The sequence below is a fragment of the Macaca nemestrina genome, chromosome 9 (genome assembly GCF_043159975.1).
Source record: "Macaca nemestrina isolate mMacNem1 chromosome 9, mMacNem.hap1, whole genome shotgun sequence".
NCBI lineage: Eukaryota > Metazoa > Chordata > Mammalia > Primates > Cercopithecidae > Macaca > Macaca nemestrina.
The window spans coordinates 108395106-108884580 of NC_092133.1; the positions used below are offsets into that span (position 1 = coordinate 108395106).

The following is a 489475-nucleotide window of genomic DNA, read 5'->3' on the forward strand; positions in this document are numbered from 1 at the left end:
GCCCGGGATGGAACCCAGGGGTTATGAGGAGGCCAAGTCCAGAGCGATGAGTGTGCATGAGGGTGGAGAGAACCTAAGGAGAGGAAGCCTCCTGGCCCAGGCACCCAGGCAGATGGGGTCCCTCATTAAGAAGCGACAGGTGTGGGACACAGGGCTGGGGAGAGGGAGGAAGGTGGCCTCCGTCAAGTAGAGGTGTCTGTGACAGCAGGATGTGAGGACAGCCTGAGCTGCTGACAAAGCCCTGGAAATACTCAAGTAGATGAACGGCTGTTTAATGACCTGCCCATTGGAGGCATTTCGTGGTTCTTCAACAGTAAGCTTCCGTCTTTATCACTTGTATCACAGGCTCTCACCAAACGCAACTCCTCTTCTTGCAGATGCAGTGGGACCTTGATTTCGGCATGAGGCATCAGCTTTTTTGTGGAAGGTCTTGTTGAAGTGGAGATGTCCACTAACCTGACCCACCATAACATATCTTTTCCACACCTTTGATTTTCGCCTCCCACCTTCTCCCCTCATTCCTCTTTCATCCTTTTCTCTCCAAATGCAGCTGCCCTGTTTGCACCCTCAGCTACCAGTTCAAGTCTTTCCAAACAAGCATGAGGTTATGCTCCTCAGGCAGCAAGACGGTTGCTGCATCAGCTATTTTTCTAACCCTCTTTCTGCCATAGGAAGCTGGAGCAATCCAGTCTTCGGGCCTGGGCCCTCCTAGGGTTTGGTGAAGAGCCAAGCTCTGTGGGTGGCAATTGGTTTGCCTGGATTGGCTTCCTCCAAGAAAAGACAGAGGGCTGGAATCATTCAGACCTCCTGAATCCACAGTGAGTTGACTCTCACAAATGAGTGAGCTCTTGTAAAGCACCCTCATCTGTGATGTTCTACTATCTCCCCCAGTCGCCAAGGACCGCGGGTCCTGAGCACCCTGCCTGGGGCTTGGGCTCTAAAACAATAAACTGCAATGCTGGAAAGTCGTGCGCTGTGCCCAGTTGGCTCCGGTTATTTCAGGACATTTTCCTGCTCACAGGTCTGATTGCCAGAACGTTACCATAGGGGCACCCGGTTGTCCGTCAACTCGTTTACTTTGACGAGTTTCATGTGCAGGCAGAATGTGGTTGGGAAAGACAAAATGTCATTGAATACCGAAACTCTTCTTATTTTTGTAACAGATTACACAGAGAACAAGATGCATAAGTATATGAAAATATTATTCACAAAATCAAAGATATTTCAACAGCTAGAGGCATTCAGATTTCCCCAGGATTTGGTTCAAAGAGATTGATCATTGACACTCAGGGGAAGCTGTATAAAGGCCATCCCTGTTAGGGGAAAGTAGCAGAATGAGGTTGATGTTGCACTGAGTTAGGCTGATTGGATACTATGGATGTATTTTTCCCATAGGTCAAATCTGTATTCTCGGTAAAGTAAAAAGAACAGTCCTGGGGAAATGAAAATAGCGTGGGGAGGATTTAGAGCCTGTCTTACCTCGTTCACATTAAATGTTTTTATTGTAGCAGAGTCCTTGGAGCTTATATTTGTGACACAATTACAGCATTACAAAAGTTTCAGGGAGGAATACGTCAAGCAGTTTGCAAAAGGAAAGGTCCTGCAGTGGAGATAATAAAATACAGGACTTCAGTATACTTTCTTGTGAGCAATCTCTGCTGCTGACTAGTGAGTGAAAAGACAAAATGTTGTAATTGGACCTGAAAACCTCAAGCACCGGCTAGGCACGGTGGCTCATGTCTGTGGGAGGCCAAGATGGGAGGATCGCTTAAGCTCAGGAATTGGAGACCAGCGACCAACATAGCAAGATCCTGTCTCTACTAACATTCAAACAAATTAACCAGGCGTGGTGGTACATGCCCATAGTCCCAGCTACTTGCAGGGCTGAGAAGGGCGGATCGCTCAAATCTGGGAAGTCGAGGCTGCAGTGAGCCCTGCACTCCAGCCTGGGTGACAGAGAGAGCCCCTGTCTCAAAAAACAAAGATGACAAAAAAAAAAAAACCTCGAGCACCCATGAATGTACAATTTCATGTGCAAAATGCCTTGTCCAGTACCAGCTGGTGGGCCTTTCAAAGTCCCCATTTATTGGAGCATGAAGTTAAGAATGAAGAAGGCACTGTGGATGAACAAACCGGACACCTAATGGGGCAATGGATGGGAAAATATTTTAATGGGTGTTTAGTACTAGGTTCTCTAATAAATAGTCCAGTGGCTAGTGAGAAAATCCTTTTATATGTCCTCAATTCCTTTCAAGCAATGAATTTGCACTCACAAGATTTTTTTGAAGCAGTATTTTCCTTTTTCTTTTTTTTTTTTTCAGACAGAGTCTCACTCTGTCACCCAGGCTAGAGTGCAGTGGCGTGATCTCAGCTCACTGCAACCTCCGCCTCCCAGGTTCAAGTCATTCTCCTGCCTCAGCCTAGCTGGTAGCTGGGCTTACTGGTGACCACCACCGCCCCCCACTAATTTTTGTGTTTTTAGTAGAGACGGGGTTTCACCATGTTGGCCAGGCTGGTCTCGAACTCCTGACTTCAGGTGATCCACCTGCCTGTAAAGCAATATTTTCTTGATTCATCTCTGTCATCAATAAATAAGTCATTAAAATTTCTAGGGAAGCAAAATTAACAGATAGAATCTGAAAAACTAAGAAATCACATGGAGTTTGTTCTTTCTCCCATATACTTTTTTTTTTTTTTTTTTTTTTTTTTTAGACAGAGTCTTGCTCTGTCGCCCAGGCTGGAGTGCAGTGGCATGATCTCGGCTCACTGCAAGCTCCACTTCCTGGGTTCACACCATTCTCCTGCCTCAGCCTCCCGAGTAGCTGGGACTACAGGCGCCCGCCATCAAGCCCGACTAATTTTTTGTATTTTTAGTAGAGACAGGGTTTCACCGTGTTAGCCAGGATGGTCTCGATCTCCTAACCTCGTGATCCGCCTGCCTTGGCCTCCCAAAGTGCTGGGACTACAAGCATGAACCACCACGCCCTGCCCCCCAGACTTCTTTTTAGCAATGGACGATCTTGTTTCACTTCAATGGGAGGTGATAGGGTAGCGTGATTGTGAGCGTGACTTCAGAATCAGACCAGCATGGGTTCTAATCCTGGCTCTGCCACCCTCAAGTTACCTTCTCTTCCCCTAAGTCCTTTCAGCTGAAAAGTGGTAAATGCAGACGCCCACTGCACAGAATAACGGGAGGAATTTTTAAATAATGTAATGAGTGGTTCTTGCACTTGCTTCTTAGAAACGTAAAGTCTGGTCAGGGTGTGTCAGGGGTTGCCATGTGGCTGGAACTGGCTCTCCACAGTTTCTTCCACTGACACAGATCTGCGTGCCTCTGACCTGTATATACTGGGGTTCCACAGAGGAGCTCATTGTATGACAGGCTTGTGCTAAAGCAAGCGGACAACAATAACCGCTGGTTAACCTATGAGAAGGTGGCCCCTGGCTGTTTCTAACTCTGCACGACTATAACTCTTAAAGGGTCTTCCTTATACCGAGCGGAAATCCATGTCTCAGAAACTTTTGCTGATTCCTGGCTCCAGTTCTGCCCTCTGCAATAACAGAGTAACATCCATCTTTCACCTTTGCTCAGTCCTTCTTTCCAAGTTAAGGTCTCACAGCTCCATCCACCACAGGAGAAGCTGGGGCCAGTCCTTCATTAGTTTTTTGTTTGTTTGTTTGTTTTGAGAAGGAGTCTCGCTCTGTCTCCCAGGCTGGGGTACAATGGCTCAATCTCGGCTCACTGCAACCTCTGCCTCCCTGGTTCAAGCCATTCTCCTGCCTCAGCCTCCCAACTAGTTGGGACTACAGGTACACCCAGCTAATTTTTGTATTTTTAGGAAAGACAGGGTTTCACCATGTTGGCCAGGCTGGCCTCAAACTCCTGACCTCAAGTGATCCACCCACCTTGGCCTCCCAAAGTGTTGGGATTACAGGCATGAGCCACCGTGCCCAGCCCATTGGGTTGTTTTATTCACTCACCCAGTGTGGGCATTTTTCTACGCTCTGGTATGCAGAGATGAGCAAGACAGAAGATCCTTGATTTCACAGAGCGTATGAGCTCTTACTGAGCTCCGGGGATATGAAGTTTCTATCCTCCTAGGGAGGGCTAGTTGTTATTTGGCCATAGAAACAAGTGACCATCAGAACCAATTTAAAACCCATTCTCCTTGATCAACAAGGATTTCACATCAGTAGCCAAGGCCAGGCAATCCACAAGTCTTGCTCAAGTAACCATGCTGACATAGGCAAATGCCCACCAATCCCTAAATGCTCCGGGCACTGATATCCCTGAACTTCATGCTTTCCAAGGCCCTGTGTGAGATCAGCTCTTCCCTTTGCTCAGAGACTGTCCCCTGCTTAGCAAGCAAGGAAGTCAGCGTTCTGTTCCAGATGGGGAAGGGTAGGCTCTGCCTTTGATGAGAGGCACACAACTTAGATTGTAAGGAATAAGCAGGGTACCACCAGATAAATGACATGCTGCCAAAGAAATCGAATCAGGAGGGCTGACAGTGAGCAATGGGGTGAGACAGAGGGACTGGTGCTACTTTAGATGAGCTGCACAGAAAAGGCCAGTGAAGACACAACTTTTGAGATAAGACATGAACAATAAGGAAATTCCTACTGAGGCATTCAATGAAAGTCATGGGCTGGGCGGGTTTTGAGATGGAAAAACACCTCAAACCTCAAAATGAGAAACTGCAAGCTCAGAAAAATAAAACTCCAGTCCAGCAGAACCATACCTGCTAAAGTAGGGGCCACAGCCTCAGAGAGGGGACAGGTGGTGACTACGCATGAAATCCCTGAGTTTCCAGATTCTCTGAAGCTCTTAAACTGAGACCTGGTGGGGAGGGGATGTCACTTGGGGGCCAGGCAGCAATTCTGAAATAGTAACTCGTAGATTTCTGCAAAATGCCATTAATAAGCCAGACTTACCATCTGTGTGGGCTCTATATCCAGCAACAATAAAAATAACAGGATCCCCAGACACCATTCTTGCTTGTAGGTGCATTATTTGCTAAGTACTTTTTAAAGCTAAAATGTTGCAGCTGTCTTTTCTCCAAAGACAACGTGCATGGAGATTCATGTGACAGGTGTGGCCTGCCACGCTCTGTGGTTTAGGGGCAGCTGTAGATTAACTGCAAGTCATGTTTGGTTGCTGATGACGTGACCTTTGCCACGTCACTTAGCCTTTCTGCACTTCAGCGCTATCTGAAAAGCGATGGGGATAGAACATCTGTTCTACCTACATCAGGGAGTCGCAGAGGAGATGAAGAAGAAAGCTTTGAAAATTGGAAGTACTTCAAAATATGAGATCAATACTGCGTTTCTGGAAAAAATGTTATGTTTAAGGCACATATTTGTAGACTGAATGACACTGTTCACACTTCCTCAGTTGACGGCCAGAGTCCCCTGTATTTGTGACACGCTTCTCTTCTGAGACTGCTCTTTCCCTAACACTGTCCTCAGCAATGCTGAGCGGGTGGGCTCCGGACTCTTGGTTTATGCGCTTCCTGCTGGAATTCCTTTCCTTTCTACATATCCAGATTCTACAACACACCCGCTTCAAGCTCTGCCTCTTTCCTGAAGCTGCCTCATAGCTCTACTTTTTATTTTTAATTGACACACAATTGTATATATTTATGGGGTACAATATGTTCTGATACATGTTTTACATTGTGGAATGATTAAATCAAACTATTGAACAAGTCCATCACTTCACGTAGTTATTTGTGTGTGTGGTGAAAACAACTGAAATCTACAACTTTGGAATACACGATGCATTTATTATGGTAGCTGTTTGCGCAATAGATCACTAGAGCTTACTCCTGCTGACTGAAATTTTGTACCCATTGGTGAAGCTCTCCCCTTTGTTCATCCTCCTCCTTTCCCATCCTCTGGTAATCATCACTCTACTTTTCTACTTCTGAGTGCAGCTTTTTTTAGATTCTACATGTAAGTGAAATGATTCGATATTTGTTTCTGTGCCTGGCTTATTTCACATAGTGATGGACACCTGCGTTGCCTCCCTGTCTGGGCTATTGTGAACAGTGCTTTAATGGGAGTGCAGCTGTCTCTCCAGCACACTGATTTCGATTCTTCTGGATATACAGCCAGAAGTGGGACTGCTGGATCACATGGCAGTTCTCTTTTAGGTCTTTTTAGGAGCCTCCATGTTGTCTTCTAGAATGGCTGTAATAATTTGCCTTCGCAACAGCAGTGCAAAGGGACGTCCTTTTCTCCATACCATTCTCACAGGTGTGATGAATTCTGGTAGTTTTCCAGTTGTTTCTCCTAGGTTTTCTTGGCAGCAATCACGTGAGCTTCAAGGTACTAAAAAAATACTGAACACGAGATAAATGACTGTGGAACCCATGAGTGCCTACAGGAAGAAATGATGTTCAAGAACCACTTTATCTCCATTTCTATACCTCCAGCTTTGCTCCTTTTGCTCAAGATTTGACTATGCCTTGACTCCTGTCCTGATCTTCTGGACCTGTGCCTCACCCCATCCACTCACTCACTGGACAGGGCCTGGCATGTATCGGGTCCTGGGGTTCAGTGGGGAATGGGTCAGCATTCTAGGTGCAGGAGGGCTTGCCACGCTCTGTGGTTCTAGGGGCAGCTGTAGATTAACTGCAAGATATTTGCTTGCGGATGACGCGACCTTGACAAGTCACCTAGCCTATCTGCTCTTCAGCTCTACTGAAAAGTGATGGGGATGGAACAGCCGTTCTACCTACATCAGGGAGTTGCAGAAGAAAGCTTTGACAATTGGAAGTACCTCCAAATATGAGATCAGTGCTTTGTTTCTGGGAAATGCCACACGAGACAATAATCAAGTGAACAAGAAAAACAGCAGATAGTGGGGAGAGCTGGGCAAGGCTTATGGTTGGGCAACACAAGAGCAACAAGGAGGTCCCCTTCCCCAGGCGGAGGGCGGTGGTCAGAGGAGGACTGTGAGGACATGGCATTGAAGCAGACGTCTGTTCTACCTACATCAGGGAGCTGCAGAGGAGATGAGGAAGAAAGCTTTGAAAACTGGAAGTACCTCAAAATATGAGATCAGTACTGTGTTTCCGGAAAAATGTTACGTTTAAGGCATATATTTGTAGACTGACACTGTTCACACTTCCTCAGTTGACGGCCAGAGTCCCCCGTATTTGTGATACGCTTCCCTACTGAGACTGCTCTTTCCCTAACACTGCCCTCGGCTTGACTGAAAAGCGATAGGGACGGAACAGCTGTTCTACCTACATCAGGGAGTTGCAGAAGAAAGCTTTGACAATTGGAAGTACCTCCAAATATGAGATCAGTGCTTTGTTTCTGGAAAAATGCCACACCAGACAATAATCAAGTGAACAAGAAAAACAGCAGATAGTGAGAAGAGTGAGCAATGCAGGTATCGGGGGGAAGCATGCCAGACAGAAACAACAACGCAGAAAAAGTTCCTGAATCGGAACAGAACTTGGTATACTTAGAGAACACACTGGACAAAAGGGGGAGTGGGAACAAGAGATGTGACATTTGTCGGGTCCTATGACTTCCCACTCAGGAACATGGCACGTCTCTTTCATTCAGGTTTTTCGTGATGACTGCCAGCAAAGTTTGGCATTTTCTTTTTTTTTTTTTTTGAGCTGGAGTCTCGCTTGGTGGCCAGGCTGGAATACAGTGGTGTGATCTTGGCTCACTGCAACCACTGCCTTCCGGGTCCCAGTGATTCTCCTCCCTCAGCCTCCCGAGGGATTACAAGCGCGCACCACCATGCCCAGCTAACTTTTTGTATTTGTAGTAGAGACGGGGTTTCACCATGTTGGCCAGGCTGGCCTCGAACTCCTGACCTCAAGTAATCTGCCCGCCTCAGCCTCCCAAAGTGCTGGGATTACAGGCATGAGCCACTGCGCCCGGCCGGCATTTTCTCGATTTAGGAATTGCACCTGTGTCGGTTTCCTAGGGCTGCCATAACAAATATCTACACACTGGATGGCTCACAAAAACAGAAATTTAATTTGTCACTAGGGGGCTGGAAGTCTGAAATCAAGGTGCCAGCAGGGCCATATGCTCTGGAAACTCCAGGGGAGGATTCTTCCTTGTCTCTTCCAGCTTTTGCTGGCTCTGGCCAACCTTGGCATTCCTTGGCTTATGGCTGCATCATTCCAACCTCTGCCTTCACCTCCACAGTGTGCTGGCCCTGTGTCTGCCGACCCCCCTCTCCTTACAGGGATTTAGGCCACCCTAGTCCAATATGACCTCATCTTAACTAATTACATCTGCAAAGACCTTATTTCCAAAAAAGGTCACATCTGTACATTTCAGGTTGGCATGAATTTTTAGAGGGCACTACTCAATCCAGCATAGCATGTTTCTAGATGGGTTTCTCCCTAATCGGTGGCAGTGAAAGACCACGTAGCAGAGTGATGAGAAAAAAGCTCTGGATTGGGCCAAGTGCAGTGGCTCATGCCTGTAATCCCAGCCTTCTGGGAGGCCAAGGCAGGAGGATCACTTGAGTCCAGTTCAAGGCCAGCCTGGGCAACACAGTGAGATCCTGCCTCTAAAAAAAGCCTCTGGAATCAGGTTTTCTGGCTCTACCACTTACTGACCAGGGTTTTCACCTCTCCAAGCCTAATAAGCACCTTCATCTGGGAATAACAGCAGCTACCTCATGAAATTGTTATGGGGATTAAATGAATTAACAAATGCTAAGTGCTTAAACTGTGCAGGGCACACTATAAGCATTTAATAAATGTTTTTGTTCTTCGATATAATTTGTTGCCATTTTGTTGTCTGGGTTTTTTCCTTACGAGACAAGGTCTTGCTCTGTCACCCAGGCTGGAGTGCAGTGACGCCATCACAGCTCTTTGCAGTCTCGAACTCCTGGGCTCAAGTGATCCTCCTGCCTCAGCCTCCTGAGTAGCTGAGACTATAGGCATGTGCAGCAAAATAGCAACAATTTGTTGCTGTTTTGAATGCCATCTCCATTATATTCTCTAATTGGTTACTGCTGGTAAATTGGATAACTCAATTTTTGTGTATTAATCTTGTAACTATAATCTTACTGAATTCTTATAATTTTCCAATTGTTTCTCCTAGATTTTCTTGGTAGAAATCACATTAGCTTCAAGGTACTAAAAAAAAAAAAATACTGAACACAAGATAAATGACTATACAACCCATGAGTGTCTGCAGGAAGAAATCATGTTCAAGAACCGCTTTGTCTATATTTTTATTAGGAAAGACAGGTTCAGAGATTCCACCTCATGTCCATGCTAGGATGAAGATGTGTTTATGATGAAAACGTGTCTGTTTTCATTGATCCAGCCCAAACACAGCTTTTGAGAGCAGGGGCCCGGGTTTTTCATCTTGACACAGTCCCATCATGTATGTTGCATGGTAGATTATGGGTACTCAGGATTTGGACTAACCTCAGGAACACATTATCCGTTACAACTTACCGATGGTTCATCCCAGAAGTGTGACAAGAACTGGTCTTTCTTTTCCTGTGTGTAACCTCTGAAGTGCATGTGGCCCTTCTCTCCAGCTTGTGGCCGTCCAGGTGGGAACCGTGCTGCCTGTCACACCCACTCCTTGAGCACCAGAACTGTACCTGGCATGGTGCAGTCTAACTAAATTCTACCGTAGTTTCCCATCGGTCTTCAAATCTGTGTTCCTCAGCAATGCCTGTGAGGCCTGGGCTGATCAGCTCTTCTCCAACCACATCCCCATCTCCAATCATCTTTCCTTCTCCCCATCTCTTCCACGGAGATGTCCACTCAAAAGATCATGTTCACCAAGCTGCCACCTCCTAGTTACTATCATAACCACTCAATTTCCCTCCTGACACTTACCACAATCCTTTTTACACACTAACTTGTTTGACCAGCTGCTCCACTAGAACATCCCCAAAGAAAGTCAAGACCTCGTCTATTTCTGCCACATCCATCCCCAACATGAATTAGACAGTGTCCAGCTCAATATTTGTTGAAGGAATTACATCAGTATAAAACCAGTACACGTTTTCTAGATAATATTCTAGAACAGGAATTTTGTTTTGAGTTTTGCTTACACATAAGGGGCCGCAGCTCAACACAAGATGCTGCATAAACTAGGGAAGGAGCTACCCAGCATTCGGGGGTCTGGGTGCCTCACTCTCGGTTTTTCCACATCCTGTATTTGTTGTTTTTCAAAGATTGCAGGGGTGACTAAACCTCTCATTAGTCTCGAGGTTGCTCCTGCAAAACCCAGCATAACCATAATGGGATATTAGGGGAAAGGCTCTGGAAGTCACACATTTCTTTGCTTTAAAGATGAAGTGACTCAGGATGGATCACAGCCATGAGACCCGCCAGACCACATACCCACTACATTGCACCAGGGCCTGGTCCTGGGGGATCCTGCCCCTGCAGAGTCATCATTACCACGCACTGCCCCCACCCAATGCTGGTGTCTGTATGGGAGGAGGTGCAAAATCCTTACCTTCCGAGACTGGCTTCCTGAGCTCACAGAAATGACACAGCATCCTCTTCAGGACAGAGGCACTTGGCAGTGGATTCACACACCCACCTCCATTGTTTCGAGATTTCCAGGATCCACCAATGTGAACAAGAACTCACAAAACAGGTCCAGGAACGGCCAACTAGAGGCCACGCTGGGCATTCATTCAGCTGTACTGGGGAGAGCTGGGGAAGGAGGGACAGCAGCGGAAAACTGGGTACCCAGGTCCTGTAAGACCTGCTGCTTCTACCCATGGCCACCCTTCTTTAGGAGAGGGCCTGCAGAACACAACCGACTTCCCCTCGTCCTGGGTTTTCTGTCACCGGTAGGCTTGCACTTGGCTTTTACTATGTCCAGTCTTGCTACATTTAGAGGAGCGTCCAACAATTGTGACTGAATGGCTGAGAAGAGCATGTTCAGAAACAGACTAAGACAGGTGATGAAAACAAGAGTCTCCCTCACAGCCAAGGTCATTGAGAGGTCCAGAGAGGTCAAGTAATTTGTCCAAGGTCACAGAGCAAGTTAATCTTTTGGACTGAGACTAAAACCCAAGGTTCCATGACAATACAAATCCATGCCAATGTTAACATCTTAGGCATAAATTCTCACTACATTTAATACTTCTATCCCAAACTACATTTTGTAATGCCATTCTTTTATCCCTTATTTGAAATAACTTATTTATATAAACAAAAATTCTTAAAAGGAACGCCCCTCAGTGAAACGAAGTCCCTTAAAGGACACGGGGAAGTTTATTGAGACCTGTAGAATCTGAACATCATTAAGTCAGGCATCACGTTTGAGTTCACTTCTCACTGTAACAGGTTCTGCAGAACTCTTTTCACAAAAACCTACGAAGGACAGATATAGCTGCCAGGACAAGTCCTCACCCGGGTGCTGTGCCCAGCTCAGACCTGCCGCAGTGCACACAGACAGCAGCTGCCAGATTAAGAAGCTCATTTTGAGGTTGATCACTGATGAGAAGAGCGACAGACAGGACCTTTAGCCCCTTCACATATGCAAACTTAGTAAGAAAATCTAACAGGAAAACAGGCAGGGAGCCCGCCGACTTGGAGGTATAAACCCCAGCCCCACCACTGTGACTGTAAGTACTCCTGGGCATCTCCCTAGCCCTGTTTGGGTGCAACAGCTCTAACAGGGCGCTGCATTCAATAACAGCAAGTCAGCACCTTAACCAAGCTGTTTGCAGGCCTTGCCTTGAAATCCATGCAGCTTAAGACATAACACCCTGGGAGGGTGAGGCAGGAAGAGCGCTTGAAGCCAGGAATTTAAGACCGGCATGGGCAACAAAGCAAGACTCCCTTTGTATAGAAAATTTAAAAATAAATTAGCCTGGCTAGGTGTGGTGGCTCACACCTGTAATCGCAGCACTTTGGGAGGCAGAAGTGGCAGGATCACTTGTGGTCAGGAGTTCGAGGCCAGTCTGGCAAACACGGTGAAAAATACAAAAATTTATCTCTACGAAAAATACAAAAATTAGCTGAGTTTGGTGGTGTTTGCCTGCAGTCCCAGATACTTGGGAGGCTGAGAGAGGGACGATCAGTTGAACCTGGGAGGCGGAGGTTGCAGTGAGCTGAGATCGTGCCACTGCACTCCAGCCTGGGTGACAGTGCGAGACTCCATTTCAAAAAATAAAAAATAAGAAGTAAATTAGGTGGGCATGGTGGCACACACCCTTCATCCCAGGGAGGCTGAGACTAGGGAGGCCGAGGCAGGAGGATTACTTGAGCCTAGGAGTTTCAGGCTACAGTGAGCTATGATTGTGCCACTGCACACCAGGCAGGGTGACAAAGTAAGACTCTGTTTCAAAAAAAAAAAAGATATATAAACTGAAGTATCCTTTTCCTGTATCAGTGCGAGAGCATGTTTCTTGTTTCCTTCTCTTTTTCAACAAGGGTAGGACCTCATTATGGCTGACTTTTCAGAAGATAATGTCTTTAAGACCCACCCAAGACACTGACTCCAATGACATCAAGGGAGATAAAGTGATTTCAGACAAAATGGGGTATCAATATGAAGGCGACATGTTCTATTAGGTCTCTATTGTGCCACTTTTCTCAATTGCTGGAGCAGCTCTCATACCTGCATGAGTCGCTCAAGAACACAGGGCCAATACCACTTTCTACCACTGCTCTTGCAAAGAACTGGTTCACTGAGCATCCATAAAACCTACTGAATTTTATCTCAACATACCAACAAAAAACACAGCAGGAAGGCAGGCACTACTTTGTTCTATGTATGTATTTATTTAACATTTATTAGATACCTACAATAACCAGGAATCGTGTTTTATTTTTTAAAAATTTCAAATCTCGGCCAGGCGCGGTAGCTCACGCCTGTAATCCCAGCACTTTGGGAGGCTGAGGCGGATGGATCTCTTGAGGTCAGGAGTTCGAGATCAGCCTGGCCAACATGGTGAAACCCTGTCTCTACTAAAACTACAAAAATCATCTGGGCATGGTGTGCTCGCCTGTAATCCCAGCTACTCGGAAGGCTGAGGCAGGAGAAATGTTTGAACCCGGGAGGTGGGGGTTGCAGTGAGCCCAGATCATGCCACTGCACACCATCCTGGGTGACAAGAGCGAGGCTCCATCTCAAAAACAAACAAACAAACAAAAAAAACAATCAAATCTGTAAGATACGGCCCCAGGTGAGAAGTTACCAAAAGCAGCAGGAAAAGTTTAAATCATTCACTCCCCAAATTCTGCTTTGCAGCTTGGCTTAAAGGAAACCCCAGAATGGAGATGGCTCTGCCCAAGCCCGAGAGAAGGCAGGCAGGAGAGCCAGACCAGAAGAGGAGGCAGGTATGGGTGCCCCCACCTCTGGGCTCACCTCGTGCATGAGGGCACATCCCGGTTTTGGCAGGATTTCTCATCTGCCCTCCCATTTGGTTTTAAACTCCTGACTTCTTCTTTCCCTTTTTCTAGTTAAAAAAAAAAAAAAAAAAAAAAAAAGAATGAAAATGTAAAACAAATAATAAAAAAGATTCATCGGGATATATATTTATTGTCCCAATGACTTTATTTGTTTAAATCAAATCTAATATTAAAGTAACAAATTGTGTCATTTCCTTCATCCTTCATTAATGATAAAAACTTTCCATTCAAAAACTACACTAAGACAATGTGTTCCTCAACAGTAATCCAGCTTTAATTGTAGAGCATTAATTCGCCTTACAAACAAATTACAGTCAACTACGATTTATCAATAAGTACTGTACTGGTTGTGTGTTTTCTTTTGGCAAACTTTGAACAAATCAGAGAAGAAAACATAACTATTCATCATCATGTAGAAAAAGAAAAGAAAATGAACCTCAAGTATCTACTATGTGTCAAGTGATTCATCCTGCCAGTAAAACTAAAATCTACACTTACAGCAGTTTTAAACATCCTTAGTGCAAGAAACATAACCAATTAATACAGATCAATACTAATTAATGAATATGGAAAATTTTCCTATACAGAGGTAGAGTCGAGGGCACAGGCTAAAACAGTATTCAGTAGTCTAAACAAGACTGAGTCCGGTTTTATGGAATCCACTTTAAATTTTAGGTATCAGACTGTATGTACATATATACAATAAATAGACTATACAATTTTTTAAAGTAGTTTAATAAACTCCACAAAATAATAGCAGATGCATAGAAATATTTACATAATTCAATTTTCAAATCTCTCATTCAAATAAAAGGGATAAAAATAAAATTCTGCTATTAAGGCAGCAGAACCTCTTTCCTGAAATGGATTGGTAAAATAAGATACTTTACTGGAGAGGAACTAATTTATGTTTAAGAGGTATTCATATTCAGCTAAGAAAATACATCCCTTTTTCAGCTATATAGATTAGGGAATATAAAATGCTATTTTCTACATTTTTAGACCTGCATTTAAAGTTCTAAATTCAGCTCTGACTTGAAGAGAGAAGCTGATTTTGGTACCCACACAGAGTAGATCATCACAATTACAATGGAAAGATAATTAATGTTTTATATTCTGTTTATTTGCTTTTGAAAGTTTGGGCCAGAAAGGCTGTGATAATAATTCTGGCCCAAACAGGTATGCTTATACTTGACACAAATTTCACTAAAACCTAACACTTTTGGCTTGGAGTTCTTGGGATTCTGACTTTCTGAGTCCCTTCCATTTCCAGAGCATGTTTCATTGAGAGCAGGCAATGTTTGGGGATCAGGTACATGATTCAATACTAATTAAAATGCCAAAGTTTTCCAAGCTCACATGGGAAGAAGGTGAAACACAGACCTGCTGCTGCCACTGGCCTCCCAGAGACTTGAAAAAGGAAACAACTCAGAAACCTGTCACTGTGACCTAAGAAAATATGCAAAAACCCAAAGTATTACATATGCAAGTGACTCACATTCTTAGATTTCATATCAAATTCACTATTTGATATTCTATCATTAACTCTTTTATTTTACTTGGTATAAAAGATTCTTATTGAGCCCATAAGGAAATCAGGGATCGTCAGAAAATGAAAAAGTATGGTCATAATTAATGAAGCATAAACCTTCACAGTTTGAATTTTGTAGAACTTCTCTAAGCACCCACAATGAAATTGCAAGTTGAGTTTTTTTAAATTCAGTCATTCTGTGAAAAATACCTCAGTAAATAGTAACATTTTTCCCTTCAATGATCTTCCCACTGGAATACCCAACCCACCCTTGTTTTTTTTTCTTTTTATTTTAGATTTTTAAAAAATTTTATACAAATAGACTAACTTTGATTTAAAGTGAACATATAAAAATTGAGAAGAATATTGCTTGCAACAATGGACTTGGAAGGAGAGGAATGGATTAGGCAGGGGTACAAAGAAATGGCTCCTACTCGGTAGCTTCGGGTGCACGCCCAGCACTCTGCAGAACTCTCACGGGGACACCCTCTGCTGCACAGTGTCCTTCAGCCCACGAAGTCTGACTGATTTTGTAACAACAACTTCAGGTCAGGAAAAAAACAAATGCAAGAAAATCGGAAGGCACAAGCACCCATGTGATCTAGAATGCTCTTGGGGTGAGGAATAAGGAGGGAAAGGGATACTTTTGGTTCAGCACTACAGTCAATTTCACCATTGTTGAAGAAAAACGGTATAAAATGAGGGTGTACAGAAATGGAACGAGCACAGCCCACTGGTGAGGAAGAAAGCTCAGAAGACAGCGCGCAGAAATAGTGCGGAGAGAAATGACCAGTACTATTTATTTGGAAGTCTGCGCCATGGTGGGTACAAACTACATCCCCTGCTCTGTGGGACCAAAATCAAAACAGGGCAAAAACAAACGAACAAAAATCCCCCCCATCCCAAAAAAGCAGCAGAAGGAATGCAAGAAGTCTTACAGGACACACCGGTCCAGCCCTGGGTGCAGCCAGCTCTGCATCCACCGCTGCGCTCACCAACTTCAGCTACCGCCCCCACGGGGACTCCAGAGGGCCGGGCCGCTTAATCATTTTCCCTGCCTCTCCACGACTTCCCTTTCCCTTTATTTCCTCCTGCAGGATTGGAGTCTGCTTCCTCCACAAAGGAAGTGCTGTTGCTGACAGTGGTGAGAGCCAGCTGGGACCTCCAGGGTACTGACGCTTCCTCCAAGCCTTGCTGCGTGGGCGCTCATCCAGGCAGCCTGACGGAACTATGCGTTAAAAAAGAAAAGGAAAGAAAAAACAAAAACAAACCCACCCCAAGTCTGTCTTTTCTCAAACTGAAGGAGAAACTAAGGGATGGTGTGGCCTCCGGCGGGCCTCCGCAGTTAGGAAATGATGGCCGGGGACCACCGGGGCAGAGTCAGGTTGTCTGCACTGGCTGAGCGCTTCCTCGCAGATCTTCTCAGGTCCTTGTACTTGTCCTCGCAGAGGCGAGAGATGGCCTGAGGGGCAAGAGAGACAGTGTGGGTCAGGGCGGGCCATATCTGCGCCCATTGCTCACTCGTCCTGGGCGCCGAGGGTGCTGCATCATGGACAGGCAGAGCCCCTGCCCCTCTGGAGCTCCAGCCCACAGCCCAGCTCTCTGCTGGCCGCAGGGAGATATGAAGGGAGTGTAGACTCAGCTCTTGTTTCCCAAGAGCTCACGGTCTAAGAAAAGACTCTCAGGATGTGAAATAACAGGACAGTGTCACCTTGCAATTGGCCCAACCAGGGTCAATGCTGGCTCCCCACCCTAGGGGTGTGGGACGGCCCTGCCCCCACGGGTGCTGTTTCGAATCCTTAGCATCCTCATCTGCAAGCGGGGCAAGAACAGCACCATCCTGGCAGGGCTGGCGTCAAGCACAGGCTTGCAGCTGAGCCTCACAAGGAGGAGAGCTCGGCCACCGTCGGCAAGGAGAGCTGCAGCCAGACCACCAGCTAGGGACTCCGCAGAAAAGGATGGAGGACTTAAGTCACCTCTAGAGGGTTGCTGAAAGAGGGACCTAGGAGGATCACAAAAACATTAAGATGTGCAGATAATTAACACTTTGGTGATGAGGACAGGGGCCGTGCTACCCTGGGAACAACTCTCCCAGGGCTGCCACTGGGTGTGGCTAGAACCAGCTGATGACAAAAGCTGAGCCCGCTGTCCCAGGAGGGGATGGTCTGAGTCGTGGGAAGGCTTTGATTATTTGGAGAAGAGAAAGAGCAGCCTTGTCAGGACAGACTGGCCTTCTCTTCTGGCCCGGTGAAACCCTAGGGCCCGTGGCACAGCAGCCCCGGAAGCAGGTGAGCTCTCCCTTCTCCGCACTGGCAGAAACTTAACAGAGGGAACGGCAGGTACCAACTCCACCAACCTGGGCCTGTGCTCTCAGGGTGGCTGACCCAGAGCCCCATATATTCTTCAGCAGAGAACACAGACTCGCTTCCCTGCAGAGCTGTGTAGCTGCCAGGAGCTCCGGCTTGTCTCATCAGCACTGAAGTAGCCACTGGAGTCATGGCTGGTGATAAGGGGGACCAGGGACCGCAGCACAGGCTGAGAGGGGGCTCACGCTCTCAGGGAAAGCCAGATTCTACCTCACATCTGTGCTTGCGAAGGCTTCACAACATCTGCCTTGCAGGAAATCCTGCAGAGGGAGGGTTTTCCATTTTTTCCTCGAATAGATGATAACTGGGAGACTGGGTGGGCTTTCCATTCCAAAGGCCGGCACACAATCACAGGGGCATGGTTGAGTTCTGAAACGCTCACTGGATTTTTATTTCTAACCAGTGCTATGCATCCAGTCTTTTCTATGGTTTACTTCTTGGAATTAACATATTACTTTTTAAATTTTTATTTAACATTTTCCTTTCTTAAGCATGTAATCCGTAACAGCTTTCTTCTCCCAGCTCTAGACCACCGTGTGGCCAGGCCATCACAATGCCACACCAACTTGCACTGAGTGACAACATCCCACCTGGGATGGGCAGTGGCATGGGCAGCACGAAGACCTCTGGGTCTCACAAGCTGGGAACACGACTGTGCCATCCACTACTTGGAAAGGCTCTGTGGGATGAGACCAAGGCAGGACTGGGGACAAAGGTGCAGAGGGGAAAAGCTGGGGCACACCCTCTCTGGAGGAGGGGTCTCTCCCCAGGGATCCTGCTTCATTACCACCCCATCCCTTTTCCTCCTGCCAAAAGGTCAAGTGGGAAGAGCCTGGTGAGCATATGAGGTAGAGGCACATACAAATATGCTGTGATGAGACCCAAAGTTACACAGCTTAACGATGGCCCAAAACCCAGACCAAGACTGGTGGTGCTGCCCTCAGCTCTAACTGGGCTATGGAAAAAATATTTTGGAAAAAAAAATCAAAAGCAGAATCAAACCTTTTTGGATTCCCAATTGTTAATATCATCTGGCAGCTTTTCCCTATAAAAGTGCATGTTGAGAAATACCTTTTTGAGGGGCTTATCTGGTGGGAAATGCTTTTTGGGGGGACTTATAATTTTTTTAAACCTATCTGCAAAGATAAGGGTTTTAAAAAATATTTTATTTCAAAATAGAATTGCGGTGGCTCATGTCTGTAATACCAGCACTTTGGGAGGTCAAGGTGGGTAGATCACAAGGTCAGGAGTTCTAGACCAGCCTGGCCAACATAATGAAATCCTGGATGTCTCTACTAAAAATACAAAAAAAATTAGCCGGGCACAGTGGCGCACATCTGTAGTCCCAGCTACTAGGGAGGCTGAGGCAGGAGAATCACTTGAACCCAGGAGGTGGAGGTTGTGATGAGCTGAGATTGCGCCACTGCACTCCAGCCTGGGCAACACAGCAAGACTCCATCTCAAAAAAAAAAAAACTATGTTTATTAAGTGATATTAAACTGGTTATTAAAAATATGAAGCGGTTGGCCAGGTGCAGTGGCTCACATCTGTAATCCCAGCACTTGGGGAGGCCAAGGCGGGTGGATCACCTGAGGTCGGGAGTTTGAGACCAGCCTGGCCAACATCGTGAAACCCCGTCTCTACTAAAAATAAAAAAAAATCAGCTGGGTGTGGTGGTAGGTACCTGTAATCCCAGCTACTTGGGAGGCTGAAGCAGGAAAACTGCTTGAACCCGGGAGGCAGAGACTGCAGTGGGCCAAGATCGCGCCACTGTACTCCAGCCTGGGTGACAGAGTGAGACTCTGTCTCAAAGAAAAAAGAAGGACAAATTATAATGAACTGCCCAGCTATATATCCTAGTAGCTCATCTTTATTTTACATCATGTAGTGGGGAAAATGATCAGTGTGACCACATACATCCCTGGTCCTCAGATGATGCCTCAGCAACACTGCACCACAAAATGCTGTTTTAAAGCATCTTACCTCAAGCTTGTGAGCCCTCTCCCTGCTCAGGGGCTCCAAGGGAAAGCTCAGGTTGTTCGCTTCTGCCAGGGAACGAAGATCAAAATAATACTTGGCATAGACACTGGAAGGAACATTGATGTTGAACTGCAGCAATTCAAGAAACTGTCGCTCTAGCTCGTTCCTGCAAAGCAAAGACAAAAATAGCCTGTGCTTAGCCACCACACCAGGCCGCATGGCCTGCCAAGGCAAGTTGCTGGAGACCTGAGTCCAGAAAACTGCATCCACCAGGGAGACCAGTGATCTAATTAAATGTCTGTCTGGACACCAGAGTTGCAGTCTCACCACCATATTGGGATTAAAAGCCAAATCCACTTGATCTGGTGCCCAGGATGAGGACTGATTAATTGGGATCATCACCAGGAAGGGTTTCAGGGTGAATCACTTCACTGAGATCTAACACACACATAGCAGGCTCTGGCTGCAGGTCTCCGTGAGGACAGGCTGCTAACACAGGGTGGATGGAGCAGCCAAGAGCTGCCATGTAGAGTCCAGTGAGGGTCCTTCGGCAGGGCCCCAGAGGAAAACACTCGGCCTCTGCAGACCTAGAGGACCTTGGTTTCCTTGGTGGCCCCTCCCTGCCTCCAGGGAGAAAAGAGGGGAGGAACTGTGTATACGCTTTCTTAGGCAAAAGGCAGGGATTATGGGGGGGGAGTGTCCAGTCTCTGCCTCAGTCTCTTAGAAAGAGAACTCACAAGCTGGGAAGAATGGAAGCAGTAGTTCCCACACTTGAGCATGCACTCCATCGCCTGGTGAGCTTGTTAGAACAGACATGGGGCTTCACTCTCACACTGTGGGGATCAGTAGGTCTGGGGTGGGGCCTGGGAATGTGCATTTCTAAGGAGTTCCCTGGTGATGGTGAGGCTGAGGCTCTTGCCTCGGGGCCACACTCTGAGAACCACTCAACTAAAAAGGTAAGTCAGGAGAGGAGGTGCTGAGACCCACCCCGCCAGCCCATCTACATGCTGATGGGTTGCTGGGAGAAATTTAAAAACTTCTACTTTGAGAACTTCTTGTGTCAGCTATCTTTCAAATTAGGTTGATTTCTGGATAGTTCCTCTGGGTGGGGAACCTTCTCAGTGAGGGAACTATCTGTGGAGCACCGGTCCTGGGTCAGGCACCCAGATTCAGCACGTTCTCCCCAGGAAGCCCCCAGGGGTGCCCACCCACCGCGCATCCTCCAGGCACTTCCTGTCCTTGCCCATACTATGCAGCATGTGGCTGCTGAACTCAGCCTCTTGAACTGGTCTCCTCATAGCCACAAACTGCAACATCTGCTTTTGCATGCCTGGCCCCCAGCACGTGACCTCTCAGACGGCTTCCCACAGCAGTGAGAGCTGAACTGAGGTGACAGAAGCAAGGAGCTCTGGCAGAGAGGAACCAGGGCTGAGGAGGGGTATTTCAGGTAGAGTGGGTCCCCTTCAACCTGCTGCAGGTAGCCAGAATGCACAGTCACCATTTCCTGTGAGTGAAGCCAGGGCCCTAGTGCAGGGCCTCCACCCTCCTGACCCCGATCCCAGCCTCAGCATTCTGAGTCACGTCCCGCCAACTCTGCTGAATGCTGCCGGTTCGGGTCTGAGCCCCACACACAGGCACCATCCTGTCCTGAGTGATGTCCCGAGACCCCTATGGCTGTTGCCGATGAGTCATGGCACTCAGCTATAAAGCACTGAGGAGGGCTCCACACCAGCTCAAGTTGCTGTGACAAAGGACAGGAGCGGTAAGGAGGCAGGCAGGGAGGCTGGGGCTGAGCAAGGCCAGTGGCTCTGGGGAGACAGAAGCTGCTGGGCAAAGGAGCACTGGGAACCATGGGCAGGCAGCAAGGAAGGAGGCCTGAAGAGGGCCTGTTCCAGTCTCTTCATCAGATGAAGAGCGTCACTGCTTGTTTCCGCATAGCCTTGTGAAAAGACTTATAACAAGCTCCAAATGTATTTACTGTAGTAAGTTTTATAGTTTTTAAGAATTTAGGCTGGGCGTGGTCGCTCACGCCTGTAATCCCAGCACTTTGGGAGGCTGAGGTGGGCAGATCACCTGAGTTTAGGAGTTTGAGACCAGCCTGGCCAACAGGGTGAAACCTCAACTCTACTAAAAATACAATGAAAATTAGCCGGGCATGGTGGCACATGCCTATAATCCAAGCTACGCAGGAGGCTGAGGCAGGAGAATCCATTGAACCCGGGAGGTGGAGGTTGAAGTGAGCCAAGATTGCACCATTGCATTCTAGCCTGGACGACAAGAGTGAAACTCTGTCTCAAAAGAAACAAAAAACAAAAAACAAAAAACAAAAAACAAAACAAAACAAATTAGCCAGGCATGGTGGTGGGCACCTCTAATTTCCCAGCTACTCGGGAAGGTGAGGCAGGAGAACTGCTTGAACCCAGGAGGCGGAGGTTGCAGTGAGCCGAGATTGCCCCACTGCATTCCAGCCTGGGCAACAGAGCAAAACTCCATCTCAAAAATAAATAAATAAATAAATAATAATTTACTTTGATTTGGGATAATTTTTACTTAAAACAACTTTTATTTAAGTGATCATCCTGCGAAATACTGGAATCCAGGTAAGATTTCAATAAAACAAAGGTGTCAGAGGTACTGCTAAGGCCAGAAGTGTCAAAATAAACGTCCAAGGAGCAAATCCCAGGTGAACCTGGGAGCTGCCATGGACACACCGCCGTCTGGTGGCCAACAGGCATCACTGCAGAGCGTATTCTCCCAATGCTAAGAAGTCCTAGTATTCTAAGAGAACAGCCTGATAATCCTGCCCAAAATGATATACAGACACCATGCTTCTAGATGGAGGCAGACACTATGAGCAAAGTCAAGAGAAAGCTGCTTTTGAACAAGGCAGCATTTTCCCAGGGCTCCCTGGAAAACAGAACAACCTTTCTCCAAGCTTGAGTTTCTGGTTAAGCTTTGGGGAAACAGATTTTAGAGCTGTTGTATCGAACAATGAATTTTTTTCTAAAGATTTTGAAAATAATTTTTTCTAAAGATTTCTAAAATAGAAATAATTTCCAAAACTTGAATTTCCAAACTACAGCAGCACATCTTTTACAGGGACACTGGCAGCTTGCTATGTGATAAATTATCAGAAAACTAATGTGATGCCAAGAATGGGCCTGATGGATTTACTATCCACATTTAGATAACTATGAAGAAACAGTTTTGGTGTAAAACATTGTAAGAAATACATTCAAGTTGATCAACAAAAAGCACATTTCAGAATATTCAAAATAGATCAACACTGTATAAAAACCCAATTTGGTGCAATTCAGCAACTTGAAAACAGAACTCTAAAATGATGTAAAAAGCATCTAATATGCTGCCTATTTTTCTAGAAACTAGGGTCACTTCCCAGAAGAACAAGAAGCAGAGTCTTGAGGAGGTATCTGCACAGCCACACTTACAGCCTCCATTCCTACTAGCCCAATGTGGAAGCAACCCAAGTGTACATGGGACAAACAAAACGGGACACACACCCTCAGGGCAATACTACACAGCGCTGAAAAGAAAGGAAATTCAGACACACGCTACAACATGGAGGAACCTTGAGGACATTACGGCCAGTGAAATATGCCGGACACAGAAGGACACAGACTGTATGATCCCACTTATGTGAGGTCCCGAAAGTAGTCAAGTTCATAGAGACAAAAAGTAGGACAGTGATTACCAGGAGCTGGAGGAAGGAGGAAAGGCAAGTTAGTGTTTAACGGGGGAGAGTTTCACTTTGCGAAAATTAAGGGTTTTAGAGATGGATGGTGGTTAATGGTTGCACAACAATGTGAATGTACTTAACGCTACAAAAATGTACACTTAAAAATGGCTACAATCGTAAATTTTGTGCTACATACATTTTACCACAATTTAAAAACAAAACCCCAGACACCAGGAATCTACAGAGGAACTGAAGTTCTTTCTCTGTGGCCTCCTGTGCCATGCAATGCTTGGACAAGTCACTTGATTTCTCCTTATTTGGATTTGTCTACACATGAAAATGACACTTACAGGAACACTGCAAAACAAAAACAAGAAACAGACAAACCCTGAGGTGTAATTTTTTTTTCTTTTCTTTTTTTTTTTTTTTTTTACAGGCTTTTTGCCTACAGAACTCTGCACGGTGAAATTTCATCATCCCTTCCCCATCCACAGCGGTTGCCACTTCTTGCTCTAAGCTGGCCTGTGATGTTGTGACCACTGATTATTGGTGAGAGTGGGAGAAACGCGGGCCCTTGGCCCCATCTTCCCACATGAGGTCTGCCTAGAGATAACATCTGACTGGTGCTGGTGACTATCCACATGGCCTAGTGCCCTGACTGTTCTGCCTGCAAATCTCAGTGACACTCATCGTACAGTGTTCTTCAGCCTGCGCCCACAGACACACAGCTACACAGTCAGCTGCCTTCCAAGCCAGAACCCCTCTGTCCAAAGGTACATGGGGGGACTCCAAGTCAAGTTCTCACTGTTGGATAATTCTTGAGCAGGAGATTAGCCTATGGTCAAAAATACCAGGAAAGTCACTTTAGGAAGCTGGGACACAGGAGGCCACGAAGAGGGGTACCAAAGGGTACCTAGAAGAACAAGCACTAACAAAAACCCCATTTGAAAAGCTTTCCGTCTGAAACCTGTGAGCCCTCTCCCTGCTCAGGAGCTCCAAGGGAAAGCTCGGGTTGTTTGCCTCCGCCAGGAAACTGAGACAGATTAACACACTGCTAAATGGCAAAAAGTTTAAAACAGCACGTACAATATGAGCCCAGTTTTGTAAAAATAAAATCTATGTAAACACTGGGAAGTTCTATATAATAAAAATGTTAGCAATATTCTGAGTGATGGGATTACAGAGAAGTATGGCAGGGCAGCCCTTGCTAGGACGGAGCCAACCCCAGGAGATCTGAGACTTCTCCTGCCCAAACGCCTCCCACCCTGCCTCAGGCCCAAGCCACTGACTCTTTTCCCACTTGGGAGGTAGAACAAGAGGATTCTAGCATCCTGGGGACTTCCATAGCGTGCCAAGAATGACAAGCTTCTGGCACGCACCTCCCCCATTCTGGGACACCCAAATGGGATTTGCGGAAGGAACCCATTGCTCATCCAAGGCGTTGCAGGTAGGGAGTGCAGCTCGGATGGCTGTCCAGGCCCCTGTTCTACAGGCTGTGTCATCTCAGCTCTATTCCTGAAGCTATGCTGGGAAAACTGACCGGCAGTGCCTCTGCTCATCTTTATCTTGGTGCAGGGCCCCCAGCTTCCAGTGAGCCTCGTGCTGCCTCCTCTTCCCATAAAGGGCTACCGAGGAGTCATAATCTTCCCTCAGCCATTCAGCCAAGTGATGCCCAATTCCACCAATTCCTGGGAGCTCATATGGTTTGACTGGGAAAGATTGAATGAAGCATTCATTTCTAAAAATTCTCATAGTGAATCTATTTACTGTGTGGGTGCCACAAAATAACTTGGAGCCTCTAGCTCCACCAGCATCTATGTCCACAGATATCCCCAGCAGCTCCTAGAATACGGATTTAATTCCTTCTTTTAATAAAGTTTACAGGGTGTATTAGTTTGCAAGAGCTGCTGTAACGAAAATGCTAGGAGGCTTAAACAACAGGAATTTTTTTCCCACAGTTTGTGGCTGTAAGTCCAAGCTGTTGGCAGACTGGTATCTCCTGAGGCCACTCTCCATAGCTTGCTGGTGGCCATCTGAGTCTCACACGCTCATCCCTCTGTCTGTTGCCTGTGTCCTGATCTCTTCTTCTTATAGGACACCTGTCATATTAAGTTAGGACCCACCCAAATGAACCAATGTTAATTTAATTAGGTTTTTAAAGACCTTATCTCCAGACATGGTTACATCTTAAACTAGGGGTTGGGAGGGCTTTGCATGTGAATTTGAGGGGGCCAAAGTTCAGCCCCGCAACACTGCCGTCATGCCCTTCAGAATTCATGTCCACCTTATGTGCAGAACACACTCACCTCATCCTAACGGCCCCAAAGTCCTAATCATTCCCGCTCCATCTCTAAATCCCAAATCCTATCCAAATATCATTTGAATCAGGTATGGGTGAAGCTTGAGGTATGATTCATCCTAAGGCAAAATTCCTCTCCAGCTGTGACCCAGTGACCTGCTTCCAAAATACAATGGCGGCACAGGCACACAACAGACATAGGACAGGCATCCCCTTTACTTCCAAAAGAAAGAAAAAAACTCAGAAAGCAAGCAGTCACGGTGTCCAGCAAGCCTGAAATCTAGCAGGGCAAGCTCCAGGGATCAAAGACTTGAGAGCAGTTCTCTCTGCTGATGCGCCATCACCGTCCCCCAGGAAGCCAGCCCTGCCTTGGCCTAACCCCCTGGAGCCAAGGAGGAAACAGCCTCACTCCAGGCTGTGCCTGCTGGGCCCACAGTGGCAGTGGTACCATCTCAGGATCATTCATCCCTTTCCCTGGAGGATATCACACGTCATGCCAGACAGTTCTGCTGGCCTGTGGAATGCCAGAGTACGACAGCCTTGCTTCACCTGTCCTGTCTCTGGGCCCTTGGGTGCAAGCCGGCAGCGCTTCTGCTGAGATGGTCGACTGGATTCATGCTTCACATCTGTAATCTCTTCAGCAAATGCTGTCCCACCACACCTTGTGTTGCCTCCAGAGCACACTTTCCCATTTTTTTGGCCATATGGATAAACTGAGATTAGAAGATTTGAGATTTCTAAATCTTCGGCTAGAAGATTTGGTTCCTTGTTACTGAATAATCCCTCCTTCTGTTTATCTCTCTCCTCTCACACTACACTACAAGCAGCAAGAGGAACCAGGCTGTGCCTTCCACACTGTGCATGGAAATCTCCTTGGCTAAAACATCCACATTCATTTCTTAAACATTCTACTTTCCACAAAACACTAGAACACTATTTGGTCAGGTCTTTGCCACTTTCTAACAAGGATCACCTTTCCTCCAGCTCCCAGGAACACGCTCCTCACTTCTTTCTGAGACCTCACCATAAGCACCCTGGACATTCATATTGCCAACAACATTCTATTCATGATGACATGTGAATGCATCCAAAATGGTACAGGCATTCTTTATAGCTGTCCTGTTTTCTGAGTCCTCACCAGAAGCACTTTTATTTCCCACATTTCTACCAACAATCCCTTCAAGGCAGTCTTTGGTTTTTCTAATATGCACCTCAAAACTCCTCCTGCCTCTATTCCTTACCGACTTTCAAAGCCACTTCCACATTTTTAGGTATTTTCTACAGCAGCACCTCACTTCCCAGTACCATAATCTGTATTAGTCAGCTAGGGCGGCAGACTAACACAGGTAACAAAGTCTTACAGACTGGGTGGCTTCAACAACACAAATTTATTTTCTCACAATTCTATAGGCTACTAGTCCAAGATCAAGGTGTCAGTGGGGTTGGTTTCTTCCAAGACCTCTCTCCTTGGCTTGCAGATGCTACCCTCTCTGTGTCCTCACATGGCCGTCCCTCTGTGTTGTCTGTGTCCTAATCTCTTCTTATGAGGACATCAGACATACTGGATTAGGGCCCACCCTAACAACCCCATTTTAATTTAATTTCCTCTTTAAAAAATGTATCTCCAAATACGGTCACATTCTGAGGGTCTGGGGGTTAGGACTTCACACATCTATTTTAGAGGAGACAATTCAGCCCATATCATGAATAACATCTGTTACAGGACTCAGTGGGACTCTGGACTTCAAGCTGGGATATGCATTCAATTTACGGTACAGAAAGTGTCTCTAAGCGTGCTTGAGAACACAGCATTAGGAAAGAGATTTCTAGATCTGTAACTTTCATTTCACTCTCCTAAAACTGAGTTGCTGGAGAACAAATCTGTGTGCGCAGGTTCTCCTTCTGGCTTCTTCTTTCCCAGTCGCTCTTCTCCTGCCCTGGGAGGGAAAGGCAGGCTGCTCACCCGCCCTTACTAAGGTTCACTGTCTCAGGGGGAAAATCGTCTGAGGAGCCCAGGAAAAAGACTATATCCCAACATGTGGTACTGGGAAAGTGAATGACTCTAATGACAGGCTACTTGGATGGTTTCCAATTTTTGCTTTCAACAAACTGAAGTGGGGGTTGGTAGGCTCATTTAAATAGCCTTTACTAATACTTCAGCATAAAATTCAAGAAGTGTTTTAAGACTTGAGTGACACTGCTATAATAAAACTCCTCAAAATTTCACCTACTCATCTGAACATGTGCTCTGAACTCACACCAAAGAGGCAAAAGAAGGGAAAGGGGAATAAAACTGATACTCAGCCTGGTTTCAATAATCATCATACACAAAAATACAAACTAATGAAAGAAAAAACTACTGATCTCATTAAGAGATCTATTTCCCATAAGGTTTTACTTTTTATATTTAAGAATTTATATTGACTTTTAAAAAAAATATAAAACAGAATCTTGCTCTGTCGCTAAGGCTGGAGTGCAGTGGCACGATCTCAGCTCACTGCAACCTCCACTTCCTGGGCTCAAGCGATTCTCATGCCTCAGCCTCCTGAGTAGCTGGGACTACAGGTGAGCGTTACCAGTACCAGCTAATTTTTTGTATTTTTAGTAGAGACGACATTTCACTATGTTGGCCAGGCTGGCTTGCACTCCTAACCCCAAGTGATCCACCCACCTCGGTCTCCCAAAGTGTTGGGATTACAGGTGTGAGCCACCACGCCCAGCCTTAGTATGTCTATATTTTGATCAACTGTGTACTAATGACAACTCGGACCTGAAAGTGTTTTTAATAAATTAGAACATTATCATCCAGAAAACACTACTGCAATTTTGACTTAAATGTATATTTTTGACATGGAGAATTTTGAGGAAGAGGCTAATGTGTGAGGAAACTAGAAAGAATGAGTTCAAGGAGAAAAAGGAACAATGTAAAATTTTCACCTCTAAGAAAATGGGTAATTGTGAGTTTCATATTACTCTGGTATATTCAGTCTCCAATGTATACTTTTAACTTTAAAATCCTACGATATAAAATATATTGCAAATAACATCCTTTACAACGACTAAAACTTGGGATAAACATTTTCAAATATCAACTACAAAGGCCGACGCGGGCAGATCACCTGAAGTCAGGAGTTTGAGACCAGCCTGGCCAACATGGTGAAACCCGTCTGTACTAAAAATACCAAAAATTACTCAGGACTAATGGCAGGTGCCTGTAATCCCAGCTACACAGGAGGCTGAGGAGAATCACTTGACCCGGGAAGCAGAGGTTGCAGTGAGCCGAGATCACTCCATCGGACTCTGACCTGGGCAACAAGAGCGAAAGTCTGTCTTTAAGAAAAAAAAAATGTAGTGGGTATACAAAATTTTTCAAACTTCTTCTAGGGATAAACAGGCCAAAATGTATAAAGACCTCCGCTATTGTGGTCACTGGCTGGCACCTCCAGAAAGAAATGGAGACACAACTGCACCAAGTACCTCTGCATAATCAGGAACTGCAAATGTGTGGTTCAGAGGATCCTTTCGGCTATCACCCCTATCAGAAGAAAGCTCCATGCTCCCTCCAATCTTCTGGCAGGGGGAAAACGTGTCTATCCCTCCCCAAATATCCATATATGTGATTGTTTGATCAGCTTTTCTACGGAGAACATATAGAGTCTTACAGTGTGTTAATCATATAACCAAAGAGTAAACAATATATTGTAGATGGACCACAGTGGCTCTCAAAACAAACAGTAGAATAAAATATGCAAGAATCTGAACACGCAAGGACTCAGTCTGGCTGGGTTACAACTTTGCCTACTCTGGGCCTTCAGTCTTCAGAGCTCTGCAAGGAAAACAGAGGAGCACAGGGTGCCTGAGCTGCATCTCCCCATGATCTGTTCTCCAGCCTGGCAGAGGGCATTGGAAAAAGGTGGCACTCCAGAGTTTCTTCAGGAGAACTATTTATGGTCAGACCTTTTAGAAACATCAGGTCTTCCTGAATGCCTCCTTCCTCTGCCCAGCTACAGGCATGCGGGGCACTGATCAAATGCTGCATGAGTCACTAAGGTTCAGCCAGTGGCTCAGATGGTGATGGGGTAGCCTGGGCACCAATAGCTTTCAAAAAAGACAAAAAGCAGGCTAAAAAATGATCAATTTTCTTTGGACAAAATACGGAACAGAATTTTAACATCAATCCTACTATTCTACTAACCACAGTGCTGATTCTTTCAAAATCTTAATGAGTAAAGCAGCAGTTTCATTCAGTAAACTATTACTATTTTGCAATTGAAAAAAACATCCAACCTTATTATAATGTGTAATTGTTTAAGCTATTGACTGCCTATCAAAAGAACAGATATTAAGGCTATCATTATCAAAACAATTCTTGATATTAATTTCAGCTGAATGAACACTGGCCAACTGTTTTAACTTCTCTGTGTAGAAAAAGAGTTGACTTACAAAAAATAGTTTTTTTTTTTAAATTAAGTATTAGATAAATGAAACAACTGTAGCTCCAATTGCTTAGAAGAGAAGAAACATAAATTTTGACTGACTTACTAGTCAAGTGACCTGGGCATCTTACTTAATTCTCAGTGCCATGTTTTCATCTGTAAAATGGAAACAATAGTACCACCTCATGTATAAATGTGAGATGTGAATTAACACAGAAAAGTCATTTCTTTTGAGCGAGGAAGTGCTCAATATAGGATAGCTGCTGCTGCTCTTGTTACTGTGATTATAAATTCCTGGTAATTGGTTTTTACTGACTTGAATTTAAACCTTCAATGAATACAACCTAAGTACCTAGAATTCCAAATTACCTGTTACTTTACCCTCCTATCTTTTTATTTAAGGAGAGTAGGAAAAAGTAAAAATGAATGTTTCATGCCCTTAATTAAAACATCTTCGTAACTGGGGACCAGTACACATCATTTTCATTTGGCCACTGTATAATGGTCACTGGGATTGAGAAAGGTGAGCCTTTGCTCATCAGCTGGGGGTAAACCTCCCCACTTGGTTCTTTTGTTGGGGCATTACTGACTCTCTCTAGGCCTCAGTATCCAGATCTGTGACATGGACATCAGTACACATGTCACAGGGGTGCCGAGAGGATTCAACTGACATGTGCATGAACTGAGTAATGTGTACCTCCTGACAAACAGTTTATAAACTTCCTCAAAATTTTAAATCAACTAAGGGGATTTTCTATTGATCCTAAGTTTCCACGAAAATTCAGTTTGCTGGCATTTTAGTGAATTAAACCTGGTGGGTTAAGGATAAGAGTACAAAAAGCATCTCCTCCACACCTCTAATGTTCTTCACTGACCATTTTTCTCTGTTCTCTTTTGTTTTCATGCTTCTGTGGCATCTATAATTTGTGTTTGTCTCTCACTTCCTTTTACAAATACAGCTAGGATACAAATCATAATATTTAAGACCGAGTCTAATTTCATCAGGTATTCTGGCTTTAAGTGGACACACCTAGTCATGGGGGGGGGGGGGGGCTCTGTGCTCTCACAGAACCTGGGCACCACCTAAACCAAGTCACTGGTCATGTACCATCTAACAGGAGGGGACAGCCAGGAAGTCATCACGTGACGTGCTGGTCAGTGTCAAATGATACCAAGGAGCTGAGGAAAGATAATCCCTAATAAAGAAAACAGGCCAGAATTTCTTATACCTTGCACCCAAACGTCCACCTCCTTTATGATATGAATGACAACTGTTTTAGTAGCTGCTTTCACCATGAAATATAGTCAAGAATTTTATTTTTCTTACTATATAGTTCTGATTTTAAAAAAAACTTCTTTATGTGTTTCTTACTTTATGTAATAGAGAACTGCAGACACAGGATGAAATTTTATAGGTCTGCAGCAGGAATAGGCTCTGCAACAAATGCCCTAAGAACATAAACAAGCATACTTCAAAGGCCACCACAACAATGGGTGCCCAGGGAGTTGGTAACCGGAGGCAAGGAGGGCCCTAGGCTACTGCGGAATCCAGAACCGCATGCCCACAAGTCTGCAGCCCAGGGATGCCCCTGCAGTGGTAGCTGTCACAGGCACTGGGAAGGTCCTGCATCTGAGGATTACTGGGGGCAGGGATGTGGGTGTAGACTGGGACAGAGCTGGTAACCTCCTCCAGCTTAAAGACGTCTTGAGGAGGTTTGCCAAACAAAATGTATGAGAAAAGTTTTAGCAACAATAATGTCAGAAGTGACTATAAATCATAAGGAACTGTAAGTCAAGTAGTGCTAGCTGATTGTTTTCTACAATTCCTTCTTCCCCAAGGGCTCTGAACTCAGTTCCTGGATTCCTAGTCCATAGAGACCCCACTCCCCAAACAATAGTCTGCAGGTGTCTTACTAATAATCCTCACCTAAATTGAAGACTGGCCCATCTGAGAAACCCTGACACTGCCCAAAGAGTAAGGGGAGTGGACAGCTCTCAGGCCCCACGCCCCCCAAGGCCGATGCCCCTCCATGAGCTGTGTTCATGCTGCAAGTGGGAGCCCCAGGACACAAGGCTGACCTGAGGCAACTGAGCCTGCAAAACATGACAAAGAAGTGGATGTTTTCTCTGTGAAACTAAACAAACATATAAAATATTTTAGCTTTTGTGCTTTTTGGATTGGCTTATTGCCTACAAAGGACTGTATGGGGGCATTACCTCCCTGTGATCAGTCTGCAGTGAGATACGAAGCCCAAATATAAACCATCACAGGCTGCTATCAGTGCTGGACCACACCTTTCTAATTAAAGGAGTGTTTGCCTACAATATAGTTTCCGTAAACCAGTTTCACAAAACCAGGAGGTGTCACCAGTACCTGTTCATGATCCACATAATGAGAAACGCAGGTTTTCATATGTAATATTCCATAGCCATGCCCCCGTGGTACCAGCTCACAATAGACATTCAGTCAAATGCATTCATTCTGCACTATACAGACCATTAAAAAAGGAGGCAGCTTTCTTTCCAAATGGTCTGGCCAAGACTCTGATGGCCACCTGCCCCCGTTCCCCTACTCACATGTCCTCCACCGTGATGTCTTTCAGGATTTGGCAGTAATCCACATTCCATACAGCCTGGTCATCCCACACCTTGGAGGCCAGCAGGATCGCCCCTAAAACAATCCGCTTCCAGTTGGCCGGACAGATATCTATCTCTGCATATGTTAAAAGTCTTTCAAGGTACACCTGGGAAGACAAGACAATGCCAGAGCTAAGTGATTTGTTTTCTCCTAAACACCAGCACACCTCAAGAAATGCTAAAATATTATGTATCATATCCACCTTTAAATGGGAATTTATTACCCAATCATATTTATTCTGAAAAGGCCAAAGGGCTCAATGAGTCTGATGAAACATGGGCTAAAAGTCCCACTCCGTCAGTGGACAGTGTGGGTGCAGCTGGATCTTAAACAGACTCTGTGGAGGAACCAATTCCAGGAAGCACAGGCTAATTTCTCACTCTATCAACTGTGATATCCATACATGTTAATGAATGTTCCAACAGAAAGGATAGACAATACACTGATTTTTTTTTGTTTGTAGGTTTTTAAAAATTAAGCTTTTTGTTTTGAGGTAACTATAGATACACATGCAGTTGTTAAGCCTATCTTTTAATTATTGTGGTAAAATATACACAACATATAATTTACCATTTAACCATTTTCAGTTCAGCGGCATTAGGTACATTCACACCGTTGTGTTGTTTCTGCAGTGTGGTGGTTACCACATTCACCTGACACACTGCTGTGCAACCATCACCACCATCCATCTCCAGAACTTTATAATCTTCCCAAACTGAAACTCTACACCCGTTAAATAATAACTCCCCACTTCCTCCCTCTCTGCAGCTACTGGCAACCACCATTCTCTGTGAATCTGTCTCTATGAATCTGACTATTTTTGGCATTTGATATCGGTAGAATCATAAAATATTTGTCCTTTTCTGTCTGGCTTATTACCACTTCGTGTAATGTCCTCAAGGCTCACCCATGTTGTGGCATGGGTCAGAACTTCCTTCCTTTTTAAGACTGAATAATATTCAACTGTATGCTCATACCCCATCGTGTTTATCCATTCATCTGTCAATGAACATTTGAGCTGTTTCCTCCGTTTGGCTATTGTGAACAATGCAGCTATGAACCCTGGTGTACAAACATCTGTCTGAATCCGTGCTTTTAATTCCTTTGGGTACATACCCAGAGGTGGAATTGCTCGATCATAGGGTAATCCTATGTTCAATTTTTGAGGAGCTGACATATCATTTTCCACAGTATGCACCATTTCACATTTTGGCAATGCACAAGGATTCCAATTTCTCCACATCCTCCCTAACACTGCTTATTTTTCTGTTTTGTTTTGGTAACAGTCGTCCTGATGGGTGTGAAGTCGTGTATCATTGTGATTATGATTTTATATACCTATTTTTAAATCATTAAAATGATTGGAAAATAAAACCAAGTAATATAGGATTTCTAAACTGACAGAATTTAGGTTGAAGACAAACATCAGACATATCTACAAAGTCCAGTAAGTTGGGCCACGAGGTAAGAATGTCTTTTTTAGTTTCCCATAGTAAAACTGTTTATTATTGATAGTATGTCTTAACACTTCTCTGAACTATGAAATTACTACTACAGTTTTTATCAAATGCATTTGCAAAGTGAAAATGTATCAGAAAAAAACAAACAGACATCATCTATGCTTTAAGAACTTGCAGATAAAACCCATTAATGTTATAATTATTCATAGTATATAATGTCCATAAAGTCTTTTTTTTTTTTTTTTTTTTTTTTGAGACGGAGTCTCGCGCTGTCACCCAGGCTGGAGTGCAGTGGCCGGATCTCAGCTCACTGCAAGCTCCGCCTCCCGGGTTCACGCCATTCTCCTGCCTCCGCCTCCCGAGTAGCTGGGACTACAGGCGTCCGCCACCTCGGCCGGCTAGTTTTTTGTATTTTTTAGTAGAGACGGGGTTTCACCGTGTTAACCAGGATGGTCTCGATCTCCTGACCTCGTGATCCGCCCGTCTCGGCCTCCCAAAGTGCTGGGATTACAGGCTTGAGCCACCGCGCCCGGCCATAAAGTCTTAAATATTGCAAAACGCAAAAAGGCACAGGTGGAAAGGAAATGTTTATACATAAATAAAATACAGATTATTTTCAGTTAAATGATACCAACATTCCCAAATGGAATGGGAACGGTTTGTTGTTGTTTAGTTTTAAAAAGGAAGAATTCACACCTGTTACTTCTTTAGGATATTCTTGAGACATCTTAATGAAGTTTAGGAAGTTCTTGAGAAAACGGGTAATTAACACTGACTGGGAGAGGCCTCTTACGGGAGGCGAATGCACAAGGCCTGTGAGGGGACCCAACAACCACAGAAGGTGGACTGCTATGGAAGAACCCCAGCTCCCAGCTTGCACAGCTAGGTAGGTGCTGCTCTCTGGGACAGGGCGCACTGGGGAGGAAGAGGTTGGTAAAAGATGGCAGGCCTAACTCTGGATGATTTCTGTCTTGAAATGTCCTAGAGGATGCCACATAAGTAGTGAACACACAGGTCTGGAGCTCCAAGAAGACAGCACTGGGGTGCCAGTCTGAAAGTCTGTGACAGGCAGAAAGAGCAAAGCCAGGGGCAAGGGACCTGGGGGAGGCTTAAGAACTAAGAAAAGGAGGGGCTGGGCCTGGAACTGGAGGGTCCCTCCCATTTTAAGGGCTGGAGACAGGATGAAGGGGCAGCAAAGGAGAGGGAGGAGTAAAACCTGGTATGTGGTGTTCTTGTTGAGTCTTGTAATAGTTTGGAAAAGAACTTCTAAGGCAAAGCTGTGTTTGCAAGTGCCTAAACTAGGCTTACAACATTATATGGGGCATATGAGAAGGAAACTGAAGGGGTCTCTTGCACAATAAAACATTAAATTGGAAGATCAAGGATTCTAGAGGCAGTGACTGTGCAAGTGGCGGGGCAGGAGAAGCAGCAGGTGGGTTCAGGAGGGAGGAGGCCAGGGAGAGAAGGGCAAGTGAGTAAGGGTAGAGGGACAAAAGCAGTGGCGGGGAAGACAGGGTGGAAGAAGGGGATGGAGGAACAATCCTTAATGGAAGCAAAACTCTGGGCAGATTAAGGATAAAAAGACCATCAGTGAGCAGCACAGGGTCACCAGCACTGTAGGGTCATGGGCCATGAGCAGCGCAGGGTCACAAGCAGCGTAGGGTCACATGGCTTGACCAGCTCCTCTGCAGAGCCCCCCACCCCTCATCCCTAAACCACAGACAGAGTGAGAGGGTCTAATGCTCCCCAAAGCAACCAGAAGCTTCCTTGTGGCTTATTTTGCCAGGTGCAGTTGTGAAGCCCCTGAGAAACTGGTGGGTTAGGGAGGGGGAGGTCAGACTCTTCTCGGTCTCTTCCAGAGCAACGGGGATTTTGGCATGGTGAGGGGTGGGGGGTTTGGCACCCAAATGTTTGCTGAATGAAAACATCCATGACTAATGGTTCTCTTGCTTAAAAAGATTACTGTTCTGTGTTCAGTGCTTTAATAATGAAATAGCAATTTTTTAAGTTTTAAAAACTTGGATTTTTATAGCTTATCAGATGTTCCTTAGAATAGATCAGGGCACCGTACTGAAGACAAAGTAAAAATCCTAAAAAGAAAGTACGGTTGACCCTTGAACAACACAGGTTCAAGCTGTGTGGATCCACTAATATGCAGATATTTTCGTTAACAGCTACACCGAATGCACCTGACTCTCCTGCCTCCCTTCCACCTTCTCCACCTCTTTTGCCTCCACAGCCCCAGAGGCAGCAAGACCAATCCCTCCTCCCCTCCTCAGCCTACTCAACGTGAAAACGACCAGGATGACGACCTTTATGATGATCCACTTCCACTTAATGAATGGGAAATATATTTTCCTGGCTGGGCGCGGTGGCTCACACCTGTAATCCCAGCACGTCAGGAGGCCAAGGTGGGCAGATCACGAGGTCAGGAGATCAAGACCATCCTGGCCAACATGGTGAAACCCCATCTCTACTAAAAATACAAAAATAAGCTGGGCATGGTACACATGCCTGTGGTCCCAGCTACTTGGGAGGCTGAGGCAGGAGAACTGCTTGAACCCAGGAGGCGAAGGCTGTAGTGAGCCAAGATTGTGAAACTGCACTCCAGCCTGGGTGACAGAGCAAGACTCCATCTCAAAAAAAAAAAAAAAAAAAAAAAAAATACACACACACACACACACACACACACACACACACACACATACACACACATATATTTGTCCTTATTTTCTTAACCTTTTCTTTTCTCTGGCTTACTTCATTGTAAGAATACAGTACAGCATACATATAACATGCAAAATAATCAAATATTTATGTTATAGGTAAGGCTTTCAGTCAACAGTAGGCTATTAAGTTTTGGGGGGGTCAAAAGTTCTATGTGGATTTTCAACTGTGCAGGGTTCCATGCCTCGAACCCTGGAGTTGTTCATGGGTCAAGTGGAGTAACACGTTTGAAATCCCAAAGGCAAATAGCCAATAAGCTGTAGTAAGAGGTTCTAAGTATACTAATAATAAAATGGAAAACCATTATAGGGCAAGTCCACCTTGACCTTCCCAAATTAGTTGGGTGACCCTCCCCTTGCTCCGAGTGCTGCCTTTATCTCAGGGTAGGGTAAGGGCCTCTTCCCTGGATAGGAAGCCTGGATAAGCCCTCATCTCATCCCCAGTACGCGCGGCATCTAGCACAGGGGCCGGCAGTGCGTGCTCCCTGAATGCTTCATGGACACATGGTCCCCTGCAGGGATGACGAGGGGCCTGCATCCACAGGGCTCCAGCAGGCTACTGAAAGAGCTTTGAAAGGACAGATTTCCAGCCCAAGGGAAGTCGGCAGGACTACATACGAGAGTGATTTGCTAGTAAAACGACCACAAATAATGGCATTCAGGAAAGAGAACTGCATTGACAAAGGTGTAGTGAATTAAGGGAAACTGAGTCCTTGGCTTGTGAGACAGGTGCAGTGGTGAGCAACAAAGTTCAGAGGCGGCAGCTATGGGCACACAGGAAGCCAGAGAGACTTTCAAATAAGGTCCAGGAAGTCATAAAGCATGGCATTGTAACTGCACTGGAAAGGCCTTTGTGGGAGTTTCCAAGTGTCCTTCACTCATCAATAATAGCATTTGAGTGTGATAACTATTGGTGGAAAAAAGTAAGTCACTCAAGAAAGCTCAATAACCTTATCAATTTTGGGGGATTTTCATTTATTATATTAAGTTTAAACAGAAAGAATAAGCTAATGTTTTAGATCATAATTTTCCTCTGTGTGAACATAACTCTTCAGGTAAAGATCTAGGTGAGGCTCAGTGGAATTCCAGCTGGCACTGACCTCAGGGTCCCAGGGTGTGTATTTTACAAAGGCTGATGACAAACTCCTCTCACTCTCCAACAAAGAGACAACCAGAAAATGTGCAATACCACTGTGCTGACAGCAGAAAATGGGGGCTGGACCTAAGTAAACCTCCAGATCGTTAGAGCAGCAGAAAAAGAAGACTGTGATGCAATCTTCACCCAGATACCAGAGACATCACTTCCTTACAGACGTGAGGCGCTCAAACCTCCCAAGCTCTCCACAGAGGTCGGTGCTCACTGGCTCAGTACAAAAAGCTGACTACATTTTCTTCTGACTTTGTAACTTACCTTAGTAGATGAATATTAATAACTGTATTAGGTAATATTTAAGAGAATACTTAATGTTTGGGAAAAAACCAGTCATGAACCAGGTGTGATATTCCATTACGGCTAACTGAAGGAATCAGACAACATGATACATCCTGTAACAGAGGGAAAGCAGTTGCCATATTGGGAGATAAGGCATTCATGGTAAGCTTAACTTAAAAATACTTAATTTAGCAAAACTTGCCAATAAAACTATAGTCAAGAGTCAGCTGCAACTTCTTTAGTAAACTCCCACTTGGATATTTTAACTCTCTGCCAAGTAAAATAATGCACAGTTTATTTTCCTAAACAATATCCCACGACCATTGCTAAGAGGTCACTCTTACTCAAATAAGTTTTCAGATTTAATTCATGAGAATGACTATTCTGAGAAGTCCCTCTCGAAACTATAGGTTAATGAGCAACTACGGAGCTATAAAGAGGCATCAGCTGACTGCACATCACAAAGCCATTCAGAGGCATTTGGAGGGGATCAAACAAAACTCACGGAATCAAGGATATATGCAAATGAGATCCCAATGATGCTGAAATTATTCCAATCCGATTTTAAAGAATAATACTAGGCCAGTTAATTTTCTGAATCTGTACCAGATATAATTTCCTTCTGGAAATTTCAGCTGTTTGGTTTGGATGATTAGAGCATGTTACGATACAGCTGAGGTCGAAATCATACGGGTCAAGACTCTGTGAAGTGAACTGGTAGCTTCATTCCATTCTCAATTATACCCTAATTCCAGAGTGCTGTCTCATAAACATACTATTTGGGGGGAATGGGGGTAGCTTCCTAAACTCCCTGTATTCAGCAATGCTCCATAAATTACCACTTTTGTGGCCAAAAAAATTATTTTAAAGGAGTAATTATTATTTTCTGTTTATAAAATTTCTGCCAGTTTCACATTTGGATTCTTTTTGTACCTGATGCTGGAAGATTTTCCAATAGCCTGGAATATACATTTATATTATGAATATAGGTTAATAAATTAACATAAAGTATAATCTTTACCCTAACCTACAGCAATAACCTCCTTGCTGGTATTCCTGGAGAGATCTTAATAAAAATCTCGCATGATTCTGTTGGTATCCTGTGGATATGGGTTACACTGTGTCCTCTCTTCCAATATGTTGAAGTCCTAACCCCCAGTGGCTCAGAATAGGGCCTTATTTGGAGACAAGGCCTTTACAGAGGTAGTAGAGTTAAAACGAGCTCGTTAGGGCAGGACTTAATACAATATGATTGGGGCCCTTACATAAAGGGGAAACTTGGAGACGACATACACACAGGAGAACGCAGCGTGAGCATGAGGCTGGGCACTCACACACCACAGAGAGACGCCTGGAGCAGAACCTTCCCTCACAGCCCTCGGAACTAACCTGGCCAGTGCCTTGATTTTGGACTTCCGGCCTCCAGGACTGGGAGACAATGAAGTTCTGGGGCTGAAGCCACCCAGTGTGCAGCACATTGTTCTGGCAACCCCAGGGAATTAACAGAATATCTGTCTAAAGATCTTGATGGCTCCCTGCCACCTGAAGTGAAGCTGGCGATCCACAGTCCGGGAGTAGCTCACAGACAGGTTTCGTTTGGCTTCGAGATTCTTTTTAAAATCTCAGCTAACAACAGGGAATGTTCAAAAATAAGTTCAGTTTTCTAGCTTCTCTTTGAACACTGGAAGGCCCCAGCCCCTCATTTCTACATGGCAAGGATTAGCCATACTGTGATTTTCAAATGTTACTGAGTGTACATGCATGCACACACATGAACACATGCTTACTTAGCATTTGCCATCAGTAACAACCCTCTCTTTCCTCTAAAAGGAGGCATTTGCAGCTCAGGAAATGATCCTGATCATCTACCTAAAATGTATAAACAGAAGAGAAAGAACAAAACAGTACGGAGTGCAGCAAACAGTGAACATAGCAAGCCTGAGACTGCTATGGGGCTGCTTCTGGAGCTGACCTCAGCTGGCATTTGAGAGCGTCCATTTCAGGAGGGCTCCCAGCAATCCCAGGACAGGTAAGAGCAGCTTGCTATGCACACAGGTGTACAAACAAGGTGGTTTATGCTGAGCCTGCTTTCCCTCTGGGACTCTGGAATTTTGGTATGTGCTTAACAGAGGATGTCTGCGTGATCAACACACACAAACCTCAGGCGTTGAGTCTCTAATGGGCTTTGCTGGTGGACAACATCTTTGAAGTATAGTCATACGTCATTTAACAATGGGTACATTCTGAAAAATGCTTCATTAGGCAATTCAATCCTTGTAGGAATACCATAGACTGCACTTACACAAAAGCAGGCGCTACGGCCTACTACAAACCAAGGCTGTGTGGTATGACCTATTGCTCCAAGGCTGCAAACCTGTACTGCATGTGACTATACTGAATACTGTAGGTAACTGGAACACAAGGGTGAGTATTTGTGTATCTAAATATATCTAAACAAAGAAAAAGCACTGTAAAAATATGGTATTGAAGATAAAAATGGTCCACCTGTACAGGGCACTTACGGTAAATGGGGCTTGCAGGACTGGAAGTTGCTCTGGATGAGTGAGCGAATGGTGAGTAAATGTGAATCCTAGGGCATTACTGTACACTACTGTGGATCTGATAAATGCTGTACATTTAGGCACTATTAAATTTATGAAAAAGATTTTCTGTAATAATAAATTAACCCTAGCTTACTGTAACTTTATCAACTTTAAAAAAATTTTAAACTTTGGACTCTTTTGTAATAATGCTTAGCTGAAAACACACACTATACAGTTGTACAAAAATATTTTCTCTCTTTATATCCTTATTCTACAAGCTATTTTATATTTAAGGTTTTTTTTCTTCACTTTCTAAACTTTTTTGTTAAAAACTAAGACATCAACACACATCTGCCTAGACCTACACAGAGTGAGGATTATCAATATTGCTGTTTTCTGCCTCCACATCTTGCCCCACTGCCAGGTCTTCAGAGGCAGTAATACAAAGCAGTGTCTCTTGCCTGCTTCCAGAACACCTCCTGAAGGACCTGCCTGAGGCTGTTTCACTGTTAACTTCTTTGTTTTAAAATAAGTAGAAGGGGTACACTCTAAAGTAACAATAAATAGTAAACACATAAAACAGTAACAGAGTCGTTTATTATCAAGTATTATATGTACTGTGCACATGCTAGACTTTTACATGTCTGACAGCACAGGTTTGCTTACATCAGCATCACCACAAACACCTGAAGCCTAGGATGCACTAGGATGTTATGATGTCACTAGGCGATAGGAATTTCTGAGCTCCACTATCATCTTCTGGACAAATGTCATATATGTGGTCCACCGTTGACTGAAACACCATTATGTGGCACATGACCATATTGTTACAACTCACTGCTGGGGGATCAAGTGTGCCCTGTATCACTCCACTGGGAGAGGACTATTTTTCCTCCACACTTTGCCCCACAGGCCCTCCCCTTTTTGCTGATTTTGCATTATACCCGGACATTGTAATAAGTCATAGCTGCAGAACTATATGCTGGGTCCTGTGAGTCCTGCCAGTAAATGATCAAACCTGGGGTGGTCTTAGGGACTCCCAACACACACAGTATTTTACAAATGCCAGGCTGTACCCGATTAGTGGGTTTTTAAACAAATATACCAGATTATGAACAGCATTCTTTACTGAAATTTTTAAAAAATGAAACAGATGGAAAAGAGTAGATCTAGCAAGTTGAGGTATCTGTTTATGAAATCTTGGGCAGTAGTGTGCACTAAGATGAACATAATTTGTATTGCACTTGCCTTTAACTTTACTGAATTTGCATAAGCATGGCAACTCTTAGACTCCCTGTCACTAAGTTTAGATAACTAGTGACTTGACCACCACTTATTATTTGCTAGCAATCGGAGGAACAACTGAATAAGATGTCTGGACTCATCACTGAATAGATGCCACCTGAATAACAGCTTTTGAATTCCTCAGAATCTATTAAAAGCGACCCATAAAGGAAGTCTTTCAGGGTCAGACTCAACTGATTCCACAGTCACTTCACCATCAGAGCACCAGATTCTGAGAAGGGATTTAGAGGCTGCAGTTCAGGGGTTGAATGGCAGGCATCGGACAGCCGTGCAGCAATGGCTGGGCCCTGCCAAGAACTCCTCAGGCTGAGACCCAACCCCACTTGGCATCATCAGTCATCCTGACAGGCTGATATAACAAGCACTCTTCTTAGAATGCATCACCTAGGGAGGTGGAGCACAACCGCCTGCTTAAGTGTGGGTTGTACAGAGTGACCTCATTACAAGGATACACAGTACAGAAAGTGGAGAAAAAGAGTGACTACAAAGCACAGAAACCTGACGAACACAACCTCAGCCAGGGATCAAGGTTATCATCAATAGTCATAAGTCATGTTGACCTTATGTACCTTTGATGTGATGTGATAAAAATGATGCTTTACCTTTGTTATCTTCCTCCAAAAAAACATATAATCCCAGTCTAATCATGAGAAAAACATCACACAAATCCCAAGTTAGGAACATTCTACAAAAAAAACTAGCTAGCACTCCTCAAAACTGTCAAGATCATCAAAAACAAGGAAAGCCTGAGAAACTGTCACAGCCAAGAGGAGACTAGGGAGACACGACAACTAGATACAGTATGGTGTCCTGGATGGGATCCTAAAGAAGAAAAGGGATGCTGGGTAAAAACTAAGTAAACTGGAGTAAAAATGAACTTCAGTTAATAATAATAATATATGGGCAGGTATGGTGGCTCACACCTGTAATCCTAGCACTCAGGGAGGCCGAAGAGGAAGAGTCACTTGAAGACAGGAGTTCAAAGCCGGCCTGGGCAACGCAGCAAGGCCCAATCTCTACAAAATATTTTTAAAAGTTACGCGAGTATGAAGGTGCACGGCTGTAGTTCCAGATACTCAGGAGGCTGCAGGGACAGGATCACTTAAGCACAGGAGTTTGAGGCTACAGAGAGCCATGAATGGTGCCAATGCACTCTAGACAGGGCAACAGAATGAGATCCATCTCAAAAATAATAGAATAATACTATATCAGTATCAGTTCATTAAGTGTAACAAATAGATCACACTAAGATACTAAATTGTGTACATTATATCATACAATTTTATAATATAGATGTTAAAAACAAACTGGATGTGAGGTTTACAGGAACTCTGTTTTCTTCACAATTTTTATGTAAATCTAAAACTAATCTAAAACAAAAGTTTATTTAAAAAAATATATCTATGGAAATGAAAGTATAACCCAGCAAAACTTTTGCAATGCAACTAAAGCTTAGAAATTCATAACTGTAGATGCCTGTATTAAAAAAAAAAAACTCAAATCAATAACCTAACTTTCCATATTAAGCAACTAGAAGAAGAGCAAACTGAAACTAAAGTAGAAGGAAGTAATCGAGATTGAAGTGGAAAGAAATGAAATAGAAATATTAAAACAAGAGAGAAAATCAATAAAACTGAAAGTTGATTCCTTGGAAAAAACAACAAAATTGAAAAACCTGAAGGCAGACCAACCAAGAAAAAGAAAGATGGCTCAAATGAGTAAAATCAGAAGCAAAACAGAGGACATTATAGACTTTACAGAAATAAAAAGAATTACAAAAGAATACTGTGGAACAACTGCATGACAACAAATTGGGTAATGCTGATGAAATGGACAAATTCCTAGAAAAACAAACTACTGCAATTGACTCAAGAAGAGATAACCTGAATAGACCTATAAGAAATAAGCAAGGAGACTGATTAGTAATGTAGAAATTTCCAAAAGAGAAAAACCCTGACCAACATGGCTTCAGTGGTAAATTCTACCAAACATTCAAATAAGAATACCAACCCTTGACAAACTCTTCAAAAAAAAAAAAGAAGGAATATTTCTCAATTTGTTCTATGAGGCTAGTATTACCCTGATACCAAAACCAAAGCTATCACAAGAAAACCATAGACCAAATTCCTTACAAATATGGATGTAATTATCAACAAAAGACTAGCAAACTGAGTTCAGCAACATATAAAAAGAATTATATACTGTGACTAACTGGGAATTATCCCAGGAATGCAGGGTTAACATATTAATAGAACAAAAGATGAAAACTACACAATCAATCACGATAGATGCAGAAAAAGCATTTAACAGAATCTAATACCCTTTCAAAATAAAAACACTACACAAATTAGGAATATAAGAAAACTTCCTCAATCTGATAAAGGACATCTACAAAAAACTCACAGCACACAGCACATTTAATGGAGAAGAATGGAAAGCTTCATACCTAATATCAATGACAAGACAAGGATGTGCACTCATGATACTTCTATTCAACACTGTACTAGAGGTACTAACTGTGGCAACTAGGCAAGAAAACGAAATAAAAGGCATTCCATAATGAAAAGGAAGAAGTAAAACGATCTCTATTTGCAGGTAATCTTCCCATGTAACATTCTAAAGAATCTACTAAAAAAATTATTAGAATAAATGAATTCAGCAACGTGGCAGCGTACAAGATCAATCTACAAGAATAAATTGTATTTCTATAGTCTAGCAATAAACCACCAAAAATGAAATTAAGAAAACAATTCAGTTTATAACAGCATGAAAAAGAGTTAAATACCTATGAATTTTTTTTTTTTTTTTTTTTTTTTTTTTTGAGACGGAGTCTCACTCTGTCACCAGGCTGGAGTGCAGTGGCACAATCTCAGCTCACTGAAATCTCTGCCACTGCAACTTCCGCCTCCTGGGTTCAAGTGATTCTCCTGCCTCAGCCTCCTGAGTAGCCGGGACTACAGGTGCGTGTCACCACACCCAGCTAATTTTTGTGTTTTTAGTAGAGATGGGGTTTCACCATGTTGGCCAGGATGGTCTCGATCTCTTGACCTCGTGACCCGCCCTCCTTGGCCTCCCAAACTGCTGGAATTACAGGTGTGAGCCACCGCGCCCAGCCCCAGGAATAAATTTAACAAAAGAAATATAAGATTTGTATACTGAAAACTATAGAAAAATGTTGACAAAATGAAAGAAAATCTAAATAAATAGAAAGATATTCCATGTTAGAAGATATTTGAATGCTTAATACTGCTAAGACCACAATACTTCCCAAACTGATCTACAATGTATCAATGCAATTCCTACTAAAATCCCAAAATTTTGGGGTGGTGGGTGCTGACAGAAATCGACAAGCTAATTCTAATGTTCATTGGGAAATGCAAGGATCACGGATGGCATGGCCAAAACAACATTGAGAGAGAAAAACAAAGCTGGAAACTCATACTTTCTGATTTCAACTTCAAATCTATGGTAATCAAGACAATGTAGTACTGATATAAGGATATACATAAAGATCAATGGAACAAAACTGAAAACCCAGAAATAAACTTTCATGTTTATGGTCAAGTGATTTGTGACAAGGGTGACAAGACAGTTCAGTGGGGAAAGGATAAAGGCACTGGGACAACTGGATGTCCAAATGCACAAGAATGAATGTGGACCCCAACTCACAAAAATTAGCTCAAAATGAATGATGGACCTAAATATAAGAGCTAAATTTATAAAACTCCTAAAGGAAGATATAGGGGTAAATCATCATGATCATGGGTTATGCAATGATTCTTAAGATAAGCACAAGTGACAAAAGAAATACATTGGGCTTCATGAAAATAAAAACCTAAGTTCCAAAATATACCATCACAAAAAAGAAATGACAAAACAGATGAGAAAATGTGTGTGAATCATATACCTGACAAAGGACTTGTATCCAGAACATATAAAGAACTCCTGCAACTCAACAACCAAAAGACAAACCCATTTTTAAATGGGCAAAGAATGTAAACAGATACTTCTCCAAAGAAAACATACAAGTGGTCAATAAACACATGCAAAGATGCTCAACCGTCATTAATCCTCAGGGAAATGCAAATAAAAACAATGAGCTAACCCTTCAAACCCACTAGAATGGCTAACATGAAAAAGACAGACACTAACAAGCATTGACAAGGATGTGATGTGGAGAAACTGAAAATCTCATTATGTTGCCAAAGGAAATCTGAAACTGTGCATTCACTTTGAAAAACAGTCAATCTGCTGTTCCTCAAACCAGAGTTACCATATGACCCAGCAATTCTACTTCTAGATATATACCAGGAGAAATGAAGACATATGCCCACATATAAACTATATCAGTTCATTTTCATGCTGCTGATAAAGACATACCTGAGACTGGGCAATCTACAAAAGAAAGAAGGTTTAATTGAACTTATGGTTCCACATGGCCGGGGAAGCCTCACAATCATGGCGGAAGGCAAGGAGGAGCAAGTCACGTCTTACACGGATGGCAGCAGGCAAAGAAAGAATGACAGCCAAGCGAAAGGGGCTTCCCCTTATCAAACCATCAGATCTCATAAGGCTTATTCACCACCACGAGAACAGTATGGGGGAAACTGGTGCCATGATTCAATTATCTCCCACCAGGTCTCTCCCACAACAACGGGAATTATGGGAGACACAATTCAAGACGAGATCTTGGTGGGGACACAGCCAAACTATATCATTCCACCCCTTGCCCCTCCCAAATCTCACGTCCTCACATTTCAAAACCAATCATGCCTTCCTAACAGTCCCTCATTTCAGCATCAACCCAAAAATCCACAGTCCGAAGTCTCATCTGAGACAAGGCGAGTCCCTCCCACCTATGAGCCTGAAAAATCAAAAGCAAGCTAGTTACTTCCTAGATACAATGGGGGTACAGGTAATGGGTAAATACAGCCATTCCAAAGGGGAGAAATTGGCCAAAACAAAGAAGTTACAGGGCCCAAGCAAGCCCGAAATCCAGCAGGGCAGTCAAATTTTAAAGCTCTAAAATGATCTCCTTTGACTCCAGGTCACGCTGATCCAAAAGGTGGGTTCCCATGGTCTTGGGCAGCTCCACCCCTGTGGTTTTGCAAGGAATAGCTCCCGTCCTGGCTGCTTTCACAAGCTGGTGTTGAGTGTCTGCAACTTTTCCAGATTCACGGTACAAGCTGCTGGTGGATCTACCATTCTGGGGTAGCTCTTCTCATAGCTCCACTAGGTAGTGCCCCAGCAGGGACTCTGTGTGAGGGCTCTGACCCGATATTTCCCTTCCACATAGTCCTAGCAGAGGTTCTCCACGAAGGCCCTGCCCCTGAAGCAAACTTTTGCCTGGGCATCCAGGCATTTCCATACATCTGAAATCTAGGCAAACCTCAATTCTTGACTTCTGGACACTCACAGGCTCAATGCCACACAGAAGCTGCCAAGGCTTGGGCTTCCACCCTCTGAAGCAACAGCCTGAGCTGTGCCTTGGCCCCTTTTAGTTATGACTGGAGTGGCTGGGACACAGGGCAGCAAGTGCCTAGACTACACACAGCACAGGAACCCTGGGCCTAGTCTACGAAAACATTTTCTCCAAGACCTCCAGGCCTGTGATGGAAGGGGTTGCCCTAAAGACCTCTAACATGCCCTGGAGACATTTTCCCCATTGTCTTGGGGATTACATTCTCTCCAGCAAATTTCTGCAGTCCGCACGAATTTCTCCTCAGATAATGGGTGTTTCTTCTCTATCAGACTGTCAGGCTGCAAATTTTGTGAACTTTTATGCTCTGCTTCCCTTATAAAACTGCATGCCTTTAACAGCACCCAAGTCACCTCTTGAATGCTTTGCTGCTTAGAAATTTCTTCCACCAGATACCCTAAATAATCTCTCTCAAGTTCAAAGTTCCACAAATCTCTATTGCAGGGGCAAAATGCCACCAGTTTCTTTGATAAAACATAACAAGAGTCACCTTTGCTCCAGTTCCCCAGTTCCTCATCTCCATCTGAGGCCACCTTAGCCTGAACCTTATTTTCCATATCGCTATCACTACTTTGGGCAAAGCCATTCAACAAGTCTCTAGGAAGTTCCAAATTTTCCCACATTTTCCTGTGTTCTTCTGAGCCTTTCAAACTGTTCCAATCTCTGCCTGTTACCCAGTTCTAAAGTCACGTACATATTTTTGGGTATCTTCAGCAGCGCCCCACTCTACTGGTACCAATTTACTGTATCAGTCCGTTTTCACACTGATGATAAAGACATACCCGAGACTGGAAAAAAAAGAGGTTTAATTGGACTTAATTCCACACAGCTGGGGAGGCCTCAGAATCATGGCGGAGGGTGAAAGGCACTTCTCACATAGTGCCAGCAAGAGAAAATAAGAAGGCGGCAAAAACAGAAACCCCTGATAAACCCATCAGATCTCGAAGACTTATTCATTACCACGAGAACATTATGGGGGAAACTGCTGCCATGTTTCAGTTATCTCCCACCAGGTCCCTCCCACAATAATGGGAGTTATGGGACATACAATTCAAGATGAGATTTGGGTGGCAACACAGCCAAACTACATCACAAACTTATACAAATCTTACCACAAACTAAGGTTCACAGCAGCAGTATTCATAATAGCCAGAAAGTAGAAACAAATTAAATGTCTACCAACTGATTAATGACTAAACAAAATGAAGTACAGCCACCCTCAGCATCTGTGGAAGGTTGGTTCCAGGGCCCCCTGCGGATATTAAAATCTGAGGATGCTCAAGTCCCTGAAATAAAATGGCATAGTCATTTTCGTATAACCTGTGCATATCATCTCATATATCTCTACATGACTTATAATACCTAATAAAATGTAAATGCTAGGTAAATCGTTGTTATACTGTTTTGTTTAGGGAATAATGACAAGAAGAAAAAGTCTGTACATGTTCAGCACAGATACAACCATCACAGGCCTAACCACATTTTCAATTTGCAGTTGGTTGAACCTTTAGGTGCAACACCCTTATACAAGGAGGGCCAACACTCACTCTCTCATATACATATACATATACATATACATATAGGGAGAGTGCCGAAAGCCTGTGCGTTGTGACCAACTCAGCATTCCACTGGAGGCTATATGATCAAATAGCAAACTGTTCACCATGAATGCAGGATGTGGGCAAACTCAGAACTGTGCCTGCCACCAGAAGGTTTGCTGAAGGCAGTAACTCCCTGGCGCCATGCTCCCTGAGGTAATCTACTGGAACGTCTGGAGACTACTGTTCAGAGAATGCAGCTGTGCAGGCCTACACTAAGTCAAGCAGCTGACTGACAAACACCCCCTTCTCCCTATCTCCTTTACTCAATAAATACTATAAATATTGTACTACAAATACTATACTCAATAAAGGGCTATAGAAACTCAGGGTCCTTGTTCACTAAAAGCAAGGAGGCCCCTGACCCCCTTCTTCCAAATACATTCTTTTGTCTTTGTCTTATTCTTGCGTTCGTCCTCCTTTGTTCACTCCAACAGGGATTGGGGGTGTGGTATATATATGTCTCATATATAGTCATATATATGTCTCATATAGTCATATATGTCATATATATGTCTCATATATATATATATCTCTCTCCATTCAATGGAATATTATTTGCAATAAAAAAGGACATACTATACATGCTACAATGTGGATGAATCCCGAAAACATATGCTAAGTAAAAGAAGCCAGTCATGAACTATCATATGAGATACTATTTATATGAAATGTTCAGAATAGGCAAATGAGACAGAAATTTGATTAGTGGTTTCCTGGGCCTGGGTGGAGGCTAAGAATGCGAAGTGAATGCCAAAGGGTAAGGGGTTTCTCTATGGGGTGAAGGGAATATTCTGAAATTATGTTGGAGTGATGGTTGTACAATGTATTAAAACCCACTGAAATGCTCACTTTAAATGGCTGAATTGTAATGGTATATAAAATATGTCTCAATAAAGCTATTAAAAAATAGGGAATAAAGAAAAGGACTGCATCCCCTCTTGTCTGGTCAGCTGTCACTTTGCCACCTCCGTCTCTTCTTGGTCCCCCTTCCCTTATGCCTGAATCCCCCCATCAATCACCAACTTCCTCTTTCTCCCTCTCCCACTGCTGTGGTTCTGCAGACAGAACTAACCTCACATGGAATGCTCAATCAAGGTTCAGCTGAGTGATGTGCCTGAAACTGAGGAGTTTGCCTCTGTCCCTTCAGAAAGCTTAAGCAGGGCGGGGTGTGGTGGCACATGCCTGTAATCCCAAAATTTTGGGAGGCTGAGATGGGCAGATCACTTGAGGTCAGGAGTGACCAGTCTGGCCAACATGGTGAAACCCCCATCTCTACTAAAAATCCAAAAAACTTAGCAGGGCATGGTGGCGCAAGCCTGCAATCCCAGCTCCTCAGAAGGCTGAGGCAGGAGAATCATTTGAACCCAGGAGGTGGAGGGTGCAGTGAGCTGAGATTGTGCTACTGTACTCCAGAGCCTGACCAACAAAGTGAGACTCCATCTCAAAAAAAAAAAAAAAAAAGCTTAAGCAATGAAATGACAGAATATGTGTCAAATGTTCTAAAGCTACTGGGGCACGGGAAGATAATGAATAGGTATTAAATGCTCCTTATGTTTCAGGCACATCATTACCATGTACTTCAGCCAGTAGGCAGTTATTACTGTGCTCACTACATGTTCAACAGATACTTACTGAGCATTTATTATAAGCTGGGCTGCGTTCCAGATGTTGGTCATATTGTAGTGAACCAAATGGACAAAAAGACAAAACATTTCTTACTCATGGGGCTTACTGACAAAACAATAAAATTAATGACTTCAACCTAAAGCATGCTGACAGGTGATAAGCACGTGGAGAAAAAGCAGGAAGTGACAAGCAGCGAGTGCGGTGCAGGAGGGAGGCTGCAACTTCAGATATGGTAGCCAGGCAACAGCTTCCTGATGTGCCCTTTGGCAAAGATGAGGAGGAGGAGGGCAAGATGCATCTCAAGCATGCCTGGGTCAGAGGGGGCTGGGTGCCAAGGGGGCTGGGTGCAGAAGTCCCGAGGCAGGTGTGTGTCTGGTACTTTCAGGGAACAAAGTGGCTGCAGCATGACACTGAGGAGAGTGGAGGCAGCTGGACAGAGATGAAAGGGAGGCTTAATCTTGCTGAGCCCCGTCAGTCACGTAAGGGCTTTGTGTTTTCCTCTGAGGAAGATGGGAACCACTATAGGTTCTGAACAGAGTAGAGGGCAAAGTGAGAAAAAAGAACAGGACCAAGCTCCTTCAGCTCTGGGTCATGACTGATTTTTCTACAGATGAACATCTGACCCCAAAGGAACTGGGGCCTCCAAAATTGAAAGAGGAGACTGATTTAGAGGGTGTGTGGCCTTAAACGGAGAGGTGATGAAGCTAGGGTGGGAAAAGCTATTCATACTGTCCTGTCACATCGGAAGCAAGAAAGCCGACCTGCACATTAAGACCCCAGAGTCACAGCAGCGCGCAAAGGTGAGAGAAGCAGCCAGAAGGAAGAGAAACCTGCAGTGGGCCTCATTCTACAGACTGATGTCCTTCCAGACCTACAGGACAAGGGATATGTGGGACCTGCCTGGACCTTCCAATATGTCCTTCTGCCTTGGCCTCTGGCTTTCTCATCCTTCCAACAGAAGATCCCAGTTCAGACAGGCGGTGAGCTTTTCATGTTGTCAAGGTACCACCTGGGACTAAAGTGGGTGCTATGCATGGTTCTCAGGATCAGCCAGCTTGGGTGACTCCTAAGGGAAGGGCAGGGCCTCGTGGAGGGGCAGCTGGATGCCAAGGCCTTTCTGCCCACCTCACCACAGCTCTGGCTTCCCCCAGCTGCTGCAGGAACACCACAAAGGCCTCTACATAACTCAGCAAGGTGCAAATCAATTACCTCACTCCCTTTCAAATTTCCTCATGTGGCAGTATCCATAGGAGAGCTTTCAGCATATTCTACAAGGCTAAAAAATACACTTAGTGATCCTAAGTTATTGTTGTGAAATATTTGCTTTGGGTGAAGTAGGTCTGGGTGTCTGAAGGGCCTGCAGGCTCTCTGTCCACAGCAGGCTGCAGTCCTACTCCGTGTGGGAAGCAGGGCCAGGACTAACTGCTCTTCCTCCCCCATCGCCTCCTGAGCAGCATGCCAAGATGCCAAACACATGCCCAGTGAAAATAAGGGGTTAACGAATGCACCTCTGTCAACTCTAGGCCAGACTTGTCCTGAAAGACTATTTCTAACTCTAGGGAACACGAGGAGGGAAGAACAATTCTACAAGAGTCTTGCTCAAGGCACACATCTCTATGCCCTCTGCCCATAAGCATGCAGCTGGGCTGAGCCTCGGCAGACAGCAGTGACCAGGGGATAGGCTGCAGGGCTGCACCCACCATGAAGGCCTCCAAGGCTGCTCCTCTCCAGCTGCAACCAACAAGACCCCCATGCACACTGGCATCCTGGCCAACACCAGTCTATTTCATAGGACAAATGAAGATTTCAATAGTTGTAATTATTCACAAGAAAAGTGCCAGTCCTACACTATTCCAAAGAAATGAACTCATCAGCCGCGTCATCTTTGGTGAGTGATGCAGAGGGCAGCGAGGGATGCCTGTTAGATATTCTCTCAAGGCAGACACTGGGTGAGCTGCGGGGTTTAAATGCTGGCCCTGTCCTCCACAGGACATGAACATCCTTCAAGCTAAACAATAACTCCGACCAGGAGGGCACTATCATTCACAGCCAGGCCATATTTTTCTCAGGAATTAAAGGTAGAAAAAATCCCCACCCCGTTCCATCTACAGCAACTTCAAAATAAATCCTTCCTCATGGCATGTAGTCCAGTACTAATTTCATCTATGGTTTCATCTGAGCTTTTCTTACTCTTCTTTTCCCTTCACTCAATTTCCCTACATAAAAATCTCAACCCTGTTGCCCTGTTGTGTGTTTTGGTTAGAACTTGAAATCCCTTTGAGGAACAAAGCTGGGCAATACGTACATTTCTCAATTATGACATAGGAACCTGCAATCATTCCTAATCATCTAATGATTATTTGATTTTTCTATTATCCTTCAGGCTGCGAGTTCAATGAGAAGGAATGAACAAATGGATGAACAGATGAATGAATGAGCAAACAAGCCAACAGGGTTTCTGTTCAGTTAGCCTCAGAGCACACAGTTCTTCATGTGGTGGAGACACAAAGAGTCCTTCGGTCGCCTGTAAAGCTTCTATGAGACAATTGTCTCTTCTCAGAAACTACAGGAAATGGTATTCTGATCTCCAGGATAGCTCATGCACAGGTAAAGCTAATTTCTCATCTAAGTTACACACAATGTAAAAGGTCAGTGACAAAAAGGGTTCCATTGTTAAATCTATTTCCCAAGTGAGATTTGACCTAAATAGTGCATAACATTTTAAGAATCCAAGAATACTTTTTCTTTTGAGACAGGGTCTCACTCTGCCCCTCAGGCTGGAGTGCAGTGGCATGATCACGGCTCACTGCAGCCTGACCTCCTGGGCTTAAGTGATCCTTTCACCTCAGCCTCCCAAGTAGCTGGGAACACAGGCACGTGCCACCATGCCCAGCTGACTTTTAAATTTTGTAGAGTCGGGGTTTCACTATGTTGTCCAGACTCATCTCAAACTCCTGGGCTCAAGTGATCCTCCCGCCCTGGCCTCCCAAAGTGCTGAAATTACTGATGTGAGCCATGGAGCCCAGCCATAAAAATAAATTTTTATTTTTTCTTGAGTCTTAAAATACACATTACCTCCATACTGTCTCTGAATATCCTGCAGATATATTTACTCAAAAGTCACAGAACAGAAGCTAAGAATATACACACCCCTTCCTAGACAAGTGTTCATGTAAAATGAATGTATATCTTACTAATATTATTACAATTTTTGTAGGGAATCAACACCAGGAAACCTAGATGTTTATAGGGAGTACCTTGGCCATTTGATCACTCCCTTAGTCCTACTGTTTTACTTACCTGCATTTTTAATTTCAGCATTTATTGGATTTGAACGTGATTTCACAAAAGACTTTAGGTGGGTGCTACGGAACAATCTTCACACCCTCTTCTGGGATATCTATCCTCTATTCTCCCAGGAGAATGACAACACTGAAGCTTATGCCACAGTGTCCACAGGGTAACCTGGTGAGGATTCCCCGCTCAAACCCCACTCCTCTGAGTGACAGGAATGGGCCCTGAACCACTCCGGCTGGGGATGGGTGTGGTCATCCTGAGGGCACTCACCAGGGTGACGATGGCACATTCAGCCGTCAGCTGAGCAGCACTGAACAGTGTCCGAACGAACCGGTAAATCTGCTTCTGCTCTGGGTTGTGTTTGTCATAATCTGGTGGCACTTCGGATTTCTGGGGGAGAAAATATTTTCAGATGACTGCTCTCCTGATCAGAGCAAAAAAGAATTAAATCATCTCATGAAACACAAGGAGGAGGAGATTACCGAAAGAGGGTGAAGGTTTTCATCAAAAATATCTAAGAGCATCCTTCCATCTGGGTCCCTGGTAGGGAAAATAATAGAAAATGAAACTTACTTTCTGCAAGAATGTCATTCAAATAAAACAAAAATACATTTTAATTCAACGATTTTTCTTTTTTTTTTTGGATATGGAGTCTCACTCTGTGGTCCAGGCTGGAGTGCAGCAGTGCCACCTCAGCTCACTGCAACCTCCACCTCCTGGGTTCAAGCGATTCTCCTGCCTCAGCTTTCCAAGTAGCTAGGATTACAGGTGCCTGCCACCATGCCCGGCTAATTTTTTTTTTTGTATTTTTAGTAGAGACAAGGTTTCACCATGTTGGCCAGGCTGGTCTCAAACTCCTGACCTCAAGAGACCTACCTGCTTTGGCCTCCCAAAGTTCTGGGATTACTGGTGTGAGCCACTGTACCCAGTCAATTCGACTATTTCAGGAAACACAAGTGAGTGCTAAATGGTTATTCATGAATAATGATTTTTCTTGGGTGCAATACTTAATCACTTTTGATTAAAATAGCCCAAAGAAATAAACGTTATAAACCACACTTAGCTAAATTAAGTAAAAATTTAATTTTAATGCTCTGAGTTTTCAAATGAACCAAATCTAGGCAAATGACTTAAATTTGACATCTTATTTCCAAGCAAAGGTTGATGGATCTGCTTAAGCCATTACCATATTGTGGGTGATAGGAAAGAAGTGCCAGGGTAAGAATGAATACTCAATGTATCCTAGAGATCAGTCTTATTATTCACAACATGCAACATCATTACTTCCATTAAGTTTCACAATTTTACACTGAAAAACAAGAGGTGACAGATAAAAAGTCTTTAGTCAACAACCTGCAAGTGAATAGTTGGCTATTAACAGGCTGGTACATGCACAGAACCACTTAAAGAGGTAGCTTTCACTGTGAACACAGTGCCATGGGCCGCTGGGCTTTGTGGGGACCCTCTGTACCGCACCAGTGACAGCTCTGCTTTCATCTGTTATATGAAATTTAAGTTTTGCCTAAAAAATTTTCTGTAAACAACAAACTTGGAAATGACAACTTTTGGCTAACTGCATGTAATTTCCATAGTCTGTGCTTCAGTGTCAGGCTTCAGAACTTCAGAAGGCTACAGACCTGTCCCTAACATACACTCATCATTGCAAACATTACAATATCTGCTTTAGAAATTTAACATCTGTGTAAAAATAAAAGAGAAAGAGCTTAACAAAACAGCTCAATTTTCATTCCTACATTTGCACAACAGCAATTATTATTACTATTTTTTGAGACAGAGTCTCGCTCTGTCACCAGGCTGGAGTGCAGTGGCGCAATCTCAGCTCACTGCAATCTCCACCTCCCAGGTTCAAGCGATTCTCCTACCTCAGCCTCCTTGTAGAGGCTGCCTCAATATCCCCTGTAGCTGGGATTATGAGTGCATGCCACCACGCCCAGCCGAATTTTTGTACTTTTAGTAGAGACGGAGTTTCACCATGTTGGCCAGGATGGTCTCGATCTCCAGACCTTGTGATCCGCCTGCCTCGGCCTCCCAAAGTGCTGGCATTACAGCCACAAGCCACCGCGCTCGGTCACAGCAATTATTTTTAAAGCTCTGGGCATTCACACCTGTGCTCATTTACATTTGCCTGTATGAACACAGGCAGCAGAGACACAGATCAATCCAAATGAAAGAAAGGTTCAACCCAGCAGGGAGTCTGTGAGCAAAAAGCAGCTTCTGGGTGCATGTGGCTACACTCTGACACCAACCCTGGCTACAAAGAATCAGTGGATTCCCTCATCTTATTTACTGAGTTTTCAAATAAACCAAATCTTGAATCTCTATGAGGCATTCAAGATGCTACACAAGAGACAGAGCCTGGCCCAGGACCCCATTCCTCAGCAGTTGAGACCCATTCAATTTTGCTGAAGAACAAGGGCCCCTGAAAGCATCCAGTACTCTAGAGAAACATTCGCCTGAAGTAATTTTTAAAATGAGAACAGAGTCTAAAAATATAAATGAGAATTAAGAGCTCAAGGTAAGAAGACTCAGGAAAGGGAATTCTGGAGAATCCTCTGAGAAGCAGACTGTTTCCTTATTTGCACTAAAAGCTGTGTGTCCCAGCTGAACAGCACCACACCACCTTTATCAAGCTAACAGGTCTATCACCAGCACCAAAGGCCAGCCTAGCATGACAGCGAGGAGCAGGCGTGCACACAGGCATGCCTCCTCATATCTAGAGACGTGCAGGTGGCAATCTGTACATTAATCATGCTTGTTTACAATGCTCAATTTTTCAGTTAGACTTTCTCTACTTCCACTCACTCACTTTTGGTGCAGTTTATCACCATTAATCTAGGAGAGCAATATGATTAGTGGTCTGAGTGCTAGATTGCATTCATTTCCCAGTTCCCCAATTTACTAGTTGTATCATCTTAGTCAAATTAATCTCTCCGTGCCTCTAATTTCTTTATCTGTAAAATGAAGATACCAGCATCACCTTAAGGAGTTGTTATTAAAGCATGTAAAGAACTGACCAGAGGAGTCAGAGTAGGTGCTTCACAAAGCCAACTCTTACTATTATCAGCTCTGGCTACATTCACTTCAGGATCCATCATAGTCTAAGTACTAAGAAATAGAGATTCTAATGCAAAATTGTCTTGAAAGTACAACTGAGCTTCATCAATGGAATTCCACTGTTTCTTAAACTTTACAGATTTAAAAAGTTTGAACTAGTATAGAAATAGGCAACAAAATCTACACTTTCATTGATAACATTACTCTAATTCAAGATTTAGGGTTCTGAAGTTGTACTGTTCTGTAAGTTCTTAAATCCAAAATTCTCAAGCACCATAAAGAACCATGAATCACAATTACAGTATGGAAACAGATGATCACAGAGAATTCCTTTCTAGGTGTCTCCTTCTGGATATTCGTGTTTTCTCCAATACTGTTCATTAGAAGCTGTCATCCAACCTCCCTTGCACTGACTAACCACACTTTGTAAACAGATACAAGGTGTGGGGCTCCCACCGGCTGAGCTCTGCACTTAGCATGTGGTGGCTCTGCTTGTTCCCAAACTAGTTCACACCAGCTGCACCCCGCAGACTCATGTAACATACATGATTGTCACATTATGCATGAAATATGACTACCATGAGAGTGGCTATGTCCTCATGAAAACTAAGGAGGATGCTTTGGAAACATCCGATAAAAGGAAATTGCTAAAAATAAATTTGCTGTAGATTAGGTGTGGTCAAAACTGGAAAGATTTTATACTCATCTGTTATGCAAATGTCCTCAAGCTTTCTCACTACTGACAAAAAAAAAAAAAAAAAAAAAAAAAAACTTGGAAAGGATGAATTAATTATAGCTGTGGCTTATGAAAGAAATAAATTTTGGTTCTCCAATCAATGTCCTGTGCTTGAAGCAAATGTTTTGAAGCTGCATTTTTTAAAAATTGGCAAATAAATGTATTCTTACATGTTTTATACTGAAATAAAATGTATAAGGTAGATTTTTTTTTTCACTCCCTGTTTTAACTGACTTTTAAAATTAACCAACTATTGCCAGATACACTTATATCAGAGAGGGCTTCTACATTAGTTTATGCCTGCTAAATTTACACCAAAATTGCCTCTAGTGAATTCAAACTATAAATTAAACATTTTTTCATGTTCAAGTTGCACCCAGTGAACTTTTAAAACGACATTTTACAAAAGACAGAATGTTTAAATAAATTTTACAGAAAATAAAGAAGAAAAAGGAAGCCAAACATCGTTGAGAAGCTTTGTCTGTTTTGCTGGTTTCAACCACACTCATTTGGTTTCCTCTGATTCGAAAGCAGTTCAGCACTTACCTGGGAAGTTTTAGTAAATTATACTACCTTTAGAAATTCTATGAAAATATGAGTTAAGAATGTATAATTCAAAGGTTTAAGCAACTAAAATATGAAAAAAATAGGAATAACGTAACAGAAGATAATGTATGATGTTTTTAGCACACGACCATCCACATACCTGTTTTTGATGTGATAATATATTGCAAGAGCGACACTGTGAAAATAAAATGCAGAGGTTCAGTGTCCATGAGCATATTCAAGACCTTACACATTACCTGGCCAGTCTGAACATAAATATTTAAACAGAAGTCAAAGCCTAACAATCTTTCTGAACAGTCTCATTTTATTCACAATACTGATCAGGAAAATGTCCTCTTCTGAGTAAATCAATCTGGCACTCATTCCCAGGAATAATATTACATCTCTTCTAGAAACAAAAGAACTTCAAGTGATAGTTAGAAGCAAACTGCTCTTTCTATTCAGAAATTTTCAGCTTTCCTCACTTGTATTTAAAAAAAAAAAAAAAAAAAAGCACTATGTAAAACATTGGTGGTATAAAGAAAACAGCTTTAGAAATCTCCAACTCATAACCTACTAGTTTAGAAAATTCGTGGTTTCTTTATAACTACCAGAAAAATGTGAATGTCACCCAAGAAGTTTGCTATTTTTCCCTTAATAACCTCTGGGCAATCTGCTCAAGTTATTCATTCACTTGCTAAAATGTACTGTAACTTTTATTTGTAGCACTACTTAAAATTTTATTTTACATTTTAAAAGGTCTGAATTTAATGAACAACTACATTCCCTTTCTCTGAACTTCTTTTCTAATATAATTTTTTTTCTGACTAGAAAATATATTCATTGTAGAAATTTTGGAGAACATATTTAGAAAATACAACTATTAGCTCAAGATATATAGCTTTCTATAAATTATGTGTGTAAGGAGACAGGTTTGCATCCTACTTTTAACTTTTTTCATGTTAACATTTTTTTATCATTAAAAACATGATTTTAAATGGCTGATTATATTCCTTCATATGGTTGTCGAAAACTTAACTATTCCCCACTACTGAACATTTAGGTTGTTTCTAATACTTTGCAATTATAATTAACACCATAATGAACATCCCAATATTTGTGCAATATACAACTATATTATTTCCATAAGGATACATCCTATAATTGGAATCACTTGACCTCAAGTCATTAACAATGGTAAGGCTCTCAACACATATTGCCAAACATCTTTGCAGAAAGTCTACACCAGTGGACTCCCCAGCAGCGTCTGTTTCGACTCGCACTCACTGACACTGACCTGAATCTTTTGACCAAGTGGTCTCCCAACCGGACAGGTGAAAAAAAAAAAGTTTTCCTTTTTCTACCTGGGTTTCTTTAAACTCCTATCAAGTTGGCAGGGTTATTCATGTTCTGGACAATTTTTAAAAATTTCCTCTTTCAAAAACTGTCTAGATACTTCCACTATTTTTGTTTTACATTAAAATTTATCGAGGAGGCCAAAAGTTATTTTTAAGTTTCTAAGAACATACGTAACTGTTTGCAGCAGACAGTGTTCTGATCCTCTCAGGGTACCGACTTGGCCCGAACATTTCCGCTTACTCAGCCACACTGGCTTAGAGACATGAGCATGCACCTTGGATTCCAAAGCACCCAGATGTTCCCTGTGACTTAACATGACAGTAGCTAATCTCACTCTCTTATATTCTTCTAAACCTCTCTCTTTCCAGAGCTCTTCATTTAAATGACTTCGGCCTAGTGTTGAAAGTATTCATGAGCAAATAAGTGCTAATATATCCTTTTTCTTCTAACATCTTGAAAAGCATTGAAGCTGACGAAGAAACTGTAACTGGGGTAAAAGGGCTTCAGAATTTATAAAAAGTAATAAGGTTTTCAAAGTGTTTTCACATACGTTAATAGTCCTGTAAGAAAAAAATAGATGTTACTGATTCTATTTTATAAATGGGAAAAACTCAGGTTCAGACGGTAGCTGCCAGGATTTCTGGCTTGTATAAGGCTGTGTGCCCTTCCGTTTTGACCATGTAGCCTCTGGGAAAGGGAGGAATTAGTTTTATTCATTTACTAGTCATGCTGTGATGACTGTTCTTCTAATCTAATGTTACATTTCAATGAAATGTTTCACATGATTAATGTCTTTGAGAAAGAAGATGTTCCTGCTTCCCCTGTGAGGGAGCACACAGCAGTAGAAATATCACTAGACTGAAGTCACATCAACCTGGGTTCTGAACCTGGCTCCTTCCTCTTTATTAGTGCTAATTCACCTCTCAGAGCTTTCATTTCCTCATTTATAAAATTAGAACAATACAACCCACATCGTGGAGTTGTAATTATGATCAAATAAAAAAAAGTATATAAAAGCATGATCTTACATTAACTTTTAAAAGAAAAGTTACTATTATTGTTATTCCCCTAGTGTCTGGCTTCTGCCGAACGGGTGAGAACCTTCAGGGCCCCAAGATTACTATCTCCCAAGCTAAAGTCAAGATTGGATATTATCATGGCCTAAGACCTCCAGGAAAAGTAGAGCCACTCTGTAGGCCAATTTCCATTCAAGGTGATATCCCAGGAAGTGAGACCACCAGGCTGAGGGTTCAGGTACAGTACAGCTCCATGGACTAGTTTAGCAGTCACCTGGAAGGAAGTGACTGCCCAAAGAGGCTGTCAGCTGACAACTGAATCAGGCCCAGGCTTGCAGCTTCACCCTACACACAGTCTCTCTTGTCAAACCTAAGGCTGGAATCACCCCAAAAACGGATCTCTGCGCCACTGTGCCCCCTTTTAATTAGGCAGTACGATGGCCTGAGATAGTGGGCCAAGTGGAAATGAAGGTCCTTTCATATCTTAGTGGCTCTAGAACGGTCTGCAATATTTCAACTGTTTGCAGCTGTGTCTTTTGTCAAATATGGCTATTGGAAAAACCAGCCTCACCCAACTAGACCATGTCCAGGACTTTATGGGGTCCCCTGGTTCCTGGACTTCCTGTTCATTGACAACCTATCCTCTGGGAATTGCAGGTGTTTAAGAACCTTTTAGGTAGCCTTTTTTAAAAGACTCAAACCTATGTAAGTCAGTGACATATTATCTATACAATGTTTTAGGCAATATGCAAGGCATTCACCCAAACAGCCAGGTCTCTGGTCATCAAGCCAAGGCAGTAGTGGGGCTCTGTGAGCACCCCTGGAGGAAAGCCTGAAGGGTTCACTTGGGGCCTCTCTGGTGAAAGCAAACATGTCCTAGGACTCTGGATCTAAGGGTATGTTCAAGAAAGATTTGTTGTAGGACAGTCTTTCATATTCCTAAACAGTTAGTCTTTTGGGGCTAACATTTGGGACCACAGCATGTGTGGCCAGAGTTACCTTAGTTTTTGGTAATCAACCATCATCCTTCAGATGCTGTTACATTTTTGCATCAGCCACACACAGCTGTTATATGGGTTCTGTGTAGGATGCACAATCCTCACTCTCTTTCGTTTTTGAGTAGCTGCTATTATCTTTCTGAGTCTTCCTGAGAGATGTGTATCTGTAGAATCTATCTTGGGTGGGGTCATATACTGGCTGTCATCTGGCCTCCCCGTGGAGTGTGGCTCTTATCACCCTTGCCCAGAGATGGAATTTGTCTGCGTTCCTCTAAAGGCAGCTCCCAGGAGACTGTCTCTCCCTAAAATGTGTTTTGGGACTGAGATGCAGACCCTCAGTGGGTAAGTGGAGCAGGTCTAATTTGTAACAGGAGGCGTGCTCATCTCACAAAGGCAGGTGGATAGATCTCTGGATCCATATCTATGAGTCAGGGGCCCAGAAACTGTGAGGATCAGCAGGCATGGAGTACGCTCAGCCCTGGAGCCACCAGAGTCAAAACTATGTTTCGAGGGAACCAATTAATGGCACCACACTGAGGAGAACTTTGCTTTCTTGTCAGTGTAGAGGCTGCAGTGCTCACCACCTTCTATCCTTAGGATTTTTTCTAGAGGCAGTGTCCAGGGTTTAGGATTAACCCTAGTGGTGAACTGGTACTCTGGCTTTGGGGTTTTTAAAAGTCTAAGGAGAATTGTACTGGGTTGTCTATTTTGTTTCTGGACCTGTCTTTAGAAGGTCTTGTCAAATTTGGCTCCTCGACACCCGTTTTGTTGGATCTCCCTTTTTTTCTGGTCTCTTTTCAGGTTCCCCTGTTTTTGCAGCACTCCTCACCTTAGCTGTGCCAATCATTGTTTCTACTTCCCCTCTTTCAGCCACGAAGCCCCATCCAAGGGACATACGGTGGGAAACAGTGTCCTTCCATCCAGGTGGAGCAGTCTTGAGGGGTTTACCGTGCATGCTGGCAGTGAATGGGGTGCCATCCGGCCCCTGGAAAGCAGGGGCATAGACCGCCACCCTCAGTGTCAATCTGTGCAACAAAGCCTGTACCTTGTTTATAGGGTTCTATGGTGAAGGACCCCCAGGCATATCTCCTTCGCAGGGCCAGAATGATCCTGTCTCTCAGGGAACAGCCCAGGAGCCAAGTAGGTGCTGTCTGACGGAGGAGGGCTGTGACATTGCTAATCTTTTCTGCCTCACCTCCAGACAGAACCACCCATTGGTGTCTACCCTACCAGACAAGTGCCTAAGGCCTCCTTTAGTTTCTGCCCAGAGTGGCTAACCAGATCAATTAACCCTGGTGAGCCACAGAGTTAACCGGCTCTTACCACCCTTATCAAATCCAAGTTAACCAGGCCAGAGAGTGGTCAAGGCACTCTGATTTTCAGTTAGGACACAGAAAGAACTCAGGGGACCTGGGGGACCCTGAGTGCCCAGCTTCAGAGGCTTGGTCAGCTCTGCCAAGTCCTCAGAAAATGGTGCAGTTTCACCAAGGAAGGGCCGGAGCCCTAACAGAGAACAGAACATTTGGACTATAGGGTTTGCTCAGCAGCTTTTCCTACTTAGCTGGGGAGGAAGTAAATGCTATTTTCTTGCACAAGAAAACAAAATGGATTTGTGACTTCTGGCACTGCATTTGTCTTACTTCTTACCCAGAGCTAAATTAGCAATGTACATGGCAATCCTAAAACCTCTGAAGGGCAAGAAGGGGTGGGTTCTAGCAGCACAGAGGGGCTGAGCCATAGACAGGGCTGTGATGGGCATTAGCTCTTCCCTGGCCCTGGAGGCCAAGAACCCTGATGGTGTGGCCAAGTGCACAAAGGGGCTCCCCAGCACCCTCCACTCTTTTCTTTGATCATCATCTTATGCTTGTCAGAGGATTTGGTGGAGAGGGTTTGGCTGCAGAGGCACAAAGTGTGGCTGACAAACTCTAAATCCATACCACAGCTGTTGGCATTTAGGGGAAAAACAGGAAAATCAAGTTCTCAAAATAAAAAATTATGTCTACAGAAAGAGTGAGCACTGAAAGAATACCTAACCTTTTTATAGCTTTTCTTTCACTGTTAGATTAGCACTCAACCCTCCACCCAATCCCCAACTAGAATCTGCAAATATGTTTATTTCTGGCAATCCCCACTTTACAGGTGGATTATCTTCCAAAAATCAGCTTATAAATCACTATTTACAACCTAGGGCATTCTTCTCACAGTTATAACCTTGTAACTGGATTTCAGGAAGCAACTCTGGCCCACAAATGCTCACTTATGCCCACAATGAAGTTGAACTACAATATTAATGATTGTGTTATCAGTTTTAATGTCTGGAGTAGGATGCAAGAGGACCTGGGGTTAACAGGAGGCAGAGAAAGCAAAAAAGAAAATAGGAGTTTTCTTTGGACAGGAGTAGGGCAAGATTTAGGCAAAATTTTAGAATGGGATGGCATGTGGATTTCACAACTTCCTATCTTTTTCACTCTTCTTCCTTCTGAGTATCCCTTTCCTCTCACATTGTCAACACCCCTAGCTAAAGAACTCAACTGGACCTGCTAACGTCTCTATGTTTTTGCCTCTTTACCTACAGGAAGTGTGAGATGCTGGTATTTCCAGGGAAGGATTCTGATGGCACTACTTCAGTTGGGTCCCACCCTGCCCAGCTCCCAGTGTGCATTTTAAAAAGAGGATACTTTCGGCTGGGCACCGTGGCTCATGCCTATAATCCCAGCACTTTGGGAGGCCAAGGTGGGTGGATTGCTTGAGCCCAGGAATTCAAGACCAGCCGAGGCAACACGGTGAAACAAATGTCTCTACAAAAAATACAAAAATTAGCTGGGTGTGGTAGTGTGTGATTGTAATCCCAGCTACTTGGGAGGCTAAGGCGGGAGGATCTCTTGAGCCTGGGAGGCGGAGTTACAGTGAGCTGAGATCATGCCACGGCACTCCAGCCTGGGGATAGAGATCCTGTCTCAGAAAAAAGAAAAAGGGAGAGGGAGAGGGAGAAAAGAAAGGGAGGAAAGGGAGGAAAGGGAGGAAAGGGAGGAAAGGGAGGGAGGGAGGGAGGGAGGGAGGGAGGGAGGGAGGGAGGGAGGGAGGGAGGAAGGAAGGAAGGAAGGAAGGAAGGAAGGAAGGAAAGAGAAGATACTTTTTAAAGCAACTGAATTACAGACTGAAGGAGTTTCAAATGTGTGCAGTGCAGAGACCATGTCTTCGGGTCAGGGAAGCCCAGTATCTACACTGAAATCTCATAGCTAGCTAGCTTGTTCCTGCTCTTCAGCTTCTCTGTTCTCTACATTCTAACCCACAGTTCATTTAGAAGTGGCAGGGGGACATTGTTGGGGGAGGGGAGGGCAGCTATCCACTTCCATCCAGGGTCCTCAACCTTGGCTGCCTGTGAGACTCTCCTGGGGAGGTTTAAAAATCCAGATACCCACAGTATACCTCAGCCAGATTCAATCAAGATCTGTTAAAAAATCCAGATACTCACAGTATGCCTCAGCCAGATTCAATCGAGATCTGTAAGGAGACCTCAATCGTCAATCGTCAGTGTGGTTTTAAGCTCCCAGGTGACTCCTAGGTGCAGCCAGGGCAGGAACCAGTGATTTACACAGACAACACATTTCTAACTTAGGTGCTTGTGCCTCCTAGACTTGACCAACGAACTATCAAATTGTCACACAGTTCTCTCACCAGGCTAATAAGTGTCTGTATCACAGCCAGTGGCAATTTTAAGTGGTCCAAGGATGAAAGTGTTGAGCAACTAAGACAGAGCCACTTGTGAACCCCAAGAGCCCCCACTTCCCCAGGATAGGAAACTGTGTTACTCTGCCCTGGCTTCCAACGAGAGGAGTCCAGGATTAAAGGGAAGTTAGCAGCTTCTGTTCTGGGCTCCTCAGAGATTGAGCAGAAGCCAACAGTCATGTGGCACACAGATCTTCAGGGCTTTCCACTTCTCTCCGCAAGTCCTAATAACTTAATATGGAAAACACTTCCAAAGGTACTGCACATCCCATTTCCCCTCAGTAAACCACAGCCCAAGGGTAAACGTGGCTCAGGCAAGGGCACACATGGTGGAGCTAAGATAGAGCTCTGTGAGCACTGCCGGTGTGAGTTTATGCCCACCAGTCACTTCCCGTGCACTCTGGTGCTGAGGACATAAGGGAAGAGGCTGCATAGCCATTTAGATCCTGGAAGCACGGAACCTGAGAGGTGAGAAGAACCTTCTCCTCCACCTTTTGCCTGGAGCAGACACTGACCACAGATGGTTATAGTCCTCACTGCCTAACTGATCATCACCTGCGGTCATACTCAGAACAGGGCTTCTAAGCCTGAAAACCTGGCCCACTGAAATGGATGAATACTCCTTATTTAAAATTTAAACACTTATTTCATATGCTGACATGTATTGTGAAATGTGTGCTTTCTTCAACAAGTATAGAGACAAAATTCAGATTTTTTAGAACAGAGCTGCTGACCACAGGCCCAAGCACATCAAGTTCTCTATAGTCCCTGCCAAGGGTCGTTATTACCATAATGCTAGTTGTACAATAAAGGAAAATCCAGTGTTCCCTCCCTCTTTGAAGTATTGAAACTGAAGCCCCATAAGGGAAAAAAGTTTATCCCAAGACTCCCTTTTTCTCCCTCCCTTGTGAACTCCATTTAAAAATATGGAACTAAAGGCCCCCAGAAAGGGTCCCACCCATGTCTTCCCTGTTGGTGAGAACCGTCATCAGAACTCAGATCTCCAGACCCCAGGCAAGTGCACCTTCACCAGGCCAGGCAGGCTTTCTACTGGAGCCCTGGGTCTTCAACTGGGAACACAGGAGTCTTGTTTTATTTAGAAGGTAAAAAGTTAGTGGAGTTATGCCAGGATGGCTTCAATAAAAAGTGCAAGGGTAGAAAGCATGAACAAAAATCAAAAATACATTTTAAGTAATCAACATTTAAAATACTTTAAAATTCTGGTCTTTTAATGTAAATATGTAAAAATATTTCGAATACCCCACATTTAACTACCAAAATCATTTTTAAAAAAGATTTCCTGAATTATCAGTGCTACCCCCACTCCCACCCATCCAATCTTATTGCTCCCAGACCCCACAACCAACCAGCTTAGCTGTCACGTTAAGGAACAGAAAAAGCATTCAGTTAAGTTTAAAAAAAGAAAGAAAGAAAAAACCATCCATATACCCACCATTTAATTGTATACTTGAGGTTTGGTTGACTGACTGTGCTATCATCTAGGAAAATGGTGGAGCAGGAACTGTATTTCCTTGCTATTTGTCCTGGAGGATGCTAGAAAACAACAGCAACAAGATTAACATCACCCCCTTAACTTGAGATAAGACCACAGAGGAAAAATGTCTTAGCAAGAAAATGTCAACATTACCACCAAGAACAGTACAAAAACACTTTATTCATAAAATGAACTTCCTTGCTCTTCCATATATAAAAGTCACCAGGACCATGCCTAGTCCCTAACTTCCTGCATCAGGAGAACAGTAAACTCTTGCAATCAAGCATCAAAAAGTATGTTTCAGAGTCCACAAAAATCACCTGCCCCATGGCTTGTATGAAACATGGGATCTACTACACTAACAAAAGCCTGCAATTTAGATGGTGGCCTGGTTTTATGCATAAGATCAAGACAAGTGTCCACTGTACCCACTTCCCTTACTCTTGAAATACAGTTGATTTAGGGGCCATGGAAAATGCAACCAATGTTAATTTAGAATCTCCTGATTAATCTGCTTGAATTTCAGCAGGTAAAGTTATAATGAAAAAATACTGCTTTGTTAAGGACAAAATAAGTTTTGAAGGGGAAGATTATCTGATACTTTTGAAAATACAACCAATGAATGACTTTTAGGTAGTTCTTTGTGTGGTCTTATGACAGGTTCTTTCATAATTGTATAAGTGCTGGGCTCTTTGGGGAACTTTAGAACAGAATTTCTTCTAGAAGGTACCAGTGAAGTAAATAGAATTTATAGCACACACTGATGACAGCTAGCTGAACACTAAATAGATTTCTGGCAACAATCGGGCAATATGATAAGTACACATCAATCTGGATAGCTCCTGATCAAAAGCAAACTAGAAAAAAAATTAAACTATGCAAACAAGTTTCCACGTGCCTGATGCTATGTTGAATGTCTGAGTGTCATTTTCAGCAACAAAAACCCAACAATTCCTTGGGGATCCCAATATCATATGCCTGACCTGGCTGCCTGCAACATACCCTGGGTATACACAGTTCACGAATTTAGTAAACGAAGCCTCAATGTTAGAGACCAAATGCCCTGTTCAGTATCTTAAAGTTTATTTCCCATTTAATAAGATTTCCTCAGTAATAAAGTAAGGAAAATGTGAGGCAGCCTGAGAAATATATAAACAACGTTATAAACAGAATCTCTTCTCAAAACTAGATAACAAATGATACTAGTTACTTCTTTGGGGTTCCAATTTCTTAAATCACAGTTAGACAGCACTGCACTGCTGAAGCATCCTGACCCTCGGAGCCCTAGTCTCACATCAACAGCACACGGGTCAGAAGGAAAGAACCACAACCAGGAAATTCAGAAGCTAAGGCCTCTCCCCAGGGTTCTTTCCTTAGGCTTACACTCTCAAGTGCCTGTGTGGAGACAGGGCATAGAGAACGCTTGTGAAATTCAAGTCTCAAGTCAAATGTCAGTTTTCACATGGCATTTAAAATCTATTAAATGAATCACATTTCATTAAGACAATCCAGACATTAAAAACAATTCTCTTCCTCTTTTTAAACTCTTGTAGCAATCACATGTAAGTCATAAAAGACATACTAAAGCCTCAGACTCTAATAACAGCTATTACTATAGGTAATAAACTAAAAATGCTTAGGGAATTTTTCCTACAGATGTAAAATCTACTACAAACAAAAATCTGTCTTTAACACAGACACTATATTTAACATTAAAAGCCAGTAATTAAATTTTTTCTGGTGTTAATAAATTTTTAGAGATATGGGATAACTTTAGAAATCCCAACAACGAAGGAAAAGGACAATAATATTTCATTTGTGTTTCTTGTGGGGTTTCAATTGTTTCCTCTGATGCAAACTCCTTCCCGATTAAAATGTAACAGGGCTCGCAAAGAATAAATGGTTTCCCTAAGAAAATATAAGCCATGAAGTCAGGGAAAGAAGAGTGACACACGGGGTCATGGGATCCCTCAGGATACAGAGAATATCCCATCATAATCTAGGAAGTAACCTTTGTGAGTTAATGGGCAGGACACCCCTCTGTGTGCACCGTCCCTAAGGTTCAGAGAGTTAACTCAAAGCCAGCCACACAAAGGGACCCTGCCCTGGACTGAGGACTGTCCCAGGTGCGGGTCTGAGCATCCCAGAACTAAGGGCTGATCTGCCAAAGCCCTCGATCCCAGGGGGATGCCAAGCCAGCTTTTAAACTATTTAATAACTTTGAAACTGAATAAAAGTCCCAAATATTGAGTTATAAAGATTTTAGTTTCAGAGTATCTCAACACTCTAAAGACCATTTAGGCACTAAGTCATTTGTTGACTGTCAGGACTACAAAACTCACAGAACGTGAACTTCGCTTAATCTGAACCCCACATCACTAAAAAGCTGAAATAGCTGTAATCCTTCCACCAGAAATGCTCTTGACCCCAGGGTTGTCTCTGGTTTTTGTTGTTGTTGTTGTTGAACTGGTTCTCTCAGGGTGTGGCGGAGGAAAGTACAACACCTCCTGCTGTGTGGTACTATCCAACAACTGACTGATGCTTGGCCTCTGGACGCGGCAGAGGCACATCACTCACAGAACAGGGCACTCTAATTTGATAGTTCTCATAAGTACACGTGTGTCAGGTAGTTCTCAATGTTACTCAAAATGCTTTTGTTAATGTATTGCTCCATGATTCTGAAAACACTGGTATGTTTGTACATGTGTGTGCACGCGCACACACAGACCCTGCCACTTAGGTTCCCATCTTTGCTAGTAAATGACACGGCAAAGTGATGCGCTGGACAAACAGCAGGGCATGACTCTTAGTAGTCAATCTGACTTGGACATAACTAGCTGTGTGACCTGGGCAAGTTACCTGGCCTCCCTCTCTGTCCCTCAGTTTTCTTAGCTGTAAAACAGAGATGAAAATGACAGACCCTACCTCATGGGTCTATCAGAAGGAGTGCATGAGTTAGTATTTGTAAAGCACCTTGAGCACGGCGAGCATGTGGAAAGCATCTGTCAGTAATCGTTAAGTAGAAACTGCGTTAAACAGGTCAACAAAGCGACACGGATGTTCTTTATGCCTAACGCTTACAACATTTTGGAAAAACATAAAAGGAAAAGCCTAAGGCAATGTTTTACTTGCAAAGGAGTGGCATCACCCTATAGAAAACTTAGAAAGATTGTCCCAAAAACAGCAAGTGTCTTAGCGAGAGCACAGATACTACAGAGTCAACCACGAACTGCTTAGAAGAGGAGCCTGATGAGTGAGAAGCCCAATTGTGAATTATTCTAAAGAAATAAAATTTATATCTTTGAAATAATGTGAACCTTACAGATTAAGTTATGAATATGCAGAATAATCAAATTTTAGAGCTAGACTGAAGCAAGTTCATTTAGTCCACGTATTCACACAATGTCTACAGCACAAAATGTGATTTACATCAAGGTCCACTAATATATGAAAACTGCTGAATGACATATTTAAGATTTTATTGAAGAGTTATCACGTGTCCCAAATAATGAGATTATCCCCTTAGATAATCCCAATACTGATGTACGTCAGATACAAAGATACATGGATATGCACATGTACATGCACACACAAACATACAATCAAAGTGCAGGATGAAGAGAAGGAGGAAGCAGAGATAAGACTTCCACTGGACCTTACACAATGACCCCAATCTTTCTCCCAACTATTTCAACTGCTCCCAACCGCAACACCTCCTCAAACCCTCCACCCATCTCCATGCTGAGCTCCCCACAGGGAGTTCGAGTCACAGAACCCAGAGGCCACCAGACAGCGTCCCCTCACTTTCTTGCCTCTTCTTCCTTGGCAAATCGGTCACACCTCCCTCTACCTGGAGTAGAAGCTCTAACTCTCTTCAGGCCAGAACTAATTAGTCCCTTGGCTTCTTCAAAATGTCTTTCTGAACTGGCTCAACCTCCACACTTCCTCCCCATTCACAAAAAACTCTAAGTCTGCTATGCAGATGGGTCCTCTGCAGTCCTCCTACCAATTTGATATTTGAACTGAAGTTTTTTTCTTTCTGGGGTTTCCTCCTTGCTTTCTCCCATCTTTCTGGCCACTCAGTCTCAGTCCCTTTGTGGACTCTGCTTCTCTGAATTTCCTTAGATGTGATGGTCTTTTCTTCTTCCTCTAAACACTTTCCCAGAGGACTCTCACCCACTCTCATTAATTCAACTTCCTTCTGCCCTTTGTTGAGTCCCAAATCTCTCCTCTCCGGCCCCAACTTCTGTTCTGAGCTCACTACTGCCTGGCTGACCCCTCCATCTCAATGTTCCTCATGGGCACCTCAAATGCCAAACTAATTTGTTCCTCTAATCAAGTATAATGGCTTAAAACCAGAAATCCTCATTTTCCTTTCTGTTGGTTTCCTTGTATCAAGTACTATCAATTCTACTCCAAGTACACTTTCACATCATCCTTTCCCCTGCACCCCTCTAGCCACTATCGGGTATATGAAAGCCACATCGTCTCTCACCTATATCACTGCAGTAACCACCTTGCCTCCAGGCTCACTCCTCTCCAAACCATTCTTCTTCAAGTGCTACTGTCACCTTAATACAAAGCAAATCAGATGGTGTTGCCTCCCTGCCTAGATGGTTCTGAGGTTCTCCACTGGGGAGAGGCACACGAGTCAACTCTCCATCTCTCCAGGTTCACTGTTTACTTCCTCTTTCCCTGCACACCACACTTGGACATAATTCAAAGATGAAAGGAACAATGGCCAGTTTTATTTAATGGCCATCAAGGATGAGCCCACAGTGTTCTGGGTTACTTTATGTGTATTCATTTAGAGCTCACAAACATTTAGAGCCCTGCAATGCAGGTACAATTGCCATTTAACAGATAAGGAGATCAGAGAAATGAAGTAGCATTTCCAACATCAAATCTAAGACACCAGAGCATAAAGCCATGTTTGTCTGACTCCCAAGCCCGTGCCTCCCTCCCTGAGATTCTGCAGCCCTTCCCTTGAGCTGTTCTCTCCTAAACCTTCTCGTATAATACCCTGAAGACCTTTTCCCCTCCCTGACTCCACTCATCCTTCAGCACTCTGCTGACAGTGCTTCCTCTAGATGCCTTCCCACCACCACCAGACCACCTGGGCTGGGCACCCCTCTGTGTGTTCTATGCCCATGTTCACCCTCCACATTACCAGTCACTCTCCATTGTCGTTTCTGGCTCAGTTTTCTATGTGTGTCTAGGGTCTAGACTGCAGGTATCTTGGAGGTACAGACTGGATAATTTTCTTGAATCAGCAAATGAAGAACAGCTCCATCTCGGGACTAGAGTACTTACTTCCCCTAACAGTGGGAAGTCATCTACCTCCATGACGGCACAGGATCCTCTGTGAGGGAGACCACAGTGTGGCCACAGCAGCTGTGTTACGGCAGAAAGGGGCATGCTGTGTGGCAATGAGCTGGCCACAGGGGCCTGCACCATTGGGCAGTGAAATGCTGACACAGGCAGAACACACGAAGTGGGGCATGGCAGGCAGATCAAGGAGCCAAGTTCACGTGGACGAGGCACTCCAGACAGGCAGCACGGGAGCACAGTGGAGTCAGAAAGCTCAGTGCTTGGCTGCAGCTCTGCCACTGACGAGTTGTGTAAACGTGGCCAAGTTACTTACAGAGGACAATCACACATACTGGCTTGATCGGGACAGCCGTAGTTTATCCCTGTTGTCCTAGAATAACCAGTAATAGTATCCCCTTTCATAATCAATTAAAATGTATAAGCCTATCACCTTAAGCTTAGCCTCCCTACGCTTCAATGTCTTCATCTATAAAATTCAGATACAGAACCTGCCCTTCATTGTGGTGCTATGAGGAATAACACCTGTAAAGTGCTTAGTACGTACATGAACTCAATAAATATTAAGTCACTTTACACTTAAGAGTCTCTAGGCTTTAACTTCCCATTTTCAATGACAGTCTTACTTCCTAGAAAGGTTTGTTAGGATTAAAAAAAAAAAAAAAAAAAGCATTAAATAATGTAAGGGCCAGGCATGGTAGCTCATGCCTATAATCCCAGCACTTTGCGAAGCCCAAGTGGGAGAATCAATCGAGCCCAGGAGTTTGAGACCAACCTGAGCCATACAGCAAGACCTCATCTCTACAAAAAATAGAAATAAATTAGCCATGTGTGGTGATGCATGCCTGTGGTGCCAGCTACTCAGGAGGCTGAGGTGGGAAGACGGGTTGGGCCCAGGATGTCAAGACTGCAGTGAGCCATGATTGTGCCACTACACTCTACCCTGAGTGACAGAGTGAAACCCTGTCTCACAAATAAATAAATAAATAAAATGAAGTAATATTACTAGAGGAAAATAAGCAGTAAAAGTTTGTGAAAGGAAGTAATATAAGTGAAATCTCTAAATACGAAAGCTCCACAATTTTTTTTAATCTTAAGGAGGGCAAACTATGACCTTGATAAAGGAGGCAGGTTTCGGTCTGCAGCCTCCTTGGGCCACAGAGAAAGGACATTTGCACTGGCATTCCTTGACTAGGAATGAACGAAAGGCCTGCTGGAGCGCAGAAATGGAGGGGACGCTGGGTTGCGGGATCACACCTGCCACCTGCTGAACTCCCAGCTCACAGACAGTCTCCATGAAACCATAAAGGCCACTCATTTTGCAGAAGTGTCTTTGCCTTATTCACACAGCTAATACAGGGTGGAGTGGAATTCAAGAACTTTGTGTGGAATTCTGAAGCCTGTGAAACCCAGAGCACTGATCAGCAAGAGCAGGTGTGCTCACAGGGGGATGCCCATACGTGGAAGGCACCAGGCTGGGAGAGAGGAAAGCACCATCATCACTTTTCCAAGACCACCAGGGGTCACAGAGACACAGACAAAAAGCAAAACTATGAAAAAATCTTCCTCTCTGACCTCAAAGTGTTCACAAACTTATGTTCCATAGAAAGAAAAAGAAGGTGCAGGTTAGGCACAGTGGCTCATGGCTGTAATCCCAGCACTTTGGGAGGCCAAGGCAGCTGGATCACTTGAGGTCAGGAGTTTGAGATCAGCCTGGCCAACATGGTGAAACTCTGTCTCTATTAAAAATACAAAAATTAGCTGGGCATGGTGGTGAGTGCCTGTAATCCCAGCTACTCAGGAGGCTGAGGCAGCAGAATCGCTTGAATCCAGAAGGCAGAGGTTGCAGTGAGCCAAGATCACATCACTGTACTCCAGCGGGGGTAACAGAGTAAGACTGTCCCCGTGCCCCCATCCCACAAAAAAGGGTACAGCTTTTAGTAGGATCGATTTTTTACAGCAAGACTAAAGTAGAAGGCAAAATGCCCATGGAGTTAAGAACACAGGTGAACCAAATCATTCTCTATGAAAGCGAGAAAATAAACCAACTTTGGATCTCAGAACAAAAACTGGAAAATGCCGACTTTATGGTAGAATTCTGCTCTGTAGACATGTACTTGGCCATAAAAAGGAATGAAGTTCTGAGATACATGGATGAACCTTGAAAACATTATGCTAAGTGAAAGAAGCCACTCAAAAAAGGCCATATATATATAATATGATTACATTTATATAAAATATCCAAAATAAACAAATCTATGGAGACAAACAGTAGACTAGTCGGGGAGGGGAAGGAGTAGGAATGACTGCTAATGGGTACAGGGTTTCTTTTGGGGGTGATGAATATGTTCTAAAATTGACTGTGATGACAGTTGCACACATCTGTGGTTATACTAAAAACCACTGAACTGTACATTTTTAAAAGGTGAATTTTACATGTTAATTGCATATCAATAAAACTTATTTTAAAAAATAAGTTTTCCATTAGAAATTAAAAAGTCAAAGGCCAAGGTCAAGAAAAAACCTATGGGATAGACTGGAATTGGAAATTTAAAGTAACAGTATGAATTCATGATTTCTGAAATGTCTGTTTCCTAGCTACACCTGCTAAATGGGCCTAGAAGCAATAACACCCCAGCAGCAATGAGCACACATGGTGTCCAGACCTTGGTTCTAGTACCGTTTGCCACTAAAAGGAATCAGGACTCCCTGGAGAAATGGCTATCCAGGGTTGAGGCAAAGGTACAAGATGAGCCTGGAATATCTTATTGTGCCAAAGAGCAAAGGAGTTCTCAAAACAAAATGAATGGATGGAGCATGTCACAAGAACACAAAACCAGTGTCAAAAGACTGCCACTACCCAAATCTAGGACAGTTTGAGCATCAAAATATTTAAGCAGAGGCATGAACTAGGTATCACTGGAAAAGCAGAAATCCAGGAATCTGTACTGAAAATGGCTGGATGGACAGACAGATGGACAGATGGGAAGAGAAAGCTCTCCCTTGAAGCAGAACACCTACTGACAAAGGGAGAGGAAGTATGGCAGGGTTGGAAAACCACCATTCTGTAACCAAAAATAATAAAGATTGGTTCAGGTAAGCCTCATCAACAGATGCTAAATCTGGGGGTGGGGATAAAGCACAGGATATCTACATGATTTTAAAGTACCTGCCCAGAGACTGCTTGTTAGTTGCCAAGGAAAAATGAGTAAACAGACAGTGGAGAATCCAGGCAGCACCTTGTCCAGTAATTAAAATCAACACCAGCAACAAGAGTCAGATGATACTGCCTGCCTCTTGATTTGATGCCTTGAAAAAGGCAAGGGAACACTCCATGTAGTACTCTGGCTGTAAATGTTTAACTGAATCCTTCAGGCAAATCCAAAATGAGAAACATTATGTTATTATTTTAAAAAAACAAAAACAAAACAATAAAAAAAAACCTGACCCTGTATTCTTCCAACAGTGTCAATGTCCTGAAAGACTGAGAAACGCTGAGGATCTGCTCCAGATTAAAGGACATCGAGGGTACATGCCAACTAAATGCCATGTGTCAGCCTGGAGTGAAACCCATACCACAGACAAACACGCTGTAGTGGACATTACGGAGCCACGTAACACCGCTGGAATATGGTCAGTTAATTAGAAGAAACACATCAATGTTAAATTCTTTATTTTGACAATATTGTGGTTACACAGAGAACAGCCTTGATCTTAGGAAACACACAGTGGAGTATTAGGGAGAAAAGGCAGAATGCAGACAACCTACTTCCAAACAATTCAAAAAAATAATAAAGGACAATGACCAAGGATGTGCAGAATGTGAGAGAATACTGGTTTAAAACTGATGAATCTGGCTAAAGGGTAGATGAGAGTTTTCTGTATTATTATTATTCTTATTATTACAATTATTCTGTAAGTTTGAAATAAAACATATATATGTATACACACACACATATATATACACACGCATATATATATACACACACATATATATGTATCTATAAAGTCAAAGAACAGATTATAACACAAGGCTAAGGGTAACAGAGTCCGCTTCTTAAAGGGCTTTTCTGACAAAGTTCCTGCTTCAAATACAATGCTCCTTCAAGGCTTCACTTGATTCCTTTCTTCTCTCTACTCCAGAAGTCCCTGAGCAAGGTGATGAAGTTGAAAACTGAGGAGGTTAGGAGAGCAATGAAGTGACAAGTAGAATGCACAGCAAAGACGCGCTCAGTGCCTGCCCAGCTAGCAGGAGTGGTTGTGCTTCCCCTGACCCCAGGAATGGCAGCAATGGAACCAAGAGTCAGTGACTGACTAAAATGAGAACAGCTCCTTCCCCACACGTAGCAGTGTCTGAGCAATGTGAAAAACAGGCAGCTGTGGTCAAGAATTTGTGCTGGCTAATTAAGGGATGAGATCCTAACACTATATACAAAAGATCAGGGCTTCCAACATAGAAACTTCCACGGAGAACACACCATAAGTTACCAGGATAAATCGTAACATCAGCTCAGTGGCCCCTTCACTTGGGTGTCTTAACAAGGACAACGTAGCTTTCAAAATGACCTTCCACAAAGGCACTAGGGAAGCAATTCCACCTGTCAGCTGCCCTGTATTTGAATGGGCCATTAAACTTTACAAGTGCCACTTCCTTTGTGCCTTGTAACAAGAGTGACAGCATGAAGGAAGGGAAGAAGAAACAGAAAGAGGTAAGAAAAGAGACAGTCCTCCACAGACATAACCAATACACTCAAGGAATTGATGTCCTACACAAGCTTCTCAACGTACCAGTATTTCCACGTGTAACATTATCATTTCTAAACATTCCGCAAAAAGAAGAAGAAAAAACAAAAAGAAGAGAGAAAATAACAAAATATCTACCCCATTTCAACATCCCTGGGTGAAGCAGAACAGGAGGTCTGAGAACCAGGGCATCTAAGGTTCCTTTAGTGACATGAAAATCCTGTACTCTCAATTATTGCTGCTACTTTTCTATAAATTTGAAATTATTTCAAAGTAAAAGCTGGATTTCTTTAATCTTACTGGATTTTTTAAATTTTTACTGATATTTTAAAACTGAGTCTTCTTTCACATCCTCCAAGCATATGGCACTGATGCTAACACAGCAGCTGCTCAATAAACTCTCATTCTATTAAGAGCAAATCTTCCAGAGGCAAAAGCAAGATTAAAATGTTTTAAATTTCAGTTCCTAGATGTAGCTCACTGTATTACTTGACTTTTATGACTTACAGATGAAGCTTATAACCAGAATAGACACCATTTTACAAGGAATCCTATTTCTACCTCACTCAAAACTAAAAGGCAGAAACTGATTTGGAACGGAACTACATTAAGAGCAGCAAACTATTCAAGTCAGTATTCCCCAAAGGGAGCTGAACAGAATATACTCCTCCCAGAAAATCTTGGTCTTAATGATTATGAAAAAACTATATCCATACTCAAAATACCAGCAAGACTTTCATCAGTTTTGATATTGAACTTTGAAAATTAAATCAAATTTACCTAAACTCCAATGGGCAATAATAATACAACATACGTATATGGTGTTATAATTAGGCTGCAAATCATTACCTTCCTTGAGTCAAGTAGGTCTGAAATTATGACCCATCCTAGGAGATAAGAGAACTGACATTTCAAGATGTTTCCAAGACTGCCCAATGAGGGCTTGAACAAAGTTCTTTTGGCTCCAAGTCCTGCTAATAATGTGACTCTTGCTTAGCTGATAAGTAACACTCCCTAGTTGCTTTACTTACTCACAAAGTTTCCTGAACTATCACCAGACTCAGTGTTGAGACAAATGCTTTGTTTTTTTTTTGAGGATGACACTACACACAATCCCCAGTCTGGTTTTCTCGTTTCAAAGTGCACCTACGGCAAACAAGACAAAGGAAGCTGGCTATTCAACTCCTGATTCGTTCTGTTTTCATATCTTTTTTTTTTTAACTTCTTAGAATAATCCATTCATTTTTGGTATGCTATCACCAGGTAGCAGGAAGATAATCATAGAAAAGTTAGGCTAAGGTAAAAAGCATGCATTCTCTCTGAGTTTCAGGAGTGATTTTTTTTTTTTTTCAGGAGTGATTATTAACTCCAACCACCTACAATGTCACCCACAATCTATAATCAAATATTTTTACACTTTAATTAAAAGATTCATAAAAACAGCTAACCTTTAAAAAAAAAAAAAAGCAAAGTCAAAACGACAGCAAATTTTAAACAAAGTATACACTTTAAATAAAGCCCTTTACACAGCCTTTTAAAAATACGTGTATCTTTCATATGCATTAAATTTTCCTAGCTGGGCGCAGTGGCTCATGCTTGTAATCCCAGAACTTTGGGAAGCTAATAAGGTGGGTGGAACACCTGAGGTCAGGAGTTTGAGACCAGCCTGGCCAACATGGCGAAATCCTGTCTCTACTAAAAATACAAAAATTAGCCGGGTATGGTGGTGCATGCTTGTAATCCCAACTACTTGGGAGGCTGAAGCAGGTGAATAGTTTGAACCCAGAAGGGGGAGGCTGTAGTGAGCCAAGTTTGTGCCAATGCACTCCAGCCTGGGGGACAGAGCGAGACTCCGTCTCAAAACAAACAAACAAACAAACACAAAAACTTCCTATAACTGTTCACTTTAATTACATCTAAAACATACGTGTGGATTAGAATATTAACCTTTATAATTCACCCTGGTTGAACTTGCTGCCAAACATCCAAAGTGGTTCGTTTTCAGGTTTCAAGCTTTAAAACCTGTAATAATTCCTTGAGAAGTGGTCTCCTTTCACTTAATCCTCTGAGTCTCTCTTGGCTGTTTTGAGTCACTTAAAGGCCCTTCTCATTTTCTAGCCTGGGGTTCCATTCTCTACTGCCCCATTACCCGGAGAATGTCCTGGGTCAAAGCCCACTCTTTTCACTTGCTCATGTGTGTTGTTTGTAGAAACCAGAAAAGCCCTACTTTTCTCCACCTGGAGGAGGTTATTTCCCCTGCAGTTATCACGGTCCTGGGAGTAGAGGTGAACACCCACCTTGTCTTAAATGGCTTACCTACACAACTGTATTCATTTCTCTTAAATAGTAACCTCTTTGTAGGTTATTTTAGCAACATGCACTAAGTGGGTTCTTCAAAACTTGAAAGAGAAATTAAAGAAACAACCTCCCTCACAATACGGCAAATAAAAAATGAAATGGTATAATAAGGGTGAAAAATAACTGTCACTCCAGAGTTCAGTAACAGACTAAATGATAAATTTTAGTTGAGATCCATATTCAGAAATGAACCCTAGAGACTGTGCCACACAAATTTAATTATAAATGTCATCTCTAACTTCAGATAAGCAAGCTAAACAACCTCTGTCACATGGGAACCAGTGTCATTATCTGAGGAACACAGAGGGTGCGAGCCAAATGGGGTGCTGAAGCAGACCACCTGGAACTCAACCCAGGCTCCACTGTATACTTGGCTAACTTCTTTGTGCCTCAGTCTCCTCATCTGTAAAAGAGTAATACTGAATTGTACCTACCTAGCACGGCCATTGTGCTAACTAAATGAGTCCATTAAACCAATTACAGCAGAGCCTGGCACACACGCTTTAAAGCACTCAGCAGATGGTACTGATTATTATTATTGCTCGTCTTTTCTCCACCGTTCTAACTTACTATTCCCAAGTTTCAAAACCTGCAAAGTACAGCTGCTTTATTAGCCTAATTGAATCTGCAGGTAATTTCACTCAAATGATATTTCAGCTGGTTGGACTGGTACACTCCCACGGCTTTTCTCAGTGTGGCAGGACTGATGGCGCTCATTTGCAGTGAGGTCTGTTCACAGTTTGGAGGGTCGTGCTCCTTGTTACAGGGTCAACTGTTATATAAGAAACTTAGCACCCAGATTTCTTTTCTATAGGAATAGGTGCATTTGCATAGATCTCAACAACTGTGCAATTTCACTCTGTGTCAGCAGATGTGATTTTACAGAGGTTTGAATGCTGGGCTGGGTTTTAGAAGCTATCGTGCATGAGAATGCATGACCTCCCATTCTAATCCACGTGCTGGGTGCAGAAGGTGTGTACTCAAGTGTGTGGCAGATGCTAGGACTGTAAAGGACACAAAATGGCAACGTTAGGTATGTGCCTGGGTGGAAGGCAGGGGTGTTAAAAGAGGTATGCAGGTTAGAACTGTGGGAGCACATCTCTGTATCATCAGCCGCAATGAGAACAGAGTGGCACAAACTCCTATCCTCTTTCTTCAATGCACCTTCCATGGAGCTGCAGTGAACAGGCAAGATGGCCTGGATGCAGTTCCAGCTCTTCCCTTTCCCTTGCAAGCTCCTTGGCAGGCGTGCTAATGAGTGTAATGAGTAGGAAAGCATTCAAGTGCACCCAGCAGGCAAACAAATGGAAGCAAGGATTTAGAGAATTTGTTCCAATCACTTGAATTTTTATATCCAGGTATATACTGCTTTAAAAAAAAAAAAAAAAGCACAGCAATTTTCATATTTTCCTCATGACACAAATTGCAATTTCAAAGGTGCTTTACACGGATGTTTTGAAATTTAAGGGGCTGAGGGAAAAAGTCACAGATTGCTTTAAGAATCTGCTAAAAATTATAAGCACTCTGACCCCTAGAAACTGTATATGTGCATATATATTAATACTGACTACAAAGAAGTCATCAATCTCCTATGGGCATAGCATCATGTCCCTGAAGTGTAACAGCCCAGCTTATGAATTTCTTCCCAACTGCATTTTGTCCATATTTTCAAAGGGCAGAGAATACAATATTATGGCTTTAGTCTCTTTAATACACAGCATTAGGACTAAGTATTCCAAGATCTGCAAACACATAGATGCAGACAGTCTAAAAATCCTGAGAAAGACCCTTGCATGGTTCTGTTTTTAGAATGAGGACTTAGAGCATACTTATTTTGATAATTTACACCTGTTTTATCATTCCATACCTCTCGGAGAGTTTTCTTTCCTAAAGGGGCATATTTCTAAGAAGAAGGGGTGGCTAGGACTTGCCTGGTACATAAGGTGTGGAGGAGGCGCTGGAGCCAGCCAGCTATACCTCTGCTCAAGGAAGGAAGAGGGATAAAGTATCTCAACGGGGCACCTGCACCTGGCCACCAGGGGAGGGAGACATGGCTAAGAATGGCCAAAAGACTACAGCCAAATGTTTGAACATCTTTTTTTAATTTAGTGTTATCAAGTTTATCCTCTTTCTTTGAGCATCAGAAGAACATGCAGACTCTACTGGACCCACAAATAACAAATGGGAAGGGTCAAGTGTGGAGACAGAGAGCCTCATGGAAAACAATTATGTGTTTATTCAAATGAAACTGAGCTACAAGAGAGAAAGAGTAATTTGGGGGTGAGGGTAGAGAAAGGAAATGATTCAAAATTAAAAAGAAGTGCCTTTCACTTGGACTTGCTGGGTGATGTTTGATATGTTATTGTTCACACACATCATCTCATGAACAATAGTGGTCTAGGGCTTCTGGAAAAATATTTGGGACAGTGGACAGATACCGAGTAATGCTTGTCAAATTACAAACCAAACTAAGCATAAGTACACTGCAACATTCTTCCAAGTATCTACAAAGCACATGAGCCATTTTCATCCATCACAGACACAGTTATTTCAGCTCTTTATACTGTACAGTCATTATGAAAAACACAGGGAGACAGCTTCACTTACATGGTTAATGAAGAGACTCTTGCGTTTTTCTCTCACTGTGAAAACAAAAGATGCAACAGAAATGTTACATGCCTGCATGCCAACCCCTGGCAGGTGGCTGAGGACTGGGCCCCTGTGTCGTGGTCCCATCCTTCCACCAACCAACATACCCACTTGCTCATTTATCAAACATAAGAATATGGGACCTGCACAAATGCAGATCTGAATGAACTTGGCTCACAAAGGGAAATATACATCCATTTAAACAACGGCACCATAACAATATAACTGCAGCTAAAATCAATTAAGGGGTAACAGATTTCCATTAACTGAATAAAAAAGTAATTAGTAACCGTCATGAAACTCATATGCATCTATTAGTTTAACGTAATTAACAAATAATAGGACTATTTATTCTCAACCCTACCAGACCCATAAAGCTCCACAGCATATAAGGGAAATATAAATAACAACAATATCTAGAAAGCATTGAGATCCAGGAAGACGACGTACATCAGTGGCGTTACTTATCATGGAAACCCATTATTCTCCATGCTGGGTGCTGGTGAATACAGCTGAGCTTCTGTCTGGGAGGCCCCTGGAGCTCCTTGTGGCACCCACCCCCAACCCCACAAGGCTGACAGAGGTCACCATAATTGATCCTGCTCTAACAAGGTGGCTTCTCACACTGCTGTCTGTACACATGGCCTGTGTTGAGCAGCTCAGCCTCCACTGTCCCCAGACACCAGTGTTTCTCAGAATGGGAGCCTGCAGCCCCAGAGAGGTAGAAGGGTCAGTCACAGGGAACACGAAGAGCTTGTAATAACCTAGTATCACTGAACTTTGCATTTTCTTTTCTGAAGGCTCATTTTGTGGGAACAGATTAATCCATCAACACATTTATTCGTTACTGTAAAAGATATGAAAAATAGGTTTCCTTCAAGGAGATAACATCCTAGGTCCCCAAGAATCAACAATGTTATCTTGGGGTACCCTAAAACAACAGTGTACAAAAGATAGAGGAAGGTTTTCTCCTTACAGTCCATGCCCCCACAAAGCAGATTCACTACTGTTTTCGAAAGCCTTCCTGCTGATCTGTTGGAGGGATGATGGAACTGTTTTTCTAACACTCATACGCTGTTCTTAGGCTCACAAAAAAACACTTCTCTTTTCCATAGAAGTCTTGTCCTCTCTGGAATGAATGCTGCCTTCCACCCTTGATATCTCAAAGATAACAAAAGCAAAAATGCAAAAGCAAAAATCTGTCTGAGGATACTGTTGGGCACTTTAAAAAGAGACTGACACATAGAAGGTAGCTCGATGGACCCATGTGCAGAAGATCAGCCCCCTGCTGTCACAGGACAGGGCACCCTGGCCATGCCTGAGGCCAGACTACCACACAAAGAACATGAGTGCACAGACAGCGGCGACAAACTGGTCTGCTACGCACAGCATGGAGGCAGAGGGATTACATTTTACCTGACTCCAAGGAAGCAACCACATGTAAACCATAGCAAAACAAACAGGATGGTCTGGCTGGAAGCTCTGGGTTTTAACTTCCTGGCATACATACATACATACATACATACATACATACATACAGTGTGTGCATGCACATGTGTGTGTTTTCTTTAAATCAATTTATACTAAACTAGTATGCATGCAGCCAAGGATGGAGATATGATGATAATTCTATGGTGATTTCCCACTGACCGAAGGGATCTGGAAACCCTTTCTACGTGGGCCACAGAACTCACAGGGTACCCACAATACTCTGACATGACAGTCCTTCTCAGAGCATCCCAGTGATAGGTTTGTGCAAAAGAGACTTGTGTCTCCCAATTGTGGGGACCACTGCATATACTAAGGTCACCTCAACACCCTACATCAGCCCCTGCCTTCAGCAAATGAAAGATATCCATGCCTCAAAAAATACCAGCGCTTCCTATATGTGTACTATTGAGATTAGGAAATATTCACACATAGAAGTAATGGCTGAGATGCATAACCTTCAATAAGTCTGACCAAGAAAGCTGACATGGTTTGGCTGTGTCCCCACCCAAATCTCATCTTGAATTCCCATATGTTGTGGGAGGGACCCAATGGAAGGTAACTGAATCATAGGGGCAGGTCTTTCCCATGCTTTCTCATGCTTTTCCCATGCTTTTCTCATGATAGTGAATAAGTCTCATCAGATCTGATGATTGTAAAAAGGCGAGTTTCTCGGCACAAGCCCTCTTGGCCTTGTCTGCTGCGATGTGAGACGTGCCTGAGATACCTTCCACCATGACTGTGAGGCCTCCCCAGCTACATGGAACCGTAAGTCCATTAAACCTCTTTCTTTTGTAAACTGCCCAGTCTGGGGGTATGTCTTTATCAGCAGTGTGAAAACAGACTAATACAAAAGCTTTCAAACAAACAAATAAACAAAAAAAAAACTACACCAGACACAGAAGACTATTATAAACACATATGCCATTCTTGTCTGCCACCTACAAGGATCAATCTCAGGGAGGAATCAGGTCATTTTCATGAACTCCAGCTGGCTGCAATGAGAATAGTGAAGAAAAACGAAAGTTCATGAAGACTATTACAAAACACCTGAGGATAAGCTATCTGCATCTATTATAGAATCTCTCAGGCATTCACTGCTTCTATGCAAATGAACACCTACACACTACCCTATTTCCTCAGAGCAACCTGGGGCTCCTGGGGCCTGAGTCAGGTGCCACTTTCCTGTATGGTTTTGTAATGCCCCTGCTAAGAGGGCCTTCGGCAGATGAAGTCTGCACAGTTTCTGAGAAGATTTTCCATACATGAATCCCTATGGCCGACTGGCTTTTGGAGTGTCTTCTGCGCCACCAAACCAACAACCTATCCCTACATAAATGGGGAGAATTCCTGATATCCATGTTGGACCAAGTGGCCCATTACTTTGACCATCCTGCCTGGACTGGGGGGACACTCTACCCTCTCTGGGCTAACTCCTTCTCCTGGGAATCTGGAGTTGGGACATACTCGAAGGGCTCTGCTCAACCTTAACTGAGGGTATGATGTGTAAACTTCAGACTGGGGTGGGGCTCATCTCCTGCTGTGCAGGAAAGAGTGAAGCAGCAGATCTGACTGCCATCCCTAAAGCACCTGTTGCGAGGCTGGCCCTTGGCTGGTATCTGGGAACTTGGATTTAGAAGGGTTCCCTTCCATTATTCCCTAACTGGTAAAAGTGGCTCATTGTGCCTAAGCTGTCTGCACAAACAATATGCTCTATGCCGCATACAGTATGGTTTATTTCCTTCTGGGAGTCTGGAACTTTGGTACTTAACAGGCAGAGCCTTCTTACATAAGCGGTCCTCCATAAAAATCCTGGGTGCTGGGTTTCTACCCAGGAGTTTCCCTGGCTGACAACATTCCACAGTTGTTTTCACAGCTCATTTGTGAATGGGGGGATGAAGTGCAACCTGTGCAGCTCCATGGGCGAGGACTTGCCCCATGCACCTCTTCCCTGTACTGAGTTTCCCTCATGCGCTTGCATTGTAGTAAGTTACAGTCATGAGTGTGACTGTATTTTATGTCTTATGATTCCTGGACCCCCCACACAGCTGCCATGCAGAGAAGCATGGCAGAGGGAGATGGGCACCTTAGTCCTAATGGCTTTTAGTACCCAGTTCCACCAATTTGTGAGCTGTCTGAGATACCCTCAGTGCCCTTAAAATTAATTACTCCTTTTCCCCTAAGCTAGCTGGAGCACAACCAAGACATTACTATGGGGGAATAAGATAAGTAGAATCTTTTTTTTTTTGAGACGGAGTCTCGCTCTGCTGTCCAGGCTGGAGGGAAGTAAGCTGACTCACTCCGCCTCCCAGGTTCAAGCGATTCTCCTGCCTCAGCCTCCTAAGTAGCTGGGAGTATAGGGGTGCACCACCACACCCAGCTAATTTTTTGTATTTTTTAGTAGAGACAGGGTTTTGCCATGTCAGCCAGGCTGGTCTCGAACTCCTCACCTCAAGTGATCTGCCTGCCTCGGCCTCCCAAAGCGCTGGGATTACAGGCATGAACCACCACACCCAGTGATAAGCAGAATATTTTACAGTGGCATAACACCTGAAACGACTGACAGAATTGCCCAAATCTAAATCTGGCTTTAAAATAAATTTGAAACCACTGAGGCTGATGTGGGTACAGCTCTGAAATTAAAAATGCTTTAGCTATTTTATGTAATGGTATAAGCAATATGCCAACTCATTCCTAATAGCTGGTTTCAGTCATCTTTAAAACTTCACTATTTTTGGTCACTATAATATATCAATCAAAATCTCCGGAGTTTTCTGAGTTAATGTCTAACTGAATTAACTAATAATCATGTTTTGCTTCTTTAGGGAAAACAGGCAATAAATTGATACGGATCATAAATTTTTTCTTTCCTGGGAGAGGAATAATAGCAATCTCCTTTGGCACAATCTATGATAGTTAAGAGGATTTTTAATTGGCTACAGTGACAGTCCATAACGACGTAAACAGAAAATGTACCAGTGGCTTTAAAAATAAGCCATCTAAAATCAGCAAAAACAATACAGTTGGCATTAAAAGTCTTCTCCTGATAAAATGGGGAGTTAAGAGAGTCAAAGGCAGTGCTTGCAATCTGAGGGACAAACAAAATTACACTTGTTGCTATGGGATACTCTCTTGCCACAATGTCACACAAGTGACTCTTTAAAATACAACTTTCAACCTAGTGCCTGATTATTAATGAGGATTTATTAACAATCTAAACACAATTTCAGGTGATTCCTGTCATAGGTCAGCATTTAAAAGACTACCTTGGTTTCTCCTCTTCCATTTCCAATTTTTTTTTTTTTTTTTTTTAGAGATGAGATCTCACTATGTTGCCCAGGCTGGTATTGAACTACTGGGCTCAAGCAATCCTCCTGTCTCGTCACCCCTCAAAGTTTTGGGATTACAGGTACGAGCCACCGCACCTGACTCTCCTCTTCCATTTCTAAAATAGACCGACCTTCCAATGGCAAGTGTTAGCCACCACCAAGCCACAGGATGCTGGTGCTAAAAAGGTCCTAAGATACCTAAGATATCCTTTCTTTGGCAAATAAGGGAAGAGCCCAAGCAGGCCAAGAAAGGGAGGGCCCAGAAGAAGAGAGGAGATCGCGTGCAGGACCCCTTCCTCTATACACCCGCCCTCCAACAGGAGCATCACTGGTGTGAACAGGCACCTCTGGCATCTGCATAAAACGAGTCCCATTTAAAAACAGAATGACAATTAGAACCAGGTATGAACAGAGCTGTGCTATTCTACAAAGAAAATCTACTTAACTGATTACTCTGGATGTGAAGGACTGGCAGGCCACACAAGAGGCAGGATTCAACTAAAGAATGATAGAATTTTGTTTGGATATACGAAGCTAATTGCTGAGGTAGCTCCAATGCAGATCACGAAGATCTGGTTGAAAAGAAAATGTTTCATTTCTCTTTCCTTTTTCCTGTGGGTAGCAAAGATCAGGCCTTGAAGAATAAAATTAAAAGTTCACTATTAACTTTTCTTATAGTAAATTTGAGATTACCACACAGTTCCTACAGTTTTCAATAATTCAGTGAATTCACACTCAATTCAAAACAACTGTTGAGCACCTGTTCAGAGTGCACATGGAGGCTCCTGCCCTGCTGAGCTCCTGTCCTGACAGGGAGGTCATCATGAACACAAACGGCCAGGACACAAAGTGCACTGTAGCAGGAACATCACCCACACTTTGGAGCTCAGAACAAAGCATCCTGGTGTGGCCATTTCCCCCGGAGGCACACCTCCTGTGCTGCAGGAAAGAAGCTTCCAATTAGACCTCTGGCCTGCTCTGAACTGTCCCGGACCTGCACTTATTTCTAAATCTGGGCACAGAGGAACATGACATTCTGTGCATTCCAAGTGAAATCTAAATAAGCAAAGCCAATGAACAAAAATGAAAAGACACAGAAACACTTCTAAGATGTTGAGGGCACAGCCAGTCATGGAGAGGAGAAAATTCCAGGGAAGAGAATAGGAAGCAGACAAAGGAAGAACATAACAAGAAAACCATTCAAAGAACAAATATCCATCTAAGCTGCCAACTCACTCGAGAGGTTTTCTGTTTCCCATAGAGAATATCTAAGGCCAAAGGATTTCTTCAGAAGCATGGAAACTTCAACTAAGTGGCATCCATTTAAAACTTTCTGCTAATTTGAAAAGAAATGCATGCTTATTGCAGAAAATTTGGAAACTACAGAGCTGTATAAACAAGAAAATGTGACTGCAAATAAAAATTAAAAGCTTGCTTGGAAAACATAGAGATACATAAAACATACACACACACAGACTGAGTATTCTTACCACCCCTTATCTGAAATGCGTGGGTTTAGAACTTTTTTTATCAGATTTTGAAATTTTGCATTATTTGAGCATCCCAAATCCAAAAATCTGAAATCCAAAATGCTCCAATTAATACTTCCTTTGAACATCAGGTTGGTGCTCAGTAAGTTACAGATCCACCTTGGAGCATTTCAGATTTCAAATTTTCAAATTTGAGAGGCCCAACCTGTTTAATCCAATAATCCAGAGACAATCACTATTAATATTTTGAGCCTCTTTTGTGTGCATGCACACAAAGCAAGCATGATGGATACTTTTGCATATGAATGTATTTGTATATAAATACGTGCAAGTATACATGTGCTCATATATGAACATGCCAACAGAAATATGCCGATTTTTCTATTGGTGTGTTAGCATTTTCACTGATTGTATAATAATTCTTTAATACATAAAGGCATTAATCCTTTTTCCTATATATTGTGATATTTCCATCACTGATGATTTCATTGTTAGGATGCATTTTGACATGAGTTTTCATTTTTAGGCAATTTCCTCCATTGCTTCTACAAACTTACATGCCCCTTCCCCATTCTGACACTAAATATTCATGTATACTATTTCTAGATGATTATGATTGTATTTGTTACATTTACTCTACCACTAGTCAATCCATCAGAAATCTATCCTGACACAGGGTGGAGGTGAGGTTATCATTTTATTTTTAAAGTGAGACTTAAAGAGCTGTGTATTCTATTATAATGAGCTGCTATCAAATGCTGGCTGACATAATTTCAGACCTGGCCTCTTTCTGGTTTGCTTCCAAGGTGTGTTGAAGCAACTTTTTTTTTTTTTTTTAATCTTTATTTTTTTTTGTAGAAATCATGGCGGGGGCGGGGGGGGTGGTCTCACTATGCTGTCCAGGCTGGTCTTGAACTCCTGGGCTCAAGCAATCCTCCCCACTCAGCCTCCCAAAGTGCTGGGATTACAGGAGTGAGCCATTGTGCCTAGCTTGGAAGCAACTCTAAGATGCAGGGGTCCATGATCTATCTTTATCAAAGAAACACAGAAAAAGATGGGACTGGGCACAGCAGTGCACAGAAGCCACCCTCTACTCTTGTCCTGGCATCCATCCCTTCTCCTCCTGGTCAGGCCCAGTGTTCTGGTGCAAGGTGTCACAGTCAGCACAGAGGAGCTGTCAGCACAGACAAGCTAGAAGATGGCACAGACACAAGTCAGGGTAGAAACTCAACCCAACTGAGCAAATGAGAACCTACACTCCAGAGTAAGGATTATATTTACTGAGAACTTATGCTGTCTTACGTACAGGACTCGGTGCTTTGATGGATTATGCATTTAGTCCTCCTGACAATCTCACAAAGAGGTACTAACTCCATTTTACAGTGATAAAATTGAGGTTCAGGGAAATCATGTGGACGGATCATATGCACCAAGATTATGTGGAGAGTGTTGGATCTAAGCCTCCAGTTCAGGCAGTCTGATTCCAGAGGATCGCTATCTTCAGGCAATCATTCCAAGGCATTAACTATTCTTATATGGTGACCGCATCAGATTATCCTGAAATTCAGCTGCCTCCCTCGATGTCATAGGGCAGCCAGCTGAAAACATCAGCCACGTAAGGTAAGCTATAAACATGGTAAGCTATGAAAAGTATTTACAAGGTTGTCAGTCTGTGCCAACTGAAGGGGAAATGCAGGTGCTCAGAGTTTTTAAAAAGAGAACTGAAAAGTAAGAGTTTATGGCTACCAGCAGGCCACAAGCGCTGTTTAACAGTAAGACAAGGCTATGGTAGACAGGGCATCAAACTCCCCCAGCCTGGGGGAATTATCCCTGCTAACCTCTATTCTGGATCTGTGCTCACTGAGCAATGTTCTGACTGGGAACAGGGCAGGTCAGGAGAGAGGATATGATAAAAGGCATACTGAGAAAACTGACATTCTGGGTCTAAATGATTCATCTGAGTTTGTACTATGTCGGCAGCTTTCTCCACACTGGAAAGCCCAAGAGACGAAATACTGGAGTTGGATGATGCTCCCAAGAAAAGTGAGCCACGGCACCCAAACAGCGCCTCTCCCGTGCATCTGACTTACAGGGTAAGACCTGGCCAAGAGATCTGACACCTGCCCTCCCCTCCCCCATGCACCTCAAGAGAAGACTGCAGAGGGGAGAGGGGAGGGCTGGCCTGAGGGTGGCACGGTATGATGAGTTCTGACCCAGAATAGGAAAGCCCAAACACACCACCTAAGCCTAAAAAAAATCTATATCCTCCTGTCCCTAAATAATGGATGTGTTGTTTTCTAACAAAGCTAGGGAAGGTAGGAGAAGGTAAAGCTGCAACACAAAACAGAAAGCCACTACTCAGGAAGACTGCCACTGTGCCACGGCAGGTCTGCTCAGGGTGGGTCATGATGCCCTGCCTTCATTCTTTCATTCCCCTGTCCCTGAAAGTTTCTTCTATGTGCTAGCCACTGCAGAGACTGTGGAATGTGAAAGGCACAGTTTCTACCCATGAGCAAGATGCAATCCAGCAGATAAACAGGCTATTTATTTCTATACCATAAAAATAATCACCACCACACAGAGGAATATGCAAACTGCATTGAACGTAATGCCACTGATTTTCTGGTAAACCATTACTCTATGTGTCACTACGAAAGAAAAAAAAAAAAACGCCAATTAAATTTTGGCAAGTAACTGACTGTGCTGATTTCAGAGGTGTTCCAGCCAAGTAAAAGGTGTCTATCAGAATCAATGGAATGAAGGGAAACAGGGGAGCATCACCTATGAGGCAGCCATTGGGTCAGCAGGGACAGAGGGCAGGTGTTGTGGGCAGAGCATCCCACAGGTGATGGTCTTGCAGGCCTGCAGGGGAGGGGACCCACAAGAAGGTGAAAAGGGCTGTGTGTGTGTGTGCTGGCGTCTCACTGTTCCAGTGGTGAGGAAACAGACGGTCAGGCAGGGAGGAGCCTAAGAGAAGCTCCACTTGCAGGCACGTGGAAGAAAGGTGAGACAGGACATGATGGAGGCAGGAGGCTGGGAAAAGGCCTTGCCACAGACCAGGTGAGGAAGGAGGAGAGGAGTTCAGGAGATTGAGACCATCCTGACTAACACGGTGAAACCCTATCTCTACTAAAAATACAAAAAAAAAGTCAGGAGTGGTGGCAGGCGCCTGTAGTCCGAGCTACTCGGGAGGCTGAGGCAGGAGAATGGTGTGAACCCAGCAGGAGGAGCTTGCAGTGAGCCAGGATCATGCCACTGCACTCCAGCCTGGGTGACAGAGCGTCTCAAAAAAAAAAAAAAATGAGATGATGAGGGAGAGAAAGCTGGCAGGAGAGGAAAGATGCTGACTTCTAATGTGGACATGCCAACCCCAAGGAGCAAGTATGATTTCCAGACTGGCTGCCTACCAGGCGGTAGGAAACACCTCTGGAACGCATGCTTACAGTGCCAGGACGGGGTAGCTCCTCCTTGCCAGGGGTCCTGGGAGAGGCTGGCTCAAGGGATCCCCAGTGAGGATCCAAAAGTACCTGTTACATCACAGGTAATGAGCAGACATTGCTGAGGGCTCGTTGCGTGCCTGGGACTCACCCTACTGCTTCAGGAGAGCAATCGTCTGAGGAGACAGGTGTGCCCACTGTCAATTTATAGAAAGTTATGACCCAAGAGATTATGTGACTGTAAATGCAACTAATGGCAGGCAAGGGCCTAAGACAGAGCTGGGTCCTAGAGCCTTGCCTAACTGGAAGCCAGAGGCTAGTTCCCTGCCGCCGGGGTGGCCACAGGCTGGCGAGGGCATGGGCAGCCCAGCACGCACAAATGAACCTGTCTGCACACTCAATTACTCATGGCTTTTGAGTACCCACCCTCCTCCACACACTCCAAACTAGAGGGAAAGACAGATGAGGTAGTAGTTTTTGCAATTCATTTATTGAAATGGTCTGTCACAAGTAACTTAGGGCTAGACTAGAGCAAAGGTCCCCAAACCAAGTATTCAAAGAGACCTTTAAAAGGGCTGAGGTGTGATGCAGGAACCACATTCCTCCCTCACAGCTTCACAAAGAAAAGCAGGCACACCTGAGCTGGGACCTGCACTGACCTGGTGTGAAAACCTCCAGGGGCGCCAGACGAAAACAGTCACTGGGATTGTGGTAACCACCTTCAAACCAGGTTCATGTGTCTTTCCTCTCCTGCCAGCCTCCCGTGGCACAACCTGGAGGCTTCTTTGTCCTATGGATTTTCCCTGGAGGGGTGCTGGAAAGACATCTGGCTCTGAGTTTACAGATATCATAGTGAGGACGGTTTCCAACAGGACCTGCCTCTTGAGGCGTTAGACTCCCAAGCAAAGCTCGGGAAGCAGCGAGGGCAGCAGAGCAGGAGGGCACAGGGCAGGGTGGGAAGGTGCAGCAGACCACAGACTGCTGGCCAGGCATGCACTCCCCTGCACCTGTCTGGCCATTTATGATCAGAAGCACAAAGGCAGCCACGGGCATGCACATTAACATGTTATGTGAATTGGAAAAATAAAATCAGACTTTTTCTGACAGAAGGTAAGACTGATTATAAGAAACAGGTGTGACAGGCAAAAATAAAAATAAATATCTAATTAAAAAGAAAGTAAGACTGATTTGACTGACTGGATTGACTATGATGCCTGGCTTTGCCAACAAAGTCATATGAAGAACCTGTAGCATTCTGAGGAAAATATATTTAAAACAAAAGAGAAGCTGAAAACATTAGTTCAGAGGAAAAGAGCAGGTGGGGGTTGCTCCATTCAACATATATTTGAGTTCTTTCTATGGGTCTGGCACTGTGAATGGCAGAGATATGTAAACGTGAAGACTTGGAATAAATCATGATACAGTGAAGATCTCTGCAGCGACAGAGGGGCATGCAGACTGCAGTGGGGCAGCAGTCAGGGAAGGTGTTCTAAGATGAAGCCTAGATTTATTCTCCCAAAGCTCCCAAGGGTATCAGGTTAAGCTAGGTGCCACCAAATATAAAGAGTAGTAGATATAATTACAAGTCATGTGTTACAGTTGGTAAACCTTTTTCGATGTACTTCCCAGAAACTGTAAAAATGAGGGACTCCTCTAACTGAGTAACTCTTTTGCAAATCAAATAGATTCCAGTTCTCTACTGTCAATAAAACTGAAGGGGAACAAAACTGAACGGTAGCTGATTATTAGGAATTATTTTGGTTGATAAATCCCTTGGAGATTTTTCGACATATAAACTAGACGAAGTAGAAAGAATTCAATGATATGACTATAATAAAACTCTTTCTATTTCCATCTATTTATATAGATGAACAAAGTTCCTCAGCACTTACATCTATAAAAACAAAGGCTTGGCCGGGTGCGGTGGCTCTCATCTGTAATCCCAGCACTTTGGGAGGCCAAGGTGGGAGGATCACGAGGTCAGGAGTTCAAGACCATCCTGGCTAACACGGTGAAACCCTGTCTCTACTAAAAATACAAAAAATTAGCTGGGAGTGGTGGCGGGCGCCTGTAGTCCCAGCTACTCGGGAGACTGAGGCAGGAGAATGGTGTGAACCCGGAAGGTGGAGCTTGCAGTGAGCCAAGATCGTGCCACTGCACTCCAGCCTGGGCGACAGAGCGAGACTCCATCTCAAAAACAAAACAAAACAAACAAATAAAAAAACAAAGGCTTTGATGATGAATACTGCCTCATTTCAGTAATAAGTAATATCCAACCACAGAAGCATCTCACCAAGAAATGTTTTTCCAAAAAATATTTCACTTTTCTGTTTAATAATTATCCATTAAAACGTACAGGCGCCCGCCACTACGCCCGGCTAATTTTTTGTATTTTTAGTAGAGACAGGGTTTCACTCTTAGCCAGGATGGTCTTGATCTCCTGATCTCGTGATCCGCTTGCCTCGGTCTCCCACAGTGCTGGGATTACAGGCATGAGCCACTGCGCCCAGCTTAGGTCATATTTTTATAGAAAAGAATATGATAGTGTGATAAATGACTTTCCAAAATCAAAATATATTATACTACTATAAAATTTTATGGAGAAAATAGAATGGAAATACAAATTCAAGATGATAAAGGAGTGATACGAAATTTCCAACTGTTAGAGAGGAGCATGTTCATACATTTTTAAAGGACTGATGGGTATCAAATCACTATGGTATTAAATTTCATCTGAAACATTTGTTAAAGAAAGTTTATTTTAAAATATCAACGTTTATAATACATCAGAAATTATGTGCTTTGATAAGGTAAAAAAATTTTAAGGTCAACATAAAAATGCTTGAGGGAGTTCAGTTTTTCAAAATTGTTTTCCATGGTATGTAAGCAAAGGAACAAAGCATGAAAATCACTGGTGTATGCTTAGGTCTTCCCCATGGCACTTGACATGCCCTGAAGGAGACACACCGAGCAACTAAGGGCAGCTAGAGAAAGGGGCATCTCAGCATCTGCACACACAAAGGAGCTAAAGACAGCTGGGAATGCAAGTGAGGTGGGGAAAGCAAGGTCATCACAGCGCTCAGAGGCAAGTGATTCCGACAGGGCAGCGGAAAGTTGCTCCCAAATGCTAGATAAAAGGAGAACAAAAAGGGCGGTTGTTTCACCATGCAAAAAAGTTCAACACTGCCCAGGAACCAAAACACCACCCCAATGAGGACAGCCACAGAATATTTTTTCAATTTCTGTATTTCTAAAAGGTTGTGCAACAAAAACTATGACATATTTTTATTTCTGAATTTTAATGTTTCTACTTTGGCTTCAAGTCACTCAAGGGACAGACAGTTTTTATTCCTTTAATTATTTCAAGGGACTCCTGAGAAACATAGATTTCGCACACTTAGGGTTTTTTCCTCCAAATTCTTTGTTAAGACAATAAATCTCTAAAAATCATACTAATTAAAAGGAAAAAGATGTGGCTTGGCTGCTTTCTCATATTATTTAAGAATATTAAGCTCTCACATCTTTGAAAATGATTAACTAAAATAAGTACAGAAAAGGAAAGGACACGAGGAACTACAATTCTTCCCCACAAGTAATGAGAGTAGCATGAAAAACCGTGGCAGGCCTCAAACTTCTCTCTGGCCTGGCAAACTTCTCTACCCCCAGGAGGAACTCTTGGTCCCTTCTTTGCTGAACGGCTCCTGTACAAAGTCTGCAATGCCATCCTCTTTGTGTGAAGAAAGAAAGCAGTCACTCTGGTTTTGAATAAAATACCCTTACCTTCAGCCTCTGGAGGGGTCTGATGAGCAGGCTACTTACTCAATTTGTTGGAGTTTCTATTCTCCTGCTTGGAACAAGAAAAAGGTTCCATGTCCAGCCTAAATCTCTTGGATATCCAGAAGGAAAAGGAATTCAGCAATCACGAAAACTCTGACGACATCATGCAGGTGCCATCTAAATCAGTCTAGTGAACAGCTGGGAGGTGGGATGCATGGCCGACAACTTGTTTGTCAGATCATAAAGTGCTGAGGGGAAAGAGAATGTGGGGTCTGCAGAAACACAGAGCTGTCAAGACCCAGGAGCTGCATGTCTGTGGTCCAAGCAACAGCTGCCCTAACATGACTGTCCTCATCCCAACCATGGCTTCCTATCCACAAATCGAATCTAAACTACTGTCGAAGTACATCAACCTGAATGAAGGAAAGAGATCACCAGATTCAAAAGAAAGGACTCTACCAGAAGTATGCATTATTGTCTCAGACTACATTTCTTCCAATTAGAAAAAAAAATACAGTAGAAGATCCACAGCTGTGGTCCTGTAATGGAAATATAAGTTTACCCAAGTGACGAATTATCACAATCAAATCAAGAATGTTTCCGGGTTTTGTCATCTTCCTTCTTTCAATCAGTCAGGTTGGCACAAGGAATACTGACATCCAGTATCACATGCCTTTTCCTCTAGGGGCTAGTGGGTGGCAAAGACAAAAAGGTCGTTTTAAATTCCACAGTACGGTTCTGACGATGAAGAAAGATCCACAGGCTACTCCTATGGGAGCTCACCAAGGGTCCACTCAACCCAGCCTGATGGGTCAAAGAGACCCTCAAGGAGGAAGTAACAGCAGGAGGAGCCTGGAGGACAGAAGAAATCAGCTGTGTGAAAAAGGGGAGGAGAAATCCATGTGTAAGGCAAGTGGCAGACTTGAGGAAGCAAGTGATTTCAGTATGGCGGAAGCTCAGAAGTACACAAAGAGAGGAAGTTGCTGGGAAGGAAGGCAGAGGCTGGATCACAATGGGCCTCATATTCCATGCTAAGATGTTTGAAATTTAACTCTAAAGCAACTGGGGAGCCCTTAAGAAAGGTTAAGGAAGCCAGTGGCACAATCATATCTGACTCATGGGAAGTCCTGTTAGCTAGCGGCAGCATAGACCCGGGACTAGAGAGGGATGAGGTCAAGGGCAGGGAGCCCAGTCTAGAGACTGCTGCAGTAACACAGGTGGGGAATTGAGTCTGAACTAAGGCGGCAGCAACTGCAATAGGAAATAGTGGTCAGGTTCAAGGCTGGGTAAGAGATGAAACTGAGTACACCTTGGAATGCCTGGATGCAATGGTGTGCTAGTAAATGTTTAACAGTCATGTGTTTTAAAAACGCTCTGATTTGTAGCATTCGCCAATTTCCATGGTGTAAATACTCTGACTATGGCTATTTCATGCCACCAATACGATGTCACTGAACCTGGAGCTGGGAAGAAATGTATCTCCAGCACCGCCGCCCACCTCTGAGAAGAGGAAAGTCTAGGAAAATCCAAAGCCCTCCTTGGCTTAGGGACCTGGGCAGGGTAGACAATGCAGAAAGTCAACTGGAATTCTTAAGTTCTGTCTGGGACATACTGAGTCAGGGGAACCTACAGCCTTCACTGGAAAGATGTCCAGCAGGCAGTTGAATACATGCATTTTAACAGTACAGAGAAAAATATGGTTAGACATGACAGTTAACACAAATGCCATGAGGAACTGTGTGCAAATCAAAAAGGTAAGAGGGTAAAGGAGAGACCCTGGGAAATACTACATTAGAGGGACAAACAGAAGTTTATGAAGATGTCTCAGAAGGAGCTTTCAGAAGGGCAGGATTTCTCAGGACCAATTTGCCAAAAGCCAATTCACCAAGTAGCCAATTCTCTGATTATCATGTCACCAAATAATTAATTCATTAAAGTTACCAAACCTATTTTTAAAATTGATTTTTTTCTAATTATTTATAAAGCAATTGTTCATTAGAGGCACTTAATTTCAGCAACTTGCCCATTTGAAAACAGAAGGCCAAAAAGTTTTTTAAAAGCACGGAATTCTTGGCGACAGCAAGTGCTACATATGTGGGCAATAGCCCAAGAAGAGAAAATGTCCTTAGGTCACTCTACCGCAATGCTCCACAGAATGGCAGGGGTAGGAGGAAGTTCCCAATGGGAGAGTGGACAGGGAGAGAGGTAGAAATGGCGTAGAAGCTTTCACCTGAAGAGAGATATTGGTTATTTTCCCTTTTTCTGTGAGACTCGTGTATGTTTACATGTTGAGTAGAAAGATCCAGCATTTAAAAAGAAACTGAAGCAATAAACAGAGAGGTCAGAGTAATTGATGCCCTGATGTTCCAGAAGAGGAAAGGGAAAGATATCTAGTGCAAAGGTGACGAGGGAAGACAGAGTTCCCTAAGCTAAGTATGGAACAACCCTGACTTAGGTCAAGTTTCCTTCTACCAGGACAACCAAGATTTGGGAAATCCACTTAGAAGCTCTAATGCAATTTCATGGGAATCTTGTTAGCACATCTTCTGAATGAAGTTGGTCTGCACCCTGAGTTCACAAGAAGCAAGAATGAAACCTGAAAGTAAGCCAACTTTGTTTCTTGTTTTTATAGTACTATCAGTAAGTGTCTGCAAAACTTGGTTTTGACCCTCATTTTTCATGGTTCTAAACACCCATCTTCACTGCCACTCTCCTTCCTTTGTATTATCCCACCCCTCCCAATGGCTTCCTGCTTCACCAGAGGAAAAAAAATGTTTCTTTTGTATCCAGCACACTGAAAACTTACTTCAGTTTTGCCATTACTTTTAACGGCAAAAACTGAAATTACTTTTGGACCAACCTAAATACTTGATGCCTATACTAATTTATTCTTGGAAATGTTTACTTTTCATAAACACATAAAACTCTTTCAAATCAAGTCAGTGTCTTGCTTAACCAAAGATTCCCAATAATATTAAATCAGCACTATACCTTGCCAAAACTGTTATCTAACTGTTACTGAAGTGTTATCAATTCTCATATATGAACTTACTATCTTAAACATGTTTGGTTATTTTCTGGTCCATTTAGGATCTTCTCTGAATTAAAGCTTAGCAATTGCCCAAAAAGTTAGGGATAGAATCATGCAGGACTCCAGCATCCTAAAGTAATATCCTGGTCACGATGTCATCATTTAACAAGTTTCTCCTGCCACCTTTTTCTATAGGAATCCAATGAAGATGTGTGTTTGCCACATTGTGTAAGTTTTATCTTTTCTCTCTTTTGCAGCCAAGGCCCAGGGAAGGGGCTGAAAAGAGAGAAAATCCCTAGGAGAAATTCCACACACACTTGGGATGAACCACAAAGATTGTACGATCTATAAGAATAAACTTAGATATGGTTGTTATTATTATAGAGGTGGCAAAAAAAAAAAAAAAAAAAGAGAAAAAAACATCTGCACCTAGTGTACGGGTTCAATTCAGCTCTCAACTGACACAACAGAGCTAGTTAGTGGTACTTTTATTTAAGGATTATATTTTGCTTTCTTTTACACACTGTCTAAATTAACAAATACTTCTGATCTTGTGAGAAATTATGCAAATATCAATTCTAAAAGGAAAATTTCTGACTCTTAGGGTAGAAACTCTCATGACACAATGTATGTAGAAATAATACAGCTGATTAACAAAATGAGGATAGATGCTTCAAATAGGAAATTCTAAAAACACTGCAAAAGAAAAAGATCCCCAAAGAACTACCATTAAACAGTATATGTGTGGGTCACTAAAGCGACTCTATTTCATATTGAAAATTAAATCTAGTGAGAAATCAAAACTAGGCGAAGTACCAACATAAGCCTTTTTTAAAAAAAGAAGCATAAATTAAGGACCTACCGTCTGTCTGAGATTTACTGAGGAATATTGTGCTGGCCCGAGGATGATCTGAAGGATTGAATTCCATGTTCAAATCTTTAAAGAAAGGAAAAGAAATTATATGAATAAACCATCTGATAACTAAGAGGAACCAAGATTGACTCAATTCTTTTCCAACTTTAAATTGCTAATACATTCAAGGATTCTGGAAACCTATAGCTATTATGTTAATAGATTCTTTTGGTTCAATTCAGAATACTGCTATTTAGAAATCTGAAAGTCATACATAAAAGTAGAGAGTTGGCTAGACACCTATTAGCCTAAGAAAAACTCCACTTTCTTCTGAAAAAATTCTGCTCTGCACCCTATATTATAAAATAGCAGGACAGAGTTATAGCATGTGATTAAAGAGAGTTATGTGCTACAACAGATTCATCTAAACATTACAGTCAAGTATGTTGTAGTTCCTTATTCAAGGTGATTAAAATAGGAATATCTCAACTCGTTAGGGCGAGTCAGCATCCACATACCCTGCTTAATTATTTTCTGAAAAAGCAAAACTTATTCCTTAGAGCAAAAGCTATAAATCGGCCATTTGTGGACCTAATCTGGGCCCCAGACATGTTTTGTTCGATTCCTACTTTTTAAGAAACATTTAAGACAACATATAAAAGAGATTTCAAACACATCACACATCTCTCTCACACACACACACACACACACCCCTAATTCCAGCTTCCCTTGAGAAATCAGATCGTTTGGCAACACCCTGCCTCCACCCCAATGGTCACGATCAGCTAAAGCCAAGCAGCTGTGACCCCTTCACAGTGGCTATGTCCCTTATGGGACACAAGACTCCAGCTCCCCAGTGACCACCCCTCTCTGCTTTACTGGCAGGTTTTCACAAGCATTTGATTTTGCAATCTTAGAACTCTTAGAACAATCTCCAAGGTCTACAACTTGTCAGGATGGTACAAACAACTTAGAATGCCATCACAGAAGAGTTTTTCCATTTTTTTTTTTTTAAAACTGATCCCATAGAAAATAAGCAAAACAGAAGAATTAAGTTAGGGGAGGAAACAGAGATCAAAATTACTGGAAAGCCAGAATGATCTTCAAATCAACTTAGAGTCAGAAGAAAACTTTTTGGGTTCAATTACTTCCATAAATTTGCAGAGAAACCTAATCAACACTAACAAAAACAGATGGTGCTATCCTTAGCCTTAATAGCTAATCAATCAAAGATAAAGTGAAAGAAAGACAGGGATGGTCAAATAAATACACACTGGAGGTAACACCTAATCACTTATCCACAAGGAGATTTATTCTCAGCAAACTTCTGAAGCGTGGTGACTTTTTCCTACATCAGCCAATGGCTACTGGGCCAGTTCCTAACTTCTCTCTGAGTACCTGATTAAAGAAACATCTGAATCTTAAACAGATGCTACTTCAATTATCTGGTCCTTCTTGTATTATATAACTTCTATTAACATTACACAATAATTTCAGAGTTAAAAGGTATTAAGGAGTTTTGATGGAAGGAGAAAGATGGGTGGAAGAGACACTGAATTTTTCGAATTTGCTTCAATTTGAACTACAGTTAGTCAAGAAATTTCATGGTGAAAATGACTCTGCAAGGAGGTTTCCTGCTCAACTAGGATATAAAAGGGGTTAAATAACAAATGTGCTACTAAATGTTTTGAGGCTTCTGCATATCAAAATGAGGGCAAATATAAAATCCTAACCATGATGGATGCTTTTAATGTCCCAGAATCTTAACACATAGTCCCCTAGAAAAGCATCACTGGGAACACAACACGTATGCAGTTCCCACATGCCAGCAAGGTGACACCAGAATATCGATCCTTGGCCTCAGACAGCATCTGGACTAGCGACTACTACCTTATTCCCTTAATGCCCAACTGAGACTCATCTACCAGACCAGTTTTCTTTAAGACCCACTTTTATTATTAAAATATATCAGTAGGGGTTTATGGAACACCACAATCAAAAAACGTAAAGCTTTCCTGTTTGGAACCAAAATAACACGAGACTGTCATTTCTTGGAGAATTGAGATCCTGCTCCTAAGTCCAAGAATGTCCTGGAGGACAATCCCCTGACTGCCTGGAGACTGGGGTTCTATGCTGTTACGTTTACAAGCCCTCGAAGTTGTTAATAGGGATGTCACAGATTCTAAGGGACAGCTTCCAATAATGGGGCATGTTTACTAGTAAATAACAGTACTATCATTTGGATGGTGAAATGCTATCATACCATCTAAAAATCTCACATGAAGAATATTTTATTGACATGGAAACTTATGTAGGTCATTAGGTGACGAAAGCAGTATGATACCCTTTTGGGGGAAAGTATGTGTAGGCATAGAAAATACATTAAGAGAATATATACCAACATTTGGTTACCTTTGAATAATGTGATTGTTTTCTGAGTTTTATGCACTGTAAACACTTTTGTTGGTTTTTTGGTTTTTGTTTTTGAGATGGAGTCTTGCTCTGTCACCCAGGCTGGAGTGCAGTAGTGCAATCATGGCTCACCGCAGCCTCAATTTCTGGGATTTAAGCGATCCTTCTGCTTCAGCCTCCTGAGGAGCTGAGACTACAGGCATGCACCACAAGCCTGGCTAATTTTTTTATTTTTTGTAGCTACAGAGTCTTACTATGTTGCCCAGGCTGGTCTCCAGCGATCTTCCTGCTTCAGCCTCCCAAAGTGCTGGGGGATTACAGGTGTGAGCCACTGTGCCCAGCCTATTGGTTTGCTTTTTTAAACTTTTGTTTAAAAACTACTTGTGAAAACTGATGTGACCCTCTGAGTGGCTGGACTGCCTCTCCAACACACAGTGGTGTTCCCAGGAGATGCCCTGAAGCTTGAATTCAGAGGAGATTCACACAGAGTCACCAAGATGAGACTCCCCTCGGCAGTGTCCACTGTCATAGAAACTCAGGGTGAAAACTGACCGGCTCAGAGGCACTCCTGAGCAAAGGCACCCTTGCCCTCCACCAGCAGCCCCTGTGCCTCTCCACTCCTCCTCAAGAGGGCTGCAGCGAGGAAAGGCAGAAGGACCCACTTGTTCTTCTGTGGGGGAAGCCAAGCAGCAGAATTATGTCTCTCACTCTCCCTATGAAAGGTGAGCACCAAGTGGGAGGCGAAGAAAAGCCTGTCACGTTTCCTTCACAGCCAACTTATAACTCTAAGTCTGACAAGAATGCTCCCTGGGCCACAAGTGGTCCCTAATGGCGACAAGCCAGGTGTCATCGCTCCCCAGTGCGGTGACACACATGAAGTGACTTGCAGAGTTCAGAGACTTTAAGACCAGTGTCTGATGTGAAATTCACAGATGAGGCAAGTACAGGCCAGATCTTGAAGAAAACTATGATAATTACAATATGTGTTCCGTCACGGCAACTCCACCTCTCTGGGGAACCAAAAAAAAAAAAAGGGAAAAGCCATCATTCTCATGAGCCAAGCAAAATGAACCTGCTTTATCATCCCAACTTCACACTGAAGCCAAGCACGACAAAAAGTGCAATTTTAGCCATAAAGGAAAAAAATCTCATTGCAGAGTCAGGAAAAATGATATCCCCAATGTTTACCACGAGGTAGAACACACTTGGAAGAGCGTAGTGGTTTCAGTTCACCTCTATGATGTTTTTCAATGACAAAAATTAAAAGGAATAAATTCATGGAATACTGAGCTTAAAATTAGAGATTACAGACGAAATACACTTCACTGCTAAAGTACGCTGACCACTTCACTGAAGTCAGCTCTAACAGTTTATCACTCATTTTTAAATAATCTAAACACTGTTCACATGATCCTCCCTTAATCCACCCCAAAATCACATATCCCTCACCCCTCACGAAGCCCCTCTTGGAACCTCACACAGCTGGGCCTCCCTTAGACCTGCCTTTGCAGCATGCAGAGAGCTCTGACTCTTTCTACCTACTCCCATCAAGCTCTTGAAGTACCTCATGTGCTAACTCACCCAGAAGAAGAACTTACAAATTTAAATAGTTACTCTACTGGGTGTCATTGTAACAGAAACCACTGCCTTACTGAAAGAGTGAAGCCCTACCAGAGCATTTCCATCCCTGAGAAAAGACTACACTACACAGAAGCCGAGAGCTCTGCCACGAGGCAGGCGGGCATGTGGTCGGCCTCCAGGAGGGGCAGAGACATGTATGGCCTGGTTTATCCTACCCAAACTTACAATTGATTCAGGGAGTCAAGATGAAGTACATGACACATCAGAGTGCAGAACCAGCTAGGGAACAATGAAGAATAAAATATGTGACCAAATCCTAGGAGACCACAGAATAGCATGCTTACAAGAAAATAGCTTAAACAAAACACTGGACTCATAATTTTACGAGTCAAAAATAAATATTTTTTTTTCCTAGCAAGGCTATTCAGTTGAATTCAGTTAAATGGACCAACATGCATTGAGTCTCCACTCTATGCTAGGTATTATGTTCAATCCTGTTCATATCGAAATATTACTTTGAGGTAGTAACTACTTGTGTCATTAACTTTCCTATTCTACATGACCTATTTCATGGTCATAAGAAAGCATTCTTGGTTTTTAAAGGGCTACAGTCAATTAATGGTGAGACAAAACATGTATTTAGCTGACTTCAAAATGCATCCTATGACATTTCTATCATTTACCTTCATGATTATACTGCGATAGGATAAATTAGCATTTCATTAGACGTCACGAGGATATACTGAGAGGTTGTCAGAGCCGGTCCATTCTGCCACGGTTTTCATTCATTCATTCATTCATTCAACAAATAATCACTGAGCATCTACTAGGTACTAAGTACTGCTGAGTTACAGGTACTGAGGATACAGAAGTAACGAAAGAGATCAAATTTCAGCCCTACCCTTCTAGGTTGAAGGTATAAAGTATTTCAGGAGAAAACAAAAAGAATGAAAAACCCATAAAGACTGACTCTATAACCCACATTCAAAAAGCTGAATTTAGACTCTCCAGGAGTTCTCAGAATCATTCATTCCCCAAAGAGATGCTCAAACAGTAGAAAAAGAATTACACATTTTATAATATAAAAGATCCAGATTTGAATTCGTTTTTGCTAGCTCTATGGCCTTAGACAAATGGTGATACTATTCTGATCTCATTTTCCTTATCTATAAAGTGGGCTAATAACACCTAGCTTCGAGGACTGCTGTGAAGATTAGGAGTTATGTACTAGTGCAATGGGCAGGATGCCCGCCACACAATAGGGGCCCCAGAAATAATGGGTATTAAAAACATTAAGCCACAGCACTTAGATCAGGGCTAAAGAAATAAAACTCTCAATACATAAATGTTAGGCTTAGAGACATTAAAGACTGTTAAATTTCATTACACAATTTCTGTTCTCTAAAGAATGCTGGCTTGAAATTGATGTTTAAAACTTTTGGTGTTGTATACCCCTGACTTAGAGTCTCTTATCTCCTAAAAGAATGGCAAGATCATCCATAAATTAACCTCTGAGGAAGTAATGCTTTAGAGGAAAAGGCAGTTTTAAGGAATGTCATGGAATCCTGAGTTGACTTCAATCTAATATTTAGGAAGCAGAGTTTTAGCCTATTTTTTGTTTATGATGTTGATACCTATTAAGATACATAGCTGAATTAAAATATTCAAAGAACAGTTTTCTAAGGGCCTCCTGCCAGACTCTGAGGTGGCAACTGAATGTTCGGTCACACTGCTTTCAGTCCATGTGTCAGCTGAGCACAAGGTAAAATACAATGCCTTTATTCAAAAGTAAAAAATTGAACAGCATGTGGCACAGTTTAATTCGGCAGTATTCTCTTATATCGGGCAACCTCATTTTCTTCAATCTTTTCCACAGATGTCACAATAACAGTGATCCACAATTGCTCATCTCAGCTTTTAAACCAGCACCAAGTTTACCTTCCAGTATTATAAAGGATCCAGGTAATAAGATAGTGGCTAAGAAAAGCAGCCGTCATTAGCTATCATTAATGGTCTGAAAAACTAGTAAAAAGCAAAGCAGAAAAGCACAGCAAGACCTAAACAGCACTGGATGTAGAGGAGGCGCCAAAGCAAGCCTGCAAAGTCAAACCATCCCCTTCCCCTCACATCCCCCTTTCTCTGCACTGCCACACCCCAAACTGATAATCACTCCCATAAATCATCTCCACAAGATGAGCTGTCCACTCAGGTCTAGACAGTGTCAGTGAGCAGAGCCCAAAGGAATCGAGGGTCCTGTGATTCCTTGATAGGTTCTGGAATTTCAAGATATATAGAAAGTGAGCTCCAACTGGGAGGCCAACTGTGATACAGCCCCACCGTTACCCTCCGAAGACATCACTAGTTCTATTTCCTGTCTTTTGAGCAATATTTGATATGGTTAAAATCTCAAACCCCTAATTTCAATTTTAGGTAGTCACATTTCCAAATCTGGCTATGATGTGGGAGGCAATTATGAAATCAACAAAGCCTGTTAATTTTAAATCAGATTGTTTCTTTTGTTGTTACTATTGTCCGTCACTGCCTCAAAATCAGTGATTATTTCCACTTGTTAGTGTCAACAGGATGAAATCAGGAGCTGACCTGGCTGGTTTGCTCCAGGAGGCTGTCACCAGGCAAGCCTGAGACCAGGAGCCCGCATCAGCATTCCCATGAGAGCAACGGCTGCTGCAGCCAAGTGCTGCTATGCAATTCTGGTTAATTCCACCTAAAACCATCTTTTCTACTCCCACTGACTTCAAGTTTATTTTCTGGACTATTATAACACACTTATATTTAGTTGTTTCCTATTTTCACTCTCTTTCAGCCGCTGGTGCCCCTGCAGGTGCTCTCCGTATATGTCTTCGCAAGGGTGTGTCCCTGTGTCCACACGTCTACGTGTGTGGGCCTCCAGGGCAGTCTCTCCGGGAGTGGGCTGCTGTCTGAATGGATGTGTATCTGTGTGCAGCTCTCTGTGCAAACATACCCAGCCCTCACTCATCTGCTCTGTTTGTCTGTCTGTCCCTCCATCTCTCTGTCCATCTCTGCATCTCCCTGTTTGCCTCTCCTTCCCTCTGTTGGTTTATCCACCTGCCTGTCCATCTCTCCATCTCCCTGTCTCTCCATCTCCCTGTCTCTCCATTGCCCTATCTCTCCATCTCCCTGTCTGTCTCTCCATTGCCCTATCTCCCTGTCTGTCTCTCCATCTCCCTGTCTCTCCAGTGCCCTATCTATCTCCCTGTCTTCTCCCTGTCTCTCCTTCTCCCTGTCGGCCTTTCATCGCCCTATGTGTCTCTCCATCACCCTGTCTGACTCTCCATCACCCTGTCTGACTCTCCATCTCCTTGTCTGACTCTCCATCTCCTTGTCTGACTCTCCATCTCCCCCTGTCTATCTGTCTCTCCACTGCCCCGTCTGTCCGTCTCTCCATCTCCCTGTCTGTCCATCTCTCCATCTCCCGGTCTGCCTCTCCATCTTCCTCTTTCCAACCCATCTCTCAGCCTTTCTTCTACTCCTTCTCTTTTCCTCGCTATAACTATCTGTTTCCTTTTTCCCTTCCTCCCTCCCCAGTTCCTCTCTGCTGCCCTATTTCTAATTTTCTATCTTAATGTATCTAATATTATATCTGAAGATTAATCAAGGAGATAAGATAATGTTAAGACTAAAGACAGACTATTCTGCTACTACACAGACCAGATAACCTAAAAGCTCTCATGCTACAGGTACTTCGAAATGTGAGTTAAAATATAATACAGCCTTTTAAATGCCAGTGTGGCAAGAAAGCAAGGTAAACGGTCTAAGGCCCGAATCAAAGAGACAACTGAAGTCTGTGGCAGGCCAGGGGATACCCAGCTGTGTGAGCTGGTCTTGGGTTTTGACAAGGTGACACACATGCGGGTTCACACCAGTGATGTGGCATAATTAAGAATCCTAACTCCCTTTACTCTCAGAAGTGTCTTGGTTTGAAGACACTATTATTTTAACGCTCCTGCAGGACAGGATATAACACAGGAGTTGGAATTGACACTTTTACATATAGCTAGAACTCTCAGAGGGCTATGATGTTAGCAAAAACCTGAATTAAGAAAAAGTATCTATGAACCCAAATGAAAAGGAAGCTGGGCCTGGCAGAGGGAGCAATTGCCCAATCACCCAACAACTGGTAACTATCAGTCTGTCTGTATCTCTAATGTGGTTTTTGACATTCTACTTTACACATGTAGCCCAGAAAACTCCTGGAAAAGAAATTCACACCAAATTCGCCAAATTATAAACCACTCTAAAGCAGGCTGTCTCCCAGAATTCCACCAGATTATGTCCTCTGATGACAGGCTCGCCATCTAAAATGGCAAGACACAGGAGGAAAAACAGTCTTGTGACTCTCGAGCAAAAGTAAAGAAACTCAAAAACATCAAGATCAGACCCTCAAAAACTTGAGATAACAAAACTAAATAAAGACCACAGAATAAATTTGTGCACAGTGGGGAAAATCAAAATAAATATTAAAATAAGAGGGAACAGATACTCTGAAAAAATAAAAGGGAGTTTTAGAAGACTCCCTTTTTGTCTGTTTAAAAAAGAACCATGTTTGTAGGATTCATATAGAGACATACACATATACACACAAGTGTCTATACATGCATGCAAACACAATCACTACAGACTGAATATTTGTGTCCCCCCAAAATTCATACACTAAATCCTAGTTCCCAGTGTGACAGTATTTGGAAGTAGGACCTCTGGGAGGTGACTGGGTCACGAGGGCAGAGCCCTCATGAATACAATTAGCGCTCTTATGAAAGAGGCCCCAGAGAGTGTCCTTGCCCCTTTTGCCATGTGAGGTTACGCTAAAAAGAAGATGGTCATCTATGAATCAGGAAGCAGACCTTCCCCAGACACCAAATCTGCCAGCACCTTGGTCTTGAACCTACCAGCTTCCTGAACTGTAAGGAATACATTTCTATGGCTTATAAGCTACTCAGTCTATAATATTTTGCTATAGCAGCCCAAATGACTAAGATGGTCAATGAAATCTAAAATTCAATAGATGAGTTAAACTGCAGGTTAGACATTCCTGAATACAGAACTGGTGACCTGAAAAACAGATCTGAGGAAATCACTTAGAATGGAGCACACAGAACAGAGTTATATTGTATAGAATGAACTAAGTTCAACTAACAGGGGCTCTACATTCCATAACCACCTAGGATAAAAACTCTCAGCAAACCTCCTTAATCTGATAAAGGCTATCTGCCAAAAACTTAACAGCAATCTGTATACTTAATGGTGAAACATCAGACACATTCTCAAGTCAGGAATGAAACTGGGATCCACCTACCATCAACATTGTACTGGGGGCCCTAGTCAATGCAAAATGACAAAAAAATATAACATACAAGGGATTTATTGAAATGGAAAGAAACAAAATTATTGTTATTTGCATATAATCCTCTACATAGAAAATATAAGAGTTTAAAAACCTATTAGTGCTAGACACAAACCAACATATAGAAACCAATTTCACTCCTTCATCCCAGCAATAGTGCTCAACTTAAGGCACAATGTCATCCTCTTCACTCTAGGGGTGTTCAGCAATGTGTGGAGTTGTCACATGTCAAGTGGCTGCTACTTGTCCACACCAGTGTCTCACACAATGAGAAACTGTACCTCCCAAGGCCAACAGGGTATTCACTGAGAAACACTATGGCCCAGAGCAATAAACGATTAGCATACTAATAATGACAATAAAAAAATAACCCATTTACTAAGCAATACAAACAAAACATCATTAAACAAAAGATGTGTAAAGACCTTATATAGAAAATTATAAATAGCCAAAATATGTCTATAATGTATAGAAATATATTCTACTCACATACATACACATCTGTACATACAATTATTCACACCTACACATACCCTGCCCTGTGTCAAGTCATGGGCTGCATGCTGAGCTGGGCACACAAGCAGTGAACACAAAAGGTATGGTCCCTGCTCACAGAATTATCAATCCTTTTGGGAAGTTTAAAGATTATCACTCTTGTCTGGTCACAGTTCATTTTACAACCTATTTTCATTTTAAGATTTAAAATTCAATTAGCTAGGCATGCCGGTGCAGGAATCTAGTCTCAACTACTAGGGAGGCTGGGGCAGGAGGATCGCTTGAGCATATGAGTTCAAGGCTGCAGTGGGCTATGACTGTGCCACTGCATTCCAGCCTGGGTGACAGAGCAAGACCCTGTCTCTATTTTAAAAACACAACAAAACTAAACCTTAAAATTTAGGTGCGGCTTTGCCAGGAACCTTGCTTCACCCTAACACTGCTCCCTTTTGAGCACTCTCCTGCTTACTGCCACATTCACCAGAGGCCAGATAAGGAAAACCATAAAGAGGGTTATGGAAAGTCCAGGTGAGGGTGAAGGACAGCAGGAGCAACAGGATGAATGCTAGTGCCTATTCCCTTCTGTGTGAGGTTTGACAGAAGCATGGGCACAGGCGGACACACCTGAGAACTCTCTCCGATTCACAACACTGGGACTGGCAAGCTCTTGCTGGCTGCCATACCTGATCATCACCCCTACGGAGCTGGCCTGCTCCTCCAGTCTGGCCTTGTTTCCCATATCTCTTCGCCACACACTTTCTGCTCTGGCAACTTTGCCACTACATCATCTTCTTTCAGTTTTTCCCAGGCTTGACCAGGCCATCCCCTCTGTCCTGAATATCCTCTCTAGGGGAAGCCATCTTTACTCCTGCTCCCACCTCAAGTGTCAGGCAAACTCCTAAGCCCTGGAAGCCTTCCTGACCCTCCTAGGCTCACTTCTGTGCCTCTCTCCCACTCCCACCAAACCTAGTACACGCCTGTGTACTTCTTACGTCCCTATAAACACTGGTTTGAATGTGTGTCCCCCACACCCCCAAAATGTATACTGACTACAGAAAAGAGCCAGTAGATTAGTTCAAATGTCTTCTATATGCCACCAAGGAGTGGAACTGAATGGATTGCAGAGAGATATTTCAGATCCAGTCCTCGCTCTCAAGGAGCTTCTTTCCATAGCCAACACAGACACACACACTCTCTCTCTCTTCTCCCTACCCCGCTGATAATCCTGAAGCAAGACAGAATGCAGTAAGGATCACACATACAGCAATGATGGGCAGTGCTCCAAGTCTGACTGGTGGAGGAGAGATGACTGCACAGAGCAGGCGAGATTTCGGCAGGCCTCACAGAGAGCTGGATTTTTATTTGGAGGACTGCTCAGAGGAGGTGCATCTCACCCAGAAGGAAGAGGACAGGCCAAGGCACATAACGGACAGAGAAAAGTTTATTAGGGAACTGCCAGTAGACATGCGAGGCAAGACAGCTAAGGAAGAAAAGCTGTGGATAAGGAGAGCAGGCAAGGTGGATTCAGGCCAGACTACGGAAAGCCCTGGGTGCCAGAACAAGAAGTTGTACTTTACCTGAGGACAGAGGAACAAACCACTGATGACATCTCAACAGTTCCAATTTGACTGCTGGTGTTTATGTTTAGAAGTACATTCATTAAAAGAAAATGTGAAGGTGAAGTGACAAGTTTAAATTCAGAGAAAGGAGAAAACAAAAATCACGCATCAGAGAAATATACATGACGACCTCACTGGGTTCTAGGACGATCAGAGTGACAATACCAGTTAAAGCCAGGGGTGCTCAGACCCCAGCACAAAGGTGGGGGCGGGGCAAGCATTGGTCAGTGGAATCAGTACCACATTAGAACACGAACAGTACTCACATAAAGTACAAGTGTTCAACAGTCATTAACAAATAAGCTGAATAACGAAAGGAACATAAAAGAATGATCAAATGAAATACCTCTTCTCAACAACTTAAGGAAAGAAAAGGAAAAACTGGCAAGGACCAAGCATTAACTCAAATGCAGATGAACTCAAAGAAAGAATCTCCTAGCAACCAGCCTCTCCTGAGAGGCATGAATTAGCACTATCATTAGAACAGGAAAAATACCACTTGGATTGCTGATATTTTAATACCCGGCAAATAACTAGGTCTTTTAACTAGGGGGCAATATTGATGAAATCTGCTGTTGCAGACAGCTGAAAAGCACATGAAATGACAACACCCTGAAAGCTAGAAAAAAGGCATTTGAGTCCACTATCATTACTCCATTAAACACTCAACAAATACTTAAGGAGAATCAACTCGGTGTAGGTGTTCCTTAAGAGAAATACAACGGTGAGGCCCTGTGGCCCCCAGGGTTAAAGGCTGGGGGTGGGGCCTGAGGCAGACAAGTCAGAGGCTTTTGCTCCAGGTAAGTGCCTTCAGGAAGAATGGGTTAGTTACCCAAGCTAACAAGGGAGCAGGGGAAGGGTATAAGAAGCAAAGTAGATCAAAGACACAAGAGTTAATTAAAAAAAAAGAGAGACAGAGAGAGCATACTGGGCATTTCAGACACACCATAAGAAGTGGGAAACAGTGAGAAAAAATTGGTGATGTCTGGATTTTTATCCCCAGGGAACCAGGGAGTTACTGAAGAAGTGGAGTGACCATACCAAATACACACTTTAAAAACACCATTATGACCACACACTGCTGAAAAAATGAGCCCAAGGAAGAAAAGTTGTCAGTTGGGAGCTGTGGTCATCATCCACGTGGGAAAAGGGTTGGGAAAAAAAGATGGATTTGAAGATCTAGAGGAGACGGGATGCGCCTGGTAAGTAATGAAAGCTGGATCATGAGGACAAGGAGGCAGATGAGGGTGACAAGCAGTGGTTGACAATGGGGCCATACACTGGGCTAAGGCACAGAGGAGGGAGCTGGAAGACCCAGTTCGGGGGTGGATACGCTGCTGAATTTAACCTATCTGTGGGAAAACCACGGCCTGTCAATCCAATTAAGCCCCATCTGCTGACAGCTGTGCCAAATGCCTGACACTGCTCCTCTTTCCCATTTCCTAGAACCTTTTCCTCCAGACTCAGTAAAAGATAGCCTGTTACCATCTCCAGCTCTAGAGGCAGCAGCTTCCTGCACCTTCTCTGCCCACTGTTTACTCTGAAGCTTTAATGCTGGCCAGGCAGGACCTTCCATAATGCAGCTTCTCTGCTGATGATCAGGGAATAGGTAAATGTCATAAACTTACTTCCCAAATCAAGTTAACGAGTGGTTACTTTCGAGAAAATGATGGCATAAATTTCAAGCGCTGGAAGTATTTATCATTTGCCTACATCCATAAATTACTGTCAGAGCCTCTGATTTCTTTGCCTCCTCCTTTCTCTCCAAGTTGAGGATGTGCTGCCAAATTTAATAATGAGTTTTAAAACAATTTCCATAAATCTTTTTTTAAAGTTCTGCCTGACAGTTGTTTCCTGAGATGTTGGTATATGATGTCATTTGTTATCAAATTGTAATTTCTTAGCTTCATTGACTCTTTTTCCTTTTAAACTTGGGGCTTCCAGGGTTTCACTATTTATTACCTTCTACGATCTTATGCTGCTTTAGAGTTCAGTCACCAAAACATTCTTGACTCTTCCTTCTGTCAGATTCAGTAACTTATATACATATATGCATATACTCTGGATCACTTGAGTTAGCATATTCTATGTCCATTGTTACTGAGGTAACAGATACTTTCTGAACATTAACTCTATGGGTAATCAAGAGCATAAGGAAAAAACTAATGTTTAGTAAGCATCCACCATGTTCCAGACATGTTTATTTAATCCTCACAGACACTCTCTGAAATAGACATTACTAATCCTATTTTTTAGATGAATAAAGAGAACCAGATAAGGTAAATCATACAAAGTCAGACCCCTAGCACATAGCACAACTATGGTTCCACATCTAGCACATCTGAATGCAGAACCCTAGCTTGAATCCCTCTAGTGAAAGTCACTTAGAAGCCATGAAGATTAGGAACCTCCATCTGCCAAAAGGCAGTGTCAAGGAGACACACCTTCACTTTCAGTGTACAGAACCCACATTTACCAGCAGGTTATACATTCCAAAAGTGCCGCTACAACCATTTCCCCAAATATCTCTAACTAAGGCCTAACATAGCTGATACACAATACAATGCTGGGAATGCCAAGATCCCATTGTCCTCTGCTCTGCCTTCCTCACAGCACAGCAGTGCACCCTGCAGAGGCACTCAATGGAAGGAGCCCTCCTGACAGGGGCACCACCCGCACCAAGATCTGGGACATAACTTGCGCAGGCTGTGGGTAGAGGGATGGCTGGTGTTTCTGACCTTGGGTGGTAGGCAGCTTTCCAATCCAGCACCAGCCCCTCTTCTCCAGAATGACCCCTCCACCCGCATACTCTGAGAAGCTGTCACAGAGAGCAGCTGCAGCGGCAGTGAGTGCAAATAAGCAAATAAGACAGGTCCTGGCAGAGAGGACCTTGCCCTCTGTGTTTCTGAAAGTTCATCTGCTCCCTGTTAGGTTCAAAGTAAGGCTCTTGGTTCCAGCCTCAGCATGGTCTCACTGTCTAGCTAGTTCACCATGGTTTCCTGATTTTCAGAAGAGGATCTTCTCAGAACATAATGGCAAAGCAATAGCAGAAGGTAAGATGAGGGTGGAGATGCAAAGTGCAGGAAATCTCAGGAGCAAAATACAGGAGAAAGGGAGCGGATATACTATCCAATCGCGAGACCAGGGTCCTTCTGCCACTGGTGAGCCAGCACCACTACTGCCATTCCTAAAGAGGCATCAAAACGAGCTCCACCTAACATGGCTGCTTTGAAGAAACACTTTCTGTGGATGTAAAGGTGTCACAATGTTACTTTAGTGAAAAACATCAATTTTATTACATTGTGGTAATATTCACATTTAATCATCAAAATTCCTATTTAATCCACTTCCAGAGGTTTATGGCTGAGATGTAAAGACTTGATTTTCCAGAGTTAGGATCAAACTCCAGTACTAAACTGAGTGCCTTAGAGTGTGGTCACCACTGAAGCAAATGCCTGGAGATTAGAGGAGCCTGGGATATAACTATACTGAGTGTAAGAAGAGGGGCAAAGAGTGGGATGTGCTGGGGAAGAAAACAGAAAATCCAGTCCACAGAAAATCTACAGAGAGATTTATTTATGCATTTACGTATGCAGGCTGGATTGAATAACATCAGGTACAAACGAAGATGCTAACGTTGGGATACCTCAGCAACAAGTCAGAGATTTCCCCTTTCAAACACAAAACCATTCAGTAGACCAAGGGCCCATACTTTGCCATGAATAATACACATGGAAGGCATGAACGCTGGAAAAAGGGCAGCAAAAGAGACCCTGGGTTCAAATTTTCATCAAGTGGTCCCAAGTATTCTGAAAAAGATCCCCAAGATGCTAGGGGATGACTCTAAAGAGTCTTTGCTTGGCCAAGCTTTGGTCAGGCGTCTGAATCTTCTTCCGAGCCCATCTGTGCACTTCCTTATAAACTCCACTTTTAGCAAAGCACCCTGCTAAGTCAGATTAGCAAAAACCCCTGACCGTTGATGTCTAATCAAGCTCCTTGTCCTTGACCACCCTCAGGTGATCCTCCCGGCCTGCCTTCAGCAAGAATCCTGTCGGGTTGATTTAGCCAGAATTCTCCTTACTCCTGATGCTTCCTCTTAGTAATTTTCCATTCACTAACCACATCCCTTGCTCCTGGGCTATAAATTCTCACTTGCCCATGCTATATTCAGACCTGAACCTAATCTCTTTCCCCCTTAACAAAACCCCACTGCCGTGGTCCCTCTGCCTATTAAGATGGTCCTTAGTCAAGTATGCCTTACTGTGCTTTAACAAGAGTCATGGAGTATTTTTTTCTTTAACACAACCAAACCTCAGGCACAGGATATATAAAGTGTCATCCTTCAGCTCCCCCACTTGCTTCTATAACCAGGAGACCTTCACCCAGCCCAGTGGTGGGCCTGGGAGCTGTCCATGCCATCGTCTCCTATTTCAGGCTGGCTCAGTGGATCATCAGCCCCTGCCACCCCTGCCCACTGCTCCCCACTCCTCACATCCCTCCCTCACTTTATAAGTGGATGTCCTAGCCCAACCTCCACATACAAGTTCCTTTGATTACAAATCCTGTATCCTGTTCATCTTAGACACAGTACAGCACTTGGCATGCAGCATCACTTATCATCCATGCTCTATAAATGATTGAGTAACAAATAAAACAAGAGAACCTGAGCTAGTGAAAGGAGGAAATAACTGAGTGAGGAGTACTATGATACTGTGCCATGCCATAGGTACTGTGCTGCCACATTCAGGACACTTTAGAAAACCTTATGTAACAGAATGGATAACACATTAAATATTTTCATAAACATTTCATGCTGATTATTTCCTCTGAGCTCCTGCTAAAGGTATTTTTGTTTTTCTCTTCCATTTGTTCAAATCATATTTATAATAACAGTAGCTTGATGCTTACCAAATGAATGTTATGTGCCAGGCACTGTATCCAGGCATTTCACCTAAATAAATTCCAATTTCTTACAAAACCTTGAAACTTCTAATTATTATCCTTGTGCTGTGTGTGTGTGTGTGTGTGTGTGTGTGTGTGTGTACACATACAATTCTTCTTCTTCCAATGTGGCCCAGGGAAGCCAAAAGATTGGACACCCCTGGTGTAGATGAATGAAGTGATGCTTCTTCCTAGGTATGATGACACTGTCTCAACAAAGTGGGACCCTGAGGGCCACAGGGCATCACCACTGTTTCTCTTATACAATGCCTACAGTGAGTTGATATATATATATATATATATCTCATATATATATATATATGAGAGAGAGAGAGAGAGAGATTGATTTTTTTAAAGAGGCTCAGAGATGTTAGAGAACATTCCTAAGTTCACACAGCTGCCACGTGGCAGAGAGACACTAGGTCAGGGATATCAGGGAGCTCTACCTGAAACAAAGGCCATTCTTTCCCATGACACCATGCTGCCTCACCAAGGAAGAGATGCTGTTAACATCCCCTGCTGTTCCACTAGCATGCAATGGAGGTCTTCACAGCTTTTGTATCCTTTTTCCAGGCTATCAGATGTTGTTTTAGGCTGCATTTATATCTACCTCAGCCAGTAATTCTTTTTTCCCCCCTCCTTTTAATTAGCTAGGGACTAGAAGATCAGTTAGCTATACTTGTTAGTCCTGGTATGAAGTACTCCCTCCAAGTACGTATTGCCTCCAAGTACCCAACACAACGAGAGCCCCAAGCAGGTGCTCATCCAGTACATATCCGATTCAATAACAGGTATGTTAATTATCTGCCCATTCCTCAACCTCCAGGCAAGTGATGATGGTGCAATGAGAGCATGCTCTATAGGGGGTCAGCTGGTGCAGGAGGTGGAACCCGCTACTAGCCTGGGAGGAGTTCTGAGAAAACTCTGCATCCTCTACCGTATTACTTCCTTTATTTGTACCCCTATAAGACAGGGTCCCACCTTGTCGAAACAAGGTGCAGCCCTGTCAAAACAGTGTCATCATGCCTGGGAAGAAGCATCACTTCATTCGTCTACACAAGGGATGTCCAATCTTTTGGTTTCCCTGGGTCACACTGGAAGAAAAAGAATTGTCTTGGGCCACACATACAATACAGTAACACTAACAATAGTTGATGAGCAAAAACCAAAAAACAAAATACAAAAAAAGGTCATAATGTTTCAAGAAAGTTTACAAATTTGTGTTGGGCTGCACTCCTGGGCCACATGCGGCCTGCAGGCTGCAGGTTGGACAAGCTTGGTCTACACCTTTGGAAGAGATTCTGTGGCCTCTCAGACAGCAGTGCTGGCCCGGGAGTCTCTTGACTCTCAGCTTTGCCTCTCACGGTGTATCTGCATCACTCCGGATTCAACTAAGAAATCCCATCTGAACAGATTTTCATCTATTTTTACCCTCTTCTGAACTAAAGCTTCATTTTAATCATCAGTTAAAATAAGCTTTTTTACAAAATATGACGGGCTTCCCTCCACGTGCTAAGCTGAATTTGTTCTCTTTTCTGTGGCTCAGCCTTGAGGTCTTCCGCTGATAGAAGTAGCTTCTGCTTCTCAGGTTTGGTCTTTCTGTCCCCTGCCTCCCTATCTGCCCCTCACTCTCCTTCCATTTTCTGCTCTGCATCAACTAAGGGCTGAGAAAAGACACTCTCTCATTCTTTAGAAGTGAATGCAAAGAGGAACCTGAAGAGCCTTGGTTCCCTGAAAGAGGAAAGACCTGTGAAAAAGACTCACGGGCAGGCCTGGGAGCAGTGGTTAAGAGTTTCAGTGCACACAATTCAGGACGGGCTTGGCTCACACCCTCATATGTCCCTGGCATTCCACAGAGCTGAGACTACAGACGCGGAAGGTAAGATTACGGTACTTATTTTGCTTGTCATCTGTCTCTTCCCTCCTCCCACACTGGAATGTAATTTCTGAGGAAAGGGACCGTCTCCTTTGTTCACTGCAGAATCTTCAGTGCCTAAGAGAAAACCCTGGTCAGAAGCTAACCCAGAATGGGAATACTAAGGTGCCACCCTAACCCCGCAACCAGATTCTCAATAAATATTTATTGAATGAGGAATTACTGAATAACATTTCTAATTAAAATGCCTCTTCTATAAACAATATCCTTATAAACGCTATATGGTCTGGAACAAGTAAACTGAAAAAAGAGAATTCCAACAAACTGTGGACGCAGGGAGAAAGCTGAGATTCTCTCCACCCTTGGAAGAGGGAAAGGACAGTGTCATCACACCAACACATTATAGCTATGCTGCCTTAGGGATCAGCAACTCTGAGGTGCAATGGGTGGGGTCTTTGGGACAGTGACATACCCGCAAAGCCCAATTCCTCCACAGTAGTCAAGCACAAGTATGAAGAAACAGCTTGTAGGAAAACACAAAACACCACTTTTTCCCCCTTTTAGGGAGGAAGGTACTACTTCCAATTTTCTTTTAAACAAAGAACACGTACATAACATGTCCTGCTCCACATCTTCCCCAACTCAAAAAACATGAGAAAAGAGAAACCAAAAAGAGGAATAGTTAAAACAACAGGAGAAAAAAGAGTCAGAAAGAATCCAACTCATATTTCTGCATTCATGATTTCCCCATAAGAGAATTTAAAAATACAAGCATGGGCTGGGCATGGTGGCTCACACCTATAATCCCAGCACTTTGGGAGGCCAAGGTGGGCGGATCACGAGATCAGGAGATCAAGACCATCCTGGCTAACACGGTGAAACCCCGTCTCTACTAAAAATACAAAAAAATTAGCTGGATTTGGTGGCGGGCACCTGTAGTCCCAGCTACTCGGGGAACTGAGGCAGGTGAATGGTGTGAACCTGGGAGGTGAAGCTTAGAGTGAGCCGAGATCGTGCCACTGCACTCCAGCCTGGGCAACAGAGCGAGACTCCATCTCAAAAAAAAGAAAAAGAAAAAGAAAAACAACTATGAATTTGGGTTACAGTAGAGTGTGCAGGATCCAACATGGAGATTAAACATATAGATCTGTTTTATGGTACCATTACAACTGATTTCAAGCAAGGTGCATCTTCTGTCTAGACACAGGAAACACAGAGGGGCAAGGCCTCCCTGGGCTGAGTTCTGCCCATCCAGCAAGAAAGAACAGGCAGGTGTACACATGAGAGAGACCTGTGGACAACATGACCACAAGTGAGAAAGGCAGCACCAGGCTGCGAAGGGACTGAAGCAAGGCAGTCATCTGTGGAGACTTTAATGAGGGTGCCATCCTCACTAAAGAGGGAGATTCAGATTGAAAAGAACCAACACTGAAAGCATGGCTACATAATCAGAAATTACCTCAAAGAGAATGAAAAGGAGAAAGCACATAAAGAAACTAATATTTTTAAAGGTTATACACCAAACATGAAAAATAACATGTAATTCAGGACAAATACAGTGGAGCCAATCTATAAGAAAACTTTGATTGGATGGCTAAACCAAACTGTGAATACTAAGGTAGTTTCCCCCTCCCTCCATTTTCATAGGAGAACAAAGAGCTGGTTCACTATGTGAATCACAAGGCATAATATTAACAGGTGACAGAGAAAGCACAACAATTCAACCTCTTTTTACAGACATGTATATCCCACAGACTCTAAGGGTTATTTTTTTGACCCATGAATGGTGTTCTAGGCCACGTCTATGATTCCTGATGGCCAAGCTCACAGGCATATCTGCAAGTGAAGTAATCACCTACAGTATTTTCCTCACTTTCAGACCTGATACATATTTTAAGGGAAAAAAAATCGAAAATTTATTTCCTACTTCATTCTATAACTTTAAACTTCCTTTCAAACATTCTACTTCTTGAGAAAGTAGAAAGGCAATACTGTAGCCTCTGAAGGTCACCTCAGACACAAGGAAATGTGATGCATAACTAATGATAAAATTTGAGATGCCACTATCAAGGCAGAAGAGTTCTGAATTTAATCAAGTCCGTCGAGCTTTGGAAGGATGGATAATAGGCAACCAGATGGACAAGATTTGCATTCAGAAAAGCTACCCTGGAAGATACAAATCAATGTGCCTCCGAATCCTGTGCAATCAATGATCTGCTGCCCAGCTTAATAAAACCTGAATTAAAACAATCACAAAACCAAAAATGTTTAAACAATTCATTTCACTTATACAGCTGAATCAATAATAAGGCAATTAGCCCAGCACAACAGAAGCTCCATTCTCTTTCTTTTTTGTTCCATGTGAGTGCTCAAGAAGCACATGGCTACCACATCCAGCTCTGGTCTCAGCTATACTGAGGGAGACAGAGACGGAGATGCAGTGGCAGCAAGAAGACAGGAAGTATCTCTCCATAAGCTGGTGAATGGTGAATGCAACTTTACAACCTTCAACACATGTGTGAGTGCAATTACATACATACCAGTACACACAACTGTCACTCTCCTGCAAAACCTGAGCCATTGAGACACGGGGAAAAACATGAGCAGAAAAATACTGGGCTGTGATACTGCAGCAAGGTACCTAAAGTTGACTATTTTAAGTCATCATGACTATAAAAGAAAAATAAAGCTGGGCACAGGAGCTCATGCCTGTAATCCCAACACTTTGGGAAGCTAAGGTGGGGGGATTGCTTGAGACCAGGATTTTGGAGCTGTAGTGAGCTATGATTGTGTCATTACCCTCCAGTGTGGGCAACACAGCAAGACCTTGTCCTTAAAAAAAAAAAAAGGAAGCATCCCTTGGAGCCATCAGAGGATCACTGAGATTTTTCTGGTCTGTTGACCATGTAAATAATGTTCAATAAAATATGCCAAGAGCCATGCGCGTGGCACTGCGGTCCTGGTTCATGTTCTCTCAAGACGCAGAGAGAAAAGACGAGAGAAAGGGAAGAGGAGACAGTGAGCACTGAGCCTTATGAATGCTCGGTCATGTCGAAGATCCTGAGGCTCTCAAGGCCCCACGGTGCACTTGAGGAAACTAAAACTCAGAGAGGGTCACTCGCCGCAGGTCCCAAGGCCATTACAAAAGAGCGGGAATTCAGAACCACCACTTCCCACCAAGCCAGCTCACTTGCTGAGCTTCTCTGTGCTGGCTTAGTTAACAGTGACCTCATGGACAGCATTTTCTTCCCTTGTTTGATGGAAGTGGAGGCAGGACCCTCTAGTAGATTCCCTGTGCTAGAGAACAGGAGTAGGAAAATCCACATATCCTGTTGTTTTCCTACTGTAATCTACCAAGTTTGGTAACATTTGATTTTAAAGGCAGTATTTTTTTCAGTATTCCAAGAAATCCAAGATCAATAATATACTCTTATTTTCTATTTTTAAGCTCCAGTCAATCAATGTGACTAGGCTGAAAATAAGAAATGCTACTTGTTGGCATGATACAGTGAACCTGCTCTTTGGGAAAAGAGTGTTCTCTGCTATTAGTTTGATTTCAGTGACGGTTTCACCTGGTGAGGGGAGGCGGCATTTTCTGTCCACGTGTGTTAATTAAGATGAAGCCCTTCAATGGTTATTGTATGGAATGGAAGGGTACACTGCATTCAGGGAAGGTTTTCAGGTTCATCAGGCCCTCCTGAAAACCCTCTGGTCAAAATCTCTTTCCATTTGGTATTTGCAGCTGGTCATATCACCCTTCTGAGAAGTTACAGTGGGGCAAGTTTTGTTGGAAGTTACTGTCAAGCTCCCTTCCCAAGCACTCACTGGCCTTCCTCTTACCCTGGCAGAAGCATCTTGGTAAGGAGGACAATTCCACAAGAAAGCCAGGAGGAAGGCTGCTGCCAGAGAGCACTCCAGGCTTACTAAGGATGCTATGCACACACCACCTCCCTGGGCACCTCATGCAGGGCCCCACTGGCTGGTTAAAGGCAAAGGGCAGGGGAAGCCACTGAGGTTCACAAAACCCAAAGGAAGCCATCGGACTGACACTTTTAACTGATCCTTCTAGCAGCTATGGAAGATGCTCCTCTGCTGATGGAAAACTTGCTTTCCATCCCTAACTCTACCAGGCTCCAGGTTTTTAAGGGGCAAATGTCAGAGTGCAAAGCCTCATTTCACCCTGGTTGACTTCTGCTTGTGCCACAGTTTCTGGGGCGGGGGCGTTCACAGTCCATCCCAGGTGAACAGCCTTTGGTAAACCTGCGCTGAACCACTTTGGCGGAGTCTTTCCTGCAGATCATGTGCCTCTCCTCCAGATGCCTTGGTGTCCTCCAGGACAAGGGAAACTGGAATAGCTTCTATGCTGCTGGACTGTGAGACCCTGGACCTGGGGGCCACCCAGAAGTGGCTGTGTCCGAGCTTGACCACTGGTAGTTGTGTGTCATTGGGTAGGGTACTTAGCTTCCTTATGTCTCACTCAGGTACTGCCAGGATGAATGAGTACAAGATTCCCACCCACACACAGGAAAAGTAAAGGCAGTCAGGGAAATAAGCCATGTGTTCCTCTGAATTCACTGCATGTCACAGTATAGTACAGTGTTTTTCAAACTATGAGTTGGAACCTCTAGGAGATTATGAAATCAATTTAGAGGATAATGGCTCATCTTTTTTAAAAAATGGAATGAAACAGAAAAGTTCAGAATATAACATTATGAAATGCATAAAGACAAATATTGTTTCATGTGTGTTTATCAATAAGAAACAAACTGGATTCAAATGTAAATTTTTTTACTATAGGTCTTAGTTTAAAAATTGGCAAATGTATATAGCAGTAAAACATCAGTATGGTTACCAGAAATATTGCCCAGCTATTTCAATATACAAAGAGCATTAAATACGCCACATTTTCTTTCACCTACTGATTAAGATTCTTTAAAGTTTCTAATCACTTGAAAGAAGTAATTTAAAAGAATAAAAAATAAGCCTACCAAATGCTGCCCAACTTAGACATCCAATAAGCAGCTTTTGCTAATTCAAATATTAGTATCATGTATTAATACCTTGTCATACAATAATTTTGTAGACTGCACCTGAAACTTTTGAGTCATCAGAATGCCTGCTAGGATTCTACCTTGCTGAGATGATATGACGTGCAGAGGAGGCATTAGGCACAAAGATGTTCATTACTATGTTGATTACAAAGGAAAAAGAAAACAACAACCTAAATGTCTAGTAATAAAAGACTGAATAAATGGCAAATTTCCTACATGCAAAATTACGTAGTGATCAAAAATAATAATCAATAGTTTTTATAAATAGTTTAATACATCTGTAATTGGAGAAACACTTCTGTTTATCATGCAAAGTGAAAAAAACATAAATTTTATATATAGGACTAGCCACAATGGCTCACACCTGTAATCCCAGCACTTTGGGAGACCAAGGTGGGAAGATTCCTTAAGCCCAGAAGTTTGAGATCAGCCTAGGCAACAAAGTAAGACCCTATCTCTATGAAAAAATTAGTTGGACGCTGTGGCTGAGGCAAGAGGAATGCTTGAGCCCAAGAGTTCCAAGTTACAGTGAACTATGATTGTGCCACTGCACTCCAGCCTGGGCAACAGAGCAAGATCCATCCCTAAAAATAAATAATATTTTTTAAAAAATGTTATAGACAATGTCACCACAACTATATGTCATACAAATTTGGAAGGTTTGGGTTTTATTGTTTTGGTGACAGTGGTTTTAGACAAACCCAGCTTCTAAAAAATAGAAGAAATGAGACATAAAACGTTCACAGTAGTTCTCTTTGTAGGAGACAAGCACAATAGCTTTTTTCTATTTTTCTTTACTTTTCTATAATTTCTAAGTTTTCTCTAACAGGTAAATTTTACATCCAAAACGAAGAGAATGATATAACAACCTTTCCTTTTAAGTACACTGACACATACAGTTTTTCAATTATCATTAAATTTCCAACCTCAAAGGACAAGAATTTTATTCTGAAATGGTGAGAACTTCAGCAGTCACTTAGAGGGAAAGGAAAAGGGGCTAGTATGAACACCATTAAATGGTAAAACAAACAATAAAAATTACATGAGTAAAAGTAAAATGTATTTACCTCAGAATAGGAACGCTGTTTCATTCTAAGATAAGCAGGATTATGATTGGTTTAAGAAAGACCAAACCCAGTATTATTACCATCTGACAGGAACTAAGAAGCTGTTTGGACATCTGAGTAAGAGTTAAAAAGTCTGTATTTCATTTCTCATTTCTGCAGCACTTAATGACCTAAAAGTATATGCAGACACCAACAAACAGTCTTAGTTATTGAACAAACTAGTAATTGCAGAAATCACTCCAATCACTCTGAGTCCCAAGTGTGGAATGCAGTACAAACTACTGTCTGAAGACGTCTTCAACATCACAGCCAACAACTGCAACTTCAATATGTAAAAATCATTATTTGCTGTATGTTCTCTGGTATTCAACAGCACAAAAGCCAGCACTTGCTCCCATATAAATTAATTCATGTAGGAACAAGAAGAAAATTATTAAGCTAGTAAACAAAATATTAGTCTGACCTTGGCATAAATTACTATTTGAACTATTAAAGAATAAAAAGGAAAGACAGTGTCATATTAAATACTTCACTATAACACAAAGTTGAAATGAAATTATGAGTGAAGGAGACTGACAGAGGACACTGCCAGGCCCAAAGTCACTGCCATTCAAGCCACTGTGGAATGTGCAGCTCATCTGGGTGACAGCAGCAGGACAGGCGTGCCCTGACCACTCTCCCCGCTCCTGCCATGCCTGGAGGTGAGGTGGTAATGACCTGCTGGGCTGCACTGTTGTAGACGGTAAAAGACATGAATCCCGCGCCTGCCCTGGTTAACAGGCCCAGCCCCATGTGGCCCAGGCACTATGGGGGACTGGCCTCAGGAGGCTCCTGGGCTTGTGGGTGTCCATTCTCAACCTGCCTAGTAACACTGTATTTCTCGAGCCTAACCAGCTCTGTCTAGTGCCATACAGAATTGGCCCTCACAAAAGCATCAACAAAAGAAGAACCAAACCAACCAAAACCTGCTCAGAAAAGTGCTCTGGGTTTCACTCACTCACCTTCAGGCCATACTCAGCTATCAAAATACACCTTCTGTTTATCACCAACTTTCCAGTCATTTTAAGACGACATGGAAAATGACCCACCCATTCTGGTCTGAGGCACTTGGTAACATTTACAACTGCCCAAGTACACATGAAGAAAGCTACAGACAATACAGCAAGTTCTGCTCACCAAGCAAAACAACTACACCCAGGCAGTATCAGTCCATGATGCTGCGAATCCCGTTTCTTCTTTCCTTCTCTGACTCCTAACTTGTTTTTGTAAAAAAGGGGGAAGAAGTGGGAAAAGATGATTTCCCAATTTATATAAACACACATGCTAATTCTGGGTCTTCTTGAAGTACTTATCAGTAGTTCCTTCTCTGATGGGAAATACACATTTATTCTGCCTAACACTCTTCGAAAAAATACTAATTTGCATGAGGTATAAAATGTATTTGTTTTAAAGGTACAATAAATAGATAAAGTTTTAAAAACAAAGAAATTTGAGATCGTGGGCACAAAAACATGCTTCATAAACCAATAAAGTAGAGTTTAATTCTAAAACCAAAGGACCTTAAAGATGAGCCCCCCACCCTTTCTTTTCAACAGTCCCAGAGGAAGTAGCTGCTCCAAAGTCACAGGTGCTGGTGACAGGAAGGCTCCCAGCCCACCGCTCCATCACTGTCATTCTCCAAAACAGAGGACAGAGAGAAAGTGAAAAAATTATGTCGAAAATATCTCCCACTGAATTTAAATAAGTAGGCATTTCTTATTAAGAAATACTGATACACAAAATGTAAAAGAGAAAGAAAAACAAAAAGAAAAATCTCCTTGTAATACTGGCCTCCCCAAGCGCCCCACGTCCAACATTCAGAAATAAAGATGCAGCTCCACAATGACAGGAACCCACAAGATGCCCTTCCCAAAGTGCCAGCAGCCTCAGGACCACAACCTTTCCATCAGAAGAAACCCTTTATCCCCACTTGGCTGTCAGCTCAAGAAGCCGACAACTCCCATGCTGTCCCTTAGCATTCAAGCTCTGAGCCCGGAAAACTCCAAATAGCGTCTAACGCCATCTCCCAACTTCCAAAACCAACCCAAGGAGCACATCCCCAGCACAATGTCCTACATCCTCCATACGCTGCTGAAACCCAGGATGCCACTCCCCTGCAAGGCCTGGTGTTTTGCTCTTAACCTCCGCCCTCCCCCTGTAAGTCACCAAAAGGACTTTCTGTTCTCAAAGTTGAGCAGCCCTTTTCTGACTCTAATCTCCTACCTTCCCAGCTCACTCCCTGACATCCCAACCCCATAAATTCTTCCACCTACCATGACCACAGACCCCGATTCCACCACCTCTCTGCCACCCCTCCACCTGCTACATCCTCGCTTCCTTCTCTACCCGACTCAGAGCCACAGCCTCATAGTCATATCGGCTACCTGGTGCTCTCACATGCCGCCACACTCCTCTGCCCTCCAAAGCACTTTCTGGCAAATCCCAAGCTGATTAAATCTAACTCCCCATCTCCTCTGCCCCAAGCAGCTGCACACAGCTGGAGGAGATGCAGAATCCTGCTGATCGGTCCCACTGTAAACTCTTGACACCCCACTGAGGTAAGCCCTGAGTGATGTGAGATAGCATCACTGGAAAGGCCCTTTTTGTCTCTCCCCCAACCTCCAACACTCCCTGGCACTCTCAACTTACTGTCCATCCAGCTGAGAAGACAGAGGCCAGGAGAAGCACTGCAGCCCTCTTGCCTCCATTCTGCTCACCCTGCCATCTCTGCCCCCTGCATCTCTCTGACCTGTGGTCCCGAAAAAGGCACCTCCCTGGGGCCGGCCCCGCTACTTGGCAATGGCTCCCTGCCCCTCCCATCCTCTCTCTCCTGCATCATGCATTTCCCATCAGCACAGGCACACGTAATAATTACTCTCATTCCAAACACCAAAACTACAGCTTTCAACCAGCCTCCCCTCTGCAGCCTTCCCTCTATTTCTCTGCTTCCTGTTCAGCCAGGCTCCTGCGTGCTCCAGTTTCTCCTCCCTGTTCTCTCTGCAACCCTGCTCAGCAGGGCCATTGCTCCCACCCCCAACTCTCCAGCCCTTACCAAGGCCACTGCTAATTCAATGGCCACATCTCAGTCCTTATCTTACTAGAGATGCCCACTTCATCCTCAAAATGTCTTCCTCGCTGACTGCCGGGACCATCTCTCTCTCTTCACCGCGGCTCCCTGCCCCTATCTCTGCCCCTCCCCAGCTCCTTCTCACACACACCTCTGCTGCTTCCTTGTCCCTTCCCTCCCTGCTGCTTGGTGACCTCAGTCACAAGATTGTAATGAATACCCTCAGTATGCCAATGGCTCCCATGCTATTATCTCCAGCGCTGACTCCACTGAACTCCCATACTGCCCGTTCAGCTCCCCTGTTGACTAATACATAAATCAAAACCAACAGGCTCAAGACCTGCTCCTTCTAGTCTACATCAGTCACTAAGGAGCAACTCTACCCTTCAAGGCCTGCACTCATCCTCCACCCTCGCTATTCCCACCCAATCCAGCCCACCAGCAAATCCCCTGACCTTGCCCCTTGACATGCCTCAGGGTCTAACCCCTCTTCAGCACCCACACTGCACCCCCTGGGAATACTCCATTGTCCATTCTCTCCAGAGCTGCCAGAGGAATCCTGCCAAAACTGCATTAGGAGCACGTCTGCTCAAACTCCCACAGTGGCCCCCATCCCAGAGTGTGAAGTACTCATAGTGGCTGCAGGACTGGCCATGCCCTGCCCCTGCTGCCTCTCTGACCTCTCCCCTCCATCCCCCACCCTCCCTCTGCCCCTCAAACCCACCAGGCATATGCCCACTCTGCTGGGAAGGCTCCTTCCCAAGGATTCACATGGTTCAGCCCTCACATCCTTCAGGTCTCTGAAGGATGTCACCTTACGTAAGAGTAACACCATAAGATCCCTTTATATAAGCACTGTCTTAATACCTAACACATAGCAGTTACATGGCAGACACCGTTCTAAGAATTTTACATATGCCAATTTATTTAGTACAACTCATGTAATAATATTACCCTCATGTTACCTACAAGGAAACAGGGAGAAGTTAAAGGGCTTGCCAAAGTCACACCGCTAGTAAGTAATGGGAATTCGCATTCCAACTCAGGCAGCATGGCTCCAGAATTTCTGCTACACCCGCCCTACCCATGTCCCCACCCTTAACTTCCTGTTTAGTTTTCTCTCTTGTCTGCTTTGTTCATGACTGCCCCAGGGCCCCAGATGGTGTCCAACAGAGAGCGGGTACTTGGCCATTACTTGTTGAATGAGTTAAAGAACGATTCAATCACACTGAGCCACCTGCAAAGCTGTCATCAATCTGTTGCTGTACAGGAGTCACCAGATCACAATTAAAATAAGAGCCACTGGTTCCCATAGTGAAGGTGGTTTCCTTCACTGGCTGGAGGATGGGACAGTGACCTGGTGCGAGCTGAGCCAAGGAGCACCAGAACAAGTGGCCTTTCTAACAGCTGAAAACGAATGAGCAGCTACACCATGAACGGCAAAGCACAGCCTCAAATACCTTCATCACGGGAAATGCCAGGGGCAGGCCTACATTTTTTGGTTAAAAGCGTATCTTTTGTTTTCCCGCCTGTTATGCCTTTATCAAACTATCTGTGGTTTACAGTCACATGTTCCAAATTCCAGACCAAGCACAAACATCCAACCTGTGCCAAACAGACTGAGCAAGCCAGAGAACAGAAATCACAGGAAGCCTAGAAACTCCCCAAGTGTCAGACGTGCCCATTATTTCTGGCATTTCATGGCAGAAATGCTACCCTTGGGTTATTACTTATAAATATTTCAAGCTACTGCAATGACACTGCTACTAAACAACACCTCAAACCTCTTGAAATCTTAGAAATTAAGATTGTATTTATATTATTTTAGGGTTTAGCAAGTTTTTCTTAAGACATGGAAACGTGCAGGTAAAATCGAGAAGTGTGAGAAATAACAGAGATGATGATGATGGTCATAATCATCCCACTGTCTCAAGACCACAGTAGTGTTTCCCCATCATCTGCCCCTAAATATAAATAAAAATTGCTATCTGGCTTACCACGTTATCACTAGTAAAGCCTCCTGTCTTTTTGAAACATGATAACTATCAGGCCTCTGAGCCCAAGTTAAGCCATCATACCCCAGTAACCTGCACACATACATCCAGATGGCCTGAAGCAACTGAAGATCCACAAAAGTGAAAATAGCTTAACTGATGACATTCCACCATTGTGGTTTGTTTCTACCCCACCCTAACTGATCAATGTTCTTTATAATCTCCCTCACCCTTAAGAAGTTTCTTTGTAATTCTCCCCACCCTTGAGAATGTACTTGGTGAGCTTCACCCCCTGCCCCCAAAACATTGCTCTTAACTTCACCACCTATCCCAAAACCTGTAAGAACCAATGATAATCCCACCACCCTTTGCTGACTCCTTTTTCGGACTCAGCCCTCCTACACCCAGGTGAAATAAACAGCCACGTGGCTCACACAAAGCCTGTTTGGTGATCTCTTCACATGGACACATGAAACAATAACATCTGAAAGTCTCGCTTACAAAGCCACATGTTAAACTATGGTTTTTCTAGAATTCAAACTAAACCACCTTTCTTAGACAGCGTCTCGCTCTGTCATCCAGGCTGGAGTGCAGTGGTGCGATCTCGGCTCACTGCAAGCTCCGCTTCCTGGGTTCACACCATTCTCCTGCCTCAGCCTCCTGAGTAGCTGGGATTACAGGTGCCCACCACCACACCCAGCTAATTTTTTGTGTTTTTAGTAGAGACGGGGTTTCACCATGTTAGCCAGGATGGTCTCGATCTCCTGACCTCATGATCCACCTGCCTTGGACTCCCAAAGTGCTGGGATTACAGACGCGAGCCACCGTGCCTGGCCCTAAACCACCTTTCTTCAACCTACATGGTAACTATATGTTTTCCAAAATCTGTATAATCAATTTATCTAAAAATTACATTAGAAATTAGGAGACACTAATTTTTAAATCTAGAACTTATCTCGACATGCAATTTTGAAACTGTCAGGAATGAAGAGACAAACTGCTTATTACACTTCTGCTGGAGAACAACGAACAGCTCTGGGGTGGTACCCAGAGGGCCATCAGCCCCACAGATCCCACGAGGGGCAAGAGGAATAACCCAGCACTGTCAGTCTCTGTTCCATCCAGGATCCAGTGAGCCAGTGACAAGGCGGGGTTGGCAACAAGAAGGCCACCACTAACCACAAAGACCCTGGCAAAAGGAAGCTGCTCATGAAACATAAACTGGATATGACTGCTTATTACAATTCCTGTCCATGAGTTCATGTCCAAATCTACATTATGCATGGCAAATCTATACTATCCATGGCAAATCTACACTACCACACTTTTACTAAAAGCAGGGAAAGGACAAAGGAACAACTGCTTGCACACAAATGTGTTCTGGAGGCCAGTTAATTTAGGACAATTAAGTACTATTTAAATGAAAGAAAATCGGTAGTTAGTGGGGGAAAAACTCCACATTTTCCACTGAGCATGTGTGTCCAGTATCTTCATCAAGGAGAATATTTTAGGTAACCGACATGTAAGTATTTTGAAGAGATTTTTGAATCTCACTGACCTGTTACCTGACTTCTCAGACGATAAAGTATTGTACCGTGGAATCGAACATTTAGTACTATTTTTAAAAAGCTGAAATAGCCATCATTTCCTTCCACCTTTTCTGTTGATCAGCAAACAATCAAAAGAGACCAAAATCTGAAAGAACAATTATATTTTAGAAGTTTCCAGTACAGTCCAAGTCCCAAATTTCCTGTGTTTAATCCTCCTGTGAGACAACGACAAATTGTTTAAGGAGGCAGGCAGAGTACTCCAGTTATTTTTAACAGATCTGCCCAATGACCTTTCTTATGAGAGTAAAGGGTGCTAAATGAAGCCTAAAAATCATGAAATATTTAGAAGTAAAAACACCTACTTACTGTCTGCAACTTATTCTCTAATGGTGCAGAAAACAAAGTAGTAAGAAAGAAAAAAAATGATAAAACAAATGTGGCACAGTGTTAACACTGGTGATTACAGGTCTACTTCAAGTTTGAAATTGTTTCAAAATAAAATGTTAAAGAACATGTATCAGCAGGATTATTACATAAAAGGATTATTTAAGATATGAACTATTTCCTACACCTACACACATGCTCCACCCCTCCCTCCCTCTGGTTTCCAAACAACCTCCATCCTTTCCTAGTCAAGATCCTAGGAAAAGTAGTCTCTCACCTCCTACTCCTGGCTCCAAATAGCCTCAAAACATGACTTCTGTCTCCCTCTCTCAATTAAAACTGTTCTCACCAGAGTCATCAATGACTTCCTACTTCCCAAATCCATCAGCACATTCCAGCTCTAACAGTCTTCCACCCTTCCTGGCAGAAATGCGGACTCCACTCCTGCTTCTCTGCTCAGTCTCTCCATGCAGTCTCTTCCTCTAACCCTTACATTTTGCCCCAACTCCTCTCAGCTCTCCAGTGCACTGCCTTGAGAAGATTCTGAGGATCCCACAGGCTCCATGGGAAACAGCAGTGATGGTTATTAACGTCTGCGTGGGTGGAGAGTGGGCGGCAGGAGAGCAGGGTGGCAGCACGGCTCTACCTGGAACTTGACTTCCTTCTCTAAAGGCTCTCCTTCATGGGTTAACTCATCTCCTCCTTTAATTCCAACTATTTCTAATACCCACCAAAATCTACTTTTTAAGGGACACTCCTCCACTGACTTCCAGACCTACAGAGCCAGCCACCCACAAGCAGTTCCATTTACTGTTCCACAGATGTGAACTCTTCTGCTACCAAAACATACTCTTCCTTCCATAATCCCAAACTGAGTTAATGGCACCACTGATCACCCTGAAGCCAAACCACAAATACTAAAAATGTCCCCGATTTCTACTGTTCCCTCATCCCTTACATCCAAATCTATTTGGAAGCTCCTCTCATTTCCATCACTGCTTCCACCACCTTGATTTAAGTCCTCATCATCTGTTGCCCGGACTATTCAATATCCTAACATCTCTACCTCTCGCCTCCTCCACCCCTACATCCATTCTCCACGTTGCTTTATTAGGATTATCTTTTCAAAATACAAATCTAATTTCATTTGTAAAAAATTTTAAAACAAAAATTCAGTCATGCACTGCATAACAACATTTTGGTCAACAACAGACTACCTCAATGACAGTAGTCCCTTAAGCTTATGATGGAGCTGAAAAATTCCTATCACCTAGTGACATCACAATGTAGTGCAACATATCACTCCTGTGTTTGTGATGATGCTGTTGTAAACAAACCTACTTTTATATTACTTTTATATGCCAGTCATATAAAAGTCTAGCACATAAAATTATGCATAGTATATAACACTTGATAATGACAATAAATGATTGTTTTGCTGGTTTATGTATACTTTTTATTGTTAGAGTATGCTACACTTCTACTTGTTAAAAAACAGCTATAGCCAGGCGCAGTGGCTCACAACTGTAATCCCAGAACTTTGGGAAGCCGAGGCAGGTGGATCACTTGAGGTCAGGAGTTCAACACCAGCCAGACCAACATTGTGAAACCCCATATCTACAAAAAATACAAAAATTAGCTTGGCTTGATGGCACACGCCCATAATCCCAGCTACTTGGGAGGCTGAGGCAGGAGAATAGCTTGAACCCGGGGGGTGGAAGTTGCAGTGAGCTGAGATCACACACTGTACTCCAGCCCAGATGGCAGAGCGAGACTCTGTCTCAAAAAAACAAAAACAAAAACAAAATACAGTTAACTGTGAAACTGCCCCAGGCAGGGCCTGCAAGAGGTACCAGAAGAAGGCCTTGCCATCATGGGAGGTGACAGCTCCACATGTGTTGTCGCCTCTAAAGCCCTTCGAGTGTGTCGGAAATGGGTATTCAGTGTTGCAGAAATCAACACTAAGACAAAGGATCTCTCAGCAAGGCTAAATTACTTTTCTGCAGAAAGGGTGCTGCTCACTAGCAGTCTTGCCACGAGAGCACACATAAACAAAGGAGACAGGGTCATTTATAAGCCTGATGCGTCCACCCTATGGCTGTGTCCAGTTTCCACTGGCTGGAACAGGACCTCACATTCTGTACTTGTCCTGACTGGCTGGCAACTTAGAACTTCCCAAAAGAGGCAAAGGTAGAGGAGAACAAAGGAAAGGACGAAGTAACTTGTGGAATGCTGAGAAAGTCAAAAACACCTCCAAATAAGAAAGAGGAACAGGCTATGACCTAATGCCTGCTTAGGCCTGTACAGGCATGCCAGGGCAAATACCTAGGCTAAAAGATGGGGGCTAAGAACACAAAATATATTGCTTTCTTTATTATGGCTAGCAGATAGTTAAGAATATTAGCACAGGTCTTTGAGTAAATTTTGCTTCTAAGAGAGGCTACTATTTATTCTCAATTAGACTGGGAGGAAAGTCCCTTTGAAGAGGAACATCTACTTCATTTTCTACAGAGTGGGACAGAGGTGCTGGTGGAAGACAGTGATACTGATGATCCTGACCCTGTGTAGGCCTGGCTAATGTGTGTGTTCGTGTCTTGTTTTTAACAAAAAAGTTTAAAAAGACAATAAAAATTTTAAAACAGAAAACAGCATACAGAATACGGATATAAAGAGAAAAAATATTTCTGTACAGCTATCCAATGTGTTTGTGTTATAACTGTTATTTCAAAAGTCAAAAAGTTTTAAAAATTTAAAGTTTATAAAGTAAAAAAGTTACAGTAAGCTAAGATTAATTTATTAGTGAAGAAAAATATTTTGTATCAGTTTAGTGTGGCCTAGATGTACAGTGTTTGCTAAGTCTCTAGTAGTATACAGAAATGTTCTAGGCCTTCAGAGTCACTCTCCACTCACTTGCTAACTCACCCAGAGCAATTGCCAGTCCTGTAAGTTCCATTCATGGAGACGGTAAACAGGTATACTATTTTTTATCTTCTATACTGTGTTTTTACTGTACCTTTTCCATGTTTAGGGATGTTTAGATATATAAGTACTTACCCACCGTGTTCAAATTACCTATTCAGTCCAGTCAGATGCTGTACAAGTCTGTAGCCTAGGAGCAACAGGCTATACTATTCAGTCTACATGTGTAGTGGCTAAACCATCTATATCTGTGGATAAGTACACTCTCTCATGTTCACACAATGATGAAATCACCTAATGAGACATTTCTCAGGAAGCACTTCCTTACAAGGTATCCCCTTCACTAAGTGACACATGACTGTATATGAAATAAAGGGGGAAAATAACACAAACCACATCAATAGCCCATCCCATAGCCATCCCCAATAGTTTCTTTATTCATACTCCCAAATTCATTACTCATACTCTCTATGTTCCTAACATGAAAATGTCTTCTAATCCTCAAATACATCATGCTGTTTCCTATCTCTGTATTTCAAATAGTTTTCCCTTGACTAAAACGTTCTTATCCTACAAGCAATCTCCTACTTGTTTCTAAAAACTATTTTCAAATATCAAGTCTTATAGGTAGACCACCCTAAACTCCCAACGAAGTACCTCCTATCCAGGTAATTTGTATGAGTCTCCGGGCTCACTATTTCACTACCTTTCAATTATAAAGCCATCTCTCCCGCCAGACTATGAGCCTGATGTGCAGCAGATGGCTAATAAACGGTGAGTTAATTTTATGTCCTTTTAATGACTCACATTGCTTCTGCTTCAAAGTTCTAAGCTTAGCACTCAAGGGTACCTAATTTTCCCTTATTTAGTTCTATTTCTCCAACCACCACCATAAGCCCTTGGAGGGCAACCAGCACTGCCTCAGAGATCTGCATCGCTCCAACACAAACATGGCCCTATACATCAGGAGTGATGGCAACACTCTGTGGGTCATGCAGGCTAAGTGACATTTCTAGCCAGCCCATGTGTTATACCCAAGTATACTTTCACTATTGCTTTACTAGGACTTTTAAACTATTATTCAAAATGCAACAATGAATCTAAGTTCTTTAAAATTATGTCATCGTTTTAAATAAAACCATAAATGGGAACTTTTCCTTTCAGACAGACTTTACAACAATGGGTGTTCTCTTAAGTATGATCAGTTTAAATCATACAGCCAAATTTGTTTTCCAGAGAAACACATTTTTATTTTACAACAGGTAATTAACTTCATTTAATGAAATGAACTTTATTAAAGACATCTACACCTTAAAATAAGATACACCAGCATGAACTCTTATCAAGTCTATGCTAATAACCTACTGCTTTATCTTTTTCTATTTTCATACAGGGCCTCACTCTGTTGTCCAGGTTGGAGTGCAGTGGCACAATCTCAGCTCATGCAACCTCCATCTCCTGGACTCAAGCAATCCTCCCACCTCAGATTCCCAAGTAGCTAGGACTATACTATAGGCACACACCGCCATGCCTGGTTATTTTCTTTTTTATCTTTAGTTGAGACGAGGTTTCGCCCGTGTTTCCCAGGCCAGTTTCAAACTCCTGAGCTCAAGTGATCCTCCTGCCTCGGCCTCCCAAAGCACTGGGATTACAGGTGAGAGCCACCGCGCCCAGCCTCCTACTGCTTTTTCCATTTAAAAGCCCAATTGCTAAGCCAAAGCATAGTAAGAATAAGGACCCCAAATTAAGAAAACAAGAAGCGTACACAATGCGGATACATAGGAAACTCTGTACCACTCTCTAAGGCCACAAACACTTAACATCAGGGAAAGCTCTTATTCATCTTGTCTCTGTTCCTTCCAAAGTGAAAGCCATTTCAAAGAAGACTGCTTCTGCTTCTTTGCTAACAATAGTTTAAAGGCCAACTTGTTCTTGGCTTACAATGGTTCCATTCTGCAACATGGTAAAACAAGGCAGTATTCAGAAGAAGCCAAAACACCTGTCAGTGCTACAGACTCTCCCCGAACCTCATACCACATGGGGCCCCATTCTAGCTCCTTATGGGACTCTTCCTTTCCGTTTCAGGCAAATAGGGTCTTATAAGCAGTGCTAACAATATAGAATGCCTTCTGAATTGGCAATTGCAATACTCTCTCATCTAGAGAAAAATCCAAAGCAATATGATAGAAATAAGAGCACCCATCCTTAACTTCACAGGTACACTTGTTAAAACAAAATGAGTATGAAAAGAGATGTCTTAAAATAGCAATAACACGTGAAAATCTAGACATATTTCAGCTTAGTTTATGAATTAAGACTACCTCTCTCACAGCATAATTAACAAATGTGTGTAATGCTTCTCAGAAGTAAAGATAAGCAGGGACTGGAGTCCCACGTGTGCAATTACACTTCATTCTACTTTGGAAACTGCTCTAGGCTCTGCCCTTTCTGATGCCCAGAATCTCTCTTTCTAGGAGCTGACTGTGAAGTTCTCCCCCACAGGTGATCACCACTACAAGACTGTGCCCCGGACAGTCAAGAAATGTACTGCACTCAAAAAAACTCCAGAGTTTATTCTGAAGACATCTAGGAAAGAGTCAGCTCTACGAGGGTTAGGAAGCAAGGGTCTAGAGCAGGGTAGGCAGATTCAGGTCAGGCTGTTTTCATAAGCAAAGCCGAAATGGAGCAGCCAGGCCTGTTCTCTTACATATCGTCTATGCTCACTTCTGAAGTTCAACAGCAGAGCTGAGCAGTTCAGAGACCATTTGGCCCTTTCCAGAGAACCTCTGCTAACCTCTGTTCCAGAGTGGCCAGGGACACAAGGACATGAGAAACAGCATAGGGGTGAGTTCCCTGAGTTTCCTTTTTGCTTCACGTATCTCAGATAAAAGCTGAAGGAGACAATCTGCAAACAAGAAGAGTGCAGACCAAAAGAACACCTGCTTTCTCTGTCCAAAGAACAGAAAGGAGCCTGTCTAGCAAGACAGAACATTTTTAGATAATAACCACTCTACTCCAGACAGGCATCAAAAACGACTGTGGCTCCAGTCCCACCCACACCAACAAAGGCTGAGTGTGAGGCCTAAACTTTTGCCATTGTGAAGTGGTAACGAGATGCCCCAACACCTCTAGGTCCAAGGGTAGGGTCCAAGAAGGCCAAGTAGGGGGCCAGGACTTTCATCCTCCACTGCCAGTAATAACCAGCCCCCTGCACTACTGCACTATCAATGAAAACAAATGGAGACGTGAGACTCCCACTAACTATAACAAAGAGCCCCAGCCACAGCCCCTCAGTGTCAACAGTGGCTAAGTAAAATCTGAACTTCTGTCTCCACCTGGCAGTAACAAGCGAGTGGCCCACCATCCTCTGCCAGAGCAATGCCATAAGTTAACTAAAACAGAAGGTTTAAATAATACCCAAAATGTCCAGGAGGTTTCAATTAAAAAAAAAAAAAAATCACTCACCCCACAAAGAAGCTAGATCTCAAGCTGTACGAAATGAAGAAAATACATGCCAGCACTGGGATGACAGAGATGTTCAAGTTACCTGACAGATTTTAAAGCAGCCATAATAACACTCTTCAATGAACAAGGACACACACACACTTTAAACAAAAAAAAAAAAGAGAGAGAGAGAAAGAGGCAGCAAAGAAAAAGAGGCTCAGCTCAGCAAAGAAATAAAAGCTATAAACAAGTACCAAATGGAAATTTTAGAACTGAAAAATATAACAACAGAAGTAAAAAAGCTCAGTAGATGTGCTCAACAGCAGAACAGAAGGAAAAATCAGTGAACTCAAAGATGGAACAAAAGAAATTACCCAAACTTAACGAGAGAGAAATCGAGAAATAGACCAGAATGAAAAAAACTAGTAATAGAGCCCAGTGACTTGTGGGACTGTGAAAAAAGAACTAACATTCTCATCATCAGAGCTCCAAGGGAGAAAAGACAGAGGGCAGGGCTTGGAAAGTATATGAAAAAATAACAGCTGAAAAGTTCCCAAATTTGGCAAGAAACAGAAACCCAAGACTCAAAAAGCTAGTTAAACCTTGAAAAACTAAAGACAGAAATATTCTTGAAAGCAGCCAAAGAAAGATGACACCTACTGATAAGGAAAAAACAATTTGAATGACAGCTGATTGTTCACCAGAAAACAGGAAAAGCCAGAAGAAAGTGGCACAATGCTTGCCAGGGATTGAAAGAAAAGAGGTGACAACCCAGAATCCTGTATCAGCAAAAATATCATTAAGGAATGACGAGGAAATCAAGATACTTTCATGAAACTAAGAGAAACTGTCACCAGCAGACCTACCCTGAAAGAATGGCTAAACAAAGTTCTCTAAATGAAAAGGAAATCAAATGACTCAACCTTGGAACATCAGGAAGAAAGAAAGAAGAGGGCGTGTAAAAACACAGGTAAAATGTAAAAGGCTTTCCCCTCCTTCTCTGGAATTTTCCAAATTACATTTGACAATTGAAGCGAACAGTGTAACAATGTCTACTGTGGTTCTAAATGTATATAGGAGAAATATTTAAGATGATTACATAGCTCCCACATGTACCAAATGACCTGTTATAAACAAAAATATTCACTGAATAACAGTGAAAGATTATAAATGTCCATTAATAGAGGGTTGGTTAAGTTAACAATGATACAGCCATAAGAGAGAATATTATACAACCATTAAAAAGACGGTTAGGCCAAGCATGATGGCTCACGACTGTAACCCAGGCACTTTGGAAGGCTGAGGCAGGAGGATCACTTGAGCCCAAGAGTTCAAGACTAGCCTGGGAAAATAGTGAGATCTCATCTCTAAAAAAAAAAAAAATGTTTTTTTAATTAGTCAGGCATGGTGGTATGCACCTATAATCCCAGCTACTTGGGAGGCTGAGGTGGTAGGACAGCTTTAGCCCAGGAGGCTGAGGCTGCAGTGAGCTGTGACTGCACCACTGCACTCTAGCCTGGGAAACAGAAAAGGCCTTGTCTTGGGAAAAAAAAAAAAACTCTGAAGATATGTTGTTATGGACAACAAGCAGGGCCATAGCAGTGTGTCCTGGATGCTATCATTTGTATGAAGATAAATATGCATTCAGAGACTCTCTGGAGAGAGACACAGAAGCTGGTAAGAGTATTTGCTGCCAAGCAGAGAACTGGCATCCAGAGATCACAGTAGGCTGTGGGGTGAAGGCGACAAGTTTCCCTGTATACCATTTTCATTCCTTTCCAGTTTATTATCTATTTACTATTATTAATTTTAAAAACTTTTTTTAAAAAGTGAAAAATTCCCAACCCAAAGGCAAGACTTGGAAGGATTCAGCTAAAGCTAAGGGGAAACAGTAAAACAGTGCTTCCATGATAGCTAGGTGTTTACATGTATTTAAACATGGCTACAGAGTTTATGAAATCCTGGGAAAAAACCTGTTCTCACTCTATTCATACTAGCTTCATCGAAAAGGTGGTGGTGGTTGTTTTTGTTTTTGTTTTTGTTTTTTGAGACAGACTCTGGCTCTGTCGCCCAAGCTGGAGTGCTAGAGTGTAGTGGTGTGATCTCAGCTCACTGCAACCTTTGCCTCCCCAGCTCAAGCAATCCTCCCAACTCACCCTCCCGAGTAACTGGGACTAAAGGCACGTGCCACCACGACTGATTAAATTTTTGTATTTTTTGTTGAGACAGGTTTTTGCCATGTTGCCCTGCTGATCTCGAACTCCTGGGCTTAAGGGAGCCTCCCCTCTCCACCTCCTAAAGTGCTAGGATTACAGGTGTGAGCCACTACACCCAGCCTGAAAATGATACTTTTAACAGTCAAATACTAATTTATTGAAAAGCGTTCTATGAATGTTGATCCTAAGGCCACAGCTAGGGAAAAATCTGATTTCAAATTATTAGGCCTTTGCCTGAAGACACAGCAAATGTGACATCAGACTCTCAAGGATCCTGGTATTGCAAACCCGGTTCCGTCAAGTGACGCTGATATGATTTGGCTCTGTGTCCCCACCCAAATTTCACCTTGAATTGTAATAATCCCCATGTGTCAATGGTGGGGCCGGGTGGATAACTGAATCATGGGGAGGTTTCCCCCATACTGTTCTCGTGATAGTGAGTTCTCACAAGATCTGACGGTTTTATAAGCATTTGGCATTTCCCCTGCTGTCATTTCTTCTCTTGCCTGCTGACACTTAAGATGTGTTTTCTGCCTTCCACCATGATTGTGAGGCCTCTCCAGCCATGTTGAACTGTGAGTCCATTAAACCTCTTTTTCTTTATAAATTACTCAGTCTCGGGTATATCTTTATTAGCAGCATGAGAACAGACTAATACAGATACCAAATATAAAACTTAAAACTGAATATTATAGATCACGAACCTGTAAACCAAATCACCGATAGAAAAGGAAAAAAAGAAACAGGAAAAAATTAACTCATTTTAAGATTTTTGAAGACTTCGTTTTCGTCCAATGTACAGAAATCAAAGCCAGCACCAGTTCTAAAAAGGTAACATATTTAAGGATCTCAAAGTCATGGAGGAAAAGAGCAACGTGTGAGTGAGAGCAAGCGCTGTGCCTCCAGCGTTGTTCCACAAAGCTCTGCCACGTCATAAGATCCACAACCCCAGAAACATCATGACCCCCACAACAGCTCTCTCCCTGGAGCAGGGCACCAAGCTCAGGTGAAACCAGGTCCTACACTATCACCCTCCAGAGACTAACTGGAAACCCTTCAACCAACTGCAGGGTAAAGCCAGCAGCAGCAGCAAACCTAACCCTGAGAGCCAGGAGCAAGAGCTTCTGACAAAGGGGAGGGCGGAGGTCACTTTATGCCCAAGATAATCTTTCCAGATACCTGCTGAGGGATGGGGGACCCATAAGAATCAGCTCACCCGGAAATTGTTACCATGTGAACACTGCATCCCACCACCGCACACACCTTTCTAAAGCCCTGCCTTTTCAAAAGACAACGTCCGAATCCCTGCTCGGCACTCAGGGTCCCACAAGTAACTGCCGGACTTCCCTCCTGGCCTTGCCCAGTCCCCATGTCACACTTCCCCATGGTCCGGCTGCTGCTCCTTGCCTCACCCCTGCCTGACTCTCCAGTTCCCGTGTCTGGGCTTCTCTCTCCACCTGAAACAGCCTCTTGTCCACTATCCAAACTTCATCCCTCTTTCATAACCGAACTTCCTTCCTTTCTGGAACTTCTGCTGACCACCTCCCACCCAGAATTAACTTCCCCCTTCTAAACTACAGGAGGGACTATCCATTGTCACTACTACCATCACAATTAGGAAGAGGAACTTAAACACCTTAGCCATTACCTGTGCCAGATGTTCTCCCATTTAATTCTCACCAAAACCTAGCATTTGGTTCCCACAGGAGAGAGGAGGAATCTGAGGCCCAGAGAGATTTAATGAGAGCCTCTGAGCACATGTCCACTGAGTCCTCAACACAAAAGCTTCTGACTGTACCAACAGCTCACAAGGTTTGTGATTGAAATGGTCTTAATAAACAAGAGTGTGTAAACAAGTAACCCAGAAAGAACAGAGAGACGTAATGGCAGCTTGACTGTGTCATGTTTTATCTTTAAAATAAAGTTTAAGCATTGTATTGTACAAGACAATGTGATTATTTTGGTATAGAAATCATCTTTCATATTACTTATCCTCAGTAGAACCAGTCCTCCACGCAGATGGGCCACATGGGCCTATGAGACAGCCCAGTATGACCCACTAGGCCACACTGCTCCCCAAGGGTATGAGGCAGGTTCATTCTACACATTGGGCTTAATCCCTTACAAGGTGCCTTTAGGTACATCCTATCTTATTTCACCTTCACAATGAGCCTGTCCAGGGGTAGAATGGATGGTTATTTCCATTATCTCACAGATGAGGAAACTGATTACCAGGTATGTATAAGTGCCTCACCTATAGCTACTGAAGGCCCTGGCAGAGATGGGGACTTGGAGCTTCTGACTCCTAGCCTTGTAATCCGTGTTTCCAACCATCCTCTTCTGTTTATCAGCCCTAGACAGACATTATCTCCAGCCATCTCTCAGACTCCACATGTTGATGTCTCAATTCACTGTCCCAATCCAGGTGCAGCCTCTGCAAGGCAGGGAGGATTTGGGTTTCCTCACTTGCCTCCTCACCCCTGCCTTCTTTACCAGTCCATCATCCCACAGCGTTCAGCACAGATCATTCTGTTCTCTGACATTCTCAAAGTAAAAAGGAGTCGAGAAGCAGGAGATAAATTAAGTAGAAAGAAAGTGTAAGAGGTACAAAGTGAGGAAAGGGGAGAAAAATAGAAGCAATAAATAACTGAGAGAGCAGAAAAGAGTCTTATCCAAGCAGCAGCCCCAGCTCAGAAGGGCAAATGTGCCTAGACATGGGTCAAAAAATACAATCATTCTCAGAACTGTGACACGAAGAAGGCAAACAGGAAAAGTCATTCTGAAAACACCTACTTACTGGTTTCATTCAAAGCATCCCTCTGAATAGAGAGTAATACTTCCTAAGTGGAAAGGAGAGTCTTGTTCTTAAATGTTTTGTGAAAAGTGTTTGACAAAGGATCACTTAAGGGCAAAGTATACACCAAGAAAAACAGAGTTCAAAATTAATCACTTCCCATTTGAAAACTTTTTTAATACCATTTGTCAAATAGTACAAGTCTCTAAAATCGTAAAATGAAATATGAGTAGTATTAGTACCAAAAGTAAGAGCAGGACAAAGCTCTCCCATCCATAGCCAGGCTCCACCCCTGAGGATGCGTAGCTCCACAGTATGCTCAGCTGGGCACTCCCTCAGGGTCATAACTCATTCATGAGGGTGGAGAGATTACACAGCCATCACTTTTCCCTGAACCCATCGCACCTAAATCCCCATTTCAGACAGAGGGAGACAACTTAATAACTCATGGCAATGGGCCAGTCTTTTCCAGACTTACAGCCTTTGTGGGTAAAAACCAAAGCCACAATGAGCATCCACATCAGCAGCACATTAGCAACGCAGGCCTCACCCACCTTCATGCTACGGGTCACTGTTTTTTAATACCCTAAAGAGAATAAACTAATAGAAGATTATTTTCCAGCAAAGACAATTCACAGGCAGGCTCTTGCTCCCCTTCCATCTCTGTCACTCACAAGTGTGTAAATATGACTGATGAGATTTACAGCACTTAAGTTCACATACAAGGAAATATTGCCAATACTAGTCAAATTCCTGTGACAACATGCATCACTTTCAGAAACAACTATTTCTTAGCCAGGTGCGGTGGCTCACGCCTGTACTCCTAACACTTTGGGGAGGTCAAGGCAGAAGGATCACCTGAGGTCAGGAGTTCGAGACCAGCCTGGCCAACATAGTGAAACCCCATCTCTACTAAAAATACAAAAAATTAGTCAGGCATGGTGGCACGTGCCTGTGGTCCCAGCTACTGGGGAGGCTGAGGCAGGAGAATCGCTTGAACCCAGGTGGCTCAGGTTGCAGTGAGCCGAGATCGCACCACTGCACTCCAGCCTGGGTGACAAGAGTGAAACTTCGGCCGGGCACGGTGGCTCACACCTGTAATCCCAGCACTTTGGGAGGCCGAGGCAGGCGGATTGCAAGGTCAGGAGATCGAGACCATCCTGGCTAACACGGTGAAACCCCATCTCTACTAAAAATACAAAAAATTAGCCGGGCGTGGTGGCAGGCGCCTGTAGTCCCAGCTACTCGGGAGGCTGAGGCAGGAGAATGGCGTGAACCCGGGAGGCGGAGCTTGCAGTGAGCCGAGATCGTGCCACTGCACTCCAACCTGGGCGACAAAGTGAGACTCCATCTCGAAAAAAAAAAAAAAGAGTGAAACTTCATCTCAGAAAACGACTATTTCTTAAGATGGTAGAATCAAGACTAATACATGTATCATATACTAGAAAGTTCATGTTTTTATCTTTTTATTCACAATAACTAACATATCTCTTTTTCTACTTTGGAGCACTGAACATCATTTTCCACACCTTTTCTTTGAGGACGGCTGTGTTATACTGCTTGACAAGAACTTGTCAAATAATTACCCTGAAATCTTCTTATGGTACTGAAGATATGAAAAGAAACCTCAAAATAGAGGTTTTATTAGACAAATAAAAATAAGGCTGAAAAATGTTCTACGAGTTGAGAAAAGTAAACTTAAAAGCTGAGAAGAGAGTACAAAGAAAAAGTGTATTTTATTTCATTCAAAAGGTTTTACAATAGGAGGAGGGAGATAATCAATGAAAAACCCCACCTTAGTTTACAGATAGTATCTTTTTTATTATTTTTTGTAGAGACAGGGGTCTCACTATGTTGCCCAGGCTGGTCTTTAACTCCTGGGTTCAAAGGATCTTCCCGCCTCAGCCTGCCAAAGTGCTGGGATTACAGGTATGAGCCACCGCACCCGGCCTACAGGTAGTATTTTAAAGAGATGTTAACCTCATATGCACATCAAGAATCTGAATACTCACTCAGCTGGTAAAACCAAGGTGGTAATGCTAATGGCACGTTAGTCCAGTTCAAAATATTTTTTAGTATCTTAACCACATTCTAGACACGTTAAGGATCAAATAAGATGCTGGCAAAAAAGACAGCAAAGGAACACACTGAGCCCTGGAGCACCTTTGCCCCCGGAACAGCACTCAAGCGAGACCCCAGAAGCATCTAGACTGGGCTCTGTCGCTGACCAGCTGCAACTCCTCTGAGCAGCAAACTCCTCAGTTGTGAAGCTAGAGGGTTAACTCGATGTTCCCTTAAGGCTACCTTCCTGCTTTAAAATTACACATGGTGAAGAAACTACTCATGAAGATGAAGGAGATAAAATTTATTGGGGTGTTTGCCCATTATTAGGCTGCATAATTAAAAGATTTGTTTTGTCTCTCACATTCTAATAATGGATTTTTCCTAGGGAGAACAGAAAAGTTATTCAAACATTTTAATTTCCAAACTTAACCATAATTAAATTTATGAAACCCAAAATATGAACTTGTTTTTGTTTTCATATTAAGGAAATTTCATCCTGTGATCCTAAGCTTTCAGTGGAAGGAATAGATTGCCTCTCTCAGTAAGATGGCTGGTGGATGGATATATATGCTCTACCAAACAGCTTATTAGGAAGAAGTACTTAAATATCACAAAATACACAAAAGTATCATACTCTTATGCCCAAAGCATAGTGTGTTCAGGAAAGTATGTTCAGTTATTAAGTGTCATGAAAATTATATGAAGGTCTCACTAAAGTTCAAAGTTTCAGTCAAAGGTAAGCAGTTTGACAGAAATATTGGTCATTTACTTACAAAATCTAGAGAATCCCCATTTATTAGGGCTTACTGTGTATCAGCACTCTTAGGTTCTTTGGTATAATCTCATTTAATCATCTATATTAAATGAGATATAATCTCATTTAAGTCCTCTTAACCACATTAAGAGGCAGCTATCATTATTCTCATTTTACAAATCAGGACACTGAAGTGGAGAAAATTAAAACACCTTCCCAAAGCAGAACAGCAAGTCACAGAGCCAAGATTCCAACACAGCACTTCCAACTCAAATCCAATGATCCTTCCCCTACACTTATACAATCTGGGTTAGCTTATACTAATAAAAATATGCCCCATGGCTCAACTATTTAAGTTATTGATATACCAAGATGATTCTCACACTGACATTCGCTCCATAATATGACCTCCCTATCTGTGCTGGTGCCACTCCTTGACAAGAGAAAATGAACCATAATTTTTCTCAGACATAGCACTGAATACCTTATAAACTTCCATACCAACAAATCCATCCTTTATTTTACAGATGTAAAAACAGAGAATCACAATAGGAGGCTAATCTCTGGTGGTTTAGAAGCTAGGAGAAAAAAAAAACAAAAAAAAACAAAAACAAAAAACTAGGAGGCTAAGTAACCAACTCAAGAAGGCCACATCCTGTAAGTGGTGGAACTGAGGTCTAACGTATCCTATGGGGCTCCAAGCCTGAGCCTGGGACCTGATGCTTAGGGTGTTTCTTTCTCCCCAACAAAACGAGCATGGCTTTACTGGATTCTGCAGGAAGAACACCTATCAAAACTCAAAAGAATGACAGTTCAGTCAATGAAAATGAAGTTAAAAATACAGCATTCATTTCCAAAGCATTTGCCAGATAGATCAGACAGAATTCAAAGGTCAGAGCAATGACAGACTGTGCTAAAACCTCAAGAAATGTTTCTCTCTCTCTCCCCCTCCACCACACACACAGACATACAGAGTGGTGTGAAGAGGGGATATGAGAGAGGGAGGGAGGGAGAGAGAGAGAGAGAGAGAGAGAGACAGAGAGAGAGAGAGAGACAGACAGAGAGAGAGGAGGGAGGGGAGGAAGGGAGGAAGGGATGAGGGGGAGGGGAGGAGGGGAGGAGGGGAAGAGGGGAAGAGAGGAAGAGGGAAGGAGGGAAGGAGGGAAGGAAGGAGTGAAGGATGCTTCCAAGTGTGAGTAGTTTCGCTTCCAAGATCAAGCATGGGTGGAAAACATTTAAAGAACAGTAACAGAGTAACTCAAATTATGCTTCTCTGCAATTAGCAGGCTTAGTTTATAAACATATTCACCAGAAAGGTTTATGACCAAAGAGTAATGTAAGTATTTATATTTATATTTTTATATATATATACACATATATATATATATATTTTTTTTTTTTTTTTTTTTTTTGAGATGGAGTCTCATTCTGTCGCCAGCCTGGAGTGCAGTGGTGCAATCTCAGCTCACTGCAACCTCTGTGTCTCGGGTTCAAGCGATTCTCCTGCCTCAGCCTCCTGAGTATCTGGGACCACAGCCGCGCATCACCAGGCCCAGCTAATTTTTGTATTTTTAGTAGATATGGGGTTTCACCATGTTGGCCAGGATGGTCTCAATCTCTTGACCTCGTGATCCGCTCGTGATACACATATGAGCAACGAAATCTTTTTCTTATTAAATTCTGTTAAATTTCAAATAACCATTATCCTCAATTCCAATGGACATTGAAATAACAGTTAAACTTCCACCCTCAATCCTCTATATGTGGTTAATCTATTTCTAAAGTAAAAAATGCCTGTGAAATTCAAATGGTTTCTCCTAATTTATCCATTTGATAACCTGATTTTCAGTCACAAGATGATCACATTCTCCCTCTTTCCTTTCCCACTCTTCCCTTCGCCTGTGTCTTTAAAAAAAAATACCATGAAATTCACTATGGATGAATGTGAAACTCTATAGCAGGATTTCAACATCTCATCACTTTTTTTTGTAATGATGAAACTGAGATAAGGAGAGACTTAGGAACAGAACAAATGGGACATGCAAAGTCTTCTATGTTCCAAAGCTGTTCTTTCATTTCATGCTAAATCTGCTACTAACAGAGCCAGTCACTATTGAACTGTAAGTCAAATATTCAAGGTTAGCTGCCGAATAATCAAGGACTATTTCAGATAATCATACTCTCTAGAAATTTTGCAATTCACTTGTTTAAAAGGCTTTTATTAAATAGCTGTTCTAGCAACAACAGAAATTTCTTTCATAATACATGGCAACATACCTAGAATAGTTTGCAATGTAGATGAAATGACCCAATAACAGCAACCACAAATGCACCTACCGATTTATCCATTACTACATACCAGCAACTGAACTAGGTACGTTACAGTACATCACCTGCATACTCCACACTCACAGCAACCCCATTTTCCCCGTTTTACAGATATGTAAACTGAGGCTAAGAGTTTAAATAATTTGCCTACTATCACAAACCCTAGGATGACCCACAGCAAATATTTTCAAACTCCTTTGTCTCAAGACTCTATTATAAATCAAAATTATTGAAGACCCCAAAAAGCTATGGTTTATATGGGTTCTATCTACCAAACAGCTTATTAGGAAATTAAAACTGAGAAATTTTAATAATATTTATGTATTCATTTTAAATAACAAAAGTTCATTTATGTTATAATAAAACCTATTTCTACAAAAATAACTTTCTCAAAACAAAAACTGATGAGATGATGCTATTTTACATTTTTGAAAATCTAATGTCTGGCTTAAAAGAAAACAACTAGGTTCCCTATCTGCTTCAGCATTCAATCTGTTTTAATACGTCGCTTTGATTGAAATACAAGAATACGAAGAAATCACAAAGTCAAAGAATACACTTCACTACCAAGCCTGGTTAGATTGCTAGAACCTGGTAAGATTCTGGTAGAAGGTGATTAGAAACACATTATTTTTGAGCAAAATGGATTTTTAAAATCCCCAACCAAAACAAATATAACAGGAAAAATTATTACAACTAAATATAATGTGCTTGTTCCTCAAATTGTTTAGGTTAAAAAAGAATACTTCTGCCTTGCTCTGAGTAAAGGGCCCAACGGCTTGCTGCCCTAGAGTGGGTTCAGGGTACTTTCCCAACTTGGTCTTCCTCCACTGTTCCCTGAAATGCATGCAACTATCATCCATCCCATTGCACAAACCAGAACACAGCACCCAACACATCTCTAAACCACGTCCTGTCAATGCCACCACCTAAATCTCTCTCAAACACATCACTTCTCTTCACCTCCACCATCTTCCACCTAGACCACAACTCCTCCCCACAGATCGAATCTCAGTCATTCTGATCCACTCTCTGGAGGAGCCTGCCAGCTCTGTCTACCCCATTCTCTCTCCTTCTCTCCCTCCACCCTTATCCCTTGCTTAAACCCTTTCAATGGCTTCTTACTGCTCTAAGTAAAAATACCAAAATTATTAATATAGCCTACACAGCCATGTTGAATCTGCTCCTGCCTGCCTCTCAGGGCTCACCCTCATCATGCACACACACATGCGTACACTCTCTCGTTCCAGTCAGACTGCCTTCCTGCAGTTCCTGGATGGCAACAACACACAGGCCTTCTTTCTACTCAAAACACCCTCTACCACCACTATACACCCAACCACCCTTCAGGTCTCAGCTCAACCACACCGTCTTCAGCAAAATCTTCCTGGAGCCCCAGTCGGGATCAGGTTCTCTCTGTTTTAGGCAATCAAGGAACGTGCCTGCCACTCATCGGAGTGGCTTGATCTGGGTTGTGAATGCCCATCTCTCCCACTAGACTGTAAAGAACACAAGAGCAGTGACAGCATCTGCTTTGTTCCACATTTTAACTCAATGCCTGCTATAGTAAATACATACTGAATATCCATTAAATGAATGAAAGGACAGCATAAATCTGACAATGTACATACGTATGTACAGGAAAGAATGAGTCAATCAAGACAGTCGGTCCAATTTACTTTCCTTCATCTTCACCACTAGGTAACAGCTGGTATTTAACAGAAGGAAGGGGAGGTACCCACCAAGAGCCACCACCAGGCCCAGGTGGGGCTGGATCTAGAACAGAACTTGAGGGGGTAGGATCCTCTCAACCGCTGGCAACTGTCAGCACTTGTTTTACTGCTCTTTCCTGCAGGGAAAGTTTAACTTCACTCTGCTTTACCAAGAACTCTGATAGGCTCCCGCTGACATTGTACTTTATGTTTTGGAAAATCTCTAAAGCTGGTTGCAACTTCCTTGTGATCTATGGTATTTATTTACATATACGACCCTGTGGGTCACAGCAAATTTGCCTTCTATATATGTAACATATATGTATGTGTGTATCGTAATAAATATTATCACACTGAAATACACACATATTCATTCATATTTATGGAGCACTTAGATGCCACATGCATTCTTTCAGTTAATTCTTACCACAAGGCTTTGACAAAACCAAGGGTTAGAGGGGATGTGTAACTTTAGTGCCCAAGGTGACAAGCCGGTAGGTGGCACAGCCACCACTCAACCTGGCTGCACATTAGACTCACCTAGGAAGTTTTAAAAAACCGTGACATCTGGGTGTTTCCACAGGAGTGGGATGGACTCAGGCAGGGCAGACTGTAAAGCTACTCGGGGGATGGATTCCATGGGCGCTATGCCCAGCCAGGTGGCATTATCTCTAACACCTGCCCAGTTCCTCATTCCAACATTCTCCTGCCTCAATCCACCCAGCCACCAACAATGCTCGACTGACAAAACTCACCCTGTCCAAGCATCCCGAGAGCAGCTGGTGCTGCAGCTGACATGGTAGATTTTTCAAAGATCTTTAACAAATTCATGACAGGGTCTGTGGCATTTAATTACTACTTTAAAGCCCCCAAATATTAAAAGTATTTCAGTTCTCCTCTGTATAAGACACAAATATACTTTTAAAAAGTGTACTAATGTGTCTTAGAAATTGTTTCTGGTATTGTGGTTCCAACCCTGTGGGCCAAGACAGGGAGCCCAGAGGCACAATAGCTTCTCATTATAATTCAATCTAATAACAATGAATGACCCACAAGGCCTATTGTGATATGCAGGCTGTGGAAATTTCACTCCTTCCTCAGAACAAAACCAAGAGGTCCTTTCTGTCAGTGTTTGCCTATGCAGATTTGCTAATTCAGAATACTGCACCAGTGGGGAAGGGTTTCTGAAAGACTTCTGGCCTCAAGTTAATGTTTTATGTTTTGGACAAAGGGTCTCAGGAATACAAATACCGGCTTTAAAGTCATCATTGATTCAGCATCAGAGAATTTCCAGATAACTGACACTTTAATGTGCCACACTGTCAAAGCAATTTTAATAACATTCTAAAAACGTATTACACACAATCCTGCCTTCCTAAACAAAGCATTTTAAGCAGTATTTTGCTTCTTCTTGATGGACACCCAAAGTCATTGTCCTAAACCCCAGGGACTGTATGTATGTGATGCAGTGGCTGCTGCCTGTAGTGAACTATATGAACCAACACTAAACGGAGTTTGAACTGTGGTGTTTTCTGGGGTCTCAGCTTATGTTTCTATAGTTTTTCTGTCTCCTTCTTCACTATCAGGCCTTCTTAATAACCTGTTGACAGCTGGAAAACTGGACAACACAGCATGTTTGCAGAGAAGGTTTGAGAGCAAGGACCTAAATGCTAGTGTGTGTGTGTGTGTGTGTATGTGTGTGTGTTGCGTGTGTGTGTGTGTGTGTGTGTGCTGGATCAGCACAGGGAGAAGAGATGCCGGGGTTCAATTTGAACAGGGGCCCAGATGGCAGAAGACTAAGTGGGCTCCTTGGTGCTTCTGGCTATGGCCAGGATTCAGAGTCTCCCCCAGGGTGAACAGGAAGCCGCAGTCCTCTCCTGAAGCCTCTCAGCAGCATAAAGATGGAGAAACTGCCCTCCTAGAAGAGAATTGGGGTCAGAGTTGGTCACTAAGGGCACTGGATGAGTCACTGACAAGGGTAAGTTTTTGTTGTTTAGTTTGTAGTTTTTCTGATTACAAAAGCAATACATCTAACTAAACATTTACACCAAACACAGATGTAAAAGTTAGAAAGTAGAAAGTCCTCCATAGCAAGTTTACATTCCCTCCACCAGGTATACTCCTGCTCCCAACTATTACAACACATTTTTCCAGATCAAATCATTCATTTCTCCCTCAGAGTTCCCACACTACACATGCTGTAAACAAACATTGGTTCATTCTTACCACACTGTTCTTTGTTATATATTTTTGGATACCTTTCCATATTCCCACTTACAAAATTCATTTTAAGCCATATATAACATCCCACTCTATGAATGTACCATAACTCAATCTTCTGTTATGGAGTTATAACAAACAATGCTATGATGAATCTCTACCTCATGTATGAGTATTCCTGGGATAAATTCTGTAAAGTGGAAATTCCTAGGTCAAAGCACATGAATAAATTTAAACAGCTGCTTTCCAGTCAGGAAGTACAGTTTACGAGACCCAATTTTTTAATCTAATACAATACCAATGCAATAATCCTTAAGCCTATGCAAGCCTCCTGATCAAAACAGGAGAAAACAACAAAGAGTAAGTCAAATGAACTGTTATCACAAAGTGCTATGGGAAATGGGAACTGCAAGCCTAAAGCCAGTCTTGTTTGGAGGGCAGCGGCTCCCACATCAGCCTGGCAGTTTCTGGGACAGAGGAACAGTGTGTGTCTCCCGTGCATGCAGGAGGTATGACTGTACATGCTCACAGCACAAGTGGAATCTTCATGGCCACTCCTGGGAACACAGCACACAGCAGCAGGACCTCTTTGGAACCAGCCATTGTACTGAGGAGGGAGCAGGTTCTCAGAGGCAGAAACCATGGTTCTGTTTTTGTTTTTAAAACCAGTGTCACCCCTTACATCTTCACTTAGACTCCCCAACCTGGTGTGGCTGTAGGACAGTGTGGATTAGGCATTTCCCTAACACAAACAGGTTCTTGGCAATGGCTTGAGGAACTTTCTAAAGAACATACTGCACACAAGTTTTAAAGCATCAATTTTGTACATTTATGTGCCTGGCCAGGTACACTTGGGAACACACCTTAGTTGTCAGCTAGACTTAGGAGTTGCAAGACTAGGCTCTCTGATCAGGCCACGTGAGAGCTGGGAGACCCTGGCAAGTACTTAATAATATCAGACACGCCTCCCTATGGTGATTCTGTGAGCATCAAATGAGATGTGTGAGAAAATACTCTGTAAGCCACAAGGCACTGCAGAAATGTAGGGGATTATTTACTACAATTATTAGAAAATAACGACTGGGCGCGGTGGCTCATGCCTGTAATCCCAGCACTTTGGGAGGCTGAGGTGGACGGATCACCTGAGGTTGGGAATTCAAAACCAGCCTGACCAACATGGAGAAACCCCGTTTCTACTAAAAATACAAAACTAGCCAGGTGTGGTGGTGCATGCCTATAATCCCAGCTACTCAGGAGACTGAGGCAGGAGAATTGCTTGAACCCTGCAGGCGGAGGTTACAGTGAGCTGAGATCATGCCATTGCACTCCAGCCTGGGCAACAAGAGTGAAACTTCGTCTCAAAAAAAAAATTTTTTTTTGAGAACTTATGCTGGGCTGGGTGCTGTCTGAATGCTCTAAGGTATATTGACTCATTCAATCCTCACAACTACTCTGCACGAGCTATGATTACTAACTTCTTCCTCTTGACAGATGACAAACGAGGCTCCGAGTCCACACAATTTAGTCAAGTCCCCAGAGCCCCAGGCAGCGTGGTCACAGAGCCAGGCTCTCACCCTCTCTGTTCTGCCACCTTGTTACTGGTATGGGAATTACCTCCCCTAACCCCAGTCTCAGTTTCCTCATTTCCATGTTGAGGTGATCATCTCAGTTACCATCTGAAAAACTCTTCTCTAACTCCAATCTTCTTATAATTTCTATTAGCTGAAGAGTAAGTGACTTTCGGATAATTGTAAGCTTACAGGAGTTCAGAATAAGCAAATTTGAGAATTTTCAAAGGATCATGTCTACAAAAGAGTTCTGCTATTTTTAATCACTTACCTAATCTGGTCATGGCCAGCAACTCAGGACTGAGGCAGGTCAAAGCTCTTCTTGGACAAAAAGTTTCTTTGCATGGGTCTCCAAAGGATTCAGTTATTGAAACCAAACTGAGACATCCGCCATCATTCAACAAACCCCAGAGGAAAAATCCCTTAATAAAATGTACAGTGTACCAAAATAACCTGCTGCTTACAACAAACACTCTCAATGCACATCTCCCCACCTCACCCCCCCCCCAAAAAAAAAGCCTCTTTCAGTAGATTTTTTTTTTTTTTTTTTTTTTTTTTTTTAGACAGGGTCTCCCTCTGTCACCCAGGCTGGAATGCACTGTAGCCTCAACCTCCCTGGGCTCAGGCAATCCTTGGACCTCAGCCTCCCAAGCAGCTGAGAATACAGGTATGCGTCACCATGTCTGGCTGATTTTTGTATGTTTCGTAGAGATGGGGTTTTGCCACGTTGCCCAGCCTGGTCTCGAACACCTAGGCTCAAGCAATCCAACTGCCTCGGACTCCTGAAGTGTTGACATTATGGGTGTGAGCTACCACACTTGGCTGAAAAATTTTACATAAATGAAAAAAGCTCTATAAAAAAGGAAATGAATTAAAGGCAAACATCACACAGACTAAACACCACCAAAGGACAACCAGTCGTTTTACTTTAGGAGACTGGGGAGGTGGAAAGTTCAGCATACAAAACACTCGAAATAGATTCACAAATCAAGTAATTTTTCAGTCCCATTAACTAAAGCAGTAACTCTGGTTGATTTAGTACCACCTAACAAAATGTAAAGTCAGTTACAAAGACTGCACTTAAATAAAAGCAAATACTATTTTATTGTGCTTTTAGAGAAAAATTTTATAAAGGCCTTTACTAGCTAAACAATTAAATGAGTCCGTGTTTTTTAGTGATAAAACAAAAAAACATGAAGGATAAACAGATATCTTAACGCGTAACTAATGTTAAAAAGATTTCATTTAAAAGGCAGAATTCTTTCTATTCCTTTAACTCTTAAATGACAAAAAATAAGCAAATATAAATAAATAAATCCCTAATGGAATGCTGATTAAGAGAACTCTCTTCTTGGCCTAATCAATTAGAAACCAGAATTAACTGACTAAATGTAAACATAAAAAAACGTATCTTGAAAGTTTATAACAGCTTTCAACTTTTTAAATTATTAGCATAATAACTGCCATTTTCTGATTGCCTTTATGCATCAAGTACCTTGTTACTTACTCACATTTAATCTTCTCAAATGCCCAAGAGTCAGCTCATACCACAAGACAGGGAAATGCAGGCCAGAGAGGTTACAGAGCTTAGACAAGGCCACACAATCACACAATCACAATGCACTGCAGCCAGAACCTCGGATCTAATGCTAACTCCAATGCTTTTTTCAAAACACAACTGCCTATATAGAATTGTAGCTGAATATCATATGAAAAAGCTAACTCATCCTGGGAGCAAGGAGGCCACACAGAAGATTCCAGAGAGCAGAGGTGCCACATGCCAGCAAGAATATAGAATAATGTTTTATTGATGACTATAGGTTTTAAACTTAAATTTTAAAAAAGTTTTAAAAGAATAGAAAGGTGTAAAATTGGATGTAAAAATGAATCAAAAATATTTATAGAATACAAAATAAGTCAAAAATGTTTTAAAAAGAATATAGAATAACATTTAAGAGCGCAGGCTCAGGAGCCAGGTTTTCTGAGTTCAACCCTGACTCCCCCACTTTGCACCCTGATGACTGTGGGGCACTGACTTTCTCTGTGCCTCAGTTTCCCCTCTGCAAAATGGAGATGAGTACCCACCTCATAGATTGTTACGGAGACTGAGTTAAAATTCACCCAACACTGAGAACCATATCTGGCCCATAGAAAATACTGTATTTATGTTTACTGTCAAGAGAAACCTGTGAAGAGAATGCAGAATGACTAGATTCAGATCTAACAGGCCTGGTTATAAGAGCAAGGGCAGAAAACAGGAAAGTAACTGAAAACAAGCAGGATGAGCTGTAGGGAACGGCATCCTGGAAGAAAACAATTGACTCAGCTCAAGAAAATGGGAGTTCATCACAGACTCCAGTCAGCAGGGTCAGCCAGAAGAGAACCAGGCAACGCGGACAAAAGCCAGAGGGGCATGAAACTATGACCCTGACAAAAGTCTCCAGATGCTTCTAAACACCAAGTGGAGGCAAAATAAAATTACTTGGTCTTAAATTGGAGGTGAGAAAATGAAGGCAGACCAGCAAGCTCTGCGTTCTCTGGGTCGGGGGTTCTAGAATAACACAGAAACAGAGCACCTGCCCAGGACTGGAAGGCAGTGATCCAGTGAACCTGTGTCAAGCTGATCATCAAGAGACTGGAGTTAGGATCCACATAGAGAGAGAGTGGTGCCAAGCACCCATGATAAACCGCGTCTCTGAACTTCCTGCAGCACAGAGATGGGAGCTTGTGGGGAAGAGAAGGTAACAAAAGGGCCCTGAAACCAGGAATGAATTTAACGAAGAAATTCCCTCTCCTTTTATACTTGGCCTAGAAAGGTGATCCAGGAAGAACACCTGAGTGGGCTTCCCCAGAAATGGCCTGTTCAACCTGTGTGGCCGTCCTCAGCCAGGTCCTTTGAACCTCATCCTATACCCAAAATCCTGCCCCAAAGCCGAGCCAGCACTGGCACAGGGGCACACAGCCTAACTTCAAACAGGCCTATCCACTGGGCTGGCTGTGTGACTAACGAATAAAAGTTAAGTATGCAAATTTACACTTGGCCATGACTCGCTCAAAATTGGCTTAAAACACTGCAGGGTATGATTCTGAATTACTAAACAATACATTTTTCACTTCAGACAGCCAAACACAGAGTTCAAATAAGATTTTGAAATTAGAATTCAGACTCATTGCCATCTAGGCTGTGAATTAACAGTTAAAAATTAGTCTCCGTTCACATTCAGCTTAGGTTTGATGAGCAAAACTACCAAAAGAAAGCATCTGTTTTTGCAGTTTAAAAACATATTTACTTTTTAAAAGTTTACTTCATATTCAGTTCCTTTTTTTTAGGTGAGAGTCTGATTTTGTTTTCCAGTGAGATTCTGGAATGAGACTGCAACTTCCTCATGAGATGGTCATTGGGAACTGGGTAAGGTGATCCTAGATCCCACACTGCACTCTCCAGAATCCCCATCAGGTGCTGAGTTGCAAAACAAACATGTTCATCTCAAACTGAAGATATGCAGAAAGAATAGTTGCAAAGTCACTGAAAAGCTACCTATGCCAAGTAAGAGACCCCAAAATATCACAGCAGCTTCACATTTTCATGAGAAACAAGAGGGCACGAGTGAGGGAGACCCAGGAAAACCCAGGTGGGCCTGGTTTCTACAGCTCGCTGTTTTTAGGGCCACTGGGGTCAGATCCCACTCCACCTCCACTGCTCACCAAAGCAAACAACAACTTTACCAAACATTCCTCTTGCCACAGAGCAATACGTGATTCATTCACCATCACTATATCCTCCTACAACAAACAAAGGGTACGCCATGATGCAGCTATCTTTAGGAAATTAGCAGCTTAACGAAAACTTCCTAAACTTATATACATGATGATTCTTCCACTATTTTATCTATAAAAGATAGTCACAGGAAAAATCAGGCAAGCACAGACATAGGACCTAAATTAAGAACAATAGAAAATTAAGAAGAGGAGTCAGCAAGGCTTTTCACATAGAGAAAAATAAAACTAGATAAGAAGGAAACCATTTGCAAGACCAAATGGCACCATTTATTTTGAACTGTGCTTTAAAAAAAAAAAAAAATCACAGCCATATCTATTTCTTCTTTTAATTATAAAGTTTGCCTAGAAATTAGTTATCTGTCAACCTATTTCCTAATTTCAGCAGTCACAATGCTGTATGAATGACCTAAAAGTATCAAAACCTGAAGTATTATATATACACACACATACACATACACAGACATACACGAACACATATATTTATGTAAATGTATATAAAGCAAGAGAGACATGAGATAAAGCAGTTAAAATCAATCTGTAGGACTAATTGAGTTGTATATCAAATGAGTTTTGAATTATCTCCAAATTATCTATCCAATAACTTCCTCGAACCTATAACTTAGCACCTTAATCCGCCAATTGCTTTTTAAAAAAAAAAAAGGAACAGTTTAATGCAACCCAGTCCTTCCCTCATAGTCCATGGCCACCACCCTAGCACACACTCTGGGTCACACCTGGATTACTTTTTCTCCCGTCAGCCTTCCTGCCACCTTTCTTTCTACCTTGGATCCAACCTGTGCCATTCTGCCAGGGTTGCAATACCTCTAAAACACTTCCTTCATAACATTTCCTTGCTTAAAATTTTTAATGCTCAACGGATAAGTCCAAATTCCTTCACACCATATCACATTAGAGATGCTTCACAATAAACTTCAGCCTACTTTTTAACTAACTGTTCTTCAAGAATTCCCAAATAATAGTAATACAATGGAACACTCACAGTATGTCAAAATGGTATCCTAACTACTTCACATGCATTAATTCACAAGGACATTAGGACATAAATACTATTATATCCCACCCGGGCGCGGTGGCTCACATCTGTAATCCCAGCACTTTGCGAGGCTGAGGCGGGTGGATCATGAGGTCAGGAACTCGAGACCAGCCTGGCCAACATGGTGAAATCTCATCTCTACTAAAAATACAAAAATTAGCTGGGTGTGGTGGCGTGTGCCTATAATCCCAGCTACTCGGGAGGCTGAGGCACAAGAATCGCTTGAACCCAGGAGGCGGAGGTTGCAGTGAGCAGAGAGCATCACTGCACTCCAGCCTGGTGACAGAGAGATCAAAAAAAAAAAAAAAAAAAAACACTATTATATCCCCATTCTACAGATGAAGAAACTGAGCACAGCAGAGTGAAAGAAACCGCCTACATCACATCTCACATGAGCAAGCAACAGGGCCAGGGTTCACACCAGGCATTCTGACTCCAGAGCCTCACTGGGAATTGCTAGGCTGTACTCGCTCTACCTCCACTGTCCCCACATACGACCCCCACATTTGAGCACCAGCGGCATATTCTCAGTTACTGCTTACCCCATCTGTCATCATTGTTATGGGTGACCACAACCACACCACCCGAATGCACAGGAGAGGGCCTGCGGACAAGAGGCCCCACATTTAATTGTGTCCATAGGACATGGCTCCCAATGCTTCACAGACAAAAACTGACTGCCCAATTTCTCTGTAGGATCAAGCAAGGGCATGTTTTTTTCTATCTTGTTCTCTCCATCTTCCCTCCTGGTAGAAAAGTTTTGCAGCACAGACACAGGTTTCCTTGAGAAAATGCGGTGATCAAGCTGGGGGTGGGGGTTTCCCAGCCTTTTCATTCCTCCAGCCCTGGCTACAGGCAGACACAGTTACATATTTGGTGAACAAGCTCATTAAACACTCCATCCAGGCCACTGAAGAAAATTTCCTACTTCCCTGCTCCCTGCTGTTGATATTCACAAGCCCTGATATAAAAGAGAGCATTTAAACAGTTCTGTTACATAAACTCTCAGCCCTTCACTAAAATCGAAGCTAAATGATTCAGTTTCTACTTTGCGGCATAAACCCCATTTTATACTCAACAGTCTTATCCTCAAGCTTTACTGATGATTTTTCCTAAAGGAGACATATTCCAAAAGGCCTGGGCTTAGAGCTTTTTTAGACTTACTGAAAATGGTACCAGCTGAATGTCACACAGCATCTTGATGAAGGCTTTTGGAAACAGCTGATGAAAAAAAGAGAACAGATTGCTGGAGAGGTGAACTATTCCTGGTAGCTTCCTCTTCACTCTCCCAATTCTGTCAACCCAGAGACAGGATTAGAGACCCCTAAAAATGTAGTGAAATCTCTTACAATTATCTGGAGCATAGCAGATTTGGCTCTGATAGATGGTTTGTTCATTATTATTAGAATGTAAGTTAAAAGAAATGAATGCCATTTGAAGATGCAGGTCTGATTCCATTTATGTAGCCAACAGATACATGAAAAAATGCTCATCATCAGTGGCCATCAGAGAAATGTAAATTAAAACCACAATGAGATACCATCTCACACCAGTTAGAATGGTGATCATTAAAAAGTCAGGAAACAACAGGTGCTGGAGAGGATGTGGAGAAACAGGAACACTTTTACACTGTTGGTGGGACTGTAAACTAGTTCAACCATTGTGGAAGATAGTGTGGCGATTTCTCAAGGATCTAGAACTAGAAATACCATTTGACTCAGCCATCCCATTACTGGGTATATATCCAAAGGATTATAAATCATGCTGCTATAAAGACACATGCACTTGTATGTTTATTGTGGCACCATTCACAATAGCAAAGACTTAGAACCAATCCAAATGTCCATCAACGATAGATTGGCTTAAGAAACTGCGGCACATATGCACCATGGAATACTACGCACCCATAAAAAAGGATGAGTTCATGTCCTTTGTAGGGACATGGATGAAGCTGGAAACCATTATTCTCAGCAAACTATCACAAGGAGAAAAAACCAAACACCACATGTTCTCACTCATAGGTGGGAACTGAACAATGAGAACACTTGGACACAGGAAGGGGAACATCACACACACACCCCGGGGCCTATTGTGGGGTGGGGGGAGGGGGGAGGGATAGCATTAGGAGATATACCTAATGTAGATGACGAGTTAATGAGCGCAACACACCAACATGGCACATGTATACCTATGTAACAAACCTGCACATTGTGCACATGTACCCTAGAACTTAAAGTATAATTTAAAAAAAAAAAAAAAAGATGCAGGTCTGATTCCTTAAAACACCTAAAAGAAACCACAAACGGCAAACACCCTAGAATTAAAACTACATGACCAAAAGCTCTACAAAGCATCTAGTGACTATAAGCACCTCTCAAGGAGTTTTGCTTTAACCTCCCCCTTTACTAAAACAAAGAAAAACATGCTCAAACATTTTAGCTAAAATTGACCACCATCAACTTCTCTTTCCCTCATAGATAAAACTATGAATGTAACAATCATTTCAGATTTTTAACAGTCCTACAAGTGACCCCATTTTACAGATGGTGACATAAAGGCAGAAAAGTTAAATGATTTGCTCAAAGTCACATGGTAAGTGGTGGATCAAGAGCTCAGACTCAGATGCCAGAGCCCCTGCTCTGGGCCGCTCTGCTCCACAGCTAATGGGATCAGCTTGTCCTCTTACTCCCTGAAAGGGACTGTGGAATGAAAACACCTCTTTGCAATCCACAAAGAGGACTGATTCTAAATACTTCCTTGACAGAAAAGCTGTCCTGAGAGTCAAAGCAAAGACTGGCATTCCATGTGCTTCCCGGCATTTCCTGGTCATCCTTGCAATCAGCTAGGGCCACAATGGAGATTAAGAAGTGACGTGTCTCACTTCCACAGAAAGGCAGTAAGTATGCCTCTCCCGACTCTCTGTTCCTGCTGAAGAAGGTGGCCACGGGATGGAGGAGGGTTAATCTGCATGGTTTTGTTTAAGCAAGAAATACACTTTCGTTGTTTGATGGGTTATGAAGGCTAGTATTAATGACCCTCGACTTCAGTTTCTTTCCTGCTATACTCAGGCTGGGCTTTCTCTTCCCTGGTTTCCTCTAGTCTAGAATTTAGTCCTGCTGCCACCTGTCTGAAGAGTTGATTTTGCTCCCACAGGCCAGCAACAGTCACAGCTGGAGTGATCTCCAGGGCAACAGGGCCACGAAAGCAGGTGGTCCGCAGCCCTCCTTCCAACTGGGCCCCATTCCAACTGTCTGTTAAAGGCTGCTCATGTTCAGAACCAGACAGCAACAACCAAATAAATCATGCCACATTGTTTCATATAATAAAAAAGCCCAGAAGGAAACAGGGAATCTTTTGTTCTGTGGTATCTTCACCACCATTTGCTCAATTAAGTCCAATTTTGAAATTTAAGAGATAACTAGGTAATTACATGTCATGGTGCTTCCCCAAACTCATGACTTATTTTATGACCCTTTCCAAAATTACATTCTAATTTTTCCCCAATCAAAAAGATTCCCCATCTTATTTTATTATTTTTAAAAGACAGCATCCCACTATGTTGCTCAGGCTGGTCTCAAACTCCTGGGCACAAAGAATCCTCCCATTTCAACCTCCCGAAGTGCTGGGATTACAGGCCTGAGCCACCATTAATGGTCCTCCATTTTAAATAAAGAGTGCTGCATACCTGGCTAAACCCCCCATCTGCAGAAATCCACCAATGTCAGCATCATCAAAGTAAATGGTAGATAGCCAAGGAGAGAAGTAACACCCTACAAGGCCACACACACACACACACACACACACACACGAGTGCCACAAGTTTCCAGGTCAGGTCACACGGTACTGAACAGCACCCCATGGGTACCAATGTCATAACCTGCCAAAAATGCCAGTTTTCTTCTTTGATCTTTCTTAAACATCAGCTGCCAAAAACATTGTATAAAGTTGCTCTTTCAGGAAGAATGGGGAAAAAAGAGCAACTATTTCTTCCTGACATCCAATATACCAATTCTACGTGAAAAAAGGATGCCTTTTAAAGAATCATTGGTTTTTATCTATGAAACTCTCTGTCTTGATCTGTGTAGTCAGAGCAGGCACTGCCACCTGCTTGGCCCACAGGATGGCTGAGCCCACATGTGAAAGGTACAGCAGGAGGGAGCTGGCCTACAGTGATCTGGAAGTAAGCAGCCCGATTCCTCAGTGGGGTCACACATTCCCAATCTCCCCCAGACCTCAGCCTGACCCAGGCTTCTCAGGATGTAACAGAAGCTGGGAAACACGTCAGCACCTCTGACTTCTCGGCTCACATCCTTTCTTGTCTCCTGCCAAGAGCAGAGGAGACAGATGTGAGCAACAAACACATTCCCAAGCAGTTTCCCCTGCAGCTGAGGAAAGGAGCCCAAAACTAATCCTATCATTACCCAGGCTAAAAGTCCTTCTGCCCTCAGGACCCAGCTCCATCTCCTCTGAGAGTCCACAAAGACCTATCTGCCTTCAGGAAAGGTTTCCATCTTCTCAAGGCCCAAAAAGGCTTTCTGCCCTGAGGATCGGGCTCCAGCTCCTCTGAGGGCCAGCAAAGCCCTTCTACCCTCAGAGGTAGCAAGCTACTCCAAATACTGGTAATTTGTCACACTGCATTTGTGATGTACCCTGCTTCCAACCAGACTGTTACCCTAAACCCTTTTTATGTGTGAAAATTCTGGAGCTACCACTTCAAAGACCAGTTCACATCTCACCTTCACTGTGAAAATCTCATCTGAATCACTCCCTTCCACCATGGCCCCCAACTTGCTGAAGTCATGCTGCAAAAGTCTCATGATTACAAGATGTACCACGGAGTCCTACTCTGCGGCAGGTAGGTCTAAGGTTCTCACCCACCCAGTGATTCCCGCCTCCTGGTATTCATGCTCTTATGTAATCCCCTTTCCTAGGTGTGAGTGGGGCCTGTGACTTGCTCATAATCAACAGAATAGGGCACAGGTGATGTCACCTCTGTGCTAAGGCAGCATGATACAATGACTTCCCTCTTGCGAGCTGTCTCTCTCTGGCTGGCTTCAATGAAGTAGTAGCTCTCATGGTGGAAAAACCCACAGGACATGGAACTTGGGGCAGCCTCTAGCCAGGAGCCAGCAAGGAACTGTGGCCCTCAGTCCCGTAACTTGAAAAAAATGGAATCCTTCCAACACCCAGGTTCTGCAAGGGAACTTGGAAGGGGATCTTCCCCAGGCAAGTGTTCAGATGAGACCCTAGCCATGGCAGTACCTTGACTGCAGCCTCGTCAGAGACTAGGAAGCACAGGACCCAGCCAAGCCATGTTCCGACTCATGCCCCACAGAAACTGTGACAGAGTCAATGTGAGTTGTCTTAAGCCGCTAAGCTTCTGGTAATTTGTTACACAGCAAGGAAACTAACACAGGAAAAAAATAGGCCTATTTTTTTAGCCTAGAAAACCTTGGGCAAAAAAACAGATCTTTATTTGCAAATCCACATTCTGACAGCAGCTCAACCGCAGAGGGGAACCAGTGAAGTCCAGGTCAGCCTCCATGGCTCTGCTTCTCCTCCCTTTGTGAAGTGGGGCGAAAGCTACGTGCCTGCTGCATGTCAGAACTCCTCTTTCTCTCCCTCACTTCTCAGTCAAGTTCTGAAAAGTCGAGTCTCCAAGTCTCTACCGCGTTTCCCGCTTGAGTGCCACTGGAGCCTTTTTCTTCAACTCCTGACATTCCCATAGCCATGGTGCTGGGTCCTGAGCTTGCCTGTCCTACAGTTAGTGACAGCCACTCTCTCCTGCTGAACGCTCTCCTCCACACAGGACATCACCTTCCCTGGTTGCCCTCTCGCTGTGAGAATATCCCCTCCAAATCTTCAAAAAGCTTCCTCCCCTGGCCATTCCTACACTGTGTGTCCCAGAGCTTCTGTCCCATGCACTTCCAAGTTTTATACAGTCTCACTGTGCAATTTCACCCATTCTAATGATAAAGCTCAAATATACATTTTTAGGTCAGAATCACATATATCCAATGACTCATTGCATATCTTCACCTCAGTGTCTCACAGTCACCTCAAACTCTAAACATGACAACAAAACACATCAGCTTCCCTTTTGCTACTTTTGCTCTCTGTCTACTGTATTCCTAGCAGTGGTGATTTCAGTCACCAATATCCACTGACTCACCACCCAAGTCACCCCACATTCCTTCCCCTTTAAACTCCCCATATCCAACCACCCCTTAAATATGTCTGGAATCTGTCCCACCTTTTCCTACCTTCCTTCAGACCTTCACCACTTCCCTCCTGCAACTCATCTCCCTGATTCTAGTCTTAGCTTCTTCTAATCTAGCTCCCAAGTGTCCCATGAAAATGTCATTAAAATTACCTCTTGGTGTCTTCCTTTTTGGTTCCTTCCTTCTTATCCCTCTAATACAATACCAAAAGACTAAACCCACCATTCATTCACCAGGCACTGTTCTGGACACTGGAGATACAGCAGCAAGCAAAACATGGCCCCCAGGAAGCAGCCCACTGTTTCCGGCCTCCAGTTGCAATTATGCCATCCCTGGCCCAGAGCCTGATCATCATCCTCTTGCCCACCGCAAAAATTCTTTGTTTTTTTTTTGTTTTTTTTTTTTTTTTTGAGACAGAGTCTCGCTCTGTCACCCAGGCTGGAGTGCAGTGGCGTGATCTCGGCTCACCGCAACCTCTGCCTCCTGGGTTCAACCAATTCTCCTGCCAGGGACTACAGGCCCACGCTGCCACACCCAGCTAATTTTTTGTTGTTGTTGTATTTTAGTAGAGACAGGGTTTCACCATGTTGCCTAGGCTGGTCTCGAACTTCTGAGCTCAGGCAATCCACCCGCCTTGGCCTCCCAAAGTGCTGGGATTATAGGCATGAGCCACAGCACCCAGCTGCAAATTCTTAATTAAATCCTCAACACCTAGGCTGGATGTCCCCCCTCCTCTGAGAACACTGACCTCATACTTTCCTGCCACCAGCTCTTCCCACCCTCTTCTCTGCAGCCTCTGTAGTTGGGAATGCTGTGATTCTTCTATCTGTCAAGTTGTATAGCAATTTATTTGATTATATCTCCCTCTGTCCTTCTATACTGAGTTCCTCCAGGGTTTCTATTGATCTCTGAATCCTACATGCCTTAGCACAATGCCTAATTTTTTGTAGGTAATCAATAAATGTTAAGGTAACTGAATCTTCCATCTGCTGTAGATTGGATTACTGTTTCCAACTGCCCACTCCCTCCCTGAAATGAAGTTACAACTTCCCCCTCTGCCCCACAGTCACAGGCTGACCTTGGCACCCTCAGCCAATTAGATGGACGCAAACATGGCATCTTCCCCACCTTGCACTCCAGCCCTTTCCCATGAGAACAGCATGTCTCAGACCCAGACAGGAGCTGCTCCTTTGGTCTGGGTCCTGAAGGAAGACACTTGGAACCAAGCACAGCCCTGCAGAGCCACAGTTCACCTGCAACCTTCCCATGATATGAGCAAGAAATTAAGGCTTGTTAGGGAAAACCAGTGAGACAGTGGTGGTGTTATCACAGCAAATCCATTCCGGATTTAAACACCTTGGTCTCTTCCTTCAAGATGCTATCAAATTTTGTCAAAATCTTCAAATGTGGTGCTAGAACTGCACTAAATACAATAGATATGGCCTGACCATGTAAGAAATCTCTCAATAGAACACAAAACTTGTCTTGGGTTTCCCAGGTAGGGGTGAGAAACAGGTTGTCAGATGGAAGAGATATAGTCCACCTTAAGGTTATCTCAAACAATACTGAGGTCAATCCAAATTCCTAGGCCTTTATCCCAGAAGGTATTGTAGAACCTCCTGTAACTAACTGTAGTCATTTTATATGTATCACTGCTAAATATTTTTTTTTTTTTTTTTTTTTTTGTGACAGTCTTGCTCTGTCGCCCAGGCTGGAGTGCAGTGGCTTGATTTTAGCTCACTGAAACCTCCGCCTCCTGGGTTCAAGCAATTCTCCTCCCTCAAGAGAATCTCCAAGTAGCTGGGATCACAGGCACACGCCACTATGCCTGGCTAATGTTTCTATTTTTAGTAGAGACGGGATTTCACCATGTTGGCCAGGCTCGTCTCGAACTCCTGACCTCAGGTTATCCTCCCTTGGCCTCCCAAAGTGCTGGGATTACATGTGTGAGCCACCGCACCTGGCCTATCACTGCTAAATCTAACATACCAAGATCATTTAAACCCTCAACCATTCAACATTATTAGCTAGAATCTTTTAGTGTTTCAGATTTGAGAAACACACCTTTTTGTCATCTGAGTCCCTGATGAAATTACTTAACAGATGAGGGTCAAGACCAGAGTATTCTGACAAAATACTAAAGACAACTGTCCAAGTTAAAATAATGACAACAAAGTTGCACACTGTTTAACCAGTCAAAAGCCCTCACCCTCCACACACCACCATTAATATTCCCAACCAATTTCTCAATATTCTCCAAAAGTTACAAGTCTTCCCCAAATCCAACAACACTAAGCATACTAGCAATAGTTCTCTAGACCAGCGACATCAGCGTCACCTGGAATTCTAGAAATGCAAATTCCCGCCCTACTCCAGACCTACTGTCTCAAAACCCAGCCCTCCAGTGACACGGATGCAGCTACGGTTTGATAAGCAGAGCTCTGGTGCACTTGCCTGTCCTTGGAACAACCCTCTCAAAACTGAAGGTGGTATGCTTCCACTGATTTCTTCTTCTTGAACTTAAGCTTGCTTTTAGCTAGCTCTTCTTTGTTTTCCAAATGTCCAAAACTATTTAATCAACCTTTCTATCACCTTTGCCTGGAAGCAAAGTTAAGCTCACCAATCCACAGTGCACACAAACTCTTTCCTCCCTTTTTGGAAAATTAGGACCCTATTTGCCTTACCTTGTGACATTTTTTTCCCAGTGTTAACAATTTCTTAACATTTATCTGCAGTGTTTCCGTGATCACATGCTCTCTTAGCGTCTGGCACATCATAATTTTTAAAAGAAAAAAATATCTTGGAAATTTCTCTCCTTATCTAGGTTTCATGCTGGCATGCCAACAGAGCAGGCGCTGGGAAGAAAGTTGGAGAAAACCAAATTGTTCAGTTGATATCCTCTTCCACTTATTGATCATTTCTCTTTCTTGGTCCTGTTTGAAATGTAAAACTCTTTTTCCTCTCTTTTGTTTTGTCTTCAGCATTTGTGTACAGCTCAGCTTATTCCAAGCTTTGACACTGTTCAAAGTCCGTACTTACCATGTGTCTGTCTCTGGTTCCCTCCTCCTAGGTGACAGGACAAGGTTGATATTTTTCCTTCCTTTGCTTTTCTGTACCATCTAAGTTGTATGGAACAATCACATGGCTGGTGCAGTGGCTCACGCTTATATTCCCAGCACTTTGGCAGGCTGAGGTGGGAGGATCACTGGAGCCCAGAAGTTCAAGATCAACCTGGGCAACACAGCAAGACCCTGTCTCTACAAAAAATAAATAAGCCAGACATAGTTTATAACACATGTCTGTGGTCCCAGCTACTCAAGCGGGGAGGATTGCTTGAGCCTAGGAGTTCATGGCTGCCATGAGCTGTGATCATGCTACTGCACTCCAGCCTGGGCAACAATGCAACACTCTGTCTCAACAAAACAAAACAATCACAGATTACTTTTTCACATACGGGCAGGAAATCTCTACATTTTTATTTATTTTTATTTTAATGCAAGCTCTTTGGAGTATTTCCTATACTGTCTTTCACACTTGGGAATTATCCGTAAATCATGGTTTAAATTAAGTTTTTTTTTTAATTTTAGAACTTCATTTTTCTTTTCCCTCTCTGTTCCTCAGCCTCTCATCACTATGGCCAGGCCTCCAGAGAGCAGGTCACCAGTCTTTTTTCTGTTCACAGCTGTTATTTCCCAGCTGCCTACAGTCACTTCACAATGACTCACACTTCTTGGAGTATTGGCCCTAACACAGATGCCCAGACAGCAGCTGCAGTGGCAGCATACCCTCACCACAGCCAGCACCCACGCCGAACTTAGTGTGGGAGACTCTCCCAGGAAGAGGATCTGAAAAAAGGCAGCGAAGGCTTTTAAGCTGTAACTGTTCTGACCTGGGCACACCCCAGCAAGCTCACTGGCATGCAACTTGATTCCAGTGGGATGACAGTCACAGATGCGAGACCTGCCTGGCAAGAGGCAGCTGGCAAGGCAGCTGGCCACACTGTACCAGAGTCCCCAGCTTGGATTAGGATCAGGAGCTTGACAACTCCTGGTTGCAATACACAGTCTAACAGTCATTGGAGGAAAAAAGGCCTCCTTAATGTACTTCATTTCTTTGCCCAGTAACAAGCTATTACATAGGATAAATCTGATTTCTGCTTTCATCTCTGCACTGGGTCAAGGCAAAATAACTTTTTTTCTTCATAACTAGAATTTAGAAAAAAAAAGAGTTGAGCAGGGTAATAGAAGGAAAGAACAAAGTGGAGGCATTTATGATGAAATAATACAGTTTGTCTACTTGAATCCATTTCTAGTTTAAACCTCTGCTTACCCCAGCATCAACATTCTCCAGTAAAGCTAGAAATTTTTTTGTTCATTTTCTCTTCTGATAAATTTCCCTCAACCCATCATATTACTATTGCTAACTTTGAGCAAAAAAAAAAAAAAAACTTTCAGAGGGAGAAAAGAAGATGCCTTTGCTTGTACCTCCTAAGAAGAAAAAAAGAAAAGAAAATTTCTTTGGGAAATTTAGAATTGATCTCTTTCCTGGCAAAACAAATTTTTGTTAGGGCTATTTAAGAAGGAAACTGGCAGATAATCAGAACGGGACTGCAAAGTGCTCTGTGATCCTCTTGCAGATTCCAGGGTTTCAGTATCACCTCCAGCCATGCTGATTTAACCAGAGAGACAGACAGCACTATCACAAAAGAGCACACCTGCAGCTTCCTTTCCCAGTAAGCAAATGGTCCTCTACACAGTCCTCTGCACTCATCTCTGCCCCTCAGCTCCCTATTCTATTCTTATTAAACCTGAGAAGGAACTATCACAAGGGCAGGTAGAGTCCAACAATTCTAAGCACACAGAGCTCAGTATAAAATTCTACAAAAAACAGGAACTGCTGATGCTCGACACAGCTGAAACTCAGCTGCCACCTGGTTCGGGGCTGGCCAGTTGCTGGGCCTCCACCCTAGGTGCTGCTGCACGCCCTTCGGAGCACAGTTACTTCAGTAAACTATTCCACAAAGTGTGCATTTGAGAAAGTCTCTTCTCTACTACCTTCTATTTCTCTCAAAAATAAAAAGTGTACATTAAGATAACAGTTCAATGCCACGGTGTGTTTACTACTAAAAAACACACAATAGTCTGGAAAGTCATGCTAGAGTTTCCACAGCAACTGCACCATGGCTCAACTTGTAACAGCAACCATTCCATTCCAAAATGCTTTAAGAGACTCTAGAAAAGAGAGAGAGAAGTCAAGTTACAATCCTGGGGGAGGAGAAAACACGCCCTTGTTTTCAGGTACTTGAATTCTCCCCATCAAAAATACTGTTCAAGTACATATTGCACCATTAATAAATATTCCTGCTCCTAATTATCTAACGAACAGTAGATAACTCTGGAAACAGCCACTGATAATTCTTTTAGTTGGGAGGTTGGAGAAGATGTTGGTCAGAAAAAACTATTAATATTTTAAAACAGAAATATGCTTTCTCAACAAAGCATATTCTTAACCAAGCATAAAAGGTTACTTCGGGTAATCCAATCAAGTCAGCAATTACAAGGCTCCATTCCCCGAAGTGAAGCATCTTTGAACTGGCTAATTCAAAGAGACCAACCTAAATGCCCCAGGCATTCATTCCCAAGGTGAGGGGAGGGAGAAGACAGGGAGGGATCTGTGCAACTTCCCCTCCAAGAAGGGAAACAACCCCACCCCACCAGCCCTGCCACCCCCTGCACTGTGCTAGGAAGATTCTAAACAGAATGCCTTTTCATCAAAGCACTAGAAAGCGTTTTTAGTATTTCAGAAAGTCCAAAAGAATTCCTCTATAAAACTGCCTACATCAACTAGATAGTGCTGGAAGAAAATCCAAATATAAAGAACAGCTATCCACAGGGCTAAAATCAGGCAGGGGAGATCTGGGGTGGGAAACGGACAGATGCATGTCCCTTCTCTGAGACTCCAGCTCCACATATTTTCTGAGTCCCCATGTAAACTGGAGAACACACTCAGCCTTCCATGTCAACAGAACTTTATCTCTACTAGCCATGTATCTTATTCTAAAAACAAAATCACCAGTTTGGAGGTTAATCCTGTGTTCAGCCAGAACATCTCCAATTTACAGGAAGAAGTCTTCTCAGGGTTCTCCATACAACAGTCAGAATTTTCTCCCCCACATGGCACTGAAGGGAGCATATTACTGGGATCTGCTAAGGGGGAGTCCAGTTATGTATTTCCCTATCAGTACTCAGCACAGAAAAATAAAAGATCCATTGCCGAAGAGAAATAATCCCTTTTCTTTTATGTTTATTTTTGTAGAGACAGAGTCTCGTTATGTTGCCTAGGCTGGTCTTGAACTCCTGGCATCAAGCAAACCTCCCACCTTGGCCTCCCAAGTGCTGGGATTAACAGCGTGAAACACCACACCCATCCTGCTCCTTTTCAATTGAGGAAAACAGAATAGCCTGTGCCTCCCTTCACACCTTGAATTCAACAGCGTGTGTCCTGTGTCGGCCACCTGGCAGGCAGGCTGGTCTGCAGGTCATGTCACCTCCTCACCACTTCACACACTAGTACCCAAATTCTGTGGTGGAGTAAAAAGACTTTCAGAAAAGTGGAGGAGACACCCAAGACACCAGTCCCTGAGAAGGAATCTCAAACATGGATAAGCATCCTGGCCATGCAGAAGGACCCCCTGGGCAGTTAGGCCAAGAGTTAGCAGCCAGACATGCAGTCCACAGCCTCCACGGCCCAGCAGGGAGCTATGACCTCACCATGCTCAAGAGGGACATCCAAAATGCCACCCTCACTTTCAAGCTGCCTTTAGTTGTCTTACTGCCAAGTGCACATGGTTAAAAAGCAGGAACTTTATAAAATGTGGAAAGAAACCATGTGAGAAACCCAGTCAGCTCACGCTTTCAATTCAGTTGGATTCTCAAAGTTCATTTGTACAACATTTGCTTGGAACTTAAAATGCATTTCTGCAGCGAGTTTGCTAGAAGCCTACGCTATGAGGGACTGACATACCAAGCTGAAAGGCCAGGAATGCAAGCACAGCATATGTCTGATTCTTCGCAGGGGCAGCTCTGTCAGGCAAGGCAGGTCTTATCCCTTCCCAGGCCCCACCAGGTCTCAGGTTAAATCCCCTCTCAGAATAGCTTGGGAATATCTTACCCTCACAAACGTGGTCTGGTTAAACTAAATAAAAATTGAGCATATTTTCAGTGATTTTAAAGGAAGAAACATATAAGGGTATTTTATCTGCAAATTTACTTGGTTACTTTCCGATTTTTTGCTTTGCTTTTAGACAAAAATTACTGTGCATTTTGTAAAACGCAAGGAAAGCACCACTTCAAGAGCAGTTAGCAAAACTTACAGCCTTAGGAGTTTGAATTACACAATGACATCTAGAGAACCATATAGAAAAAGATTTCAACCACCGGGAACTTAGCAATGCCCTAATCACACACAGCTGTTGGTCCCAGCAGTCAAAATACAGGAACTGGATCAGTCAGACACATAAATGACCCCAAGTAGTGACCAAATCATGGGGCTCCATGGCCACAACAAAAGGACCCAAGAGGATTAGCACAGGTTGCAGTTCCGAATCTCCGCCATGCAAAAGGACACACGCAGGTTACTTCCGAGGAACACAACCTGTATCTATATCATGTCCACCAAGGACCTTGCTGGCTTTTGAGCCACTTCTACGTCTCTAGCAAATGCATCAGTCCTCTGAGAGGATCACAATCACATCCATCCCTATACTCACTGCAGAGAACAGAGGGCCAGCTCTGCCCATAGCCGGGGCCCTAGGATCCAGGAGGTGGCTCTCATGCAGCAGAGGGGACCTCCACTGGCTTCCCAGTCATGCTCCTTGATCACGTGGCTTTGCTCTCAGCCTCCACAGGCCCCAGGAAGCCCAGCTACTATCCTCCCTGCTGCCTCTAACCATGCCCACTCCACATGGATGAGGGTGTTTCTCCTCCAGCAAAGCTCAGAGAACAGAGTCTCGTCTCACTGCACCTCTCCTTCCCTTGGCCCTGGAAGCAAGCACATCACTAGAAGAGGAAGTCCTGCCTATACTGCGCCATCACTCCTCTGGGAATCCTCACTCAAGGTTAGCAACTGGCAGTTTAAGGTCTTCTCTTTAATCCACCTAAGGATCAAAATGAAAAACTAGAAGGTTGGCAGAGGGAAAGGACACACATGCCTCCAGGCAGGAGGGATGCAACAGCCCACACACACCTGGGGCCATTTCTGATGGAGTTCCCTAATTCTGGAATCTCCTGGGATGGTTCAGACATAACTCAAGCACTGCCAGCACTGCCACTCCTGGCCCAAGTTCTCAGTCTTTGGTCCCAGGGACAGGGTTCATTTGGTGCCCTGCATACAAGGCTGACCTGACCCTAGAAGAAGTGTTACTCCCTCCCACCACCAATGTTGTGTCTCTCCCCTACCTCCTAGAACTCCTCCCCAATCCAGGGCCAAAGAGGGAAATGGTGCCCCCATCAGTGACTAATTCTGCCCTCCAAAGTATCTGAGTACCTCTAAGGTAGGGTCTGTGACAAGCTACCTCCCAGAGACAAGAGGGGAAAGAAGCAAGAGCTAGCTCCTTAGGATCCCAAAGGTACAATATTTGCTCCTGAATAATTATAAAGGTTAGGGAACTTAGTAGAAGGATTTCAGGCACTGTGCTAAAAATAATGACGTGGGGTAAGTAGGTTTGAAGGGAGGAACCACTAGAGACACCACTGCTGTCTGCACAGGGCCGCCTACTAGAACAACTTCCTGGACACTTGCATTTTATTTCCACATTTCCTCTGAATACAAAGGTTTCCTACTAGCTCCAAGTTTGTTTTATGTGTGTGTTCTGCACAAAAGTCCATGCAGCAGTGGCAGAGGGACCCCAGCCCTGGGAAGAAGACGGCTATGTGGTAAAGTGTAGGGTCCAAGGGGCACCTGGAGCTGCCAAGTGAGCAGTGCTAAGAATCTGCTCCCTCTGAGCCAGACCCCAGAATTGTAACAGACAGAAAAATTGATCTGACTCCAGTACTTTGAATTTTCCTTACCCAACTGGAGGTGAGATTATAACCGTTTGTAATTGGAATCCTAGAAACCCAGAGCTTAGAGGAATCCTGCAAGCCAGACAAGGCTGCCTGAACAGTCTGGGGCCTCCGGATCCTGCCTTGGGAACTTCACGGGGAGAGCAGGAAGAGGACTGCAGGGGCACTGGGACACAGCACCCAGCAACTCAAGCACCTCCAGCGACTGCTCCCACGCTGCAAGGTAGGAGTGCCCGGCCCAGCAGGAATCCTTTTTTCTCATGGGAAGTGTCCCTGAGGCCTAGGTGAAACTGTCTGGACCTCCTCACCAGCCCCTGGGGCATGGCTGGAGCGTTGTCTCCCCACCATGGCCCTGCCAGATGCAAGAACCCACAACAGAGAAATGGTTCATTTCAGAGTCCGTGAGAACACTGGGGCACCCTGGCCCATTAACGGTACCAGAAAGGTGGTATAACATTCAATTATGGAGGGCCAAGAAGGAGGGCTCATTCTGCAATTTGCAGATACTAAGGCTGGCTGCCCACCACTCCACCTTCTTGCGGCACCTGCCTCTTACAACTCAGCAATGGGGTGGGGAGCAGAGCAAATGGGGAGGTGAAACTCCAGTTGGCCTGTCTGGTGAATGCTTTGGGAAGGTGTGAGAATGAAATGACCCGTTGAGAGAAAGCTTTTAAAATAATTACAGCTTTCCATACTCCAGGCTCTCTCCACTAGTTTCTGAACTGTGATCCCCCGATCCTATCACCATGAGTATAAAGAACCGAGGCCAGTTTTCACAAACAACCTTCACTGCTTCACACACTACATATCAAGCACGTGCTATGTGCAAAACGCCATGCTGGAGATGAGAGGATGAAAGAGCCAGTCAGGATCCCAGCCCTCTGGAGCCCACCATTCACAGAGGCAAACAAAGGAAGCCACTATAGCACAACACAGTAACACGCACACTGAGACAGACCCAAAGTCTCTCTCGGGGGCCCTATGCACCCCACAACACCCACATACTGGGCCAGCTGGGGGTGCTGCAAAACCTCCGCAAAGGGTGAGTGCTGCCCCCATCCCCAGGAGCTAATGGAGAGGCCCAGCCCTAAACCCAGCCTCAGAGATGCACCCAGAACAGCTGAAGGTGAGGGTTTGTCCTTTCAACTGAAAAAAGACAGTGCACAGGACCTAAAAGTAACACACAACCAGGCGCTGACAGCGTCTCTCTCTGACCAACTTTAGTCGGACCGCTCTTAAGGCTCTTCCAAAATGGACCTCCACCTTTGGTCTTCCATATCCTTCTTTGCATCGCCTGACTTTGGCAAGAGCCCTGCTAAGTCAGTTTAGCTGAATTGCCCCCTCCTCAACATCTGATCACCTTTGATATGTGATGTGTCCCTCGTCCTCCACTGTCCCCCAAAACCCCCCAGGTGATGTCTGATTCTCCTGGCTTGCCCTCAGCAAGAATCCTCACTGGGTCAATGAAGCTAGAATCCCGCTGACCCCTGAGGTTTCCTCCAATAATTTCAATACAATGACCCTCGCACTGCTCCTTGGCTCGGAATTCCCAGTGGCCCATGCGGCACTTGGCACTGAGCCTGGTTTTATTCTGGGATCTCTCCTCCCCTATTGCAATAGTTTTCCTGAGTAAAATCCATTTTCACCACCTTAACTACTATCCAGCTCTGGTTTTTTCCTCTAATAATGCAACAACACATAGCTTTTCCTCAGGAAGCCAGTACTATTACCCATCACTTTCTGGTAAAAACTTTTTAACTGTTAGGAGCCCGGGTAGTGGGACCACAGGGAGAAGACTGAGAGAGTCAACTGTCTGAGTCACCTTTAAGGGAGCACACTACACAGCAAAGTGAAGAGGCTAAAATAGAACTATTACTTTATTAAAGCAAACAAGGCTGCTACATAATACTTCTAGTTTTCTTCTTCAACTCCCAATTTTTAATTCCTATTGGGGCTGGGAGGGAGGGAAGAACATGTGGAGAATGAATGTGAAGTTTCCAAAGAGAAGCCCTCAGTGAGTTTTACAATACTCGTATTTAATTTTCCAAGGCACAGACTCACAGTGTTCAGAAGGTGAGGGCCCGTGATGAAACATTTTCTCCTCTGCTTTCAGCCACTGGGGTTACCTAAACAGGAGAATATGGTGTGGTCACCAAGGCCCTTCAAAACAGAGGCTAAGTAAGGAATGAAAAACATGCCCTAAAAACAAAACAAACAAAAATCTTGAACTAAAAGGCACAAGAGGTCAGAGATACTTTAAATATTAACAAGTGTCTATGCGACAGCATACCAAAAGACCGGTCTGGCTGAAAACCAACTCAGTGTGAAAGCCATGAAGTGCCACCCTGCCCCCCTGACCGATCCAAACAATGCCCTGAAGCCGTGTGACCCACACACTTCAACTTCATATGGGATCTTAAGCAAATCAACCTAACCCCCCTTATCCCCATCATGAGTCTTTTAAACAAATGTGAGTTACTCAAGTCTGCAATCAAATGAACGCTTTTATTAAACAATTTAAATCACAATTACTAGGCTTTTCACAGTGTGAAATTCTTTTAAAGAAAAATGCACATGTAATTGAATCAAGGCAGTTTGGGCAGTTCTTGTATTTGAGCATTTTCACTATTAACCTATGCTTATAAGTTATCTCCACCAGGCTTCTCAAAGTGCAGGCAATTAACTAAAGCTTTAAATTAGGAGTAGAGAAATCAGAAAACAGCCAGATGGTCTCTATGAGGTAGACTTGGGGATTACCACAGCCATAAGGCCATTTCTAGCCACAGCTCCACACTTCTTGGAGAAGGCTGTTTCCCAGCAGGAAACAGGAGGGGAAACATGAGTTGCACAAAGCACTGGAGAGTGAACTGAACCAAACGCTGGCAAAGAAAGGCTCAACTCACTCCTGCTGTCCAGTCACATCCCTGTCTCTGGACAAACTGCATTCTTTTTTGCTGTTATTTCATTTTCTTTTTTCTTTTATACAGATTAAAAGCCTAGATTTGTAAACCTTTTTGTTTTTCTTAGACAGGGTCTCGCTATGTTGCCAGGCTGGTCTCAAACTCCTGGCTCCAAGCAATCCTCTGGAGTAGCTAGAACTACAGGTGCGTGCCACCGTGCCCACACACTGCTTTCTTTAACAGTCCACACACTGCCATCTGCCCTTTCCCTCCTGATGATACTCATCCAATGATGCCTTTGCCATGCACTAAAAGGCTGGAGAAAATGGCCTGGAAACCTACTGAATGCAAACAAGCTCTAAAGCCACAGCTCACCTAGTGAGCTGCCTCTTCACAGAGAATGGCTGGAAGCCAGGGAAGGGAAAAGATGTAAGAAAAACACAAGGGAGGCAAAACGAGCTGCACGAGGCCTTCAGGTCAACACCAGCCTTTACATAAAGTCTCCAGGAGCAACCTGTGAGTAAGGCAGGTGTCCCTACAACAGGGTGGGAGGGAAAGTGGAAGGTGAATTTAAAAAGGAAACGCAGGGGTACTAAACGCCAGCAATTTGCACTGGTTCACAAACATGCCTTCCCAAATAGTAACCAGGCCATGATTTCTGAGTCAATAAAAGACACAGGACACCACTCAGGACACCACTCAGGACAATGACAACAAAAAGTCCAGGGCAGCAAGGTTCGAGAAAACACTGCTATTTGATTGCCTCATCTTTCCTCCACAAGTCAATTCAATTCATCATATACTTATAGGAGCATCTCTTTACTAGATCTGTGTAAAAGAAAAAATTACTCTGGCGCTTATTAAAATGGTGAGGAAGACTTTCCCAGGACTACTGTGATAGATGCTAAGACTATCCTAATAGGAGAAGGAGACGGAGCTCAACTCAGAAAACACAAGGCAACTGGGGACTCAGCACCAATGCACAGAGTGAGCGGGGTCAGTGGATGGAAAATAACTCACAGGAGACAGCAAGGGGAGGGGGATTCTTGCTGAAGGCAGGCCAGGGGAGGAGAGCTTAAGAGTGGGAGGTTGTAGTTAAACTGACTTAGCAAAGCTATGCAGACTGAAGACAGGACCCAAGAAAAAGGCCTGGTCAAAAAGAGGACTCGAAGGAGCCTGAGTATCATCTGGTCAAGGAGATGGTCGTTGTCATCTAGGCTAGGCTCTGTAATGGCCACAACTAAAGTCCTCCTGGCTGCTCCTTCTCAAACCTTCCCACTGGTCCTGTCACCTGGTCATGTCACTTCTCCACTCCCAACTCTGCTGTGACAGAGTTGCCGTACAGCTCTGAGGGCTGGCCTGGCACTGGAGGCCCAGCTCCCCAGCCAACCCTCTCCTCTGCTTTCAGCCAGTGGGGTCACCTAACCACATCTCACACTTCACTTCCCCACCACTAGAATGTTCTCAGTGCCATCTGGCCATCTGTCAAAATCCTTACTCCCTTCAAGATCTGGTTCTAATTCCAATGCCTCCGAAGCTTTCTCAGATACCCCAGCAGGACTGGAACTCCTCATCCTCAATGAGTCCACGGGACATTCTCTCTGTACCAGTAACTAGATTATTTTTTTAATAGCATTTAGTCCTATTTGAACTATGAGCTCCTGAAGGACAGGAAACCTGGTCTGGGTCCCTCTACATCCTTCACAACACCCAGAACAGTGCCTTCCTCTGGTCTTTATGTTCTCAACTTCATGGAGGACATTCTTTCCTCCTCTGCCATAAAAATCAAAATCTCTTTCAAATGAGGTAATACAACACCACAGACTTAAAACTAATAGTTTTTAATCTATTAAGTATGAAATGGATGATTCCCACTATATTTACGCAGCAGGAAAAAAATATAAAAAGAGTTCCTATCTTGAAAGATCTTGTAGTTACATATCTTCTAAATTTTCTACAATAAACATATATTTCTTTTACAAACGTGTTCCTTTTATAATGACATAAAATGTCATTTTGAAAACATTTTAATGGAACAAATAATAAGTGTTATAGGAATTTAGAGAAGGCTGTGGTTCCTGTGACTAGGAACACGCAATGAGACAGTCATGGGAGAAGTGAGGCCAGCACTAGTCAGGCCATGAAGGCTGGCGGATAAAAACAGAAGGAAGAGGGAACAAGAGGAGGACTGGTAGCAGGGGTGGAAGTAGAAGGGGGACAACAGGAAGACGGAGGAGGGGGCAGAGAGAAGAATCACAAAGCAACAGTTATGGCTACCACTGACTGAGAACCTGCCTGATCCCAGGCTCCTCCCAAGCACGAGCTCATCTATCTTTGCCGCCATCCAGTAAGGCAAGTACTATCATTCCCATGTTAAAGATGAGAAAACTAAAAACTAGGGTAATGTTAAATATGGTGAACCCCAAGTTTCTCTTCAAAGAATCAGTATGTCAGTAGGTTCAGCTCTCTTATTCTTTGATTCTCCATTTTAAAGTTTAACTTCCTGGTTCTCATTGCCCACTTGCTTCTAGTTTCAGTAAACAACTTTCCCACCAGTCCTAATCAGTAGTTCACATCTGTTCCCCTGGTCATCTGCTCCGTCCTAATTCCGGTCATCCACTTTGACCTGAGTCACCCTTGGTCACCTGCTCTGACGTAAGTCACCTTTAGTTACCTGTTCCTAACTGTTCTTCCCAACAAACTACTCACCCTGCCACTCTGGCTCATACCCCTGATCTCTTTAAAATAGCCAATCAGAATTAGCTTAGACTGTGCGGTCCAACCCTAGCCAATAGGGTAACAACACAGTAGCAGGGGCTACCTGCAACAGGAATAAGAATCCCTGCCCCTCCCCTGTTCAGGTGTGCTCTCGCCATTGTTCCATCTGCAACGAGCACCCTTTCTGCAAAAAGTAAAAATTGCCTTGCTGAGAGAATTAAATTTATGTTCGAGTGCTATTTCTTTGTGGCACTGGGGAACAAGCATTTCTAACAGTAACTTGCTCAAAGTCACACACCTCATCCATCTAGTAAGTGATGGAATCTGTGCTCTTTCTACTTTAAGACTATTTCAACTGAATTCTGTGTTCCCAGAGGGATTCCTGTATACTTGGCCTCAGGCCCCAGCTCAGCAGGGCCCTGGGTTCCCACTCATCTTCAACCTCAGCAGTTCCACTTTAATTCATGTTATGCATCTTATTTACATGTCATTAAAAATAATAATAATAATAATAATAATACAGGAGTTCCATGACTCCCAAAACTAAACAACAGTTTGAAAACCACCACCCTATGTCATATTGCCAACTGCAAAGGCATCTTTGGCAGCGGGTGTGCCGAGCTGGGACTGAGGGAGGAAGAGGCCTGCCCTGCACATAGGCTGGGAAGCAGAGGGAAATGAGACTGCAACTCTAAGGCCCAGAAAGGTCCGAGACACTGAAGTAAGGGAGAGGTAAAGGAGCGCTTTTATCAGGTGACAACTGTCAGTCATTGGTTCACACCAAAACCAAATCTGTAAGCACATCCTCAAAGCAGCCAGTATTTAAATAAAAAGTTAAGAAAATCTGTTGTTTTTTTAGGGTTAGCTTTGATATACAAAATTTCAAATACCAAAATAAACACAACAGATAAACAGCTCTATTTTAAAACCACCTGAATGTGTGCCAATCTTGCAGAAGAACATGGGTTTCCTCAGTATCCTGATCCTGGGGGGGAAATACCGTCTGCTGGCACACCAGGCATCCTGGGCAACTATTTTGGGGTGTTTTGCCATCCTAGGTTTGCTTCCTACTAATTAATCATTGCAAGGCATTCGGACAAGGTCAAAATTAATTGACAAGAATTTATCTATACTCAGCCACAAGTGCATGGTTTTCAAATTATGCTACCGTGCTGATTTAATTTGTATGCTATATTTTGTACAAACATAATCTGATAGTTCTCACATTTTAAGAGTTTAATCCTTAAAATCAAGCCAATGAATGCTTGGTAGGAGATCTTCCTCATTTTCCATTAAGTAAACACTGAGCTGATTTATGACTAAGTGATACTCTGTTTAGCAGAGAGCAGTCTTCAGATACACAGGCAATAATTCACTTTATTCATTTTGTTCTATGCTCATGACCAGTATCAGACGATGCCTTTATGAGAGAAGGCAACAACAACACATTCTTACTGCATACCCAAGTTTTCTTCCAAGCATGAAGATTTGAGCTTGGCATTTCACAGTTTTATGGAAGTCAAGATAAAAGGGTTTTTGAGTTCTCACTACTTTAAGAGTCACAATTCTCAGCCAGGTATGGTGGCTCATGCTTGTAATCCCAGCACTTTGGGAGGCCAAGGTGGGCAGATCATGAGGTCAGGGTTCAAGACCAGCCTTGCCAACACAGTAAAACCCCGTCTCTACTAAAAATACAAAAATTAGCTGGGCATGGTAGCAGGTGCCTGTAATCCCAGCTACTTGGGAGGCTGAGGCAGAAGAATCACTTGAACCCAGAAGGCGGAGGTTGCAGCGAGCCGAGATCATGCCACTGCACTCCAGCCTGGCGACACAGCTAGACTCCATCTCAAAAAAAAAAAAAAAAAAGCACAGTTCTCTGTTTCTTAGTTTGTTCATATGTAAAATCAGGGAGTTGAAAGAGTTCCCTTTAGCTCAGCAAACACTTACTAAGCACCATTATATGTACACCAGGGGCTGTGGTAATGCCAGGATTCAAATACGAAACAAACAGTGCCTGACCTTGAGAAGTCTGTAAAATGTAGTAGCAGTAGTAGTAGCAGCAGCAGCAGTAGTAGTAGTAGCAGCAGCAGTAAAATATATATAAACAGACAACTTCTAATATAACCTGATACAGATGAGGGTTCTAAGGAAACACAGAAAAAGCCTATGGTAGGCAGAATAATGTCCCCAAAGATGTACACCTCCTAATCCCTGGAACCTGCAACCTTACATGGCAAAGGGGAATTAAGGCCGCAGATGGAATTAAAGTTGTTAATCCACTGACTTTAAAACGGATGTTCCTGGGATTATCTGGGTAAGCCTAAAGTAATCTCCCTAAAAGGGGAAGAAGAAGGCAGAAGATAAAGAGATGTGCTGACAGAAGTATACTCCAGACATGCGAGGCCACTGGCTTTGGAAACAGAGGGGGCCGTAAGTCAAGGAACATAGGCAACCTCTAGACACTGGAAAAGGCAAGGAAACAGATTTTCCCTGAGAGCCTCCAGAGGACCGCGGTGCTGCCAGCCCTTTGATTTTAGCCTAGTGATACCCAGGTCAGACTTCTAAACTAGAGAAGTGTAAGATAACACATTTGTATTGTTTTAAGCCAGAAAATGTATAGTAATTTGCTGTGGCAGCAACAGAAAATGAACACAGAGCCTTTCCATTGGAAAATGCAATTATTTATATGTCAAAAGAGAATACTCATTCCTACCAATGCTTCCATCAGCCACACCCAACAAGGAGAGGAAGCTCATTAAACCTAAAGCTTGGTGCAAAAATGCAAATGTCAAGTGGTATATATCCATCATGTGACACTAAGTTTCCAGTGCCTGCTCCCAGAACATCTTTCATAGACTCGCCAGTCAACTGAGCTGTGATGTGGGAGAAAAACTACTCGCCAATACAAGGCCATAACTATTCATACAGAAACTGCAGGGCCACCTAGCACTTCTGTGCCATATACATGAGTGTTCATCTGGGCCTTCTGAGATGTCTGCTCTCAATCTATTTTGCTTCAGCCTTTGTCAACTGAGACACTACAAATACAGCCTACCATGGAGCACAACATTTAAATGTGACACCAGGAAAAGCTACAGAAGACAGCCCACCCCCAGCCGGGGGCCAGAGCATCTCCTCCTCTAGAATTCTCTTTATGAGTCAAAAATAGCCCCACAGTTACCTGTCAGGCCACATTCTGAAATGCTAAAGGAACACAAAAACACACAAAGGGGCTGCTTCCTCCTGGCCACTGGCGCAGCATTTGTTCACTTACTTGAGATGACTCAGAGGAACACAGCCTCAGCAGGACTAAGGCCAGAGGGGAAGGGCCACACCTAATTTGGCTATTTTCAGGAAAGCTGTGCTTCAGTATGGAATCCTACAGCTGTGTTCAGAATCCACCAATGATCTGTGATTTTACATATTCCTACGTGGATCCTGGCAGTGAGCTCACTCAGGAAGAAAAAGCTTAATTCTACATGCTATACATTAACTACTAAATTTATTTATACAAAACCCAAACATTTAACTTGCCTTATAAAATACATTTAGAAAACTTCCCACAGTAAGTTTTTAAATAACAAGCAAACTGTATGCGTATGAGCACTTTTCAGAACACATGCACACCTGCACTCCCCTCCTCCCTTCTGTGGATTCCTTTCCTTTCTTTACCCACCTCTTCTTGGCATTATCCCCTGGCAACCTCCCTTGCATATCTGATCAATCAACAGTTTGGAAGCCATTCTTCCCACCATCCTTCTCCCACATCTGCCCCACATAGAACACGGAGCAGGCAGTCTCATGGTGGCCCAGAGCTCACTGCTGTCCAGCTGTGAAGCAGCCTCCTTTGCATTTCAATCCAGAAGGGGCAGAACCCTCAAGCCTCAGAACCACCATCATCACCAGACATTCTTAGGGGAGCTCCCGCAACCCCTCAGCAAGCTACAGAGGGGAAGGAACTCAGCATCCTGAGGAAGAAAAGGACTATCTCACTAGCAGTAACTTTTTTAAAGCAATCAATAATAAGTTTTGTTTTCCTTTGTTCATAAGTTAATCAAAGAGGAGTGGGAGATTTTTTCCTGTGTATTTTTTAAGTCAGTCTCATTTCTCTCCCATAAAAGTTCAGAATAGATTTACCTCTAGAATAAAAGGACAGTGGAATTCCTCTCAGTAGTGTAGTATATGTTGGCAGCTCAGGGGAGCATAAAATTTAGTACTAGCTATGTTTTGACCCAACAGCAGGAAATCACTGAAGGGCCCGCTGGTGTTCACTGAAGAATGTGAACGTGCACAAAGGCAGCACTGCAGTTTGGGCCACTGCCAGCTTTTCACTACCAACGCTTTCAGAGAATTGCCCCGCCCCCCATCCCTCCATAAAAACCAAACAACAAACAAAAAACAGGTTTTACTAAAGACCTTCATTATTAAAAATCAAAGAAGGAATCTTGACATATCTAAAGAATGCACTTTCCACACAGAATCAATCCTACAAAAGTAACAATATATTGTAAATGCCTCATTTGAAGATTAGTTCCCAGAAAACCTCCAGGTTTCCTTCAACTCTGTCAATATTGGAAGGCCGTACATTGCAAGATGCGCTCACACAAGTCAGCACCAGTGGACTCCAAGTCCATTTAAGTCATCAGTTTAGCGAAACCTGCATTCTCACATTGTAAAAGCCAATAAGTATCATATTTTTATGACGGAAACTGACATAATGGGATACTGCCTATATACAATAAACGTTAAAGCCCCAAACCATGAATACTACCTAGTATTCATTCTCCTAGACTCATTCACTACCAAAGAACAATCAAGTCTAACTTTGGATATCAGAGGCCCCTTCCTCACCTGTCATCTTCTAAGAACCAGGATGCATAGCTCTCTTAAGTGAGACCTGCAGGACGAGAAAAGCTGCCACGCTTTACCAGGAAATCCTTTCCACTCCAGACCTGCCTTTTCTCTAGCACCAAGGTTAATGGGAGCACCAAGGTTAAGTATATAAAAGGTTCCACAGACTCTGACATGAATACAAAGATTTAAAAAAGATAAATTCACAGAATGTAATGTACGACTTCTCAACCAGCCGGCCCCAAGTTAAGCATCCCCAGGTCACTAGCTCTCTTCTACAGGAACGTGACACAAATTTTTGGCTAAATCTAATGAAATTGCATATCCAGAGGTCCAAAAGCGCACCCATTTCCTATCCTTCTGTTTCCCATTTCAATTGGATTACTGGGGGGGTGGGGCGGGGGGGGAACAAAGACAAAGGAGCAAGACACTTAAAATATAAGAAACGCTAGGGCAGATATGTAGTGACATTCAGAGCTCACACATGCTTATGGTAAATTCTGTTTTCATGCTCAATGAAATCCACAAGATGATGCTGACCTTTTCTCTTTCAAGAGACTGAGCAAAAGGCCGGTATCACTCTCCACCAAAATAACTAAATATCTAATTCATGGAAGAGGAGATCACAAAGTTCTCATTTATGGAAGGCACCCCAAGACTGTATGGTTCTGATGACACACACTGCAAAGGGCAACTGGGTTTTAAAACTTTATTATCTAATACTAGGAAGATCGCAGTGAAACTCAATTTCACATGTTTTAAAGAAATACCAGGTATTGGTAACAATATGGGGCAACTGGAATATTCTCACCTTTGCTGCTGGGAGTATACACTGGCATAACCACTTTGGAAAACTGTGGACAAAGCATTCCACGTACTAACTAAACTTTGTAGGTACCAAATGATATTACACCTTAGGTTTAGTTTTTAATTTTAAACACAAATAAAAACTAAAGTGGTCACACAGAATGACAGGATCACAATCACTGAACTAACTTCATTTATCTGAGTCACCCATTTAGTACAGGAGTACCACAGGAGTTGGAAATACAAACAATGTACAAACAATCCAGTTGCTGGCAAAGGGGGAGGGAGGGAGATCACTCACATCTCCCTGCTCTGGGCTAATCACTTTTCACAAATTAGGGCTAAAAAGAATAAACAGTAAGAGTAAGATAATCTGAATTCACATATTGCTATATTTGAGATTTAACAGTATCAAATTACAATAATGAAAGACACAAGTAACCAGATTATGAGCCACTACCAATTCTCAATCTGTCAACAGCTGCCATGTATCTGGATCGCTGCTACTATCTTTCTGCCATAATCACTATAAAATACAGATAAACTCAATCCATATGGTGGGAACAAAGGCTGTGGATTTGACGTTGTGCATTAATCTGAGTTCCTAGAGATGACTGTCGTTAGCTGAAGTGGTGCCCAAAAGGAACTCATCAGTCACCTGAGCACTGGCAGGAACTTCCTGAGGCAAACGTGGGTGTGGCCTTCTGGCAGAAATTAGATAACCCCACCAAGGCATCACTTGAGGAGCCAATAGAATTCTCAGAGGGCAGGCCTGCTGCCTCAGAAGCCCACATAAGCACTTTTTGAGGAAAGCTCTTCCCACAAACCTAAACTGAAAGGGTCTCAGAGGCACCCTGTCCCTGGGGCAGGAGGACAGGCAAACTCTGTGCCCAGGACTGGCCTGGAGTCATCTGCACACATGAGTGTGCAGACCCAGATGGACTCACCCTATGTGAGTCATGATGTGTACTCACCCTGCTCCTCCACTGCAGGGCCACTCAAAAGCCAAGTAGCTGTGAAAGGAAAACAAAAACTTGGGACTCCAACTCACTATGTCAAAAGGAAAAATATTAAGCTGAAAGCTGCTTTTCCTTTTGTTCCTAAGTAGATAGCTACAGAATAAACGTTAAGTATCTCCACAGGTTGCTACTCTATTGTTCACCTTATCTAGGTAAAGTGTTGATTTACTGAGCTCCAGAGGAATACGTAACTGACTATTCCCCTACCTGCTCCTTTCCTCTTGCAACATGTGGATTCAGTAATACCCTACCCTCTTTCCCCTTCAGCCTGCTTTTCCCCTTTAAATACTGATGCCCTCAAAATCATCTTTGGAGAAAAGCATAGACTATAAACTGCTTGTGTGATGCCATGTTTCTTTAATCCCCGTCATTGTCCTTAATCTTGGCAAAATAAACTTCTAAACTGAATGCGATCTGTCTCAAATACTTTTGGGTTTACATAGCTATTCTGCTAAAATGTGAAAGGGAAGGAAACCCTCCTTTAATCAGAATTTATGGTGAGGGAGTTGTAATTGTTTCCCAGTGTGCTGTCTGTGAAACATCATCAGAAAATGTGTTTAACAGAACATTCCATAGTTAAGTTTAGGAAATATTACTTGATACATACATTTTTTTTTTTTACTCTCATTCCCCACAATGCATAATACAATTTACCGTTTACCATATAAAGTGCTTCAGGAAAGAAACCTGCTTTATTAGTTGATAAATCTTTTTTCTACCTAAAAGAACAGTCCCCAATCTAGCTTGATCTTAAAAATCATCTAGGACTATCATGTTAAAACAGGATTCCCCGATCCCTTTATCAAAAACTTTAAGGGAGGGGTCGGGTAGCTTAAGAGGCACATGAGGTGACACGATCAGAAGAGTTGAGAAAATACTGACAAGCTAACATTTGGCCAGAAATATTTTCTTCTTTTGAAAATGTTTCAGGCCAGGCACGAGGGCTCACACCTGTAATCCCAACACTTTGGGAGGCCGAGGCGGGCAGATCACCTGAGGTCAGAAGTTTGAGACCAGCCTGGCCAATTGGTGAAACTCTGTCTCTACTAAAAATACAAAAATTAGCTGAGCATGGTGGTGGGCACCTGTAATCCCAGCTACTTGGGAGGCCAAGGCAGGAGAATTGCTTGAACCTAGCAGGCGGAGGTTGCAGTGAGCCAAGACTGTGCCACTGCACTCCAGCCTAGGCAACAGCAAAACACCATCAAAAAAGAAAATGTTTCTAAATGTTTCTAGTTCAATTTCCCACTTTACTAAGTTTCATACACTGAATATTGATTCAAGGTCATTATTCTAAGCACTGTTATCCATTTACAGTTGCCCCTAGGTTATCTGCAGGCGACTGGTATTTGGACAAACACCAAAATCTGTGCATGCTCAAGTCTCACAGTTGGAGCTGTAGAACCCACAGATACAGAAAAAGGCAGTTCTTGGTCATGCAGGTTTTGCATCCTGCAAATACTGCGTTTTTGATCCATGTTCAATTGAAAACAATCCACATATAAGTGGACTAACGTGGCTTAGATCTAAGGTGTTCAGGGACAACTGTGTAGTACTAAGGATACAAAGAGTGTAGTATGTTGACTCTACAGATCTTAGGTATATCACAGCAGCAGTTTTTGTTTTTGTTTTTTCTACCTTTTGGATTTTATTTTCACTAAGTTAATCACAATAATAACAATTATAACTACTGAGCTCTTAAATATACTGTCTCCCATAGTTTTATTGTTTTGTTTTGCTTTGTTTTTTAAATTATACTTTAAGTTCTAGGGTACATGTGCACAACCTGCAGGTTTGTTACATATGTATACATGTGCCATGTTGGTGTGCTGCACCCATTAACTCATCATTTACATTAGGTATATCTCCTAATGCTATCCCTCCCCCCTCCCCCCTCCACCCTCCCCACAATAGGCCCCGGTGTGTGATGTTCCCCTTCCCGTGTCCAAGAGTTCTCATTGTTCAATTCCCACCTATAAGTGAGAACATGTGGTGTTCGGTTTTCTGTTCCTGCAATAGTTTGCTGAGAATGATGGTTTCCAGCTGCATCCATGTCCCTACAAAGGACACAAACTCATCCTTTTTTATGGCTGCATAGTATTCCATGGTATATATGTGCCACATTTTCTTAATCCAGTCTGTCACTGATGGACAGTTGGGTTGATTCCAAGTCTTTGCTATTGTGAATAGTGCTGCAATAAACATAAGTGTGCATGTGTCTTTATAGCAGCATGACTTATAATTCTTTGGGTATAAACCCAGTAATGGGATGGCTGGGTTAAATGGTATTTCTACTTCTAGATCCTTGAGGAATCGCCAAACAGTTTTCCACAATGGTTGAACTAGTTTACAGTCCCACCAACAGTGTAAAAGTGTTCCTATTTTTCCACATCCTCTCCAGCACCTGCTGTTTCCTGACTTTTTAATGATTGCCATTCTAACTGGTGTGAGATGGTATCTCATTGTGGTTTTGATTTGCATTTCTCTGATGGCGAGTAATGATGAGCATTTTTTCATGTGTCTGTCGGCTGTATGAATTTCTTCTTTTGAGAAGTGTCTGTTCATATCCTTTGCCCACTTTTTGATGGGGCTGTTTGGTTTTTTCTTGTAAATTTGTTTGAGTTCTTTGTAGGTTCTGGATATTAGCCCTTTGTCAGATGAGTAGATTGCAAAAATTTTCTCCCACTCTGTTGGATGACTGTTCACTCTGATGGTAGTTTCTTTTGCTGTGCAGAAGCTCTTTAGTTTAATTATATCCCATTTGTCAATTTTGGCTTTTGTTGCCATTGCTTTTGGTGTTTTAGACATGAAGTCCTTGCCCATGCCTATGTCCTGAATGGTATTACCTAGGTTTTCTTCTAGGGTTTCTATGGTTTTAGGTCTAACATTTAAGTCTCTAATCCATCTTGAATTAATTTTTGTATAAGGAATAAGGAAAGGATTCAGTTTCAGCTTTCTACATATGGCTAGCCAATTTTCCCAGCACCATTTATTAAATAGGGAATCCTTTCCCCATTTCTTGTTTCTGTCAGGTTTGTCAAAGATCAGATGGCTGTAGATGTGTGGTATTATTTCTGAGGGCTCTGTTCTGTTCCATTGGGCTATATCTCTGTTTTGGTAACAGTACCATGCTGTTTTGGTTACTGTAGCCTTGTAGTATAGTTTGAAGTCAGGTAGCGTCATGCCTCCAGCTTTGTTCTTTTGGCTTAGGATTGTCTTGGCACTGCGGGGTCTTTTTTGGTTCCATATGAACTTTAAAGCAGTTTTTTCCAATTCTGTGAAGAAAGTCATTGGTAGCTTCATGGGGATGGCGCTGAATCTATAAATTACCTTGGGCAGTATGGCCATTTTCACGACACTGATTCTTTCTAGCTATGAGCATGGTATGTTCTTCCATTTGTTTGTGTCCTCTTTTATTTCACTGAGCAGTGGTTTACATTTCTCCTTGAAGAGGTCTTTTACATCCCTTGTAAGTTGGATTCCTAGGTATTTTATTGTCTTTGAAGCTATTGTGAATCTGTCTCCCATAGTTTTCACAACAACCTTATGAGAAAAGTACTGCTGTTATTTTTCCCATTTTGAGGAAATAAGGAAGCAGGCCATACAAGTTTAAGTAACTTGCCCTAAGTCAGTGTCTCAAGCTCAGCACTACTGGATGACTGGGGCTGGTAATTCTTTACCAGAGGGGTACAGGGGCTGTCCTGTGTACCACAGGACACTTAGCAGGAGTCATGTCCTTACCCACAAGATGCTAATAGCAGCCCCCATCCAGTGGTGACAACTAAAATGTCTTCAGACTTTGCCAAACCTGCCCTGGGGGCAACAGCAATGGAGAAGCACTGTTCTACGTGATGCTAGAGATAACAGTAGAGAAGCTAGGGCTCTGGCTGAGGTCTTACCACTGCAAAGGCGCCATGGCCCCCTCCCAAGAGAAGGCATTAAGCCCCCTTTGCATGCTCCAAGCAAAGGAGCCGGCAGGAGCTCTTGCCACTGTCACACACACAGTCTGTCAGCACTGCAGACAGGACTGAGAAGCTTGACAAATATCAAAGTGAGATAAAGCTGTACCAAGCACCAGCAACTTCTGGCACAGAGTAATCCTTCAATACAAGTAATGCCCTGTGTAACTTTCTTCCTATCCTAATGGTTCCAGTTGCACGTATGAAAGATTCTCAATCTCTTCACTTAAAAACGAATCATAGAAAAAAGCCTTCTGCCTACAATGGCATATCTAACACATTATAGACACCTAGGAAGGATCATTTTTTAACACACCCTCCATGTATGAAAAAAAATTATTTTCAGTAATAGTTATGTAAAAATCATTAACTATTATTTTCTAGATTTGTTCTTTAGTTTTAATTCAACTGTCTTAAATGATAAGTGATAAATTTTAATTTTACAGATATTATTTTTGTACTTACCAAGCAAAAATATTACACCTCACGGTTTGCATTCTGTTTCACTGTTTTAATTTTTAAGGACTCTTGGACAAAAACTCCAAGTGATCACACAGAGTGACAATTATAGTCATCAGTAACACTATCATTTATTTCAAATCTACTGTTTAAAAGCAGATATATGTAATACTACAGGGTTAAATACACAAGACTGTCCTAAGCAAGCTTTCTGAACAATTCTAAAGTCTTAAGAAGTTACTCTGGAAATGAATGCAAGCAGCTGAGTCCCCATGTGTTCAGGGCTAACTATATAATCAGGAGTGTCAGATTTAACTTCCATGCTACATACAGTATCTTTTTTTTTTTTTGAGACAGAGTCTCACTCTGTCACCCAGGCTGGAGTGCAGTGGTACGATCTTGGCTCACCGCAACCTCCACCTCCCGGGTTCAAGCAATTCTCCTGTCTCAGCCCACCCCCTCCAGTAGCTGGGATTATAGGCACATGCCACCATGTCCAGCTAATTTTTTGTATTTTTAGTAGAGACGGGGTTTCACCATGTTGGCCAGGCTAGTCTCAAACTCTTGACCTCAGGTGATCCACCTGCCTCGGCCTCCCAAAGTGCTGGTGTTACAGGCATGAGCCATGGCGCTGGGCCTACAGTATCTATTAAAGGCTAAGTACTCCAGAAGTACTCATTTGAAGCTTATATATATATATAATTAAAATTCAATAAAGCAATTATTTAGAACACCAACAAAAGATTTTCAGGGAAAGAGTATCACTGACATTGTTTAGAACTGCAGGCAAAATTCTAGATATTTAGACTTTACAGGCATACTTCTGGATGCTTTTATTAGTGTTATTAAATCCTCCATAGACAATGCACACCTCATCACCGGCAGTGGAGCAGACCACTCCCACCACCCCAAACTTAGGATGCTGCTGTCTGCCTATCAGAGTTAAAATGGTACCGAGACTCTTTAAGCCCAGAAAGTCAGTTGCAAAAGAGTAACGGAAAGAGAAAAGTCACAGAAAATCACAATGAAAGAAACAGTGAAGGAGTGAGATCTCTTGGTTCCACTTCTAGCCGGACCTCAGCTGACCGTGTATGTCAGGCAAACTTTAAAACTTCTTCAGGCAGTGCGGCAGAGAGGGTGAAGTCATAGGCGGCTGGCTGCAGACTGGGAGACCCCAGGCAACGTTCTTCATCTCTCTGGGCCTGTCAGTTTTCTCATCTTCAAGAGAGGAAATATATTTGTATCTACCCACAAGAGGCTGTTGGGAGGTTATAAAAGTAAAGCATGTGAAGTGCTCTGTATGTGGATAGTTGTACCTAGGCAATATCTTAAAATTACTAAATCTGGGTGATATATACTCATCACACTATTCTCTTTAATTCTGTATAGTTTTGAAACATTTTGAAATAAATGTTTGAAGTTAGTTATTATCAAGTTCCTTAAATATAACACATAAGAGAAATAATCACCTCCAAGGCCTCTTTGGGCTCTAAAACTCTCTCATATATTCCAGACTGGAAGGAGAGGATTCCCAGGTGGAAATGAGGAGTGGGAGAGAAAGGGAAAGACATTAGAGAAATAAGCTGTGACCACCAGTCACCTCCTCAAGTGATCACTGCATAATCAATGTTTCACACATCAATGCTTCAATTATTGGACGCTGAGCTGACTCCAAGCATTCATTACAAAATACAAACCAAAATGGGACCAGCACTTCCAGATCCAAGCCCTCGGGGATCTAAGACTGGTGCCTGGCAGCCTCCTCAACCCAGTATCTGTTGGAGTTCAAGTCCTACTTGCTTCCAAAACATCTTCCAAGTATAACCTAAGCAATATCTGGGACAGTGTTCCAAGTACAAACATTCGAATCACAAAGTAGTCCTCCCATACAAACTATTGACTAGTCCGCATTTTTTTTACTGTGCTGTGTAGACTGCTTCATATGACAGCCTAGGACTGATGAGTACTAAAATTCCTGGAGAAGACGGCTATGCTTCTCCTTGGGTGGTAAAATGGGATTTCAAAGCCTCCAACAGATGGTTCCATCATCTGTTGGCCCAGCTAAGCTTCCTCCCAACAACTCTCAGGGTAAAAGGAAAGAAGGGGTGGGGGGCAGATAAAGGCAACGGTAAGCAAGAGAGAATTCTCGGTAAAAGAAAGCAACATCCCTGCATTCAGAGCCTTCCTACACCACATTATCTTCTTCTCCCACAAGCTTCGCTTTGTTCCCAACAGGCCAACATTCTAAATCAGCTGAAACACATCACTTCGTCACCAGGAGGAAATGTGGAGTTCCAGGATATGCAGAGCTGTGATCATGCAGACTTCAGCTAAGTCAACAAGTTCTGCCAGTAGCTCACTCAGTCACTCCCTTTGCTGGTTCTAAGTCCTGAACTTAGAATCAAATTGCTACTTGCTAGATTCCTTGAGAGAAGATGTCATTTCCTGTAATACAGAGTCTGGCTCCATTTCTGACATTTGACTGCTAACAGTTTTCAGGCCCTACCACTCCCCACCTTCCCCTTCTACCCCCATCTAGGCAAGCTGATAAGAAAGCCTGGGGCCCCCTCCTTTGGCACTGGCAGGAAGTTCAAACCATCCAGGTCCAGGGGGGCAAGGAAGGAAGCTCTCGACCAACCCCAACCCCTAATCATGCAAGAGCCAAGCCAGTCTCCTTTCCCTGCTCTCTCAAGACACTTTTGGACCCAAGAGTCTGCCTGCTCTCCCCCAAAAGCTTTACCATGTCAATACTTAACCTTTTCTTACTCTCTGGGTGAATCGTGAGGTCTCATCAGGCTGATATGTGAACCAAACGTTGTGTGGGTCCATCCCACCTCTGTACAGTGGCAATAGCATTTCCCAAAGTAAAAGATCCTGTATACTCCTTTCGACCTTCATCCAAAGATGCATGGTGCATCAACTCCACCAATGTCTCCCTTGACTCTGACCATGAGAAACCTCTGTCTGTTTCTCACCAATAAAGCAAGCCTAGTGCAGCTGCAAACAAACCAGCATGCATTAGGAAGCAGAGGCTGAGGACAGGTGCCCATTCCACTCCTAACTAACCAGACAATTCTAGACAATTCCACTGCCATTTCTGAGTCTCATTTCCCTTACCTATTAAAGAAGTGTAACAGAACACCCTCTGGGCCTAACTAGTAAGATCATGGTAAGGATCGAATGGGGCAGGATGTGGAACAGCACTCTGCAAGCCATCCTGACCCATGTGTTCTAACTCCCCCGGCACGTCCTGGGCTCCATCTCCCTCGTCCAACACTCAGCTCTGCTCTTCTACTGTCCTTCTAGCTCCCTGCTCAAATAGAAAAACCCTCCTAACTTTTCTCAACACACATACACCCCACCCTAGCCAAAGAAGCAACCATAGAGGGCTCCAGTAACCTCTTCTAGGAAGTCACCCAATATAGACAACTTAGCACCAGCACTCTATTCTCACAAATTCTCCCAAAAAATCGTTTCTTCTTTTATATTGTAAAACAGTCAAGATCATACCCACCAAAGCCAACCAAAAAGACACAGGCTCTCATCACACAGAAGTCAGAATTCTGGAAAACTCGTATCTACCACCATGAGCTTGAAAGCTTCCCAATAATGAAGACTTTTCTGAGGAGGTCAGGGATCACATTAGCAAATGTGATTTTAGACAGAATAATGAAATGAGTCAATATTTGGAAGATCTGCATAACTTAGTGAACCAATACTTTTCCAAATGACAAAGCATGATGACACAAAATCTTGCATGTGGTAAAAGGTCCATTTAAAGTATGACAGATCAATAAACTTTAATATAAATGATTTCAGATTCCACAGTGCAACTAGCCTTTAACAAACTACCATTTGTCACGTTTTGAGGTAGTGTCAAAGAATATCCATGTTATCTCAAAAGTGTGTAAAACAATACTCCTTTCTTTTCCAATCACATCTGTGTAAAGCTGAATTTTCTTCATATACTTTCACAAAGCAACACAGCACAAAAGACTGACACAGAAGCACATATGAGGTTCTTGCTGCCTCCTACTCACCAGATATTAAAGATATAAAAGAAATGTAAGGTAATGCTACTCTTCCCACTTAATTTTTTGTTTTGAGGATTTTTTTAAACAAAAATGTATGTTAACATATAATGGTTACATTATGTTATTTTAAAAATTAGTACGTTTTAATTACAAGTTTTAATTTCTAATATAACTCTCTACAGACATAAAAATTCTTCTCTACAATTTCTGTTATTGCGATGTAATTCACACACCATCAAATTCACCAATTAAATATGTACAATCATGCTTGCTTAATGACAGGGATATGCTCTGAGAAATGTATTGTTAGGTAATTTTGTTGCTGTGCAAACGTCATAGAGTGTACTTACGCAAACCTAGACAGTCATAGCCTACTTCACACTTGGTTATATGGGACAGCCTGTGGTTCATAGGCTACAAATCTGTACAACATGTTAATGCTATAGGCAATTGTAACACAATGCTAAGTACTTGTGTATCTAAACATAGAAAAGGTACAGTAAACATCTGGTATAAAAGATTAAAAATGGTACACCTACACAGGGTACCAATCATGCATGGAGCTTGCAGGACTGGAAGTTGCTCTAGGTCAGTCAGCGAGTGAGTGGTGAGTGAATGGGAAGGCCGAGGACGTTACCGTACACTACTGTCAACTGTATAAACACTGTACACTTAGGCTACACTAAATATATACATATTTTTTAAAAAGTAATTATACTACGATATTACGGCAACACTTGGTGATAGAAATTTCTCAGTTCCACTATAATCTTACGGGACCACCAATGCATAAGCAGTCAATCCTTGACCAAAACATCATGTGGTGCCTAACTGTACAATTCAGTGGTGTTTTAGTACATTCACAAAGTTGTACAATCATCACTGCTACGTAATTCCAAAACATTTTCATTACCCTAAAAAGAAACCCCAAACCCTTTAGCAGTCACTCCCATCCTCTTCTCCCCCCATCTCTGGCAACTACTAACCTACTTCCTGTCTCTATTAGATTTCCCTGTTCTGGACATTTCATATAAGTGAAATCGTAATATATGTGGCTTTTTATGACTGGCTTCTTTCACTTACTATAATGTTTTAAAGGTTCACCCATGTTGTACCAGGTTATCACTACTTCCCTCCTTTTAACGGCTAAATAATACAGGCTGAGCATCCCTCATCTGAAATGCTTAGGACCAGAAATGTTCCGGATTAAAGGTTTTTTCGTATTTGGGAACATGTGCATTATATGCTTATCAGCTGGCCATCCCTAATACGAAAATCCAAAATCTGAAATGCTTCAATGAGCGTCTCCTTTGAGCATCATGTTGGCACTCAAAGTTTTAGATTTTGGAGCATTTCTGATTTTGGATTTTCAGATTAGGGATGTTCAACCTGTATCCCATTGTATGTATATACCACATTTTGTTTATCCATTCATCCACTGATAGACATTTGAGTTGTCTTCACCTTTTGGCTATCACGAATAATGCTGTGTACATTTGTGTATACATTTTTGTATAAACATGTTTTCAGTTATCTTTGGCATACACCTAAGAGTGGCACTGCTGAGTCATATGGTAACTTCATGTTTAACTTTTTGACGAACTATCAAACTGTTTTCCTCAGTGGCTATACCATTTTATACCAGCAATGTATGAGAGTCTCAATACTTTTTAACACTATACATGGTGTCCTGTGACCAAAAAGTTTAATAACTGCTGTGCCAGGTTGTGGGCTGCTGAGATAAAAGTCCCCTTCCTTGTGAGGTCATCATGTGCTACAGAAGCTCAGGCTTAGAGACAGAGTATCTGAGCCACGACCCCTCAGAGTTTCCAAGGCACAGTACAGGGAATGGCTTTACTGCACCCAGCCCACCCCAGGTATGAGCAGTCCTCCTTTCGGTGTCTTCCACTGGTGCCTGGGGCTCTCAAGCCACAATGCCCACCACTCTGTTCTCACCCTCTTTTACTTTCCACCTCAGTGTGTCTTCTTTTCCTCTTGCTTCTGCTGAGCTCCTCACTGCACACCTGTCAGGTCATCACGCCTTCACCTCTTCTCCCTTCCTGATGATAAGAACCTGCTTCACCTATAGACACAATTTCTCTCTGTGCTGAGAGAAAGAATCCCAAGGTTAGACCCTCTGTGAGTGAGGTCTGCAATATTTATTACATCTGTGAAGCAGCAAAAACTAAGACTTCCCTATACTTAACAAGCCTCAGATGACTTCTGGAGAGAACAGTTTCCCTGAACTTCAGTACCCTAACAAAATTCAAACAAGATGACTCAATACTTAGAACATTTCCCCATAACCTGTGAATACATTACCTCATATAGCAAAAGGGAATTAAGGCTGCAGATGGAATTAAAGCTGCTATCTGTTGGTTTCAAGGTAGAGAGATGAGCCCAGATTTTCCAGGTGGACCCAACATAATCACAACGATCCTAAAAAGGGAGGCAGGAGAGCCAGAGACAGAAGATGTGAGAAGAACTCCATCTACCACTGCTGGCTTTAAAGATGGAGGAAGGGCCTGAAGCCAAGGAATGTGAGAAACTTCTAGAAGCAAGGAAAAGGCAAGAAAATAGATTCTCCCCAAGAGCCCACAACAGGAAACAGAGCCTACTGAAAGCCTGATTTCTGCCCACAGAGTCCTGTGTCAGACCTCCAACCTACAGCACTATACAATAGTAAATGTGTGTTGTTTACGCCACTAACTCTGTGGTAATTTGTTATGGCATCAGTAGAAAATTAACACAGTGTAAGTCCACCTTTAAAAAAAAATATGGCCAGGCGCAGTGGCTCACATCTGTAATCCTAGCACTTTGGGAGGCCAAGACGGGAGGATCACGAGGTCAGGAGATCGAGACCATCCTGGCTAACATGGTGAAACCCCGTCTCTACTAAAAACACACACACAAAAAAAACTAGCCGGGCGAGGTGGCAGGCGCCTGTAGTCCCAGCTACTCAGGAGGCTGAGGCAGGAGAATGGCATAAACCCGGGAGGCGGAGCTTGCAGTGAGCCGAGATCTGGCCACTGCACTCCAGCCTGGGCAACAGAGTGAAACTCCATCTCAAAAAAAAAAAAAAATATATATATATATATATATATATATATATGTGCGTATATGTGTGTGTGTGTGTGTGTTTAAATTCTTTAAAGAATCGCCCCCTTCCTAGTCTCATACCCCAACTAACTTCATAAGATAGAGGCCCTGACCTGGCCACACTCTTTCCCCTTGAGATTGTCAACTTTGTTTCTTACAGTCTGAGAACGCTTACTCTTAAATCCTTTTTTCCATCAAATGACAAGCATCCGAGAAGCTGCTTAGTATCACTTAGTGGCAAGTGTTGACAATTCACCTCTGCCTTCTCTGCATCCTCATTTTAACCATCCAAAATTTCTTCCATGGGCAATTACTTCATTTTCCACCCCCTTTTTTGCCACTATCTTTAACATATTTACCCTACTTTTCAGAGACACATATATTAGAACCTCTAGTATGCTATAAATATAAAATGATCCAGATTTATATTCATAAACATGGACACACCTGACAAACCAAGAAACAGTTCACAAAGACCACAGCTGCATGGCCATTCCATGAAATACTTTTAACTGGCTCAATGAGGAAACCATATCCCACCTGCAACTGCAAAACATCTCCATACAATATCTTGGTTGAAAGTGTCATTTGTCCCTAGTCTCTACAACAAATAAGACATATTTTACAGCACTGAAAATTAATATGTACTCATTTATCACAAAGATGGATGAGAGATAAAACCCCTGTGACTGGCCGTGGAGATCAACAGGGCACTCTGACAAAACATTTATATTGGTTTGTCAAGTTCTCCTAGAGCAAGCTTCTTTTCCTGTTTTCTATGAGGAAGCATCTGTGTTCCTACTGAGAAACTGAAAGGATCAGCTACCCAGAAACAATGTCAAATGCATTAAAAATTAATTTTAAAAAAATTAACCCCATGGTATCATTCCATCTCTGGCTTCATAAACTATATAATATGTACACTTCACACAACTGCTGCACTAAAACTTCTAGGCCTCACCATTTGTTCTACAAAGGAAAGGGTCAAAAAAATAAATCATTCAATATGTCCAGAGTTCTGTGGGCAAAAACAATGCAAAGGGGCTTTAATTGGGAAAACTAATGCTATAAGCTGCACCGCTTGCTATAAATGTTATGAACACATTATGTGTCATTTCCAACCAGTTCCCAGTCTTCAAAAAACTGTACAAAATGATACCTCCTTCTATGCAATTAACATGAAAAAAGTTATTTGTACGGGGCACTTTAGAAAACAAGTTAATATAGTTGACCTTTCAACAACTCAGGGGTTAGGAGAAACAATCCCTTCATGGAGTTGAAAATCTGTGTGTAACTTCTGACTCCCCAAAAACTTAACTAATAGCTGACTGTTGACTGCAACCCTTACCTATAACACAGTCGATTAATATGTTTTATATATGTATATACCATATTCATACAACAGAGTAAGCTACTGAAAAGAAACTGCTATTAAGAAAAATCATAAGGAAAACAGATTTACTATTCATTAAGTGGAAGTATATCGATTTACTATTCATTAAGTGGAAGTATATCATTATAAAGGTCTTCATCCTAGGCATCCTCAGGTTGAAGGCAGATGAGGAAGAAGAGGAGTTGGTTTTGCTGTCTCCAGGGGAGCAGAGGCGTAAGAAAATCCATGCATAAGTGGACCCAGTTACAAGAAGTATGCCGTTCCTCTTTACTATACATATATATAGACCCATGTTAGAAATACAAAGTAAAGTACACTATCCTTGCCCTCAACATAAATGGGGTGGGAGGTGAGCACACTCCACCACCACTCACCATCCATCCAGGTGCTCAACCCAACACTGCTGGGTGGCAAGGAATCCATTGCTCACAGCTGCAGCATGGTCTACTAAGCACCTACAATGGAGTCAGGCCTAGGTCAAATGCTTTACAGGCTTTGTCTCGTTTATTCTCCTAACAGCTCTAAGAAGTAGGTTTCATTATCCCCACTCTGTAAATCAATTAAGTGAATAAAGAGACAGGATGCAATCACCCAAAACCGCATCAGGAAGAAGCAGGGCCAGGATTCAAACTCAAGTCTTCCTGACTCAGGCTTGTCTTCTGATAACTTCATGTAAGTTTTCTTACATTTTATTACATTTAAAATTATCCCTGCATTTTAAAATCCTTTCAGTTTACAATTTAGCAAAGGAAATAAGAGCATGAATAAAAATAACCACAACTGGCCAGGTGTGGTGGCTCATGCCTACAATCCCAGCACTTTGGAAGGCTGAGGCAGGTGGATAACCTGAGGTCAGGAGTTTGAGACCAGCCTGGCCAACACGGTGAAACCCTGTCTCTACTAAAAATACAAAAATTAGCCAGGTGTGGTGGCAGGCACCTGTAATGCCAGCTACTCGGGAGGCTGAGGCAGGAGAATCACTTGAACCCGGGAGGCAGAGGTTACAGTGAGCTGAGATCGCGCCATTGCACTCCAGCCTGGGCAACAAGAGCGAAACTCTGTCTCAAAAATAAATAAATAAATGAAAATGACCACAACTGTAAGCAGTAGTTCTCTATGAAATGGGATACACAGTTAACTGACACAGAACAGACACAAAGAAGAAAAGTGGGGCAGGAAGGGCTGATGCCCAGCAAAAGCACAAGCCAGAGTGAGCAAAGGCACGTCATCGGGAAACAATGTAGGGAGTGCACAGAGAATGACAAGTGGAACAGAGAGTCTAAGAGGGCCAAGAGTGAGAGAAAGGCCAGAGCTGGCTGAGCCACACTTCATGCATGACCTCTGCATACCCTGGAAGGCCCGGGGCTGATCCCAGGGACTCAGAGTGAATCGTCTAAGGCTTGTGAACACAGGACTAAGACCACAGAACACTGACTTTTGGAAGAGTAATCTTTGCAGAAACAATTCAGGCTGGCCCATGCGCACTGCTAACACGTGAAACTCCTCTCCTAATCGGCAGAAAAAAATGAAGCCACTTGAATGCAGCCACTCCTCCTGCTGTCCCCTCCTCTCCTTCCTGTCAGGGTTAATGGGACCCCTGAAGTACCCCCATCCTTTCCCTCCTTCTCCATAGTGACTCCTTTCATTATTCTGAATCTCTCCTTCTAACCTGGCTTCATCCTCTGAGACTTCAAAGCACATATGCATCTGCCAGTTGGGGGAAAATGTAAATATAAAACACAGTACCTGACTTTTCACACCCCAGTCTCACAGGAGTGGTCTGCCCTTGTTGCTGCATCCTTTGTAATCTTGAATGTCAGCAATTCAGCTTCTGTTCCCATTGAAATCTTTCAGAAACACACCAGGCTGCCATCAATCACTCATCAAATGCAATGAAACTTGCTCAGTCTTCATGGACTTGCCTGAGAACTCAGAATTGCTGATCATCCTCCTCATCTTGAAGTTCTTTCCTCCTCTGACTTCTGTGGCTGCTGCTTCTGGTTCCTGCACTAGCTCTGACCACCCTTCTTGGTTTTCGCTTCTCCCCATGCCTCACAGACACAAGTGCTACATGGCCCAGGGCCTCCACCCTGTGCCCCAGCTTCCCATGCCATGGGAACAGTTACAGCATCTCTACTGTGTCCCAGTCCTCCTCCCAAGCTGAGGCCTCACGTTAAAACTGTAGGGAGGATGAAAGTACCTGTCACCAACAGCCAGACTTGGTTGGAAAGGTCAGTATGAGAAATTAGAAAGGCAGGTGGAGGTGAGATCATGGAGAACCTCACATACAAGGGAAAGTCAGTGAAGGTCACTGAGAAGGAAAGTGACTTGTTCAAAGGAGTGTGGATGGACGACTAGCCTGGAAGGATTGTGAAAGATGGACCTAAAAGCAAAGAGACTAAGGCAAGGAAGACAATTAATCCAGGCTCAGTAAATCAAGGCAGGAACTAGTGTGGCCACAATTGAAACAGAAAGGAAGGGGAGGTCTCTTGAGAGTCCAAGTTAAATAGCAAAGAAGCATCAGCTGATACAATGTCCAGGTCACCTCTCATCAGTCAGTCACTACACAGGTATCACATTGCTTCTGTATCCCAGCGCTGGGCTGGGCGGTGGTACTACCAACATGATCCATACAGTCCCTGCTTTGAAGGGACACACAGGCTACATGGAGAAGTCAAGAAAAGAAATCCAGCCCTCTTAAAACCATTTCGAAAAACAGCAAGTAAAATAACCCAACAGACAATCAATAATGAATAGGTTTTAAGAGTTTTATCCTGGCTGGGCACAGTGGCCCACACCTGCAATCCCAGCACTTTGGGAGGCCGAGGCGAGCTGATCACGGGGTCAGGAGATCAAGAACATCCTGGCTAACACGGTGAAACCCTGTCTCTACTAAAACTACAAAAAATTAGCCGGGTGTGGTGGCAGGCGCCTGTAGTCCCAGCTACTCGGGAGGCTGAGGCAGGAGAACGGTGTGAATCCAGGAGGTGGAGCTTGCAGCGAGCCAAGATCGCCCCACTGTACTCCAGCTTGGGCGAAAGTGCAAGACTCCATCTCAAAAAAAAAAAAAAAAAATTGTTTTATCCAAGATCAGATACTTAACCAAAGGAAGAAAAGTAGTAATTGGGAAAATATGAGGCACTTCACACTACCTGCCCAGTCTCTGGAATAACTGCACACAATAAAAACAGAGCCAGAGAAGATTCCTAGTCATTATCATCCAAGGTCTATAGTTAGCTAAATTTATAATGACAATGTTCAAATAGGCTTCATACTTAAGTCTGTTTCCAGGCACAGAGCAAGTATACATATAAACACCAAAAGAATATGGATGAGGAACGGCCAGGCACGGTGGCTCACGCCCGTAATCCCAGCACTTTGGGAGGCCGAGGCGGGCGGATCACAAGTTCAGGAGATCAAGACCATCCTGGCTAACAAGGTGAAACCCCGTCCCTACTAAAAATACAAAAAATTAGCCAGGCGTGGTGGCAGGTACCTGCAGTCCCAGCTACTTGGGAGGCTGAGGCAGGAGAATGGAATGAACCCAGGAGGCGGAGCTTGCAGTGAGCCGAGATCAAGCCACTGTACTCCCGCCTGGGCGACAGAGCGAGATCTTGTCTCAAAAAAAAAAAAAAAAAGAATATGGATGAGGGATCCATGGATACGTCTAACAAACAATTTACTGTATATATGTATATGCATATGCTTGACGGTACTCTAAAGCTCATACCCTCACCGTGAAACTCTGAAGTTACTATGAAGCCTACATGAACTAAAGCAGTCAGTGATTCTCAAACTTTAAGGCTTACTAAAAAATGCGTGTCCTCCCATCTGATCCCTGAAAATTTAAATAGTCATCCAGATAATTAATTCTAATGCAGAGAATAAACAGGTCATCTTTTTAAATGTTCTTAAAAGTAGTTTACAAAATTTGGAGTTACATGAGTCTGCACTCAAATACACTTTATTAAGATATTTGGTCACCTCTAATAAAAATATTGATAAGAAATTAAAATTTATGAAGTCCAATTTACAAAATACATACATTTAGATAATGTGCAGAATAAGAAACATTAAGCAGCATATTAATAGGCTTAATCTCAGAAACTTTTCCATTGCAAATTTGTATGTATCTTCAGCTCACTTAAGTGGTTGCCTCAGCACGCTAATAAAAATCCTATGATAATCTCAGGCAAGATAAATTTAAATAGGGAACAGCCTCAATGCAGTAGTTTTCTCAAAAAGGATATATTAAGCCAAGAATGTATTCTCTTAATTTATATGCTCATGACTCTTACCCATAAAAAGTTGACTGGAATTTCTTCTGTGTCTTCTGAAAGCAAGAATCCAAGTTCTCAGGGATTACAAAACAGCTGTTTAAGTCTTTCCTGAGACTACAACTTCCCTAAACTGTGTGGAGCTTTGCAAATGTGGTAACAAATCCATCACTGAAACCAAACAATGTTCATGCCCTTAACAGTTTAGCAGATTCCTCTGGCAGGAGGAAATACGGTCCAAGGTCACAGGTGGGACCTCAAGCCTCATCATCCTGCTCTGCTCCTGTCCCACTGATGCCCACACAGGAGTGGAAAACAGGACAGGCACAGTCACCAGCACCTCACATACTCTTAATGAATGTTGTCTACAGTCTACTGCAAGGTCATTTCTGCCTGAATATTTATTAGTCCACAATGCTTTTTGTTACTGCTGCTCCTTCCTGTACACCAGAAAAGTGGAGAAACTGAAAAACTTCTGAAGCCAAATAGTGATAAGATCTTAGAAGTGAACAGTGGAAGTACAGAGACCCTGCTCACTAGGCCCAGCCTCACCCTGCCAGCCTCACTTCCTCAGGTACCTCTGAGCACTGGTTAAGGAAAGCCAAGGAAAAGGAACTCTGCAGCCCCTTTGAGGATCTATCTCTGATTTAGGACTCTTCACATCAGAAAGCCGCTACCTTATTCCCAAGTTGGAAGGGCAGTCCTATGCCACACCGCCCACCCCACAGCAGCCTGCCCTGATGCCTGGGGCTAGGCTGTAGAGCAGTCAATGCCCGAGGGAGTCACCCAGGCGCGGACACCCCCAGGAGGAGTCACTGTGTCTCTGGAGAGCACTCCAAAAACACCACGAAATGTGGATGCGAACAGTCCAACCTGGGAATGGTTTCACTAGCAGAGGTATGCCTGTGACATCTGAACAGTAAAAAATGACAACCGCCATGTACCACATACATGAGAATAACAACATGAGCACTTGGTAGCAGATAAAGAGTAGCAAAAAAGTTTAAGATAATTTTACATTACAAAAACTAATAAAAGCCTACCAGTTCCGCTGAAAATGCTTTTTCCCCCTGCAAATTAGAAAAAGATTATGATTATTCCATTTTAACGCAAAGCAGTTTCTGCAAATGAAAAACACTGGGACACAGTCCACAAATTAATACTAGAGCTGAGGATGGAACCTGAAGCCCAGAAAACTGAACAAGACTCACCGAAGGTCATGCAGCTAAAGACTAAGCACATATTATGTCAGGTCTCCAGATTTCTGGGCAGGTGTTTTTCCACTACAAAGCTGATTTCCCAAATAAGCAGTTCTCGTTGTTCTAATGACCTCCAGGCAGAAAGACTCCACGGCCTCAATTGTAATCAATTCCAGACTCTATCCAATCTTTCAAGAGTTTCCTAGCATAAGAACCTAAATCATTCTTCAGAGAATTTTAACTCATTTCTAACAGCCTTCCAAGTATGAGCCAAACACCTTAAGCCAGCATTTACACTCCAAAGTTTTTAAAGAGGTGTGGGAGAGGGGCAGTATGTATGTGACTACTTCTTGTGCCTCATTACTCAGGAGTATAAGCAAAATTAGAGTCAAAACTGACTCCCGCAAGAGTCAGTTTTGTTAAATGAAATATTTCACTTCCAGTAATTCAGACATGCCTTTTTCAGGTTTAGGAAAATTACTTTTGTTTAACTGCAGACCTGCAATAGTCTCTAAGGGGAAGAGGCACTGACATGGGCGCACACTGACAATCCTACCCAGCTCCCAAAGACGCTGCTCCAGGCAGCGGCAGGAAGGTGTGCTCTCACACCGTGACTTCTATGGCGGAGGCCACCCTGGGAAGGCAGCCGCGTTCAGATCTGCATTCCAGAGAGGTTTCACCTGTCCCAACTTTTAAAGTGTCTGTTTTATTCCATAAAATCCATGCGATGTAGGCCCATGTTATCTCACAAGAAATGACCTTTACCTAACAATATTATTAATAATAACTATTTACTGAGCACATTTACTTTGTACCAAGCACTTTATCTTATTTCATTTCATACCCAAAACAATTCTATGAGGTAGACATTTTTACTGTCCCATTTTACAGAGAAGGAAGATAGGAACCAGGCCCAAGGCTCCAAGCTAGTGTGTGGTGGAAAAGGGATTCTAACCCACTCTGGGACTGAAGAGATCCAGCCCTGACCGCTGACTCTTCCTTCCTTTCACTGGTAACTTCCACAAGGGTAACAACAGCCAAAAACACTGGGAAGTGTCCCTGTCTCCAGACAGGAATTCCGGTTTCCCTGCTTTTAGACTCCCTTCCAACAATGTATCCTACTCACTCATACCCAATGAAACACCTTGAAACTCCAACTTTATCACATCACTGTCTTGCTGAGAAATCTTCCTCCCTGCCTCAAGAGTAAAGCTCAAATGCCCCAGCCACCATGTGGCCTCGGCCAATGTCTTCAGTCTTCTCTCTTCATCTGAGGCAAACCTTTCTCAGAATCCTCTCTGTGCCTGAAAGGTGCATCCTCTCCTTTTCATCAAAATTAACGAGGTTCCCAGGCTCAGCCTGAACCCTGTCCCTCCCACCAATTCTCCCCCATGGACATGGGTCAGGCAGCCTGCACCACTCCAGGACACTCTCCGTGGGTGCCTGGACACATCTCTACAGCCACACTGAACTCAGCAATGGACGAAGAGCACGGCACAGGGCCAGGACTCGACAGGTCCACAATATACGTTAATCCATTTGCCTCTTCCACCTTCTATCATTATAAAGATTTCTTGTTTCATGACTTTTCATTGTATATCTTACTTCTCACATAAACTCTCTATTCCCTGATAAGCAAGCAGTGTTATTCCCATCTTTATATAACCCTACATTCTGCACATGTCCAGTACCTGTTGAAAGAGAAAATCTTTTCACCATCAATTCTAAAGCTTGGGAATTTTGTCTCCTTGCCAGTAGCCAGCTATACCCTGTCCCAGATTAACATGTTAGTACAGCTCCATTCCCACAATTTTAAAATTACTTTTTAAAAAATGCGGGCCACTTTTTCAAGAAACCTCTGAACTTGAAACCTTTCTCAAAACTAAGATAAGATAGCACCCTAACAAAAGTGTGAAAGAACAGAGGCCTCCTTTGGTCCCAAATTTAAAATAAGCTCCCATCTTTAAGACCAGCCTAGAAACACTGACCACAGATACTCAGCTAAATCCAGCAGATTAGCCTGAGCTCACGAAAAATACATCACTGTGCACAGACGGGGCTGTCACTATCAGAGAGGGCAGCAGCACTGCCACGCAGGTAGGGAACACAAGGGCCCCTGTTCTATAGTTGGTGAAGAGACAGCTGAAAGGCCCCAGACTTGCTGTCCAAGGGAACAAGCCACACAAAAGGCAGCATGAAGCAGAACCGCAGGCAGAGAGGTTGCTGATGGGACCTCCCAGAAGCCCTGCCTGATGAGCCTCAACCCCACCCATGGGGGCCCCTTCTGGACCACCCTCAGGCCATGCCAACCCAAGGAAGCCAAATATCAAACACACCACATTCAAGGCCACTTGATTTTTGCCCTGAACAGAAAGAACAGACAGAAGAGTGTGAGATGCTGCCTTAAAGCAGCCTTTGTGTAAACACACAACCCCTAAAGTGTTTCTCACTGATTAACAATCTGTCACAAACACCAATTTAGAGGGTAAATTGGTACAACCCGGTGGGGAGGGTGCTTGGCAGCAGGTGGCACTTTTGGAGTGTGCATTAAACAACCCACCACTACAAAACCCCAAATATATTCCTACCCTTTGACTTGGCTAGGAATTTCGTAAGTCACAAAACAAAGATGTGTCCCCAAAATGTATGCGCATGATCAGTCTTCTTGAATTTGTAGGTAACATAAAAACTTTGAAAAAGGATAAACAGAAGTAAATGACTGCACATCAATAAAATAGAATACTACACAGTTATTAAAAACAATGAGACAGAAGTGTGTTTACTGACATGAAAAAATTTACGTGAAAAAAAGCAGGTTTTAAAGTGGTACCCAAAGAGCACCTCTCACAAAAGGCAACCCAAAAGCAAGGAATCAGCATGGTAACATCATTTCCACATCAAGTCAATTAAAATGCTTATAAAGGGAATTTTATATGAGAACAGCAGACAATTCAGTTATATGATGTCTGTGTCCACTCCCTCCTTTTACACTTAAATCGGCATTCCAGGTAGACCATTTAAGGAATTAGCAATGGTAGCCCTCAGTCTGTGCTGCCTAATATAGAGGCCTCTAGTCACATGTGGCTATCTAAATTTATTCTATAAAATTAGGTAAGATTTAAAATTCAGTTCTTCAGTCACACTAGCTATGTTTCAAGTGTTTGACTGCCACATGTGGCTAGTGACTGCCACATTGGACAGTGCAGATATATAACATTTCCATCATCACAGAAAGCTCTAATAACAGTGCTGCCCTAGAACAAAAAGAGTGAGTTCCAAGAGGGTAAATGGGGTGGAACTAGTGAAGACCGGAAATGCAGCCCAAATGTCCAGGTGAATGTCCACACTCAGCTACAGCATGGGCCTAAGGAAAGCAGTTGCTGAAAAACCTTGGAGTCTTCCATCTCTGTTAATACAGATAGCACTAATAACTTATAATAAACATAAATCAAGTACACAAATAATATCCTTTAAAGTTGAAATCCACAAATATCAGACTTAGTCCAACGATGCAGGAACCACACAAAGATCTGTACTATTCTTTGGAAATAAATTCAGAGCCAGTTCACTTATTTAAAAAAAAAAAAAAAAAACTCACTTCTTAAATTTAGATTCAACTCAGTATTAAAAAGTCTGATCACTCAATTTATATATGAAGCCCCAAATCACATGCTGGTGTTTCCAAAATAAAAGAATCTAATTTATTCTCAAAAGGCAAATGATTGCCACTATCTCATCAAGAAAACAAATGTGTAACAAGCCAAAATGAAATTCTGTGATATTTTTAGAAAGCCAATCACCTCATTTGGAAGCATATTGCATGTATGTATGCAAATTGGTATCTGTCGTGTATTTTTGCATATATTCATAACACAGAAAAAGAGGTCTGCATTTACTAAACATATTCTAACAGCATCTTCATCCTCATGAGATACAGCATCAACTCCCAATTTTTCAGGTCAATGAAAATGAACAAGGATTTCAACCATCCAAAGAGAAGAGAATCTCTGTCCAATCCCTACAACACACAAATCACTTATCTCTGGTTTTGCAATACACTAATAACTTTGTAGCTGTTGAGTTAGTCTAATCACTTTTTAGCTTCTTATTTTGAAACAATTTTCAGATAACAGAAGAACTGTGAAAATAGTTCAGTTCCCATATATGCTTTACCCAGCTTCCTCTAAGGTTAATAACTTATATAGCTATAGTACAAGTTTCTAAACTAAAAAATTAACTTTGGTACAATACTATCAACTAAAGATTTTATTTATATTTCTAACCCTTTTCACCTAATATGCTAAACTGGCAGTTTCTAAGCATACAAAGATTAAATAGAGGTAAAAGAGAAGTAACAATCTCAAAACCCATCAAAGTTAACCAAAAACATCCTAATTTGCAGTAGGTAATCCAAGAGCAGGTAACATGCCAATAAACGAGAACTTTAGCTCTTGCTGTTTATTCTTCCGCAATTTTTTATTTTTGATATTCAACATTTTTTCAAGTAGTAGTAGGAAGCACAGAAATAAATGTCTCCTCATTTTGAATTTGAAGAACAAAGAAGAAACGAATCTATGTATTGGCTTTAAGATATTAATACTGTAGTAAAAACAGCAACCACTTTTTTAAAGACACAAAGCAAGTCTTTATATCATGAGGACAAGTTAAATATAAATACATCTTCTTCTCTAGCTAAGTATCAAATTTATGTTACTCTTGTTTTCTTTCAATTTCAAAAGACCTCCAGTGAAGATAACCAATGTCCTACAGAAAAGATAGCCTATCTCATTTATACTCCATAAACGTTACCAGCTCAATAAACATTACCAGATTAAGTTTGAGACAGGACTGGCTGTTAAGTGCGGAGCCCAGTGATAGAAATCTTTCACTTACATATGGAATTTTCCACCTTCCAAAGTACTAAGTTCAAATTCCAACATGATGCAAATACATTTGTTTAAGCCTACTGATAGTTAAACATGCCCTAATTGGCTCGTTTCAAAAGCATATACATGGTGAGCTTGGACTTAACCCAGCACTAGTAAAATGCACAACAGAAAATTTCCACACTTCGAGATGGGCTCAGTTCTCACTCAGAACCATTTCCCAATCAGATTTATACAGCCTTTGCTTTGGTGAAGACCTCGGTTTATAATAGATGGTTTTTAAAACTGCAGTAATTGTAAGAATGAGCTACTAGGCTAACCATAAATAAACTTCTGAAAAAATACTAAAGGAGTAGCTGGAAAAAAATGAAGTATAAAAAAACACAATTCACAGAAGTGAACTGCCTAATATATTAATGCAGGTAATGTTCCCTATTGAAGCTGACTTTCACAGAAGGCTTCAAAACTCTTTAGAATAAGTATGTCATCTCTTAATATTTTACACTGCTATGAACATGCTCAAAGAGCACCCTACAGGCATTTGTGCCCCCACCACAACACTATTTTTAAATTAAATACATAACATTATTTTAAACTAATTTAAAAACATACATCTGATGGTCAGCAGTCAGTCCTTCAATATATCTAATGACAGGTGGGACAAACAGCATGTAAAATTCAGTTAACTTTCTGTTATTGGTGTTCATGTAGACCAATGCTATCTTGAAAAAGGTAAGAATAACCAAAAAGAAGCGTTTGTTAAATCTACACATTTGAATTCCACTCCTGCTTGCTCCTTCCATTGTTTAGATGGATGGTGAATTACGAGTGAAAGGGCTAAATGACCAGAAGTCACATGAGAAATGAGATCTAAGGATCCCAAACCACCAAGAACTGCTGTAAAGACACATTGTCATCAAGTCAGTTGACCATAAATCCAGATCCTTCCATCATCTCTCTGACACCACTTTAGAAATCAGAACACTCAGATCTTTTAATTCCAGTAATGTTTCCATAATTACTGGAAACATTACTGGAATTAAAAAATTATATTCTCAACAGTAACACATTAAAATAAAATTTGTAAACACCAATATCCCTTAACATTGAGCAAGACTGTATAAACCTGCTCAAATTCAAAATTCTTACCCTATCCCTCTTAAGAGCCAATCTTCCTCCTCTCTCCTCCAATATCCATACACTAAAAGCATGTTCATTCAGTTACCCTGCCTCCAAAGACTCAGGGTCAATTCTGAATCCTCCCTCTCTCTGCACCTTCAGGTACAAAATTATATTGCTGGTTCACTCATTCTTTCGACAGTGATTTCATACCTACTCGGTGCCAGGTAGGCGGGGAATACGAAAACCTTTAAAAGCTTTCTTCTGACTGACAGTATCAGCATGTTCAAAACCGTCTCCCGCAGGTCGTGGGGCGGGGGTGACAGCACCAGACTTGCTTCTACAACTCCCTTTCCAATCCAATACCCCACTACACAGAACCAACACAGCTGATCTCACTGACTCAGTCTTTTCCCATTCCCATCCAGTTCCCACATCTCCAGCATATTAATCTTCCAGGGTCACTTTGATCAGGTGAGCCTACTACCCCAAAATCTGGTATCCCCACCTCTGCCCAGTCGCCCCACTGTCTGGGAAGAGAGGGGCACCTCTGACGGGCCGCCCCACCATCTGGGAAGAGAGGAGCGCCTCTGCCCGGCCCCCCAACCGTCTGGGAAGTGAGGAGGGCCTCTGCCTGGCTGGCACCCTGTCTGGGAACTGAGGAGCGGCTCTGCCCGGTCCCCCTACTGTCTGGGAAGAGAGGAGCACCTCTGGCCGGCCCCCACACCGTCTGGAATGTGAGAAGCGCCTCTGCCTGGCCGCAGCCCCTTCTGGGAAGTGAGGAGTGCCTCTGCCTGGCTGCTGTGCAACCCTCCAAGTGTGAAGTGACAGCCTTGTGTGTGATCCTTCTGCCCTCTCCAAGTCTGCATTTTCAACATTAAAGTTTACTTTTTAACTAAAAGTTTTAAATTGGAGAATAAAAAAAAAATCTGGTACCCCCTAGCTGGGCATTCAGGTCCCTACACGACATAGACCCCTTAGGCTGCAAGTCACCCAAGCCTTGTCTGGACTATCCTCCCTGTCTTTGAGTAAATTCATTTGCCGAGACCCAAATAAATCCTGTACTTTTTCACCTGGAGGCCTTTCCTACTGCCTTCCCCACTGCCAGAAATGTTCTATTTGCAAGAACCACCCAAACAAAAGACCCAGTCCCCAATCTCTCTCCCCATGAAACTGTCCCAGATCACCCAGGCCAGAAGTCGCCTCTTCCACCTTAAACATCTTACTGCACACTCTTTTTTATTTGATTTTAGCAGCTACTTCTGTACAACTAACATAGTATGTATTACATGCTGCCTTAAATGATAATGTATATACAGGCTGAGTCTCCCTTATCCAAAATGCTTGGTACCAGAAGTGTTTTGGATTTCAAATTTTTTTGGATTTTGAAAGATCTGCTCACACACTTGGGGATGGGGCCCCAGTTTAAACACAAAATTCATTTGTTTCACATTCACCTTATACACATAACCTGAATGTAATTTTATACAATAGTTTTAATTATTTTGTGCATGAAACAGATGTGTGTACAGTGAACCATCAAAAAGCAAAAGTGTCAGGTGTGGAATTTTCCACTTGTGGCATTATGTTGGCATTCAAAAGATTTCAGATTTTAGGTGCAGGGGTGTGTGTGTTGAGGGGGGCAAACATTTTTTAAAAGTTTCAGATTTTGGAGCATTTCTGATTTCAGATTTTCAGATCAGGGATGCTCAACCCATACTTCTCATTTTCACAATTACAATTTAGTGATCCACAAATCAGAGGCCATGTCTTGTATATCTGTGTAACATCTACCTAATATAATAAGGTTCTCAATAGATGCTTAATATTTTCATAGAGAATTAGTGAAGACAGTGAGTAGAATGCCGATTCTTCAGACTCATATTAAAAGTTACTCACATACACGTGAAAAATAACATTCAGTAGTTTTTAAATTCCTGCCTACTCAGTAAGTATCAAAAGTTTCATTCCTTTGTCTCATAAAGGTGACTTTTAAAAATAAGGAAATGCCCCCACAGATATGCAAACAAAATATTATATATGAGTTTTTAAAAAGATTAAAAGAAAAAACCTAAAGAACCAAAATCTAAATCTGAGCACTCAATTAATGCTAGTATAAATAGTACTGTCATGATTAAATAAATCATGGAATTGATGTACCTTTTATTACCTGTGGTAACTAATAATTATGTTTCAGAAGACTGTTTAGAGGCCATACTTTTATAATAAGACAAAAAAATTATAAAGTCATATTTACAGCATGGTCTCAATTATGAAAGAAATATATATCCACAAGCATATATGTAAATACAGATAACATACCTGAGAGAAAATGAAACAATAAGTAAATGGGTGAATAAATACCTGCATTATGGGCCAGGTGCGGTGGCTCACACCTGTAATCCCAGCACTTTGTGAGGCCGAAGCAGGGGGATCACGAGGTCAGGAGTTCGAGACCAGCCTGGCCAACATGGTGAAACTCTGTCTCTACTAAAAATACAAAAATTAGCTGGGGCGTGGTGGCAGGCGTCTGTAATCCCAGTTACTCAGAAGGCTGAGGCAGGAGAATCATTTGAACCCGGGAGGTGAAGGTTGCAGCGAGCTGAGATCGTGCCATTGCACTCCAGCCTGGGCGACAGGGCAAGACTCCATCTCAAAACAAAACACAACAAAAAAACAAACAAAAAAACCCTGCATTTTGGTAAATCCCCACCACAGAAGCTTGATTAATGTGTCTGACCCAGAGACATATTAATATATTATCTAATTTTCTTTAACTTATACATTGTGTAAAATCATATACAGATATACCATAGAGTACCATACCATAGAGTATTATTTATGTTCATATTAATATTAAAATACTAATGTAAAATTTTAAAAACAAGCATTGCTCTGTGTGGTAGGAGATTACAGATAATTTTTTCTATATACTTTTCAAAATTTTCTACAATCAAGGAGGGAAATAATAAATACTACTTTTAAAAAAATAAAATTTAGACAGAGCACAGTGACTCACACCTGTAATCCCAGCACTTTGGGAGGCCAAGGCAGAAGGACTGCTGGAGTCCAGGAGCTTAAGACCAGCCTGAGCAGCATGGCAAGACCCCATAGCTACAAAAAAAATTAGCTGGGCATGGTAGTGCATGCCTGTGGCCCCAGCTACTCAGGAGGCTGAGACAGGAGGATTGCTTGAGCCCAGGAGATTGAGGCTGCAGTGAGCCATAATCGCACCACTACCCTCCAGCTTGGGTGACAAAGTGAGACCCTATCTCAAAAAAAAGAAAAGAAAGAAAAAAAAGAAATTTAATTTTAAAATTCCAGTCATCCATTTGGCCTCATAAGGCCCATATAATATGGTGATACAGCCATTAACATTAAGTAACAATACAAATTAACCAAAAACTAAGCTTTCAGTCCTTCCAGCAATTCCACTTCTGAGTACATACCCAAAAGAATTGAAAGCAAGAACTCAAACAAATGTTTCAACACTGTTGTTCCTAGCAGCATTATTGACAATCACCAAAAGGCAGAAGCAACCCACAACAGATGAATGGGTAAATAAATGTGATATATCCATACATACAAACATTATTCAGCCTGAAAAAGGAAGGAAATTTTTATGCATGCAACAACATGGATAAACCTTGAGGACATTACGTTAAGTGAAATACGCCTGTCACAAGGCAAATATTGTATGGATCCACTTATATGAGTTACAAATTTAGGCACCAAAAGAATGGTGGTCACCAGCATCTGGGGGGACGACGAAACAAGGACTTGGGGTTTTTTAACAACTCAGCACGGAGTTTCAGTTTGGGAAGAAGTAGTTCTGGAGATGGATAGTGGTGATGGTTGCACAGCAATGTGAATGCGCCTAATGCCACTGAGCTGCACACTTACAAATGGCTAAAATGGGTGTGGTGAATCACGCCTGTAACCCCAGCGCCTTGGGAGGCCAAGGCGGGCAGATTGCTTCAGCTCAAAAGTTTAAGATCAGCCTGGGCAGCATACCAAAACCCCGTCTCTACAAAAAAATAAATAATAATAATAAATAAAAAAGAAAGAGCTAAAATGGTAAATTTGATGTGTACATTATACCACAAATTTGTTTTTTAAACAAATAAACAAAAAACACAGCCATCTACAAACAATTAGGCAATATCTGTTGCAGTCCAGCGGCTCTAAATATGTACAGGGAGAGCCTGAACCAGGATTCTCAAACCAATGCCAGCCATGCTTACATGTCAGATATGAAGAGGAGGCAGACAGATAATAGGCCCCAAGAACAGATGATTCACACAACAGCATCTGTCAAAAGACGGGACAGGACGGGGAGGCAAAAAAGCTGGGGAGTAACATTGAGAGGCGATGTGATTATCTGTTATGTGGAGACATCAGTCACACTACAAGTCCAAAGAAGTACAGGAGAACAGCTCTGCCACAAATCCCTGGCAGCCCACACTTACCTAATAAGCCATGTAGGCAAGGCCGGAAGAGCAGATGCTTTGTCTTGGAAGAATACCTCATGACCCTCCAGGAACACAACAGAGGGGGATGCTATGTCAACACCCACTCACCTCCCTACTTCCCTCGTAGCTGACGGGAGACAGGTCCTCACTGCCTCCTGGGTTCTGGTGAAGCATGGGACTTTCTGGGCGTCCCTCCACCTGGCCTCAATTAAGGGTCCAGAAGATAAACCCACTTAGCTGCCATCTGGATCTAGTTCCTCAGCAGCCAGAATCCTGTGACTCACGGTCATCAGCCGTGAGTTTCAGTGTCACCCTTCTTGGTGTGCTAGACAAGGACTACAGGAAGCTGGTATCTTTGCCTTCTTCTTCTTTTCTCTGTCTGTATAAGTAATTAACCACCTAAATCTACAAGCGGCTTGTTTCATCTACAGGTCAGGCTTTCTTGGCCCTTGACTTGTCTCATGTGTGAGCTTGACAAGAAGTGGTAATAAATGGCACCCAGTTTTCAAGACTCACTACTGCTACAAATTAAATGGTAATCTTTACCCATGAGCAGGATAAATAAGACTGTTAGTTATGAAAATTAATCTTTTCAACTTAATTTGTTCCTATGTGCAGTACAGTCTTCTCTTTCTCCACTGAATCCTGCCATCCTTGAGAGCAGAGACATGCTCTCTTCTACTCTCTTTTGTGATTCTCTCCAGCTCCAGGTAGTACGCTTTATGCACTGGCAGTATTCAGTAAATACTGTGGACCATCTCACACAACGCTATTCTGTCCCTGAACTACAGACAGACAAGCTGCTCCTCTTAGATTTCACAGAAACAGCAAGAAAAATCATGAGTTTAAAAAAAATAATAAGACTTGCTTAAGGTCACATTTTTAGGTATCATGACTGACTACAGATGTTACGGTGATGTTCTGTAAAGGGAAGTATTACATCCATACTTCTTGCAGGGGGGAGGGAAAGCAAAAAAGTGCTTTTTCCAAACGAGGAGAAAAATGACTTCTAAAAAGCAGATGTCCTGACAGAAACTAAGGAAGCACTGAAGGAATGATGAGGACATAGCAAAAGAACACAACTTGAAAAGAAACCAGTTTGAAGAGGCTCCCACCAGTCAAATCTTGGACAACTTAAGCAACAAAAAAATAATAATAGATTAAAACTCAATGAAATTAACAATCTGTCCATACTGATCAATATATAAATGATGGAAAGGGAGAGCTTTTCCTTACAAGAGAAAGGCTGCTAATAGATACAGAAGGACCTAAAAAACCATCAATGGATACTAAAACTTGTGAGTGAAAGTTTGATAAGAAATTGAATATTTTACAAAGTCTCAATCTCCCCACAAGTTACTTATTAATTACAAAGGGAAAAGCAGCAACAGTACACTGAAGAAACCTAGAATACGCCACAGCTTCACAAAGTGATCAAAGTTAGCACCCCCAATGCTGGGATAAACAGACATGTGCCTTCTGACACGAGGCACTGCTTCTGCCAAAAATGCATAATCTGAGTCTAATCCAGAGGAAACACCAGACAAAGTCAAATTGAGGGATATTTTACAAACTGACCAGTGCTCTTTAAAAACGCCGAGGTCTAAAAAGAGACAAAAAAAACGTTTGCTATGTGTTAAACGAATGCAGCACTTCCATTCATTCGAGTATTTCCTGAGAACTACTGTATGCTAAGTACTGTGTTAGGTGTGGAGGCATCGTGGTGGGCAAGACATGTCCCTATCTTCATGGTGTTTCTATTCTGGGAGTGGAGGAAACACAAGCAACAGGTAAATAAGATAATTTCAGACTGTGGTAAACATTACCTCATAAAGGTAAAGAGACTGAGTGTGATGGGGCTGAGGCTGGGGCTGGGGCTGGGGCAGGGGCAGCGGTAGGGGCAGAGGCTGCTCTCTCTGGATTGTATTCTTAGGAAAAAACCCTGAAGAGGTGATACGGGACGCCCAGAAGCCAGCCAGGTGACAAGCTGTGGGAAGAGCATGAAGGGCAGAAGGAAGAACATCTGTACACACCCTGAGACAGACAAAGTTGGAAGCTTGAAAAACACCGGGAGGCCCTTGTGGCTGGAGTCACCACGAGAAAGGAGGTTTACATGGCAGGCAGGGGACAGACACCAATGACTGTGAGCCACAGGGAGGAGTATGTATTTACTCTAACCAGAACAGAAGCCACTCAGGGGTTGTGAGCAGGGCAGTGGCATGATCAACTCCACATCTGTTAAGGAAACTGAGAGAAGATTATAAGAAAGAATAGTTTTAAGAGAATGCATCACAGTAAACAGTAGGAAGAAGCTAGAAAAAACTTGATGCATCTTCCCAGCAATCGCTGCAACTACAAAGTCCATTCTTTTTCCCCTCTTAGGTTCTCACTGTAAACAGCAGCATTATTGCCAAACCTAAACCCACAATAGCAGAGTATGAGTAAAACATGAAGAGGTTAAGGAGTGGGCGCAGATTTTTCTGAAGGAGCACCACCCAGCCAACCGTGCTAGGCTCTGTGGACCCACCCCACCTGAAGCACACTTCCCATTGCCACATCTACCTTCTCAAACATGCGCTACACCACCAGCTTCCCCTACGCAGAGTCATGGAGAGTTGGGGGCTGGGAACAGAGCTATTTACCATGTGGTAATTCCCAAAACCACTGCCCCAGTCTCAACTTTTAAAATCAGATTTTGACCAACAAAGCAACATCTTAAGATGTACAAGCATAAGTGTTTACCATACACTAACATGCTTTAATTGCTGCTACTGCTGAACTGCTCAAATCCAACTCCAAGAACAAAAATGAAAACTACCCAACTATGCAACTGGTAGACTGTCTTTAGGTTTTACAGGATTCTTCTGACTTATCTACAAAGCAAAAAGAATAACACCTCCAGAAAAGGCTTTTGGTTTCTACCTTTGTAATACAAGCTTTCTTGCAGCTAAGCCGGAGTGTGCATCATTTTAAAGTGCCATGGAAGTGAACAAGCATGCAAAAATGAAAATAAAAACCTTTTCTGCATCTTTGTCATCTACTGAAATCGATTGAAGCCAAAGCGAAACCCTATCAACACACTAAATAGGCAGTTTTAGAACAAAAAATGGTAATTTTATTTCAAGTTATATAAGCTGCTAAAAAAAAAATCTAATATAGGAAAGCTGACAGATGTTCACAGCACAAGAACATTTTAAAAAGTGGATAAACCTGGAATTTATAAGGGGCAACTAAAGAGAGAGAGAGAGAAAAAAACAGTACTTATGATAATCAGTAAGTTTTCCAGGTTAATACTAGCCTCAGAGACTTTTTTTAAATAATTAATATAGAAAAGCTTACTTTTCCATTAAGGTTTTTCTTTTTTTTTTTTTTTAGACAGCGTCTTGCTGTGTTGCCCAGGCTGGAGTGCAATGGCGCAATATTAGCTCACTGCAACCTCTGCCTACTAGGTTCAAGAGATTCTCCTGCCTCAGCCTCCCGAGTAGCTGGGATTACAGGCATGCGCTACCGCACCCAGCTAATTTTGGAATTTTTGGTAGAGATGGGGTTTCACAATGTTGGCCAGGCTGGTCTTGAATTCCTGACCTCAGGTGATCCGCCCACCTCTGCCTCCCAAAGTGCTGGGATTACAGGCATGAGCCCACATCACCCAGCAGGTTCCTCTTTTTAAAAGTGTTTCCTAACTTAGCCTTAACTTTACTTTTACCCAAATTAATTCATTTTAGCTCTACTTTGCTTGGGAATCCCTGAAGAAAAAAATCAAATATGGATTTTAAAACTATGTATTTGAGAAAATTATTTCCAAATGCTCTTCTCTGAAATTTGCTGTCCCAATGATTCACTAAACCCCTCCAACTTCATCCCGTTTATCCGTCCCCCACAGCTCACAGGAGAGTAAGGCTACTGCAGACATGTCCATATCCCCAACCTAAACCTTGACCCTGCTCACTGGACAACTTCCATAGGGGGAGCCATCCCACTAGTGGGGCAAAGTAAACTCAATCCTCTCTCCTGCGACACGGAGATTCTTCCCATTAGTCTTTTATGGTCCTAGAACCACTGGGGTGGCCATTTTCCACCATGTGTAGACAAAGAAAAATAGCTATTTTATAAAGAATAAAGATTAAAAGAAAAATAAATTTGAGACATGTGAAACATAAGACTGACTTAGAAGGATGAGAGACTTTACTATTAAGATACTGCAGGAGAAAGCTGCCTCAGTTCCTAAGACTGTCCACCTTCCAAGTCCAGTTCCTCATGAGACCCAGTTAAGCTCCTCACCCTTGGTCTCCATGAAAAATCTTCATATCCCATATTTATTCTCTCTCCCACTCCCGGTCTGTTTTGCTGAAGTCAGTTTTAGTGGACTTCTGCTAAACACAATCAACAGAATCTTAATCCATGTTTGTCATGGACAGCCCCGAAGACGGGCCCCAATGTATCTCCTGGTATTCACACTCGTGTATTAATATAATACTGTCCCCTCGACTTAATGACTTGATTCTATCAAATAGCAGTGACAGAATGTCACTTCTAAGCTCAGGTTATAAAGACTATGGCTTCCAGCCAGGTGCAGCGGCTTATGCCTGTGATCCCAGAACTTTGGGAGGCCAAGGCAGGCAGATCACTTGAGGTCAGGAGTTCGAGACTAGCCTGGCCAACATGTGAAACCCCGTCTCTACCAAAAATACAAAAAATAGCCAGGCGTGGTGGTGGGCGCCTGTAATCCCAGCTACTCAGGAGGCTGAGGCGGGAGAATCTCTTGAACCCAGGAGACAGAGGTTGCAGTGAGCTGAGATCCCACCACTGCACTCTAGCCTGGGTGACAGAGCGAGACATCATCTCAAAAAACAAAAAAAGACTATGTATGGCTTCCATCTTATGGGTCTCTCTTGCTCTCTCTCAGATCACTTGGTCCAGGGGAAGCCAGCTGCCCTATGGAGAGGCCAATGTGGCAGGAAACTGATGTATCCAGCCAACAGCCAGTGAGCACCTGATGCCTGCATTGGCCACATAAGTGAGCCTGGAGGCAGTTCCCCTAGTTGAGCCTTGAGATGACTACAGCCCCAACTGACAGCTCAGCTGTAATCCCATGAGATACCCTGAGCCAGAGGCTCTCAGCTAAGCTGGGAGTCCTGACTCACAAAAACTGAGAGATAATAAATGTTGTTTTAAGTTACTAAATGTTGGGGTAATTTCTTGTACAGCTTTTCAACTAATACAATTCCCTAAAACATAATTCTTACTTAGACTAACATCACATTAAAAAAGAAAAACATTAAGATAGGTCAATTTCTTCTTGAGAAAGTTTTACCTTGCTATAAGAACTGGTTTAAAAGAGGTACAGAGTGTTGCAGTGAAAGGATCTGACCCCAATATCAGAAGACTTGCTCTCAGACTAAGAATTGCTATGAACCAGCTGTGAAGAGTGGAGGAGCAGCTCCTCTTGGCAGCTCAGCTGTCCTATCTGTAACATGAGGATTTCCACAGTATGAGGTCCTTGATGCTCTGAACAGCCTGTGATTCTACGAAGGCTATCTTCTTCTCATACTCAACAAAAATAGCTTATTCCTTTTACAGTTCTAAAGATGTCTATTCTGTCTTCCACATTAAAACTGAGTGATCATTCTCCAGAATCTAGAGTATATAAAAATATACAAGAAACTCCAGTACACATCCATCATTGTGAAATCTCTTTTCCAACAAATGTCCTCTTAATGAGCACGATGCATTAAATGTTTGGGGACTAAGCCATGAACAAGTTCAACTAAACTACCTACTGACTTCAAAAGGAACATATGACCACCATGTGTGGTGGCTCATGACTCTAATCCCAGCACTTTAGGAGGCTGAGGCAGGAGGATCACTTGAGCCCAGGAGTTCCAGACCAGTCTAAGCAACATGACAAGACCCTGTATGTATAAATAATTTTAAAAATTACCCAGGCACGGTGGTGCACATTTGTGGTCCCAGCTACTTGGGAGGCTGAAGCAAAAGGACTGGTTGAAACTGGGAGGTTGAGACTTGGGGAGTCATGATCCCAGTCCAGTCCAGGCGACAGAGTGAGACAAAAGGGAGGGGAGGGGAGGGGAGGGGAGAGGGAGGACAGGAAAGGAGAGGAGAGGAGAGGAGAGGAGAGGAGAGGAGAGGAGAGGAGAGGAGAGGAGAGGAGAGGAGAGCAAAGCAAAGGAAAGCAAAGGAAAGCAAAGGAAAGGAAAGCAAAGGAAAGACAAAAAAGACGAAGGAGGGGAAGGGGGAAAGAAAGAAAAGGAGAGGGAGGGAGGGAGGGAGGAAGGAAGATATGCCCAGTCCAGCCTGGATCTTTCAGAAGCAAATTCCCTGTGCCTGCCTTGGCCTTACTGGCCTCTGCTTCACCACCCCACCCCCTTCACCACTCTTGCCCCTCACTAATCAGGCAGCGCTTACTTGCTAACTTTCCCTGACCACATCCTCCGCCATCCAGGGGACTCTGGTCTCCCTTCTTCTCCTACACAACGTATTGTAATCCCTTATTTGCATCTGTCTCACCCAATAGATCATTATGTCCTTAAGCGCAAGGTCCAAATAATGTTGATCTTTGTATTCCCAGCATCCAGCAGGGAGGTTGGAACGCAGAACTTGGACTGACCAATGGTTGTTGACCTACTGAAGAACTGAACCTCGAACTCCCACAGGGGACATCCAATTCTCACATTTCTAGAAAATGGCCCGCTGTTCAGGCTACCATATTTGTGGACCACCTACAATGGCTGTGGCTCTAAGCCTAGTCGCCATAGGCACTGGTAATTCTCTCAGCCAACTACTTGCCCAGTGAACTCTGTTTTCTCTCCAACATCTTCTCTGTGGATGAAGAGAACCCATTCTACAAACACCCTCAGGGGATGCATACTTGCTACAAATGTTAGCTTAACAGGAAAGGAAAGGAATTCCACTACTCAGCTTGTTTCGTTCCTCCGAGTATTAGCACTGTGTTTACATAACCTCTATCTATAGCAAGAATGTCAAACTGAAGAACTGACAACACTCTCGAACTCTGAAAAAATTTTTAAATATACCTTTGCAATCAGTTTTTCAGCCACTGTCACCCCATACAGTGACCCCACCATCAGCGTTAACACTTCAATGGAATAAAACAAGTGAACTGAAGGTGAAAACATCATTCGCCAAACATCTTAAAATACCTGAAAACTAGGTAGATCACTTACACACTCAGAAGTAAACAAAACAATGTGGCTAACTGAACTTGGAGCTCAGTGACTGCTCCCACCACAAGATGGCTAAATCCAACCACCAAACTGTATAATAAATGGCTCTTTAGATTATTAGGCTGAAGACATTCAGGAGGAGCACTGGTCTTTGAGAAGAGAATATGATTTCAGGCTATTATAAATACTCTCCCTACATATACACTACCCTAATAATTAGCTAGTTACCCTTTTACCAAAAGAGGTCCTGTAAGGGTATCTCATAAGAAGTAGTGCTGTTCATCTTGTTCCAATGGTATTATATACTTAAAATAAAAATTCTTAAAATATTCTGTAAGCATAATTTTCCTTGTTTCAGAAATATATTTGTTTCCCACAAACTAAGCACCCACTATGTAAGCAATATAAAATACATTTTGCCGTATTTTTATTTTGTGCAAACAAACTTTCTAGATTAGTTGCATCTGAAAAACAGTTGATAAAACTAAAGCACGTATTTAACTTGGGTTAGGCTGGACGTTCCCTGAGAGACCTCCTATTTCAGGAAATGAGGCATATACTGAGCTTTAAACTTCAGAATCACTCTAAAAACAGTACTTACAGTCACTCTGAAGGACCACAGAATACCAAAAGGAATACAGAGAAAGTAATCAAGGTTTGGCAGCTTAGCCTAAACTGACCTGAAGAGTTCATCTTCCACGTCACTTCCAGATGTGTCACACAAACAGAAGAGGTTCATTCTCACAACTCCAAATTATCTTCCTGACTGTGTACACACTGACAGAAGTCCCAACAATCATGTGCAGGGGCCTTTTTAATCCTGCAGTAATGGCCCAGGCAGTCCCCCTTGAGCTCTGCAACAGCAGTGTTGAAAACCACCTCTTTAATGAATAGCTATTCTCTTATAATGATAACTTTCCTAATAAAAGTTGTGTGCTATATGGACAGAGCAAGAGTTGACTAAATGCTTTCAAACCTCAGACTTTTGCAAGACACTTTCAATTTCAAGAATCACTTCCATTTGTATACTTATAAACACACTTTCTTCTAAGGAACTGACACTTTTGGTTCAAATATCCTTAGAGACAATGTTAGTCAGGAATACTGTGTCACCACATTCTTTGGAGCTTCCTTCACCTAGGCAAGCTGAAAATCAAGACTCAAATTTCTAAACCTCTATTTCAAGAAACCCACACTGCCATTTCCTCAATCCAGCAGCAGTGCACTTGACTAATGGAAGTGACTCTTGAGATCAAATAATTCAAATGATCTCATCACTATTTTTCTTCAAAAGCTCAATAGAGATGCAACAAAACAAGGGTTTTTCTCCCCTTCAAAGTTTTCCACTAAGGATGTCCTTGAATGCCAGACCCCTGAATCAAACGCCTGTTCGGTTCACCACCTGCCTCAGGGGACCAGGTCTTCATGCTGCCGCTGAGATTTCGAACAGTTCACAAAGATACAAAACCAATTCAGCACCTGAACCAAGCCAAAGCTACACACTGTCAGAAAATGTAGTCAGATTAGAACTTTACAGACTCTTAACTGTCATTCCATTTACATATTCCTCATCAGAACAGACTCTCAAAAAAAATTCCACTGTGAGTAGTCATAAAATATGAAACACACACATACGGAAGTAGCTAATGTGAAAAATGAATAAGAAACAAAACTGCTGGATAAAGGAAGAAAAATTTACTACCCTTTCAGTACGACATACTACTCCAAAAAGGAAGGGGAAAAAAAAGCAAAAGAAATAAGGGCAAAAAAAAAAGTGAATTATGAATCTGAGTTGAAGAAATTACACAACTTCCAAGCGCACACAGAAAGCTACCCCACCACCCATTGTCAGAACGGTGGCCAATGTCTTTTCTGTCAACAATACCATTAGTAACACCATCTTAAAACCTAATGTTAGTTCTAAGGAGTTACAAGGAACAACGCAGCCCTTTACAAAGCTGGAGGAGGAGTCATAGGGCTCATGCACATCAAAGTCTGATGCTAATGGCAATCCTGGAGCTGTGCAATCCCTGCAGTCCGTGAAGTCCTCTCTGAGGCCAGGATATGTCCAAGTGACAGACACAAAGAAAACAGAACCACTGCAAGTTGCTCTACTAAATTTCTCTTTTACCTGGAATCCTAGAGCCTGTAAGGCACTGATTTTCAGGCAGAGTAGAAGAGTTGCCCTCTCAGGGGAGATTTCATTTGGCCACATCTGGAAACATTTTTTTTTGTTATGGAGGATGCTGTTGCTGCTGCTGGCATGGCATCTGGTGGACAGAGGTAGGAGGCCGATAAACATTCTGCAATGGACAGGGCAGCCCCCACCTAACGCCAACAGTGCTGGGAGGGAGAAACCCTGCTATAGTTTCCTTATCAATTCCTGCTTTAAAGTGTCCTTGCATTTCACACCAAGAATCGAGATTTAGCAAATACACATTCACATGTGAATATGACTAATCAAGTAAGAAACTCATTTATGAAAATGAGCTTAGGAAACAGAACACTAAGAAGTGTATCGTCAACTTGCACACTGTCCTTCTCTGGTTGGCATCAATATTACAGTTTACATGTTTCAAACCATGTTAAAGCCAGACACAGAGGGCAGGGAAATGCACTCGTTTGAGGCCTTGACTGTCAACCTGCCACTTCCAAAGTGAAGACACAGACGTAGTCGGAGGTTGTGGGAGAGTGGGTAGCAAGGAGAGGCTCTGCTGTGTCCATAAGGCAGCTGGCTGTCTCCTAGTAGACTGCTCACGCATCTACACCATCCCTTTTGTGACTCAACTGCTGAGCTCTCCTTCCAGAGGCACCCTTCATTCTCAACTCTAAAGCCATCCCTCAGTGTCCGAGAGGAATTGGTTTCAGGACCCCTGCAGATACCAAATCCCAAGCATGCTCAAGTCCCACAGTCCACCCTGTGGAACCTGCTGATACACAAAAAGGCGGCCCTCTATCTTACATCCCAAGAACATTGCATTTTCAACCTGGTTTGGTTGGAAAAAATTCACATGGAAGTGTACCCGCACAGTTCAAGTTCGTGTTGTTCAAGGGTCACTGGATTCCTGTCACAATGCCGCCTTACAAAATATCCTGGATACAAGAGTAAGGTTCATTTTCAAAAAACCCAACTTAGATTTCAACAAATGTTTCTCTCAGACTGTTAGTTCCATGGAAGAAGGAAATTGTGTCCAGATTCAGCCCATCCCTAACTGAGAATCACTGCCATGCTAGCTGTCCAGCCCGAGCCATTCTCCAGGGCACAGCACAGAGGCACCCAAACATCACCAAGAATAAAAGCATCCGAGTTACTTCTGGCTGTCTGCTGCTGACCTCTCAGGGCCCTGCTGGGCTTTCACAGCCCTGCTATCTTGCAGTGGGGTCCTTCCTGACTCATCTCACCCTGGACGGGGACTCCTGCTCATATCCTCTGCTCACATCTTACACTTCCAACACCCAGAGGCCGCAGGCAGCTTCCTACTGTGAGTGACGAAGTTGTATCCTCCTGCTTCAGAAGAGAACTCAACCAACAGCCAAGTGTGCCCGCAGAGCACACACAGTGCTTAAGATATGTGCCATAACAGAACCAACAATCCTCCTCAGAAGTCAATGGTTCGCAAAGCAAGAGCATGTTCCAGCCCTTGGATGGACCCCTCCGTGGTTATGCCTAGCATCATCCTTTCTGAACAGCAAGCTTACTAGGCTTCCTCCAGACTCCCTACCACCAAATAGGAGAAATGGCAAATCAGACATCAGATTTATCTTACAGAAAAGTGGGAGTCGAGCATTTGCTAACATCAGAGTGAATAAACAACTTGTAACTCTTCAATAACATCAGCTTTGGCTTTCAGAAGATAGAAGGCAATCTCTAATGCTATATAAACTGCTTATCATCACTTTGCAAGCAAAAGAGCAACAAGCACTACATGGTAAAATAATGGTTCACAGCTTGAGGGAAAAAAGGCTGTGGAAAAATAAGATTATCCCTAAACTGACAAAAGTAACACTCACTGTAAATGAAAGGAATCCTTGATAAACGTGTGCATCAAGGAAACACAGCCATGGGAAACACAATACCATGACTTCTTCCTCCTCCGGGACGTTGGCAGGATACACAGACGAGGAGCTGTAAAATCTGGACTTTTAAACAACTACACAAATTCTACAAACCTATTCTAAGAACCAGAAATAATTTAAAGGATTATTATTATTGCACTAACTGGAATAAATGTATCCAATAAAATCCTGAAAGTCAATTAAAATCCTAAGACCATGTAATCATGAATAGACAGAATTCTAAATTTGGAGTGAAATCTTTTCTCGAGAAGTGAAAAACAGACCTCATCCTACCCACCATGCACTAATTCCTCTGATTCATGTTAAATCTGTAGTGTGAGGCAAGGAGTTTACCAAATATAAACAAAATATCCTTAATAACTTCTCTTTTTCCTTATTGCCCACCAAGAAAGAAGCATCCACCCAAAATAAAGAACTTGCTTATAAAATGTTGTAAGCACTGCACTCACAGTTTTGAAACATATAGCTATATTACATAGAACTCCCATGCAGAGAATTTCCTAGTCAGCCTTCACAGTCAGAAGGTCTATAATCAGAGGCATCCAAAATAGAAGTGACTTGCATTTCACCACCCAACTGGGATTTCTGCAAAGCTCACAAAGCAAACTGGCACGGATGTGATTGTAGTTGCTAACAATTCTCTTTACTGTGCCCAGCTGTATTTCTCTCAGTACCAGGAGCCAGCTGACATGTCTAAGCTGCTCATACATTTCTGCTGAGCAAGCCACTCACATACACCATACCCAATGAAGCCCCGCTATACATCCCCAGTAGGGAATAACGTGTCTGAACCCCCACTATACATCCCCAATAGAGGATAATGTGTCTGCACTGAAGTAATTTTTAATGCAAGTAGTATAACCATGGGAGACTAGACCCCAGAGTTGTTACCATGGCCCAAAACATTTTAGAATTTCTATTACGAAACTGCCTCTCAGATCGGTTTTTAAACCATACTAAAACAAAAACACAAAATAATAACAAAAAAGTTTTTTTACAAACTAATGGGGCCAGGCACTGTGGCTCACACCTATAATCCCAGCACTTTGGAAGGCTGAGGCGGGCAGATGGTTTGTGCCCAGGAGTTCGAGACCAGCCCGGGCAACATGGCGAAACCCTGTCTCCACAAAAAATACAAAAATTAGCCGGGCATGGTGGCACGCACCTTTAGTCCCAGCTACTTGGGAGGCTGAGGTGGGAGGATCACTTAAGCCCGGGAGGCAGAGGTTTGCAGTAAGCTCACGCCACTGCACTCCAGCCTGGGCAACAGAGCAAAACGCATCTCAAAAAAAAAAAAAAAAACCGAACGTATAGAACATCCATCTTCTGACAAAGATCAAAAACAGAGATTTACAGGTTTTCCACTTACCTATTTGAAAAGCAACCTTCCTGGCAAGGCAACAAAGTAGCAGTCTGGAGTTGGCCAATCCCTGAAATGAACTCTCCTGCCAGAGTCACCAAGGGACTTTATAGGCAAAAAGCTTGCTGACTTGTGGGATCCACCAATCTGAGTTGCCAGGCTGACGTGCTCAATTTCAGCTTTAGCACACCCTTCTCTCCAAGCTGGCAGATAGCAAAGGAAGACCCCAGAAAAAGGAAAGGGAGACAGAGAGCCTAGCAACAACTACCAGCAGCACACAGAGCCAACAGCAGAAAAGAAAAGGTGGGCGGGGTATCTCCTGAGCTCCCTGTAACTCTGGGTCTAGCCAGTTAGACTCCTTTCCTAAAAGAAATGGGAACAACAGTCCCTAATGACCTGCTGAGGAATGCCTGATCTTATTATTTCAGGTCACCAAGTACCCTTTATTAAAAGCAGTATTTTAATATAATAAAGCATATTTATGCAAGCCTCAAAACCCTATTCTCTGAATAAATAGGCAAGCAAGCAAGCCCTGGCTCCAGCTTATACCTAAGGGTGCATGCTGACATTCCTAGGAATGTGGTTCCGAGGACACAGTTAGGAGACAGCCTGGGTGGGCTCCACTACCCCAGGAGTCAGGGAAAGCTTCTTCAAATATTCATCCCACTGGGCATCACACTGACTTCAGAAAGATGCAACTCAGAAGAGTAATGAATCTGAGAAATAGTATTTCTATTCCAAATTCTACAGCCAGCAAGCATCCCACTCAAAGGTCAGACAGCTCTATATAACCTCACCCTACCCAGCTCCAAAATTACAGTTATGTTCTGGGACTGCCTTGAAACCTGCTTTGATGTCTTTGTTAGGATAAGCCCTTTAGGCTTCCAGCTTCTCTGGCTATGGACAGTCCAAACATAATTAGGTGTAGATCTTGGAGCATACTTCGCATATAATACAAGAAAATCAATGTGAGTGCCACATTCATAATGACATAAGCTCATCTAGTACTATGTGGCTTATTAAGCATTTTAGCCTCATTTGGATCCTTACACTACTACCTCAATGTGTAAGGCAAGACAGTTTTTTTTGTTTTTTGTTTTTTTTGAGACGGAGTCTCTGTCGCCCAGGCTGGAGTGCAGTGGCGCAATCTCGGCTCACTGCAAGTTCTGCCTCCTGGGTTCACACCATTCTCCTGTCTCAGCCTCCTGAGTAGCTGGGACCACAGGCGCCCGCCACTGCACCAGGCTAATTTTTTGTATTTTTAGTAGAGACCAGGTTTCACTGTGTTAGCAAGGACGGTCTTGATCTCCTGACCTCATGATCCGCCCACCTCATCCTTCTAAAGTGCTGGGATAACAGGTGTGAGCCACGGCGCCCAGCTCAAGGCAAGGCAGTATTTTTAAGCACTTTTTTTTTTTTTTTTTTTTTGAGACAGAGTCTCGCTTAGTCGCCCAGGCTGGAGTGCAATGGCGTGATCTCGGCTCACCGCAAGCTCCGCCTCCCGGGTTCACGCCATTCTCCTGCCTCAGCCTCCCGAGCAGCTGGGACTACAGGCACCCGCCGCCTCGCCCGGCTAATTTTTTGCATTTTTAGTAGAGACGGGGTTTCACCGTGTTAGCCAGGATGGTCTCGATCTCCTGACCTCGTGATCCGCCCACCTCGGCCTCCCAAAGTGCTGGGATTACAGGCGTGAGCCACCGCGCCCGGCCATTAAGCACTTTTTTTAAGCAGAAGAGGAAGGTGAGGTTCAGCAGGACGGAGGCCCCTCAGTAAAAGTGGAGCCACATCTGGAATGCGTGTCTTTCCATTACGAGGCTTCCTCTCTTTGCCCTCCACCACACTTCACAGAGCCGAGAGCACACCCTATAAATCCCCTGAGAAGAGCCCTCTCTGACTTTACCTTCCTTGAGCCTCTCCTTTCTTCAGGAAAGACAGGCTAGAATAATGCTGAGAATCACAGAAGAAACGGTCTCATGACCAAGGCTCCAAGCAACAAACTACTCAACATCTTAAGAGGATGAGAAATGCTGCAGGGAAAGTGAACTCTCACCCTTCTTCCAGCTACAAACTGGAAACAATACTGAAAGGATGAGGGGCTTACATCAACTGTCATTGCTGGGGACCTACCCTCATGGCCCAATGTTGAATGATGAAAGGATTCGCACTGTGAAGTATGACAAGTATGATACTGTCAATAGCCCTCTTGGGAAAAATAGCACTGTTTCCTTAAAGTCAATCCAATGTGACACACTTGGAGCTAAATATCTGACCTTATGTGATTAAAACAGAATTTCAAAGCCACTCACATATCCTGTTTCTTGGTATTTTTTGGTTCTGCCCCTTCTTCCTGGACAGAAATAAATTTAATCTTCGCATTAGTTTCATCTAGCCATAAATGTAAAAGCAAGACCATCAGGCTGGGGACTGTGGCTCACACCTGTAATCCCAGCACTTTGGGAGGCAGAGGCGGGCAGATCACCTGAGGTCAGGAGTTCGAGACCAGCCTGGCCAACACGGCAAAACCCCATCTCTACCAAAAGTACAAAAATTAGCTGGGTGTGGTGGTGCGTGCCTGTAGCCCCAGTTACTTAGGAGGCTGAGGCAGGGGAATCACTTGAACCCAGGAGGGGGAGAGTGCAGTGACCTGAGATGGCACCACTGCACTCCAGCCTGGGCAATAAGAGCGAAACTGCATCTCAAAAAAAAAAAAAAAAAAAGACCATCAGCTCCGTAGAGGAGGGTGAGAAGGTGAGAAAAGCTACCACTCCACAGAATTATTTAATTTTCATTACTCTCAAAAAGCAGGCAGCAGGCTGGGCGTGGTGGCTCACACCTATAATCCCAGCATTTTGGGAGACCAAGGTAGGTGGATCATATGGACCAGTCTGGCCAACATGGTGAAACCCCATCACTACTAAAAATACAAAAATTAGCTGGGCAGTAGTGGCATTCACCTGTAATCTCAGCTACTCGGGAGGCTGAGGCAGGAGAATTACCTGAACCTGGGAGGCAGAGGTTGCAGTGAGCCAAGATCGCACCACTGCACTCCAGCCAGGGCAAGAGAGTGAAACCCTGTCTCAGTAAAAAAAAAAAAAAAAAAAAAAAAAAAAAAAAGCAGGCGGGAAAGTAAAAGTCCTAATCACAAAATATTGCTAGACAAAAGCATACAGGCAATAACTGTGAATCTCTTGAAACAAAGTGGGCTGGGCCAGGCACCAGGAGGTTCAGATTCTAGACATGGATCATTCTCTAATTAGCTGTCACAGGGCAGTTGAGGCATGGAGGCAAGCTGACAGCAGACTGAACCCCAGCTGCCACTAACAAACTGAGGAACCTTCCACAAATGTCTTAACCTTTAAGGCCCAATTTCTTCACCTAGAAAGTGGGGAGAATGATGAGAAGACTAAGACAATACAAGTCAAGTAATTAGCACTGTTCTTGGCTGAAAATTAACAGAATAAATTCTACTACCGTTATCCATGATCTGCATGACCTGGGCAAGAAACTACACCTCTCTGAGATTCAGTCTTCTTACCTGTAAAACAGGGGTGTGGAAGCAAAGGACTCCTTGATTCTAAGCGAAAGAGAAACATATGAAAAGCAAGTAGAGATAGGTCATGGGCCCACGGTCAGTGCTATGGAGAATGGCTCTCTTGACAAATCCTTAAACTGCACCTCTCCACACTGTTAACTAATACGAAGTCACATGCTTGGTCGGAGTGTTTCCACACATCTCACAGGCAGCAGGGCTGATAAGTCTTAGCCTGGAAAGAAAGTCCACAGATATGTTCTGCTCACTAGGGCTGATAATGTTAATGTGGGATGAAGATTCAAGAAAGTGCTGCAGAGGTGATGTTAAATAGATTGTAGACACTCAAGGAAGCCAAGAACAATATGCAAGCTCATCCTTCAGGAACTTAAGATTTCAAATTGTCCCCATGTCCCCACCCTTCTAACAGCAATCATACTTTAGACAGTTATCCCTCCGTTGCTTGGGATGAGTCCCTGAGGCTTCTAGCTTCTCTGGCTGTAGAGTCTCCAAACACCATGTACCTATATCCCATAAGACACTTCACATCTCAGACAAGAAAATCAACATAAGTGACTATGTTCATAATTGCAGATGTTCATCTAGTACTTTTTGGTTAATTAAGCATTTGAGTCTCAATTTGACCCTTAAGGATGTAAGGCCACAGCTAAAGTCATTCGTTGAAAGAAACAAGGAAAAAAGACTAAAAATACCACATTAGTAAACAGATTCCCATTAGCCAGGGTTTCCTTTCAGCCTGGGTGTGTTTTCTTTTTTTTCTTTATATGCTTTAAAACCTTTAAGTTTCATTTTCAGGACATCACTCTATCTGCTACCTCTCAGGTTAAACTACAAAGCCAAAAAGTTTCACATCCATGCTACTTTCATTATGACAAATCCTCTTCATGTTCTTCTTCCCTCCTGTCTCCCCTCACCCAAAAAATACACACGATGATGTTCTCACTCACATCTTTCAATGGTTGGTTTCACTCAACAAATTCATTCAACAAATATTTATAGTATCTTCAAGGGATCAGATGCTACTCTAGGCACTTAGGTTACATCAGTGAACCAAACAAATATTCTACTGGAACTTACATGCTAGTAGGTGAAAGTAGCTATTATTTATGTTTATACTTATACAGTGTATCATGAGATATTAGGGAATAAAAAAACAGGAGTGCAGGGAATATGCACTGGCATTGCCAGTGGGCAGCAGAAAGGATGTTTAAAGGTGATTGGGAGGGCCTCCCTGAAAAGGTCAGGCTTGAACCAAGGCTGCAGGTGATAAAGGGACTCAGCCAAGAGAGCACATGGTGAACACTTCAGGTAGAGGGAGAGAACAGGGGTGGAAGTTTGTGTCTGGTATGTTCCAGGAGGGGCAGGGAAGGAGGCCAATGTGGTTGGAATGAACGACTGAGTGAGCTGATGGCAGGCAGATCCCAAGGGGCCCTGAAGAGCACCGTACGGCTTTTACTTGTGCAATGAGGCGTCACTGCCGTTTTTGAGTGAAGGAATAAGTTAAAGTTTTTTAAAGGATCTCAGCCATGGCTGTTGTGTTGAGAACAGACTGGAGCAGGCAAGGGTGGAAGCAGGGAGACCAGGTGGGCTGGCGGAGACGGCAGCTGCTTAGATCTTCAGAACAGCAGCAGTAGAGGTCTTGAGAGTGGTCAAACTCTGGATGTATTCTGAGGATGGACAGCCACACTTTCCTACCAGATATGATGCAAGACGAGGGAGAAAGTGAGTTGTCAAGTATGACAGGTAAGCTATAAAAATGAAAAGAATGGGCCAGGAGCGGTGTCTCACCCCCATAATCTCTGCACTTTGGAAGGCCAAGGTGGGCAGATGACCTGAGGTTGGGATTTCGAGACCAGTCTAACAAATATGGAGAAACCTCTCCTCTACTAAAAATACAAAATTAGCCGGGCATGGTGGCACATGCCTGTAATCCCAGCTACTTGGGACGCTGAGGCAGGAGAATCGCTTGAATTGGGGAGGCGGAGGTTGCAGTGAGCCAAGATTGTGCCACTGCACTCCAGCCTGGGTGACAGAGCAAAACTCCATCTCAAAAAAAAAAAAAAAAATGAAGTTGCCATTAGCCATTTTGAGGTAAAACCCTACAAAGACTCTATGGTACAGCTGTTACAAGTATCCTGATTTATTTGGTCTCCTCACATTTTAAATTTTCTTTAGTCCCTCCCTCCCTTTTTCCTCCCACAGAAATAATCTAGTCCTGGAAGTCTGGACTGAATAACTGTTGCAGACAGAAGCTGTTTATCTTTGAGAAAGTATGGATATGACTGCAATGACAAGACACCCTACCCCAGAAGGCAACCCCAGACTAGCTAACGTTTGATGGCTACGTCAAGCAACAATGGAAAGTTTCCACTTGCCACATATTGGCTGTGTGACTTTGGACAAGTCATTTCTCCTCTCAATGACTCATTTCTTTGTCCTAAAGTAAGGATAATATTACCCATAGGGTTACTGTGAGTTCTAAGTAAATGAATGGAATCCAAGTACTTAGAGCAGCAGCTGGTACAGACAAAGTAATATATAGGTTGCAATTATTACTATCATTTTTTTTCTTTTCCTAAAGAATTGTTCTGAAGATTACTATCGTTGTTATGTGTTGTTGTTTTTTCTCAATCTCTGAATGATTTTATAAAAAATAATACCTGGGGAGCATGAGTCTAATACCAATTTCAAAAACATGAATCACCTAACACTAAGATACACTAAGTACAAAGACACATTAAGTTGCCATAAAGCACCATAGACATCTAAGTACCCGGACTCTAAAATTGTTACTGAAATTCTACAGGACAAATATTATCCCTTCATGTGTTTTGTGACAGAGGGAAGAAAACATGGATACATATATCATATCTCTGTGATTTAAAGACGCTAACCTATCATAGAAGACCCATGAACTTCAAACCTTTCTAAACCAGCTGGGTGGGATGTTTTTCAGAACATAAAAAAAAAATGGTACTTGAGTACTTCAGCTTTTGATATATACTAGAATCAATAATTCTTAAAATCTAGTTTTAAAATGTTTACTAATAACCTAACAATCAATATAACTCAGTTCAAATACATACAGATACAGATTAGCAAATATAGACATATAGATGTTGTGTGCATATATACATACTATCTAATTAAAACTGTTCTCTTCTCTCAGCCTCTAATAATGAATTTCTGCCAAAAATGTCCCTGAACAGCAGGTAACACTTCCAAGATTCGTCCAGCCAACAATTCTCAGGCCTACCTGCATCTCAGAACCACCTTGGAGAGATTTAATTAAACATATTAATGGCAAGGTACAGTACTAGATTTCTAGTTTAACTGAAACCAATGTTGAAAACTGCCGGCTGGGTCAATGCTGGAAGTATTATTTATTGAATCTGAGAGACAGAAGATGAATTAGTATTTTGGGGTTTAAACTAGCATAATCATAAGAACTGGGATCGGGGATGAGAGGACACCCCACAGCCTAGATTGGAAACCTGCCCTATACTCTCTTAAACTACGCTGAATCTGCAAAACAGTCTTCCAAACGTTCTCTCAAAAATTCCTAATGACTGAAACTTAAGATTTCTTTGAAATGAAAGAACACAAAATATCATTTCACTGTACTCTGGCAAAATTGTACTAAGCCTTAGTGCCAAATACCTGGTTACACTTATTTTTTCCACATTATTTCCTTACAATAGTCTATAATAACTATGCAGCCTGGCTCTAAGAAATGTAAATCTTTCGTTTTTTTCTCTTTTCTTTTTTTTTTTTTTTTGATCCATCATTCAAAACATAAAGCCTCCGCTAGATATTGCACAACATAAAGAAATTTACTGCACAGCATAAAGAAGAAATTATTTCCAAATGTTTTCGCCTGTCAACATAGTATAGGACTGGGTAATGGCTTTCTGTAATAAATTCATTCATTTATTCCTCCCTTTAAAGTGCAATACTTACTGAATGTTTGTTATATGCTAGACTTTTCTTTCAGATGCTAGAGGCTGTGAAAGTGATCAAGACTGATGTGGCCTTCATCCTGCTTTAAATGCCTTTAATGCACAGATTTAAGAAGAAAATATGGCTGTAGTTCAAACATCTAAGAGTATGTTTAAAATAATGGAAATCTAAAATAACAACACTAGAAACATCATATGGAACGATAGTTTACTAAGCGCGTACTAGAAACCAGACGTTGTGTTAGTCTCTTTATACATGGCACTCATTTAATAAAGACGCCCTCCTAAAAAAGATGAAATTACCACTTGGAAGAAATTACACAAAGACAAACGAGAAAAATCTTTCCTTTAGCAGAGTTTAAACGTGGCCTTTCCACAGTAGAGAGAATATTCCATCCTAAAGTCGACAGAAATGAATTATGGAGTTGTGTTCATTCATTCACACAAAAATTTTTTCATATTAGTTCAAGCAGATTATGAGAAGATGTTTGGGTTTTAAAAAATCACGTTGTCATAAAAAGATATTTCCAATTTCAAATCTTTTCAGTTGAAAATTCTATAAACTATATTTTAAGCATGATACATAAATATCCCTCTGTCGATATCATTGCGCAACAGTGCTAATAAATATGTTGCCAAACCAATAAAATAAAACATTACTGGGTGCAGTAATTAGTCTTAGCTTTTTTTCTTTTTGCAAACTCCAGTCCAACCAAAAGTCACCTGAATAAATCATAAATTCATAGGACTGCAATTCGGGCCCATGCAAAAAGTGGGTGACTTAACCCAAAGGTGTCTTGACAATCTTTTAAAGAGCATTCTCGGGAGAAGCTATTTGACTCTAATCCTGGAACCGCCACTCAAAAATATCTTTTTTAAAAAAACGGGAGAATGGGAAGGGGGGTCAGCCAAGTGAAGTCCATTTGTAAGCTTCCGAGGAACTGACTCAAGGCAACATGTTTCTCCAACTCCAGGTTGGAGACACCGGGATTCCAAAATGGGAATCCACTCACTTGGCTTTTACAGGACAAACACGTGCACAACTTGGCTTCGGGCTGCATTCAGGTAATGCCTGGAACCCCGAGCTCCCGGGCCGCCCCCGCCCAGCGCTGGCCGCTCCATTGAGGACGAGGACCGGCTCCTGTCACCTCGCGACCCACGCGCACACACCCGCCCCCGGCCCGCCGTGCTGGTTGCCGCGGGCCTGCAAAGTTTCCGCGGCCGCTCACTTGGGGGTAACTAGCCAGGGGTACGCCCGGAGGCTGCGGGGCCCCGGGCGCCTCGGCTGCGCGGGCGAAGCCCCCGTTATGCAAGGGTCGCCGAAACCCGCTGAGCAAGCAAGTGCAGCCGGGCCGCCCCGACGCTGGGTGTGCGGCTGAAGCCGCGGGGAAGGGCAGGGGGCTCGGCGGGCCGCACTCACCGTCTATGTTCTCCCGGTCGCTGATGTGCTGCAGGTTGCAGCCTGTGTCCTCGCGGCTCAGGTCCGTGTCCGGCCGGTAGGACTCCAGCCGGGAATGGGCATTCCTCCGGAGCTTGGGGCTGGACGACACGCAGCACGAGGTAGTGTTCCCCATCTTCGGCGGCCCCCCGACTCCTGCTGCGGTCCTGTTCTCCCCGACCCGGGTCGGGCAGACGCGGGGCGCGGGCGGCGGGGGCGTGTGGGGAGGCCTGCCCGCTCGCCGCCAAGGGAGGGGGCGGAAGCCGCGGCCGGCCGCCGGGTCAGCAGCGGCGGCGGCGGCGGGGCCTCGCCATGGGCGGCGGCGGCGGCGACGAGCGGGCGACGGCCCCGGCTCCCCTTCGGCCGGCCTATCCGCGGCGGAGGAGCGCTCGGGTCCGCGCGACTGCGGCCGCCGCGCCTACCTCACCCCGCCGCGGCCATGGCGGGCGGCGCCGCGCAGGCCGCCTCCCCCCGCGCTTCCCGGTCGGTGTCCGCTTCCCCGGCGGCGGCGGCCGCCTCCTCAAGAGGTTCCGGTTCAAGCCGGGGGCACGCGTGTCAGCGCCGGACTACGGGACTAGCCGGCGAGCTAGCGGGCAGCTGGCGTGGGCGCGGCCCTTGGGCCCCGCGCGGCGCGGTGCGGCCAGGGAGGATGCTGACGGCCCTCCCCCGCCAGCGGCGCCCGCCCTCGCCGCAGCCCCCGCCCCGCCCCGTCACCGCCCCTTCCCTCTGCCCTGGAAGCAGATCGGCGGCCGCGGGGAGGGCCGGGGCGGCGCGGCCCGGCGCGGCCTTGCGTGGCCTTGCGCGGATGTGGGATCGCTCCCGGGGGCCGCGCCTCTCTCCGGCGCTGGGGTCGCGGGAGACGTCGTCGGGAGCTCAGTTTCTGGAGGCCCTTCCCCACCCGGCCTCTGCCTCCTCCACTCCCCCGGGCTGGACGGAACGGGGCCTAGCGCGGTGTGCGAGGTGTGTCCCCGGGACCCGCAGCGGGCGCGAGTGCAGCCGGGGCCGGGTTGGGGACGCAGGCCCAGGGAGCTGAGGCTGCGCCTGCCTCTCCGAGACCGGTCTGGTTCTTTTTGTCTTCTTCTTTTTCTAATTTATTTTTTTAGAGATACGGTTTCGCTCTGTCGCCCAGGCTGGAGGGCAGTGGCGCAATCTCGGCTCACTGCAGCCTCGAACTCCTGGGCTCAAGCGATTCTCCCGCCTCAGCTTCCAAAGTAGCCGGGACTACAGGCGCGCGCCACCACCCCTGGCTAAGGTAGGGGGTGTGTGTGTGTGTGTGTGTGTGTGTGTGTGTGTGTCCAAAGCAGTGAGGACTACAGGCCACCGCCACTACATCAGGCTAAGGTAGGGTGTGTGTGTGTGTGTGAACTTTTTGTAGAGATGGGATCTCGCTTCGTAACAGGGGCTCCCGACCCTAAGGCAGGCTAAGGTGGTGGATGTGTGTGTGTGTCTGTGTTAACTTTTTTTTTTTTTTTTTTTGAGACGGAGTCTTGCTCTGCCGCCCAGGCTGGGGTGCAGTGGCCGGATCTCAGCTCACTGCAAGCTCCGCCTCCCAGGTTTACGCCATTCTCCTGCCTCAGCCTGCCGAGTAGCTGGGACTACAGGCGCCCGCCACCTCACCCGGCTACTTTTTTGTATTTTTTTAGTAGAGAGGGGTTTCACCGTGTTAGCCAGGATGGTCTCGATCTCCTGACCTCGTGATCCGCCCGTCTCGGCCTCCCAAAGTGCTGGGATTACAGGCTTGAGCCACCGCGCCCGGCCTGTGTTAACTTTTTGTAGAGATGGGATCTCGCTTCGTAACCCGCGCTGGTATCGAACTCCTGGCTTCAAGCAATCCTCCCGTCTCGGCCTCCCGTGGGATTATGGGCATGAGCCACGGCACCCGGGTTTTGTTTTTGTTTTAGCATTTAAAAGAAGCTGGGCCTTGATTTGGGAGTTCTCTCTTCTATTGTATTTTGAGCTTTGCCGAGAACTTGATGGTGACCTTGTTTTAAGCTGTGAAATAAATCTTGAGGTCCCAGAGCTATTTTAATGTTGAATTCGCTGTGGAGTTTTTTTTTTAGTTCCTTGGAGGTTAACGTGAGGTAGAGAACTAAATTAACAAAATTCATCCACTGCCCTTGCTTTGCTTTGCTTTTAGAATGCCTTCGGGTTTTGTCGTGATGGGGACAAGTTCACTTAGGCCAGTTGACTAAGATCAAGGTATGTGAACGTTCCTGGCTGTGAGAGAAGTACAGTAAATGTTGGTTCGCATTCCCTCCCGACGCCCATCCCTGACTTTTCTTGCCTTTATTGGGAAGAATATAAGGTGGAGAAACAAACTTCCCACCCTTTTTCCAAATATTTACTGAGGACAGCCATGAGGAGAGTCTGGTCGGGGGGTGGGGGGGCTGGGAATCTTTTGAACTAGTTCTTGAAAAAAAGACTAGTATGATAGTACAGCTATCTTAATTTTTTATATGAGGAAACTGAGGCCGAGAAATGAAATCATGCCTTGATTTATTCAGACCTCAGTACCTGTTAGTGACAAATCCAGGTACTAAAAGGGAAGAGAAGGAATAAGGGACTTGGTATTTGTCTAGCATCAGCAATGTGTGGACATCTTGTGAAAGGCTTTATAAACATTTCATTTAATTCTCTACATCTAGCTGTGTTTTAACCTGTGCTTTCTCTCCCTTTCCAAGTACTGTTTATACATTTATTAGTCCATATTTTAAAAGCTCCATGCTCTCATCTGTATTAATGCTATTTGTTAAGATAAGTGGCAGATGTCCATGGAAAATAAGTGGCTGCAAAGTGGTAATGCTGACCAGATGAGAAAAGAAGTGTGAAAGGGGAATTCTAAAGAATTACAGCCCTGGAGAGGGTGGGTAGACAGCAACAGTCCAAAATAGTGCTCTTCATTGAGGCTGTGTAGACCTTCCTGCTTCCTGGGAAAGCTGATTGGGGCATATTTACACTTGCATGTGTGTATTCAGATTGTCTGGGCTATGCAGTTTGGGTCAGATTGCTGAACCCTTGGGAGAGGAGTTCCCTTGTTGTCTGTTCTGATTGCTGCTTTGTAATTTGGGCCATATATGAAAGTCAGCATTCAGTTATTGAACCATAGGTGTGTGGCATATCTACTTAGGCGCATTACGCAATTTTTATTTCATTATAAAATATATAACATTTACATTCAATTATGGTTTGAGGGCTTAAGAGGAGAAAGAGACAGTGGCACTAAGGTGACTTGCTTCCTGTCCAGGCAGGTCACTGGGCAGTGTTAACCGGGAAGAACATCTGAAGACCAGAGATCAATGTAGCCACATACCCTTAACAAAGGGTGGTACAGCCTGTGGTCTGCCGGGATTTTTCTGCCCCTGCACCATGCCTATCTCCCCTTTGACATTTCCACCATATTCCCCTTAGGTATGTACCTGTTTGGACTTTAGAGTGTAACTTTTGGTCAAGAATCCTGGAGAGAAAAGATAGGTACTAAAGCCTCACTAGTGATTTGCCTGGTTGCCGACCCCCGCAACTCACCCACCCTACATGCACGCTTCAGACTCTTCCAGGCAGATGCTCCCTGCCTGACACACAGTGACACTTTGGGAAAAATTGCAGAACAGTAACCAACTCTAAGCAGAGAAATGTGATGTCAAAATGATAGTAATGAGAGATGTCATTTGTTGAAACCCTGGTTTCATGGCCGGGCGCGGTGGCTCAAGCCTGTAATCCCAGCACTTTGGGAGGCCGAGACGGGCGGATCACGAGGTCAGGAGATCGAGACCATCCTGGCTAACACAATGAAACCCCGTCTCCACTAAAAATACAAAAAAATTAGCCGGGCGTGGTGGCGGTGCCTGTAGTCCCAGCTACTCGGGAGGCTGAGGCAGGAGAATGGCGGGAACCCGGGAGGCGGAGCTTGCAGTGAGCCGAGATCGCCACTGCACTCCAGCCTGGGCGACAGAGCGAGACTCCACCTCAAAAAAAAAAAAAAAGAAACCCTGCTAGCTGCCATGCACTATACTATTTCTTACATCTAAATCTGATAAGTTGTACCCCATTTTATAAATAGACACTTTAACTCTGATAAGTAAACCTATGCAAGATCAAAATACTGAGAAATGTCCTAACTGGGGATTTGAACCTGGTTCTAAATTCTGAAGTCCAAGCTACATCCACGCCAACCTCCTACCTCCCATCTCCGGGACTTTGTGAGTAGAAAAACAAGTGTTGCTTCTCTCCTCTTTTTTCTGTCCTAAAGGAAGCTGGGAGCTGACCACTTAGGACTAGTACTAACCTTTAAGGGAGAGAAAGGGATGAGGGTAGCCTTGTTATTTCTGTGGGGTTCAGCCCTCAGACCAGAGTAAGAAGACAGGCAACAAGGTTGAGGAATAGCCATATGCAGAAATAACGTGTATCTAGCCACAGCATCTCCAGCACTGTGTCACTCGGGAATCAAAATACAGGGACAGTTCCTCAGTAGAGTGTGGGTCTAGCCCAGAATGTGGACAAGGGGAGTGGGGAAGGGGAGAGGTACACACTGAGCACTGTAACAAGGCCTGTCCTCAAGCTTGAGGAGGATTAGGAGGATGGCTTGAGTCTGGGAGTTGGAGGCTGCAGTGAGCTATGATTGCACCACTGCACTCCAGCCTAGGTGACATAGTGAGACCCTGTCTCTTAAAAAAAAAAAAAAAAGAAATTGGCCTGGATCTACTCATACCCACCCTGCTGTTTGAGCAGAAAGAATCTTTTGGGAATTATTTTGTTTCATCTTTCTCCATGATCACTGTTGAATAATTTGATCACTGTAACCAGGTAAATATAAAACTTAGGTGGGCCGGGCATGGTGGCTCACACCTGTAATCCGAGCAATTTGGGAGGCCAAGGCCGGTGGATCACAAGGTCAGGAGATCAAGACCATGCTGGGTAACACGGTGAAACCCTGTCTCTTTTAAAAATACAAAAAATTAGCCAGGCGTGGTGGCGGGCACCTGTAGTCCCAGCTGCTTGGGAGGCTGAGGCAGGAGAATGGCCTGAACCCGCGAGGCGGAGGTTGCAGTGAGCCGAGATCACGCCACTGCACTCCAGCCTGGGCAACAGAGCGAGACTCTGTATCAAAAAAAAAAAAAAAAACTCAGATGAACTATAGCTAAGTCAGTGCTCTCGATGCTGTTTTAGCAATAGTAGCTTTGTTTTTCACAGAAAAAAACAAAATTTTCTGTGGAACCACACTATTTAAAACGTAAGCGATATTAGTATCAACTTGTATAATTTATAGATCTACTTATAAAAACAATCAAGAATAGGCTACCTTAATTGAATCAGGAGGAGATAATTGCAATCTTACATCAGCCATACTCATATCCATGAAATATGAGTCAGTCATTTGCACAACTGCCTGAGTCACCTCCTGGAACACAGAAAACACTGAGCTGAGTTAGCCCAGGACCTGAACCTTTCGTGAAAAGGAAAATGTGTAGCGTCTCCTCGGGGTATGGCTGCCCTTTCACCTGCTAGTCAGTTTCTCATGACAGTTACTCAAGCATTTCTAAGGCAGTTGTGGAATAACCAAGACCTTCTGTGTGTTGTGCTACTGATGCTCCTCCTGTCACCGACCTCCTCTCCAAATGAGGCCTGCCTTTTGTCCTTGGTGGTAGGCAGTCCACAGTGTAACCAGCTACAGGGGAAGTATTTACTTTGATAGCCACTTGACCTTGATCAAGGCAGGTGACTCATTTATGGATAACATTTTTGAGAGTATACTGAGCCAGGAACCATGAGGATACAAAAGTGGATTATAGTTTCCATTCTGGAGAAATTCACAGTCCAGTAAGTTAAACATATCACAAGAACAAGTTTCCAGCAATGAGAGTGATTGCAGCCACTGAGTGGTGAAATCTAAGGAATGCCACGCCTGCCACCTATAAATATCTACATTTATTGCCTGGGCATATACCTCAAATTGCACCATGAGAAATTTATTTCCATGAAATTAGGAACTACCCAGAAATTCTCTATGCAAATAAAAATTCCCGCAAGAAAATAAGGATGGCTAATAGTTTTAAGTAGTAGTGCCAAGTCTTTTGGACCAGAGTAACTGCCAGGGATGTTGTGTTGAGGAGGATTCTGAGGTCATGTTCCAGCTTAGCAGAGAAGGGAGCCGCCATGAGGGAAGGAGTGAGGGAGAGGGTAGCACTTGTGCCACATATTTTTCTTAAGTAAAACCTTTGTTAATAGAATGCATGATGAAACAGGAACAGCCAAGGTCTCTGGCATCTGGGAGAAAGCCCACTTGGAAACTGATTTATCTGCCTCACCACTGCAAGTTCACTATCTGTCCCCACACTAAATGGCCTTAGGAAGCCCAGACTATCTCTTGCCAAACTCTACCTTCTTTATCCTTCCATACTCTTCAAGAAGAGAAATGGTATATATATGTGGGATCCTTGAGAACTAGGATGTACCTGTGATCAGGCAAAATGTAGCATCTAGCAGGGTCAGGTATAGGTTGAAGTGAGAGAGGTGGCTACTGTGCTCCCCAGTGGCTGTTCTCCCATCTCCCATAGTTTCAAGGCCTGTTTCGTGAAGAACAGCAATATGCCCAGCTCAAAGATGACAGCTGGCCACAGGACTAAGTCTGGCCACTAAGATGTGAGTGGATGCTTCCAGAAAAGCTCTCCAAAGAGGCTACCTCTAGCCAGGCACAGTGGCTCACGCCTGTAGTCCTAGCACTTTGGGAGGCCAAGGCGGTGGATCACCAGAGGTCAGGAGTTTGAGACCAGCCTGGCCAACATGGCAAAACCCTGTCTCTACTAAACATACAAAAATTAACCGGACATGGTGCTGCACGCCTGTGATCCCAGCTACTCAGGAGGCTGAGGAGGGAGAATTGCTTGAACCCAGGAGGTGGAGGTTTGCAGTGAGCTGAGATGGTGCCACTGCACTCCAGCCTGCATGACAAGAGCAAGACTCCATCTCAAAAAAAAAAAGCTACCTCTTCTCTGCTTCTTGGAGTATGGTCATGATAGCTGGAGTTCTAGCATCCAGTGGTAGTTTTCCTTGATTGGCCCCCAGACGATAGGTACTATGACCAAGACCTGTGGGGCCATCATGTGTACTTGGCTCCCCATAGGAGAATCCAGGATGGAATGGAATGATACAGTAGGCAGGCTCCGGAGCCAAGATACGGTATAAGTGGTAAAAATAAATGATTCACCCAAGAGGCAGATTAGGCCCATGAAAATTAGAAGGATTGTCTGATGTATTACTTTAATACAGCACTTCTTCAGTATTCCCAGAACTGTAGCTAACGGTTCCTGTGAACAGGAAGCTCCTTGAATATACCCTGGCAAGAAATCTTTCTATCCAAGGTGACTGACTTTGGGAGGGGATTTATTGAGTGTCTCCCCCGAGCCAGGCACTTTCAGATACCTTAATCTTAGTTAACTGGCTTCACTTCAGACCCTGTTCCTAACAGGACAAAACCCGACAGCATTTTAAAAGCCAAAAAGGGATAGTTGATGAGTTGTACTTGTCTCTGTCTCACTTTAGTAACCTCCAAGGAACTCAAAAGGCACTGCAGCTATAATTCAACATTAAAATAGCCCTGGGCCCCCCAGGAGCAGCTCAATAGACCCTACTGAAGTGGGTGGTCCTGTCCCTCCCCTGCTTAAAATCCGTCAATAGCTTCTCATTGTTTTTAGACTAAAAACCCAGCCCACCTGACAGTCAAGTTGGCCTGCTCCCCAGGCTTTCTCCCCAGCGGCTCAAACCTGCTCACAACTCCCTCGGTGTCTGCCACTTGGCGTCTCACTTTGCTCCTGTGACCTCGTCCCTCTGAGCGCTATTCCTCCCCACCTCTGCATCTGACTTAACCTTCAAGGCCTGGCACAAACAATGCTTTTCCTTTGTCCTTCATACTGAAGACTGGAGATGATAAACTCACATAGATTCTCTCTGAATAAATATTTCCCATGCCAGTTAGCATTTTTTTAAAACTATAATGACTGCAAAATATATTATGTGTACTCTAACTTATTTAACCTCTGCCCAGTGAATGGACATTTCCTTTGTTTCTTTTTCAGGATAATAAAAACAGTTCCGGGATGAAAAAAAAAAATTTTTTTTTGTATTTTTAGTAGAGACGGGGTTTCACCATGTTAGCCAGGATGGTCTCTCTCTCCTGACCTCGTGATCCGCCCATCTCGGCCTCCCAAAGTGCTGGGATTACAGGCGTGAGCCACTGCACCCGGCCAGGGATGAACATTTTTATATGCTAATCTTTGTCTGTATCTGCTCATTTCTATAAAAGGAATCATTAGAATTGGAATATCTAGGTCATTTTGACCAAAAAGGAACATTTTTAAATCTCTTAATATTGCCATATGACATCTTAGAAAGTTTACATCATTTTACACAAATAATTGTTTCCTTATTGATGGTCCAAACCTAGAGAATTTTTGGTCATTCTGTGATCTGTAATTGGACAAATTTCCGTTGCTCCTAGCAGCATTTTATACATACTTATCAAGATGTACTATGATTTATACACACTTATCAAGATGTATTATGTTTTGCTTGCATTTCTCCAAGTAAGCTCTGAAGTGCAAAACAGAACTTGTTTTACTCTTTGTAGCACGATACTGAGAACAGTAACACCTAACAGGCATCAAGGCCCTTTCTAGGTAAATCTGCAGAAAGAGTAATTGTCTCAATCTCAGTTTCCCTGTGATAGATCAAAATAAAGCTTTCCATACCTAACCTAGGGAAGCTGCATACAGTTGAAGAGCTATATTCATCTTAACCTGGCCCTGACAGCTCCTCAACATGTTTTTCTTTTCCAAGTTCCACATTGCTTCACCATGTCCTTTTAACAGTCCCATTTGTTATTTTATCCATCACACGAACTTGTAGTTGGTTCTGCCTGCAGCGTTTCTCCATGATATAACCTCATCATATACACTCAGGAGCCTGAGAAATGAGTATCACAAACCACAGAGTCTTCTTGTTGCTTAGTTACCGTCCTGCATTTCCTGGGGACTTTACCTTGGCAAAGTGTATGATGCTACATTTTAATGAATGTTGATCAGTCACTGTATGATAAATGCCAGGAAAAACAGAGATAAAAAGAAAGAAGTGTGAATCCCGCTCTTCTGCCTATATCCCAGCTCCATTTTCACGTCTTTTTGTATCAGCCCCCAGAATCTGGGGTCTTCTGTTTGAAAATGAGATGGATTCCACAACATCTGTATAGCTCTGCTTGCTATGGTACTGGGCTGGAAGAGGCAGGTCAAAGCAGGTGCCCCCCTCACCAGTGTGCCCTGAGGATGCAAAGGCCCTGTTTGCCTGGTGATAACACCTTCAGTGCCCATTAGGGGGCCCAAAATTGCCAGTTGACTATCCCTTTGGGACTGACGCCTTAAAATCTCATTTTGTCTTTGAGAAGTGGTATTTGGAATGTTCACACATCAAAATGAAAATTATCGTTTTCTGCTAGCACAGTGTATCTTAGCTAGTGTATCTTAGCCAGCTGGCTCACCTCTCAAGGCACTAAAGGAACAGAAAAACACAGGGCAATCTCTGTAAGCCTCATTCCTTCACTCGGTAACCTGTGAGAAGCTAGAGAGAAAGGACCAGTGAGAGCACAGGATCAGCTCTTGCCGGGGATCCAGCCAGGAGCCACCATGGAGGGCCTGGAGCACTCAGAGGAAAACATGGGGACATCAAGTATGCAGGAGATCAGGCGAAAAACAGTGAAGTCAGCTCCAGAAAGACTCATACCTCTCACCCCCACTGCCTCAACCTCCTCTCAAGGTGTAGAGTTCACAACTTTTCCTTGGGAAGCTTCTGTGTCTACAGTGCTCAACAGAGGAGACGAACAGGGTTTAGGTTACTATCTTCCATACCCTAAACGTGAACATTGTAATATTGGAAATACAGTAGCAAAAGGAAAGCACTTCTCAGGAAGGAAAAATATATCTACTCTTGCTAACAGTTTTCTCCATTCACAAAATATTACTCATTTTTTTAAACTTTGGAAAGAATATTAATATTCATAGATGTCAGATTAGTTGGGCAAAATATGCTAAAAATTGCCATTTAATTTATAATAGTGAAAAACTGAATGCAACCTAAATGCCCATGAATGATAGCTAGTTACATACAGTGGACTACAATGGAATTCTATGAAGTCATAAAAATAAGGATGTACATCTGTATTTATTGTTACAGAAAGAAAGCTACAAAATATTGTCGAGAGAGAAAGCAGACTGCAAAACTGAATATATATGCAAAGAGATGTCTTTAGGGATATTTACTGTTAAACAGTGATTAACTTAGTTGTCTTTTTTCCTCTGTTCTTTCCTTCTTTCTTTTTTGCTTTAAATCTGTACCTTTTTAAAAAGCAGTAATACACTTTCTCCCTCCAAAAAAGAATAGCCTAGCGAAATCTTTTACTTCAAATTCTTTTCCCATTATTAATCTTTGTATCAACCATTGTGGTTTGCTAAAACCAGGAAGGATTGTAGAGTAGAATCCATGCCCACGATAGAATAAAATCCAAGCAGGAAGACACTTCATATGTGGTTATAAGACCAGGAGGACCAGGAGACAAAGGGAAGCCATGGTGTGTGTGTGTGTGTGTTTTGTTTTGAGAGAGTGTCGTTCTGTCACCCAGGCTGGAGTACAGTGGTACCATCATAGCTCACTGCAGCCTCCAACCCCTGGGCTCCAGCAATCCTCCCACCTAAGCCTCTCTAGTATCAGGGACTACAGGTGTGCATCACCACATCCAGCTAATTTTTAGTTTAGTTTTTTTTTTTTTGGTTTTTTTTTTTTGAGACAGGGTCTTGCTATGTTGCCCAGGCTAGTCTCAAACTCGTAGGCTCAAGTAAACCTCCCAAAGCACTGGGATTACAGGTGCAAGCCACCATACCCAGCCTGGAAACTCAGCATTATGTACAGAATCCTAGCTCTTAGACTAAAAGGCATCAACTGGTACAATTTCTTGCCTTTGGGCACCAAACGTGTTAGCTTCCATTTTATTTAACTTACTGTAAAATTATATTAGCTATGCTGCCACTTAAGCCAAGATGCTTTCTGTCTAGTCACTTAGGTTCCATCCTTTTGAGGGCCCTGCCGTTTCATTGCCTCTCCTTTCCCATTCCCCTCCCCAAGGCTGTACTTTGAGTAACTGTATGTGCATTTTCCTGTGCCTTTTCATTATTAAAACACTGTAAAAGGTAATGTCTCCAAAATGCAAACCATAGTCTTCTCCATTGAAAAATATTTTCCAGGCTAGGTCCTCCACCTGGATAACAGAGTGAGACTCTGTCTCACAAAAACAAAAAAACTCATTAAACTGTATAACTAAAATGGGCGCATTTTATTTTATGTAAACCATATCTCAGTAAAGTGTATTTATTTATTTATTTATTTATTTATTTATTTATTTATTTATTTAGAAACAAGGTCTTGCCTCGTTGCCCAGGTTAAAGTGCGGTGGCATAATCATGGTTCACTGTAGCGTTGAACTCCTGGGCTCAAGTGATCCTCCTACCACAGCCTCCTCCCAAGTAGTTGGGACCATGGGCATGTGCCACCATGCCCAGCTAATTTTTTTTTAAGAGATGAGGGTCTCACTATGTTGCCCAGGCTGGTCTCGAACTTCTGACCACAAGAGATCCTCCTGTCTTGGCTTCCCAAAGTTCTGGGATTACAGGTGTGAACCACCATGCCTGACCAAAGTTGATTTGAAAAAATGAAAGGGGAACCGAGCACAGTGGCTCATGCTTATAATCAATCCTAGCACTTTGGGAGGCTGAGGTGGGTGGATCACCTGAGGTAGGGAGTTCGAGACCAGGCTGACCAACATGGATAAACTCTTGTCTCTACTAAAAATACAAAATTAGCTGGGCGTGGTGGCACATGCCTGTAATCCCAGCTACTCGGGAAGCCTCAGCTTGAACCCAGTAGGTGGAGGCTGCAGTGAGCCAAGATCATGCCATTGCACTCCAGCCTAAGAAACGAGAGCAAAACTCTGTCTCAAAAAAAAAAAAAAAAGAATGAGTTCTGGGCTTGGTGGCTCACACCTGTAATCCCAGTACTTTGGGAGGCCAAGGTGGGTGGATCACCTGAGGTCAGGAGTTCAAGACCAGCCTGGCCAACATGGCCACAAACCCCTCTCTACTAAAAATACAAAAAAGTAGCCGAGTGTGGTGGCACATGCCTGTAATCCCAGCTATTCAGGCAGCTGACACACAAGAATCGCTTGAACCTAGGAGGCAGAGGTTGCAGTGAGCCAAGATCATGCCACTGCATTCCAGTCTGGGTGACAGAGTGAGACTCCATGTCAAAAAATGAAACAAAACAAAAATGAAAGGGAAATAAGAGTCATTACGAATATAATTAGGTTTCAATTTTTAGTTAAAATCAAATTTTGATTGAACTGGGATTGCCAAAAATGTCCTTAACTTCGTATCTCCAAATAAAACTCTTGCAGTTAATTTATGTTGTTTATACACCTAGGTAATTCTCTATATTTTTATAGTATGTTGACACTTAAAATTTCAATCTCTTCTAGTAGTTCCATGAGTGGGACTGAGGGGGTGATGGGTGTTCTCATTATAACCTTCAGAAAGCTGCCTATATATAAGTATGCACAAATAACTATTATTCAGATAATTAGAATCATCACAGAATATCCTTTATGAAGGATAAATATAGGCTAATGTATCCTTTATGACTGTTAAATATAGCCTAATGTTTCTTTTATTCTTCAGACCCAGTTCAACTGTATAGAAAAAAAATGTATGCACAAAAGCAGCACTCTATAATTAAAAAAATATTCCTTATTGGTCTTTTGGATTTTGGTTCTGCATAAGTATGAGTTTCTCATCAGGCCTCTCTAGACTACTAAAGCCTAAAGCAATGCTTCCCCTATCTCAGCTCTTAGAGGAATTACTGGGTGTCTTGTTTATTTGGCAATTCCGTGCTTACAAACTCTCTTTTCAATGGGATCTTCAGCTCCTTGAGACCACAGTAGATACCTAAGTATTTGTCAGTGTAATTTTTTGTATTGATTTACTGAATTCAAAGAGTATATACAAATATTTTGTTTACAGGGTTTCATTACAATCCAAATAAGCTTGTATGCTTAGTAATTCCAGAAATGTTGTAGGTATTCAGATTAGCGTTGCTCATTCATGCTATTTAATTTACAGAGCTCAGCTGCAGTAATTTTCTCCAGTGGATGATGTAAGGGAGTCATTGGCAGAGAAGCAAGAGACTTGGCTTCAGAGTGGGCAGTAACAGGGCTGAATCTGGTTTTACAAAGCAGGTACTGTAAAGCTCTCATTGCCTCTCTGAGGACAAGGCTTTGAGCCATGAGTCCCAGGGTCCTCTAAGTGGAGGCTTCTTAAAGGAATTGAGCCTCGTTTCCTGGATTTGAGGTTTATTCTTTTTCACATTCCCTTTGTACACCAAATATATTTAGTATTTATTATATTTTAAGTTTAGACCTTTGGAATTTTTTTTTTTAGACAGAGTCTCACTCTCGCCCAGGCTGGAGTGCAGTGGCGTGACCTCAGCTCACTGCAACCTCCGCCTCCCAGGTTCAAGCAATTCTCCTACCTCAGCCTCCTGAGTAGCTGCGACTACAGGCATGTGCCCACCACGCCCTGCTAATTTTTGTATTTTTAGTAGAGACAGGGTTTCATCATGTTTGCCAGGCTGGTCTCAAACTCCTTACCTCAGGTGATCTGCCTGCCTTGGCCCCTGAACATGTCGGGATTACAGGCGTGAGCCACCGCGCCAGGCCGCGGTTTGATGAGTTTTGAGAAAGTAATATACGCATGTAACCACCATCACCACAATGAAGATCTAGAACATTTCCATCATCCCCAAATTCCCTGATACTCATCCCTGGTCCCAGGCAAGCCCTCATCTGTTTTCTGTCACTGCAGATCAGATTTGTCTCTTCTAGAGTCTCATAAAAATGTGATCTTATGAAATGTGTAGACTCTTGTGCGTAAGGTTTCTTTTCCTCAGCATAATGTTTTTAGACTTGTCTATGTTGCATGAATGAGTGGTTCATTTCTGTTTATCACTGAGTATTTTTCCACTGTATGTATATACCACAATTTGTTTATATACCACAAATGTTGATGGACATTTAGGCTTTGTCCAGTTTCGTCTATTATAAATAAAGCCATTATGAACATCTATGTACAATTTTTGTGTGTACGTTTTCTCTTGGGTAAATATCTAGGAGTAAGACTACTAGGTTGTATGCTAAGTGTATGTTTAATTTTAAAAGAAATGGCAGCCGGGTGCAGTGGCTCACATATGTAATCCCAGCACTTTGGGAGGCCGAAGTGGACAGATCACCTGAGGTCAGGAGTTCAAGACCAGCCTAGCCAACATGGCGAAACCCCATGTCTACTAAAACTACAAAAAAATTAGCCGGGCATGGTGGCACACGCCTGTAATCCCAGCTACTTGGGAGGTTGAGACAGGAGAATTGCTTGAACCCGGGAGGTGGAGGTTGCAGTGAGCTGAGCTCACACCACTGCTCTCCAGCCTGAGCGACAGTGCGAGACTCCATCTCAAAAAAAAAAAAAAATGGCCAAACTGTTTTCCAAAGTCCTGGTACCATCTTACATCCCACCAGTAAAGTTGTGAGAGTTGTAGTTGCCGTACGTTCTCACTGATAATAACTTGCTATCATCAGTCTTTTTAATTTTCACCATTCTAATGGATATGTAGTGGTATCTAACTGTGGTTTTACTTTGCATTTCCGTGATGACTAATGATGTTGACATATTTTTGTTTGCATGTTGGATATTCATGTATCTTTGTAAAGTGCCTATTCAGTGTGTTTTCCAATTTAGTTGGGTTGGTTGTCTTCTTATTCAGTTGTAATAATTATTCATATTCTAGATACAATACCTTTGGCAGATATGTAGATATGTGTTGTGTGACTATTTTCTCCCAGTCTGTGATTTGTCTTCATTTTGTTAGCATTGTCTTTTGAAGAGCAGAAGTCTTTAACTTTGTAAAAGTCTAATTTTTAGCTATCTTCTTTTATAGCTCTTATCTTTTTTTGTTTGTTTTTGTGTGTGTGTGTGTCTTCAATTATCTAAGAACTCTTTGACTCCCTACAGATCATGTAAATGTTCTCCTATGTTTTATTTTAGACATTTTAAGTTTTACCTTTCTTGGGGGGGGGAGGGACAGAATCTCTCTCTGTCACACAGGATGGAGTGTAGCGGCACGATCTCAGCTCACCGCAGCCTCCGCCTCTCAGGTTCAAGCAATTCTGCCTCAGCCTCCCAAGTAGCTGGGACTACAGGAGGTAGTCCCACTGCCACACCCACTAATTTTTGTATTTTTAGTAGAGATGGGGTTTCACCATGTTGGCCAGTGTGGTCTTGATCTCCTGACCTGGTGATCCACCCGCCTTGTTCTCCCATAGTGCTGGCATTACAGGCGTGAGCCACCGCACCCATCCAAGTTTTACCTTTTAAGCTTAGGTACACGGCCCAATTTGAGGTGAATTTTGTGTATGAGTAAGTTAATAATCAATGTTCATTTTTTCCCATATGGTTATCCAGCTTTTCCTGCACCATTTGTTGAAAAGACTTTCTCCTATTGACTTACTATGGCCACTTTGTCAAAAATTACTTGCCCATAGACATGTGGGTTCATTTATTTTGTTCCATTAATCCAAATGTTGATCCCATAATAATAATGTAGCTTTAGACTGAAGTGTAGTGGCATGATCACAGGTCATTTCATCCTCAACCACCCAGACTCAAGCAATCCTCCTCCTGTCTCAGCCTTCCAAGTAACTGAGACCACAGGTGTGCACCACCACACCTGGCTGCTGTTTGTTTTTGTAGAGATGGGGTTTCACCACATTGCCCAGGCTGATCTTGAATTCCTGGGCTCAAGCAGTCTTCTCACCTCAGCCTCCAAAAGTGCTGGGATTATAGGTGTGAGCCACCGTGCCCCACCCCTGCTGGGATTTCAGTTAAGATTATGTTGTATCTATGGAACAATTTGGGAAAAATGGTCATTATCATATTTAGTCTTGTAGTTCATAGACATAGTATATCTCCATTTATTTGCATCTTTAATTTTCAACATAGCATTCAGCAATGTTTTTATAATTTTAATTGTATAGGTGCCTTGCATTTATTACGTTAAATTTATCCCTAACTAGTCCATGTTTTTGATACTATAGTAAATGGTGTGTGTGTGTGTGTGTGTGTATATATATATATCTATATTTTTTAGACAGAGCCTCACTCTGTCACCCAGGCTGGAGTGCAGTTGTGTAATCATAGCTCACTACAGCCTTGACCTCCTGAGCTCAAGCAGTCCTCCTGCCTCAGCCTCCCAAGTAGCTGGGATGACAGTGTGCACTACCACGCCCAGATAATTTTTTTTTTTTTTTAATTGAGACAAGGTCTTGCTGTGTTGCCCAGGCTGGTCTCAACCTCCTGGACTCAAGTGATCTTCCCTTCTCAGCCTCTCAAAGTGCTGGAATTACAGGTGTGAGCCACCATGCCTAGCCAGAGGCATTGTTTTTGATACTATAGTAAATATTTTATTTAAATTTCCAGGTGGTCATTGCTAGTATGCAGAAAATATTGTTTTGTGTTAACCTATGCTAAAGTCACATTATTTTGATTTGCTTTTCATAAAGATTCCTTAAATGTTTCTACGTAAACAATCATGTCATCTGCAGATAGACAGTTGTATTTCTTCTTTTCAGTCTGTATGGTTTTCTTTGCCTTTTTCTTGCCTATTGTACTGGCTAGGACTTCCAGAGTAATGTTTAATAGAAATCCTGAGACTGGACATCCTTGCCTTATTCTCAATCTGAGGAGAAAGTATTCGGTTGTTCATCATTAACAGATGATGTTAGCTGAAGGTTTTTCAGAGATTGTGTACTCTACCAGGAGGAAGAAGGTCCCCTCTATTTCCAGTTTGCTAAGAGTTTTAAAATTGTGAATGGGGGGTGAATTTTGTTAAATATTTTTCTGCATCTAATAAGAGAATTGTATATGATTTTTCTCCTTTATTCTGTAATATGGTAGTTATGTTGATTTTTTTAGTGTTAAACCAAGCTTGCATTCTTGGGATAAACCCCACTTAGTCATGATGCATTATCCTTGCTGTATATTGCTGAATTCAGTTTGCCTAAAATTTAATTAAGGATTTTTGCATCTGTATTCAGTGAGGTATACTGGTCTCTAGTGTTCTTTCCTTTCAATGTCATTGTCTAGGCTCAAAAAAATGACTAGAGAAGTGATCTTTCTTTATTTTTAGAATGAGTTTGTGTGTGTTTGTTAACAAATTGTTTTTTTCCTTAAATATTTGATAGAATTTACTCCTAAAGCCACCTCAGTCTGAAATTTCTTTGCGAGAAGTTTTAATTCATAATTAAATTTCCTTCGTATATGTAGGGCTAGTTTCTTTTTTTTTTCTTTTTTTTTTTTTTTTTTTTTTGAGACAGAGTGTCACAGTGTCGCCTGGGCTGGAGTGCAATGGCGCAATCTTGGCTCACTGCAACCTTTACCTCCCGGGTTCAAGCGATTATCCTGCTTCAACCTCCTGAGTAGCTGGGATTACAGGCATCCGCCACCATGCCCGGCTAATTTTTTGTATTTTTAGTAGAGACAGGGTTTCACTATGTTGGCCATGCTGGTCTAAAACTCCTGAGATGAGGATAATTTTTTGTATTTTTAGTAGAGACGGGGTTTCATTATGTTGGCCAGGCTGGTCTCAAACTCCTAACCTCATGATTCGCCCACCTCAGCCTCCCAAAGCACTGGGATTACAGCGTGAGCCACTGCGCCTGGCCTTCTTTCTATAGTTTCTTGAATCACTGTGGTTAATCGGCATTCAACCAATTTGTCCATTTTATCTATGCCTTTGAATTTATTTATATAATTATAATATTCTTTTTTTGTTTTAATGTCTGCAAGATCTGTGGTGATATCATCTCTTTCATTCCTAATGTTGGTAATTTTTTCTTTTCCTCCTTGCTCTTATTGTTTGTTTGCTTTGAGACAGGTTCTCATTCTGTCAGCCAGACCGGGCTGGAACACAGTAGCGATCATAACTCAGTCAGCCTCAAACTCCTGGTCTCAGGCAGTCCTCCTGCCTCAGCCTCTCAAATTGTTGGAATTACAGGTGTGAGCCAGCCACTGTGTTCAGCCTCTTTTAATTCCTGTATGTATTAGCCAGTTGAGGTGGCTTACTTGAACCCAAGAGTTCTGGGCAACACAGCAAGACCTCATCTCTACAAATAATTTTAAAAATTAGCTGGGGCATGGTGGCACACACCTGTGGTCTCAGCTACTCGAGAGGCTGAGACAGGAGGATCTCTTGAGCTCCGGCAGTCAAGGCTTCAGTAAGCTGTGATCACGCCACTGCACTCCGGCCCAGGTGACACTGTAAGACTCTGTCTCAAAAAATAAATAAATAAATAGATATAGAAAATCTGAGTAGCCCTATATATACTAAGGAAATTTAATTATCAATTAAATTGTCACCTGGGTAACAGAGTGAGACCATGTCTCAAGGGAAGCGGGGGGAGGGGAGAGTCATGTATTTATTATTTCCTTTCTTTTACTTTGTTTTACTTTGGTTTAATTTATTCTTCTTTTACTATCTTTTTTGTTTTTACTGAGTCATCATTATTGTTCTACCACTCGAATCACTGCATTGCTGCTGCTAAATGGCCAACAGACCAACAGATCCTTGCATAGAAACAAAAAAAGCCCTTGCTTTTCAATATTACCAAAGGGAAATGTATAGTCAGAACTGCAAGAAAATTGCTGTGTGATCCGGCTTCTGTCACATTTTAGTTTACAATACAGGAGCATAAAGTAGCTATTCAACTACCTCAAAAATAAGAGAATCATTTACCTTTCTGTGTATAACCTAATTAAAACCATGTCAGATCCAGCAAACCTGATTTTCATCTCTCTCCGGTAGATATAGGAGTATATATTAATATTTCTACTTCATGACTAGATAGGGGACTAACTTAAAATTGGCTACTCAGTTATCACTTGTAAGGCCCACAGTTGCACCTGGGTAGGTGGGTAGTTGCACATGCACACAGTTGGTGGTCACAACTCTGCTTTCTTGCCCTTCTCCTTAACATGGAGCTATTTAATCTTATTTATTTATTTATTTAGAAATAGAGTCTGGCTGTGTCACCTTGGCTGGAGTGCAGTGGCACAATCATGGGTAGAGACAAGGTCTTGCTGTGTTGCCCAGGCTGGCCTCAAACTCCTGGTCTCAAGTGATCTTCCCACCTCAGCCTCCCGAGTAGCTGGGACTATAGACATACACAACCACGCTCTGCCAATTTTGAAATTTTTTGTAGAAATGAGGTCTCCCTATGTTGCCCAGGCTGATCTTGAACTCCTGGCCTCAAGCAGTCCTCCCACCTCAGCCTCCCAAGTGCTAGGATTACAGGCAAGAGCCACCGTGCCAGGCTGGAACTATGTAAGGTAGCACTTAGCCCTGTATGTACATGTTACTAACAGTGGTTGTGTAGATCACTCCTCCAAAGGGAAAGTCTCTCTAGATGGGTCTTTGACCCAGTTAAGCAGTAGCTTCCTCCAAATGGTGCCCACCTGTCCATTGACTGGGACATTTGAAGACAAAGTGAGTCTTCACTCACCATCACCATTCCCCACATCTCCTTTCCCTGGGAGCGCACACACTTAGGAGGGCAGTGCTGCTTCATCCACAAGCAGTGACAGCCAGCCAGGATTTGTGAAATGTCTCTCAAAGAAATGTGCTCTCTTCCATGCTGAGAGATGCCACATGGTCACAGTACAGTCTTCATGCAGTTGTAGCTTAGACTTCCAGATTCAAAGGTCAGAAACCAGCTTGGAATTTTCCTGGTCCTAACTCAAACCTGGCATAAGTCAAAGTTTAAATCCAGCAGGCTCCACAGGAAATCAGATTGAACACATGTGCTGCTTGGTCAAGCAAGGACCCTGGAGTAGAGAAATAGGTCATCTTGGTCATGAAAGCCACAACATCACCTGCAAGAGGACAGGCACTTGGTTCTGTTCACTGCTGTGCCCTCAACTCCTAGAGTAGGACCTGGTGCAGAGTGTGATCAGAAAATATTTATTGAGTCCCAGGTACAGTGGCTCATGCCTGTAATCCTAACACATTGGAAGACTAAGGTGGAGGATCACTTGAGCCCAAGAGTTTGAGACCAGCCTGGGTGACACAGGGAGACCCTATCTCTATAAAAAATAAACTTAAAAAAAAAAAATTAGGCTGGGAGCGATGGCTCACACCTGTAATCCCAGCACTTTGGAAAATTGAAGCAGATGGATAGTCTGAGGTCAGGAGTTCAAGACCAGCCTGGCCAACTTGGTGAAACCCCATCTCTACTAAAAATACAAAAATTAGCCGGGCATGGTGGTGGGCGCCTATAATCCCAGCTACTCAGGAGGCTGAGACAGGAGAATCGCTTGAACCTGAGAGGTGGAGGTTGCAGTGAGGTGAGATTGTACCACTGCACTCCAGTCTGGGCAACAGAGCGAGACTTGGTCTACACACTTTGTAATCTAAAACATTCTCTACCAATACTGCAATCAGTGAATTCTTGCTTTATTGATACATTCTAGTATTCAGTGGTGATTTTAATACACTGTTTTGGTACTTTCTGCTTTCAGTTTTCATTGCTGTGGCCATTGCCTTAAACAGAAATAAAAAACTAAAACAATTTTACAACCATCCAAAAGAGGCTTGGAAACTTTTTTTTGGCTAGATGTCCATAGCACAATTTAATTCAGTAAACATAAACAGTTAAAATTATTCCAGTACAAAACCATGTTTTAAAAAAGAGATTACACCCAATTTTGGCAACAACACCCAGGAAATAAGCATTCTTTTACATTTGGTTCAAACTTTCTGAATGGCAGTTGTGCAACACTTGTTGTGAAAAGCTTTAGAATATTATAAACATGTTAATCCCATATTTTCATTTCTATGAATTCATCCAAAAGAGATAACAATGGATGTGGGTAGAGACAGAGCCGTATGGAATGCACACCGCAGTGATGAACATGTGGTCCAGCTCTGCCATCAAGGAGGTGAGAACATGGGGGAAGATTTTTATCGAAGTTTCTTTTCTGGAGCATGTGCTCAGGCTAAACACCTGCTCTGTATCTCTAGCTTCTGACCCCTACCCCTGGCCAGCTCTGTTACTCCAGTACACTGCTAGGCAGGCAGAGTATGGCCAGAGTATTCACAACAGTGCATCACTAAATCAAGTGGGATTCACACAATGGAATATACTAATGCATCATTAAAAATCACATTGTAAAAGAAGATTTAATAACAGAAAAAATGCACTGTATATGACATATTTTTAAAATATTACGTCAGTCACAATAAAAGACAAATATTGTCTGATTCCACTTATATGGGATAGAGTAGTCAAAATTATAGAGGCAGAAGGTAGAAATAGGTCTGGGTGGAAACTGGAATGAGATGTTCTTAGCGTTTCAGTTTTTCAAGATGAAAAGAGTGATGGAGACAGATGGCGGTGGTGGTTGCACAACATTATGAATGTATTTAGTACTATTGAACTGCACACTTAAAAATGGGTAAGATGGCACAGTGAGATACCATCTCACACCAGTCAAAATGGCTGTTACTAAAAAGTCAAAAAAAACAGATGCTGGGTAGCTTGTAGAGAAAAGGGAACGCTTATACACTGCTAGTGGCAGTGTAAGTTAGTCCAGCCACTATGGCAGTTCCTCAAAGAACTTAGAACTATCATTTGACCCAGCAATCCCATTACTGGGTATATACCCAAAGGAATATAAATCGTACTGCCTTAAAGACACATGCATGTGATTGTTCATTGAAGCACTCTTTTTAATAACAAAGACGTGGAATCAATCTAAACGCCCGTCAACGGTAGACTGGATAAAGAAAATGTGGTTCATATACATCATGGAATACTGTGCAGCCATAAAAAAGAACGAGATTATGTCCTCTGCAGAACATGAATGGAGCTGGAGGCCATCATACTTAGTAAACTAACACAGGAGCAGAAAACCAAATACCACATGTTCTCACTTATAAGTGGGAGCTAAATGATGAGAACACATGGGCACAGAGGGGAACAACACACACTGAGGCCCCCCTTGAGGGAGGAGGGTAAGAGGAAGGAGAAGATCAGAAAAGATAACTACCAGGTACTATGGTAGCTTAGTACCTGGGTGATGAAATAATCTGTACACCCAACCACCCTGACATAAGTTTACCTATGTAACAAACCTGCACATGTATCCCTGAAACTAAAATAAAAGTTTTTTTAAAAGTTATTTAATATTAATGGGACAATACTCATTGCAAGAATCAGACTTCAATTGCTAGCATAAGTAAATGACAGGCAGGAGATACTGAAAATGCAATCTTACAGACGTTCAAGGAGAGGACGCAGGACATTTCTGTGTCATAAATGTACTATGGAAAATAAAAATGAGAAAAATGGAAATACAAAAAAAGGTTATGATGATAAATTTCATATTATTTTACCACAATAAAAAATTTTTTAATAAATTATAAATGGTGTGATATGATTTGGCTGTGTTCCACCCCAATCTCATCTTGAATTGTAGCTCCCACAGTTCCCATGTGTGGTGGGAGGGACCTGGTGGGAGATAATTGAATCACGGGGGTGGTTTCCCCCATACTGTTCTCTTGGTAGTGAATAAGTCTCATGAGATCTGATGGTTTGATAAGGGGTTTCCCCTTTTGCTTGGCTCTCATTCTTTCTTGACTGCCACCCTGTAAGATGTGCCTTTTGCCTTCCACCATGATTGTGAGGCCTCCCAGCCACATGGAACTGTGAGTCCATTAAACCTTTTTGTTTATAAATTACCCAGTCTCGAGTATGTCTTTACTAGCAGCGAGAGAACAGACTACTATGAGTGTGATCTAATTACCATAAAGGGAGAATGAGGACTATTGACACCAAAATATGAGATTAGGATTACAGCTCATTTTTTTTTTCTTCTTCTGTTTGTCTTTCCAATTTGCTATGATGAATGTTTCATAATTAGAAAACAAAATTAAATGTTTCCAGCCCCACAAAAAATAACCAGTTTTTTACTTTTATTTTTTTTTTCCCGAGATGACGTCTCTCTTTATCACCCAGGCTAGAGTGCAGTGGTGCAATCACGACTTTCTGCAACCTCCCCCTCCCAGGCTGAAGTGATCCTCCCACCTCAGCCTCCTGAGTAGCTGAGATTGCAGGAAAGCATCATCACACCAGGCTAGTTTTTTTTTTATCTTTTTTGGTAGAGACGGTGTTTCAATATGTTGCCCCGGCTGGTCTCAAACTCCTGGACTCAAGCGGTTCACCTGCCTCAGCCTCCCAAAGTGGTAGGATTACAGGCATGAGCCACCGTGTCTGGCCATTTACTTTTAATCTTAGTAATTTATGCAGAGCCAGTTGTGTGGTGTTGTGGTCTCTCCCCACTTTGAGTTGACTGGATGGTTGTGTAGATTGGGCTTGGGCACACTGAGTAGAGCCTAGAGCAAGGTAAACCACCTGGAGGCTCCTGTGCCTCAGTCCAGCAGCAGGGATAGGCATGGGACTTCGTTGACAATGAAAAAGTGCTTGTTGCCGAGAACCTGAAACAGACGCAAACTCGGGGAAGTGACAGTTACATGGGCAAAGAGACCCAAAGGAATCTGTAAGTATCACCAGCTAACAAGCAACGCAGCTCTACCTGCACATCCTACTTCAGTGCCTTAATATAAATAAAACAAATACTTCACAATCAAATAATTTGCTGCAATGTAAAGAAATTTGTGAAAATGGTATACTATGTGGAATCTATATGTCCCCAGAGATGAGACTGAAAAGACAGTTATCATGAAACCAGTCTTTGGCCTTTGACGGTTTCCAGTTTTTGCCACACTTTCAAACACGAGTCCACGTGAGCTAGCCGCAGCCGTTTCAGGATCATGTGAAATGGATTATCATCCCTGGACTATAGGAAATTGAGGTGTGGGAAAGGTAAAGGAACTGGCCCTAGGTGGTTGTATGCAAGTTGGAAGCAAAGAGACAGCTAAGACCACATCTGATTCCCAGTCCAAGGCACTTTTAATGACCTACAATGCCTAGAAGGAAAGGTGGTAAGGAATCATAGGAAAAAGCCTAAGAGCTAAGCTAAAGGAAAGAGGCTGGGAGCACTGACTCATACCTGTAATCCTGGCATTTTGGGAGGCAAGGCAGGAGGATGGCTTGAGCGTAGGAGTTTGAGGCTACAGAGAGCCATAATCACACCACTGAATTCCAGCAAGGGCAACAGAACAAGACCCCAACTCTTAAAAAAAAAATAAAAAGTAAAAAGGAATACTCTATTGGGATGATAAGTGTAATTCTCCCATTTCCTCAACATAGTGCTCTCTAAAGATGTGTTCTACCAGATGGGGGGCAGATGCACATACCCCAGGATAAGATGGTCTACTAGGACGTAAAATCTATGCTTTATTTTGTCACAAAAGAGGGAAAATGGCCTGGTACCCTCACATCGTACTACATTAGACAGCCATGGGTCAGGAATGATGCATGTGGTGCCCTGAATTGGGTGTGAGGGCACCATAGTGAGAAGGATGTGGTGTCCACATGCATTAGTTTGCACAGACGGGTTTACAAGCACCTAATTCATATGAATTTTTTTTTTTTTTTTTCTGAGACGGAATCTTGCTCTGTCACCCAGGCTGGAGTGCAGTGGCGCGATCTCGGCTCACTGCAAGCTCCGCCTCCCGGGTTCACGCCATTCTCCTGCCTCAGCCTCCTGAGTAGCTGGGACTACAGGCACCCGCTACCACACCCAGCTAATTTTGTTTTTGTATTTTTAGTAGAGATGGAGTTTCACTGTGTTAGCCAGGATTGTCTTGATCTCCTGACCTTGTGTTCTGCCCACCTCCACCTCCCAAAGTGCTGGGATTACAGGCATGAGCCACCGTGCCCGGCCAATATGAATTATCTTACATAGCTTTACTAAACAAACCCTTAGTCAAGTGCAAGGTAAACATAATGGCAATATAATTGATTCTAACAAGAAGGAACCAAACAAAAAAATTTTTTTAGATAGTCTTGCTCTGTTGCCCAGGCTGGAGTGCAGTGGCACAATCACAGCTCACTGTGGCCACAAACTCCTGAACTCAAAGCCATCCTCCCACTTCAACCTCTCAAGTAGGTGGGACCACAGGCACACACCACCACGCTTGGCTAATTTTTAAACTTTTTGTAGAGAGGAGGTGTCCCAGGCTGGTCTTGAACTCCTGTGCTTAAGCAGTCCTCCCACCTTAACCTCCCAAAGTGTTGGGATTACAGGCATGAGCCACAACACCCAGCCAAAAAAAAATTTTTTTGTGGGGGGTATGGGGTCTCCCTCTGTTGCCCAGGCTGGAGTGCAGTGGCACAATCTTGGATCACTGCAGCCTCGACCTCCCTGGGCTCAAGTGATCCTCCCAAGTAGCTGGGACTGAACGTACATGCCACCATGCCTAGCTAATTTCTCTATTTTTTGTAGAGATGGTCTGGCCATGTTGCCCACACTGGTCTTGAACTCCTGGGCTCAGGTGATCCACCTGCCTCAGCCTCCCAAAGTGCTGGGATTATAGGCATGGGCCACTGCACTCAACCAAAAATAAGTTTTTAATTATCAAGAACATTTGAAATATAAAATTATATCCTCTGTTTTTTGTTTTGTTAATCGAGACGGTCTTGATCTGTGGCCCAGGCTAGAGTGCAGTGGTGCAGTCATAGCTCACTGCAGCCTCGAACTCCTGGGCTCAAAGGATCCTCCTCCCTCAGCCTCTCAAGTAGCTGGGACTACAGGCACGCACCACGATGTCTAGCTAACTTTAGTTATTTTGCTTTTGTACAGACAGGATCTGGCTATGTTGACCAGCCTGGTTTCCAACTCCTGGCCTCAAGCAATCCTCCTGCCTCAGCCTCCCAAAGTGTTGAGATGATAGACATGAGCCACTGTGACTTCCAGTCCTCTGTTTTGTTTTGTTTTGTTGAGACAGGGTTTCACCATGTTGCCCAGGCTGGTCTTGAACTCCTGGACTCAAGCAATCCTCCTGCCTCAGTCTCCCAAAGTACTAGGATTACAGGCATGAGCCACCATTCCTAGCCAATCATCTGTTTTTAATAGTGAACTCACCCTGGTGAATAATATACCTTGAGGTATTAGCTAATCATAGTAGTATGTATGTATAATTTAAAACTATACATATATTAAGACAGTGCTCAAAAAGCAATCACACTACAAAGGCTAAGCAATCAAAAAAGCTTGGAGAAGACACACAGATGACCAACATTTGTATGAAAAATGCTCAGCATCACTCATCATCAGGGAAATGCAAAGCAAAACCACACCTCAGTTACAATGACTATTGACAAAAAGACAAAAAATAACAAATCCTGTTGAGGATAAAGGGAAAGGGGATATACACTGTTGGTGAGAATGTGAATTAATACAGCCGTGGAAAACTATATGAAGTTTCCTCAAAAAATTACAAATCAGAACTACCTTTGATCTAGCAAGCACACTGCTAGGTATATATCCAAAAGAAATAAGCAGATCAAAGAGGTACCTGCACTCGTATGTTTATTGGAGCACGATTCACAACAGCCAAAATATCAACCCCAGTGCCTTATCAGCCAATGAATGGATAAAGAAAATGTGGTACATATACATGGTGGACTACTATTCAGCCATAAAAAAGGATGAAATCTTGTCATTTGCAGCAACATGGATGGACCTGGAGGACATTATGTGAATTGAAATAAGCCAGGTACAGAAAGATAAATACCACAAGATCTCTCTAATATGTGGGAAACTTAAACAGTTCATCTCATGGAGGTAGAGAAAAGAATGGTGGTTCCTGGCCGGGCACGGTGGCTCACACTTGTAATCCCAGCACTTTGGGAGGCCGAGGCAGGCGGATCACAAGGTCAGGAGATCCAGACCATCCTGGCTAACATGGTGAAACCCCATCTCTACTAAAAAATAGAAAAAATTAGCCAGGCGTGGTGGCGGGTGCCTGTAGTCCCAGCTACTCGGGAGGCTGAGGCAGGAGAATGGCTTGAACCCAGGAGGCGAAGCTTGCAGTGAGCGGAGATTGTGCCACTGCATTCCAGCCTGGCGACAGAACGAGACCCTGTCTCAAAAAAAAAAAAAAGTGTTTCCCAGAAGCTGGGAAGGGTAGAGGAAAGGGGAGATGAGGAGAGGTTAATCGGTATAAAAATACAGTTAGAATAAGTTCTAGCATTTGCTAGTACAGTAGGATGACTGTAGTTAATAGTAGTTTATTGTATATTTCAAAATAGCTAGAAGATTTGAAATGTGCCTAGCACAAAGAAATGGTAAGTGTTTGAGGGGATGGATATCCTAATATTCTGATTTAATCGTTACACATTATATGCATCTATGTAAATATCACGTGTGGCCTGTTAGCTCGGTTGGTTAGAGCATGGTGCTAACAACACTAAGGTCACGATTTCAATCACCATACAGGCCATGGGATGAGACGTTTGAGGCTTCATTTACCCGAATGAAGAGCTTTTAATTCAAGTGGTCTGAATCACCCCTGCACTGAATCCAAAATTCAGACACTCTCTTATTGGCCAGGCACTGTGGTTCATGCCTGTAATTTCAGCACTTTGGGAGGCCGAGGCAGGCAGATCACCTGACGTCAGGAGTTTGAGACCAGCCTGGGCAACATGGTGAAACCCTGTCTCTACTAAAAACACAAAAATTAGCTGGTAGAGATCACACCATTACACTCCAGCCTGGGCGACAGAGTGAAACTCTGTCTCTAAATAAATAAATAAATAACACATGTACTCCAGAAATATGTATAACTGTCATGTATCAATAAAAAATCAGTTTTTAACAAAGACTTGGAGGTTGAGCACAGTGACTCATGCCTGCAATCTCATCACTTTGGGAGGCTAAGACAGGAGAATCGCTTGAGCCGAGGAGTTCGAGACCAGCCTAAGCAACATAGTGAGACCTCATCTCTACAGAAAATTCAAAAATTAACTGGGCATGGTGGTGTGTGCCTGCAGTCCCAGCTACTTGGGAGAGTGAGGCAGAAGTATCTTGAGAGCAGGAGTTTGAGGCTGCAGAGAGCTTTGATGGTGCCATTGCACTTCAGCCTGGGTGACACCAAGATTCTGTCTCTATGATAAAAAACAAAAACCCACTGCTCTCCCCCTCCATCTGTCATCCCCAAGCCTCCCAGGTAGATTCTCCATCACCCAGAGGCAGGTGGGGAATTCCTCCACCCTCACAGTCCACTGAGTCCGAGTCTGCTTCTTCATAGGACCTGAGAGGTTGCTGACCTATCTCTTGTGGAGGGCTATATTCTTCCTTGAGACACTGTTTCTGTTTTCCTGATTTTCCTGTAACCATCCAAACCAATCGCTCTTTTCCCTTTGTGGCCACTTTTCCTTTGTCCGTGAACCACTGCCTTGGAGATGTAGCCTTTCCCTCTGTATGGCTGATTCTCAAATCTTTGTCTCCAGGTTTGGCCTCCCCCATATACCCCAGTCTTTGTCTGTCCAAATGTTTACAGGATTCCCACACGTTCCCCTAAGTTTAATGTGTGTAAAACAGCACCTCCTTCCCCACCCACCTTCCCTGTTTTCCTGGCCTGGTTGAAGATCACTATTTTCAGGACTGCTGAGGCAAGGACTCTGAGATCACTCTCACCCTCCCTCTCTCACTGACCATCATCATCCAAGCTGTCACAGACACCTGTCAATATTGCCTTCAAGGGGTCCCCTAGACTTCACAGTTTCCTTTTTGTTCTTTTTGCCCCGACTCTGAGCCTTCACCAGGTCACATCTGCATGGCTGCTACTTCCTTTTGCCTGGCTGCCTTTTCTCAAGTTGAAATGAGCTCTCATCTGCCAGTAGCCCATTAGTCTCACATTATGTATGTCACTCAGGTTCCCCCACAGATGCCCTGTTCCCACTAGAATATTGACTTCATTGGGTCCCTACCCTCCACACCTCTTCTGGTCTCCCTCTCTGTCCAGACTCTCACACCTCACACACTCCTTTTCCTTCCTCCCCATGGGCTCGCTCCGTCACACAGGCTAGAGTGCAGTGACACGATCATAGCTCACTGCAGCCTCAAACTGTCAGGCTCAAATGATCCTCCCGCCTCAGCCTCCCAAGTAGCCAGGACTACAGGTGCATGTCACCATGCCCAGCTATTTTTTACTTTTCAGTTGAGATGGAGTCTCACTGTGTTGCTCAAGCTGGTCTTGAACTCCTAGGATCAGGCGATCCTCCCACCTTGACCTCCCAAAGTGCTGGGATCACTGGCATGCATGAGCCACTGTGCCCAGCCTCCCACCTCCTCCTCTTTTGCGTGCTCTGCCATCAGGCAATCTTTGACCCTGCTCCATTCTAAGCTCTGCCATGTGTTAGTGCTTTGATCTTAGACAAGCTAACAGCTCCAAAACCTCAATTTCTTTGTCCATAAAATTATTACTACCTCGACCAGGCACAATGGCTCATGCCTGTAATTCCAGCACTTTGGGAGGCCAAGGCGGGTGGATCACTTGAGGTCAGGAGTTCCAGACCAGCCTGCCCAGCATAGTGAAACCCCATCTCTACTGAAATACAAAAATTAGCTGGACGTGGTGGCCGCCTGTAATCCCAGCTAGTCAGGAGGCTGAGGCAGGAGAATCACTTGAACCCGGGAGGCGGAGGTTGCAGTGAGCCAAGATCACACCATTGCACTCCAGCCTGGGCAGCAGAGTGAGACTCCATCTCAAAAAAAAAAAAAAAAAAAAAAATTTCCTTGTTCCAGCTTCATTGAAAGGATGAAACGGCATCATGCATGGAAGGTTATTTAGCCCAGAACCTAGCACAAAGATCTTAATTGTGCCTCGTTTTAGGATTAGCAAAACGTGATTGGCAAAATCAATGTCATATGGCAAACACTCAGTTGGGTGAGTGAGTCACAGGAATAGGTGCTTAATGTTTGTTGGCTTAACAACTTGCAAGCTCTAACATAATCTCCGTCCTCTCCTAACACTATCTGACCGCTCCGATGCTGAAACATTTCATTCTTCTTTAAACTCCATGTCGTTTATGCGCGTGAGCTGCCACACCCAGGCTGACTCTTTTTTTGTAATTCTTTCACATGTGTTGTTCCCTCTGTCTAACTAGTTTTCAAGTTCCTTGAGGACAAGGATCATGATATTATTACAGCTGACATTTCTTGAATGTGGGCTGTGAGCCAGCATTTTAATTTTATAAACTCGCTTAACCTGCATCACAGCCTGATGAGGGAGCTTGCCGTCGTCATCCCTGAGTTATGAATCAGGTAGCAGAGGCCCAGGTTGCCAGCATGTTACCTGAGGGCACAAGGCTAGTGAGCAGCAGCACTGAGGCACTGCAGCCCAGCCCAGCAGCGAGGTGTGTTGCCGTGTACTGCTTCCTAGGGTGCGGGACTACACACTCAGGTGAGTAGTAGAAAACTTACTCACTGATTCCCTGACTGATGGAAATGCTTATCTTTTGCAGCTACACATGCTTTTCTAGCAGATGCCTGGGCTCCTGGACATGCTGCTCTAAGGCTATTTAAGACAGCACTCCTGCCATCCTCCTGGCCCCCTAAGATAAAACTTTCTTTAAAGAGCATCCTAAATAGAACCAGATTTACACACAAAAGCCAGGATGACTCCTAGCAGATGTTTTGCTACCTGAAGGTTGTTATGCCATGTAGAAAATGAAGGAGGAAAGAAAGAAAAGGAAAAGAAGGGGAAGTGGGGGGAGACGGCATGTGGGAGAAGGGGTGAGAACAGTGAAGAGACTGGGGAGTACCAGAGAGACCACCTCTTCCCAAACAGCTTCTGCCATGATGCTTGCTTCATGCTAAATAACCCACAACCTTCATTCATGTGTGTGTTTGCCCTTGTGCCTTCTTGGTCCCCCAAGCATGGACAGAGTTCTGCTCAGAGAAGCTGGAATGGACCAAAAGCCAGGGAAGGGGCTGGTGGAAACTCAGGCAGGCCTCCCTCATGTGGCATGATCCTAGGAGATGGAAATATTGTACAAAGAAGCAGGATGCCTGGCACCAACTTCCATGCTGTGCTGAATGACAAATCCAAGATGGTTGGCCAGGCACGGTGGCTCACACCTGTAATCCCAGCACTTTGGGAGGCCAAGGCAGGTGGATCACTTGAGGTCAGGAGTTTGAGACCAACTTGGCCAACATGGTGAAACCCCGTCTCTACTAAATATACAAAAATTAGCCAAGTGTGGTGGCGTGTGCCTGTAATCCCAGCTACTCGGGAGGCTGAGGCAGGAGAATCACTTGAACCTGAGAGGTGGAGGCTGCAGTGAGCCGAGATTGCACCATTGCACTCCAGGCTGGGCGACAGAGTGAGACTCTGTCTCAAAAAAAAAAAAAAAAAAAAAAAAAAAGGCATATGAAAGATGAATTTTAAGTACAAAATTACACAGGATGTGTTACTATACTGGAAACTAACTTTGGAAAATAGGAGTAGATTTCCTGCACCTTTTATCAACTCCTTCTATGATAGAAACGAAACCCACTCTAATGATCCCAAGCCTATCTGTGAAGTCTTACAAGGGGCCAGACTGGCAGCACCATCCACAGGGACATTACCTCTAAGAATCATATATCAAGAGCCAGATCCCAGTCAGGAAATTTCTTCCACCATTGTCAGTACAAAGGGCACTCAGCAAGCATCTTTTCCAAATGGACATCTACCCAGAAGTATCCACATATCCCAATCATCAATACTCAGAAACAAGAAGATATTAGAACTGTTCTTTCTTTCTTGCAGGGGCAAAAATAGGGAGGATTAGGAAGATGAAGCCATGGCATTGAATCATAAGTAGCACAAATCTTACCTAATCTTTGTCTCATTTAACTGGGTAAACAGCAACTCTGACACGATTATATGCCCCCAGATGCTGCTGTGACATTGCTAGGTTACAGTGAACACAGTATCAGCTGATGCCATTGGAATAAACGTGCAGATTTCTAAAACCAAAGTGTTTGCATGTAATATATATTTCATGTTCCTGTCCCCTCAAGCCTGTGTTGAAGCTGATTTCATGTAACATCCTCTAGACTTTAAGGAACATCACTCCGCATTTCAAAGAGTAACAGCATGTATTTTTACAATTTACTCCTTAGCAGGGGGGAACTACAGCATTAACTGTAGGAAATGTTTCTCTTGCACAATAAACCAAAAGCTTTGTAAACATAAAATGACAATTTTCATTAGAAAGCACATTTACTTTTTGGTATTGCCAGTTACATAAAGGATAAATGTCTTCGGGCAAAAGGACACCTGGCCATAACATTTTCCTGACAAGTCTGGCTCCAGTTTTCTCCAAGCAATGTCAGGTTTTATATTTTTCCAAAAGAGACAAACGGGAATGCCTCATGAATTGTTCCTGTAGATTTTTAGTCCAATACTACATGGCACTTGTATATTAGGCTCCTAAATACTATGTAACACAGCAACAGTGATGAGAGTCACTACTCTTAGACCACACTTGAATTAGTGTCTCTTCCATCCACCCACTTTTTTTGGCTCTTCTTCCTCTGATCTCCCCTGTCTTGAGGCTCCGCACCCCCCCTAACACTCTAGTGGTTCTCAACCTGGGCAATTTTGCCCCCAGGAGACATTTTTGGTTGTTGCAACTAGGGGATGCCACTGGCATCTAGTGGGTACAGGCCAGGGATTCTGCTAAACATCCTACAAGGCACAGGACAGCCCCCCAAAACAAAAATGATCTAGCTGCACATGCCAATAGTACTGTGGCTGAGAAAACCTGCAATATGCTAACAAAACCACTTTTAATTAAAAGAATATTGCGGCACTATTCACAATAGCAAAGACTTGGAACCAACCCAAATGTCCATCAATGATAGACTGGATTAAGAAAATGTGGCACATATACACCATGGAGTACTGTGCAGCCATAGAAAAGGATGAGTTCATGTCCTTTGTAGGGACATGGATGAAGCTGGAAACCATCATTCTGAGCAAACTATCACAAGGACAGAAAACCAAACACTGCATGTTCTCACTCATAGGTGTGAATCGAACAATGAGAACACTTGGACACAGGAAGGGGAACATCACACACCAGGGCATGTCATGAGGGGGGAGGGGAGGGATAGCATTAGGAGATATACCTAATGTAAATGACGAGTTAATGGGTGCAGCACACTAATATGGCACATGTATACATATGTAACAAACCTGCAGGTTGTGCACATGTACCCTAGAACTTAAAGTATAATAATTAAAAAAAAAAAGAAAAAAGCCTTTTCAAGAATTTACAATGGCTCTTATTAGATTATAAATTGTAACTTCCTCAGCCTTACTTTCAACACCTTTCCCAATCCATTTCTAACCTACCTGCCACCTGAACTGAGCAAACCTGTGCTGAGCTACCCCATGTGCAGGAGCTGTGAAGGTACTAAAAGAGGAAGAGGGGTCGGTGCTTTCCAGAAGCCCATCCACGGGTGCAGGAGACAAAGAAACTGGAGCATGTGGCTAGCACCCAGTAAGTATCAGGAATGGTCTTTCCTTTCTTCCTAATTGGCTCTAATTCCAGGCTATGATGGGTGAGTAAAGAGTGGTGGAACCTAGTCTCTTCCCCACATCATAATCTGTGCTCTTGTTTGTCTTTTAACCTATTAGGAAAATTTGAAAGACTAGGTTTTTTTCTACTTGACATGTACCTACCTTTCTTTCCTTCCTTCCTTCCTTCCTTCCTTCCTTCCTTCCTTCCTCTTTTCCTTCCTTTCTTCCTTCCTCTTTTCCTTCTTTCCTTCCTTCCTTCCCTCTTTTTTTTCTTTTTGAGACAGAGTTTCACTGTTGTCGCCCAGGCTGGAGTGCAATGGCGCGATCTTGGCTCACCGCAACCTCCACCTCCGAGGTTCAAGGGATTCTCTTGCCTCAGCCTCCCGAGTAGCTGGGATTACAGGCATGTGCTACCATGTCCAGCTAATTTTGTGTTTTTAGTAGAGATGGAGTTTCTCCATGTTGGTCAGGCTGGTCTCGAACTCCTGACCTCAGGTGATACGCCCACCTCAGCCTCCCAAAGTGCTGGGATTACAGGCACGAGTCACCGCTCCTGGCCTTCTTTCCTCTTTCTTTTTAAGAAACAGGGTGTTTTGCCTGTAATCCCAGCACTTTGGTAGGCCGAGGCGGGAGAATCACCTGAAGTCAGGAGTTCGAGACCAACCTGATCAACATGGAGAAACCCCATCTCTACTAAAAATACAAAATTAGCCAGGTGTCGTGGCGCATGCCTGTAATCCCAGCTACTCAGAAGGCTGAGGTGGGAGAATTGCTTGAATCCGGGACATAGAGGTTGCGGTAAGCTGAGGTTGTGCCATTGCACTCCAACCTGGGCAACAAGAGTGAAACTCAGTCTCAAAAAAAAAGAAACAGGGTCTTACTCTGTCACCCATACTGGAGTACGGTGGTGCAGTCATGGATCACTGCAGCCTGAAATCCCTGGGCTCAAGTGATCCTCCTGCCTCAGCTTCCCAAGTAGCTGGGACTACTGGTTTGTGCCACCACACTCAGGTAATTATTTTTATTTTTATTTTTATTTTTATTTTTGTAGAGATAGGGTCTCACTATGTTTCCCAAGCTAGTCTCGAATTCCTGACCTCAAGCAATCCTCCTGCCTCGGCTTCTGAAAGTTCTGGGATTACATGCATGAGCCACCATGCCCAGCCTCCTTACCTTTATAATTTCTAACAAATATTGTTTTAGTTACACTGAATAAGCATGCCGTACTTACAAGAAGCTTTTATGCTAGCATGTCTCAAAATGTTTTAGCAATTTTCTACTCAGCTTTATCTGTTCATGATCTCTCTGCCCTTGCTACTAATTGAGAAATTAATATTGTTCTCAGTGGCTATGATATAGATTGAATTGTTCAGCCACAGATTTTTCATCCTGAGATGCCCTTGGGTGCCTGCTAGTTGTTTTTCTTAGGTTAGCTGTTTTGTTCTTCATTTTAAAATATTAACATGTCAGGCCGGGCGCAGTGGCTCATGCCTGTAATCCTGGCACTTTGGGAGGCTGAGGCGCGTGGATCACCTGAGGTCAGGAGTTCGAGACCAGCCTGGCCAACATGGAGAAACCCTGTCTCTACTAAAAATACAAAAATTAGCCGGGCATGGTGGTGCGTGCCTGCAATCCTAGCTACTCGGGAGGCTGAGACCAGAGAATCACTTGGACCCAGGAGATGGGAGGTTGCAGTGAGCCGAGATCACGCCATTGCGCTCCAGCCTGGGTGACAGAGCAACTCTCTATCTCAAAAAAAAAAGATTAACATGTCAAAGTATTAACCTGCTGTTATGATAGAAAAATAGCAATGTGCAATGAGGACGGGTGCGGTGGCTCACACCTGTAATCCCAGCACTCTGGGAGGCTGAGGCAGGTGGGTCATGAGGTCAGGAGATCGAGACCATCCTGGCCAAATTGGTGAAACCCCATCTCTACTAAAAACACAAAAATTAGCCAGGTGTGGTGGCGTGTGCCTGTAGTCCCAGCTATTCAGGAGGCTGAGGCAGAGAATCGCTTGAACCTGGGAGGTGGAGGTTGCAGTGAGCCGAGATCACGCCATTGCACTCCAGCCTGGTCAACAAGAGCAAAACTCCGTCTCAAAAAAAATAAATAAAATAAAAATAACAATGAAGGCTGGGTGGGGTGGTTCACGCCTGTAATCCTAGCATTTTGGGAGGCCAAGGCAGGCAGATCGCTTGAGCCCAGGCGTTTGAAACCAGCCTGGGCAACATATTGAGACCCTGCCTACAAAAAAAACAAAAATTAGCGAGGCATGGTGGCCTGCAGCTGTAGACCTGTTATCCCAGCTACTCAGGAGGCTGAGGCAGGAGGATCACTTGAGCCCAGGGAGATCAAGGCTGCAGTGAGCCGTGATCGTGCCACTGCTCTCCAGGCCTGGGTGACAGAGTGAGACCCTGTTTCAAAACAAAACGAAACAAAAGACAGCGATGAAAACAGGCTTCTAATTTAAAAAATAAGAAAAGACTGCTAATTTGTCAGGTTCAAATATCCCATGTGTTTAGGAAGTAAGAGAAATACCATGCATAAAAGCTCTCTGCAGCCAAGAACATCTGCAAAATGATTATCACTTTGCCATGGACCACATAGAAGTGAAGTGACTTCATTTTACCTTCACTTTCCTGGGTAGGATATAAGCAATTCTATTATGAAACATTTCCAGGAAAGTCTTCACACTGTCTCTCAGCCAACCCTTTCTAGTGTTAATGGAAAGGGTTAGAAACACATTTCAACCCATATTCAAAACTGGGCCTTCCGTCATGTCTACACACATTGGCCGTATATCTGTTAAACAATGAATATTATACTTGTATTCAGGCAAAAATTGCTCTGAAAGCTAATATATGTTGTAGTTAAGATCTCGGCCCTGATGCCGGATTATCTGAGTTTGAATCCTTGTGTGATCTCTCTAAAGCATCTTTTTGCCTATTTAAATGGGTATGATAGTTGGGCATGGTGGCTTATGCCTATAATCCCAGCACTTTAAGAGGCTGAGGCGGGCAGATCACTTGAGGTCAGGAGTTTGAGACCAGCCTGGCCAACATGGTGAAACCTTGTCTTTACTAAAAATACAAAAAAAATTAGCCAGGCATGGTGGTGGCTGCCTGTAGTCCCAGCTACTCGGGAGGCTGAGGCAGGAGAATCACTTGAACCTAGGAGGCAGAGGCTGCAGTGAGTTGAGATCGCGCCACTGCACTCCAGCCCGGGCGACAAGAGCAAAACTCCATCTCAATAATAATAATAATAATAATAATGATGATGGAATGAATATTAGAATACTAGCTTGAATAAATAATGGAGCTTACATTAGAAGTCTGAACAAACAGCATATTTGCTTTGAAAATGTTCTAAGCAGTATGTCTGCAAGCACATGTAACCCACTGAGTAAAGCAGTTGTTAAGCAGAAAATAAACATAGATTTTTAATGAACCATATGGCAATGATAAATAAAAAAAATAAATTGTACAAGCAAATGCAAAAATAAAGGTCTAAGAAAAACAAATATGAGAGAAGACTACTGCTTCTGGTCATGAAGCAGTAACTGGTACTGGACTTGCCCTACTGCAATAAACAGCAGGACACTAGATAAGATATATGAAACAATTGTTTCAGACACTGAACAACAGACAAAGCAGAACTGTAACCCCCAAGAGAAATGAAACAAGGCAAGACCCATGCTCACCCCAGCTTTCTTTCTGAAGCTGCTTTGCAGATTGTGATACAGGAGGGTAACTCAGGCAGGGCGTGGCAGCCTTGCTGCCTTGATGAGACAGAGCAGAAGTAGGGACGGGGGGAGGGCAACTGGAATTCTAGGGCAGGGTACCACAGATGAGTAAGCTAGACAGAGCAGGAGCTAGAAATCCGCATGGGAGCCCTCTTGCATCTTTGGCTCATGCACAACGTAAAACTCTGTGAGGCCAAGCAAAGAGCATCCACTAGGAAACTAAGAGGAGCAGTCCCCAGAGATCTGAGAGGTGTTCAGGTTCTGAACAGACAAAGCCTAAAGACCTTGAAAGTATATGGTTCTGAAAACTTATGTGATTGTAGGAGTGGCATCATATTATTTGAAGGTACACTGATAAACTGAAGACATATTCCATAAACCTATAGCAACCATTTTTTTAAAAAAAAAAAAGGAGTGTTATTCGCCAATGGAGAAGATAAAATGAAATATTGAAAAATACTCAACTAATCCAAAAAGGCAGGAAAAGAAGAAAAAAATAAAAACGTATGGTATAAATAGAAAACAAATAGCAAGACAGTACAGTTAAACCTAACCATATCAGTAATTATACTAAATGAATATGAATTAAACATTCCAATTATAAATCAAAGATTATCCAATTGGGTAGTAAGATCTGACTCTCTGGTGTCTACAAGAAATCCACTTTATACAGACACAAGAATGTTAAAAGGATGGAAAAAGGTAAACATGAGACATAAGAAAGGTGGATTGACTGTATTCATTTCTGGCAAAACACACTTTAGGACAAGAAATATTACCAGACATAAGGAGGGACATTTCACAATGATAAACTATCAAGTCACTAAGAAAAAATAACATTCCTAAATGTGAATGCACCCAGTTGTAGAACTTCAAAAGACCTGAAGCAAAAACTGACAGAATTTGAAAGGGAAAAAAGACAAATCCATAATTTAAGTTGCATATTTCACCACCTTCTCTTCCTGATTGGTAGAAATAGCAGACAGAAAATTGGTATGAATACAGAACACTTGAACAGCGCTATCAACTAACTGGATCCAATTAACTTTTACAGAACACTCCACCCTGCAAGGGCAGACTAAACAGTGTTTTCATTGCAGATTCATTCATCATATGCTGGGCCATGAAAAGTAGTCTCAACAAATCGAGCAGGATTGAAATCACATACTGGGCTTCTCCAACAAAACGCAATTTAATTAGAAATCAGTAACTGAAACTAGAACTCTTCTACATTGCTGGTAAGAATGTGAAATGTTACAATCACTTTGAAAACAGTTGTCATTTTTTTAAAACATGAAGTCAAACATATAAACAATTGTACTTCTTGGTGTTTACCCAAGAAGAATGAAAACATATGTTCATTACAAAACATATACATAAATGACTTTAATCATCTTTATAATTTTCATAAACTGGAAACAACCAATCCAAATATTCATCAATAGATAACTAGATAAACTACAGTTAAAACAAACAAAAAAACCAATGAGGTCAGGTACAATGGCTCATGCCTGTAGTCTCAGCACTCTGAGAGACTGAAGTGGAGGACCTCATGAAGCCAGGAGTTTGAGACCAACCTGAGCAACATAGTGAAACGCTGTCTCCGCAAAAAATTTAATAAAAAAAATTAGCCAGACATGGTGGCACTCACCTGTAGTCCTAGCTCCTCAGGTGGCTGAGGCAAGGAAGATTGCCTGAGCCCAGGAGTTTGAGGCTGCAGTGAGCCATGATAGTGCCACTGTACTCCAGCCTGAGCAACAGAGCAAGACCCTGTCTCTGTTTTTTAAAAAAGAATGGAATAATACTCAACAATAAAAATGAGCAAACTACTAACATGTACAAACATTGACAAATCCCTGAAACATGCTGAGAGACCAGACATAAAGAGTATATTGTTGTGATTACATTTATAGAAAATTCTAGACAATGTAAAACTAATCAATAGTGACACAAAGCAAATCAGTCATTCCCTGGTGCCAAGAGTTGGGTTGGGATTGTTGCAAGGGGACATGAAGGAACTTTGGGGGATGATGGAAATGTTCTGTATCTTGAATATGGTGAGATTATATTTGTGAAAACCCATTGAAAGGTGCACCTAAAATGGGTGTGCTTATTTTATGTTAATTACACTTCAACAGATTTCTGTTCCATTGGTCTATGTGTCTGTTTTTGTACCAGTGCCATGCTATTTTGGTTACTGCAGCCCTGTAGTATAGTTTGAAGTTGAGTAATATGATGCCTCTAGCTTTGTTCTTTTTGCTTAGAAGTCCCTTGGCTATTCAGGCCCTTTTTTTTTGTTGTTTGTTTGTTTTTTAATAAGAAGTTGTTGTTGTTGTTGTTGAGACAGGGTCTCGCTCTATCGCGCAGGCTGGAGCTGCAAGCTCCACCTCCTGGGTTCAGGCCATTCTGCCTCAGCCTCTCGAGTAGCTGGGACTACAGGTGCCTGCCACCACGCCCAGCTAATTTTTTTGTATTTTTTTTAGTAGAGACAGGGTTTCACTGTGTTAGCCAGGATGGTCTCGATCTCCTGACCTCGGGATCCACCCATCTTGGCCTCCCAAAGTGCTAGGACTACAGGCGTGAGCCACTGCGCCCAGCCCATAAGAATTTTTAAATAGTTTTTTCTAGTTCCATGAAGAATGTCATTGGTAGTTTGATAGTAGTAGTGTTAAATATGTAAGTTGCTTTGGGCAGTATGGTCATTTTAATGATACTGATTCTTCCTATCCACAAGCATGGAATATTTTTTCCATTTGTTTGAGTCATCTCTGATTTCCTTAAGCAGTGTTTTGTAATTCTTCTTGTAGGATCTTTTACCTTGCTGGTTAGCTTCTTAGGTATTGTATTCTTTTTGTAGCAGTTGTGAATGGGATTGCATTCCTGATTTGGCACTCAGCTTAGATGTTGTTGGTGTTTAGGAATGCTATTGATTTTTGTATGTTAATTTTGTATCCTGAACTTTGCTGAAGTTCTCAGATCAAGGAGTTTTAGGGCAGAGACTATGGGATTTTCTAGATATAGAATCATATCATCTGCAAACAGGAATAGTTTGACTTCTTCTCTTCCTATTTGGATGCCTTTTATTTCTTCCTTCTGCCTCATTGCTCTGGCCAGGACTTCCAGTACTATATGGAATAGGAGTGGTTCCTTGTCTTGTGCCGGTTTTCAAGGGGAATGCTTCCAGCTTTTATCCATTCAGTATGATGTTGGCTATGGGTTTGTCATAGATAGCTCTTATTATTTTGAAGTATATTCCTTCAATGCCTTGTTTCTTTTTTTTTTTTTTTTTTTTTTTTTTTTGAGACTGAGTCTGGCTCTGTCGCCCAGGCTGGAGTGCAGTGGCCGGATCTCAGCTCACTGCAAGCTCCACCTCCCGGGTTTACGCCATTCTCCTGCCTCAGCCTCCCGAGTAACTGGGACCACAGGCGCCCGCCACTTCGCCCGGCTAGTTTTTTGTATTTTTTAGTAGAGATGGGGTTTCACCGTGTTAGCCAGGATGGTCTCGATCTCCTGACCTCGTGATCCGCCCGTCTCGGCCTCCCAAAGTGCTGGGATTACAGGCTTGAGCCACCACGCCCGGCCCAATGCCTTGTTTCTTATTGAGAGTTTTTAACATGAAGGGATGTTGAATTTTATCAAAAGCCTTTCTCCATCTCTTGAGATGATTATGCTTTATGTTTTTTTATGTGTTTGTGTGATGAATCATATTTATTGATTTGCATGTGTTGAACCAATCTTTTTTTTTTTTAATTTGTATATATTTTTTCTTTTTTTTTTTTTTTTTATTTTTGTGTTGAACCACCCTTGCATCCCAGGGGTAAAGTCTACTTGATCATGGTGGATTCGCTTTTTGATGTCCTACTGGATTCAATTTGCCAGTATTTTGTTAAGGATTTTTGCATCCATGTTCATCAAGGATATTGATCTGAAGATTTTGTTGTTGTTGTGTCTTTGCCAGGTTTTGGTATCTGGATGGCTCTGGCCTCATAAAATGAGTTGGAGAGGAGACTGTCCACAATTTTTCGAATAGTTTCAGTAGGAATGCTACCAGCTCTTCTTTATACATCTGGTAGAATTCAGCTGTGAATCCATCTGGTCCTGGGCTTTTCTTGGTTGGTAGGCTTTTTATTACTGTTTCAATTTCAGAACTCATTATTAGTCTATTCAGGGATGCAATTTCTTCCTAGTTCTATCTTGGGAGGTGGTATGTGTCCAGGAATTTATCCATTTCTTCTAGATTTTCTAGTTTGTGTGCATAGGGTTTTTGTATTTCTCTGTAGATGGTGGTAATTTCATCTTTCTCATTTCTAATTGTGTATATTTGGTTCTTCTCTCTTTTTTCTTTTTTTCTTTTTTTTTTCTGACAGAGTCTTACCCTGTGGCCCAGGCTGAAGTGCTGTGATGCGATCTCGGCTCACTGCAACCCCACCTCCCAGATTCAAGCAATTCTCCTGCTTCAGCCTCCCAAGTAACTGGGATTACAGGTATGCACCACCACACCCCACTAATTTTTGTATTTTTTAGTTAACATGGGGTTTCTCCATTTTGGCCAGGCTGGTCTCAAACTCCTGGCCACAAGTGATCCACTTGCCTCGGCCTCCCAAAGTCCTGAAATTACAGGCATGAGCCACCCCTCCCAGACTCTTTTTTCTTTATTAGTCTAGCTAGTAGTTTATCTTACTAACTTTTCCAAAGAAACAATTCCTGGGTTCATTGATCTTTTGTATGGTGTTTTGCTTCTCAGTTTCCTTCAGTTCAGCTCTGATTTGGGTTATTTCTGGTCTTCTGCTAGATTTGGGTTTGGCTTGCTGTTGCTTGTCCAGTTCCTCTAGTTGTGATATTAGGTTGTTAATTTGAGATCTAACTTTTTGATGTGGATGTTTAGTGCTATTAAGATAAACTTCCCTCAACACTGCCTTAGCTATGTCCCTGGAGAGTCTGGTATGCTGTATCTTTGTTCTCATTAGTTTCAAATAATTTCTCGATGTCTGCCTTAATTTCATTATTTACCCAAAAGTCATTCAGGAGCAGAACAATCAAATATCTATCAACAGAGGAATGGATAAACAAAATGTAGTTTGTATATATAGTGGAATATTATTCAGCTTTAAAAAGAAATGGAGTTTTGACATGTGATATGATATGGATGAACTTTGAAAAGATTAAACTAAGTGAAATAAGCCAGACACAAAAGGACAAATATTGTATGAGTACAATATTTGTACTTTGAAAAGATTAAGCTAAGTGAAATAAGCCAGACACAAAAGGACAAGTATTATATGAATATTCATAGAGATATAAAGTAGAATAGAGGTTATCAGGGGCTGGGAGTAGGGTAAAATGGTGATTTGTTGATTAATGGGTATAGAGTTTCTGTTTGTGATGATGAGGCCAGGGGCGGTGGCTGAAGCCTGTAATCCCAGCACTTTGGGAGGCAGAGGTGGGCAGATCACCTGAGGTCCGGAGTTTGAGACCAGCCTGACCAACATGGAGAAACCCTGTCTCTACTAAAAAGTACACAATTAGCCAGGCGTGGTGGCACATGCCTATAATCCCAGCTACTCAGGAGGCTGAGGCAGGAGAATCGCTTGAACCCAGAAGACAGAGGTTGCAGTGAGCCAAGATCATACCATTGCACTCCAGCTTGGGCAACAAGAGTGAAACTCCATCTCAAAAAAAAAAAAAAAAAAAGTATTATAAGGGATAACTTGTTTACAAATATCTGTATGCCAACAAATTAGATAACTTTTATTTATTTATTTATTTTGGAGACAGGGTCTCACTCTGTTGTCCAGGCTGGAGTGCAGTGGTGCAGTCTCGGCTCACTGCAGCCTCCGCCTTCAAGGTTCAAGCAATCCATCTGCCTCAGCCTCCTAAGAAAACTGGGACTACAGGTGTGAGCCATCACACCTGGCTAAAAGTTAAATAACTTAGATGAGATAGACAGATGCCTAAAAAGCCACTGCTACTGAAACTGGCTCAAGAAGAAAGGGACAATTTAAATAAATCTATAACAAAGAGATTGAATTAATCACCAGAAAACTACCACGATGAAAATTCCAGGCCCAGGTAACCTCACTTGTGAATTCTACCAAACACTTAAATAGTAATTAATACCAATTCTTCACCAACTCTTCCAAAAAATAAAAGGGTATAAAACACTTTCCAAATTATTCTATTATGCCAGTATTACCCTCATACTAAATCCCAACAATATCACTAGAAAGCATCTGTTGAGTATAGATGTAAACATCCTGAACAAAATACTAGAAAAGTGAAACCAGCAACATATAAAAAGATTTATGCCTCATGACCACGTGGGATTTATCCCAGATATGCAAAGGTGGTTTAACATCTGAATATCAGTTAATGTAATACATGATACCAATAGAATAAAGGACAAAAAACACAAGATTATCTCAATAGCTGTAGAAAAAAAGCATTTGATGAAATGTAACAATCTTTCATAATAAAAACATTCAATAAACTAGGAACAGAAGGGAACTTTCTCAACCTGATAAATGACATTTATGAAAAACCCACTGTTAGCATTACACTTAATGGTAAAAGACTAAATATTTTCACTCTCAGATCAGGAATAAGACAAAGATATCTGCTCTCATCACTTCTATTCAGTATTATACTAGAGGTTCTAGCCAGGATAATTATAAGAAGTAAAAACATCCAGATTGGGAAGGAAGAAGTAAAATTATTTCTATTAGCAAATGCAATGATCTTGTATCTAGAACAATCCTAAGGAGCTTAATAAAAAAAGAAAAAAAAAAAAAGCCTTAAAACTGAGGTATGAGTTCTGAAAAGTTTCAGGATAAAAGATCAACATACAAATATCAGTTGTGCCAGATGCAGTGGCTCATGCCTGTAATCCAAACACTTTGGGAGGCTGAGGCGGGCAGATCATTTGAGGTCAGGAGTTCAAGACCAGCCTGACCAACATGGTGAAAGCCTGTCTCTACTGAAATACAAAAAGTAGCTGAGTGCAGTGGTGTGTGCCTGTAATCTCAGCTACTTGGGAGGCTGAGGCAGGAGAATTGCTTGAACCCAGGAGGTTGCAGTGAGCTGAGATCGCACCATCACACTCCAGCCTAGGGGACAAGAGCAAGACTTCGTCTCCAAAAAAAAAAAAAAACAAAACAAAAAACACTCTTAGAGGATATTAGGCAGTGGTTTCTTAGATATGACACTGAAAGCATAGGCAATGAAAGAAAAAAAGATAAACTGGACACCATAAAAATTCAAAACTATTGGCGGGGCGTGGTGGCTCACACCTGTAATCCCAACACTTTGGGAGGCCAAGGAGGATGGATCACCTGAGGTCAGGAGTTTGAGACCAGCCTGGCCAACATGGTGAAACCCCGTCTCTACTAATAATACAAAAGTTAGCCAGGCACGGTGGTGAACGCCTGTAATACCAGCTACTCGGGAGATTGAAGCAGGAGAATTGCTTGAATGCAGGAGGCAGAGGTTGCAGTGAGCCAAGATCATGCCACTGCACTCCAGCCTGGGCGACAAGAGTGAAACTCCATCTTCAAAACATAAAAATAAAAAAAATTAAAAATTAAAAACTATTGTTCTCCAAAAGATACCATCAAAAACATTTAAAAACAACCCACAAAATGGGGAGAAAAATCATTTCTTGGGTGAGGGGCTTGTATATAGAATATATAAAGAACTCTTATAACTCAATAATAAAAAGACAAATCATGGAAGTAAAAATGGGCAAACATTTTGAATTTCTCCAAAAAAGATGCATAAATGGCCAATAAACCATGAAAAGATGCAACACCATTAGCTATCAGGGAGATGGAAACCAAATCCACAATGAGATGGCACTTCACGCCCACTAGAATTGCTGCAATCCAAAAGATAAGATGGCAAATATGTGAAGAAATTGGAAGCCCACTATGCTACTGGTGGGAATGTAACATGTTGCAACCTCTTTGGAAAGCAGCTTGGTAATTTCTCAAAAGGTTAAATATAGGGTTATATGGCCCAGCAATTATATTCCTAGATATATGCCCAAGAGAAATAAAACCTTAGTCCACACAAAAAGTCATACACAAGCCAGGTGCTGTGGCTAACGCCTGTAATCCCACCACTTTGGGAGGCCAAGGCCGGTGGATCACGAGGTCAGGAGTTCAAGATGAGCCTGGCCAACATGATGAAACCCCATGTCTACTAAAAATATAGAAATTAGCTGGGCATGATACTCAGGAGGTTGAGGCAGGAGAATTGCTTGAACCAGGACCCGGGAGGCAGAGGTAGCAGTGAGTGAGATCATGCCACTGCACTCCAGCCTGGGTTACAGAACCAGACTCTGTCTCAAAAAAAAAAAAAAAAAAAAGAGTCGTACACAAATACTGCAGCAGCATTACTCATAAGAGCAAAAATGTGGACACAACACAAACAACTGACAGAGGATTAAGTGAATAAAATGTGTTCTATTGATACAATGGAATATTTTTTGACAATAAAAAGAAATAATGTACAGTAATGCTACAAGATGGATGTACTTTAAAAACATTATGCTAAGTGAAAGAAGCTAGCTTTAAAAGATCTCATATTAGGCCAGGCACGACTCAACGCCTATAATCCCAGCACAATGAGAGGCCAAGGCGGGTGGATCACCTAGGGTCAGGAGTTTGACACCAGCCTGGCCAACATGGTGAAACCCCATCTCTACTGAAAATACAAAAAATTAGCTGAGCGTGGTGGCAGGTGCTTGTCATCCCAGCTACTCAGGAGGCTGAGGCAGGAGAATCACTTGAACCCAGGAGACAGAGGTTGCAGTGAGCCGAGATTGCCCCATTGCACTCCAGCCTGGACGATATGAGCAAAACTCCATCTAAAAAAACAAAAAAAAAAAACAAAAAAAAACTCATATTACATGATTCCATTTAAAGGAAATGTGTAGAATTATCAAATCTATAGAGATAGAATGTAGATTATTATGTGCCCAGGGCTGGAAAGGTTAGGGGTAAATGGGAGTGACTGGTAATGAGTAGGGAGTTTTCTTTTCAAGTGTTGGATTTGTTTTTTTGCTTTTGTTTTTGTTTTATGTTTGGTTTCTTTTTTTGTTGTTGTTGTTTCATATAGACAGGGTCTCGCTATGTTGCCCATGCTAGTCTCGAACTCCTGACCTCAAGCAATCCTCCCACCTTGGCCTTGGAAAGTACTGGGATTACAGATGTGAGCCACTGCACCTGGCTAAAGTGTGTTAATGTTGTAAAATTGTATGTGATGATGGTGGGACAACTCTGAAAACATACTAAAAACTATTGAATTGTATACTTCAAATGAGTGAATTATATAGTATGTAATTTTATCTCAATTGTCTTTTTGAAAAAATTATAAAAACCAATAAAAAATCAACGAAATTTAGCACATTAGCAGGTGAAATAGAAAAATATATAGTTCTCTCAATAGATGCAAAAAAAACAAAACTTAACACCCTTTTATGATTTTTTTTTTTTAAGACAGAGTCTCGCTCTGTCGCCCAGGCTAGAGTGCAGTGGCACAATCTCGGCTTACTGCAACCTCTGCCTCCTGAGCTCAAGTGAGTCCATGGCTCAACCTCCCAAGTAGCTGGGATTACAGGCACACACCACCATACCCAGCTAATTTTTTTTTTTTTGAGATGGAGTCTTGCTGTGTTGCCCAGGCTAGAGTGCAGTGGCACAATCTCGGCTCACTGCAACCTCTGCCTCCTGGGCTCAAGTGAGTCCATGCCTCAAAACCTGCCAAGTATCTGGGATTACAGGCGCACACCACCATGCCCAGCTAATTTTTTTTTTTTTTTTGAGACGGAGTCTTGCTGTGTTGCACAGGCTGGAGTGCAGTGGTGCAATCTCTGCTCACTGCAACCTCCGCCTCCCGGGTTCAAGAGATTCTGCTGCTTCAGCCTCCCGAGTAGCTGGGATTACAAGTGCATGCCACCAAACCAGGCTAATTTTTTGTATTTTTAGTAGAGAGCAGGGTTTCACCTTGTTAGCCAAGATGGTCTTGATCTCCTGACCTTGTGGTCCGCCTGCCTCGGCCTCCCAAAGTGCTGGGATTACAGGCGTGAGCCACCATACCCAGCTGATTTTTTAAAAACAACATTCATAGTCAACAAATAATTGAAGGAACTTGTTGTTGTTGTTGTTGTTGTTTTGAAACAGAGTCTCACTCTGCCACCCAGAGTGGAGTGCAGTGGGGCGATTTCAGCTCACTGCAAAACAACCTCCACCTCCCGGGTTCAAGCAATTCTCCTGCCTCAGAGCCCCAAGTAGCTGGAACTACAGGCACCTGCCACCACACCCGGCTAATGTTTGTATTTTTAGTAGAGTCTGGATCTCACCATGTTGGCCAGGCTGGTCTCAAACTCATGACCTCAGGTGATCTGCCTGCCTCAGCCTCCCCAAGTGCAGGAATTACAGGTCTCAGCCAGCGCTCCCAGCCAATTTTTTAAAAGCAACATTCATAGTCAACAAATAATTGAAGGGAACTTTTGGGACCTGATAAAAGGTATCTACCAAAAACAAATTTAAATAAAACATACTTAATGGTAAAGCACCAAATGTTTTTACTCTAAGATTGGGAACAAAGCAAGAATGTTCACCTTCCCACTTTTCTTCCTTTTTCTGGAGGGCCTAGATGATGCAATAAAGTAAGAAGAAGAAAAAGAAAGGCTTACTGGTTGGAAAGAAATAACTAAAACAGTCTTTATTTATAGGTCATGACTACATGTGTGGAAAATCCTAAAAAATGTACTTTGTTAATCGATGAGTAATATTAACAGGATCATATGATAGTCAATATACAAAAACCAACTATATTTTTTATACTAGCAGCAAATAATTAGAAAGTAAATATTAATATCATTTATAATGATATGCAAAATAAAATTTTTAACAAATTTAAATGTATGTGCAAGATCTTTACACTAAAACTCTAAAATATTGAAATTTTTAAAAACCTCACTAAATGGAGAGATATCTATGTTCATGAACTAGAAGACATAATATCAACATAAAGATTCAGTACAATCACTATTACAGTCTCAGAAGGATTTTTGAAATGGAAAATCTGATTCTAAAATGTATATGTAATACCAAAGGATCTAAAATGACCAAAATAATTCTGAAGAATGAACTTGGAGGTTTTACACTGCCTGATTTTAAGACTTACCATAAAGCTACAGTAGTCAAGGCAGTGAGGAAAAACTCAAAATATGTTCATACATTGATGGATATTGATTTGGCCAATTGATTTCCAATAGAGATTAAAGGTAAAACTGAATGGAGAGAAGATATTCCTTCTAACAAATGATTGTGGCACAACTGGGCATCCTTATGGGGAAAAAAAATGAACCTTGACCCTTAATGTCACTACACACACAAAACTGAATTCAAAATGGATTGTATACCTTAAATGTAAGAGCTGAAAGTAGAAAATACTAGGAGAAAATCTTTACAACCTTAGGATAGGCAAACATGTCTTAGGGCACAAAAGCACAAACCATTAAAAATGATAATAAATTGACTTCACTGGAACTTATAACTTCTCCCCATCTAAAGATAGCAAGCCACAGACTGTAGGAAAAAAATACGTATATACATATATATGACAAATTATTCATTTCTAGAATAGACAGAAAAAATTTGATAACTCAATAATAAGACAAATAACTCAATCACCCAATAATGCAAATAAACACAACCCAATAAGACACATTGACCATTACAGAAAAGATTTGAAGATTTGAAGAAGCATTTCTTCAATTATCTTCAAATAAAATATGTAGAATATATATGTATTAATAAGCACATGAAAGGATGTTCAATGTCTTTAGTCATCAGGGAAATGGAAATTAAAATCATAATAGGATTAACTACTCACTCAGTAAAATAGCTAAAATTTTAAGCCTGCCCATACCAGTAATCAGTTACTATGTGGAGCAAGTGGAACCCTTATACATTACTGGTGGTATGTAAATGATACACCCATTTTGGAAAACAGTTTTGCATTCTCTTATAAAGTTAAACACATGTTTACCATATGGCCTAGGAATCCCTCTCCTAGGTATTTACCCAAGAAAAGTGAAAATACATATCCATTTAAATACTTTTTTTTTCCACTTTGGGAGGCCGAGGTGGCTGGATCACTTGAGGTTAGGAATTCGAGACCAGCCTGGCCAACATGCTGAAACCCCATCGCTACTTAAAAAACAAAAATTAGCTGGATCTTTTACATGACTGTCTATATCAGTTTTATTCACAATATTCAAAGCCTGAAGACAAACCAACAGTTCATCAACAAGTGAACAGACAATCAAATTATGGTATATTCATATTAAATACAATGAAATAGGAATCAGCAATAAAAAGAAATGAACTACTGATAGACCCAACAATGTGGGTAAATCCCAAAAATATTATGCTGAGTGAAAGAAGCTAGACACAAAAAAAGTACACTATATGATTCCAATTGCATGAAATTCTAGAACAGGCAAAATTAATACGTAAGAAAACAGATCAGGCCGGGCGCGGTGGCTCACGCCTGTAATCCCAGCACTTTGGGAGGCCGAGGCGGGCGGATCACAAGGTCAGAGATCGAGACCACGGTGAAACCCCGTCTCTACTAAAAATACAAAAAAAAAAAAAAAATTAGCCGGGCGCGGTGGCGGGCGCCTGTAGTCCCAGCTGCTCGGGAGGCTGAGGCAGGAGAATGGCGTGAGCCCGGGAGGTGGAGCTTGCAGTGAGCCGAGATCACGCCACTGCACTCCAGCCTGGGCGGCAGAGCGTCTCAAAAAAAAAAAAAAGAAAAAGAAAACAGATCAGTATTTGCTTGGGTTCAGGAATGGTGGAAGGATTGATTGAAAGAGTACATGAACTTTTAGGGGTGATAGAAATGTTCTGTCTTGATGCAGATGTGTTTATTTGTCAAAATTTATTTTACTGTGTGCTTAAAATGGGGCTATATATTATTAGTAAATTAAACTGTTTGTTCTAAAAAGTAAATGTGTGTGTATAACATTTAAGGAACCCTAAAATAATTTTAATTATTTAAATAGGGAACACGATATCTCAAAATAATTTTAGGCTTTCTCTCCTTTTAAAGAAACATTAATGCCTCTATTTGGACAAACTATAGTAGAACACATTTTTATAGTAACAAGTGCTCTAGTCGTTTAAAGAGATTCTAACCTTTGAGTTTGAGTCTCAGCTAGGAATAAATCCTTTTAAGTTCTACATAAAAAATACTGTCTTGAATTCCGTAGAAAGAAAACACTGCCTGCTTACAGAATTTTTCACTGCCAAAAAGATTGTGGCTAAGAGGTAGCTCTTTTTGATGGAGAAAGGACACCTTCAAAAATCTCTCTACTTTCTATGGCTCGCACCTGTAATCCCAGCACTTTGGAAGGCCGAGGCAGGTGGATCACTTAAGGCCAGGAGTTCGAGACCAGCCTGGTCAACATGACAAAACCCTGTCTCTACTAAAAATACAAAAATTAGCCAGGTGTGGTGGTGCTCACCTGTAATTCCAGCGACTTAGAAGGCTGAGATGAGAAGATCTCTTGTACCCGCAAGGCAAAGGTTATAGTGAGCTGAGATCACGCCACTGCCCTCCAGCCTGGGCAACAGAGTGAGACCCTCCATCTCAAAAAAAAAAAAGGCCAGGTACGGTGGCCCAAGCCTGTAATCCCAGCACTTTCAGAGGCTGAGGCAGGGTGATGTCCTGAGGTCAGGAGTTCGAAACCATGGCCAACATGGCGAAACCTCATCTCTACTAAAAATACAAAAATTAGCTGGGCGTGGTGGAGGGTGCCTGTAATCTGAGCTACTCGGGAGGCTGAGGCAGGGGAATCACTTGAACCTGGGAGCTGGAGGTTGCAGTGAGCCGAGATCACACCGTTGCACTCCAGCCTAGGCGACAGAGCGACACTCCGTCTCAAAAAAAAAAAAAAAAAAAGGGAGGTAAGGTAAAATATTAATTCTTAGTAAACTGAAAAATTAAGTATGTATATCATAATATTTACCACTAAATAAATAAAAAGACAAAAAGCTGTATGGAGAGACATCATCAAAAAGAAATCATAAATTAAATTGGAATAGTAGAAAATATTCACATAATCCCAAAGAAGTCACAAAAGAGGAGACAAACATAAACCAGAGAGAACAAACAGAAAACAAGTAATAAAATGTTAAACCTAAATCCAGGCTGGGCACGGTGGTTCACGCCTATAATTCCAGCACTTTGGGAGACCAAGGTGGACAGATCACCTGAGATTGGGAGTTCAAGACCAGCCTGACCAACATGGAGAAACCCCATCTCTACTAAAAATACAAAATTAGCCATGCGTGGTGCCACATGCCTGTAATCCCAGCTACTCGAGAGACTGAGGCAGGAGAATTTCTTGAACCCGGGAGGCAGAGGTTGCGGTGAGCCGAGATCGTACCATTGTACTCCAGCCTGGGCAACAAAAGCAAAACTCCATCTTAAAAAAAAAAAAAAAAATCCAACCACATCCATAATTTTTAAAAATGCAAATGGTTTAAACGCAGCAATTTGAAATCAGAGATTACTGGGCGTGGTGGCTCATGCCCCTAATCCCACCAGCTTAGGGGCACTGCTTGAGCCCAGGAGTTCAATACCAGCCTGAGTAACATGAGACCCTGTCTCTATAAATAATAACAATAATAATAATGATGATAAAGAAAGAAAATTAGCCAGTTGTGGTGGCTCACATCTGAGTAGTCCCACCTACGCAGGAGTGTGAGGTGGGAAGATCACCTGAGTACAGGAGGTCAAGGCTGCAGTGAGCTGTGATCGCACCACCATACTCCAGTCTGGATGACAGAGCAAGACCCTGTCTCAACATATACAAATAAATAGAGATTATCAAAATGGATGTTAAATGACAGCATATATACATGCTGTCTATGAGAAACTCAGTTCAAACATAATGATATAGGCAGCTTTAAAATAAAAGGATATGTGGCTCATGCCTGTAATCTCAGCACTTTGGGAGGCCAAGGTGGGCGGATCACTTGAGGTCAGGAGTTTCAAGACCAGCCTGGCTAACATGGTGAAACCCCATCTCTACAAAAAATACAAAAAATTACCCAGGCATGGTGCTGGGTAATTACAGGTGGTGCACACCTGTAATCCCCCCAGCTACTCGGAAGGCTGAGGCAGGAGAATCGCTTGAACCTGGGAGGCGGAGGTTGCTGTGAGCTGAGATGGTGCCACTGCACTCCAGCCTGGGCGACAGAGCGAGACTCTGTCTGGAAAACAATAAATAAATAAAACAAACTGTAACAAACTTAGAAGAGTTGAAATCATACAAAGTATGGCCTCTAACATAATGAAACTAACCTGGAACTGAATAAGAGAAAGAAAAATCCCCCAAATGCTTAGAAATTAAACAACACACTTCTAAATTGTTCATGGATCAAAGAGGAAGTTCCAAGGGAAATTACAAGTTATTTCAAATTGAGTGAAAATGAAAATAGAACATATCAAAATTTGTGGGATGTACTTGAAATAGTGATTGGAGGGCAATTTATGCCATCAGATGCTTATATTAGAAAAAGAAAAAGGTCTTAAGTCAATAGCCTGAGTGAGCTTCCACTCCAAGAAACTAGAAAAAGAAACTAGCAAACTAAACCTAACCAAGCGGAAGGAAGGAAACAAGGATCAGAGAAGAAATCAACAAAATTGAAAATAAACAAAACAAGAATAGCGAAAATAAACGCTGGTCCTTTGAAACAGCAATAAAATTAATAAACTTCTGGAAAGACTGACAAAAAAGATAAAACACAAATTACCCATATTAGGGATAAGGGAAGGATATCACTCCAGATCCCACAGACATTAAAGGGTATTATAAGGGAATACTATGAATAACTATATCCACATAACTTCAGGCATGGCAGGAGGAAGTGATTACACAAAGGGGCATGAGGACACTTTGGGACTGAGGGATATGTTCATTTTCATGATTATGGTGATGGTTTTACAGATGTATACCTACATCTGCAAACCTGGGCATCATAACACAGGCAATGAGAATAACTGGAAAAAAAAGTTCAAGGGCTGAGTCCTGGGTACTCCTTCATGTAAAGGGCAGGAAGACAAGGAAGATCCATTTGTCAAACTATACACTTGAAATACGTACAGTTTATGATCTATAAAGCATACCTCAAGCTATTTTTTATTTTTGTTTTTATTTTATTTTATTTGAGACAGTCTCATTCTGTCGTCCAGGCTGGAGTGCATTGACCCGATCTCGGCTCCCTGCAGCTCCCATCTCCCGGGTTCAAGCGATTCTCCTACCTTAGCCTCCCAAGTAGCTGGGACTACAGGTACGTGCCACCACACCTGGCTAATTTTTGTAGTTTTAGTAAAGACAGGGTTTCACCCTGTTGGCCAGGCTGGTCTCGAACTCCTGACCTCCAGTGATCCGCCCTCCTCAGCCTCCCAATGTGCTAGAAATACAGGCCTGAGTCACCTCGCCAGGCCCAATTAAGCTATTTTTTAGAAAAACCGTTATGAAGCAGTAAACTATTCCTTGGAGGTGGTTAGGGCATCCGTTACCTACCATCAAAACTGTCCTTACTGGCTAGGCACAGTGGCTCACACACTTAGGGAGGCCAAGGCGAGTAGATCACAAGGTCAGGAGATCGAGACCATCCTGGCTAACACAGTGAAACCCCATCTCTACTAAAAATACCAAAAATTAGCCGAGCTTGGTGGCACGCGCCTGTGGTCCCAGCTGCTTGGGTGGCTAGGGCAGGAGAATCGCTCGAACCCAGGAGATGGGGGCTGCAGTGAGCCAAGGTCACACCACTGCACTCCAGCCTGGGCAACAAAAAGAGACTCAGTCTCAAAAAAAAAAAACATAACTGTCCTTACCCCTGCACAATAAGCTTTTATTATTCTTCCGCTATTGTCTTTCTGAAGTCAGTGTGTCTCTAATATTTCTACTGTGTGCAATGAAATATTGATATTTTTATCCACATATCTCATCCTCTATACACTGAATTATAAAACCAGAAGATTTTAGTGTCTTCTACTGCTCGATTCACTTAAGTAGAGGATAGTTTTTATCATCTAGTGTCGTCAATGATAGTACACTAAATTATTCAGAATTATGTTCACCAGCAGAGTTCCTAAAAACACATGAATCAAAAGCTAGTTTGGGCCTCAGGGAGAATCCACTGCCTTCATTAATGCTACAGACTCAAGAACTGTACCCTCAATGATCCCAGTGGGATGGTGAAACCCAGGTGAAGTTCACTCAATGTGCAGCACATCTCAGTGATCAAAGGAAGACAGCCATGGAACACGTTATAGCATGTAATTACAAGCTGGAACTCTCTCGGGTGCACTAAGCTTGGGCACCGTAAGATGTATCTCTTTGCTGTCATTTGTTGTTAAGCAGCAATATGCAATTTATGTGTCCTAACAGCCTGGCAATAGACTCTTCTTCATTGGGAGTACAGAACAACATGCACCGACCAACTCCACTACAGCCCCATTTTCTTTTCTTTTTTTTTTTTTTTTGAGACGGAGTCTCACGCTGTTGCCCAGGCTGGAGTGCAGTGGCGCGATCTCGGCTCACTGCAAGCTCCGCCTCCTGGGTTCACGCAATTCTCCTGCCTCAGCCTCCTGAGTAGCTAGGACTACAGGCGCCCGCCACCGCGCCCGGCTAATTTTTTGTATTTTTAGTAGAGACGGGGTTTCACTGTGGTCTCGATCTCCTGACCTTGTGATCCGCCCGCCTCGGCCTCCCAAAGTGCTGGGATTACAGGCTTGAGCCACCGCGCCCGGCCTCTTTTTTTTTTTGAGACAGTCTCACACTGTTGCCCAGGCTGGAGTGCAGTGGCACAATCTTGGCTCACTGAAACCTCTGCCTCCCAGGTTCAAGTGATTCTCCTGCCTCAGCCTCCCAAGTAGCTGGGATTACAGGTGCCCACCACCACACCCAGTTAATTTTTTGTATTTTTAGTAGAGACAGGGTTTCACCATGTTGGCCAGGCTGGTCTCGAATTCCTGACCTCGTGATTTGCCTGCCTCAGACTCCCAAAGTGCTGGGATTATAGGCATGAGCCACTGTGCCCGGCCTGTTCAGATTTTTAAAACAGGCTGGGCATGGTGGCCCACACCTGTAATCCCAGCACTTTAGGAGGCTAAGGTGAGAGGATCTCATGAGCCCAGGAGTTCAAGACCAACCTGGGCAACATAGTAAGACCCCATCATTATAAAAAACAATTTTTTAAAAAAATAGTCTGGCATGGTGGTACATGCCTGTGGTCCTGGCTAGTTGGGAGCCTGAGGTGGGAGGATTGCTTGAGGCCAGCAGTTTGAGGCTGCAGTGAGCTATGATTGCACCATTGCATTCCCAGCCTGGGTGACAGAGTGAGCAACCCTGTCTCAAAAAAAAAAGAAAAAAAAAAAAAGGTGAAGGTGAGGAAGATTCAACAAAACAGAATGAGGAGTAGGTAATGAAGTAAGAGAAGAGTGATGTCCTTGAAGCCAAGAAAAGATAGAACTTTATGAAGGAGAAAATGAACAACTTTGTGAGCGACGGCCAAGAGTTCTAGGAAGACAAGAACTGAAAACCCTGAGATTAAGAAATATGCAGATCTTGTTTATTCTACCGGCTTTACAGAGATATAACACATACCATAAAATTCACTCATTTACAGAGTAGAATTCAGTGGTTTTAGTATATTTAAAGAGTATTACCACCATCACCCCCATCCATTTTAGAATATTTTAATCTCATCCATGCCATAGCATGTACCAGTAGTTCCTCCTTTTTATGGCTGAATGCTATTCCATGGTATGGTTATATCACATTGGATATATCACATTTCATTCATTTCTCCATTCAGCAGTTGATGGGCCTTTGAATTCTTCTCATTATTTAGCTATTATGAATAATAATATGCTACTATGAACATTCCTGTACAAGGCCAGACGTGGTGGCTCACACCTGTAATCCCAGCACTTTGTAATCCCAGCACCACCGAGGCAGGTGGATCACGAAGTCAGGAGTTCAAGACCAGCCTGGCCAAGATGGTGAAACCCGGTCTCTACTAAAAATACAAAAAAAAAAAAAAAAAAAAAATTAGCCAGGTGCGGTGGCAGGTGCCTGTAATCCCAGCTATTGGGGAGGCTGAGGCAAGATAATCACTTGAACCCAGGGGAAAGAGGTTGCAGTGAGCTGAGATCATGCCACTGCACTCCACCCTGGGTGACAGAGTGAGACTCTGTCTCAACAACAAGCACAAAAAAATTCCTTTACAAGTTTTTGTGTAGACATTCCATTTCTCTTGGGTGCATACCTAGGAGTGAAATTGGTGGGTCAAGTGGTAACTATGGAAACTTTTAAAGGAGCTGCCTGTTTTCCACAATGGCATTTTCCATTCCCAGCAGCATATGTGAGTGGTTCCAATTTCTCCACATTCTCCCTAACTCTTTTTACCTGATGTTTTCATTATAGCCATGCCAGTGGGTGTGAAGTGACATTTGATTGTGGCTTTGATTTGCATTTCCCTGATGACCACTGAGTACAGCATCTTTTCGTGTGCTTTTTGGCCACATGTGCATCTTCTTTGGAGAAATACTTCCAGATCCTTTGCCCATTTTTTGTTTAGATTGTATGTCTTTTTAGTATTGAGTTGTAAGAGCTCTTTATATAGTCTAGATACAAGTTGCTTATCAGATATGTGATTTGTGAAAATTTTATTGTATTCCATGGGTTGTCTTGCACTTTCTCAATAGTGTCTTTTGAAGTGCAATTTTTTTTTTATTTTGCTGATGTCCAGTTTCTCTATTTTTAATTTGACTTCTCTTGCTTTCAGTGTCATATCTCAGAAGCTGTCACTAAATCCAAAGTCATTATTTCTATGTTTACTTTTAAAAGGTTTATATTTTGGGTGCCTACGTTTAATATTTCACTCTGTTTTGAGTTAACTTTTGTATATGGTGTGAGGTAAGGGTTCAACTTCATTTTTTTGCATGTGGCTATTCAGTTGTCCCAGTATCATTTGTTGAAAAGATCCTTCCTTCCTTCCTTCCCTCCTTCCTTCCTTCCTTCCTTCTCTTCTTTTATCCTTACTCTATCACCCAGGCTGGAATGCAGTGGTGCGATCTCAACTCACTGCAACCTCCACCTCCCAGGTTCAAGCAATTCTGCTGCCTCAGCCTCCTGAGTAGCTGGGACTAAAGGCATGCACCACCATGCTCAGCTAATTTTTGTATTTTTTGTGGAGACAAGGTTTCACCATGTAGCCCAGGCTGGTATTCTTTCCTTACCAAATGGTCTTGGCACCCCTGTCAAAATCAACTGGCCGTAGATACAAAGATGAAACGTGGAGATCTTTGGTGATCTGAACAATAGCAGTTTTTATGAAATGATAGAGACAAAAAGTTAATGGGAATGGATTTATGGCAGAATGGGAAGAGAGGAATTGGAAATAATGAGTAGAAACAAGTATACTGAGGAGTTTGCTAGCAATAGCAGCTGGGGGATGGAGCCATAACAGGGGGTGAGGAGTTCAGCTCCTAGCTAAAGACCTCTATGTGATCTTTCAAATTTGACCATAGGCGATTACACGGGCTTGTCCTGGCAGGCCTCGTAGGGAAGGCTGCCCTCTCCACGCCAGATTTGGCACACAGCCAGTGCATGACAGTCATGAAGGGTGCTGTGGTCAAGGACTCAGGCCCCATGGGCAGGCCTTGCTCTCACACATCTGCATTCCTAGTCCAGGTGCCTCCATTTGAAATCTCTTTAGGGTCTCTGGCTGAGGCCTTCCTCAGACGCCTCTCCTTATCACGAGGAGAAGAAGGAATCTTGCTTTTCTCTACTTGGACTTGATTATTTTCCACACTTAACCCTTCCCCTTATATCTGACCCTCTGCACACTGTTCCATGAGGGAAAACAGAGCAGACAGGAGTGGACATTCCCTGCAGGCGAGCCCCTTGCTTAAGGTATGGCATTAGATGATTAAAGGCTTGGCGGGGCGCAGTGGCTCATGCCTGTAATCCCAGCACTTTGGGAGGCCAAGGAAGGTGGATTGCTTGAGGCCAGGAGTTTAAGACCAGACTGGCCAAAGTGGTGAAACCCCGTCTCTACTAAGAACAAAAACTAGCTGGGCGTGGTGGTGCATGCCTGTAATTCCAGCTACTCAGGAGGCTGAGGCAGAAGAATCGCTTGAACCGGGGAGACAGAGGTTGCAATGAGCCAAAATTGTGCCACTGCACTCCAGCCTGGGTGATAGAGTGAGACCCTGTCTCAAAAAACAAAACAAAACAAATAAATAAATATATATATATATATATATACACACACACACACACACACACACACACACACACACACACACATATATATGGCTTGACTGGTGCTTTCATTTAGGCTTGTTGTTTTAATCACGACTGTAATACTAGCTGGAGAGCTCTGAAGAGCCACACTGAGCCCCCGACAGAGGATGTCTTGTTTAGTTGGTTGTTTTTCTATGGGAGGCATTACCAGCAAGATCATGTACTGATGAGAATGGGCCAATAGAGAAGGACTAATGAAATAGAAGAGAGAGAGAGGGCGGCTGGCATGATGGATACTGTGCTTTGCCAGGATCCCCTCTCAGGGCCGGTGCACCCAGCCCCTGGCTCCTGGCAGGGAAGGTTCACAGCTGTGTCCCTTGCTGGGAATGCCCTCAGCCACAAATAACTGCCTTGCCCAAGCGTACTCCCCTCCCAATAGGTGACCCCTGGCCAAGACCAGGATCACAAAGGAATGGTCTCCAGCCCAGCTCCAGAGCACCCTAAAGAATTGCCTGAAGCTTTAGCTGCACTTGCATTTTGAGTTAGTTTCTTCTTCTGCTCAGTTCTGTCTTCCTCACCTGCCTACGCGTGCCTCTCAACAGCATTTCTGTATGCAACACTCCACCTCTGTTTCCAGGGAATATCTAAGATGATTGGGGTGGACCTGGGAAGCAGACTCTAAGATGAGACTTTGGAGCTGGATTCCTGCTGGCAGGCTGGCAGTAGGGACCCCATCACTAGTGGTGGGCAGAGTATGGACAGATCTGGGGTACTGCAGCAGTTCAGGGACTGACTTTCACCTGGAGTGGCCCAGACTCCTCTGGCGTATTCTCCAGCTCCTTCAGCGTGTGCTCTCTCCCCTCCCTTGTCAGGCCCATGGCATCCTCAGTTGGGCTTTGCTGGGACCTGACCTGTTACTGGTCTATAATCAGCATTGTATCTTTTGAGCTCTTGACAAGCCCCTGATGATGGGATGAGGATGGGGGACAGGTCAGCAGAGGCTGGAGGACTTGCTGAAGAGCTGGCCTCACACTCTCTTCCCTTCTTCTCCCAACGTCATCCATCTCTCAGGTGACACTCCTGCCAAGGACTTTGAATTCATCCCCTTTTTCCCCTCACCTGGCCACCCAAGCACCTCCAAGCTCGCCCTCCCTAAACTCTGTACTAAAGGCAGGAGGGACCCCATCACTCAGAGATCATTATTGGCTCCCCACTATCCTCAGGATAAACCGAACTCCTGGGATGGCCTTTTAGGATTTGGACCCTCCCCAGCCTCATCCACTAAAGAGATCAGGAAAGGGCCAGTTGGGGTGCACAGGCCTAAACCCAGGTCTCTGAGGAAATCCCCCTGAATACCACTGCAGATGACCATGGCCCAGCCCGCAACATACAAATGTGAGCTCTGTGACAGGAAGTACTCCTTTGGGGGAAAAAAAAGAGCACAGGCATAGGATGCACTGGCTGTTGCAGTATCTCTGGTTCTAGAGACTGAGAGAGACAGGAAGCTATTTCTAAGTTTCTGACTTGCTAAGCACCACGGGTTCATAGAGAAGAAACAGCGGCAGGCTCAGGACAGTTGACTATCACCAATTCCGAGGGCCTCCTAGACAGAGTTTGAGGAAGTCTTAACCTGTAGCTGGAGAATAGGCAGAGAGGAGGACCTGACTCAGAGCTTCACAATAGCAGAGCCTCGGAGAAGGTTGAATTCTCGGCCCCAGCAGGTCTCTGGGCAGGGTCAGGGCCTAATAGGAAAGGAGTGTGACCCTGAGACTTGAGATGGGAATACTGGATGGATGCAATTAAGAACCTTGAATCTACTGGGCTTGCAAAAGTGGGCCGTTTCTTCTTGTTAAAAAAAAATAGTATTCTCTACTTGCTTAAAGATGTTGCAGAAGCTTTAAATGAGGTAGATGTTTTGCAAGATGAAGGCTGCAACTCTCATGATTGCCCCCTCTTCCTCTCCTGGAAACAAGACTAGTAACAGGTCAAGTTCCAGCAAAGTCCAACTGAGGCTGCCCTGGGCCTGACAAGGGAAGAAAGGGAGCACACGCCGAAGGAGCTGCAGAATCTGGCTAAGCCCTGCTGGCAGGAGCTAGAATATGGAAGAGATGGAATCCCAAGGTGCTGGATCCAGAGCAGCCAAATGTAAAGCTGGATAAGTTGGCATTTATCAATCTGAGAGCACTCCCTTGTTATAAGGATTTAACACCCTGGCAGATGTTAAGACACCGTGAAGATGGCTCTTGGGAGCCTGAAGGTAATGGGCCACATTCAAGAAAAGGCCTGTCGCACAAAGGCAGAAAAAGCGGAACACCCACAAGCTGACTGTGTGCCACAGGAGAGCCCAGGAGGCCAAAGTGATGAAGAAAGGACTAGTGAGAGGGGCCCCAGAATCATGGAGAGTTCCGTAGTGACTGTCCTCTGAAGGCCAGGGTTGATGAAAGGTGATACCGTTCACAACTGGGCTCCCTGCCAGGCACGGTGGCTCACACCTGTAATCTCATTACTTTGGGAAGCCAAGGCAGGAGGATTGTTTGTGGCCAGGAGTTTGAGACCAGCCTGGGAAACATAGTGAGACCTTGTCTCTGTAAGAAATTTCAAAATTAGCTGGGCATGGTGATGCATGCCTGTAGTCCCAGCTACTACAGAGGCTGAGGTAGGAGGATAGCTTGAGCCCAGGAGGTTGAGGCTGTGGTGAGCTGTGATTATGCCACTGCACTCCAGCCTGGGTGTCAGAGCAAAACCAGGTCTCTAAAAATAAGAATAAATAAATAAAAAGCAACAGCTGGGCTCTCTGACATAGCAATGAGGATTCCAACCTTCCAAAATGATGGAGGCCAAGTGGCAGCACCTAATCATTAGATTCAAGGCAGGTGCAACTATCTCAATGAACACAAGGTTGGAATGGCAACTAGGAGGAGTTTCTCACACAGAGAACAAGGAATGGGGCTTATAGGACATAATTCTTAAAAGTCAAAAATGGTTAGGAGGCTAAAGGTAGTCACTACAGTAAGTCACAATCCCTTGTTTGTTTCTGGACCTGAACCTATTTTCAGGTCCAGAACTTACTGAAGGAGAAGTCTGTGGCTGCAGAAACATTACAAATGTATTTACTAGTGATCCCCCAGTCCTTCTGTAAAGAACTATGGCGGCTTACATGGGTAACCATGCCTAGGTGAAAGGGGAATACCTAGACTTTTCGAGGATTATTGGATAGAGTCTGGATTGACACTGAAACCTGGGATTCAAAGCATCACCGTGGCTTCCCTCCTAAACCAGGGGTGGCTGGGGCCATGTGGTCCATGGTTCCCAACCTAGGTCCAGCTCGCAGACCTGCCCAGCGGTCATTCCTCTGGTCATGGATGTACAATAAGACTGGACACACTCTTTAGCTGGCAAAATCCCCACCTGTAAAGTGGGAATTATTGCAGCGGGAAGGGCGAGCGGAAACCTCTGAATTCCTTTCTCCCACAGGAACGACAGTGAGTCGACTGGGTGCAGTGGCTCATGTGCGTAATCCTAGCACTTTGGGAGGCCAATGCGGGTGGATTATTTGAGGTCAGGGGTTTGAAACCAGCCTGACCAACATGGAGAAACCCCATCTCTACTAAAAACAAAAAAATTAGCCGAGCGTGGTGGTGGGCGCCTGTAATCCCAACTACTTGGGAGCCTGAGGCAGGAGAATCGCTTGAACCCAGGAGGCGGAGGTTGCAGTGAGCCGAGATGGCACCAATGCACTCCAGTCTGGGTGACAGAGCAAGACTCCATCTCAAAAAAAGGAATGACATGAATCAAAAACAATACCTAGAAAGCAATGCCACCCTCCTTAAAGAACGAAGGGCTAGTGGTCTCTGTCATATCCCCATTTCTTCCACCAGTCTGGCCCCTGCAGAAGCCAGGGGGATCACAGCAGGTGATGGGAGACTGCAGCAGACTTAACTAAGGGGCAGCCCCAGCAGCAGCTGCTGTGCCCATGTGGCAGCTTTGCTAGAGTGCATTAGCACCACTGCTGGCACAAGGCATATGACTGTCCAGCTGGCAAATGTGTTCTTTCCCATCCCTCCCAAAAGAAGGATTAGAAGCAGTTACCATTCACATGGGACACGAAACAGTATACATTTCAGTTTTCCCTCAGGACTACGTTAGCTCCCTGCCTTCTGTCACATTACACTTGAAAGGGACCCGTAACATCTGGACATTCCACAGAATAAGACATTGGTCCTCTACGTTGATGACCTGGTGCTAATTGGACTTGAGGAGGAAGAAATGGCAAGTTCGTTGGAGGCCTTGATAAAACATATGCCATTTGCAAGGTGAACAGTGAGCCCTGTTCAGGTTTAGGAGCCTGTGACATCAGGGAAAGGCTTAGGGGTCCAGAGGGCTGAAGTATGCAGGGATATCCCCTCCCCACCCCTACTAAGAAGATGCATAGCACTTGGTGATTTTGTTTGGCTGTGTCTCCATCCAAATTTCATCTTGAATTGTAGCTCCCATAATTCCCATGTGTTGTGGGAGGGACCTGGTGGGAGATAATTGAATCACGGGGGTAGTTTCCCCCATACTGTTCTTGTGGTAATGAACAAGTCTCACAAGATCTGATGGTTTTAAAGGGGTTTCCCCTTTCACTTAGTTCTCATTATCCCTTGTCTGCCACGATGTAAGACGTGCCTTTGCTCCTGCTTCGCCTTCTGCCATGATTGAGAGGCCTCCCCAGCCATGTGAAACTGAATCAATTAAACCTCTTTTTCCTTATAAATTACCCGGTCTTGGGTATGTCTTTATTATAAGCAGCCTGAGAACAGACTAATACACGTGGCAAGTCCTTTCAGGTTCTGGAGGTAGCAAATTCCATACTTGGGAATGCTGATCCAGCACACTGACTGGGTGACATGGAAGGCTGCCAGATGGGACGCAGAGCAGGAAGGGCCCTGCCGCAGGTCCTGGCTTCTGTACAAGCAGTCATACCCTCTACCCTAGCAGACCTTATATACTAGAGGGACCTGTGGTGGGAAAAGATGCTGTGGGGAGTTTGTGGTAAGCCCAGTAGGAGACTCACAGTGTAGCCCCCTCTGGTTTGGGAACAAGGCTATGCAGCATTTCACATAAAGCAGCTCCCATCGCACAAGTGGTTTGGGAGAGTTGATGTGTCTGACCACAGGACATCAAGTAATGCTGTGGGCAGAGCCGCTGATCATAACCTGCATCGGCCGAATCCACCAGGTCACAGTTTGGGAGTCTATCCTCCTCAAGAGGGTTCCAGCAAGCCCATCCTAGATTGGAACCCATGCCAGGCCAGAGAGTACAAGTAAACTGCATGAGCTGGTAAGAATAAGGAGGATTACTGGGCAAGGTGGCTCATGCCTCTAATCCCAGCACTTTGGGAGGCTGAGACAGGCAGATCACTTGAGGTCAGGAGTTTGAGACCAGCCTGGCCAACATGACGAAACCCGGTCTCTACTAAAAATACAAAAAAAATTAGCCGGGCATGGTGGTGCATGTCTGTAATCCCAGCTACTCAGAAGGCTGAGGCCGGAGAATCGCTTGGACCCTGGAGGCAGAGGCTGCAGTGAGTCAGGGTCGTGCCACTGTGCTCCATTCTAGGCGACAGAGTGAAACTCCATCTCAAAAAAAAAAAGTTAATTAAGAATGAGGAGGATGAGGAGGTTTTGGAGACATGCGCAGACAAGATTAAGGAGAAATAGGCATTTAGGAGAATGGGAAAGAGAATGGATTAGGGAAATATAGGACTTCCAGGCAGCGCCAAGAGCACACTTGAAGTTTATAGCAATTTGTAACAAGCATGTGAAAAAAAAGCTCAACATCACTGATCATTAGAGAAAGGCAAATCAAAACCACAGTGAGATACCATCAGAGTATCACTCTGACCACCAGTCAGAGTGACTATTATTAAAAAAGTCAAAAAATAACAGGTGCTGGCAAAGTTGTGGAGAAAAAGGAACACTTATACAATGTTGGTGGGAGTGTAAATCAGTTCAACCATTGTGGAAAACTCTGGTGATTCCTCAAAGACCTAAAAAACAGAACCACCATTCAACCCAGCAATCCCATTACTGGGTATATACTTAACAAAAAATAAATCGTTCTATCATAAAGACACATGCACACATATGTTCATTGCAGCACTATTCACAATAGCAAAGACATGGAATCAACCTAAATGCCCATCAGTGGTAGACTGGATAAAGAAAATGTGGTACATATATACCATGGAATACTATGGAATACTATGCAGCTGTAAAAAAGAACAACATATTTTTCTTTTTTCTTTTTCAACACGGATGGAGCTGAAGGCAATTATCCTTAGCAAACTAACACAGGAACAAAAAACCAAACACCGCATGTTCTCACTTATAAGTGGGAGCTAACCGATGAGAACACATGGACATAAAGGGTGGGGGATGAGGAAGAGGATCAGGAAAAATAACTAATGGCCGCTAGGCTTAATATCTGGGTGATGAAATAATCTGCACAACAAACCCCCATTACACAGGTTTACCTATGTAACAAACCTGCACATGTACCCCTGAATGTAAAAAGTTAAAAAAAAAAAAAGAGGCCAGGCACGGTGGCTCACACCTGTAATCCCAGCACTTTGGGAGGCTGAGGTGGGCAGATCAACTGAGGTCAGGAGTTTGAGACCAGCCTGGACAACATGGAGAAACCCCCTCTCTACCAAAAATACAAAAATTAGCTGGGCATGGTGTTGCACACCTGTAATCCCAGTTCCTCAGGAGGCTGAGGTAGGAGAATCACTTGAACCTGGCAGACAGAGGTTGCAGTAAGCCGAGATCACTCCACTGCACTCCAACCTGGAGTGAGACTCTGTCTAAAAAAAAAAAAAAAAAACAGAGATTTATGGCACTTTGTGACAGTGTCATACATTTTAGGTCATCATGGATTTGTGTTTTTCTCCATTTGGCTTCAGCTGCCTGGGTGCAAGTGAAGAGTGGGTCATTAGTGGTATTTTCACTGGGGCCAGGATTGTACCTCAAGTACAACAGAAAGAAAGAGGAGCATGTGAGTTGAGGGTGTAAGCCAGAGGGTAATTATAACAATGCACTGTGGAACCCAAGGGAGTTACCAAGGGGGGCAGAGGGCAAAGAGCCAAGGAAATGGATTGCAAGCCCCAGTGGGGCTGGAGGGGCCACTGGCATCAGGGTGAAGGAGGGAATGAGCTGCAAAGACAGATGGTGGAGGTGCAGAGTGGGAAGCTGAGATTTCTCCTGTCAGAGAACAGCAGTCAGGCTTCTCTTTAGCCTGGGTGACCTTGTCTTTAAAAAAAGCCTAGCAGGTTAGGCTCTGGTGAAATAGTTTCTCCTGATGGCTGGCCTTGTTGAGAACAGAATGTTCTGGGGTATTTCAGAATGGAGACTTTCCCTTCCCCCTGCCAGAAGCATAGGGGATTTTTCTTCAGCCTTCATTGTAAGGACCCGGTAGAGCTCTGGGAGGTAAATTCAAAGGAGTGTGTGGGACTCTCTTCTGAATGGCTCCCCCTGAAGTTGTTAACTCTCAGGCTTCTCCACACTGAACCTCTAGCAATCCATCCATTGCAGCTCAGGGTTTCCTGTCCTGGAGCTGATTCCTGGGGTGGTTTTTGTTTGTGGGTTTCTGCTCTATTAAGTTGTGATTTTCCATAACTGCCTGTTTGTCTCTTCAATTTTGGGGACAGTGGTTTTCCCTGTGACTTCACTCCTCTGACAGATCTAAAAAGAGCTGTTGATTTTTCAGTTTGTTGAGCTTTTTATTTGTTATGACAGAGCATGACTTCTAATCCCTTTACATGTCAGGCCAGAAACAGCTATAAACTTTAACTCAATAAAAATATAACAAGGCCAGGTGTGGTAGCTCATGCCTGTAATCCCGGCACTTTGGGAAGCTGAGGCAGGCGGATCACGAGGTCAGGAGATCGAGACCATCCTGGCTAACATGGCGAAACACCGTCTCTACTAAAAATACAAAAAATTAGCCAGCCATGGTGGTGGGCGCCTGTAGTCCCAGCTACTGGGGAGGCTGAGGCAGGAGAATGGCGTGAACCCGGGAGGTGAGCTTGCAGTGAGCCGAGATCACACCACTGCACTCCAGCCTAGGTTACAGAGTGAGACTCCATTTCAAAAAAAAAAAAAAAAACCAGAACTGAGTGTGTCTAAGAATTGTGAAAAGGGGTAGAGATTCAGCTACACACTGAAGTTAGAGCAACAAAAAAGAGATGGCATGATTGGCAGGTGGCGTTGTGGACTCTGGGCAAATTGGAGCACTCACACTTCAGTACATACACCAATTCAGGCAAAAACCCCAAAATATGTTATTTTAAAATTTTAATGTTTTCACAGTGAGAACAAAATCTGAAAATGTCTTTCCAATTAGTTTATCAACCCTGAAACAAGGAAGCAGCAAGTCTGATGTCACTTGATGTGAGTCATGGAGGACACATTGGTAATTCCTCCCCTTTCTTCTATTTTTCTATTTGTGCTATATTTGAATGTTTTTGTCCCCTCCAAAATTCATTAGACTAAAGTGAATTTTAGTCTCCTATGCAACACTACTAAGAGGTGCACCCTTTAGGAGGGGACTGGGTCATGACAGCGAACCCTCATGAATGGGATCGGCTGCCTCTACCAAAGGGCTTATTGGAGGGAGTTTACTCCTTTTTTCACCTGTTTCATTTTTTCCGCCACGTGAAGACAGAGTTCCTCCTCTCCATTTTGGAAGCAGAGAGTAGCCCTCACCAGACCCCAATTCTGCCAGCACCTTGATCTTGGACTTCCCAGCCTCCAGAACTGTGAGCAGTAAATCTTCATTGTTTGTAAGTTACCCGGTCTGTGTTATTTTTTATAACAGCACAAACAGACTGAGACTGATATTGGCCCTAAGAAGTGGGGGTGTTGCTATAACAAATACCTGAAAATGTAGAAGCAGCTTTGAAACTGGGTAATGGGTAGAAGCTAGAACAGTTCTGAAGTGGACACTAGAAAAAGCCTGTTCTGCCCTGAATAAGTCATTAAGGGCAATCGGAGTAACGGCTCAGAAGAAGGGGAGAGTTGTAGAGAAAGCTTCAGTCTCAGAGATTATTGAAGTGATCGTGAACAAAATATTGGTTGAAATATGGACAATAAAGGTCATTCTGATGAGGTCTTAGGTGGAAATGAGGAGTATCTTGCTGGAAACTACAAGAAAGGTCACATGTTCAAAAGTGGCAAAGAACCTGAGTTATGTTCATATCCTAGTACTTTGTAGAAGGCAGAATTTAAGAGTGATGAACTTGGCTGGGCATGTAATCCCAGCACTCTGGGAGTCTGAGGCAGGTGGATCACAAGGTCAGGAATTTGAGACCAGCCTGGCCAACATGGTAAAACCTTGTCTCTACTAAAAATACAAAAATTAGCCGGGCATGGTGGCAGGCACCTGTAATCCCAGCTACTTGAGAGGCTAAGGCAGGAGATTCACTTCAACCCAGGGCGCGGAGGTTGTAGTGAGCTGAGTTCGTGCCACTCACGCCAGCCTGGGTGACAGACTGAGACTTCATCTCAAAAAAAAAAAAAAAAAAAAAAAAGAAGAAGAGTGGTGAACTTGGCTGGGCACAGTGGCTCATGCCTGTAATCCTAGCACTTTGGGAGTTTGAGGAGTGTGGATCACTTGAGGTCAGGAGTTTGAGACTCAGCCTGGCCAACATGGCAAAACCCCATCTCTACTAAAAATACAAAACTTAGCCAGGTGTAGTAATCCCAGCCACTAGGAAGGGTGAAGCAAGAGAATCGCTTGGACCCAGGAGGTGGAGGTTGCAGTGAGCCAAGATTGCGCCATTGCACTCCAGCCTGGGCAACAGAGTGAGACTCCGTCTCGGAAAACAAAAAAGAAAGCAGGCAGGCAGGCAGGCAGGCGCGAAGGAAGGAAGGGAGGGAGGGAGGAAAGGGGTGATGAATTAGAATATTTGGCAAAGAAAATCGCTAAGCAGTGTTCAGTGTGCCATATAGCTGTTTTTAACTGCTTATATTAAAATGCCAGAAGGAAAAATCAGTTAAAGAGAAAATCTATGATCAAAAGGGAGGCAGAACGTAAAAATGTGGAAAATTTTCAGCCTGGCCATATAAGTCTTTAAAAAGTATTCTTAAGGATAGAAAACTGAGGGTGTGGCCAAGTGACTGTTTAATAAGGAGATAAGTACAGAGAGAAGGAAGCCAGATGCTGTTCATGAAGATAATGGGAGAATCACCCTAGAGGCATTCCAGAGATCTCCAGGGCTACCAGGCCCTTCACAGGCCCACAGTGCTAGGCCCTTGAGGGCAGAATGGCAAAGGAGGGGCCCCAGGATCCCTGGAGACCTCTGGGCTTGCTGCCTCCCTGTATTCTGGCCCAGTGCTGCTTGGTCACTCTGGCTGTGCCTCCAGCAGGCCCAGGTGTGGCTCAGGCCACTGCTGTGAAGTTCGGGCCATAAACCTTGGTGGCACTCATGTGGTGCTAACTCTGTAGGCATGCAGAATGCAAGGGCTGTGCGGGCATGACTACCTCCACCTAGATTTCAAAGGATGCCTCAGAGAGCCTTGGGGCCAGGCAAAGGACTGCCACAAGGAAGGGGTCACTGCAGGCCCTGGCTAGAATGCTTAGTGGAATTGTGGGAGCAGGGCTACCCCAAGACCCTAGAATTGTGGGGCCACCAGCACACAACACCAGCCTGGGAGAGCCCCAGGAATACAACACAAACCTGTAAGAGCTGCGGTATAGACTGTGCTCAGCAAAGCCACGGGGACAGGGAAGCCTCGGGGACCCAACCACACCCATGTGGGACATGAGGCAAAGAAGAGTATATTCAAGCCTTAAGATTGAATGTTGTTTGCGCTTGTTAGGTTTTGGACTTACTTGGAACCAGTTGTCCCTTTCTTCTTGCCTATTTCTCCCTTTTGGAATGGGAATGTCTATCCTATGCCTGTCCCAACATTGTATTTTGGAAGTAAAAATACAGTTTGGAAAAACTTGTTTGATTTCACAGGCTCACAGCTAGAGGGAAATTTTCATCAAGATAAATGGTACTGGCCAGGCTCGGTGGCTCACGCCTGTAATCCCAGCACTTTGGGAGGCCGAGGTGGGCGGATCATGAGGTCAGGAGATCGAGACCATCTTGGCTAACATGGCGAAACCCCATCTCTACTAAAAATACAAAAAATTAGCCGGGCGTGGTGGCGGGCGCCTGTAGTCCCAGCTACTCGGGAGGCTGAGGCAGGAGAATGGCATGAACCCAGCAGGCGGAGCTTGCACTGAGCGTGATGGTGCCACTGCACTCCAGCTTGGGCGACAGAGTGAGACTTCGTCTCAAAAAAAAAAAAAAAAAAAAAAAAAAAAAAAAAAAAAAAAAGATAAATGGTACTGATAGAGAATGGCTGGGCTCCTGGCTAAACCCCACCCTTAAGCTTAGAACTGCGGCCCTAAAAACTGCTGACCCGGTTTTTCCACCCAAATGTTGCTTTTTTTGGCCTGCCACACCCCTATCCTGTGCCCATAAAAAGACTTCAGCTGGCAGAGCAACACGAGTGGCTGAGCATTGGGGATACAAGTGGCTGAACGTTGGGAATACAAGCAACTGAGTGTCAGAGACTACAGATAAACGTGGCTAACTTCAGACCACGCAGCTTCAGAGGGGAGCCCAGTCAGAGACAGCTGGGCTTCAGGGAAAGATCACCTTCTTCCCGCACCATCCCCTTTCCAACTTCCCTTCCACCAAGAGCCACTTCCACTGCTCAACAAAGTCTTCCGCATTCATCATCTTTCAAACAGTTTGTGTGACCTGATTCTTCCTGGATGTTGGACAAGAACCCAGGTGCCCAGTGGGCAGGGGCTTGGATGCTGGTGTGGGGCCCGCACAGAGCCTGCTCTTGCCAGAGAGGAGCAACCAGACTGTTCCAGCATTTGTTCCCTCTGGTTCCTGCACTTGCTTCCTGAATGTCCCCTCTCACAAGGAGTGGCCAGTGGCCGGCAGAGTGAAGTGAGCCATTCCAGTGCCTGCCCGTGAAGGGGGTCAAGGTCAAGGGAACAATTCCATCTCAGTACCTTGAGTCTCACCTATATCTGATTTAGATGAGACTCTGGACTTTAGACTTTTTTTTTTTTAAACAAAGTCTCATGCTATTGCCCAGGCTGGAGTGCATGACGCAATCTCAGCTCACTGCAGACTCCACCTACTAGGTTCAAGCGATACTCCTACCTCAGCCTCCCAAGTAGCTGAAATTACAGGTGTGTGCCACCGCACCTGGATAATTTTTCTATTTTTAGTAGAGACAGAGTTTCACTGTGTTGGCCAGGCTGGTCTCAAACTCCTGACCTCAAGCGATCCACTTGCCTCAGCCTCCCAAAGTGCTGGGATTATAGGTGTGAGCCACTGCACCTGGCATTTAAATTCTTTTACACCAAGAAGAGAAGAACCAAGGGGCCCAGCACGGTGGCTCACGCCTGTAATCCCAGCACTTTGGGAGGCCAAGGCAGGCAGATCAGTTGAGGCCAGGAGTTCGAGACCAACCTGGCCAACATGGTGAAATCCCATCTCTATTAAAAATACAAAATTAGCCGGCTGTAGTGGCACATGCCTGTAATCCCAGCTACTTGGGAGGCTGAGGCAGGAGAATCCCTAGAGCCTGGGAGGTGGAGGCTGCAGTGAGCCAGCCAGGATTGCACCACTGCACTCCAGTCTGGTCATGAGACTCTGTCTCAAAAAAAAGGAAAAAAGAAGATAAGAGCTGAGGCATCACATCAGCCATCAACAACACCCCGTCTCAAAAATAATTATCACTTTTTCAGCTATGTGTTAACCCATCAGTTTTTTCAACTTTGTAAATCAGTGACTTTATTCCACCACCCAGCTATTTACCCGACATTGCACAGCTCAGGCAGGAACATGTAAGGAATGAAAAGGCAGCACTCATGCCCGCACTGTCCTTTTTATTAGTTTCTTTGGATTTTCATCATGGGAATCGATACTTGGAAGCAGTGTTTTCTGTCACAAGAGGGAGCAGCCAGGACCCCCTCATCTTCCTTTTACATCTACATCATCATCAGAACCTCTCCTCTGGCTTCCTGCCAGACTCAGACCAAATCTGCCCCCAGGCCTACCACCATGGACATGCTGGACTGTCAGCTGTGTATCCCAGCAGAACACGGTGACAGCTCCACACTGGGCTCTTTAGCCCGTTCCTCATTTGGCAGCTAAAGAATGAGCCAGCCCCGGAGTGTCTGAGCATGTCAACAGGAAGGAGAATTGGAGAAGAAAGAGGCCCACCAGGGAAGAGCTTCCCAACAGCTCCCACAAAAGCCCGAGGATGAGGCTGGAATGACCTTCCTTTTTTTTTTTTTTTTTCCTAAGTGATGGGGTCTCTCTCTGTTGCCCAGGCTGGAGTAGGATGGCACAATGATCGCTCACTGCAACCTCAAACTCCTGGGCTCAAGCAGTCCTCCCACCTCAGCCTCCCAAAGTGGAGGGATTACAGGTACACACCACTGCACCTATCCTGGAATGACTCTCTTACGGAAAGGGCTGTTCTATGTGCCCTCATTACCCACAGTAGGTCATCTTTCTTTCTTTTTCTTTCTTTTTTTTTTTTTTTTTTTTTTTTTTTTGAGACAGAAGTCTCACTCTAGTCCCCCAGGCTGGAGTGCAATGGCGCAGTCTCAGCTCACTGCAACCTCCGCCTCCCAGGATCAAGCAATTCTCCTGCCTCAGCCTCCCGAGTAGCTGGGATTACAGGTGCCTGCCACCACACCCAGCTAAATTTTGTATTTTTAGTAGAGACGGGGTTTCACCATGTTGGCCAGGCTGGTCTTGAACTCCTGACCTCAGGTGATCCACCTGCCTTGGCCTCCCAAATTGCTGGGATTACAGGCGTGAGCCACCGCGCCCGGCCACAGTAGGTCATCTTTCAAGAAGACCCCTAGAAAGTGGAATGAATTACATTCAAATCAAGTCAACAACTGCTTTCTAATCTATACAAGTGCAAAATAAGAACGCTTAATGACACCCTTCATGATGCCAACGATTCCCCCCGCATCGCCCACTGTAGGGTTATCTCTGTGACCGACATTGCATTAGGGCTCTTGTTGCATTCTGTTCAGTTTGTTTATGGTTAATGAGAAGTATTTTCATTGCAGCACAGGAGGATCCTCTATATGGGGAAGTAATAGAACAGGAGAAATGTGTGCCTGTGTCCATGCGGAGAGAGAGGATGTTTTAAATCAGTCTGCTACATGGAATTCCTCCACCAAGTGATCAAAAAAATCATGCTACATTCCTCACTTCAGAAGTTATCTGGGGCCAGGCGTGGTGGCTCACACCTGTAATCCCAGCACTTTGCGGGGCCAAGCCTGGTAGATCACTGAGGTCTCAGGAGTTCGAGACCAGCCTGACCAACATAGTGAAACCCCGTCTCTACTAAAAATACAAAAAAAAAAAAAAAAAGAAAAAAATTAGCTGGGCATGGTAGTGCATGCCTGTAATCCCAGCTACTCGGGAGGCTGAGGCAGGAGAATTGCTTGAACCTGGGAGGTGGAGGTTATAGTGAACCAAGATTGTACCACTGCACTCCATCTTGGGCAACAGAGAGCAAGACTCTGTCTCAAAAAAAAAAAAAAGTTTCCTGGAGATACATGTAAATTCTCTTCTGTCATCTTTTATTCTCCATAACAACCCAAGGATGGCTAATGTCATTTAGAATTTTAAAAATAATTGTGCTTGTAGAATGTAAAGAGTGGGCCTGGCTTCTGCTGTGTGACCCACAGCCTCTCCCGGTGGCCTGCAAGTGCGACTCTGATAGTGTGGGAGGTAGCAAGCATGTCAGTGACACGCTGGTGGGCTTCATATCTGCCCCACCTTGGCCAACCCACCAGACCTTCTTTATGCTCCTTTCAGAAGCTATGTGCTTTGGAGAGCCATTGCCTGAAAAGCCCCCTTCTCCTTAACCACTAAGGAAATTTCACTAAATAAAGGCAGCCTGTGTCCTGCTTCAGTAACAGGACACCTGTGTACATCCTCGGGTCCTCATTCAAAGCTGGCCAGGAGCAGCACCTTCAGAAGGGCCCTTGGCGGCCGGGCGCGGTGGCTCAAGCCTGTAATCCCAGCACTTTGGGAGGCCGAGACGGGCGGATCACGAGGTCAGGAGATCGAGACCATCCTGGCTAACACGGTGAAACCCCGTCTCTACTAAAAAATACAAAAAACTAGCCGGGCACGGTGGCGGGCGCCTGTAGTCCCAACTACTCGGGAGGCTGAGGCAGGAGAATGGCGTGAACCCGGGAGGCGGAGCTTGCAGTGAGCTGAGATCCGGCCACTGCACTCCAGCCTGGGCGGCAGAGCGAGGCTCCGTCTCAAAAAAAAAAAAAAAAAAAGAAGGGCCCTTGGCATGGGCCATTCGCTGCTGTCTTCCCCAGCTCTCAACTCTGGCTGCACAGAGTCAAGACCCAGCGCACAGGGGAGTCACTACAGGCGAGAGGCCTCCACAGGAGTAACTGATTTATGCACAAAAATTGCAAAGTGAAGTTTAATAAATGACAGTGGAAAGGCCCAGAAATTCACAACTGAAACAACTGTAGAAACCCTAATCTCCACACATAAATACATACAGCATTATTTGTCAAGTTAAAAAGAACACTAATCTTCAGCTTTCTTCTTTATTTATCTAATTGGTTTTCCTTTGACAAGGAAAGAACAAGATTAGTGCGTAAGATGCCTGAATTATTTCTTCGCGTTATGTCCATCGCAATAGGTCACCAGTCTACTAATACTCTCAGCCTATTCCTAGTCCTTGGATTGTGAAGATTTTCATTGTAGGCAGTTCCCAAATATTTCATCACCATTTCTTAAAAGTAGAGACACAAGGATTCTCTTGCTATCATCCCTCCCCCTTTAAGAAATTAAAACTGCACAGCAAAATGAACTATCATCAGAGTGAAGCGATAACCTACAGAATGGGAGAAAATTTTCACAACTTATCCATCTGACAGTGGTCTAATCTCCAGAGTCTACAAGGAACTTAAATTTACAAGGAAAAAAAAAAATCCCCACTAAAAACTGGGCAAATGGCCAGGCGCAGTAGCTCAAGCCCGTAATCCCAGCACTTTGGGAAGCCAAGGTGGGTGGATCACCTGAGGTAAGGAGTTTGAGACCAGCCTAGCCAACTTGGCAAAATTAGCCAGGCGTGGTGGTGGGCACCTGTAGTCCCAGCTACTTAGGAGGCTGAGACAGGAGAATCGCTTGAACCTGGGAGGCGGTGGTTGCAGTGACCTGAGATCACGCACTGTACTCCAGCCTGAGTGACAGAGCAAGACTCTGGCAAAAAAACAAACAAACAAACAAACAACTGGGCAAAGGACCTGAACAGACACTGCTCAAAAGATATACATGTGGCCAACAAGCATATGAAAAAAAAATCAATAATATTGATCATTAGAGAAATGCAAATCAAAACTACAATGAGATACCATCTCATACCAGTCAGAGTGGCCATTATTAAAATGTCAAAAAACAACAGATGCTGGTGAGGGTGCAGAGAAAAAGGAATCCTGTTATACTGTCGGTGGGAATGTATATTAGTTCAACCATTGTGGAAGACAGTGTGGCGATTCTCAAAGACCTAGAGGCAGAAATACCATTTGACCCAGCAATCCCATCACTGGGTATATACCCAAAGGAATATAAATCATTCTGTTATAAAGATACATACATGAGTACGTTCACTACAGGACTATTCACAACACCAGAGACATGGAATCAACCTAAATGCCCATCAGTGATAGACTGGATAAAGAAAATGTGGTACATGTACACCATGGAATACTATGCAGCCATAAAAAGGAATGAGATCATGTCCTTTGCAGGGACATGGATGGAGTTGGAAGCCATTCCTCAGCAAACTAATGCAAGAACAGAAAACCAAACACCACATGTTCTCACTTAGAAGTGGGAGCTGAATGATGAGAACACATGGACACATCAGGAGGAACAACACGCACTAGGGCCTGTTGGGGGACAAGGGAGAGCATCAAGAAGAATCAGCACCCCTTTAGGGTGCTGACCTTAATACCTAGGCGATGGGATGATCTGTGCAGCAAACTACCATGGCACACGTTTACCTATGTAACAAATCTGCACATCCTGCACATGTATCCCGAAACTTAAAATAAAAGTTGAAGAAAAATATATATAAAAATAATTTTAAAAATAAAGTAAAAATGTTTTTAATGACATATTTTACCTTTTGCTTTCCTTCTGTTCCTTTCCTTTCCTCTCTCCTCCTCTCCCCTTTTTCTTCATTTTATTTTATTTTATTTTATTTTATTTTAAGACAGGGTCTTTGCTCTGCCACCAAGTCTGGAGTACAGTGACACCATCATAGCTCACTGAAGCCTTGAACTCCTTGGCTAAAGCAATCCTCCTACCTCAGCCTCCCGAGTAGCTGGGACTACAAGCACATGCCAACACACTCAGCTAATTTTTAAATTTTTTGTAGAGACAGGGTCTCATTATATTGCTCAGGCTGGTCTTGAACTCCTGGGCTCAAGCGATCCTCCTGCCTTGGCCTCACAAAGTGCTGGGATTACAGGTGTGAGCAACCATACCTGGTCCTTTTTTTTTTTTTCCTTTTAGAACACTGTTCTTAGAGTGAGATTTTTTTTTTTTCATGTTTCATTTCTTACATATTTTCTCAAGTTGTGGATTGGGTCAGGGTACTTTAAAACTCTTCCCAGAAAAGACTGGTGAAGAGAAGCCCAAGGTCAGTATAATGTTTCTTCAAGATGCTTTCCAGAGAATCTAAAGGAAAGTCAATACCAGGATAATCCAAACTTTTAGACTCCCCAGTCCCAATATCAATTAATGATATAAGTAGTTTATAATTGATTCATGCTGGCTGGGCACAGCAGCTCATGTCTGTAATCCCAGCACTTTGGGAGGCTGAGGTGGGCGGATCATGTGAGGTCAGGAGTTCAAGACCAGCCTGACCAACATGGTGAAACCCCATCTCTACTAAAAAAATAAAATAAGCCGGGCGTGGTGGCGTGCACCTGTAGTCCCAGCTACTCGGGAGGTAGAGACAAGAGAACTGCTTGAACCCAGGAGTCAGAGGTTGCAGTGAGCTGAGATTGTGCCACAGCACTCTAGCCTGGACAACAGAGCAAGACTCTATCTCAAAAAATAAAACATAAAATGACTCATGTTGACCTTCTGTGTGACACTCATACTATTCAGTTCTTTTTTTTTTTTTTTGAGACAGAGTCTCACTCTGTCATCCAGGTGGGAGGCCAGTGGTGCCATCTTGGCTCACTGCAGCCTCCTCCTCCTGGGTTCAAGCGATTCTCCTGCCTCAGCTTTCCAAATAGCTGGGACTACAGGCATATGCCACCACGCCCAGCTAATTTTTGTATTTTTAGTAGAGATAGGATTCTCCATGTTGCCCAGGCTGGTCTCGAACTCCTGATCTCTCTTATTTTTTATTTTTTTATTTTTATTTTTTTGAGACAGAGTTTTACTCTTATTGTCCAGGTTAGAGTACAGTGGCACAATCTTGGCTCACTGCAACCTCCGCCTTCTGGTTTCAAGCAATTCTTCTGCCTCAGCCTCCCAAGTCGCTGGGATTACAGGTGCCCACCACCACGCCGAGCTAATTTTTGTAATCTTAGTAAAGACGGGGTTTTGCCATTTTGGCCAGGCTGGTCTTGAACGCCCAACCTCCGGTGATCTGCCTGTGTTGACCTCCCAAAGTTCTGGGATTACAGGCGTGAGCCACCACGCCCGGCCCTTTATTTGTTTGTTTGTTTGTTTGTTTATTTTAGATGAAGTTTTACTCTTTTTGACCAGGCTGGAGTGCAATGGTGCAATCTCAGCTCACTGCAACCTCCACCTTCCTGGTTCAGGTAATTCTCCTGCCTTAGCCTCCCGAGTAGCTGGGATTACAGGCGCACACCACCACGCCCAGCTAATTTTTGTAATTTTAGTAAAGACTGGGTTTTGCCATTTTGGCCAGGCTGGTCTTGAACTCCTGACCTCAGGTGATCCGCCTGCATTGGCCTCCCAAAGTTCTGGGATTACAGGCATGAGCCACCGCACCTGACCTATTCAGTTCTTTATATTCTGTTAACTTTTTTCAGAGATTGGGTCTCCCTATATTACCCAAGCTGGAATACAACAGCATGATGGTGGCTCACTGCAGCCTCGACCTCCTGGGATCAAGCAGTCCTCCTGCTTCAGCCTCCTGAGTAGCTAAGACTACAGGCATGAGCCACCAAACCTGGTTAATTTTTTTAATTTTTTGTAGGCCAGGTGCGGTGGCTCATGCCTATAATCCCAGCACTTTGGGAGGCCAAGGTGGGCGGATCACCTGAGGTCAGGAGTTTGAGACTAGCCTGACCAACATGGCAAAATCCCATCTCTTCTAAAAATACAAAAATTACCCAGGCATGTTGGCACACGCCTGTAATCTCAGCTATTTGGGAAGCTGAGGCAGGAGAATCACTTGAACCCAGGAGGTAGAGGTTGCTATGAGCTGAGATCACGCCAGGCTGCACTCCAGCCTGGGCGACAGAGAGAGACTAAAAAAAAAAATTTTTTTTTTTTTTTTAGAGACAGGGTCTTGCTATGTTGTCCAGGCTGGTCTCAAACTGCTGCCCTCAAGCGATCCTCCTTCCTCAACCTGCCAAAGCTATTCAGTTTTGTTTTGTTTTGTTTTTTTAAGAGGGATTCTTGCTCTGTCACCTAGGCGGAGTGCAGTAGCACAATCATGGCTCACTGCTGCCTCAACTCCCTGGGCTCAAGTGATCCTCCCACTTAGGCCTCCCAAGTAGCCAGGACCACAGGTGTGCACTACCATGCCCAGCTCATTGTTTTATTTTTTGTAGAGATGGGATCTCACAAGGTTGCCCTGGCTGCTTTTGAACTTCTGGCTTCGAGCAATCTTCCTGCCCAAGTTTTGGGATTATAGATTTGAGCCACAGAACCCGGCCCACTACTCACACACTTAATACACCAAGCCTTGCAGAAACTGCCAACATCTTTAAATGGAACTATCAGCTTCTAATGTAGCTCAAGGATCCCAAAAGTCCCTTCGATTAGGCCTTGGTCAGGATTTGGATGTAGAGAAGAGAAATTATGTCCTGGTGACAGGCCCTGCCTAGCAATGTTAACTGGGCAGTTATTCTAAACCACATCAAATGATCTGATTGATCTCAGGTGGGGCACAGGCACTTACATTCTTCTAAAGCTTCCCCAGGCAATTTTCATGCACAGCCAGCATTTAAAACTCTTTTCCTAGGGTGAAACCCATATCTTAGTTTGCCAACTGGATGCTTTCTCAACTTCCCAGATCCCTGATCGGGGTCCTAGATTTGACATACTACTGCAATTCTGGGAGGGGAGGGGAGTGGTGGGAGTGACGGGAATGATGGTGTCGGCCCAGTCGGCCCCTGGCAGGATGGGGGTAATAGTGGGAGCAGGGGCAGCCTTGCAGGAGGTAGGCTCTTACATACAGCATTTGGTCTGTGCTTTAATCCAAATGCAAGTCCATGATTCAAGAGTCTTTTCTCCCCGTGGTCCTGTCTGACTCAGACTCTGAGAAGAGCTGGCAGGAATGAGTTCATCAAATGCCTTGGTCATGATAGGAAGGATGAGGTAGCATGATACCACAAGAGGCATGGGGGAGAGGAGAAAAGAGAGAAAAGAGAGCACCAGAAAAGAACAGAAAAAGGCACTGAACGTGGAAGTAGAAAGACAAAGCATGAACAGGATCAAATTCTCAGTCCCAACATAGAGATTGCCATGCTTTCTCTGACCCTGATAGTTTTGGTTTCTTTCTGGGACATTAGCATAATAGAAAATGGCTGTAAGAGTTAGAAGAGCAAGTGATTTTCTGAGCCAATGGGATGTCTCAGGGTCCCTTAAAAAAAAAGTATGTTGTTTGATTATGCATAAAATTTCCTTAAGGAGAGCCCACATTTTCTTTTCTACATTTAAAAAAAAAAAAAAAAAACTAGGACTGGAGCTGGGTACAGTGGCTCAAGCCTGTAATCCTAGCACTTTAGGAGGCCAAGGCAGGCGGATCACTTGAGGCCAGGAGTTTGACACCAGCCTGGCCAACATGGACAAACCTCATCTCTACCAAAAAAAAAAAAAAAAAATTAGCCAGCCATGATGGCTCGTGTCTGTAATCCCAGCTACTTGGAAGGCTGAGGCAGGAGAATCACTTGAACCCGGGAGGTGGAGGTTGCAGTGAGCCAAGATCATGCCACTGCACTCCAGCCTGGGTGACACAGCAAAACTCTGTCTCAAAACAAACAAACAAACAAACAAACAAAAAACAAAAAAAAACCGGACTGGGTGTGGTAGTTTATGCCAGTAATCCCAGCACTTTGTGAAGGTTGAGCCCAGGAGTTCAAGACCAGCTTGGGCAACATAGTGAGATCCCATCTCTACAGAAAATTTTAAAACCAGCCAAGCATGGTGGTGTACTCCTGGCTACTCAAGAGGCTGAGGTGGGAGGATTACTTGACCCCAGGAAGTCAAGGCCACAGTGAATAAAATAAGGCTGAAAATAAAACCCCACCAAAGGAAAAGTAACAAGATTTAAAGCTATACTTTCGGCTGGGCACGGTGGCTCAAGCCTGTAATCCCAGCACTTTGGGAGGCCAAGACGGGTGGATCACGAGGTCAGGAGATCGAGACCATCCTGGCTAACACGGTGAAACCCCGTCTCTACTAAAAAATACAAAAAACTAGCCGGGCGAGGTGGCAGGCGCCTGTAGTCCCAGCTACTCGGGAGGCTGAGGCAGGAGAATGGCGTAAACCCGGGAGGCGGAGCTTGCAGTGAGCTGAGATCCGGCCACTGTACTCCAGCCTGGGCGACAGAGCGAGACTCCGTCTCAAAAAAAAAAAAAAAAAAGCTATACTTTCAAACAAAGGCCTGGACAGAGGATTCTGGAAAGATGATCGAATAGGAAGCACCAAGAATCAGTCTCCCTATCTAGACAACAATTACCCGGGCAGAATCTCTTTGTCATAACTATTTCAGAACTCTGGAATCTATTGAAGACTTGCAGCTTTCAGCAGAAGACTTAGATGGTAAATTATGGATAATTTTGGTCAATTTCAGCTCTTGGTGCAGTAGCAACTACCCTTTTTCTTACCACCTTTCCCCACGGCAGGCAGCTGTGCATGTGTTTCTTTTTCTTTTTTCTTTTTTTTTTTTTTTTTTTTTGAGACAGAGTCTCTCTCTGTCACCCAGGCTGAAGTGCAGTGGCTCAATCTCGACTCACTGCAACCTCCACCTCCCAGGTTCAATCAATTCTGCCTCAGCCTCTCGAGTAGCTGGGACTACAGGTGCGTGCCAGCACACCCAGCTTATTTTTGTATTTTTTAATAGAGACAGGGTTTCACTATGTTGGCCAGGCTGGTCTCGGGGGGCCTCATGATCGGCCTCCCAAAGTGCTGGGATTAAAGGCATGAGCCACCGGGCCCGGCCGCATGTGTTTCTAAGGCAGATTGAACCAACTTGCAGGAGCCAGGGTCGACAAAGAAGCCCTGTCCTCCAACTATTAGGAATCTCCACAAATATCAGAATCACTGGTTTCTGCTTTTGATCACAGAGGCACAGACGAAGAAACGGTGGACGTTTTTGTTGCACCTCTGTCATTGTGGCAAGACCCTCTTCTGGATATGAAGGGCCAGCGCCCTTCCCCCACCTTCATGTTTTCTTTCTTTCCCCCTTGGGAGTCAAATACTAAGTCTGGGATAGTCAAAAGCAACTGAATATACATGGAAAATTCGGAAGTACTCACACCTCCCAGGGAAAGGGGCAGGCTCACAAGAGGCCTCAGAAAGCATCAGCTTTCCACCTCAGCCTAACTTCTTGTCACAGAGGCGGCAAACAACATTCAAATAACAACAACAACAATAAACAAAAACCATAACAAAGAACAGCAAACTCTGAGAATCCGATTTCCAGAGTTACCGTGTTTCAGTTACTTAGGCAGAGACAGAGTCTCACTCTGTCACCCAGGCTGGAGTGCAGTGGGACGATTTTGGCTCACTGCAACCTCTACCTCCCAAAGAAACAAAAAAAATTCTAGAGCTGAAAAGCACAATAAAATGAAACATTCACTAGAGGGATTCAAAGGCAGATTTGAGCAGGCAGAAGGAGGAGTCAGTAAAGTTAAAGAAAAGACAATGGAAATTATTGAGTCTAAGGAACAGAAGGAAAAAAGATCGAAGAAAAGTCAACAGAATCTAAGGGACTTGTGGGACACCATCAAGTGGACCAACATGCATATTGTGAAAGTCTAATCTCAGAGGAAGAAGAGGGAAGCCAAGAGAATATTCAAAAAAGTAATGGCTGAAAACATCCCAAACTTGAAAGATATGAATATAAACATCCAAGAAGCTCAATAAACTCTAGGTAAGATAAACTCAAAGACCCACACCAAGACACATTAGAATCAGACCTTTGAAAGACAAAGAGAAAATCTTGAGAGCAGCAAGGGGGAAGGGGTTCATCACATACAAGCGTCTCTCAATAAGACTGTCAGCACATTTCTTCCAGAAACTCTGCAGGCCAGAAGACAGTGGGCCAATGTATGCAAAGTGCTAAAAGAAAATAAAACCAACAACAACAAGAATCCTATATCTGGCTTAATAGTTCTTCAAAAGTGAGGGAGAAATTAAGACATTCCCAGATAAAAAATGAGGGAGAGCCGGGTGTGGTGGTGTGTGCCTGCAATCCTGGTTGCTCAGGAGACTGAGGTGAGAGGATCACTTGAGCCCAGGAGTCTGAGACCAGCCTGAGTAACACAGCAAGATCCTGTCTCAAAAAAAAAAAATAGAAAGAAAGAGAAAGAGAGAGAAAGAAAGGAAAAAAGGAAAGAAAGGGAGAAAGAAGGAAAGAAAGAAAGAAAGAAAAGAAAGAAAGAAAGAAAGAAAGAAAGAAAGAAAGAAAGAAAGAAAGAAAGAAAGAAAGAAAGAAAGAAAGAAAGAAAGGAAGGAAGGAAGGAGAAAGAGAGAAAGAAGAAAGAAAGAAAGAAAAAGAAAGAGAGAAAGAAAGAAAGAAAGAAAAAGGGAAGAAAGGAAGGGAGGAAGGGAGGGAGAAGAAAAGAAAAAAGAAAAGAAAAGAAAAGAGAGAATTACCACTAGACCTGGCCCACAATAAATGCTCAGGAAAGTCATACAGTGTGAAATGTAAGGACATTAGACAGTAACTGGAAGCCATATGGAGAAACAAAGATTCCAATAAAGGTAAATATATGGGCCATTATAAAAGGTGGTATTATTGTAACAAAGGTTTTTAGCTTCACTTTTTGTTTTCTATATGATAGACTATATGATAGTCTCTTAAGAGACTAATACATTTTTAAAAATTAGTCAAAGAGCTAGTATTATTATAACTTTGGGTTGTAATTCCACATTTTGTTTTTTTACTTTTAAGACACAAAAGCACTTAAAATAATTATTAGTTTATGCCTTGGGGCAGCACATTATAAACATGTAATTTCGTGACACCAACAAACAAGAGGAGTGAGGACCTAGCTATAAAGGAGCGGAATTTTTTTATTTTTATTTTTTAAATTTTTTTATTTGAGACAGAGTCTCGCTCTTTTGCCCAGGCTGGAGTTCAGTGGCACAATCTCGGCTCACTACAGCCTCCGCCTCCTGGGTTCAAACAATTCTCTGCCTCAGCCTCCCGAGTAGCTGGGATTACAGGCACCTGCCACCACACCCAGCTAATTTTCGTATTTTTAATAGAGATGGGGTTTCGCCATCCTGGCCAGGCTGGTCTTGAACTCCTGACCTCGCGATCTAGCCGCCTCAACCTCCCAAAGTGCTGGGATTACAGGCATGAGCCACCGCCCAGCCTTGTATGTTATTTAAGTTAAATTGGTATAAATCCAGATTAGAATTTTATAACTTTAGGAAGTTAAATGCGATCTCCATGGTAACCACAGAGAAAATAGCTGTAGATATACACACAACGAAATGAGAAATTAACTTAAATTTTCCACTATAAAAAAACAAGTAAACACAAAAGATAGTAAGGCAGGAAGCATGGAACCACTTATGTGCTATCTTCAGATGATTTTTATTAGATCCAAGGACACAATCCATTGGAAGTGAGAAAATGGAAAAAGATATTCCATGCAAATAGTAAGTAAAATAGGCCAGGATGACTATACTAATATTAGACAAAATAGACTTTAAATTTTTTAAAGTTACAGTTGACAAAGAAAGACACCATAGATTAATAAAAAGGTTTGGTACAGCAAGAAGATATAATAATTATATGGCTGGGGGCAGTGGCTCATGCCTGTAATCCCAGTATTTTGGGAGGCTGAGGTGGGCAAATCACTTGAGCCCAGGAGTTTGAGACCGGTCTGGGCAACATAGTGAAATCCCATCTCTACAAAAAATTTTAAAAATTAGCCAGGCATGGTGGCACGTGCATGTGGTCCCAGCTACTTGAGAGGCTGAGGTGGGAGGATCACTTGAGCCCAGGAGGTTGAGGCCACAGTGAACTGTAATCATGCCACTGCACTCTAGCTTGGGCGACAGAGAGAGAACTTGTCTGAAAATTATAAGCATTTGCTGGGTGTGGTGGCTCATGCCTGTAATCTCAGCACTTTGGGATGCCGAGGAAGGTGGATCACCTGAGGTCAGGAGTTTGAGACCAGCCTGACCAATATGGTGAAACCCCATCTCACTAAAACAATACCATAATTAGCCAGGCGTGGTGCTCTGTACCTGTAGTCCCAGAATCACTTGAACCTGGGAGGTGGAGGTTGAAGTGAGTCGAGATCATGCCACTTCACTCCAGACTGGGTGACAGAGCAGGACTCTGTCTCAAAAAAAAAAAAAATATATATATATATATATACACACACACACACACACACACACACACACATCTATGCACCTCACAGACCATCGAAATATGTAAAGCACAAACTAATAGAATTGAAGGGAGAAATAAACAGTTCTATAATAAAAGTTGTAGACTTCAGTGCCCCACTATCAATAATGGATGGAACAACCAGACAGAAGATAAGTAAGGAAATAGATGATTTAACAAAGTAAACCAACTGTATGTCTATTAGACATATACGGACATAGAACATGCTACCCAACAACAAAAGGATACACACTCTTCTCAGGCGTACATGGGAAGTTTTCCAGGGTAGACCCTATGTTAGGCTACAACCCAACGGCCGATTATTTAAAATATCATACAATGTGGCCAGGTGCGGTGGCTCACACTTGTAATCCCGGCACTTTGGGAGGCCAAGGCTGGTGGATCATGAGGTCAGGAGATCGAGACCATCCTGGCTAACATGGTGAAACCCCGTCTCTACCAAAAACACAAAAAATTAGCCAGGCGTGGTGAGAGGCGTCTCTACTAAAAATAAAAAAATTAGTCAGGCATGAACCCCAGAGGCAGAGCTTGCAGTGAGCCGAGATAGTGCCACCGCACTCCAGCCTGGGCAATAGAGCAAGATTCCGTCTCAAAAAAAAAAAAAAAAAAAAAAAAAAATATATATATATATATATATATATATATATCATACAATGTATCCTCTCTGACCACAGTGGAATAAAGGTAGAGATCAATTACAGAAGTAAAGCTGGAAAATTCCTAGAAATTAAACAACACACCTTTTTTTTTTTTTTTTTTTTGAGACAGGGTCTCACTCTTTCACCCAGGTTGGAGTGCAGTGGCATAATCACAGCTCACTGCAGCCTTAACCTCCCTGGGGGCTCAGGCGATCCTCCCACATCAACCTCCTGAGTAGCTGGGACTACAGGCACAGGCCACCACATCTAGCTAATTTTTGTATTTTTTCTTTTGTAGAGACAGGGTCTTGCCATGTTGTCCAGTTTGGTCTTGAATTCTTGGGCACAAGCAATCCACTGGCCTCCCAAAGTGCTGAGACTGCAGGCATGAGTCACTGCACCCAGCCTAATTATTTTATCATCAAATTAGATAACAAGGAATTATGTGCTAAAGAAAAAAGTACCATATGGTAGGTCAGCATTACCAGCCTAAGCATTCTTCACAGCATTCTCAACTCACAGGAAAGCAACCGGCCAGAAAAATCAGGAAATTTCAGAAAGAATATCTCATTACAGCATCATTTTTTTTCACTAAAACAGAAAATAAAAATGAAGCTGCAACCAAAATAAATTTCCAAATGGCTCATTTGTTAGGCAAGCACATTTACTGATAGTGAATTAATTAAATCATATTTAATTCCAGAAGCCAGAGAAATGTGTCCAGATAAAATAAACTGGTTTAAGACTATTCACTTTTGGGTAAAAAACAGTCACTCAAACAGTTGAGGATATTGAGAGCAACATCAATAGCCAATTTTAAAACAACGCAAATTATTTTGAGTGATTTTCCTTGGCTTCTAATCACTCAACAGATATTTCCAACACTATTCAGTTGCTGTTTATTCAAGGAGTCAATGCCTGGTCTGAAGTCACTGAATATTAGCCTCTATGAATGGTCTACGTGGAACAAATATAATTGAGAATATTTTTAGAGCACTCAAGAAAACACTAATTCAGTACAACCTCATGGGGAATCTACTAAGATGTGTTAAAATGGATAGTTATAAAAATCACTATCCATTTTATGGTGGTTCACGCCTGTAATCCCAATGCTTTAGGAGGTCAAGGTGGGAGGATGGCTTAAAGTCAGGAGTTCAAGACCAGCCTAGGCAACAGAGAGAGACCCCCCCCATCTCTACAAAAAATACAAAAATTAGTGAGGATGCTGGTGCATGTCTGTAGCCACAGCTACACAGCAGGCTAGGGTGGGAGGCTTGCTTGAGCCCAGGAGCTGGATGCTGTAGTGAGCTGTGATAGCACAACTGCACTCCAGCCTAGATGACAGAGTGAGATCCTATCCCCCAAAAAAAACTATGTGGAGAAGATAAAGGCCTAGTTTAACAAATTTACAAAGTTTTTTTTTTTTTTTTAATTCGAGGTGTTGGAAGACTTCTTTGTATTCATTGTACTAGTCATCAGCAGGTACATATGTGAAAAATATTTGACTATCATGTGTTATTCAACCAACAGTGTCAACAGTGAACTTCATTTGTTCTCAAGGGCTTAATAATGTTCAGTCCCGTGAATTTTTGTCATAAATAGAAGCAGATATCCTCATTTGCCCTATCACACAGCAGTTCGATGGTTTTGCAGTGGTAAAATTGTACGGATTTTTTTTTTAATCTCATAGTTAAGATTCACATTTTTCTAAATGAGGACTTTCTGTGACCACTACAATTCTGAATGGCTTTGAAAAGTAGCTTCTGCGGCAGACTTGGTAATGTTTCTTAATGAATTAAGCCTAAAACTACAAGACGAAACAGAGGTTGTATGGAAAACTTCTATTCAATAAAATCATTTGGATGACAACAATGTGGTTGGAACCATAAGCAATATCAAGCCGCTTTATTTACTCCCTCTGCTGTCAAAAATTAAAACAAGAAGCAAGATCTCCATCCCATACAAATTTGCAGAGAATACATTTTCCAAAACTGTTCCAGCAGTATTTTTCATACCTCAATGCAACTGCAAAAGATATTCTCATATTTCTTTTTTTTTTTTTTTTTGAGACAGAGTCTCGCTCTGTCGCCCGGGCTGGAGCGCAGTGGCGCGATCTCGGCTCACTGCAAGCTCCGCCTCCCGGGTTTACGCCATTCTCCTGACTCGACCTCCCGAGTGGCTGGGACTACAGGCGCCCGCCACCTCGCCCAGCTAATTTTTTGTATTTTTAGTAGAGACGGAGTTTCACCATGTTGGCCAGGATGGTGTCAATCTTCTGATCTCGTGATCCGCCCACCTTGGCCTCCCAAAGTGCTGGGATTACAGGCGTGAGCCACCGCGCCCGGCCAGGATATTCTCATATTTCAAAACACATTTAACTGTGCTGTTGAGGAGCCTCTACATAATCTTTGAGGGGAAATGATTAATCTTCGGTGTAGTAATCAATTAAAATCTTATGCTATGATTGATATCAGTGTCCAGCAGTATCTTATTTGTGTCAAAAAGACATTTCTTTGTTTTGTAAGTACCTATATAATACCTCAATTTGCCTGTTAGCCTACAAGGGGCTTTTCTTTGCAGAAAATAGAAAAGCCCCTCGTCTAGAGGGCTGTAGGTGTCTGAAAGTTGCAGAAAAATGTCATTAAAAGTTGTATTGAAGGCTGGGCACAGTGGCTCACGCCTGTCATTCCAGCAGTTCGGACCACGGAAGCAGGCAGAACACTTGCACCCAGGGGTTAGAGACCAGCCTGGACAACATAATGAAACTCCATCTCTACAAAAAATACAAAAATTAACCAGGAGTGGTGGCTCGTGCCTGTAGTCCCAGCTACTCGAGAGGCTGAAGCAGGAGGATCTCTTAAGCCCATGAGATCGAGGCTGCAGTGAGCTGTGATTGTACTACTGTCTTCCAGCCTGCACGACAGAGTGAAATCCCATCTCAAAAAAAAAAAAAAAAAAAAAAAAAAAAGTGACACTGAAGGATTGCTTGCCAGGGAAAGCTTGGTTAAGTATGAAGTCTAATTATTCCAATTTAGCAAACAAAACCTTATCTACAGTCATGTTACTTTAATCAAAAATAAAAGTGGGCCTGAAGCTACATCTTTCTACTACTATAAACCTAACATGAGCAATTTCATTTCAGCAAACACCACCATCTGTCTCATCGGTGCTGCCAATTTTAATTTTTATTAGTTTTATAGTTTTGTTTGTATTTCATTTGTACATCTTGTATTGGATTCAGACACCAATAACACTAAGGAGTTTAATATTATGTTTGCTCATATGTATGTAACATTATATTAAAAATAGCCTTTATTTATTTTTGTCAAGACGTGGTTTCACTATATTGCCCGGGCTGGTCTCAAACTCCCCAGCTAAAGCCACCTTGCTGCCTCCACCTCCCAAAGTGCTGGGATTTCAGGTGTGAGCTACTGCACCTGGCCAAAAAATAGTCTTAAGTCACAATTCTAAGGTGGACATTTATTTGTCTTTATAAGCGTCCAGTTTTAAATATTCAAATTTGAATGAGAACGATACAGCGAAGATTAGCATGGCCCCTGGGCAAGGATGACATGCAAATTCATGAAGAGTGCCATATTTTAATAAAATCTTGAGCTGATGTTCACCTCAAAAATCCATCCATCAATCAATACTTGATTTTGAGAAAACATTGCCTGAAGTTGAACATCCTCCCAAGATCAGAGCAATTGTCTCAATCAGGTGTTAGATGTGAATATGAATGCGAAGCCCGAATCTTCCCAGATGTATTTTCACTTACTGAAAAGGAACCTTATGAATACACATAAATCTGCTACTTTGAGAAGTGTGAAAAAGCTAAGTGCAGTACTTCTCATCAAGTGGTCATGGAAATGGTGGCATGTCCGGAAGAGGCTCTATTAGGCAGAATTGACCTTGACAGCAGTCTGGGCTTACCTCTTCAGATGCAGCAGTCCTCACCCTGAACATGCACAGAATTACCTGGAGAGCTTGTTTAACAGGTTCTCAAACTTCTCTTCCAAAGATTTTCACCCGGCAGTTCTAGAATGAGACCCGGGGATATGTATTTATAGTAAACATCTCAGAAGATTCTGACTGTGAGGATACATGGACCACAATATTTTGAGAAAAATGCCCTCATGACTCCTGATTTTCATGGCTTCATTCTGTCCTTCACTTTATTATTTATTTATTTATTTATTGAGATGGAGTCTCGTTCTATTGTCCAGGCTCAAGTGCAGTGGTGTGATCTTGACTCACTGCAACCTCCACCCTCTGGGTTCAAGCGATTCTCCTGCCTCAGCCTCCCGGGTAGCTGGGATTACAGGCGCCCACCACCATACCCAGCTAATTTTTGTATTTTCAGTAGAGACGAGGTTTCACCATGTTGGCCAGGCTGGTCTAGAACTCCTGACCTCAAGCAGTCTGCCTCCCTCAGCTTCCTAAAGTGCTGGGATTACAGGTGTGAGCCACCGCGCCCGGTCTGTCCTTCACTTTAGATCCCAGATCTTTTTCAAAGCTGCAAGCTTGTTTTGTCTGCAAGGACTCCCTACTGTACAAGGTGAGGTGGGAAGAGGTCAGCCATTCTATCTTGCTATTCTCTTCATCGTTATAAATCCTAAACCACACTTTCTGCAGAACATTCTAGAATATAGCAGTGCCTTGGGCTATTTTGTTTGTAACTAACTAGAAGCAATTTTCTTGCTTTCAGGTTTAAAGATTCAAATACCAAATAAGTCAACTTGCAGTTGAAGAATAAAATGTGACCAAGACTCATTCTCTATCATTCTAGTTATTTTTTTTAAAGTCTTGAACAACATAAACAATCGACACAGTCTTACATTTAGTGATTTTCTGAAATCTCCACTGAAGTTTCATACATACACAAAAAAGCCCTTGCTTCGTTGCTTGCAAAATAGATGAATACCATCATGTTAGGCCAAAATAATTAGTCCAGCCCATGCTTAGTGGTTAATATTAATATAAAACCCCTACAACTCAATATTAGTCTCAATATAAGACATCAAAAACCTAGTGTTGGCAGGGAGCAGTGCTTCACACCTGTAACCTCAGCAGTTTGGGAGGCCGAGACAGGTAGATCGCTTGAGTTCAGGAGTTTGAGGACAGCCTGGGCAACATGGTAAGACCTGCCCCACTTATCTTTACTAAAATTTTTAAAAAGATTAGCCAGGAGTGGTGGCATGTGCCTGTTGGGGCTGAGGTGGTGGGAGACTCGCTTGAGCCTGGGAGGTGGAGGTTGCAGTGAGCCTAGATCATGCCACTGCACTCCAGTCTGGGCAACAAAGTGAGACCCTATCACTGAACCAAACAAAACAAACCTAGTGTCACTAAAAAACACTTTTAAAAAGTGTGAAATTCAGGCCACTTCCTAAGCAAACATTGCTGAGGAAACCAAAGTGTTAGTTTGATTTTCTTTTTCTTTTTTAGAGACAACGTCTCACTGTGTTGCTCAGGCTGGAGGGTGGTGGCATGATCACGGCTCACTGCAGCATCAGCCTCCTGGGCTTAAGTGATCCTCTGGTCTTGGCCTCCTGGAGTGCTGGGATTACAGGTTTGAGCCACACTGCACCCAGCCCTAGTCTGATTTTCTTTACTTTACTTTTCTTTTCTTTTTTTTTTTTTTTTTTTTTTTTTGAGAGGGAGTTTCACTCTTGTTGCCCAGGCTGGAGTGCAATGGAATGATGATCTCAGCTCACTGCAACCTCCACCTCCCAGGTTCAAACAATTCTCCTGCCTCAGCCTCCCAAGTAGCTGGGATTACAGGCATGCACCACCATGCCTGGCTAATTTGTTTGTATTTTTGGTAGAGATGGGGTTTCGCCATGTTAGCCAGGCTGGTCTTGAACTCCTGACCTCAGGTGATCCGCCCACCTCGGCCTCCCGAAGTGCTGGGATTACAGGTGTGAGCCACCATGCCCGGTCCCTAGTCTGATTTTCAATGAGTATGTTCCTCCACTGCCAGTCCCCACAACCCATTGCCTGTTAAAACACAAAGCATTTATTAGAAACAAAAGGTTTTTCTAGGAAGGGAAATATTTTTTAGCACTGGGAAATGACAGGGTCGAGGCTTACCTGGTAGCAAAAAGCCCTGGGGCGGTGACTTCTAGTCCCAGTTCAGCTCTTGATGTTGATGTGACTGGAGGAGACTTGGGTTCACTGCCCGATTTCCTGCCTGTGAACCTAGAAGAGCAAGCCCCTTGCGTTTCCAAGGAATCCCGAGTGTGGCACATAAAGTGATGGTGAAATAACAGCCTTGCTGTTTGTGACAGTTCCTGCACCCCTTCTGATGGCCCTGCCATTCAGATTATTCACCACTTGTTTATTCTCACTTTCTTTCTTTATTTTTCTTTTCTTTTTTTTTTTTTTCATTTATTTATTTATTTTGAGACAAGGTCTCACTCTGTCACCCAGGCTGGAGTACAGTGGTGCGATCCTAGCTCACTGCAGCCTCAAACTCCTGGGCTCAAGTGATCCTCCCACCTCAGCCTCCCCAAGTAGCTAGGACTACAGGTGTGCACCACCATGCCTGGCTAATTTTTAAATTTTTTGTAGACACAGGGTCTCACTATGTTGGTCTTGAACTGCTGGGCTCCAGTGATCCTCCCACCTCAGTCTCCTAACGTGCTGGGATTACATGCATGAGCCACTGTGCGTGGCCCTATTTTCAATTTCCACACCTTCTCTAGATCGTGCCCTGTTCCCTGACCTCCCAAGTCTCCTGGCTGCAGCCTCTGCTAGTGCACCCACCGAGCAAGCTTTTCACAAACATGACTCCTGACTCCCCAGTTCCCCTCCTGCCCGAGCGTTCTCAGGCCTGGCTCCTGTCGCACAGAGCTCACCTCCATGCCTCTGCCCGTGCTGTCCCTGGACAAGCCCCCCAGCCAGGTGGCTCTCAACCTGGTGGCCTCAGTGTGGTCTTCCCAGTATGAGGCTTACATCTCTCCTGACTCCCACCCACCCATCCCTCCCAGGGGCACCCCATGTGCACTGTAATAATGCCCCTTGTGTGTCATCACTAGGTCATGGCCCTCCTCAGGGCCTGGGTCTCCCCTAACTTCCTTCGAGTTCCTAGTGCTCTGTGCACACTGCACCATCTCCTCCCCGCTCTAACCCCCATGATAATTAGAGGTGAGACTTGTCATTCTTCAGTGGTTTGGCCTGTAAATTTGGGTTGATGAAAGATGAGTTGAATGGAAAAAGGACACAGGTTCAGGAAACCTAGAATACCCTGAAAATCCTGATTTTTATCCTCAACCTCAAGTATCTTATTTCACACATGTCTAAAGATCAACTTACTTCCCAAGGTTTTTTCTGGCTAAATAGATTCCTTCTTTCTTTTTTTTTCTTTTTTTCTTTTTTAGATGGCTCTGTCACCCAGGTTGGAGTGCAGTGGTGCATTCTCAGCTCACGGCAACCTCTGCCTCCTGAGTTCAAGAGATTCTCCTGCCTCAGCCTTCCGAGTAGCTGAGATCACAGGCATGTGCTACCATGCCCAGCTAATTTTTGTATTTTTAGTATAGACGGGGTTTCACCATGTTGGCCAGGCTGGTCTCGAACTCTTGACCTCAGGTGATCCACCCACCTCGGCCTCCCAAAGTGCTGGGATTACAGGCATGAGCCACTGTGCCCGGCCAGATTCCTTCTTTTCTTAATCAATAAACATTTCACAATGCCACAAACACCAGGAACTAAAAATATCATTTTAGCTTAGTATTTGTCCTTATACTATCGCATTTTATATTTGGGAGGTGAAATGGTTTGGATCTGTGTCCCCGCCCAGATTTCATGTCAAACTGTAATCACCAGTGTTGGTGGTGGGGCCCGGTAGAGGCGATTGGATCATGGGGCAGAATAGCTTACCACCAGCACCTTGGTGCTAGTTCTCGCAAGATCGGGTTGTTTTAAAGTGCATGGCAACTCCCCTCTCTGGCTCGTGCTCCTCCGGCTCTCACTTTCACTTCAAAAATGAACTAATACAAGAGGGTATCCATATAATTCATTATTGTATATGGAAGCAGTAACATCCCACTAATGGGGCATCATAGGGAGGGGATACGTCCCCTCTAAATGACATTTCTGGATAAATGAAAATGACCACCAGTCCTTTGAAAATTTCACTTTTTTTTTTTTTTGAGACGGAGCCTCGTGCTGTCACCCAGGCTGGAGTGCAGTGGCGTGATCTCGGCTCACTGCAACTTCCACCTCCGAGGTTCAATCCATTCTCCTGCCTCAGCCTCCTAAGTAGCTGGGATTACAGGCTCCCACCACCATGCCTGGCTAACTTTTTGTATTTTTTTTTAGTAAAGACGGGGTTTCACTATGTTGGCCAGGCCGGTATTGAATGCCTGACCCCATGATCCACCTGCCTCACCCTTCCGAAGTGCTGAGATTACAGGCGTGAGCCACTGTGCCTGGCTGAAAATTCCACCATATTTGATGGAAGTCTTGGTTTTTTAAACAACAAAATTAGGTATGACAATACTTACATAATTGAGAATCAATGGATGTCTTTCTGAAATAGATAGATGCCTGCCTCCTTGTACAATGAAAAATCAACATAACTTTTTTCATGGCATCTCCAAAACACCACTGAAAGCCTCGTGATTGAATATTGTAATAATCTAGTACTAATTTTGCTTCTTGGAATTCTTGTCTCTCAGTAGTAAATTGCCAGATGATACTTTGTCCTGTTGTTTTACTTGCTAACACCTCCTAATGTACTGCTGCTCCTTGGCACCATACCTGGAAACCAGATCACCAAACTTAGGAGTTAGAAACATGCTCGTGGACGGTGGGGGAAAATGTAAAATGGTGCAGCCATTATGGAAAACAGTATGGCGGGTCTTCAAAAAGTTAAAAATGGAATTACCACATGATTCAGCAATCTCACTCCTGGATATAAACCCCCCCGACCCTGAAAAATTGAAAGGAAGGTCTTCAATATTTGAACATCCATTTTCATACCAACATGATTCACAATAGCCAAAAGATGGACACAGCCCACGTGTCCATCAATGGCCAAATGGATAAAGAAAAGGTGGTATATCCATGCAGTGGAATATTACTCAGCCTTGAAAAGGAAGGAAATTCTGACATGCCACATGGATGAACCTTGAGAACACTATGCTAAGTGAAATAAGCCAGTCACAAAAGGTCACATACTGTGTAATTACACTGATATGAGGTACCTTGAGTTCTCTTGTCTTCATAGAGATAGAAAGTAGAAGGTGGTTTCCAAGGACTGAAGGGAGGAAAAGTGGGGTATTGTTGTTTAATGGGTATAGAGATTCAGTATTGCAAGACAAACTAAACTGTACACTTAAAAATGGTTAAGATGTTGGCTGGGCGTGGCAGCGCACACCTGTAATCCCAGCACTTTGGGAGGTCAAGGCAGGTGGATTGGTTGATCTCAGGAGTTCAAGACCAGCCTGACCAACATGGCAAAACCCCGTCTCTACTAAAAATACAAAAATTAGCAGGGCGTGATGGCATGTGCCTGTAATCCCAGCTACTTAGGGGGCTGAGGTGGGAAGATCACTTGGACCTGGGAAGTGGAGGCTGTGGTGAGCTAAGATTGCCCAACTGCACTCCAGCTTGAGTGACAGAGTGAGACCTTGTCTCAAAAAACAAACAAATGAAAAAACAACAAAAAGAGACATTAAATTTTAAGATGTTAAATTTTATGCTATGTGTATATTGCCACAATTAAACATAAATTTTGAAAAAGGAGTTAGCATACATTAATTCATTCAAAAAACATTTCTTTTGTGTTTATTATATATCAGACTCTGTTCTTGGCAGCAGGGATGAGGGGCTGAACAAAACAAAGTTTTGGCTTTCATAGAACTTGTGTCCTAGTATATAGTATATGATAGCAGACATAGCTTTGCTGTCCACCCAATCAAGTGCATCATTTCAGGTTATTGGTTTTCATAAAATAAATGTATTACCCAGAAAATCTGCAACTTGACCCATTTCAATGACGAATATATCTGAAGCTTAAATATCTTAATTCTAAAACAGCATAATGATTACAATGATTTTTTTTTTTTTTTTTTTTTTTTTTTTTTTTTGAGACGGAGTCTCGCTCTGTCGCCCAGGCTGGAGTGCAGTGGCGCGATCTCGGCTCACTGCAAGCTCCGCCTCCCGGGTTCACGCCATTCTCCTGCCTCAGCCTCCCGAGTAGCTGGGACTACAGGCGCCCACAACCGCACCCGGCTAATTTTTTGTATTTTTAGTAGAGACGGGGTTTCACCATGGTCTCGATCTCCTGACCTTGTGATCCGCCCGCCTCGGCCTCCCAAAGTGCTGGGATTACAGGCGTGAGCCACCGCGCCCGGCCTTGATTACAATGATTACAATGTTTTAAATCAGGCCAGGCATGGTGGCTCACAGCTGTAATCCCAGTCTTTTGAGACGCTAAGGCAGGAAGGTTGCTTGAGCCCAGGAGTTGGAGGCTGCAGTAAGCTATGATCATGTCACCGCACTCCAGCCTGGGTGACAGACCAAGACTCTGTCTCTAAACAATAAAAAATAAATTTTAAAAATTGATCTATCTCTAATCTCTTTTGGATGTGGTTTTGTTGTTTGTTTTGAGACAGAGTCTCGCTCTGTCACCCAGGCTGGTGTGCGGTGACACAATCTCGGCTCACTGCAGCCTCTGCCTCCCAGGTTCAAGTGATTCTCATGTCTCAGCCTCCTGAGTAGCTGGGATTACAGGCATGTAGCATCATGCCCGGCTAATTTGTTGTTGTTGTTGTTGTTGTTGTTGTTGTTGTTGTTGTTGTTTTTAATTTTGAGATGGAGTCTCGCTCTCCCTTGCCCAGGCTGGAGTGCAGTGGCGCGATCTCGGCTCACTGTAAGCTCCGCTTCCCAGGTTCATACCATTTTTCTGCCTCAGCCTCCCAAGTAGCTGGGACTACAGGTGCCCACCACCATGCCAGGCTAATTTTTTTTTGTATTTTTAGTAGGGACGGGGTTTCACCATGTTAGCCAGGATGGTCTCTATCTCTTGACCTTGTGATCCATCCGCCTCAGCCTCCCAAAGTGCTGGGATTACAGGAGTGAGCCACCGCGCCCAGCCAATTTTTGTATTTTTAGTAGAGAAGCGGTTTCCTCTGTTGGCCAGGCTGGTCTCGAACTCCTGGCCTCAAGTGATCCACCTCACAAAGTGCTGGGATTACAGGCGTGAGCCGTGTCTCCCAGCCTGCAATGACCTAATTTTTAACAAAGATGATCACACGGAAAGTTATTTTAGAACAATTTGTTTATCAGTTAGACTGCCAGCTAAGTCATCTTCTACTAAAGTTACTTCAGGCACTGAGAAATATTTTCCATTGTTTTTTTTTTTTTCTGATGTTTGTGGAGAGTTAGAGTGGCCCCAAAGGATGACCTCCAGATAATAGGGACAGGGCATATATCCTAATCAAGAATGTGAGTGCCAAGAGGTTAGGAATTATTTTTCTTTGCTTGGATTTTAATAACTACTGGCTAAACATCAGACATAAGAAAGTACTTGAGGCCAGGCCTGATGGCATGCACTTGTGGTACCAGCTACTTGGGAGGCTGAGGCAGGAGAATTGCTTGAGGCCAGGAGGTTGAGACCAGCCTGGGCAACATAGCCAAGCCCCGTTTCTAAAAAAAAAAAAAAAAAAAAAAATTTTTTTTAATTAGCAGGAGCTGGGTGTGGTGGCTCATACCTGTAATCCTAGCAGTTTGGGAGGCTGAGGTGGGAGGACTGTTTAAGCCCAGGAGTTCAAAACCAGCCAGAGCAACAAAGTGGGACCTCGTCTCTACAAAAAAAAAAAATAATAACCAAGTGTGCTGGCATGTGCCTGTAGTCCCAGCTACTCAGGAGACTGAGATGGGTGGATCACTTGAGCCTGGTAGGTTGAGGCTGCAATGCGCTATGATCATGCCTGTGAATAGCCAATGCACCCCAGCCTGGGTGACAAAGCAAGACCTTGTCTCAAAAAGAAAAAAAAAGAAAAGAAATTAGCAGAGTGTGGTCTTGTGCATATAGTCCCAGCTACTGGGGAGGCTCAGATGGGAGGATCACTTTCAGCCCAGGAGTTAGAATCTGCAGTGTGCTATGATCACATCTGTGAATAGCCACTGCACTACAGCCTGGACAACATATCAAGACCCCATCTCTCTTTAAAAAAAAAAAAAAAAAAGGATACTTGATGAAGCCAGATTGGCTATGACACTAAATAACATTGTAAGGGATATTATTGGGATATTAAATGTATAATGTGCTTGGATCCCCCGACACATATATGACCTTTCCCTACTCTGTTGGCATCATGCATCTGCCTCAGGCAGGATTACAATTTTTGTGTCAAGAAGGCAAGGCCAGGCGCAGTGGCTCATGCCTGTAATCCCAACACTTTGGGAGGCCGAGGCAGGTGAATCACCTGAGGTCAGGAGTTCAAGATCAGCCTGGTCAACATGGTGAAACTCCATCTCTACTAAATACAAAAAATTAGCCTGGCGTGGTGGCGCACACCTGTAGTCCCAGCTACTCAGGAGGCTGAGGCACAAGATCAGGCCACTGCACTCCAGCCTGGGAGACAGAGTGAGACTCCTTTAAAAAATAAAGAAAAAAAAGGCAAAGAGAAAGAGTAAATGTTTGATTTTGCAAAATAGGCTTTTGAAGAGATAGGGTTTTCTAAATTCCAAGTGTTCCGTCTTTATTCGAATTAAATAATTAATTAAAATTATTTTATTTTAGTGAAATAGGGTCTCTGTCACGCAGGCTGGGGTGCAGTGGTGCAATCATAGTTCACTGCAGCCCCCAATTCTTGGGCTCAAGTGATCCTCCTGCCTCAGCCTCCTGAGTAGCTGGGACTACCAGCATGAAACACCATGCCCAGCTAATGTGTTAACTTTTTGTAGACATATTGCACAGCCTGATGTTGAACTTGTGGCCTCAAGGATCCTCCTGCCTTGGCCTCCCAAAATGCTGGGACTACACGTATGAACCACCACACTAGGCCCCAAATGCTTTTTTTTTTTTACTGAGACAGACTCTCACTCTGTTGCCCAGGCTGAAGTACAGTGGCATGGTCTCGGCTCACTGCAACCTCCCCCGCCCAGGTTCAAGCAATTCTCCTGCCTCAGCCTCCTGAGTAGCTGAGATTAAAGGTGCGCACCACCACGCCCAGATAATTTTTCTATTTTTACTAGAGACAGGGTTTCATCATGTTGACCAGGCTGGTCTCAAACTCCTGGCCTCAAGTGATCGGCCCACCTCTGCCTCCCAAAGTGCTGGGATTACAGGTAGGAGCCACTGTGCCTGGCCTCTCCCTCTTTATGTTTTGAGACAAACTTGGCTAGGTCATAGATTGTTATAATGGCCTTATTTTGTTGTTGTTGTTTGAGACAGAGTCTCACTCTGTCGCCAGGCTAGAGTGCAGTGGCGCAATCTCGGCCCACTGCAACCTCCACCTCCCTGGTTCAAGCGATTCTCCTGCCTCAGCCTCCCAAGTAGCTGGGATTACAGGCACGTGCCACCACACCTAGCTAATTTGGGTATTTTTAGTAGAGATGGGTTTTCACCATGTTGACCAGGATGGTCTCGATCTCCTAACCTCATGATCTGCCCACCTCGGCCTCCCAAAGTGCTGGGATTGCAGGCGTGAGCCACCATGCCCAGCCTAATGGCATTATTTTTAAGCAATGGATGATCCTTTGAAAAAAATTTCAAGGAAAACAGCAATTTACTTCAAACCAGAGTGCAAGGGAGCTCGTGGAAGCAGAAGGGAAAACAGGAAGAGCCTTTCCCTTCCACGTCTGAGCACAGAACTTTTCTCCTCTAGCCAAAGAATGCTGGGTGGAGAGGATGTCCCATGGGGAGATGTCTGATGGGTCAAGATGACAGATTCTTGCCTGGTGTTTTTCTCAAAGACTCAGTAACCACCTTTGGAATTACATTCGTGTTTATAATTTCAAGTTCAACGCATTACATAATCAGTGTCAGAATTCGTTATTCAGGTGGCTCCTGTGAGCCTGCACCCGACCCTCCACTCCTACCCCCATCTGGCTTCCCCGGCACATGGAAAGGTTTAACGCAAAGGATTCTTTCCTTGAAGAGCACGCATTGTTACTTTTTAAAAAGCATTAAATGTGTTATGTTGTTTTAAGGAAGTAAGAAATATTTCTTTTAGAGAAGTGATTACATCTCATATAGGGCTCATTTTGGGATCATGATTTAAGGCAAATCCAGACTGAGCACGGTGACTCAAACCTGTAATCCCAGCGCTTTGGGAGGCCGAAGCAGGCGGATCACTTGAGGTCAGGAGTTCAAGACCAGCCTGGCCAACATGGCGAAACCCCGTGTCTACTAAAAATATTAAAAGTCACTACTAAAAACAGAAAAAATTAGCCAGGGGTGGTAGCACAAGCCTGTAATCCTAGCTACTCGGGAAGCTGAGGCAGAAAAATCGCTTGAACCTGGGAGGTGGAGGTTGCAGTGAGCCGAGATTGCGCCACTGCACCACAGAGCCAGACTCCATCTCAAAAAAAAAAAAAAAAAAAAAAAAAAGAAAGAAAGAAAGAGAGAAATTCACTGGATTTAGGATGTCATTTCGGTTTCTTTATCAATTTGGCTCCCTCTAGAGGTCAGTTAGCAAATTTTAGTCAGCGCGACTTAACACCTTCGCCCTCTTTTAAAACAGAATAATTTCTCCTAGGAAGGTTTTGGGGAAAATGATTGAAATTGATTAATAGAGTCTATTTTTTTAGCAAACATTATATTTAATTTTTGCTTAAAATTACTAAGACTGGCCGGGCGCGGTGGCTCAAGCCTGTAATCCCAGCACTTTGGGAGGCCGAGACAGGCGGATCACGAGGTCAGGAGATCGAGACCATCCTGGCTAACACGGTGAAACCCCGTCTCTACTAAAAAAAATACAAAAAAGTAGCCGGGCCAGGTGGCGCGCGCCTGTAGTCCCAGCTACTCGGGAGGCTGAGGCAGGAGAATGGCAAAAACCCGGGAGGCGGAGCTTGCAGTGAGCTGAGATCCGGCCACTGCACTCCAGCCCGGGCGACAGAGCGAGACTCCGTCTCAAAAAAAAAAAAAAAAAAAAAAAAAAAAAAAAAAAAAAAAAAAAAAAAAATTACTAAGGCTGCCAGGTTTACCAAATAAAAATACACGACACCCAGTAATATTTACATTTCAGATTTAAAAAATTATTTTTAACCTAAGAATGTCCCAAATACACTAATCTAGCAACTCTGTATATCTCTGTATATCTGTATATAGAGACATACACTATATATACAGTATTTTACTCCTTATTTGTTGAATGAGGATTCTGAGGATCAAAACATCCAACTCCAGCCTCTCATTTTCCCATGTTCCCATAGCCTGTTCTTGTTTTTTCATTCTAAGTTTTCTTCTAAGTTCTCAAAAGAAATCAGATCATAGGTCTGGTCAGATAACTTGATTTTAAGCTTCAAAGATCCTGAGATACTGAAGGAAGCCAAAATATTTCACCCCAAAATATCCTTTGCTGACATATTTTGAGATAGTTCTTCAGAGAGCCAAGCAGCCCTGCAAAGCTGTCGTCTGTGTGGAACTTTGCATCTGTAAAGCAAACCTGCATCCCTGCAGCCAGGCTCTCTGAGGTCCTCCCTGGTCCAGATCTAGGAAAGATGAACTGAGAGTCTGACATCTCTGAAGATCTGAAAGGAATATTTCCCACCTCTTCTCTCTGAGGGCTGCTACCCGTGAGGTTTCAGTTGCGTAACAAGACCACCTTTGCTAGCCAGGCGTCCTCTTCTCTCCCATCCATAATCTATTTTGCCACTGTCACCTGACTTACCACCATAACCTTTCTGAGCCCATGCTCGAAGGCCCCATTCTTTCTGTAATCTCAAAATGGTAGAAAAGTCTGGGCCCAGTGGCTCACGCCTGTAATCCCAACACTTTGGGAGGCCCAGGTGGGTGGATCACTTGAGGTCAGGAGTTCAAGACCAGCCTGGCCAACATGGCCAAATCCCATATCTAATAAAAATACAAAAAATTAGTCGGGTGTGGTGGTGGAGTATTCCCAGCTACTCTGGAGGCTGAGGCACGAGAATCACTTGAACCTGGAAGGTAGAGGTTGCAGTGAGCCAAGATGGCGCCACTGCACTCTAGCCTAGGCAGCGGAGTGAGACTCCGTCTCAAAAAAAAAAAAAAAAAAAAAAAAAAAAGGCAGAAAAGCTTCTGTGCTCCACTGGGAAGCTGGGGTAATCGCTCCGTGATTTTCCCCTGTGCGTGTTAATAGATTTGCATGCTTTGTCTCTTAATAATCTGCCTTTGTCTGTTGATGTTCAGCAAAGCTTCGTGAAGTTTCCCTTGGCCCCTACAGTGTTGGCGTCATAGACAGGATACTAAAGCTGCTCTACTTTTCTGGAAGCCACAGTCCAGGGAACCCAGGACCTGTCAAAGCATCAGAAGGGTAAGAAATTCCTACCAGTCAGCCTCCCGGCCTCTCTCCGTGAAATCCAATCAAGCAGACAGCAGAAATCACTGTTTGTCTCTTTCCCCTTTCCTAAAATCTTGATTAACTGGAGAAAAGGATTTGTGTGACTAGTCTTGGGTTAAGTAGCAATTCTGGTGTACTTTTAGGCATGAATATTCATATCGTCTGATCCTTTTTCTCTCAGAGTCTTTTCCATTGTATTTCGTTATGGATCTGTCATAAAGAGGGGTGCCATAGGGTAGAACATGGACCTGGAACCCCCAGAAGCGCACTGTGCCCGCTGGCCCTGCAGTTTTTTTGTTTGTTTGTTTGTTTGTTTTGAGACAGAGTCCCGCTCTGTCACCCAGGCTGGAATGCAGTGGCGTGATCTTGGCCCACTGCAACCTCCGCCTCCCGGGTTCAAGTGATTTTCTTGCATCAGCCTCCTGAGTAGCTGGAATTACAGGCATGCGCCACTGTGCCTGGCCAATGAGTCCTATTTATAAGGTGCTTTTGTTGTCTCAACCTTGCTGCTTGGTTAGTCCTGGGAAAGTCCAATCCCAGGAGGGCCTGCCTGGTGTCACAGCTTAAATAGGTGTGTGACTGGCGGCCCCCCACAAATTTGTGGGATACTAGAGGCACTGTATGTAAAAACACCATCCTTTATCATCTGTGGCACCATGAACCTTTTGCTGCCTTAGTCTATTCTTGGGAGTGAATTTGTGAGGATGGGGATCGTTGAGGCTGCCTGTTCTATGCCCTCTCCAAGAAGCACCTCTTGTTTATTGGTAAAAACTTAATTGAAACCGGGAAAATTACCTCCTGGGCATTCCATGAAGAGGCTTGTTAGATTGAGTTGCTATTTGTGTAAGTACATCTCAGGAAATTCTTTTTTTTTTTTTTTTGAGACAGAGTCTCGCTCTGGCACCCAGGCTAGAGTGCAGTGGCTCGATCTCGGTCCCCTGCAACCTCCGCCTCCTGGGTTCAAGCAATTCTCCTGTCTCAGCCTCCCAAGTAACTGGGATTACAGAGGCGCACCACCATACCCGGCTAATTTTTGTATTTTTAGTAGAGACAGGGTTTCACCATGTTGGCAGGCTGGTCTCAAACTCCTGACCTCAAGTGATCCACCCACCTCTGCCTCCCAAAGTGCTGGGATTACAGGCTTGTGCCACCGTGCCTGGCCACATCTCAGGAAATTCTAATCATCAGTGGCCAAAAGATTGATTCTTTAAATTACAAAGGCCCCCTAAACTGAAACTATTTTAGAGACCTCTCATTCCAAACAAGTGCCTTATTTGTGTTTAGGGAAAGATCAAATTAAAAGAAAGGCACTAATAGTATCATGGCTAGCCTTAACATTTTCCTAACAAAAGTTTCAGAACAAAAATCTGACAGAAAACAAAATTAAAATCCTTTGTACACTCAAATTGCCTGCTTTGGATTCCCTGCAGAACTTGTAGTGGCAGCCACTCCACCTTGTGGCCTAGGAGTTAAAATTCTGTGCTTTCACCACTGTGGACTGGGTTCGATTCCCAGTTAGGGAGCCACTTCCTTTTGGTTAAAAGGTTCAAAACCCCAAAATATTGGCTGTTTTTCCTGGTTGAAATCTGATAATAAGAGATTATTATCTCTTATTATTATCTCAGTAAGGGCTTCAGCTACGTGAGACAGATAAACTTTAACCTGTTCCATTTACATAAACACAGTTTAATCCACCTATCCTTTTAAACTAGTGAGTTTTACCAGTCTCATGGCTATAATTTTGAAATCAAAGCTGTAAGGCCTTTATTTACTTCTGCATGTTTTTTTTTTTTCTTTTCTTTTCTTTTTTTTTTTTTTTTTTTGTTTGAGACGGAGTCTCACTCTGTCGCCCAGGCTGGAGTGCAGTGGCGCTATCTCGGCTCACTGCAAGCTCTGCCTGCCAGGTTCAAGCGATTCTCCTGCCTCAGCCTCCTGAGTAGTTGGGATTACAGGCACCCACCACCACACCCAACTAATTTTGTATTTTTAGTAGAGATGGGGTTTCTCCATGTTGATCAGGGTGGTCTTGAACTCCTGACCTCAGGTGATCCACCAGCCTTGGCCTCCCAAAGTGCTGGGATTACAGGCGTGAGCCACTGCGCCCAGCCATCTGCATGTATTTTTATATACACGTTTGCTTGTATATTGTCTACATGGTGCCAAATTGACTTATAAGTAAATTAGCATTTATAAATTAAGTAAATGAGCCCAAATTATTTTCAAATTCATGCAACTTTAATAACCTTTGATAAACAAAGCCAGTTTTAATATTGTTGATACAATAAAATAAAAACATCGTCTGAATTTAATTTAGACATTCTGCCTGAGTTTAGACGGGTTTATACTGTCTCCATGATGTTTTAAGGTTGTAAACCTGTTAACAGCTTCTGTAATTTTTCCTGTTGTTGTTGTTGTTTTTGAAACATGGTCCTGCTCTGTTGCCCAGGCTGGAACACTACAGCCTTGGCCTTCCAGGCTCAAGTTATCCTCTCACTTCAGCCTCCCAAGTAGCTAGGACTACAGGTGCATGCCTCCATACCTGCCTAAATTTTTTTTTTTTACTTTTTGAAGGGATGGCGTCTCCTTATGTTGTCCAGGATGATCTTGAACTCCTGGGCTCAAGAGATCCTCCCGCCTCAGCCTCCCAAAGTGCTAGGAGATATTTTTGAAACTTGCTTGATTGGTCTGTGACTTTATGACTTAGGTTTGGAGCCATTTGATTCTGGAGTCTACACAGTGGCCATGGTGAGGCCTGGGGACCCACGTGTGTCTGCAGTGCCTGGGCCCATCTTCCCTGGCCCAGCAGGATTTCCTGGCCATTCCGGGAAGGGTTGGGTCCTCTGGGTATTGTCTTTACAGCTGTGGCCTCTGTCCTGGGCTCTGCCCCTGATACATAGCAATTAAAATGACTTACTCCCTAGGTTTTTCACTGAAAAATAGGGCTACTAAGAGTTAAAATTATTGTTAATCTATAACTAAAACTAGAACTGAGAGAAACACTTCTGTATACAGAGTGTATAAGAAAAGTATGTGTTTTTGGTGAGGAGGGCGATAGGAAAGGCATGAGAATGTGGTTTTTGCTACAGGAAAAGTAATTTTGTCTAGTTTAGATGAATAGATATAGAAAGTTGGGGGGGAAGAATGAGAAAACTTGGAAGAGTTTATAAAAGGTAAACAGAAATCTTACTTTGTGTGGTCAAAGTTGATTGAAATTGGATGCATCTATTTATAAGGCTTTGTTGAAATTGGCCTAACTATTAATAATACACTAATACAGCATAACATGGTAGCTCACGTCTGTAATTCCAGCACTTTGGGAGGCCAAGGCAGGGAGATCACTTGAGTCCAAGAGTTCAAGACCAGCCTGGGCAACATGGAAAAACCCCGTATCTACTAAAAATGCAAACACTTGCTGGGCATGGTGGTGCACCTCTGTAATCCCAGCTGCTTGAGAGGCTGAGGCAGGAGGATCACTTGAACCCGGGAAGTGAAGGTTGCAGTGAGCTGAGATCACGCCGCTACTCTCCAGCCTGGGCAACAGAGCAAAACTCTGTCTCAAAACCAAAACAAAACAAAACGCTAATGCAAAAGTAGAAGTTGGTTTTCTCTTTTGAATGAGATTTTCGTGTAGTATTAATAAAAGCAAAAGGTTTTGTTTACCTTTGAGATAAACTGTAAAAAAGGGGAAGAGAGACAGATTCTGTTGGTCTTATGCTATCTTTATTAGGTCTTTTGATCGTTTGAAAAACTGAGTGTCTCTCCATCAAAGAGTAAAGGTTTTTGCTTTTTGAAATCTGAATTATCACTTTAGCTCAATGAATATTACTTTGCAGTGACCTGTACTCCTATTTTGATCAAGTGTTTTAAACCTTTCATATCGGATAAACATCCCAAAGTCAAATTTTAAATTCTAAAATTGTCCTTTTAACCTCGAACTAACTTTTAGAGGTTCCAAAAAGGACTCCTGGGAGTCCAAGAGAGATGTGTTAGGCGTATGTACTGCGTAAATAACTATATGGGAAGCATTGTTAAATGAGAAATGGTATTTAACCTTCTTTGAGTTATATTTATATAAATGTATTATCAATATGTGCTCCAAAATTGTATGAGATTCCTAAAATTCTTATGTGTCTCAGTATTTGTTATCAGTCATAAATATCACTATTATGTCAATTTTTGGTTTTTATTTTTGTTTTTAAGAGACAGAGTCTCACTCCATCACACAGGCCAGAGTGCAGTGGTGTGTTTCTTACCCAGACTGGTCTTGAACTCCTGACCTCAAAGGATCGACCTGTTTCAGCCTCCCAAAGTGTTGGGATTACTGGCGTGAGCCACTGTGCGTGGCCGATGATTATGTTTTTTGTTTCTTTGTTTTTGAGATGGGGTCTCACTCTGTCGCCCAGGCTAGAGTGCAATGGCGCCATCTCGGCTCACTGCAACCTCCGCCTCCCGGGTTCAAGCGATTCTCCTGCCTCAGCCTCCCAAGTAGCTGGAATTACAGGCGCCCACCACCAAGCCCAGCTAATTTTTGTATTTTTAGTAGAGATGGGGTTTCTCCATGTTGGTCAGGCTGGTGTTGAACTCCTGACCTCAGGTGATCCCCCCACCTCGGCCTCCCAAAGTGCTGGGATTACAGGCGTGAGCCACTGCACCTGGCCCGTATTATGCGAAACTGTAGTATGCTGCAGCACTGTGCAGGCCTGAGTCCCTGGTCACAGTGGGTGAGGAAAAGAAGAGCCTCTACTGAAGCAGTTCTCAGCCCTGTCAGGGTATCTTAGTCCATTTTCTGTTGCTTATAACAGAATACCTGCAACTGGGAAATTTCTAAAGGAAAGGAGTTTACTTCTTACAGTGGAAGCTGAGAAGTCCAAGGTCAAGGGTCAGCACCTGGTAGGAGCCTTCTTGCGGGTGGGGACTGGGGAGTTGTGAGGGTGTCGCCCGGTGGAACCTGTGAATGGGTTCATGGGCTAATCCATTCATGAGAGCAGAGCCCTCATGACCCAATCGCCTCTTAAAGGCCCTGCCCCTCAAGACTGCCACATTGGGGATTCAGTTCCAACACCTGGCATTTGCCAGACACGTTAAACCACAGCACTGGGTAACAGAATTGTCTGTAGAGCTTTGTAAAAATACACGTTTCCTAGAGTTTCTGATTGAGTAGCACAGGCTTCAGGCACAAGCCTCTCTGGTTTCACTCCTATACAGAGGTCCTTCCTCCGTCCTGTTCGTGTGTGTTTAGAAATCTAACAGATGATTCCTGACAATACTCATTACTGCTGGTTCCCATCTGAATGTGTTTGGGCATCCTGCCACCAGAACCAGTTGGTGACAATTCTAAATCCATTTAATGTTCTGAATGTGTGGCTCCAGAAATTCCTTCTTAAATCTCTTTTGCTTCTCTGCCTCAGGGGCTGTCATTACTGCAACATTTTGTGGCAAGTTCCAAAGACAGATAAGAAGGCTGTCTTCATTTCCTGTCCTGCCTTCCCTATAAAGTATCTGATTTCTGAATTTTTTTTTTTTTTAAAGAGAGAGGGTCTCACTCTGTTGCCCAGATTGGAGTACAGTGGTGCAATCATAGCTCACTGTGACCTCGAACTTCTGGCCTCAAGTGATCCTCCTGACTCAGCCTCCCGAGTAGCTGGGACCACAGGTGCATGCCACAATGCTTAGCTAATTTATTTATTTATTTATTTATTTGAGATAGAGTTTCGCTCTTGTTGCCCAGGCTGGAGTGCAATGGTGAGATCTCGGCTCACTGTGACCTCCACCTCCTGCATTCAAGCAATTCTCCTGTCTCAGCCTCCCCCATTACAAGCATGTGCCACCATGCCTGGCTAATTTTGTATTTTTAGTAGAGATGGGGTTTCTCCATGTTGGTCAGGCTGGTCTTGAACTCCCGACCTCAGGTGATCCGCCCAACCCAGTCTCCCAAAGTGCTGGGATTACAGGAGTGAGCCACTGTGCCCAGCCTGCCTGGCTAATTTTTTAAGTAGAGATAGTGTCTTGCTTTGTTGCCCAGGCAAGTCTCAAACTCCTGGCCTCAAGTGATCCTCCCACTTCGGCCTCCCAAAGCTCTGGGACTACAGGTGTGAGCCACTGTGCCTGGTGTGGTGTCTTCTTACCTCAAATGGGAGCTTTGTGATTGCCTGATAGCCAGGCTCATAGTAGAACCACAGGCTCCAGAGATTCCCATTCCATGGGAAAAGCAGAATAGGGTCTTAATCAATCCATATGTGACTGTCAAGGATCCCTCCCCCTCCCACGAAAGTTGCCAATTTCTCTTTTTAAATTAGTGCATATTCTAGACCTCGGTGGTAAAATGGAGAGAGACTCCAATGAGATACCTCCCCAAAATTCACAACAAAATAGAGAGGTGGTTTAAAAGCAGAAAAATAATGCAGTGGCAATTACAAAAGGTACTTGTGGATAGGGCATGGAGGGATTGGTCTTACTTGTATCATAATCTTAAAAAATTCCCATCAAGAGTAAGAGTGACGTGGGAGAGTCCCACTATCCTCTTGACCAAGCAGGTTCTAGGTGCTCCTGACTCATCCCATTCCCACTCGCAGCAGCAGTACAAGGGGAACAGATGTCGTGCTCGCCTCAGCAGCACGTATACTAAAATTGGAATGATACAGAGAAGATTCACGTGGCCCCTTTAAAAATATTTAATAAAAAGGCAGGGCGAGGTGGCTCATGCCTATAATCCCAGCACTTTGGGAGGCCGAGGCAGGCAGATCACTTGAGGTCAGGAGTTCGAGACCAGCCTGACCAACATGGTGAAATGCCATCTCTACTAAAAACACACAAAAATTAGCTGGGTGTGGTGGCACGCGGCTGTAGTCCCAGCTCCTCAGGAGGCTGAGGCAGGAGCATCGTTTGAACCCGGGAGGCGGAGGTTGCAGTGAGTCGAGATCATGCCACTGTACTCCAGCCTGGGCAACAGAGCAAGACCTTGTCTCAAAATAAATAAATAAATAAATAAATAAATAAATAAATAAATAAGAGGAACAGAGGTGAGTGGCAGTGGGGAATTCCTTAAGAATCACCCTAATATACCCAACAAGAAAGAGGCGGGCCACACAGAGACAGGAATCCAAGGATGAATTTTGCGCAAGAACAGAAATCGCGGCTTTCCACTTGCCATTTTGTTGGCTCTCCCCGGGTTGGGAGGAAAGCTGGAGAAAGTGGTTCCAGTTTTTGGCATCTATGGAGATAATCGTATTTTTCCTTCTTAACAAATGAATATGAGTTATATTCATAGATTTCTTAACATTTTTGCATTAAAATTTTTTTTTGTTTTTGTGTTCCTGAGGTGAATCTCACTTAGTTGATCTATATTACTATTTAAATGTACTTTGAAATCATCTTTATGAATATTTTATTCAGAATTTTGGCTCTCATATTTAAAAATGAAATTGGTCTGTAACACTTTCCCCCTCTCCAGCAGCTGGATCCATGGGCTTGGCAGCCACAGTGATCATGAACTTCCGGCTATGTCCTAGAGTCATTTCTCTCTGAGGATGTCAGGAGGAACCCCAAAATGTCATCAAGACACTGGCTGCAGGTAGGCCTCCTGTTTCTGCCACTGCTCCTACCGCCACTATTTGGCTGTAAGTTCCTGCCATCACAGTTGGCGTGCACATGCACGCAGACTCACATTCACGCTTTGTTACGAAATTCTCTTCTCTCCAATGCACGGGAGTGTTCAAGTTCTCCAAACCTGGGGGCGGCCAATGCTCAGGCTCTAGGCAAGCAGCTTCCACCCCAAGCACACCGATAGATTTCTCAACAGAAACAGGTCCTTTTTTTTTTCCTCTCAAAAGTATTCTGGTGCCAGCTACAAAAAATACATAAACTTTCCCGCCTTATAATAGTAGCTACAAAATAAATGTATGTGTTTTCAATGTATTTTAAGGAGATACGATATTAACATTTGGGTATATTTTATCGACAGAAGGGATTGTACTCGGTGTTGTCAACCCTTTACTTAATATTTTTTAAAAACTACAGATAGGTTGGGTGTGGTGGCTCACACCTGTAATCCCAGTACTTTGGGAGACTGAGGCAGAAAGATCACTTGAGGCCAGGAATTCAAGACCAGCCTGGCCAACACAGCAAGATCCTATCTCTAAAAAAAAAAATTTAAAAATTAAAAAAAAACTATAAATAAAATCTCAAATGCATGCTCTATTACTTCACGGGTGGTGGTGGAGTCTGCAATCTGCAGTCTTGTGAATAAACATACCCCAACCGACGTTCAAAATAATGGGACCAAAGGTAAAATTGAATCACTAAAATCACAGTACAGATCTGCTTAGGTCAGACTCCACAATGCGGAAGCTGTGTCAGTTAGGAGTTGCATTCCCCTAGGAGTAACAGAAACCTCATGAGAGTGGCTTGAATAATAGAGTTTATTCTCATATAACAGCCCCGACATGGGGGCCTTTCAGGAGCCAGTATGGCGGCTTCACATAAAAGCCACGCTGGAGTCCTTACGATGCTGTTTCTACCTCTCCATCCTCAGAGTGTGACCTGTCATCAAGGTCACCTTGTAATTTAGGACGGCCTGGATCCTCCTCAGCCATCATGTTTGCAAGCTAGGCAGCAGAAAGGGCAAAAGTGAGCAGAACTGGCTTTTTTTTCTTCTTTTGGAGACAGTCTCACTCCTTCGCCCAGGCTGGAGTGCAGCGGCGCGGTCTGGACTCACTGCAGCCTCTAACTCCTGGGCACAAGGGATCCTTCCACCTCAGCCTCTGGAGTAGCTGGAACCACAGGCACCCACCACCACACCCGGCTAATTTTTGTATTTTTAGTAGAGAAGGGGTTTTGCCACGTTGCCCAGGCTGGTCTTAAACTCCTGGCCTCAAGCAATCCACACGCCTCGGCCTCCCAAACTGCTGGGATTACAGGCGTGAGCCATTGCACCTGGCCTATAGTGTTATTTTAGGAGCGTAAAACTAACACAAATGGTATAACTCTTAGATCAGTTTACAGTTTTTTCTTATGGGAAACACGGTCCAGCATTGATCCTTTGGATCCACGTAGCTGTAATTCATGCATTTGAACTGTTGAATAGCATTCCTTTGTAGGAATAAGCTACAGTTACCCTTCCTTACCGAAGGACACTTAGGTTGTTTCCAACATTTTCTTTTATCTTTTTTTTTTTTTTTTTTTTTTTTTTTTTGAGGCAGAGTTTTGCTCTTGTCACCCTGGCTGGAGTGCAGTGTTAAAATCTCAGCTCACTGTAGCCTCCGCCTCCCGAGTTCAAGCGATTCTCCAGCCTTGCCTCCTGAGTAGCTGGGATTACAGGCATGCCCCCAGCTAATTTTGTATTTTTAGTAGTATTTTTAGTAATTTTTTATTTTTAGTGGCCGGGCTGGTGATCCACCGGCCTCATATTCCTAAAGTGCTGGGATCACAGGCGCCCGGCTAAAATTTTCTATTATGAACATTGTTGCAGTAAACAGTCTCCTTGTATCAGCCTCCTTATTTGAGAGTCTCTCAGATATAAACCTAAGGGGTCTCCCAACATACCTGCCTCTTCAAGGCTGATAGATAGCGACCAATTTCTCTATAAAGATGCAATTTACATTCCAACTAGTAGTGTATGAGTCCCCATTCCTCCCTATCCTCCCAACACTAGGTGGTATTATAATTTTTCACCCATCTGCTGAATATGAAATGATAATTATTGTTTAAACTTCATTTCCTCAAAACAAGAAAGATTCAGCATATTTTCCTGTTTATTCATTGCTTTTTCCCTTTTGTAAACATTCAGTTTTCACCCATTTTGCATGTGGATTGTTGTATTTTTCCTTATTAATTTATGTTAGTTCTTAAGGCCGGGCATGGTGGCTCACACCTGTAATCCCAGCACTTTGAGAGGCCACAGTGGACAGATCACTTGAGGTCAGGAGTTCGAGACCAGCCTGGCCAACATGGTGAAACCCTGTCTCTACTAAAACTACAAAAAAAAAAAAAAATTAGCTGGGCATGGTGGCGGGTACCTTTAGTCTCAGCTACTGGGGGAGGTTGAGGCATGAGAATTGCTTGAACCTAGGAGGTGGAGGTTGCAGTGAGCTGAGATCACACCACTGCACGCCAGTCTGGGCAACAGAGTAAGACTCTGTCTAAAAAAATAAATAAAAATAAATAAAAATTAGGCTAGTTCTTGTTATATCTAGATAATAATCCTCTGCCAGTTTTATGTGATGAAAATATCTTCTAGTCTGTGGTTTGTCTCTTACCCTTGTTATGGTGTTATTTGTCATACAGCAGTTTTCTTTTTTAACATAGTTGATCTCTACCTGACTTTTCTCTATTGTTTGAGCTTTTCAATAATTTTTCAACAAATCTTAATCCTGATATAGATTCTTCTAATTTCCTTCGAAAGTTTTAAAGTTTGATTGATAGAATGTATTTTTATTATTTATTTGTTTATTTATTTATTTAATTTATTTTTGAGGCAGAATCTCGCTCTGTCGCCCAGGATGGAGTGCAGTGGTGTGATCTCGGCTCACTGCAACCTCTGCCTCCTGAGTTCAAGCGATTCTCCTGCCTCAGCCTCCTGAGTAGCTGAGATCACAGGCACACACCACAACGCTCAGCTAATTTTTGTATTTGTAGAGATGGGGTTTCACCATGTTGGCCAGGCTGATCTCGAACTCCTGACCTCAAGTGATCCACCCGCCTCAGCCTCCCAAAGTGCTGGGATTATAGGTGTGAGCCACTGGACCTGGCCAGAATGTATTTTATTAAATGAGGTATGTGCCTCATTTAATTTATCATGTGCATAAGCAGTTATCCAGCACCGTTTATTGAACAGTCTGTTCTTTTCCTACTGGTTTGTAATGCCAGCTCTAGACATACCGTACTCAGCAAGTGGTTGTCACTCCTTTCTGTTTCATTGGTCTCACACTCTGCATCTGTTCCATATTACTCAAATCACAATCGTTTTCTAGAAAGTCTTGATACCTGGAAAGCAAGTTTCTCTCCTTATTTAAGTCATTTGACTTTTTACTGTGTTAGTCTCCTGTTGCTGTTATAACAAATTACCACAAACTTAGGGGCTGAAAACAAAACAGGTTTATTCTCTTGCAGCTCTGGAGCTCTGTGTTCCTCCTGGAGGCTCTTGGGAAGAATCCATGTCCTTGTCTTTTCTAGCTTCTAGAAGCTGCCTACATTTTTGGGCACGTGGCTCCTTCCCCTTCTGCGAGGCAGCAGTGCAGCATCTTCTGGTCTCTCTCTCTGCTCCTCTGGTCACATAGCCTCTTTCTCACTCTGACCATCCCACTGCCCTCTTAGAAGGACCCTAGTGATTGGCCTACCCAATAATCCAGGATAATCTCCTCATCTCAAATCCCTTAATTTAATCACATCTGAAAAGTCTTTTTTGCTATTGTAACATATCCACAGGTCTAGCCTTTAAGAGGTGGACATTTTCATGGCAGCCATGATTCAGTCACCACATTGGCCTTTCACAATTCACTGTGAGTTTTGAGATGTTTGCTGGGTTCTATGGAAAAAGAAGCCCTGTTAGGGTGTTGATTGGAGTAGTATTGAATTTATAGATTGATTTGAGAACTGACATCTTTAGAATACTGAGCTTTTCCATTTATAACATGGTTTCTCTATTTTGGCCTTCTTTTGTGCCCTTCAGTAAAGATTTACAATTTTTTCTGTAAAATTTTTGTATAGCCTTTGTTACGTTTATTCCTAGGTGCTGTGTATATGTTTTGCTGTTATGAACATGATTTTTTACTATTCAATTTCTACTTGTTTTTTGTAGGTATATAGGAATACTGTTAAATTTTAATTTACACATTTATCTTTTATTTAGCAAACTTACTGAATTTTATTTTGCTTTCTAACCTTTGTCTGCAGATTCTTCTGAATTTTGTATATGGACATTTTAATCTGTAAATAATGACAACTTGTTTTTTTTGTTTTTTCTTATCTTGTTGCACTAACTAGGCACTTCATTACAATATTGAATCATGCTTCTAACTACACTAATAAGTAAGCTGGTTGTACACTGTCAAGTTTTGGGAGTTCCTATCTGTATTAGTCTGTTCTCACACTGCTATAAAGAAATACCTGAGACTGACTAATTTATACATGGAAGAGGTTTAATTAACTCATGGCTGGGTTCCACATTGCTGGGGAGGCCTCAGGAAACTTGCAATCATGGCGGAAGGCAAAAAGGAAGCAAGCATCTTCTTCACAAGGCAGCAGGAAAGGGCGTGTGTGAAGCAGGAATTGTCAAACACTTACAAAACCATCAGATCTCGTGAGAACTCGTCACTATCATGAGAACAGCATGGGGAAAACCACCTCCATGATTCGATCATCTCCCACCAAGTCCTTCCCTCAACATGTGGGGATTATGGGGATTACAATGCAAGCTGAGATTCGGGTGGGGAGGCAGCCAAACCGTATCACTATCTATTCTTGGTTTGCCAAGAAGTTTGTCTTATAAATGTTTTGACAACAAGAAAGGGTGTTGAACCATAGCTAATGATTTCCTGCATCTAGTGAAATATGCTTTCTTTCTCTTTTTGAATGTTAGTCTGTTAATGTGTATCCCTAGGATAAACCCTACTTGATTGTACTGTAATATTTTAAATATATATCTGGGTTTAGTTTACTAACACTTTATTTAGATCTTTTGTATATTAGTTTATCAATTAGATTAGCATATACATTTTCTTTTATACTGGACTTTCCCAATTTTACTACAAATGTTTTACAAATCTCATAAAATAAATTAGGTTTCTTTTACTATTTTCTGTAACTTTTTTTTTTTCTAGGATAGGAATCCATACCTTGAAATCTGATAGCACTCGCTTGTAAAGCTGAATGACCCTGGTGTTATTTTGTATAATTAATTTTTCTGAATGCTGATACTGTTCACGGTTTCTCTTTTCCCTTGAGTTGGCTTAGAAATTTATGATTTTCTAGAAAAATGGCCCAGCTTGTCTAAGTGTTGTCACTGATCAGCACAAGGTGCTGCCAGAGGGTGGGCTCTGAGATGGACTTGGCATGCACACAGGGGTTCATAAGGATGCTCCTGGGAGGGCAAGAGTCCAAGAGTGGGTGGAGGGAGAAACAGCTCCTGTGCTGGTCAAATGACCACCTCATCTGACCCCACAGGGAGCTCAGGAGCGAGATCGACCCTAGGTGTTGTCTGGCGGGGCCACCTGGGTCCGTTGCTGGATACAGACCTGTAAGCATCGGGTGAGGCAGCACCCAAAGGGACTGAGTTGAAAGCTGTGGGCTGACAGCACTCCCAGCAGCTAAGGGCAAGATCTTTTATGGCAGGGGAGCGGGGGATGTGCCAGTCTTCCCCACAGCCACCCCTGCCCGCCAGCTGCTCAGTCACATACATTAAGACGGTTAAGAGAGCAGCTCTTTGGAGGTTCTGGGGAGTGTGGGGGAGCCTCCTCCTGGGGATGTTTTTCTCTTTTTCTTTTTTTAGAGACAGGATCCCACTTTGTCACCCAGGCTGGAATGCAGTGTTGCCATCATAGCTCACTGCAACCTCCAACTCCTGGCCTCAAGGGATCTTCCTGCCTCAGCCTCCCAAGTAGCTGGGACTACAGGTGTATACCACCATACCTGGCCTATGGGAGAATTTAGAAGAGGAAGATTAATAGGACAAACCACAGCCCTTCCCACCACAGCTGGCCTCAGGCTGCGGTCCACACTCCTTGTCTCTTTCCTCTACATCTGTTCCCCATTCATCCATCCCTCAGCTGGCACATCTGCTGTTCTCAGCCGGGGTCACTGCACTTGAGGTGCCCACATGGATGGCCTGGGTGCCAAACATATGCTTCCAGTCTGGAGCAGAAGCCTTTCCTCCTCCTGGTAATGGTGGCCAGTCAGTGCCACCAGAGGGTGACTCCTCTTCCTGCTGCAAGGTCCCTTGGCACAAGGAGACTAAGTGCCCCAGTGGCACCTCCCCTGGCAAAAGTGTCCTCCTGGGACCAGGCCCTTTAGACCTGCAGAACCCAAACTTACAGTGATGGGAAATGCCAATTCCTTTCCCAGCTGGTCCCTGGGGGTGAGACAGGCAGGGCCTCTGGTCCCTAGGCCCATGCATTCTTCCCACTGAGCTCTGCGTAAAGGTCTCTAAAGTGCAGCCTGTGTCCTGGAGGACGGCACCTCATGCCCTGAAAGTCCTGCCCTGGAGTGGGCCCTTCAGCCGCGCCTCTATCAGGTCCGCTGTTCTGTGGCTTCACTACAGGATCCTGTGTTCCTGGGCCACTCCCCCACCTCCCTTGCTGTAACATGGGTCCCAGGCCTGATGTGATGTTACAAGGTATCCCATGCCAGAGGATCAAACATTCTGTCTCTGTCCCTTCCAAGGTGGAAGAGGGTCCCTGTCACTGACTTGCCACCTAGTGGCTGGTTCTTCTCCAGTGCCAGTGAAGGGCATAGTACTGGTCTCTGCTGTTGGCAGATTGGATATTCAGTTGCATACATTGCTAGATTAGCTTGGCAAGTAGACGTATTAGTTCCATATTGCTGCATAACAATCCCCAAACTTAAGAGGCTTAACAGAGCATTTATTATCTCACAGTTTCTGTAAATCAGGAATCCGGCCCTGGCTTAACTGGTCCTCTAACTAAGGGTCTTTCACAGGCTACAATCAAGATACTGGCCAGGGGCTGGACGCAGTGGCTCACACCCAAAATCTTAGCACTTTGGGAGGCTGAGGTGGGAGGATCGTTTGAGGCCATGAGTTCGAGAACAGCCTGAGCATTATTTTTATTTAAAAATTTAAAAATGTGCCAGGTATGGCAATGGACACCTGTAGTCCCAGCTACTCGGGAGGCTGAGGTAGGATGATCACTTGAGCCCAGGAGTTTGACGCTGCAACGAGCTATGATTGCATCACTGCACTCCAGCCTGGGCGACAGAGTGAGACCTAGTCTTTAAAAGAAAAACAATAATAATAATAATAAATAAAATAAAATTATTGGTTAACTATAAATGGGAATGAATAATCTTACTGGGGTGATGGAAATGTTCTAAATCTGTATTGTGGTGATGATTATACAATTTGGTAAATTTGTTAAAAAATCATTGAATTGTACAGTTAAAATGGGTGAGTTTTATGGTGTAAAAGTTATACCTCAGTTAAGTTACAAATACACACCACATTAGTTGTAATGCTCTGTACAACCACAGAATGTCAGCAAAGACAGCCATGAAGGACTTTTTTCTTTTTTTTTTTTTTTTTTTTTTTGAGACGGAGTCTTGCTCTGTAGCCCGGGCTGGAGTGCAGTGGCCGGATCTCAGCTCACTGCAAGCTCCGCCTCCCGGGTTTACGCCATTCTCCTGCCTCAGCCTCCGGAGTAGCTGGGACTACAGGCGCCCGCCACCTCGCCCGGCTAGTTTTTTGTATTTTTAGTAGAGACGGGGTTTCACGGTGTTAGCCAGGATGGTCTCGATCTCCTGACCTCGTGATCCGCCCGTCTCGGCCTCCCAAAGTGCTGGGATTACAGGCTTGAGCCACCGCGCCCGGCCGACTTTTTTCATAAACCAAATTTTCCAATGAAAATGCCAGCAACCACTAGATGTAGCTGCCTTTTCACGACAAGAAGGCCTTTGTTCTGGGTCTCAGGGACTTGAAGTTATCAAACATCAGGAATAAGGAAATATTTGCAAGTATCAGCTTATTCAAATCGATCATGATTGAGCCTGTCAAATCATTTTATCCTTGGGTACAATTTAATAAGCAATTGCTTTTCTGCTAAGAAAAATAAGTGTCAATAAAACTTTTCAAATAACATGGAAAAATCTAAAGAAAATATAGCCTCTCCCTTCATTACTTCAGTTCTTTCAAGAATATTTAAATAATAAACTGGGTTATGGGACAGTAACCCTCCTAATGTACACTGAAAACCACAACCTTTTCTAAGCCAGTGATCATTTCTGTTAACTTGGTGCGGCCCTGTTAGGTGGAGAAGGGCAGAGGAAACTCCTATGGTGGAAAATTTTCAGTCAGTCACAGTTTTGGCACATTTATAAATAACATAAGTAAAACAAAATTTGCCCAAGTAAAGTCTTCATGTGTCAAAATCTTAATCTAGTTACCAGAATCAAAGTAGATGTCCCTGCCTTCATCACAGGCCAGTTTCAGCCTAAGACTTTTTTTCTCTTAAATGCTGGGCAGGCCTCAGAATGGATTATTAAAAATACTGATGTTGAAGACATTCTGAAAGACAATTTTATGGGTTCATGACCTGAGTACTAAGAATCTAGAAGCTGTGTTCACAGGGATGAGGGAAAAAATAAGATCTGATGAACTCTTCTCTGAAATTAACATTTCACTGTGAATTTCATCACAGTGTCACAAATGTCAAGGTCAATGTGGAGAAAACAGAGGTTTCCAATCAAACAGAGGTCAAGTGACCTTGCCAAAGTGACACAGGGAGTTTTAACAGAAAAGCTAGGACCAGAACCCAGGTCTGGTGGCCGTCAGCCATGGTTCCTCCAGCCAAGCCCCACACCCACTGTTCATTCTGCTCTTCACAGTGCCTGTAGCTTTGGGCTTTGTTGTTTTGTTTCTGTAGTTCTTTTTATCCAGGACGGATTTTTGAGAACATAGGTAATCACTGTCTGACTCATTTTAAAAATCAAAGTCATGAAACGGGTGTCTGGGATCCTAAATGCTCTAGAAGTATTCAAGTAATTGATTGTAGTGAAAATCCCTAAGAAACCACAGCTAATCTCAATGTCCTTTGGTGGGTAAAGTCTATACCAGCTGTGGAAGAGTCCCCGTAGATTGTCTGCTAAGCCCCTCCAGCAACCCAGTCTTCTTTCTCTATTGTTACATGGGATGTTCCCTGTATGAAATCTTCTGCCCGTACTCCAACTTCCCCTCCCTGCCCTCCAAACTGCCACAATCCTGTATTCCTGGAGCAACAGCAACCCAACATTTAATGATGTTAAGTCAGGTTACTTGACTAGAAAGACTAATAGGTTAGGCATGTTATACCCTTGATAAAGTAGATTTGTCTTCTACCCTTCTAGGTCTAAACTCCAATAAAATCCAGGTGGGTTACATCAATTCAGACATCTGGATAAAAGGATGAATGAAACCATGTACATAATACAGAACTATGCATGCCAGGAAAAGAAATTATACTGCCTAAAAGCTGCAACCTTCATGACATCAAATCTATTTTAACACTGGCTGGTTATGTGAGGAAAAGGCTAATAAAAAAAAAAATTCTGGCTGACCAAAGAAGTATGCATGTGTGTGTATTTATTTTTAAATTAATATTGAGATGGATTAATGTTCTAAAATTTGGACTTTTTAACATTATCTTATTCATAATATCATATATTATATCAAAAGTCTCTGAATAGAAACTGTTCAAAGGCATCTAACCTAATAATCATTACCATGTCACTAATCTAACCTCTAAGCAATTGCTAAATGCCATCAGTACCTTCATCTCCGATTACATTTTCATGATATTTCAAGCTACAATAACAAAACAGATGCTGATCTCGGCATTACTAAGCAACAGGATATGTATACTTTTTAGAGTATGAAAATATCACCGCTCTCCCACAGTCAATGATACTTATTTTCCAAGAACTGTCAAAAACTTCTAGTGATATGGTTATGCTCATCCAATTCCCATGAGGCCAACACTGTGATCACAGGTTACAATAAAAACTAAAATGCCACCCACAGCCATGTCTGAGTGATACGTAAAACGCTTTGACTCTTTTCCACTATGTCTTTTTTTTTTTTTTTTTTTTTTTGAGACAGAGCCTCATTCTGTCACCGAGGCTGGAGTGCAGTGGCGCAATCTCCACTCACTGCAAGTAATTCTTCTGCTTCAGCTTCCCCAGTAGCTGGAACTACAAGCGCGTGCCAACACACCCAGTTAATTTTTGTATTTTTATTAGAGATGGGTTTTTGCCATGTTGGCCAGGCTGGTCTCGAACTCCTAACCTCAAGTGATCCACCCGGCTCGGCCTCCCAAAGTGCTGGGATTATAGATGTGAGCCACCGCGCCTGGCCTCATTTTCCACTACGTTCTAACCACCTAAAGTAACCATCATATGCAGTTAAAGCAAAACTGGTAATTTTACTGAGAAAAGATGGATTCATTTTAAAGTCACTTACTTGCTAAAACTTTGTGGCCTGGAAGTAATGTCTAAAGTTCTTATGTCAAATAATTCAGTCTATTTGCAAGTAACTGTGTACTCTTAGAGAAAAATCTTTAAGTTAGATTCCCAAACCTTGTCAAATTATTGCCCCTTCCCCACAGTTAACCCAAGACTCCCCAGAGTTACTCTGAATATAATTTACCAAATTAGATCAGAAAAAACTGCCCTTACTCCCTTGCCCCATAGGGCTTGGCATACACTTGGAGAGTCCCTTGCAGAAAAGAAATACCACCCGTTGAGTTTTGAAATGTTCATGGACTGTTTCCAAGAAAATAAGCCGCTTGGAAGTCACACATACACTAGGTGGCGCTGTGGCTGTGACATTAAACAGTCTTTGTGCTGGGCAAATGCTGGGTAAGAGCACACAAAACTTAAAGGAAAATTAGGCCCAACCCCAGATCATACAGTTCAGTGTCCTCCAACACTACAGTGCTTCAGAAACATGCCAGGAACTTGAGCGTGGCGTGGTGGTGGCACATGCCTGTGGTCCCAGCTATTCCGGGGGCTGAGGCAGGAGGATTGCTTCAGCCCAGGAGGTGGAGGCTGAGGTGATCTGTGATTGTGTCGCTGCACTCCAGCCTCGGCAACAGAGCAAGACTCTGTCTCAAAAACAAACAAACAAACAAACATGCAAGGAACTGGTTAAAAATACAAATACCCAGACCTACTGAATGAAAATTCCAGAGGTATGGGACACAAAACAGAAGACGCAGATGGGCACACTCATGCTATCCTCTCCCGGGACAGCCCACTTTCATCCACAGCCCCCTTATTTGGGCTTCTTACCTCCTCAAAAGTCTATCAGTAGTGGCTGGGCGCAGTGGCTCATGTCTGTAATCCCAGCACTTTGGGAGGCCAAGCCGGGTGCATCACCTGAGGTCAGGAGTTCGAGACCAGCCTGGGCAATACGGTGAAACCCCATCTCTACTAAAAATACAAAAATTAGCTGGGTGTGGTGGTGTGCGCCTGTAGTCCCAGCTACTCGTGAGGCTGAGGCAGCAGGATCACTTGAACGCAAGAGGCAAAGGTTGCAGTGAGCTGAGATTGCACTACTGCACTCCAGCCTGGGCGACAGAGTGAGACTCTGTCTCAAAAAAAAGAAAGAAAGAAAAAAAAGAGTGTGTCAATCGTGAACTGTGTTTTAAAAGGTAAGAATTTAAAAGTTCGTTCCTAAGTCAAGCCTGACACTGGTCTGATGTAAGTTAGCGCTTCTGAGAGCTCCACGAACGTTGAAAGCAAGAGCTCTCATATACCTTGTTAACAGCCATTTGTCCTAGAAAATGACTGAACCACAAGTCAAGCATCCTTCATAAAGTGAGGTGGCTGAGATAGATCTGGCAGAGTCCCTGTGTCCTGCAGCTGTCACAGAGACCAGCTGGACTTTTGCATAGTAAGTGATGGGGTTTTTCCTTCCAGCTTCCGTCCATTCAAAACACAGGGACAAATCCTTCCTCAGAAAGCTATGCTGCACAAAAGCTGGCTGAAAATCCAGTTTATAGAAAAATAGAGGCATCACAGTAATATAAAGATTATCACACTAGTTCAGAGATCTGAGTATTTCTAGTCTATTGTCAATAGCTGGCAATATTTAAGTAAATCAGCCTGAAATTTGGTTTTCTTGTCTATAAAATGAAAGGAGTAAATTACACCTGTTGGTCAGGCTCAGTGATTCATGCCTGTAACCCCAGCACTTTGGTAGGCCGAGGCAGGTGGTAAATACTTGAGCCTAGGAGTTAAAGAACAGCCCGGGCAACATGGCGAAACCCCGTCTCTACAAAAAACACAAAAATTAGCCGAGCGTAGTGGCTCGTGCCTGTAGTTCTAGCTCCTGGGGAGGCTGAGGTGGGAGAATCGCTTGAGCCTGGGAGGCGGAGGTTGCAGTGAGCCAAGATCGTACCACTGCACTTCAGCCTGGGTGACAGAGTGTGAGACCCTGTCTCAAAAAAATAAATAAATAAAAATAAAAAAATTACACCGGCGAGACCTCTTTTAGCTGTGATTCTATTTCAATAAGCGTAACTGTGACTTTGCTGTTCCAATAGCTAGCCAGACCTTAGTCCTTAAACTGTAAAGTCATTTTTTTCCTGATCAGCATCAGGGATTTGAAAAACCAGAGAGAAGTGAAAATGTGCTTTTGTGCATTTGAACAGGAAGGTCTGGGTGTTCCCACACACAGCCACTCAGAACCACAGAGCTCTCTCCGCAGCCACCACCTGCTTGAGTCATTGCCAGCAAGTGTTTCTTATCACTTTCCTGCCTTTGGGTCCAGACTGGGTGAGAGCTGCCAGGGCAGAGGCTCCCTGTCCTGGTTCTGCGCTTGGTCCTGAGCCATGTGACCTTTGGCAAGCTACTGAATTTCTCCAGCCTTGCTTCCTCATCTGCAAAATGAGAGCTGTTAGGAGAATAAAATGTGGAAGCCCCTAGGCGCAGGGTGAGCACTCTGTACACAGTAGCTGTTATTCTTGACTGCCATGACTGCGTGGCTGTAGCATCCATGGAGCTACATACCCAGCTGGAAGAAAGCAAGCCCAGGACGGTGCTGGTAATGTCAGGGTTGCCACAGCCCTAGGTCCCAAAGCTGCCCTCTCTCCTTCCGGACTTCTTACAAAGGCAGCCTCACTTGTTGACTTGAAGGAGTGAATGAACATGCTGACTCCCATGTCGCTTTCTGGAAACTCCGCATCACATAGCCCTGAAGATGGGACAATTTACGGATATAGGCAACATGATCAATGAATCATGTATATATTATAGCTGGGACTATAGGTGCACACCACCATGCCCAACTAATTTGCTTAATGTTTTGTTTGTTTGTTTTTTGTGGAGACAGAGTCCCACCATGTTGTCCAGGCTGGTCTTTAATTCCTAGCTTCAGGCAATCCTCCTGCCCTAGTCTCCTAAGGTGCTGGGATTATAGGCGTGTGCCACCATGCCCAGCCAAGAAAATGGATTTATATAGAAAAACCTGCCCACAAACCATAAAGATTAAAATATACCAAGCTTGAGTAGTTCAGAATCAAGTCTATGTCTTTAAAATGCTCTTAGAAAAGGTGAAGCATGGCCAGGCACGGTTGCTCACGCCTGTAATCCCAGCACTTTGGGAGGCCAAGGCGGGTGGATCATCTGAGGTCAGGAGTTCCAGACCAGCCTGGCCAACATGGCAAAACCCTGTTTCTACTAAAAATACAAAAATTAGATGGGCATGGTGGCGCACACCTGTAATCCCAGCTACTCAGGAGGCTGAGGCAGGAGAATCACTTGCACCCAGGGGGCAGAGATTGCAGTGAGCCAAGATCATGCCACTGCACTCCAGCCTGACACATCTGAGCTTCTCAGAACCACGGTATACTACCATAGGACAGTCACTGCATTATGGCCAGCCAACTGGCAACAGCTCTGCCTGCCTCACACGTCAAAGCGGGCTAATTATTTTTGGTGTAGACTAGAACAATCAAGTTGGTTTCACAAATCATATTTTTTAAAGTTGTACTGTTAGGCACATGGGAAACAGCATGTTTTGGACATAAACATATATGAAGAAAACTGAGAAGTGTGGTTGAACAAGGAATGAGGCATCTGGCACTGAAATAGCCGCCATTCATGCACAGTATGTTGCTGATATCCATGTTCTCAGTTTCAGGCATGCCTCATGGTCACACATGTTTAAATACTAGAAGGAGTTCATTTCCTTAATGTTCCCATCTCACATGACTTAGCGTTATGAAGTACCTAGTTAGATAGGACAGAGAAGGTACGCAGTCCCCTAAACCTGGAGCAGTAATTTCTATACCCAGCAGTCCAGATTCTGAAACTTTTAGGATTCAAAGAAAGACACACACAGTGAGAACTCTGGATCCCGAGTGCAAGGGTGTGGGGAGCGCTGTGGATCCCGCACGCACGGGTGTGTGAGATGTGCAACGTTCCCCCCTGCAAAGCTTCCCCTACTGCTGGTTCTGTTGAGGGAGAGGTCGTAGGCAGTATCTGCTGTAAGGCTGAAAGCACTGCTGTCAAATGGTGCTATTTTGGTAGCAGAAGCTTGGTTTCAGGGATACATTTCATGAACAAGAATAAGAGTTCCCGTGCATGTCTGGGAGCGTGGCTCAAGCCCCAGCCTCTCACAAGCTGTTCCTCACTTCTTGAACAGGGTAAGCGCTCACTCAGTCCCAGCGCCAGACGTCCCCAGTGTCTACACGCCATTCTTCCAGAAGCCCAGTTTTATTCGACATTGATGGCCATATGCTTCCCCAGAGCCTGGAAGCTCCCCAACCCTAGGGGCGGAATCCTCATGAGCAACCCAGTGCCTTTCAGCCCAGTCTTTGGGCTGGGAGGTGGAGGTTGCAGTGAGCCGACATCACACCATTGCACTCCAGCCTGGGTGACAGAGTGAGACTCAGTCTCAAAAAAACAACAAAAAAAACAACCAAAAAAAAAGTACTCTCCAAAAAGGGTGTTGTCTTTCCCATTTCTGATGCCTGGGACTGTGGCAGCAGTATTAGGTCAGGGGAACCAGCAGGTAGAGGGAAAAGAATGAGGAGGCAGGGTCTGGTCGTGATGACATTGTTGTCACCAAATTAGCAAGCCTGGAATTTCTTACCACTGGACTTCTTGTTTTGCAAGGTAGTATATTTCCTTATTGCTTAAACCACTGGGTTTGGGAAGGGGGACTTCTGTTGCTGGTGGTCCCAAGAAATTGGATAGAGTCCCTTTCCTCTGAAATAATATAACCTCTTTTACAGACTGGAGTACACACATGCACGCGCACACATTCATTCTGTCTTCCCCAATTTTCAAATGAAACTAACTCTTGGGTGAGAACTAACTTGGCCTCCCTCGTCCTCCAGACCCAAGCCCCTTGGAGCAGTGTGTGTGCTCTGTATTCCCTAAGTACCAACCCCATGCCCCAGCACTGTCAATCACTTCAAGGCCCAGTTCAAAATCCACTTACCACATGAAGTCTCCTATTTAACCCCCAGCTGCATCTTTCTAGAATTCTAACATGTAGCGTGCATCATCTCCAACTTTGTACATCTTGCCTGCTGATCCTCGTGTCCCCTCTGTGTGTCCATCCACCCCAGCCACACCGTTGATGTACAGCGACTGACTGGGCAGATGAGTGAGTGCAAGGCCCTACTGTCCTGCATCTGAAACCTGGAGTTTTCCTTTCCTTTTTCTTCCTTGTCTTCTTTCCTCATCTTCTCTGTAGAAGAGAAGACAAAAATTGAGATAAAAGAAATTCAGGCCGGGTGCAGTGGCTCACATCTGTAATTCCAGCACTTTGGGAGGCCAAGGCAGGTGGATCACTTGAGGCCAGGAGTTTGAACCCAGCCTGGCCAACGTGGTGAAATCTCATCTCTACTAAAAATAGAAAAATTAGCTGGGTGTAGTGGCGCATGCCTGTAATCTCAGCTACTTGGGAGGCTGAGGCAGGAGAATTGTTTGAATTCGGGAGGTGGAGGTTGTGGTGAGTTGAGATCACGCCACTGCACTCCAGCCTGGGCGACAAAGCAAGACTCTGTCAAAGAAAGAAGAAAGAGAAAGAAAGAAAGAAAGAAAGAAAGAAAGAGAGAGAGAGAGAGAGAGAGAGAGAGAGAAAGGAAGGAAGGAAGGAAGGAAGGAAGGAAGGAAGGAAGGAAGGAAGGAAGGAAGGAAGGAAGGAAGGAAGGAAGGAAGGAAGGAAAGAAGGAAAGAAAGAAAGAAAGAAAGAAAGAAAGAAAGAAAGAAAGAAAGAAAGAAAGAAAGAAAGAAAGAAAGAAAGAAAATTCAGAGCTCCGACTCTGAAGGGAGAATACATATTTTTAAAGAAAGCCAACAATGACATGCCCTACTTGCTGGGAGTGACAGATAAGGGAAAGAATTCCAGTGGTACAGGAGAAGCAGCAGCTGGATGCTCCACAAACCACCTCCCAATTTTCTATCTCCCACCACACTGACCAGATCTACCCTTGAAACTGGGGGGTGGGGCGGGGACATCCTTAAAGCAGAAGTCACAGTAGGAAACACAGCAGAGTCCAGCACGCAGCAGACAATCAAGAAATGTCAGGGAATGAGAGGGAACAGAGCATCCTGTGGTGAGGGCTTTGGGCTTGTTTCCTGAAGCTTTTTATTATTAAAACAAGATGAAACGTAGATCACACTGTGGCTTCGACTGTAATGAACCTCAGCTGAATGTGCCGACAGCAGGATATCTGATCTAATGTGGACTTTGAGGCTTTTTGAAATGAAAAAATCTTGGGATGCTTTTGTTTTTAAAATTTCTGTGGTTGTTCGCTAAATGGCAAAATAGGGCGCCACCAGCCAGACAGCTCCAGACCACCTACAGATAGTCTCAGGCCATCACGAAGGCCGAAACGCTAACAGCCATTCTTTTCTTCTGGGTGCACAGCCTGCGGCCATCCCCACCATGACATGGTAGAAAGGGTGCATGCAAGGATCAGCACCCAGTGTAGAAACTGACTTGTACCCGGAAGGTATGCAATGTGATCCCAACAGGCTCATTCCAGATAGAAAAAATATGTCATCACTTTCATTAGTTAATATTAAACCGACACTAAGAACTTCTGCAAGATCTTTTATGTTACACAATACAGTTAAAAACTGTAGTAAATGTTCAGATATTTAAATGAGCACCAAACACTACAAAGTGCAACCAACATGGTTCTATTAAAAACTCTCTTTGACTATGGCATTCAAGGACAGCAATACAATCTTTTTTTTTTTTTTTTTTTTTAACAAAGCAACTAATATAAAAATCTGCAAATGCCATATATTCATATCTAGGCTATTCTTCTCATATAGGCATGCCATTAGATAGACTTTCTTTCTATTCTTTCCTGAGGTATTTTTTTTGTGGTTTACTTTCATTGTACTGCTGGATGCATTATTTTTGATCATCCTTTCCTAAAATGATTTAAAGACCTGCAAATAATTTTATTGCATAGGACACTACTGATGACACAGAGAATGGGAGCTGCAAGTATGTGGCATTGGAACAAGCCTTACAAATATTGCATTTTAAGAATCTGTTACATACATTTTTTAGTTTGTCTCTTTTAAAAAATTTGAAGTTATAGCTATGACTTAACTATATACAGTGAAGCATTTTAGGAATGTTAAGAGATTAAAGATGAATGATACAAAGAAAAGAAGCCACCATTCTTGCCAGCTATATACTGTATTCCTTCAAAAGCAACTATACATGCTGTCTTCAGTTCATAGTTAAATATTTCTACTAATCTGTTTTGGGAGAACAAATGTCTTTCAAGGTTTCAAGTTCCTCTATAAGCTTCTTGTTCTGGACTTCCAGCACTGCAACTCGGCTCTCCAGACATTTTACATATTCTTTCTTTCGACGTCGACATTCTTTGGCAGCTTCCCTGAAAAAAGCAGAAGCAAAGGGCAAACAAAGCATTTTTTTGCATGCTATTGACAAACAGGTCAAAGTAAGCTCGGTAAGTGTGATCACAGCTGCATTCCACATCCTGGAACAACATTCCCAATTCAATTTCAAACACTAATCCGAACTGGATTCTTAAGGGTCACACGTGTCCTTTCCACAAGTCCACATGGCAATAAGTAGGACTGCTGCATCTCCTGCCTTGATTAGAGTTCACAGTAAACAAGGTCCAAGTCAAAGACAGTTACTCTACTTTATGGCAATAAAGATCTTTGAGGGCCTTGAGTTCCTCAATGAGAGTCTTGTTTTGGTTTTCAAGCACAGCCACACGATTTTCAAGACATTTGACATATTCTTTCTTCTTCCTGCGACACTCCCGGGCAGCTTCCCTGGAACCAACACAAGGCAAATGACTACAGGAACAGCCTTCCAACACAATCCACAGTGGGTCAGTGCACTTCTGCCCCCCGAACTCAACAGCCAATCGATCCTAGGTAAGGACTGTACAAAGCCACATAACAAACATAACCAAGCACATGCTTTTTGTAAGATAACCATCGGACAACAGGAATGACTTGAGAACACAGTTTGCCCAGCATTCATCACAAATGGTGTTTTCTTAGGGCACACATTCCACTGGTAACAATGAGCAGAACTGTTTTCAGTAAACTACAATAGGACCACATCCCCAAGTGGAATTTCTACAAAAACATTTATAGATCCTTTCAATTCTCTTAATTTTTTTGTCTCTCAAAAGGCACATACTCCAACATAATAAATTAATTTTATGCGATCAAAAATGATTATAAGAATCTTCAAAAACCTTAAATATCAACACTGGAGATTTTTAGTCTTCAAAACTAAATCTCAGTAAAACAAGATCAATTGTGACTGCAAGACACAGTTTATTGGCTAGAAAACACAACATGGATAAATCATAACAATAAACAAAAGATGTGCATTTTTATAAACCGAAATGAAATGGACAGTGCTTCTGAAAATTAAAGACGGGGGCTACGAAATACAACACTCAATAACTCAGACAATTTAAACCCACAAATGTGAGACCACCACAATTAAAATTATAAAAAAGAAGCTACTGAGTAACTCCAGGCATATTTCAAGACTGTTTCCTCATCACATGCATTTAATATCCAATATGTTGAATTTTAAAGCACTAATAAGCCCCAAAAGAAGGAACAGACCAGTAGCCAAAGCAACAACACAAACAGATGAGTTGAATTAGTCATTTTCATACATAACCCCACCAAAACAATAAGTAGAGCCAACATTTTCTCTTTTTCTTTTTTTCAGGGTGGGAGGGACGGCAACCACTTCCCTTAACTCCTCTGTAGAAGATACCCTTTGATTGGCCTCATTTTGGAGGATTCAATTCCAGAATAACTGCCTTTGAGGTAGATCACCCTTCATGTCAAAAAAGCCTACACTGAAACATATATTATCATTCAAATAGGTTAACAAAAGCAGTGTGGAATGTCTAAACGCCAGTTTCTATAATGCCAATTAGTATCCTGAACCACATGTGATGTATACGTGATTTTTTTTTTTTAAGATAGCTGACTCTCACTGACTGGATATCTGTGTTTTCACTGTGGAAGCAAGAGTCAGCAAAGAACCTTCAATCCAAATGAACTGCAGGAAAAGATCGACCCCCGCTTCCTAGCCAGGAACAATGGACTCACCCTGTGAACGAACAAAGTTCTCAGACTTCTCAGCTGGTTAACAAAAAAAATTTAAAATGTAAAATTGAATTGAACGTTATAGTGACTAATTTAATCTAAATGATGCAATTGGAAAAGTTAAGAATAAATCCAAACACACATTTGCCACTTTGGGAACATAATTCAACTCTTTTCCATAAAGGAACTGAAATTCATTTATGAATACCAAGGTTTTCATGAGTAAATTATATTAAATTCTAGATCTAGAAGGAAGATAGTCCTTTTACAAAACAGGCTTACCATTAAATGAAAAATTTAAAGACCTAATAGTAGTGTTGTGGGTGTTTAATCTTTAACATTTTATTTACCAAGCTATTATAAATATTCATACTTCATATTTTACATTTGAGTGTGCATGTGTGTGTGTGCACGCACAGACACACATATTACTAGAGTCAAAATGTTCCAGGCACAAAGCTTTCCCCGATCATATCAGTAGATGGTACATTCCTAAGTACTCCTCAGCCATGGAAAACACCTGTTTCTTCTATTAATAGTGAGCTCAGTTTTCAGGCTTGCATGTGTCTGAGTATATCCTCAGCACGGAGAGGAAATGCAAGGCAAAGAAGAAACTCTGACAAGGCTGGAAAGAAATAAAAACTGTTGCTGGATTGGCAGAAATGCAATATAATGAAATATCGAATATAGATACCAACCAAAGAATAAAAAGAGAATATGTAGGAGATCTATCTGTGAAAGACTAAAGCCTACACACTTTCCCAGGAAGTGAAATCTGCAGGTTATCATGGGGTATTTTCGGGGTGCCCGATGCTGGGACAGAGGACAGGCTCTAGAATAAAGACTGCCTGGTTGCCCTGGTTCTGCCCAGTTTGGGCCATGTGATCTTGACCAACTTTAACATCTCTGAACTTCTGGTCCTCATCCGTAAACTGGGCATAATAATCACCTACTCTCATGTAAGCATTAAAGACACAGTAGAACAAAGCACTTAAAACCTGCTAAACAGACAATGAGCAACCTAACAGCCAGGTATCATCTGCTTTTCTCTTGTCTTCTCTGAAACTGAGATTTAGAAAGCGAAAATAAACCTTTCTCAGAATCCCATACAGCTAGGGACTAAAGACCTATTTCTGGCCAATGAAATGTAGGTGAAAGTTGCTGGGAGGGTCTTCCAGGAAATGTTTGCAGTTGAGCCAGACCTCAGCTAGCCCCAATTTTTGGCTCTAGCCCTTCTTCCTTCTTCCTGTCTGAGGCAATGGCTAGAGGTTCAGGAGCTACGCTGTGATCATGAGAATGAATGATACATGCTGAAGATGACACAGCCGGGAGCGGGAGCCTGGACCCTTGATAACAAACACTGCTGAGCCTCTGTCCTGGCTGCACACAGTGAGGACATTATTTGACACTTAGGACTAAGGTGACAAGACTACTGGGAAACTCTTAAGACAATTCTGTTCCTTTTGAAAATCAGATTAATTTGCACCATTATCCATAATAAAAACTAAACCAAGAAATAATATACAAGTTAAATAAAATTTTATGTTTTAATTTTTAAAAAGTTTTAGAAAATAGCATTTTATAATATGTTGCTTAAAAAATAAAATTACAGAGTTATGAAGCAAGAAAAAGTGAGAGAAAATGACAGCTGACTGGAAGTACGTAGACTATAATAGGAGGTATCCTAAGTGATTAGAGCCATGGATGATTTTAATTCTTTTTGTTAGTTTGTATTTGCACTTGACTAGAATTTATCATATTAAATATGTATTTCAGTGTAATAGAGGAAAAAAGTTACAAAATAGACAAAAGGAAACTACATGTAGAAAATGTCAAAAAGAAATGCTTCACTTACACTTCAATTTATTTTGCTCAGAGAAGCTAAAAAATTCGACTTATCTACTTCACAAAGCAAACACTAAATACAAAATAGCTCTTTGTTTCTCATGAAGTCCTTTGATCATTATTTTAAAAAATTACTGTATCTTTTGAACACTACCCTTACAACATAGGGATGTAATTCCTGATGATGAAATAGTTAACGGCCAGGAATTCTGACTAGAAGACAAACTAATAACACACACAGAGCACAAACCTACATGAAATGCCACATAACATGTAACTTGGGACAAACAGCTTATGAAAACTGTAATCTTTTTCTTTTTTTTTAAGACTGAGTCTCACTCTGTCACCCAGGCTGCAGTCCAGTGGCCCGATCTTGGCTCACTGCAAGCTCCGCCTTCCGGGTTCAAGTGATTCTCCTGCCTCAGCCTCCCAAGTAGCTGGGATTACAGGCGCACACTACCACACCCAGCTAATTTTTGTATTTTTAGTAGAGACGGGGTTTCACCATGTTGGCCAGGATGGTCTCGATCTTTTGACCTTGTGATCTGCCTGCCTCAGCCTCCCAAAGTGCTGGGATTACAGGCGTGAGCCACCACGCCTGGCTGAAAACTGGAATTTATTTTTATTACTTATTAATATATTGTTATTATTTATTAATATTTATTATTATTATTATTATTATTTTAGATGGAGTCTCGCTCTGTCGCCCAGGCTGGAGTGCAGTGGCGCGATTTCGGCTCACTGCAAGCTCCACCTCCCAGGTTCACGCCATTCTCCTGCCTCAGCCTCCCGAATAGCTGGGACTACAGGCGCCCGCCACCACACCCAGCTAATTTTTTTGTATTTTTTAGTAGAGACGGGGTTTCACTGTTAGCCAGGATGGTCTCTATCTCCTGACCTCGTGATCCACCTGCCTCAGCCTCCCAAAGTGCTGGGATTACAGGCGTGAGCCACCACACCCAGCGAAAATTGTAATTTTTAAAAAGTGTTCTAGAAGTTACCGATTCCCTGAGAAACATCTCACCTGTTTTTCATTAGCCTCAGCTCTCGTTTGCGTGTTGCTTCTTCTGCCAGCTGCTGGGGACTGTGCAAACTTCCGGGTGATGCAGCCATCACCACTCCCTGTGGCAAAGCAGCAGTAGGAGCTCGGATCTGGTAAGTTGGCATGTCACCAGTGGCAGCTGCAGTAAAACAAAGTATTTCGAGCTTATATAAAGAATTCACAATTTGGCATTTTACATAAAACTGACCTGGAAACGGTATGCTTTTGACATCTCATAAGAGGTGATCTTGTAATGTTTAAGATAATTATTCTGAGCATTATAGCAATCTCAAGTATTAAAGATCTTCTTCAGCACTTAGAACAATGATATTCAGCACGCTCTAAATATTTAAGGAGAAAAGTGTCCTAATGCATTTTAGACAGGTTTTTATCAAATGCAAAAGCTCACAGGTGCTCATTTAGCTTAAAATCAGTGGTGTGCTAATAAATATTTAATAAACAGTCCTCAGGGGAAAACAATGAAAAAGCCCTGATGTGTAGTGTTCCGATAATTCTCATGGTGTAAATACTTCCACCATGGCCAATTTCAAGCTGCCAAGGTGACTTTGCTGATCATAGAGTTGGAAAGACACACACGTAGTAAGCACACAGCATACAGACAAAACAGATGCCAATGCCCACAGAGCACAGAGAAAATACTTAGAAATTATGAGTTTTGAGTACTGTTTTAAATGTGTAAATAAATAAAATGTGTGCATACACACACTTAATTTTTAATAATCGCTGTTTTACAACCAGCTCACAAAGGTACTGACATTTTCTTTTCTTTTTTTTTTTTTTTGAGTCGGAGTCTCGCTCTGTCACCCAGGCCGGAGTGCAGTGGCGCAATCTCAGCTCACTGCAAGCTCCACCTCCAGGGTTCACGCCATTCTCCTGCCTCAGCCTCCCAATTAGCTGGGACTACAGGCGCCCACCACCACGCCCGGCTAATTTTTTGTATTTTTAGTAGAGATGGGATTTCACCGTGTTAGCCAGGATGGTCTCAATCTCCTGACCTCATGATCCTCCCACCTCGGCCTCCCAAAGTGTTGGGATTACAGGCGTGAGCCACCACGCCCGGCTTTTTTTTTTAGACAGTCTCACTCAGTGGCTCCAGGCTGGAGTGCAGTGGTGTAATCTTGGCTCATTGTAACCTCCGCCTCCCCTGTACAAGTGATTCTTATATCTCAGCCTCCCAAGTAGCTGGGATTACAGGTGTGCACCACCATGCCTGCCTAATTTTGTATTTTTAGTAGAGATCCTGTTTTGCCATGTTGGCCAGGCTGGTCTTGAACTCATGACCTAAAGTGATCCACCTGCCTCAGCCTTGCAAAGTGTTGGGATTACAGGCGTGAGCCACCACACCTGGCCTGAAAATTTAACAATAGGCTCTAACAAGCCAGCAGGAGCTGACTGTAGCACACCACTGCAAACATTTCCATGAAGCAGAATATCTCCATCCTGTGAATGTTTCAGTTTAGAGATTTTCCTATACTCCATATCATGCCTGAAACAGTCACTGAATGTCTTTAAGTGCAATTCTCATTACTAGAAAATGATTGAAGCACTGGAAGGAATTGAGCTCACTGCAGTTTCAGTAAAAAAAAAAAAAAAAAAAAAAACAACAACAAAAACCCAGCAAAGCTCTGCTTAAACCTAGTTTCTCTGCGGAAAGATAATTTTTGTCTTTCTTAGGTTTCCTAGGAAAAATAATACATTTGTAAATATTCATTTAAAAGTATTGTCTAAGCATAGTATAACCATACAGTTAAAAGACAGAGTTTAATATTTACTTAGTATTCAGATAAAATACTAAAAGTAAGTTCTCAAAGTTTCCTAATTTATATTCAAAATTTGTCTACTGCAAGAAACATAGCTTCCTAGAAAAGACAGATGGATTCGAGTGATAAAACGTTTCTACCACCAACGCTTCAACATTGAAACGTATGGTCCAGAGTTAGTTTGTCACTCTGATGAGACATTACAAAATATATGCTCTCTCAAAGCTAACTGCAAGAAAAAAGATTTCTTAAAAAGTTATCAAATTCTATTAACAATTGTCTGAACTAAATTACAATCAAAAGAGGAAAATACAGCATTTCTATATTTCATGGAAATGTTTTATACCCATTGAATAAGAAGTGAAATGTTACCCATGGGAGACAAATACTTTGTCAGCTAAATAGGATATTATCACTGAAACTTTGTTTAAAACAGTTAAACAAAGATTAACTGATTTATGTGCTTCTATTTGGGTATATGCCAGATTTTTGCCTTCTAAGGCTTGAGAATTAGGTGAAAGAATACAACAGTTAAAAACATGGCTTTCAAGGAAGCTCACTTAAAGATTTTCATAGAATTAATAAAAATATCATTTATAAGGTTGTACTGCCTTTTCCTTCTACATGTAATTTTAAAACATTGGTGATAGGTAATAATTCTTTTTTTTGAGACGGAGTTTTGCTGACTCCAGGCTGGAGTTTTGCTGGCTCCAGGCTGGAGCGCAGTGGTGCGATCTTGGCTCACTGCAACCTCCTACTCCCTGGTTCAAGTGATTATCTTGCCTCAGCCTCCCGAGTAGCTGCGATTACAGGCACACGCCATCATGCCCAGCTAATTTTTGTATTTTTAGTAGAGACGGGGTTTCACCAGGTTGGCCAGGATGGTCTCCATCTCCTGACCTTGTGATCCGCCTGCCTCGGCCTCCCAAAGTGCTGGAATTACAGGCATGAGCCACCACGCCCGGCCTAATTGTGACTAATGATCACCAGCATATGAATAAACTTGAGAAAAGTCCTAAATTTGTTTTTGTGACTATTCAAAATAATGCATACACAGACAACTCAATGAGTCATACAAAACTGTATAGCTCTGAGATAGTTAAGAAAGTCACGTTAAGCCAGTTATAAACTAACTTAACAGATTGTTTAAAGTATCTTCATCGTATTGTCAGAGGAGATGGAGTGGAGCAGAGAATAACATAGTTCTCCTCTTTTCTCTCTTCACCCACATCCAGGGCAGAAGGTTATGGGGTAATAAAGGCTGAAACAATGGAACAGCTGGTGGCCACCTAGGCCTTCTAAAATTGGAACAATAGCCAGTGAGGAATGAGAAGTTTACATGACACCAGGATGACACGTGCAGGCAGCATGGATAGGGACCTCGGTCTAGGATCGCTCTTTCCAAACACTGCTCACACAGACGTGCAGTAAAAGTAATAGGTAGAGAGGGGCTCATTACAGTCTAGTTCTGTAGACGTTTGCTGTTTTCTTGTAATATGAAGTTAGAGCAGGATGGTTCCATGATATACAAAAGCTAGCTTAAAAAAAAAAAAAAATTTTTTTTTTTTTTTTGGAGACGGAATCTTGCTCTGCTGCCCAGGGTAGAGTGCAGTGTCACAATCTCGGCTCACTGCAACTTCTGCCTCACAGGTTCAAGCAAAATATCCTGCCTCAGCCTTCCGAGTAGCTGGGATTACAGATGCCTGCCACCGCACCCGGCTAATTTTTGTATTTTTAGTAGAGATGAGATTTCACCATTTTGGCCAGGATAGTCTCGAACTCCTGACCTCGTGATCTACCCACCTTGGCCTCCCGAAGTGCCGGGATCAGAGGCGTGAGCCACTGCGCTCGGCCACAAAAAACTTTTTTTTTTTTTAAAAAAGGGTGGGTCACAGGTGACCCTGCATTAGTCACAGGTGAAAAATACAGTTCAAGGGCAGACATGGTGGCTTACACCTATAATCCCAGCATTTTGGAAGGCCAAGGTGGGAGGTTCACTTGAGTCCAGGAGTTCAAGACCAGCCTGGGCAACATGGAGAAACCCGATCTCTACAAGAAATACAAAAATTAACCAGGTGTGGTGACATGCGTCTGTGGTTCCAGGGCCTCAGGTGGGAAGATCATGTGAGCCCAGGAGGTTGAGGCTGCAGTAAGCCGTGACTATGCTACTTTACTCCAGCCTGGGCGACAGAGTAAGACCCTGTCTCAGGAAAAAAAGAAAAAAAAGGAAAAAAGGAAAGAAAAAAGGAAGTTCATTCATTGGCCTTGTATTTATCAGAAATGATTCTCAACAACTCTTGCCTGTTTCCAGAAGCAACAACCACCCTCAAGGGACCAAATTTGGCACCATGAAAGATAATGGCAATTCCAAACTAAGAATTCTTAAAAACATTTTGAGCAATAGCTCAGAAAAAAATACCACTTTAAAATAACTTGGAAGGGGATGATATATTCAGATGTATTAGTTCTGAGATGTTAGGTGACTGGGTTTTATTATAATTTTTCAGAGGTATCATATATTCCTTTTACTTCCCTCAATAAAATAAAAATGACAGTGCATTAGTTCAAGCCAGAAACAGGAATTAGTATAAATTAGTAGGAATTTGCATAAATTTCTATAATATCCCAACGGATCTATATAGTGGTATACTTCTAATGGTCAATGGACAAATTCCATATACTCAAATATAATCTTATTAGTAAAGTACATTTTAACAGATATGGGCAAAGACAGCTGTGCACAGTGGCTCATGCCTGTAATCCCAGCTCCTTCAGAGGCTGAGGCATGAGGATCACTTGAGCCCAAGAGTTCAAGTCCAGCCTGGGCAACATAGCAAGACCCTGTCTCCTAAAAAAATAAAGATACAAAGAAAATCTCTTGTTTTGAAAAAATCTAAATGTCACAAGTTTTAATTTTAAAACAAGTTATAAAAAATATTTATCTTAGTTAGCTTCAAATTTCCAATAATATGAACTCAGTGGAAATTTAAAGCAGATAAGATACCAAGGATCACAGTTCAAAGACCATCCTGCGTTCTCTGATGACACACTGCTATTCCTGTACTCTTATAAAGGCCACTTCCTGTCCCATTTAACTACTGAAAGTGTCCAAATTATTTTTATTCTAGAATTTTCATATTCTGAAAATATATGGGTTATCAGTGGGGAACTAACAATCATGATTGAAGAAAGACTGTAAGATATTTATACACTAACTTTATTCTCAGGAAAGCAAAAACTTTAAGACAAATCAGGGATAGTATCTTTTTAACCCCAGAATCCCCTAGAATCTAGCACAGTACTTGGCATATAATGGGTGTTTCGTGAGTTTATGTGTGCTATATGAAGTAAAATTTGAACTTCCTGGGGTTTTGCACAAGGCTGCTGTCATTTGGAATGCTTAAAATAAGCAGTCTTTCTTATAAACTTACATTATTATAGCTAAACCTTTACCTCTAAGACATGGAAAGTCCTACAAGATGCGATGTGTCTCTTCAAAGTGGCCTTTCTTGATAAAAGGCATTATTTCTTAAATCTTACTTAGATGCACTTTAGATAAGTCTAACATAGCATTTTAAAAACAAAGGCGTTCTCATTATGACGTGTTTCCATCTAGCTCCTGACATGAAAGCATTTTTAAAATTTTTTTTTAGGTTCAGTATCAAATATTGGGAAAAGAAAATTCCTAGAACTCTCAGTTTTGGTCATTAACTTCATACCTCTCTTTGCAAGCTTTAAACACGGTACAGCAGAAAAAGCATGGGGTTTGGAGTCTGGGTTCTAGTCCAGCTCTGCCACTTACCAGCCATGTGACTTGGGGCAAGTTCAGTTTCCTCATCTGTAAAATGGGGATACAGTATCTCATTTAGTACTCACAATAAACCCTATAATGTATGTCAAAGTGTCTAGCACAGTGCCTGGCACATGGCAGGCACTCCACAAATGTTAGTTCCCTTCCTCTTCCCCTCCTTAAGTTCTGAAAGACAATGTTCCAAATTATGCTTACAATGTATATTAGTTAAAACACATATAACATCCATAAACCCATTTCCCCCTGGAATTTTCCTTCTAACAAACCCAAGGAATCAAAATTTATGGCTCTTATTCCTTATTTTGTTAAAGAATATGCCTATTAAAAACTTATAAAATTATATATCATTATATTCCTTTAGAGAATATATTATTAAAGATAATGTAAGATGTCCTTTTCAATGTATGCAATCATTTATAATAGAACCTCGAATGGCCAAAGATATACTCTCATCAGACTGGAAAGAAGAAAACTGAAAAAAAACCTCAAGTGAGAATAGGAAACAAAGAAATAAATAAGAAACCCAGCCAAGTACCTATGTTGGTAAATTCCAAAGTGAAATCATTTCTCAGCACTCCAAATGATGGTGATTTTATTCAATTGCTTATTTATTAAGATATCTGTAGTACTGAGCACAAAGACTGAATAAAAAACATTTTCGTATAGAGAGTTCCTGCTTTCATACGCCATTTCACAGCATGGCACTAATCCTAAATACACCTTTAAGTAAGCAGCAGAGGTTAACTTAGATGTCACACTTCTAAGTCGGGGGCTTCTATCCCTAGCTCTGGTAAGCTGCTGACATCATCACCACTGCTGTGGTTCTCTTCCTCCCTACCACCACCTGCTCCTAATACCCAGATCCTACATTTCCGTGCCTGGTGTCCCACACTGCCAAAAACGTTCCCTTCTCCGTGAAAATTAAATCCTACATAAAAATAGCTATTTAAGCACTGATCATTTTCAAATTTGCTACAATCACTGTAACACATAGACCGCATAGATAACTCACCAAAATCTTTTCAGCTTTGAGGTGTAATTGACAAAAATTGTATATACTCCAAGTGTACAATGTGATGCTTTCACATATGCACACATTATGAAATTATTATCACAGCCCAGCTAAGTAAGTTATACATAAAGGACCTTTTAAAGTTGTTTAGTATGTGAAAATCTATGAGTCAGTCTATAAAAAAGATGGGAAATTATGAACACTGAAATTTAATGTTCCATATAATAGCAAATATATGCTCTATTGTTCTCTGAGAGTAATAATAATCTATAAAAAATTCAATTTTAGGCTGGCTGTGGTGGCTCATGCCTTTAATCCCAGCACTTTGGGAGGCTGAGGCAGGTGGATCCCTTGAGGTCAGGAGTTCAAGACCAGCCTGACCAAATGGTGAAACCCTGTCTCTACTAAAAATGCAAAATTAGCCAGGTGTGGTGGTGGGCGCTTGTAATCTCAGCTACTTGGGAGGCTGAGGCAGAAGAATCACTTGAACCTGGAAGGCAGAGGTTGCAGTGAGCCAGGATCACGCCACTGTACTCCAGCCTGGGCAACAAGAGTGAAACTCTGTCTTTAAAAAAAAAAAAAAGCCATTTTAATGACTTAAAATGATGCTAACCTAACCTCATTTTATATGTTTTATAAGCAGTGTGTAGCAGCATGTACTCACATGACACTGCATTCGTGTGTCAATGTCAGGTGAGTTTTGAGGAGTCACATTAATATGCTATGAACAGAACCCGAGGATTCTGAAGACTCGAACAGGTTCACTACTTGCTAGCTTTGTGAAATTGGAAGTCATTTACCCAGTCTGACCCGGGTGTAGCTGGGCATGTATCAGTGAGAATGCCTGTAAACTGCCTTTTTTAGCATTTGAACATGGTTTCCTAGTGAGGCCTACTTGATCCCTTAACCTGTATGTCCAGATGTTTCTGTGTCACTCACAATCTGATAGTTTCTTTGACAGCACTTGCTACAGTTTGTATTCATGTTTATTTGTAACATTAAGTGATTTTTTTAAAGTTTACATAAATGCAAAGTATAATTATTTTATTAGAATATAAATGAATAAATATATTTGCCTAATATATTCATACAGGCAAATAAAACAGAGCAAAGTGAAATAAATATTCCAAATTACATTTCATTATACATTTTTCAAAAGTAGTAGGAAAATAACATGAGTAATTTCCAATTTCACCCTGCAGATTTGGTTTACTGAATCTTAAGGTAGATAAATGCCTTGTTATTTCCACTTCCAAAGTGATTATAACTTGCTCAGCTACCAACTTCAAGAAGCTGTCACAATCTAAATGAAATTATTCTTTTTTGTTGTTGTTGCGATGGAGTCTCGCTCTGTCACCCAGGCTGGAGTGCAATGGCACGATCTCAGCTCACTGCAACCTCCATCTTCCGGGTTCAAGCGGTTCTTCCACCTCAGCCTCCCGAGTAGCTGGGATTACAGGCATGTGCCACCACGCCTGGCTAATTTTTGTATTTTTATGGAGATGGGGTTTCATCATGTTGGCCAGGCTGGTCTTGAACTCCTGACTTCAGGTGATCTGCCCGCCTCGGCCTCCCAAAGTGCTGGGATTACAGGTGTGAGCCACCATGTCGGGCCTCCAAATTATTATTTTATGTAAATATTTCTAAGCAAAAATAATTGCTAATAGCCTCCTTTCACAAAGATGATATATATCCTTATTCTCATGCATCAAATATTAACTAAGACACTCATTTTCCAAATTTGTTGGAAAGTTTGTTTTTAACAATTCAGAAATCCAGCCAGAATGCAACGTGAGACTCAGAGTCTAAAAGATAGGAAATTATGCTAACAGAATCAGTTTATGAATAAAACAAAAGGCAATTTCTAATAAAAATGTAACTTATGCCCCACAAAGTCAATAACATAATCCCATAAACTATAGTCAGTTATTTATTTATTTATTTTGAGATAGAGTCTTGCTCTGTTGCCCAGGCTGGAGTGTAGTGGCACAATCTCGGCTCATGGCAATCTCTGCCTCCCCGGTTCAAGCCATTCTCTTGCCTCAGCTTCCTGAGTAGCTGGGATTACAGATGCGTGCCACACCTGGCTAATTTTTGTATTTTTAGTAGAGACGGGGTTTCACCATGTTGGTCAGCCTGGTCTCGAACTCCTGAGCTTGTGATCCGCCCGCCTCAGCCTCCCAAAGTGTTGGGTTTACAGGCGTGAGCCACCGCGCCCAGTCATTTACTTTTTATATTTCATTTCATGATCCTGTAAGTAAATGCTAATATCTTTTCTAGGCCAGCCATTAGTGCTAGGAGCCTGATTTCGGTCTAGATTAGAGTTTTTCAAACTGTAAGCTGTAGACCATTAACGGGTCATAAAGTAAATGTCATGGGTCAAGAAAAGCATTTTAAAAAAAGGACAGAAAAGGCATTATGGGTACATCACATTTTGTTAAGGATAAGAATTATGTCTGAAACATGTTTTATATAAATGTAGGGTACACACACACACATAGGTCCACTTTGTCGTGATATAATGTGGGTCATGGTTGAAAAGTTTGCAAGCCACTAATCTAGCTCAATCTACTTGGTGTGCCGATCCACAGGGTTACCCCAGAACTGAGAGCCCAGAGGTCTGGTTCCTAAAGCTACTCTACTACACCTTCAAAAAAGTCCCTTAATCCTGTGCTCTTTTGGCTTTAAAAAATAAAGTAAAATGAGGCCAGGCGCGGTGGCTCATGCCTGTAATCCCAGCACTTTGGGAGGCCGAGGCGGGCAAATCACAAGGTCAGGAGATCGAGACCATCCTGGCCAACACGGTGAAACTCCGTCTCTACCAAAATACAAAAAAAAAAAAAAAAATTAGCCAGGCATTGTGGCGGGCACCTGTAGTCCCAGCTACTTGGGAGGCTGAGGCAGGAGAATGGCGTGAACCCAGGATGCCGAGCTTGCAGTGAGCTGACATCGTGCCACTGCACTCCAGCCTGGGCAATAGAGCGAGACTCTGTCTCATAAATAAATAAATAAAAATGAAATAAAACTTATTACTCATTTTTCAAGTAGCACTGATTCTGTAAGAATTGACCAGATTTAAAAAATATGATTTCCAAAGGCAAAATCAGGTCTTTTGAAAAAGTGTTCTGTTGTTTGACATGTTAAAGTTTCAGCATTTTGATAAGTTTAAATTCGAAAGGGAAATTCAATCATGTGTAGCATTATTGGTAAAATTGTGAAAAAAACTTTCAAGGATGTTATGTTCATTCTGTAAAAACAAATGTCAAAAATGTTTATCTATTTATAAATAGTGGTTAGAAGTACACAGCGTTGCCGAGGCGGGCGGGTGGATCACGAGATCAGGAAATCGAGACCATCCTGGCTAACACGGTGAAACTCTGTCTCTACTAAAAATACAAAAAATCAGCCGGGCGCGGTGGCAGGCGCCTGTAGACCCAGCTACTCACGAGGCTGAGGCAGGAGAATGGCGTGAACCCGGGAGGCGGAGCTTGTAGTGAGCCGAGATGGCAGCACTGCACTCCAGGCTGGACGACAGAGCCAGACTCCGGCTCAAAAAAAAAAAAAAAAAAAAAGTACACAGCGTTTTCACATCATTTTATTTTTTTTTTTGTTATGAGTCTTATGCTTAGACAAGTCAAAAGGGGAATAGGAATGAAAGGCCTGGTAAAGAAAGATATAAACCAATAATGTTTAGAAAATAAATATATGTACAAAAGTGCCTTCTGGTTCTAAGAATCATATGACATGCAGTGTTTGAGATGTTCATCTATATCTTAAAATAAATTCATCATTTGAGTTCTGCAGTCTATAGCATCTCTAGAACTTCACAAACCTTCTTTGAGAAAAAAAAAATAGCTCCTCAAGACAGTTTTAAAAACAATGTAATACACGTTTTACTTACTCAAGACAATCCAGTGTTCCTATCCAGAAAGAGGGCTGAGACCCATTAACTTCAAAGAGCTAAATTGTAGTGAAGTTGTTTAAAACCATCCACTCTTTCTTAATTCAACTGCAAATTCAGTATTATATTACAAACAAGACCACTGAATAAACAACGCTGCAAGCACACGAAGGTTATTAGTAACTAAGTCTTTCGAAATCACTATCTGTTACTGAGAAAAGCAAACCTAGTGAAAAATAACCCATTACAAATTTAAATACCAGAGGCTGGGAGAGTAAGTAAAAGACAAGCACTTCCCTGACTGAACACTAGAGAGCGCTCTGAATCGCAAGTTCCTATAGATGGACTAAGAGTAAAGAATCCGCCAGCTTATACATACATCGTCCATTTCTCACCAGGCGCGTGCAGGGACGGCCTCAGTAGGAGGCTCGATCTTACCACTAAGCTGGCCAGACAACTCCCGAGTTCTGTTCATGCATTACAGTTTCGTGACGTGTCTCCCTCTTCAAGCAGATACCCACTTCAAAAGAAATGTTAAAGTAGGGCTAACAAGAAAAGCTATTCAGTCTAAAAGGGAGCTTGGAGGCAGAGGCAGTGGTGAGCCAGTTAACTCTAAATCTGTCAGCAGCATTTTACAAAACAGAAAGGAACTGACTAAATCACAACATGACTCGGAACTGACGTCAATGTGCAGCTCGCTTGGAGTTTAACTTTTCCACTTCCCCTGCTGAAACACGATTCCAGGAAATGTAATGACATCAGCCCTTTGAACTCAATTAGCTGAACAGACCATTTTAAATACAGGAGGAAAGAAACAAGTAGGCACACAAACATCCATAACACGCGGGTTTTTCCTATTCTGTTTGGAGCTGCATTTGCCCACAGTAACGAAATCAGAACGTGAACAGTATATACTGTATGTTTAACCTGCGGCTAGATTGAATTTGCAACAGGTTGCAGATGAAGTAACAGCTTATTTTAGTAGGGCAGAATGGTATGCACATGGAAGAGAGACACAGAGATGCAGGGGAGGAAGAGAAGGGAAGAGAAGAGGGGAGGAAGGGAGGAGGGGAAGGGGGGAAGGGGGAGGAGGGGAGGGAGGACAGAGGGAGGAAGAGAGGATTAGTGCCTCAGTCAAGCAAGCAATAGAATATTGAGCAAAGAAACAATCACACTAAGATGCCTTAACAAAGTGAGCTGAATATATATAGATGTGTATTTCAAAAAAGTCTTAAACCTAAGTGACTAGGAGAGTAACACTTTCTGAAACACTCAGATGTTCCTGAATACTTCCTAAACTTCAAAACAATCTGCAGAATTAACTGAAACCCCTCTTTAACATTCTTACCTGTGTCATCTCCAGTTACAGCCATAATGGGCTTCTGCAGACAGAACTGTCTTGTTTCCTCTACCACAGTTCAACATAAAGTGTTCCAAATTAGCAAGCATGTGCAGGATAAGCAGGAGGACTGACATCACAATGACATCACTAGCCTATCACTGCCATCAATTTGCTTTGTCACAGGCGAGCTCACTGAAACCCCAGCCCTATAAAAACTCTTCCTGTAATAAACCATCTTAATGCTCTTGTTTCTCATTTTTACATAGAAATCTGTTTGAGGTGGGCTCTGGCATAATAATAATAATAATAATGTTTCTTTTAGCACTAAAAGTTACATGATTGTATCTTACAGGGCTACTTCTTTATTATTGTTGTGTCCAAGGTTTCTAGGTAAACATAGTGAGAATAAACGCTATACATTTTCCTAACTTACAGGAGGAAAAAAACACTTGGAGATTTAAACTTTGGGGATACAAAAAAAAAAAAAAAAACACACACACATTGATTATCAGGAAAGAAATACCGTATTCCATAGTCACTTCTAAATTCACCAAGAAATATCCAGCCACCTGTGTTTACTTAACACATTTTTATTTGCTGAGCTATTTGCTACACCATCAAAAAATCCAACTCTTCCTAAGGTGATACAGAATTTGCTACTTTCACTTGAAGGGAGTAGATAATGAAATTTTTAAAATTCACTGTGCCAATGGAGCAAGTATTATGTAGTATTCCCCCATAACTACTAGACTGAATCACATGAACTTGCTGATATTTGACCTTTTGGCCCACAAAAATAGCAGTTTCATGTTGATTCAACCTAATACATTGTTTTACCAGATTAAACCAACCTGAAAAGACTTTTGTGATTTTTTAAAATTCATAAATAAATCAAAATTACTATTTATACATTTTTTAAAAAATGTCAAATTTTATTTGGATCACTTAATGAAGGCTCAGCACATAGTAAGCTGGATCATTATAGAAAATTCAGTGATTATAAGGTTAGACACAAAAATGGGCAAATGTTCAACCGTAGAACAGACCATAGCCTGGAAAAAAATTATTGGCATTTCCACTGCAAAAAAATAAGTGACATGCCACTGAGACCTTTTGTCTTTTTTTTTTTTTTTTTTTTGAGACAAAGTCTCGCTATTCTCCCCCAGGCTGGAGTGCAAAGGTGCGGTCTTGGCTCACTGCAACCTCCGCCTCCCGGGTTCAAATGATTCTCCTGCCTCAGCCTCCCGAGTAGCTGGGATTACAGGTGCCCACCACAGCTGGCTAATTTTTGTATTTTTAGTAGAGACGGGGTTTCACCACGTTAGCCAGGCTGGTCTCGAACTCCTTACACTTCAGGTGATCCGCCCACCTCAGCCTCCCAAAGTGCTGGGATTATAGGCGTGAGACACGGCGCCTGGCCGACCTTTTGTTTTTATCAGTGAGTTGTACAAAGCCCTTTCCCCTTGTATGATTAGAATTCAACCCAACCTTATGTCAATGAAAGGACATCCCACCACATTTTAGCTGTATTTAATTTAATCATCTTCCAGTAAAGGTAAGGACTGTACACCTCAGATGCTCAGGAGGTAAAGTTTCAGGGGGTGTCCACGTTTCTAGTAATTCTCCAGGATACCTGACAAGGGGGCTAGGGTTTCAATTCAGCTGAAGATACATTGGCTGAGTAAGAAAGCCTGGATGGTCACCTAGACCTAGGCATCAACCCCAATCTGGGGCTCCAGCAGGGACTCTTTGCTGTCCCAGCCACACCTGAGGGTTTGGGCCCAAGAATGCTTAGGAAATTTTATTTCAAATTTCAGAAAATCAGTAAGAAATTGATTTTTACGTCAGCATTCCTTTAAATTGGCACATAGATGCTCAATAAATACTGGTGTGAAAAAAAAGTCAAGGAAGGAAAGAAAGAAGGGAAATGGGTTGCTTAGTTGATTACTGCTCTTAGTAAAGTTTTAATATATTCCCTGGACCAGTTAATCTCACATGGAACAAATCACACATGGAACAAATCACATTTTCAGAGGAAGAATATTTCACTTTCATTTGGTAAATGCTTACTGAACATTTATCACATGCCAAGGTCTGTGCTAGGTATTTGTCCAAATAGAACTTACCATCTACCAAGACACGCAGAGCCACAATATAACATGATGTGTGCCCAAGGAAGTACAGCAGGAACTCACAGGGGGTTGCCTAAGCCAGATGTGGAGGATAGGCAAGGCTTCCTGGAGGAAGAATCATTTAAGGTGAAACAGGAGTAGGGCATACAATCAGGGAAAGTATTCTTATCAGGCAATCAGTATGTGTGCAGGCGGCCCTGGAGGGAGAGAGCCTATTCCAGGAAATGAAATAAAAAGCTGTATTACAAAAGAGGGAGAAATGGAGAGGTAGGCAGCTATTAAAGAAAGCAAGGCTTTGATTAAGCAAAGATTTGGGCCACATGAAAGATTTGGGGCTTTGTCTAAACAGGTCACAGACATTTATGGATGCTTTCGAGAGGATGCTATAGACTGAATGTTTGTATCCCTGCCCAATTTCCTCTGTTGAAATCCTAACTTCCAATGCAATAGTATTTGGAGGTGGGACCTCTGAGAGGTGATAAGGTCATAAGGGTGGCACCCTTGTGAACAGGATTAATGCCCTTATAAAAAAGACCCCAGATGCCAGGTGCCGGTGGTTTACGCCTGTGATTGTAGCACTTTGGGAGGCCGAGATGGGGGGATTACCTAAAGTCAGGAGTTCAAGACCCAGCCTGGCCAACATGGTGTAACCCCATCTCTATTAAAAATACAAAAATTAGTTGGGCGTGGTGGTACATGCCTGTAATCCCAGCTACTTGGGAAGCCGAGGCAGGAGAAATGCTTGAGCCCAGGAGACAGAGGTTGCAGTGAGCCGAGATCACACCACTGCATTCCAACCAATGCACTCCAGCTTGGCCAACAGAGTGAGACTCTGTCTCAAAAAAAAAAAAAAAAAAAAAAAAAAAAGAAGAAGAAGAAAAGAAAAACAGTGCAATGCAGTAAAGGAGATGTTAGGGGCAAGAAGCTGCGGTTTTTAAGAAGTATCAGTGGCTCCCAGAATCACTGTGAGGAATGAAGAGTCTAGCTGAATTTTCAGGAACAATTCCCAAAAAACTGAGCCAAGAAAGGAGCTGATGCCTCTGGCATGATTAGGAGGATCAGAAAGCTATTCCACAATAGCCAGCTTCTGGTGGCTGCTGGAGACTGCAGCCCACAGGGGTAGCCTGGGTCAGAGGGACAGCACCCAGGCCAGGGCCAGGGCCAGGGCCAGGAGAGGGGCGTGTAGTGGCAGAAGCATGTATGGTTCAGCCAGGGAGAAGAATCTACACAGTGACTTTGAGTGGAGACTGGGGAGAATATGGGACAACATCCAGGTTTCTGGCATCAAGCACCAGGTGGGATAGTAGTGGTTGGTCACTGAAGATAGGAACAACGGGTTTCAGGGATTTGTATCAGAGGTATGTGTGGGCCATCTAAGGAACCAGCTGGAGTCAGGACATAGTCACAGTGAACTGAAGCCAGGGTGGGAGGGAGTCCTTCAGGGAGGGAGCTCAGCAGGAAGAGGGTGGGGGAGCGAGCGTGAAGATCACTGAAACACTCAGGACAGGGGCAGGGGAAGCTTCGCCCAGCAACGAGACTGACAGAGAAGCAGCAGAGAGAGAAGAGCAAGGAGGACACAGTCTCAGGAAGCGGAGGAAGCAGAAGTTGACAGTGTTAAATACTGCTGAGGCATCAGCCAAGACAGGCACTGAGAATCCACAAAGAAGCTGACACAGCCCTTCAGTGAGATGAAGGCAGAAGGCGGGCAGGCAACACTGCCACTAAGTTCAGGAAGACAAGAATGCCCACTGGCCTTGCTGCGTTTAAACTGGAGCTCCTGGCCATGATTATTTAAGGAAAAGAAAAAAAGAAAAGAGGAATAAAGATTGGAAGGAAGGAAATAAAACATCACTATTTGTATAAACATTCACATAGGATCACAGACCGATTCACAAAGAATCAGTAAATTATTAGAAGTAATTAGAGTTTAGCAAAGTTAATAGATAAAAGATCGACTTAAAATAATCTGTATTTCTCTGGCCGGGCGCGGTGGCTCAAGCCTGTAATCCCAGCACTTTGGGAGGCCGAGACGGGCGGATCACGAGGTCAGGAGATTGAGACCATCCTGGCTAATATGGTGAAACCCCGTCTCTACTAAAAATACAAAAAACTAGCCGGGCGAGGTGGTGGGCGCCTGTAGTCCCAGCTACTCGGGAGGCTGAGGCAGGAGAATGGCGTAAACCCGGGAGGCGGAGCTTGCAGTGAGCTGAGATCCGGCCACTGCACTCCAGCCTGGGCGACAAAGCGAGACTCCGTCTCAAAAAAAAAAAAAAAAAAAAAAAAAAAAAAAAAAAAATCTGTATTTCTCTACACCAGCAACAATGAGAAAATATAACAAAAAATAAGGTACCATTGTAACGGCAACAAAACCCATAAAGTATTTAGGAACCAACTGAAGAAAGAATATGCAAGACCCCCATGAAGAAAAATGTTCAACTGTTAAAAGAAGTAAAATGAGATCTGAATAAACAAGACATTCTATGGTTTGGGATAGGTCAATTTAACATTATGCAGCTGTCCCTAAATTATATGTAGTCTCAGCCAGGCACAGTGGCTCACGCCTGTAATCGCAGCACTTTGGGAGGCCGAGGCGGGCGGATCATGAGGTCAGGAGATCCAGACCATCCTGGCTAACACGGTGAAATCCCTCTCTACTAAAAATACAAAAAAATTAGTTGGGCGTGGTGGCAGGTGCCTGGAGTCCCAGCTACTCAGGAGGCTGAGGCAGGAGAATGGCGTGAACCCAGGAGGCAGAGCTTGCAGTGAGCGGAGATTGCACCACTGCACTCCAGCCTGAGCAACAGAGCGAGACTCTGTCTCAAAAAACAAAACAAAACAAAATTAATGCAGTCTCATCATTGGTTTTATTATTATTACTACTACTACTACTTACAAACTCAAACTTATTCCAAATGCATATGAAAGAATAATAGTGCACAAAAAGCTAACCCTCCATCAAACAGAAAAAAGACAAGGGGAACTTGTTCTATGAGATAACAAACACGTATGGCACTGGCATTCAGAAAAAGATCAATCAGACAGAAGACGGGCCAGATCCACGTGCACAAGCAAACCTACTGTCTAATTAAGGCTTCCCCATTCACCAATGAGGAAACAACAAACCCTTGGGAATGGCTCCATGTAAGTTAAAAATGAATTCCCACCAAATACTATACACAGAAGTGAAGCCCAGATACATTAAAGACATAAATGTGAAAGGTAAAACCATAAAGCAAATAGAAAAAAATGTGGAAAAATATCTTTGTGACTTGTGAAGAAAAGTAATTTTTTTTTTAGACGGAGTCTCGCACTCTCGCCCAGGCTGGAGTGCAGTGGCACCATCTCTGCTCACTGCAAGCTCCGCCTGCTGGGTTCACGCCATTCTCCTGCCTCAGCCTCCCAAGTAGCTGGGACTATAGGCGCCTGCCATCACGCTCAGCTAATTTTTTGTATCACGAGGATCACAAGCACAGGAGATCAAGGCCATCCTGGCTAACACAATGAAACCCTGTCTCTACTAAAAATACAAAAAAAATTAGCTGGGTGTGGTGGCGGGCACCTATAGTCCCAGCTACTCGGGAGGCTGAGGCAGGAGATTGGTGTGAACCCGAGAAGGCGGAGGTTGCAGTGAGCCGAGATCGCACTGCTGCACTCCAGCCTGGGCGACAGAGCAAGACTCCATCTCAAAAATAAATAAATAAATAAATAAAATAAATTTAAAAAAAAAATTAGTGCTAAATCCTGAATCCTAAGCAAATGGACCAAAAGGAACAGAATTCAATTAAAACACAGGAGTTTTGAAAGCTATATTAAATACATCTATTATAGTTATCATAAGCACAACTGAATTAAATTAAAATAATGTATATCGCAAATCCAGTTGAAATAGTTGAAATCTCAGGTAACCCTAAAAGCTTAGGGCTACATCTCAACTTTTATTTCACTACTGACAGCTTCCGTAAGAACTAGAATGGATACCTCAGAATTCAAACATACTAAGAACCATCAAAAAAACAAACAAAAAACAAAAAAACCCAAAGTCAGCATTTGTTTTGAAATGAATTACCTAGAAATTAGACTTGAAAGTAACAGCTGGGGAAAAACTCAACTTTGGGGCATCATAGCCTGAATACTTAAATTGTCACAGATTAGGTAATATAAATCTATTAGGTACAACATTTGCAATCCCCAAATGAAGGATATTTACTTAATTTAAAAATTCATTCATGTGGCTGGGCACGGTGGGTCATGCCTGTAATCCCAGCACTTTAGGAGGCTGAGGCCTTCACTTGAGGTCAGGAGTTCAAGACCAGCCTGCCCAACGTGGTGAAACCCCGTCTCTACTAAAAATACAAAAATTAGCCAGGCGTGGTGGCACATGTCTGTAATCCCAGATCCTTGGGAAGCTGAGGCAGAAGAATCACTTGAACCCAGGAGGCAGAGGTTGCAGTGAGCCGAGATCACACCACTGCACTCCGGCCTGGGCACCAGAGTGAGAGTCCATCTCAAAAACAAAACAAAACAAAACAAAAAATTCATTCATGTTTCTCTCTCTCTTTTTCTGTCATGCTACTCTGAATCTGGCCTTTCTCCAGAGCCAGTAAAACCTGCTAAAAGGTGAAAAATGATAAAACTTAATTTGCTATTTAATGTATTAAAATATTTCTTTTGTAAGCGTTTTTAAGTGCGTCCCAACCCCCCCCTCCATCTACCTTTGATATATTTCAGAAAACTATAAAATCACCACTCAGTGGTGTGATATAGTAATCCATAGGTATTCTAAATGTATTAGATTAATAAAATATACCTTGAACAACAACCTGGCTGCCTGGGACAAAGAACTGCTGTGTGCCATCAGCTGATTGTGCTGCATACTGTACAATTGTAGCACCTGGTGGAGGAGCTCCTGAATTTGTCATTGTTAATGCCTGCAGTCCCTGAACACCATCAGATCCTGGGTTAGAAATCTGGATTGTTCCACCTTGGGCTATAGCAACTTAACAGAAAAAGAAAAGAAATATTAGAGAATTTCAAGATTTATTTTTAATAATCCCCTACTGGAAGAATATACTCTGGGTCTATTTATTACCATTGCTTCTTTCTCAGATTACCCTTATTTTCTATGCTGAATTCGTCATGGGACAATACGCTAGGAAAAGCTTATAAACACCTGAAAATAACTGTTTGAGATTCATAGAGCCCATGGAGTGTTCCTACTCCTTAGCATCCAGCTAACTACATCACTCAAGAGGAAGAGTGGAGAAGCAGACAGGGAGAGTCCAGCTTCCTGGTCTTCTCCATTCTCTCAGATGTTTTTCCTTACAAACACCATTCTTCTACCATTTAAAATTCCCATTTAAGGCCAGGTGTGGTGGCTCACACCTGTGATCCCAGCACTTTGGGAGGACAAGGCAGGAGGGCTGCTTGAGCCCAGGAGTTCGAGGCCAGGCTGGGTAACATAGGGAGACCCTGTCTCTAAAAAAAGGAAAGAAAAGAGAAAAATTCCCATTTAATATTACAATTAAAATGAATTTGTACCTTCATTCAGCTAACTACTTTTCTAATTTGTCATCAAAAGAAAGTAGTTTTTAAGAAATATATAGGTCAGGTGCAGTGGCTCACGCCTGTAATCTCAGCACTTTGGGAGGCCAAGGTGGTCAGATCACCTGAGGTCAGGAGTTTGAGACCAGCCTGATCAATATGGTGAAACCCCATCTCTACTAAAGATACAAAAATCAGCCAGGCGTGGTGGCAGGCGCCTGTAGTCCCAGTTACTCGGGAGGCTGAGATAGGAGAATCACTTGAACCCGGGAGGTGGAGGTTGCAGTGAGCTGAGATCGCGGTACTGCACTCCAGCCTGGGCAACAGAAACTCCGTTACAAAAGAAAAAAAAAAAAAAAAGAAATACATACATACAATTATATATATGTTATATATATAACCAACGTATTTTTATATATATTTATATAAAAATATATAATTATATATGTAATTATATGTCATATATGTCATATATAACATATGTTATAAATATACATATATTTATATATAAATTTATATTAAAATATTTTGGTTATAAAGCTCAAGTCTAGAAAAGTGTAATCTTTGCCATTTTGTCTGTCAGGAGAATCCTGAAATATAAAATGTCAAGTTGGAAAGGTCCTTAAAAAGTAACTGTTACTAAAAGGATTTGTGCTACAATATTTATCTCTACCAAGTGTCTCAAATAACTACAGCTAATGGCAACAAATATGAGGTAGATTCCCTTTAAATACTGAGATTTGCCAGTCATGTTTAAAAGTTGACGTATTAATGGACTTGAAGCTTCCAAAGAATAACTGATCAAATGTTTTGTTTCAAAAATTTCACTCTAATAGATAAGTATTATTTAAAATATCTGGAAGGTCTGTATATTTTAACATAAAGATTCCAACTGCATGTTTTAAATAGTAGGTATTAAATGGTACCAGAAGCTATGCTTTTTAAAAAAATCACATATAAACTACCTAACTAGGCTTTACAACAAAGATTTTAAAAACACATCACCAGAATAACATGACATCTATACATCAAAGTAAATGCCTTACAGTAGCGTAAAGTCGTGTTTAAAATATACTCTGAATACTTTCAAGTCATTTCCAAACATTTTTAATAGCATGTAGGCAAAAAAGCACTTAGGTAATAACCTTACATAGGACAAACCTATGAGAATTATGGAAAGAGTAATAACAACAAATTTTCACTTCTTTCACCTAGGGTGCCAGTGTCTACACAGGAAGACAGATTAACATTTTTAAAAAGATTTCCACATGCTGTGTTCTCTGTGTTTTATTTCATTGACAGGCCAGTGTGGCAGAAACTGAAGTCAGTTACAGAATGTCAACAGAGCTGAGGCTGAGATACCCTGATGTAACAGCACTTTATCTGGCTCATCTAGAGCAGTATTTTCTGTACATACTTTAAAAACAGGATATTTTTAAACCATGGCTTTCCAAAGATTTCATGGGTTTCAGGATTCAGCCCTCACAGTAAAAGGGTTTGAGGGAGATCTAACTTCTTATAAGTATAAAAATGTCAAAAGACACTGCTTTCTTGGCCCTTTGTGGCTAGACATGAGTAAATTTTGTATGTTGTCATATATTTCAATGTGTATTTTTCAGTTGATAATTAATTTGATGTCACAGAAATAGTGCTTTAGAAAGAACAGCCTAAGGTCAGGTAACCACGGTGTGTTAGAAGTACAAAGCCTAGGCCGGGCACGGTGGCTCACATCTGTAATCCCAGCACTTTGGGAGGCTGAGGTGGGCAGATCACCTGAGGTCAGGAGTTCAAGACCAGCCTGACCAACATGGAGAAATCCTGTCTCTACTAAAAATACAAGAAATTAGCCAGGCATGGTGGTGCATGCCTGTAATCCCAGCTACTCAAGAGGCTGAGGGAGGAGAATCGCTTGAACCTGGGAGGCAGGGGTTGCAGTAAGCCAAGATCGCGCCATTGCACTCCACCCTGGACAAGAGTGAAACTCTGTCTCAAAAAAAAAAAAAGAAGGACAAAGCCTAGAACAGAGCAGCCATTCAATAAACAGAATGAATGAATGAATGAATGGCTATCATTTCCTCATGACAGATGGTATTATAAACAACTTAAGCCACCTGTGAATCTAGGAGAGTTAAATGAGGTATGGTTTCAAATTCTAATCATAGAACCTAGTTTTTCAACACCAATGTAATTATCAAGCTTTTAGATCAAGTCAATCTGAGGTGAGAGTAGCTCCCTCAGGGGTAAGAACCCCTAAACAGGTAGATAACAAAGATCTTTACTTTCCTTTTTCTCTTCTTTCTTTTTGATTTACTCATTTCCTTTTTTCTTTCACTAATATTTCCCCACAGTTTGATCAAAAAACTTTGTTTTCACGATATGAACATCAAGAATCTGCTTCTCATTTTATTTTCTGGTGAGGTCATTATATAATTAGATGTGGAAAACAAAAGCTAAACACACACACACACACCCCTCACACATTGGCTCTAGTGAGAAAACATTTCTACTGATTAAGTCAGGCACGTTTAGCCTCATTTTCATTTTTTATACCAAAGGTGCTCTTGATTTTGTTGTTATCAAATGACAGAGGACCTTCCCATTGAAAATGTTCTCTCTCATCTGACAAGAAACAAGATTTCCCAATGCCTCAGGATCCTGGAAATAGGTTTTATGTGAGCCTGTCTGTATTCAGAGATTTGAGGAGAAAATTGTTTAGGTTTCAAAATATTCAAGGATAGCATAACATGTGCTTTCAATAAACATAAATCAAGGTAGTGAGAAAAAATGATGAAATTAACTGAATGAATTTAGACACATCTTCTATTTTAGCTATTTATTTATTTATTTATTTATTTATTTATTTAAGAGATGGGGGTCTTGCTATGTTGCCCAGGCTGGTCTTAAACTCCTAGACTCAAGCAATCCTTCTGCCTCCGCCTTCTGAGTAGCTGGGACTACAGGCACAAACCACTAAGCCTGGTGATGTTATATACTTCTTATTTATTTATTTATTTATTTTATTCATTTATTTTGAGATGGAGTTTCACTCTTCTCACCCAGGATGAAGTACAATGGTGTGATCTCAGCTCACTGCTACCTCCACCTGCTGGGTTTGAGTGATTCTCCTGCCTCAGCCTACCGAGTAGCCGGGATTACAAGTGTGCGCCACCACACCCAGCTAATTTTGTATTTTTAGTAGAGACAGGGTTTCACCATGTTGGTCAGGCTGGACTCCAACGCCTGACCTCAGGTGATCCGCCCGCCTTGGCCTCCCAAAGTGCTGGGATTACAGGCGTGAACCATCACGCCCAGCCCATGTTATATACTTCTAAACTTAAACTTATACACATGAGCTAATTAAAATACATAAACATGTAAATGTTTATATTTAAAACCACTCTTGTTCCAAATTGCAATGCAAAGATTCATAAATGAAATCTCACTACATTAACTTTAAAAAGAGCAGTAAACAGACCTTTGTTCCAATGAATTCTCAGGTTTAAATTCAAAGAGTGACCATAAGAGAGTACCTATGAGTACCTGTACCTTAAAAGCCAAGAGGTGCATATAGCAGAAAAAAGACTAAATCATGCTTTAACAAGAATAGCAACACCAAAGTTTAAAAGCCAGAGTTACATTAAGTAGTGCCTTAAAAATTTTTGAAACAGTTGCCCTAAAGAAATGTAAACGTCACTATTAAGAACTGCAACTGGATTAACTTTCAAATGTGTAAGCCTATCATGTTCCAATTCCCTTTATGAAGAAGTTGAATTAGTGTTTATTCGTGAGCCTCCTGAGAAATCTGAATTCTTATAAGCAATCCACAAAGTTCACATTTTTCTTTTCATAATGGTGCAGTTTGGATCGACCCACTTACCTTTCGTGTATAAGAATTCCAGAAAGAGGAGTTAATAGAGACTCTAATAAGATTCCTAGTAAAATACAGTAGGCACAAACAGAGACAAGGGTCATTTACGGGGAAAAAAAATTGAAGTCTTGGGTGATAGTCTTTAATTGGTACAGGAAGAAGTTGGGTATAGTAGGATGGGGGATTTAAGTAACCTTTGTTTCAAGAGAAAATTTAATGAATTAGGAAGCTTCAAACATTTTAATTTCCTCAGTTGCTTTTACAAATTCATTCATTTACTGCATATCTTAACTGTCTTATGCAGCAAGTAACATTCTTTGTTCATTCTAAGGCTCTCTCTTCTCCTGCCATGTCTCGGGTATATGCTCCTGAGATAAAAGACTTTCTTTGACCAGCATCGCTCAACTGTTATGCAACACACCTATCACGAAGATCTGTACTTCCAGCGAGGATTCTGCAGGTAGAGCTCACTTACTTGGTGTTGTAATAATGGATCCCTGTCTATTTTATGCTAGTTTTCCTATTCCCCAGGGAGTAGCCTATTCCAACTTTCACTTCTTAGTTTTTGTGATAATAGTAAGTCAATATAATAAGGCCAACTTGTGCCAAGTATCTTTCAACTATTAAAAACGTAACTGCTTGTATATGGGAAAACTTGAATATACTTTCTTCAACTTTGATACACATTTAGTTCTTTTAAACACCAGCTAACTCATTATTTCAAATTAAAAATAATAAAATACTAATCTTGGGAAAAAAGAAAAGCAAAGTTTGGAAGAAAGCCATCCATGGATAAAGCTGAAGAATTAAACCTAAAAAAATTTTTATAATAAAAGGTTATGAAACAGCATTAAAAGGGAAGGTGAAAGGGAAGGAAAAAACATTTACAGCTGAAAGGGAAGGAAAAAACATAGGAAAAGCTCCAGAAATTCTAGTAAAATAAATTCCTCTATTCTAAAAACCAAAGGACACTGGCAATTGTTTCCATTTCTAGACATTCTGCTACAACATTAAAGCACTAATATCTGCTAAGTTAGTTCTATAAGAAATAAGATCAATAAAAATGGATGTTGTGTATGTAAGTATATGTTTACCCTCCAATTAAACGTCTTCTAAAAAGTTTGAATGTTGTTAGTATTCACTTATCAAAGAATTATCTACATAAATGTCACTAAATGTCCCCAAAATGCATTTTTTTTTTTTTTTTTTTTTTTTTGAGATGGAGTCTCACGCTGTCGCCCAGGCTGGAGTGCAGTGGCGCGATCTCGGCTCACTGCAAGCTCCGCCTCCCGGGTTCACGCCATTCTCCTGCCTCAGCCTCCCGATGCATTTTTAACAAAGGAAATTCACACTGTGTGAACCAATAAATGGCAATTTTTACCTGCAGACTATACACACAGAACTATAAATCCTTATCAAAATAATTTCTAGGATCATACTGTATAGGCTCAAATTAAGAAATCAAAGTAAGAAATAGTCCATGACTTCTTATGTGGCAAATACACAGATGTGCTTTTTTGTTTGTTTGTTGTTTTGAGACAGAGTCTCACTCCACTGCCCAGGCTGGACAGTGCAGTGGTGCAATCATAACTCACTGCAGCCTCAAACTCCTGGTCTCAGGCAATCCTCCCACCTCAGCCTCCTGAGTAGCTGGGATGAGCGCATACTACCACGCCCTGCTAATTTTTAAAATTCTTTTGTAGAGACAGGGTCTCACTCTATTGCCCAGACTGGTCTCAAAGTCCTGGCCTCAAGCAACCCTCATGTCTAGACCTCCCAAAGCGCTGGGATTACAGGTGGGAGCCATCATACCTGGCCTAAGATCTAATTTCTAAAGATGCAGTTTTCTAGTTCTCAACCAGAATTCCTGACTCCGCTCCTCTCATCCCCCTACAGACACACAGAGTAAGGTCTAATGCCAGCCCCCTCCTGTGAGCAGGCACCAAGGACACAGGGAATGAAGCCATTGAGGCTGGTTGGAGGGAAAGTTCAATGAACATGAATGAGACAATGGTACACCTAACTTAATTTCTCTGTTTCATGCCAATAGTAGCATGCCTTTTTCCCCCTACTTTTACCCGTTATCTCCTTTGTCTTCACAGGAACCCCAGAGTTTGGCAATTTAGTATTATTCCCACTTCAAAGACTAAAACCTGAGATGTGAATTTAATAAAGCTTCTTGCTCTGATCATTGAATTTGCAAATGGCACAAACATGGTTCCTTCCCCACATCCTCTCCAGCTTCAACCCCAAACGTTTTCATAATTTCAAATTTTCAGCTAATAATCTAGACAAGTTAACCCTACAGCATCTGCTTCCCTATCAACTTGTAAAGGAATCACTGTTTCTATCAGAAGTCCTAAGCAGCATTAGGACATGCCAGAGAAATGTTACGATGACAGCATCTTAGTGGTCCCCAACACTTTGAGAAGTCTTAGTGTCATTTCAGCAGTCACTTCCAACCTTTTCCCTGTCATGACACAAACAGAACATGATGATATGTGTACAGCCCACTGGGGTGAGCAGATGGAGCTGCTCAAGGCCAGGACTGACCAGCCAGGAGGTGCCAGCAGCTTCTGCCCAGCCCCTCTGGGGACGGAAGGACGAGGCACTCAGCACTCTCATAACCTGCATGCTGTGCTGCAGAGGCTCACCAGCAGGCCTTGCACATTAGCATACTCAGTTTTACAGTTCTAAAACCCACCAGAGATTTCCAGTGTGCCAGACAAAAGAGCATGTAAACGAAAGAAGTAATAAAAAAGTGACAATGTAAACCTCAAGGTCTATTTCTTACAGATGATGGGGAGTTTTCTTTTCCTAACACTGACTTTGGACAAGTCTACTGGGTGCCCTGTAGAAGGTGTGAATATACTACACCCCGGATCTACTAGGTATCATGGTAGGAGTTCCCCTCAATTACCAACAGAGAATGTATTTAATAGTTTACAACTGCAAATCTACCAATGCTATAAGAAAAACTCTAAAAAGCTCCAAAAAAAAAATGACTATATAAAGTCTTCTCATATATTAAAAATTATAGCTTGTTTTAGTAGTCAGGACTTAAATTAAGACTTGAGATTTTTTTTCCTTGGTATTGCTACTTTTTAAAGGAAAAACAAAGAATATATCTAAAATCTCCATACCTTAATTGTATAAACACATTATTTAATATCACATATATTCCAGTACCTAAGTAGCTCTTTTTAAAGTCAGAAAACTAAAATCATGAATCTCTTCAACAATATGACTGCTGTCAATATATTCAGTGAATTACTTTGAAGGCCTAAGGTAGCAGAGTTTACAAAACTCACTTTACTTCATATTATAATTACATGGGAAACTGATTTGGACAATTTCCATGGACAATTTATACTTCAGAAAGGACAGGAATATCACATTATTCCAGTACCTAAGTGGCTAGCTTAGGATATGTGATATCCCTATCCTTTCTCTTCCTTTTTCTTTTCTTTCTAGCTCTTGATTTTTACTATTTTTATGTATCAAACATTTTTCATTTGGGAAAAAACTAGTGCTTTAATCAGAGCTAAAAGCACAGAATTAACAGTCCATTAAAATGCACAAGACTGAATGTGAATGTATCTGTTTATTTAGAACTTTTGGTGTGTAAAATTTCAAATAAAATTATCTATCCAATTGCTACAGTTTAAAAACTTAAATCATTTTTCCATTCTCTTTTAGGAAAAACTGTAGCACCAATTAACAGAGAGTAGTGAAACATTGAAAACATACTTTAGAAAACTCTTAGATTAGTAAGTATAGTATGTAATTGTGGGTAACAGAAGCCAACAAGAATGAAATACAGACATTTATGTTTGCATGCATCATAAAGACAACAAAAACAATGTTTTACTAGAGATTAATATAAACATGTAAGTAGGAAAAAATCCTCCCTTTATTTTTAGTCCAAATTTTTCTTCTATATTCAGCAGTTAAAATTTTTACTTTTCAAAATTATATGATAGTTGTCAATACAAATATCTCACTTTTTAACATATACTTTCATTCAATGATACAGTTTAGGTATTGATGCACTTAAAAATGGAACAATTTAATGCCAAAACCTGAGTTGCTTCAATATAACTAGAGAAGACTTAAAGCTAGCACTGTATCATATCGAATTGCAGCATACATACTGTATTGCCCCGTGCTAGTCTGATATATGCTAGTTGGTACTGCCATGGTAGCAATGTTAGGCGGTGTTCCTTCTTCCTCTGATTTTTCTTCTTCAATCTTGGGAACACCAGGCACATCAGAGGACAGTTCATTCAGTATTTTCCTAAAATATAATTTAACAATGTAAGTCACTAAGATACATGAATTGACTCTTAAAACAGAAAAGCTATAAAGGAAGAATTGATTTGATGAATAATTATTCTACCATTTTGGAAAAAGTATCTTTACAGTAGGAAACTTGGTTAACTTACCTATAAGAGGGTCTTCGTGAAAGGATTTCTCTACGTTTATGAGAATCAATTACACCTTCTGATTCTGCAGATTCATCTGTCTCTGCAATTGTTGCTACCTATAATACAAGATTTTCTGAAATGTATCATAAAATATATGTTCTTTTCCCTCATTCAAAAAATTGAGGCTAAGAGTCTGCGTGTGCAGCACTGAGCCAGGCACTGTGGAAGCAACCAAGCAATACAACACGGTGAATCTGCACTAAAGGAGTCTGGCTCAAGAAAGGAAGTGCAGACACAAACATTTCAGTTATAAAACAAACGTGTGTGGAAAGTAATGATACGGGTACTATATACTACAGAAATACAAGGGAAAGAGTGGTTGGGATGTCAAATGAGGCATTGCAGCAAAGAACAAAATGTAAAATACCCAAGACCTAAGCTCTCAACCTGAAAGAGCTCCTACGGATTCAGGAGGGAGCCAGCAAGGGGCCAAGGCAGAAGAGAGCTCCTGGATCACACTGCTGTCTCCACTCTCACACAGCTGGCACTGGCGTGAGCTGGGTCTTCACATTAGCTATCAGATAGGCCCAAGACAGAATATTTAAGTAGATAAGCAAGTCAGTAAGCAAGCCTGGGTAAAATTAGGATTTCTATTACAAGGAGTAAGTTAGGGTTTGGTGGTGGTAGGTCTTGAAGATCCAAATAAAGAATTTCTCCTTAAGAGAAAGATCAGAGTTTTAAGCATGATTTCATTTTTCAAGTCAAGTAATAATACAGTGATATGATTATTAAAGAAGTCAGAAAACTAAAACAATGAATCTCTTCAACAACATGACCGCTTTCGATATATTCAGTCAATTATTAATACTTTGAGGGCCTAGGGTAGCAGAGTTTACAAAACTCACTTCATATTGTAAGTACATAGGAAACTGATTTGGATAAAATCAAAAGAGCTTATCAAAATATCAACAATGCAAGCAAGAATATATACTTCCCAAAGTACACGGAGGTGTATATTCACCTTCACATATGACTCTGCATCTTTGCTCATGAATGCCCCACATATAAGCACACACACTCAATCAACAGAACTTACTGAAAAAAATGTTTTTGCCTCAGATAATCATATATCACCACCAAATATTACGTATTTATCACTTTACACCGGGCTCTCACACATCTGTCATAGAATCATAACAACTCCCTTAGGTGAGGTAGGCTATTAATTTATCTATTTTAGAAAAGGTGAAAATTAAAGTTCATGCAGAGGGATTAAGTATTCTAGGACAAGATCCACTGGCACCTCTTTCTACAAGGACAATTAGATCATTCACTTAACAAAATCCAAACAAAGCCTACTGAATATAAGAGAATACTTTCTTTCAGCTGGGTGCTCTGGCTCACACCTGTAATCCAGCACTTTGGGAGACTGAGGCAAGAGGATCACTTGAGGCCAGGAGCTCAACACCAACCTGGGTAACATACTGAGAATTCTGTCTCTATTAAATAATAAAATTAATAGACAATACTTTCTTCCAATACCAGCCAGGTTAAAACTCAGTAGAAATATGTGGACCCCAATAAAAGGCATAAAACAAAGAAGAGGTAGGAAAGACTTTCTTGTTTTATAATTAGTGTCAGAAAGAGTTAGAAACTCTTGGAATCAGGGGCCATCACAGGAAAAAAAGATAATGATGAGAATTATTCTTACACTTTTGGGCAATACAGGAGAAGATACCCATGCCACAAAGATAATCAAGCTTTTAACATACGTGAATTTGTCACGTCAGGTATCTTGTTGCCACTCTCATCGTTCTCCTGTGATAAACTACTTGAACACGCGGGAAAAGGACTACACTATGTATATGTGTCTCCCTTTTCCTCACAGATTTTTTTTTTGTCATCAATTAGGTTCAGATAATTTCAGCATTTAAAGGATAATAACTGACCTTAAAAAGGAACAAAAATAAATTCAGTAATTAAGATGCATACTTTAAAAAAAATGCATACTTAATAATTTACATCTATTGATGGAAAAAGATGTTTTACCTTCAAGAAATGTTAAGGGTAAAATACATCTCTGGATCACAACCACAATAATAATTATATCTACAAAAGCCAAGGTTTAATCTGAGAGGGATACATCAATAAAATCATCTAAGAATTATGTATACTGAATTTTAAATAAATTTGTATCTACCTACTAAGGTGATTATTCATGAAAACAGCATCAGTACTATAATCTTTATATTACTGTGTTTATCAGACATCTTCTCTGAAGAACCCTCAAAATATTTTTCAGCACCCTTGGGGAGCACCGCTAAATAAATCTGAGTTTGAACACAGAAAACCAATGTGAAGAAGACATGAACTGCTCATCTGCAATTACTCAGTCCCCAAAGGAAGAGCTGACAACAAAGCTGCAGCTCTGAAGTGAAACCTACGTACCTAGCAGGACACAGAGTACCTTAAGCAAGGAAAAGAGATTCCTCCAAATATCTAATAAAAATATTTGTGCATAAAAGCTTCATAAAGAAAAATGATAAATGAATTAGTGAAAGAGAAAAAAATGGCTCAAGAAAGTAAAAGAGAAACCATACGGGAAGGAAGTTAAGCTGAACAGTGTGTATTTGTGGTGACTGAATAACCGATGGCTGTGGTGTCTGAATTACTCCCTGGACATGCATAGTTTGGCCCGAAGGTAACTGCACTAGAATTACAGCTGGGGAGCCTCTTCCGGTGCCTGATCCAGCTACAGAAACCTGCTAAAACGATCACCATTGAGGATTAAAGTTGAATCTTTTTTGTTATTGTTTTTGCTTATTTTTAAGCAATACCACTCACTAATATGGCTGCCCTACTTCTCTTTATCCTGCTCCTGAGAAATGACAAACCAGCTAGGATACTTACCATCGGTAGGTGGTTACTGTCCTGGAACAGTCATTTTCTGATGTGACAGATATTAAGGAACACATGCTCCTTATCACTTTTGGTGCCCATACTTCGGTGGCTAAGAATGTTCCAAGCACGAAGTTCTAAAGCAGTTAAACTACCTCACTACGACCTCACGACTACTAACAGTGAAGCCTTTCTTAGGCCAGCATATAAACTATCCTCTCTAACTTCTTCAGAGAAATTGGAGATAGAACTTAAATATGGTGTTTTTTTTTTTGTTTTTTTTGTTTTTTTTTTGAGACGGAGTCTCGCTCTGCTGCCCAGGCTGGAGTGCAGTGGCATGATCTTGGTTCCCTGCAAGCTCCGCCTCCCGGGTTCAAGCCATTATCCTGCCTCAGCCTCCTGAGTAGCTGGGACTACAGGCGCCCACCACCATGCTGGGCTGATTTTTTTATTTTTAGTAGAGACAGGGTTTCATTGTGTTAGCCAGGATGGTCTCGATCTCCTGACCTTGTTATCTGCCCACCTTGGTCTCCCAAAGTGCTGGAATTACAGGCATGAGCCACCGCGCCTGGCCAGTGCATTATTTTTATTAAATGTGTGACATACGATATTCTAGTGTTACTCTAGATGTAAGCTGATGCGTTGTTTCTAGACTGATAAAAATCACAGTCACTGTTATGCCCTTATAACCACTAAAAAGGCATAGGCTGAAGAAATTCCAGGACCTTTCAAGCCCCTGGTGTCTCTGGCCCAGAGAAAGCTCATGCCTTCAAGGCTGGTGAGGCCTCTGGACACTTTTCGTCTCCCTAGCTCAAGCATCCAGAGAGGCCAGAACTATCACTTAGCTTTGGGTAGAGATCAGTACAACAGCCATCTTCTCACTACTTCCCTGAGTTCCTTCAACAGAGATCCCTACCAGAAAGCACGATACTACCACTCCTCTAGACTCAAAACCTGCCAGGTTTTCTAATTAGTAAACACCTCTGTCCTATAGGCCAGCATAATTTCAGAAACTTTGACTCATTTTACTAAGATTCACTATTCATTATGACTTACTCAAGAGTCAAAGACTTTGGAAATAAGTCACCAGTGTCTATCATGTGCAGTTAGTAGAACCACAGGATCTAAAACAATTTTTCAAGGAAGATTTTGTGTGTGACTTCACTTTGAGGAACACCAATGATTTCCAACTTATATTAATACCTGAAAATAATTATTAAAAACTGTGTTTATAACAAATAACTAAGATTTATTTACAATATCATTCCCTTGGAAAACAAACTTCTCTGGCAATCCAAAAGTTAAAACATGTTTTATCCGTCAAGAGAACCTAGGTGTTGAGCATTGTACTAGGTGCACTAGTAGAAAGTAGAATAAAACTAGCACCTAAGAAACAATGGCACGCCGAATAGTATAGAACTAATTGCTCCACTTTAGAGGCCTTGAATATCATAGGAGTACAGAATAGAAAGATCAGTATGGGCCCAAACAGTAAGTGAGGGCTTTGTGTAGGTGCCAGAGCATGAGTGAAGGCTTGATCTAAACCTAGATAACAGTTGGACAGATAGTGAGAAACCAGGACAGAGGCAACCAATACGTAGCCTACAGGGAAAATTCAGCTCACTTACCCCCAGAGTATTATCGTCCAGTTTAGATTCCAGGGAAAAGAAAAACATCATCCCATTATGGAACCAGTAGATTTAACAACTACAAGTTTTAAAACACGGGATTTATTCTACAAATGTTTCCAGCACAAAAGGCAACTCTGTATGAATTATAAAAAGGCAACCACCTCTATGGTGACTAACTCCCAAAAGAGAACTCTTTCTCCTCACAACTAATTCTCAAATATTTTAGTCTCAGGGCATCTTTACACTCTTAAAAATTACTGATGACCTCAAAGAGCTTTTGTTTCTGTGATTCATATTCAGTAGAGGGCTGGTAAACACTTAATAACTAGATCTTAAGAAGGAGGAACACTGACTTGTGGTGTTTGCTCATTTCTGTGATGTAAATACTCCTACTATGGCTGATTTCAAGCTGCCAATGGATGACATTGAACACAAAGCCGGATAAAGATTATACAATTGGCTTTCACTGGTACAAGCCAGCTGTGCACACTACTGGTTATATCTGTTGATATTTAACATATTGGAAATTAAAACAAAAATTTAAAAAATACTTAGTAACTCATTTTAAAATAATATATGCTACCATAAATAACATTTTATGAAAAATGATTATATTTTCAAAAAAATGAGAAAAGTAGCACTATTTTACATTTTTACAAATTATTTTAAGGTCAGATTTAACTGAAGACAGCTAGATTCTCATATCTACTTCTACACTGAATCTGCTACAATATGTTGCTTTAGTTGGTATGTGAAGAAAATCTGGGCCTCACAAAGACTCATGTTAGAAAAAGGGAGGAATATTATAATAGCGGCTGTAGAAAATCATGGATATTCTTCATCGATACACCAAAACTTGACAACTGGTTGTCTCTTAAGGGTTAATTGCAATGTACAATCTGAGACTGTATCAATTACATTAAAATCCATTGATCTGTCTTGTACTTTGGATGAATTTTTTGCTCACATAAGATTTTGTAACATCCTGAAGTATTCATTTGGAAAATACTGGCTCACTGAGTTCAGGAGATCTTCCAAATGTGGACGCATTTCATGACACACTATTATAAATCACATTTCATTAAAGTATAACCAGTTTGATCAGAAAACTATGAATATTGTCAAGTTCACAATGGCAGATGCAGATTTTCCAAAATTCAAAGTTTTGCCTTAAAAGCTTGTGACAATAAACACCATGAGTTGTTTCCCTTGAACTGACAAGCTCACTTCATTTGTTTTTGAGGAAATGTCTTCAAGTTTGAATAGCCATCATTTGGCAATTAGTCATTCTTTTGAAGAAAATGATGTTCTGTGGAAAAACGGGCAGTTAATTCATCTTGGCACTCAAATAACACACGTGCTTTTCCTCAAGAACACCACGGGTCTTCAGGACGCAGCAGGGGTGCTTTCTGCGGCTGTCCTATTTCAGGACAAAGAATATCAAAACAGCATGTACTCAGAGTCAAGGTTTAACGCAATGGTAATTTTTACTGCTTCATCAAAGGTATTCTTAAGTAAAACTGACTTTAAAAAAAAAACTGCAAGTGGATGGCAGTGAAGAATATAGTGAATACTAATACAGTTTGTGTCACTGACTTAAAGCACCAACAATTTACCACTCCCCCACCACCACTGTTTTTGCACCATCAGTGCAGATATCAAAACAGAGAAAAAGAAAAATAACATCTTAGCATTACTGTAAAAATGGTTTTGATCTAGCAAGCCTCATGAAAGTGTCTCAGAGTCACCCCCAGGGTTCTGCACACCACACTTTGAAAACAGTTATTCCACTCTAATGTAGCCCCTACCATCCTGGCTTTCAGCTTAAAGAACTGCTCAGACAGGCTGAGATTTCAGCTCCAATAGAGCAGCAGAGACAAAATAAACATATCCAGTAACCCTGACAGAGCCTGTATGTCAGAAACTGGCAAAATGGAAATTATACTTTATAACTACATAAAACAAAAGAAAAAAAAATAACACAAAGAGAAGACTTCATTGACCAGCTTCTGTCCCATCAGTTCAGGAAACTGGGACATGATCTTTACTGCCAGATACCGGACTGAGCTCTCTGGAGGACCCAGTGCTCCACCACCACTTCTACCACCCACCACCACGTGCAGGGACAATCCACAGGTAAGTAAGGAGGGTGGAGTGACTTGATTTTCCTCTCTGTTCCTTTCCTTTTTAAAAAATGCAGTCACATAGCTGGGTGGTGGAAATTTCTGAAGATACCACATTTTCTCAAATCAAAATAATTTTCTATTTAGAATTAAGGAGCTCCCAAAGATACCTTGTCAGATACCCAATGGCTCTCAAAGTTTTACTCTTTTTTCCAAATACATAGAATAAGGTATCTGAAGACAATGAACTTGAAACTATAGGGGGAAATCCAGGGGTCCTACAAGTATTCTCACAAACTAGACCTATGGGTTGAGATGGCAGGTGGTGTCCACATTCACTTTTTGTGGGGAAATGCCCAGCTTCAAAGAAATCAGATTATTCTGGAGAACAGAAAAACAATTTAACAAAGATTCATGGGTGTCTGATAGGCATAAATCATCCTTTACATTGCTTTAATCATCTTTCAAGTACAACTCTCAGAATTTTAATTAAACAATAGCTCTATCAAAAATGGCTAAGTCCTCACGCCTGTAATCCCAGCACTTCAGGAGGCCGAGGCAGGAGGATCACCTGAGGTGAGGAGTTCAAGACCAGCCTGACCAATATGGTGAAACCCCCTCTACTAAAAATACAAAAATCAGCCGGGTGTGGTTGTGCGCACCTGTAATCCCAGCTACTTGGGAGGCTGCAGCATGAGAATTTCTTGAACCCAGGAAGTGGAGGTTGCAGTGAGCTGAGATCATGCCACCGCACTCCAGCCTGGATGACAGAGCAAAACTTTGTCTCAAAAAAAAAAAAAAAAAAAAAAAGGCTTGGTTCAGAATACCTGATACAGAAAAAGAACTTGTACCTGCTAACATAAACCATATTCCAACAATTCTGGAGATGGGTTATACAGATGCTGTAACTACAAGGAAACTTCTATATGTCCAAACTCTAGGCAGACCAAAAGCTCACGAGACAATTTTTTCATTAAACTGCTAAAATAAAGGCCGAGAACCTGCACAAATGACGCACCTGGAGGTAGAATTCAAATGTCTCCTTTTAAAAAAGAAAACCCTTAGATCTGGAGAATTATCATTCTACATTCTCACTGGTTTGGCCAAAACTTATAAGCAAGAGTGTCAAGCTTATAATTATACTGGTAAATAGGTTAAACTCCACCATTATTATTCATCAAAAAAATTCACATGGCTTCCTACCCTTAACATCTAAGCACTATTATTATACTGAGTGCGTAGGGCTATAGCTGAGTACATGGCTGCCTGTTAAGTAGGGTATGGTACACAGATGGCATGTAGGGAAGAAGGGCAGTGAAAGATCCAGTAACATGCATGGTATCCCCAAAGACAAAATAGGTAAATAAAGAAGCATCTTTTTTGATTTGTGCAAGGTGATGGATTCAGTTTTAGGGAGCCTAAGCCACTAAAATGGCAGGGCAACAGCAGGACCACCAGGTGGAAATGTTCCACAGGCAAGGAGAATTAGGGGACTGGTTATTGGATTAGAGCCCAGATAAGAAATAAACATCTGAGGCTGGGTGCAGTGGCACACGCCTGTCAACACTTTGGGAGGCCAAGGCAGGCAGATCGATTGAGGTCAGGAGTTCAAGTCCAGCCTGGCCAACGTGGTGAAGCCCCATCTCTACTAAAAATACAAAAATTATCCAGGTGTGGTAGCATGTGCCTGTAATCCCAGCAACTGGGGAGGCTGAGGCGTGAGAATTGCTTGAACCTGGAAGGTGGAAGTTGCAGTAAGCTGAGATCACACCACTGCACTTCAGCCTCAGCGACAGAGCGAGAGTCTGTCTCAAAAAAAAAAAAAAAAAGAAGAAGAAGGAGGAGGAGGCTGCGCATGCTGGCACATGCCTGTAATCCCAGCATTTTGGGAGGCCGAGGTGGACGGATCACTTGAGGTCAGGAGTTCAAGACCAGCCTGGCCAACATGGTGAAACCCCGTCTCTACTAAAAATATAAAAATTAGCCAGGTGTGGTGGCACATGCCTATAATCTCAGCTACTTGGGAGGCTAAGGCAGGAGAATCACTTGAACCCAGGAAGCAGAGGTTGCGGTGTGCCAAGATCGTGCCATTGCACTACAGCCTGGGTAACAGAGTGAGAGACAGTCTCAAAAAAAAAAAAAAAAAAAAAAAGAAGAAGAAGAAGAAGATCCTTGTAATATAAACAAGGAGGAATCTACAAAGTATTATAATTACTTTATTCATAAGTAGGGTTCTAAAGAAGCCCTGGAAACAGAAAGGAATTAAAAAGTCTTTCCTAAAAGACACACAAGGAGACAAACCAAAGTTCACTTGAACTAAAATATGCATATCACAGGAAAAAATAGAGAAATCTTTCTTATAAACATCAAAAAACACATCAGATTTATGAATTAACCCTTCTATTTGATGAATATCTATTGGGAGCTTGTCGTGGGCTATTCTAGACAGTGGGAATACAGCAGTGAATGAGAATAAGTCGCTGCTCTCCCAGATTAGAAGACAGAAATAGATGAGGAAATAATTTGGGTGGTGCTCCATTCTTAAAAGAACAGTAAAGCAGAATAACGGATTTGAGAGTGACAAATCAGGAGCTGGGAGTGGTGTGGGAAGAGGCTATTTGTTGTAGATAATTTCTCAGAGGAGGGAATGTTTGCACAAAAAGCCTAAATGAAGAGAAGGAAAAAGTGATACCAAGATCTATGAATAATTTATCACATTCCAATAACCAAGTAGGCAACTGCTCAAAAAAACTAAAACATAAAATGGATGTTATTTTATATTTCACAATTTTTACCCCTCTTTTCATGAGGCTTTAAAAGTGTGTAGAAGGTACTTATAGTAGACATCATTTACCTTTTCTTCCACATCCCTTGAAGAATAATCCTCCTCTATAGGACGCCTGAAACATAGATTATGCTGATGCCACCACATCCACCGAAAACCCCACTATAAACAGTACTTAATCTGAAGAAATAAGGTAAGATGATGCAATTGACAGCCTTACTTGGCTTTGCAATAAAAAAAAAAAAAACCCTAATAATGACACTTATAACTGGGAAAACCTCACAGCGTTGTAACACAGCATTTGATGAGCACCTAGTGGACTAGCTCTGACCCGTAGCTAGGTTCCCTCAAGATGGGGTTTATGATGTCATAGTATAGCTGCACACGTCACAGAGCTACTAGACCTGCATTCAAGACAATTAATAAAGGATTTTAAAATGTGAATTCACAATATAGCAGACTGCTCTATCAACTCTGCTCCTGAAAAATCAAATCTTTGTACTACCTAGTTTAAGGACTACAATAAAAATACACTAACAAGCTAAGCAAAAGCTGAAAACTATCTTGATGTTTATGTATTAAGACAGGATTCTCAACAGTCTGTTCTATGAGGGAAAAAGCATTTAAAAGAATATTTCAAATGTTTTAAAGCTGAAAATTATAAGAATATTATAAATCAAATACCTGAATAAAGATGTAAAATATTCCACTTTAATTTTTTTTCTCCCCCCGAGACGGAGTCTTGCTCTGTCGCCCAGGCTGGAGTGCAATGGTGCTATCTCGGCTCACTGCAACCTCCGCCTCCTGGGTTCAAGCAATTCTCCTGCCTCAGCCACCTGAGTAGCTGGGATTACAGGCATGCGCCACCACGCCCGGCTGATTTTTGTTTCAGTAAAGACAGGGTTTCACCATGTTGGCCAGGCTGGTCTTGAACTCCTGACCTCAGGTGATCCGCCTACCTTGGCCTCTGAAAGTGCTGGGATTACAGGTGTGAACTACCGTGCCTGGCCTACTTTAATTTTTAAAAGTCATACTTGATTGTGCTGAGTAAGACAAACACTAAATGAAAAATGTAGTTGGTCTTCATTTTGGTTGTATTGAGTGACTTCCTTCCCATTAAAGTGTTTTTTGTTTTTGGTTTGAGACAGAGTCTAGCTGTTGCTCAGGCTGGGGTTCAGTGGCACAATCTTGGCTCACTGCAACCTCCACCTCACAGGCTCAAGCAATCCTCCTGCCTCACCCTCCCGAGTGGCTAGTGGCTGGTGGCTGAGATTACAGGTACCCGCCACCACGCCCAGGTAATTTTTTTTTTCTTTTTTTTTGATACGGACTCCTGTTCTGTCGCCCAGGTTGGAGTACAGTGGTGTGATCTGGGCTCACCGCAACCTCTACCTCCTGGGTTGAAGCGATCCTCCTGTCTCAGCCTCCAAGTAGCTGGGATTACAGGTGTCCATCACCACACCCAGTTAATTTTTGTAATTTTAGTAGAGACGGAGTTTCACCATGTTGGTCAGGCTGGTCTCGACTGCTGGCTTCAGGTAATCTACCCGCCTTGGCCTCCCAAAGTGCTGAGATTACAGGTGTGAGTCACCACGTCTGGCCTAGGTGGGTTTTTTTTTGTTTTGTTTTTAAGATAGTGTGGCTAACAAATTGCAAAATCAATGTAGTTAAATTTTACCTTAAGAATATATGTTGAAAATATTTGTTAAAAAGAGATTAGCCAAGTACGATATTATTTCTATATTTGCTATCCATTATCTTCTAAAGAGATGTTGTTGTTGCCTCCAATCCCTTTTTTATGTATAGCATATAAGCTGAAATCCATAATCTAAATTAAAAAGGGGGAAGAGGATCATTGTTTCTGATACTGTAAACGTAAATGGTCAAATTTCATGTTTCTAAAAAATTCACTTCTTGAAAGCAAAGCAAGTATTAGAATTTGGTCATTCTTAATTATCCAGAAGAGTTTAAATAATCTATTTTGATAATACTTCCAGTAACCACTTAAATTAAAATTAGGGTTCTTTATCCTTTGAAAACAGTGCTCTAGCTAATCTTTTTTTTCTTCTAAGTTAATCCTTATGGTATCTTGGATTTCCTATTTATAGTATTTGGGGCATCATTTTATATTCTAACCAATATGAGACATGTTTCACTTATTATAATATATATATATTAAAGTACTATAGAAATGAACATGATCTTTATAGAAGTCAAACTCTTTTAGCTCTGGAAGGAACTTTTGGAAGTCAATCTCATATTTGGTTTCAGTAAGAAGGAAACTGATCATAATTTGCTAGCCAGATGTATTTCAAAATAATAAATACACATAAAGAATTTGCAATTAAGATCCTAAGCCAAAAAAAGACTTTTTATGCAACAGACCTCATATAAGGGCAAAGAGTAGATATTAAAATTGCTCTTAACAGTAATATGGATCATTTCTAATAATGAACAGGAAATGTTCTTGCCAAAAGCTAAAAAATAGGGAATGAATGCCTACAAACCACTTTTCAAAACTCTCATGTTAATCTTTATTTCTAACCTAAACCAACTCTTTATTGTAGTATCTATGAAACAGCCAAACTGCAATTTATATGAATTATGCTGATTATCATATTCCTTCTACCAATCACTTGGTATAAGTCTAACAAGTACTGACTTGACAAAAACCACCAGAGAAAAACAGTACAGAAAAATAGTAACGATAAAATGTGGTACATACCTACAATAAAATATTATTCAGCCTAAAAAACAAAGTCCTGTCACATGCTACAAAATGTTAACGACATTATGCTAAATATGTCAGTCACAAAAAGACAAAATACTGCATGATTCCACCTATAGGAGGTATCTAGTCAAATTCAGAGAAACAGAAAGTAGAATGGTGGTTACTAGTGGCTGAGGGAAAGGTTAATACCAAGAGGCAGTTGTTTAATGGGTGCTTAGTTCTAGATCTGCAAGATAAAAAAAGTTCTGGAGATCTGTTTCATGAAAATGTTACTTAACATCATGAACTGTGCACTTAAAAACTGTTAACATGGGCCAGGCGTGGTGGCTCATGCCTGTAATCCCAGCTCTTTGGGAGGCCAAAGCGGGTGGATCGTGAGGTCAGGAGATCAAGACCATCCTGGCTAACACGGTGAAACCCCATCTCTACTGAAAATACAAAAAATTACCTGGGAGCGGTGCCATGTGCCTGTAGTCCCAGCTACTCAGGAGGCTGAGGCAGGAGAATCGCTTGAACCCAGGAGGCAGAGCTTGCAGTGAGCCAAGATCACGCCACTGCACTCCAGCCTAGGTGACAGAGCGAGACTCCGTCTCAAAAAAAAAATTTTTTTAATGCTAACATGGCAAATTTTATGTTAGATATTTTTCCCACAATAAAAAATTTTAATAACTATAGCCCCAAATTTGATGGATATGATAATTGACTGGCTTTTCGCCAAGAAAACACTCATTAAATTGATTTTACTAAATTGCAATGAGACTGATGCTCATCATCTTAAATGATATAATTCTAAAACTCTGGACTCTCTCGTACTCCTGACCCGAGAATTATAGTGCAACAAATACAATGGCTGTTGGTGCCAGGAATTATATGGAAACAATTCCTAATGCATCGAAATGAGTAAAATTTAAATTTTCTATGACTTCACACATCCAGGGTCAGAAGCTGAACTGGGATCTAAATTTGAAACTGTCTTCTCTGCCACTGAATAATGGAGTAACAGAGTAACAGTATATATGTATCCATAGTACACATAGTGCAAACACACACACAGAAGTATAAATTGTTATAAAGTATATATATATATATATATATATATAGAGAGAGAGAGAGAGAGAGAGAGAGAGACAAGAAAGCATATATTCATTATCACTCTTAATGAACTATGGATTTTTCTAGGTAATGTTCTCTGAGATTGTCTGGTTAAACACTGAGTACCTATGCATTTCAGGTGATAAATGGTGGAATGGTCAATGGACTCTAAACACAGACTGCCTGGGTTCAAATCTTGGCTCTGCCTTTCCTAGCTGTATGATCTGAAACAAGTGACTTAGACTCTCTGTGCCTTGTTTTCCTCAGGTGCAAATGGTTATGAAAACACTACCTTTCTACAGGGTTGTGAAGATTTAGTCAATGCGTGTAAGGCACTTAGAACCGTGTCTGGCGGCCTGGCCCAGTAGCTCATACCTGTAATCTCAGCACTTTGTGAGGCCAAGACAGGTGGATCACCTGAGTTCAGGAGTTTGAGACCAGCCTGGCCAACATGGTGAAATCCCGCCTCTACAAAAATACAAAATTAGCTGGGCGTTGTGGCACATGCCTGTAATCCCAGCTACTCAGGAGGCTGAGGCAGGAGAATCACATGAACCTGGGAGGCAGAGATAGTAGTGAGCCAGGATAACACCATTGCACTCCAGCCTGGTCAACAAGAGTGAAACTTCGTCTCAAAAAAAAAAAAGAACAGTGCCTAGCACATACCGAATATTCAATAAAAGTTCACTTTTGTTATTCTTATTATTGCTACATTTTACTCAAATAATTTGGTCAACAAAGTACAGCTTAGATAACATACATGTATATTAAACCCTTTGATTTTAAAGGATTAAATGTATAAAAATCGTCCCCAAAATGGAGGCAAGGAAAGAAGATTTACATAAAAGATGTCAAAATCAGAATTATTTTGACAAAGCATATGATACAGTTGGATGCTTGTCCCCTCCCAATCTCATGTTGAAATATAATCCTCAATGTTGGAGGTGGAGCCTAGTGGGAGGTGTTTGGGTCATGGTGAGTTCTCGCTCTAGTAGTTCTGAGAGCTGGTTGTTGAAGAGTGTGGCACCTCCCCTCTCTCTTGCTCCCTCTCTCTCCATGTGATACCTTGGCTCCCCCTTCTCCAGCTGCCATGATTTGAAGCTTCTGGAGGTTTCCCTAGAAGCAGATACTGGTGCCATGCTTCTTGTGCAGCCTGCAAAACCGTGAGCCAAAACAAACTTCTTTTCTTTATACGTTATCCAGCCTCAGGTATTTCTTTTCCTTTTATTTTATTTATTTATTTTGAGATGGAGCCGCGCTTTGTGGCCCAGGCTGGAAAACAGTGGTGCAATCTGGCTCACTGCACTTCCGCCTTCAGGGCTCAAGTGATTCTTCTGCCTCAGCCTCTGGAGTAGCCGGGATTACAGGCACCTGCCACTACACCCAGCTAATTTTTGTATTTTTTTTGTAGAGATGGGGTTTCACCATGTTGGCCAGGCTGGTCTCGAACTCCTGAGCTCAAAAAATCCACCCAACTCAGGCTCCCAAAGTGCTGGAATTACAGGCATGGGCCACTGCCCCAGCCCGGTACTCCTTTATAGCAATGCAAAGCAGACTAATTTAACACAGCCAGGCCAAATTGCATCTTTAAGTTGTTTTCAGTTCCAGTCCAATGGTCAGAGTACATAAATAGTAAAGTCTAAGAGTTTAGCTCCTTACAAAAATTGTAACGCAGTTTGGTCTTACCATGAAATCTGAAATAGTTACAAATTATATTGTAGATTTTTATGCCCAAAATGGCCTGCAATGTTCTAAAATATCTAGGAGAAATCTAAAGTACCTAAATTAAGAAGCATAAAACATAACCATTTTAAGCAAGCTCCTGACATCTCGGAACTTTGCTTATAAAACAACTATAAAAAATTAGCTTTTCTCCTCTATACCCTCTGGAGGCCTACTAAGCATAGTAGATTACAATGTTACAAGAAAACATAGTTACTTACAAAGGATTCCGAATACAATATATTTTAAAACCAGCATAAGCCACTTCATCTTAAAACCTAATTACTACCATTTTAATTTTAAGATCAAGGCAGGTCACTATGAGGATAAAAGCAAGCATTTATTGCACATTGACCAGATGCCAAACTCTGCTTGTGCTTCACACAAATCATCTCATTTAATCTAGTATTTTCCATGTTTTAGGTAAAGAAAGCAAAGATCAAATGATTAGTCTTAATACTTAAAACTGCATAAAATTAGTATCAACTTTAGTATTAAAATATAGTATGAAAAATACCTTCAACACTAGTTTTAAGTAAACAAGCTAAATTTAATTCAAACCAAGTATACATGTATAAATTAGGGCTCTTTTTGTTTATTTTGTTTTGAGATAGGTTCTTGCTGTGTCATCCAGGCTAGAGTGCAGTGGCATAATTTCGGCTCATTGTAGCCTCAACTTCCCAGGCTCAAGCAATCCTCCCACCTCAGCCTCCTGAGTAATTTGAACTACAAGTGCATGCCACCACACTCAACTAACTGTTGGTTTTGTTTTTGTTTTTGTGTTTTGAGACAGAGTTTCACTGTTGTCACCTAGGCTGGAGTGCAATGGTGCGATCTCAGCTCACTGCAACCTCCACCTCCCGGGTTCAAGCGATTCTCCTGCCTCAGCCTCCTGAGTAGGTGGGATTACAGGTGCCCACCACCAAGCCTGGCTAATTTTTTGTATTTTTAGTAGAGATAGGGTTTTACCATGTTGTTGGCCAGGCTGGTCTCGAACTCCTGACCTCAGGTGATCTGCCTGCCTCAGCCTCCCAAAGTGCTGGGATTACACATATGGGCCACTGCTCCTGGCCTAAGTTTTTGATTTTTCGTAGAGACATGTTCTCCCTATGTTGTCTAGGCTGGTCTTGAACTCCTGTGCTCAAGCAATCCTCTCATCTCAGCCTCCCAAAGTGTTGGCATTACAGGCATGAGCCATCATACCTGGCCTCTTTTTATGTATGAAGCAGTAAACAAGCCCTTGGAGATGAGAAAGCTCTAGGAACAAAAGACAGTGGAGACCAACTTACAAAGGCAATACCTACCATGGTATATTACCATATCCAATAGTAAATATGCACACATTTATTATTTTTGTTCTCTATTTTGTTTTTATTTTTGTTTTTTGTTGTTTTGAGACAGGGTCTTGCTCTGTCACCCAGGCTGGAGTGTGGGGCATGATCATGAATCACTGCAGCTTCAATCAACCTCCAGGGCTCAAGAGATCCTTCCACCTTAGCCTCCTTAGTAGACAGTACTACAGGCAAGTGCCACCATGCCTGGCTAATTTTTTTTTTTTTTTTTTTTTTTGTAGAGATGGAGTCTTACTTTGTTGCCCAGGCTGGTCTTGAACTCCTGGGCTCAAGCAATCCTCCTGACTTGGCCTCCCAAAGTGCTGGGATTACAGGCATGAGCCACTGCTCCTCGCCCATTAATTATTATTTTGTATTTGATTTTACTTTCTGGTGGCCATGGTTTACTGTTGCCCTAAGAAAGTGTTTAATCTCACAACTGGGCAAATTGAGCTCAGGTGGTTAGAAAAACTTAAAATAATTCCTGCTTTTTCAACCAAATTTGCTACAACTGGCCTCTACTATGGCCTCTGAGAAGCCCAGGCTTCAGTACTGCCTGAAGCAGCCTGTGTAAGATTTTAGATTCTGGACTCTTTCTTTGTAAAGGATGACAGCAGCTTCCTAGAGAGGGTGTCTCACACTGATAGGCAGAGAGACAAGCAGGAGAGAAAGACTGGGCAAGGAAAGCATGTGGAAGTCAGAGATATACCTTTCAGATGTTCTTTACATTTTGAATTGACAGAAAAAATTGCATGTATCACGTACAACATGATGTTTTGGAGTATATATAAGTTGTGGAAAAGTTAAATCTAGCTAATTAACAATAGCATTACCTCATGTAGTTGTTTTTGTGGTTAGAACATTATTAACATTCAACTACCTCTGCATTTTTCAACAATACATTGTCCTTAACTATAGTCACCATGCTGTATGATAGCTCTCTTGAACACATTCCTCCCAACTGTAATTATATACTCTTGGACCAACATTTCCCCACCCTTCCCTCTAACTAAGCACCCCCACCTCTGCTAACCACCATTCTACTCTCTACTTCTATGAGAACGTTTTAGACTCCACACGAGTAAGATCATGCAGTATGTGTCTTTCTGGGCCTGGCTTATTCACTTAACAGAATGTCTTCCAGATGCCTCCATCTTATTGCAAATGACACAACTTTATTCTTTTTTATGGTTGGATAGTATTCCATTGTGTATACATACCATACTTTCTTTATCCACTCATCCACTGATGAGTATTGAGGCTGATTCCATATCTTGGCCATTGTGAATAGTGCTGCAATAAACACGGAAGTGCAGATATCTCTTCCACACAGTGCTTTCATTTCCTTTGGATAGATACTCAGTAGTGAAATCGCTGGATCATCTGGTACTTCTATTTTTAATATATGGAGGCACCTTCATATTGTTTTCCATAATGGCTATACTAATTTACATTCCCACCATCAGTGTATAAGTGTTCCCTTTTCTCCATATTCTTGCCAACACCTGTTATATCTTTTGTCATTTTGATAATAACCAACCTAACAGGAGGAAGGTGGTATCTCATTGTAGTTTTGATTTGCAATTCCCTGATGATTAATAATGTTGAGGTTTTTTTTGGGTTTTTTTTTTTGGTGAGACAGAGTCTCAGTTGCCTAGGCTGGAGTACAGTGGTGTGATCTTGACTCACTGCAACTTCCGCCTCTGGGTTCAAGCGATTCTCCTGCCTGAGCCTCCCGAGTAGCTGGTATTACAGGCACCCACCACCACGCCTGCTGATTTTTGTATTTTTGGTAGAGAAATTTTGTACTAAAAACATAAAAATTAGCCAGGCCTGGTGATGCGCGACTGTAATCCCATACTCGGGAAGCTGAGGCATGCGAATAGCTTGAACCCGGGAGGTGGAGGTTACAGTGAGCCGAGATCCCATCACCACACACCAGCATGGGCAACAGAGCGAGACCCTGTCTCATACTTATATAAAAGCATAGCAATGCAATTATGTACAGTACATATGCTTGAATAATAAATGACTGTCACTGGTTTATGTATTTATTGTATTTTTTATTATTATTTTACTTCAAATTATTTTAAAAAGTTAACTGTAAAACAGCCTCAGGCAGGTTTCTCAGGAAGTATCCAGAAGAAGGCACTGTTACAAGAGATGACAGCTCCATGAGTGTTCTTTCCCTGAGGACCCTCCAATGGGACAGGATGTGAAGGTGGAAGACAGCAATATGGATGATCCTGACACTATACAGGCCTGGGCCAATATGTGTGTTTGTGTCTCAGTTTTTAACAAAAAAGTTTAAAAGTAAAAAATAAAAAATTTCAAACACAGAAAAGGTTTATAGAACAAGCATAAAAAACATTTTTATGCAGCTGTATGTTTGTGTTTTAAGCTAAGTGTTATTACAAAAGTCAAAAAATAAAGAATTTACAGTAAGCTACAGTTCATTTATTGAAGAAATGATGTTTTACGAATTTAGTATAACCTAAGTGTACAATGTTTATCAAGTCTACAATAGCAAAAAGATAAAGTAAGTTAGCCAGGCATGGTGGCATGTGCCTGTAGTCCCAGTTACTTGAGAGGCTGAGGCAGGAGGATCACTGGAGCCCAGGAGTTTGAGGCAGCAGTGAACTATGATTGTGCCACTGTACTCCAGCCTGGGCAAAAGAGCAAAACTCTATTAAAAAAAAGATAGTCTACAGTAGTGTACAATAATGTCCGAGGCCTTCACATTCCCTCACCGCCCACTCGCTGGCACACCCAGGACAACATCCAGTCCTGCAAGCTCCACTATGGTTTTGTGCCCTATACAGATGTGCCATTTTTATCTTTGATACCGTATTTTTACTGAATGTTTCCTATGTTTAGATACACAAATACTTATTATTGTGCTCCAATTGCCTATAGTATTCAGTATAATCACATCCTGTACAGGTTTGCAGCCCAGGAATAATAGGCTGTACCATACAGCTTAGGTATGCAGTGGGCTATACTATACCATCTAGGTTTGTTTAAGTACACTCTAGATGTTTGCACAAAGATGAAATAACTATACCATTGGTTCTGTTGGATCAGAAGGGGAAAAAAAAAAGATGAAATCGCCTAACAACACATTTTTCAAAATGTATACCTGTTGTTAAGTGATGAATTACTGTACTTGGCCATTTTTATGTCTTCTTTTGAGGAAAGTCTATTCGGGTCTTTTGCAGATTTTTAGAAAGTCAGGTTGTTTTCTTACTATTGAGTTGTTTGAGTCCTTCTTGTGTTTTGGATATTAACCCCTTATCAGATGTATAGTTTGCAAATATTTTCTCCCATTCTGTAGGTTCCCTCTTCACTCTGTAGAATGTTTCCTTTGCTATGGGGAAGCTTTATAGTTTGACGTAATACTGTGAGTCCATTTTTGCTTATGTTGCCTGTGCTTTTAAGGTCGTATCGAAAAACTCATTGGCCAGACTAATGTCAAGAAGTTTCCTGTTTCCTTGTAGTAGTTTCATAGTTTGGGGTCTTATATTTAATCCATTTTCAAGAGTTGATTTTTGTTTATGGTGACAGACAAAGGCCTAATTTCATTCTTTTGCATGTGAATATCCAGTTTTCCCAACATCATTTATTAAGGAAATGGCCCTTTCCCCATTGTGTGGTCCTGCCATCTTTGTTGAATATAAGTTGGCTGTAAGTAAATGCATGGTTTTATTTCTGGACTTTATATTCTGTTCCATTGATCAATGTATCTGTTTTCATGCTGGTACCATGCAGTTTTAATTACTATAGCTCTATAGTATATTTTGAAGTCAGGTGGTGTTATGCCTTCAGCTTTGTTCTCTCTCTCTTTTTTTTTTTTCCGCAAGACAAAGAGTCTTGACTTTCAAATGATTATCAGTACACCAAGTAATAACATGTAACAAGTTCTTAAGTTCTATAATCTAGTAAACATGATTAACAGAAACTAAAAGCAGCCCAAACAATTATACCAATATTGTTGTTCTAACCATTAGCAGGAATAGATTAAGGCTGAATGTTGCTTCACACAGGTTACAAATAAGTATTTACTACTTTTTCATAGATAAAGCCCTGGCAAATTCAGTAATGCATTAGGGGGGAAAATTATTTAATCCCTTTCTTTCTTCAAAAAAATTGGTTTTGTTTAATTAGATCTAAGAAAGAAAATGTCAACACTGACATATATGTTGCTTGAACCAAAAGGTATACGAAAATAGACAACATATACCAATTAATTTTCTAGGAAACACGAAATCTTTAGATAAGTTCTCAGTCTGGGGGGAAAAAAAAACTGCATTTGTTACTCTCCAAAAAGGGGAGGGACCTATTACATAATATACAGAAATAATTTAATGCCTTTCCATAAGAATATAACTAGAGCTATGTTGAAACTTCATATTCCATGACAGCATCTAAAATGCCAATTCATAGAACAGGTGCTTTTTTCTTCTCCTACCCATTTACACAGCAGTTTTCATAGGTTTCTGGCCAGATGTTGCAAAGGCCAAGAGGTTGTTCAAGACTTCCTCCTTGTTCTGCCAGAAGTAGATCTGGAGGATGATCATCTTTTCTCCTGGGTCTCCTTTTCCACTTCAGTATTTCAGCTTCATTCGCCTTGAACTCTTTTTCCCTCTGCAGCTGGCACTGTTCAATTTCACCCTAAGCTACTTCTTTGGCCTGCTTCAGTCCCCCGTCCATCCGCCTGTGGGCCTTGGAAACCTCAGCAGCCCGCTTCTGGGTCTGTAGTAGCTGCAGGATACCCTGCAACGGACTGGCCATGGCAGGGGTTCCAGCTTCGTTCTTTTGGTTCAAGATTGCTTTTGTTATTTGGGGTCTTTTGTGGTTCTGTATAAATTTGGGGACTGTTTTTCCCTATCTTTGTGAAGAATGTCATTGATATCTGATAGGGATTGCACTGAATCTGTAGACTGCTTTGGGTAGTGTGGACTTTTTAACAATACTAATTATTCCAATCCATGAACATTTATTTGTGTCTCCTTCAATTTCTCTCATCAATGTTTTTTATAGTTTTCAATGTAGACATATTTCACCTCCTTGCTTAAATTTATTTCTAAGTATTTTTTTCATAGCTATTGTAAATAGAGTTTTCTTGATATTTTTTTCCAGGTAGTTCACTATTAGTAGATAAAAACAATACTGATTTTTATAAGTTGATTTCATATCCTGCAACTTCAGTGAATTCATTTATTAGATCTAACAGGTTTTTCTGGTGGCATCTTTAAGGTTTTCTAATTTTTGTTCCTTTTTTTTAAAGGTCGTGTCAGATGTAAGATCATGTCATTTGTGAACAGGGACAAGTTGACTTCTTCCTTTCCAATTCAGTTGCCTTTTCTTTCTTTCTTTTGTCTAATTGCTCTGGCTAGGACTTTCAGTACAACACTGAATAGAAGTGGCAAAAATGGGCATCCGTGTCTTTTTCTTTTTTTTTCTTTTTGAGACAGAGTCTGGCTCTGCCACCCAGGCTGGAGTGTAGGGTCGTGATCTTGGTTCATTGCAACCTGTGCCTCCCAGGCTCAAGCCATCCTCCCACCTCAGCCTCCCAAGTAGCTGGGACTTACAGGTGTGCGCCACCATGACCAGCTAATTATTTGTATGTTTTCTGGTAGAGAAAGGGTTTCACCGTGTTGCCCAGGCTGGTCTCTTAACTCCCGGATTCCAGCGATCCACCTGCCTCAACCTCCCAAAGTGCTGGGATTACAGGTGTGAGCCACAACACCTGGCCTGGTATCCTTCTCTTATTCCAGATCTTAGAGAAAAAGCTTTCAACCTTTCTCCATTCAGCATGTTAGTTGTGGGTGTGTCATATATTGCCTTTGTTGCATTGAGGTACATTCCTTCTTTATGTAATTTGTTGAGAGTTTTTATAATGAAATATTGAATTTTTCAAACGCTTTTTATGCATATGTTGCGATGATGATATGGTCTTTTTCCTTCATTCTGTTGATGTGATGTATCAGGTTTACTGATTTGCATATGTTGAACCATACTTGCATCCCTGGGAATGAATGGTACTTGATCACTGTTAATGATCTTTTTAATATGTTGTTGAATTTGGTTTGTTAGTATTTTGTACCTATGTTCATCAGGGATACTGACTGTAGTTTTTGTTGTTGTTGCATCTTTATATGCATTGTTTTAAAGGAAAATAGTTATTATCTGCCAAAACAGAGGTCTACTTCTGAATGAAATCTGTTTAAAGACAAGTGTTTTTCCTGAACTATGTCTGTTTTCTTCATTTAATATTGTCTCTACCTAATACATTCAATACCATAACCAGGCTTTTCTCCCCTCTACCTTTTAAGAAAACCACTATAGGCCGGGCGCGGTGGCTCAAGCCTGTAATCCCAGCACTTTGGGAGGTCGAGACGGGCGGATCACGAGGTCAGGAGATCGAGACCATCCTGGCTAACACGGTGAAACCCCGTCTCTACTAAAAAATACAAAAAACTAGCCGGGCGTGGTGGCGGGCGCCTGTAGTCCCAACTACTCGGGAGGCTGAGGCAGGAGAATGGCGTGAACCCGGGAGGCGGAGCGTGCAGTGAGCTGAGATCCGGCCACTGCACTCCAGCCTGGGCGGCAGAGCGAGACTCCGTCTCAAAAAAAAAAAAAAAAAAAAAAAAAGAAAACCACTATAGTTTTATCTCTGATAGGACTACAAAATCCACATTTGTGAAGAGCACTATGAAGATGCTGTCACAACTATTCAATGAAGCAGAAATTTCCCAAAGCCTCTGTTTTCCAAATATAATTCTTAATAATCTGGGATTTACAAGGGTTATAAATAACAAACGATAAAATAAGGCAAAGAAAACAATCTCTGGCTAAACATAGTGGCTCACGCCTGTAATGCCAACATTTTGGGAAGCTGAAGAGGGAGGATCACTTGAGGCCAGGAGTTCGAGACCAGCCTGAGCAAGACAGCGAGACCCCATCTCTACAAAAAATTTAAAAGTTAGCCAAGCGTAGTGGTATACACCTGTAGTTCTAGTTACTCCAGGAGACTGAGGCAGGAATATCACTGGAGCCCAAGAGACTGAGGCTGCAGTGAGTCACAATCATGCCACTGTGCTCCAGCCTGGGTGACAGAGTGAGACTCTGTTTCTTAAAAAAAAGAAAAGAGGTGGCCAGGCACGGTGGCTCACGCCTGTAATTCCAGCACTTTGGGAGGCTGAGGCAGGCGGATCATGAGGTCAAGAAATTGAGACCATCCTGGCTAAATCGGTGAAACGTCTCTACTAAAAATACAAAAAATTAGCCGGGCGTGGTGGGAGGAGCCTGGAGTCCCAGCTACTCAGGAGGTTGAAGTAGGAGAATGGCATGAACCCGGGAGGCAGAGGTTGCAGTGAGCCGAGATCGCACCACTGCACTCCAGCCTGGGCAATAGAGCAAGACTCCATCTTGAAAGAAAAAAAGGAAAGGAAAGGGAAAAGGAAAGGAAAAAGGAAAGGGGAAAGGAAAAAGGAAAAATTATCCAGGCGTGGTGGCATGCACCTGTAGTCTCAGCTCTCAGGAGCCTGAGTCAGCAAGAGAATCACTTGAACCTGGGAGGTGGAGGTTACAGTTGGCTGACGTTGCGCCACTGCACTCCAGCCTGGGTGACAGAGTGAGACTCTGTCTCAACAACAACAACAAAAAAAAAAAAAAAAGAAAGAAAAGAATCCCTAAGTCTTACTCAAAAAAGAAACTATAATGTTTCTCTTTCCAAATTTCAACGTCTAGCCTATTTTCTTTTTGTTATTCATTGTCTTTTATTGTGGTAAAAGACGCATAACATATTCACCGTTTAAGTGTCGTTTGTAGTGTTCAGTATATTCACATTATTGTTAATCAGATCTCCAGAACTTTTTCATCTTGCAAATCTGAAACTCTATACCCATTAAACAATGACTCCCCATTTTTCCATCCTCGCAGCTTACTCTTTTACTAAAGAAAATCATACAGAAAAAGGCAAAAGGAATAACTGTATTTATACTGAGTTATTTTTTCGTTACTGCTAGTGACAAACTACACATTAGTAAAATTAAGAAGGGGAACGTGAACATTTTCTATGAGTATCCAAACTTCATAGAAAATCATTACAAATTACAGAAAAATCTTTAACAGTCTCCCAAACACTAAAATAAATTTGTTTGCATTTTTATTGTAAGTATAAAACCAAACTCTTTTTCTGAAATTTGACTCTGACTGATTTATACTTCCTGAAATTACCTCTGAAACACCAAAATTTATTTAACGCAAAGTACTGTCACCTTCAATACACTGGGATGAAAACAAAAAAGCGTATTCTAAAGCCAAAAACTAACCTTTAAAGAAATATACTATTATATACAAAATTATCAAAATGTGAGCACAGATACATAACAAATTCTTGTTGAAGTTGAAAAAAGTTGGTTATTAACAGTTCACGAGTTACTTTTTATTATGGCCTCTGAACCTTGAATTACCCTCAATAATGAGTTACAGTTCAAAGTAGTGGGTTTTTCTGAATTGATTAAGGAACATTCTATAATACAGATTTAGCATTAATTGAAAAAAAAGTTACTCTCTTCCTTTTTCTGCCAACCTTTGTTCATTTTTATAGATAATTCTAACAGAATACAAATGTTCTATGTAACAGATAAAATATGAACAATGAAAAACAGCCAGGGGAAAGAATACATAAAAATAAGGGGCAATAGTGAAAAAATCAACAGTAAAACAGAAATTTTTATTTCAAAATCTTTTTTTTTTCCTTTTTTTTTTTTTTTGAGACGGAGTCTTGCTCTCACCCAGGCTGGAGTGCAGCGGCGCAATCTCGGCTCACTGCAAGCTCCGCCTCCTGGGTTCACACCATTCTCCTGCCTCAGCCTCCCGAGCAGCTGGGACCACAGGCACCCGCCATCACACCCGGCTAATTTTTTTTTTGTATTTTTAGTAGAGACGGGGTTTCACTATGTTAGCCAGGATGGTCTCTTATCTCCTGACCTCGTGATCCGCCCACGTCGGCCTCCCAAAGTGCTGGGATTACAGGCGTGAGCCACCGCGCCCGGCTCTATTTCAAAATATTAGCAGGAACACTTTTCTCCTTCAGTAAGAGTCCCTCACCTAAGAAAATTAATATACTGAAACTAAAATACAAGATTCAATAAAACACTGACCGTAACTAGATCTACTTAGCTAAAATTATATGAAATCAACCTAACATAATGCAGACCATCTTTAATACACAAATATGAGGTTGCTGACCTATTAACAAGAGAAAATGTTGCTTGAGGTTTTCTATTTGTGTGCTCATTTTTTGTTTGTTTTGTGATTGCCATCTACATCCTTCCTAGGCCTATCTGGAACCAAGAAGATGGATTTTTGGCATAGCTGGCCAAAACAGAGAAATGCCATTCCAATTTTCCACTAGATTAAAAAAGAAAATTTACAACTCACACATGACAATATTTCCAAGTATCCCTTGTTAAATCGTTCCTACTTCAATCCCCCACGGCATGCTAGGGCTGCTTTATTCCGAGGGACTCCTTACACAGTGTGCGTTTAGAATGGAAAAGATAAGAAAGGATAAGATATGAAGCCATCAGAAATTCAGAAGTTAGTCACTTTCGGCAAACATCATAGGGTTAACAGAGTTCAGCTTGATTAGGAGAGTATAATCTCTGAACAACATTCCCTAGTGGCTTTCTCTGCCTCCCTAGCATCTCCTTGTTTCCAAAAATACAGAGGTCCTTGGAGAGGTTAAGTGTTATATGAGAACTAATTCTCTGGAGGCAGTATGCCGACCTTGACAATCTCCAGAGTTTCCTTCCCCCCCGTGACTCCTGTGATGCTGCTCCTTTCATCTTTCCCTTCTATCTTTGCTGAAACCTTGAGAAGTGGTCATTTATAAAGAAGAGTTATTTAGCTTTCAGAGTCGAGGCCTCCAGGCTTCATCAGCAGCTATGGGGAATTATACTTCAGAAAGTCACTTTTAAGGTACATCCTTCCCACTGGCTCCATCTGAATGACCTCACCCACCTAGGTCTTCATGGCAGTGTTATCAATTCCCAAGAGTGTAGGAACAAGAAAAGTTCAAGGTGTCCACTCTGCTGCCTTCAGAGTAGATCATACATTTGTGAAATGAATATGGATTGCATATTAATTATACTTAACTAGGTATAATGACATTTTGTTATATAAGAAAATGTCCATAATGTTTTAAGACTTGTATACCCAGAAGTAAGTAGGAGTAAAATGACATGATGTCTGAGATCTGCTGAGCAGCTTAAAATACTTCAGCGACAAGAAGAAAAAAAGAAGATAGATGAGGCAAGTGCTACAAAATCTTTTTTTTTTTTTTTTTGAGACAAGGTCTCGCTATGTTGTCAGGCTGGAGTGCAGTGGTTATTTGTAGGCATGATCACAGTGCACTACAGCCTTGAGCTCCTGGGCTCAAGCAATCCACTGGTCTCAGTCTCCCAAGTAGCTGGGACTACAAGGGCATGCCACCACACCTGGCAAAATTTTTTTTATATTAATTTATTTTTTATTATAGAGACAGGATCTCAAGCTGGTCTTGAACTCCTGGGCTCAGGCAATCCTCTTGCCTCAGCCTCCCAAAGTGCTGGGATTACAGGCATGAGCCACCATGCCTGGCCTAGCAAAATCTTAACAATTAGTAACTTTATATGTACGTGGAATCATTCTTCTACTCTTCTGTATGTTTGAAGTCTTTCACAACAAAAGAAGTTTTAACTTCCCATTACCCATTTAAAAACCATATTATTTCCAGAGGATGTGTCACTATTTTAAAACTACTTGTATTATACATACAATATTTTTGCTTTTTACCATTTTGATTTCTGGAAAAGATTTCCGCCTGGCCAGGTTATTTAAAATGGACTCTCCAGGCCGGGCGCGGTGGCTCAAGCCTGTAATCCCAGCACTTTGGGAGGCCGAGATGGGCGGATCACGAGGTCAGGAGACCGAGACCATCCTGGCTAACACCGTGAAACCCCGTCTCTACTAAAAAATTCAAAAAACTAGCCGGGCGAGGTGGCGGGTGCCTGTAGTCCCAGCTACTCGGGAGGCTGAGGCAGGAGAATGGCGGGAACCCGGGAGGCGGAGCTTGCAGTGAGCTGAGATCCGGCCACTGCACTCCAGCCCGGGGCGACAGAGCAAGACTCCATCTCAAAAAATAAAAAAATAAAATAAAATAAAATAAATGGACTCTCCACTTTATTATCAAAGGTTTTACCAGAATCCAGTGGGTCTAGTCCTATATATCAACACAAGTACTTAATAAATACCAGCTTCCATTAAAAATAAATCAGCATAAAAATAATTTAGACAAGAAGAAAACCAAGACAACATTTAACCTCCAGTTATCAGGATTTGTTAATGGCAACTCGTACTTCCAACTTTTTGACATTACCACCACTGTGATTTTGTTTTCAAACAGAAGAGAAAGGCTCCATTTATTACTACAAAGTTATAAAATAGAAAAGCAAAATTCCAGTCTCCCTTGGTGTACCTGCACCTCACCTCAATCCATCAGCAGAACAGGGGCCTGACAGCCAAGACCAAGCTCAATAGTTGCTAGGTCTCTGATGATTTTCAGAGTATATTCTTGATTAGCAGAAGCTCTGGAAAGGCCAGAGCAGTCAAAACAACTAGTATCAAATGACATTAGATGCAGAGAATCAAACCCACTGAATGTTCTGCTCACACCTTTTGTTCCCACACTGTTTACTGATAATCTGATAATATAAACAAGGAAGGTGAGTGTCAGAAATTCCTCTTTATATACAACCAAATTTAAATCTAAAACATATGGAAATTTACAATCCTTAAGTTTGAAGAAAAATGAGTCAAGCAGCAAGTAAATATAAAGCCATCAGAAATTCAGAAGAGTCAGTCACTTTTGGCATACATCATAGGGTTAATAGAGTTCAGCTTGATTTCCTACTCCTTATAAGATATATGACATCGTATGATAGTAATAATACTCATAAACAAACAGCTGCTGGTGTCACAAGAACTTAAATGAGTAATTATGTTCAGAAAATTCTGACTGCTAAGAATTGTCTTCTAATTCTTCAAAAAATCACGATCCATGCATGGTATGGAGGATAATTCTTAAATAAAATAATCCATGAGTCAGCATACAGATTAGCTTCTTAATCTCTTTATATTTCTAACATGTGAAAGACAAAAACCATAGTTTACTGTTAGATCAAATACTTCAAACAGGCCGGGTGCAGTGGCTCACGCCTGTAATCCCAGCACTTTAGGAGGTCAAAGCAGGTGGATCACTTGAGGTCAGGAGTTCAAAACCAGCCTGGCCAACATGGCATAACCCTGTCTCTACTAAAAACACAAAAATCAGTCAGACATGGTGGCACATGCCTGTAATCCCAGCTACTCAGGAGGCTGAGGCATAATAATCGCTGGAACCTGGGAGGTGGAGGTTGCAGTGAGCAGAGGTTACAGTGAGCTGAGACTGCACCACTGCATTCCAACCTGGGCGACAGAATGAGACTCCGTCTCAAAAATAAAACAAAACAAAAACAACAACAAAAAATACTTCTAACAACAGAAAATAGAAAAACAGCAAAACTCCATGAATTTACTATCCAGATTTAATAACTATCAATATTTATTAGCATACATTATTTGAGATTTTTAAAGAAGCATTACAAACATAAACACAGGTTTTTTCTAGTTCCTTGATTCTGCCTTCTCACAAGTTTCTATAATCTTCCATTTTATTCAGAACATTCCCAAATTTCCCACATCCCAGTTCTCACCCTTTTGTCTCACAAACCCATCTTTCTCTTACTTCAAGACAAGTTTCTTAAAAGACTCTATACTTCCAATTTCCACTTCCCCTCCTCTTATTCTCTAAGCTAGTTTCTGTCCACTGGACTCCTATTCAATTCCAAGCCCTCAAAAACCCAAGGCTACTTTTCAGACTCCACATTACTCAACCTGTTGGCAACTTTTCTTTTCTTTTTTTTTTTTTTTTTTTTTTTTTTTGAGACAGAGTCTCACTCTGTCACCCAGGCTGAAGTGGAGTGGCTCCATCTTGGCTCACTGCAACCTCGGCCTCCTGGGTTCAAGAGACTCTCGTGCCTCAGCCTCCCGAGTAGCTGGGACTACAGGCATGTGCCACCATACCCACCTAGTTTTGTATTTTTAGTAGAGACAGGGTTTCTTCATGTTGGCCAGGCTGGTCTCGGACTCCTGGCCTCAAGCGATCCACCTGCCTCGGCCTCCCAAAGTACTGGGATTACAGATATGAGCCACTGCACCCAGCCACCTGTTGGCAATTTCTGAGTGAGGCTCACAGATGTGGCTGTCACCCAGCCTGAAGGTCCTCAGAATTGCAAATTACCATATTTAGATAATGGGAATCTATTGCTGGGACTTCAGCCCCAGAATTCTGGGGTAAAAGGCATCTGTAGAACTTAGTGAGCCAGGACCCACCCAGAGGGAAGTAGAGTCAGAAGGAATAAAATGTATTTTCATCTGGAAAATCCCAAAATCATGAAAAAAAGTATATGCTTTCTATTTGATTCACACAGACAATAAAGACTAAAGGAGCTACACCAAAATGTTATCTCTGGATGTTAAGATCATGGATAGTTTTCATATTCTTCATTTTAGTAATATTTATTTTCTACAATGAACATGCATTTTTTTTTTTAAACAAGGGTGGGTACATGTGTGAGGGGGTGTGTGTGTGTTTGTGTGTTTAAGCAAAAGGCCTGGCCTACATGCCTGTCTTTCAGTGTAACAAAAGGTGTTGCTAGGGAGATACAGCTCTACAGAACATCGCAGAAAACCTCCAGGGAACGAGTGGGTGTTGGCAGCTTTAAAGAGGAAAGAAAAGTAGGCTGGGTGCATGGGAAAGGAGAGCTCTCACACCAGTCTGGCCTAATATAAACCAAGAAGTGCCTGGTGTTCCCCCCACGCCTTCCAGTCAGCCACCAGGTCCTTTTTATTCTCCCTTTAACATACCACAAAGGTCTCACCACTGCTGTGTACCTCACGCTACCTTGATTCCACCAGGCATCCTGATGGTGTCTTCACTTCCGACTCACTGACTTCCAATTCCACCTCCACATGGCTACTAGTGTCTAAACTGAAAATATGGTGGGCACCTGAAAATATTTCAGGACTATTTAGAGTACAGTGTACTCTAAACCCTGAAATGTATACAATCCTCTGCTTACCTTCACCAGCTGGACTGCCCAACCCAGACACCTGGCTCCAGTTAAACTCAATACCCATAGTTCCCTGAACATCCCATGCCCTGGCTTTGTGCCTCTGTGCACACTCTTCACTCTGCCTAGAATATGCTTCCTCACCTTATCAACCTGGCAGACTCCTACTCATCCTTTGTGTCTAGCTCAAAGGAGATCTGTAAAACACTCCTAGTCAACTGGCTGCTCCCTCTTCTGTAGGCCTTATTCATTTTCTACATAGTATTTTACAGCACTTCTTACCCTACTGGAGTTATTGCTAAAATATGTCTACCCTACCAAACCATGAGATATTTAAGGCCCGAAACTACATATCCACATGCATCTGGAATAATTAGACACAGCAGACATTCAATAAATATTTGATGGACAAACAAATGTGTTTGTTTTTGCTATATATTTTTATAGATATCTCAGAAATAAATTTTCAGATCTGGAAACAGGTACTGACTGATACTGGTGCTCTCTGAATGAAACCAATTCAAAGTTAGAGACCTAACTGAAAAGAAAGTAATGATCGAGACAAATACATACTGGGCAAATGGTAAGATTTCTGTCATCTTAACAGCTAAGGACATCAGAACTGTATCGATTTTGAATTAGCAACCCTCTCAAATCATACTTTGAGGATTACATATTCCGGAAGGGTTTTTGTTTTTCTGTCCATAGTGGTAGTGGCAGTGGAGATGGGGCACTGCTGAATGTCTGTTAAAATGCAAGGCTAATCACAATATGTATCTTTTCTTCACAATCAAATCAGCAAGAATGGCTGATAACCAAAATGGAAAATTTAAGATCAATGGCAATAAAACAGAATCTGCACCTAATTCTCATTTCCATGTATTTTGACTTTCAACGATGCCTGCCTATTGCCTACCTGAGCTAAAGCAGGGATTGAATTTTGGCCAGTCTGAGTCTGCATATGAGCAGACTTGCTCTCTGTCAAAGAAGCTGTTATACTTCCATCATGCTGGGATTCAACTGTTTCCATGGTCATTTGTCTGAAAAGACAATAAAAAGGAAGACAAATTAAGGCCCTATCTTAAGTATTTGGAAATACAGGTTGAACATCCCTCATCCAAAAATCCAAAATCTGAAATGCTCCAAAATCTGAAACTTTCTGAGCATTTACATGATGCCACAAATGGAAAATTCCACATGTGACCTCATGCTATGGCTCAAAACTTTGTATCTTGTACAAAAATCATTAAAAATATTGTATAAAATTACCTTCGGACTGTAAGGTGTATATGAAACATAAATGAATCTCGTGTCTAGACCTGGCTCTCATCCCCAAGGTAACTCACATGTATATGCAAATATCCTAAATCCAAAAAAATCCAAATTCTGAAACAATTCTGGTCCCAAGCATTTCAGATAAGGGATACTCGACCTGTACTGTTTTTACCTAGCTTTCTAATAACCATTTCTGACATCCAATTGTACTATCGGTTTTTTTGGTTTTTTTTCAAGAAACAGGTTCAATAGTAGAGTCCTAACTCTCTCAGCTTTTCTTTTCTGCTCACTGAATATGAACATTACCAAGGGAGCACTGCAAAACGTCTTGTGAGAACTACCTTATTTTAAAACTTAAAAAACTTATAATAAAATCTTCCTGATCATTACTTTAACCCTGCTGTTTAGCATGAATGACTGGAAAATTATGTTTCCTATTTTACATGAAAAGTATAAATATTCTATGATTCTCAAGGCCTAATAAACCTGTTTTATATTATGAGGTAGCGTGAAGGAATTTCCCCATTGTCTAAATTAAATGTATAATAATATTAAAATGTGTCTTGCTTTGTTATCACTAAGTCATTTCTGATAAACAAACCCCAACTATTGAAAAAAGAGGACCTAATTTTTCCAGGAAAAAACTTCTGATGTGATTTGAAGTTTGTATATGAATTCAGTTTAAGTTAATGATTTCTATATGGACTCTTTTTAGAAGGCAAACTATATTATAATAAATTTTATCCTGTTAAAGATAAAATATAAACAAAATAAAATTTAAATTTAAAAACTTACAGAAACTAGTCCCTCTTGTTATACATCTTTTCAGCTGTCAATAATACAGTATGTTTTTTTCACCTTAGTCTAACTATATGTCCAAAAAGTATATGGTCCACTTAGATCTCTGAATTAAAATATCCAAGTTGTTTTTCCAGATTTAATTAGTTACCAGATCCTACAGATCCTTCATCTACTGTCTTTGACTTCATACCGCCTTTTGCATTCCAGTAGCCATTAGCCAAATTCAATCCTTCCATGCTCAAACCTGTCTGCTATCGTCTATACTACAGTTATTTTAACACTTACTACTGACCAGGACAATTTAGAGCAATTATACCAAAATACAAACATAGAGCCTACCATAGAAAAATGTCTTTCCCTATATATTGCCTAATCCTTTATCTCTTTTCTTAAAACTTCCCAGAGTGGCCTCTCCAATTCTAGGTAATTATAGGTCATCATCACACATAAAGGGATAACTCCTACTGTTCTACTTTTGGTTACGTGAGCAGTTTCCAAAGAAAATACCTCAGGCCGGGCGCGGTGGCTCAAGCCTGTAATCCCAGCACTTTGGGAGGCCGAGGCGGGTGGATCACGAGGTCAGGAGATAGAGACTATCCTGGCTAACATGGTGAAACCCCGTCTCTACTAAAAATACAAAAAACTAGCCGGGCGTGGTGGCGGGCGCCTGTAGTCTCAGCTACTTGGGAGGCTGAGGCGGGAGAATGGCATGAACCCGGGAGGCGGAGCTTGCAGTGAGCCGAGATCACGCCACTGCACTCCAGCCTGGGAGACACAGTGAGACTCCATCTCAAAAAAAAAAAAAAAAAAAAGAAAATACCTCAAGACATTAGTTCTGCAGGTTCTAAAAAGGCATTATCTGGGGAAAAAGGGTAGGGAAAGTGCTTTGTCAAAACATTTTAAAGATTAAAAGGGTTTCTCTCCCACAGAACATCTCAAAAGCTTCAATCTGCTAGTGTGTCTTGAGAAGGGTGAAAGGCACAGGTCCAACAGACACCATTTTCTAAAAGTATCTGACCACCAAACAAACCCTTTTCCCACAAAGTATGCCTTAGCAGAAGTATTTTGGAAACCACATGGGAAATGTTGTCTTGTGCTATTTTGTATACCTTTGAAAGATAAAACCTTTCTTAAGGTTCTGCAACAACTTGGGTCTCAACTCAAAAATTACATGCCGAAAGGCCTTCCCCAGTAAACTCTATTTCATTCTAGAAACATTCATTTAGCATCATCTACATGGCAGGCTCTGAAAATACATAAGCAGGTAAGTCATGGCCCTTGCCCTGGCGGAATCCATTAACTATGTTGTTGGTTTCTCAAATTATGGTCCTTGGACAACTCGCATCAGAATTAACGAAAAGTATTTGCCCTAAAAAATGCAGAAGCTTAGGCTCAACCCCAAACCTAGTTAATCAAACTTTCTTGAGAATTTAACTTCTTATATTCAAACAATTCCAATATGTACTAAAATTTGAGAAACACAGCTTATTGGCAGGTCAGTAATTAAAGTAAATCACAAGTAAAGTAATTTCTTTCTTTCTTTCTTTTTGAGGCAGAGTTTCGCTCTGTCAACCCAGGCTGGAGTGCAGAGGCATGATCTCAGCTCACTGCAACCTCTGCCTCCCAGGTTCCAGCAGTTCTCTGGCCTCAGCCTCCCAAGTAACTGGAATTACTGGCGTGCACCCCCGTGCCCAGCTAATTTTTGTATTTTGGCTTCGCCATGTCGGCCAGGCTGGTCTTCCAACTCCTGACCTCAGGTGATCTGCCCGCCTTGGCCTCCCAAAGTGCTGGGATTACCAGGCATGAGCCACCGCAATTAGCTGTAATTTCTTGAATCATGTGATGTATGTGATCCATTAAATGCTCTGGAAAACATAAGAGAATGACTAAGTCCGCCAGAGGATGTGGTCATATGAGTTGTACATTGAAGGTTGAGTAGGATTTCACCAGCTAGAAACGACAGGTCAACTATGAGAGGGAGGAAGTACAGAGGATATTTGGGAAACAGAATAGCTGACTGGAGTAGAAAATCTGGGGGAGTGAAAGGGGGATAATTAGATTTAATGGGAAAGAGACAGAGTAGGACTGGTACAAATAGGGCTGGAAGGGTTGCATGGAATTAAATTAGGATTAATCTCTTTTTTTTTTTTTTTGAGACGGAGTCTTGCTCTGTCACCCAGGCTGCAGTGCAGTGGCACGATCTGCACTCACTGCAACCTCCGCCTCCTGGGTTCAAGCAATTCTCCTGCCTCAGCCTCTCAAGTATCTGGGATTACAGGCACGCACCACCACACCCGGCTAATTTTTTGTATTTTTAGTAGATACAGGGTTTCACCACGTTGGCCAGGCTGGTCTCCAACTCCTGGCCTCAAGTGATCAGCCCGCTTCAGCCTCCCAAAGTGCTAGGATTACAGGCGTGAGCCATCATGCCCAGCCTGAGTTACAACTCAATAACTGATATTTATAATAACTATCCTGAGTCATCAAAAAAAGGCTAATTATGTTCAGTATACTTTAAGGACAGAGGGGTACACACTGTGGAATCCAAGAAGTCTCCCATTTAAAAACAAAAAAAGTTTTAATGATTAAGAAAATAAACTATTTGGAACTCAATTTTTGAGATATGATAAAAGACTATAAGCTATCAAACAGATTTCAAAATGTTTTATACATGAAAATGTCTTGATACGTATCATCTCAAGACATCATTTTAATTGGTCCATTTTTCTCTGGGGGCATTTCCCAGAGAGTTCAGTCCTTTGCCCTTTTCCTTTTGTCAATATTACAGAATTTTCCAATATGAATACTATGGCTTCTTCAATCCTATATGCAGATGGCTCCCAAATCTGTATTTACACACACTTCCCTCCTACCGAGCATCTCAACCTGGGGTCTTCATGGACACCTGGTCCCTTCTCTTTTATCTCTTCTTTTAGTCAAGAGTATCATCGTCCATTCAGACTCCAAAGCTAGAATCGTGTATCTATATTATCAGTCAGAACCAGATCAACCACAAAAAGCAACCCCACAAAGCTAAACATCAGTCAGAATGCCATGAGGCCTTGAGCCTTAGGGAGAAAGGCAGAGATGGAAGGTCAGCAGCCACCCCAACTCCTCCTCCTTACCAGAATTTAGCACTGGGCACTGTCCGCTGTAACCTCCCATCGCCTCACTGGACAAAGTAATTGAGCTGCTGTTCTACACAGTTGCTGCCACCCACTCTGAAGACAAAAATCACAGACAATGGGCCTCTTCCTAAGCCACAACTAAACTGCAATGCCCCTGTACCCATGCCAGAATCATACTCAAATCACTGTCCAAGATATAAACTCCTTCCATATTTCATCTTCACTCTCATAACTAGTGCTCCCTTTCCCTCCATAATACAACCCCTCACTCCTGTTCTCCTTCCAAACCCCAGCAATGTGCTATCTGGAACTCCCAAAGCCTCGCAGCTGTCCTCTCAAAAAGGTACTGCTCATCTTCCCACACCCAATCAAGGTCATCATGTCGAATGGCCATCTGCTTTGTTCCCCACTGTTGCTTCCCACCTGCACCTCCTTTACTCCCTTGTAAAAACCCTTGTTCAACTGAGGCTCAAGGTCATCAGGATCCATAAGATAATCAGTATCTACTGACCTCCAGGATGTAAACTGAAGACTCTGGCTCCTGATGTAAAAGTCTTCCTCTTCACCATTCTGTCTATGTTCAACACTCAAATGAAGACCCATCCCTTACCCAGATGTCTGAGATCAATGACTTACTTTATGCCACTTCAGCCATCTACTGGAATGGTTGGCCACACCCTGGACACTGCTAATGTGCAAACTGGTCCAGCTCTGAAAAAGTTAATTCTGGCCGGGCGCGGTGGCTCACGCCTGTAATCCCAGCACTTTGGGAGGCCGAGGCGGGCGGATCACAAGGTCAGGAGATCGAGACCACGGTGAAACCCCGTCTCTACTAAAAATACAAAAAAATTAGCCGGGCGCGGTTGTGGGCGCCTGTAGTCCCAGCTACTCGGGAGGCTGAGGCCGGAGAATGGCGTGAACCCGGGAGGCGGAGCTTGCAGTGAGCCGAGATCGCGCCACTGCACTCCAGCCTGGGCGACAGAGCGAGACTCCGTCTCAAAAAAAAAAAAAAAAAAAAAAAAAAAAAGTTAATTCTGACATTCCACCCTGCCTACAACATCCTATTCCCCCAGTTTACCCTCTCCCTTGACCACTCCCATCACACTTGTTATTCCAACACACTGAGATCTCCACACCACTTTCTCTCTGCCCATCCACCTCCCTCTTTCTTCACTTCCCACCCTATTCAGCTAGCATGGCTTCTCATTTTAATTATTGTCTCCCAGCCAGGCACGGTGGCTCACGTCTGTAATCCCAGCACTTTGGGAGGCCAAGGCGGGCAGATCACGAGGTCAAGAGTTCCAGACCAGCCTGGTCAACATGGTGAAACCCTGTCTCTACTAAAAATACAAAAATTAGCTGAGTGTAGTGGCAGGGGCCTGTAATCCCAGCTACTTGGGAGGTGGAGGCAGGAGAATTGCTTGAACCTGGGAGGTGGAGGTTGCAGTGAGCCAAGATTATGCCGCTGCTGTAAATTCTTAGTAAATACCAACCTTGTATAAAACCAACTCTTCATCTCCTCTATGCCTGCACCAAGGCAGATGAACAATATTGAATGAAATTATAAGCCAGAATAAGCTATTAAGGCCAAGCACAGGGGCTCACGCCTGTAATCCCAACACTTTGGTGGGGCCAAGGCAGAAGGATCACATGAGCCTAGGAGTTCGAGATCAGACTGGGCAACATAGTGAGACCCCGTCTCTACACAAAAAACAAAAAAATTAGCTGAGCATAGTGGTGGGCACCTATAGTCCCAGCTACTCAGGAGGGTGAGGTGGAAGGAACGCTTGAGCTCAGGAGGTCAAGACTGCAGCACACCATAATTGTGCCACTGCACTCCAGCCTGGGCAACAGAGCAAGACCCCATCTCTAAAAACATAAAATAAATATAGCTATTAAATTCTTGGTTTTCAACCTCAAATGGGCGGCAAACTGATGGAGTTTGCCTACTTGGCTTACTACTCTCCCATTCTCCACAACTGTTTCGAATGTGCTCCCTCTTCTCAATCCCTGCGTTTCTATACTGACTACACTCAATGAAAGCCCTTGCCTGCTGTCTCTAATTAGAACTCCATCAACTCCCCACACCAAATCAACAAAGCTATTAACATCTACACTCACTATGCTCCCTTGCCTCCTGCCTCCTCCCCACTCTTAAAATTCCTGTATCTGTTGTTTAGAGCCCATGCCCTTCAGGGGTTTATACTATCAATTATTCTCTCCCCCTCTAATAGTTTTTTCCTGTAAAGACTTAAACACATTCACGTCTGTCCCATCTCACAACTTACACACACAGCCACAAATCCACTGGATCAGAAATCTCTCAAGCGATTCCCTTGAACCTCTCTTCTCCTTCTCACTGCTAAACTACTTGAAAGAATTGCCAACACTATCTCCGTTACTTCACATCCCACATACTCCTAGACACCCCCCCAAGTTTACAGAGGTTTCTGCCTCTAAAACATCTCTAGAAATGGTAACTAATCTCTGTCACTAAATCCAATGTACATTTTAAGTCCTATCTTTTGTTTGATCCCTCAGCAGCATTCAAACTGATGACATCATCTTCCTTCTTGAACACTGTCTCAGTGTACTGATACTACATTTTCCTCTTCCAATCTGATTCGCTGACAATTCCTCCACAAGCTCCTCTGACAATTCCTTCCCTTTCTCAATGTTAACCTTCAACGTTGCATGTCTTCGGGACTCTGCTTAGCTTTCTTGCCTCACTCTCAAATCTCTCCCTACTTCATGGGGTCTGTTTCTCTGGATTCAAGTGCCAGATTTAAGTCCATGACTCTAGGCCAGACGTCTCTTCTGAATTCCAAAATACAATATCCAAATCCCTGTTTAACATCCCCAAACACATGGCCTGCAGGAACCTCAAAATCAATGGGTCTAGAACTAAACTCCTCTTCTTCCTCCACAAACTTTCTACCCTTCTGAGTTTCCTATCTCAGGAAATGGGACCCCACCATCCAACCAACTGTTCAAGCCAGAAACCCCTGAAACTCCCTGTCATTCCACACAGCACCATCATCAGGTTTGATGATTCTACCTTCTAAAGAACAATTAAGTCTCCTTCTCTACATTTCCACGGCCACCACTCTATCTCCTGGCTCCAATCCATGCCAACAGTTATGTTTCTAAAACATGTATTTCTACTTAAAATATTTCTTTGCTTAAAACTCTTTAGTAGCTTCCTATTGACTACAGAATAAAATCCAAACTTCTAATTCTTATAACTATAACCATCATTTATTGAGAGTTTGCATGTGGTAAGTGACTGGTAGTTTTGATTAACAACTCTGTAAGATCATTATCATCAGTTCTTCCAGCCTAGGCAACAGAGTGAGACTGTCTCAAAAAATAAAAAATAATTAGTTCTTCTTTTAGCAATAAGGAAAAGGAGACTCAGGGAGGTTAAAAATTTGATCTTACCACAAAGGTATAAGTGGCATAGCCAGGTTTCGAACCAAGGTTTTTTTCCGAAGTCCATATACTCCATTACCAAACCACACTGCCATTCGATCTCTTTCACAATGTGACCCATTTTAGTTCTACAGCCTCATCTCCAGTCCCTCTACTCTTTCCAACACACTGCATGCCAGCCTCCTAATCAGACATTTTTTCAAGTACATACCTTACTCTCCCAGTTTTAATCTTTTACATCTAATCTTCCCTCTTCCTGAAATGCCCTTTACCCTTCTTTGTCCAACTGGCAAATTCTCACTAGTCTGTCAAGGTCTGGTTCAAGGACACCATCTTTCAAAGGCCTATTCTAATAGCCATGGGCAGAATTAGATATTCTTTTTTGAGTTCCCAAAGCATTTTACAAGTCTGTTATAACATTTGTGTAGCATATAATACATGTATTCACACAACAGCATGAGCAACTCAGGGACAGGGATCCCATCTTATAGATTTCCATGCATTCCCAGTGCCTAGTACAGTATATGCTACATAAACCAATTATTCAATTATCCTGGAAGACTGTGCAACTATCAGGTGTTATTATAATAACAAAAATAACATTCAGAGAGATTAAGGGACTTTTACAGGGAACATAATAGGTAGCATGATGAGGGATGAAAAAGAGGTGTTGTGACTGTGACTCCAGGGTTCCTTCCATGGTCAGTGCCCTGCGTATTCCAGTTTGGACAACATTTTATGATGATGATGTGTTTTGGAGTATGCTGCAATTGTTGTTGCAATCTCACTCGGATATGCTTTCTCTTTCATAGCAAATGTATGGACTGTAATTTTATTCCATTTGTATTCTGTCAGAGTACCTAGCACGGTGTTCAGTTCATGTCATTTAGTAAAAGTTTGATACTAAAATTATTTTTTTGAAGGTAAAAATCATCTATAAAAAAGTAAGGTTAACACTAGCAATTTAAACTAGATATGCTATTTCCAGCCAGTTTATTCCGCAGATTTATATCCAACTGCCCTCCAGTACAACCCCCTAAACCCACTAAAACCCAACTCCTACACAGGACTCAGTGCAGAAGATTCAACTAACAATTCAGTGCTCAACATGGGTCAAGCACTGTACCAGGCATTTTTCAAGCACTATCTCAGCAGAAATGCAGGACCCCAAACTCAGCTGTCAATGTTGCACATACAACATTAACATCTATAAATCAGCCACAGCTGCTCCAGATAGAATTTATAGAGTCCATTATCATCTTACATTATTCACTACATAATTTATAACTAAATATATTAAAATTGAAGAGATGTCTCATAGAATATATTTCCCCAAATCTCACTTTCTATATTAAACATAGTTGTGATATTAAATAAACACAGCTGTACTAAAACTAATAGTGTTTAATTAACTATGTAGTATTTTAATTTTAAACAATAATCCTTTTCAGAGAGAAAAGAACCAATTCACAATTATGAATTACAAAATATTTAAAAATAAAAACATGTAAGGATAAAACAAAACTAAAACAAACAAAAAAATCCACTAAGCACTATAAATTAACAACAAGCAAAATACTGGCAAATATTTGGTTCCACAATTCTAAAAACAGGTAAAAATTTGCTAAAATGGTGGCTGGGCATGGAGGTTCATGCCTGTAATCCCAGCACTTTGGGAAGGCGAGGCAGGTGGATCACCTGAGGTCAGGAGTTTGAGACCAGCCCGGTCAATATGGTGAAACTCCATCTCTACTAATAATACAAAAACTAGCTGGGCGTGGTGGCCCGCGCCTATAATCCCAGCTACTCAAGGGCTGAGGCACAAGAATCTCTTGAACCTGGGAGACAGAGGTCGCAGTGAGCCAAGATTGTGCCACTGCAATCCAGCCTGGGCAACAGAGTGAAACTGTGTCTCAAACAAACAAACAAACAAACAAACAAAAAAATAGCTAAAATGGGGATAAATTTACGAACAACTAATAATAGTAGGAACATTATTTTCTTTTGAAGTTAAACATTTCTTCTGAAATCTCCTTTATATTACTTAGCAAACCTTTCTCTCCTTTGATAGAAAAGCAAATATTATCCCAACCTGTTTTGAATATACTGGGATCCAAATTAATAAAATATTAATATAACTATTGTTTTTTTAAAAATAGGACCTTCCATTAAAACATTTTTTTTCCTTAGAGATAGGATCTTGCTATGTTGCCCGGGCTGGTCTTCTTCTCTTTTCTTGCTTTCTTTTTTTTTCCCAGGCTGGTCTTTAACACCTGACCTCAAGCAGTTCTCCCACCTTGGCCTCCCAAAGTGCTGGGATTATAGGCTTGAGCCACTGCACCCAGCCTAAAAAAAAATTTTTTTTTAATAAAAAATTGTTTTAATACAAAATACAAAAAATTAGCTAGATATGGTGGCACCCTGTAATCCCAGCTACTCAGGTGGCTGAGGCAGGAGAATCCCTTGAACCTGGGAGGCAGAGGTTGCAGTGAGCCAAGATCGTGCCATTGCACTCCAGCCTGGGTAACAGAGTGAGACTCTGTCTCAAAAAAAGGAAAAAAAAAAAAATTCTAAAATTTTAGTTGCATCCAATTTTCAAAGACAAATTACACTACAGAGGAAGTGCATTACCCTTGAAAAAAATTTTCACCTCTTCTAAAAACAGAATCCAATTGGAAAAGGAAGTTATGAAAGTTGTTTCTATTCTTTTAAATAACTTTAGAAAAAGTAGAAAATCAATTTTCTCTTCAGGGCTATATCCAACTGATGAAACAGAATGTCTCTGAAAGTAATCAAAAGAAAACTTGAAAAATTCTATTTGGATATTTGTAAAGTGTTGGTAGAAACTTTCTTCTATTTCGTAAGGTTAAATACAAGTATAACCAAAAGGCCAGGAGGAAGAATAAAACCCTGGGGACTCTTCAAATTCTACAATTCCGCTGAACTATCGACATCCTCACAAATGGTCTGCTTTCTAACTGAAAAGACCAGTACTTGGCATACGTCAACTGACATACCCACACATCCCCTACAGCACCTAGCATGGTACACAGTAGATGGTACCTTAAGTGAATGGCTGAATAATTTGAGTCTATAATAGAATACATATACATACATATATGTATGTGTACATCTATACATCCATTTACTCATCATGAACTTTAAGCTAAGTAGAATTTTCAAAAGAACAGAAAAACATACATCTACCTACCTTAGATTTGTCTTAATATATTTTTTCCTTGCACATTTGCTCATTGTTAAGACATTTGTAATCAATGCTTTCCTCCTTTCCCGTTTTCTTTATTTATCCTGCAGTAAAATTATAATGTTGAATTGGGAGATCGTAACATTTCACTTCAAAAAACTCTCAAATTAAATTTTATTTAAATTAAAACCTCTCAGCCGGGCGCGGTGGCTCAAGCCTGTAATCCCAGCACTTTGGGAGGCCGAGACAGGTGGATCACGAGGTCAGGAGATCGAGACCATCCTGGCGAACACCGTGAAACCCCGTCTCTACTAAAAAATACAAAAAACTAGCCGGGCGAGGTGGCGGGCGCCTGTAGTCCCAGCTACTCGGGAGGCTGAGGCAGGAGAATGGCGTAAACCTGGGAGGCGGAGCTTGCAGTGAGCTGAGATCCGGCCACTGCACTCCAGCCCGGGCTACAGAGCGAGACTCCGTCTCAAAAAAAAAAAAAAAAAAATTAAAACCTCTCAAAATGAGGCCAGGAAGAACATTCTAATTTCTATAAAACTAAAAATACAAAACACCACCCCCTGCCCCGCCAAAAAAACCAAAAGACTAGAAAGCTAAAAACAGCCCTGTACTGTTTTTTGTCAATCTTATTTCTACTGTATTTTTCTTATCTTCCTAGGGGGAAAAAATTGACAAAACTGAAATGATACACTATTTTTCTGATTATTTGCTACTGAAGACAAAGCAGTGCTATCTAAATCATCTAATACACACTAAGTATAGCTCATGGGTATCAGCTCTATTTTTAAGAATGATCATTTAATAAACTTAATGAATTATTTCCTTATATTTCACTTCAATGCAACAAAATTTTCATTTACCTTAAATTCCAACTTGGGTTTTTATCCAAAAATTAAACTCCAAACAAAATACATCTATTCAAAACGTCCTTCTGATAGCCTTCAATCCATGAAAAAAACCTAGTTTAGACACTGTAGCAATTAAACTCTCTTTATTTTTTTTACTAATATCTTTAAAAAGATATATTTGACATGTGGAACGAAGTAAAACTGGCAAAAAAAAAAAAAAAAAGACAAAAGAACACTTGAGCCAGACATGGTGGCTCACACCTGTAATCCCAGCACTGTGGGAGGCTGAGGCAGCAGGTTTGCTTGAACTCAGGAGTTTGAGACAAGCCTCGGCAACATAGTGAGAACTTGTCTCTACAAGAAAACTGACCAGGTATGGTGGCACAGGCCTGGACTCCCAGCTACTCAGGAGGCTGAGGTGGGAGAATCACTTGAGCACGCAAAGTTGAGGCTGCAATGGGCCATGTTCGCACCACTGTACTCCAGCCTAGGTGACGGAGCAAGACCATTCACAGACCTAAACTCTTTCAAGACAGTCTCAAAAAAAAAAAAAAAAAAAAATCTGGGAGTCCTTAATTTATTTTAGAGCTGGAGAAAACAATCGTGCTCATCCCTAAGTAACCTCTAGGCGCCTCTGCCCACAACAGCAGTGCTTAGACAGACACACTGCTTTCAGAGTCCCCTCCTAAGGGTTCCTCTAAATGATGGCATACAATCCCGGTCAAATTTGGAACTGTAGGCAGCAGGCAGGTTTATCAGACCTTACTAAGCGCACTAAGGCGATGGTTGCTACTGCTACCATCTGCCCCCAGCATAGAGACAAGAGACAGTAGGGCATTTGAACAGGCTCCTCACAACAGGAACAAAAAGCAGAACTGATGCCATTCTGAGATTAAACCTTATTCTGTTATACTACACTAGCATTTTACATAGGGACATCTTATGCTCCTTAAAAGTTGTATAACCCATTAGATGCCACCCCCTCACACTAGATGCTGGGGCACTGCAGGAGACAGCTCTCCAGGAGCCTGCAATCTAAAGAGGGGGCAGATGTGTCAATAAAATAATAATAGCACTTGAACAATAATGGCAACCACAGCACTATATCATAGAAACAAATGCCAATTTCTGTATTCCACTTGGAAATATTTTATTTGCTGAATAATAAATTCTTGTGGTTCAAAACTTTAAAACTAGAAAAAGGTATTCAGAGAAGTCCAGGAACAGCCTCCTGCTTCCTCTTCCCAGAGGTAACCAGCACTGAAGAAAGCACCATCTTCTTGCCATGGGAGCCACAGAATATCAAAAAGAAAAACTAGCCTCATACCCGAATAAGGACAAGATAAACTTGACCCTGACTCAGGATGATCAGAGCCTTACTTCATTCCAACTATTCTCCACAAAGTCACCAATGAATGCTTGCCTGCTTGCCAAATCTAAAAGGATGCTTTCTAGTCCCCATCTTCCTCAATACCCCTACAGCATTTCCTCCTCTATTTGAAACTTTGTCCTCTTTGAATTCTTTATGACATTACTTTCATGCTTTTCTTCCAAATTATCTAGCCTTTTGTTCTCTATCTTCTTTGGCTCATTTTTTTTTTTAAATGTCTTTTTAATTTTTTTTTTTTTTCCCCCAGAAATGGGTATCACTATGTTGCCCAGGCTGGTCTCAAACACCTAGCTTCAAGCAATCCTCCCACCATAGCCTCCCAAAGTGTTGGAATTACAGGCATGAGCCACTGTAATCAGCTCTCCAGTTATAATTTCTAATCAGATCTCTTTATACCTAAACTCCCAAAAAACACTGATATATCCTGTATACTACCAATCTACCAATTTTCTTTTTTTGGGAGGTGGAGGGCATTCTGGCAAAAACCAGAGACAGAGCTTGCTGGACAAATTCTAAGAGCTGTAACACTTATATACTACCAATTTTCTACAGGAATAATTTAAAAGTCCCATCTGCCAAGGGACTCTTAAGCTTTAGCTTTTAGAGCAGAAAGGCATATTTTAGAGGAGTTTGTTACAGGCAAGTAATAACTTACAAGAAGAAATGAGACTCAAAATTATTTTGCCTAGTTATGGATTTCTGTGCCATATTTTGAAGGCCATCTAACATCCTGATAAAAACTTTATTAGGTATGATTACAAAAATAACATTTGGCATTCACCTTACTTTCACCAGCATGTTGCTCTATGTTCACCCTCTGGTGTAATAGCTTCAATTAATTTCTTTGTTTTTCGTTTTTTTTTTTTTTTTTTTTTTTTTGAGACTGAGTCTTGCTCCGTCGCCCAGGCTGGAGCGCAGTGACACCATCTCAGCTCACTGCAAACTCCACGTCCCAGGTTCAAGCAGTTCTGCAGTTCTCGTGCCTCAGCCTCCCAAGTAGCTGGGATTACAGGCACATGCCACCACGCCCAGCTAATTTTTGTATTTTTAGTAGAGACGGTGTTTGACCATGTTGGACAGGCTGGTCTCAAACCCCTGACTTCAAGTGATCTGCCTGCCTCGGCCTTCCAAAGTGCTGGGATTACAGGCTTGAGCCATCGTGCCAGGCTTAATTAATTTCATTGCTGTCAGTATACTTCAATATATAGCTTTCTATACAAATGATATTTAAAATATGTTGATTATGCTATAAAGGACATTTTGGGGACAAATGGTGAAATCTGAATATGGGATTATATATTACAGAGAGGGTAATAAAGCGAATGTTGGAAAACGCTCATATAAAATAAGCAAACAAATACAATATGCTGATAAAGATAGTATTAAATTAACACTTAAAAATGTTGAGGCCAGGTACCATGGTTCACCCCAGTAATCCCAGCACTTTGGAAGGCTGAGGTGGGCAGATCGCCTGAGGTCAAGAGTTCAAGACCAGCCAGCCTGGCCAACGTGGCGAAACCCCGTCTACTAAAAATACAAAATTAGCCAGGCATGGTGGCATGCACCAATCCCAGCTCCTTGGGAGGGTGAGGCAGGAGAATTGCTTGAACCCAGGAAGCAGAGGTTGCAGTAAGCCAAGATCGCGCCCCTGCACTCCAGCCTGGGCAACAGAGTGAGACTCTGTCTCATTATAAAAAAAAAAAAAAAAAAAAAATTACAAAAATTAGCTAGCATGGTGGTGTGTGCCTATAATCCCAGCTACTCTGGAGGCTGAGGCAGGAGAATCACTTGAACCCAGGAGGTGGAAATTGCAGTGAGCCGAGATAGCACCACTGCACTCCAGCCGGGGCAATAGAGCTGTTTAAAAAAAAAAAAAAAAAACTTTGAATACCTAATCTGCTGTGGTTAATTACATTAATACCTTAATGTAACTTTCTGGAAAAATTAGGTATATATAAGAATTAAACTTCTTGGGCAAGTTTACTAGAATACCAAAGTCTACTTAACCAATTTCTAGCTCTCCATATTAACAGCGTTCTCCACTCCTGTGAAGCTTACAGTATAGCTAATGCCCACCACAGTTCTCTAGTGTGCCCAAGCACTTGTGTTCACTCCAACAGGGATGGGTGCTTACCAAGAGTTAGTTGTATTTGTCACCAAATCTGATTATGCCAGCCATACTTGTTGCAATTTTGTAATTTTATTAAATAGTACCTTAGATGAAATGACTAAGTGGATTAAATGATTCAAAAAGAGAACTGTTTCTCTAAAGACTAAGTTGAATGCTTTGGAAAGACAATAAAGACAGTTTTGCTTTTTCTGCTTTAAAAAAACTGCTTCTGCCCAGGCGCCGTGGCTCACGCCTGTAATCCCAGCACTTTGGGAGGCCAAGGCGGGTGGATCACATGAGGTCAGGAGTTCGAGACCAGCCTGGCCAACATGGTGAAACCCTATCTCTGCAAAAAATACAAAAGTTAGCCAGGCATGGTGGCGGGTGCCTATAATTCCAGGTACTTCGGAGGCGAAGGCAGGAGAATCGCTTGAACCCGGGAAGGTGAAGGCTGCAGTGAGCCGAGATCGCTCCACTGCACTCCAGCCTGGGCAACAAAGTGAGACTCTGTCTCAAAAAAAAAAAAAAAAAAAAAATCTGCTTTTGGACTAGATATTACAGTTGGAGATAACTATGAAATACGGGAAATATTAAATTAAGATTTATAAGACACTTGCCAAACAATCTAAGTTCTTACACCACTTTCAAAAACCCAAAAATATAAACTGTAAATTATGCATTATTGAGATGGTTTTGGAAAGAAAGGCTAAGAAAAATAATAAGAAAAACTGAAAGCACTGCAACTAGCATATCCAAAAGAAAAAGAAAGGAATGTGGAATAAAAGGTATCATACCTTTTACAGAAGCAGGAAGAGAAAGAACACAGAGAAATACAATTTGGTTCTGTGATGAAGCAAGGTTTTAGTTCTTTGCAAAAGTAGATATCCATAGGTTAACTGTAATTTAAGTAGCAATAGCAATAAAGTTTGAAAGATAAAGGAGAGGCCGGGCGCGGTGGCTCAAGCCTGTAATCCCAGCACTTTGGGAGGCCGAGACGGGCGGATCACGAGGTCAGGAGATCGAGACCATCCTGGCTAACACGGTGAAACCCCGTCTCTACTAAAAAATACAAAAAACTAGCCGGGCGAGGTGGGGCGCCTGTAGTCCCAGCTACTCGGGAGGCTGAGGCAGGAGAATGGCGTAAACCTGGGAGGCGGAGCTTGCAGTGAGCTGAGATTCGGCCACTGCACTCCAGCCCGGGCGACAGAGCAAGACTCCGTCTCAAAAAAAAAAAAAAAAAGGCCGGGCGCGGTGGCTCAAGCCTGTAGTCCCAGCACTTTGGGAGGCCGAGACGGGCGGATCACAAGGTCAGGAGATCGAGACCATCCTGGCTAACACGGCGAAACCCCGTCTCTACTAAAAACACAAAAAATTAGCCGGGCGAGGTGGTGGCGCCTGTGGTCCCAGCTACTCGGGAGGCTGAGGCAGGAGAATGGCGGGAACCCGGGAGGCGGAGCTTGCAGTGAGCTGAGATCTGGCCACTGCACTCCAGCCCGGGCGACAGAGCGAGACTCCGTCTCAAAAAAAAAAAAAAAAAAAAGAAAAAAAAAGAAAGATAAAGGAGAATATGAAGCTCATATTGTAAAGTTGGTCCTTCTCAACCAAGTCGATTAAAATATTAAGAGAAGGTGGGGCTAGTTATAAGACAAATAATTCCAACAGCTGAAATTGACAGGGATGAGACTATGGTTACCCATTTTAGGGGAAGGAGATGAGTACAGGAAAACAACGTGAGAAAGCAGTACCATGAAATTACACCATTAGTCTTACACTCTTTATGAAGCAAAGTTACAATAACTTTCAAAAAATAATCTTTACACTTTCATGTAAAAACAGAATAGCCAAAAGGGATACTCGTAAATAAATATTCCAAACACTTGTAAATGTCTTTAATATTTCAAACATGAATTATACATAAATTCAGGAGGCTCTCTAATACAGATTCACGGCTACTCCAATTTAATTGCCTGAGATACCTGTTATTAAGAAATCTTAACTCTTTACTAAAATCACTAAAGGATTAGCTATGCAATAAGTGTCTCTTTTTCAATTCATTTCCCACCTGCTGCCTGCTTTTGGCTATTTCACAGTAAATGACCTACAGAATCGGCTGCTGAGGAGGAAATGAAAAATGAAATTCAAATAATCATGGTCTATCTCCATCCTTTCAAACACCTCCCTCCCCCACCACCACCACTTCATGTGAAACCAAATTTTTATTTTACATTTTTTGAGACTGAGTCTCGCTCTGTCACTCAGGCTGGAGTGCAGTAGCACGATCTTGGCTCACTGCAACCTCCAACTCCCGGGTTCAAGCGCTTCTCCTGCCTCAGCTTCCTGAGTAGCCGGGATTACACACGCGAGCCACCATGCCCAGCTAATTTCTGTATTTTCAGTAGAGACGGGGTTTCACCATGTTTGGTCAGGCTGGTCTCGTGATCCACTCACCTCGGCCTCCCAAAGTGCTGGGATTACAGGCATGAGCCACCGCACCCGGCCAATGTGAAACCAAATTTGTAAACTTTTGAGGGAGTTATTTGCTTGACTAGGCTCACTGTAAGGTTGTCTTTTTTTTTTTTTTTTTTTTCCAATTGCATGCTTCTTTACTGCACATTAAGTACATTTCAAAACATCTACATATTAAGTATAAATGCATTAACTACTAGATAGTAAATCTGACAAAGTAAACTACCTGAATCAGCTTACGATCAGAAAAAATAATTTTACCATTATTTTACTTAGCTAGATTGGGCCTATCTTACACATCTGAACAAAACCTGTATCTTTCTAAGTGCAGAAACATGCCTAATTTTACTCCTCCAGAAATTTTTAAGAGTAAAAACATTCTAAGCACCCATATTCAGTAATATAGGTCTTTATGTATGATATAGTTGCCACAATTCCAAGGGTGGACACTTTCACCATAATCAATGCTAGGATATAAATTCCAGTTAAAACCATTTCTAAGCCAAAAAAAAAAAAAAATCATTTTTTGTGCTATAAATGAAAACATTGAGGTTAAGAATATAAACAAAACTATCTGCTATTTTTTTTTTTTTTTTTTTTTTTTTTTGAGACGGAGTCTCCCTCTGTCGCCCAGGCTGGAGTGCAGTGGCGCAATCTCGGCTCACTGCAAGCTCCGCCTCCCGGGTTCACGCCATTCTCCTGCCTCAGCCTCCCGAGTAGCTGGGACTACAGGCGCCCACAACCGCGCCCGGCTAATTTTTTGTATTTTTAGTAGAGACGGGGTTTCACCGTGGTCTCGATCTCCTGACCTTGTGATCCGCCCGCCTCGGCCTCCCAAAGTGCTGGGATTACAGGCGTGAGCCACCGCGCCCGGCCACTATCTGCTATTTTGCTATTCTAAGATGGATGATTTAAGTCTTCTATGTTTAAAAAAATACAAAAAAAAATCTTTACTAAGATAACTTTGAAGACACTGAGTTTATTTTGTGAAATTCTCAAGGAAAATATTAGCATTACATTAGCTCCACTCTTAAACGTTCACAGGATTTTACTAATATCTTGACATTTAATTGGCCTGGTTATACTACTGTTTAGAAAACATGCACAAAGATACTTCTCATTTGTGGAGAACTGATGAGGCTTCAAAAAAGTCTAACAAGAGGATGAGTTGCTAGTAAGGTTTTCTTAGAGGTAAGCATCCTTCCTGACCAATGAGATAGTTATTTAAGCAGTCTTTAAGCAAAACTACCATACAGTTTTGTAGCCTATGCATTTCCTCTACTTACAAAAACTACTTCACACACATGTTGCCAGTAATTTCCTCTATCACTCCTAGGAAGGCCTGTCATGAAATGTGCAAATAGATATCATTTTACTTTGTAAACCTTACTATAACTGAACTACAGTTATGCTTCACTTAATAATGGGGATACGTTCTTAGAAATATTAGGCAACTTCATTCTGCGAACGTTATAAACTGCTCTTAAACAAACCAAGATGGCGTAACCGACTACACACTTATGCCAAATGGGATAGCCTGTTGCTCCTAGGCTACAAAACCTGTACAGCATGTTACTGTACTATATACTGCAGGTGATCAGAACACAGTGGAATGTATTTGTGTGTCGAAACATACCTAAACATAGAAAAGGTAATACTCTGCCCTCTGACATTAGGACAGCTAGGACATCACTAAGTGACAGGAATTCTTCAGCTCCATTATAATCTTAACGGACATACATATGGTCCATCATTGATCAAAACATCATTATTCAGTGCACTAAGATTTAAGGCATTTTCATAAGTAATATTAACAAAAATTTCCACTAATGATATCCTTAGGTTTTCTTCTTTGTTCTTGCTTATTCTCTACTGGATATACAGTATCAGAAAATGAAAACCTATGAGTAAAAGCATTTATTCTTAACAGCAGTCTTTACTGTGGAGCTCCCATTGCAAAAGGTATTTAAAATGTATTGTCGGCCGGGCGCGGTGGCTCAAGCCTGTAATCCTAGTACTTTGGGAGGCCGAGAGGGGCGGATCACGAGGTCAGGAGATCGAGACCATCCTGGCTAACACGGTGAAACCCCGTCTCTACTAAAAATACAAAAAAATTAGCTGGGTGTGGTGGTAGGCACCTGTAGTCCAAGCTACTCAGGAGGCTGAGGCAGGAGAATGGCGTGAACCCAGGGGGGCGGAGCTTGCAGTGAGCCGAGATGGCGCTACTGCACTCCAGCCTGGGGCACAGAGCAAGACTCAGTCTCAAAAAAATAAATAAATAAATAAATAAAATAAAATGTATTGTCTAAAAGGAGATTATTAACGTAATTATTTAAAATGTTCATTTCTACCTATTGCGTAATGAGATACATCTTTCCTAAAATGGGTGGTTTTTTGTTTGTTTTGTTTTGTTTCTGAGACAGAGTTTCGCTCCTGTTGCCCAGGCTGGAGTGCAATGGCTTGATCTCGCCTCACTGCACCTTCTGCCTTCTGGGTTCAAGCGATTCTCCAGCCTCGCCAGCCTCAGCCTGCTGAGTAGCTGGAATTACAGGCATGGGCCACCATGCCCAGCTAATTTTGTATTTTTAATAGAGACAGGGTTTCTCCATGTTGGTTAGGCTGGTCTTGAACTCCCGACCTCAGGTGATCCGCCTGCCTCAGCCTCCCAAAATGCTGGGATTACAGGCATGAGCCTCCACGCCCAGCCTAAAATGGGTATTTTTTTAAGTTCCTGTGTTGATAATATCAAAACTGTATTCAATGTACAATAATAATTCTTTTCAAAGCTGACTTTTACATACGGAATCCATCAGTTTACTTAAGTAGAAACAATAAAATTCGGCATTTCAGGCTTATTTCCTTATCAATGTTGATAAGGAAATATAAAAATACTGGTTCTAAAACTGCTCTAAAAAATAGCGTCTCTCAGTGGTTCAGCTATTACTTGCACTGCTCAGTTTTAAGAAGTCTGTCTAAAAGGAACAGGACATTTGAGAGCTCTTCAGTAGGACTATCCACTTCAACAATAAACCTAGCTCAATCTTCTGACCCAATACTTAATTTGCAGGGAATACAACTTGGGAGAAAATACAACTTCAGAAACATATCTCTATATTGGTAAAGATTCAGTCAGGATTCCTTATGTACGTTAATAATGCAAAACTTTTCCCTACTTTTCATGAAATGGTCATAACCCTAAGCAAGATTTTGTATTTTGATTACGCAGTGACTCACCTGAGCATGAAACTGGAATACAGCCTATTAACTATGGATTCGAGAGTTTAAAATTCAGAAAGTAGAAGTAAATTTCATTAACTTTCACGGACAATGCAAAAACAAAAAGACTAAAAATAAAAATGTCCTCTGTGTTTACGCATTAAATAAAAATTTATTCATATACTGTCACCAAAATATGTACACAAACATCACCGTAATTACAACTTCACACTCACCAAAATGATTCCATATCCATCACCAACTCACTGGGAAAGTATGTGTTATATTCATCTATTTACAGATTCGCCAAAGTCGTGTGTATACTGACGATGCTTTAAGTGTTTACTCATTCAGGATCAAAACCATTTTAATATATTTGTTAAAGTTGTGTCGGGATCAATACATAGTTCTTTAAACATCAGTTTTAATACTTAGCATTTATTGGCCAAACATATTGCGTGCAAGCCTTCCTTTGGGAAAAAAATTACTTTAGATTGAAAGACTTTAAGACTACTATGACTTAGGAAGGGAAAGTTTGTTATCCAAAAACAGAATCAAGACTAAGAAAAAAAGGCCGGGTGCGATGGCTCACGCCTGTAATCCCAGCACTTTGTGAGGCCGAAGCGGGCGGATCACTAGGTCAGGAGATCGAGACCATCCTGGCTAACACAGTGAAATCCCGTCCCTACTAAAAATACAAAACATTAGCCAGGCGTGGTGGCGGGCGCCTGTAGTCTCAGCTACTCGGGAGGCTGAGGCAGGAGAATGGCATGAACCCGGGATGCGGAGCTTGCAGTGAGCCGAGATCGTGCCACTGCACTCCAGCCTGGGCGCCAGAGCGAGACCCTGTCTCAAAAAAAAAAAAAAAACTAGGAAAAAAACGTGGTGCTCAAAGCAAAAGCAAAACAAAACAGCGTTGTTTATTAATGTAATCTGATACAATGTTCATAGCGGACCTCTCACTGTTCAATCTAGGTTTTTGTGTCAAGGGAAAGGTGCACTCTCATCCGCCCGGCAAATTAAATAGAAAAGAAAACTGAGTCGCGTACATAAACCACACTGTTAAACGGGCTCTTTCAGTTTCAATGACACTTTGAGACTGGCCTTGTAAGTCACAATTTCTTAAAATGTGATTACAAACTGACAGCTGCTTCACTGAGCAGCATGCAGGAAACCCCTAAGTGATTTCAAACTCAGGTATCTGATATACAAATAAAACGCAACAGGATTAAGAAACATGTTGAGGCTGGGCGCGGTGGCTCACGCCTGTAATCCCAGCACTTTGGGAGGCCGAGGTGGGTGGAAAGTCAGGAGTTCGAGACCAGCCTGACCAACATGGTAAAAGCCCCAGCTCTACTAAAAATACAAAAATTAGCCAGGCGTGGTGCCGCATGCCTGTAATCCCAGCTACTCGGAAGGCTGAAGCAAGAGAATCGCTCGAACCCAGCAGGCAGACGCTGCAGTGAGCTGAGATCATGCCGCTCGCTGCATTCCAGCCTGGGTAACAGAGCAAAACTGTCTCAAAAAAAAAAAAAAAGAAGCATGTTTAATAATGTGTTTATTCCCCAAATTCAGCAGGCTCTGGAAACCTTACCAGATGGCCCTAAAAAGGTAAGACTCAGACAGAAGGGAAAATGCGCCATTCGAGAGCGGTCGCGGCTCTGCCCTTCCCTCTCCTGAGATTGCCCGCGCCCGGGACCGAATGACTCAGCTACGAGGCCCTCCGGCCGGGTTTTGGGAAAAACGGGCTGCGTTCGCTGAAGTTTGAACTGAGCTCGCAAAGTGGGGCAGAGGCGCTGTGGGCACTGAAATCCGAAGTCCTTACTTCTGGCTTCCTTTTCCTTTTCCGAGTTAAACCGCTCCCCTGAGCCGCAAGGCTCTCTCAGGGCGGATTTTCCAACTCGTCCCAAGTTCGCGAGGAGGCAGGCGGGTCCCGGGGCAGCTGAGATGACCAAGCGGGCGTGGGCCGAGAAGGCAGCGGCCACGGGGGCGCCAAGCGAGGGGCCGCGTCAGGTGAACTCGCGGCTTCCCCGCCAAACCTCCGCCCGGCTCCAGGGTCCCGGCCCGCCACCCACGGCTCCGCTCGGCCTCCGCTGCTCCACCGCCCCCGGCTCCGCTCCGCCTCCTGCCTCCACCTCCGCCTCCTGCGCCGCGTCGCCGGCTGCTGGGTCTCGGGGCCGGGGCTGGCGCACCACTTACCCGCCGCAAAGGGATTTACGTAGCGGACCTCGTCACTGATTACGGACGCGAGGAGGTGGAGACGGCGAGCCCGACCGCCGCTCAGCAGCGGCGCCGCCGCCCAGCAACCCGGCGCCGGCAGCGGCCCCACGTAGTCCCCACGTCAGCTCTGATGCGGTAGCCGCGGCCTCCCTGCCGACCCCGGACCAAAAGTAGCGCTGCAGCCGACGGAACCGCGTCCTCCCGCCCCGCCCTCCCCTCCCCCACGCCGGGACGGCCTCCCGGGGGACGCCCCGAGGAAAAATCCAGGCTCGAACTCCGCCCCCTGCCGGCCGCCAGCAGGAGTGAGGCGCCACAATCCAACAATGAAATGGAACGGGGGAGGGGCGGCGGGAAGGAGCGGATCAGGGGGCGGGGCCTAGGGGTGGGGAGAAGTAAGGTCAGGGGGCGGGGCCAAGAGGAGGAACTAGCCTGGAGGTGGGGCGGAAGGTAGGGGCCGGGGGAAGGCTGGAAATCGAAAGCTGGCCTTGCCGCGCCGCGCCGCGCCGCGCCGCGCGTGCGCCGGAAGTCCAATGATTTGTCAGCCAGAGTAACGGCTGTCGCCAGGTCCTCAGGGTCTCGAGGTCAGTTTCTTCCTAAAGCCGCCAACCCCAAGCCAAGATCCGCGAGCGTCTCACCTCTATCCAGGCCGGACTGCAGTGGTGTGATCTCGGCTCTGCAACGTCTATCTCCCCAGGCTCAAGTGATCCTCCCGCCTCAGCCTCCTGAGTAGCTGGGACTACGGGCGTGCTTCTTCTGACTTTTAAAAGCTGTCTACATGCCTTAACTAGAGGCCCTTTTCCTCTGTCTTCACAGCCAGTCACAGCTGGTTGAGTCCTTCTCCAAAGGAAGCTTGAGCTCCTGAGACAATTCACCTGCTTCTTAGGGTCGTTTCTTGCAGTTTATCCCAGTGTTTGACTGGAAATGCTCCGCATGCCGGGCGCGCTGGCTCAGGCCTGTAATCCCAACACTTCGGGAGGCCAAGGTGGGAGGATCGCTTGAGCCCAGGAGACTAGCCTAGGGAACACAGTGAGACCCCATCTCTCTTTTTTTTTTTTTTAAGTTTAGAAAGGTCGGCCTGGGGCTCACGCCTGTAATCCCAGCATTTTGGGAGGCAGACATGGGCAGATCACTTGAGGTCAGGAGCAGCCTGGCCAACATGGTGAAACCCCATCTCTACTAAAAATACAAAAATTAGCCGGGAGTGGTGGCAGACACCTGTAGTCCCAGCTGCTTGGGAGGCTAAGGCAAGAGAATCGCTTGAACCTGGGAGGTCAAGGCTGCAGTGAGCTGAGAGATCGTTCCACTGCACTCCAGCCTGGGTGACAGAGCAAGGCTCCATCTCAAAAAAAAAAATTAATGAGATGTCAGGAATAAAGAATAGCAGCATGGTTATAGAGTACAGTAGGTCGTCACTTAACGATAGGTTCTTAGAAACCATGATTTTTAGCCTAACAACTTACAGCAGGTCCACAAAAAAACATTTCATTCAATGTTGTCTTCATTTCATTATAATATTGATGACAAAAATCGGTTTCATTGTACATTGTTTAACTGAAAACAAGTTTCTAAGAAGCTATTGACAATGTTAAGTGAGGATTTATTGTATTCTTTCATATCAGTTACTGTAGTGTCAGTGTTTTCATAATTTTCACTGAGCAGGACCTAATCTAAATCCAATCTGAACCTTTGTTCAAATCTAATTTTCATAGGTCAAAGGGAATTGTGTCCACAACAATTGTCTGTGTAACAGAAGTTCATATGAATCAAAAAGAATCAAAGGAACGGCAATTTCTTATTTGCAAAGTATTTTCTCTACTGTTTCCTTTCTTGTCAGTATTTTACTCCCATATGTATGTAGTCTTAATTATAAAATTCAGAAAGCACAAACCATATTTTTTTGTTCATCTGGTTTTTTTACAAAGATCAGTACTAGAGGTGAGATACACATAAGCCCATCAGTTCATGGCCTCTGCTATCCCCTTGACATAAGATGTAATAGACTTAAAAAACCATGCAGTTGGATCTGGGTTTAAATGTATGCTTGTTAGCTGTGGGCAAGTTTCCTATCCTCTTAAGGGAAGCATAAGATTTTAAAATGGGAAGAAAAATAGTACCTACCTGTTAGGGTTATTATAGATTTTAAAAAAACATCTGCCATAAGATAAGTACTTAAAAACCTAGTCATGTTTGTGTTAGTCCAGTGTCTAGCTTTTGGGGCTCCTCACCTAGGTGACAGTTAATTCTCTGGTGGGGAGGGACAAGTAGGTCACCTACTTTTCTGAGAAAATACAGGCTGTCAGTCACACCCTTATCCTCCCTCCTCACTTCAAAATAACTTCAACTTTCCCTCCCTTTCTGGGTCGGGAGGAGCGCCTCTTTTCCTTTCCAAATCCAACTGTAAGTTAGATGTCATTTCTTTCCCATATCAGATCTTGCTCAATTACCACGAGTATACCTGCAGCTTTTTTCTTCCTCTTGGCTCCTTCATTCCCTACAAATGTGTATCTTGCCTCTTGAAAACTGTTGGCACTGCTAACCCTATAAGGAAGGCCACAGAGTTGCCAATTCCAGGTTGTACATTTACATTTCGTTTTTTGCCCATTTGCTTACTGCTCCATCCCTTGCCATCCCCTCACCATCAGATTTCTCAAGAGAGGAAGGCAAGGCAGGGGCTGTATTCACTTCCTCACCACCCACTCGTTTGTTATTTCCTGCCAAATTTTTGCTCTCTTCCCTCTCTTTTTTTTTTTTTTTTTTTTTTTTTTTTGAGACGGAGTCTCGCTGTGTCACCCAGGCTGGAGTGCAGTGGTGAGATCTCGGCTCACTGCAAGCTCCGCCTCCCGGGTTTACGCCATTCTCCTGCCTCAGCCTCCGAGTAGCTGGGACTACAGGCGCCCGCCACCACGCCCGGCTAGTTTTTTGTATTTTTAGTAGAGACGGGGTTTCACCATGTTAGCCAGGATGGTCTCGATCTCCTGACTTCGTGATCCACCCGCCTCGGCCTCCCAAAGTACTGGGATTACAGGCTTGAGCCACCGCGCCCGGCCCTCTCTTTTTTTTTTTAACTTAATTTTTATTTTTATTTTTATTTTTATTTATTTTTTTTTTTTTGAGACGGAGTCTCGCTCTGTCGCCCAGGCTGGAGTGCAGTGGCGCGATCTCGGCTCACTGCAAGCTCCGCCTCCCGGGTTCACGCCATTCTCCTGCCTCAGCCTCCCGAGTAGCTGGGACTACAGGCGCCCACAACCGCGCCCGGCTAATTTTTTGTATTTTTAGTAGAGACGGGGTTTCACCGTGGTCTCGATCTCCTGACCTTGTGATCCGCCCGCCTCGGCCTCCCAAAGTGCTGGGATTACAGGCGTGAGCCACCGCGCCCGGCAACTTAATTTTTATTTTTATATGTAGACATGGGGCCTCATTGTTGCCCAGGCTAGTCGGGAACTCCTGGGCTTAAGCAATCCTTCCACTTTGGCCTCTGAAAGTGCTGGGATTATAGGCATGAGCCATTGCACTTGGAATGATTACTAAATCTGTCCCCTTTCTGATTACTAAATCTGATGACTTTTTCTCATTTTTCATTCTACTTGACCTATTTTCCTCATCTGATACTACCAATGACTGCTGCCTTCTTTTTTAAATGTATTTACTTAGAGGCAGAGTCTCGCTCTGTCACCCAGGTTAGAGTGCAGTGGTGCAATCATAGCTCATTCAGCTTCAAATTCCTGGTCTAAAGCAATCCTCCCATCTCGGCTTCCCAAAGTGTTCGGATTACAGGCATAAGCCTGCCGCCTTCTTAATATAGTCTCCCTCCTGAATTTTCATGATACTTGGCTCTCATGGTTTCACTCATCTTTGTCTCCCTAGTGTAGACAGTTACTAATTTTCTGTCCTTGGACATCATCTTCTATACTGTCCTCAAACAGTATTTTCCTTAGTTATCTAATCATACCCATTTTTTTGAAAGATAATTCTAGCATTTATACCCAAAGCTTCCAAATTCATTCATTAGCACCAGATCACATTTTCGAACACCTAACAGTTCTCACTTCCGAGGCCCATGAGTGTTTCCAACTCATAGGTTCAAAACTACATGTCTCGTCTTCTTCCCCTTTCATACCTGAATCTTGATTTTTTATTGTTGTTTTGGCAATGTTAATGGCACTTTTCAGCTCCTTGTCATCCTGCCTCTACACCTTGAAATCATTTTGGTCGTTCGTCTACTCATGTCATTCAGGAGCCACATAGAAAATATTTTGAAGTGCCTGCTATGTTCCAGGCCCTGTGCTAAATGCTAAGTGTTGTTGCTTTTGCCTGTAGAAACTTGCACCCATCCCTTTTTTTTTATTCCCACTATTACCTGTCTGGTACTTCCAGTATAGTTCATCCTAAGCATTTCTGTTTGATTCATTTTCCTTAGATATAGCTCTGGTAATATGATTTCTCTTCTTAAAAAATCTACAGTGACTAGGAGGGACTGAAACTTAAGGAACAGAAGTGAAAGGAGATTGTGAATTATCTTTGGTGGCCTCTTGAATTGTGTACTGCAAGAGTGCTTTACATATTTTAAAAATAAATGACATTTTAATTGAAGCAAAAACTCCAGTGAGATGTTATTAGCTAACAGAGTACAACTAAGTTTGGCATGAAGTCATTTGTTTTGTTTTGTTTTTTGTATGTTTTGTTTATTTGTAGATAGGATCTTACTCTGTCACCCTGGCTGGAGTGCAGTGGTGCTGTCACAGCTCACTGCAGTCTTGACCTTCCAGGCTCAAGCCATCCTCCCACCTCAGCCTCCTGAGTAGCTAGGACTATAGGTGTGCACCATCATGCCTGTCTAATTTTATTTTTTTTTGTATAGGTGGCTTCTCTAAAATGGGGATATTGGCCAGGCACGGTGGCCCACGCCTATAATTCTAGCACATTGGGAGGCCAAGGCAAGCAGATCACTTGAGGCGAGGAGTTTGAGAACAAACAGACTGGCCAATATGGCAAAACCCCATCTCTACTAAAAATACAAAAATTAACCAGGCATGATGGAGCATGCCTGTTATCCCAGCTACTTAGGAGCCCGAGGCATGTGAACCACTTGAACCCAGGGGGTGGAGGTTGCAGTGAGCCGAGATTGTGCCAGTGCACTCCAGCCTGGGCAATGGAGCAAGACTCTATCTCAAAAAAAATAAATAAATAAAATAAAATAAGGATATTATTACTACCTGCCTCACAAGTTACATGAATTAAATTAATGCATGTAAAGCACTAAATAAATGTAAGCTATAATTATTATTTTATGACTTGGCAAAGTTTCTTTGTTGACTTGTGTGAAATCTGACAACTTAGAAATCAAAATAAACCCCTTTGTTTTATAAATTAGAGAGTAGAGGCTGAGAGGTTTCAAAATGTCCTTTGGCTAGTAGATATAGTAATATTAGGACTAGAACCCCGAACTTGTGACTTTTAACCCTGTACTCTTTCTTTTCTCTAGACCACAGATCCCAAGATTTAGCATTTTTCAAATGACTATCCTATTTTGTTTATTTTACTAATTTAATACAGAGAAAAACTAGAAAATGGATTCACCTTAAAAGCATTTCTACGCAGGCCCTTTCTATTCAAACTTTAGGATTTGAGACTTACAAAGATAGTGTGCCCAATTTAAATATTTGAGAAAGGTAAAAACAAGTTAGTATAATATGTGCTTGATTTATGATGTCTTTGATTTGCGATTTGGCAAAAAATGTTTCGTTCTATTAGAGAGTTAACAGTTCTATGTTCCAACATGGGAAATACCATTTTGTGTGTGTGTTTACGTGCTTTTGGTTTTTAACTTTGGTAAACTTAAACCTCTAAATCTGATGTGCTCTGTGCTCAGGAAACTACTTAGAACTATCGCTAAAGGATATTGTAATAAAAACCCAGGTTACTGAATTATTTAAAACTATAAGATTGCAGTCGTTAAACTAAACTAATTTTTATTTTATTTATTTGAGACAGGGTCTTGTTCTGTCACCTAGGCTGGAGTACAGTAGTGTGATCATGGTTCACTGCAGCCTCAACCTCCTGGACTCAAGCAGTCGTCCCACCTCTGCTGACCAAGTAGCTGGGACTACAGACATGTGCCACCGTGCCTCACTAAGGGAGAAGAAAGGCATAAGGAAAAGAGGAAGATTGTTATTATCAATATATTTCGTATTGGAAAAGGGCTCCATGCCACATTTTTGTTCTGTGGCCTTAGCCCCTCTCTCAGCCTAGTTTTCTTTAGCTGTAGAGCAGGGATCCTAGTACTGACTTCATAAAGTGTTTGTGAAGAAGAATACGTTAGCGAATAACATAAAGGTTTTAATACAGTGCATATCTTACAGCCTGGCCAACATGGCGAAACCCTGTCTCTACTAAAAATACAAAAAATCAGCTGGGCGTGGTGGTTTGCCCCTAGTCCCTGTTACTTGGGAGGCTGAGGTGGGAGAATCAATTGACCCTGGGAGGTGGGGTTTGCAGTGAGCTGAGATCGTGCCACAGCACTCCAGCCTGGGTGACAGAGTGAGTGAGACTCCACCCCAAAAGAATAAATAAATAAAGCCTATCTTCCGGCCAGGATATAAACTCCATGGATGGCATCTGTCTCATTTAACACTGTTTCCCCTAGAATTGCCTATAGGAAGACATGACATTATGGGGAATGCATTAAGTAGCTCCCAACATGGTCATGTGCTCCCTTTAGGACTAAGATACTATTATTAAATAAATCATGGAAAAATGAACTTGAAAAGGGATATGAAGGATTAGCCAGTAAGTCTACGTAAAACATAAGGGAACTATATCCATAGTACCTTATATATAAAATGCCTTATTTTTCAGCATTCTTTTTTTTCGTTATTGTTTTTTTGAGACAGGATCTCTTACTCTATGGCCCAGGTTGGATTGCAGTGGTATGATCTTGGCTCACTCGGCCTCAACCTCCTGGGCTCACGCAATCCTCCCACTTCAGCCTTCCGAGTAGCTGGGACTACAGGCGCGTATCACCATGCCAGGCTAATTTTTGTATTTTCCTATAGGGGGTTTCCACCATGTCATCCAGGCTGGTCTTGAACTCCTGGGCTCAAGCGATCTGCCTGCCTTGGCCTCTCAAATTGCTGAGATTCACAGGCATGAGCCCAGCCATTTTTCAGCACATTCTTTTTTTTTTTTTTTTTGAGACTGAGTCTCGCTCTGTCGCCCAGGCTGGAGTGCTGTGGCCGGATCTCAGCTCACTGCAAGCTCCGCCTCCCGGGTTCCCGCCATTCTCCTGCCTCAGCCTCCCGAGTAGCTGGGACTACAGGCGCCCGCCACCTCGGCCGGCTAGTTTTTTGTATTTTTTAGTAGAGACGGGGTTTCACTGTGTTAGCCAGGATGGTCTCGATCTCCTGACCTCGTGATCCGCCCGTCTCGGCCTCCCAAAGTGCTGGGATTACAGGCTTGAGCCACCGCGCCCGGCTTTCAGCACATTCTTTAGGCAATTTCTTTTCAGTATTTTAGAGTAATAAGTACTCTAAGTTCTTGGTCTTCATAAATTGACAACCTCTTATTTTGTAGGTTATAGTGCCATCATGTGGATACTTTGTTTTCTTCAAATAAAATGTAACTTTTTATAATAGAAACTAGAAAACCCAGCCATCCCACACCCAGGTAGGACAATTTATATTTTATGTTATTTATTTATTGAGACAAATTCTCCCTCTGTCACCCAGGCTGGAGTGCAGTGGTGCAGTCTCAGTTTACTGCAACCTCTGCCTCCCAGGCTCAAGCGATCCTTCAACTCAGCCTCCTTAGTAGCTGACATCATAAGCATAAGCCACTGTGCCCAGCCTGGCATGACAATTAATTTGGTATTTGTGTCTAAGCCTTTCTGTGTACAGATTCACTCACTTCTATATCTGAGTTTTTAATATACAAAATTGGAAATGATCATTTAGATGATAAAATAAATCTGAATACCATAGCTTGATAATACATGCAGTCCCTATAGATGATCAGTTTTCTCTCTCTCTGGATACTAGGCTGTGCAAAGAAATTGGAGCCAAAGGTTTTTTTGCCATGTTCTGAAAAGGTAAGAATAAAAAATAAATATTAATGTATAGAGCCAAAAGAGTGACCTCAGACTGGCTTATATTGCTCAGAGAGCAATACAGTCTAAGGAAAAGAATTTCAAAAAATAACCTCCCTGGGCTGGGCAAGGTGGCCCGTGCCTGTAATCTCAACACAGGTTGAGGTAGGAGGCCTAAGTGGGAGGACTGCTTGAAGCCAGGAGTTCAAGATCAGCCTGGGCAACATAGTGAAATCCTATCTTTACCAAAAAATTGAAAAATGAGCCAGACGTGGTGGCATACCTGTAGTCCCAGCTAAGTGGAAAGCTGAGGCAGGAGGATCCCTTGGGTCTAGGAGTTTGTGCCACTGGACTATAACCTGGATAACAGAGTGAGACCCTGTCTCTATAAGTAAATAAACAAATAAATAAAATTAATTTTAAAACCTCCCTAAAAATTATAGTATGCCTAGATATATGAACACCAAAATATTTGTGTTAAAAACTGGGTGTGTTGATTTTCACAGAGAGCTAAAAATTAGTCCATAATACACTTAATATTAACTGACATCCACCAGAGACTAAACGTGGTAAAATTATATGGCTCGAGCAATTCCACAATGCAAATGGAGATCCACAGAAATAGAGAGTTGGACCGTTAGAATTCTTTTTCTAACTTTGTTTGGTATTTACCTCCTTTTTAAGATAAAATAACTGAACCAATAAAGACAGGTACTTTAAAGCTGAAACTGAGCCTTACCTCCTCCAAGATTCAGAATGTGGTTGAAAATGTCCCTTGAATTTCCGAATTACACAATTATTTAACAAACTTTGAATATTATTTGTTTGGCTGCTATGTGTAGGCAAAGAAAATGTGAGCCAGAGAGACTCCATCCAATGTTAGATAAAAGGAACATGCAGGGAGCATTGGAAAACATCAACCTTTAAGGAGTAGGTCGGAAAAAAAGAACCAGCCAAGACATTTGGAAATGTGGTGTGTCAGTGTGGATTGGCCAGCCTGTGCCTGGGGGCCCCACTATCCCCCTATTCTTTCCCTTTACCTCTTCATCAGTTGCAGTGGCTGGAGTAGAGGAATTGTGAAATGATCTGGACATGCCCAAAATGGAAAAACAGAGAATGCTTGAACTGGATCATTATCCTGGAAGCACTTCAACATGACATATACCTTTCCCAAGTCCTAAACCCTTTGGAGCAGCACAAACAAACATTGAGGCTTTTCTCCCTTTCCCTCAGTAGACATGATAGCCAAGGCAGCTGATTGTCCCAAGGAATAAGTATGAGGACAGAGGGAAAATCATGAAACATCTGAGGACCATGAGAACTACTAAAGCAATACATAGAACTAGCTATATCAGAGAAAGTCAAGTGAATGGATCAAACAATAAGAATGGAAAATAAGCTTAACAGAGCTTCAGAGAAAGAAGGGAAAATGTTGGAAACACAAAGCACAAACAAGCATTTGTGAATTGGATGTTGACAAATATTAATGTAACTCAACGGATGGGTTGAATATAGCTGGACAGTTCACTCATGAACCAGAAGATTAGAGGAAGGAAGGAACTAAGACATGGAAAGCATGAAAGGAGAGTTAAGAAATGTAGAAGGTAGGCCAGGCGCAGTGGCTCATGCCTGTAATCCCAGCACTTTGGGAGGCCAAGGCGGGCGGATCACAAGGTCAGGAGATTGAGACCATCCTGGCCAACATGGTGAAACCCCGTCTCTACTAAAAATACAAAAATTTGCTGGGCGTGGTTGTCGGCGCCTGTAGTCCCAGCTACTCAGGAGGCTGAGGCAGGAGAATCGTCTGAACCCAGGAGGCAGAGGTTGCAGTGAGCCAAGATCAGTGCCATTGCACTCCAGCCTGGGTCACAGGTGAGACTCCGTCTCAAAAAAAAAAAAGAAATGTGGAAGGTAGAAGCATAACTATTTTTTCTAATAGAAATTCCAGAAGGGGAAAAAAAAGAATAGCATGTGAAAGAATTATTGCTGAGAATTTCCCAGAATTGAAGACATACTTTAGAATGAAAAAGGCCAACTTTAACTTTGGGATTTCTAGCTTTGGAGGAATGAAAATTTAGAATGACCAATGGGAGCGCACAGGATTTTTAGGGTAGTGAAACTATTCTACATGATACTATAATGGTGGATGCATGCTATTATACATTTGTCAAAACCCATTGAACGTACATCACCAAGAATGAAGCCTAATGTATGCACTTTGGATGATTATGATGTGTCAGTGTAGATTCATCAGTTCTAACAAATAGAACACGCTGGTGCAGGATGTTGATAGGGAGGCTGTGCATATATGGGGGAGGGGATGATAGGAACTGTGCACTTTCTGCTCAATTTTGTTGCACACCTAAAATTGTTCTGAAAAAAATCAAGTCTATTAAGAAACAAAGACAGCTTTTTAAAGCATAAGAGCATACTTGTTATAAAAATACATGTAATGCAGTGTAATTTTAGAATTCAAGGTCACATATTTCTGTAACACTTTTATTCTTGCATGCCTACAACTTTCATGGAATGGTCCACTCAAATAGGTTCCACATAATAGGAACCTCCAGTAATATACCACTTCACATGTAGCAGGAGGACTTTAAAACACTGTATTCCCAACTCTTCCATTCTATTCATTGTGCTATTGTTGCCATACATTTCACTTTTACAAATGCTGTAAACATACAATACTTGTGCTATTTTTGCTTTTGATAGTTGCCTTTTAGAGCAGTTAAAAAAAAAAAAGGCAGTTGCACTGACTCATGCCTGTAATTCCCACACTTTGTGAGGCTGAGGCAGGAAAACTGCTTGAGCCCAGGAGTTCAAGACCAGACTGGGAAACATAGTGAGACCTCGTGTCTACAAAAAATAAAATGCCAGCCATAGTGGCGCTCATCTATAGTCCCAATACTCGAGTGCTGAGGTGGGAGGATTGAGCCTGTGAGATAGAGGCTGCAGTGAGCCAAGATCATACCACTGCACTCCAGCCTGAGCAACAGAGTTGAGTGCTCTGCCAGTCCACACCAGCCTGCATGAATTCCGCAATTCTTCTAGCTAAACTTATACCAGTACCTGGTTGTGTCTGTCCCAAGTAAGCTAGTGCCCTTCTCTTCCTGCAGGCATCTGTTGTTTCTTAGATTTTGGACTGGTTTTTTGTTCTGGGAACTCAACTCTTTGATAAACTCAAAAATACTTGGTAATTTGAAGTAAGTTTGCCTTTTGTTGTTGTTGTTGTTGTAAGGGTGGAAGAAATGTCTCTTCTGGATGCTTACATCCAAAACAAGTTGGAAATCAGCCCTGGCTAACTTTTTTTTTTTTTTTTTTTTTTTTGAGACAGAGTCTGGCTCTGTCACCCAGGCTGGAGTGCAGTAGTGCAATCTCGACTCACTGCAACCTCCACCTCCCAGGTTTAAGCGATTCTCAGCCTCCCGAGTAGCTGGGGCTACAGGCGTGCACTACCACGCCCAGCTAATTTTTTGTATTTTTAGTAGAGACGGGGTTTCACCACGATGATCTCAGTCTCTTGAACTCATGATCCGCCTGCCTCAGCCTCCCAAAGTGCTGGGATTACAGGCTTGAGCCACCATGCCCAGCCAGAACATCTAATATTTACTGAGTACTGGACATTTACTAAATACTTGACATACTGTTTTTTAAATCCCCCAAAAGTCATATTCTTACATTATAAATAAGGAAAATTTCAGATTGAAAGGATTCAGAGAGGGTTAAACGACATCACAAAAAAAGCCACAGCTGGGTACATTACTGTGAAATTAAACATCATTAGAGAGAAACAATAGATATAGATCTTTTCAGCTTATCTATTTCTTACTCAAAAAGAGTAAGTTTTGCAGTTTATGTCTTTCAGAGAATTTCTCTATTTTGTCTCCATTGTCAAATTTATTGTCATAAAATTGTTCATAATTTTTTTGTTGTTGTTTGAGATGGAGTCTGGCTCCGTCGCCCAGGCTGGAGTGCAGTGGCATGATCTTAGCTCAGTACAACCTCCACCTCCCAGGTTCAAGCGATTATTGTGCCTCAGCCTCCAGAGTAGCTGGGATTACAGGCGCCTACCACCACACCTGGCTAACTTTTGTATTTTTAGTAGAGACGGGGTTTCACCATGTTGGCCAGCCTAGTCTCAAACTCCTGACCTCAGGTTATCGGTCCACCTTGGCCTCTCAAAGTGCTGGGATTACAGGCGTGAACCACTGTGCCCGGCCCATAATATTTTTGTATCCTTTAATGTCTATCAGATCTGTAGTGATATCATCTTTCAAGCCAGATCTTGGTAATTTTTATCTTTTCTCTTTCCCTGTTTCAGTTTTTATCCATTTTATTGCTCTCTTCAGATTATGATATGCTCTCTTCAAAGTATCAACATTTATTTATTATTTTATTATATTTTTTGAGACCAGGTCCCACTTTGTCCTGCAGGCTGGAGTGCAGTGGCGCAGTCTCGGCTCACTACAGTCTTAACCAGACTGGACGTTCAACCCATCCTTCTGCCTCAGCCCCCCTAGTAGCTAGGACTACAAGTGTGTGCCATACCCAGCTAATTTTGCATTTTTTTGTAGTGACAGGGGTCTCACTATTTTGCCCAGGCAGGTCTCAAACTCCTGGGCTCAAGTGATCCTCATGCCTCAGCCTCCCAAAGTGCTAGGATTACAGGTGTGAGCCACCACACCCAGCCAGAACCAACATTTAGATTAATTTATCTCTCTTGTTAATGTTTTCTTTTGAGATGGAGTATTGCTCTGTCGCCCAGGCTAGAGTGTGGTGGCACGATCTCAGCTCAGGGCAACCTCCGCCTCCCAGGTTCAAGAGATTCTCCTGCCTCAGCCTCCTGAGTAGCTGGGATTATAGGCATCCGCCAGCATGCCTGGCTAAGTTTTTGTATTTTAGTAGAGACGGGGTTTCACTATGTTGGCCAGTCTGGTCTCGAATTCCTGACCTTGCGATCCGCCTGCCTCCACCTCCCAAAGTGCTGGGATTACAGGTGTGAGCCACTGCACCTGGCCTTGTTTTCTCTTTGTGCTCCATTTTATTTTTATTTTGTTTTTTAGACAGAATCTTGCTCTGTTGCAAAGGCTGGCATGCAGTGGCACGACCTCGGCTCACTGCAACCTCTGCTTCCTGGGTTCAAGAGAATCTCCTGCCTCCTGGGTTCAAGCAATTCTCCTGCCTCAGCCTCCCGAGTAGCTGGGATTAAAAGCACACACTATCACACCCAGCTAATTTTTGTGTTTTTAGTAGAGATGGGGTTTTGCCATATTGGCCAGGCTGGTCTTGAACTTCTGACCTCAGGTGATCTATCTACCTCGGCCTCCCAAAGTGCTGGGATTACAGGCTTGAGCTGCTGCGCCCAGCCTCTTTGTGCTCCATTTTAGATAGTTTCTATATCTGTGTTGTCAAATTCATTGATATTTTCTTCTGCAGCATCTGATCTTCTTTAAACTCCATCCAATGTATTTTTTAATTTCAGACAGTGCATTTTTATTTCTAGAAGTTCTGTTTGGGACTTTAAAAATATTTTCTCTCTCCTCACCATGATCATGTTTTCCTCTATTTTTGTGAATATATTGTGTATATTTATAAAATCTATTTTTAAAAACCTGTCTGTGGGCCAGGCACAGTGGCTCACACCTGTAATCCCAGCACTTTGGGAGGCCACAGCAGGCAGATCACAAGGTCAGGAGTTCAAGACCATTCTGGCCAACATAGCGAAACCCCGTCACTACTAAAAATACAAAAATTAGCCAGGTGTGGTGGCGGGCGCCTGTAATCCCAGCTACTCAGGAGGCTGAGGCAGGAGAATAGCTTGAACCTGGGAGGTGGAAGTTGCAGTAAGCCAAGATCGTGCCATAGCACTCCAGCCTGGGTGACAAGAGCAAGACTCTGTCTCAAAAAAACAAAAAACAACAACAACGAAACTTGTCTGCAGCTGGGGGCGGTGCCTCATGCCTGTAATCTCAGCGCTTCAGGAGGATGAGGTAGGGAGAATCACTTGAGGTCAGGAGATCGAGACCATCCTGGCTAACACAGTGAAACCCTGTCTCTACTAAAAATACAAAAAAATATTAGCCGGGTGTGGTGGCAGGCACCTGTAGTCCCAGCTACTTGGGAGGCTGAGGCAGGAGAATGGCATGAACCCAGGAGGCAGAGCTTGCAGTGAGCCAAGATCACGCCACTGAACTCCAGTCTGAGTGACAGAGCGAGACTCCATCCCCAAAAATAAATAAATAACAATAATAATTTCTAAAGTAATAAAAAATACAAAAATTAGCTGGGTGTGGTGGGTGCCTGTAATCCCAGTTTCTCAGGAGCCTGAGGTAGGAGAATCGCTTGAACCTGGGAGGTAGAGGTTGCAGCGAGCTGAGATCACTGCACTTCCAACCTGGGTGACAGAGCGAAACTTCATCTCAAAAAAAAAAAAAAAAAAACTTGTCTGCTAGATTCATCATATCTATTATTTCTGAGTTTGTTCCTATTGATTGATTTTTCTATTTTTCTCCTGATTATGAATTATATTTTGTTGCTTCTTTGCATTCTTGGTAATTTTTGGTAGATGCCAGATGTTGTGAATTTCACATTGCTAGTTACTGGATCTTGCGGAATTATTTTTATTTTTATTTTTATTTTTATTTTTTTGAGGCGGAGTCTCACTGTTGCCCAGGCTGGAGTGCAGTAGTGTGATAATAGGCTCACTGCAACCTCCGCCTCCTAGGTTCAAGCGATTCTACTGCCTCAGCCTCCCGAGTAGCTGGGATTACAGGCACATACCACAACACCTGGCGAATTTTTTTGTATTTTTAGTAGAGACAGGGTTTCACCATTTTGGCCAGGCTGGTCTCGAACTCCTGACTTCAGGTGATCTACCCACCTCAGGCTCCCAAAGTGCTGGGATTACAGACGTGAGCCACAGCACCTGGCCGTTGAATTCTTTTTTGAGATGGAGTCTCGCTCTGTTGCCAGGCTTGAGTGCAGTGGCTTGATCTCAGCTCACTGCAATCTCCACCTCCCAGATTCAAGCCATTCTCCTGCCTCAACCTCTAGAGTAGCTGGGATTACACGCGCAGGCCACCACACCCAGCCAATTTTTGTATTTTTACAAATACACTGTGAGACTGGCTTTCACCATGCTGGCCAGGATAGTCTCCGTCTCATGACCTCGTGATCTGCCTGCCTTGGCCTCCCAAAGTGCTGGGATTACAGGCATGAGCCACCATGCTCTGCCTGAATTATTTTATATAGTGTGCAGTTAAGTACTTGAAATCAGTTAGATCCTTGTGAAATTTTATTTTAAGATTATTGGTGTAAGTAAAGAACGGTCTTTAATCTTGATCTATTTTGATTTCACAACTCAGGCAACAACCTTTTGAAGATTCTGCTTGATGCCCTGTATAATACTCTGACTTTTAAGAACATGAATAATTTATTTCCAGCCCTGTGTGAGGTCTAGGATTTTTTTCTGTCTACTCATTTCCAGAGATTATTTCTCTTGTCCCAGTCATGTTCTTCTCATGCATGCACAGCCCAAAACTCAGCCATAGACTTGAGGAAACTCGTTTTCCAGGTCTCTAGACCTCTCTCTATAGAGCTCTGTCTTCTCTTGCAGTCTGTTCTTTTTTTTTTTTCTTTTTTTTTTTTGAGACGGAGTCTCGCTCTGTCCCCAGGCTGGAGGCAGTGACACGATCTCGGCTCACTACAAACTCCACCTCCTGGGTTCACGCCGTTCTCCTGCCTCAGCCTCCCGAGTAGCTGGGACTACAGGTGCCCACCGCCACACCCGGCTAATTTTTTTGTATTTTTAGTAGAGACAGGGTTTCACCATGTTAGCCAGGATGGTCTCGATCTCCTGACCTCGTGATCCACCCACCTCGGCCTCCCAAAGTGCTGGGATTACGGGCGTGAGCCACTGCACCCGGCCAAGACGACTTCCTCTCGCAGTCTGTTCCGAAAATTCTAGTGACTTCTCTGAACCCTGGTATCTATCTCCTCAACCTAGCCAGAGAGCCATGCTCTGTCTGGGTTCCCTTTACGTGCACTAGAGCCTGAAAACTGCCTCCAGACAGTAAGCTGGCTCAATTGTAGGAGTCATCTGTGTTTTCCCTTTGCTTGGGGATCGCAGTCCTGCAGTGCCCATTATCCACCATCTGAAAACCATTGTTTTATGTACTCTGTCTGATTTTCTAGTTGTTTTAGGCAGAAGGATAAATCCAGTTCTGGTCTTTCCATCTTTGCTGAAAGCAGAGTTCCAGCAGATGAGAGTTCAACAAATTTTTGTAAGACTGAAAGAATGATAGTTAATAGTAGACATAGGATGCAGAAGGGAAGACCAGTGAGAAACAATTTGATTTACTTTGAAGAACTTCTAAGAGTCCTAGGAAAAGTAGGTACCAGAAAATAGGAGCTGAAATAGGATTTGGTTGTGAGTTTGTACAAGGAGTAATGAGGCCTTCAGGGTCCTCTCTACACATAGACCCTTGTACAGTTGAGCAGTGACTCTTCTTCTACCATACTCCCAATCTTTGGACAGTAGGCTATGAGTTTGTGCTGTGCAGGAATTGAATCAGAGACCATGAAAAGTTTTTTTGGAAATTAATAGCAATATATCAGGCTAGAATGCAATGATGCAGTCTCAGCTCACTGCAGCCTCTGCCTCCCAGGTTCAAGCGATTCTCCTGCCTCAGCCTCCCGAGTAGCTGGGATTACAGGCACGTGCCACACCACACCCAGCTAATTTTTTCACTTTTAGTACAGACCAGTTTTCACCATGTTGGCCAGGCTGGTCTTGAACTCCTGACCTCAAGTGATCCACCCGTCTCGGCCTCCCAAAGTGTTGGTATTACAGGTGTGAGCCACCATGCCTGGCCTGAATGTCTAATATGTTTTAGACATAACATGTTCAAAGTAGAATTCTTGGCTGGGTGCAATGGCTTACACCTGTAATGCCAGCATTTTGGGAGACCAAGGCAGAGGATGGCTTGCAGCCAGGAGTTTGAGACCAGCCTGGGCAACATAGTGAAACCCTATCTCTATAAAAAGTATGAATAGAAAAACTTAGTTAGGCGTGGTGGCGCACACCTGTAGTGCCAACTGCTTAGGAAGTAGGACAGGAGAATCACTTGAACCCAGGAATTTGAGGCTGCAGTGAGCCACAATTGTACCACTGCACTCCAGTTGGGCAACAGAGCCAGAACCTGAATCCAAAAAAGAAAAAAAAGAATCTTCTCATGAAAGAAGAGTGATTCTTAAATAATCCTTTATTCTCGGCCGGGTGCGGTGGCTCATGCCTCTAATCCCAGCACTCTGGGAGGCCAAGGCGGGTGGATCACGAGGTCAGGAGATCATAGCCATCCTGGCCAACATGGTGAAACCCTGTCTCTACCAAAAAATACAAAAAGAAATTAGCCAGGCGTGGTGGCAGGCACCTGTAGTCCTAGCTATTCGGTAGGCTGAGGCAGGAGAATGGCGTGAACCCAGGAGGCGGAGCTTGTAGTGAGTCAAGATCATGCCACTGCACTCCAGCCTGGGCGACAGAGCGAGACTCCATCTCAAAAAAAAGAAAGAAAGAAAAAAGAAAAAAAAATAAATAATTTAATCTCATAATTCTTGTTCTCCCTGTAAACTTGCTTCTTCATTTTCTCTGTTTCACAAATGGCAACCAAGTTGCTCAGGCCAAAAACTGATGATAATCCCTGAGTCATTTCTTTTTAGCACTTAGAAGTAGCAAACCCATGCATGCTACTTTTTTTTTTTTTTTTTTTTTTGAGATGGAGTCTCGCTCTGTCGCCCAGGCTGGAGTGCAGTGGCCGGATCTCAGCTCACTGCAAGCTCCGCCTCCCGGGTTTACGCCATTCTCCCGCCTCAGCCTCCTGAGTAGCTGGGACTACAGGCACCCGCCACCTCGCCTGGCTAGTTTTTTGTGTGTGTGTGTTTTTAGTAGAGACGGGGTTTCACTGTGTTAGCCAGGATGGTCTCGATCTCCTGACCTTGTGATCCGCCCGTCTCGGCCTCCCAAAGTGCAAGGATTACAGGCTTGAGCCACCGCGCCCGGCCGCATGCTACTTTTAAAATAATTATCTAATCCAACTACTCCTAATCTAAAAATCTTAATCCAAGCCACTGGCATCTCTTGCTGAGATACTGCAATAGTGTCCTAACTGATCTTGCTGCTTCCATTCTTGACTTCTGTTATGAGCTGTTATGTGTCTCTCCCAAATTCACTTGTCTAAGTCGCAACCTCTAGCACCTCAGAATGTAACCATATCCAGAGATTAGGTCGTTAAAGAGATTATTAAGTTAAAATGAGGCCATTGGGGTAGGACCTTAATCACATGTGACTGGTGTAATTATAAGAGGGGGATACCAGGGATGCATGCACACAGAGACAAATATGTGAAGAGGCAGCAACCAAGAGGGTGGCGATCTGCAAGCCAAGGAAAGAGGCCTGGAACAGACTTCTCCCTTAGGCCCTCAGAGGAAACCAACCATATCAGCATCTTGATCTTGGACTCCCAGCCTCCAGAACTGTGACAAAATTAATTTCTGTTTATTTTATTTTTTTAGAGAAGGTGTCACTGTCACCCAGGCTGGAGTGCAGTGGTGTGATCTTAGCTCACTGCAACCTTCACCTCCCAGGTACAATCAGTTCTCCCATCTCAGACTCCAGAGTATCTGGAACTATGAGGGTGCATCACCACACCCAGCTAATTTTTGTATTTTTTGGTAGAGACAGGGTTTCACCATGTTGGCCACGCTGATCTTGAACTCCTGACCTCAAGTGATTTGCCTGCCTTGGCCTCCCGAAATGCTGGGATTATAGGCATGAGCCACTGCGCCTGGATAAATTCCTGTTCTTTAATCCACCCAATCTGTGGCATTTTGTTATGGCAGCCCTAGCAAACAATTATACTGCCTTCTTCCTATAGCAGTATGGATATTTCATGTGTTGTTTTGTTTTGTTTCTAAGACAGAATCTTGCTGTGTTGCAATGGCACAATCACGGCTTACTGCAGCCTTGACCTCCGAGGCTCAAGCGATCCTCCTAACTCAGCCTCCTGAGTAGCTGAGACCACAGGTGTGTGCCACCACACCCAGCTAATTTTTCGATTATTTTCTAGAAATGGGGGTCTCACTGTGTTCCCCAGGCTGCTCTTGAACTCCTGGCCTGAAGCAATCCTCCTGCTTCAGCCTTCCAAAATTCTGAGATTACAGGTGTGAGCCACCATGCCTGGCCCACTATGGATATTTTAATTATGGCAAACCAGATTATATCATTATTCATGCTTAAAAACCTCTAGTGACTTCCATGTGGTTGAAATAAAACCGAACTTCTCTACTAAAGTTGATAAAATCCTACAAGATTTGGTTTTGGTCTTCCTTTTCATTATGCACTGATCACACTGGCTTTCATTTTATTTCACAAACACACCTAACTCATCCATCCTTCAAGCTTTTTCCCTTGCTGCTCCCACTGTCTGGAAATCTCGTTCTGCAAATGTTTGTGGGGCTGGCCTCTCCTTGCCGTGTAAACGCAAATGTCGCCTTGGAAAATCCTTGCCTAATGGCCTTAGCTAATGTAATATCCCCCATTACTTCATTCAATTATACTGTTTTTCTTTACAGTATTAATTAGTAGACAAAATTATCTTTGTCATTCATTTACCTGATTTTTATCTGTCTCTGCTCACTGGAATGTAAGTTTATTGAGAAAAGGACCCTACAAATATTGTGCCCCAGCACAATTATAGAACATTGCATGGCACATAATATATATGAAATAATGATGTAATCAATCAAGGAATTAAAGATTGATGGATGCATAAATGTATAATTCTGCCTGGTTGAAATGATGGCCGGGTTTCTTGTTTTGTTTTGTTTTGTTTTGTTTTTGAGACAGGGTCTCACTCTGTCACCCAGGCTAAAAATTTTTATATGTTTCTTAAAAACCTAACCATTTCTGGCCGGGTACGGTGGCTCACGCCTGTAATCCCAGCACTTTGGGTGGCTGAGGCGGGTGGATCACAAGGTCAGGAGATCGAGACCATCCTGGTTAACACGGTGAAACCCCATCTCTACTAAAAATACAAAAAAATTAGCCGGGCATGGTGATGGGCACCTGTAGTCCCAACTGCTTGGGAGGCTGAGGCAGGAGAATGGTGTGAACCCAGGAGGTGGAACTTGCAGTGAGCCGAGATTGCACTCCAGCCTGGGGACAGAGCAAGACTGTCTCAAAAAAAAAAAAAAAAAAAATTCTGCTAGGTGCAAACATGGCTCACTGGAGCCTCGACCTCCAGGCTCAAGCAATCCTCTTACCTCAGCCTCCCAAGTAGCTGGAACTATAGGCATGCACCACCCCTGGCTAACTTTTGTATTTTTTGTAGAGATATTGTCACCATCCTGCCCAGGCTGCTCTCCAACTCCTGAGCGCAGGTGGTCCGCCCATTTCGGCCTCCCAAAGTGCTGGGATTATAGGCATGAGCCACTGTCCCTAGCAGAAATGGCTAGGTTTTTTAAAAACATTAATTCAGCAAACATCGGATTTCTGTGTGACTGCTAACAATTTATGAGGAGATCTAGGAAGTCCCATGGAGAAGTCCACAGGGACAGCATGGAACTGAGGTCTCCTGCCAACAGTTATGTGAGTGGGTTTGGTAGCGGGATCCCCCAGCCACAGTCAAGCCTTCAGATGGCTGTAGCCCAGGCCAATACCTTGACTGAAATCTCATGAGAAACCCTGAAAAAGAACTATTCAGCTAAGCCACTCCCAAATCTGACCCAAAGAATCCATGCACAGCAATAGGAAGCTAATACATTCCCAAATCTGGAAACAGGTGTCATCTTTGGTAACTTCCTCCTACCTCAATTCCAATATCAAAGACATTTAAATAGCTCCCAAATTTTTCATTTCTCCCTGTCTTTCCCACCACTATTCTAGTCCAAATAACTGTTTTTTTTTTCTTTTTTTTTCCTTTTTTTTTTTTTTTTTTTTGAGTCAGGGTCTAACTTTGTCACCCAGGCTAGAGTATAGTGGTATGATCTCGGCTCACTGCAGCCTCGACCTCCTGGGCCCAGGTGATCCCCCCACCTTAGCCTCCCAAGTAGCTGGGACTACAGGCATGCACCACAATGCCCCACTAATTTTTTCTATTTTTTTTAAGAGACAGGATCTCATTGTGTCGCCTAGGCTGGTCTGGAGCTCCAGGGCTCAAGCAATCCTCCCACCTTAGCCCAAAGTGCTGGGCTTACAGGCATGAACCACCGTGCCTGGCCCAAACTACTGTCACTTCTTACTTAGGCAGGTGCAATAGCCTCTTAACTGATCAGCCTGCATCCATTCTGGCCTCTTGTTAATCCATTATCCATTCACAAAAGGCTAAGATGTTATTTTTCCAACATGAAAACCTCACAAACCCTTCCCTTGCCCTAAATAATTGCAGTGACTTCAGATAAGAGCCACATTAGCAATAATCCCAGAGAGTACAAGTACACAGGAAAGGAGCAATGAACTTAGGAAGAGTAGGAACCAGGTCTTCTACTTTTTAAAATTAGTAAGTGTTAAATTGATGATACATAAACATGGCACAAAATCCACATGACATTAAAAGTACAACAACATTAAAGGACACGTTTCTGTGTCCCCACTTCTCCAGTTCTCTCCAGAGGCAACACTTAGGCATGTATCTTTTTGGAGGTATTTTATGTATATTTGTTTATTGACAATTATGAAAAATACTTGAAATAATAAACTGCCCTTTTCTCTAAAATCTTGACTTTCAGCCTACTTTCAAAGCCATCACCTATAATCCTTTTTCAGATCATAACCACTCTGCTTTCAAAACCAGGTAAGGGCAATGCAGACATAATTTATCCTTTTTCCGTATTGCTAACAGGAGTTACAATGATAACATCAGACATACTGTCATAAAGTAAACTGCCCTTTTCTTTAAAATCTTAGTCTTCAGCCTATTTTCAAAGTCATCACCTGTAATCCTTTTTCAGATCATAACCACTCTGCTTTCAAAACCAGATAAGGGCAATGCAGACACAATTTACCCTTTTTCTAACAGGAGTTACAATGATAACATCAGACCCACTATCTTTCCATTTGGGCTACAAAATGCCGTAGATTGGGTGGCTTATAAACAACAGACATTTGGTCGGGTGCAGTGGCTCACACCTGTAATCCCAGCACTTTGGAAGGCCAAGGCGGGCGGATCAGGAGATCGAGACCATCCTGGCTGACACAGTGAAACCCCGTCGCTACTAAAAATACAAACAATTAGCCAGGCATGGTGGCGGGCGCCTGTAGTCCCAGCTACTCGGGAGGCTGAGGCAGGACAATGGTGTGAACCTGAGAAGAGGAGCTTGCAGTGAGCCGAGATCGTGCCACTGCACTCCAGCCTGGGCGACAGAGTGAGACTCTGTCTCAAAAAAAAAAAAAAAAAAAATTATTTTTTATAGGAGACTAAGTCCAAGATCAAGTTACTGGCAGATCTGGTGTCTGCTGAAGGCCCCTCTGTGGATCACAGATGGTTGTCCTCTTGCTGTGTCCTCACATGACCAAAGGAGTGAGGGAGCTCTCTGGGAACTCTTGTAAAGGCACTAATCCCATTCAGAAGGCCTCCACCCTGATGACGTAACACCTCCCAAAGCCCCGTACTACAAAAACCATCATATTGGGGATTAGGTTTCAACATATGAATTTTGGGGGGTTGCAAACATTTTTTCTATAGCACCTACACATTTTTGTTTAATCTCCAACCCTCTAAATTTTTCATCTGTTACTTCAGTGATTGTTGGGAATATATGCTGTTCTCATCCTTCCTAGCTATCTATGTGTAAAGTACATTGTCCCATACCAGTATGTCATTTGCTGTGTGTTTTTCTCCTAAAGTTTATTGGTGTTTGTTGATTTTTTTTTTCAGGAGATGGACTCTTTCAGGAGCCAGGTTCATGGCTTTTAATAAGGGTTCTGTTGAACATTAATTATATTCCTTTTATTGTATGTAATTAGTCTGGGGTTTTTTTTGTTTTGTTTTGTTTTGTTTTTTTGAGACAGAGTCTTGCTCTGTCGCCCAGGCTGAAGCGCAATGGCGTGATCTCGGCTCACTGCAACGTCTGCCTCCCAGGTTCAAGTGATTCTCCTGCCTTAGCCTCCGGAGGAGCTGTGACTACAGGCACCCGCCACCATGCCCGGCTAATTTTTTTGTATTTTTTTAGTAGGGACGGGTTTCCACTGTGTTAGCCAGGATGGTCTCGATCTTCTGACCTCGTGATCCACTCGCTTCAGTCTCCCAAAGTGCTGGGATTACAGGCGTGAGCCATCGCACCCGGCCCAGTTACTTAGTTTTTTAAAACCTAAATCCAAGCCATCACATTTAATCCCTATTAAATGTCATGTTGTTTGTTTCAACACATTTCTCAAGCCTGAATACACCTTTTTTTTTTTTTTTTTGAGACAGAGTCTTGCTCTGTCACCCAGGCTGGAGTGCGGTGGTGCGATCTCGGCTCACTGCAAGCTCTGCCTCCCGGGTTCACGCCATTCTCCTGCCTCAGCCTCCCGAGTAGCCGGGACTACAGGCGCCCGCCACCACGCCCGGATAATTTTTTTGTATTTTTAGTAGAGACGGGGTTTCACCGTGTTAGCCAGGATGGTCTCGATTTCCTGACCTCGTGATCCGCCCACCTCGGCCTCCCAAAGTGTTGGGATTACAGGCGTGAGCCACCGCGCCCGGCCAAGCCTGAATATATCTTTAAGAATCTTTGGGCTGGGCACAGTGGCTCACGCCTGTAATCCCAGCACATTGGGAGGCCCAGGCGGGTGGATCACCTGTGACCAGGAATTCGAGATCAGTCTGACCAACATGGCGAAACCCCGTCCCTACTAAAACTACAAAATTAGCTGGGTGTGGTGGCAGACGCCTGTAATCCCAGCTACTTAGGAAGCTAAGGCAAGAGAATCGCTTGAACCCGGGAGGCAGAGGTTGTAGTGAGCTGAGATTGTGCCATTGCACTGCAGCCTGGGCAACAAGAGCAGGACTCTGTCTCAAAAAAAAAAAGTCTTTGATTCTTCCTTTAGTAGGACTGTTCATGTTAAAAAAAAATCTTGGATTCCATGGTTACTTATACATTGAATTAATTTACCATTAATGTATTGAGTGCCTGTATTTGCACATTACTATAGTTTCCTAAAATTTCCCCTATCATTAACACAACTAGAAATTGGAAAAGAAGCCCAGCAATTCCACCTCCTTCCTTACACCAAGGTTCTAGGCAATCAAAATACATGGAGGGGAGGAGAGAAAAGGGAAGGAGACCAGGAAGTCAAGGGGTTAACCTTAATGGGAAGAGTAATGTCTGGGACCATCTTCCCAGGCTAGAGTGCAATGGCCAGATCTTGGTTCACTGTAGCCTTGAACTCCTGGATTCAAGCCATCCTCCAACCTCAGCCTCCAGAGTAGCTAAGACTACAAATGCATGACACCATGCCTGGCTAATTTTTATATTTTTCTAGAGACAGGGTTTCTCCATGTCACCCAGGCTGGTCTCCAACTCCTGAGCTCAAGCAATCCACCTTCCTCGGCATCCCCAAGTGCTGGGATTACAGGTGTGAGCCACTATGTCCAGCCTCTGGTGCCATCTTATGGACCCTGCACGTATGTGTGAAATTGTGTGTGTGCATGTGTGTATGCTTATCTCAAGAACAGTGTTTTTGTAGGGCTAATGGACTATATTTAAAGTTTTCCAGATGTTGGAGACAGAAATGAGTTACCATAAAGCTAAAGAAGCTTAAATTTCCTTTCCCAAGGCACTATGCCAGGCACTACCATTTTTTTTTTTTTTTTTTCCTTTTGAGACGGAGTCTCGCTCTGTCGCCCAGGCTGGAGTGCAGTGGCCCCATCTCGGCTCACTGCAAGCTCCGCCTCCCGGGTTCACGCCATTCTCCTGCCTCAGCCTCCTGAGTAGCTGGGACTACAGGCTCCCACCACCACACCCGGCTAATTTTTTGTATTTTTAGTAGAGACAGGGTTTCACCATTTACTGGATGGTCTCAATCTCCTGACCTTGTGATCCGCCCGCCTCGGCCTCCCAAAGTGCTGGGATTACAGGCATGAGCCACCGCGTCCGGCCGGCACTAGCATTTTTTATTTGCATTTTTATATTCTTTTTTTTTTTTTTAAGTGGATTCCCTCAATTCCAAGATCTATCCCTTGGAGATGTTTCATTTTATTGTAAACCTTTAGATTATATCTAGAGGAGAAAGAATAAATGAGAGGCAGAGTATGAGAGCAATATTAGTTCATACTGGCTGGGGAAAATCCTGCATCGGTGAAAACATTCTGAGCGGCCAGGTATGTTGGCCCATGCCTATAATCCCAGCACTTTAGGAGGCTGAGGCGGGCAGATCACTTGAGGTCAGGTGTTAGAGACCAGCCTGGGCTACATGCTTAAACCTCATCTCTATTAAAAATACAAAAAATTAGCTTGGCCTGGTGGCAGGCGCCTGTGTCCCAGCTACTCAGGAGGCTGAAGTGAGAGGATCCTTTGAGCCCAGGACTTTGAAGCTCCAGTGAGTTATGATCACACCACTGCACTGCAGCCTGGGCAACACAGCAAGACTCTGTCTCAAAAACAAAAAAAAAAATTTTGAGCCAAGTAGATTTGGGATGGAAGTACCTTGAAAGTGCATAGGTTTCTGGATTAGGTAATTTATAAATTTATAACAGATTGGACACAATGAAAACATTAAATTAGAGAGCTCTTCATACTAATGTTACAACTGGCTCTTCCCCTTAATAGATAGGCAGCATTGTTCAACTTTGATTTTAATAATTGGAGTATTATTATGGCTGGAACTAACATTGTCACTTCAGTTGTTTCTTCTTAATTTTTTTTTTTTTTTTTTTTGAGACAGAGTCTCACTCTGTTGCCCAGGCTGGAGTGCAGTTGTGCCATCTCAGCTCACTGCAACCTCCGCCCCCCAGGTTCAAACGATTCTCCTGCCTCAGCCTCCCAAGTAGCCAGGATTACAGGCGCCTGCCACTGTGCCCGGCTAATTTTTGCATTTTCAGTAGAGACAAGGTTTCACCATCTTGGCCAGGCTGGTCTTGAACTCCTGACCTCGTGATCCACCCACCTCGGTCTCTCAAAGTGCTGAGATTACAGGTGTAAGCCGCCATGCCTGGCCTTTAAATTTATTTTATTTATTGTTTATTATTTTTTTGAGACAGGGTCTGGCTCTGTTGCTCAGGCTGGAGTGCAGTGGCACAATCTCAGCTCACTGTAATCTCTGCCTCCCAGGTTCCAGTGATTCTCATGCCTCAGCCTCCCAAGTAGCTGGAATTACAGGCATGTGCTACCATGCCTGGCTAATTTTTGTATTTTAGTGGAGATGGGATTTCGCTATGTTGGCCAGGCTGGTCTCGAACGCCTGGCCTCAAGTGATCCGCCTGCCTTGGCTTTCCAAAGTATTGGGATTGCAGGCGTGAGTCACAGCGCCCAGCCTGTTTCTTATTTTATTTTGTTTTTATTTTTATCAATGTTATTTTTTTTTTTGAGATGGAGTCTCCTCTGTCACCCAGGCTGGAGTGGCACAATCTCAGCTCACTGTAACATCTGCCTCCTGGGATCAAGCAATTCTCTTGCCTCAGCCTTTCAAGTAGCTGGGGTTATAGACGTGTGCCACCATGCTTGGCTAATTTTTGTATTTTTGGTAGAGACGGGGTTTCGCCTTATTGGCCAGGCTGGTCTCGAACTCTCGACTTCAGGTGATTGGCCCGCCTTGCAATGGCTCACACCTGTAATCCCAGCACTTTGGGAGACTGTTTCTTATTTTATTAGTCAAGTGCAGACACTAAATAACTTAGGTTATGTCACGGATATCATGTTTTTCATGCTCTGTTAATTCTACTCCCTCTAATTAGAAACCATTCCCCTTTGGTGCAGTAGAATTAGAGCAGGGAGCCGAGCACAAGCTGTACTATACTACACGTGTCAATAGCAACTGCTGTAGTTCTGGGTGAAACACATCTTCTAATTATGCTTTTGATACCCAGTAGAATTGAATGATGCAAAGGATTAGTTTGGAACTGAAGAGTTACAGGAGTTGATTCAGAAGAAACGAGTGCTTGTGTGTGTGGTGACTGAGCTGTAAGAGGACCTAGCATCCCACTTGTAACTCTTCAGTTTGAAACTAATCTTAGTCTCAGGGGTTCTACAGCAGGAATTAGTAGGCATGAATCTATTGTGTTGACGCTTCCATCACTTAAGTCTTCATTGTAGCTTCCGGTAAAACAGGAATAATAATGGACCCTAAAAATCAAAGCAGCTGTTTTGATGTGAGTTAATCTGGTGATATTAAAACAGATTCCTGTGTATGGCTAGATGTTGGTACTAATGAGGTCAAAGTGTGGTCTCCAGATTTTCTCCAATGGTAGACCAGTTGTCTCCATGCTGAAAGCAACTGGTTCTGTAGCTTTGAGCTGTCCTGCAATTATAAACCACTATTGCCAGCGACATCAAGTGAATGTCTGTCAATACCTCTCACCTTTAAGATTTTTAGTTGAGCTAAGTTAAGTGCCCAACTGGCTGTGAGACTCTTCCAGATAGAAGGCTGAAACCTCATGATCTGAATAAGGTTCCTGTATTCCCACAACCCAGAAGGCCTCTCCTCTAATTCCCTCTCCCTCTTCTCACTAGAGGCACTCTCCATTCCCGATTGTTCCAAGGCTCAAGTGCTCAGAAATGACTGGGAAGAAGGGAGAAAAACTCAGGTGGCAAAGGACATGGACAAAAACCCATGGTGACATGGAAAGAAAACCCTGTGATATATAGAGGAAGAGCACAAGAGAGGAGTTGGGGAGAATGGAACTCCTCTGTGTCCTGATTGTGGTGATGGCCACGCATGGCCGTAAATGGGTTGAAATGGACAGAAGGTACACCCCTCTCCCCAGTCAATTTTTACTGTAGGGTAATTTGTTTTTTATTGAGATGGACTCTGCCGCCCAGGCTGGAGTGCAGTGGTGCTACCTTGACTCACTACAACCTCCGCCTCCCGGGTTCAAGCAATTCTCCTGTTTCAGCCTCCTGAGTACCTCGGTTATAGGTGCGCACCACCATGCCCAGCTAATTTTTGTATTTTTAGTAGAGACGAGGTTTCGCCATGTTGGCCAGGCTGGTCTCGAACTCCTGACCTCAAGTGGTCCGCCTGCCTCGGCCTTCCAAAGTGCTGGAATTACAGGCATGAGCCACCACGCCTGGCCTGGGTCATTTAAAAATAAAAATAGGCCGGGCGCGGTGGCTCACGCTTGTAATCCCAGCACTTTGGGAGGCCGAGGCGGGCGGATCACAAGGTCAGGAGATCGAGACCACGGTGAAACCCCGTCTCTACTAAAAATACAAAAAATTAGCCGGGCGCCGTTGTGGGCGCCTGTAGTCCCAGCTACTCGGGAGGCTGAGGCAGGAGAATGGCGTGAACCCGGGAGGCGGAGCTTGCAGTGAGCTGAGATCGCGCCACTGCACTCCAGCCTGGGTGACAGAGCGAGACTCCGTCTCAAAAAAAATAAATAAATAAATAAATAAATAAAAATAAAAATAAAAACAGAAAATAAAGTATAAGAGTGCAATAGGGGCCATGCCTCCCATCTTTTCTTTTCTTTTTTTTTTTTTTTTTTGAGACGGAGTCTTGCTCTGTGCCCCAGGCTGGAGTGCAGTGGCGCGATCTCGGCTCACTGCAAGCTCCGCCCACCGGGTTCACGCCATTCTCCTGCCTCAGCCTCCCGAGTAGCTGGGACTACAGGCGCCCGCCACCACGCCCGGCTAGTTTTTTGTATTTTTTAGTAGAGACGGGGTTTCACGGTGTTAGCCAGGATGGTCTCGATCTCCTGACCTTGTGATCCGCCCACCTCGGCCTCCCAAAGTGCTGGGATTACAGGCTTGAGCCACCGCGCCCGGCCTCCTATCTTTTCTAATAAGGGAACTGTGATGAGGATGTAGGCTTCAAGTAACTTGTTACGTGTAATGCAGGTTACAAAAGGCCCAGCAAATTTATCCTTTTTTATTCCTAGTGGAGTGTTTGGTGCATACTCTGATCTGAGAGTTCATATTGTGAATTTTTTTTTCTTTGTTTTCTTTTCTAATAGCAAATGATGTTTTTTTGGAAGCAAGATGTTGCTAACCTTTTTTTAGGTTGGTGTTATACCAGAATATTTTATTTTATAGAATGTTTATTAATTTTTTTTTTTTTTTTTTTTTTTTTTTTTTTTTTTGAGACGGAGTCTCAACGCTGTTGCCCAGGCTGGAGTGCAGTGGCGCGATCTCGGCTCACTGCAAGCTCCGCCTCCCGGGTTCTCGCCATTCTCCTGCCTCAGCCTCCTGAGTAGCTGGGACTACAGGCGCCCGCCACCGCGCCCGGCTAATTTTTTGTATTTTTAGTAGAGACGGGGTTTCACTGTGATCTCCATCTCCTGACCTTGTGATCCGCCCGCCTCAGCCTCCCAAAGTGCTGGGATTACAGGCTTGAGCCACCGCGCCCGGCCAGAATGTTTATTAAATATTAAACGACTGTGCAAGACCAGGCACAGCAGCTCATGCCTATAATTCCAGCACTTTGGGAGGCCGAGACAGGAGGAGTACTTGAGACCAGGAGTTTTAGACCAACCTGGGCAACACAGCAAGACCCTGTCTCTAGAAAAAAAAAAAATGAAAACAAAAACCCCACTGTACAATTTTTAGTATATTAGTTTTATTCACTTGCCCACAGAGATCTAGACAAGTAAACCATAAGGTTAATAAAAGTCCACTTTTTAATTTTTTTATTTTGGCTTAATACATATTTTATTTATTGGAAAAGGCATTGACACTTAGCTAAGATTCTTAACCTTGCCATCCATACCTAAGTGTGCTATTTTATTTTTTTATTTTATTTTAGGTGGAGACTTGCTCTGTCGCCCAGGCTGCAACCTCTGCCTCTCAGGTTCAAGCAATTCTGATGTCTCAGCCTCCCAAGCAGCTGGGATCACAGGTGTGCACACCACACACAGCTAATGTTGTTGTTGTTTTGTGTTTTTTTTTTTGTATTTTTAGTAGATGGGCTTTCACCATGTTGGCTAAGCTAGTCTTGAATTTGTGACCTCAGGTGATCCGCCTGCCTCAGCCTTGCTAAGCCTAAGTGTGCTATTTTAGAAATCTGGTTGTATAATCTTGGGTAGTTTCTACTTCTAACATTGATGTTGAGCATACCCAGTACTCAGGACCCACTTGGTACAAGTTATTTATTTATTTATAGATGGAGTCTCGCTCTGTCGCCAGGCTGGAGTGTAGTCATGCTATCTCGGCTCACTGCAATCTCTGCCTCCCGGGTTCAAGTGATTCCCCTGCCTCAGTCTCCCGAGTAGCTGAGACTATAGGCGTGCACCACCTTACCCAGCTAATTTTTTTGTATTTTAGTAGAACAGGTTTTCACCATGTTAGCCAGGATGGTCTGGATCCCCTGACCTCGTGATCCACCTGCCTCGGCCTCCCAAAGTGCTGGGATTACAGATGTGAGCCACCGCACCCGGCCCAGGTTAATATTATTGATCAACCACCTTCCTTAGCCCAGGAACTACGTCTTTTAGTTCATTTGTTATTTCTGTGAATTAGCTTCCCTCCAGACTTGCCACATTTGACTTGTTCTGCTTTCTTTGTTCCTATCTTCTCAAATGAGATGGCCTATATTTCTTATTTTATTTATTTATTTATTTAGAGACAGAGTCTTGCTTTGTTGCCCAAGCTGGAGTGCAATGATGCAATCTCAGTTCACTACAACCTGTGCCTCCTGGGTTCAAGCAATTCTCCTGCGTCAGCCTCCCAAGTAACTGGGATTACAGGCGCCCGCCACCATGCCTAGCTAATTTTTTGTATTTTTAGTAGAGACGAGGTTTTGCCATGTTGGCCAGGTTGGTCTCAAACTCCTGACCTCAGGTGATCCACCTGCCTCGGCCTCCCAAAGTGCTGGGATTACAGGCATGAGCCACTGTGCCCCGCCTGCTTATTTTTATTAAGTTACAAGTTATTCCATCTTCTTTGTCATCATCCTTATCTGGGTGGGTCACAATTCATATTTTGCTCTTGGTAACACACATTTTTTTTTTCTTGGTAGAAATAGGTCTTGTCTTGAACTCCTGACCTCAAGCAATCCTCTTGCCTTGGCCTCCTAAAGTGCTGCAATTACAGGTGTAAGCCACCGTGCGTGCGGTATTTTTAATATGATGTAACAGTTCAGAAAAATGTCATCTCCCCTTCTTTCACATATCATGTATAAGTCCTTGCAATCCATTACTGAGATTTACTCTGTATTCCCAATTTTGAGAAATCATAAATGCATCATCTATCTCAAATAGTGAGCTATCTATCTCAAATAGTGGGTTTTTCCTCCAAATGAGTTCTTTTTCAGTGCAGCTTTTATCTTATTAAATTACCTGTCTAAAAGTGACTGCAAAGAAATATAAAGGATCCACTGGTAATTTCTTTTTATTAAAAAAGAATACTTTTTATATTTCCTTTTTAAATAGCTTTCAACCAGAATTGTCTCGGAGAGGCAAAGATATAACCTGTTCATCTAGTACCACCATCACCCACAGAATATGATATGAGTTCTGAGCTTTTCTGATTAGAGACCTCGTACTTTTTCTATTTTATTTATTTATTAATTTAATTTAATTTATTATTTTTTTTGAGTCAGAGTCTTGCTGTGTCACCCAGGCTGGAGTGCAGTGGCATAATTGCGGCTCACTGCAACCTCTGCCTCCCGGGCTCAAGTGATTCTCATGTCTCAGCCTCCCCAGTAGCTGGGACTACAGGCGTGTACCACCAAGCCCAGCTAAGTTTTTTATTTTTAGTAGAGATGGGGTCTTGCTGTATTGCCCAGGCTAGTCTCAAACTCCTGACCTCAAGTGATCCACCTACTAGGGACTCCCAAAGTGTCAATTGCAGGCGTGAGCCACTGTGCCCAGCTGGAATTTGTCTAATATTCTTTTCATGATAGACTGGGTTTAGAGGTTTGGGGAGGATGATCACAGAGGTAAAGTGCCATTCTCATCACATCATGCCAAGGGTACATTGTTAATACTGAGCTTGATCACCTGGCTGAGGGGTACTATAAGTTCTTTTTTTTGTTTGTTTTTGTTTTTTGTTTTTTTTTGAGACAGGGGGTCTTGCTCTGTTGCCCAAGCTGGAGGGCAATGGCATGATCACAGTTCATTGCAACTTCAGTCTCCTGAACTCAAGCAATCCTTCCACGTCAGCCTCCCCAGGCTGGTCTTGCACTTCTGGCCTCAAGCAGTCCTCCCTCCTTGAGGTATGCTGAGCGAGCTTAAGGGTACAACTAGGAAATATCCAAGGCACAGATGCATCTGGCTGCTTTTTCCAAAGAGGTTCGCAGGAAGTTCAGTATTTATACATTTTTCTTAAATCAAGGGGGCGGCAGTGAGGCAAATAGTTGCATACTTGTGACACTTTAGTTAGTGCTCAGTAAATCTACATTTTACATAAGATAAGGTGAACCTTTGAAGAAAAGGGACATGAGGCTGGGCACGGTGGCTCATGCCTGTAATCCTAGCACTTTGGGAGGTTGAGGTGGATGGGTCATTTGAAGACAGGAGTTCGAGACCAGCCTGGCCAACATGGTGAAACCCCATCTCTACTAAAAATACAAAAATTAGCCAAGTATGGTGGAAGGTGCCTGTAATCCCAGGTACTTGGGAAGCTGAAGCAGGAGAATCACTTGAACCCAGGAGGCAGAGTTTGCAGTGAGCTGAGATTGCACCACTGCACTCCAGCCTGGGCAACAGAGTGAAACTCCATCTCAAAAAAAAAAAAAAAAAAAAAGACGGGGCGGGGACCTGAAGCTACATCTTTCTACTACTAAAAACCTAACACGAGCACTTTAGTTTCAGCAAACAACAACATCTGTCTCTCAGTTGGCTCCTGTGCCCCTTTGAAATACTCTTATGGAAGCAGATTTTGTTTTGTTTTGTTTTTTAGTACTTCCTTACTTTCTTAACCTATACAGTTTTGTTTATTTGTTTGTTTAAAGATAGGGTCTGGCCCTGTCACCCAGTCTGTAGTGCAGTAGCATAATCACAGCTCACTGCAAACACGACCTCCAGGGCTCAAGTGATCCTCCAGAGTAGCTGGGACTACCAGCATGCACCACCATACCCAACTGATATTTTGTTGTATTTATTTTTCATAGAGACAGGGTTTTGCTCTGTTTCCCAGGCTGGTCTTGAACTCCTGGCCTCAAGTGACCCTTCTATCCCCACCTTCCAAAGTGCTGGGATTACAGGCATGAGCCACTGTACCCGGCTATCACGTTAGCCACTTCTTTAAAGAGACTCGCACTTTTGTAAGCTTGAAATAGCTGGGGTTTTTTTTTTCTTTCTTTCTTTTTTGAGACAGAGCCTTGCTCTATTGCCCATGCTGGAGTGGCGCAATCTCAACTCACTGAAACCTCTGCCTCCCAAGTTCAAGTGATTCTGCTGCCTCAGCCTCCTGAGTAGCTGGGATTACAGGCACCCGCACCACCAACCCGGGCTTATTTTTGTATTTTTAGTAGATACAGGGTCTCACCATATTGGCCAGGCTGGTCTCAAGCTCCTGGCCTCAAGCAGTCCACCCACCTCGGACTCCCAAAGTGCTAGGATTACAGGCTAAGCCATCACGTCCAACCTCAAAATAGACCCTTAATGAGCCACTCCAAACATTAAAACTGTTGTACAGTATCTATTTCTTTAGTTCCCCAAAATAAAAGGTAGAAAAATGTTTAATATATGACATAACTGGCCGGGCTTGGTGGGTCACACCTGTAATCTTTTTTTTTTTCTTTTTTTTGAGACAGAGTCTTGCTCTGTCGCCCAGGCTGGAGCGCAGTGGCCGGATCTCGGCTCACTGCAAGCTCCGCCTCCCGGGTTTACGCCATTCTCCTGCCTCAGCCTCCCGAGTAGCTGGGACTACAGGCGCCCGCCACCTCGCCTGGCTAGTTTTTTTTTGTATTTTTTAGTAGAGACGGGGTTTCACTGTGTTAGCCAGGATGGTCTCGATCTCCTGACCTCGTGATCCGCCCGTCTCGGCCTTTCAAAGTGCTGGGATTACAGGCTTGAGCCACCGCGCCCGGCCCACACCTGTAATCTTAACTCTTTGGGAGGCTGAGGCGGGTGTCTCACTTGAGGTCAGGAGTTCAATACCAGCCTGGCCAACATGGTGAAACCTTGTCTCTACTAAAAATACAAAAAATATCGCTGGGTGTATTGGCGCATGCCTGTAGTTCCAGCTACTCAGGAGTCTGAGGCATGAGAATGGTTTGAACTGGGGAGGTGGAGGTTGCAGTGAGCCAAGATCATGCCACTGCACTCCAGCCTGGGTAGCAGAGGGACACTGTCTCAAAAACATACACACACACACACACACACACACACACACACACACACAAAATAATTATTTGCATTTTCATAAAGGTCAAAAGCAGAGAAGTAGAAATAGCTGACTACAAAATAGCATAAATATTATATGTTCTGATATGTATAAAAATATATTTGATCATATTCATATAAATAAATTGTGAGTTATGTACATCAACCCAAACATGATTCTCTATTTCTGTAATAGAGGTAGTTTTTACAAAAAGTATGTATTTCTTTCTTTCTTTTTTTTTTTTTTTTTTTGAGTTGAAGTCTTGCTCTGTTGCCAGGCTGGAGTGCAGTGGCACGATCTCGGTTCACTGCAACCTCCACCTTCTGAATTCAAGTGATTCTCCTACCACAGTCTCCTGAGTAGCTGGGATTTCAGCAACACTGAAATCCCACAGCAACACTATGCACAGCTAATTTTTTTTTTTTTTTTTTTTTTTTTTTGAGACGGAGTCTCGCGCTGTCACCCAGGCTGGAGTGCAGTGGCCGGATCTCAGCTCACTGCAAGCTCCGCCTCCCGGGTTCACGCCATTCTCCTGCCTCCGCCTCCCGAGTAGCTGGGACTACAGGTGTCCGCCACCTCGGCCGGCTAGTTTTTTGTATTTTTTAGTAGAGACGGGGTTTCACCGTGTTAACCAGGATGGTCTCGATCTCCTGACCTCGTGATCCGCCCGTCTCGGCCTCCCAAAGTGCTGGGATTACAGGCTTGAGCCACCGCGCCCGGCCATTTTTGTATTTTTTTATAGTAGAGATAAGGTTTTACCATATTGGCTAGGCTGGTCTCGAAGTGATCTCCCTTACCTCAAGTGATCCTTACCTCAAGTGATCCACCAGCTTCAGCCTCCCAAAGTCCTGGGAGTACAGGTGTGAGCCATTGTGCCCCGCCAGCACATTACTTTTGAAGTCAGAAACAATTATAAAGGAATTAAATAAACATACAAGGCCAAAACACAGTTTTGTAAAATGTAGCATTTGCTATAAAGTAAAACAAGGAAAGCAATAATAGATGAACTAGGATTTCAGGTTTGTTTGGGGAGTAAGGTCCAACTAATGCTAAAAGTGGTAACTTAAAGGGTTACCCAGAAATATTTTTTTTTTCCTGGAAAAAGGAAGTAATTTCACTTTGATATTAAGGGCTTGGATGCTAATAACTATTTTACGAATATTATTTTCCTACTATAGAGTTGGGGTAAACTGTCAAGAGGTGGGGGCAATCTCTGGAATTTAGAAATAAAGGGGGCTGTTATAGTGATTCATGGTTGGCACCCTTCATGCTCGATCACATTTCCAACCAGAATTAAGAGAAAAGTGATGAGAGTGAAGGAATTTCATGAGTTAGAGCAGGGTTCTCAAACTTTTCAGTTTCTTTACATGCTTAAAAATTATTCTGGCTGGGTGCAGTGGCTCCCGCCTATAATCCCAGCACTTTGGGAGGCCCAGGCAGGCAGATCACCTGAGATCAGGAGTTCAAGACCAACTTGACCAGCATGGTGAAACCCCGCCTCTACTAAAAATACAAAATTAGCTGGGCGTGGTGGCACGTGCCTGTAATCTCAGCTACTCGGGAGGCTGAGGCAGGAGAATAGCTTGAACCTGGGAGGTGGAGGTTGCAGTGAGCAGAGATCGCACCATTGCACTCCGGCCTGGTCAACAAGAGTGAAACTCCATCTCAAAAAAAAAAAAAAAAAAATTTATTGAGGACTTCGAAGAGCTTATGTTCATGTGGTTTATATCCATTGTATTAGGCCATTCTTGTATTATTATAATGAAGTACTGAGACTGTGTAATTGATGAAATGAAGAGGTTTAATTGGCTCATGGTTCTGCAGGCTGTACAGGAAGCATGATCTTGGCATCTGCTCAGTGTCTAGGGAGGCCTTAGGAAACTATCTATCTACAAATAGCTACTGTATTAGAAATTTAAAGGATAAAACTTTTTTAAATTGTTGATTAATTTTAAAAACAATAAACCAAACACATTTTGACATAAATTGCATGCTTTTATGAAAAATGACCATATTTTCCAAAATAAAAAAAATTTGATCAGAAGAAAAGGATTGCTTTTGTATTTTTGCAACTCTCTAAGTATTTGATTTAATAGAAGATAGCTAGGTTCCCTATGGTTGAAGTATATGAAGAAACTCAGGACTTTGAAAGAAAATTAAATAGTCCTTTTGGATAATTACGGATATTCTTCTTTAATACTATAGTGAAATTCAACAAGTGGTAATTTCTTCTTCTTTTCTTTTCTTTTCTTTTTTTTTTCTATTTTTTTTTTTTTTTTTTTTTTTTTTTTTTTTGAGAGAAGGTCTTCCTTTATTACCCAGGCTGGGTGCAGTGTGGAGTGATCTTGGCTCACTGTAACATCTGCCTCCCGAGTGCAAGTGATTCTCCCACTTCAGCCTCCCAAGTAGCTGTGACTACCAGCACACACCACCATGCCTGGCTAAATTTTGTATTTTTTGTAGAGACAGGGTTTCTCTATATTTTCCAGGCTGGTCTCACATTCCTATACTCAAGAGATCTGCCCACCTCAGCCTCCCAAAGTGCTGGGAGGCATGAGTCACCAAATCTGTCCATTGTTCTTTCAAGTAAAAATGGCCTTCCATTGTAATGACCAGATGGGTTCTTCTTGGCTACTGCACAGACAAAATTCACTGACACCAAGGTATTGCAGTAGATAAAGTGTTTAATTGACCCAAGGCCAGCCACATAGGAGAACTGGAGTGATCACTCAAATCAGTCTCCCCCTGGGTTGGAGGTCAGGGTTTTTATGGACAATTTGGTGAGCAGGGGGCTAGAGAATGGGTTCTGTTGATGGGTTGGGGATGGAATCATGGGGGTGTGGAAAACAGTCCTTGAGTGCTGAGCCTGCCTCTGGGTGGGGCTATGGGACCAGTTATGAGTCACAAGTCACGAGTCCAGGTGGGGTCAGTCTGAAAAATATCTCAAAAAGCGATCTTCAGTTATATAATACTGATGTTATTTATAGGAGCAACTGGGGAAGTCACAAATCTTGTGACCTCTGGCCATATGACCCCTGAGCAGTAAGGGAGTATATTAATAGAAATATGCCTACACTTTAGCAAAGTTCACACCCCTCCCATAATCCTATTCTTGCTGCTTTTCATTAGTCTTCCAAAGGTGGTTTTTTATCCCTAAGCAAGAGCAAGGGTAGTTTTAGGGAGGAACTTAGCTTTCAAGTTAAACCATAAACTAACTTCCTCCCCAAATTAAGTTGGCCTATGCCCAGGAATGACCAGGAACACCTTGGAGGTCAGAAGCAAGATTAAATCAATGAGGTCAGATTCCTCTTACTATCATATTTTGCAAAGGCAGTTTCACCATGAAAAATGCAGGTAGTTCAGCCTGTAAGTCAACCACACAAGTGCTTGTCTTCAAGACAGTCATCCCACTTTGGCATGCAGAAGTGTATGTGTATGTACCATTTCTTCACCTAGAGTGTTAGAAAGACTTGTATTCAAGGGCCAAAATTTAATAAAATTAATGCTTCTGCTTCATCCAGGATATTCCTAAATCAATAGTCTTAAAAACGGGGAATGTGTGGCAGTGAATACAGCGATCCAATGACCACCCAGACAGGTTGGTGGCACTGTCTTGATCCCTGCTAAGGCATCAATAGTGTCCCTATTCCTTTGTACCATCAGTACAAAAACAAACTCAGTCAAAAAGACAGAGGAGGCCAGGCGTGGTGGCTCACTCCTGTAATCCCAGAACTTTTGGGAGGCTGAGGTGGGCAGATCGCTTGAGCTCAGGAGTTCCAGAGCAGCCTGGGCAACACAGTGAGACCCCACGTCTACCAAAAATACAAAAATTAGCTGGGTGTGGTGGCGCACGTGCCTGTAGTCCCCACTACTTGGGAAACTGAGATGGGGCGCTCGCTTGAGCCCAGGAGTTTGAGGCTGCAGTGAGGTATAATCGGGCCATCGCACTCCTGCACTCCAGCCTCAGGGACAGAGGGAGACCCTGTGTCAAAAACAAAAACAAAACAAAACAAAAACCGGGGCGGGGGGGGCCTGGCACGGTGGCTCAGGCCTGTAATCCTAGCACTTTGGGAGGCCGAGGTGGGTGGATTGCCTGAGCTCAGGAGTTCAAGACCAGCCTGGGCAACATGGTGACATGGTGAAACCCTGTCTCTACAAAATACAAAAAATTAGCTGAGTGTGGTGGCGGGCTTCTGTAATCCCAGCTACTTGGGAGGCTGACACAGGAGAATCACTTGAATCCAGGAGGCAGAGGTTGCAGTGAGCTGAGATCATGCCACCACTGCATTCCAGCCTGGGTAACAGAGCAAGACTCTCTATCCAAAAAAACAAAAACAAAAAAGGACCAGACATGTTGCATTGTTAACAAACTAGTTGTTAACCTTGTGACCTCTGTAAAGGTCTCAGGGATTTCCAGAGGTCTGGGGACCACACTTTGAGAATCACTAGATTAAAAAGGAGGAAACACGGGAGGAAAAAAAGGTCACATAATGGAAACATATTGTTGAATTGAATTTAGTGTATAAAAACTCTTTAATGAAATAAAGAGTATAGACTTCAAGTACTAAGAGAAGCTAGAAGAGGAGGGATCCCTACAGTCCCTACAGAAGACTGTAGGGATTGATCAGGTCAGGAGGCAGGGTTTTAAATGGGCCTTGAAGGGTTGGTGCAGTTTGGAAGGAAGGGATGGGAGGGAAAAGCTTGCTGAATGGTATAAATGAACAAGACCCTGATGGTGAGCTCTTGAGGATATGAAAGGCAAAAAAGCACTACGGAGGGGCTTTTGTTCCCCTGTGGCCCTGCATATATGAGGAGGTGATGAGTAATTCTACATTTTTGTCAACTTTACCGTTTAAAACTCCAAGGGA

General features: G+C 42.8%; 3 protein-coding genes, 1 long non-coding RNA gene, 1 other non-coding gene and 2 pseudogenes across 62 annotated transcripts; 3 read left to right on the forward strand and 4 right to left on the reverse strand.

Annotated features, from left to right (window-relative positions):
• Window positions 1-13780: 13780 nt before the first annotated feature.
• Window positions 13781-327914, reverse strand: LOC105495960 (cyclin Y). Of its 16 annotated transcripts, XM_071070200.1 has the most exons (14): window positions 327798-327914; window positions 327031-327138; window positions 324874-324978; window positions 185087-185125; window positions 174898-174962; window positions 99251-99325; window positions 81795-81829; window positions 66717-66817; window positions 58322-58357; window positions 54287-54344; window positions 54075-54194; window positions 32275-32441; window positions 19269-19431; window positions 13781-16381 (listed from the first exon to the last, which is right to left on the reverse strand). In XM_071070200.1, the coding sequence occupies exons 5-14, from the start codon at window positions 174929-174931 to the stop codon at window positions 16265-16267; spliced, it is 906 nt and encodes a 301-aa protein (XP_070926301.1). In that variant the 5' UTR covers window positions 174932-174962; window positions 185087-185125; window positions 324874-324978; window positions 327031-327138; window positions 327798-327914; the 3' UTR covers window positions 13781-16264. The 16 variants fall into 16 exon arrangements, with proteins under 16 accessions (XP_070926301.1, XP_011764184.1, XP_011764188.1 ...); XM_011765882.2 differs by lacking the exon at window positions 185087-185125; XM_011765886.2 differs by lacking the exon at window positions 174898-174962.
• LOC105495959 (transcription initiation factor TFIID subunit 4-like) lies at window positions 235930-354712 on the forward strand. The gene is made up of 5 exons (XM_071068737.1): window positions 235930-236577; window positions 236721-236869; window positions 337283-337406; window positions 344884-345003; window positions 354480-354712. Exons 1-3 carry the CDS (start codon window positions 235930-235932, stop codon window positions 337293-337295), a joined length of 810 nt encoding a protein of 269 aa, XP_070924838.1. The 3' UTR covers window positions 337296-337406; window positions 344884-345003; window positions 354480-354712.
• On the forward strand, window positions 324448-324542 carry LOC112429220 (U6 spliceosomal RNA; annotated as a pseudogene).
• A 7477-nt stretch (window positions 354713-362189) lies between the features above and the next one.
• On the reverse strand, window positions 362190-450390 carry LOC105495962 (cAMP responsive element modulator). Of its 42 annotated transcripts, none has more exons than XM_011765892.3 (9): window positions 450044-450390; window positions 437812-437909; window positions 426881-427004; window positions 395448-395545; window positions 395157-395299; window positions 386401-386589; window positions 373198-373233; window positions 367597-367753; window positions 362190-363007 (listed from the first exon to the last, which is right to left on the reverse strand). In XM_011765892.3, the coding sequence occupies exons 2-9, from the start codon at window positions 437853-437855 to the stop codon at window positions 362863-362865; spliced, it is 936 nt and encodes a 311-aa protein (XP_011764194.1). In that variant the 5' UTR covers window positions 437856-437909; window positions 450044-450390; the 3' UTR covers window positions 362190-362862. The 42 variants fall into 42 exon arrangements, with proteins under 42 accessions (XP_011764194.1, XP_011764190.1, XP_070926302.1 ...); XM_011765888.3 differs by having other exon boundaries at window positions 362190-363416; XM_071070201.1 differs by lacking the exon at window positions 450044-450390 and adding an exon at window positions 449670-449987.
• On the reverse strand, window positions 408728-418384 carry LOC139356372 (V-type proton ATPase subunit G 1 pseudogene; annotated as a pseudogene).
• On the reverse strand, window positions 440519-440582 carry LOC112429222 (U7 small nuclear RNA). Its single transcript, XR_003021389.1, has one exon. It is a non-coding gene; the product is annotated as a U7 small nuclear RNA (small nuclear RNA).
• A 91-nt stretch (window positions 450391-450481) lies between the features above and the next one.
• LOC105495963 (uncharacterized) lies at window positions 450482-481763 on the forward strand. 2 transcript variants are annotated; one of them, XR_011608144.1, is made up of 9 exons: window positions 450482-450645; window positions 456056-456231; window positions 457634-457726; window positions 458098-458147; window positions 471933-471997; window positions 477855-478090; window positions 480085-480177; window positions 480603-480720; window positions 481297-481763. It is a non-coding gene; the product is annotated as an uncharacterized lncRNA (long non-coding RNA). The 2 variants fall into 2 exon arrangements; XR_011608145.1 differs by lacking the exon at window positions 477855-478090 and having other exon boundaries at window positions 450484-450645.
• Window positions 481764-489475: the final 7712 nt, after the last annotated feature.

Excerpts from the sequence above, each read along its gene's own strand:
- LOC105495962 (XM_011765892.3), bottom strand. The coding sequence starts at position 437,855 with ATGAGCAAATGTGCAAGGAAAAAATATATTAAGACAAATCTAAG. Across the intron at positions 427,005-437,811 it reads TATATTAAGACAAATCTAAG|ACAAATGACCATGGAAACAG; the intron begins GTAGGTAGATGT and ends TTGTCTTTTCAG. Across the intron at positions 367,754-373,197 it reads TGCCCCAAGTCACATGGCTG|CTGCCACTGGTGACATGCCA; the intron begins GTAAGTGGCAGA and ends GTTTTACTGCAG.
- LOC105495960 (XM_071070197.1), bottom strand. The coding sequence starts at position 188,479 with ATGGCCATACTGCCCAAGGTAATTTATAGATTCAGCGCCATCCCCATG.
- LOC105495959 (XM_071068737.1), top strand. The coding sequence starts at position 235,930 with ATGGGCGGCGGCGGCGGCGACGAGCGGGCGACGGCCCCGGCTCCCCTT. Across the intron at positions 236,578-236,720 it reads GGCCTAGCGCGGTGTGCGAG|AGATACGGTTTCGCTCTGTC; the intron begins GTGTGTCCCCGG and ends TTATTTTTTTAG.